Source organism: Homalodisca vitripennis, chromosome X (assembly GCF_021130785.1).
Source record: "Homalodisca vitripennis isolate AUS2020 chromosome X, UT_GWSS_2.1, whole genome shotgun sequence".
NCBI classification, from domain to species: Eukaryota; Metazoa; Arthropoda; class Insecta; order Hemiptera; family Cicadellidae; genus Homalodisca; species Homalodisca vitripennis.
Window position 1 is genome coordinate 83154320 of NC_060215.1, and position 437900 is coordinate 83592219.

Below are 437900 nucleotides of genomic sequence, written 5' to 3' on the forward strand. Positions count from 1 at the left end.
CAATGAAAAGTTTTGATCAGGCAAGAGGCACAATAGAAAATATTTCTGACTATCTGATTCAAAACAATCCATGTTGTTTTACTGATTTTTTAAATTCTTAAATGTAGGATCTTAAATTTTGTATGTTGATATAGTCATATATGACAGTGTTTTATTCAATCATATAAAACACAAGGAAGTCTAAGTTATTGCCAAACCCACACGCCACTTAGTGAACTTGTGACATACTGTGGGCAGTGTTGTTTCAAAGTGATTGTTTATATTTTTTGACATTATACAATTATATGTGTGACCAGTTGAATAATACTTAATATGTATAGTTATAGGATAGTGATCAAGTTTATCTTCTTTCCCACACCACACAATAATTTTTGAACAAATTAACATTTTCAAATGCCGTTCTTGGATTGGTAATTTATTTATTTTTCCTTTCATATTTTTAGAATGGTAGAGGAGTTACAGCAACTATAAAACTTAATATCCCTAACAAAGCTATTGCATAAATGGAACTGAGAAAGTGATTTTAACCACCTTATTTATTTAAGTTAAAAAACTCATAATTAAAATATCTATCTGGAAAAGGGAACAAATAAAAATAAGTCATTCGTTAATTTAATGATACGACAATGAAAAGTTTTGATCAGGCAAGAGGCACAATAGAAAATATTTCTGACTATCTGATTCAAAACAATCCTAATTTCAGTTCAAATTGAATAATAAGGTAGTTCATTTAAAAAATATAGATCACACTCTACCTTTTAATTTGGTTTACGGGGGGGAGGGGGGGGTAACAAAGTTGTCTGGAAATCAGTTTTACTGCTGTCATTGTCTATGTCTCATTCTGAATTGTAGGTGTCAATTGTAGATTTGATTTTGTGAGCAGAAGTTATCATTCATAAAGAGCATTTAAACCAGTTAATTTGTTCAAAAGTTAACTTCAGTGTGAGAATTTACAAACATCAGGTGTGAGGTGTGACAGACAGATTACAAATAGATCTGACACTACAGGGTATATGTCGCTCATTGACCTTCACATTTGAGGTGTTATTAGTGAAAAAACACAACGCTTTAGCTACAGCGCAATTCTTTATCTTCTTATCCTGAAGATACTAATTATCTTCAGGAATGGGTGTTTTTATTTTATTATTTCACTATATAACTCTAATACTTACAATGTTTTGTCACTTAATGTTTTCAATATTAATTTAGATTTTGTATGTATATTTGCTTTTTAGTAATACCTGTTTTTCATGTTCTTTCAACATATACATTGTAGACAATTTCCTAGATCTTAGGAGTGAGTGTTTGACAATATACAAGTTTTGTTCCTTGAGTAGCTTTATAAATAATTGTAATTGTATTTCTTGTGATAGCTTTTATTATATTTGTTTTCTTTTAATGTTTTTGTTTATGTATATCATTTTTTAATTTAAAGTTTAATGTAATAAAGTATTGCTTTCTATTCATTTTAGTGCACATTAGTGTTGTACTGATAAATATGCAACATAACAATGAAGTAAAATGTTTAAATTGAAGTGTTGTAACAAAAAGATAAAATAATGCAGTATTACCAGCTTTGTACAAAAGTGTCTCCAGGTCTCTCCAGTTCCAATTTAAATTATGTTTTCCAGCTTTAAATGGTCTTGCTCTTTCTTTAATCATGGTAATCACAGTTTCACTTTATACGGTGTCCTGTTATAATGATTTTTTTATACCTTAAAAGTAAAAACATGTGAGCAAATTATGTGTTTTTATTTTAATATCTAGAAGATGCCTTCGATCTAGCTTTTAGGATATATATAAAAAATATTGTCATGTGTTGAGTGAAATACAGATTTTAATAGTTATCCTGTGTATTACTAATGGTATTTCTTTTTTATATATCAATCCATGTGTTCATTATGAGAAGTCTGAACAAGTATTTTACTTGTATGTAATAAAAAGTATCAAGTAACTTGTAATATAATTCCCTTGTATATTATTCAATTTCTTTAAAGGGTGATTATTTAAAGTCAATTAAAGTAACTTTGTGCTGTGACCAACGGGTTTATTTTTAGGCTGCTAAGGAATTGCACTTTTAGTGGAACTGATTTTTAGCCTTAGACTCTTAATTATAAGAATATAAAGTATTTCATGTATTACTATACTGATAAAAAAATTTTGTTTAAATTTATCTATTTGTATTGTTTTCTATCATTAGAATTAGTTAAACATTTCAGCCATAGACAAAGTGTTTTGTTTTATCACGTCATATCCATGAACAATAGTTAATTAATCTCATAAATTGTAATTAGTGTTAAATACAATTGTAAAAAAGTATGTGTTTAAAAGAAACGCATACCAAAATCCAGTTTAAATAGAAATTCCAAAGTAGCTTGGATTTTAATAGAACCATTTTTGCATTAGTCTTTTTATTATATATTCTGTTATTAAGTTTGTATTTGTTACTTTACTCATGCAATCAGATTGTATGTGTAAAAAATAGATTATATATTACCCTAATATTAGTTAACGGTGGCCATTTATCCAGCAAAAGGAAATAAACTTGTTTTGCAAAGCTGAAATGTTTAAATTATGTTTTAATCTGCTGTTAGCCATTCTTTTCTTTTTGTATGACATACATTTGATAATGGATTATTACTGAATTATTTTAGTACATGTTTTTATCACTCGTGTTAGCCTTATATGGGACTGACATCTAGTGGTTGTCAAATCACATGAACTGTTTCTAGTTTTAGAACAAAAATAATGTACGCTCTAATTTGCCTAGTAATAACTCCATGAATGATTTTTCCGATTTAATTGGGTAAAATGTTAAATTAAACATAAGGTAAAATTTTATTCAGAAACTTTCCAGAATTCTTTTGATATAAATGCAATATTAGTAATAACAGATATTGTATAAAAGGACCAGTATTTACAATTTATTGCAAAGAGATAGTTTAAGAGTTTATTGCTAATAAAGTACGTCAATATCAAATTCATAACCTCTATGTAGGTTATTTTTTAAATGTTGTCATTTTTTACCTTTACTGGAACAATAATTGATTTTTCAAACTGTTTTTGGAATTTTTTAAAAATTTGTTCATGTTTTCAATTATTTCCACCTCTGAAATTATTGATAGCCCAGTACTTATGATCAGAGTGAATTACTTTTTTGTATAATGTGTAAACCGAAGGTCGTAGCTTATTCTTGTGTCAGTTGTGTTTACGACAACTGTACATGACGAACATCGAACTGTGTGGGATTAAAATTCATTGATTAATATACTAATAATTTGGCTTTAAATTATCATAACCACATATTATATTTTTATCTCTAATCAAAAACGTGGTTGAAATTAAAAATTTGTGTTCTTTTATAAGCTTTTCTTCATATAATAATTAAAGAAAAAGTTTTTTTAACCCTTTTAACCCCAGCCATTTTTCCATGGACTTGCCAGAAAGCCCATGGTGATAAGGGACCGCAGTGCAGAATTCAGGGATAGTTTTCTTATTTTTGAAGATGATTTTGAGATTTTTGTTTTAAATTGTTCACAAATAAGTATACTTTTAGATGTAATAGTTAAAAAGTACTTTTACAGAATGATTTTTTTTAGCGTATATATACATAAACTTTTTTTTAATTTTTATAGTTTGTACATACATAAAGGGCAGAAAATTTTTCTTACTACACACACAAAATTTGAAGAACTTTCCTTGATAAATGCAGGAGATATATCCAATTCATTGTATTGCCACATAAGCACTTCTTCATATATTTCCACATACATGTCAGTAAAAGTATACAGATATGTATACTTGTTTTTGCACTTTTGAAATAATAACAATATTGTAAAATAACACAAACTAATTGTAATTGTTTGTAACACTAAAACTTGTTTAATTTTTCAAAAAGAAAAAGAAATAATATAATATTTACAATATATACATTTTATATAAACAACTATTTTGCATGACCTAACATTTGTGTTGCCCAATACAGACAGCATGGATACCTTTCTTACATCTTACACAAACAGACATCTCTACGACGTATACTCATGTTTTTACTAATAATACAATAAATCACACAAAAAAAAACCGCTTTCAATCACGCAAACTAATTGAGGTTATAACTCAGCATACAACAACAATGCAACTGAAGTCGCCTGACGGCTGACATCGACAAATAAACTACGCTCGTCGACGACGAAATACAATGCCAATTGGAAGGTTTATTGTTTTTGCATGTAGCCCGTTTCTTCACCGACCACTATACCAAAACTGATGGCATTTGGACATATTATTAGCCAGCTACATTAAATTCTCGAGACGTCCGGTATATCGGACATTGCCTGGGCATTTTAGCTAGACCACCTCTGTCTGATATATCGGATGCCGGGGCTAAAAGGGTTAATCAACTACATGTAATAAAATAATCCCAGTGCAATTGTGAAATTTAATTTTTCAGCTGTTGCCTTTTTCCGGTTGAGATTAAATTTGTTTACACTATTGAACCAAGTATAGTAAACCAATATTTCCCTGCCAAGCAGTATTATAGTATTAGTCTACCTTAATATAATGTAAGAAAGTATACCCTAAAATAATTATAAGTATATTAAACTTAAAAATTTTACTCGTTAATGCATATATTGGGTATTTGAGTAGTGTAGTTGCTGATGTTTCCTTCAAAACAACTAATCAGGAGTTGATGAATGGCCACCATGTTTATTCTGTTTGTATTTTGTTTTTCAGTTATATTGTTATGAATACTTTTATCTTTACCAATGTATTTTGTTACTTTTACATATAAATAAAGTTTCTACCTTTTTAATGAAGTGTTTTTATTCTATAAAATATCTTTATTAATATTAATTTACAGGCACTGTAGCACATACCTTAGATTGATAAATTTCTGAATGTATCTTTCGCCATTACCACTAAAAAGTGTAAACTTTTATCACTTTAGCCTTGTAGTGTCACTAAGTGTGACCCTTACTGATCTCTCGTTCATCTCAGGTGAAATAACGGGAAGATGTCCCCTCAGCTCAGTGGGCTAGAGATCGACTAAGTTAGGAATCTCCATTTGGTGCTTGTGCAACCACGTATGTCACTCTAGCTTGCATTTAAATGGAAGTACAGTATATGAGTTTCAACTCTTTAAATGACTGGGATTTTAATCTAATTTTCAAATATTTGCAATGTTTTTACTAGCTTTGTGATTAAATTTGATTGGTTATTTATTTGTTTCTTCTGAACATACCAAGTAGTATGTATTTTTAACTATGGTTTACCTAATTTAAATTATTTTATTTGCAATATAAAAATCAGTCTCAATTAGATCTCTAATATGAAATGAAATTTAAAGTGCCTTTATTAAAGAGGTGGAGTTGGGGCTGTTATGCCTTCTCTATCACTCAACCTTATTTAAATAAATACAGAAAATTAAAAATGATTGAACATAGACAATGTAAAATTTTAAAATATCATACTTTATAATAAAATGTAAAGAAAATTACTTAATTTATATAAAATTAACTGATGAAGTCAATAATATAATTCCTAATGATGTACAAAGAAATAAACATAATATTGGAAGAGAAAAAAGAACAAAAACACATTCAGTTGCTCTAATACACTGACCTCACACACGTAGCAAGCAGCACCACCCGTTACCCTCACACTCCCACTAGTAGTAAGTCCATGGCTCCTTGCCCCGAAGCAAGCACAACCCTCAATCCTTCTAATATCAACAGATTATAAACTAATTTCCAAATTTTGATGTCAGGCGTCATCAAATGCATTAGTAATTCAATAAATTTGTAGGATACACTAAAGCAGCAACAATGGTACTGACATTCAGATAAAAAACAAACCATGTTAGATATGTTTATTTAGTTCCTTACTTGGCCAAGAAAAGGCTTGAACTTTATAACTGCGTAATAATGTGGGTAACATGTGGTAATCGGAAAAGCTGGTTGGGAAAATAGTGAGAGTCATTAAGAGGGGCCTACAAGCTGAGGGCCCAGACGTGGTCACAAATCAACAATCTGACACAGAGAACAGCCATGGCCACCTATGCTATAACAGTCCAACAAGCTGAGAAGCAAGCACTTACAAGAGTTAAAATCCTTACTGATGCTTCCCCTATCACTAGTACTACTTTATTTTATTTGTTTCATGTATCAACAGAAAACATCCAATTTGTAATTAACTGAATATTTTTTTACATGAATGGCAAGAATTCTAACAAATAAACATGTATGTCAAGTTATTGTATCATATCCTTTTCTAATGGTACAGTGAACACCCATCCTAGAAAATATTCCAATCTTGTGATCCATTTCAGAATAATTAGAATTTGTTATAGTACTATTTTAAAGTACCCAAGACGGCGAACTTCACTCCACCGTTTTAGGCTGAGCGTTAGCTACGAATTGAGCTACGAACATGAAATTTCACATTTTAGCTTAGTTGCACGTTAACAAGAAATAGGCTAACTCGATGGTGATCATCAACGTCCTTCTTGGAAATAGCTGAGCGTAAGCGAATATTCACTGATAGATCGTGACAGAGTACATTTGACTGTTTTTCGGGAATAGGTGAGTAAGCGAATTATATCTAGTAGATAGGAACAGGGTAAACTCTATGTTCCACTGGAATAGCTCAGCGTAAACGAATCTTCACCAGTTAATAGAAAGAGAGTAAATTTTATTTGTTCCCTGGGAATAGCGGAGCGTAAGCGAATCATAACTAGTAGATAAGGAGAGTAAATTTTATTCATGTTCCACGGAAATAGCTGAGCATAATCGAATTTTCACTAGTCGATAGGGCAGACCATATTAATCCGAAAAAGCTTCCTTCTTAATTCGCTTACTTCCAATGCTGTCAACTCTTCTTCAGTAATTCCCTCTCGTCTTCCCAAAGTTCACTCCTACCACCTGTCTCCTGGCAAACTGCTGTTCCGTTGTGCCTTCCTCCTCCAAATCATATGGCATTAGTTGTTCTATTATCACTCTCAATTATCTCCGTCAGGGCCCCACCCTCTGTCCAAATTCTGTAACAATATTTCATTTTTCTGCTACAATCATGTGCACTGAACTTAACCCTATGAATCTCCTTCTTCTGCTTCCTTATCTCCTAGATGTATTCCGTCCTTGCTTGTAGAACCTTCTATGTTTCTCTAACCCCGTTCTTCTCCAGATTCTACTTGGTCTGCTTTTAACTATTTTCATTTCTTTGAACTCCACACAACCAGTGACTTTCTTCTTGGTCTTGGGAAAGTAGTTTCTTACCAATGGCGCTTCTACATCCACGGTCTATAAACCTCTTTTAAAAATATGTCCAAACACTCTCGAGCTCATTTTATTTAAATCATGATCACCTTCTCTTGATTGAGCGTTTCCTCTCCTTTCTAGTGAATCTTCATACAGATTCTATGTGATCAGTCACTCAATGTCTTCTTATGACCTTTCCATTCCTTTATTTTCGTTACTACATCCCATGTTCCTAATGTCACTTCTAAGTTTGACCCTCCTCTTTGTGTGTTCTCAAACGTTTCAATCTACTGTACCTATTCACTACCTGCAAATCCCATGCTATGATAACAGCTTCCACCGTAGATCATATCTCCTACCACAGGCCCGAGCTGGCAATTCAAATCTTCCTAATAGAGCAGTCTCATTTCCTTTCTAATAATATCTACTAGCCACATTAAAAATACACCGGAATTGACATACCTTTATACTCTAGGGCCTAGGCTAATGCTAAAACCTGTTCCACTTATTTCTTCACAATCTATAACCCCTCCTATTTCATAGTTCAATATTAGAATGGTACTCCAAATATTTACCTTTCCATTTCTGTCATACGAAATTTGCTTCCAGGACACTTTTTTATTAATCATATATGGCTCTTGAATCAGCAGAACGTCTATCTTTTCTTCTAAGTATACTACAAATGCATCATATGTTGTGATTTTTCTTCTTCCCAAGATCCATTGTTCAATCTTAGAGCATCACACTTTCTCCATCCTGCATCATCCACTCAACCTTCTCTCTTCCAATTTGAACACGAAATAGCCTCCTTTTTGTTAGGAAGTCCTCCAAATCGAGCTCTCTCGCACAGTAAAGACAATTTATATTTACGCTGCTACAATGTTTAGCGATATGTCTATATCTCTTAACATATGTTGCACCTTACTACATCTACATAATCATTCATCTGATTTCTCTAGTCATAAAGATTATATTGTAATAATCAATCACTCAATGTCCCTTCAGAAAGGGAAGCTAGGTCTGAACCAGCCTTTCCAGTCAAAGCAAGCAGGGTTAGCACGCACTTATGTCTAGCCTAGCTAGAACCTTTGACTCTTAGAACTCCCGCAATAGACTAGACCTAGAATTGCTCACTCTCAACTACTGATCAAAATATACATTAACAACGTACAGAAAATAACAGTGAACCGAATATCGATACAATACTGCAGTAGTGTTAGAAGTTTGGAACTTACTATTAACTCCACGATCGACTGGTTTGAGCATGTAGCAGGTACTTTAAATATTTTTCACAATGCACTCATTGAAAAAATGCAATTTTTACCGTTCCATATTAAACTGTTACTTGTGAAGACACTTTATTTCCTTACTTTAACTACTGCAACTACATAATTAATGATATGACTATGGTTTTGAGCAACAAACTCCAGAGTAAAAAAATAAAATGAATAAATAAAAATAATAGAATTATTGCTTTAGATTTTTGTTTGACTTGCGAAAATATGACATATTACCTCTTACTATATTCAAATTAAATGATTTGATATGCATTTGAATGTTGAATGTATTATATTCCACTCCTAAAATTGAGTTTCCATAATATTTTGTCAACCATTTCAAACACATTTTTAACAATTGCAGCGCAAAAAATAACCACAATGGACCATCTATGTGGATCCATGTTTTAGAACAGCAACATTTAATAAATCCTTCAATGTTACCGCATGCAGAGCTTGAAATTCCCTTCCAGATAGCATTATAGAACTAGAAAGCTGGGCACGGTTCAATTCAACTTTGAAAAAACTCTTCTTGAGTTGGATAACCAAGGCTGCCGATGGTGTGGAGATGGGTGTAAGGAGGTGGAATGAATGACTGAGTGAATAGATTTGAAAATATACTTTCTTTGCAATGTACTACATGTTATTATGCAAAATAATATTAGTTTTAGTTTTTAATTGAATTTTAAATTATTATAAACATATGTAAGTTGACAAAATTTTCTACTAGAGATATATATGTTTAATTGTAGGATTTTGTTTTGGTCAAATATAAGAAAGGGCTATGTGGCCCTAATTTCGCCTCTGTACTCATAAAGAAATTATGACTATGACTATAACCTATTGAACTACCCTTGCTCCCCAGAATCAAGACATTTGTGGTTAGTGATGTGCCGTTCCTGGACATCCATAAGATTTTCCAAATTTAAGTGACACATCGGGTTTTGCTGTGCTCAGTGTGGGTTCAACTGGCAGGTATAAACCAACCAGAAGTGAACCCTCCTGAGTAAGCTAGTTAGTGTTGAACAAAGTGTTACATTTCTCTTTAATTAAATGTAGCACAAAGCATTTGTACTAATATTCACATTATAGACTGCATCCCAAGTTCTTTTTGAGGGAAATTAAACTTGAGAAATGAGATATTTTGCAATGAAACTTAACTTGATGTTCTTGGTTTGAGACAAATCAATGAAAATTACTCTGCAACATAGTGTACTTTCACTAACTAATAGCTTCCACATTTCTTAATATATTTACAATCAAACCAAATGATTAAACTATAAAGTATAGTTTTATGTGGCAAATAAAAATTATATCTGAATTAAGTTGAACATGAAGGGAATCCAACCGTTCTGTAGTATAACATGCCTAATATCGTCCTCACAACTCTTCGTTCTCGAGAACCATGCGGGTCGTGAAGTTTCGCTAACGCTCAGCCAAATGAATAATCGGACGAACTGTAATATTATAACAACATAAATGCATATTTTCAGCTATGTAATATTATAACAAGTTGTGGCTTTGAGAGCTATTTTCGGGACGACACAGAGAAATACGAGGAAATATCAAAGGACCCTTTTAAAGATAACTTAATGTCTAATAAAAATGTTACGTTAGATATGTGTTATGACCTCTAGATCTGTCACAATTGGCCTCTGAAAGCAAATAGACACAGAAAATTGCCTAGATTTATCGACTTTGAACGAGTATTTTGGATTGACTGAGCGAGAGAGTAAAGAGTCACTAGAACGTTTTTGTAGATCACTTCACTCCACACTTGCGTTTTTCGTCATATCCGAGCAAAGACCTACGGTTTAGACGTTACAGTGCTTCAAATAAAAATCAGCAGGGGAAATTTGACATCTTTGAATTTGAGCGTTTTCGGGTGAACTGGTAGAGATTCGGATAAATCCAATATCCATATTTTGTATATCAAACAAAGGGCGTACCCAGGATTAGAACTAGGAAGGGGGGCAAGGTTGTAGCATTTTAGCACGGAAAATGTGAATTAAACAAAAATGTTAAGAAAATTATTTACGATACCAGTGTTTTATCACATATGTATTACAATTATACGAAAAAGTATTTTTATTCTAGTTACATGTCTCATACTAGTATCATTTTGTTATGGATTTGTATAAAACTTGATCAAAACTCTCGTTTCAATCCAAGTCTGATTTTCCTCAAAGAATTTCCGATGGACACTCACCAAACAACCCAGTCAACTTGTTCTCTCCCATTGTACTTCTCAGCTAGCTCTTTACTCTTCGAAGGGTACGGAAAGATCGCTCAACAGAAGCCGTAGTGGTTGGGAAGGCACTTAAAATGAGGAGTGCATGCCTTGTTGCAGGGAGAAAATATTTGCCTACTCTAAAAGTGCAGTCACTTCAATATCCTCTAATTTGTCTCCGCGATACCATGTTTTTAAGTAATTTATTATACACATGTGTAATTTCTTTTCAATCCATCTTGATAACATCAATAATTTCACTAATATGTTTCCTCAACGTAGGACAATATTTTTACTGTGTAGAATGTTCACAATGGGTTCCAAAATCGTAGAGTACTTTGCAGTCATGACTAAACCTAAGGAGAAAATTAGTTTAGTAACTTCACAGTGCAATTGATATGCACAGTTTTTTGTGGCGTAGTTTTTTCTATCGCATTGACTATTGTGTAAGGAAGCTGTCTGAACAATTTCTAATGCTCTTGTATTTCTCAGAGTGTCTGCTCTCACGGTCTTGATAGATTAGGAGCCGAATTCCTGTGGCCTGGCAACTCACGAAAGAAGGATGATGTATCCTTAATTGTTGCAATTTAAGTTTCTTATTTCCTGTAGTTTATTGACATCATTGACCACAAGATTTAGTTTGTGGCTTGAGCAATAAAAAATTAAGATATTGTACTGTTTCTTCAAAATATCCTATACACACCTTTTCCAGCCAACGAAGAAAATCCAGTACAATATAGCCTACAAATTCCTCTCTGATTTTTTTCTTGATTCTCATCATAAAAATGCAATCCGATAGAAAGCTGTACTCTTCCAGCAATATCTGCTGTCTCATCGGCAATTACAGCGTAAGCTTTTACTTGTATACAATTTCCAACAATTCTTTGTCAACTTCACTTTATAATCTCACTTTGAATTTTTTGTGAACTGTAGAAAGCATATTTTGGCATCTATCCAAATGAACCTTTAGCTTCTCATCACCAGAGTCATACCTATCTCACATTTTTGAAAGGCAAAACCCCTCATCTCATTCCTTTTCTCTAAGTAGCAAATCATGAGTTCCGCAAAATATGATACAAGAAATACAATTAATTACAATATTTGTTTCTGTTCTTCAATAATATCTGGTGACCACTTTGTAACCATACATCAACTAGAACATTTTCAGCAGCTGATAAGGTTTTGTGCTATTGACTGCAGATGTGTTTTCTACAAAATTCATTTATATCTAAGGAGTATATTGATCTAACTAGCAGAATGTTTTCAAATGGCTTTTCATCAGAACCAAAATCGTAATTTGATGGTGGGACTCAAGGATTAGTAAGCAATTCCTTTTGTTTCTTGATGGAAACTTAAGGGCATGAGCAACATAAAGACAGTGTCATTTCCATGGTATCGATCGCACTCTTCAATTGTTTTAGAGGTCCCAGGGACAGTCACGTGTAGAAGTGAAGAATTACTAGACTCTTGTTTCATAGCACCCTTGTTCATGATGAGTCAGATATCAAACAGAGCGGGCGTATCGCTGTGCGGTTCTCTTATCTATGTTCCCGTGTATTAGCTCACTCGCTCAAAATTATTTATTTTAGTATGGATCTAAACTATACTACTCTGTACCAATTCAACTTGAATCAATCAATAGTATTAACGGCTTTAAAACTCGTTTAAGACTGTACATGGTCAGAAGTGCATTTTACAGCCTACAAGAGACCTTTGAGTAGCGATGTGTGAGGCCGGTAGGCCTAGTTATAGTTTTAATTGTAGAATGTAATTATCGTGTTGTAATAACGCAATGTCTAAATGTATTGTTACTAAAATAATGTCTTATAATTTCATCAAATGTCTTAAGTTTGTATGCCGTGCACAGCAAACTGTACGATTCTATTGTGTCAAATACATGACTTGACTTTATCTAATTTCATAATGATCAATATTGTAAGTATTTTTTAGTTATCTAAAAACGTGTAATAAATTCCAGCAACAAAAATGTAACCATTCTCTATAATTTTATTTCGAGAGGGGGTATCTGCTCCTCGCTGGAGTTTATCAATTTCTTTATTTACAATATTACAATACAGAAAAGACGAAGTTAGGGCCTCATAGCTCTTTCTTAGACTTAACCATATCAATTAAATGCATATAAACGAAGAAATCAATTAAATGAAGGATAATAATATATTTTCAAAGGCAATAAATCTAAATTCCTTCATAGTTCTATAAATGACTTATTCTAATTAAACATAAACTTTTTCAAGAATAAACCATTCACTCACACAATCACACTGCTTGCTCCCTAGTCCACCCCAGCAAGTACCTAGACAGGGTGCACCAGCCGCGATCATTCGCTTCATGAAACATCGCTTTAATGACGCCACAAACCGGGGGTTACTGGATATTGAGGTTATTTGCACAGGCAGGGAATTCCACATTCGGCAAGCCGATGCTGTAAATGAGTTATACGCAACAGTTTTTTGGTGGCAAATAAGCAGAACTGAGGACAGTAATTTTTGAGTCATTTGTAGTCTTTCACCAAGTGATACAGTCATGTCATTTAAGACAAAGTTGCAGTAAGTAAAGAAAGGAATATGTGGTTTCACCAGAATTAATTTGACCTCGGCTGGTCTTTTCATCGAGTGCATATCCTCAAACACTTTGTTGCAGATCTCAACTACGGCATTGTTCCATGTGAGTGTTGTGTTGATAGTTATCCCAAGACTCTTTACTTTGGCATAGTACGGCATAAACAGTCCATTTACATTATATTGTGAATGTTTTGAACAGTTATTGAGTTTGGTAGTCGGAAATGAGTAATAATGATTGGTTTAGTCATACTACTATTTTAATTTGGACTGTTATTTTTGTCCATTTCATTATATTTGAAATGTCTCATTAACGATTTGAATGCATTGGTTTATTGTTCTTGGCTTTAAGTGGGTGTATATTTGAAGATCGTCGGCATACATGTGATATTTACAATGAACAATACTTGACAACACGTAACGTACGAGAAAAGAGGTCCTAAGGATACACCACAAATAACTGATTCCCAGTCTGACATTCGCTCCCCAACTTGCTCACACTGCTGCCGCCCAGACAGGTATGACCTCAGCCAAGAAATAACCTGATCAGAAACCCCTTAGTTTCAAAAAGAGGAGTTTATGATTTACACAATCAAATACCTTTGAAAAATCAAAGAGTGTACACAGTGCCGGTTTTAGCACTATTAGCGCCCTGGGCGAGATTTCTTCGGCGCCCCCTAACTGCAATTCAGTTACATACGAAAAAGGCCTGCGGCGCCCCTGGGCGGTCGCCCAACCACGCCCTATCCTAACGCCGCTCCTGAGTGTAAGAATCATACTCTGTCTAGAGTCCATTGCTTTTTATATGTCGTCAGTGATATAACAAAGTGTTATTTCGTTGCTGTGATTTAAGTGAAAACCTGATTGGCTTTCACTTACGATGATCTGTTTGGTCAGGTACTCAGTAAGTTGACAGTGAACGCCTTTTTGAAGGCCTTTAGATAGAGCGGGCAAGATACTGATCGGGCTAAAATCCTTTCAAGTGGAAAGGCCTGAGGTCTTTTGTAAGGAACGGGCAAGAACAGACTTTTGCTGAGAGGGAAAACACAACTCTTAAGGGACTTTTGAAAAATTGCTGTAATGGTAGGTAACATAACAAATAAATTGTCTTTTATTGATTTTGATCAAATCCTACACCATTACTTGCTAAATGGCGAATAGCATTCAAAACATCATATTGGATTATTTATTTGAAAGAAAATTCATAGAACTTGTTTCCTCTGACGGTTGGAGCAGCATAATGCATTTCCCTACTGAATTTGGCCACTTTTTGACAGCATGATGCAAAAAACTTATTCAGCTCATTTAATGAAATAGTTGGGCCTCGTTTGAATATTGATCTGTGAACATCTGCTGTGATCCAAAGGATAAAATGTTTTTTGAAACTCACTGAGAGGTAAGTGGTGCGTATTTGTTGTATAATGATAAGATTATTTGGTTGAAAGCTTCTACCATATCATCAACATTTTTCAAAGCTTCAATGTCTGGCCATGGGCTATTTAGAACATCGGTTATAAAAGCAACATCACCCAACATGTTGAAATCTCTATATTTGATGAATATCGTCGTGATCTTAGGAATTCTGGCAGAAGACAGTATAGGAGATCATGTTTTGAGACGGATGGAATTGTAATTCTATATTTGGATACGGTATGTCCTTGGATCAGACAGTTAGATTTGAGCTACAGCTAACCGTTTTGTCTCCAGTCTTTTAACAAGTTTTTAATGTTTTCAGGGGTTGTATAGCGATTATTTCTGGTTATCAGACTTCCTGATGGTTATATGGCAAAGGCCAGGTGCGTACCAAATTTCAGGTTTCTAGCACCTCTAGAAGTGTGTTAGGATTTGTATATATTTATATATCTTAGTCAGTCAGTGAGTCAGTTTTACATGCGGCTTTATAGGTGTTTAAATAACCAGTAACTGAAAATAAGGAGGTTATGATTACCTCTAAGCATTATAACAATAATTTTTAAGTGTATGCTTTCGCGATTTTTCAAACCTTTTGTAGTAAATTATACATATATCATTAAGTTGAAATCAGTTTGCTTTACTCTTTGCTTTCATCATAAAAATTTCAGTAAAGCAGACGACGACATCGAGATATATGTTTAGAGATTATACAGACTAGACAGCAAGTCACTAGTCAGTAACCATTCAGCAGTCTCTAAGCTGAGGGTAATCTTCAAGACAGATGAAGGATATTTTAGGCCTGGTGAAGTCTAAAAAGTTATAATTTTATTTGTCAATAATCCAGAAATTATGAGTATTTGTCCTAGTTTATCAGTTAGTAGTTTTCAATCCACCATCGAAAATCTTGACCAAATGCCCTGTCTAGTGTCCAGTTGGTGAGTATTTCAACACTTTTCCTTCCAACCTATTGGAGCATGTTTGTGTTTGTTGTGTAGTGTATAGGTCTGTATAATTTAAAATGATTTATTACATTCTCCCGCAGTATTCACCGCATTTTAATGTAATTTTGTTACTAGACAGGTGTCAAACTGGTTAGCCTATGAAATTTGTAAGCCCAATTCTTGGATAAAAATTCCATTGGATTAATATTTCTCCTCTTATATTAGTATGATTATTTTTTACAGCTATGCATATAAATAAAACACATTCTAAGTAACAAACATGTAGCCTATAGTGGGAAATCATGTTATTGATTAGCTGAACTTTTTTTCATATTAACTCGAGTATGGAAATTGTAATTATTAATATTGATAATATCCAAAGCAATAAGATATAATAGAATTTATGGTAGTAGTTTTCAAGATGCACTTCACATATTTTGTTGTTTTTTGGAATGGAAAGTGCTTAATAAATAACTAGGATGCAATATTATTTAAATAAATGTGAGGCCTAAAAAGAATTTCCCCTGAAGTAACAAAATCTCTTTTAGGTAGAGTGATAACTTAGGTCCTCAGTTTTGGTGGTAGGACTTTGGGTAGGTGAGGTAGTCATGTTGATGGTTAAGTAAGTTTTTGTTGTAAGCTGTTCTTCATGAACAAAATATTTTGTTTTTAACTGTTGCATGCCAAGGCTCCATAGAACTGAAAATGAAATAAATCAAACAATTTCATTCTCGCCAGTTTAAAGTACCCCCAAGCTTTTATTTTCAAAGTAAAAATTTGTTGATGTTAATTATTTTGTTAAGTTTTTTTTATCATTGCTTGATTTATCACATTCTGTGTTGCACATTATTATCTGTTGTATAATGTTGTTTTCTGTGAATAAATAAATAAGGTTTTGTTTAAAATCTTACTAATTTTAGGTGTAAGGAAGGAAGGTTAAGGGCTTCTTGACATTGAAGGATTTACTCCCCTCTTTGATATTGCTATCCTAAACACTTTTCAAGTACTTCCCACTAAAAATATCAACAAATCATGTGAAATGGGACTTGTTAACATTTATCAGTCAATAGGTAATTTGTATCATGAATAGTAAATCATGATAAATGGGATGATCATGCCTGTTAAGACTTAACCTTTACAAAAGGTTAGGTGTATCTAACTACTGTTATCCTCATATATTATCCTAGGAAATTAAAATTGGTGATTTTATTAACTGAAATAATATATTTAAGAAACTTGAATCCAAAGTGTGCATTTTTTGCAGAGCAGTGCTTGATTACTGTAACACTACAAAATGACTGAATGTGAAGAGTTGTACCACATTCATTATGTAGGTAAAATGTTTTTTTGCTATATCTAATTGATTGGCAGACTCTAGTGAGGAATCGCTTTGTGAAATGTGTAGTCTTCAAATATATAATAATACTCTTAGAGATGAAATTAAAACCTGAAATAGGACAACTACTTATCTACATAATGATGTTGTTAAGATCCAGAGAATCTATTTTCAAGCCCAGACACAAACAACATGCCTTAGTTATTTATTTTTAAATATAGAACATGAAGTAAGCCCAAGGTTAGAATTTGGGAGCCTAATCGTTGAAAAATGGAGACTGTTCAGTCTTCAGCCACAGTCCTTGTTTGGGTAGACCGTCTTCTCCTTGTATTGTTGATTTTCCACCATTGAAACTCGATATTAAGTATTCTTGCTTGATCAATCCTAATGTGATGGGAGTGCCTGAACTCTTAGAGGACTTGAAAGAAAAAACACAACGAATGAGGAGTGATATCAATGTATGCTAGACAAGGCTTGATTTGGATTGTATATAAGTTACAAGGATAACTGAGAAAAAATATTATCATCAGTAAAAAAATAAAAACATTTAAATCACGGAGTAGTGACTAGTACACCTAGATTAGGCTTAGGGTCTAAGGCTATGGATGTTCATAATGCCATTGTTGTCTAAATTTGTAATATTGTACAGTCCTAGTGCTAATTGATAGACTGTTTGAAATATGTTGAGGATTTTACCAAAGAACTTCCTAATACTGATAATATTTGTAATATTAATTGGAAGTACTAATTTAAAACCTGGGATTAAATATATCTTAAGTTCTGAAGTTAAGGAATAAGTGGGATCCTTTTGTAAACAATCTTAATGTTATTTTGCAACATTGCCAATTAGATATGACAAGTCTGATGGCTTGACTAATGAAGTAAAAAGTTATAAGTAATATGAATGCTCTCTCTCTCTCTTTCTCTCTGTGAACTATATTCTAATCATCTGATTGTAAAAGTACAATTTTATCATTTAACTCTCTTAATTGTTACTAGGTAAGGACAATATCTCTATAGGACAGGAAAAAGAGTACTTTGTAGTAAGTTTAAAAATTATTTAAATAATGGTCGGGAGAAATCTTTTCATAAACAAAAATATGCATGGCAACCAACTCTCACTAGGACAGTATTAACATTTTTTAAATGATCTATGATACAAAAGTGAAGACCATTTTGCTCAATGCACCAATTGTTTTTAATTATCTTCATAATGAACAACAATATAGTACAAGTCAGTACAATTAAATTTAATTAAGAAAACCCAGCTGGAAGATCAGTGAGCTTGCTGAATGTTAGAAAGTAGAAAAATTGTAGGTGATAAGGTAGAATTAACCTAAGTGAATTTGATAGGTTATTCATGTAATTTGTAGCATTCTTGTTCTCGATTTGAAAAGCATGTTCCTTTCAAAAAAGTTTACAGGAAAATAAATTATTTTACAACATAAGGCTCTGAACTAAAATGTGAACAGTTGGCTACTATGACAGTGATAAATGTTTAGTTCATTCTGTATCTCCTCATAGTATTTCGGCACACAAGCTGTTTCCTCATTATAGAAAAAATAATAGAAATAAACCTCAAAATGTAAAAAGAGAAGCATGTGAAAAGTTTATTCAAAATTTATTGAACACGTCTAAAGCTGTATGGGATATCATTAAGCATGAACATGCACTGTTCTAAACAAATCACATTGGCCTTGATTCAAACCAACTCAACACACATTTTTTTCAACTGTGCATAATAATTGAAATAACAAATTAGACACCTACATCAAATCCACATACCTTTATTATTTTTCCTCATGGAGACACTGAATTAAATGAGTTTTTGAATCACATTAATAGTATTTCTCCTTCCATCCGCCTCACAATCGAAGTGGAAGTCCAAAACAAGCTTCCCTTTTTGGATATGTGTGTATCAAGAGATAGGGATGTCCTTAAGACAACTGTTTTTTTAAAGAAAACACACACAGGAAAATATTTAAATTATAAATCAAAACATCAAAAATCTGTCAAAGAAGGAATGGCCTACTCGTTTTTGATAGAGCAAAGAGCTTATGCTCAAATAAAGATGGATTAAAAGGGGAATTTAAGAAAGTTGTATCGGATTTTAGAATCAGTGAATACCCTCAATTAGTTATAAATAAGTGCAAACGAACCAGAAGAATAATTCCTGAGTCAAAAAAAACAGAATAGTGATAAATTTTCATTTATGTCAATCCCTTATGTGCCGGGATTATCAGAGAAAATCAGAAGAGTAGGTAGAAAGTACAACATTAGAACCACGTTTAAAACACACAATACTCTTAGACAAAGTCTCATAAAAACAAAACCAAAAAATGGCACACAGGATTCCAAACAGTGTGTTTACAGTATAAAATGTAGTTGCAATAGGGAATACATAGGCGAGACAAAAAGACCATTAAACGTAATTATAAAAGAACACACACAAAAAAAACACAAAAAAGGGTCTCAAAGAAAAGTAAAAAATTACACACCATTGTTGGTCCGAAGACCATCATATGAATACATCGGGAACCACATTTCTGTAAAAGGATATTAATAGAGGCAACATATATTAAATTGACAGATCAACCAATCAGTCAACCATCAGTCAAGATTAGGCCGCTTTGGTTGCCGAGTCTAAAAAATGAACTAAAAAGAAAACCAAAAGTATCAAACGGATCAGATATTTGTAATAAACCACAATATAACAATAAAACGCCCAAAAGTAGGTCTAAAATTGTAAAAAATGCTGAACATAGGAAGAATTACTTAAGTCACAAAAGATGCTAAAAGCAGGGAAGTTATTAAAGATTTTATAATAAATATGTTTGTTTTATAGCAGAGCACCAGAATCCCCATTTCTAAACCTCTGTATAGTACACATTACATGTGCAAGACTTTGCTGATGTGTACAATCTCTGTTAATGTTATTTATGTAAATAAACTGTGACAATGGAGTATGGAAGGACTCGAGAGAACGTAATGAAAGAAGTAGGACAGATTACTCTTTTACTTTTTACAGCTAAAATTGATAGAACTACATAATTAAGGCAATATAAACCTCTGTACCAAGTTTCAAGTCTCTAGTACCTTTTTATCAAGAGTTATCTTACAGAAGGACAGACAGAATCTTACAGAAGGACATATAGACAGAAATAAGGATGTACTTCCTTTGGCCTTTTAATCCCAAAATCAACAGTGTGAAATAGTCTTAAAACACCACACACACTTCACACTTGGCGGGATTTTCTATTACGGCACTTATACAGAGTGAATGAGTCTATCTGGGCCACGGATAGTAGCATTATAATAAGTGAAGATAGAAACTGTGTTTCACCTGAACTCCCCTCCCTATTTTGTAGCCAAAGAATTCAATAACATTATTATGAACCCCCCAAAAAATCTATAAGGAGTATTTTTGGGGTGTAGGCTAAAGGTGGGGCATGTGATATCTCATTTTAAAGGTCTCTCTTGACACACATAAAAAAAAAAATTTAAAGGCATTTAAAACATTTTATTGATGCAATAACTTGTAATAGGACAGTTGAACACTGTTAATACTTTGAGAAGTCCTTCATCAAGCCCACTAATACCTTACAGGTGCTCAAACTGTTTCCCATTGTTGCCAATGGAAAGCTCCACCTGCCCACTGAAGCTGTCTACTGAACGCTGGATCACTTTTGGAAGCTACTGAATTTTTTGTTCTTTCCATTATATCCTCTATAGTAGTTGGTCTTATAGCATAAATCATACACTTCAAACTCCCCCAATGGTTGTAGTCCAAACAGGTCAGATCTGGAGAATGGGCAGGATAACTGACTGTTGCACCCCGTCCTTTCTATTTATCAGGAAACTGTTCATTAAGTGCAATAGCAATAGCATAATGTGGAGGGGTGTCATTTTGCTGCAACCACATTATTTGTTTAACATCGGAACAACTATCAGTAGGGTATGCAAGACATTGTGAAGGAAATAATTGTACACATCTTCATTTAAATTTCCTTCAAAGAAGTGGGGGCTAATTATTCTATTTCCAACTATGCCACACCACATTTTCAGCATCCAATACCTTTGAATGTCTGATGCACACATCCACTGTGGATTCTTGAAGAACCAATAACGCATGTTAATATGATTTACCTCGCCATTATTTCTAAATATCACCTCATCACACCAGAAGACATCATTAAAGAAGTCAGGGTCTTCATTCATTCTCTCTTGCACCCATAAACAAAAGTTAATAATGTTGAAGATAGTCATCTTTGCTAAGCTCTTGATGTAATGATATCATGTTGGAGTGCATCTTCTTTTCATGAAGGATTCTCAAAACTGTCGTTTGACTCAACCTAGAGTCAGCCGCTGATTACTCACAATCTTCTTAGCTTTGTTGTGATTGCAGTGCACACTTCCAGTTTCTCAAACACGATCAGCTAAGCTTCGAAATACCTTTCGTGAGTAGTGATGTCTTTCAGGAAAGCGTTCAGCATATAATGCAGCTGTTCCAGCGAAGTTGTGATAACACTCACCCAAAACCTCCACGCTGGTGTAAGCCATTTTAAAATTTAAGTAAATAAAATTACAAACAACAAAATTATTGTAATTTATGGTGAGTAAGTTTCACAACTTGAGTATTAAAACATTAGAAAGGGTAAGAGTAACAAACATCAAAGGCAATGTTTCCTACCTGTCATTTGTTTGTTCAGTACTGAATTGGCTGTTTGAAAATTAGTACATTAGATTGGGTTTTATAACAATGACTAAACCTGCATTTTTGTTATTGTTTACCATAAGAACAATGCATACCTTATCTGCTGACAAAGGTTGATGGTCAAATTCCAGAGAAACTAAAAACCTAACAACATGAAGATAAGGCAAATTGCCTTGCATCCTAATAGACAAACATTGAAATTGTGCTAGTGGACTTGGTATTGGTATTAGAGGATGATAAGAGTTTGAGGACCTGCAACAATTTTATGAATTTTATAAGGAAATTGTTTAGAGAGTGTTGATTATTTGGATAAGATTGATTGAGAAGAAATTTAAATAAATCAATTGAAATTATTATTTTTGCCTAAAGAACCAAAACCGCTTGAGATAAAGTCAAAGTTTAAATACAAAACATATAGTTTTTTTACTATTTTTAATTTAGTGTAATGAAAACCACATATTTGTATTTAATACTTTTTAGTTATAAACATTTTTTTTTTCATTTTCAAAATTAAAATTATTTTGAAATGTAGAAAACTTTTTGGGAACTGAACTTTCTTAGTTAGGTTTTTGAATGGTAAGTTATGTACTCAACTATGTTGGGTAAAATTTGGAGTTTCATAAGGTGTTCAATAAAGTACCAATAAAAAACCTTAAAGCCTGTTTTTTTTTTAGACATTTTAATACACTGTACATTTACAGCAAGATAAATTGAAAACATAAACAAAATTAGCTGTGTCAAGAGAGAGACCTTTAAAATGAGGTACCACACTCTCCACCTATACATTTCATTATGTTCTGTCGAGACTTTCGATATTCTGGTTTATCCTGTATTTTGAGGTTATAACTGGACATTGTACAAACATATGTTGCTCCACCTCACACCTCACATATTATTTGGTCAAGTCAGATCACAATAGTCCCAAGTAAGTAGAACTTAGTGGGCAAAAGGCTCTTGAGGCTTAAGTGCATGGCAATAGGCTGCTTGTTAGAAGAAGAAGTTGAACTGGCGATAAAACTGGATGTCTTGTGCTTTATAGCCATAATAGATGATTACTTTATTTGGTTGTTAATCTGGAAAGTTTACACTGTGATAAGATTTGATGAGTTTATTATAAAATCTGAGTATTAGTTGAGGCTGAATTCACTAGAGCACTATTTAGGTATGTAGGTTTCACTGTTTGATGTACAGTCTTTGGGAATGAGCAGAGTTAAGTCTCTCGAGATCAGCTTCATCTTTTAGTAATATTTGCTGAGCTAGAAGGGGGTCAGAGAAAATTTCTCCTTCTCCAAAAGATTTTGAAAATAAGAGATACAAAACACTGTTTTTATGCTCTTTCTGGGTGCTATGGAAAATTTCTTACTTTTATCAGAGGTACTGGAACGCTGTCCAAGTGCATTCTGGCTAAAAATGGAACACATTATATATATGTATATATGAGGGCTTTCCAGAAGTAACAGATATTTTGAAATAAAAAAACTACTAAAGTAAAAGAAAAAAACTTTTTATCATCATTAACATTTGAGGCCATTTTTCAAAGTAATCCCCATTTAAATCCAGGAACTTTCATAGCGTGACACAAATTTAGGTGTATGTAGTAGTAGTCTAAAGTTTTGTTGAAACAAGTGAGATATTTGCATATCTACATATTTAACAAACTACAATGGCACCCTTAAGACCTGCTGTCTCATATTTCACTTGTCTCTAGAGTGCTGTGACTTCATGTGGAGGGATTAGCACAATGCTTATGTTATTTGGTTTTAGGTATATTGGCTTCAAGATTTTAAAAATTTAAAAAACTCAAATTAGTTCGATTTTTAACCCCAAAATCATGAAATTTTGTTATCTCATTATTCGGAAATGAAATAATAATAATATAACTTTACTGTCACAAAAATTACGTCTTTTACAGAATGAGCTTAGATTCTAGGCTATACAAAGACAGGTGAAATTGTCAAATATAGAGTATACATAAATAATTTTATAATTAACATAAGTATCATATATAAAATACCTATGAGTCAAAATACTAAAATTTTTCATCTAAATATTCATTTACTGAGTAGTAATTTTTAGTCAACAAAAATGTTTTAACCTAGATTTGAATTTTACATTACCCTAATAAACTTTAACTCTTGTGGAAGCTTATTAACAAACTTAATTCCCATGTATTGGGGACTATGCTCTCTCATTGTTAACCAATGTCTTGGAATTTGAAGATTACGTTTATTTCTAGTTCCATAATTGTGCTGATGTTGTTCATTACAAAAATTGTTATAATTAAATTTTGTATAAAGTAGACATTTGTAAATGTAAATAGATAGTACTGAAAAGCTAAAGTTATTTAAATAACTCTTTACATTTAGAGATTTCTTGGGAAATGTCAAAAGTCTAATAAACTTTTTCTGTATTACAAAAATATTTAGAGCATCAGTTGACCTACCCCAAAACTCTATGTCATAATTAATTAAAGATTAAACGCATAATCTTCGAGGTTTGTAAATCAACACTGTCTCTTAAAATAAATATTTCCATGTGTCAGGAAACTGGTATGAGATTATACCATTTTTACATCTACATATTACGTCAGCATAGGCTATTTGTACCAAAGAATGCGGTAAAACGACTATGTTTTATGAAGCTCTAGGCCTATTTGCTTTGGGTTGTCATGTGAAAACGTCTGAGAATTTCTCAGTTGAAGAAGAAGAGGAGATAGATGTTCTTTACCTATTGAGGAAACATAACAGAAGAAAACCCCGTTTAACCATACGTCTGTTTCCTTATGTTTTAACTGACAAGCCGAATTGGTAATTGACCTGACATCGTAATTGATCATGTCCCTCCTATTGATCACTCCACTTGAACTATAGCCTGTCTGTATTTATAAATTTTCTGACAATTCTCTCTACTTACATGACAATACAATCGTTAATTCAGTTCTTTTAATGTATATATTTTATAATTCTCAAATAATTGGTAGTTTGCTACCAACTGAACAGTTTATTGGTTAATTTTTAATAATATAACCTATTACTAATACCAATAAGAACCAAATTACAGAAATGGAATAGAGCAAAGGGATATAGATTTTGATACTGATAATGAAAATGGTTATACATTGTTAAAACTTAATTTAATTCAAAATATCTTTATACAGAAAATATTGCGTAGGAATAGAGTCAAACAAATAGATACAATCCCAACAACTAGCTACATAAAATCTAGTCTCTTAAATTAATTACAATTATACCACCCCTCTTGGGTTAGCATTCTGATTGAAGAACTCTTCAACTGAGTAACAAGACTTCATTAAATGTGTTTTAAAACGTTTATAAAATGGAATGGACATTTTCTGATTTTATTGAATTGGGTCATAATTGAAGGAACTTCTGTCCAGGATAAGAAATATTTTTAATATAAAATTCCAAATTGTGTTTATCAACTTTAAATTTAAAGTGAGTATTGTATCTAGAAACTAGTTTCCTTTTCTGGAAAATATTTTTGACTGAATCTGCCTGTTTAAATTTTATATAATTCTCATTGCTCTTTTTTGTTAAAGAAGTATTTTGTTCAACTTCTTTTTTTGTAATACCATCATATATTGATATTCAGTAAGTCATATGTGAATGAATGAGGAAAAAGTAAATGGTTTTAAAAGTTTCGATAGTACAAAATTTTTGACATTCATCTTAGAGCATTAAAATCAGTAGACATTTTATTAATAACAAGGCCCACATGATGGTCCCAGAAATTCTCATCTATTACTAGCCCAAAATATTTTGTAAACTGTGGTTAACTCTTTATTTAAATGTGTTTGGCTGTAACTTTGTTCTTGATTGTTTTGTACTAAAATTTAACAACCTGTCTGAATTTAAATGAAGGTTTTTACTAATTAAAAATTCATTAATTTTGGAAAGATAACAGTATGGAGGTACTTCAATTTGATCTTGTGATTTTCTTGAGATTACTGATTCAAAGCAAATTTCACAACACCTATTAGATTTTACATTTATTTGAAACAGATTTGACTTTTCCATTAGATTTTACACTGATTCAAAGCAAATCTGCTTTGACAACATTCCCACTAGATGTTTTGAAACAGATTTGACATTCCAATTAGACATCACATTGTTTCCAAGCAGTTTTACATTTATTATAAACATATCACATAGTATAGAAAGTATAATTCCTTTATTAAAAAAAAATGTTGTAGTACAAATAATTGTTGTACTAAATGGACTTAAAAGAGGTAATTAAAGATTTAAAGAATTTAAGAAGTTAAATGAATTGGAAAAAAAGTATACATTGTAAATTTAGAGAAAATTAAAGATTTATTTGGGTTTATAATCATTGCAGAGTTAGAATCTTTTATTTTTCATTCAGTTTATCACTCCATAATTTTATTTCATCAAGGTCTTAAAATGATTTTCAAATTAACATAAAGATTTTCTTATTTATATTTAAAATGTTACTGTTCTGATGAAACATACTAAGGAGGGAATCCTTAAGTATGGTTTTAAGGATGGTAATTGCACAATTAAATTGGTTTTTAGGTCTCAAATTTATGTTCACAATGTAATTTTATAAATTGAATGTATTTTAAAGAATGAATCTTATTTACAATTAAAATGTATTACTGAATTATATTTTTGTGTATTGTATAGTTATGTGGTAATTGTTTTCAACCAACTATGTTTTAGGATTATTATTTGATGAGTTGACCTCTTATCAGTTGTTGTCGCTTCAATATTGTTTTGATCTTTTCCTAATTAATGTAATCAGTTGATATGAGTTTGTGAAATCATAACATTTAACCAGCTTTTAAATTTAACAGTTAATTCTAATAATTTATATTTTAGTAATTAAAAATAAGTAAATTTAACTTCTAATTGATCCATAACTATTGGAATGGAGATTAAGGATTATTGGCCCAAACAGTATTAGAATATAATGTTCAAATTAAGATCGTTGATGCTGATTATTAAAATTAGTAATGAACCCCTGTAATTTATATCACACCTTTACTTTTAAATTTGGCAGTCAAATAATTTTTGTATCAAACTACATATGTTCAATAAACCTATACCATCAGTCAAGACCTTTATTCAACAGTGTGATAGTGATTCCATAAGTTATGGGTGACTTAACACTTGGATCAGTTTATTACTAATTTTGTCAGTAAAAGCATTAATATTGATGTTTCAAAAGTTAAATATTTACCTTGTCTCACAATCATCTAACCCATTGTTTAGAGGAGACATAAGCTCCTATTGACATTAGACAGTCTTGTAGGCTTCATTTTATTCCAGTAAAATTTCATACTCTCCCATCTATTTAAATTGTTGAAATTCTTTGTTACTACAAGGCTAACACAGAAAAAATTAATTTAAACCAATAACAATACTGGTACTGGATGAGACATGAAATACTTACTATTCAGTCTACCGACTTAGTCTTAAGAACGAGAGGCTCATTATGCGACATTAAGACTTTATAATAGGCTTCCCAGTGAATTAAAAACTGTTCAAACATTGAAAACATTAAGATTAAGATAAAAAAATATTTTAATGGCAAAATGTGTAATCAAAATGGTATCAATGTTATTCACTGAATGATTAGTTGAATTACTGATGAATCAGGTGTCTGTTACTTGAGGTAGTTGGCAGTTCCTGCAGCCTATGGTGGTTGGCCACCACAGTTATTAGGAAACTGGTTAATTTTAAATACTGAGTGTTTCAATTATGCTGATAAGGGAGTCAGCCTAACTATTAAATTCTGAGCAATTCATGGACTGATAGACGAACACAAGACAGTAAGGTAGACCGAGCAGGAAGGGAAGTGAGTGAGTGAGTGGTTTCAGGGGAGACCTAGATTAGAATAGAGTGGGCTAAATATTTAAATAGGAAATAAATATTGCATTGTGTGGAACGTAGGTGCAAGAAACTCAGAGGAATAATTAATTATTAAATCAAACTGATGATTGCGAACACGGCATAAGCTTGGTTGGAAAACATTGTGATGTCAGTTTTACAAAAACGTTTACTTCTTGGAACATCATGTAGTTCTGGTCTAAGATATTTCCAGTACCATAGTAGATATTGCCTTGTTGTCCCGACGAAGTAAAAATACGTACCTACGTAGGTCTGAGAAACCTACTTTGGTTTAAAGGTGTCTATTTAACAGTATACACAACAGTATAATATAACTTACAGTGCCACAGATGAGTTTGCCTACTCGGTACATATGTTTTTTTATCGAGAGCTATTTTTGCTCTGAAATCTACTTTGGTCAAAAAGCGACTACTTCCAACTCTTGTAATCTACTTTCCATCTAAGGTATTTCCAGTGACATAGTTGGGTTTGTCTGGTTGGCCCGATGAAGAAAATGTACATACATATGTACCGTAAGCCTATTTCGGTTTAGGGGGAAATCCTATATATTTCCGCTATAAGGGAGAAATTCTTATTAAGTTTCTACAACTTGCTAAAATAGTCCTTCATAAGGGTTTGCACTGTGAAGTCTTGTTGTTTATTGGACTATAGTCTGAGAAAGAATGGATCGTTGAGGTGTTCATTTCTCTAATTTTTCTTGAGCCAATATTAAAATGCCATATTACACTGTCAAAGAAGCCCACCAGTTTTGAGCACCATACTTAAAAACGTCCACAGCTTTGATCATTAAAGTTGGTTTTATAACAGGGCTCAAGTAATATTACAATACATTAGATGTTTTTAATTCATCATTGGCGCAATCTGAAGTAAAGAATATCAAGTTTGTATATTTAGTATAGTATTAGTATAGTATAGTATTTGTATATCAAGTCAGTAAATATTTATTATAATTTAAATTCAGATCTATAATACCTGTAATAAGTAACTCTTGATAATAATTATTTTGCCATCAGTATTTATTCATTAAACCTGTCAGGATAATTAATTGTGTTTGTTTAAAACTATGGTCTTGTGAAGGAAACAGGATTTTTCCGGACATTTGCCATCGTTCAGTGAAACAAGAAATCAGAAAACAGAAAACTGATTTCTTGTTTCACTGAACGATGGCAAATGTCAGGAAAAATCCTGTTTCCTTCACAATCCTTCCATCGTCAAAAATAACCTTCAAACAAAAGACTATGGTCTTTGTATGATGGGCTCTTTCAGATATTCATGTGTTTGCATTGCGAGCACGATCTTGCACTTGATCTTTTCTTTCTTGCCAAATGTCTAAAGGCAAAACTCATGACGTGTCAATAACTGTATTTACCTTAAAATCTCAGAATATGAATAGCTATACTATTTGGTTATCTAAAATTCTGTTACTAGTCCAGTCTCTTTTTATTGCAGTAGTTTTATCTATTATTTAAAGTTAGATAATGAGTTATATAATTGGAAAATAACTGGAAAACATTTAATCTTCTTTTATCAGGTTCCCTAAAAGTAACTTACACAATAATATAAAATTAATAAATTCTTCTATTGATACAATGAATAATAACCATATGATAACCAAGTAACTTGATGTATAAAAAAGTCATTACAGTTATAATTTATTATAATTAGTCATAGTAATGTTATTATAATTTCTAATAGTCTACTGGTAAAGTATTATAACAATTAATATGAGCATAGATAACAGTTTCTGAGAAACATAATAGCAGGCATTAATTATTTTGAAGTTAAATCTAGCTTATTAAAGTGTAACTGAGGAGGGAGTGGTGAGCCCAGGTATGATAAGATAGTATTTTATCTTGAGAGTTGAGATAATTGGCTGAAGAGGCATATATACCAAAGAAGAGCACAGAGGCAAGTGCAGTGAAAATTAGTGAGAGAGGTGAACTGATGCTAGAACCCTGATAGTGCCACCCTCCCCTCGTCATCATGCAGATTCAGTCATTACAACTGGACCTTGACGAGTGGTATGTGCATAGATTAGTGTTCAACAGGTGGTAAAAATGTTTTCTATTAGTCAAAAGCCATTTATTCAAAAACACATTAGAAGTTTCCAAATTTTCAACCCACGTCCATATTCTTGATCTGAATAGTACAATTATTTTTACTAAGTTTTCCAATTGAAAATGTTTTTCCAATTCTGGCTTATTAACAAAAGCATAGTACATATTGAAAAAGTATCGTATATGTGTACAAATATATATGTTTGTCTGTATTTGGGTTACACATCCATACTTTGTTTACACTGGTAAAGTGTCATAATTATAAAATTTTTTTACTTTTGTTTATATGTCACCAAGGCTTTTGACTAAGAATATCTAAAACCTCTTGTTTAGTTTATGTTGTTGGATCAGCCCCTATATTGACTAATTCTAGATCTGATATAAAAATAAACTCATAGGACTCCTTATATCTGTTGTTTCAGTTGAAACTTCTTCAGAAAGTATAATGGGTGATGCTGTCATACCCACTTCCACTTCCAATGGTAGAAATGATGTTGATAGATTAGAGAAAAGGCTGAGGCAAATACCCTCTCTTTCTCTTAAACAGTGATAGTGGCAACTACTGCTATCACTGCCGTCAAATCACTTATTAACTCTGTAACAGGAAAATTTGTTATGAAAACATAAAGCACACTTTTCAGTTTTTAATTGTTAGATCATAAAATTATTATCCACCTGAGATGTTACAGCTTCTATCATTTTATTATTGACCAGATGGTTCCTGGAAAAGGGTGATTGATGTGATTAATCTTCTTCATAAAATTGATTTCTCCCATATTTATTATTATTACAGAGTATACCTGTAAGCAGACACATTAAAAGACCACCTGACAGAATCTTTGGATTATATACACTTAAGTTTCACTCAGCTACAGATTTGAGAAAAAAATGGTAGCCGTAGTCTTTATTCTGATTACAGGAAGTTATTATATACAGACATATCCTTTGAAAATGCTAATATAAATCTCACAGACAATATATTATTCATGTTGGGTTTTTATTTGTCTCTTTACTGATCACTATTGTATAAGAGCTTATTCAGTTGTTGCCTTTGTTGTTGTATAAAACATGCAGAATATATTTCTGTTTTTATTATTAAAAGTTTAATATTAGGTGAAATTTTAATTTTAAAAACCCTTGTTGGAAAGTGGATGGTTTTTGTAGTTAGGAGGCCAGGGTCTGTAGACAAATTAATAACTTTTTAATGCTTTCAACTGATTGTCTATCAACAATCTCTTATTTACAATGTATATACTATGTAAAGCTATATTTTGGTATGGTTAAATGTTTTGTATGTCAATTAATTTAGTAATAATATTTAATACTAGTGTTTTATTGATTCAAAAGGTAATCAAATTATTAATGTATTGAAACACAATGTATATTCATATGAATATGAATTCTGTTGTTATAGATGTGTATCCAATGTAAGAAATAAATAAAGTAGCCTCTATAGAATGTAACCGATTAACTGATGACTCGTGATCTTGATAAGAAGACTCAAGGCTAATGAATTACTCTAAGTGACTCCACCTTCAATCCTCTTTTGTGAATTGTCAATCAGATCAATACTTTCATTCACTTTCATTTCAGATTAAAAACCTTCATTGTATTGACTTCAAGTCATTCCAAATCATAGGAAATATCAGTTTAAACTAAATTAGGTTTAAATATAATGAGTAAAAATATGTAAATTTATTAAAAAATTACTTTAGTTATTTTGTATTTCTAAAATCTTGGTATATGTGTATATGTACATGAATATACACAGCTTTAAAAAAATATAGTACTGAAGAACAATTAATTAATGCCAATGGCATTTTAATTGATTATACTAAATATTTTATAGAAAAACACTAACATGTTTGTAAATTTGTACATTCTTCCCTGGAAATTAATCTGAGGCTACTCGGTTAGGGGGGAGGTTGTGGGGCTTACTCCTAAGCTACGTGAACTTCAAACTTCAAGCACATTTTGAATTAGGAGATTATGAGATTAATGTATAACATTAGGTCAATTTGATAATATTTTGTAACTTGTTTAAAAGTAGTTTTAATTCCGATAGTGTAAATAATGATGTAACCTATATATAATTGAGAACAATTTTAAAGGGGAAAGGAGGAATATTTCAAGGATTCCTTCACCATATAGATCTTTATTCTCATAACTAGTTAAAATTGCTTTAATGTAATTTGTATTCACTATTCCAGATTATTCGATTAACCTATATTATATGCCCAGCACATTCACTTATGTTTTTCTTATGTTGTTTAACTAAAACTGTTAAATCAAGTTATACGGGGAAAACGACACCACTAGTATTTCTTATCCATTAAAATGTATAGTAGTAAAATATAAATAACCTTTGCTCACTGTTACTATTTGTAATAATGTAAAACGTATAAAATAACAATAATATATAAGCTACTCGCACTGTCACTGGTAGTCAGAAAATATACTTGTTTTAATTTAAAAAGTACCAGTTTATAAATGAGTTATAACACTTAATGTAATATTTTTACGGCATAGGTACTTATTTACTTAACCCTTTTGCTGCAAAGACTTTATATAAGAGTGTTTGCATTATCTGCATAAAATTCTGTCATCTAACTTAATGGACAATAACAAATCAATTATTTTAAATATAAAAATATTACAAAACTTTCACTTGCGCTTTACCAAAGTGATCACAAAGAATTAATCTCTTAGCTATATGAATTACCCTCCTATGTAGTGAAGGCACCTAATGATTGTCCACGCCTGCTTTCAGCACTCCTAAATAAGGTCCTAAATCTCTTGCTCTGTTAGTTAAGTTCAGAATTTACCTGGCTACCTTGCGTCTTTTCCTGTTGACAACAGTACAGTCCTCGTAAAAGTTCACAACTTCTGATGTTAACTGAAATGTATTATTAATCCTTCCTAGTTATTGCTGGATTCAATTCTTGTATTCAGCTTTACCTTGTACAATACTCAATATGTGTTTGTAGTATTTTTTTGAGTTATACTTTTAACTTCAATTCTCTAATACTGAAGCAAATGTGGGCATGATCAGATAATGATGGCTCATCAGACATACTTCATTCAACTTGACCATACCTCTGCCGTTGAGTTGTTCTAAAGATAGTCCACAATTAATAGCTAAATCTTATTTTATTATTATCTATTAAGATTACTGTCCAGCCTATTGTTAACAACTATGCATAGCTGATATTTTGAAGAGGATCACATACTAACTTGATCTCTGTCATAAATGGTTATGATATATGCTTGCTGATCCAGTGTTCCTGGGTCTATGTCAAATTCTTCTACTAGGAATCATGTACAAAACACAGCTGACATCATTTACTGCGGTTGAAACATGTTGGTTGTGAAGAACGTTTATCCCCATAATCACCACATACCAGATGAATCAGATTGATAGCAATGAACACACTCCAGTTCCTCGGCCTTAGAGTTGGTAGAGGTAGTTTATCTATTAAAATTATTATGATTCTTAAACTCTCCGTCTGTACACATCCAACAGCCTCCCAGTCATCTACAGAGATCCCACCATTCTGTGTTAAAATGTGCTTCAGAAAATTATGCTAAAAAAGACCCTGGTGGATGAAATGAGAACTTTATAATCCAAAACGATCTCACCTTACCCCTCAGAGTTACCGACTTTCAGCCTCTGAGCAATATACCACAACTAATACCAGGCCTCACCATTTCCATGCATTAGGAAGACAGCATTTTCTCAGAGAAGTTTCCCAAAGTGCAGGTAAACACCCTTGACTGAGAACTCTTTCTTGAATATGATATGCTCCTACAGCTCCAAAACTTCCTCCTCTAAGAAAAGCCTTTGAAATAGTTTTCAAGGGCAATAAACCTCTTTTGCTCCTTAATACTTCCCTAATACTGTTTGATGGAAATTGTGTCTGCTCTTTAATAATTTCAAATGTAATTCTTCTGTAGTAAAATAACAGAAAACAGACATATTTTCTAATGAGATCTCAATGAAGTAAGAAGACCAAGGTTGTTATAATTCCTACATACTTATTCCCAGATGTCTGGCTTTGAAGAATACTATTACTGTGGACTTCAAGGTTGAGTCAAAGCCAAAGATGTTTAGAGACATTCACTTATATATGAAGAACCCTTTAAAAGTCTCAACAGGGTTTGAAAATTTTGTTCTCCTCTTTGTTTTAATTAGAATTTTAAGAATGTTAAAATAGTGTTAGAAAATTTAAGATCCTTGGATCACTCAGTATGTGCTTCAATTCAGTGCTGGCTTTAAATATTCAAAAATGTGGTAACTAGCTTTTTGCACCCATTGCATGATGGTGGACTAGGGGTTCCTTCTCTAGCTTTTAAAATTCCCAGTTTGATGCTTGTCATGTTGCAAGCTTCTAACTGCAGATCAGAGTACTTCATAGTTTGGCGGACGCTTTTGAACTTAGAGAGAGTCCAAATCATTTGATCAGTTCATTCAGGTTCGAGTCAACTGACTCCTATTAAGATTACACATAACAAGAGGAAACAAAAAGCCCAAGATAGTGTTTAAAAGAGGCAATAACCTGTTTTTCATTGGTATTAGGTGTTAATAGAGTTCCTTTGTTGAGTGGTCTACGTGCTGTGAAAGAGGCCAAGAACCAGACATTGAGGCATTAACACGCATCTTATCCTGCATGATCTTTTGGTATGGGATTTCAATGTCTCATAGCACAGAGTTTTTAATAAGTTTAGGTACCATATCTCGGCAGCATAGAGTAATAATCACTACAAAGGATTACCAATGCTTTATATGAATTTAGTTGGAACAAGATAACCTCCTGAGCTGCTGGAACTTTTCCAGGGTCAGCTAGTCCACCTCCCATCCCACATAGGGAGTTCGGTAAACTATAAAGGGTTAGTGTTGGGGATACAAGAGCCCTTCCTATAGTTCATTTACCCTTCAATTATCACTTTCCACTTATGTTACCGTTCATGTTGCTTATAATGTAAAAAAAAAACATTACTTTGACACCACATCTTTTCAGATTTGTATATATGGAAAATTGAACCAAAAGCTTTTGTTGAATCAATTAATATTGCATATAATTTGGTTTCAGAATTATGTAAAACATTTATAATTATTGATCCCTCAAGTTTGATTGTCTTGTTTGAAAGAAAACAAAATTGTTATTTATATAGAAAACCATGTACATAAAACATTAAACCTCTTTGTTATATTTACAGATCTCTAAAGTGCTCATTAAAATATTTACTAGATACATCCACTATTTCACCTTTGTTGTAAAGTGGAACAATATTTATTAATTTCAGTGCTTGTGGGAAAATTTCCTGTTCCAACATTGTAATAAAATATATTAGACTTGCATACTTAGTTGAAAATGATTCTTTTATTTTATATTTCTGTTTATTGAAACATTTTTTTAATTTCCCCCATTTTTTCTTAATTATTTTTATTCATAAATGAACAATTTTGATCTTGAGGTTGAAGAGTATAGAAAATTAAATTGTTGTTCTGTTGAAAAGTTTCAAAATATTGATCTGGTGTTTTCCTCAGAGGAACAAAGTTTTAAGGTTTTTTTATCTTAATATTAGAAGCTACAATAAAAATTTTGATTCACTATTAATACACTTAAACCAAATTAAAACACAGTTTGATTTTATAATTTTAGGGGAGACATGGCTTGGTGGAACAGGGTTGGGGATTCAGTTAGAGGGATATTACGTTTATTCAAGTACTAAAGTAAAAAACAAAAATGATGGTGTATTGGTGTATGTGAGTGAGAGAGTGAGTGTGTCTGTGAGAGAGTTAGAGCTTGGTGATGTGTACGGTATGAGTCTGGACTTTACTTATCAAAACAAACAATGCAACCTACTTGCAGTGTACAGGACACACGATAGTGACCTTGACAATTTTACTACAGCACTAAACAACTACTATGGGGACATGATTAATAAAAAGACGTATATACTAGTGGGGGATGTTAATGCTAACTTGATACTTACTGACAACAAGACTGAACGCTACCTGGATGTGTTGTATGACGCTGGGTTTATGTGTGGGATTGACAAACCAACAAGAGTAGTGGGAGAGAGTAAAACCTGCATCGACCACGACTTCATACATCACGATAATTTCACAAATGTACAGACTGGAGTGATCGAAACAGACATAACAGACCATTATGCAGTGTTTTTAGAAGTAAAATTTAATAGAAGCAATGCTAGTAGGACACTTAACAGTAGTACTTATACAGGGTGATTCATGAAGTTCTCCCCCCACTTCTACAGCACATTGTACTAGTAAAAATAATGAAAAAATGTTATATAAACATAGGTCCGAAAACGCTTCGTTAGCGAGTTACAGCTAGCGAAAGATTTCGCCTAAATTCCTGGGTAAAGAGTAAAATAAAGCCATACTGAACTTTTGGAAAGGTTAATTAAGTAAGAAATATCGTGGATTCTTATGTATTTTTACCTGATAAAGCTAACAAAATAGGTTTCAGAACTGTACCTGTAGTAGTTTTTGAGGAATTCAGGGTTAAATGCAAAAAATTGGGGCACGAAACAATATTTTTTTAAGTTTGATGTACAATAACTTTGTTAAAATGGTAATAAATACATAAAATCAACAAACATTAATTGTAAAGAATTTAATTCTGAGAAAATTGATATAATCAAAGTCTAAAATGAAACAGAAATAAGTACCAAAAAATCGATTTTATTCAGTATAATACATTACTAGCTGTAAAGAAATACCGTACGGTATTTAGTTAAAATAAAACAAAACCAAAATATTTGTTCCTTAATGATGAGATAAATTGAGAAAACAAGATTAACTGTTAAATAAATTTGTTTGTAAATAAAAATATCATGTTTGATTACGTTGTATTTTTTTTTTAAATAAAAATTTACATCAAATGTTCGAAAATAAATGAAGCAAACATTTTCCCATTATTGTTTACTAGCCATCGAAATGCAGTTTTTTGTTTTAATAATTTCTAAGTTGGTAACGCACGAATAACAGCTGATCAACAATGGTATTCTGTACTGTTACGTTAGAACTGTGTATTAGTGGTGTTTTGCAAGCTACAGCAGGAGATCGGGTTCTGTGAATCGTGTTATTAAATGCAATTTTTCTGTGAGTTATAATTCGATTGTTTATTCAGTGAAAAAATGCCTTACTTATTTACATCAGAGGAATACGCTGATATGGTTTTTATTTTGGGTTACTGTAATGGTAATGCTAGAGCTGCTGTAGAAGAATATGAACTACGTTACCCTAATAGGAGGATTCCAGATACCAAAACAATTTCAGGAACTTTTCGTACTCTTCGGGAAACAGGATCACTACCAAATACTAGAACCAATTATGAACGAGCTGTCCAACTTGATGATGATATTGTTATTAATGCTGTTTTCATCGCAGTCCAGGTGTAAGTACACGACGTATTTCTAGGCGGATAGGAGTTTCGCGGTCAACGGTGTGGAGGTCACTTAATCGAAACAAATTTTATCCGTTTCATAAACAAAAGGTTCAACATCTATAGCTAGGGGATGATCCGCTTCGCTTGGAGTTTTGCAACTTTTTGAATATTAATAATCAACTCTACAAGCGTATTTTGTTTACGGATGAGGCACAATTCACTCGGGATGGTGTCAATAACTTGCACAATGAACACTCATGGGCAGAAGAAAATCCACATGAGGTAGTGGAACAGAACTTTCAACACCGATTTAGCGTCAATGTCTGGTGTGGCCTTTTGCACAATCGGCTGATTGAACCTTTCATATTACCTGGACGCCTAAATGCTGAGTTCTATTTGCATTTCCTTCAAGAAGAGTTGCCGCAGCTGTTAGAGAATGTTCCTTTACATCTCAGACAAAATTATTTTGTACTTCCAGCATGACGGAGCACCTCCCAACTTTTCACGTGCCGTTTCTGCTTACTTAAATCATCAATTTCCTGGACACTGGATTGGTCGTGGAGGGCCTCACCCTTGGCCACCAAGATCACCAGATCTATCTCCATTGGATTATTGCATCTGGGGATGGATGAAAGACATTGTATACAAGACAAAAGTGAATTCTCGTGATGAATTAATTGCCCGTATTATGGATTCGGCTGTGCAGATACAGGGAAGTCCTGAAAAATTAAGAAACGCAACAAAAGCAATACACGTGCTGCAAAATGTATTGATAATGATGGCCTCATTTTCGAACATCTATTATAAAAAGGTGCGTACGGTTGGCCCAACCTGATTAATTTTGCTTAAAACTAGTAATGTATTATACTGAATAAAATCGAATTTTTGGTACTTATTTCTGTTTTATTTTAGACTTTGATTATATCAATTTTCTCAGAATTAAATTCTCTACAATTAATGTTTGTTGATTTTATGTATTTATTACCAATTTAACAAAGTTATTGTACATCAAACTTAAAAAAACATTGTTTCGTGCCCCAATTTTTTGCATTTAACCCTGAATCCCTCAAAAACTACTACAGGTACAGTTCTGAAACCTATTTTATTAGCTTTATCAGGTAAAAATACATAAGAATCCATGATATTTCTTACATAATTAACCTTTCCAAAAGTTCAGTATGGCTTTATTTTACTCTTTACCCAGGAATTCAGGCGAAATCTTTCGCTAGCTGTAACTCGCTAACGAAGCGTTTTCGGACCTATGTTTATATAACATTTTTTCATTATTTTTACTAGTACAATGTGCTGTAGAAGTGGGGGGAGAACTTCATGAATCACCCTGTATAGATAAAAAACAATTAACCGCAGAGATAAATAACAGCAATTGGGCAGGTGTTATGGAAGCTACCGATTTGAATACCGCTACCAACAGATTTTTTGGAATTATAAGTGTTTGTTTAGAAAAATCAAAAAAATCCATGAAAGTAAAACCTGCATTTTTAAGACCTATAAAACCCTGGATTACTGAAGGAATAGTACGATCTATAAGAAGACGAGAAAAGCTTAGTAAGGTAGTTACATCGCAACCCTTTAACAATAATATAAAAGTTGTTTACTTACGATATAGAAATAGGTTGAATAGTATTATTAAAAAATTATGGTTGCCTGTAAAGTCGGTTTTACGGGCGAAGATTTTACGTGACAACGTCTTTTTCTCGGTAGAATATTTATTGATATGAATATTATTAAATTGCACAATAGGAACAAGGAATTGAATGAAAATAAGAATTGCACAAATTTTAACTATAGAAATATATTTTGTTTACTAAAACATTGTACATAATTTGAAATTAATTAAAATTTGTTATTGTAAATGGTAAAGTTGAATAAAACATTTACTAAAATTGGAATTTGAAATTCTTGCTAAACACAGTTAAATTCTAACTCCGCGCGTGGTGATTGGTCGGTTTAGTTCGTTTGTTTGGTCGCACTGTTATGACAGGTTAGAGGTTATAATTTGTTATTTTAAATGTTTGACTAGCAATACGCGCTGTTTCTTCTCAATCGACTGAATTACGATTGATTGCAGAGTGATTTAAACTAATAATTTACTTAACACTATCAACATTTGTCAATAGTATGACATAACCTATAAACTCAGTTTCTCAACTTTTGTGTCAATCTAACAATTAATCAATCAATCATAGTTTACGATAATGAAATATCAGTGTACAATTATTTACCTTTATTGTTGTAGTTGTTGTAAATGACGAATCTAAGCACTCCACATTTTCACGAATAAACATAGTTATCTGCTTTATCCCGTGCGGCGGACCCACAGTTATCTGCTTTATCCCGTGCGGATCCCGTGCGGCGGACCCACTGGACGGGCATCGTAACGTTACCGGGCGTTACACTTTTTCATGAGTGACTCCGAGCCGCAACCTAATTTAAGACGTTGTCACGTCAAAAATGTTAAAATACAATACTATAGAGAAAAACTAAACGAAGCAAAGTATGATCCAAAAAGCTTTTGGAAAACTGTCAACGAACTTGCTGGTAGAAAAAACAAAAAAGATATATTTCCATTGGAACATTTTACAACTAATCAAACAGTAGGATCTGGAGAAATTAAGTTAAGGGAACCGTGTAACCAAAAAATCGAAAAAAATTGTCAATTTTCAGGTTATAATTTAAAATAATTCTACTCTTTTTCCTGTTTAAAATGATGTATAAATTATAAAAATATGATAAGTATAAATACTTGAAATAATTTTTTGAAGTTTGCTATACACTGAGAAATTTTCCATTGAGGAGAATCATCATGGTGTAAATATCAGCAAAATAAAGAAAAATATGACCATACTTCACATTTTCATCTGCCTGAAGCTATCATGGAGGTAGTAAAGCCTATATACAAGGATCTAGCTGCACCTGATTTACTAAAAAAAAATGCTTGCATGGAAAAAGCCAGAACCCCAATGAATCCTTCAACAATGTAGTATGGAACCGAATTCCGAAGAATACATTTGTTCAACTAAAAACACTTCAACTGGGAGCTTATGATGCAGTTAGTGCCTTCAACAAAGGAAACATCAGCAAGTGCTAGGTTCTGAATAATTTGGGCCTTCAAGTTGGAAAACACTCTGCGATAGTATTCAAAACCTTTGATGACCAGCGCATATGGAGAGCGGATCGACTAAATGCAGAAATTCAAAAAAAGCCAGACAGTCAAAACAACTATCTAAAAAGAAACTGAAGGAGTTGTATGCTGAGGAAGAGGGGCCAGACCATCCATCATATGCATCTGGATCGTATTAAGTAAATAGCTAATGTCAAAAATTCTCTTTGTTTTCTTTCTTTTGCGTTTTCCGAAAGTTTACTTTTTTATTATGTATGTACCTTTTTCTCAGCAACCATACAAGATATCAAGATACAGTTTTTTTGTTGTATTTGTCTTATAGCCTTCTACATTTTTATAACTTTTGGTTGTTGTAAATTATACCTAAGCATTTTTTACAAAATTAAAACATATTTTTTTTTAAATCATTTTGTTTACACTTACAAAAAAAATTAACAAAACTCCTACTATGAATCAATTATTACAAAAAGTTATAAATGTGTACAAAAAGGTGTATAGTACATAGGGTAAAAATTTAAAGCACACATTTTTTATAGTTTTTGAGAAAAAGGTACATAAAGTTGGCAAAATTAACATGGGAAGGATAGAGGTTACGTGGTCCCCTTAAAGGGAGCAGAAGAATTTAATCAATATTTCTCTCAAGTCGGTTCTAATCTGGCGAATGCGATTGATTCAAGCGGCCCACCTGTAGTAGACGACACTGACTATGCGACTTACTCGACCTTTACGCTTCACACTGTCACGGAGGATGACTTACAACGGCACGTCAACCAACTACGTGGTGGCTCAGCTCCGGGCTATGACGGAATATCTGCTTCCTTTTTAAAAGACAATTTAAGTGTATTGGGGAAACCGCTGCTACATATAATAAACGAAAGCATCCGCTCTGGAAAATTCCCCAACGCGTTCAAAATTGCTAAAGTGGTACCAATTTATAAATCAAATGAATATACAATCAAATCTAACTACAAAATATCATTATTGAGCGTTTTCACTAAGGTAATTGAGAAGATAGTAAACGAACAGTTAACTGAGTATTTAAATACCAATAATATTTTAACAGACTCGCAGTATGGTTTCAGAAAATCTAGAAACACTGCAGATGCACTTTTTTGTTTGAATAAAGATATCAACGAGGCTGTTAGTAGCAACAGGCGTTGTCTGTTGGTGTTTCTGGATCTCGCAAAAGCGTTTGATTCGGTAGATAGGGTCAAACTGTTAAGTAAGTTAGAGTTAATTGGCGTTAAAGGAAATTCATTAAATTGGTTTAAATCTTATCTAGAAAATAGGAAGCAGTTTGTTACAATTAATGGCGTCAATAGTAGGGAAACCACCATAGATTACGGCGTCATTCAAGGGAGTATGCTCGGCCCCACATTATTCCTCATATACGCGAATAACCTTGCTAAAATAAATATAACGGGTAAGCTTTATCTCTTTGCCGATGATACAGCGATATTCTTTGATGGTAAGAGTTGGGAGGAAGTCAGAGACAAGGCCACCAAAGATATTGAGTCTGTTAAAAAATGGCTGGACCACAACCTACTCACACTTAATGTTCCAAAAACAAAATTCCTGCCGATATCATTAAGAGACAGAGGAGACATACCTATCCAAAACATTAAACTGCATAGTTGTGGAAATCTCGACAACACAACGTGTAATTGTGAGGAAATTGAAAGTGTGACGAGTTATAAATATCTGGGTGTTTTTTTTTATCGCAAGCTAAGCTGGACAGAACATATAGATTATTTAAATAAAAAACTTAGAAAATTTATTTATGCATTTAAACAAATTAGTCACTTTTTAAATTTACAGGAAATTAGAATGACCTATTGCGCGTATGTACAGTCTATTTTAGAAAATGGACTGATAGCATATGGTGGAGTGTACAAAACAATTCTACAACCGTTATTAGTTACACAAAAGGCAATAGTTAAAGCAGCTCTAAGAGTAAATAGGCGATACTCTACAGATGCCGTTTTTGACAGCTTAAAAGTTTTTGACATACGACAGTTATTTGTTAGGAAATTGTTGATGCATATACACAAGCGATTTGACGAAATCTTCGACAAAATAACCCACGACTACAACACAAGAAATGCGGATAATATTAGAATACGTGTACCAAGACTTTTAAGGACTTACTCGACCACTAATCCGTTCATTATAGCACACTATTTATACAGAAATATACCTGAAGACCTACAGTACAACAACTTTTATACAAGCACGACATATAAAAATAAAGTTAATACATGGTTACTGGAGGTTGGAAGGGACAGAACTGAACAAATTATAACATCAATCTATAGATAAAAAAACAATTATAAACTTAACTTTCGACCTAACGTAGTACAAATGTGTTGTCCTTGTGCGCTAGCGTGTATCAGTGTGTGTGGTGTGCGTGTGTGTGTGTGTGTGTGTGTGTGTGTGTGTGTGTGTGTGTGCGTGCGCGGTGTTCGAGTAGTGTGTATTGGGTGTATGTGAGTGTGAAGTGATTGGGGCCGTAAGTCATTAGGTGGTGGGTGGGGGGTGGGGGGTGGAAGGGTTGCAACTGCCATAGTCTTCTCCCATGTAACCAAACAAATCTGTAGTATATTCTTTTTAAATTATTAAAAACTTAATCAATTAATAATTTTAATTTTTAAATATTTTTATATTTATTTCTACACAAATTTTAATTATTTTGATAGATATTCTTTTTAGTTTGTTGTAATTAAGCTAAAATAAAGTATAAGTAACAATGCGGTACAGTACAAGACTCATTCTCAAAACACAAGTTCTTACTTAGTTTGGGAATTAATTTCTAAGTTTTATATTATAGAGTTTTACAGCAACGTAACTAGTTATTGTAGTATATTTTATTTACCTAAGAAAATACATGTAAACTAAATGTAAATAATTTTTGATGAAGAAATAAATACTTTTTGACTTTGATTTTGACTAGATACAAGTAAGTAAGCATTTGTGTTGTGATTGTTACCTGATCAGTTTGATGTCAGTGGTGTTTCATAGACTTCTGCAGTAGCTTATCTCGTATCCCCACTCATCCACCTGCATGGCTGACTTCTGCAGCCAGTAGGATCTGTTCCAGTGTGTGTTCAGTACAGGTTGCTGTTAGGTGTCAGTTACTCCTATCTGGAATGGCGGTTAACAACAAAGTTGCCTTTGTTATTTGTGTCACCAAGAACCAGTATTTATCTTTTATTTTATTCTTTAATTCTTTTTACAATTTTTAGTTTAATAGACTATATTCCTAAGTTTAGAAATGAAACCGGTTTCGTACAGCACTATAACTATCCAATTATCATCATTATAAAAGTAAAATGTACCTAATAACCTAGCAATTTAATGGGAAAACATAATTCAGTTTTGAATTTATTTTTGTTTGAAATGTTGGTTAATACTATTGTTTAATTAAGTTATATCAAATCATTACAATTCAAAAAATATGTTTAAGTTAAATAACAATTTATATTTATTTACATACTACATATTATATTAATATATGTTATATATTTTTTATATAACACATAAAATTAAATAACTTTTTTTACTGAATTGTTTATTTGCATTGCATTTAATTTTATACTAATTTATTTTTGATTTCCTTAGTATTGAATTATAATATTTTATACATTCCTAAGAAGAATGCCCTGAGAAGAGTTATAGTTTATTTAATTAAATGCTACGAATAGACAGTCAGATATGAGCTCTTGCAGACCACTGGTCTTTGCATGGGATTTTTCATAATTTCATTTGTATTCTAGACTATTTGTAACTGAATTAAAAATAAATCTGATTTGACTTGAGTACTTTAAATTGCCAATATTATATAAAAAGAGTTTTGTAAACACCAGTTTACAGTTGACATATAGAGAGTGATTTCTGTAATATATTTAATAGTCAATTTTTATGAACTTTAGCATTCAGATTTTGCTTGCTTGCACCTTCAGAACATTAAACAAAATTTAATTATTTTCTATTTCCCAACTAATTGAAGAAATCAAACAATTCTGCTGTTAGTAGTCAAAGCATATATCTCTATTGGTCCATGTTTTTATAGTATACTTTGTTTGTAAACATTTGAATATTAAACGCCTGAAATAGTTCTTGTTATTGATTGTAATATAATAAAAGTAACTGAAGTACACTTTTTTAACTGTCTGTGTAATAGTACCTGAAAATGAGAAATTAAGCAAGTTACAAACAAGAATTTAAATAATTATCAGTTTTTAAGCAAGAAATGTCATTTATGATTTGCATTCACGAAGCTTTTTGCCCTGGTTGATAACATTTAGTATATAAAAAAAGTAATACAATAGGAAATTTAACGGCAAATATTTCATTTTTGTGTTTTAAAATATGCCAATAATACTTTAGATACTTTAGTCAAAGCTTTTTTACCTGTTTAAATAAATATGTCAGAAGTTTTATTGTTTTTTAACACAAATATGTTATTGGCAAAGTCATACTTACATAAATGTATAAAATATGGTAGGTATATTCTAATAATATAAAATTATAACCATGTCAAAATATTATAGATTGACTTGAACAATATAATCACAAGATACTTAATACTTGTTATTAAATTAATTATGCACACACACACACACGCGCACACGCGCGCGCGCACACACACACACACGTGCGCGCGCACACACACACAATTATGGAACACAAAAAAAAACTACAAAGCTAGTTAGCAAATACAAGTTTTACATAATCATCCTAGTAACTTAAAGTACTAGTATCACAGACCAAAAATTCTTCCACAAAATATAAAACATTATTTTTAAGCCATTTGTCTGTTACTCTTTTGAATCTAGCTAGATAGCCATACCAAGTTCCTTTTAGCAACTTATTAATGAATTTTATTTTTGTAAAAATTGACTATTATTTTCTTGAGACTTTATATCAGCGGGCAGACAGTTGAACAGCTTTACTCCCATATAAGATGGCTTTTCTTCAAACTGAGCAGAATGGTGTTGAGGAAGAGTGAAGTCTGCCGTATAGTGAGTGTTATGTTGGTGTACGTCACTGCCTCGGGTCAGGTTTTTCTCATGTGCGTAGGTTATTACATTGAGGATATGGACACTACAGGATTGACACTACAGTTGGAATTAAGTGTTCAACAAAAGCAGCTCTACAACTGTCTCTAGGCTGTAACCCAGCTAATATTCTTATGCACTTCTTTTGTAAGATTAGGGTTCTTTGTATATTTGATGAATTATATATTCCCCAAAATAGACTATTATACCAGAAGATGTGCCTCAAAAAAGGCGTAGTAGGCAGTTTTAGCAGTTTGAACATCAGTTACTGTCTTCATTCTTCAGACGACATATAGCCCGGAGCTTAGCTTCTTATAGAGACTGTCAACATGAGAAGTCCAATTAAGATCTTTGTCAATTATAACACCTAGATACTTTGCTACATCTACTCTTTCTATGCTAGGTAGAATTCCAACTTAAAGCGTTCGTCTCCCCATAAGTAAATGTTTTGTTTTAGTTTCATGTAGTACCAGGCTGTTCTGGTGGCAGTATTCAGTAGCTAAATTAAGTGTAATGTATGTTTTAAAGTTCATATAATTAATTAGTTTTAGAGTTTATACATGTGTACTGTTTATATATATACAAGAGGATGGTTTACCAGGAGATTGCCAAACAATTTTAACGTATACATAGTCCAAGATGTATTTTATTGTAAACAAACAACATTTGACGTGAAGAGTGATGAACTACCTTAAAAACTATTTCTTAAGTCCAGTATTCATTTACTAAGTTTTACTTTCACAACTTGAGGCAAGACAAGAATATTAAACCATCTGGAACAGGACCTACATTGTAAATGTTTCAAACTTGAAACTAGCGTTATTTTTTTTTAGAGATCTTTTGATGTACTACTCTACCTATGCTATATTTCTAATTTAAGATTTCCTTCTGACTCCTAGCGGGCTATACCCCTGACTGACATGACAAAAAAATGGTAGTTACTTCAAAAAGTAGATTTATAGGTGCAGTAATGATGTACCAAGTTTTATTGCTTTACCTGTTATCGTTTGGGAATTATCAAGTCCGTGCAGGATTTGTTTTTACACCCTGTATATTGAAGATGTAAGGTGCATATTTTCAAAAGTTTAATTTTTATTCCCCCAAGGATACATATAAGTAAAATAGGGCTTATTGATCCCAGAATATGGCAAAATTTCAAAAAGTCTGAATTTAAATCTTGTGAGACAGCTTAGATGTCTTATCTGGCTGTGTTTACTGTGTAGGCGTGGCTTGTTTGATAAATAATTCAAGGTTAAATTCCATTGGACATGACCAACTAACAAAGATTACTACATGTATGTAACATCTGTACAATTCAGTTTTATTAACATTCTGTATAAAACATGTAGTTTTATAGGACCAAATTAAGAGCCAGGAGAATGTGGAGATAATTATGTTATAAAACATTATGCTTAAACAATAAAAAATGGCTGCACTAAAAAAATTATTTAAAAACTTTTTAAGTGGTGGGATTGCACCTAGTAAAATGTCATAATATAATAAATATTGGAATCTGAGGTGGCCAATGTATTCTTCATTGTATCTAGTTTTGGAAAATATATAATGGTATCCAGGTTTCCTTGAAGATTTTTTTTAGATGTAGAGGGATGTACCTAAATTTGTTACTATGGGCATGATTATTTTCAAAAATTGAAGTTAAAAAAGTAAAATTTTATATTGGAGTATTAACTGGTTATATTAAATTTACAATACAAAATACTTATTTTGAACTTTTGCTGAAATATTGGCTTATTTTGAGATTCCAGAAAGCATAAAGGGAAACCCAGGTATCACTGTCAAGGCCTACGTGTCTGAATCTGACAGGTCAACAAGTTCTCCAATGTCAAAAATCATCAAACTTTTGTGACATTATTGGAATAAAGAGTCTAAAACAAAGCTACAACAAGCTATAAACCAACATAATAAACCATACCCATGCTATATCACTAGTATCGTAGTTCAAAAACACTTTCACTGCACTACACAATAGCCTAGATTGACCTAGGCTTACTAATTACAACACATCAAACATCACACATAAAATCATGAAATTACTAACATAAACACTACATATCAATTAAAAAGATCCATTATAAACTCATCTGTTAGGAGTTAACACTATCTCTCGAAATAAATACCTTTCGTGTAAATCTAAAGACCAAAACAGACAGGCACCTGCTTCAAAATGGCTAGATAAAGACAATCGTTTTGTCAAGTTTATGACTTCACTAATTTATGACACAAAACAAATTTCACCACTGAAATCAGCAATTCTTTCTGTTTGAAATGGTAGTAGTGGTAGTGTTGACTTGTGTACTATATAAACTGTCAAAATGGATGTGTGTTAAATCAACATTATAGTGTTGATTATCTCTCCAGAATCGATTCAGGTCAACATTATAATGTCGATTGCCAGTTCCAGGGTTAAACATAATTATAACTGAATCACTTTTTAACTCAACAGTCTCCTATATGTGTGGCACAGAGTGTAAATGGTGCTAAGCACCCAGCAACGGCTGCAGACCAAGCAGCGTATATGACTCAGTGCACTTTTAACTGTTATAACTGACAAAATATGTTTGTGTAATATATGAATTTTGGGCATGTATAATAAGTCAATAGTTTTTATCAACTTATCATTGGACATTTTTATTTGTCTGTTCCACAAAATTATACCAACCTGGCTAAAATTGTGTCATATTTATAATTGGCACTTTGGATTATGTTCAGATATACTCTTTGAAACTAATTAAATGTTAGTAAAGGACAACAGTATACACAATGAAATTAAAATGTAACTGTAGGAAAGAGATATTGTATGTGGAATCCATTAAACTTAAAACTTCGTGCTGATAATAGTCAGTATTGTAATATAAAAAAAACAAGACTTGACTTTATTGAGCTCATTCCCATATTTTGATTTATGCTTGTTTGACCCTACCAAGTAAGTTATTTTACACCTGGAGGAATAGAAGACAGATTCCATTCCTGTGAACTTGAATATTCTCTGCGTGTAACATAACAATGGAAAATGTTTGACATTTTTTCTTTTCAGATCAACCATTGTCAATAATAAATTTTAAATAAAATATGTAACTTGTGTTCAAATGAGTTGTTCTTATGAAATTTCTGTAGAAATAGGGATATAGAGAGACACAGTGCCAAGACAAAAAAGTATTTGTAATAACTGCATTTATAAAACACCATCTATGGTTACATAGATGACCAAGTCTAATTACTGCATTGAAAATAATCCTAGGTTAGTGTAAGCCTGCAGAAGTATTGGCAAAGATCGTGTTGTAGCTGAAACTATCTGTTTATTTATTGACCTGACCCAACCTATTACCAGATTTAGGTATTACTGTTGTATAAATGTGTAAGTGAAGCTACATAAAATGAATGGGTACTTCAGTAAGGGAGATCGTAGCAGAAAATGATGGTAGACATAAAGTATTAAAAAAATACTAATTAAATGCTGGTTTGAATAAGGATTCTCTTCAATGAGCGGCATGAACAGTCCTACGATGTTAGTTTGGTAGTTGCTGGTACTAGCAAGAGTGACTACCGGGGAATTGATAGTTTTACACAGAGCTTTTTACACAAAATAAATGCCAATCCTCTGAAGCTACTAGTGAGCTGAATTGTTAAAAGCTGAAGTTGAAAACGTTGAAGTTGTAATCCCACTTGTAATGTTTAAGAACCTAATACATACAGCAGCCAGTTCTAGCATTCTGTGAATGGGCTTGAAAAGTATTGAATATCAATTGCCTGTCAAAATATTGCTACAGTTTTAGGGTAGAAATTATTTCAAACTAAGTAAGTTGCTAAGCTAATTATAAGGGAATTATTACTGGCATGGGATTCAAAACACTGAGGCGATATGTATGTCTCAAACAAAACGTATACATATATATATATATATATATATATATATATTTTTAATCGTTGGGGGAAATAATAATGCACCATCAGTGAAATTTGCTGGCGTGTGGGACTTTCACCTACTAAAATCCCACTGGCCCAGACATCACTACCTCTTGTGATTGCTTTCTGCATTACTTCAAGAGGGTGTCTACTAAAGCCAACAGAGAACTCCTACAGTATCCGGGCATCGGTTTGGCAACACTGGGGCTGTATTACCTTTCATCTAATTTCTTGGTTTTCGGCACCCCCTCTACATAAGCAGAGACAGTATTCCAAGTCTGTCTGTCCGAGACCATTTTCTGAACCATGGTGTCCGGTAAGAGTGACATATGGCAATCTCAAGTCTCCTTTTCATTTCTCCACCGTCTGCAGGACAAGAATGTGTGGTTAGCGTCGTCGTCTTGCTCCGCATAGTCATAGGGACACTCTGAGCGTACAAACTTACCCATCTTAAAAGCTCGCAAGTTGCCATGATTAGTGAAGAACTGGGTCAGGTAGAAATGTTGGCCCTTCACTCATTCTCTCAGGTATTTAACCAGTCTGGTCGCCCAACCTCCTCTGCTCTCTAGCAGCCATCGTTCATGCCAGGTTCTCATGGTTTTTTCTTTAGCTTCTGTACGAGTTACCACACCGTTCCCTCCGTATACCCGCTTCCTATCGAAAGCGAGTAGGTTGATTAGTTGAGTGGGTCTCAGCCACCACGGAGACGACCGGTTTGGAGACAGTTCAGTAAGGACGTGCGATCCGGAGATCCCCTTTTCTCTATACTGCCACCCTCTTGTACCTGCAGCACCCTTGACAAGAGTGTCCACCCATATTTTGCACCCTTACAGGAGCACTGAGTGAATTACCTACATGAACAGTGAACAGCCGCCAATTACCTGCCACTTTGTTGCTGCTCCAGAGATTTGGTCCTGAAATGTGAGCTTTGTTTCAAGCATTAAGCTGAGATACTTCACAGTGCTCTTTGTCTCTATAATCTCCTGGTCCACCTGGACCTAAACGACAGTATCAGTCCTCCATGTGGTTTGAAGTACAATCTCGGTCTTCTTCATCACTAGAGTCAGGCCGTGCTCACCTGTCCGTTAGTACACACAGCATGACTCAGTTAAGCAGCAATTGTTTTTCGTGAAGGTCCTCACATGATGACTGCGGCAGTATCGTCCTTGTAACCCATGAGATAGCTCCCAGGCATTTCCATTTGGAGGATTTCGTTGTAAGTGATTCCACAGGTCCCGTCACAGGATTGACCCCTGCACAGCTCCTGCCATGATCTCCCTCCAGTGTTGCCCATCGGCAGTTGTATAAGTCTACTGCCTATCCCTAAGATAGCTGTTAAGCGTTCTCAGGAGGTAGGAGGAACGCGGATATCATCTTGTAGGGCGGTCAGCACATCAGCTTACCTGGCTGAATTAAACGCATTTTGCATGACCAGCCAGTATGTTTGGTGGTTCCCATGCTGAGCCACCACGAGTGCATCCCAAACATACACCACTGCTCTAATTGTGGTGTGACCTGCCTGAAATCCGTGTTGACGGTTAGAAAGGCTACCACCCACCTCGATCACTTTCGATGAACCTCGGCTTCAGCTCGAGAAGCTACCCTGCTGTGTCAAACATATTGAGAGGTATTAATTTATGCAGACGGGGTTTTAGGATTTCCCTTGTCTTTACTTATGAGGGGTATCTAAGGTGCCTTATTTCAAGCAGCAGTTGTATATATTCAACAGTAGCTGTTGACAGGTCTGAGGTACCACCTTCAGTGTTTCTGCCTTACAGCACTGTATCTGTCCGACGGCGTGGGACAGCTCCACATCAGTAAGGAAGGTAATCTGTCCAGGGTCGACTGGGATGTACTGGTATTCCCTGACCGGGTGTATTGGAAACAAGGCATCCGCTATATTGTCCATATGAGAGGAGCGCATAATCCTCTGCTTTAATGGGCATGGAGTCTGCACATTGCAACTCGGTAACCCAGTCCTCAAGGTTCGTTGTTTATGTCCTACCTTACCTCCACTTTTTGCACTTGCTCCTGATGATTGCTCTCTTGAAAGCCCGTCTCACTGTATGAAATTCCTCTTGCGGCAGCCTCTGGAACTATTGGCCCCCTCCGCCGACCATGAGTTATTCTCATCTCTGACCTTCTGCGGAGCAGTGCGATATCCTTGTTCCATCAGTACACTGGAGCTTACTGTGTCTCGGGCCTCTCTTTTTTGGCAACAAGGGTTCACAGTCCCTTACGATAAGCTCCATTGTAGAGTTTACGGTGTCATCAGTGTCTCTCGTCACTTCCCAGACAGCGTTCTTTCCCCTGATGACAATCTCCATCAGGGTGTCTTTGCATAAATAGGGTGACATTTCAACCTTGAGCTCATTGGGGTTGTCCAGATCAGAACTCTTGATTCCCTGGCATGACACTGAAAGTTATATACTAATCTAATTCTGGTGATCAGACCCAGTAAAGTCATTCTTCACCCTCCAGTCCGTTATTCTTCGATAGACGTTTTCCGTCGCAAACATTATACCCAGGATGGTAAAGGCATATTCCGGCCATCAGAATGTGGGATTGCTCCCCCAATTCATAACAACCAGACCAACCCGTGCAACCTCTCCAGAATTCCCCATTCGCTGCCCTTGCATTCAAATCACTGGTGACAATCAAATTTCCACAGAGAGGGCGAATTACATCCTTCAGATTGTCAAGCTTGTGCAGAAAATCGATCACAGTTTCTCATTGGGTGTGAAATAGCAGCTGACAAGTCAGCTGCTTACTCAAACGAAGCCTTGGTAGATACCGTGACTCTTAACTAGTTTGTGTTCGGCACCCAGATTGCGGTGGTGCCTAGGGTATCATGGAACTACAGCCCATCCCTGACACGGTACTGTTTGCTTATTACGGCAATGTCAATTTTGTGTTATTGCTCAAGCTGCAAGAGAGGATAGTCCGCAACTCTACTTCGGTGGAGATTTCCTTTGAGGATTTATATCCTTTTACATTTTTACTGGCTTTGTACAGAGCCTGAAGAATTTATTGTTAAACAGTGTAAAACTGTGATGTTTTCAGTGTAATGTGTGTTTTGTCAACAAAGGTGACATTTTCGTAAATCTCTCTCTGATTAATTGTATGCCACTTCTAGCCCAATACATAACAAAATTAGATCACCAACCAAATTTCCAAGGAAATATCAGACATTATAAGACGCTAAATTTACATTTTTTACTAAGGGATAAGAAGGTTTCTTACCATAATTTTACTACACCTTACAAAAATATTTGACCTCCTTAACTTGTACGGGTACAGACTTGTACCAAATATCAAATATCTGCTCTTAAAAAATCGTTAAAATCGGTTTAACAGAAAGACAGATTTTAGAATATATTTTCTGTTAGGGACAGAATAATATAACTTATCTGTTATTTTTTCTGTTTACCTGAATTAAGGACAATTTTTATTTTTTAAATATACCAAGTAGTTTTGGAAAATTATGTGTTTATGAAATTATGAAGCTTTGGTTTATGCATCCAAATTTTGCACTGGTCAGTAACTACCTCACAGTTAAAATTTGTTTTATAGATTTAAGTTGATTGGCAATAAATACAGGAACCGAATTTATTTATGTATTGATAAAGTTGTGAAAAAAAATAACAAGGTTGTTGCAGACATGTAACATCAAACATAGTCAATCCAATGTTATTTGTGTAACACCTCACAATGGGAAAGGCCTCTACCATTTCTATTTATTATCTTATCTTTTTTAACCATTTATTGTCAAAAATTAAATTAGGAAATTAAAATTCAATAGATTAAAATTATTAATACATTTTTGTCTCTTTAATTTATTGAAACAGGTTTAAATGAGAAAAGAATGTAGCATACATGACTGACTGTTAAGTTTAGAAAATGTTAAAAAATTGGAATATTCAATTTCCATCACCTAGTGCCAGTATAGCACGTCATAATTTTTGTTTTGAGTGTTAGAAAACAGCAAGACACCACATGTGATGTATGCTGCGGTATAAATAGTTTTCAGCTAAAAATAGTGTTCTATCTGCTGGCACCAAGAAAACAACAACAAGAATGTGTCTCGTACACAACAACTGACTACTGCTCTACAATTTATTTACAAGCTCTCTATATTGATTTTTAATAAACTTTTTAATTTTATAACCTTTTACTAGTAAATAATTTGACTTTCCAGGATCAATTGTTTCGTTCTCAGATCAGTATAAAATATATTTTGCATATCAGTTAATCACTAAATCAGGACTTATATTTAGAGTTGGGAAATATTTTATACAATATATTGGTCAAGTCAGTATCTGTGATGAAGTCAATATCCAATATCCGTAGTGTTTGTATAGGAATCTTAATTTTGAATATTTTATTCTGTATTCAATGTAGTTTTCATATAGATTTTAAGCCTATGAATGTTTGAGTGATAAACTCTTTCAAAATCAAACAAATTTTGTGTTAAATTCCTTTAGACAAAGCTTTATGTATAAAAAATATTATTATTAAATAAATATTATTAACAAAAAAATACGTTTATTAATTGGAACAAAGCCATAAAAATCATTATTAGTGGTTTTATCCATCTTTCTTTATTATCTTGCTGCTATGTATTTTTGTAAATATTAAATATAAGAAACAATTTTAGTTTCCTAAAAAATGTATACTTTGTTGAATATTGTTTTTATATGAAATATATAAAAATGATACAAAATAATACTTATACAATTGTAGGATTCTAGCAAGTATACATTTTTATTGTTTATTATAGGCATAGAGATAGATAGTGAATTGACTTCTCCAGGTCTTTAACCTTGACCCTTGCTGATCGAAATAACACCATGACTTTAGTTCTGGACTCTTTCTTTTGTTTCTTTTAAAAATCAATATTGTACTGGATTAATTAAATTTTTTGGTGATATTTTGTACACTTAGTTACAAACTAATTTAAAATTTCAGTTATATTCTCTGTTTTGGTGACCAAAACCAAAAATATTAGGAATAACAAGTCATTAATAGTCTTAACAGTCTTAATAATAAGTCGTGTTATAACTATATATTAAACTAAAATTGAAAAATCTTTTTTACAATGAGTTAAACAAGACTTGGTATAAAAATATATAAGTCGAAAAATGATTAAGTACATGCTGGGATTGATATATGTGTAAGAAATAAGCTGGTGACAAGTGTTGCATAATACTCCTCCTGTTGGTCATAGTCCAACCAGTCTGTTTGTCTCAGATACATAGCTGGCATTGTCTCATTGTTTGCTTCATGTATACACTGTTGTCTCATTGATTTTATGTAGACACCTTTAGTTTTTGTGTGTCCTTCAACTTGTGTATTTTGAATGGTGCATTTTGTTTAATTTTTTGATCATTTAATACAGTATAAAGCTTTTTGGTTTGATGAGCAAGCTAACCACTCTTAATACCTTTTAAAATTTACTAATTATAGTTTAAAAATTGCAATTCTTATTTATGATTGTAGATGATTTTCATTAGGGATTTTTTGGCTATAATTTTTAAATAAATCTGATCTATCTCTAAAATTTCATTTCTTTTCTGTGTTTACCAGAACATCATACTATTTAATGAGTGATACATTTTGTAGTAAAACTTGTTTACACGTTACCAAACAAAATTTATCATTTAAAAATTTTGTGTAAAATTGTTTTCACTTTAATGATTTACTTAATTTTTTATGGATTAAGGCAGTAAGACCTTGTTATTTCATAACCCAAACAAGTTTAGAGTCTATAGCTTCATTGTTAATTTATAATCTGAAAGTGTTTAATGTTCAGTTTAAGTCACGAACAAAGTGAATGATATTCAAGTTTCAATTGACAGTCAGACTCTAATTGAGGCTTCTCAACCATCAGCCGCTGACAAACCGACTAACAGTTAGGCACTGGTACTCACTGATGTGAGTGCTTGCGTCCATTTCAGGGGGCTCAGCCCCACAATTAATTATAATTCTTTTGTATGAGATCCTTTTAGTATTATCAAGTGCTTAGTATTTTCTCTCCAGACCCTTTACCTAAAAAGGAGTTGTTATTATGATTTTTCTTCATGCATTCAGGTCTGTTTTCTTTTCTATTAAGTTATAATACTAATTAAATTTTAATCTGGTATTTAAAGTCTTAATTGTTCAATTAAACTCCATGGTGCTTTTTCTTAGTGACGTATCTCCCATGTATATGAAAATGAGAAAAGTACCTGAATAAATCCATATAAAGTAGTACACACTTCGAGTACTATTGAAGATAACTAGATAATTAGTATTGTCAGAGTTTACTCTTTTGGGCACATTTAATTTTTATTAATGGTAAATACTTCCTACCATAATTGGTAGAATATTAATTCATTATTGTAATCGAAGACACGTATTCAGGTTAGCTTCTGTGGGGACAATGAGGGAATACATTTTATTGCTGATGTGGAAAGTGCATGATCAGAAGAATAGGTTTCAAGAGGATGCTAGGAAATGTTAGTGGGATCTTACATGTGTATCTCTGGTTTGAAATAAAGTAAAAGGGAGCTTTGAGAAAAGATGCGAGATTAGGATGAAGGGTATAAGTAAACTTATTTAAACCACAGTAATGTTAAACTTAAAGTACACTAACATGGAATCACATTTTTAAAGTATCCACTAATTTAAAACTATTATTGAAGTATACTTTAAAAATATTTGGGGCTCTCTTACTGCCACCCACTTAAAACATGAATAACTGATGTCTAAGTCTGAAGGATGTTGTACATATTTTATATTTTAGTAAAGTTTCTGTTTTCTACTGTGTAATTTTGACTAATGTTCCAAGCCTAACACAGCAACTCGTCTGCTGTATTCAAAGTATTAAGGCGTACTGTACAGTATGTTAGGACTGGAAACTGCTTAGTAACATATGAATGGTTCAGTTTACAAGAACAAAATGTTTCTTATTGATGTAGAATATAAGAAACAACTTATTAATGACATTAGCTTAAGCCACTCAAGGAAAGACCTCATGTACATGGCATATTTAGCATCCAATATTATATAGCAAAAGACAAGTGCCAGATTGGACAATACGTAAGTTTTGACACTCTATAATGTAATGATTATAATGTAACATTTTGAAGGTTATCATATATGTTATTGGATGCAGGTATACATCAATGGACAGAGTATAAGATAGGGCATTAAGAGAGTTTTTGCTTTATTACAGAATTTGGTTTAAAGATTACTATGATCCACCACACTGTGTGTACAGTAGGTTAGGATGGCCAAATAGTGCAGTGCGCTATTTAAAGAATGGCAGGGGTAGTAGTCTTGCAGTGTGGGTTTTATCTCACTGGCCTGTAGTAAAGCCAATGGGAAAACTTGTTTTAAGTTAAAAGGGGAATTCAATAATTAATTTAACTTTCACTTTGGTTTATCCCTATTTTAGCCAACTTTTGCAAGAGGTCAGGGGACGCAACATAAAAAATAACTAGGAAATGTATAGTGATTATATTTTTTATCTAAGTTCTTCAATTACATCTAACTGGAAAACAATCTATTAACTATAATGAAGTAGTATACATAGGAATTAGCAATTTAACCAATATATTAGGTACTAATTTAGAATTTAATGAATTAAATATTTACAAAAGGAGAAAAGAGAATAAGAAGAATATGCCTAACTTACTTAAATTAGGTTACAGATAATTGGCAGTTTTTTCATGCTTAATTTCAATGGAGTCGATTCACTCTAGCCAACCAAAGACCAAGGCCAATTCAACATGCCTCTGGTTAATGTTAACACGTGTCTTCTCCGGACTGAAACTGACTGAACGTGACGTGACATTTTGTCTTCTTAAGTTTCTTGCACTCTACATTTACATGTGCCATTTCTAGTCATAGAGGGCTTTGAATGTATTCTAAATATGTTATTTGAATATAAATAAAACTACTGTTATTGACTGCAGAAAAGCAGTTTCATGTTACATAGGCATTTCCTTAAACTTGATACAACATTTTATTCATCAGTTATTATTTTGATAGTACAATTTTCAGTAATTATACTTAGTATTGGCGAGTGCTTTAAATTATAATTTCAATACTTATTTACTAATAAAAACTCCTCTAACCCTTCAGTTTATCATTTGAGATGTCACATCATTTTACAATGGAAAATCAAGTTATGAAGCACTATTCCTTCTACTTTAAAATAAACAAAATTTTAAATAATTTTTCCATTGGACTAATAACATTTCAATAGCTGAAACTCCATTATAACAGAATCACTCGCAAGATGTGATATTCAGATTCAAATCAGTTAATAATTTTTCCTATATTATGATGGCACAGTCTTCTATACAGTACAAACTACTTTCTTACGCTGAAGTAGTTTACATTAGTAGTATTGATATAAACTCAACCTGATAACACCACTGTTACTTCCTATCTCATACTGGTGTAATACTTTCTTTTACTGATACAAAGTCACACATCTATATAGGAGGGCTTAAATTTGTTCTGGCAAAGAGTACATGTTAGGATTGTAGTTTGATTGATCTACTGTGGAATAAATGAAAATCAGGTTTTTAGAGTACCATAAGTGTATATTTGTGGGCATGTAGACATTGTATAAAAGTATGTACCTTGTTAAAGCAGTTACCAATATTTTGATCTTTTAAATACCTATTTTACCTAAAATACCATCATGTTATTTTGGATGGACTAGAAAATTTGTCCATGTAGGTTCTAATAGGAATACCATTTGGAAATAATACAATTTCTGGTACTGTAAGTGATAATGTTTGTATTTATGTCATTCTTTTATATCTGCAATTTTATGAGATAATATATATATATATATATATATATTTATACAATATATGTACAACAATTTTATGTTCTTTGTGTTATCAGGAATTTGAATTATTCTGATGTTAGACGTAAAGTTTTGACATTTTTGGGCATTCTGTATACACATGAGAGGTATGATGAGGTGATAATACAAACATTTAGTGCCTTATATTATTAAATAATACTATAAGAAGTTATTTGATCATTCAAATTTGTTGTTGACTTAATTTACAGAAGTAAAACTGTCTCAGATTGAATTACTGATGTTCTAGTGCTAACTTGGAGGAGGAGGAGATGGCCCCCCAATACTGCGTCAGCCTGGGCGTGGGGCCTCAGTGGTGCTCCTGATGCTCCCCATGCCGCATTGTTTAAATTAGTCTCGCCGCACTCTCACAGCACAGAGAGCCGCGGTGTGGGGAAACAAGAAAAGCTCTCTGTGGTCCAAGAATCTAATATCGTTGATGTAAGTAGATCTCCATGTGTCATGATATTTTTGTTGTCACCCTTAACCCTTTGAGTGCCGTGGTCATTTCCCAGCCATATTAATAAACTGTCATGTTATATTCTGTAAATTGTAGTGTTTGGTAACAAAAACTATTGTACAGCAACAAATTTCCATAATTATTTTTTTTTTGTTTTTTTAGCAATATAGTGAAGAATGTGATAAATAATTCAAACATGTGTTGTAGTGAGAAACTGTTTTTTACTGTTTATAAAAAATCAGGTTTGAATCAACTTTTAGCGTAAGACATTTTTTATGATTTATTTTGGTTATTCCACACGAAAGCCCAAAAAACTACCCAAATAACCTATATTATACATTTTTTACTAGAGTGAAATAAATTTATAGTAACGTAACTGATAGTAATATAAAATCAACTAAAAATAAAACAACTAAAAAGTACACTCAGATGAAGGTTGAGAGCTTGCTCTCTCTTCGAGTACCATATCAGCCAGTGTAGGAGACTAAACTCAACTACTAAAACTTTACTGGCTAAGAAAATCTTGATACAACATGTCTATCTCCTCACAAACCACGTGGATTTTCCGTCTGTGATCCTAGTGCCTTGCGCTTCTTCGCATGACTGACGAGAGACAGACATCTCGAAACGCATTACAGGTATTGTGAGCTGTCGTCCCGTCTGGGACTTTCACCCTCATCGCTGAAGGATCGCACCTCTCTGAGAGATGCTGCACCCAACATGAAGTTGAGTGAATATCATTGTAGTGCTTTAACTCTACTGACTGAGTTAAATGACATTTCGGACTCACATTTACACTATGAGTTCGGCTGCTACCAACTCGAGCACAGTAGTCCTCCTGTCAGGTTGTGCTCACTCATTTCTGCTCACTAGATGGGTTTCAGACTGTAATCCAAACATTAGAATTCCTTCCTTGTTTTGGAGTTAAAACCAGTCCTAGTTCCTGCTTAAAAAAAAAAAAAAAACTAAGCAGCCCCCTAAGCTTAGAGGAGACCACTCTCTTAGTATGCACCTGACTCTGTTGCAAAAGTCTGATGAGTAAAGGAGTAGATACTCTGACTAGTGTTTCTGCAGATACATATATACGGCAGATTTCAGCTGTCACTGTGTTACAGCATACTCATATGAAGATTAAGGAGTTTGCTCTCTCTCTTTGAGTACCATCTTAGCCAGTGCAGGAGAATAAACTCAACTACTAAAACTTTCCTGGCTAAGAAGATCTTGATAGACTACAACTTGTCTATCTCCTCACACAATTTTTGTACTTTTCTCATTATTTATTGTATATATAATTTTGTATATATATTAAACTTCGTATGTTTTCTTAAATAATCTTGAGAACTCGTGAAAAGCCATGATATCACTAAATGTGAACCGATCACACTTTGTAAATATACCTTTGTGGATACCAATGTTTGAAATATGGATTGAAAACTTTTGCTTAAAATAATGAATGTAACGGTGCTTAATAATATTCATATTTAAACCCATGAGATAACGATCCAGTGGAGCGAATTAGGTTATGATAACAGTAACCTATTCTAATGACTATTAAAGATTTTAGCAGTGTTTGGGAACAAGCGTACATTAATGTGAAGGTTCTGGCAATCCTACAGGTGGAATCACAACAAGTGAAGCTGCAATGGGCCTCTAGATATTTGTATAATTTTTTCAAGAAAAATATTAATTTTGATTGATGTTAGACATGCTGAAAAGAATGTAATAATGCTCCTTCAAAACTATATCACTTAGCAACAACCAGTAAAAACTTATCTGTTTTACTTCAAAATAAGTTATTTACACTGTTTATGTTTTACGCATATTATTACAGAAACATTAACATACATATCTAATGTGTGTTTCAATCAAAACATACAATTATCAGCATGTATAAACCACAAGATGTTCAATCACTATGTCAACTGTTAGAAGAAAATATCATCATAATTCATAGACTAAAGAAAAAGAAATACAATACAAAACTCCTATATATTGATTCATTTATGCTGCGGCACTCAAAGTGTTAATGGTTGAAGGTTTTAGATATAAGTCGACAGTGTGCAAGGAGTATAGGGAAATTAAACTTCAATTTTACAGTACTAGTCATTAAAAATACTACTACTGCTGCAAAAAATTTTACTAGTGCTGTTGTATGTACTGATATTTGTTTTCTGCAGTCAAATAATTTTAATTTGACGTATTTTCTATAACATATGGTATTTATGGTGAAAAATAAAGTGATCCACAATTACTTGTTATAGATGACCTAGTTGAATGGATGAATCATTAAATCAAAATGCACTGTAAGACAAAATTTATCTTATCACTTATTGCTGATCTTAACTTTAGATTTGGCAAGCAACTAGTTTTAAAATGTTTCTCCTATAGATAACAATGTTTAAAAAGCATAGTGAACAAATTAGTAAAAATAAAATAGTGAATAATTATAGTAGTAATTTATATATATATATATATATATATATTATATATATATATATATATATATATATATATATATATATATATATATATATGGTATATATATATATATATATATATATATATATATATATAAATTTGTTTATTATAATTCGTCAATTGTTTAATTTTGAACTGAGTGTTTAACACTGGTGTTTTACAATAAAACATAAATACGAGATGTTTTGAAAAATCAGTACAGTTTTGAAATTCTATCACTTCAGCGCTTTTATGGGCATAATAACACTATGATAGATGGAATGGTATGCAAATGGATAAGAGCTTTCAAAAATGGCCGAAAGAATATTTATGACGTAGATCGGAGTGGGCAACCCTTAATGTCCACTGAGATTTAGTACAGAAAGTGATTGAAAAAGTGAAAATTAACGGACAATTTCTTCGTCATCGGGAAAGTTACCTCAGGTTACAAGCAATATTCTCTATGACATGGTTACTGAATATTATCAAACTGTTAAAAAAAAGAATCATTTCGCTACTTAACAACGCCTGTCCACATGGAGCATAACCAACTCAAGATGTCATCACATCATTTGGCTGGCAATAATCCCAGTGGTTACCATGTATTTTTGCGCCTGAACAATGAGGATGATCAAACCTTGGAGGTCAGTGTTGCAATGATGATGATAGCATCAAAACAATCGTGTTGCAGTGGCTGTTAAATCAGGCAGCAAACTTTTATGACAACAGTATACAAAAGCTTGTTTGAGAATATGATAAACTACCTTATATTGGTAGCAATTATATAGAAAAGTAGATAAAAAGTGTGGGTTGTCATATAGAATGTATGTAAACTTTACCTGTTTAAAAATCATGCCTTGTTTATACATATAGAAGATATAAAAAATTATTTGTATTAAAAAAAAAAATGTAATCCTCTGCTTTATAGTTTTATGCTAAAAATTAATTTACTTATTGAAAATACCTGTAAATGTCTGAATGTAAAGCTGAGTTTTTGTGAAAATGCCACATGTTACTAGTTTTTAAAATCAAATTAAAAATACTTTTGAAAGTAAAAATATTTGTTGGCGTGGACAGTGAAATGTCTCTTGACACAGGTAGAATATTTTTTCCCAATCAATAATATTTTTTCAAGGCTTCTAAGCTATAACTATATTGGACTTTTAGTAAAATGTATATTGTATGTCGTTTGGGGTGTTTCTCTAAGTGGTAATTACATTCAGGATCAATTTCGTATTTAGGCCTACCTCCAAAGAATTTATGTTAGGTCTTGGGGATTTTATTAAAATATATCTCTGTGTGTACGAATAAGATTCAGCTGCATTGATACCTCAAGAGAAAAACCTTGTATAGATTTTAAAATCTTTTAAACTCAAAATTAATAATTTATAATGAAGCAGTACTAATTTTTGGTGATAATGTTTGTAAGTGCCACCAAAACAGTGCTGAAAGATATATATATATATATATATATATATATATATATATATATATATATATATTCAAAACAAATATTAATCTAACTGCTGTTTTTATGTAATTTGGTCTTTACATAATATTATCTAATACTCCGTTTCTGTGAGTCTCAACCACCTGTTGTATCTATCTTTAAACGAAACTCGAAACCAAGGGACTATTTCCTAGTTGTAAGAAAATCTAATCGTTGTGTACTTGGTATGTTAAAAATGGAACATTAAAACCCAATGCACATTATGAGAATGTAGAACTGCTGACATATTGTTCATTATCGAGGCATTTTACATTTATTCTTTTACGTAAAAGGAATAGCTACTAGTTTGTATTTAAACCAGTCTACTGGGCTAGAGTTTATCTCAAACATAACAGCTTGATATTGTGCTCTAATTATATACAGTCTGCATGTTGATATGATTAGTGTGATATCTTGTCACTGCTTGATACAAAAGAAGGTGTTTGTAGAAGATTGTATAATCTCTCTCTGATGAAACAACATAACTGAAAACATGTTTACAAAGCAAACAACAGCATTTAGGGACACATAAATATTTAGTTATTCTACTCATGTTCATTATATCTATGTATAAACATTGATATACAATGACATATCCCGACTATATCTCATTAGTATTACTAACATAATAGAGAAAATATTAACAAAATAATGTAATTTAATAAAAATAATATTAAAAGTATTCCTTCAATGTTGTTTATTTTTAATGCTTTAAACTCTAATATAAAATTGTTTATAAAATTTTCCATGAGTATTCATATTAACTCTTGTAGTAATTTGCTACAAAGTTATGTTAAAATATGTTCAATTCTTTTATTTTACTTTTTATTAGAGTAAACACTCTTAACAATACTTATCACTCCTGATTGTCTAAGCATTTAGCATCACATATTAAGCCAAATATATACAATGGCTTTATAACAATTCAATTATAAAAAAGTTTCCAATTTGAATCAAAATTGTTAAAACTAAGAAGTCAGATCATAAGATATGGAAAGCTTGGAACATTAGACAGAACAAATTGTTGGCAATGTAGTTTCCAGTATAGCCTGCTATCAACTTTCATGTGATTAACATTCAAATAATCAAGTTCTTTATGTAAACTAAATGGAAACTAAGAGCTTGCCAGAGAAAAATATTAATCTACAATGTTTCTCTCCTTGTACTTTAGTCATTTAACACAAAGATTACTGATAAGTCAGAATGCAGTTAAATTCTTTCTCTTTAAAATTTTCTTGGATAGTTACTTTCAATTAGCATATTATCACATTTTCCTATGTAAAATAAATAGTTGATTTTGTTTGAACTCTGGGATTATGTCTTTTTTCTATTAATAATTTTATCATCCTGCTTCTTATTTTTTTGCAGTTTATTGAAATTATATGTAAATATATACCTATATGTCTTTAATACAAGATAGGATTGTGCCAATATAGCTGTATAGTTTTTATAAAGTTCATGGTTCATTTCATTCTTGAGATATTCTGCGGACAGACAGACAATCATACAGAAAAAAAACTTACATTATCTGGCAGACAAAAAATAAATTGTGTAAGCTTTCAATAACGCTTAGTTAAATTCCATATATGGATAGGCACCATCATAGAACTCATTTCTTGTTTTTGTAGAAATGAAGTTTCATTTAAAATTCAAAGTTTACAAATGAAATCTTGAGATATTTTGTGGATAGTTAGGCTACATGTGTTACTATGTTGTGTTAAAGTGCCATATGATTATAACAAGTTTGTTCATGAATATTTTTATTTTGGAATTTTCTCATGTCCATTATGGTTACCTATAAGTACCAATGTGAAAAGTTCACTTATGCTCAGCCAAATCCCATGTTGTAACACGCAACACCATTGAACTCGTTGCTACCTTTATAGAAATGAAGCTTCATACAAAATGTGATGCCTGTAAGTCAGTTCGTCTCAAGATATCAATCAGACTCTTTACATAATTTTTCCAGCTCTTCAAGTGATGGGATTTGCTAATGCTCAGTCAGATAATGTATATAAAGTTGAAATTTTAGGTTTAATTTTAAGTTGATTTGTTACAAGTTACTATCTACAATTATTTGTTTTCTATTGGGTTGTCTATAAAACAAAAATATTGTCAATAATCTGGAGTTAAATATATCAGTCTGGTAATTAAAAAACAATGGTATGATTAAAGTTGGATTAAATTAACACATTAGGTGTTACATGTATATATATATGTGCGTGTGTGTGCGTGCGTGCGTGCGTGCGTGTGTGTGTGTGTGTGTGTGTGTGTGTGTGTGTGTGTGTGTGTGTGTGTGTGTGTGTGTGTGTGAGGTTTTGTGCCTGCCATACCTGACCAGCAAGTGTAATATGTAAGGTTATTAGGTTATGTTTTTTGTAAATTTGCTATTACCTGTGGCCGTTCTGTTGAACAATTTGTCATCTGTGATGATGTTTAGTTATACAGAATGGTTCTTGTTGCATGGTGGGAAAGTGCGCTTTGATAGGCAAAATGGTTGAGCAGGCTTAACAGCAGAAGACAGCTGTTTCATAGTGAGGTTTATCATCCAGTATCAAAATCTACAGTTTAAATACTCAGAGCAGAAGTTAAAATAAATTGTGTTGAGATTTGGTTGACATTTGTATTTTCAGTACAAAATGATTGAATAGGATATATTGTCAGATATGAATTACGTTATAATTACTTTATAATAATCGTATATGTTAAACAGTTAAGCAAAAAATGTTTTCTATTCAGTGTACAGTAAATGTTACGCAAATAAGTTATTTTTCCTACTTTGGTAGTCAGAGCGATGAGGAGTCATATGAAAGTAAGTAGATCTACAGGGATGGTTGTAAAATATACTATACATGAGAGACATATTTTTAATCAACGCAATTCTATAACTAGCTGAGCATTAAAGAAGCCTATCACTCGAGGGGTTGTAAAAATTTAATTTCTGTATATCTGTTCACATGATATACATAGAAAACTAATATACCTGTAGATGTGAACTTTTGCATGAAGCTTCTTTCCTATACAAAGAACATCGAGTGTGATGATGGTACATGTCACTTCATGGGATTTGACTGAGAATTAGCAAATGTTTTTATATTGGTCTTGATGTAACCACGACGGCAACAAGAAAATCATAGAATTAAAAAAATTGTAAATAGAATAAGATCAATCAATTGTCATTTTAACATGTGATATTTGGTAGATTGGTTAGTCAGAGTTTGATGATGGTGCATGTCCCTCCTTGAATATTGGGCTGAGAATTACAAAGCCTATGCCTGAAGAGTAGTTTATTTATTACTAGATAGAGTTTAATGATGGTGCTTGTCTCTTCATGGGTATTGGGCTGAGAATTACAAAGCCTATGTATGAAGGTTAGTTTATTTGTTCGGACAAGATAGAGTTCGATGATAGTACATGTCCCTCCATGGGTATTGGGCTGAGAATTACAAAGCCTATGTGTGAAGGGTAGTTTATTTATTCAGACAAGATAGAATTAGACGATGGCGCATGTCCCTCCATGGGTATTGGGCTGAGAATTACAAAGCCTATGCCTGAAGAGTAGTTTATTTATTCGGACTAGATAGAATTAGACAATGGCGCATGTCCCTCCATGGGTATTGGGCTGAGAATTACAAAGCCTATGCCTGAAGGGTAGTTTATTTATTCAGACAAGATAGAATTAGACAATGGCGCATGTCCCTCCATGGGTATTGGGCTGAGAATTACAAAGCCTATGCTTGAAGGGTAGTTTATTTGTTCAAACAAGATAGAGTTTGATGATGGTGCATGTATCTCCATGAATATTGGGCTGAGAATTACAAAGCCTATGCCTCAAGGTGATATCCCAAGAATAAATTGAGCTATAAACTTGAAATATTGTTTATTGTGCTTAGCAATAACTAAGAGTTCTGGCAAAATTTCTATTCTGTCTGTTTGTCTATCTACCTGTTTGTGTGTCTGTTATAAAACAGGCAAAAGTGAAATTTGTGTAATTATTTTGTTCCAGTTTTCTCTACACCTTAGTAGTTTAAAATTTGAAACATATATTATTCAAAGGTAGATAGAGAAATGCATGTTTTAAATATGGAACTGCGGTCTTACGTCTTATTACAAAATAACCTGACTAATAAATAGTTACTCTTTATACAGACATAAAAAAAAAACACTTTGTATGTTATATATTTTTTAAAATCATCCTTTTCCCACTGCTTACTACTTTAATTCCCTCTCTATTCCAGTAAAATTTAAAATAAAAGAAATTTACCAAATTACTAGAATACTGAGTTTTCACTAAAAAGACATTGTTATTGAAAAATAATAGAATTAGTCTCCAATAAAGATTATGGTGCTACAGTAGCAAAGTTTAGGTTGGTACTTGATATATAATACAGTTAATCTATTGATAGGAGGTTATCTATTGATAAAGATTAGCAAAACTCTCTCTTAGTAAATACTTAGAAGACCGAAATTACTGTGGTAACTTTATAAAACATGACAAATTTCATAACATGTGGGCTCGTGGAGATTTGAGAACTGCATGTTTCTGAGATATGTACGTTATTTACGCCTGGAACTCACAATTAAATTTCTCTCAGTGGCAGAGTCTTTTTTACATGGTGTTACTTTTATTTTGTTTACATGTACTGTTTGTATCATAAAACCAATGTTCAATTTTATTTATAAAAATGGAAATAATCTTTTCATATCACATCTGTATTTAACAATTTGCCTCCAAATTTGACTTTAGAAGAGAATTCCAGAATTTTTAGAAAGTGATTTGAAACATTGCGTACTAAAGCCTGTCCTAATAAAATTTAAGATTTTTGTCCTGATTTTATAGTATAAAATTATATTATGTTATTTTAACGATCGCTGTTCTTGAAATTTGTCAACATTTTGTAATAGTAATAATTTTGTATTAGATACTGACAATGACGTGTTATTTGTTTACAGTTGCATTGTAACGTACTATTGTAAACCTATGTAACACATACAGGGTGTTTGAAAAGTATGGGTACGGCTTAATATTTTAAAAACCATAAGAGATAACATCTATAAACTTTGCACAGTGTCATATGGCTATGTAAACTATTTTTCCTTGCTATTACCATGACATGCCAATCATGGGGGGACGGCCCACAGAGGAAAACATGGAAATCTTAAATTGAAGCATGGGTCGAGTGATACCTCATTTGAAAGAGCTCACTTAGTAGAGTTGAATGCCGCAAACCGCATCTCAAAAGGTTTATCCTATCAGAAATGGCGGCTTGTTTTAGGTACACATTGTGAAGTACATTATGCGCTGCCATTTCTGACTGGATCGTCGTATTCTGATGCGGTAGGCGGCGTTTCACTCTACTAACCAATGTGTTTTCACTGACTTTTTTTAATTAGCAAATTATGTCATAAATTTATAACACAATAAATAAAACACAATAAATACCTATGTTTTTTAGTTTTATTTATTGTGTTATAAATTTATGACATAATTTGCTAATTAAAAAAAGTCAGTGAAAACACATTGGTTAGTAGAGTGAAACGCCGCCTACCGCATCAGAATACGACGATCCAGTCAGAAATGGCAGCGCATAATGTACTTCACAATGTGTACCTAAAACAAGCCGCCATTTCTGATAGGATAAACCTTTTGAGATGCGGTTTGCGGAATTCAATTGTACTAAGTGAGCTCTTTCAAATGAGGTATCACTCGACCCATGCTTCAATTTAAGATTTCCATGTTTTCCTCTGTGGGCCGTCCCCCCATGGTTGGCATGTCATGGTAATAGCAAGGAAAAATAGTTTACATAGCCATATGACACTGTGCAAAGTTTATAGATGTTATCTCCTATGGTTTTTAAAATATTAAGCCGTACCCATACTTTTCAAACACCCTGTATAAATAAATAATAAGGGGTGAATCGATATACTACAAGGTTGATGGTACTGATGAAAAGTACTACTATTACAGACAGAGTTTGGACCTGCGCTATCTGTAACTCAGACCCAAAGTCCAACGTCTTATACCGCGGCACTTCCAATTCTTAATTTGTTTCTGAGATTATAAGATAAATTTGTCTGTTTAACTTTCGTTAGCCATGGCTGATGTAGGAAAAAAGTAGGATACCTAATTATAGTATTAATTATTTAGGTAGTTTTTAATAATCCAAGTTTTTTTCTGTAAATTTGTGTGTCATATTAATTGTTTTGCATCAGGTGTACAAACTAACTGAAAAGACACAGGAAAACTAAATATATGTTAAGCTAATGAAACTAAACTTAACAATATATACAACTTTAAATAATGTGTCTGTTTACCTTTTTTGAAAGGTATATTTGAAAACCTGTCTTTGGATTTTCTGATTGTGAGTTTGAAAAATAATAAACTCATCTGAAAAATACTGAAAATATATCTATGTGGTGGTTTCAGGAAGACGAACTGTTGAATGCTGTAGAACACTATGACAGCGTCAAGATATCATTTGAGCTCCATTTGACTGAGCTTACTGAAGCTCGCTGGGAGACACTTCTTCTCAAGAAACGTCTGTACATCCAGGTGCCCTCTTGCCTTCTGCCTGAAGGATCAAAGGAAGGGTTGGTTTTTTATTTGTTACTCATTTAAACTGCTATATATGAAGAAACCATAACCTATCAAATATTGGGATATAAGAAAGAGTACTATAACAAAATATGTTATAGTAACTGTTTGGAGTGCTCTTTGACAATATTTGTATGCATATGCTTATATGAAATATTTTTTAAGCCTTAAATCCAAAAGAAAAGTATAAATTATTTTACACACACACACACACACACACACACACACGCACACACACACGCACACGCACACGCACACACACACACGCACACACACACGCATATTAACAGTATTAATCAATTTATCCAAATATGCAAAAATCTCAAGATCAATGTTTCTGTTGGTGACTCCTCAAGAACCATCTGTATTGCAAAATGTCCAAAAAATAAAAGTGGCAGAAGAGTCTGCAGCAGTGGCAGCTACTCTGCCAACATCAAAGATCAAATATAGACATCATTTGCCAAATGTGGTCTGGGCCAATGACTGATTCCATCTGTGTGCTCCTTTTGAACTGTTTCGGCTGAAGTGTTTCCTAACTAAACTCGGCCTCGGCAGCTTGTTTATAAATTAAAGTCACCTGCTTATCTAAAGCTCTTATCAGCTCACAAAGCACTGTAATATAAATTTATTGTAATGGTTATTGTTATTTCTTTTACCACAATTATTGAATTGCGCTTTATTACCACATCATGAATTAGTAAATAGTTTTTATATAACACATTCCTAGAAGATTCAGGATGCCTAGCACTTTCGAATACATCCATCATGTTATATTGGCCTGATCAACTGGATCTATCCTTAATCCTTATGTAAATATGTGTAAAACATTATTTCTACAAAAAATTTTCAGTTTACTTTGTTAACATAGTACTATTGTTTCTTACCTCTATGTTCAATTTATTTTAATTTTATTTTTTTAAATTGTGATTTGGAGGCAATAAATACATGTAAATCGGTTTGTGTTAACTTTCCACTATACTATACCACATACAGTACCATACCATATACTGGCTTATTCTTTAGTATTACATTTTTTTTTAAGTACTCAATTGCTTAAATGTAATAAATTATACATTTATAATGAAACACCATTTGGCAATGTACTCTAAATAAATGTACATTTGGATAATTTTTGTGGTGTTTTGTATCTTCATTGTAATATATCTTGCAACAATAAAATGTTTCTATCCATTTAATTAATAGTTGGCTTTAATGTTTGTTATTTTGGGCTTGACAAAATATAAATTATATCAATGGCCTTTGAATGTAGTTAATCAAGCACTGTTACAATCACAACTTAATTCTAACTCCTCATCCCCCTCTTCCTCCTCCCTTCTTGTTTGGAATCAACTCCAATTGACCACTAGGCTAAAGACTGCAAGATTGTCGAAAGAGGAGGCCCCTCTTCGATAAGCAGTTACCGTTCTATTTAATTCTGTCCAAACGAGTAATATTGAAAACAAATATTTGAAATAAGTAGTTAGAATCATTTCAGACATAATTGTTAAGTCGAGTAGATATGTCTTCAGAACCCTGGAACCACTTATTGTTGCTTGATATATGTTCTATTTGAATAATATTTTGTGTGTGAATGAAAAGTACAGTCTATAGGAAACTCATAGTTCATTGTCAATAAGTGTTAACATTGCATAGACAATAGACAATAGCATAGTTTTCACATAAGTGGTAGAGCAGTTTACTTCTGCTATATAATTTAAACATTATCCTGTGAAATAATGTTTTGTACATATTAAATCTTTAATATTGGGAATGCCATTGTTTAAAATATAAATCAATTATATGATTTCATTTGAATTGCAGTAGAAATCTGCCTACTAGTCTACTAGTAAAATTAGGGTGGTGTGATCAGTTATTTTGTTGGGGTTTGGTTTTATTTCACAGCCCTTTAAGATAACTATCTTGAAGACAGGAGAAATGGAAATATAATTTATCATCCTGTAAGGTATTCTAGGCATTTAAAATCAAAATTTTGGAAAATGCTGTTAACCCTCCAAGTGCTGGTTAGAACTGCCTTAAGTGCTGGGCATTTTTCAGTATGTTTGCAAGCGTTTAGAAAGTTTTTTTTTATATACTGTTACCTTAATGTAAATACTACATATTATATATCATTATTTTCAGGAAAGATCACAGAATATGATAATAATACTTATATGACTTACCTTTACATGGTAAAATATTGCTGAATGTAAATCTTGACAAAAAAAAAAAAAAAGTTTTTATTTTTTCACTTTGAGCTTAGATATCATTTCACCAAAGTTATGAAAATAAAAATCCAAGATATACAAGTTGTAGGTAATTTAATAATGAACCCAAAAGTATATACATCTTATGGGTTTACATATTGACAGAATTCACTCAGAGCAAAAAACGATAAATTGTAACACGTAAAAAATCAGTGATATTTGAAACATTGTGTACTACATTGTAACACCTTTCACATTCCTTATTGCACTAGACCTACTTAATTCACTCATTTTTACAATAAAACACAATATAAAACAGTAATAGTCAACTACAACACCAAAGGTATGATGCAAACAACGACGGAACAGCAATAAACAGAACGACCGAACCGTATGACTTGGAAATAAACATACGCTTAGAAACAGCTGTCGTATAGCGCCGGTCTTTGAGCAAAGACGTGCTCCATAGAGTATAACGAGTTCCGCATTTCTTCTAGTTTAATACTATATAAAATAGTTCGTGATATTCCGTAATATATAGCCACTAGCGTGGTTTAAAGAGATCGCGTTTCTGACATCGCGCTCCGCGAGGTCAGCACTGGAAACAGGTACGCTAACATCGCGCTACGCGATGTCAGCACCTGGAGGGTTAATATATGAGTAATATGAATTAAGGGAATGACATGTATTTCTTGAATTTTGAATGAACGAAATTACAATTTTTAAATGTGTTACATTACCAGTCTCCAGATTGATTGAACACAAATAGTTTAGCTCTATCTTTTGAAGTTCTGGAAATGTCTGCTGAGTTGTGTCTGTAACTTGTTTTGTTTTACATCAATTGCAGCATAATCATACAGACAGTAGTCACTTTCACTGTTGTTGTTTAACACTGTGTATTTAGCGCAACATGGTACATAATAAAAATTACGTAAGTCATACTACATGAAAATTTAAAGCGAAGAGATTCAGTTAAGTGTATTTTTAGAGAACTCCAAAAATATAGTTTGTGTGTGTGTGTGTGTTTTATATATATATATATATATATATATATATATATATATATATATATATATATATATATTATAACAACTATTTATTATCATAATAAAGAATATTTTATAAGTTGATATGGGATAATTTTGGATTAACTATAATGTTCTTTATGTGGCTATTCATTGTACATTCTGTGCATTTGTTTGTGAATAAAGAATATCTGAATCTGAAACCTCTATCAGCTACACTAGAAAATCTGTACACCTAAAATTTTGATAATAATCACGTAATGACGGACTAAACTCCACACAAACACAAAGCACAACTAAACACTCAATGTGTAGTTGATGTCTTTATAATTACTAAATCAAATTCCAATCCAATATATTATTCAAGCACCTAAACAGAATTTATCGAAATATAAAATGCAAATTGAAAACTGAGAAAACAAATCGATTAACTTGTTATATGTTATTAAAAAAGTACAAACCAATCAAATAGACGTAAGAGTTTTCTGAAAACCAATTCAAACAGACCTAATCATATCAGCAAACACTAACCACCCTCATAACTAAAGGAAATGCATCCTTCAGAACATTAGTAACATAAAAAAAATTAAATTAGGTTACCTGAAAAGTGATTGCATCATCATAAACATTAGCTTGTTACATTTGGGTGTATAATTGGAGTTCACTAATCTCCAGCAATGGCTGTTGTTGACAGTTTTCTACTGTGCTGGTGTATAATTTATGTTTTTCTTTTTGACGTACATGGCATAAACATTAGCTTGTTACATTTGGGTGTATAATTGGAGTTCACTAATCTCCAGCAATGGCTGTTGTTGACAGTTTTCTCACTGTGCTGGTGTATAATTTATGTTTTTCTTTTTGACGTACATGGCATAAACATTAGCTTGTTACATTTGGGTGTATAATTGGAGTTCACTAATCTCCAGCAATGGCTGTTGTTGACAGTTTTCTCACTGTGCTGGTGTATAATTTATGTTTTTCTTTTTGACGTACATGGCATAAACATTAGCTTGTTACATTTGGGTGTATAATTGGAGTTCACTGATCTCCAGCAATGGCTGTTGTTGACAGTTTTCTCACTGTGCTGGTGTATAATTTATGTTTTTCTTTTTGACGTACATGGCATAAACATTAGCTTGTTACATTTGGGTGTATAATTGGAGTTCACTAATCTCCAGCAATGGCTGTTGTTGACAGTTTTCTCACTGTGCTGGTGTATAATTTATGTTTTTCTTTTTGACGTACATGGCATAAACATTAGCTTGTTACATTTGGGTGTATAATTGGAGTTCACTGATCTCCAGCAATGGTTGTTGTTGACAGTTTTCTCACTGTGCTGGTGTATAATTTATGTTTTTCTTTTTGACGTACATGGCATAAACATTAGCTTGTTACATTTGGGTGTATAATTGGAGTTCACTAATCTCCAGCAATGGCTGTTGTTGACAGTTTTCTCACTGTGCTGGTGTATAATTTATGTTTTTCTTTTTGACGTACATGGCATAAACATTAGCTTGTTACATTTGGGTGTATAATTGGAGTTCACTGATCTCCAGCAATGGTTGTTGTTGACAGTTTTCTCACTGTACTGATGTATAATTTATGTTTTTCTCTTTGACATACAGTAACTGAGGTAACTTGTTTCAGGTTTATTTCTCTCCTGGAATATGCTGAAGAAGTGCTTCACTGCACTGACATCATTGTCTGCATGAAGAAAGATCGAGCTGATAGAGGTGATTATGATGTTGTGGTTTTTTTATATGCAGTTAACAATTTATAAGCAACTTAAACCTAAATTTGGAAGCCAAAATTACTCTCTATTGAAGCGGTACTTTATTATACATAATTTTCCTGTAAACTCCCTCTCCCAATTAATTTTGTTATAAATAGAGGTAAACATTATTTATAAACAGATTTATTCCGGAAATTGTTATATGACTAACTGAAAAATTTTATGCATGAACAATTCCAACTCCTCCCCCAGAAATGGGATAGTTTGGGAATAAGTCAAAATCTTCTAATAGGAACCCCTATCAGGTGACATCTTATTTTTAAGATATAAAAAAAAATAGGAATAATGGGGCAAAGTAAAGGTAGGTATCTAATGTTATCCTATCCAATGTGGCATCTAATTAAAGTTGTAACTTTTCCCTAAAAACATTATTGAATCATGATATGGTACAAGGATTTTTTAACTCACCAGAAATACAACCTGGGCTCAAACTTCTGTCTCATATGCTAACATTTCTGGAGTGAATGGCAGGTGTCTTCAATCCTCATCCGTAATTCATTGAGGTTTGTAGGTATAGTGAATAGATTTTATTTTTGAGTGTTCAAATGCAGTGATCGATATGAGTTTGCAGTATCATGTGCTAAAGCTTCAATTTAAACCTTGTCTGTCACAATAGAAGGGCACCATGATCATAGAGCATCTTCAACACCCCCCAAGTCAAGGATAACAAACCCTGATAAATGCTATGTTATTCATGTTTGTTCATGTGATTCATGTTTGTAATGGTTGTAGGTCCTTGTGTAACATGGTTTATCTGTTTTTAAATAACTTTAATACAACTTAAATCAACTTAAAGTTAGAGTAAAATCTAAAACCTCCTCTCAAATCACAGTGTTAGGTAGCTGCATTACCCCTATTTGCTAGCATGATGTTATCGCTAGTTATGTATTTGTAAAGACACTTTTCCCTACAGTTGGTGTGCGTGCTGTCCTACACTATGTGATGGGCATTGGCATCAAAACCAATGATGAAAGGCTTCCCAATTGCCATGCAGTATTGAATGAGGTTGCTAATCTCAACAGAGGTGTGTGATAACCATCACCTGGGAAGTAGGCAGAGGCTAACTCAGTTTTTCCCTCAGGGTCTGCAGGTGTAAAAGGGCTACAGACAGTTCTCAAGTCATGAGAGCTAGAATAGACAGAAAATTCATGTTGAACAGAGCCCTACGGTTTAGGCAATTATTGTCTTTATGATAGATCCATTTCCCTATACTGGAAGGTAATCCCTTCATACATCATCTCCAGGTCCATGGCTCCTGGAGCAGAGCCACAGTCAAAGAGCTTATGGCAAATCTAGGTGGCCTTGTGAGCCGACAGATTGGTGTTAACAAAGAAAAACAACCCTTTGGTTTGATAAACACCATGAGAATCCCACGAGCAGCTAGGGGACTATACGTCACCTACATCAGAACCTCTGTTGATGCAGGAAGGATATGTTTGAACCCAGAGCTCACCTGGTATCCAGAATCTGCATATTTGAGATCAAGTATAACCCTTAGCCAGTCATCCTTTGATATATGCTATCCCACATTTGCTTGGGAAAGCAGGAAAATAAAAACAAATTTTAATAAAGAATGGTGAAAGTAAAGCATATTTCGTGACATTTGATCTGTTAAGCAAGAGTAGCTTAAAACAAAATTGGAACAGTATTAAATGGTAGAACAAAAAGCCGGTTAGTCTAGCTCAGCCTTGGTTGGATATAATAAGGCAAGACACTGGATCTGGTAGATCCCAGGTGGGTGTGCACAAAGGTACAGCTCCTTGATAGAAGAGTAGGTGCTGTATGTGCTTCTAGGACACACTGGCTAGGCACTTGTGTAATGTGTGAAGACCCCTACACTTCACACCCAGCTTGTATAGAAGTATGCCCAATGATGTCTATTTGAGGTTACTTGTTTCTGAACCTTCTGTTTAAAGGTAGGATAGGGTGAGTAACTTGGGATTTTAAAACAGGTAAGAATCAAAATCCATGGAAGGATGCTGATGATCCCTGTTGCATCTGAGCATATAACTAACTTTGCTTATAAAATAATTTCATCTATTATGTTTTATTCCTTACATTTTCTTTCTAGTGAGTGTCTAGGCCCCAGCCTGTCTTGCCATTGCAGTAAAAGTGTATAATACAAGTATTGCTTGCTGTTTCAGCTCAACTGATTCGAACGTTCATGTTCTTGGGCTTCACAGTTCTCACTCCAGGCCACGAGTTGATCCCTCACAACAGTGATAACATCAACCTCTACATGCGCTACACCACTGAGTAAATCCCATCATTCACTTGTGTTCTCTATTGTTAATATTAGCATTTCAAAGTTTAATTTTCATCTTAATTTAATACCCGTATGATGTTTATATTCTTCAGTTAATCTGTAAAATACTATTAGTTCTGGACCTGTATGTATATTTTGGTTACGTAGAAGCTATAATTTTGGAATAATTCATGTTGTTAATTAAGTTTATTTTATGTAGAATGATTAAGTGGTGATTTCATGTTTAGAGATTTAACGTCAAGATGGTTTCTCTTTAAACAGTTGAGTGGCCATTGGAATGAGGGACCAACTTTCCTGACAATCTGATTGGCATTTTGTTTATAATAATTCTTGGTTTAATGGCCTGTGAGCCGGAATTTTATTTTATATTTTCATTTTCATTTCATAACATTGACCTTTGTTACTTAAAAATATTTTATACTTCCTCCTTATTTTCAATGACTGTTATAAAGATGGACCATCTTGTACGCTCTGTGCTGAGAGTTTGGTATGAGACTACAAAAATTAAAAAAAAAATGAAAAAATGTAAAAAGTAAAAAAAATTAGTATTTTAATACAATTGATTTATTGATGTAGAATATAGAGTTTGGTTCGCTTTGTTTATCTTTAAGAGTGGTTTTTATTATATTATGTAGCATATACCATTCCAGAGTTATCGGTTGCCCTATGTTAGTGATGCCTGAAGCTGTTGGGGATTGGCTGAATGTTTATTTACCATCTTGTTTCTTTCAGATCACTTTTCTCGCTTTTCCCATTTACCATTTCATGTTTTTGGACTGTTTTAATACATACTATCTGATATTTTCTTTGATTTTAAGACTAAGTTATTGTAGATCATTAATGACTATATTACCAAACCTGATCTTACCATAAACAGATTAAAATTTTGTCACGTGTATAAGGAACTGTTATATACCAGAAAAACAATACACAGAAAGTCAGTTTAAATAAAGTTAATATTAAATAAAAAGGAATTGGAAGTTAAGCTGAAGGCAGGCTCCCATCAGGGTTCTATGTATGCTTTGTTTAATTCCACATTTATATTATATATATATATGTAATAAGCTATTTAACACACTATTAATATTGAATCGTTTATTGTAGTCAGGTGCATATGTGTAATAAATTAATATAAACACCGAACTGTTTACTTTTTATTGAATTAATATTCATTACTCCTCTTTAGGTTTTGGTGCTGCCATGATTAAAAAATATCATCTTCTCAACTCGCTAAGTAGCATTCTTGTCAGTTAAAATCTTATTCTCTTCACCTAGTTCTTTGTTAAAATAGCTCATTTACTGTGATACAGAACAGCCATCTGAGAACCATCTAAGAAAAGGTGAACCATATCAGATGTAGTGTTGTCACCCCCTTAACTCTCCTTCCCTTGGCTATGCCACTAAATATAGTAGACTTTGACTATTCTGGCGCATTTGAGATTTTGAAGGTACTGGACTAATGAAAATAACAGATTACTAAGCACTGTTTACAAATAACAGTGGAACCCACGGAATAAGATGGGATGTTGGTCCATGGCACAATAAGTGCTGTGTTTTTCAGATATGCATAACAGCCTTACTTTAATTGAAATTGTATATCAGTTAATTGAGGTAACAAATATGCAGATGTAAGAGTTTGGCTAAACATCTGTTTACTGAGAAGCCACCCGAGTGGGAAACCGAAAATATGCTAGGAATCTCCTTGTAGGATTGGTAAAACCTAAAACATTGTTCTGTCTCTTAAGAACTTATGAAATCAAGAAATAATTTCAATTTGAAATAATTTTAACCTATCAAGAAATAATTTGATGCTTAGTCCAGCACCTGAAATCTGATGCTATCACTAATGACTCCTGAATCTGGAGTTCCAAGTTTTCTTGGATGGAGTTGCAATTTTGAAGTTCATCTCAAGAGATCCAAAAAAAAAAGTCGGGAAGGAAGAAGCTAAAAAAAACTGCATCGTTTCTACATCGGAGACACCTAGATTACAAAAACAAATGTAATCTCATTGTCTCATCAGGTGCACAATTGGAGCTAGAGCTGAAATAAACGATTGGAGGAAATGGAGCTAAATTTAACATTCAAATTGAATCAACCCTTCTTTCCATAGCTACATTATGTGTAGTTTTGATTAATCCCAAAAATTTTATTTTATGCTATATAATCCATGGAACGTCTATGAATAGTTATAGTCAACAATGTTTGAGTAATGAAGTCAGCAAAATATTTTACGAAGTGTGTGAACAGCACATTTAATGTCTATTAAATTCATCCGACTGATCGACTCTGGTTAGTTTGTGAACGATTCCTTCTTACACATGTTCTGATTGGTCATCAGATTATAAAGGCTAAATCAAATAAAGTAAGGTTATGGTTAGATATCACTGTCACATTCAAACTTTGACTGAACTAATATTTTTGTCAGTCTGAAGACGGTCGGTCGACTGAATTCCCCACACAAGTCAGTTTTTGTCATCAGATCTGCATTGGTTGTACAAAGGCTGATGGAAATCCCATCAGTTCTCCGATCAACTATTCATAAATCATCCTACCAATTGTTATGCGTATGAAGAGCTTCAGGTTTTGTTGGCTGCAAAATGAAAAACTGTCACTGTGGCACTTTATGTAATTGTTAAATATACTATTACAGTTGTGTTTATATTTGGTTTAAAAATGTATTAGAAAACTAGAAATTTTAACCCTGAAAAAAGTTGGGAATTTGGAAAGAGGTTTTGAGCGGCTACCTTGTGTTACAGATACTTTGTGTATCCTGGCAACAAACTGCTGATTTAAAAAAAAACCCTATCGTTCTAGATAGAGAAACAAAGGTATAACTATACATTAGAAAGCTGTTTGCTTATTATTATTTTAAAGAGGGGTCGCTAGGCACTGCTACCCACCTATCACTGCGACCAATGTTGATCTATTGTGACATAACCCTGCTATATTTGCTAAAAGAATTTTAGACTCAAAAAATAGGAAGATGCTTTTAGGGTTCACACTTGCTATTTCTTTAGACAGCATGTTAACCTTACCAAAGTGGCTGAACTTTTTTTTGACAGGACGCTTTGCATAAGTAAAGAATGTTTGCTGCTCTCAGGCATGTGTTACTCTCAGCCCCTCATATCTTATGTTGATGATAGTTGAGGTCAAAATGTCCAGTAAGGAGGCCTGTCAAGCACCTTAGGTCCTCCTTGCTGAGAGAGAGAATTTGCTTGGTTTTTTTTGTGCGAGTACCTGATGAACAGTATTGCTTGTCTGTTGCCTGGTGTATTTTCCAGACCTTATTCTTGTTACTATCTTCCCATTGTCTGATTTCCATTATTAGCTGGCTTTTAGATATGCCAAGAAACAGCTTTAAGCCTATAAATGGGAGAGAAGCACCAGCTTGTCAGCCTTCTTGTTCCCTTCTATACCTACATGACCTGGGATCCATGCAATGTTTATATGATTGTCCCTTGCCAGCATTTTCAATTTATTAATACATTCCATCATAGTCTTCAAGTCACAGATAAAAGAGCTTAGATCTTTTAACAGTGCTTGGCAGTCTGACATTATATTGATTGCAGTTCCCTTCATCTCCTCCTCTAAGATTATTGAGGTACGTTCTTGTATTGTGTACACTTTCCCTTAGAAGACCGTGGGATGCGTCCCTAGGGTTAGAAGATTTATTTTAACCCTTTTTTATATCATTTTGTATCATGTTTCATAGATAAAATACTCCTTTGTTTATAATTGACTAAGGTTATTTATTTAATCGTCATATTGCCATAAACATATTTTTGTTCCCAGTTACGATGGTGGTGTAAATTGACAATCTTCCTGTGGTATTTGTAAAAATCATGTAAATAACGAGGACGCAGCTTTTCACTGTCTGTGTGAAAGTTAGTGACAACATTTTCAAGATCATTCAATCATTAGGTAATTTAGTGATGTGTATTTGTGCAAACTGTAATTCTAGGTTAGAATCCAATAAAAATTAGATTATCGGAAAAGTAATCAGAATGTACATGACTATATTAGTAAATGAATGGAATTATTAGGGAATTTCCAAGAACAACGTTGAAATAAATAAAAATCTAGAAGTTATTTTTAACATAAATTATCATAGTGGGAATGAAATCATAATTTGGAAACTGAAACTGAATCTGCTGAGGGCATTAGCACTACATAGCCAAGTGGCTCATTTTTGTCTGTCATTCATTATTAACAGAGAAAAAATAGAAAGTCATGAACTAACAAATACTATCAACAAAGAGATTATTCTGAAATCGAGTATGTACTGACAGTAATCAATCGTGCAATGATGTGACTAAATTGGCAAACAATAGAGAAGAAAAATACAAGGAGAAAGAAGAAGAAGCAAAAAGAGGAATTAACGAAGGAAGCTGATCAAGATGATGTCTACAGTGAAAATAAAGCAAAACTCGTTATTCTGACGTTGTAAGAGCTGGGTCTATTATGCTTAATGGGATTAAAGATTATAAAGAATTGAGTCAGAAATAAGTAATAAAAAAAAAATATTTTTGTTGGAACGTCTGGAAATTCTTAAACTGAGTTTTGTGGTAACATGAAAGCTTTGTTCCATTTAGGAAAAGTGGTAAATGACACTAAAGTGAAAGGGATACAAAAGTTTGTAAATAGAATTTTTCCTGGTGTAGAGTTTAAAATCGATCAGCTAGAAACAAAAGAGAACAGTGTCAGTTTTAAATTAGGGGTAAGTTTTATACATAAGGATAGTGTTTTAAATTGCTTTTTGTAGCTCAAGAACACTACCATAAGCATTTTTTCCAGAGGACATTCAAAACACTATTGACTTGTTGGATCAAATAGAGTTAACCTATCTTGCTCTCAGTACTATTTTGTCAGTGATTTTTTCTTTATTAGTGATAACATACAGTGTCTTAGGACTAAAATTGATTTACTTTCACTTTTTACTAATTAAATTAAACCCATTATTTGATTAACATTACATTGTGCACATTAATTAGTTGAACAGGAAAGTGTTTATGAGTATCAAAGGTCTCCAGCTTACAGCGGCCTTTTGAACATCAATAAATATAAGTGTATTTCCTAGATTGAATTTTATCAGTGTTGTGGCTTTTTGTTTGGAGCACGATTTTGAATTAGCAGCAGTTAAAGTGACAAAACAGCAACTGTGTGTTATCAGAGTATCATTCCCCAGATGGCGATTTTATGGATATTTGTCTCTTTTTGATTATGCCTTAAATTATTTGACTCACTTGGGTATGAGTGTAATGGTGAGTGGTGATTTTATTGTTCACGTGTAGTCAACATCAAGAGAGGAACGGGATTTTACAAACCTTAGGAGCTATGGCATCTATATTGACAGTTATCTTCCCACCAGAGGAGACGCTTGCCTGGATACTGTGGCGACCGATGTAAATTACTGGCAGTATAAGGTAACTGTCGAAAGCCATTGATTTTGGACCACAAGGCGGAAGTAAATGATGATTTATTGCCTTTACTATGGCATAACTCTCTAGGATAGTCTGGAATGATTTGATAGTGGGTTGTGACCCAGAAGTTGCTTTAAACTCACTGTTGAATAATTTTATATGTATTTTTTACAGTGTTTTCCTAAAACAACTTGGATATAAATCTCACCTCAACAAAGAGAGGTGTCCCAGTGGATCATTGCTTTGGTATAGTGATGACTTAAGTCAGTTGAGAGCTTTTGTAATGTACTCTGAATGATCTCTACTTCAGGTAGTTAACAACTAAATGGTTTTATAGAAAAAACTAAAACCATGTGAAGAAAGGTTAAATTCAAGAAACATTAAAAAGACTTTAAATCCCTGCAAAGGTCTCTGGAACTTTGTAAATAGCTATCGGAACGCTAGACTTAACACTGAATTCACTGCAAAGCCTGTTGAAATAAATAACTTTTTCTTTGACAATTTGCAGGGTATCATCGCCGAGGTTCTAATCGTGGAGAGGAATCCGTCGGTGGATATTCCTTGTGATGGAATACAGTCTGGAGTGCCGGACTGTTTTGTCTGCTGTGAACGTTATAGGGGTATTCGTAGTTGAACAGTAAGAGCCCTGGATGCTTATGGTATATCCTATCATCTATTGAAGCAGGTAATTCATAACAGTGTTCCTTCCCTGGCTGTCACTATCAACAGATGCCTTAGTGCTGGGGTCTTTCCCAATGTTATACAGTTAGCTAGAACGCTACCAATTAACGAGAAGGGCAAAAATGGTTCTTGCCTTTGCTAAGGTTATGGAAACCATTATAAAGTTTCAACTGAACAATTACTGTGTGGGTAACCAGCTTTTAGTTGTTGGTCAGATAGGGTTGACCAACAACGAGTGTAGTCATGAAGTTGTCAAATAGAATTACAGATACTTTTGAAAACCGCGACCCCGTTGCCATTATACTACACGATCCACACAAAATTCTTCTTAGTAAGCAGGTACAATATGATGTTGTGGGTACCATCCTTGATTCTCTGAAGTCATATTTGAAAGATTGATACTAATTCGTGTCAGAAGGAGCCTCAACTCGTGCTCGCCACCTCACTCATGGTTTTCCCAGGGATCCATATTGGGCCCTTTGTTTTTCTTGGTCCTTGTTAACCATTTCCATCTGAAAGGCCAGCGCATGTTATTCATAGATGACACCACATTGATAACAAGAGGATACAACCCGGAGGCTGCACTTGTGCAAGCATTCTCGGTCTTGGACGAGGTTGGGAGATGGTTTGAGGAAAACCATCTAAAGCTGAATGAGGACAGGACCCCACATCTGCTTTGCTCACTGAATAGGCTGGCTAACAACGTAGAGGGTCGGAATGTGAAACTCTTGGGATTTTGTCTGGACAACAGTTTTTTGGATGATCTTGAATTACCACATTGATAATGGTGTTTGTGATGTGGCAAAAATCCTGTACCTGATTATAATGTTGAAGAGCCTGGTGGACAATAGTTATCTGGTGACTATGTATTATGCTCTCTTTCACAGTTTCCTCACATATGGCCTTATACTTTGGGGACATTCTGCTGGGACTGGCAGGTTTCTTAGGCTTCAAATAAAGGCAGTTAGGATATCACATCAGCCAGTCAATTAGAACACGGCAAACCAATTTTTGCAAGACTGGAGATAGTCTGCAGCCAGTTCTCTGGTTTACATCAGGGATGAGCTCGTAAACCTTTATAGGATTCCATCTAAATATTTCGCATGCGGGTGACAATTACATTCCCAGGTATCATCTTTCCTCTACAATGAAGAAACTTCTGGTTTCACCCATGAAAATGTTAAATAATTTTTCCCCAGAAATTCCAGATTGGACTTGTATAGGTTCAGAGGAACAAATTAAGGAGAAAGTTGTAGTTAGGCCACTTTAATCCTTAACCAAGTTAGAGGATGGTTTGTTCTAATTACCACCATCATTTTTATAATTACTGATTTTTATGTTACCTGATTTTATTGTTTTAAATCACTTGACACTGTCTATCTGGCAAACAGCCGACCACCGACATAGGAGGATGGTAGTGGCAATGGTAATATATTTACAAATAAATACCTGGCCTCACTTGATTTACTGAAACAGTGCTTTATTCCACCGCTCACCACTGAGTTTATCCATACCCCAGATATCATGATATCACAAAATGGCACTGTAACAAATATTTAAAAACAATAACGTGTAATAAATGGAATAAGATAAACTACTTCAATAATTTGGAAATGAGGATTTTGAGTGTCTTTCTGTCTATGCAGCAGTCACACTATCTGATTTACACTTGACTGGTTGTGCATCTCACTGTGACATGAGTGGTTGTGTAGGGTAATTTTTACTGCACTTAGAGTTCCAAGTTTGTATTGTTTAGTTTGTTTTTTTAATGTATAATTAAGTAAAATAATAATCATAAAGATGATCAATACCTATATTAGCCTGTATTTAATCATCTATGGTTTCCATTGGCTTGAATAAATCAAATTTAACACCTGTTGTAAATAAATAACATGGTATTTACATTAAATATTTTGTATGCACGATTTATCAAACATGGGGTTAGTACAATTTAAAGTATAAAATGAAGTTAGTTTAAAATAAGGACAATACTTGGCTTAAAAATTAAACTGAAACATTATCTTGTGTTATACTGTCTTTATTTATAAAATTGCTTGCAAACAACCTTCAAGTGATCCTGGCACACATGGGTTTGGCATTTATCACAAGTTTTTGTTTTATTATCTAATGTGCATGGAAGAATTGCATGTCAATTACCAGTTGCATTTCCTCTCTATGGTTTTACTTGTGGCTCCTCTTGTTCTTCAATGCCTAAGAAGAATTTGCATCAGTTTTGAAGTTGCAGAGGTATTGTGTCAAGACTCATCCTATGGAAAGCATGTCTCACCAACTCTATGTCAAATATTCTCTTCTGAGAACATTCTGGTAGTTGTTATTGACTCGAATAATATCTTAAGACATTTATACTATCATCTTACTATATTCTTTAGATGGAAAAAAAGGTTAAAAACCCTCTTATTCAGTATATATTCTCCAAACTTTGTTTAATCTTATACAGTTATTATCATGTTATAATTATCTCTTAAGATAGCCAAATATTTTCACTTTACAAAGGTAATGGCATCACCAATAAAAATAGTTTTAGACCAATCTCTCAGCTTAAGTGTTTTTTAAAGATAATAGAGAGAATAGGAAAGGAGCAGTTAATTTAATTCTTTGAAGGAAATCAGATTTTATGTAATTGTCAATAAGGATTTAGACCAGATAAAAACATAACTGATGTCCTCTTTGATGTTTGCAAGACTGTGCATGGATCAGTATCAGAACACGATCGTAAATTTGAATTTTTTTAAGATATAAAACAGGCTTTTGATTCCAATGATAGATCCAATCTATTACATAAACTAGAGGCCATTGATGTTCGCGGATCCACACTGTAGAGATATCTACAAATTATCTTAACATAATTTTTTGATTAGTTTATCTCACTTACGTTTCCAGTTATACAACGTTTTATTAGTTATTGGTGTATATAGACAGGAGAATACTTTCTTGAATTACTTTAAAACATTGTTTATTAACAACAGGTAATTAAAACTTTATTATTCAAATTGGCATTCAATAAAATAATCTTTATAAAATGTTAAATATTTAGATTTAATAACCAATTTGCTTGTAGGTCCACTTGTCTTGTAAAAGTTTTCTTAAGGAAAAGTTTTTTGTTTTAAATAAAATAAATTAAATTAAAGCTATGAGATGGCACCTTAGGCCCAGTTTTATTTTTGATTATGTTTGAATGGTAAGTTATTTCTATTTGCTGATGAAATGTTGATACTCTTGAAAGATAGAATAGGGCATGAAGTCCGCTTGAAAGCCCTAAGCAACTTAATGTGTTTGACAAAATGGCTAAACAAAATATCCCTTCATTAAGGTAAGTTAAACGCTCCTATCTTGTCCATGTTAAAAATGTCTATGCTTGTAACCCATTATCTCAGAAACTGTTAAAGCTAAAGTTCTGAAATTTTTTCCCATCTGTTACAAATGTTTTTGTGATACTACTTAGCCTCAATTATCTTAATACTATAATAAATAAAGTAACAAAATATTTATTTTTACAATATTTTAAACTTGTATTTATTTATTTATTTTTTGTTATAGATTGAGGCATAAATGAGGATCCACAGTATCATCTAAGTGTAGGTAACATGTGGTAAAAATTTTGTAAAGATATCTTGTACAGTTTCTGAAATAATTGGTCATTTGTGTTTTTAAAACCCAACTTTGAAAAACATGATGAAAGTAGGCCTACACTTCTTCATTGAAACAACAGGCAATTTTCGTTGGATATAAGTTACAATCACCTTTAAAACCCTCCTGGCATATGTAATCTTCTTCTTCTAATTCATCTTGCACAAGATTTCTCTTTCTTTTGTTCAGCCTGGCTTCCTTTGTAACTTTTAGCTCAGCGATCTCCGCTCAGTTGATTCGCTCACTGTCCAGTTGTTGTAGCAGCCAAATGGTGTTAGATCCTATGTCCCTTATTCCAAGGTAATCTAAAACTTTAATCCTACTTAGGTTTCCATCGATGAAAGCAGCTAATGCGTCATATGTTCCTATATTCATATGTGTATGCCTGCCAACAAAAACATTTTTTGGAAGCCTTGTCCACAACATATTGAACGCCTTATTGACGTTTTACGTATTCCCATGAAGGCATTTTCTGAGAAGGTTGGGGTTTGTAAGGTCTTTAAAATCGGGCTTGATAACCTCCATAATAGTTAATGGAATTGTAATTAGCTATATTATCTGCACCATGTGTCTGGTGGGAGGTGGTACAGGCCGTGCTGAGGATTGTCATCATTTGAGGCTTTATGGTAGCAGATTGGCCAAATAGTCCTTCCCATTCCACCAAGATTAGATTCATTAGATCTTATAGCCCCTCCATAGTATCCTTGAGGTAGATCTATGACCTTATTAGTATGTCTAGCGGCACCTTTGAGTCCTTTCCCATCTGATAAAAGAAAACTTTTGTTTCCTAGTTTATAATTTTTCAGGCATGTCCCCATTCTTTTCCGGATACTCAACTATATCTGCAACTATGATGAAAACCTAAAACAAAATATCAAACTAATTAATTAAAGTAATATTTAGTCCAGTCATTTAAGGTTTTATCTACGGAAAAATTCCTAGTGAGCTGAATTTTGGTATACACCTTCATTATGGCGTTTTAATGAAGATGTGAAAAATCGACATTGATATCGTGCCGGCTAAAAAAGTTATAAGGGTCAAAAGGTCACGAAAATCAGTTTTTCGTGAATCTCTCGTGATCTATGGCTTAGAGGTCAATAAAGGTTATTATAAAAATTATTCCTCATATGATTATCTACAAAAAATGTCTCTTGCATTTTTCTGTAAAGACAACCGTTTTCGGACCAGAGCGCTGAGAAAGCGACTACATTATGATGAAGCACTCGTTTCTTCAACACCTTTGAGATAGAATGCAAGGCGCGTTTTTTTACATGGTTTTTACATCCCCCGTGGACATAATCCATGATCTGTAATATAAGTTTTTTTTAATTTTATGCTCAATAATAATTTAATTGTACATTGAAAAAAAGGGGAAAAATTGCTGAAGAAGTGGGTGGTAGTAATTGAAATTTCACAGCTGTGCTTTGTCTTGTTAGTTTAGCAAAGCTGCAGTATCTGTAATTGTCAATTGAATTTTCTCATTTAGTTGTACCGTACATTGTTAGTAGAAAGTGTATTCCAGCATTGACATGGGCATCTCGAGCGCAATTTTCTTGTTGGAATATTTCTGCAGAATTGTGAAAAATCAGGTCTTTTTTCAAACATCTTCATGACTTTAATTTTTCCTTTCCCAAAAAGTGTTGAAGATGTGTCATATACGGTCATGGCATGTAGAAACAGAATATTTTTCTTGCAGTGTGGATACCTTTTGAGGCTCTCAGTCGAGTATATTTTTGTATCAACATTGTTTTTCCCTGGTTTCTTAAAAAAGCTGGATGTAGGTTGATCAAGTATTTGTGTGCATGCTATGAGAAGTACCAATAGATCTATGTATTTGCCAACGATAATTGTAGTATTATTTATTGATTTTTCAATTGCTGTTTCAACTATTAAGACGTCAGCTTCATCACGTGATTGTCTTGTAGAAATACCAACTCTTTCGAAATTATAAATAAGCATTTCAATTCATTTTCTTTTGTTAAATTTGATTAGATAAAAATGTTTTCCTTTTTTATTTGTATCACGAATTAGTTAAAATATTAGCTGCAGTATCTCGAAAGCAAATTATATTCAAATATTTGCTTTTCGTTTTAATTACAATATTATCGAGCAATCAAATTTTTTATAATTGTCTTTTCATTTGGAACGTAACCTTGAATTACATCTTTCAACTCAGCCAATGTAAATTAACAATCGTCATTGTTTCCAATGTAATGGAAAACATTGTCCATAGCAATTCTGATATCCTCATCCAATGGACGGCCTACATTACCCTTTTCAATAAGTAACAAAAAATTGGAGAAACACTTATCATGGTACTTAGCTTCGACAGAGACAAGGTCATACTCAAAATATATATGCTCCTTTAAGTTTCTTCCATATTTATCACCACGTGTCTTTAAATGTGAGAGTACTCACTTCTCTTATAGCGTGTCTGTATTTTTTTCATTTTTTTCTTTTGATTTCTTCACTTGCTTCTTCTCCTCAAAACAAACCATTTTTTTCAAATCAAAAAATTAATTCTTTTTTTCCATGATGTTGATGTACTCAGCTCTTCTTGGCATCATTTGAAGGCCGCCATACTCAAATTGTTTATATAATTTTTACGACAATGACTGTGTACATTTACAAATGTCATACAGTATTCAAATATTTAATGTTACCATCACTTCTAGCGACACTAGATTTTTTAATGTTTGTAGACCACATCTGACTTCTACTATGTCACCACTAGATCATTACATATGAAACATTTATCAGAAATATGTTTACAACTGAGTTAAACACAGTCCGACAGGCAGTAGCAGGTATAAAGGGACGGATCTCAAAACAATAAAGAACGGAACATCGAACATCTGCCAGTGGAGGTCATTTGTATTATATATAGTAGATTTTACTTAGTTCCAAAATCTCTATAATATAAGTATATTTGTCACAAAACGCCCGCGAGTATAAGATACAAGTTATAAGAAAACTGAAATACATTGATAAAAAGCAATAGAGTTGACGCCTTATATGTATACGGTATACAAACTATGTGAGTGCATTCTACTCGCTTTCTCAGCGCTCTAGTCCGAAAACGGTTGAATTTACAGAAAAATGCAAGAGACATTTTTTTGTAAATAATCGTATGAGGAATAATTTTTATAATGACCTTTATTGACCTCCGAGTCAAAGGTTGCTAGATATTCCCGAAAAACTGATTTTCGTGACTTTTTAACACTTATAACTTTTTTAGCCGGAACGATATCAATGTCCATTTTTCACATCTTCATTAAAACGCCATAATGAAGGTGTATACCAAAATTCAGCTCACTAGGAATTTTCCTGCATATTGAGGTTTAAGAAACCTAAAATGAATGGACTATTTGTAGAAATACTTCTATAACAAGTATTGCAGCTAACGCACGGTAGACTGCTAAAATCGATATGAACTCTCTGAACACATAATCTATAAAAATTAAAAGGTATACTTTTAGATTTTCAACCACTCTGCTCTTTTTAAAACATTCAGAAAGAACTAAATAAAGATATAAAACAAAAAATATTTTGAAAAAAATGGTTTTTGCATTTAACTTACCTGAAATGTCTTGAAACAAAATTTATACCAATATTGTTAAGATGTTCTTCATAACATTTATTATGTTAATCATTTATGTAGATGTGAAAACATTGAAAAAGTATTAATATATTAATGGGAGATATTTTTTATTATCGTATGGAATGAGTTGATCATATTAATTTCATAAAATATAAAGTTCGAAAATATATCTTTGCTTTTAGACAATTTAAAGACATTCTTAATGAAGAAGAAATCAAATTAGCATACTATGCCTACATTCAATTGCTGTTATCCTTTGTTGTGATAGTCTTGGGCAGTGTGTTTCCTTCTCTACTCCAGCCTGTAAATGTTGTACAAAAGTTAATTTTGAAGATAGAGTTTCGGGAAAGTTTCTCAAAAGTAGCTCTTTTCAATGATACAAAATATTTACTGTCCAACTATTTATAAAAGCTCTTTTAATATATATTTATAAAAATGTTGAGCTATTCTTTGAAACAATTACTCATGAACACAATACCAGAAATGCTCGCAACTTATATATTCAAACACATTTAACAAAATCAATCACATTGACAAATCCATCTTATATTGCTAACACGTTGTACCGAAATCTCCGCCAACATTTTAATAACTAATCTCTTTCAGTTGCCATCAGTGTCAATTTTCAAAAGCCATGTAAATGAAATTTTACATGTCATCGGTGTAGAGGAAGCCGAGACAGCAAACTTTAGACGAACCTAACAGTAACCTGACATAGTGACGGACTTCCATTCGCTTTTCCCTTCCTCCTCAAGGCCAATTGTTTTTCTGTTTTTAATAATCTATATCTAGACTAGTCACTAATTATTATAATAGTCCAAATTAATATTGTTGCCAATGAGCTGATTTTTCTTTCTTCTTTTAATTTTTTTTACTTTTGTTTCCAAAAAAATTCTCTCTTAAATATTCATTGTTTAGAATAATTTTATCTCTCGTTAATTAGTTGTTGCATCACAGTTACCTCATAATTTGAATTTCCAAATTTAAACTGCATTCATATAGGATTTCAGATTAGAACTGACTAAAAATTATTCTCGGTTATAACTTAGGCAGATCTTGATATAGCTCAGGCTTTGCACAGGCACCCGCCCATGTAGACCTTCCTGAGGCTAAGAAATGCATCTTACGGGGGGGTACCCAAAAAAAACCGGAATTATTTTATAAAAATTATATATTATCAAATTTTTACAATACGACCTTATCTCCTTCAAAGTAATCTCCATTACAACTAATACACTTGTCCCAACGGTATTTCCATTGATCAAAACATTTTTTGTAGTCATCTTTAAAAATGGCTGCAAGCTCGAGCTTCGTTTTTTTCTTAACCTCTTCAACGCTGTCAAATCGTTGACCTTTCAAGCCTCTTTTCATGTGTGGAAATAAAAAAAAGTCGCATGGAGCGAGGTCAGGCGAGTAAGGTGCGTGGGGCAGCGGAACCATGCCGTTTTTGGCTAAAAACTGCCTAACAGATGGCTGTGTGTGCCGGTGCGTTGTCGTGGTGGAAGAACCAGTCTCCAGTCTGCCACAAATCGGGTCTTTTCTGGCGAACATTGTTGCGTAATCTTCTTAAAATCTCCAAATAAAATGTTTGGTTGACAGTCTGACCTGGAGGAACAAACTCAGAATGAACAATGCCTTTAGCATCAAAAAAGCAAATCAACATGGTTTTGATGTTTGATTTGACTTGCCGACATTTTTTTGGACGAGGTGAAGATGGCGACTTCCATTGGCTTGACTGTTGCTTCGTTTCTGGGTCATAACCATAGCACCATGACTCATCACCAGTAATTACCTTTTCCAGAAAATCGGGATCATTTTCGAGATGTTCTTTCAGAAGGCGGCAAGTTTCAACTCGATGTGCCTTTTGATGGTCAGTCAGAAGTCGAGGAACAAATTTGGCAGCAAACCTTTTCAGTCCTAAATCTTCTGTTAAAATTCGCTGAACCGAGCTCCAAGTTAACCCACTACTCTCTGATAGTTCCTCAATTGTCTGTCGACGGTCGGTGAGCACAAGTTCACGAATTTTCTCAACATTTTCGTCCGTTCGAGAGGTTGATGGACGTCCAGAACGAGGTTTGTCTTCAATCGACATGTCGCCATTTTTAAATCGAGCGAACCACTCGTAGACCTGAGTTTTCCCCATAGCATCATCTTTGTAAGCTGTATTCAACATTAAAATAGTTTCTGCAGCCTTTTTACCAAGTAAAAAACAAAATTTCACAGCTGCACGTTGTTCACTTAAACTTGCCATGACAAAAAACGAAACAAGAACAAAACAGGGTTAGCGAAAACAGTCACTACGAACGAACAGAATGCACTAGGACAACGGAACTGGGGTCACTGAGCTCGCAATGGGTTGCGCGACACACGCCTAGCGGCAGGAATGTGTACTACACGCTGCCGGCTGCCAGCAATACAATTCCGGTTACTTTTGGGTACCCCCTCTTAATAACAAGTTTGCAAAATATGTTTAATTTTAAGTTATTTTTTTATATTACGATGATGCTTAAAGTATTTATTTGTTTATTGGCACAAAACATTCTTTTAATTATGTATTATCTATATTTTATTGAAACATATTTATTAATTCATTCATCTCTTGAAAGATTTTCTTCAAAAGTCAACTATTTGCTCATTGAGATCTTCAAGATCCAAAATACTTTCACTATCACTTTCTGTTTCTTCAAACCATGTAAACGTTCATGATCAAGTTTTATTGTATACAAAATCTAATTTGAATCTTTTTCATACAAGACAGGAGATCCATCAATACAACACTAGGGGAAGGAATAAGATTGATATATTGCCTCACAGACTAGCTAAAACTAAAAGCTCGTTTAAATTAAATTTTATAAATTTTTTTAATAAGCTGCCTGATGATGCGAGACTTGTTTCCTTTAAAATATTTAAAAAAAAGTTATATGATTGGCTAGTGAAAAATCCTTTTTACAGCATTGAGGAATTCATGAATTGCCATATTAATGTTAGGTTTTAGTTTATAACTAACTATAATTACTTTTATTTATTGCTACTTTACTTAAATTTCATGTGAACTTTTTACAACACTTTTGTGTTAATGTAATTTTTAGCTCTAACAATGTATGTAATTTTAAAATGACTTGTCCTATTTCTGTAAACAGATCAATGGAATAAATGATTCTTATTCTTATCAACATTGAAAATTCTATTTTGAGAATTACAACACACAAAACAATAGCTATATCATAAACTTATTGGTAACGACAATAGTGAAATGGTTGGTTGCATGGGGTAATAAATAACCTTAAATTTAGCAGATGTATGAATTATTGGAATGAAACTGCACTGGCGCTTCTAAGACACAGGGAAGGAAGTTACAGAAAAAATCAAGATCAACATTGGTACCAGCTGGCCATGTCAACAAATTTAAAATGTCTGAGGTATAAAACTGTCATATGCAACCATTGCATTGTTAAAACAGGTAGAATTCAACAATTTGTTTATGACATTTATTTGACAAAGGTTGGGATAATTTTGCCTTCTTGGGTACTTCATTAAACACAAATTCTGTAGACAGTCTAAACTAGCAAGACAAGGAAGCTGAAGTTAACAGTTGAATCATAATATCATGTGGTCAAGTACCTCTCCCCCTCCCACTTAGGTGTCTTATGACATTAATTGTTGTATACATGTGTAGTAAGAAAAGAACGAATATGTCTGAACAGATTATATATATATATATATATATATATATATATATATATATATATGAGTATTTTACAGTGATCATAGGTTGTGTGTAACCTTTTTATATGAGGTCAGTGGCATAACTAAGGGTGGAGGGGTGAGTGGGATAGGACACATCCCGAAAATCTTAAAAAAAAATTAAAATGTATACATACATATATCAGCAGTCCAGCTTGTTTAAAATATAGAAGTTGTGTTTTACTTTGAATTATTCATATATAATTGATTTAAATTTATATTTATGCAGATTCATTATATTCTACCTGGCATGGTGTGCTCTTCAATCTGATTCATTTCCCCCAAGTCAGCCAAGTCCTAGTTACTCCATTGTATAAGGTTGTTTGTTCTCCTCATATTGTTTTTCATTATTGATAGTTCTTGTTTAACATTGATCAGGATACTGGTCTTGGGCACCATGGACAAGTTTGCAAGAAATTCACAAGAAGTAGTCAGTCTGAGAAGTCCAGTAGAAAGTAATTTACAGTAAGCTGATGCTGGTTGTAACATAACCAAGAAAACAAGACATCAATCTCTACCTTTTATTTGTTTAAATGTAACAGAGACTCAATGTCTACTTTTAATTATATTCTTGCAATGACGCTGCTGTGACAAAGTTGGTGAGCTCTCCATCTCTTACAGCAGAGATTTCCAGTTTGACTCTCACTTGGTGGTCTTACTTTTCAACTGGTGATTACTGCAGTACATATATAGTTAACAAGTAGGTCGATTTGTAGTAGGTTTGTATTTTATGTATTCTGCTGTTTTATTCCTTGTAGTGTAAGATATTCCCATATCACCCTCTTTTTCCGAATAAAACCTTTCATTCTCACCAACTATTTAGAAATGTGCGCTTTCTCATCTTACTCATCCTAGAACTCTCCGGAGCAGCCTAATCTTTGACATGCACTTCCCATATTTATTAAATAATATCTTTGATCATGAAATATAAAGTTTTGCACTCTTTATTCCTACATAAATTAATGTCCACATGCATGATCTTTACAAAGCACAATAGAATTATTGAATATTTCCAAACTTCTATAGCCACCTCCAGGATGTTCAATATTTTTACTCCCCAATCATATTGGAGTTGCATCAATCATCAACTAGAGACTAGAGTATGTTGGTTCTGGTGATGTAGGCGTGGCTAAGGAGTCTAACAAAGGATGCTGGATTATGGAGAACAATCAATCATCTAGGAATTATTCTAAGAGCGTAGGTCGCGTGCAAAGGTTCTCCTCCACCATGTTGGTCCAAGCAGTATATTGCAATTTAGGTGTGCAGAATTTGGTTATCAATCATCTTAAAATTATGTGAGTTGAAATGATAATATTTTAAAAATAATTAATTAACAAGTAATTAATTAATAATTATACTATCTCTCATTTAAAATCATGTGATTAGCAATTAACTTACACATTCAATTCGTTTCTCTTGTAATTTAGTACATTATATATTTGTAAATTATTAAAATATACAATAGCATAAAATTAATTATTTAATCTGGTTAAATTCATTATAGTATGATATTGCTAGTTCTTTACTTCTTTCTAATGTAGTACAAATAATTACTCCAAGCTTTTCCTTCTTTAAGTCCTTAATTTAAACATTAACTTTTACTATTGTCAAATTAAATTATGGCTTTGTATGGTCTAAATGTTAAGATAAGTTTCTTGTTAGTATTAACACTTGGCATTTGGATTTAAATTTATTTTACTCTCCTCTAAGCTCGTGGGGCTACTCTTAATGGCATTCACTGTTATTCCGTTCGGCTCACCAGGCCACTACTTGTGGCACACTGTATTGCGCAGTTATAAAAATCAGTCCTTATTAGTTATGGCTTGAAAGTGCTGCAATCTCTTAGCCAAATAAGGAACTAAATTAATATTTCTCTATGATTACTTGAGGAGCAAACATTCAAAAGGTGATTTCTCACAAAAAATTGAAAAGTGAGTTTTTGGCTGATTGCTATTCTCTAAGTTGAATCTCATGAGATTCAATAATTAGTTTCAGTGAAAAAATGCTTTCTCCTATTAAAAATAAATGTAGAAAACTGACATCTCAATCAAAAAGTGTTTCCTCCAAAGCCTATGTTCATTCAATTAGTGGTTTCTCCAGTGGACCAATCACAGCTGCTCACTTGTGTCACATGACCAGTTGTCATCTGTTATTATTTCCAGCAGATATTTGAGGTTATAGTGAATTTTTAAAGTCATGTTAGACTGTTTTTTTATAAGTTTTTGGATTAAGTTAATGTTGTTTCATTATAATTTTGAAAATAATGGAAGATGTAGTGGAAGGTGTGTTAGTGAGCATTGGAAATAGTGGGACACGCAAGAGACAGGCAAGTGGTGGGAAAATGAAAGAAGCCAAACGTAAGCGGTACTCTGCACCATCAGGTAGTAATGTTTACATCCCATGCAAACACTCCACTAAGACTTTATCATGCTCTGATATTAGACCAAATGATGTAAAGAAACTGCGGGACAAACTTTATAAAGTACCAGAAAAACTTCGCCAAGATTCTATACTTTCTTCATTAGTCGTTACAAAGAACGTTAAACGACGTAGGCCTAACATGCCGAACCAAAACAAGTCTCTTTCAGCAGGCTCACAGCATGCCTTTTCAGCTAATTACTATATTCAAAGCAACAAAAAAAGAATTCCTGTTTGCAAGAAAAATTTTCTTGCTATCACCAAAGTAGGGAGAGAAAGGCTAGCCAATTTAGTCGCAAAAGTTTATTCTGGAGAGCCTATTGAGGATAAGCGAGGTGGTGATAGGAAAAGTAACAGGAGTATCGAAAAGAAAAAGAAAAGTAAGAGATTTTATTTCTAACTTGAGGGCATGTGAAAGTCACTATGGAAGAAAAAAGTCTAAACGTATGTACTTAAATTGTAGATTAAGTATAAAGAAGTTGCACCAAATGTATAGTGACCAAGTAGTTAACAATGACCAGTACAAAGTCAGTTTTGCTATGTTTAGGAGATTATTCGTCAATGAATTCAACATTGGCTTTAAATCTCCATCAAGTGATGTGTGTAGCACTTGTGCACTACTTGATCAGAAAATAAAAAGTTTACCAATGGGATCTGCCGAACGTGTAAACCGTATGACTGAAAAAAGTATCCATAAGCTAAGGGCAAACTCATTTTATTCGTTCATGAAAGAAAACACTGATGAATCAGTTATGAATTTATGTTTTGATTTGCAACAAATCCAACAACTTCCAAAAACAAACATCCAAGATGCATATTATCTAAGGCAGTTGAACTTTTATAGCTTATGTGTAACAAGCTTAGATGGTAAAAATTCAACTTTTTACACTTGGTCTGAAGAACAGGCAGGGAAAGGTAGTACTGAAATTTCATCAGCTCTCTATAGCCACCTCAAAACAATGAACTTAGAAGGTATAAAAACTTTGAGATTATTTTGTGATGGCTGCATCTGCCAGAATAAAAATAACATCAACCTTCACATGCTTTTGCATTTTTTGTATACGTCCAATTCAAGTGTTAATGAGATATTAAGTTTTACTTCCCAGTGAGAGGACACAGTTTTCTACCAGGAGACCGTGTTTTCTGTAGGGTTGAAAAAGTCCTGAGAAAAAATGTTACATTAATATCCAAGGAGCAATATTATGAAATATACAAGATTATTGGGGATGTGAAAGTTTTGGGTGTTGATTGGGAACTTTTAAACACAAAATCACTTAGCGTGCTCTTCAAAAATCTCCCATACATTTCAGAATTTAAGCGGATTGCTTTTGAGAAATCCCAAGGAAGTGTCAAGGTCAATGGCTTCAAAAACTATAGGTTTGAGGATGAAAGTGAACAACTTGGGGTTAAACTTCTGAAAAAAGGTGTCAAACTTTCTAATATCAAGAAAACGGTCTTGGAACCTTTACCACTCAGTCATCATATTTCAGCAGAAAAGAAAAAAGATGTGGTGACACTACTGAAACTTTTGTATGGGGAAGATTGGCAAAATGAACCTGAAAACGTTTTTAAATGGTACAAGACAATCCTGTACGATTTACCAGACGGCAATGACGAAGAGGAAGAAGTGTGTGACTGTCTGGACAATGATATTGGGCTAAGGATCTGATGATGCAGGTTCCAGAACAAACTGTAGACAACAATGTAGGCTACTATTTTACTTTTCAATCGACCTAAACCTGTTCATGCATCAATTTAAAATAAACCATTGATTTTGTATCATTTGTCTGAGTTTCAATAAATACCATTCAAAAAGTGTTTTATCCCATTGATATTCAATCAAAACGTGTTTTCTCCTTGAGTTTCGGTCAAAAGGGGGTTTATCCAAAATTAAAATGCTTTTAACTAGTTTGTTTTGAGGCTAAGATCTGCCACATGTCTATTGATTATCTACGGACCATCTATACTAATAAATAAAAAAAAATCAAGGTTAAATCATGTGTTTCTGAGTTTCTATAGGTTTTTTTTGTTTCCTGTAAAATTGCATCAGAGTGAGAAATCACCTTTTGAATGTTTGCTCCTCACTTATTGATCGGGAGATTAATGATCGGAAGGTATGTTTACTATTTGTAGCACATACCATAGTAAACATTATTTAGAGATATTTAGAACTGTCAGTACCACAGTAGCTACTATAATGTATCCTATTAATTTATTAAAATACTAGTGCATTTGCTAGAGCCAAACCTTAAAACATTGAAATGAATTTATATTAATTTAAAATTAAGACCTACTTGAGATTAGTATACATTAGTAGTGTATTTTTATTTTGCAAATAAACATTTTTTTGAATTAGGTACACTATAATTCAAATTACACACTACTTGGTGCATTTAAGATAAAATTAAAAAAAACAAAAGTTTCTGAAAACAAAGATTTTTAGCTTAAAACATGTAAATTGTATTTAAATCCCAGTCAAGCTCTAAAGGTCAAATACTGTCCTTTAAATACGAACCAAAGTGACATACACAATCGCTGAGTGGTAACATAGAATCCAGCTGGCCACTAACCATGGCCCACCGAGCTGAGAGGACAACTCAACCTGGGTGAATATTGAGTTTAGCTCCAGTTTACCTTCTTCTTAGTGTAGCATCTGAAATCTGACGCTTTCACAGAGTAGTAGAATCTAGAGTTATGTTCGTTTGAAGAGATCCAAAAAAAGTTGGCGACAAAGAAGCTCAAAATGAACTCTTTGCATCATTTCGACATCAGATACACTTAGATTATAACATATACTGTAATATAGGTGAAGAGGTATTCTGAGAGCTTACCTCAACATTCACATTGAATCAACCTTTCCCATTATAGCTACGTTATGTGTAAGTACCCATAATTTGACACTTAATGACCTGCTGCATGTATAGGGTTATTGCAGCATGCAAATTATTGACATTAAAAAAAATTTTGTTTTCACCTTAGATTATGAATTTTCTTATTGCTTTATGAAAATATCTATACCTTGGTTATGTAATTGAAGGAACAGCAATAAATTAATAATTAAATTAAGATGCATTCTGTAATAATATTGTAATGAAATATTAGTAAAACAATACTATTTAGTAAAGGATAATGTTTACAATACATTTCACCATATTGCACAATTTATTATAATGAATTCAATCTTTTTTTGTATCCAAGATATTTGAACTGTCAGTATGGCTGTTAGTTAAGAAATTAATTAAATCATTTACTTTTTCTTATACAGGCTTTTTATTTCACTTCCCAGGTTTCATTGTGTTCAAGGAGTAACCATCCCTAACTTTATGGTGATTAGCTTATATTTATTTTATCTTCTAAACTTAATAAATACACTTAAAATGACTCTTAAGCAAATTGATTACAGTAGTGTAGTTTATTTCTTTTAGACTTTCAAGTAGAGAAGTAAACACATTTCCCTGTTGTTACTGTACTCATAAATAGAAAGCAGTAGCTAGACTCAATACCCAGTGAAGTGGGCAAGTCAAGAAAGTCGAAAGCTACATGAGCTGTTGTTTAAAAAGAATTAGGAATGAAAAAATAATAATACAATACTCTTTGAAATCACTGCACTCGATAAAGAAAATTGGAACTAGAACCAGACTATTAAAAAACTTACTAGTTAATAATTTGAATATTTTATCACATGTTTCAGACATCTAATAAAACATCTAACAAAACAGTTGTAATGAAATGTACCCTAAACAATCTTTAATCATTCAAATTTTTAGTATTTTTTTTATAAATGCAGTGAAATAAATATAATTATGTTCGGTGTCAAACTCTAAAAGGCTGAGAGTTTTGATGATGTGCTAATTTTTATTATCAAAAACATCCTAGAAGAAACTAACTCTTCACATGCCATAGACTAATATATGCTAATGGTAACTTTTCACCTAAATGCTAAAAAAATTACATCCTAAACTATACATGGTGTCTCTTGGAGAGTTTTTAAATTCATAACAATCCTTTTGTTATACTGTGTATCACATTGTTCTTTGTGTGGTAGTGTTTTGTTAGCGTTAAATATTGTATGCTATGTTATAGTAAATTATAGTTGCGTTACATTCAAACTATATTATTACACTGCTTGATTTCAAATTGTAAGACAAAATAATAGATGAGACAATAAAAAGTAGTAATAGTTGGTAGTTTATGTAAATTTTCAGTTTTATTATATTTGGTCATGGATTTGAATAATGGTCAAATGGCGAGTTTTGTAAATAATTATTTTAAGAATTTTGTCAAAAAGGCAAGTTTCAATTTAAATTTCTTATTTTATTTGCTTATTAGGTTTACCTGTATAAGCATAGTTATACAAATTAGCTTTGAACTTAAACAAGATTATAAAAATCATTAGTGGTGAGCAAAGGGTTAAACATATGTTATTTTAATTAATTAATTAGTCTCTTTCTGAATGAATCTATACTAATAAACTCAATTTTCATATGAAACCAATTTTTAAACAAGGTAACATTAATGATCTATTCAGCTACCATCCATTAAAACCATTTGTTGTTTTTTTATAGTATGAAACAGTTTAAAAGCTCAACTAACATTGTATAGAACAAAATGACAATAAATTATAGTTAATTTGGGATCTTAAAATCAATGAGCACAGGAAAAGCTATAATGATATTATCAACCTTATATCAGTGGTCTTGGATCGGTCTCAGCGAGCTGTTAGATTTCACTGTGACCTGTTCAAGGCTTTGGACTGTGTAAACCATAGTTAAACTTAAAGAATTTGGAATAAAGAACAAAGAAATAAGTTGGTTTTCCTCTTATTTAAGTAATACAAAACAACAAGTAACTTTAGATACGAATGGCAATTATTGCAGGTCTCCATGGAAGAGCCTTGGTTGTAGCGTTCTACAGGTTTTAATATTGAGGTCTTGTTTATTTATGATGTATATTAATGACCTATGGGCTACTATTGGAGTAAAGTTATTTCAGTATGTGGATAACACAACTCTTCTGATGGCAGCAGGCCAAATGAGTCTCCCTTGTGGACAAATGTGGAGGAAGAACTTGAGGACCTAAAGGTCTGGTTTGCATTGAATAGTCTTGGAATGAATACACGAAAAACACCCAAATCTGTCCATTGTCAATTATCACATTTGACATTGAACTAAAAAATATGGAAATAGAGAACTATCTACTATTAAATATACATAACTCTTGAGATTGACAAGTTACATTGGAAATGTAATATGAAATGCTATATAAAAAAACTGCCTTCAACAAATGTTCTTTAACAATCTACCTGACTACCTAAGAAAGCTTCCAGAGAAGAACTTCAAGGCCTCCTTAAGAAGCTGGCTGCTGGAGCATCCATACTACAGTGTCCAGGAGTACCTTCAGTGGAGGACAAGCGCTTTGTAATTTACATACACTGACTCATACACTGATTGTGACATAAACACTGACCTTTGTTCTATTCTCTAAGAATATGTTCAATAAAGATATATTCTATTCTATTCTATTTTATTCTTTATTTTAATATTTTCTCTTAACCACTCTAATTTTACAGCTCACAGCTTATCATGCTCATTTTTCTTCTGCCTTAAATTATGGAATTGTTGCATGGAAAACTCAAATCATTCAAAACAATTTTTAAACTAATCAAGTGTAAAGTAATGTAAACTACCTATAACACTTTTATTATATTTTATTTGTACTATGCAAATTTCAAATTCAGAGAATCTTTCATCAGGCACTTCAGTTAAGATAAGCATAAATAAAAATAAAATCTAATTATCAAACTAAATTAACACATGTCATATAACCTTTGTGACTATATTGTGTACTTAATTTATGTGTGATTAATCTATATTGTTTAAAAGTCCATCAAATAGTAATTTATTCGTTAAAACATCTTTGTTATGTAATAGTAACTGAGGATTAATTTTGGCACTTTTGTAAATTTCAAAATATAATACCATGATCTACAAGTCACTAATCATATACATGATGTTGTGGAATGCTTTGAAATAAATATTGAAAGAGCCAGCTAAGCAATATAACAGCACATGACTTCAACAGATATATCTATGAGTGCCAGGGAACTATTGCTATGATTACAACGGAGTGCCAATCTCTTATGACTAGTATGAAGGTGCTGGAGGATGACATGAAATGTATGATGGTGAAGCTAAGGCAAGCTGAGACTGAGGTGGAGGGTTTGCTTCGGTGAATGACAGCTTGCTGACCAAGTTGTCTATGGTTGCAGTGACCTGTAACCTTTAGCATGTATCTGCTCAACAACCGTAATCCTGTTTTAGTCTACTAGTATTTCAACCTCACACTCCCTCCTCATTATCTCACAGTAGTAGTAATAACAATGACTTTAGTAATGTATTATTAATAGGTGATTCACACATTGGGTACACCAGTAAGAAATGTTTTGTTGGAGTATGTGTTTTGAATGTTGTTTTGATGGAAAGATTCTTGATAGAGGGTAAATAAAATATTAACCAGATTTGATTTAGAACACTTATTGGTGAAGATATGTACATTTTTTAATAAATATTTTTGTAAACAATATACTTTTTATTGACACATTTTTTCCCACCAGATTGGAAGGTTTTTAATACTGTCATCAAAAAATGCAGTTGGTTACATTAATAACCACAATTGCACACAAATGTTTCAGCCCCTTTGTCGTCGTCAAAGTCCTGACCTCTTCTTCGAGTGACCGAAACATTTGGAGGACACAAGACGACAGATTAAGATTGTGGGGCCCAAGTTCCAGTGTTTTTTAATGCACTGTGCCTAGTTTTTCTTGAGTCAATGCAGCTGTATGTAGCCGAGGATTCTCATGGAGTAGTATGGCATTTCTTGTCTTTTCTTCCAATAGGCCAGCTTCATAGCATCAAGAAGTTGACTAAAATATGTAGAATTAATTGTAAATCATTCATGGAGAAAATTAATAAGCAGTATGCCTCTGCCAAAATACCGTAGCAAGACCTTTCTCTACAGAAAGATGGGTCTTGGTTTTCTATGATCGCTGTGCATGGCTCTCATTTTCCTCTAATTCTCAGCCATTGCAAAATCGTTTGTGCTAGTTTTAGACTTGGATCCTTAAAAGCATTTTTCAGAAAACTGTGCAGTTGATCAACACAAAATTTCAACAGGTTTCATACCTTCCAGAGACAAATTTGATAATACTGTATTGCACAACAGACTTGTGGACCTCTTACTTTGACATGATGCTACTAAAACCCCATCTGGTTTGATGAGTCGCACCACCCCATCTGCTTCTCTTATGTTCCATCTAATGTAGATGAAGACTACTAACTCCACCTATAGAGTCTTGAAAAAAAAGTCTGGTTAATAATTGACTCACCCTCATATAAAGAATTGTTTGTTACGTTGTACAAGTTTAGATTTAAAGATTGTTTACAATCATGTAGAAGCTAATAATCTTAAGAGAGGGTATCATAGGTGCTCTGAGTACAATGGTGGGCATGGAAAGTAAGAAGCCCTCCATAGCAAGCGGGCCTGCTAAGCTCTGTAAAGACAAACAGGAAGGCCGCCCAACTGATACGGATAGCTTTTTTCTGTAATATAAATACCTCTTCGGCATGGGAGGCTCCACCCCATACAACAAGACCATAGGTAATATGTGATTGAAAAATACCAAAATAGGCAATGCGGATCCCGTTCTGGTCCAATTCACCACATAAGCGTTTTAAGGCATAAATGCTTCTGCTAAGTTTAATTTTGAGACCAATTATGTGTTGATGCCAACATAGTGTTGGATCAAGGGTTAGGCCCAAAAAAGTTGGATTTTCTGTGTGTTGTTCTGGTTTTTCTTTAAGGCCAAAAAAGGTTGTCACTGTTTTATTTGTATTTAATACCAATTCATTAGCAGTCAACCAATTTTGAATGAGATTTTGATTTGATTTAGCTTGTCCCAATGCTAGACTGCTACTAGGTTGTTTATTTATGATTGTAGTGTCATCAGCATAGAGGACGACATCCGCAGGTACACATTCACTTAAATCATTGATCATAATAATAAAAAGTATGGGGCCAAGCACTGACCCTTGCGGGACACCACAATTCACATCTAGGCTGCTTGATTCCTTGTTGTTGCTTACTACATATTGTTTGCGATTCTTCAGGTAACTTTGGAAAATTTTTAAGGCAGAGCCTTCAATTTTATAGTGCTGAAGTTTATTTACTAAAAGCTCGTGAGATACGCAGTCAAAGGACTTGCTGAGGTCACAAAAAGGTCAAAATTTGGTTTTAGACCTTTTCTAAAACCAAATTGTGAACTACAGATTAACTTGTTAAACTCCATGTAATGCATAAGCTGTTTACTGATTATAATTTCTATTACCTTAGATAAGACAGGAACAATTGCAATAGGTCTAAAGTTGTTAAGTTGATATTTTTTACCCTTTTTAAAAACAGGAATCACCTTAGTAACCTTTAAAATGTTAGGAAATTCACCAAGCAGGTTTCTTATAATAAATTCTTATCTTATCTGCCTGAGGGAAGGTTGCTCTAATGAAATGGGTCTACTGATCAATATTATGCATTGTATTTTACAACTCATTAACAATGAAACTGTGAATGAAGAGCTAAGGCATGCAGATGATGATGTCATCAAATTGTTTATAGAATGCATCTATAGCACCTTATCGCAACTAAGTGTGGTTTTTATAATTGACAATGTATTCACAAGCTGCATCAAAATTCCGTTTAATGTTACATTGTGTCACCTCATGATATTTCACAGTGTTTGACTACAATTATTAGTAGCAGTTTATTACACTGTTTTAAAGGATTTTCAGAGGTTAAAAGAAATGGCAATATCATACTCCTCTCAGTAGATATATAATACTAAAGTGTCAATGGAGCAAGATAATGAAGTCACCATGACCATGAGGATCTATTGTGATAACCTTGAAATCTAGGCAGCCCAGGGCATCTTGATTCAGCTTTAGGAATGTCCTGTACAGGTGTCTCCATATTCTCAGGGTAATCGCTTTGCAGTCACAAATGATATATCTTCTTGTACACCTTGCAGAAGGGACATATCTGGCTCAGAGATACCCATCTTAAACAGGGGGTAGTTAAGGGGACGATGTCTAGTCAGAAGACTAGAAAACAATCTGATGTCTAGTCTATTAATTCCATAAAATGGCTACGGTATTTTAAAAAGAATCAGCATATTTTGTAACTTTGGAAAAGTCTTTGACCGTGAATCATAGTCTTGTGCATTCTAAACTTGTGGCCTGCGGTGTCGGAGGTATACACCTTCATTCACTCAAAAGGGGTGGCTCTAAAAACCTAAGATTGTCAGCCAAAAACAAGAACTTTTTGTGATCCTCATTGAGTAAAAACAAAGGTTTACTACATTCAAGAAGCTTAACAAGGTGTTATAACTTATCCATTGTAACTTACAGCTCATTAACTATAGCATATGTGACATATCATCTGTCTTTTGATCAGTCTTCCAAAGGCCTGTGCCCTATCACCCACCAGCTCATCACAGTCAAAACCTATATGCTCAACCGTCTCCTCCTGCTCCCTGGACATACTACACACAGGTACTTCGTCAAAACACTAATTCTCTGAAGGTGTTTTCTTAAATGACAGTGCCCTTGTAACAAATCCTGTTATTCATTGCAAAACATGTCGCTCTAGCTGTAATACCTCACGAGCAACCTCTCTAGAACGAGAGTTTTTGATAACGAGAACGATGGGGATTAGGCTAATGCAATGTCAGTGAATTTCGCTGGTGAGTGGAACTCGCATCCACTAAAAACCCCACTGGCCCAGCATAAATCTCTTTTGGGACTGCTTTTTGCATTACTTCAAGAGGGTGCCTACTTCAGCCACCAGAGGGCTACTACAGAACAGGCTATTAATTGGGCAACACCAGACCCATTACCTGTCATACAATTTGTTGGTTTTCAACATCACTTCTGCATAGGCAAAGACATCATTCCAAGTCTGTCTGTTAAAGACCATTTTCCGAACAATGCCCGGTGACAGTTGGTCTATGGCAGTTAGAGTCCCCTTCTCTGTTTTCCCATCGTCTGTAGAGGAAGAACATGATTAGCGTGACTTTGTTCCGCATCCCCGTAGGGACACTCCGAGGTTTTAACCGAAGCAACCTTAAACAGAAACGCTTGAAAATTGCTATGACCACTAAGAAGGAAGGCCAGATAGAAATTTAATCCCCGTGTTGCTGCTCCACCCATTTTCTCAGGTCTCCAAACACCCTGACCGTAGAACGTGCTTTGCTCTCTAGCAGCCATCGTTCTCTCATAGTGTGCTCTCGAGTGAGAGTTACCATACCGTTCTTCTCGTAAACTATTTCTATCTGAAAGCGAACAGGGCAATTACTCACACAATGAGCCGCCACTAAGGCGTCCAAAACCTGCGCCACTGCCCAGATTGCGACTAGATCACTCAGTCCCCCAAGGGCCGTTGTTCATGCTTTCCCTTAACTCGTTCCACTTTCCGCACTTGCTCCTGATGAATGCTCCCTTCAAAGTCCGTCTCGCTGTATGGAACTCGTCTGCGGTGGCCTCGGGAACCAATTTCTCCATCCAGTGGGTAATCCTCCGCCTCAGTTTGAAGCACCTTTTGCGGACCAGTGCGATATCCTCGTTCCACCAGTAAACCGGAGCTCTACCGTGTCTCAGGCCTATCTTTTTGGCATCGAGGCGTCATATAGTCCCTCACGATATGCTCCATTGTAGAATTTACGAAGTCGCCGGTATTTCTCGCTACTTCCAAGACAGCGTCCTTTACCCTGGCGACAATCTTAGGGCGTCTTCGTTTAACCTGGCGAAGTTCCAACCTTGAGGTCATTGATGGGGATGTCCAGATCCGAACTCCTAATTCCTTGGCACGATACTGAAGGTTATATGCTAGTGATCAGGCCCAGTAAAATTATTCATCATCCTCCAGTCCGTGATTCTTCGATATAGGTTTATACCGCAAAAGGTACATCCGGGATGGCAAGGGCTTATCCGTCAGAATATGATAATTTTTCCCAAATGTATGACAATCAGACAACCCGTGCTGCCATGTCCAGCAACGACCTCTAGAGTCAGTCCTTTTTATTTCCATTCGACTGCTTTTGCGTTAAAATTTTCAGCTATAATCAAATTTCCACCGATTACGTCTCCCATATTGGCCAGCTTGTCCTGGAAATCGACCACACATTCATTGGATGTAACGTAGTAGCTGACGATAGCGACCTCATCGCTTCTCACCCAAACAAAGCCCCGGTAGGTACCGTAGCTCTCAATGACACGTTTGTGTTCAGAACCCAGATTGCAGTGGTACCAAGAGTGTCAAAGAACCAGTACGGCCCATACCTGTCACGGTACTGCTCACTTATGGCAATGTCGAGTCTTTGTTGCTGACCAAGGTATGAGAAGAAATCGTCCGTACTCTACTTCGGTGGATATTTCTTTGGATAATATTTCCTATTACGTTGTTACTGCCTTATCAGGAGCCTATCCGAAGAAAGAACAGACCCTAGTGCCAGGAAGGTGTTTCAGTTTCTCGGGGGTTACGTTAAGCCCCAGGAGAGACAACACCAGGCTTCCACCTTACAGACACTTCACCTGTGAACTGCTATCCACAATTAAAACAGAGGCCTTGACCTCAACACGGAGGAGGTTCTGATCAACTACCATCTTTCCTGTTCAGTCGCTTTCTGTCTAGTAGACTGACAACGCTTTGATCCATCTGACTGAGTCAACGATGTAGTCCACTCCTGCTTGAGCGCCGATTCCACTATATGATTGGTGTTACAGACCTTCCAATCCTCCTCAATCTTTTTGACGACCAAATCGAGGTGTTCTACCTCGTCTAAACCTTTACAATTGTTAAGCCATCTTTAACGAACCTATTGAAGAAGGATCGGTAGTAGTATTGAAACTATAGGCTAACGAACGTGGAATTATCTGGTCTGATCTACCAATCGTGAAGCCTTAGTCACACGCAACCCTGATCCTCTCGTATCGGAAGATAGCCACAACTCCCTATTAATCTTGGACATAATATATCTTCCCGTCCAGGAGAGCAGATGTTCCGTTGTTGATGTTTTGTTGTTGTTGATGGCCTAATGTCAGAAATTAAATCTGGATAATGGGACCAAAGAGCTTGTAAATATTGATCTTGTGGAGTTGGTCGGTGACGGTGGCGTGAACTCTGGTTTTGAGGCTCTCTCAAACACTCTGAGGAGCTGTGTTGTACGAAACTGTACTACTAAAAGATATGGACAATCTTCCTTCCCACTTGTTTTACTATAGAGCTAAAACAATTGACAATATTAAAGAATATATTATACAAACAGCACAAGCTTTCCCATGAGCTTTCAAATGGCTGAAAACCAATTTGCTGTCTTTTCAAACAAAAAAATGTTCTGGAGCTTTGTGAAGTCCGTTAGCAAATCAAACATGCCACTGTTCAGCCTTTTTCCTTGATAAAACGTAATCTTACGATAACACAACTGTATCTAACCAGATGAGGTATATAAAAATATTCTTGCTCTTGATATCAGCAAGTAGCCAAGACGGGATTGCATCAAACTAGCTGTTGTCAAACATTGTACCGACCTAAATGTTATACCGCCTACGTATCTGTTAAACAGATTTTTATCTGAAGACGCTTTCCTAATGTCTTGTAAATCAGCCATATCGTTCTCATTCACAAAAAGGGTTCCCCGGGAGACATACCGAACTATAGGCCTATCTCCAATTCAACTGTCTTGACCAAAATATTTGAAAGCTGGTCTTTAACCAGATCAATTTTAGGTCAGCAATCTCGTTTGCAACAATCAACACGGCTTTAGGAATGGCGAATCTTCCTCAATAAATCTAGCAATTTTCCAGACTCAAATTATAGACGCATTTGTGGAAGGACTGTAGTTGGACATTCTACAACTCGTTTTATCAAAGGCACTTGATCAAGTGCGCCATAATCTTCTAGTGCGTTAGCTTGAGACATGGTTTTGCTGATCCCGTGCTTCAGTGGTTCTCCAGTTACCTCCAGAGTAGAAGATACGTTATCTACCTCTACCTAATATGTTATCAACTCCACCCTACTGAGGATTCAGCACAATGGAAACACCATCCTCTAACCTCGACTTTTTCTACTCTACTTATTCTTCTTCCAAGTGTAACCTCACAAATCTAAGCATGCAACTGTAATAGTGAACCGTGTAGCCTATCCCCTCTCTTGGTGGAGCTTTTAAAGAGCCATATGCAGTGTACTAGTGCAATGAAGTGTAAGGCTGTAAGTGTAAGTGCAATCAAGCAAAATCAGTGAAGTCGCTAGAAGTGATGTAAAACACACGCGCGCGCGCACACGCCCTAAACGAATACACTATTCTTACATTTGTTGCAATGCATTTATTATTTTTGGATTTGTTGGTATTGTTAATGCCTTTCTTATCTATGGTTATCGTTATCGTTACATCGATGTAACATGTTTTATGTTTTATATTTATTGTTAACTGTTTTATTATTATTGTTAGTGGCCATATTGTTATTGTTTTTCTTATAATTACATTTGTATTATTTGCTGCTTATATTTTCACCAGTTAAGTCATCTGGTTTTAAAGTTTGACCACTCTCGTATATTCACCTGATTTTATCAAACTAATTATCTCTTGAACTGTATGTTTTGAAATATATGTATCGTAGTTATCTCTATTACATAAGTTTTGTATTATATGTGTATTTATTCTAAATTTGACGTACTCTATACAATTTGGTCTTTCCGTGGAAAATCAATGAAATGAAAAGAAAATGTAAGAGACGTTATTTTAAAAGGCAGGCTAAATTTTGCTGAAATATGCGTCATGATCAACGAACTATAACAATGGAACGCGCTCTGGGGCGGAGAAACCGAGCCGAAATCCTGGGCTGCGTTCCGAAACTGCAGGCGCTGGAAATGGGCAAGAACTCACTCCGCCCATATGGCAGGCATTATAGTAATGATCTAACATCACTTCTAGACTTAATAATATTGTTAGATACCACCATTTATTTATTATTACAAATGTTGATAACTGCTTTTTACCGTGAATTTTTATTTTTAGTTTAAAGGACAGATTTTTGTACAATATCAAAATAACTGAGATTTTGACTTGGTATTTTACTTATAAAGTTGGAAACGAAGATGTCTGTAAAAGATGTAAAACGAAGATTAAAATATTTCCCAAGTGAAAAAAACAACATTTTTATTGATAGTATTTTATTTCAAAGTAAACTACATAAAATTTACAAACATGACATACTTAATCTACGTGTTAGAAAATAAAAATTATTTTTACAACTTTTGCCTTATTCCTAAGTTGGGTGATTTTGTAATGTCAAAAGTTTTTTGTTTTGCGATGTGATGAGATATTATTAAAAAAATAGCTTAATTACAGTTTTAATTAAAAATAACCCGTGGCTTCCAGTGAATTCGTCATAGGTTAAATGCCCCTTGAAAACGCCCTTGAAAACACCTTCTTTCTGACAAAATCCTCCTTCGTTTCTCCAGTGGCTGTTGTATATGAGATGGAAAATAAAAAACTGTTGGAACTGCTTCATTTTTGAGAAATTTTCGTAGTGTGTTGGGCAAAATTAAGTGGTAATCATGTTCTGTAAAATGTTTACTGCATAAAACAGTATGTTTTGTTGGCTTAAAAATTTGTTCTCTTTGTCGCAGTAATCCACTTTTTTAGTAAATTGTCATCATTCAATGGAAAGCCAAAACAAACAAACAAATAATAAAATACAGGTAGCTGAAAATCACAAATTTCCCATAATTATAAAGTAGAGTAGGTCAGTATATACTGTTTTAGCAATGACATAAGTTTATGCATTCATAAGTGATATAACGACCAACATTGATATCTTGGATCAATGCGGATAAAATAATTGAGTGATAAGCATGTTTTATTTAACTATATAATTATTGGTAATGAATAAAAACGATAGCTTATTAATGTACTCATTAACAGTCCTTTTTAACTTATAATTATTTGGATAACCCAGTTAATAATTTGGCATTACAGAACATAATATTGGTGAAAATTACTATTTTGGAAGTTAAAGGTAAATAATGACATGGTTGATATAGTAAGAACTTATTCGTGACAAGAAATGTGGCTGCCTTTAGTCCATCTGGACGTGCAGTTGTACGCAGAGCAACTCTTCACCATGTCACGAAATAACAAACATTACTAACATTGACAAATAAAAGGAAAACAAACTAGTTGAGTTGCTCAGATCAGACGTCTTGAAGGAATAAACAGGAAGAGTTGCCAACAATGCAAATAAAAACAATGATTTGTGTTTCGGCATGAAAAGGCGTGATGCGTGATGCCGTATCGTCCCGTCGATCGCCGCTCAACTCGGTGAGTTCTTGCCCACTTTCAGCGCCTGCAAGTCCATGGATACACCAGTAACGCACAGCTGTGTGCGACCGGAAAACACAACATGTGGCTTATGGGCAGTGCGCGTTCCAGTAGTATAGTTCGTTGGTCATGATACCTTCCATAATGCGTCCCAAATCCTTGATCCGAAGCCCTTTTGAGAATGCTACCGTCATCTAGAATAATATCAGAGTTTTATACATGTAGCAATCAAGGATGTGGAAAAAATTCGTTTTGGAGATGGTCTGGAAGTTTCCTGAACTAGATTGGATAGATATATGAAGGAGCTACGACTTTCTGCTTTTCAGCCTGTCATACTGTGGGAGATTTGATTTTAAATTGAGTTCATTGTCACGGCATATTATTAGAAGAAAAATAGATATACAAATTCCAGAATATAACTTTCTATGAGATATTCTCTTTTTAGTCCATTTTTGGATTATGTGATGCAATAGGTATATGCATTTAGTTCGCATAAATACTTTCAACAATTTAGATTTGTTCAATATTATAACTTTGGCTCAGTTCGTAAAAAGTATGGAGGTTAGATGAGAACTGTTCTTGTGTTACACGTTTGTAAGGTCTCATTTCTCAAGTGTTACATGTTTAGTCCTCAGGGCAACAGTAAAACATTGGACACATTTGAATTTTTTGAGAAATCTACTCTTGTTGGGTGGCATTGGCTAAAGAGAGGATTGTTTATGTGTAGGGGCGAGTGGAAGCCTCCCTTAAAAATGTGTACGTCCATCGAGCTTAGAAGTCCTTCATTATTATAAATTGAATACTAACTAGAACATGTAATATTCTATTTTGTAAGCTAAAAGAAAAATATATGTGATACTTGATGAATTCCAAAATTATTATTTTAATTCCATATGTGTGACACTACATATAGCACTTAAAAACGAAAACTTATGTCAAAGTGAAGTAAACATGTTGTAACGGTTGTAAAGGGATTTTATTATGTATTGTACAAGTATTTTTCTGGCAATTTGCATCTGGAATCTACATTGTTGGTATACCTGCGCCACACCTAACCAACCACGTTAACTGTCATTTTATTTTAACTCTAGCAGAAATAGCTGAAAATGGTAAATATGTTTGTATAGTAAAATATTTTAAACTAATAAATAATTCATCTATTGTTTCCCAAAATCTTGTGTTTTTGATAAACTAACTGGTTTAAATGTTTCAGGCTTCTTATTCTGAGGACCAGATGGCTGGTGAGTAATAAACGATTTGTTTTAAATGAGGTCAAAAGTACTTTTATGGAATGTCTTACTCAAGATTTCCTTATTAGGACATGAAAGTTTACTTTAGCTGGCCGGTTGTACCATACTTGTACCTTCACTCTTGACAGTATTATTGTGGTGTTTGCCCGTAAAGTTCCTCTGTTCTGATATACTAGATTTTTTCAAGTGTTAGGTTAGCTTAACTTCAAAATGTATGGGTTTGAGAATGTCAATAAAGTTATGACTTCTATGGAGGGTATGTGAGACATTTATTATGAAATTAACTATGACTTTATTTCAATTTCAAGACACAATAACTGTATTAATTAGTAACTCAATAAGGGCTGGGAAAATAAAGGTTAATGGATCCACCCTTAATAGATTGTCGTATTTTTACTGTGGCTATGTGTAGTCCTAAGCGTAATTAGGTTTATTCTGCATTGTTAGTCACGCATATTGCTTTAGTAACACTTCACAGAATCATATCTTAAGTTATAGATGAAATGTTTATTTATTATTAGAACACTAAATAGGTTAGTAAGGCTAAGAATGTGTTATTCTAAGATTTATGGTATCACAGTGTTGTAATACAAAATAAAATAAATCATAGGGTAGTTGTTGGTTATAATTTGTGGCAATGGTCAAAGAAAAACGAAATGAAAAAATAAAGAATGAATAGGTAGAACAAGAATATGATTTACTTTATTTTGCATTGAAAACTATTTTGACATTCACTTGATAATTAAAAAAATTCTGCAGTACTTAGTATACTTTTAGAACTTGGTGTATACATATGTAAAGAAGTTGAAAGCCTAGTACAGTTAAATTAACTTTCTTAGAATGATTTAGCGCTTTATTACATAGTTTGAAACAGGTGTTTATTGTATGCTATTAAAATGAGGCCATGTGTGGGCCACATAGACTGCAATTTGCAAAACATTTAAAATAGTTTTTATAGGCCATCTAAATTTAAATTATACATTTTTTATTCAATAATTAGATTAGTCATATTGTATCGGTCAATTTGTATTTGTGTGGTGTAAATCAGTTCAGATATTTAATAATTTTAAGTATGTTATTTCAGAATTCCTTGAAGCCTTTCAGCTGTTTGACAGTAGAGGGGATAACAAGATACATATTTCCCAAATCGGAGATGCCCTACGAGCTCTTGGTCAGAATCCTACAGAGTCTGATGTAAAAAAGTTTACACATCAACATAAGCCAGGTAGGATTATCATTTATATAGCGTAAAGTTTGATCGATTTTTTTGTTTGACCTCGTTATTACAGAAAAATAAATTTTTCACTAAATCAAAATTAAAAAAGCTTATTTGAAAAAGTAGTCATGGTTAACACAATAATATGTTCTCTTAATAGTTTTTAAAATTTGATTGAAAGTTGTAAACAGTTTTTGTTTATTAAAATAAAATTGTTAAGCATGCATTGAGGGGGATTTTTAATGCCTTATACTATAAATTTTTGTGTTAAGAGAGTTCAAAATACAACACTTCTTTTAAATTAAAAATGTATGTTACCTGATTAGGTATTTATTTACAATACCGTGACCATGAAAAATGGACTTTTTTTCATGGGTTGGGCATTTATAGCCAAGTGTTATTATCACAGGTGCATATAAACTGGGGGGAAAGTATATCATTGTATTATATTGATGCCTTTCGGGCATTATTGCATTAAAGATGGAAAATAACCGACAAAATTTTGTCGAACAACACTTGAAGGGTTAAGGATCAGGGGCATCACGTGATCTGGGATTCGACTTTTGCAAGCTCGAGTTAATTTTTTTTTCTAAAAGAGCAAGCAGTGCGCAGCACTGCGCAGCGGGCAGGCATCGTTGACAGGATTAACGTCATCATATCAGTAAAATTGCCAGAGGTTCTGTCAAAAACAGAGTTTTCAGAGGATTTCAAAAAATCGTAACTCCTTTGATTTTCGTTGCCGACGAATTTTTTCTTCACTATTGTTTTCAGAAAAAATTGTAGTTTTCAGGAAAAAAAAATGAACATACCTTTCCATGGTCACGATTTTGTAAATTGATACCCCTGATTATGATATAACTTATATAATGTTCAATGTTTTGAACAAATTTGAATGACAAATATTGATGGATATACATAGTGATTACAGTTTGTAAGGATGGGCTAGAAAAGACAGAAACTAAGCTTATGTAACACTTAATGTGAGCTTTGATCAAGCGCTTTTGCTTAATAGAATTATTATTCAAGACATTTTTCAAACAAGTTTACAACTTGTAAATTGAAATATATTCCACAGCTTTTGAAGTGATTTCAGTAATATTCATTCAAAATCATGGAAAACATTTACAAAGTTTTTGATATTTACCTTTTAACACCACTGTCTGATATGTTATAAAGCGTGTGTAGTAGCTCCAATAGCTGCAGTCTAATGATCTATTTATTTGTCCCACATTCAACCAGTCAAATACTTTACTGTTTATAAAATAAAATCTTATATATTAAAGCTAATATTGATTTTTCAGAACATTTAGAGATAAGATCTAAATGAAAAAATCCTTGATGAACTCATAGCTGGGATAATCATGCATGAGAGAAGGCAATTTCTATAAAAATTACTGAATAAATCAGTTACTTAATTTTAACGATTGTGAGCATTTTAACTTTTCAATAATTTGGATAGATAACCCTATTGTTTGTTTGAATTGAACATTTTGGAAAGAATTAATTACATTCTTAATTCCAAATTCAATCAATCAGATGCTGGAATAAAATAATGAAGTTCTGTAGTATAAGCTTGGAATAGTATGGGTATTATAAAAATATATCTGATAAAATATGTCATTGGTGAAGTTGATGAATATAGAGGTCCATGGGTTACTAAAACATTTCTTTTACCAATAAATAAATTAGCAACCAGGAGGAGGAATGAAATTAATTAGTGCGCAACGATATATTCTGTGCCATTCTTTATTGGTTTGAAATTATTAATTATTTCCTACATTTTTCAAGCACTTCACCTTTGTTAAGCAAACCTTTTTCAGTCACTGCTGCATATTTTAAAACCAAATTTCCTTTGATAGTAACCAAAGTAAAAGATTTAGCTTGCACATTATCAATAAGTACAGCCTACATTTTGCCTGAAAAGTTAACATATTGAATTAAAAAGTTTGTCAATGTTCCTTTTTTATACTGCCATATTAATGAAGTATATTTTATGTTTTACAAAGGAAATTTTCTTTGTTCTTTAATAAATACCTGGGTAATTTATGATTTAGAGTGATGCTAATGTTTGTAAAATAAATGTAGCAAAAATTGAACTACGCTTACATATAAAAGATAATGTTTACTAACCAAATTTGTCTGATTGGTATAGAATGATATAGCCTTTCTTCAGGCCTATACAAATAAAATAATTAAAGGATTAAAGAAGCTTGCAGTATTATTGGGGAAGGGTGGGGTCAAATTAGTTTTTTAAAATAAATGCATGAGCCCTTAGTGTAAAAAGAACTTACAGTGACATGTTGATTCCAAATAAATCAGTAAGTAGTTTGTGAATACATAATTGTTTGGCTCCATACTAAAGTCTTTGCAGTTTAAGCAGGTTGTTTTCATAAAATGTAATGTAATTCCAATTCATTCCAAACGTGCCTCACTACTAAAATCATCTGTATAATTCTTTTTTTTCATTTTCTTATATATAGAATAGATAGAAACATGTATCATTAGATTGAGTTATTTTCCACACTTTAATTTGTATGTAAAATAGAGTATCTTTTTTCACTTAGAAGTGGTTGATGAAACAGTTCTGTGGTGTAATACTTTAATTTAATTTTATGTTTATTATTTTTTTAAAGTACCGTATATATTATTTTTGTATAAAAAGTTATTTTTTTCAAGCATAGATTGCGAGTGCTGTGGTGTCAACCAGGTACACAAGAAGATAGTTATGTAGACTGACTGTCATTGTAAAACACATAGTTAAGTTTTCTTTGCACTAGCCATCGCTACTTGTTCAGATGGCTAGTATTTCCACCATTTCATTTATTGTAAAATTGTACAAAGTTTGGAATAAAATATTTCTTATTCTTATTTCTTATTCTTATTATATCTGGAATAAATATTTCCACTTTATTATCTTGTACTGGAATGATTTCAAAGATTAGACTACACTATTTATGCATTAGATAATCTTTTAAATCGTCCACTTTTAGAATTTCATTGTCAAACAACAGACTAGTTTGCATATCTATTCACTTGACCTCCAATACCATCAGCCATTATTTTCTCACCACCTGGTTCTGTGACATTCCAGGTTAGTTGCTTGAAAACACGTTGCTTACTATATCTTGTTAGATCTTGTTAAAAGAAAACAAATATATCAGAATCAAGAGTGGGATAAATGCTAGCTATAATAGTATCACTTTTATTATTGTTGCTGTGACTTCAAAGATTTTTGCAATCGAAAAACTACTTACATTAAATTACAAAATTTGATCCCATCCTTCCTAAAAAATACAAGTGCATCCCCTGGTAGGTAAAAAAATAAATGAAAAAAATAACTGGTAAGTGGTAGCTTTCTACAGTATATGTCTGTTATACTGTAGCCCGAGGGAATATAAAATTAACTTTCATGTTGGTGCAACCGATGTTAATTTAAGGCTATAGCATCACATGTTAACTTATCTAAAGATAATTATAAAAGAAAAAGTTTATATCTGATAGAATGAAGAATAGCCCATTCCAACAATTTACAAAGAAAAGTTTTGCAAAAACAAACTGAAACCATTACTATTTACACAAGTATTTAAGTAAAATAAAGTCAGTCTGCCTATGCGTAGGCTGATTTATTCTATCCACCATGCATAAATGAAAAGAGATTTAAAAAAAGAGTTTTGAAAGAGAGTTTAAAACAAATCTTAAATGGAATAAAAAACTAATATTTTGAATCTACTGCATCTTTGAATTTTTATATAGTTAATATTTGGTTTGCAAATATTTTTGACAGCAATATGAAAAATGTTCTCAACTATGAAAAAATTGGCCATTACAAGCAGAAGAAGGTAGGTGAGAAACAGTAAAAGGTCAAAGTCAAGTATTGCAACCTCTGTACCTGGCACTGATAACGGCTTCAGCCTCACAAATGTCTAAATGTAATAGCCACTGAATGTAGCGAATAAATTGGAAGCGCTATACAGAGATATGTTCCTAGACAATATATTTGATATGTAAAAGGAGTTGGTTGTAGAGAATGATCTAAGTAATTATAATATATATTAGAGTAAATTGAGAAAACATTTATGAAAATTTAGGTTGAGGGATTTAATGTAGAGCTGACAAACTGTAGGGATTGAAATCTTTTGGAAAACTAATTTTTAACAAACGTTTTTGAGATAAAATCAAGGGATGAAAATTGTTTTGCTGGCTCCACCACAAGCAGTGTTTCTAAAGGAAAGAAGGGACATATGGCAGTTTTTCCTCTCTTGCATTCAAAACCTCGCTTTTTGTTTTTAAAAACAAAAATAAATCGTTATAATCTTTTAATTAAATATTTGATATGATATCAAAAATTACTCCCAGATATTTGTAAGTAGTAATATGCTATATACTCTTGCACAAACACTTTTTATTAAGGTAGTCACCATAGCTATGAATTGTTAGATTTCCTAAATTATAATCAGTGATGATGCAGGGGTATTAGTAAACATTTGTTTTGGTTATATTAAGTATCTAACGTTTTGGTGAAATAATTTTTTTGTATCATAAGGTCTAATGGCTTTCCTTTGCTCACGTAACCAACTTTCTCTTTTTAAATATATTAATGAGTCATCTGCAAATAAGAATAATTTTTCACTTAGATCTACTTTTAAAATATTATTTATGTAAATTTAAAAACAGAATTGGTTCAATCAAGAGTACTTCCTTGATTGGCACTGTAAATCACCGGTAATGGATCACTCATTATCAGAAATGCATTGCAATCTGTCACTAAGGTAACAAGACCATTGAAGGGTATCTCCACAGACTCCAATAGCTTGAAGTTTGTCAGTAATGTCTGATCTTACACAATCCATGTCAAAGTGCCATAGAAATATATGGTCCAAGCATGAAACCTGATTGTCAGTTACTCTGGTAGATTTCTTTCTAAATTATATTCTAAATTCTAAGTCCCACTCCTTTCAATCAATTTTATTACCTATTATTGTGATCAGTGTCTCTTAGTAAATCCAAATTTATTTTACCTAAAAAAATGTAAGTTCTAAAAAACTTTATATTCTCATGTTAGTATTCCAAAGCATAACAAAAACAAGTACAAGTCACTGTCAAAGGTATAACAGGTAAATTATTTTGTTGTTAAGTATAGTAAAGCCCCAGTCTAATTCAGTACAAATTACCAAATGTTTCCTAAATAAAAACATTATTTATTGTTGAATAGAAGTTACTGTGTTTTTATCCATTATTACATAACAATAATGCACCAAAAGAGGATTGGCCAAAAATACGAACAGACTACACCATATTCTAAACTAAATCCAACCATTTGAATCCTGACTGAACATGGACTGGAAAAAACATAATTAGAAGCTACAAAAATTTCTGACTACTCTCTAATCACCCACTTTAGACTTTAGTAGAGAAGAACATAAACTAGGAGGTGTGGGAATATATTCCAGGGAAATCCTTGCTGATGTAATTACAGCTACTGACATATCAAGCTTATGCCAGGAATTGACTTTCGAAACAGCAATGGTTTGCATGCAGACAACAAAGAAAAAATATATCTACATCCCAGGAATCTACAGACCACCAACTGGAAGTACAAGATTCACCCTCGATCACTATCAGACACGCTGGAACTTCAAAACGTGCACATGAACACTTTTTTTAATCATTGGTGATATAAATATCGACAGGCTTGTCCAGGATACTAAAACACCATGCTGGAAGAAGAGCTAACTACACAAAATATCTGGAGATATCCTCTAGGGGTCACCGGAATAACACATGACACAGCTACTTCGATAGATTGCATTTGCTCAGATATACCATACGCAGATAGTACTGGACACGTTATGTATACTGGTCTATCCGATCACACTGCACAGCTGTGCCTGCTAAAAACGCATGAAGAAGACGTTCCACAAAAATTTATAATAAAAAGAAGCCTATACAACACTAACCTTAACAAACTGAAGGATTACCCCCATCTACAAAACTGGGAGCACATCCATTCCTCACCCAATCTTGAAAATTCTTATAACACATTTCATAATATCCTTCAATTGCATTGGATTCTACATGCCCTCTAAAGGAAACTAAAATCAGCACTAATAAAGAATAGACTAAGTACTATGATCCTGAAGCAAAAACTCTCAAAGAAAATTTTTCAAAAGCTTTGCACAAATTTGAATTAACAAATAAAAATGAAGACAAAGAAGAAATGATTAACAGAAAGAAGATATATGTTATAAAACTAAGAAACCTACAATTGTCCTCCATACCAAATTTCCTAGAATAAGCTGACAATAAATCTAAGGCACTTTGGCAAGTCAAAACCAAAGAAATGAAGGGAAAATGTGAAGAAAAACTCCTCACAGAACAAGAAATAAATGGTAAACTCAGTAACAGCACAAAAGAAGTGGCTGAGCATTTCAACACATTCTTCTCAAAGATAGCCGAAAATACCCTTGATCAAAACAGAGAAATCGCAATAGACCCAGGTCCGACGCTGAGTGGAGAGGAACTCCTCTGTCTAACATCTCTCACCTTAACTTCAACATCGTACAAAAAAGTTAAAACAACAATAAACTCCCTCAAAACTAAAACATCAAGTGGAGTAGACAAGTTTGCTTCAAAGATGATAAAGCATTGCTCTAAAGAACTTATCTCACCTCTTGTTAGTCTTATAAATAAATCATTTAAAGTAGGAGCATTCCCGTTTGCCATAAAAATTAGTAACCTATACCTCAAACACAATAAAAGACCAATTAAAAATGTTAAAAACTATAGACCCATCTCTCTCATTTCCACTTTCTCCAAAATCCTGGAAAAAATAGTTCTAGCTAGATTAATGGCACACCTTACTCATTACAACCTCTTAACTGACTACCAACATGGCGTTTGGAAGAATAAGTCGACGTTTACTTCTTTAATAGCACTTATTGAGTTTGTATTAAACCAGATAGAAAATGAGCAATACCATTCTGCTGTTTTCCTAGACTATAGCAAGGCTTTCAACTGCTTGGGCCATGACTTGATATTCAAGAAACTCAATAGAATAGGAATAAGAAACTCAGCTATCCTAGAATGGTTCAAAAGGTACCTAACAGAACGTTTCCCAGTTGTGGATCTGAAAAGCTTATCAAATGAAGCAACAACAAACTGCAGATCTAAAAATAATGAGCTGACAAGAGGAGTCCCACAAGGCTCCGTATTAGGCCTGATTCTTTTCATCTTGTTCACTAACGACTTCCCCAAGCAAATTGCGAGCGAAAATGCCACTGCAATCATGTATGCAGACGACAACACAGCTCAAGGCCTCTACCTTAACTCAAAATCAGTCTTAAGCAAAGCAATCCTTTACTCAAAGAACAATAACCTATCAATTAACCCTTCTAAAACCACATCTCCAAATTTCAGCTAGAAAAAAGACATTGTTCCTCAAATATATTTGTGACATAGAAACCCATACAAAATTTTTCGGTTTTATACTTGTTAACAAATTAACATGGACAGAGTACATAGACCACCTGTGCAAAAAAATCAGTGCTAGAATATATGTCGTCCGAAGAACTAACTACATTGGTGGACTCTCTGCAGCCAAGACAGCTTACTTAACCTTGATGGAATCACATCTTTAGATATGGCTTGACAGCGTGGGAAGGAACTTCAGCACACAACATGAACCGAATCCTTGTTCTTCAGAAGAAATCCATAAGGATTCTTGCTAATCTTGACCCTCAACAGACTAACAGACCAGCTTTCACCAACCTAGGAATCCTCACAGTGGTAACTCTGTAAATACTTGAAACCATAGACATGTAGATGAATAAACTCTATAAGAAACCATGATCTACACCACTATAACACTTGTCATGGCTCCAAGCTGGTCCTTCTGGTACATCGAATTACTCTCTGGGAGAAAAAAACCTTCTTATGCGGGTTGTACTGTTATGCGATTATTAACTAGAATAGCAAGTCTGTTGTTTTGATTTCGTTATACTTCGATAGCCACATGTTCAATCTTGGAATTCTTACACCTTCTTCACCTCCTCTCAACCAAACTACAAATATTATTAAATCTAATTGTTCAAATAAATTATTTAAGTATAATATTAATTAGTCTACAGTTTTTTGAAAATTTTTTTTATTGCAGTGAAATCTGTTTAAATTATTGCCATTACTATTATAGAAATTAAAACATTGCTGAAATTAATCTAACTCTAAATAAAGAAAATTGAAATTGACATCGAGGTTATCATTGCCTTCCTTGAAGCCAGAAAACTCAAGCACACACAGTGCCTATCAACTCTGTCGGATACAGTGTGTTTATATAATATTATAATACAAGTACAATATAGCTTTAAAATTTCCAATTTTTTGACAGTATCCACACTGGTATTTATTTTTAACCATTTGTATTAATATTTTTCAAAATGTATGTATAATAAATCACATAAATAAATAAATTAAAAACAATTTTTCTCCTAATATCAATTAAAAATAATCTGAGATACTATATTGTATGGTAAAGATTTTGTGTATACGAACTGGTTTAGAACCTGCAAATTTTCAACAAAACACAAAAGTAGACCACTGGCCTATCACTAACTGATAAGACTGAGTGCTGATAGCAGAGAGTTATTCCCACATCAGTTAAGCTAGTTTCTACAAGTTCCTTTATCAAAATACTGCTTTATAAGAAACATACTACCTGACAATGAAAGTTTACCTTTCTTAAGACAGAAAAGAGAGGGAAATCAAAATCGAATAACTTTTTATCAATAACATAAATATTTGTTTAACATTAACCCTAGAATTGAACAACGTTGAACGTTTATACTGGCAAGTCATTTTTTGCATTTATGATTTATGAAAGTTATATTTTAAAAATTGATAAAATTATAGTTTTTATACTTACTCCTTCATATTGTATAGTACTACTTTATTCATGATTAATGTTCTCTCATATTATATCGTAATGTTAATATTTTGCAATTGTTTAGGCATACTTCTTATGAATGAAAAAAGGTTTGTCTTTGAACTAACTTTTAGAACTATTCCAAGTTTAATTATTTAAAACTTATTATATAGAAATAGTAAAAAAAACCAATATATATATATATATATATATATATATATATATAATGGTTTAATATATGTATATAAAAAAATCACAAATAATATGGACATATTGGTAATTTTTATTTTATTTTCATTACAGAAACAGAATTTTAAAGTTTTGTTAAAGAAAGAAGTACAGTTAAAACAATATACTGAACTAAAACAAATTCCTAAACCATTTTTGGGAAAACAAAACAAAGCAATATCAAACTTCTGAAATAATATTCAATTTCAATAATGAAGCCAAAAAATTGTGTACTATATGAAATGTTTATCATTGGTGTTAATAATTAACTGTGAATTTTTACAAATTTTTATAATTTTTTATAAAATTATTTGTTTATGTAAACCTTTAAGTATATTATACCAAAATACTCAGTGTATGTTTCTGAGTGTAATGATATGTTGAGTACATCATAAACCTTATTTAGATGTGAATAAATTTGATTGCAAAAATACCTTTTTCAAAAGACTTGACATGAGTCTTTTGTCAACAGGGGAACACATGCAAAGGACTTGCTACGAGTCTAACCAGTTCTAGAGTTAAGAAAGTTGATGTACAATAAGTATGTCTTTTAGAGTTAAAACGGATTGTTCCCTTCAAAAACTATGCCCTGTCACCACTTAGTTGGCAGCCACTGTGCTATGTGCTTTAGCTTCCTTGGGAAACCTTACATTGAACAAAGGAGTAGATACTCCGCCTAGTGAAGCTGTTTTTTCGATGTTGTTTCATCTCTTCAGGTACAGATAGACAGCAGATTTCAGCTGTCACTGTGTTACAGCGTACTCAGTTGAAGATTTAGAGCTTTGCTCTTTCTTCAAGTACCATCCAAGCCAATATAAGAGACTAAACTGTACTACTAGTTTTAGAGTTTATAATAAACAATACAAGATATTTTACTGAAATTGAAAACTACAGATCCAGAGTATACAAAAATTATTGTTCTCAAGTTAATTGTAATTGAAATCTTTTTTGTAATTTTTCATTACTCTCAATAACTTATTTCCTTTTACGTCACTATAGTGGATCATGTAATATCTGGTTATAAGATGTACTTGTGTTGTTTACAACACTTGTCAGTGTAGACTTTTTCACCAACAACTTTAGTAGGTTTTATGTAGCATAAAAATTATATTTGATTTGTGACTGCATTAGTTATTGTTGCATTCAACTGGTATGAAGTAAAACCTCATTTTCTTAGGCATATGCTGATGCCTCAGCGCTACTGTCCATTTGTTGTTAGGCAGTAGCAGAGTTGGTTGTGATAGTGGAATCTTGAGTATAAAAATTATTATTTCACATAGGTTGTGCCTTTATATTTGTATATTATTTTATATTCTATAGTGTAATGTTAAAAGTATTATTTAAAATTTTATATAATAAAAATAAATACTGTATCCTAAATGTAAGTTTTACAGTTTTCAGAAAAAATGTTGAATTAGTTTAATATTAATAAATGATACTGGTTTTTAACAGATGAAAGAATCAGTTTTGAGGTGTTTTTGCCGATCTACCAGGCTATCTCAAAAGCTCGCTCAAGTGACACTGCTGATGATTTTATAGAAGGTCTTCGCCATTTTGACAAGGATGGCAATGGTTTCATCTCCTCTGCCGAGCTCAGACATCTGCTTACAACCTTAGGTAGGGCACCTGAAGTTTTAAATAAATATATCTAAATTTTTTACTTAGTTTTCATTGTAGATAGTTGGTTTTGGCAATTTAGTTTTGTTTGATTAATATACGATTTATTAAATTATTGTAGGTATTTAAAGTTTTGGAATTTAAAATTTGAATCATATTAACAGCAATTAAAAAAATAGATTACTATATAAATAATAACAGCTTTGCTTTGAAATACAATCTTTTGATACCATATAAGTAGCTAATATAGTAAAATCTTTGAATAATTGCAGCCTATTTTACTAGATGGGTAAGTTTATTGTAATATATTATACATATTGGTATAAGTAATTTTTATTTATTTTTTTAGTTGTGTGTATGATTAAGTTTCATACCGCACAATTATAAGTTAGACATTCGTTTATTTGATGTTACCATCTGTTGAGGCTTTTCACCAGGCCAAAGAGCATTGTAGTCTATGTGAGATCTGTGGGAAATTAGAATTTCGGGGAAGCTTTCATTTAGTGCAGATGATACTGCTTTATTTTTTTAGGGGTCCAATTGGGACAAAGTTTTCTAAAAAGCGCATAGTGATCTATTTCTAATTAAAAATGGTTTGATCAAAATTTGCTTTCCTTAAATATATTTTAAGTCTAAATGTATGCCCATTGCCCTGAGAGTCAGCAGTGACACCCTTATTAATTTAATTTAACTACATATGTATAATGATTCTACTAGTCTGGTTTGTCATTGTGGATCTTTAGAAAGGGTTAACAAGTATAAATATTTAGTGGTTTTATTTGACAATAGAATGAATTCATCTGCACATGTTCTCTATCTTAATGGTAGACTTACAAACTCATTTATGCTTTTAGTCAACTGCAAGAATTTTCAACTATAGAAAAAATAAGAATAGCTTACTTCGCACATGTTCATTTGCCTAAGGAAGGGGGATCATAATGTGGGGTACTAGTTACAGAAATATCTTAAATCCTCTGTTTGTAACTCAGAAAGCAATACTTAAAGCAGCACTAGAAAAAAACAGGCATTATGCATCGGAGGCGCTGTTCACCGAAAATGAACGTTTTGGATGTAAGACATCTGTTTGTTAGAGTAGTTCTATAATTTATTTTTAAACATTACAGAAGTATATTTCAATTTCTGACATAACATTATGCAACAAGAAATTATACATCCTCCATATTCACACCCAGGCTAAATGGAACTTTTTTAAACAACAAATACATTTTACATTTTCCACATTATTTATAGAAATTTACCAGAATTTCTGAAGGATATGTTTTCATACACATTATCAACTTATGAAATAAATTAAAAAATTGTTTAAAAAGTGTGGGTCATGATTATACTTAAAGTATTATAACACCTGATTACAGAGTTTAATGTTCAAAATTGGATTACATGATGGAAGCGTGTTTTTATGTTTGTGTGATGCATGCACGTGTCTACATGTCTGTGAGCACATGGTGTGTGTGAGCATGTCTGAGCACGTGGTGTGTGTGAGCGCATGCTGTATAGCTGTAGTGTGTGGGTGTGTGAATGTGTGAGTGAGTGAGAGTATGTGTATGTGTGTGAGCGTGTGCTGTTGGTTGGCCAGCGGGGCAGGTGAAGGTTGCGGGGTAATGGTAGTTAGGGGAGGATGACTGGTGGGAGGGGGCAGATGCCTCAGGCATTATTCTGACTGAGATGTCTGTCGGTTTTACTTCTGGCTGTCTGTTTACTTCTCTTTTGATTACCTACATCCATCTATAAGAATGATTACTTATTGAGTCACTTTTAAAACCTTATAATGTATTTTCTTTTAGACCACTAGGAACGTTATCTATATTTATAAATTTTTTCCTAATTCTGGTAGTTTTTTTGTGCGTTTTACTTGAACAACAAACATTTTTAAACATCTTATTTCCCTAAGAAACTTATTTGAATTAATGGGACTCATTCATTCAAGCATAGGTGCTATGCACCTTATATTGTAAATGGAAAATTGTGCTTCTACGATATATATATATTTTTTTCTCTAAAATAATGGAAAGAATGATGTTTTTTTATTTGATTTGATGATTGCCATATACACCCGTTGGCTTCAAGGAGGTTAATAACTTTGCAGAGAGTTATGTATTAACCCTTTGAGTGCCAAGCAATTTATGACAGGTTGCCTCTCTTAAGTGCCAAAAACTTTTTGTTTTTGTGTAGTTTTCAGCTAAATAGTTTATAACTTAAAAAATAGACATTATGATATGATTACTTTTATTATGTAAGGGGAAAGTAGGCTATAACTTCTAATATTTATTTGAATGATTAGAATGAAATTATGAAATGCAATAATTGTAATTTGATGGTCTTAATTTTTATTTGTATGAATATTTTTATTGTTTTTTATGTACATAGGAACAAACATAATGTATGTTTATTTGATGTGTTACATATAAAATGAGACTTCGTACCATGCCATATGCCAATATTTAGTAACAGAATAATAAATATTCTAAAAGCTAATCTAGTCGACTCTTTTCACTTTTCAGAAATACCCACGGTCTGATCTCATCAGCTCTTGCCACTAAAAGGATTAAGTGATGCCATGTATATTACGCATGCTCTAATTGGTGTATTTGCAAATTTTTTGTTTCCTTTTGCTAAGCTTTGGATTGTTATAACTGTTTTAAGATTTATTGTGTGAACAATAAATTTAATCTTCAAAATAAGTAGATTCATTCCATTACGTAATATATTACGTTATTTTCAGGAGAGAAGTTGACAGATGAGGAAGTAGAACAACTACTGTCTGGCCAGGAGGACTCACAAGGGAATGTTAACTATGAGGAGTTTGTCCGCATGGTCATGTGTGGTTAAACAACTGGTTTATACATACCTTATACACATTGATTTATTTATTTATTCAGTAATTTAACACATGTATTAGCCTATTATAATTATTTATATAAATCATTTCTGGGATCACTTTGTTTTGGGATTAATGCTATTGATTTATATTATTTTTTTATATTATAAATTTTTTACACAGTTTTGAAATTACAAATGTTGTGTTATAAGTACAAATAAATTCAGAAACACCTATATTTAGTTATTTTTTACCCATCAATCCTACGTGTATAATTTACAATTGAGCATGTATTAACCCAGGTACTGGTGATGATCACTGCAGCAACGGTCAAACATCGCTGCAAAATCCACTTTATAAAGTAACTATAATGCTTTTCGACGAAAGTAGTGGTAGCATTCGATGAAGAAGAAGAATATCATATTTAGTTTCATGTGAGTGGTGTAGTGAAACGAACAATTAGTGTTTTGTTTCACAATACAGAATGTGTTTAGTGGATAAATAAAATTTAATTTTTTCAAATGAGAAGAAAATTTGAACATTCCTTCTAACTTTGAAGATATAAAGTTTGACATGTAAGAAAATTTATGCTTTCAGGATTCATAAATACGATAAGTTATACTACATAATTTTGTACTTTAATTGTACTTGTTATTGATTTTAATTTTTTTTTTAATTGGTTTTTTTTTTTAATTAATTTTTTTTTTAATTTTTCAAAGTTGGTGTACCAATAAGCCTAAGAAACGTGACATTTTTCTGTTCTCTACTGTGTATGTCATAAGTTATTATCGGTCCCTGTAATTTAGTGTTTTCTCCAGTTTTAAAATGCATAAAACTAGTTTTATAAACATTTAGAATGAGATTGTGACCTTTCAGAAATTGCCCTATACTTTCAAGTTATACAAAAGAACAACTTCGAATCATTTGCATAGAGACAAAGTTTGCTATTTAAATTGTGTATTAGTGTGCTGTTTATCCCTCTTATATAGCATAGGAATAGCAGACGCTCCAGAATAGAGCCTAGGGGTACTCCGAACACAAGTGGCTTGTTATCTGATGATGCTTTGATAATTTTGCTGTAATTAGTAAAGTGTGTAATTTATTTATTTTATTTTTAGTTACCCCACAGGAATGTAGTTTTTCTATTAATGGTGAGTGTTTGAGACTGTCAAAAGCTTTAGAAAGATCCATAAATATGCCAGTTGTATATTTTCCTTTATCTATTGATTCTATTACTGACTCAATACAATTAACAGCCGCACTTACTACCAACATACCCGATTTGATGCAAAGCTGATTTTGGCCCAGAATATTTTTTTTTTTTTTTTTTAATCGTTAAATTGCCTGTAAAATACCTTTTTGTATATGTTAGATAACGATGGTAATAAAGATACAGGTTGATAATTTAGCACATTTATAGTGTCATCTTTCCTATGTAAGGGGATAGCTTTTGCTGTTTTTAAGTGGTTTTGAAATATAACCAAGACAAATGAAGAGTTTATTAAATTAAGTAAAATTTAACTATGATCTGTGTTTGCCTTTACTATTATTATTGGTATCTCATCATAGCCAAAAAAGTAATTATTTTCCAATGACCCTATCATTTTTCCACCTTTACTTCTAATGGTTTCAAAATAAATTTTGGTTGCAAAACAAGTTCATTTTGAATGTTGTTATCTATATCTATATTTACAGTCTGAGCTTGAGTACTGTTATTTTGGTCCTATACCATATTAAAAAAAATAATCATTAAATAAATTAGAAGTTAAATTACGACCTGACACAATCCCTGTAGACTCAATGAAACATTCTTAAAGTTTTTTTATATTACTTTCCCCAACCTCAGAACTTATTATTTTTTCATATTTTTTACCAACAATTCTCTATGGCCGTTTAGGGATATTCTGTTATTGTTGTTGGGAAATTGACTAAATACCTCATATTATGACTTTTTAATTCTTTGGCTGGTGGATTTTTTGCCATAAAAAGTGAGTTTTTTTAATTTTAGATTTTTGTTTGAATTGATTTGGATTTGCTGTAGGAGAGGTATTATGAAAAACACTCAATTTAACATGTTTGAAGTTTTTTGTGTATTAATACAGAAATTATTCTAATTATGAACAAAAAATATTATATTTACAAAATATGAATATAAAATGAAATATTGTCACATAATAAATATATAACCGGTAATTGTGAGATTACAACATGTATCCATCCAGAATTGTACAGAAACAGAAATAGAATCAGCTGATTACTTGGAACAACTGATTGAATACAGTCATATGGCAGTAAATTGGGTCTAAAAATAAACAAAAGAGTAACTGATCTAGTGGGAACAAGGAAAACTACTAGAAAGCGTTTTTTATCTATTCCGCTAGATTGCATACATATTCAGGTGAGGGATTATTCATCAAAAAGCGTTATTGTGAAAACTGTTTAGCGCTTCCTTCACTATTATCAGGATTACTGTTTATTGCTTCAAAGGGTTAATAGTTCTTTGAAGCACTTTTACTTGGTATCCTTCTTTAGAACATCAATGTTCAGGTCTCCAGCTATCAAAGTCAAAGTCAAAATATCTTTATTACATCATCATCAAGATGAGAATGGTGTCACAGAGAATTTACAATACAGGTAAAATACGGGTTAATGATTGAAAAATTCATTTAAAGAGTAAAATGGGCGTTCTTGCAGCCACATCTTGAGATATTGGCCAAACAGCTGCTTATTTGATTTCTTCAGGTTTTCAGGCAGAGCATTCCACATCTTGGCCCCGATATATCTGGCCTTCTTCTCAGTTGAGCTGAGCCTGTGTATTGGTAGACAGTAGTTGGAGGTGTGCCTGGTGTTATATTGGTGTTGTTGTGTTCCCTTGTTTGCCAGGTCTGACGTCTTGATGTAAACATGAGTTGTTGCTTCTAAGATGTACAAGCCAATAACTGTGAGGACTTTAAGTTCTTGAAAGGCTTCCCTGCAGGTGTCTCTTGATCGTAAGTTTTTTAGGATTCTAATAGCTCGCTTTTGGAGTACAAGGACACGTTGTAGGTTTCCTGCGGTAGTACCACCCTATACAGCAATTCCGTATCTAAGATGTGACTCAAAGAGGGCATGGTAGGCTACTTTTGCTGTCGCCAAGTCACATGTGTTCTTAATTCGCCTTAAGACAAAAAGTCCTGTACTTAATTTACTGCAGAGGGAGTCTATATGTGCTGTCCATGAGAGTCTTATTGTCCAGTGTGACACCCAAATATTTAGGGTTTGTGATTTCTTCTAGTCCGGGAAGCCTTCCAGTATGTTCTCTTTGTCCTCCCAGTATTAGCTGTTTTGTTTTATTTTCGTTTACAGCAAGGTCATTGTTCTGGCAGTACTGAACTGCCATATTCAGTGCAATGAAGCTGTCAACCTCCAATTGTTCTACATTAGGTCTCCCAAGAAGAAGTATTGTGTCGTCAGCATACATAAGGGAATTGCAGTACAACTGCATATGCTTTGGAAAGTCATTTGTGAACAGTATAAACAAAACAGGCCCCAAGACTGAACCTTGAGGGACCCCTCGCGTGGTTGGTTGTAGTTGGGATTTCATTGTTTCTGTTTTGTTGTTTGAGGTGTGTACTATTTCCACAAACTGACTTCTACCTGATAGGTAGCTAGAGAACCATTCCTTTGCTTTCCCTTGTATTCACAAATTAGTTATCTTACTCAAGAGCTGGTCATGGCTCAGGCAGTCAAATGCTTTACTATAGTCCAGGAGGATTGCTGTTGATGTATTACCCTCTTCTCGTTGGTCAAAAAGGAATTCCACTAATCAGTGCTGTAGTAGTAGATTTCCCTGCCAGAAAGCCGTGTTGATGGGGTGTTAGCAATTGGGTTTTGAGAAAATGTTCAAACAGTCTTGTTAGTACTATTTTTTCAATCACTTTTGAAAAGGTGGGTATAAGTGAAATGGGTCGTTAGGAGAGTCTTTTTTAAACTTTGGATATACTTTAGCGATTTTGAGTACAGAAGGAAATGTTCCTGTGCTGAAGGACTTGTTGGTAATGTCTACCAACGGATCTATTAATTTGTTCTCGCTGTTCATTTCTTCAACAGTTTGGAAGAAATGTCATATCCTGTTGATGATTTAGGTTGGAGTGATTTAACTATTTTAGAAATTTCTTTCCTGCATGTCGGTGTTAATACTAAGTTTGTGATTTCTGTCGAGGGTGCTGTCAATGGGAATTGTCTTCCTGTGTCTTGATGGTTGGTTTTAATTGTTTCTTCTGCTATAGTAGTGAAAAAATTGTTTAGGTAGTCTGCTTTTTCTTTTGGGTCTGTTGATTCCTATCCTTGAATTTCTAGTTTGGTTAGTTTGTTTGAGCCTTCTTTTGATTTCTTCTCAGAGTTGATTACATCCCAGATGGCTTTTGACTTGTTGCTGGACTCTGCTATTTTTGTTATGTTTATTTGCTGTCTAGCTCTTCTGAGGTGCAAGTCATAGTCTTTTTTTAAGGATGATGCCCTTTTTTTATGTTCTTCACTACCACTAGCTAGGTACACGTTTTGTGCTCTCAAGTATTGTTGTTTTAAGTCAGTCGCTGTTTGGTCATTTATAGTGGGAGTTTTCTTCTTTTTGTGCCTTGTGATGCTTAAAGGACATGCATGGTTTAGTGCCCGTTGGATGGTAGTGTTGAACTTAGCATATGCATTATTTGGGTCTATTGTGTTGTAGATATCTGTCCAGTTTTCCTGTTGTAAGGTTTTCTTGAATGCAAGTATATTTTTGTTACTGAAGTTCCTTTTTTTAGTTATTGGGGCACTTGGTAGTTCTGTGCTTGCGCTCACTATTTCACATATCTGGCCTGTGTGGTCAGATATGCAGGTGTTGAGTACTTGCACCTTTATATCTGCTGTTGGTAGGTTAGTACAAACACAGTCTATGGAGGTTTGTGATGTTGGTGTAATTCTGGTGGGAGGAAACTCAACCCTGTACATGCCAAAGCCATCAAGTGTGTCCGTTAGCTCTAGGTGGTCGTTCCTTTTGGCAAGGCAGTCTATGTTGATGTCTCCAATCAGTATTGTAGAGTGTTTTTCTGGTGCAACATTTTCCAGGACGTCATTTATAACATTAAGACCTGTCTCTACATTACCCTGGGTCCTGTAAATTCCTATCACAAAGAGGACTTTTTCCTTCAATGATATTTTCAGGGCAGCCATTTCACAGATCATCTCAATGCAAAAATCCTTTAAGTCAACTGCTTCTGTTTTTGTTGCTATGGAGTTCCATGTAAAGATGGCTACTCCACCTTTTTGGTGGTTTTCTCGACAGTAAAGTATGCTATAACATTATATAATATTTTTTGCTAAAGGTGATTATTAATTTGAGTTCAATCTATACAAAAAGATACTCAGATCTGAGGTTGAAGACCTATAATGTTACACTATTAACTATTACTTATTAACTTATTAACTATTAACTTATTTATAGTAAAGCCTACACACACAATACTCATATTGAAATTTCCTCAATTAAATGTTTAATAAAATTGGTAGTTACCTGCTTCAACTCAAAACCCTCCTCTGACAATATCATTATCCCTCCATTTGATATATTTTTCCTTGAAAAATGAGATGTTATTAAATATATATATATATATATATATATATATATATATATATATATATATATATATATATATATTAATGTTACACAGGTCTATTTCCTCATTGTACATATCATGTTCTGTTATTTGATGTTTTATTTCATCTAAGGTTGCTTCTAATGGATTTATTCTGGAAATAAGATGTTGTAAATTTTGATGAAAAATGTGTACTTGACTGTAATGATTAGCTACTTTATTGTTGTTTGTTGAGTTCATGAGTTTAAAGGTAAAGCGGACAATTGAACACGATTTAAATTATCATAATAATCCTTAGGATTACTTTGTCAGATTTTTTACTCACCACTGCTGTGTGTTAGCACCTCATTAAATATGAGATCGCCAGGCACCACGAAAACATCTAGCTATTAGGGGCTACTGCCAAGCATAGGAGGGGCTGTATTATGGTGATGGTGACTGGTGGAGCTGCTGCTCATCCCCTGATTCTCCTCTGCAAAAGATGCTGCCACCATCAGACACTTGTATATAGATGTTCTCAATCATCTTGTGTTGAAACTCTATAAATAAAAGTCCATTTGGAGTAATTCTTGGTTAGATTCCTCGTTGTAAGAAACTTTCTCAACAAAAGCTCCTGTTGTACACTAGAACTTAGAAATCCTGGAAGTAAAGTGACAGGTATTGATTCTGTCTCTTACACATCCCATTGGAGAGCATGACAGCGTTTTAAACCTCCTTTTCCTAAAGTCCTCAATGAATTGGTCAAAGGCTGTCACAATCACCAACTCTGGGCTTCATGAAAAACTTGGATTTCATTATCAAGCTGTACACTGAAGCTCCGTTACAGCTCTTTTGCAGGCTACTGTTATAGTCTGAAGTTTATGGTCGAACAAAAGTTTTTTTAAAGCCACTGCCACTTGTTCCTCGGGTTGCTGTCAAAATCTCCTGAAATACAGTGAGCAAAGGCAGAATTTTCATCCAAACAGTTTTCCTCTACAACATTCCTCATATTCCGATTAATGACTGTTTTGAAAGGTTTTATTATCTTCAAATGGTATGTGCCTATATATTTTTTTAAGAGTATCAGTTACCATGTTGCCAAATTCTTTTTCCTCTCCAGTTTAAATAAAGTTTTGTTTTGTGTAGTGGAATATCTTCAGCGTATCTAAGTCAATTAATATACTCTAGCTATACAAACTGTTCTTGAGAACATAGATCTTACTGCGAATTAGGGATGGCCAAAAAAATATGACATCTGATATTTTGCATTAGTTGTCAGTCTGTAACTAATGCGCTGCACATCTGATGTGGAGAATCCACTAATGTCTAACTTCCTCCGGCAACTGAACCGCCAAACCGATGTATGACGTCTGGGTGATGTAGTGTGGTGAGGGAAACTAAACATTAGTCACCATAGACTTGTTGATACTTGAATCGAATGAATAATAGAGTTTCATGTTATTAACCTGAGTTGTGAAATGTTGAGGGAAGGTGTCCAGTAAATGATTGTAATATTTGTAGTCTACATTTTTGTTCACTTTTTAGTTTCAGAAGTGGTAAGTTATGATATTTACTGTAATAGATCGAAGGAAAGGCATTCCTATTTGGAAATATTTTACTATAATTGACTAATAATAAAATTGCCATTTACAACCATGGACATGTCATGCTGCACTACAATTTAGAACGTAAAAGCTCACAATTTTAAAAAACATCCCACAACTGATTTAAATTCAATTTCCAGCAAAACAGCAGTGCCCAAAAGTCAGCCTATTCAGTCTGCAGATATTGGAAAAAGGCTCAGCCTAAAAGTCAATCATCAATCAAATCATTTGCACAAAAAAAGATAAGTGTCTCTCAAAAGAAAAGCATTAAAGGTTTTTATCCAAGACCTTTTTCGATTGTTGATGATATTCGTTTTAAAGCTTATAGTACAGCGCTCTACCCATCTTATGAATTGCCTTATAGAAAAGTTATTGTAAACAGCTACATACCTACAGCTTATAAAGCGTGCAAAACTAAAGTGCTGGGCAAGATGGCAACATCAGAACGGGTTTGTTTAACAACAGACTATTTGAGCTTGTCAAATATGGAGAGCTATTTGGCACTGACAGCTAATTTGATTAATGATAGTTATGAACTTGAGTCAGTTCTTTTGGATTGTTTAACTATTGAGGGGTCCCACACAAGTCAGAATTTGTCCAAAACCATCAGCAGCATCACTGATACTTACAACATATTGGAAAAAGTGTTGATTGTAGTAAGCGACAATGCTTCAAATATTGTTGGGGCAGTAAGTAATCTCAACTGGATCCATTTTGGGTATTATACCCATACAATAAATCTTAATGAACAAGATGCTCTCAAGATCATTAGTTTTGTACGAGGTTGTACATATAACCTTTTTTAGATGTAGCAATCGTACGATTGAAAAACTGATGAAATATCAAAAGGATTGTGGCAACAACAGTACAAAGAAACTCATACAAGACGTTGCAACTCACTGGAACTCAACTTTCCTAATGTTGCAACGCTTAGTTGAATTGTAAGATGCAGTAAAAACTGCTTTAGCTTTAAGCAATAGATCTGATTTAAACTTAACACTCAAAGAATGGAAAATATGCTCTGAATTAGTCGTTGTTTTGGAACCTTTTGAGATTATCACTCGTAAATTAAGTGATGAACACTTTGTAACAGGAAGACAAATAATTGTCTTAACATCAGGCATCAGCAACGTCTGCTCAATATTGTCAAAGGAATCCTACAATTCGGATACTGGATGTGGTAACAGTCTCCAAAATGGAATTGTTACTAGGCTGAAAAACTTAGAACACAACAAAACAGCTGGAATATGTGCCTTTTTAGACCCTTGCTTCAAACAATATGCATTTATGTCACAAACAGCTATTGAACAGGTCAAAGACATTGTTACTAAGCAAACTCAGGAGTGTAATTGTGAAAAAAAACACAAGCTGATCAAAAAGAAAGTGATGAACCACATAATCCTCCAAAAAAGAAGACTGTCAGTATGGGGTCTTTTTGATTCAAAAGTGGAAAAAACTTCCCCAGGCAAATGTAACATCTTCTGCCATCATGGAAATACAAAGGTTGTACAATACAGTAATGTTATAATTAAAATTTACATTAATTTAATTATTAATATGTTTAGTTATAATGTGTCAGTCTTGTTTTAACAATGTAAATAATTATTACAACGTATCATATTATAAAACAAATTATAAAGTTACTATTGTAGTGTGCACAATTTTACTAACCACGTTACAAAATATTTCGCATATACTCAAGAACATGTAATACGAAGGACAGAAGACCCATTAAAATGATGGAAAGAGAACAACAGCATTTTCCTATAGTAGCTAGATCTGTTCCATGTGAGGATTTTCCAACTGGTCTTTTAATAAATTTTAGGAGAACCAGACAGCCAAAAAAGTTCAGGAACTTGTATTTTTAAAAGAGAATGAGTGAATTTGTATGGAAATGTGAATTGTATTTTTGAGTTTTTTAAAAATTATTGTTATACTCATACTGATAAAAACAAGTGTGAATATTATTTTGAAACATTTATTATAATTTTTAAAATGTCACATTAGCTAAGCAACTACATGTAAATGGGATAGGTCTGTCTTTCTTTTTATGTAGAGTACAACTTAAAAAAAAATGTGTAAATATTATTTGTAACTTTTACCTAGGTTTCAAGCAATATTGAAGTAATGAACTAATGAAATGACTACATTACGTTTTACTAGTACATATTAATCTAATGTGTGCCGTTGTGTATAGATTTAAAAAATTCTCACTAAGCACTTTATTAATGTATAGATTTCTACACATTAGGCTAGCAATAAATATCAGTTGTAACAAGCAAACAGTTAAACAGCTCTCATATGCAGTTGTAAGTCAGACCACAACCTAATGCGCCACATCTGATTAATTCAGCTGATGCACGGGAGCAACTAATGCGGCCGCATCAGAAGCAGCCAAATATCAGCTTGGGCCAACAATACTGTGCATTGGGTGTTCTAAGTCTTGGTCATATCATATTGTGATTGTCAAGATCATGAATGGTTTACTTTAACTTAAAATGTTGAGTTAATTTTCAAGTTCTTTTTATGGTGTAATATTACACCATATAATATTACTTGGTGTAATATTACCTAGTATGATTTTTTTAACCTAATAAATCAAAGTAGCATTAATTGAATAAAAATCATGAAAGAAAATTTCGCTGCAAATCAAGAACATCATTGGCTTTTTCTGCCGAAGTGAACGTGTTAAAAGCTAGTTACATTTTAATCTTTTTGTTTTATTAGCTTTGTGATGCCAATTCTGTTCTTGATGAATACAAAAATAAAGATTTTTTTGTTGATTGCCATCCTATACATACTATAGCTTAAGGTGGGTGAAATATCATTCTCTGATGTTCTACACCGATCGTGCTTGAGACTAATTTGCAACACATTATTGCTGACTATATAAAGGTTAAATAGGCTAAATCTTATCACTGGTGGAGTTTTATTTATTTATGTTAATAATAAATGGCTTACATTGAGGTCTGATAATTAATTCAGAAAGACATGTATGTATGTATCTACTATCTAGTAGTGACTATGTTAACTGGGAACATCATATGAAGACATAAGCAATATATGAATTCTGAGGTCAAATCTTCCTAGTACCAGTCTTCCAGGAAGGGGGAATAATGGCAGCATTACATCACAAGTGTCGGCCTTTCTTAATAAAGTCAAACTTTATTCAGTAGGCTCTCGCTAATACAGCTCTCAATAGCATGACTTTCTAGATAAATTGTGTATTTTTGTAAACTCCTTGAAATTGCTATAACATTTAATGTTAAAAGTACTTTAATACAACAATTATAGGCTAAAAGTACCTTGTCATACAATCCAGCATTTAAAACTGCTTATGTGTTTCGGTATAAAGATACTAGAGATTAAAAGCACAATACATACATCAGTGTTAGCTTTGTCAAAAATATTACTGTGACTGCCATTCTTCTATGTGTGCCTAAAATGTGGGAACCGGATAGGCCCCATGGGTTTTGTTTGTTTCTGTTGTGCGTTTTCATTCTTTATCAAAAACTTGTTTTGGATCTCTTCAGACAAACATAACTACAGATTCTAGGAGTCATGACTGTGTCTGCGTCAGATTTCAGGAGTGAAAGTGAAATGGAGCTAAATTCAACTTTCACATTAAATAAAACCTTCATATTATGTTTTCTCTTAAAATATGAGTTTTAATTACTAAGCTTGTTACAATAATAATATTAAGTTTAATATTGTGTTGTGAATGTACTTTTAAAATAAAGCTCGTTAACAAGGGTTGATGCAAAATGTACTTGCTGTAAAGGGAGTTTTAGATAAACTAGTGTGACCTCAATAGCACAACTTTTAAGTCTACCCAACCTTGAGAGTATGAACCTCAACTAGAAGATTCCCTTGATAACAGGAATGTTTCCCAAACCCACTTAGAATTGTACAATTGAGGTTCTACTGTATACACATATGGTGTATAAAAAATACATTCATCACAGTATGGCCTTCATGAATTACCTGTATACAGAATTGTATACAAATCAAGGTGAATTGCATTTCTGGACCTTTAGGAGATCACATGACACAACCAGTAAGTTATTATTGCTACTGTAGTTTTAAAAAAGTGTCTTGCCAACCAGTACATCTTGTCGGACAGTACAACCAAAAACTAATACTAAATTTTTCAATCCATACTTTTGTTGATTGTGTGAAAAGTTTTATTATCCTTTACCGTATCAAATTTGTCCAGTATGGTAAAGTTTGAATTACATGCAAGATTTGTCACTCCATTGCACATAGATCTACTTTATGAGCACTCTATATTTTTAGGAATACAGAAACAATATAAGGAAGTGTGTGCCTGTATAACATAATTGGCTTTCAGAAAAGTGGAAGTGGTTATCATACATTGTCATTCTTACCCAAAAAAATTTTTTTATGGAGATTCACATCCTGTCTGATACGCAGGACAGTTTTGTTTTGTTTCTGTTTTTCTAGCTGATACCCTCTATAATAAGATCACAATATCATTGTTGGCATTAAATGATCATTTATAGTTATTGTTAGTAAGTGTAAAACATTATAATGTTGTAAACTCAATTTTTATATAAGTTAAAATCTAATCCAAAACATCACCATTACTAATCTTACACAAAATTTTAGCATAAATAGGACATAGGAGTATCAAATGAAATATTCAATGTTTATGTATATAGATATATATTTCTCATACAATTTCTTCATATTAAGTTAAAATTTAAGTAACAAGAATATCTGGGAAGTCATATACTCTAGGCAATGCATTGATTGGTAACATTCTTAAATGACTAATAAAAATTTAAATATCTCCTATTGCTTCAATTGAAGTACTGAAAAATAACTCTAAAAGTTGTCTGTAAAATGGCTTATGAAATCCTTAAAAGCAATCATATCTTAGAATAATTATAATAATATCAGTCTAGTTTCCACAAAATTCAGTGTAAGTGAAGTAAATATTGTGGACAATAAATAGTCACACGAGACATAGAAAACAACAGTAACATTGAACTATTCAACACACTTGTATAAAATATGGTAGAATTTGGCTAGAAAAAACATGTTTCAATCATCTAAATGGTGTTAGTTTCTGTTGTATTCAATTGACATTAATCAGTTTCTAAACGTCGTTACGTTGGAGAAACAATAAGAGTATTCACAATGTTTTCCAACATCTCTTTATACATTATGCATATCTCATGTATAGCAATAACTTAATTATTGTAAATGTATAAAACATTATTTAAATATAAATTATTGTTAGACATAAATATTTAAAGATCTACAAAAATCCTATTTATAATTCACTTAAGCAAGTGAAAAGTGATATATGTATGTTGCATACTATGATTCATTATGAAATAACTATAGAAAACAGTTTCAAAAAAGATGTATAAAGTTTAGGATGGAGGTTTGCATGGTAAAAATAATAAATTTGACATTTCTAATGCAGTTAAATATTTTTAATGTCGCTGTTTTTGGAGGACTGCAAACATTTTATTAACAAAACTGTTAGCTAGTAAAATTTTCAACTGCACTAAAAGAACTTCTGGATTATTTACTTCTGTAAATAAAATAAAGATTTAATAATCAACTATAGATGATCCATTTTCAAAAGTATTCTATTGTAATCTAGACTCCGAAATGGTGAACTTGTTAGTTATGCAATCATGATTATTAAAAACATCCTAACATTCAAAAATAGCCAGAGCTAAAATTAAAAATAAACCTATATATCTAATAAACCTGATTTAGCTCCAGTGGTAATCTCTGGTAACTGTATTTACCAAAACAGAAAATGTTGTGTATATATGATAGGTAAATGGAGTGTGATTATGGCTTAGACATTACATATTGTGCAGTTCCATCACTACAGCATAATTAACACAATTCATGTGCATGTATTTCTGAATCTTGAAGTGATTAGTTGATAAAATGATAATTTTAAACAAGTTATGTTACAATTTGTTCAAGATGTATAGAGACAACTGAACGTAGTGATACTGATCAGGAAACTTGACTGGAGTTGTGGATAGTTCAATTATTTACTGTTGATACTGTTACTTTAAAACTGTAATTTGTAATTAAAAATTTATACAAGAATCAAGTAAAAAGATGCCAAATCACAGTAGAATCCTTGTGCATAAAATTAACCTTGGGCATAAGGGATTGATTTCAGATACAAGTGCAAACTGCCAAAGAGTCCACAATACCTCAATACCAGATTAGGGAAGAATAAATTTGAAAATGAGAATGAGCCTGTCCCTGATTGTTCTTCCTGTGAATCATTTAAAATTCATATACAAGAAATCTATTTATAGAAATACAAAACAATTGACTGAGTCAAATCTCATCTTATACAGTTGTTATCAAAACTGATAAATTGAAACACTTGTTTGATTACAGAAGAGAATATACTTTGAGATAGATATTGAGAAAAACTTTATATTTGTTTAGAGATTACGCATGAAATGATCTTGCAAGTCCTGATAATATATGCTAATACTCCTATGCATATACAATATACACTTAGCTTGTACAGGTTATTTATATTGTAAGCTAAGATATGAATAAACAAGTAAATTGTTGCAGAAACGAAAACAATTACAACTATTGCACAATATAAAATAATTATACAGGTGGAAAGTTTATATCCAAGAACTTACTTATAGTAAGTTTTTAATTGCAATTTCCTCAAAGTATAAATTAGAGTGTTGCTAATAACTATTTAAAATTCAATTATGTTAAGATTAGTTTACTAATTTTGGGATTAGCTGAAGTAATCACAATTGGGTTGTAAATAAACAACAGAGTTGAATATAGATGTCTGTTGTATGAGGAACAATTTAGGTTGGTGACTGTATGAAACAAAGCAATTTATGTCAGAGTTACTCTCAAATCCATCCTTAATAATTTTGTGAGGAGGAGCAGTAAGCCTTGAGGTGGTATAAGAGTATCAGCTTTTGTTCTCGTACTATGATGAACTACAATTGATTTGTACAGAGTTTAATAATGACCTTAAGCTTTAAAATTTAAAAGTTTTGTATATTATTACACATCCAATCTTTTTTTCTATAGGATAAATTGATATCCATAATTCAGTAAGTTTGTACATGCCAAATTTGTTACAATAGCTACACTAAATGTTAAAAAAGCAATTTCCTTTCATATCAAAAATTGACCAATAATATACTTATTATTACTTTTATTAGCTAATTTTGTGATTTATTTTCTCTCTGAATTTGTTTATATTATTCAAGATTTTCACATTGGTAAGTTTCAGACAAACAGAACTGTGCTGTATTCAGATTCTTCTTGATATGTTTTGATTTGATGCAAAATTAAATTTTACCTCAGTGAACACTCCACAGGTTTGTCTTATTTTGTTTAGAATTTTAATGTAGTTTTTGTTAAAGTTACGCATTATAAGAAAACTTCTTTTATTCAAAACTTTCATAAATGTTATATTCATATAAATAAAAGTTATATTCACATATTGTGTATAACATATTTAGTTAATATGAGGTTGGGAGTAAAACATTGAACCATGTGATTACTTATCTTTTTCTTTGTAAATAACAACTTTCTTCGTTTAAAGTGTATTAACACTAGACATTTTGAAAGGATTCAAGGATTATGATTATAACAATCAAATAAGTAATTGTGACCATATAAAATATTTTACACTCCAAATCCAGTTTATAAAAAAATGACAATAAGTTAATTTTATTATTATTTTGTTTACTTATTTATCCTTTTAAGTTTTTCCATCTGTCTTTATCTACATGTTTGCCGCTCTGTGGACTGTACTCTCAGTCGCACAAGTCAGGTTCATATAAAGCCACATGTCTACATACAGGCTACAAAGGCAGCTTCATATTGAATCATTCTTTAACTAAAACTATCAAAAAAGATGGGAAAGAAATGGGGTACACATTACATATGTGTTATATCTTACTACGGAGGGTACCACTAGTTTGATATTCCAGCTAACTGAGCACCCCAAAGTTGAATGTTAATAATTTTAATTAAAAAAATTCAACTAAAGAAATTAAAAAAATAAAAGTACCTGGATAGGTACATACTGCCATAACCAATGAATACCAATGCTGAAGTGGAGGATGGAGAGTTGTGTTGAATTAAGTGAAAACGTATTTAGTATGCTTGATTAAAATTAAAAACATTTATCACATTTATATATTTTATAATGTTTGTTATAAGAAGTAATGAAAAACTGTTTTCATCACTCTGTATGGTAATGGGCAACATTCCAATACAGCTGAGATCTGCGAAAGACATTGTTTCCCTCGTCTAAATCAGCTGATTTTCCCTCTCTCAAACATTACTATTCCTATCTAAACATCTCTTTCCCTGTATAAACAAATATCAGCGTGATTCCATTTTTTTTTGACAGTCCTATGTTTAAGCAGTAATTTTAACACCAAAATTAATTATAAAATGGTATTATGTTTCCTATGGAAGAATACTAGAATAAGAAATGTCATATAATCTTTTAAAAGATTTCATTTAACTTACTCTTTTGCATCGTGATGAAAATTTTCATTCAATACTCGTCTTGAAAGTTCTATTGTGGAGCTCAGTAGCATTTTCAATGCTCGGTGTAAATGCAATCTCGCCCCACAATAAGTCACTTTACTGTTTCTATACCAAAGCATAGCAATGAAAAGTATAATTTGACCTATTTTTAATTGTTACATTATTTATGTATATATATATATATATATATATATTTAAAATCAAATTAATTTTGCATTATTTATGTGTATGTCTATATTTAAAATCAAATTAATCTTGCTCAGATACTGGATTTAATATTTTACAGCAATATTAGTACACCATAATACTTTAGATTCAAAATACATAACGAAGTTTCTAATTTCACAAGAATCCATAATAGTTATTAGGAGCTTTCACATCTCTGCAATTTCCAATACGCCCTTCTTATCTCAAAATTTATATTAAATTAAATTTCTGCTAAAGAAATAGTTTCTGAATATATTTTTGTTTTTTTTTTTTTTTGACCTGGTTGTAAGTAATAAAATACAACTAAGACTGTTTTGGATGATACAAGAAATTTCTGGAAATATGCTGACCATGTTATATGGAAAAGATTCTATGTTCAGTTATCCAGATTGCTAATTTGATTTAACTAATAACGTCTATACAAAAATATTTTTGTCAGAGTCATTAAAAAATAGTAAATTTATTTTGATAAAGTAAATAGAAGCATATAATGTTGTTTTATGTAACATTATAATTTGTAACGGAAATTAAACTACATACTTAGATATACAGATATTAGAAGAGTGCTTTTTCGAAAAGCTGTATACAATGTAATAGGCTCTCTCACAAAAAAATTAGATAATTATCAGCTTATACTGAAAGAACTAGGTTGATTGTCCGATGGGCTGATTGTAAAAAAGCTTGCAGTGAACCAGTCAGATTTCATATACTACAATAGAAACATACAATTTATCCTTTTTGATCAATCTACTCTTTTATGCACTATCTAAGAATTCACCTATGAACCTAAGACTAGCATATCTGAATATGATAATTAAGGTCTACACAACATTTTAAATCCAAATAACAAAGTTTTCTCAAAATATTCACTATATTAAAATGTCATTTTCATGGAAGTAAGAACTGTCAACTTTCAATAATTAATCTTCCTTCTTTGATAGATCCTCACACACTTCCCTTGACCAGCCAAACATAACTGGAAGCAGTTCATTAAAACAAATATGGCCAGCTCCTATATTGTTGAAGTATTGGGTTTTTATAAATGTAAAATGAATGGAAAAACTTAGATTTTCCATTTCATAATTGCTGATAATTTTTAATTTGAAATATAGTCATGGATCCATGTCCCTTCAAAAGTCATTATTCTAAGAAAATTTGTTTCTTTCTTGTTAGAACCAATTTGTTTGGAATATGTACTTATGACCTATCTCTATGTCTATTTTAAGAACACACACTCTTTGGTAGTGAAACTAAAGTGCTCTGAGATGATAAACCTACGGTGCCTGTACATTACCATGATGTTGCTACTCTCTTCAATATGTCATGAATCTCCACTTGGAAAAAATTAACATTTGACACATGATATCAAACTTGTTTCCGTGCTGTTAACCCAGTTTAAAAATTCCCTAATGGGTTTGAATATGTGATGTTTCCAAACTGTGTGAAATAAGTTCAGAGAGAATTTCATTGTAGTTAAAACCTTCATTCATTAAAAGGTTGTCTACACACACACTGTGCCACACTGGTGAGATCTTAGTGACAGACATAGCAGCAGAAATGAAAGTATGATTTATATCTAAAACATCTTTCTTCATCTTTTTTCTATAAAATTGAACAAAATAAATTGATGCTACCACTTAGGTTTATTCTTTATGTATTTTAATACCATTACCATATATTCACTTGGAAGAGTACAATACAATATTCTAGTTTTCAATCTGTTTATTTTATATATTTCTAATGGCATTCAATGGGATTTAACTTCAACAAGATGTTCTTAGATAAAATACAGAAAAATGCACATTTCCCCATAGAAATATTTCATTGCATGAGTGAAAAAGAGGGCAAAAAGCATGTTCTTTAATTCTGTTTAACAAATATGCTAATAACGGTTCTGGTTATATTTCTTACATAGCACCCTAAATATTTGACCATTTATACTGTAACTAATCAATTTTCAAAGGTAAAATATCACATTATTAAAACACAGTCTGGTTATCAAAAGTTGACATTTTACAAATAGTTTCTAATAACTATTCCACTTTATTTCATTGTGAAATTTCAGACATCCAGCAAATGTCAGCTTATCGCTTACATAAAGTACTAATTAAATTAAAAGAATAACAATCTCCTAAAATAACTTAAAAATTACACTAAATGTTTATGAAAAAATTTTATATCCTGGATTCTGTTTTTTTTTTTCAAATAAATGAAAATAAACGTAGGTTTTTTTACTCAATGATGGTTTAAAATCAGGCAAAATTCCCAAAAATATTCAAGGATATTTGCTAAACAATAAGATAAAAACTGAACTAATTACTGGTACAAAATTAAAATTTATAATAGATACGGTAATTATTTTGGATTCAGTTATTGAGAATGCTTTAATTAGTTTATTCAAATTGTGATTTGTAATATTATACAATGCTGAAATTTTATATACTTAAATTATTTGTATGTTAAATAAAATACCATCAATAGTTTAAAGTTTAAACTAGGGACTATTTATTTCTTTAAACTAACTTTCCAGTTATCTGAAAACACCATCATTAAAGAAACACACAAATGTATAGCACATTCTTTTTGTACCTTAATATTTTCATACATGCACCAGTAGATTTATTATAGATAATAAATGCATAAGATTATAACAAACTGAAACACAATATTATGTTCTAATACCAGAAAAAAGAATCTAGTACAGCACTTCAAAGTAATTAAGAACAATATTTTTCCCTTGATTAGTATGTTTTCTATAGTTTGGCAACACTAGATTGTTATTTTATTATGACAACACAATACTGTGTGAGTTTAAAAACCATTGAAGTACAATTATTAGTGAAATATAGACCCTGTAGTATAGTACTTTATTTAGTATAATAAATGTTTACAGTAAACTCTTTTTCCTTATTCTAAATTTCAATGAGGAGGAAGTTGAATTTTTTATTATTGTTTTAATATTTTAGATTGGATTAGATAACTACAGTTAGCACTTAAACATAATTTTTCAAGTACAGTTTAGAATTTTTTCAAAATAAACCTTCTGAATGTTTTAACAATCCTATAATTACCTTATTGCAAACTATTATTTGATAATTTGAAATGAATTAAAATATAAATAATTTTAAATCTTTTTTAAGATCTTGTGTTATCTCAGTAAATAAACAATGGCTTGATTTTGATTATGATACCAAAATCACTTGATTTTCAGTAGTACAGGTAGCATGTAAATACTCCATAAAATGACTTGATTCTCAATGTTGCCAGTATTATGTTACTGTCATAGCCTCAGCACTTTGTACTTCATATCAGAGACAACGTACAATAAACCAATTCATATATGGAGGCATTCAAATAAATAATAAAATATGTTTGGCCTTTGAGGCCCTTATGTTACACTGTAATGAGTGGACAATACAGATGAGTACAGTGGAAACAGATAAGACCATTTCTGATAGACCATACAGGAAAAAAATTACTTATATTATAGTACGTATATTGAATCTTATTTTTGCACATTTTAGATAATTCACAAAACGTTTCAAAACAACTGCACTAAAGGATGCTTTGTTAGTCGTTTCTCTAAACTCCAATTCGGAATAGTAATTAAAGTGAGTATAGAAATCAAGTAGGCAGTGCTAAATTGCAGCAGAATTAACATAATGTAAATTAGAATCATTCTGTTGAGAAACGAGCAATCAGTCATAATAACTTTTCAATTATCTACCTGGAGCTGTAAATAAATCCCTTACATTGCCAAGCTGACTTTATGAAACAAATAAACATCAGGCAGTTCATTAATTGTTGCTGCTGTTTCCACAATGTAAAATTAAGAGAATAAGTAAAATTTGGACAAAGAAGACTAGTACATAATTTGAAATCAGAATCAAAATTTATTTGATCATCTAAAACAAATTTTTACCTAATTCCTATACCTACTTACTTGTAAAATAATCAAAGTTCATTTAAAACTTGAGACAAATGTATTGAAATGAATGTGAAATTTTGGAATCGATACATCCTTTAAATAAAGTAAATTTATTTCAACACAAAAATTTACCTTTGTACTTTCACAACCACACAAACATGGATTGCTTACACCTTAATTTAAACTGTTACCTTAAATGACAAATAATGAACCGACAGAAACATTATCATATAATAAAGACATTAGTTCGTATTTTAAAACAGCCTCCCCACTTCCTTGACATTGCTAATTAGAAAAGCACAAATAAAATAAAGAACCTATTTAATTTCAGTAAACACTAAGCCTGTTTCTCTTTCCATATATTTTTTTCTAATAGTATAAAGTTTAATTTGTTGATGATTAATTACCAAATGACCTATCCAAAATAAACGATGCTTGAAGCTACTGTGGCGTAGATCACATATGATGATCACATGAAAATATCCTCATAATCATATGGGCACTATCAAGATCTCATTTGATTGTGATAATAGCAATTTCAAAAATGTGTAGAGTATTTGTATTGTAATTTTTACACTACATACAAATAAACTTATGATCATAATTGTACAATAATATGCACATAGAAGGTGTTACAATTATTGGCAGCAATATTCTCTGAAACACAATCATTGATATATCATGGAATTTTCAAATAAATGTTCTCACAAGATTTTATGTTATGTAATATTTTAAGCAAATGTTATGTTTAGATTAATGATATTTTCGTTGTTTACATGCAGATTGCAAACAACACATTTAAAATGAATGTATTCTAGGTAGTAAACATATGTATTACAAACAAGTTATGTATAAAGTAAACTATTCTTTATCCACTGTATATATTTTATATGACAGTTCAACTTTGCTCTGAACATGTTTTGCCGACTTACTACAGAAAGTGATTCTTTTATCCTCAATTATATTTAAATAGTCTGCTTTAAAACTTGTAATCTTTGTACATTTTGCATGATATGAAACTTATTCTTTTAGTTTTTATAATGAGATTAAAATTTAACTTAAATTTCCCATGATCAATCACTTGTGTAGAAGTAAATCACACAGTGGTGTACCTAGGACTTGGCTTTGGAGGAGGGATGAATCTGGTGAAGAGCTCACCACACCAGGTAGTATAGATTTGACTAGTTTCTAAAAATTTTTTCTCCAATTTTGAACGACTAGTCACTAGTTGATTTTGCAGTCATCTATTTAATCAAACTTTTGCTATAAAAAATAAAACAAATATTATACCAAATCAGGATGTTTCACAGATTAATTTGAGATATAATTTACTGAATAATAATGTGTATTAAGTAAGCACCAAAATTATAAAGTTGCAATACAAATGTTGGTTTGCTTTGTCTGGACATGTGCTTCGAGAGAACACGAAAAAATGGGACTTTTTGGAAACATGTGAATATGTCTTTTTTTGTAAAAACACACACTTTACTATTTACCAAAAACAATTTACAAATTTGAGGAAAAATGAATTTGGTTTAATGTTTTGCATAAAAGACCTTTTTAAGATATTTTGAAAAGTAATAAAAAAAATTTCTATTTTTTTAAGGCTTTACTATTGGATATTTTTGTTTACATTTTTGTTTTTTTCAATTTTAATGAATAATAAAAACCTAAACTTTAATAAAAAATGTAACTAAATATAAATGTTCCCTGTTTCGCACTGAGAAATAAAATATATAATAATGTATACTCTACTTCAATAATAAACATTCTACTTAGGTTTGAATGAAGGTGTGCATAACTAGCAAAATAGTGCCTGGCACTATAGGAGTTTCAACTGCCAGATTCAGGGTCAACTACCATATTTCGAACAAGATGGATTGCTGTAATACATATAATTTTAATATTTTGTAGGACTTTAGAAAGAGATTCTATTCCCTTCATCCTCCTCCATTAATTACTGAAATCACAACTGTTTAGAAATAACTTCATTAAAACAAAATTGAATCATATAATTTATTTCTGGATATGATTCACTGCAGAAAGTAAACTGTTTAGCATGTCTCATTTCATGAGTTTTAAATTTTTGATTAAATGTCATAATGAGTATTATGAACAAAAGCACTGTTTTAAAATATACTGCTGAGTTAAAGATTAAAGGACCATAAAGAATTATTGTTGAACATTCTTTTATTTGAAAAGTAAACTTTATTTTAAGAATACATTTTAAGTATAGATTAATACTCAAGAAATAACTGAATAGTATTTCAAGATATTGTAATAAAGATTAGTTTAATATGATATCAATAACTGCATAAGTAGTCATTACAAATTAAAATTCTTTTTTTCATTAATCCTTTCAATCCCAGAGTCTATATTTTCAGCAGAAAGATTAGTCATGAAAGTTCTAATACTTTTAAGCATTTTGTTATTACAACATTTAAGTACAATTTGAAATAGCTATCCCTTTGGGTTTTTGTTGTTGTTATTATCCATATCTTATTTATGAAACTATTCCAATTAAATTTTATGTATGGTAATCATTCATTGTAAAAACGTATTTATAAAAACTATTAAGCTTTGTTAAGATTTCTTTTAACATGTGTGAATGTGTGCTATTAAATTAATAGGACTACAAGTAAGGTGTAAATATCTTAACAATTAATTACAGCTCAAGAAGGTCTACACAAATATTAAAAATACCCAAGTTTTAGAATTATATAGATCATATTAGTTTTTAAGATTTGTATAACTGTTGCAATTGTTCAAAGGAAATTTGGTTTTTTGTCATAAGTTTATATTTTAATTAGTGAAAATGTGAAAGTTAAAGTTTAGAATCAGTATCCTACTGTTAAGAACAAGTAAGGTATTTGATTCAGTCTTAACATATGCACTTTTCATACATTTCTTTTTCACACCATTTAAAATCTATCTTTCTATAAGATGCATTATTCTGTATTATAATTAAATGTAACAACATTTTGCATAAATATGAAATTATAGGTTGCTCCTACATGCAAATTGAGTTTTAAAGCAACAACATAAATTGGTTTATTTGGATACCAACTGTTATGTTATTTAGTAAATGTAAAATTTTTACCCTGCGGATCACTAACTAATTTTGTTTTGAACGTCTTAACTTTATATTTTATGACGTAAAATGTAAGCATCTCAGAAAGTAATTGTAATGTATGTCTTGTATAACGTAACTATGGTGGGAGGTGTCGATTCAATGCGAAATCTGACACTGCACTAAGAGGATGGTGAAAGGAGCAATGTTACGTGTATAAAACTCGGTTGCTCCACCATGCTTTGGAACCTTGTCTAAAACATCATAGTGCATTCAATTGAGCACCTGATGAAACCATGAGAATACCTCTTCACCTACACTAAATTAGATAGCGGCTGGGCAACCAGACTAAGCTCCTTTTTAGCCTAGGTGTCTCTGATGTTGAAACTACAGTACGTAAGAAGTTCGTTTTGAACATCGTCACAGACTTTTTATGGATCTTTCCAAGCAGATATAGACTCCAGATTCTAGGAGAATCTTTTCAAGATTCACAACTACTTGACGCGATATTTAATTCGTTGGATTATTACAGGGATGTACATGATGTAACCTTTGATCGTATAAGTAACATATTGTGTAACTTATACAATAAAATATGTTAACTAATTTTACAAGAATGATATATAGAACATCTATTACTTTTATTTATTAAAATTTACATTTGTAACATGCTTATGAATAGTACCTGTAAAATATAATAATAATACAAATAAGGACTAGAACATTAGAGAATTGATACTAATTGTATCCTTCACTATTTACAGATAACTACACAAAAAATTTAGAGCTGAAAAAATATTAGGATTCTGGGACTACTAGTTTATTGGTTATTACTGTTTTGTTCTAATTTATTTTAAAATTTTAGAGTAGAGTGAAATATAATTTTGCAATGAAATGATCTAATCCTCTTTAGCAACGTAAATATCTTCATAAAATAAAAAGTCCTTCTTGTAAAAATAAAAAATGTTGGTGATTACAGTACATAATATTAATTAAATTAGTAAGAACTTGTAAGAAATAATAAGTGAGTGGCCTATAGTTTTATAAAACAACACAGTTTTATTATTCTTGTTATTTTTATTACTCTCCCTACATTCTTTGGCACGTAATAATAATCATATGGTCCAATCAAATTTAACCCTGTTGCACATAGTATATTGATAAGCTAAAAAGTTTATGTCACTTTTAACTGTGTGGTCCTGTTGTTGAGCAACACTTAGGAGTTTGTCATATTCCTTGTCATATATTTCCACAAACAACCTTGAAATCTGTTAGTCTTTTGCTCCCTTATTTTTAAAATAATTGACAATTTTTGTTACGTGTATCCACTTTGGCAATATCACCTGAGATAAGAATTTAAAATATGAACACAATCACTAAATAAATTTGAGTTCTATGGTTTGTTGTTCATTTATTGGATGGTATAGTTTTTTTAAGTATAAAAAACATTTGTATTTATATGCTTGAAAAATTACTTGCTGGAGTTTGCTCACATGCAATCCTTGTGTGTAGTGTAAATTTTACCTCAGATTGTACATTATTTACAATGTTTTGTTTTTTAGACAGATTATTGAAAGCAGATTATTAAATTCTTATATTAAAAAAGACAGTCATTGAAACTAATCATAAGGTATTTTTGGGAATATTTCTCACTGAAGGAAAATCATAAATAAAAAAATAAACGTGAGCCTTTGTACAATCTATTGTATCTAGAAAGTGAGTGCAATCTCTCACATGTTAATCCACACCAACCAATGCAAGTAGGAAGATGAGTTTTTTTAGGAGGTATGAAACATTACTGGATTTTTTGCTAGCTAACAATGATAAAACAAAAATTATATAACTTATAATCAAAATGATCACTGTTTTATTTGTTTGTGAACAAATATCTATACATACATTTAATATTGATACATATATTCATTAAATTACTATCCTATAAATTTCTTTCTGGTACTACATATCCTAGTAGGCCTATTATCCAGTGATTTGAAATCATACCTGAAAGTACAATTTGTTATTATGTGTTGAATTTGTGTCTTTAATAGTAATTTTTTAAATGTAAAATGTAATACTTATTTGTATTATTTTTGTGTTTTAGTTACTAAAACCTAAGAAAGTATATTATTTGTTACTTTTAATGTTTCCTGTCATCATATGTTTTTTATATGCTAATGAAATGAAATGTCTACCTTGCTGCTAATTAAAATCTAGATATTTGACAATTCTCAAGATCTAACCTATCCAAGTACTATAAATTAAGTAATTACCATGTGAGTAAACTACAGTTTTAATTTAATTTCTTTAAATAAAAGGTAACAAAATAATATTTTCAACTTTTGACTTATAAAATAAAAACAAAAATCCATTTCTAAACTTCAAAAATTCATTGATAAATATTTATCATGCCCTGAGACTATAAGGGTATATGAAACAACATCAATTAGGTGTATTTGATGTATTTTATAAGGGATTAAGTAAACCTCTTTGGGAAAATAGCTGTTGCTTCTTGGATTAAGGTGGTGGAATACGTTTTTATTAGATTTTTTAAATGTCATAGTCACAGACAGCTTTGTAAGATAACTTCCCTACAGACAGAAAAAATGGAAAAACTTTTTTATCACTCCACAACGAATTGCAGGAACTTAAGTAATTTTTGGCAGTTTTGTAACCAGGCCTAAGTAAAAATTACTAAATATAATTCGTAAATATTTTACAATACATATATGACTTGTAAATTAATAATATTTTGTTCATAAAATCACCTAAGGAAATCTAAAATAACTTTAAAATATTACATGTTTTCTTCAGTATCAGTAATATACATACATAAAAATAATCTTCAGCTGATTCTCTTTAAATGTTCAATTTTTTCCTATTTCCCTATCTTTAGAGAAGGCATCGGGAGGAGCTGCAACTATTAGATGTTTAAAAATTAATGGAACCAAAAACTGATTACACTTCCTTAAGGAATCTACTATAAAACAGTTAGTTTTACCATAGGTCTAATATTCAATAATTAATTCTATAAGTAATAACAGAGATTTTCTTTAGAGTTGTCAGTGAGATAGATTCAGGTTGTAATGATAATAATTATAATTTCCTCCAAAAAACTGATTTTTAAAATTCAAAACTGGTTGTGTCCAAAGTATATTCTTAAATTCTCCACAATAACACTTAACTAGTACACCAAAAACACCCAATACCAGCTACTTTTTACTCTAAAGAATGCACTTATACTTCATAACATGCACCCACTCTCACATTATTAACAAACATTCTGCTGTATAAAAATTAAACAGTTTTTATTCTTTAATATGTTTATGTTCATATATAGTCTCTAAAATTAAATTAAGTACATATTCAACAACACTCAAGTACATTTATGTACTTAAACTTAAGATAAAAAAAGTTTGCAATAAAACTTAAATATAAAAAATAAAAAAAATATATAAAATTTAAAGAAGAATAGTTTCACTATTTACATAGGAACATAATGAGATCAGATTTTTAATTAATAATAATATCAGTTGGAAACCATTTTGAACACTGTAGTACATGGTATCAATTTGAACTAAACACTGCTCTCTCCCCTCCCAACTGATAAAATTGGATATATGTATTTGTTTTTGCCACCCCCACTGGCAGTCAGATTTCCACTGTTTTCAGCTAGATTTTCTATTTGAACTGAGGTTTCACTCGGACTATTATTTTCTAAGTCATAGGAGGAATTATATGCCTGCAAGTTCAAACTTCTCTCAATGTCCTCTAACAAGTTGGTGTTTTCCGCCCACGAGGTCTTTTCTTCTGTCCTGTGAACTTCTGCATTCACTGTAACAGAATCCATAGATGTACTCAGATCTCTCACATCACTTGAAACAGATTTAAAACTTCCTGATGAAATGCTGTCATCTGTATCTTTAGTTAAATGTCCCTTGAATAAATTTTTAAACTTTTCGTCAGTCAGTAGATGTAAACTGCTCAATAACGGACTCGATTCTGATGTATTTTCTTCATCTAAGTGTTCAGACTCTTTGTTAGCACAATCACCTGGATGATCGTTACTGACACTTTCAGCACTATAAAACTTATCATTACTTTCGTTGATCAATGAGCCATTTTCAGGAGAACTATCGCTTAACGTTTTTGATTTTACACAGACAAAGTTCTCAGCACTAAAAAAGTTTTGTTTGAGATTACTCTTCCAGCTTTTGGTTGGAGCACTGTCATTTCGTTTACAGTCCTCTCTGATAAAGTCGTGTTTGATAGGAACATCTACAAAGGTAACCGAGGCATGTTTCTTCTTGTCGGGGGGATGGCGGTGGCTGCTGGCACGAGAGCTGATGCTGCTGACCTCAGAGAGAGACTCAGGAGTGGCGAGGGGGGCCAGACCAAACCAATCATCATGAATGAGATCCGGCTGAGGTGCTAGCCCCATGCCCGCCCACTCCCACGGTAGCCGCCCACTCTCTACACCACTGTCAGCCCCTGCCCGTGGCGGCACAGACGTGAAGCTGGTCTCCAGACACAGCCGGTGGGGTGGTGACCCAGATCCTGCTAGAAGCTGACAATGGTCTGTATCCACTGGCTGTGTACTGTTGATATTGTTGTTGTTGTTGAGAGAGCGTTGTGGCTTAGCAGGACCCAGACTAGTTATAACCTGCAACATCCCCACACTGTCAGTACACCATTCAAAACCATTAAAAATACAATACAATGTGGTCACTGTGATGCTTTCAGAAAGTTTGAAAAGGGTATGGCTTAATCCACTGAAAAGCTTTAGTTATAAATTCAATTTTTCTTTTGGTAGCTTGAGTTGCTTAACTCAAACTGAAAATTTTAATATTAATATATAATGACTAAACTTTTTTCAAAAGAATGCTACGAGGGTCGTCCAGAAAGTAAAGAACGTTTTGTTATAAGTCAATAAAAACAAAAGATAAGAGCATGAAAATTTATTTATAAATACTTATAAACTTACTCTATTTTTCTACAAAATCGCCTTAACTGTCAAGGCACTTGTTGTAGCGTGGCACCAGTTTTTCTATACCGACGTTATACTGTTCTGCCGCCAAGGAATGAAGCCACGTTTTTACTCCTTCTTTGAGGTCTTCGTCACCCAAAAAGTTTTTTCCGCCTAAAAACACTTTCAACTTTGGAAACAAGTGATAGTCACTCGGAGCCAGATCTGGACTATACGGAGGGTGTCCGAAGATTTGCCATTTGAAAGAATTGAGTTCTGCTTTGGTTCGTGCACTGCAATGAGGCCGAGCATTGTCGTGGATCAGCACCACTTTCGACGACAGCATTCCGCGTCGTTTGTTCTGAATAGCGCGGCGAAGCCGATGCAAGGTCTCGATGTAGGCCTCTGAGTTGATTGTTTCGCCTCTCGGCATGAACTCCACATGGATTAGGCCTTTTCGGTCCCAAAAAACTGTTGCCAATTTCCTGGTGTTCAAATTTGGTTTTTCCTTCCTGTTTTTTGTTGGTGAATTCGAGTGATGCCATTCCATTGACTGGAACTTTGTCACCGTAAACTGCCTTAATTTGCCTATAAATTTCAATAGGTCGAACATTCTGTGCATTCAGAAACCGTATCACACTACACAGTTCACACTTGGCGGGACTTTCAATTAACGCCGCCATTTTAAACTTTCACAGGAGACGCAAACGTGACCTCACGGTACCGCTACTCAGCTCACACTGAGGCAGAAGGTGTGGCTAACGAACAAGCTATCTACGCGGTGGTGGGTGAACTGCGCCGCCCGTGATGCGCAATCGTTCTTTACTTTCTGGACGACCCTCGTATCTTTATAGTGATGCCTCTTGACTATCTTGTTTTAAGAACTTTGTGTTACATAAAATGTTGTTTTACTATTCTGCTATGGAAACTATATCAGTAAATGATTTATATATATATATATATATATATATATATATATATATCATATATATCATATATATATATATACAAAATTAATATAAATTAATCAATTTTACAAACTATTTTAGATGTTTCTGTCTTAAAAATATTACATTAATTAATGACAACCTTACCAAATCTTATGTGTATTTGATAACAATTATGATTTAATGATGCAAACAGGTAACACAAATTATTGTAATTGAAAATTAATAATGTTGTCTTCTGTTACACACAGAAAATACAAATTATAACTATTGAGTAACACATTAGATATATGAAAATAAGCATCAAACAATGAGTCAGTTTGTTGATAATAAATTAGATTTATAATAGTTTTAGAATTATAATCACTGAAGATGAGATGTTAATAAATCACAAAGAATTCTGTATAAGTATAGGAGGTAGGTGTCAATTCTTTGCTTTTTTATAAACTAGTATATTTTACGTTTACATTTTGGGCCTGAAAGTCACCAAACTAATTAAATCTTTTGTGCAAACATATACAAAAAACAAGATTTTTATACGCTACTCTACCAATTTTCCATGGTATATTGTAGGTAATTGTCTGTCAACGGTTTCAGTGAAAGGTTGTGATCATTGCTTTTAAAATATAATATATTTAACCTTCAGCTTATGATTAGAATATTTACGTGATAAACTTAGTTTAATAAGAGAATGCCATAATGTTGCTGTTAGTAAAATAAAAGAATCAAATTTGCTGTGCGATCTTGGAAAAAATCAAACAAAAAAAGAAAAACAATATGCTTGATCATTGAATTTGCATTAATTTGTTTATTATAATCATAAAGGATTGTGCCATAGTTCATTTTGTGGCTACATTTCATAATTTTGCTTTAATGAACTGTCATAGAGATGCAAAATTTTGTCTCAGTACCGTAGGAAACAAGCAATGAAACGCTTTTTGTGCAAGGGATATATTCAGAAGTATTCCTATCTGCACCAAATGTATCAGTTAGAAATAGCCTTATTTGATTTTTATTGATACAGTAAATAGAGAAAATATATAACTTTCTATAATTGTTTCTAACATGAAATCTTTTATTATTGTTTCTTCTGATGAATAAACACTTCACAGCAGATTTTATTCAGATCTATGATTTATGATAGGTGCAGAGAGCTTGGACCTCACAGTGTTATGATATTTATTGTTATCAGATTATTCTAACATTCAAATTGAGTTTATGCTTAGGTTAAAGAGCTAATTATAATTCAGTATGAATGTTTATATATTACGGAATATCTGCATCACACATATGACTAATACTTGCTCACTCTAGGTTATTATAACCAAAATTTTTGTTTAAATATAAATATATTTTACTAAAATATCAAATATGTATATTAAGATTTTGTTTTGTTGTAGAAACAGTTCAGAATAAAAGTCTGATTCCGACAGAGTTTACAATAATCTCTATTTAATTACTTTTATTTTAATAACAGATTTCAGTTTAATAATTTTATTTTCTGAGGAAAATTTAACTTTGGAGATATTTTGTGAATGACTGAATAATGTAGGACAAAAACAAATTGATTTGTGATATTATACATTCAATGAATTATTCAAAACCAATCCTATCGGTTACTATATTAACTGAGAATAATACAACAATATTGCTTGAAATTAAATTTGTAAATTAAAACATTTTTCTTTGATCTCCATATATTTCAATACCTCTGTAATAATCATACACAACACAACTCTGAATTTGGTTTTTATTTGAATAATAATACAAAAACAACATTTAACACTTTTACAGAACACAGATGCAGTACAGCTGGTTCCACAGGACACCACACAATAACAACATTTAGTACATTTACGTGCACACATTTCCGAGTCATAGATTTTCTTAGCTTTTCTCGTTTAGGAGAAAGCTACAACTATATGATTTAGTATCTTCTGTTGAAAATTGTTATGAAGTAACTGCAAGACTTGAAATCCATATCACATCAAAGTACAATTTAGTTAGAAATCTCATCCACCAGGCAAAATGCCAAAAAATAACAGAGTTTGATAGAGAAATTCTGGAAGTGGGATATTGAGGCCAAAATCCAATAAACCAACATCTTCTGTTCCACTCCAGAGAAACAATATTCTTACAGGAACCTAATTTGTTAAGGTTGTCAATGACGAGAGGTACAAATTTCAACAAATTTATTTCGCTACAAACTAATAAACTTGTAGTTTGTCTAGATAAAATCTTGATAGTGAGTTTAAGCTCTATTAAACACCTAGCACACAGTGGAATGAAACACAAAATAAGACACTCTAAGAAGAAGCAGGTATTACAAAGAAGCTAAGAGGTACACAGTGATGTCAGTTGGAAACTGAGAGCAACAGCACAAAAAGCTATTGGTGTGTAACAAGTGTATAAGACCTAAACTATAAGCCAGTTGGTTACTATTCGAGTTAAAATTAAAATTCTGTCTCCATTTTTTCTTAAACGTTTTATGTATTTCTGTTTAGTCTCATTTTACAATATACTAATGTAATATCTGATAAATGATATAGTATGGATCAAAGCAAATGTACTAATATCGTTATCAAATAAAATAAATCCAAAACTACTGTATTAAAATAAATATTTATAAGTTAGTTTAAGCTGCACTCATAACACTCACAGCGGTAAAGTATAGTGAACCATGTGATTGAACTGAACAGTGCATGAATGCAAGTGTCCTGTCTGGTTGTGCTTATCTGAATGTATATGTAATCAAATGGAGAACGGTAGAAACACTTTCACATAGCCTAATACAGTGCAGTGGCTAGTTTTCTCTGTTTTGTTTAAATTATAATTCCTTGATGATTCACTGTGGTTTCTCAACTGTCAGAACGTAAAATAGGAAAAGAAATCAGCAGATTCTATATTATAATTTATTTACATTTGTTGTTACATTCGTCTTATTTACTAAAGAAATTTTTACGTAGTTGGTGGATGTGATATTTATGGTGTGTAAGTGTTTTGAGAAAAACATTTTTGTAATTAGTTATTGTATAGAATGGTGTGAGAAAAACCTTTGGATGATTTTTTAGTTGAAATTTTTATTAACATAGAATATTGTGATGATGATACCGATAGCGATGAAAACGGTTGGACAGATAAAGGCTGTGTCGGTTAGCTGTGGCGTGTGACATGGCATAGATGTACCATGAGTGTGATGTTGCTCTGTGTATATCAGAATGCTTTTGAGCCTTTCTTATTGCAGAGGGTTTCATATGTGTACACTTTATTGAACTATCAATTGGCTTCCTGTCTTATATACAATGTCATATAATGTATACAATAGGTTATTCAATTTTATTTATACATTTTAAAAAGTCAATGCAACAATTTTGTTAATTTGTTAAAAGTGTGATACAATAGTACATATCATTGATCATGATATGTACTATTATCATTGATATCATTGATTATAGAGGTTGATTTTTTCTTGCTGTTGACAAGTTTATTTTTATGTGAAATTTAATTTTAACAATAGGAATGTTTATTAGTACTGTATATCACTCACAAAAATCTATAAATTTATGAAAGATAAACTTGCAAGTCAGTAGATGGTTTAGTGTTTATTCTATTTTGGCAAACAATTCTAGAAGAATTGACAAAAACAGTTCAATTCATAAGAACTTACAAAGTTGAAAATATTTTGTATTTAATCTTGTTTTAAGGGTGATCCAAAAAGGTTAATGGGAGGGGGGAGGTGTCAGCATCTAAAACAATTGTAATAATAAAAACCGGAATCAATTCATTGTGATTTCTCCAGCAAAAAACATGAAAATAATAAAAAAATTAATTGAACTATTATTGGTCTATTGAACAGTTCTTGTGTTAACAGAAAATTTACAAAAAAATCAATCAGTGTTGACTGATTCTAATACATTGCTGCCATAAAATACACATGGAAGCTAAAAACTTCAATACTGCAATTTAGAAAATTTTCAAAAAAAATCTATTAGTATTGACTGATTGTAATAAATTGCTGCCATAAAATACACATAGAAGCTAAAAGTTCAATATTGCATTCTTCAAATAAGCACTTGTTAAACTTTTTGTAGGAAAACGTAACTTTGTACTTTGAAATGAAAAAAAAAAATATTTTTTTTTGTGAAACTGTGAACACCAATTTATTTTATTATTGTACTAAGTCAAATACACCATTAAAACATTTAAAAAATAACCTTTCAAAAATTAAGTCAGATATACATTTATTTTACAGTTCTTTGTATTGAACTCAGTCTTGCAGAGGGGTGGGCTCGAATGTTTGGAGCAAATGGATGTATGCTGCTCACCAGTGTTTTGAGTAAAACAGAGCAATTCCTCTGTCTCACCCATCAGTGTATGGAAAAACTCTGAGCTAATTTTGATGATCCTATCAAACTTGATCTTATTATCATCAATACATTTTATATTGATTCAAAACTAGCGTATTTAGAAATTTATAACTATTTCCATTAAATTTAGGAGGAGGGAGACATGATGACTTAAGGCGAGTAAACACGTGTACGTGTCAGCTCCAAAGCGTTTTGCAGTTTATACTTAATTTAAGAGTGATCAGTTGGTTATTGTGATATCACTGACTTATTTTATTTTATAGTGACTGGTTTGCGTTGTGAGAACGAGATTATTCGTTTATATTAGAATACAACTTAGAAGCAAAGTTTCATGTTCTGGTCCCTGCTATTCCTCGGATCCGGTTCTAGAAGCAATCCTTACGCGCTGTCCATTGATAAGAAGGACAAGTCCAGTGATCTATACCGTCCAGTTCCAACTCAACAGCGACAATGCCAATTGATAGGAGTTTCATTGAGAGCTATGTTAACAAAAACTTGCCTAGTGAAAAGGTGTTTGATCATGTATGTAGTTGTGAAGCTGAGTGAAATAATAAATACAGTGGTTGGTGCATGTCACTCTCACTGCCATAAATCATGAAATTAAGCAGCTGTGCGAAGAGGTGACTGATCTGAGGGAGGAGGTAGCGAACAGAACGGACGAACTGAAGCAATATCAGCAGAGAAATAATACTAGAGTCTTTGGCATCAAGGAAGCACAGGGTAAGAGCACTGACAGCGAGGTGGTGAAGCTCTGCCCAAAAAACCTGGGCATCAACCTGCAGCAGATGTCTTTCCCATCGTGTCAGCAAGCAGCTGGGAGCAGCAATGGATGGATGACTATGACATCGGCCCATCATTATCCATTTCAAAATCTAATGCAAAAAAGAAATTGAAGAACCAAGGGATCACCATCCTCGAGGACTTAACGTGTTGTCATTTGGAGGTTTACCAGAGGGTTGAGTTAGAAACAATTAGAACAGAGCTGGGTGTTGTGGGTTGATGGAGCGGGGCTTCTTTAGTCCTTTAGTTTGGCGACTATGCTGTCGGATTTGCCGGCAACAACAAATCAGTGTACCTCCAATAGCTTGTAGGTTGTAATGTTCGTGTAATATATAGGCTATATACAAGGTATTTCAGAACTCTTGTTGGATATTTTAGGAGATCATTCCCATGGTTTAGTAATTCATTTTTAACTATAGTTTGGTTTCAAGATTTTTGATATTCTGTCTGTATGTAACCAAATTGTTATGGAACATTAATAGTCTATAAAAAAATGTTTAATCAAAATTTTACATAATTCTATTTTCAGATAGCGGTAATTTGAAACTTTGGAATTAAAATAACTCAAATCACAAGAGTTATACAAATATTTTGAAAGAATAACTTTATTTAGCAAATTTTATTAAAAATCCAATGAAGTATTATGTGTATTGAGTGAAAAATAACCGATATATCACAACTTTATTAAAGATAGTGTGTATGATCCGTAGTTACTCGAACTGGTTGTTGGCACAGCAATTAAAATTATTCAGGTAATAAGACATTTATTAACCATCGAATTTAGGCTAGAGATAGTATTCACATTGTGAAAGTAATGAAAGTTTGTATATAACTTACTTGAGCGTATTTATTAACAGATAAAATATTTTTAATTCATCATTGTCTATTATTAGATACTGTGCCCTTTCTTGGTGTTGCCTTATGATTAAATTACCTTAACAGCTAATAGTATATACATTCACCAGCATTATTACATTAGTAGTACAGAGCGAATAAACTAACCCAAAACTGCGAAAACAACATAACAATACAGTATTGTTAGTAAAACAGTGTTAGAGAAGGTTACAAATAGTTCCAATAATTCTGTAAGATAGCAGCATAAGTCAGAAATACTTGTGATCAAAAACGACTAAATCATTGTCAATGAAGAAATCGATAAATTGTTTCTTATAGTATTCCTAGACAGCATCCCTAGGCATAATATTATTCAATAAACAAGAGCAACAGTAGTTTTAATAGATATTTTCATTAGCAGTTCCAAAAGTAGACATTTAATGGCAGCACGAAGCATAGAGCACTGAAAAAGCAAATGATAAGAAGTGATTGACCTTTAGCACCAGACTCCCAGTCAAGGCAACTGCTCAGGAAAGGGTTAAATTTTTATGTGTTGTTTAGTCAACAGTTTTTGTTATTATCTCTTTGTGTGCCAATCATCTTCGAGAAAGACAGACAAACAATTCTACTGATAAGTAACATTGGAAACTACTAGAGTTACAGTTACTGTATTTTGGTTTACTATATTTAGTGAGGTATTATCATACAACCTTCTGAGTGTCAGGGTCCTCCTGGGGAATTAAAAGTAATTCATGGTTGTCTATTCAACATTTTAACATTGTACATTGACTAGAAAAATACTCAAACTCGGGTTGAACTGTACTCACTTTAAGAAACTAACTACTAGATAAGAACAAAGGGAAAATTGTGCACACTTTAAAGAAAACTATCTAAAAGACAATTTTAACTATGTAACTTAGATGATGTAAGTCAAATATGAATAAGAGGTAATCTAGTTATGTTAAAAAATGGCATTGAAATTACTTTATCACATGTATTATTTATATATAACCCTTTAATAAAGCTTAAAAATAACAAATGGAATATGTCAACAATATATTGTATACAATGTGATTAAAACAAGGTTCAACCTCAATATGAATTGCGTGTGAAGTGTTGTTTGCACATGCACGTCTCTGAAGCATAGCAATCCTTTTCTTTTAAAAACATTTTTAATTATTAAAACTGCTTTTGAGAATCAAAATGTTATAATACGGATATTTTTAACTGATTAATATAAATTAACAGAAGAGTTTCCTTAATACAATACAAATACAAACTTAACCCTTTTAGTACTATATGAAACAAATCACAACTTATGGAATCGTATGGCCTGGAATATAGCACTGAAAAACTGCATGTGTTTTATAGGAGTTTCAATATATACTATTATCGTTATCATTTTATATACTGTATTTTAAAATTGTATATAATATTAGGTTTAAAAAAAGACTTGTACATCACTGCAGGCAGCATAAAACTGATAACCGATCTTATCAGCAGTTCTGATGATGGCAGTAAACTGAAAACTGGTTCTATATTACTTAGTGTTATGGCTTGATGAAACCCCATCAGTAATTTCCTGATATGTATTTCTAAACAATATAGTTTACCAAGTGATCTGAATTAAAAATACTGTCTATGAACAAAATGAAGGTTTGTAACAATTGATATATTGTTTTGAGTATCATTGTCCATTTAGAATTATTTGATAAATAAAAAATGTATGTATTAAGGCTCTTCTTCCCTTTCAACACTTTAAAATTTAACTACATTAGGAAAAATCTCCATATATTTTAATAGAATTAAAACTTATTTTACGTTGTACTACAATTATACAGGGTATAATCAACCAGTCATAAAAACTTTGAAAACTCTACAAAGCATTCTAGAACACCAAATGGGGAGGATTCAGTGATTGAATGTTTGAGTACTGAACAGGACGTAGCGAGTTGCAGACTGATATGTTACCAAGCAGTAGAAGAGTGCAAGTAGAGTAGATACAAAGTTACCTTGTGTCTTCCATATCTACGCTTGGAAGATTTATACAACTGACTGGATTTACTGATGGAGGATCAAACCGACCAGGTTTATGATCATTCTCTTGAAAGTGCTCTAATACCTGCCCAGAAAACGAGAAAAAAATAAAAGTAAAGAAATTTTAGCCAATTCAAATGAAAATAAAATAATAATGTAGTAAAACTGCAATAAAGTAAAATTAAAATTAATTTTGCCACAATATCAGTTACAAACTAAGAATATGCTACTTACAATAAAACCAATACAAAATGAAAATATTTAAGTTGTTTGTGCACTATTTTATACAGTTTAGTCTTGACAAAAGGAAATTTAAAATTCAAATTAAAGGATTAAAAGTATATTATTAGGTTTCTTTTTAGAGGCACATGTTCATATACTATTTATGTCAATATTAAATGCGATAATAGTAGTTTTTATGAATGTCCCTCAAACAATGTGTAATTATTCTAGTTTTCTGTTATCATAACAGTTACAGTGTATTTTGATATCATTGTTTGTTATCATACAAAATTACATGCTAATAACTGGGTACAGAACATCCTAAGTTAAAATATCCTTGTACAAAATTGTTGCTTGAAATATAAAACACTCAGGTAAGTAATATCTTACTATATTTTCAAGATCAAAAAATCTAACTTATGAATATCCTTTTTTGGGTTTTTGGGTTCTATTCTTTAGTCAAAATGCAAAACTTAGAATAGTGGGGAAATAAAATGCTTTCATTCAGAATTTCGTCAAAATTAAATTACTAATACTACTTTTAGTATTTTTTAATCAAAATAACCTATAACCCCACAAATACGACTATTTGTGAGTTAACATTTTTGGATTTTGAAAATTGGCTCACATAACAAATTTTAAATTTTTAGTAATGATTGACAAGTTTTTAGAAAGGTTGGATATTTTAACTTGGGATTTAGGGCCAGTTGGTGACTATCATCCTTTATATTGGTAAAAATTAAATTTATAAGTGGTCTTTTAGTAAAAAAAAAAAAACATATGGAAACATTGTGAACTAATATTAATTTATAAAGCTTTTGTTGTAAATATATATATGTAATAAATATTGGTGAATTTTAAATGCAACTATAGAGTCAAATTAAAAGTACTTACAGCTAATATTAATATTCAGTTTGCCATATCTGCTGTTACAGGGGAGATGTAACACGGTACTTACGAGTTCCTAAATTCGCCCAATACCAACACAGTTTGCTTACAAATTAACTTGCCATTTATTTTGGTTTATAAGTGGTACATACAAAACTGTATGGCCTAGCAACAACTGAAAAGTAATTATAAATTACTGAATTCGTTTCCTTACAGTGTATAATATTATAACTTAAATCTAGAAATGTGTGATAGTTTTCTATCAATGTATCTTTGATAGGTGATACAATTCTGCAACTAATATATATATATATATATATATATATATATATATATATATATATATATATATATATATTTATTTATTTATTTATTTATGGGGGTGTTTGTATATAATTTTCTTTTGAATTACTTGTTTAAGGAATAAAATATATCCAGGACAACTGTGTTATTTCCTGGATTAACTTTTATTCCTCAAGACAGAAAAGGAAGGTACTAACTCTTTATATGTACACTCTTAGAAAATATTGTTTAAAACCAAAAAAGCACATGCAGTATTAGCTTTTTATATAAGCTCATATAAGTAAATGTACTCCACAAATTCTGTATGCATTATTGTTAGAGGACTCTTAATGTTTCTAAATCTTTTTAATTCTGTAAATACGTTACAAGTATTGTAACCACTGTTATCACATGTTCTTTAATTTTTTATGATTGGCTGTATTAAAATTAACTGTTGCAACTTAATAATTAATATAAACACAATGTTTATTAGGTTATTGGGTGGAAGCTTGATTTCTTGGCAGTAGGCTGTCCCATAGAAAATGTTGAGAGATAAAAATGTTATCTACATTTTTCAAAAATATTATGAACAAATTTTACTTTTATTAAAATAATAAATACTTTTGAGAAATTAAAAATAATTTTTTTAAATAAATGGTTAGTTTAACAGTATTTTTGTACTTAGATAAAGCGAAAATCATTCATAAAAAGAAATTTCAAAATGCTGTTTATAGTTATATTTTGAATGAGTTAACAAAAATGTTCACACAGTAATTTTACTACTCATTAACCTGAAAATAGAAATTGGAGCCATTGTGTTTACTCAGTAATTAACTAATTTGTTTCATGAGAAATATTTGTATTTAAAATCACGTATGATAAATGAATTTTTAAAACATGGTTTCTATTAACTTCTAAGAGTATTAAATAAAACAAGACATTTTATTTAATAAATTCATAATTAAAAACATAATAATAGACAGATAGTACTCTGATTAGGGGCGAGATCTTTGATTAGCTAACCATTGACAAACTGCAACTATCAAGTTTGTAAAAATGTTGTGATAATTTTTTTAGTCAAGCTGTCAATAGAATTATACAACTGAAAACTATATAGAAATATTTAACAGGATCTACTTTCAATAAATTTAACCTCATTAGTCAATGTCTTCTTCTCTGAAAAATAAAACACGATAAGTGGATAATAAATATTTATTTAATAAAACAGAATCAATAAGAAACTGTTATTTACATTTCTGAAACACCAGATTTCATTTGTTTATTTTGTATACAAATTTATAAAGTTTTGTTTATATGTTTGTATAATAGTGGCATGACTATACAATATTAATGCTTCATATTATCTCCAGATAAAACACAGCAAAAACATGCTTAAGAAACTTACACCCCAAAATTTAAATTTTAAAGGAATAACAAGCCACTTTGAGTTTAAAAAAGCTCCCCTGAAAATTCAGGTTTCTTAGGGTTAACTGAGGATTTTTGAATCTTCAAATGGAATTTCCCATTTATTATGCATTTATTTGTGATTGTATGTTAAATACACTGTAATTGATATTTGCCATCCATTAATAAATATGAGCAGGTTTTTAGGACAATTTTGCTGGGGCTCCGCCACACTTGTACGGAGGCAGGTAGCGGGTCATGATGTGGCCCGGCCAAATATCTTTTCCGGGATCTGCCAAAGCTGCGAATGGTCTGTATATAAGGGCATATGACTCATCATCATTGGGATTGTCTAAACATAGGAATTATTTTTCTCTGTATAGATGAGTTTTTCTGTGATATCAGCTTTAACTTTTTTGAAGTTAACAGTAGTGTTCTGTAAGTTCAAAAAAATCAAGACCTACACATTATGATTAATGAAAGATTGCAGTTATTGGGTAGGTAATGTTAAATCAATAGAGTCATATCTAATAGAATGAAATAAGCACCTAAACAATTTGCTGTGGCATAATACAAAGAATAACCGATTTAATACAATGCTTGTTGCTGTATAAAATGTGATACACAATATTTGTGATGTTAAATGTCTTTTATAATTATTTAATAATGGAGAATTGTAAGTAGTAAGCAGCAAGAAACGGTAGTTTTGTTTCTTTACTATAAACTATGATATCAGTTTTTAAATAACTATGTCTATTTCAGGACCTTCAATCATTAATTATATTTCTGTTATTGAAAAGAACAAAAGCCTCTCAAACACCACCACAGTTGAGCTTACGCTGAACCGATATGTTGTAGCACACTGTGTGGGAATGAGAGATGTGAAGAACTTAGGAAATAATCTATAATATTGTTTGTTGTGTGCTATTTGGAGGCTATTGTTTGAGGCCATTTACTATGTACCAAATTTGCTATGATAAAAAAATGGTTTTAGTATAAAACATTGTCTTATTCTTCGTTCATTGAATATTAACTAACCAATTTCACCAAATTAACTAAGAAAAAATGTTTTTGGATTCTGGCTAACTTTGTAATTTATTTTCTCACTGAAGTTATTTGTTTTTGGTAGATTTTAAGATTTATTTAATTCAGATTAGCAAAATTGCACTGTATTTGTAAGGTAATGATATCACTAATAAATATTGTGTTGTTTGTAACAGGTTTATTTACACTTAAAGGACATTCTCTCCTGTTATACTGAGGAAGAACATTGTGTGACCTGTTTTAATTGCTCTACTATATCACCAGAGTTGCACACTTATTTCGTAAATAATGATCAATAAAATATAACTGAATTAACCTTTTTATTTTAATGCAGAGTGTTCATAAAAATGCTTCAAGAATTGTTTGGATTAATGCAGTTATAGAGAAAGTGTTTATGTCAAGGAATAACTTAAAACATTTCATTTTCCATCTGTCTGCTTGTATGTGTTTTAAAATATGAACTATATATATCAGTTATGTCATGTTTGGTATAAATCTTATTTATAGCAGTGATGCTTTAATATTTCACTTTTAAAACACGTATTTTGTGCCTAAATAATAACAGCCGATTTTTCTATAAAATAACACTGTTGTAACTGATAAACTATAACCTGTGATAATAACCAAGCAAACTCATCAAAATGTGCTTAAACTACTATTTACTTTCACTTGAAACAAGATTATTATTTACATTTTGTATTTTTAAAACATGGCAAGTAATCACACTAATAAAATTATTTACAAACTCAGAATTGGCTGATTTGCATTGAATGTTTGGACTTTAAAATACAATAAATATGAGGCTAAGCTACTGTACCAGGAATAGTTTTCAAATTGAGTATTGCTTGTTTGTTCATTAGCTCAGAGAGACAGGAAATTTACCTCAGAAGTTTAATAAATCAGGTTGATTATGATCGGTAAGAAACCATGAGTTTGAGGAGCTTGTGTTAGGAGAAATAAATATATATTCTGAAAAGGTACTAGAGAGCTACTTTAATGCAACAATCAAAAATGTACTGCATGAACATTATACCTTATCAGGTTCAGTGAGTTCAAGCTCTTTTAGCGCATGATCATCCCTGAAATGTTCATTATGTCAATGAACAGTAAATAATTTGTGCTGCAACATTACTGCACATTTATACTCGAAAATATGCAGCTCCAAGTTTTATGACCAATGTTTTGTTTGCCGATGAGACCACATTCTCAAGAATGGCCATCAACAATATCATCTATGTGTTTATTCGGCCCATTGAAAACTGTCGTAAAGTGGCTAAAAATCTATACAAATGTCAGTTGTGTTTATATGTAAGGGCTGATATTCTGGCTAACTACTTGAATTTTTCTTATCTGCAACTCTTATGTGGCAGTTCAACTCACAACAAGAGAGTTGGTTTTGTGTGTCAACTCTCAGTTGATGGTGCACCTGATCATTTTGATTTATGAGTTCAAGGCCTGATTGTAACAATATCACAAGAAAATAAATGTTCCAGGAGTTCTAGTATTATGGTCCCCAAAGTTACCCAACCTCAATTCTTTGGTTTATTTAAAGGGCCATCTAAAGATCACTGTGTACAGCATTACTGTACGTAAAGTGGAAGAGATATACGTAAGCATGTGTGGGTATCAATGAGAATATCCTGAATGCATGCACTCATAATGAGAGCCACAACTTTGAACAGTTTCTCTATTTTAGTTTGCAATGTTTTTCAAATTATATTATTAGTTTTTAATAAAACTGATTACATTTTTATAAGATTTGATATTGTAACTACATAAAAACAGTAAATAACTAATCTCTTACTTATAATATGCATTAGATTTATTTACAAAACGTTTTAAGATTAGAATATTGTTATTATTTTGTTGGGACAGTACAATTACCTTGTATAGAGCATCCAGAACCTTGTCAGGCATGTGATCTTGGATCATAACAGGTGAGATCAGGACTTCATCGAAATCTGTGTTATTTGCCCACAGTGCCTGGTAAACTGGATCATGCTTGTTGAGAACTTGCCTAGAACAACACACAGTATGCGACATAAGTTCACTGGGCCAATTATGTGATCCAATTTGTCCATCCACAATGTACAACACTCATCTTTGTAAACATATAGTGTGTGCTAAACAATTACGAATTTAGAGAAAAAACAATTATTGAAATTTTTTGCCTGTAAAATATTTAAAATATTGAAATGTTCCAATATTTAATTGCAACTGCTTATAATAGTTTTCATTTAACTTAAGCTGAGATAATAATATTTTTTGATTATATAGAGATTCCTGAACACTTTATGGAAACTCCCATGGTGAAATATTATATGAAATACACATGGCATTTATGACGATGACACATGATTTATGTGCAGTACAGACCTGTAAACTAAATACATTTTTGTAACTTTACAAACAAGTATAATTGACACAGTGTATATTAATTGTAGCATAATATTTTATTCATATCACTCACTATTTCTCAAACATAAAGAACACATAAAAAGTACAAGGTATAAAGAGTTCACTTTGTAAAACTTATATTGTTTACAATACAAGGAGATACCTGAAATGTCCCAGAGAGGTGCAGAACTGGGCAGAGTTAGCCTAGTATACATTTCTCCTCTTAAACTAAGTCACAAAAATTGCTCTGAGCTCAGTCAGTGTTGACTGGGTAGGTTGTATCTGGTCACAGCATAGATGCCAATTTCATAAGAAGTGATGATGTCCGAGCCCCACCAAAATCGTGATTGGTGGAGCTCAGTCCTCCAATATTTTCCTAGTGAACATTTGCATAAATGTGGTCAAAATTCAAGTTGATACTTCTTTACAGCCTCATTATCAACACCATAGTTAAAGTTTAAATATCTGAGCAAGTGGATTCAAGCTTACTCTCTTTTAAACTGGTTTTAACTGTCAAAAGTATTTTACTGTTTTATTTTCCTCTGTTATAGTAGTTCTAAACATATTCAAACATACATCTAATTAATCGTTATAGTTATGCATCAGTATTTTGTGTTCAAGTTATTCTATAAAAAAGTATCATGGCACAAAATTTGTCCGAGGCACTTAGTAATTGATTGCCAATGTTGATGCAATGTTTTTGTCGATAAAAAACTGGCAGACATAATAAATTGCTCTGAGGTTAGTCAGTACTGCCAATGGCCATGTCTGGGTAAATTGTGTCTATTTGTGCAGTAATTGTCGATTTCATGAGTAGTGGTAGGGCCTGAGCACTACCAAAGTGATGGTGTTCAGAGTCTACTGATTCAGCTTTACATTGATTATAAGGCTCTCTTCGGTTTCAAAACTCAGCTTGAGCTGATGATAACACAACTTCAGTATTAATTTTATTGAGACATTCGATTTCGAGGCATTTTACCTATGTATGCTGACGAAATCTGGGATGAGACAATCATTACTTTAAACACAAAGCCTTATCTCATCTTGGCTCACTTTTTGTGAATGTCATGTTGGAAGCTTTAAGGGATGGTATTGCCTATCAACAATATCTTATCAGTGATGAAGTTGACCCACGTATTGAAACTCTCTGTGTTGTTTTTAAGGTGAAGAAACAGATACTGGGACTGTGTGTTGTATACAGGTTTCCAGCCTTTAGGCACATCTCTCTTTCAGCATTGTTCCATTCCCTCTTTGTAAACCTGGTGGCTTAGGTGAAATCTGTCATCTATTTAGTTGACATCAACATTTCAAGAATTTCCTACTGAACAAAGTATCTACACTGACTCTTAAAAGAATAAAATGCAATTCAGCTGATAAATGAGACAACAAGAGTCACTGCAACCTCAGCCACCTTGTTAAGCTACATCACAGTGGACAGGTCAACCGAGGTCAAGAGGTGGTGTCATTGACACTACAAGTATTGTATACAATAGAGTGGTGAATATTAGGGACCTAGCTTGTATTCTGCAATATTTTATGCACAGAAGAGAGGAATAAATATAAAATATCCATCTCACATTTTGATGTTGATGCTGCTGTTGTCAGGTTTGCTGTTGATGATTGGGCATAAGTGGAACAGATGTAGGAAAAGATCAAATGGATAATTTTGTCATGGCAGAAATAAAAAAAAAAGTTTTTGATGAGTTTATTCCATTGGTTTGCAAGAGTTACAGGAAATAGAGCTCCATAGGAAAACAAATTAATAAATGAAAAAAATAAAATAAAAATCATACTAGGCAAAAAGTATTTGGAATCAAGGGACTGTAAATACTGGGATGGTTAAACGAAAATCAGACTAGACAGAACTTTAATATGGAAAACAGAAAAATTATTTTATTGTTAAGCTTGTTTAAAATAATAATTCAAAAAGCTATGGGATTGTTTAAAACATGTTTAAATGGACACGAAAGAGAACCAAAGCATTCCTTTACATCTAAATATTGATGATCTAAACAAGTACTTTGTCGAAATGGGGATTTATTGAAAAGAAAGAATAAACGTAATAGATCATTTAAAAGAAAGTAGAATAAATGCAAGGGAGAGTTAATTCATTTTTTCCCTTCTCTTTCAGAAGAAAATGAGCAATGAATAAAATTAAAAGCAGCCCAGTTGGCAGTGATGTCCTTTCTATCGTGATGCTCAAAGCTATGAGTCTGTATTTTAATCCATACACATGCATATGTGCACATGTATCTTTGAAAGGATTTAATACAGCTTTAACACATCTGATAAATAAGTAATTATAAATTGAAGAAATTCCAAAAAAAACATGGAAAATTGTTCACCTTCTACCAAAAGTAAATGCTCTTAAAAGTGTCCATTAGTTAAGACCTTGATTTTACCTACAATTTCTAAAGATTTATAATAGTATAAGCTAGTATTGCAACAAATTATTTCTTTTATGAATGATGAAGAACTTATTTCAAACCACCAGTCTGGATTCGAAAAGAATTACAGCACCTGAACAGCCCTAATAAATTTATTTAGTGATATCTTGGATGGAAAAGGCAAAGGAACAGCTTATGTTGGATTATTCACAAACCTCTGACTCAACTCTAACTCTCATAACCAACCAGTCATGAGCTTTTTTTATTGTCCGAGATGAAATTTTACAGTTTTCACATGAAATCAGTCAAGTGAGTAACATTATACTTGGATGACAAAACGCAGGTAATGAAGGTGAGAAGTGACACTTCTACTTCCTCTCATCAGGCGAAGAGGTGTGCCTCAGGGAAGTTGCCTGGGACCTGTGCTATATAATCTGTTCACATCTGACTTCCCCAATTGTGTGCACAGTCCACTAGTATACAGATGATTGCCAACTGCATCTGTCCTTTTCATGAACCTTCCTTGACCATGAAGGCTGTTTCCTAATTAATGCTGACCTTGAATCCATTTTAAAAGATGGTCAGCTGGAAACGGTCAGTGTAGTACGTGCTTCTTATAGCAACTTTGAACAAACCCTACGAGAGCAAGGAGTGAGTGTCATACTTGATGTCGAGAGACTGATGGTCTGTAATGCAATCAAGACTCTTAGTATCATATTGAATGGTGAGCTCTTGTTCACCAACCATGTCATGCCACCAGTGAGCCATTGACAGGCTGAGGGGTTTGTACAGATTCTGAAGCTAGTTACCGGATCCTGTCAAGCTCAATCTCATACTGTATTTGGTTCTGTCTGTATTTCCCCACTGTTATCCCGCTTATGGAACGGACCTGCATTGTGTTTTTGTGGACTTCAGGCAAGCTTTTGACAAGGTGAATAGACAGAGGATGGAAGTTTGTCTTAAACACTTAGGAGTACCACAGAAAATCATAAAGCTCGTAATGCTAACACTGGAAGGATCCATAGCCATGGTTAGAGTCAATAATGAGTTAACGGAACCATTTGACGTAAAAACAGGTGTCAGGCAGGGCGATTCCTTATCAGCATTAATCTTCATTCTGGTTCTGGAAGCGGCATTGAGAAAGGTGGATTGTGTAGGTGATATCACATATAGAATGAGTCAGTTATCAGCATATGCTGATGATATTGTTGTAGCTGCAAGAAGTCAGAGAGCTATGTTGGAGAAGCTGGAAGATATTGAAAGAGCGGTGAGCAAAGTTGGATTGACTATTAACTGGGAAAAAACTAAGTACCTGAAAATAACAAGAATGGGACAAAGAGGAGTGGATCTGGAGGTAAATGGCAATGAGGTAGAAAACGTAGTAAATTTTAAATACCTTGGATCAACTCTAACTGCAAACAACAGCGTGACTGAAGAAATTAACACAAGGATAGCTGCGGGAGGCCGATGTTACTTTGCATTTAAGAAACTTTTCAGCTCCAACATTCTTCATAAAGAGGCCAAACTGAGAATTTATAAAACTGTAATCAGGCCTGTTGTAGTTTATGGTTGCGAAGCGTGGACACTCACCAAACAGGACATAAATAGATTGAGAATATTTGAAAGAAAGATTTTAAGAAGAATTTACGGTCCTGAATTAAGACAAGGAACATGGAGGAGGCGAAAAAATCAGGACCTGCTTGATTTTTTGAGCGGTGAGGATATTGTACGCTTCATTAAGGCCCAAAGAATTAGGTGGCTCGGACATCTGACGAGAATGAACGACAACAGAGTCATGAAGAAGGTTGCTGAGTGGACTCCTGCTAATACAAGGCCCAAGGGAAGACCTCGGATGAGATGGAGAGACGATGTGGTTGCTGACCTAAGAAAGATTGGAGCAAGAAATTGGAGAGAGGTCGTCGAGGACAGACCCCAATGGAGACTACTGATTCACCAGGCCAAGACCCATGGAGGGTTGTAGCGCCGAGGGAGTAAGTAAGTAAGAGAGTAAGAGTATCCCGCTTATGGCTATGAAGCTGCTAAAAATGTTAATGACCTTCTGAGGATCACATCAGCTTATCTAATCGTAGTTTCACAAATAATTTGTTAAACGTTTTTTGGACAAGTAATTCGATTTAGTTGCATGTTTGTTTCCACAATTTAGTTTGATGTAGTTTTAAATTATTTATTGACATTGAGTTATTTTGTAAATCAGTGGATACTGAAATCTTGATATAAAAGGCATATTTATTAAAATTATAACACTTATGTAAGAATCCATTTTTTTCTGGGAATGAAATGAAAGTCTCTTTTTTGGCTTAAATAACCTAAAGTTGACAAAAAGAATACAGACAATCGTGTCAGCCACTACATAAGCATATGTTGAGTAGCCAACAGATCAATGAAAAGTTTAAAATAGCTGAGAATTGTGTGTCAGTTTATGAGAGAACACACCTAGCATGTGGGTCAATTTGATTGAAATGATTATCATGAGATATTTGAGTGAAAACGTGTTTTACCATAAATAAATGATTGGTTACATAATGTTATGCATTTGGTAATTGATGTGTGCATTACATTGCTCTTTAGTTGCTTAGTGTATTCAAAAATAAAGGGTATTTGTCAGTTTAGATATTCCATAGTTTCTTAAATGTGATTGTCAGATGACATGCATCATTTATGTGTTTATTGATTAGATAAACTTGGTAAAATATAGAAGTGAGTGACACACAGTTATCTTTAAGCTTATCTTACCACACCTATTCTGAGATATTGTTACTGTAGATATTATGCAAGCACTAAAAATATAATTAGTTTCCAATAGCTTAGAAAACTTAAACCTTATAATTGCAGCATCTGATAGGAAAAACGCTGTGCATATTTCAGTACTACAAAATTGTAAAATAGTAGTAGTAGTAATAGTAGTAGTAATAGTAGTACTAAAATACTAGTTTTTTTATAGTACCAATTGTATGAATTCTTATATATTTTCAAAGGAACTAAAATCTAATACGGTCAGTGAAATGATGAGGACAGAACACTAAACCTGCATACTTACAATTACATCTATGGTACCGTTATAGCTCCATCACCTTTATGTTACCTATGATAGAGCTCAGTTTTCAAGAAGAATGTATTTAAAAGTTACTTTCAAAAGCATAAGTTTATTAGACCCATCCAATCAGAGTCCAAATAAAAAAAAAAAAAAAAAAAAAAAAAACATAAAAACAAAATTGCTTCCAAAAGAATTTTGATGTTGCCTCTATGCATAATGAAGGCTTATAGAATATTAGTGATTGATACTATTTGTGAGTGAAATAAGTATATTGTGCCTTCTTTATCTCAACTTTTATATCAAAGAAAAAACAAAAAGAGTGGGGGAAGTGACACCCACTCAGAAGGTCATTTTTGATATGTCTCTTTATGACAGCACTTTTGCCACTTTTTCTGTGGATTTATTTTTTACACATAGTCTTTGAGTACTTTGTTTAAGATCAAATTTCAAAATTCAATGATTATAAACACACACCTTTGTCAGAAAAAACTCACAGAAATAAAAGCAATGTGAGATGACACAATGATTTCTCCAGCCATGCTTATTATACAAGAAAAGAAATTTCTGTTTAGTGAACCTCAGTTTCATTACAGTTAACGATTACAGACACTTTTGACTCCACATTGTATTAGAATTCACCTAACCATTAGGTTTTCTAAATAGTTGCTATATATAAATGTTTGGACCAATATATGAAAATACTGATTGATTATTATACTCATGTTATAGTATATGTAGTACAGAAGCTGATCCTAGAGGGATTTGTTTTGTCAAACCTATACAAAAAATTAAAAGATTCACCCAATTTAAATTAAGATAAATTATTTAAACATTTATTTTCATAGCCTGAAGCACAGCGTAAGCTATATAAAGTTTATTCATCCAACTAGAAATGCAGCAGAATGAAAATGAAATCCACACAAAGCCACTCTATAACCAATGCAAAATAAATTCTTTGCTATTACTGCAAGATTTTGCAGAGCATAAACACATTGATTAGAAAGTAAAATTTCAGTACCATTTTTGAGAACTCTATACATGTGTAATTTGAATAGAGAAATTTAAAGAATAATTAAAACCCTAGAAACGATAAGGAAGTATAGCACACACAAAATAGTTCATAGGCACAACTCCATGATGTTTCACTCATTATTGTACATTACAGATAAATAGCATCCTAAGTTCCCAAAAATTTCAATAAGAGTAGTCAACATTAGAATAAACAATTTAAAATAAACAGATTTATAAATAATATATTTCTGCTCTAAGGTTTAGAGTACAATAGTGAAATTAAACTTCATACTCTTAATTTTGTATTTTGTATCAACAGTTTATTGCTTTGAAGTTTATCTCACAAAAAATTAAACTTCTTTGTAAAAATGCAATTTACTACGTAATTTTATTCTAGAAAATCTTCTGGAGATTAAAGTTCTAATAACCTTATCTCCATTGCTTTCGGACCTTATGAAGAGGCATAAAGTAAGAGCCATCAGTTTATATTTAAATACAAAGCATGTACAGAAAACAAGTGCTGTTTTAAAACAAAAGTATTTGTTTCACCATTGTTCAGCGGATGACCAGTTTATCTAATTCTTCCACTAGAAACAATCTGCCAGTGAAGACAAAACCCAGCTTGTGATAACCAAATACGCAGTCACAATATTTTGCTAAAAAATTCTGTAAACTTGTAAAAGTCCATCTGAAAAATTTACATTGTGAACCATCTGTTCTCTTAAATTTCTCATCCAATCCCCAAACCAAGTCTTCATTCACAACAGGAGGCTTCCCGCTGTTTATTTTGTAATGGACATTTGTCTGTCACATATTGAACTGTCTAACCCAGTAGAAAAGTCCTGCTAGTGACAAAACTCAGTGGGAACACAGTTTGTGATAACCAAAATGGTCAGTCAATATCATGCAAAACACTTCTGAAAACAGTTGCTATTGATAAGAGGGAGATAATGTGTTTTGCTTCATTTTCATGGGTGACAAAACATGGTTACAGTACACCAACAAAGAACCGAATTAACAGTCAATGCAGAGGCACCATACAAAAAGTATGAGCAAGTTCCGTACTCAAGTTGAAGAATAATGGCTACTGTTTTTTGGGATGAAAGACATTATTTTATTTCATGGAATGTGGATTTACAGTTGAAATGTATTATGAAATGCTTACCTAATTGAGACTTGCGATGTTTCTAGGTGTCAAACGAGATAACTGACTCATTACAGTTACATTACTTTATTCTCACCCCAAACTGTTCTTCATTAAAGACAAAACCGATGACACAGGAAACTACTGTTTGTAGTAGTTCTCCTTCATGAATACATGTGTTCTTAAACTGCGTTGACACTAGCAACAAACTGCGCAATGTTTTATGTTTGATGATAAAAAGTGCTAGTTTAACCCTTTCCGGGCCAGGCGGCAATATATTGCCGCCATAGATCCCGCCTGAAAAGTGCCAGGCGGCAAAATCTTGCTGTCAGTGACATATGCGAAAAGCGCCAGGCGGCAATATATAGTCTCCTTGATATTCGTCGTTTTCTTAAATAAATAGGACGTCAAATGATTAAAGTTTTATGTTTTTTTATTCCCTGGTATATTTGTAGATAATTAATATGAATATAATTTTTATTTTGGAGGTCTATGTATTTTTATTTTGTAATTGTCACGTGACATTATCAGCTGACTCGATCTTTTATTGTTAATTCTTTATGCTTTAGTGTAATCGTATTATTGTATGCTGTATTCTTCTTAATTATTTTATTTTGTGGTTGTAAATATTAGTAGTGTTAAATGTTACGTGCTTAGCTATTGTGTGTAGTAGTTACAATGACTGACAATTTGCGATCTCACGGGAGTGAAATTGTAAATAGCACATTTGTAAATAGAAAAAGTGTAAATAAATATCAAATAAAATTGTGTAAATAATTCTTGGTAAATAGTGTTTTTTAACTATATTGAAACTGTTTATGGATCCTACAATCATCTGTTTACCGGTACATCCATAATGTGAATATTTATTTTAAGTTTCTTGCAATGTAAGAGTCACTAGCACTTGAGAGTTGCTTCAACACTTATAAAATGTTGCGAAGTACAGTTATGCGTATTTATACAAAATGTGTCATAAAAAATTTATTTATGAGAGAAATAACACAAATTTTGTATGGTTGTTCCTTTCTAATGTACAATATAATAAAATAGCTTCCCACGGTAAAATTATTTTTCCTTTTTTAGTTATTTGCAAATTTATGTAATCTATTAAAACATTATTTTTTTAAATTTTAAATTACTTAAAACTACATCTAAATACTTTTTTGTTGATAGTATATATCTATACAAGTAATTTGGTGCAACTTTTAGGTCATTCTCTAATTTTTATGAAAAATTATAAATTTTAATCCAAGAGACTGCAAAATCGCCAATTTTAGCCTGGCACTTTTGACTAGTCACAAGGGGATATGAGATGTGAAAAAAATTTTGAAACATCTCATGTTTGGTCCTGGCCCTGAAAGGGTTAAACGGGAGCAAGAACTCTCCCAAATGGTGTCACAACCAGTACCAGACTGGTTATACTGAGAATTGGAGAGCAGTGTTGGACAGTAAAACTGTCTAGTGTAAACAGATCCGTACCAAGAGCGGTGCTGCGACTAGTGTCAGACAGTCTTTTGTAAGAACTGGAGAGCAGTGTGAGATTAAAATCTCAATTACAACTACTGCCAAAGAGGAAAATTGCTTATTCTTGTTCACATTACATGACAGTAGTTACGCAAGTTCTCTCGCAACTTTACATCGCTACCTTAGCTACGAAGATTCAAGATGCTCATTTATGAAATTTTTAACCACCTTCCATACAGTTCTGGCTTGGTATCTGGTTACTACTTCTTCTCCTTAAATTATAAATTGGGAGAAACTCAAGACTGTCGTGTTTAGTTCACAGTTGGTACACTTTTATGCAAAGAGTTTAAAGAACTGATGCAGCAGTTGGTGAAGTATACATGGAAAAGTAAAATAGGAATGTAGCAAAATAGTCATGTCAATAAAAACTTTACTTACAAGCTTATTTCAAAAGTACCATTTGGTAATTTTTAATGTGTTGTTACTCTCTGTGCTAAGCCAAGCGCACACTGCAAGGCTCTGTTGTTATTTCATTAAACCACTGTTACTGTTTAATTTTTATTACACCATTAACTTGTAAATAAATCTTTACATAGTCCTGTATGATTCTAGGAGCAAGATTTATAATTGTCTGACCCATTGCTAGTTTCTCTTCCACTATGTTAACTCAGAGTTAAGTTGTCAACATCACCAATCACGTCACTAAGAACTGGGATATCACTACTCTAGTTAAAATAATCATCATCACCATTAATTTCAATGAAAATCTAAAAGATGTAAATCATACCTAGTAATGTTTTAAACTCCACAACATAACCTAAATATAACAGGTTAAATATGACATACAAAGTACAATAGAATTCTCTTAATACCATAAGGTGTAGTTGAAAATATTACAACTACAGATCAACACTTACCAGCTCATGTAGGTAAAGAAGCGTAAGTAGGTCTAAGTCATTTGTCCTGCAGTGGCATTGAGCCTAATGATTCAATTTAAATCTTATGAGAGTTAAGTTTAGATTGTACACACTTCAATACAATCAAAATACACAAACTTACTTAACTCATGTTTTATATCCGTCCATGCTTTTATACTGGCTTAAACCAAGGTCTACTTACTGTGTTTGGTTTTTATATAAGATGGATGTAGCTACTTAATTCCTACAATGAGTGCTGTACACATCCTTTCCTTCTTGTGATTGAATAATTAGAAGATAATTACAAGTAAAGTATTTTCATAGTAAGCCATTAAGGTTTTAGTAAAAATATTATAGTCCTGTAGAGTATTAGGCAACCTAATAAAGCCTAATAGTAAGTAAAAACTGTTATAAGTATATTTAAAGAAGTTTTGACTTCATAAATTTCAGGATTTAAACTATGCGGAAAATTAAATTTTTAGTCTAACAATTCATAAGATCTGTTGAGTAGGGTGTAGTAAAACAACGTAGGTGAGGAGCAGTGGGGGTTGGATAAAATTTAATTTAAATATAACAATAAATATTCTGGACTGCCTTTCAAAATTCAGGCCCAAAAAAGCCTTTGAATAGCCAAATTTGCTTAGAAGTTTCTAGATATTAAATTTTCTACTATAAATTGATGAAAAATTAAAAAGATTCCTCTGTACACATTTTAAGCCAAAAAACTAATGCAATTGCTGCTGTTGGTAATAAGTGTACATTCGTTTTTGACTTTTGATTATTATAGGTAAACATTTTCAGAAGAAATAGTTTATGACATTTGATGTTTTTCGGTACTTACTGTACATATATTAACACATTCAAGCATTTTAGCAGCGGCTGATGAGAGATTAAAACTACCTACCTACAGATTTTCAAAGGTGTTTGACAAGCTCCCACATCATCTCGTTTAGAGGAAACTTTCAGAGCTTATATTTTCTCCTGATCTTATTCGCTGGATAAAATCCTACCTTTTGGAGAGAACATTTTGTGGCATTCATTTGGAAGTTTCTGCCAGTTCAGAAGAGCCTCAAGGCTTCAATTTGGCTCTCATTTTTTGGTTATTAATGACACAACATCTATCTAGAACTGTGTGACATAGAGCTTTATACTGCTGATATTAAGATCATGAGATGTTATTAAGAGTAAAGGTATTATAATGATCACTCGAGTGACAGATCATTTAGCTCTGCAATCAGCCACTGATTATGGTGAGCTCAAACTAACATACATATGCCCTTGAACCTCAGCAAAAAAATGGCTGGAAGAGCCAGTTGCTGAGCGCTCTGAGGTGTTGGACTTTGGGTTTGAGTTAGAGATAGCACAGATTGAAATCCAGTCTTTGACTGTTATACTTTTATCACTACAGTCGACCTTGTACTGTACAGACTCTCCTACTTATTCTGAGTGGTATGTTCCTCGCACAGGCCAGTGGTCCATGAGGACGGACAAAATAAGGCTAAAATAGGGATCGGCCTCTCCTTTGAAAAAAAATCAACCACATGCCCCTCAACCTCAGCAAATAAGTGGTAGATAATATTATTTGTAAAACTAATCATTTGTTATTTTTTTATAGGATTCAGGGCATCAGGATCAAGAGAAGAGATATCATAGAGAGTGTTCTCATAGATTCCAACCTAATGTGTGACATGTATGCAGTTTTTTCTCAGTCTTGTATTTTAGTTAAGGACATTGCCTTTTATATTTCATATTGACAATAATAATTACTTATCTTTGTGTTTACTTTTATGATGAGCCTACAATTTGAAATTATGTTTGTAACAATTTTACACATGATTGAAACATTGAGCAAGTGCTATCGCTGGGCTTGAACATGTAAAATTTGATTTAATTGACCTAAGAGAATGTTATTAGTTTATAATCAAAACAAAAGGAAATAGTGAGTTAGGATTTAAATTTATACTGCTAAGAATTGGAAAATCGTATCATCTATACCATTGTTTTTAAATCACTGATCAAATGCAGATTATTTAAATAACAAAATGACTGTAATATTTACCCATCCAATACTTTGTCAGTTATGAATGTTTACCAGTACATAGACATCTTGAGAGTATATTGACGTATCCTCTGGCCATTTGAAAAATACCAAACCTTCTCAGGAATCTTTCAGTTAAAAAACAATATCATAACTAACTCCAGGTCACACAAAAATGTCTTAGGTTCTTCCCACCCTTTCTCCTTAATATGAAATGAACATTCAGGGTTGACATGCAACATGCAATCCAGCTAATGTCACTCAAACACTGATTTTTGCATGCTTAACAACCTACCTCCATTTTTTCTCATATCGCTGTCTGTATTATGGACAAATAAAAAGTTACTGATGTTTACAATTATTATTGAAAACTTTAACATTTTAACTACAAGATAACAAGAATATTAAGTTATCTTTTGTAACTAAATCATTAGTGGGGCCGATCAAGAAATATGAAAACAATGATTATAAAACAATTTTTAATTTATAGTGTTATATACTATTTTAATATAAACACTGTTCTGTATTTGTATCATATGCACATATTATGAATAGATATGCATTGAATTGAATTAAAACTTTAAATTATGGTGGTGATGAAAAGCAGGGAAATCATTTATCCTATTAGGTATGTTTAGCTCCATTGACAGAGTGTTCAAATTACATATCACTCTATAGAAGTATTTTTCTATTCATTTTATTTTTTTAATGTACTTCATGAAATAGTTTTAATAAAAAATTAATGCTTTTCATACGTTATCTCTCAGCCAACATAAAGTGAACTTTTTTAGCGTTTTAATATCCTACCTGATAAGTCAACAGGACATTAAATACAAAGTACACTATTTAAAATGTGTGAATACGGATATCACACATAAGATAAGTTGTGTAGGTCATGTTGAAGGCCACACTGACCGTTTCCTTAAAGATGATAATTTGAGAGTTTCCATAGTTTAATCTTTCATTTACCTTTCTAAATATCAAATATGTACTGTACTGAGGGGAAAATCACAAATATTTAAAGCCATTTTCCACATGACAATAAGTCATTAGTTTTTTTAAACTTCTTTATCAAGCTTCAAAAACAAAACCAATTTAAAATTAATAAATCTTCTTACATTTTTATATTTTAGAAACCTCTGCAAAGTCAAAGTCTCTTTATCAGTCCTTGATGGAAAACATTTCAGATCATAGAGAATTATCCCATACTAAAAACAATGAAAATTTACTTTATGAAAAAAATTAAAAATACATAAAATACCATACAATAAAATCACATCATTAATTTTGGCCCTAGAATCTATAAACTGTTGTTGCCTACAATTCAATAATACAGAATAAACTTAAAATTGTGTGCATTGTAAAATGTAAAGTTTAAACTTAAACACAATTTTTAATATACTGAAAATAGAAACAGTACAATGCAAAATGACAAATAAGGTAGAGCTATGACGCAGAGTGTAATACAAGCGACTCGTTTATCTGATTGTGATTATTATTATAACTGAAATCGTGTTGGGATAGTAAGGTAAAAGTGATGAAGTTGGTATGATCATTTTTGCAAAGAAAAGGAGCAAAGTATTTTGTATCTTATTTATTTTATTCTGTTTAGATTTACCTACATTTAAAAGGGGAACAACACTGTGTAAGATACAGAGTATTTTTTTTTAAATACAATAGGAGCAAATTTTGCTCTAAATGACTGATTTTCCAGTCTTTATAATCAATTACAGAAACACAGTATTTACCATGTCAGACTAACTAGAATATTGGATACACCAAGGTCAGATAAGTGAGACTGAGATAAGTGAGATTAGTAACATGGGTACTTATTCCATTGGACTACCCTACTTTAAGGGGCTATTTAATAAGATCCAAGTAACAGTGATATTTTCTGAATTTGTTGAAAATATGATAATTGTTTTAAATATTATATTACTAAGATTATTTTTTATTTATATTTTTTATTTCTCTTAAGTAAATTTATAAACGATCTACTGAATTGCAAATTAATTCTTTTACAAGATACTTTTTTAACCCTTTAAGGAGTATGGACATCATATGACGTCTTATTTTGATAGGCTAAAATTAATGGATGGAATCCAAAAAAATTCCAAAATGAGTAAAAAATACAAAACTTTAAAATCTCTTTAAAAATGTGTATTTACATTTGAAAGCTTAATAAAAAGGACTAAATGTTCCAAAAGTCAATATTTCAGTACTTTTTCAAAATCAAATGTCTTATTTCCTCACTAGGACAGACTCGATCAATATTGTCTGCCATTTGGACAACAGTAACAAACAACATGGTTGATCAACAAATATAAGTTACTCTCATAAGATAAACATCGTCACAGTATGCAGTATACAAGGAATGGCTAGTATAATGTGGCGACATATTCTGACAGCAACATGACCTTGAGTCAGTGGCTTCTACAAGGTGGCTACTGCGATCTGGTGGTAAAATCAGATTACAAGTGAATGTGAGCAAAAACATTGAAGTTAAGTATGTTGCCGATAGATGAAACCACTTTACAGACTAATCTATCTAAAGGCAATCAGTAGTAGCATTGCATTTACGATCATACAAAAATACAGAGGATAAACATCATATGACGTCCGTACTCTTTTGGGCCACTTTAAGAATATACGTCAAATGATGTCCTTACTCATTATGTAGAATTTACACGCACTCCTTAAAGGATTAAATAAAAAAAAATAAAAAATAGGAAGCTGTCAACTAGTAGTTTAATCATATTTTCAGAATTATTAATTCTACAACATTACTTCTCTGTTTACACAAAATATTGTCAGAATATTAACACTGTTTTGAGGTTGAATAAAATAGCATAGCATGATGGTTTCCACATTAAAAAATCTAAATGTTAAGGTATTAAATCATATTTTAAGATTACTGCTGCTATACTCATAACATAAAAACTGCATTATACCACTGTATTTGTATTAAATTAAGGATATGCAATTGAAATTTTACATTCACATCTAATATATAACGTGAAATGAAACTTGTATACTTTCTCAACATAATTAAAAAGTTTAAGTTTATAAACGGTTTCAAAGTTTTTGATAAAATATTAAAGCTAACTGTAATAGTTATTACTATTCATACAAGCTTACTAGAATGTTTAGTTAAATCATGACCAACAGTAGAAATGTGCATTCCTTATTTTGATTAGTACAGTAGCTGCAATAAGATGATTATCAGTGAAAAATATATAAATGCGTTTAGTGTTTGCAATGAAGGGAAATCAGTAAAGAAAGAACTACCCATAGACTGCTATGAGAGTTAACCTTTATACACAACAGAAGATGTCTGTGGCCTCTTCACACACACACGCACACGCACGCGTGCGCGCGCACACACACACACACACACACACACACACACACACACACACACACACACACATATATATATATATCAGTTATGCCAGGTGCCTTAAAAGTCCCATGTAACTGGACTGAATGGAATGTGTTTCACATACTAACTGATAACCAATAAGTTCAAACCAGTTATTGGTATTCTCTGGACTTCCTAATGGGTCAGACAAAAAAAAACTAATAAATGCTATGTTAATCATGGTTGTTAATATTTATTGATTTTCGTAATAACTTGTTTTATGATTTTGTGTTGTAAGTTTTCAAAATAACTAGTGAGAAAATGTTTTATCTGCCTTATAATAACTTTAAATGTAACTTAAACCATGGAGGTTTTAAAAAACCATTAAAACTTTAATTAGCCACCAAATTTGGTAGAGTAACATTAGAGACAAGTTTGTGGCATTCTTTTTCTTTTTATATCTTTAAAAAAGGTGTCACTTGCTAGGGGTTCTTATTGGAAAATTTGGACTTACCCCAAAATACTCTATCTTAGGGGAAGTCAACAATTTTCATACATAAAAACTCCTCAGTTGGTCATATACACATCCCACAACGTAAATCACTCCATCTCTATTCATAAGAAATTTAATGAGGGGGGAGGGGGGGACTTTTAAGACACCCGGTATAATCCAAAGTTTTTTACTGCAAGAACTTAAGATGTCATTGCCATTCTGTATGTATACAGAATATTAGATTGATTGATAGTGTTGAAACTAATCCCAGTAAATATAAAAAAACTTGTTAAAAACTTATTTTTGTTCAAATTTGACTACTTCATATTCCTTAAAAAGTGTTGTTTCTTAAGTCAATATTAATACAATAATAATTCCTACACCATATATAAATTAGGTAGTATAAATGTGTGGGATTAGTGTTTATTTCTTGGATGGTTAATTTTACAAACTGGGTGTAATGGGTCTATATAAAATAATGTATCTTTGTATCATTAATGTAAGATATCAATCACACCAGACTTTATTATTCTAAGAGTTTTTGTAGTTGATATTTATTATCTTGTTGTATGTAAGAGTAAAATTTCCAAAATACATCATAACTTATGTAATAACGTAAATAAAAATGAAAGTGCTTACAGAAGCTGGTGATTAAACTATGTTAAACTTATAATTAAAAATCTTTCACTATCAAAATAAATTGTGCTATTACAGACTAGGGGTGAGGCGAATTATTCTAAGCTCAAGCTTGAATCAACATACAAATGCATTAACATAGTCCTGGTTTCAAGATGCTCTCAGGTGCACCTGGAGCCAAAACCTTGCAATTGGAGAGAGAGAAAAGATGTCACCTCAGGTACAGGTCATACATCATGTATGTTACCTGCTATAAGTTTGGTACCAATGTTTGGAAGCTGTGTTAGGCCTAGGAAGGTATACTGAGTGAGGCACACCGCGTAGGGGATAGGGTATTATAGCTGACACACCAACCAACTTATACAACATTTCTTTCTCATTTCCCTTTTAATTTGATCTCACATTATTTGCAACTCTAAAATGCCCAATTTGAAAGTTAGGGGTGCTATTTTGGGAATTTTCACACTTAAACATGGGTTGTGTGTGATGCATAAATTTAAAGATCCATTTATGCTAAACATTTTGGTGTAAAAAAAATTAATTATCTTTAATCATATGTACCTTAAAATAGGCCTTTAAATTTAAGTAATGTGTTAGCTTAACTATACAAGGAGCAGAACCAAATGTTTTATATAAGCATATTATTGAGCTATTCTTTAAGTGGAAGTGTGATAGGGGGCACTTTTAAAGCATTTTCCAAATTTAGAAAATGCTCAAACTTAGGTAATATAAAAAATCATAAAACTTGGAAATCTGACATAGAAATTACAATAAATTGTATATAAAATCAAAGACCTTTTTAAAATAAACATTTTATGTATTTGAACTTGTCCATCTCTTACTGTTTAAAAATGTCAACTGAAAAACATAATAACATATGTTAGTTCACAAAATTTAACAAATTATGTTTTATATAATTGGATAATAATTTCTAATTTCAATTACTGTATATTATTTTTATGTGAGTCATAAAATTCTGTACGTTAGCACTTATTTAATTTAAATTTTGAAATAAAATGTTAAATGATTTCAAAACCACATTCATCGTCTTGTTGTGATTTAAAACCAGGGTAAAAGTAATTTTCCATGAACTTTCTAAAAATCCTGCTGTATATTCATATCCCACAAATTGCGTCAGTTTTGATTATGGCAGGCCTTTGCATATAGATCTATAAATAATGATGGCCTGTATTTATTAAAATTTAAATAAAGTACAGAGCAATTTTTAAACTAGAAAACTGTTGTTTTAAATTAACTATTTTATATATATATATATATATATATATATATATATATATAAAATCTATTAAAAACATAAACATTCAATTTAGAAAAGTTAATTTCTACATTAGTTGTGTGAAATAAAAAAATATAATTAATCAGTCAAAAGGTGACCAATCATTTTTTAAATGATATAAAGTAAGTATATCTTTAATGAGCATTTCGGGCTAAATTGTATGTAATTGGTGGATGTAACGTGACAAAGTCAATTCCCAATTACCTGAGGGCAATAAAGAATATGATGACCCAAAATTATGGTTGATCCAGGCCCTAGGCAATAACAGGGCCCAACGGAGAGACAGGGCATTTGCTCAGGGCGCAAAATTTTAGTGGCCATGGAAATATAGAGAATGCTGAATGCAGGAAAATGAATTACCTAATATCAAAAATAGGCCTAAGTATCACTCAAAAATTTTTAAAAATATAGTGTAACATACATATAATTTGAGTGAGATATACGAGTAAAATAAAAGTAATATTACAGGTTACATATATTTAAGATGTTACATAAAACTCTAATTTATTGTTCATACCTTAAGTAATACTAGTGTTGCCAACCCTGTAGGCTGTAAGTACTGATGCTTGGTTACGCTGTTGGCAATACTTGTAGATTACAATTGATGTATGCACCATGTGATCATGTCAACTTACTAACCTCAAAGGTTATTGGTTTATATATATGGTTTATATATATATATATATATATATATATATATATATATATATATATATATATATATATATATATATATATATAAATTTCCTTCTTAGCACCATGTTTCCTAAATTCTGATCCACTTAAATTTTTATTCATTTTTAAATAACTAATGTTATTTATAATGTACATTAGTTATTTTAAAATTAATAAAAATTTAAGTGGATCAGAATTTAGGAAACATGGTGCTAAGAAGAAAATTTAGAAAGAAGAACTTTTAAAGAAAGTGCCAAAAATCAAATAATTTCCAATTTGATAATTTTAAGTTACTTCCTCCTACCCCATTTGAAAGGGGGGAAAGTTTTTTTATCCTTCTAAAGATCTAAAGAAGTATTTAAATAAATATGGTGAAGACTGTACATCAATATCTAAATCCGATTGGAATATATCCAGGCATATCAGGACTGAATTTACACCCTGTGTAAATATGAAATATATATTGTTTTTTTTTTTTTTACCAGAAAGGTGAAATTTGACACACTTGTTTTAAGCCCTCAAAAGACTACAAGACCGGAAATACCTTGGTCCAGAAGTTGATTACCCTGTATGGAAATAGACTCTTTTTGAATTAAGAAGTAAACTTTTCAGACCATCATATGTATATATTTTCTTGATTGGGGTAAAAGTTCTAATGCTATTATGTCACCAGAAATACATTAAGCCAGAAGTAGATAACAATGGCCAGAACTATACATGTTTTGACTGAAGTAGACTTCTCAGACAATGTTTTGATCGTCTTAACAAGGCAAACTGTACTTGTTAAAAATAATTGGTTCTAACCAGAAATGTTTCTTCACATGCTAAACCTGATATAAGAGTAAGTGGCAGTTTTGTTTAGCTTTTGAATCTTTTAAAACATAAAACTGAAAAATACATACCATAAACATTTGTGCTTAGCAAAATTATTGTAGAGCTCCATCATATTACATCATACGTGCTTTCACTAATACTACTAAGATGGACTTTATATTCTTCCACTCTGGCCTAAAATATTTCAAATGTTCCAGAATACAAGCTCCAACAAGGAGCTATTCATTAAAATATTATGGAATGTTTTAGAGAAATTTGTATATTTCATTGGTATCTCCGACTTTCACTCTACAACTTGAGGAACCCAAAACATTGCTTTCAATGTTCAATTATTCAGAAGTGGATCAGAAGGTTGCAATATTTTTCAGTGATCATCACTTATTTTCAGAAGTGGTCATTAAGCCATTTAAATAGAACACACCTCTAATATTAACCCTTCTCTCACGGCAAACGGATATATCCATTATGCGTGATTTTGAGCGAAATGCGGTAAACGGATATATCCTTCAAAGTCTATTTTGTGTTATTTAATAAATTGTAGTTGCCGTGGAATCCGCTAGAGTTCAAGAAAGTGTTGAATACTTGTTCCGAAAAGCAGATGTTACAGTTTGAACCTCATTGGCGCGTCGCAGTGGTGGGAGGGCGTGGCAAAGTCCCTCGTGGCGTGATTTAGCCTGAGTCTGCGGCGAACCATTACGCGGTAAATGGATATATCCCGGCACGGCATATTTTAGTGCTTAACGCTGTTTTGTAATATTTCCTTATTTACTGTTCGTGTTACTGCTGTATTTAGCATTATTTATTTAGCATTAGTTTTTTGTAAAAAATATTAATTTTACCTTATTGAAAATATTGTTAGAAATTCAAGTAAAGAGGTAGTTATTCAATTTTTTTTTTTTAATTTGTAAAAAAATATAGGGGTCTGATTATTTTGTGATACTGTATTATTTTTTATTCCTAATAGCCACCACTAACTAAAAAAAATTAGAGTTGGTAAAATGTAAAAAAATATTTTAAAGTTAATTACGCGTTATGAGTCAAAATTGAAAGATAAATTCCGCGTGGGAAGGGTTAAATAGAAAATCGCCGCAGAGAACTGCTAGTGTATCAATAAATATTTAAATTATTTTGTATAAGTAACCTGCTTCTCTTATTATTTCCTGTTATAAAATATGAGTAAACGTAGTTGTTTGTAAAAACACCTATCATGCTATTTTAAAGCAAATACATAAGTGAAAAAAAGGGTGCCAGTAGACATTTACTCAGGACATCTGTCATCTTAGCCCGGGCCTGGATTGATCCAAGATCACATGACAATGCATACCAATAAGGCATATCAACTCAATGCTGTTGATAATAACCAATAATAGTTTATGTTAAGTAATAAATAAGAAACGGTTTTGTACTAATTATTAAACTGAACTTTCCAGTTTAATTAGGAAAATTTGAATATTTAACATAATTGTTGCAGAACACCAAAGAGCTTTTGTATCAAACATAAACTTTACTAATTAAATATCATAAAACATGCCAGGAATATAGCTTTTAAAAAGTACTTAAAATTCACGTTGATTAAAGGAAGGAACTGGTAATGGTGTATTTTATTACTATAATGGCTTGATGTTTTTCTTTGTCAACTCACTATATCACTTCTCATTTTGGTTGTAAAATTAATTTTTTCTATAATTTTTATTGATTATCAATCTGCTACACAGTTGTTTCACCACTGGATAATTGGGAATTGACAGTAAGAACTATGATAAAACTAAGAGATAATTCAAAACAAACATGTAGGAAAGTAAAAATGTGGCTTACTTAAAATGTTTATAACATTATGTTTTTATAATATATTTCTTTTGAAAAAAGAGGGGGTAGTTCAGGGGGGGTCTAAATATTATGGATTATTTCTTAGATTAAAAACATTGATAATATGTTGTAAAATGGATTGAAATCCACAAGACTAATGTATGAGCACAGTAAAAATTGTCATTTAAACAAGTTTAAATAAAAAAAATCATTGGCTTATTGCAGCTACAACATAAGTTTTTAATACAAAAACAAAAATAAATTAAATTTTTAGTAAAAGTTTAGATAGTAGACCAATAGCTATTTAATTATTACACAAGACAAAGTACTAGAATAAGAAGCGAGCTTTTTAGCATATACTATCCAGCCCATCATCACAAACCAATCATCTACTTAGAGAAAATTGAGACAGAAAATGCAACTTTCGGGTACATACTCTGTCTTGGTAGGGTGATGCCGAACAACATGGATGATGCTGCCAGGAGGGTAGAGAGGTTGGTGGATAGTTAGGGCTATGGAGGAATCGGACGGGTGGATTGGCATTGCACGAGCAGAGTTCTTCTCTGCTCGATATTCCTCCATGGTGATGCTGTCAGCCTTGAGCTCGACTGCGGATGTAGGCATAACAGGGGCTCCACAGCACATCACACTGCAGCTGATGGTTTTCCACTACAACATGGCTCTAGTTAGTTTGTTGCTTAAATGAAATACCACTACCATAACAAACCTGTTGGAGGAAAAATAATATGGTGATAATATTTTGTCTACATGAATTTTTGTTTTTATTGTTATGGGTAGTGAAAGAAAACAAAGAAGTAAATATGTTTTATAAATTTTTATAGAGTACTTAATAACCAACTTTTATGAGTTTTTACCATAATATAATTTTATCAAAATATACTTGAAAATATTTGATATCTTTAACTTTATTTATTATCTGGCACTTACTGAGGTTTTGATTATTACAATTATTTGTATTAGGGATAACAAAACTGAACGCCTTACATTAAAAATGTATGAACTTTGTCTTGGATACATGAATGATTATTTTATGATAACAACAATTTTGGGAATAGAATAGTCTTGGTTGATTTCATAGAATAATTTTCTTGTAATAAAACAAATATTTCAAAGATATAATACAATTAAATATTGATAAAGTTTTAGCATATATATAAAGAGTACTATATAGGAAAAATAACAGGAAAATACACCTGAACGTTTAACAAGCTTACATAGAACAGTTTTCTTCTGCTACTTAAATTATAATAAATCTATAAAATGATCACTGCTTTAATTTGGCTTCTTGGATATACAATGTATATGTAAATGCATTACTGTTGCTGAAAATACAGGGTGCGGCAAAACAAACAGTGCAGTTTTGAAGTGGTATTAAAGAAAATCGGTACGAGTTATGAAAATGTGGTTTATTTTGCTTGAATAAGTACATTACCCCCATTTTTTCTGTTAAGATTTGAAGATCACATCAGAAAGATGGCGTTCTCCAGAAGCAATGCACTGATGTAGGCGATTTCTGAAGTTTTCCACTGCATTTTGGCACATATTGATTGGAATGGCGGTGATTTCCTCTCTAATACGGATCTTGAGTTCTTCCAAGTTGTGAGGACGATGCCAAAAAACCTTGTCCTTGAGATAACCCCACAGGAAAAAATCGCAAATGCTCAAATCAGGTGATCTTGCAGGCCACCGCAGGTCACCCCTCAGAGACACGAGACGCGCAGGAAACATCTGCCGCAATTTCGTCCTTGAAACATGTGCTGTGTGGGCCGTAGCCCCATCTTGTTGGAGCCCCCCCAAATATCCTCAAGATGTTGTTCTTCAACCAACTGATTCAATTCTGGCTCAAAAAAATCTTGCAGCATCGAAACGTAACGCTGAGCGGTCACGGTTGTTGTAAGCCCATCCTCCTCAAAGAAGTAGGGTCCAATAACACCAAATTTGGAAATCGCACACCATACAGTCACTTTCGGGGAATGGAGAGGTCGCTCATTAACTTGTTGTGGGTTTCTGTCCGACCAATAACGGAAATTCTGTTTATTAACTGAACCTGACAGGTGGAAATGGGCTTCATCACTACTGAAGAAGGTTGACCTTGGTGGGATACGTTCTAAAATTTCTTGAGCGCAATTCACACGGTGTTGAAAGTCTGGAGGCATTAACTTCTGAACCAACATAATTTTATAGGGGTGGAAGAATAAATCTTTGTGTAAAATCCTCCTAACAGAGCGATCAGACATGTTTAATGCAGTTGCGTGTTTCCGGGCAGAGCGTGTTGGTGATTGTTCAACAGCTGCCCTCACTACTGCGATGTTTTCAGGAGTTCTCGCTGTTTTCGGTCTTCCCATACCTTTAGGCCTTTGTGTTGAACCAGTTTCTTCCAACGCACGAACCCAACTTGCAATAACATTGCGATGTGGAACGGGATCATTACGCGGAATGTTAAAGTGCACTCGGAACGCTCGTTGAGTCGTGATGTAAGAACGGCCACTTTCAAAAAACGTGCGAACGGCAAAGCCACGATGCTCTCCGCTCCAAACTATTGCTACGACTGAAAACGGGGTGAGTGACCGAATGCAGTGAGCCCCCTCCCCAGCTCCTACCCCCACCACAGCGGATGTAGAAGCCCATCACAACTGCACTGTTTGTTTTGCCGCACCCTGTAGTACATTCTTAAAATATCAATCACTCTCTAACACACTATACACTCATAATCTGCATTAAAAATCGGGTTTTCTAAAAAGAAAATATATATAAAGTAGTGTAGTCTGGTATTTTGTTTTGTATATATATTACAGTAGTAAACATTGCACAATAAATATATTGTTTTATTCAATGAATATTAAAGTAATGAACTGTCTTGATTTTTTAAAGTGAGAAGTATCTTAATACAGAATACAAAAATCTTTGTTCCGTAAACAATCATAATAGTGAAAGCTATTTTATTTCTTACATATTTACCATTAATTCATATTTACTTTATATTACTTTTAAAAACTGAACATCAGATGGAACAGCCTCTACAACATGTTAGAATTAAAACTTAATGTGGCGGGAAATAATGTAGGGTGACCATACTACCAATAGAAATAGTTCAAATATATTAGCAGAGTAGTAGGGGACTTGTCCGAGATTGTGAACTGGTGTTATTTCATACCCAGAAAACAATGCGCAATTATTTCTTACTAAAAAACTTTGTATTTTTAAAGTCAGATGTACAATTACTTGTCAATTTTTACCTTTGGATCTTTGCTGCGTTTAATGGCATTTATGAGGTCAGCTCGAAGGGACTCCATTTGATGGAGTCCAATACGAGGCACCACATCCTTGCCCAACACCACTGAAGTGATGAAACTCTTAGTGTACTGCACCGCTGGCATGCTGCAATGTCAGACCATTTTACTACATCTAAATTACAGAAAATGAATAAAAATAATCAATTAAGAACAGAACATTGAAGCTGTCACAAAAATTAAATAAAAATTAGAGCTGAGTAGGCTTCATTCCATTTTTCTCTGGTACTAGTATTTAACAAGAACAATTCTTTGAACTGTTTAAATTATTTGGGATGGTTGCAAGTATAAACACTGAGTAAGAATCAATTCTAAATTAATTGGACTAAAACAAACTGGATATTACATTTAACGTGATAACTCACTCTTAGATTTTATTTCACCTAGTGATATAAGACATTCTTTAAATTTAGTAGTAACCTTTCTTTACTTTAGTAGGTAGTCTTTTAAATTAGACACCTTCTGTAGCAAATAAACTGTGATAGCTAACGTTCTTGGGTATAACCCTAATATATTAGCAATGTGATTACATTTCTGATGAAATATTGAATGCAGGTAGTCTAGTTGCCAGTGTACCTAAAAGGATATTTTACTAAAAGAATTTAATAATTATATCGGTAATGTGTGGTGCCTAACCGAGATGTCAAGTACATTACATCATGATTTATATACTTTTCATATGGTTCACAGGGAGTAGCAATGTGAAATTCTACCATTAATGGTTACACTCTTTGAACCCTGAAACTAAGAATTTATGTTTTCTTGTGTTGTAGAAAGAAAAGTTTTGCTTGGGTTCATCAGAAATTTCAGGTCTTATGAGGTACTTTTGTTTAAAATTTCACAGCTCTTGTGTTATTGAAAAAATTATTACCAGGTTACAACATTTTCAAGTATTCATATGCAAGTATAGTACTCTTAGTCAATGACCTCTTTGTTTATCTACACACATCAAAGGAATACAATTAATTTTAAAGCAAGTAATGCTTTAATAAAATATTAACAATATTTAATTATTAATTGAAGAATCAAATACCATAATGACAGATGGGGAATTGATCAGTCAGCAGGATATCGCCTATACTGAGGTAATGAGAAGAAAATAACAACATGTCCAAATCTTTCTTTGGTAAATTCCTTTCATCATATAGTTCACTAAATACTGTCTGTAATACAAAATGATCTTATAAATGCTTACTACATCAAGGTAATGTTGAGTACCTGAGAAGACCTCCAGGGGGTGAGTACGCGAAGCACTGCAGGTCGGGATGTGACTGACGTAGTAGGATGGCGAGTATAGCTGCAGTACCAGCGCCCAGTGAGTGGCCCACCAACACCAGACTGAAGCCTTCCCCCGCCTTCTTGAGGCTTGTTGCCAGAGCTTGGCTCAGGATGGATTCTGTTATCAGCTTATCTCGAATATAAACAGCTGCATGAACCATTCCCTTTAAAAATAGAGTACATTAGTAATACATCATAAATTTATTCAGGTCTGTACTGGTTTTAAGAAAGTGAAAGGAGATAAATTAGCCCCTTAACCATTGAAATGGCACTCACCACAAATGCGGTGAATTTGCTTCTCATAGAAGTGGCAACTGGCTAGCATAACGTTCATATCTACATGCTTTTTTCTTTTGTAATGCTTGTTACGAATAGAATGGGGTTTGGGAATGCAATTACATTTTTTTAAATTTTAATTTAATTTTAAAGTTTTTGAAGCATCATAAATTAATAATATAATAAAGTAAACCAAAGATTAAAAATACTTGTTGAAATGCACGACTACTTTCACGAGTTAGACTATATATATACAGAGTGTCCCACGAAGAGGTTTAAACATTTGATTTTATATTACTGCCCATTTATGCACCGAATATTTTCAAACTCTACACAATTAAAAAAGTAGGTTTTAAAAATATTCTGTGAAAATTAAAGTTTCCTAACAATTGTTGAAACAAAATGGTGACATACTGACATTTTTTACCATTTTGCTTCCTATAAAAATTCATTGCTTGAATTATCTGATATGATTGCTGCGTTGCAGTTTTAAAGAACAGCTGTTTAATAACACTCATAGTTGAAAACAGCTGTTTAATTGAAGAATATTGCTTGTGCTATAAAAACATAACCTAACCTCCTTCATTACAGTTTTACTGATATTAAAGTTCGAGAAATGGCTTTTAATGTTGAACAAAAAGTGAAGTGTTTTACTTGGGCTATTGCTTTTGGCAACATTACATCTTTTGTTAGAAACTGGAATTATCATAAAAAAGTACTCTAGAGGATCAAATGAGGTAAGAGAAGTACTAGTATGCGCATCAATGCTCCGCTCTCCAGGTAAACCGAAATCACTGAGGAAGGTTGAACTTATATTGGTGTTCCAAAGTCTTCAGTACAGAGAATAATTAAGAAACACAAAATTAAATTTTACAAAAGTCACGTAGTCCATAATCTTGAAGATGATCCGTAGAGTGGATTTTTGTACTCATATTATTGAGTTTCATGAGCTAGATCCTAACTGGCATACTCAAATTGTTTTTTCAGATGAGTCCACTTTTTACCGCAATGGTGCTGTAAATGGGCATAATTGTAATTATTACAACACCGGTAATCCACACATTCTTGAACAGACTCTATTCAAATCAAAAGGAATTACCTGTTTGTCTTCAGTACAGAGAATAATTAAGAAACACAAAATTAAATTTTACAAAAGTCACGTAGTCCATAATCTTGAAGATGATCCGGAGAGTGGAGTTTTTTACTCATATCATTGAGTTTCATGAGCTAGATCCTAATTGGCATACTCAAATTGTTTTTTCAGACGAGTTCACTTTTCTACTGCAATGGTGCTGTAAATGGGCATAATTGTAATTATTACAACACCGGTAATCCACACATTCTTGAACAGACTCTATTCAAATGAAAAGGAATAACTGTTTGGGCAGCTGTCAGTTGAAATGTCAAAAATCTTACGACATTTCAGACAGTACAATGACTGGGAATAGGTATGAACAGGTTTTAAATGAACAAATCTGGCCTCATTTAACGGTTCCAGAAATAAATCAAGCAATCTTCCAACAAGATTGCTCTTTCTCATTTCGCAAATCCTGTCAAGTGATTACTAAATGACAACCTTCATGGCTGTTGGATTGGTCGTGGAAGTGATTTTTTAAATTGGCCACCCCTGATCCCCAGATTTAACTGTGTGTGCTTTCTTTCTATGGGGTTACTTAAAGGAACAAGTTTATACTCATAGCTTCAATAATCATGAAGAATTAAAACAATCAATTGAAGAGGAACTTCTCCGGATACCGCAGAATTTCTTTGTAAGAGCTTACGATTCATTTGTTAAGCGCTGTTATCAGTGTGTCGCTGTTGTATGGATTACAGTTCGAATGATTGTGAACTGTAATTGTAGGTTTTTTAATAGGCTATGTTCTAATTTTCTGATTGAAATGCTTTATTTCTCTAGAATATGATAAGAAATAATTTTACTAAAAACCAAAAATACAGTTTTTTTACTATTTTTAAAGCATAATTTTTCAAAATGCCACCCTTTTGTTTCAACAATTGCTAGAGAGCTGAAATTTTCACAGAATGTTTTATAAACATATTTAATTAATTGTTTAGAGTTTGAAAGTGTTTGGTATATAAATAGGCAAGTAATATAAACAAAATTAAACCTCTTCGTGGTACACCCGGTATATACCATGATGCATTTGGAGCACTAGTTTGATTGAGAAAAGTTTTAGAAAAATACATGAATGCCACCATTATATTGCCATCCACCTTTGACTTCCTGTAATTGTTCTCTATATTCAGACAGAGATTCCTCTTCCATAGGTTGGTAGCTGTGCTGTGATTTAATTCCGAGCACTAACATTTTATTTGTGGGTCGAAATGAAAATACAATGTTTCATCACATGTCACAATTTCCTCCAAAACACAACATACACAATTCAACTCTACACACAATTCAATGGAATTCAATACAAAAATCAATGTGTGTGGCTTTTCCACATGTCATTTTCATGGAAGAAGCTTTCATCCTCATAAAGTAGGACAATCATGTACCTAGACATGTTTAATTTTACATTTTTGTATTCAAATTATTAGATTTTCTTGGAACTAAAGGTAAACAAATACAATGTTGTATTGTAAAATCTTTATACTGTACGTTCAAATTATCATGAAAGAATATAGTAGACACTCCCCAATTAAATTCCAAGCTCTGAACAAATAGCATTTATATCTTTAGTTATCACATGTTCCACATTGCCGTCTGCTGAAGTGGGGAGGTGTTTATTTCAAAAGTAATCTTCGGTGTCTGTGTGACATCGTATGTGCTATTAGTGCATTGCCTTGTTTTCATCACATCTTTGTTATCATAGGTACAGTTATATAACATTTTAAAAAATATTATAAAGGAAACATATTACTGAGAATCAATTAATACTTTAGGTCTAAGCTTCAGTTATTTATATATAATGGTATCAAACATATTGTACAATAAAGATCATTGTAAAAATATGTCTCACCTTGCATTTTGTAACATATGCAAACAGCTATATTGTTTCTAAAAATTTATCATATCAGATAATAATTCCTTTTTATGCTTAAAGACACTTTAATTAAATGAAATGTCTCTCAAGTTTAAGTTTAATTCCTGATTGAAAACAATGGATGATGGTGAGACTCACTTTATGTCCAAGCCAATCTTCCCGTGGTGGAGTTAGAGGTAGGGTCTCACTCTCTGCGTTGAGATCTGTGATCACATCCTGAGAAGCAGAACAGAAATATATCACCACAATATATTCATCACCATATCTATAAATAAATTAATCAATTACTGTTCTGTTGGAATGTTGGTACAGGCAAATATAACTAATCTCACAAATTTCTTATACTAGCACTAGCACAGCATTATACAAGCATTTACAGACTTTTACTCTCAGTAACAAAATAACAATAAAAAAATAAAATCTCCACAGTGATACTAGGTTTAAATATGGTTATTAACTGCTTTTTCATTGATATTAAGTCTTTATCTGTTCCACAATTATCACCATTTGTGTATATTTCTTTCAAGTTGTTGCTCTTTGGGATGGGATTTTCCTGAATGTTTTGACATGCTTCCTGATAACAGTGGACCGTGAGACAGTTTCAAACCTCAATTCCTGCTGTAATTACTAAAATTGGCAAAAATACCAGTATACCAGTCTCAAGCAAACCTGTATTGAGTGGACTGTTAATTCCATTGGGAAGGTTAAAAATACTGCAACAGTGCTTTTGTGATTGATAGTGTGATTTGATAGTGAATTAAAAGGATTGTATGGACAATTCAAAGTATTGTTTATATTTAAAATGTAAAGACAATTTTAGTGTATAGATAGAAGAGGGTTGCAATTTCGTTTCCATTGCAAGTTACATATCTCTTAAACTACTTTTATAAAACGTTACTAGCATTTTTTAGGCATTTATGAAACAAAGTTTATAGCTAATATATGAAAACTTTCTTTAAGAAATTTGCCACAAATGAGGTTTATAATACTATTGGAGATACCCAAAGTCTTTCCAGAAAGATTGTCAGTAAAGGGTAGCTGTTGACGATAATAAGCATAGTAATTAAGGAAAAGTCACATCTATGGTACCTCAAGAGTCCATTCTGGAACAACTTCACTTCTTGGTCTAGATCAGTGATCTCCCATAATTTACATAAAAATTCATAACCCTCTTGTATGCAGATGACGCTATAGTGGCCTTTGAAAAAAGTATCCTTTCACTATTAGCTTGAAAATAAACCCTAGTTAAATTAAGCCAATTAACTTTCAATAAAAAATTACAAGACTCCTTAAGTTGTTATACAATTTCTCCCATCTGATTTTAACTCTCTCACTTCTACTAATTTCTTAGGCTTGGTAATACCTTTCTTTGACTTTTAATGATGCTTTAATCCTTTTAGTGCCAAGGATCACTGAGAGAGAGGGTCTGTAATAGTGGAAAAGTACTGGAGTCGCTGACATTGATGTTAAAAATCTTTTCCCCTAAAACTATATTTTGCAATAAAATGGTGTGACACAATGTCACATATTGACTCCTAACTTTAAAAACTGAGCAAAAAATTTTATTCAATGTCAACCTTACTCCAAGTAGATCACTTTGGATCATAAGTGGACATCACAAGTGGATGTTCTTTGATTAGATTAATTTTCATATTTTAATTCCTTAATTCCTATAAATTGAGGTATTAAGGCAGTTCCTTAAATTCTCATAGAATGTCCCTGTTGCAGAAAAGAATAGTAAGAATCATCTCTGGTACTAGATTTATAAAGGATTTATATATATATTGTTTATCTCTCAGTGTGTGCATTCTGGAGAGTAACTAGGTGATATTTTCAGTAGGAATCATAAACATTTTCATTTCACTTGGAATTCTTTTTACTTCAATATCTGTACCTTCTTTGAGAAATTTCCTTTATTTTTCTTTTCTTGAGGATCTTTAATATAAATTCTCAGCACTCATATGGTAAAGGCCTCTTTTTGAATACCTTATTTTATCTTATAGCAAAAAAGATTTAAAATTAGAATAAGATTAGTTAAGGTTTTCATTTATTAATTTGTAAAAACATTCTTAAGGCCCTAGCTGCTTGATTCATACATTGAAAGATTGGGACTGTATGGTGGATATTTCAGAGGTACTATCTGATTTGACTCTGGGTAGAATTTGGAAAATGTGGGTAAGCATTGTTTTGAAATAAAACTAATCCTTGAATCAGCTAACTTATTCTTTTTTCAATTACTTGACTCTAGTTTTAAAGAGTGGCTATTGAGGAAAATGATCAAAAAGAGAATAAAGTGTAGTGATTTTTCTAAATATTTCTTTAACTTATCGTATTCATTGACAACAGAATAGCGTCCATTCCTTTCCTCGTTTGTTTGCTTTTTATTACTTTTTCACCATCTACTTTCACAATATTCCATTGCTCATCATTTTCTTACTATACACCTTACAGACTTTTTGATTAATATCAACTCGTGTCATAATGTTTTCTGCATGCAGAAACTGTTAACTAAATGTTACAGGCAGCAAAAGGTTCAATGAACTTTACACATATTTAACCCTTTTACTGCTACGTTTGAGATGTAACGCTACGTAGCAGTACGACCAGAATGTAGCAGTACGTAGCAGAACCCTTGTAACGCTAGTTTTTCAAACAACCACCTCACCAGAGATATGCTGTGAAACTAGTTTGTGAACAACTGCCACGCCTGAGTATACTCGTTTTCGTATTATTAACTGTTTTATTTTTGTTGCATCAGCTGTTATTTGTGTTACTTGGTGTTCTATTATATTAGAAATATCTAGAAGATAGTTGTCCAGTTGGTGGTGCAATCTTGTGGACACTACTCAAAGTACTTGGATGCCACATGCTTTGTATTGTACACGAGTTTGGGAATGGTTACGTCAATAGTTTACAAGGTGTTTTCCAACATTTATTCATAGGTATTTGTGTGATAGTGGTAATATATTGTAATAGCAGGAATACCAATGGACAAAGAGGATCTACTACAATTACTAGAACTTCCCAGTTCACAATTGGGCCCTGTGAATGAAGATTTCTCAGATGATGACAGATGGACCAGTGAGGAAACTCCTAAAAATGGGAAAAAAGTACTCTGTGTGGGGAGGGGGTCTTAGTATGTAACTAATGCCACAAATCCAGGAACATTTAATAATCTAAACAAATAATACTATTATCATCATAACAGTCTGAGTGAAACCAAAAATGTAAGGAGAATAGTCCACATGTGCAGAGTGGTCAATGTTCCGTTGGTGCAACAACACAGCGAAACTATGCTTACATTTCAAACATGCCTTGTAGATGTGTCAGTTATAAATACCTTCATTGAGAGAGTTCCTCTTATACTGACAACAACTTTCCTGCGAGTGTAGTCAATAGCAACAAAGAATGGGGTTTCATTCACATCAACATGATATGTTGCGTATACGATTGCAACATCTCCGGTAGATACCATGCTGCGTAGGGCTGCGTAATTGCAGCTACAGCAATTGTCTTCTATAAGAGTAGTTTCTGGGTCTATACGAGACTTCTGACAGCAACAGGGGAAGCACGCACAACTGTAAACAGTAACAGTATTTTCTAAAATTTACAGTACGGTGTATATTTTATATATTATTAATACGAACATTAATTTTTCGGAATAAATTTAATCTTTATAATTTACAATATTTTATTTCTCAAATATCATGATTTACCTCCACTATTTAAAGCAATTGCATATGATAAAAATATCTGCTTCTATTACAAAATTGTGTGTGTGTCTTTCTTTAACAAGTCTAAACATTAATTGAGATAAAATTTTCAATTTAATTTCTCTACTTTTTATAGTATCCAAGATATCGTGGATTTTTTTAACTATTACTCTTTAATTATACTCACTTTTGTGGGGTGCTATAAGTTTGTGCATAGCTTCTAAAGACGAGGACTTCATTTAAATCTTTACAGGACTACACAACTGGAAGTTCGGAATTGAAAAAGCACATTGATCAGCTGTTTCCCATGAAGTATTTATTTTATAGTTTAAAATTTATATTGCACTTCTTTAAATTCAATCTCCCTTATTATATATATATATATATATATATATATATATATATATATATATATATATATATATAATATATAATAAACTGCTTATATATATAAGCAGTTTATTTTCCACGTGTTCATTGTAATTCATTTTTGCGTTATGCTTTAAATGACATTGTAAAACAAAAGATTTTTTAACCAATGAAATTGTATGGTACACTATTCTAACTTCATGTATCCAATTAATTGATGATAGGCTTCAATGGAAAAAATATCTGCTTCTTATTGGGCTAAATATGTCCCATTTCAATTGAGTCTTTTTAAAATTAAGCTACTCTTATTATCACTAATACTTTGAGGACTCATTTTAGTATGTGTTCACTGTCCCTAAATCATATTTATATTTAGCTATTTTGTAGTTTTAGTATTGTATTCATAATATAAAACTACTAACAACACAACGGTGGTGTGGTTACAGTGTTTGTGTATAACTACTTAATTAAATCAACACAATGCAGCAACAATATTTGGTTGAATTATTGCCAACATGCAAGCATTCCTGAATTATACCATAGTTTAACTATAGTGAGTGTGATGTCAAAATTGGTGGCAACATCTAATCCATCTATTGTTGAACACCTCTAAAATACCAAGGTTGACCTGGTACTGTGGCCCCAAAGACCAACAAGGGGGTCTAAAAATGAACATTTAGTGCTTATTCATGTGTTACTTAACATCTTTTTCCTGGTTTGGTAACAAGATTGCACAAGTTTTGCCGAATAAAACTCTTTTCAGGTTGCTGAAAAGAAAGTTGATATATTACTGAAAAATGTTTTTTCAATCTGGTGTGAAATAGTATTCATCTTAAATTGAGAACTACTTAAATAGTTAACAAATTAAATAGATATTTATTCTTGTTTTCCATGGCTTGGAAAACCACTACTATATTATTTTGTAGTATGTCACAATAAAGAGGACCTGCAATAAGTTTTATGTAATGAGTTCAAGTTTACCTGAGCTTTGTACACAGCTGGCACAGGCCGGTTGTGGAGTGTGTCATGAGGAACATTGGCCAGCCGTACGCTGCCAGAGCGTAGTGCATGTAGTGAATTACAGACTGGAAATGTTGGTAGTACTGGGCATCTCTCAGGGGCAGGAACTTGGTGTTGGATGTCACTGGCACTCCTGATAAGTACTCATAGGTGTCATTTTTATGCTGTAATAAAAACATGCTTGTTTACTGGAGAAAACATTGACAAGTTTTAGAGCAACTTCAGTATTTGTCACCTCCTCTGTAGTAATGCAAGACCACATAACTGTGTCACTAAGCTTATTGGTATATTTTTACCAGTATACAGGTTACTATTTCTGCTTAAATTTCCTTTTATGCTCTTCATTTTGGCCATTGCAATATTCTAAATTATATATATTAATTATATATAATATATTGAAAATAAGCTATGCATACAGGGAATTAATAAGAAATACAAAGTACAGTGGAGTCCCGCTAATCCGAACATCAGGTTAATCTAAACAGATCCAGGAGAAAATGTTTATATTTATTTATCACTATAATACACAGCTATAGCAACTAATTACCAGAAAAATTAAATGGGTACATCATTTCTTAATAAAACTCATTTAATATGCATACAGTAATTTATTATATATATAAATTGCATATGGTACAGTACATAAATAATGAAATTTCAATACGGTACCAAATTGAAACTTATAGGTTAAGTATGAGTTAAATTAAGAAGTGAAACCAAACAAAAACTGGACGTACAGTACTGATATTATTGTTGTGTCCAATATTAATTGAAAAAACATGTATTAAGTAATTGTTTTTTGTCACAGTGAAGGGAGTCTATTGGATGACGTATAGTTTTGCCATTGTGTCATAGACATGACATCGGCAGGTGTAGCAGTAGTCTGTTGCTCTAGGTGTTGTAGTGCAAGGTCAAGCGCTGCTGCATCTTCTGCTGTGTGTCTGAGGACACCAACTGCCATTTATCACACAGGTTCTCGAGAGTATTGGTGGTATGCTTTCGCTTACTCTCTATAAAAATCAGCTCTCACACTTTTATTACGCACATAATCACAACAATGGAATCAATGTTTGCACTGAGACAACTGATGACACACTGCCGACCATTACAGACTACAGCATAATGTGCAGCTGTTCTATGAGTCAGTGTGTGTATTTTTGGTGCACCGAGGGAGAGGGGGTACAGTCTGGTCCGTAGCGCGTGGACATGTCCAATGTGCACTACTAAATTGTGGTGTACTGTAACTTACTACCTGTGTTTAGTATTCGCAATCCAACACATTTGTCACATGAAATACAGTACAACAGTCAGGAAACATGTTTTAATAAACAATGTTGATAATTTTATAAAAAAATAGACACATTTTCATGCTTAAAACTGTGTTTCTCTGTCATTCTGGCTAATCCGAACAATCATGTAATCTGAACCGAGTTCGGTCTCAATTAGTTCAGATTAGCGTGACTTCACTCTACATGGAAAGTGACCGGGGCCTCCTCTATTACAGAATGAAGCAAAAGAAACTTGATTTCTAATATTATTGATTTTGTGTTTAAAGTGAATAGATTCACCCTATCTCTTTGACCCTATTTACAATATAATAACATCAAACAAGAGATATATTCTGTATCCATAATCCTACATTTTTTAAAGGAGAGATTGGTCTTCTTTTTAGCCTTATTCTACTCATCTCTAAGGGTTATAGGCCTATGCGAAGATCTAATCATACGGTATAAGTAGAAGAGTCAGTACATTACAATAACTTACTGATTATTCACTGACAGGATTTGAACATGTGCTGTCTCTAACTCAGACTCAAAGTCAGACATCTTAGATCATGCAGAAATCGAACCTCCCAATTCAATAACAAATAATGTGGAAATTATTTGTACAATACCTACAATATTACCACCATAAATAAACAACAAAAGTCTGACCCACATCAGGCTTTACAATACAGTCACTCCTTGGTTGGAACTAAATGAAGATAGTCAATATGTGTTTACTTGATTCACAATTATGGATGAGTAATATTAGTGCCATGTTAATCACCAGTGCATTATCACCAGCAAGATATGGACACTAACATCACTCATAACACAATTTTAACCACTTGTGATTGATGTGTCCGATTCTAGAGAGCTTAGATAAATTCAAGAAAGGTAATTTAAACCAGAGGTCAATCAAACAATTGTATTACTCAAAACTTAACACTGAATATAATTCACTGATCAAATCAAATTCAGTTGTATTATATACGGTAAATGTCAGGCTTTTTGGTTCCAAATATTATACAAAGGCTATACCTGATTGACGACAGCTTCTTGTTCAATTTTCTGGAACTTGCGGAGTAACACTAAGCCAGCAACAACATCTGATGGCACAACATCTAGGTCTCGAAAGAAATCAGACAATAATCTTGCAATATCAGCAAAAGAGTTCTGAAAATAAAACAATGTGATGTAAAATTAAAAAGAAAAATTCTAATCAAAAATACCTTAAGTGATCCTCTAAAGAAAAGTAGTGAGATACGTTCTGGATCCTGTCACTATAACACTAAATTGATGAATATATCAAAATTAATAATGAACAAGAAAAAAGGTATGAGTTAAATTTTAGTTTCAGGGGCCTGTCAGTAATATTATAAATTTTAGTAATAGGGCTGACTCAAGCACAGGTAACAAATGCGGCCACACAGGGTTTGGGCTACCAAGTCAGGTTGAATGGGGAAGGCTTTACTTATATTATTTTCCTTGGTGATTAATCAAATTTAAAAATAATTTACACAAAATATAGTACTATATTTTGGGGATTGAAATTTGTGTCAATCAGGTGTCAAAAAACCATAAGGTATATACAAAAAATTAAAAACTAATCAATATATTCTTTTAAATGCATGGTTTGTCCTAAGTTTAAACTCGTTTGTTTATACATTATACATCGTTTAGCATTGACCCTCCAGGCCAGATGTCATTGATCCTCATGCCATTCTAATACAGTTTATTGCAAAAAGTAATGTCTTGCAAGCAAACACTGCAACAATATTTTCACAGCAAATATCACATTAACGCAACAAATTTAGGATATTCTCGTTTCACACTATTATGAACTTCCTTGTCCAGATATCAAAGGTGGCAGCACTCTTCAACTAATCCTCATTAACAAATTGTGGGGAATCCAAAGAATCCAGCTGGTTCTCAGCTTACATTGAATTATTTATACTTAATACATTGTTTACACAACTCAAAATCTTTGTTATTCTTTTCAACTTGTCCTTTCTTATCCTTTAATATAGGTATTTTCTCATGCTCGCCAACCATCTGGACACTGCCAAACCATATCCTCCAGGTAGTTTTACTTTGGCCATGACTGGTAAGTAAAATGAAGAAGAGTAATTGTAAGTAGCTTCATTACCTTGTTGCGATCAGTGTTGCGAATGCAGCAGAATAGAAGACGGCAACGATGATCCCAGCTGTCTTGATATGCCCTTAACACCTTCCTGAAATTAAAAATATATATTGTACTTTTTGTTTTTTTGAATACAAGTAATCTTCAAGGTTTTATTGGTAAAAGTAAAAGGACCCCAAAGGATTTGTTAGGTTAGTCATTAAATATCTATAGTTTCATTCTAGACTGACTTAGTTAAGTAATTAAACACAGGATATAGTGTCAAACTAAGATTTGTAAATAGCACATTCAGAATAATCCTCTTTTGTAAATCTAGGAAAGCAATAATGAAAAGTACATTAAGTACATTTAATTTGTAGTTGCATCTTTTAAGTTTTGGTAAATAAAGTTTTTATAACCTTTGCTACTAAAAAAAGAGAAATTGTAGTTGTCACATGAATTTTCCATACAAGTTCTGTTGTACGAAGCGTGTTTTTAAGTAAGTAACGTTTTAAAATTCCACTGTTGCATGCTGTGGTTGGTGTCTCATGTTTGTGCATTGTCTGCCTACAGTTGTTAGCAAGCCACAGATACAAATACTGCAAAATTCGAACGTTTTTATGTCTGCTAATACATATATTAAATATCCTGTCAATTGAAAAACCCGCCAACTGTCAAATACATTCTTCTTATTTGTTTTCTTGGCACTAAAGGAGTAAAAGCAGTTCAAATTCACATTCAGAATTGTGAAGTGTATGGACAAAACCTTATGAGTCATGAAACAGCATTCAAATCGGTAAGAGCTTTTTAAGATGGTCGAAAGAATGTTCATGATGAAATGGAGTAGATAACTCTCAATGATCACCAACGATTTAGTGCAGAAATTGGATAATAAAGAGAAAATGAACAGACATTTCACAATTTCTTCATTACTGGAAGAATTTCCTGAAGGTTAAAACTGTTCTCTACAACATTTGTATTAAATGTTTTAACTATTGAGAAACATGTTTTACTGTATGCTAAAGTCCGTCTACAGACAGCAAACAAACTCAAGATCTTACTGCAACATTTTGTTACGAAGAATTTGATAATCCCCCAAATAACCCGAATTTGGCATCCAGCGACTCCCATTTTTTTTTCGAATAGTAGAAACTCTTGAAGGTCAGCACCGCAACAAGGGTAATAGTGCCAAAATCATTGTATTGTAGTGATATTATATGAGGTGGCAATCTTCTATGATGACAGTATTCAAAAAGTTGTTTTTATAAATTATAAGTACCTGAAAATTAATTTCAACTATGTAGAAAAGTAGATTCAAGTGTAGGCTTTCATATAAAAATAAAACAGTTACCAAAGGTTTACTTTTTTAATTTAATTTTTTATATATAAAAACGGTACTTACTTAAAAACATGCTTCATACTATGTTCTTAAGTTTGTTTTAACACCTTAATGTGGGAAGTTGTTGATACCTTCTAGCAATATAAATACTCGACATAACAAAAGTCTTTAATACTCACTTTATTAATAAAGCTGGGTAAATAAAAGCAAAGGAAATAATGGTTAAAAAGGGCTGTTAGATTTCAGCAGTTTTCAGCTACACAACTGTTTTTGCAATCAAAGAGCAGGATAACAAGTTCAGACCAGTGGTGCAGAGGTGATGGCTCAGTGGGTGGTGTTTACAGCAGTCAAGAGTAACTAATAGTCAGTAGTGTAGCGAGTAGATGATGAGGCTGACTCCCACCAGGGGTGCTGTCAAAGATGGGTGCCAAAATGGCAAAAGAGATCAAATGTTCCTTATAAGAAAAGTAGTAGTGGATTGTATGTAACAAACTACTTTGAATTTAGTCAGAAGTGTAATGTTTAATAAAGCAATGTAATTAAAAAATATATTTTAACAACAGAATTATAAATTATATAGTTATATTCTTCTTGATAGATTGTATAAGACCAAACATAGGAGTATCGTTTTGTTGTAACCAGGATCATGGTTGTGGAATCAGATCATGAGTTATTTTAGAGTTGTCCTAGTCTTATACAATATGATTAGGAGGCCATCATAACAAACACAATAAAAAAGAAATGTGAGGAGCTCAACTTTGTGTAACTACCATATAGGATATTCAATCTTCAAATGATAAACAATGGGCAGTGTCACATGAAGCAGAAAAAAATATAATTACATTAGAGTGATACTGGTGTAATAGCAAATCAATACGTTAACAATGGACAGTATTTATACCACGTGTGATATTTGTAAAAAGACTGCCTTAGGCCAACCAGTAATTTTTTCAATGGTATTGTAGCCTTCCACATATATTTTTACTTGTCAAAGGACTGCTTTGCCAGATTAAAGTCTCTCAATATCCTCCAACAGAACAGGACACGGCTATAACCTGCAGCTGTAAAATTCCTCTTGGAAGGTGTAGTGATCACTCTACTTGTTGAACCACTGACCCCGTTAGGTATTTCCACTCAAACAAAAGACCATGATAAGATTCATGGAGTACATCAGATTATCCCAAAAGATTTGTGAAGAAGAGATGAGAATCAACTCTGGTTGAAAATGAAGTATCCCAGTACTGTATAATATTTATATTGTATTTAATATTTATTAATTAGTCAGGTACAAATCAGCTAATGTATATAATAGCTAATAACAGCTAATAAATTATTATGATAACAAAATAGTATATTAAAAAAAATCTTATTTCAAGAAATTGAATATAGACTATTATATGAATGAATGATTGATTTTACCTCTGTCTCCAGTTCCTTGCACGATTTCCTGATCTCTTATACTGAAATCTGGATTCAGATTCTCTCATAGACCTCTGATACTTCTTCATCTTGACCCAGGAGCGGCCCGCAGCATCAAATACACACCACACGGTCAGCATCACACTTAGCACAACCAGCCAGTTGAAGATCACCATTCCTGAGTACAACCACCACCCCATGAACCGGTTCACATGTGTACATTGATTTCACATTCCTTTTTATTCAGTCAGAATTTTTAAGAGATTCTGTATAAAACTCATTCTATATGTGAGATTCCAAATAAAATAGCCTTTTGCATAATGCTTTTTCACATCGCCATTAAAACAAAGAGATAAAAAAGGAAATTACCAAGAATGGCATCTTTGCCTCCATCGACAGGACAGTTCTGATAGTGGAATGACAACCATACCACAGCCAGTGTTAGCCAGATCATCTCAAATAGCATTATAGCTGGAACAAAGTTAGAGTTAATGCAAGTGTTACAATACATGTATAAATACATTTTGAATTGTTTATATTACTGTATATTGTTGTTGGAAAATATAATTAAGACCCTACAGTTTAATTATTAATATCTATTATTATCTGCTGAAAAAAACATGTATTTTGTTGTATAAATCTATCAATGGAGATAGTTCACTAGTAAGCTAAATAAGCCACGCTTATTTGGCTTACAGGTACTGTGATAATGGTGAACTCCTGTCTGCAAACAGTCTGACTTACAATACACAATCACCTCGAGCAGAACAGTACAACCATTATCTTGGAATACAGATAACTTCAATTCTCGGTTTTAGTAACTTTGTCATTATGTTTTTACAAAGTAAATGTTTTCACGTTTGGCATTTTTAGAAAAGGAGAAAAGATACCTTCGTTTTATATAAATCATGATTAAAATAAAAAACAAAAAAAACACAAAAGAACAAAATTATTTAATTTCATCTGCCAGATGTTTAAAAAAAGTGGTCACGATGTGAAGGGTATTTATTATTTAGATTAAAGGTACAGGTTTTAATGCTTTTGTCACAATTGGCCTAGTTTAATTGAGTAATTTTCTGTAAATAACATAACTCACAAGTGCTATCTTTAATACAGATTCAAAGACATAAAACATGTAACTCCTCGAAGCTATAACTTATGTACCCGTATTCACCCTTTTATTTTCAACCATTTAAACCGCCTTGACTTAAAACTTCCCTATAAATTTCCTCTGTATATCTGTAATTTCAAGTGGAGTGAATACAAAAATTGTCTCTACTTTTTCTGTATTCAGGGAAGTTATGTTGAAGAGCTCTGAATTTAAGATTTGAAATATTGTTCAGGCCTAAAATCTACTGTACAAATTAAAAATATGAGCTTATCAGCGGTAGCGGCCAGACTGGTATTGCCATACTCGTATAATAAACAATTAATACATTGAACAATCTGGTTTTAAGACTGTACTGGTTAAAATATTAAACCGAATATGCATTACAGGTGAAATGAAAAATGTCTTTAGTTAAAGACGCGAAATTACGAATACAACGTCCTCTCTTCCACTTAACCTCTGAACACAAATAAATAGCATAAAATATTACATTCCTACTCGTATTACAATATTGTAACTGGTATGTAAAGCTAAATTACGTTTAATAGTTAATTAGGATCCAACATAAAAATTTACACTTTAAAATTTAAAATGTAGTATGTTGATTAAAATCTAATAAAAATATCCTAAAATACAACAGGCAACTAATAAAATTATCCTATCCTTATTAGCCATTACTCTCCATTCACTCAGCTCAGATGCAATGATTGGCGTTTAAAAAGTAAAATAAATTTTAAGGTTTGAAATTAATAAAATGTTACCTATTCCGATAGTAAAATATTTCATTGAGACACTGAGTGTACTAAAGTACCAAAACAAGAGCCTTTTTAGTTGTAATATACATGAGGCTGTCCCTACACCAGCGTGCTACGCTCGTCGCGTCCTCGGCAAACGCCGCAGCACTACACTCGCAGTGCAAACGCGCTATACAAACATTCGATTACAAACTGTTACGAAAGAAGAAAACCGACCCCAAAGAAAGTTCAATTCATATTCACCATATTGAATAGCTCAGCAGTCGGGTTGAACTTGGAAAGTGCCAAACCGTGTATACTTGCATAATTTCCACAGTAAAATAAACTCGATTGATACGTTCCTCGATATTTTATTATTGGATCCGCGCCTTCGTATCCACTCAAATAATACAAACATTCTGTTATACTAAACTAAGAACTACAATGAATGTTACATTCTGTTAAACTATTACGAAGAAGAAAAGTTCTGCTCTTCTGAATTAAGTATAATTTATATTGAAACCGTTCACCAGCTGGATTAAACAAAAGAAGTGGCAAATGCGTGCTTGCATAATTTCTACAGTTAAATAAATTCGATTTATAAATTTAATTTAATTATTTCTCAGCGCCTTGCGCTAAGAATACAGACAAATAATGCTCAATATAAAAAAAATAAATATAACAATAATATAAAATTACAATTCGAACTAATATAATAACCTTACTACTGACATAAATAAAGTACAAATATAAGCCAAGGACTGTTTCAAAAGATAAAAAAATATAAATAAATAATACAGAGCATTGATAGTGTTAAAACCTAATCCAGATACAGTATCAACATTTCAATGTAGCAATGTTTCCCACAGCCATAAAGAATTCTGGAAGACTATCCTCTCCAGCTACTAAATCCATTAAAATAACACCTATGAAAGTCAGAGGTACTATCGTTGAAGGAATTAACTTTGCAGATACCACATTACCAATTCTTTGGACATGAACGGGGCTGTGAGCTGTTATAACTTCGAGAGTGTTGCTTTCTTACAAAGAATTCCCGAAACTTTGTTGATGAAAGTAGATGACACACGTTGTATTACCACCACTAACTGCTCAGGAATTGTTTCCAGACTGAAATAGCATGTCTCCGCTATACCATACTCAGCACATATTGTTGAGTTCACACTAGGTGGTATATAGACAGTAGACAGAATCATATTGAGATGAGGTTTGATTGAAAATTAAAAAAAGACATGCAACTGATTTGTCTCAATCACTCATTTACCCACAATGGAATCTATACGATATGTCTAGCCTATTATACAGCCCCCGCTGTATTTGTTGCTGGAACGTGATGACCTATATAGCAACCAGCCGGTCCAAATAATTCTGTATTACAGTAATCAAGATTAACATTAATCTCTCTCAATACTATTAAAATGTAAGACCAAGATAGCCCATTCAATAATTTATGGAATTTAGTGCGCAAACCTTTAAATTTGTGTAATTGAAGTTTAAATGCGATAAGCCTTTGGGATGGATATAAGATTCATAATTAGCTTATGAATGGATGCTTAAAGGATATCTTAAAGGATGGTTTCCTTTAGTTTACATAGGTAGTCCCTCTCTCTAAGAGTCTTATTGTTCAAATGAGAGGTATTGCCTAATTCAGCAACACAGTCAGCACTCCTAGCAACGCTGTTGAAATTGTTCATACTATATATTATATACTAGTATATTCTTATCTTGTCGCTGTACTCAGCGTTTATCTGATGCTCACTCTCCTTTAGACCACGAATATTGACAGTCTGTGCTCTGATACGTTCCGCAAGATTAGAAAAGAAGTACAACCGATCCTGTTGATAGGGTCCTCGATATTTTCCTTACGGGATCCGCGTCTGCTCATTGTCAGAATGTTCTGTCGGTGACCATGTCTAGTACTTGGGCAGGAGCTAATAAACTTTTCGGACAGGTTTGAAAGTTTGGTTCTCGATCCATTTTTGGAACTAAAAAAAAACCATATCAAATCCCGGACCAGCACCAATTGAGCTTCACCATCACAGATATTGTCCATAAAATATTTGTCTGTCTGCTTGCTATACCCTATCTAATCCTATCTAATTCAGATTTATATCTGAATTATTTAAACAGGAAAATTTAGTTTATACAGTTAAAGTATTATAGGATTTTGTTTGAATTTGTTTGGGAAGAGAATGAGTCAAGATAACAATATTTCTATACTGTACAATTTACAGTACTCAAATACTGTACTGTTTTTGGTACTGTACTGTGTTTTGTACTGTACTGTGTTTTTATGTTTGTCCAGGACATACTAAATTCTTCAAGTGATGGAGTTCTTAAAATTTGAATCCTTCATCATGTCAACTTTGTATTTTCAACATATATATAACTGTACAATTTACAGTACTCAAATACTGTACTGTTTTTGGTACTGTACTGTGTTTTGTACTGTTCTGTGTTTTTATGTCTGTCCAGGACATACTAAATTCTTCAAGTGATGGAGTTCTTAAAATTTGAATCCTTCATCATGTCAACTTTGTATTTTCAACATATATATATATATATATATATATATATATATATATATATATATATATATATATATATACAGGGTGTCAATTAAGTCTGGAACCTCTTTTTTAATTTTTAAACCACAATATCAAAAAATACCAAAGTTCACACGTGCTTACTGGTGATAGTAACGCACATATCTGCCCAATTACCGACCAGATAATCCCTTTGGGGGATGGTCCACAAGGAGTCGGACAAAATTCTTAAATAGCAGCATAGGTCAAGTTTGGTATCAAATTAAAGGTCTTACTTAGCAGAGTACAATGCCGCAAACCGGACTTCAAAATGTGGATTCATTCAGTAGTTATAGCTATTTGAATTTTAAAACAATTGAACAATGTAAATTATTAAGTATTACAAGTAAACACCAATTTTTAAGTACCTGTGATCAAAGTAAGTGTTCAAAATGTTCCCCTCCCATCATCTGACAATGTAGTAATCGAAGCCAGGAATCAATAGTTATTACCAATAACACAACTACTGTTAGAATGTGAAAGTGGCAGATTGAGTCATACACAGCATCCACAGAAACTTAACGTTTGGGCAGGTATTATAGGAAATCAAATTATGGGCCCATTATTTATCAATGGTAATTTAAATGGTGACTCGTATCTAACAATGATCCAAAATGAGATAATTCCAGCACTACAAGTCCACAAGGAGTCGGACAAAATTCTTAAATAGCAGCATAGGTCAAGTTTGGTATCAAATTAAAGGTCTTACTTAGCAGAGTACAATGCCGCAAACCGGACTTCAAAAGGTGGATTCATTCAGTAGTTATAGCTATTTGAATTTTAAAACAATTGAACAATGTAAATTATTAAGTATTACAAGTAAACACCAATTTTTAAGTACCTGTGATCAAAGTAAGTGTTCAAAATGTTCCCCTACCATCGTCTGGCAATGTCCTAGGCGGTTGTAAAAGCCATCCACTGCATTTTGAAGGTAGTCAAGAGGAATATCTTGAGCTTCTTGGACTATGAGATTTCTTAGGTGCGCCAAATCTCGAGGCTTAGTACGATAAACTTTATCTTTGAGTTATCCCAAAAGAAAAAAATCCAGCGGAGATAAATCAGGGGAACGAGCAGGTCACTCTACTGCACCACGTCTTCCAATCCATCTGTGAAGGAATATTGTATCCAAGTATTCTCTAACAAGGAGAGCAAAGTGTGGTGGCGCGCCATCTTGTTGGAAATAAATTCTTTGAAATTGTCGACCAAGAGCAGCTTGTAGTGCTGGAATTATCTCATTTTGGATCATTGTTAGATACGAGTCACCATTTAAATTACCATTGATAAATAATGGGCCCATAATTTGATTTCCTATAATACCTGCCCAAACGTTAAGTTTCTGTGGATGCTGTGTATGACTCAATCTGCCACTTTCACATTCTAACAGTAGTTGTGTTATTGGTAATAACTATTGATTCCTGGCTTCGATTACTACATTGTCAGATGATGGGAGGGGAACATTTTGAACACTTACTTTGATCACAGGTACTTAAAAATTGGTGTTTACTTGTAATACTTAATAATTTACATTGTTCAATTGTTTTAAAATTCAAATAGCTATAACTACTGAATGAATCCACATTTTGAAGTCCGGTTTGCGGCATTGTACTCTGCTAAGTAAGACCTTTAATTTGATACCAAACTTGACCTATGCTGCTATTTAAGAATTTTGTCCGACTCCTTGTGGACCATCCCCCAAAGGGATTATCCGGTCGGTAATTAGGCAGATGTGTGCGTTACTATCACCAGTAAGCACGTGTGAACTTTGGTATTTCTTTCTATTATGGTTCAAAAATTAAAAAAGAGGTTCCAGACTTAATTGACACCCTGTATATATATATATATATATACATATATATATATATATATATATATATATATATATATATATTGTAACAGGTCAAATTACGACATTTGAATATTCGCGGGGAATTGGCAGACTGTGACGTCAATGAATCGGCAGACTGTGACGTCAGTGAATCACATGTTGTCGGAATTGAGATTTATTTAATAACGAAGAAATTTATTGAACTTTATTCGGGAAAAGATTTGATTAATTAAAATGAAGTAAACATAACCAAAATTCGTGTTTTACAAAAACATTAAATAGAATTACGCAGAAAAGCCAATTGTGGTATGAATGACTTGTATATTGATGACGTCATAAAGCACATGTTGCTAAAAATTTAAATAAAAAGCTTTGAAAAAATAATAAAAAGAAAATAGAAATACTTAAATTGATTAATTATAGTAAACGTAATAAATTTTGACAATTATAAAAAAAGAATTAAATTAAATTTATTCGTGAAGACGCTGATTTGAACGAGAGAGGGGATGAGTATTGTTTTGAGTCGGTATCCGTCGTTTTATACGGAGATTCGCTCTTCTTTCACCAGACTCGAAGCAAGGAGGTTGTGTTAGTTCTCCTGGGATAGTAATGATCTGTTGTATAGTATATTGAAATTTAATCAAGGATGGGATATTGTTTAGACTTTTAAAATTATCAAAGCACTGCAAAGTGAGTGAAATTATAATATGTGTTGAGAGTGTGACATTTAATAAATTAATCTCGTGGTCACTTGGTTTGACTTTCTTTAAATATCCCTTTTATAAAAAGTGTGGAGTGATGTTAAATTTTGTAATCATTACTTAACATATTTTGGAACCCTGACATACACACAGACTTGTCTCTGGTGATAACACCAGAGACGTTCAAATCTAATAATTTTTGAGTAATACCGAGGGAATACAGCTAGCATTGGGCAAGATGGCGACCGATACCATGATGAGCAACATGGTACAACAACGTGCCACTGGTGACAAGGGGCGTACAACTACATGGTGAGTCAATAACTCTAAAGAACTGACTTTCAGCAAATTATCGCAACCAACGTGGGGGTGACACATAGCAAATTGGCGTTATAATCTGCCACTCTCATCAAATTGACATCACTTCAAATCTGAAATACATCAATATATATTATTCGAGAAGCATGTGAAATGGTTTCCAGTGAAACAATGCATTTCCAATGCAGTCATGAAGTTGGTTCGGCAGTTGCCAGTGAAATCATGTACATATTTCCAACAATGTAATGAAACTGGTGCAACAGTTGTAATGAAGCAATGTCTTTCCAATGCAGGCGAGAAACTGGTTCGGCAGTTGCAGGTGAAATAATGTACATATTTCCAACATTATAAAGAAACTGGTGCAACAGCTGCAATAAAGCAATGTCTTTCCAGTGCAGGCGAAATGGTTGCCAATTCTGTCTGACAAATATGAGGCAGAGATTTGCAGGCTCACACAAGTCAGGACCACTGGCATTTATTTCATTTAGTACACTACTTACTATATTATGTGCAACATTTGTATGAAAACGGAACTTTAAAAACCTCTGAATTTCCATTACTAAGGTAATTACAATTTTATTACAATTAATCAATCGACTATTTCTAATAAGTAATTAAAAAAGAGAAATATTTGAACTGTCCTACCAACATCATCATACATTCGTATACTACTGCATTTTCAAATACATGCTTCCACGTACGGAGCGTAATAGTTCCACTTTGCATACCTAGCCTTTGTTCCACTATGCAAACTGAATTACCAGAAAAAAATTAGGCCAAATTGGAGAACGTTTAGAGGTCCCTATGATTTGAACGTTCTATTTTTTAGTTCAAATTTCTATAAACTAACCGTTTAAAGGTTACTTTTAGGCAATTCAACTAACAATTACAACAAACTCTCTTTTAATAGTTTTAACTAGTTGCACCAATTTGTACAAGGTAGCAGCACTTCCCTTTTGTTTACTTACCCTTGGTGTGAGTTTAGATGAGTTATCAGCATCTCGAAGCACAATCAGGCGTAATCGTATGAAAACAAGAGAAGCGGTAGAAAAAACTGACAAGTCAACTTTAACTTGTGAAGATCCATTATTCTTACATTGGGATGGTAAATTACTCACAAAAATTGCGGGGGGGGGGAACTGAAAAAGTTAGCGATTCTTGTTACTGGATATGGGGTCGAAAAACTGATAGGAGTCCCAAAGATCGATCGTGGGACTGGACAGGCACAAGGTACAGCTTGTCTAAATGCTCTGGATGACTGGAAACTGAGAAAAAATGTGTGTGCTTTAGTATTTGACACAACAGCTGCCAATACTGGGTTGAAAAGTGGCGAATGTGCCATTCTTGAAGACAGTTTAAATTCTAGCCTTGAGTGGATTCCATGTAAACAACATGTACTTGATATCCAAAAGTACAGATTTTGGAGTTAGTGAGGGCCCTGAAGTTGCCATATTTAAGGGTGGTTTGTTTGAAGCCAATGACCAAACAAAAACTCAGAAAAGATATGATGGACTATTATGTAGCTATTTTAGAGGACCCAAATCAATAAACGCAGACTCGAGATGACTACTTAGAGATTCTACAGTTGTGTAATGTTTTCTTAGTGATACAAGCTTAGAATCGAGGGTAAAGTTCCGAGCCCCAGGTGGTTTGCATAATACACGTTGGATGGCTGAGGCTATTTATTGCCGACATTGGAACAAAGTGCTCAAAGCTGAGAAGGCAGTTATGATGTCCTTCTTTTAAAGCAAGTTGAAGCATATCCTAACTATATCGTTAGGAATGTTACTATAGTAGCATTTAAACGCCACCTATGGCTTTTTTCGGAATACTTAATTGGATTAGTACTTTATGATTCCCTTGTCAGTATTAACACCAACATTGCGATTGTTAAAAGCCTACAGCGCCCATCAAAGCTTAAAGGCTCTTAAGAGGCTAGAGAGTAAATCATTTCACCATGAGAGTCCTCTCGAAACATACGTTATACAGCGGACAACGGAACCGTTCGACATCCTACATAAAAATGGTAAAAAAAATATATTCGTTGTTTTCATTATTCATTTATCTGTATAACTACGGATAAAGTATATAATTGCAATAACAATTAAACCCACAATATTTTAAGACTAATAAATTAGTTAAATTAACTTGGTTCTTTCGTAAAGGTATTTTTATTGCACAATAAACTAATTTATTGAGTTAATACGGTATCAGTGAGCCAATGCGCCAACTACAGTTCCGGCAGAAACGTTCACTCATCACTTCATACGCTACTACAGGCTAAACTAAACTTCCAATAAAAAAATGATAAATTACAAAAAAAATATTCATCTATTTTCACACAACTTTCTCGCTGACAAATTTTGTCTGACCAAAAAATAAAAAAAATCCTCGCTTACTACTTTTTTCTTGTCATTGTAAACGCTATGTAAAATGTAAACAATAATCAAAATTATTTCGAAATTTTTTTAATATTTAAAAATGTAACCAATAGATTGCCAATATTAAGAGCTTTAATTTGACGCATCTTACAGAATTGTACGACATTGGCTTCACTTTTAAATCGCGAGAGGAAGCCGTAAAGATCACTGATTTTCGCAGTCTGTTTTCATACTCCGCCGGGACAGTTTTAACACAGCGAGACTGACTTTTTCATTCAGGTTAGTAGTCCGCGGCCAAGTCTACTATTATCATTAGCATGTCGGTGATGCGAACCGAGGATTTTACCCTCTACCAAAACGCTCAACGCGCCTAAAGAAGTTTTCACTTCAATAAAAAAATCTTCTTTCCTTTGCAAGGACAATGTGTTGTGGCCTACTGATCCGAACTTTATTGATTTTTAAGAGAAAGCACAGAACATTAAAGTAGTAAACAACTGTACCAAAAGAGGGATTAATCTGATTCAAACATGTAATACTTTATAACAAAAAATGAAGAACAGTTTCAATACCTCCTTTAGTTAGTTCAACTACACAGAAAACATTTTCCAACAGCTAAAAAGGCATCGCTGAAGGCTGATAATGTTAATAAGTTGTATTATGTTCGAACTTAATAGAAACTTTACATGTATGGAGATAGATTTATTATTTTAATTAATGAAGTCGTTTTTGAACCAAAGTATCGATGTTTTACTAAAAATTCACTTTTTTTCTTTAAAGTGTCAAATCATAGGGACCCCTAAATATTGACCTGTTCACCTAAAATTTTGTTCTGTATTATATAATACCAAATGGAAGAAGGGCATGAATGTGGAGAATACATTTTCTAACATTTTAGTTTTTGGACCACCCTAATACACAGGGTGAATGGATGAAGTGAAATATTGTCCAACTGCTGCAGCATTTTGACGCACAGATACTTTATTTAAATATTTAAAACTTTATAACTCAAGGGCTTTTTAAACATTAATCGCTCAGTTATGAAATATAGCGATGTACAAATAAAATATGTATCTTCCCATTAAACGTGTGATCAATTTTGTAAATGTAAAAATAACAATATACTAACATAGCAATAGTAAATCAACTCTTAAAAACGGATACATTCTTAACTTTTAAAAGAAAAGGATCAATATTTATTTATATTATTTATTATAGGTTTTATTAATAACAATATTAATGACATCAATGAATATTACAACACAAAACGTTAAATCCCGTAACATTAAAATGTGTTACTGTAAACGTCTTAAAAATATAATCGTAAAAAATAATAAAAACTGCTTGATTCATTAATATTTATAAATTAAATCATGATCACTTTTATTACACAATGGAAAACTCTTAAAATTTCAATAGTATCTATGTAAAAGAAAAGCCAAAAAAATATGGTTTGTGTCATTATATTAAACTGTCAGGAGTTTTGAATTATTTTATGAATGTATCAGCTTCGATATATATCTGAAATAAAAGAGAGAAGTCATCTTTTTGGTTTAATAATTTATACGTAAATACGTAGATAGCAATTATTTCTCTATGGTTGTTTAAATTCAAATAATAAAAAATATATATAGGTTGAACTTTTATTTCACTATGTGTATATATAACTATCCCTCCTGTTGTTTTAATTTTTTACTTCAACTAAAAATAGAAATAAATATTTTAAGTAGAATAATTACATCTTTCATTTATACAAACATTTGTTATATCCCAACATTTCGTTCAAATCTATGCATATTTGCTGATAACGTATAAAGGAAAATGAACAAATGCATACGTTTCGTATAGATTTATTTAGAATTAGCAATATATTCACATGTAACAAGACAAAATGGTTTCAATCTGAATACGTAAACGTTCACCCTTGAGAAAGTCTGCGTCTTTCTCTCAAGTAACATTTGTTACTAGTCTTCTGATGAATATTTGCAATTAATTCTCTTCAGTATTTGCGCACCTAAAGCTGAAATACGCTGTAAATAAGCTCGAGGATGTAACGAATCTATGAGTATAAATAAGCGTGTAATCATTTAAATAATACCTCGTTATTAATTTGTGTTTGCTCTATTATGCATAAGTTTTTTGACAACGGAAAAGTAGATAGATTCAATTCTTGAAATGTAGTGCTTTTTATTGTAACAGTTTACGATGGTAAACATGTCCAAAAATCCGGTTACCCTGTATGAAAGCGGCTTTGCTATACAGTTTTCATTTCCGGTACAATGTTTTATATTCTGATGTTTTAAACATTCATATAGATTCAGTTCATCTAAGTTGACATTAACATTAAGTGATATAATTATTTGACTATTATTAATCACTAAATTATGGAAATACACCAAGATGTTCCAAATAGTTTATAAACCCCTGTACATAAATAGTTGGAAGTAATGTCCATGTGAACTGTATAAAAATGTTAGAGCCAAGGATTTGTTTAAGAAGTAAATTAAACGTAAATATTCTATTCGCGCTTTTAGAAGTAATAATTTAGTGGAAATCAATACAAATTACTGGAAATTTAAGAAGAGAATTTTTTAAAGTAATTTCTATTAGCTTTATATTGCGACCTAATACTGGTGCTCAATCACATTGGTCAATCATTTCGAAAACAACATGGAAGTGAGATATAAAATCGAAAGTAAATCTCTACACTTCTGAACTTTGTGTAGACTGTCAAAAACCACCAAGTGGACGTTCGAGAACCTTTTGATCGTATTTTCAGCGTTTCGTTAATTATTCAAGACATAGAATCTTTAATGACTCGGATAAAAGAAATAGTTAGTGAAAGATGAATAAGTGTACGCTGCTTTTAAATTAAAATTTATACACAGTCAAGCCAGCGTGATGGCCACAGACGGAATTATTTCCACGAAGGTTGGAAGCAGAAGCATTCGGTTTGTCCCGTGAGTTCAATTTCTGAGTATTTATATATTAGTAAATATAGCCCCAAATAACTTTAAATTCTGAAAATGTTTAAGTGAGATATAAATAAAACATTCAGAAAGGTAAAACTATCTGGAGGCGTTAAAACTACATTAATGGCAAATGAAAGTCTGCCATAATTTAAAAGGTTACTGTCCCCAGATTGATTATTTTCAATTTATATGGGAACGGAATGAAAACTAATATTCTTTAAATAACATGTAAAACTATGACAGCAAACAGGTTTATAAAAAACAATTTAGAGAGTTTCAAATGTATGACATATTTTTCAAAACGAGAGCTAAGCAAGGTTGAAACGACATGCCTCTGCAGGACACCCTAATATAGTTAACGATAACAGACTTGGACTGGAGTTAATTTTCATCAAGGAAACTCTCCAACGGGAAGGAACAAAGAAAATTGTTTGAGGGATTTTCTTCCATTTATTACGCAGGCAAGCTTCTCTTTCATAGCATTAATTTTATCGTTACCTCGGAAATGGGTGTTAAACTTTCTTACAGATTTTGATGTAATTTCCTCTTGAAAAAAAATCATACAGACTAAATGAAAAAGCCATTTTCTGTCACTGCATTTTTGACTAAATTAAAAGTTTTGATTCTATACGTATTAATTGAAATTCTTGACACAGTTTGAATTAGGCGTTATTCCCTTTCTCTTGAGATAATCCTAAATGTAACATGATATAATATTTACACGAGGTTACTGCTTATGTTCTTGCACGAAGTAGAAACCCGCTCTAACTCAATTTTATTTTATGTGAATTTATACTTTTCCTACTTCTTATAAAAAAATTTCTAGTTCGGATCCTTTCTGTGTTAAATAAAGCACCCCTCTGTGGGTATTACAGCAGACCTACACTGAGTACTGGTACTGTTTCTAGTGCTGTTTATAATATTGTTGTAGGGCTATATTATACCTTGAGAAACCACCTCTTAACACTCTACCCACCACACAGTTGTAGCTACCACTCATGCAAATACCCAACACTTGTTCTAACCAATCCTCTTATTAATTCAACTATATTCACATTTTACATCTTCATAAATCCAACTAGATTTGGAACCTTTAGCTACGCCGTGGTTCTGCCTGGTAAAGGCATGTCTTCATCGACATCATCATCATCATCATCCTCACTATTCATATAAATCAGTACATAGTGCAACACAGGAGGGTATGTACAAGACCTGCTATGTTACTTATAAATCTGTTGCCTTAATACATTTGTAATATAAGTTCGTTATGTTTTCAACCGAAACGTTTGCATCTATACACACGCAGTCGGTCAGATCTAACTATAATCTCCATTATCACCCAAGGTCGATACACATCAATGTGTACATAAATCCTTCTAGTGCGACATTAGTGTTCTAAGTTTTAGTATAATAAGCAACACTATAACGTGTGGAGTTTGCCCCTTCAACTATGCTTACATTAACTTTGTAAGAATTTCATGCTTATTCTAAGTTGATTATTGAATATTAAATTCTTTAAAATTAGCCACCAGTTTTATTGCATTTTAAGACTGTTCACTGTTGAAATTAATTTGCTTTACTTGTGTATTACCAGATTTGAAGTGTTTGTGATTGGCTAAATATAAGAGAAAACTTTTAAACAACGCGATGGGAGTGTCCAAGTTTCTTCGTAGAAGTGTGATTATTACAAGAATATTGTCATTCTAATATTCGAAATAATCCTACTCTTTATGGAAATAACTCTTAAGAATTATAAATAAACAAAGTTCTGAGAGTTAATGTGTTTAAGCATGAAAAATACAAAAGCAAGGTTTGGTTCTACTATTAATAGGCCAGACATCGTAGTAAACTGATTACATCAGTTTTATTTTATTGTATTGCAGATTGAACATTTCATCGTACATATGATTGAACCGATGCAGTGTCATAAAATGATGCGAGGGAAACTGTGAGTACTAGATATCTAGGAAGATAAACATGTTTATCAGGCGCAAAACTACTCTGATTTATTTAGACTGATGTAAAACATTTATTATTTTGTTTGTAAATACGTAATCCCTAAATATTTGGTAAAAAAACATTGAATTGAACATTCTGATTGCTGATTTAGTTTGAATTTCTCGTATTCTGTGTCTAACTATAAGACATACCTTAACGAAAATAACTTGTACGATTTTATAAATAAGCAAATTCGGAGAGTAAATGAGTTGAAGCCCAAAAATACGAAAGAAAGGTCTGGAAAAGCTAGGAAGAACATTACGTTGGTTGCTATCGCAATAAAAATAATTCGTCGCTGTTCCCAACAATTGGGCTTAAGCTGTTCTTCGCTAAGGAGAATTCTCTCGTAACCACTCTTATAAAATTCAGTTCATCAGCAGCTAAAAGCGACCAATCGCCAAAAGAGATGACTGCTTGTTGATTGGGTAATGAGGAGGCGACATGGGGACAACTGCGTCGAAAACAAAATCATCCTCAGTTATGAAGCGCATTTCCACTTAAACTGATTGTGAATAAGCAGAACTACCGTATCTGTGGGTCAGAGTTCTAAGTATTATTGTAATAAGCAACAGTACCACGTGCGGAGTTTACCCCTTTTCACAATCCATTTCCCCTTAAATTTGTGAATAAGCAGACTACCGTATCTGTGGGTCAGAGTTCTAACTATTATTGTAATAAGCAACACTACCACGAGCGGAGTTTACCCCTTTTCACAATCCATTTCCCCTTAAATTTGTGAATAAGCAGACTACCGTATCTGGGGGTCGGAAAATCCAATAAAAGGAATTGCACGCACAACCACCGTTTGGTGCGTCTTTTGTCGAGTGGCGTCATCGGCCCTTACTTTTTAGAAGATGAGACAGGAAACGCTGTGACAGTTAATGGAGACCTTCAGGGAGATTTTGTGGCCTAATTTGAATGGAATGGACATAGAAGGATTGTGGTATATGCAACATGGTGGCACCCACCATACTTCCAGTCCATCCATAAACACTTCAGAGATTTCCTAAAATCATGCTATTTTAGGAAATGCTATACCAAGGCCATGTGAATTAAACCCTTGTGACGTTTTTTAGAGGGAGGATCATCTTAAATAAAAGGTGTATGTCAGGCAAAGAACCTCGAAAGATCCATGGCTTAAGTAGGACATTTAACGAGCCGACAAATAGAAGTGTAAACTACTACAGTCAATAATTTTCATGGACATAGTTCTTGCGTGCCAGCGCAGTACAGAAAGCCACTATGTCCGATATAATTGTTATATAAGGAATGGGAAAGTTAGATGAACATGATTATGTATTTTTGTTTTTGTTGTATATAAAAAATTAACTTCTTACTTTGGCATATGAAAACCGGTGCTATTTTGTTCCCCCTTTATTTCTTGACTTGAAAACGGCTTTTTATAGCATTCCTACATTAGGTTGCTTCTACAATTGGAAGATACTGGTATTCGTAATAAAGACAATTAACTTACATATTTATCCGAATGTATTGGATGAATCATAACGTTCCTTAAATCTATTGTTAATGTCTGTTAGCAATAGGTTAGACTTGCTGATACGTAATGCAGGGATTCAATACTACTTTCAAATACAGATTAGTATAAAAATCACAATCTTAAAATACGAAAAAGATAAAGAGCACAAGAAAAGCTGACTTTATTGTCTATATAGAATTATATTGACAGTGTTGTAACAATTAAGTAAGCAGATAATCTGTACTGTAAGCTCATTTGTTATCCGTCCTGGTTTATAGAACAAAATCTCCAAATAGAATAAGTTATATTCTGACGGAAATAAAAGTTGTTTTAATACTTAATGTCTAAGTACAAGTTAAAATAAGGTAAGCTTCAGTAGAATCCTTACAAAGATGTTGTTTACAGTAATGATTACTAAAATATCATGCCATATCTGGTCTTACGAGAAACCCGGGTTCGAATCTCTGTTTGGGCACGTTCCGTGCTTGAGCGTCAGATCTATCACAAAAAGCTATAAATACAATAAACAGCATTCAAGACAAGTGCACACTCAAATACTTACGAATAAATTCAATTTGCTTTAGCTCAGCTAAAAACTTACGCGAATTGGTCAAATCTCATGATGCGCATTAATATTAATGAATGAATGAAAGTTGAGTAGATACAGATATAGGGCCAGTATGCAAAAGTCATCAAATACATGTTACCCATATTGCAACTTACCTACCACAATCACATGATCTTAATTGTGTCAGTTAAATATTGTATTATTAATTTATATTGCATATTTATAATGTATTTATTATTATTCATTTATACAATACCATTAATGGTTGTATTATTTTTTTCAATTTTACACTCAAACTAAACGATTAGTATTTTGGGTACGAGACGGGCATGGGGATTCGTTGAAACTTTGAATGGATTATTTTGCACAGTATTTATTGAACTATAGCAAGGCAGTTCAATAATACCGAAATATAACTTGCAAAAAAAGAACATATTAAATTTAATTTAATACGTGAAAGGGGATAGCCCACTATATAATTTACAATTTGATAATAAACCAGAGGCCCACTGCAGCTTTACGTTGATGTCGACCTGTTCTCAAACATTGCTAAAATCTTCGATAGTCATGAGATTAACTACGACTGCACCAGGACTGTAGCCTCTGGTTGAATATGGATACTAATGAGCACCATTACACTCATAGTTGTAAGCAAATGTAAGAAACTTTCAATCTATTATAAAGCCTCGGTATCCAATATTTTATAAACAGGGTAGAGTTCACGTGAGTTAATTCGCGAGTTTTCACGAGTTCTCTCTCGGATTCGGATGCGAAAGAATAAATAATCTCGCCTTGAGGTTTTTATAGGACTCGTGTGAAACTTTAATAATAATTTTAATGTTTTTAAAATTCCGAATGTGATAAAATTTACATTAAAATGATCACATGGTTTCCTAGGATTTTCACTGTTAGGCTGCGAAATTTACAAAACCGTTTCCTAGGGAGCACCTAAGACGTAAGACGAACATACGTACAAAGATCCACGTAAATCCATTTTGTAGTTTCGCAGATTTCGTGATGGGTGTGTGCGCGCGTGCGTGCGTGCGTGTGTGTGTGTGTGTGTGTGAATTGCTTATACACACTATAAACGAGTAAATCTTGAAATTGACATAATTAACATCAGTTATAAAGTGAAATTTGGTTTATTATTAATAATATTAAGTATTCCAATTTTATAATCGACAATCCTTTATATATATATATATATATATATATATATATATATATATATATATATATATATATATATAAGAAGATAGGTACCCTTTCATATTTAATTGTCTCAAATTCCCATCCTAACAGGCCATCACAACAAAGCTGGATTCCCTCTTAACTAGCGGTGACCAAAGTGATATCATATCAATATTAATTAATTAAGTACGTTTATATGTACAACTTTACTCACCAATGATGAATACAGACTTTGCACCGAATGTACATGTTACTTTAAAATTAATCTTTTGAAACAACTGTTATATTTATACCTCGATAATATGATGGTATCTTATCCTTTCTGCCTTATATGGATTAGAAGGCCGTGTTATTCTAACCAAAATTACCAATTGATTGACCTCCGGAATCATTACCAACTACACAATGTCTTATCATGTACAAATTTCCTTTCCTTATATCTTACTCGCTACAACTGATGATTTATTCTGTATATTTGTGTTTTTAATTTCAATGACAATTATTGCATAACAATATGTGAATTCGTTATCACATCAGCAAAACAAAAAAGCTTATTTACTTACTTATTATCAATATCAGATAAACCTTACTATGAATAAAACATTGGAATCGTGTAACATGTGTATCAAAGAGCAGAACTCTTCAGGCGAAGTTTAAACCCTCAAATCTCACTATTTACAGGAATGGAGGATAGGGAAACGTAGGAATAATATGTCCACCAGAGTTGCGGGGGTGTGTAGGGAATCAAGTAATGCGTCCAATTAGCCCACGTGTTTTAGTTAGGTGACTTGAAAGGTGTCAAGGGACACTAACCCTTTTCTATCAGCTCTTTGTTCTCACTCTTACATCCTATTTTAACTAATTCCATGTATGCTGTTGCCCATTATCATATGTTTTTGTGAAAACTCTTATGCACATAAACTCTTGCAATATTCTTCACGCAATTCACACGTCACTGGTTCATAAAGACAGAGCGCTCAGATTCCTGTGCGGTAATATTCCTTCCACTCCTAGAGCGCCATAAAATAGAACTTACATCCTTCGCATATTGCTTTTTGTATAATATAATTTCATTAGGAATGTTAATTCAACTGAAAATAATCCTTCGCCAGAATGTTATATATTTTTAATATAACCCATTCCTGCGTTGTGACCTTTTATTATTGAACAATTATGTGTATGCATATACTTTAAAAGCCATAAACTTTTGAAGTGTACGATTTGTGTATTTTTATGTGAATTACTTATAAACACTATAAACAAGTAAATTTTGAAGTTGACATTATTAACTTCAGTCATTAAGTGAAATTTGGTTTATTATTAATAGTATTAATCATACCCAATTTCGTAACCGACAATCCTTTCAACTTCACGTTAGATGAACAGTAACAGTTGAACTAATTATTACTTTTACAATTCAAAGAAATTTGTACTTTTTGTAGATTATTAAAAATGTCTGATACATTTTTGTACTTCATCGTTTTATTATTCAAAAAGTACACACTTGACAAAAAACAACTAAAAAGTGTTTGGGTGCGTATTAATTATATTTTTATGAGATATATCCCATAGCGAAATGATCATAAATAAGGTTTTAAGAGTGCATGAAAGTCCTTTATTATTAAAAAGATTTGACGTACTGTAGTTCTTGTAGGGGAAATCAAAGCCCACTCACTATACCGGTCCAAGTCCGGGGCCCCCATCACACCCATAACCGATGCGTAAGGAAGAGGTAATCTATCCCATCCTGTTGAGTCCACCACAGACCAAGAGTTTTTCACATCCCCATTTCCCGTCAGTACAAATTCCTACTTCCCTAAAGCCTAGGCGGAACAGTATACGACAAGGACTGCGTTGTCAAGGGGAGCTTAATCTTTAGTATGCTTATTCTAACTATCGGGGGTTCTTCAGTTTCCCCTTGCTGCGTTAAATACGGGGCTTTGTCGCAGACCGTACTGTCCCCAGGTTTTTCGAATCAGATGGAAAACAATCCAAACCCTTTAACGAGGAAATTGCCCTTCTCAGCGCAACACTGGAAGCTGAACAGCTTCAAACCACTAAAACTGAAGATAAGATGGAAAATAGCTCAACCAGTAAATGAATTTGAATGTTAATCACCAGCCACCTCAACAAGATCCTATGGAATCCTATGGAAATAAAAAATAAAATTGAACGGAGCAGGAAGAAAATGCTTAACGTGGATTCTAAAGAAGAAAATCCCACATGAAGAAGCCAAGAAAAAAGCATTGAAGCCTCTGCCTCCAGATAAAAGGACCAAGCGACTACATGAGAAGAAACCACCGCAGAATCCTACCAGGCTGCAAAGAAGGCTAAGGTTACTGAGGGGACTGACTCCTAGTGGACTTCCTGACCCGGAAACAGCCCTGGGGGAACCCTCAGGCAATCAGCAATAGGCCAACCAGGAAAGTAAAAAAAGACAGCTTTAGACAGGCCCTTCAAAGTACTAAGGTGGGAATTATGCTGACGACTGTCCCAGAAGAAATCCAAACAATGATTAGATGAATAAAATTCATACAGGTGATTCTCCAGAACAGTAAATGTGCTTCCAATGTGCTAAACAGAATATTCACCAATGAAACACATCTGTGGTGCTGATACAAGAAGCCCTACGTATATGGAGGAGAAGTAAAGAGACTTCCAACCAGTTGAGGTGTTTTTCTACTCTGAAATACCTAAAACAGCTATGCTGATTAAAAACACAATACATTGCATACCACTTTCCCAATTTATTAATAGCGATCTTTTTACGGTAGAAGTGAGTTACTCTTACCCAGGGGAATGGAAGCTGTCATCATAGCTCCAGCACACTTCCCTAGCAAAACATTGCCCTCTCAGGCAGTCAGAGACTGATTCACTACTACAAAAGAAGGAAGAGTAGCCTTGCCATTGGCTGCGACGCCAACAAAAGATATGGGGGGCAACAGTGACACCAATAAACGAGGTGATAATCTTTATGAATACCTAGGCAGCAATGACCTACACGTCTTCAAAAAGTACTCTCAAGACAACTCAAATGGTTTAGGTACACTGTTAGAACAGGATGGAACCTACAATGAGAGCAGCCGGAAGACTCTAGAGCTACTTCTAAGTACTTACTTTCCCAGCTAAATTTCCAAAAGTAACACATCTACCAACGATTTAGACTAGGCATACAAATGGCCCACTTGTAGAATGTTAGGACATGGTAGAAAAGTTTTGTGTGAAACCCAGATAAAATGGGCAATTCTATATTTTAAAACCTACAAATCTCCTGGAGGGGATGGTATTTTCCTAGCTTTAAAGCTAACCTGCATTGACGGCATCGTACCAAATGTACGGAACCAGTCTAGCTTTTCGTCACATTCCCAGCGGGTGGAGGAAAGTAAATGTCTTTATATTCAAGGCAGGAAAGCGTTCTAGTATGTACTACCAAACTCTTGAGGCCAATGAGCCTCAATTCTTCATGTTGAAAGGGGCATGGAGAAGGAGCTAGACCAAATTATTAGAAGTGAACTCGAATCAAGATCACCGCTTCACAAGTATCAATTTGCCTATAAAAAAGGCAAGTCTACAATCATAGCCTTTACATAACCTAGCCTGAAGTATACTGTAGAAGGAACGATTGAGGCTAAATAAGTTTCTGTCATTGAAGTGTGTATTTGATAACACCTCCTACGAGTGTATAAAGAGAGCTGAAAAGGATAGGGGTATAGATCCCACCACAACGAGATGGATTACTGCCACGTTAAATAACAGGGTGGTCACAGCATAGTTAGAACAGTCAACCATGATCAAAGCGACAGGGAGTAACCCTCAAAGAGAAGTACGGTCACCCCTCCTCTGGTCACTAGTGGTTGACAATATACTCAATCTTAATAACCAGGAAGGGTTTTCACCCAGGGGTATGCAATTGACCTGGTTATCATAGTAAAAGGAAGGAACGAGGAGGTATATTCCAGCCTCATTCAAAATTATGGTTCAAATATGCCTTGATCCAAGACTGACGTTGCGGTAACAGTACGAGACTGAACATAAATACAGGCTAAACTAATCGTGCGATACACTATAAGAAGGAAACTGAGCTACTAATATTACTATTACAAGTAACTCATGATGGTCATTTCTACTATCGATAAGTTTAAACTTTTACGAACAAAGAATTATGTATATGCTTTTATCGTAAAATGTAATAATTAAAATTGCATACATTTTTTGAGGAATGTTTGAATGTACTGTGTGAAATTATTCTTTTTAAGTTTAGAAATTGTTATTCTCAATTATGTAATTTAGTAAACTGCAGTATTAAGAATTCCGTTGGCGTAAAGTACTATAAAGTTTGAATTAAAGTTCTTTTTCAGTTACTTTAAGTTTGGATTTGTAGCGTGAAATGATGTAAAAGAGTCATTGATATATATATCCAATTATATATATATATATATATATATATATATATATATATATACATTAAATTGTATAAATGGCAATTGCCTCATTTAATTTCAATAAACATTGAATCACAAAAAGTACTTGCTCCGCCGGGAGTCGAACCCGGATCTCTCACTTGCCGGGTGAATGTGCTACCATTACACCACAGAGCGCTCACTTTTTCCGATTCAATTATTTTGTATTTGGCCGTATCTGTCACATATGCGTTTAAATAAGCAAACTAAAACACACACACACACACACACACACACACACACACACACACACACACACACACACACACAGATATATATATATATATATATATATATAACATTGTCAGAAAAAGAAGAGAGAATTAGTAAAAAGGGCGAAAGTAATGCATTTACATTTCTTTTATTGATTGAATCAATGTACCACATAACATAAATAAAACCAAATTCCACAAAGGTTTTATAATGCTACCATAGCATTGTTTTTAGTAAACACATGCTTCTACAGTTGCATATATTAATAGTTATTGTCTCCAGATGGAAATAAATAGAAGAAATCGCATTGTCGTTTTTAACGAGATCGTTAATTGAACATTGAAAAACTTTCGTTATAAAGAATAATACTGTATAAAAGGACCCTTTAAAAAATAGATATGCCTATGTTTCAATGTTTAGTATATATAATTTATTGTTCTTAAATATTTCCAAAAGACATATAAAAAACCTTTTTCTTAGGTTTATTCTTGGAAAGTGATTTATTTTAGCAAGGAGAAAATTCCATTTGCTAGTAGTTGTTTCAGCTTATAAGGCTTTCACCTTGATATTTTAACACAAAAAATGTATGTATAAATTTTAATTACTTTCTTAAAAATGGTGATGATTGTTTTCTTGACCGGCCAAACAGTAGTTGACTGCTGATTGACTCAACTTATTGTAATAGTAAAAGATAAGGCAATGACGAACACAGACAGACCTTGTTCGTTACTAGAACAACGTTTGAGTTTTTTTTTCTAATTACTAAATGTTTACCTACAATAATGCTTACACACCTTAAAATTGAAGGAATGCAATATTAAAGCTGGAAACTGGTGGCTTGCGCTATATTACAGGTGTTTTAGCTCTATTATATGGGTCTCCAAACATTCACCCTTATTTTATTGGAAGTCAAGATGATTATATATGTATAGTAATTACCAATAATTGAAAGTTTTACAGTACTTCAGCTAAAGCAGCAGGTATGTAGAAATCTATAAAACATTTTCATATACAAGATTCTTTATAGTTTTTAAGAAAAAATTAGTTGTAGGATTTTTGTTGAGCCATCATTTGCCTTTATTTTATATGTGTGGGATTTGTACAGTTGTATTTGTCATATAATGTGTTTAAACCTTGGACAGGACATTAGGGGTTTGGCTTTTGACATTTGGCATTCATCAGAAAGGTTTGTTTGCCCTGTACTTTGATTTCACACAAGTCATTTAGAGTGTTTGTTAATATTTTCTGATTTAAATACTGAAATCATTCCACTTTCTAAGTGTTTAGTTTTATTGAAATCATCATTCAAACCTCCAGCGAAACAATTTAGAAATCATAAATGCATAACATTTTTATGACTATTGATAGATTATCAAATAATACAAATAATAATAAATCCTAGAATTTTAGAAACCTTTAAAAATGTACTTTAATGATGGAATAGGATCAACATTATTGTAGGACTCCTTGTAGTATTCTTTTAAGTTTTCGTTAGCAGCAAGTTCAATCCGTCAAAGTTCTGGAGGTACATTTCAATTTCAAGTTTAAATGGATTTTGAAATAGCTTAATCTTTTATAATGCCAAAGCATTAATTGAAGTCTGCAAACTGGAGATAGAAACTTCTACTTTAATTTATTAAAAGCATCAACTGCATAATGCAACGGGAAAAGCAGTTTTACTATCAGACTTCTTGCAAGTTTCAGGTGGACCAAAATTCTTTCCCAACTGATTTTAAAATATGTTAAGATTTTTTATAACAAATTTTAAATGTTGAAACAAACTGTTGTTTACAAATGATTTTCCACCTTAAAGTTTTAATTTTTTTTAAATTGAGAGGAGTGGTAGGATCCACTGCAAATTAAAGCTTCCAAAGCAAGTGATCAACAACAAGTGGTCAACAGTTTAACGTACTTTAAAAAATCTGCGGCACTTTTCCTTACCATAAGAAACATTTCACAATCATGTGACATATACGAGACCTATTATAACTCACTCATTTAAGAACCTTCATTATTTGATAAGGTTTTTACCGCACGAATAATAACAATCGTATAACAATTGTTTCTCACCAAGAGTATTTTGAGCTGTATTGCAAACTAATACTAAGCCTGTTTTAGAGCAACACGTTTACCTTCATATGCAGTTCTCCCTTGAATTAACAAAAATCAATTGTAATTCGATTTGCCATAAAAAAATATTTCTGCACCAGTAATGGCATAAAAATTTATATCCTGATTATTTTTTGTTTTCTTATAATTTATTTTATGATATCCCATCGACTTTTTTCCTAATACATCTTTCTAGGATTTTTTTTTATCAATGCAGTGCACTCATTTGTAATAGGCAGTCTATAGTGAGTGCGTAATGTCTTTACAAAGTCTAGACACAGTCAGGATGATGTATCTACAAGGTTACATGCTATGTAAAAGGTTAACTAGATATTTTACTAGCAATTTAAAAAAGTTGTACTAGTTAATTTAATATAATGTTTTAGAAACATTTATTTTTAAATTCATTGATTGATCAGCAGATATAAATTCATGGACTTCTGAACACTTTTATGCGACTAATATTCACTTTATAGTTTATCAATTTATATATTTACTAATGTTATGCCTTTTGTTATTACAATATAAACAACTACTGTAATTGAAGGTAAGCTTAATATGCAGTTGTATATGAGGAAATCAAGCTGAATGGCGAGTTACAGTATAGTGGTAAGGATTTTAATTCAATTATAACAGACATGAGTACAATTAAACCTGGCTATCCGTTTTATCCTCAGAGATATAACTGTGATGTAATCATATTCTATTACGAATATGATTTACGTTCATTTAAATACGTTCATTTTACACTATATATATATATATATATATATATATATAATATATATATATATATACACACTAATGTGTTTTATTTCAAAATTTCGCTTTATTTTTGTCCATTTATACCTAAAATTATGTGGTTGGGTATTCATGAACTTCTTATTTATTTGAAAATGATTGAATTATATTTATTGTAAAATGTCCTGCTTTTATTTTTTTACATATTATTATGTTATTTAACCAGTTATTCATGTGTGTTTTTTGAAACATTTAATGCAACTCGTAATATGTAGTCGTTCATACATATTTTAAGTAGGATTTTTCGAATTAAATTACTTTACAGTCACTTTTAAAAACGAGACACTATGTACTTACAATATACATGGAAAATTTACGTGTGTTTGTTAATCATAATTAGCCATAAAAGAATTGTTCAACATTTTTAACATTGAAGACTGAAATTTTATATAAATACTTTATTTTGGATTCTATAGAGGCCTGCTATAAATGACACCTGGACGGGTTACGTGGCTGAACAACCTGATTATTTATACTATATTTTAGTGTTTGTAAAGAATACATTTTAAAAATTGAAACACATACAAACATATTGCTTTTGGAAGATTAGTAAAGCATTTAAAACAAACGAACACTTACGTAAATTTTGTAACAAGTGGAATGAGAGAGTTTCATCTATAGGCCTACACGTTTACTAATACAAGTGGAGTTGAAACCACTGAGAGCGAATGAACCTTGAGTGAACCATGAATGAACCATGAACACGTACTATCATTGATACTCCTACTTTTACAAATTCTAACGCTTGAGTTAGGTTACAATGCCAAATTAATCAATGTAAAGTTATCGTAAATGCGACCGCGCTCAATTAAGATGACACGTATGGTTGGAATTCGCATCACATCCATCGTCAAAGCAAAATTGACTCCCATCGATTAAGTCCAGAAAACGCGTCTTTCAGAAGACTCTCGAGTGAAAAAGGTATGGAGGTATGTTTGATGAAAGGTCGAAAATCAGCAGACTGATGCCTGGACAGCAGGAACAACTTCAGTAATGCCCCACCCACCAAACGATTATTCAAGAAATAAGTCATAACTCTGTGTGCGACAGACGGAATCACTATTGTTCTTGTGATACAACCGGTAGCAGAGAAATGTTTCTAATTTCATTACATTCAGACACGTCGGTGATGACATGTTTCAGAGGAATGTTTTAGCTAAGAGAGGACACCTAAATCCATCAGACGGCTAGAGAGCAGATATCTCAAGCTGGGTCCAGACTCATGCCTCGACGAGTGCTCTGTACCGAGCTGAATGCCAGACATTCCTGATTGCATCGGCTACTGATTGCATTTCCGATAGAGGGATGACAATGCATTAGCATTTTTCATCGACAAAAATCACTGTGGTTATAGTTACTGTATATTACATAACTTACTTAAGATTGTCGTGTAAATAAACTATGAAAATAAAATTAATGTAATACTCGTATATTGTAATGTAATGATATACCGTGTGTTGCAAATTTTATGCGCATTGAAGAGATCTTGGAAACTACAAGAGATACAGAAAAGATGAAATATACGTGCGTAATAAAAAGGCCAACACATTAATGTGGTCAAGTTGGTTGCGTCGTTCACTCGCTGCGCTCAAAAAATTGTTTTTAGTCAACATTTTCAAACTGTCACAGCTCTCTTATTATTAGCTATATTAAAACAATTTCCACATGAAATTTCATCTAGTTTTTAAATATTATAATGACAAACTTTTCAAGACAAGCAAGCAGGAGCTGTAGGGTTCGAGTGAATATTTTTAGTACAACGACACATTTTTTACTTAATCAAAACAAAATAGATTTTTTACTGATACACAATATCAAAAATACCATATGTTATACTTTCCTTTTCATCAAAAAATTCAACTCGGGTTTTTATGATTGTATAAAGGGAGTTCTTATTCTACTATTCGGATAGTTAGTAAACCTTACTAATATTTCACTGCACATTGTTGGAACCAGCTGTTTAGTAAAACTTAGAAATGATAACATAAGGACAGTCTAAAAATGACTATAATGACTGACAGTTTTGTAATCGATCAGCCAAATAGCATGTCAGTTTCAAATCGTATCACAATTTATAGTTTCATACAAAATAAAAATAATCATAATAAATAATTAAACAACCTAATTAAATTTGAACACAACTTATTTTACTATAACTATAAGATTCTGTTCGCCCGCATGTTCACAAGGCTTGGAACGATTGGTTATTTTTTATTTGGAAATAAATCAATCGTAATTTGGTTGTTTGGTTATTTTTATATGATTATTTTTACTATTTATAAAATTGTAAATTTCGATACAATTTGAATCTAAAATGCTATTTGACTAATTAAAAATTTAAAAAAGTCAGTAAAAGTCATTTTCAAACAGACCATGTCTCATAATTTTTATGTTTTAGCAAACAGCTGATTCCAACAATGTGTGCAGTAGGTTTACCAACTATCCGAATAGTGGAATAAGAATTCCCTTCACACAACCATACAAAACCCGAGTTTTATGAATTATTTGATGAAAATCACGAGGAAAGTAAAACATATATGGTATTTTTGATATTTGGTATCAGTAAAAAAAATCTATTTTCTTTTTATTAGGTAAAAAATGAGTCGTTGCATTAAAATAATACTCAAACTCTACAGCTCCTGCTTGCTTGCCTTGAATAATGTTTCAGTCTAATATTTAAAAACTAGGAAAAATTGTATGTAGATTTCATGTTAACAACGTTTTAATATAGCTATTGATAAAAAAATTTGTGACAGTTTTAAAATTTTGACCAAAAACTTTTTTTTTTCAGCGCAGCGAGTAAACGACGCAACCAATAATCAACGTGACCAAATTAATTTGTTGGTTTTGTTATTACGCACAATTTTGTCTATTTAATCTTTGCTGTATCTTTTACAGTTTCCAAGATCCCTTCAGCGTGCATACAATTTGGAACACACTGTATATGTATTATTTACGTAAAGAGTGAACACAAAATGAATATAAAATGAACATCCTTGTTATGAATATTTTGTAAAGACATTATATAATTAATGTTTTAGTTTTAAAATATTAAATTACAGTATAACTCTAAATTCAACCTTATTTTTATTTGCAGGTGTATTTACTATAAAATCTAACATACTTATTCTCAACTTCTACATTGGCATCGTCATAATTTATGACTCACGAAGGATCACATCATGGTGAAATTCCCTTCGCCGTTTTCTGGAATTTGATTAATGGTATAAGTATTATTGACAAGGCTGGCATAATATAATTTAAAATTCATTCTTAGCTGTCATCTGCCACACCCGCGGCTCGCCTCCTTGTCGTTAACGGTTACTTCTGAAATAACCGTTCTGAAGCTGTCGTTCACCATTCATTACGTATTGATGGTGTTGTATACGATCGCATAGTATGTAATAATGTTTATTTTAAATATGCATTTAATTAGTAGCTTGTTAATATTTAAAATTCCACATTTGCCATTAATTTCTTGATCACAACAGTAACTAGGTTGGTGAGGCAGTTATCACTGTAATTTTGGGAAACGCATGGTGAAAGGGGGCAGAATTTCTGGGACTTCCGGAATAACCCAAGGAGGAGGGACGTCTCTAAATATTTTGAATTTAGTGTTTTAAAAATCCCTCACTAAAATATTTGATTTGGTGAAGAAGTGCATCCTGAATTATAGGTTACTTTAAAAGATAATTATACAAACAAAAAATAATAAAAATGGATTGTAAAATTGTAATAAACAAGAAGATTTATTCCTGTATCAGACCCCAAACTTTGAATGTCAGCATTTTTGTACAAACAGGGTTGTAATTTTTTGTGTACTAATACTCCAATTCACTGTCCGCTTGTTCAGCGTTTAATAACTAACACTGTCCTGAAATCTGGAGTCGGCGTCTGTCTGAAGAGATCCAGTGAAATCGAACATTGGTACAACGGCAGAACTTTCCTCATTGCCTAAATATTCCAATACTTCTAAATGCATTACACTTAAAGTACATGTATTAGGGGTGAAACCTAACCACACACTCAGCGAGTTGGTAGCCAGTTGGTGAACCAAATCGTTCAGAAACCGTAACATTCGCAACACAACGACCACTTCCGGTGTCTGTTCTGTGCAATGTTCACACTATTGGTACACTGCACTAAAGTGTGCGAACAATGATTTTCAGAAGGAATTTTCTGTTTTTGGATCGTTCTTCTTCTGAAGCAATTTGTTATGTGACCTTGCTAAGCAATGTGGCCATTGACTAGCTAAAAGTTCATTAGCAAACTATATGAACCGACGTGTTGCATTGTTTTGATGTCAGAGACACCCAGGTAGCTCTTCTGGTGTATCCCGAAGCCATCCAGTGAAAGCTAGATGATAGGTTGTTTTCGCTTTGTCTCATGAGGTTCACAGTTGAGTGCACTATGACCTCACTTTGTAACAGAACGGTTGAATTTTTGCTTTACCCCCTTCTTTATAAAATTTAAGTTGTTGCAAAGTAACAACACTTCAGAATTCTGGATAAAATTGTTGTACTTTAGTTTAATTTCATAGATATCTTATTTCTTCTTTTTACGTAAAAACGATGTTTTATAAATTATAATTATAATTAATCATACTGCTGTAAACAGCAAAAGTAGTTTATTAAAACATTTTATCTTACACTCGTTGGATTTTATCTGCTCTTAGAAATGATAAAAATAAGACAAGATGCCATGTGAAGTTATCAGATCCTGGATTTTTAGAAACATTTAAGGTCAAACATGTAACTGGATATTTGAATTAAAGAAATTTCTCCATTTATATCTGAAATGTGATTGCAAACGCAGAACATTATAAACATATAGTTGACTTTTCCTAAATTATATTGAAATAGTACGTGCATTGTTATAATGTAACCCCGACTGTCTTAAAACTAATTTAAATTTTGGTCGGTCTTATTAGCTATTCATCCCCTCGTCGAATAGGTGAGAAGAATCTCAGTGCCGACGTGCTACGTGGGCGAACCCTAAAAATACTGTTTACGAAAGACAGATTCGATTTTAGTTTAAAATCACCCGAGAAATTTTAATTTTTCTACAAAAGACTGAGTTTATTTAAAATCATCCCAAAACTTTCATCTTTCTATATGAAACTGGTACACCACTAGCCGGAGTTCACCTTGTGTAGCAATGCCGTATTGCAGGAATATGGTAAGGTAACAGCAAGTGATTGTTGGCGTCTTTAAAACACAATGCACCCTTTTCAACAATGTATTACAAGGGGAAAGGGGATGCACTTTACGTCTGATGCCCTTTCCAATAATACATCACAAGGAGGGAGATGGAGTTTCCCTTTATAAACTTTGAGTAGGACGCACTCGTCCACCTTATAGGAGTAACTCACATGTTTAACTACCCACAAAATAGGTCTCATTGTTCCATATGGCATTTATGTTTTGAGATCCTAAGCAAAATACTGCCCAAGTCAAGTACTGATAACGGTGTATTATGGCTTAATTTACCCCCATTTGTCCTACGGAGTGGTGCGCTCCCCCTGTGGGGAGCGTGCGCAAGCCCTCAGTTTCAGAGAGCATTCAAACAAAAAAAATCTATTCGAATAATCGCAAAAATGAAATTCAGAGAGTCGTGTAGGCAAGCTTTCAAGGAATTGCAGCTCTCCCGTGTCTGTACATTTTGGAAACCACTTTGTTTTGTATGTATAAGTGTGCCTTAACCAGAGGCCGTGACATACATACGCATGAGACACGAGGTAGAGAACTACTACGAACTGCGAGACACAGAACAGTGGTTTTTGAACACCTGCTCTCGCAGGCAGGTGTTAATTTATTAACAGACTGCCAAATTCAATTAAAAATCCCCTAACGCCCAAGGCGTTCAAAATGCGCCTTAAACGCCTTTTGGTGTCACAAGCATTTTATAATACAGGGGAGTTTTCAGCATTTAACTGGGAGACCACCCAATTACACGACTGATTCTGCGGTTTAAAGTGAGTTATATTGGCGAAGAATGAAAGGTGCATAATTGTAAAATTGTACGTGTAATTGAGAATTTTGTGATATGAATGTAAGACATTTTAGATTAAAATCCATGAAGTTTGCTATACAATGTACTATTTTCGCTGCAATAAAACTGATTTGATTGGATTTGAAAGTATGCTACAAGTGTTATGGTATTTTGTGTTGTCTTTCGAAGTTGAGCATGTCGAGCAGACTTGTAAGTCAATTGGCACGTATTTTTGTAACTGTAGTGTCATTCAACTATATACTATAAACAATAGTGGCTGACATATCCGGGATGCTTAATCGTTGTAGTTGTATCGGTATTACCATGTATGTATTTGTTTAGTTTTATAAACGTAATCTTCCATATTTCAAAAGTGATTGCTAGTCTTACGTCCTTCCTCTGAATCCGCATTTGAATTCTATTTTCTTATCAGCATTGAACAACCTCAAATAGTTATTCAACACCTTTAATAGTTATAACAAATACTGACTCAACAATAGCAGAATCTTAATTTAGTTTTATATTGTACATTTGATAACAACCTTATATCATATTTCTATAATGAGTAACGTAATAGGGATATATGTTTATTTATTTAAAATATATTTAATTTGTTACTTAAATCACGGCAGTAGGAGATTTCTCTTTCAGCATCGTTACTTAATTTATAGTTAATTGCTGTAACTACTTGAAAACTATTTTTGATTGAATGAACTCAACATTAATAATACGTATATTTTATTAACATAGTTGGAGTTCTACCCCTAATCAGAAAACATAGATGTGTGCTTTAGACTTTACAAGTATACCTAACCATCTACGGATGAATGTATTAGTAATTTTGTTAATTTTAATTATTCAATGTTAAATTTGTTATTAGTATCTCCAGCAAGTTTTGAGGATTGAAATCTAACCTTTTCGTCAGGTGTCAAAAGCCCTACGACATAATATTAAATTCTTTATTTTTGATGTACATACTATTCTTGTCAAATTTAGTTTAGTGTGTGAAAATGTATCACCAAACTTGCATATGTTCTTCATGTAGTTTTGTTTATACCTATGTTCTATTTATGTATCATGGAAAACGACAACTGTCCGAAATCCTATTATTCCTTCTAATTATTCATCCATTGTCAGTAATACAGACAATCCATCATCCATCCAAACAAAGAACTTCTACAAGTATTTTTGTAAAAATTGACTATAATGTATTTACTTACCAAGTCTTATATAGATGAGATACTTCATTGGAGCTCGAGCCTCCACGTCCAGAATGCCACCTCTCATGGCAACCATTGAGATCATGAGGTCGAGAAAAGCTGAGGCAACAAGGATAGCAGCGTAGCCGAGACAGTGCTGCCATAGCAGTGAGACACATCGTATGCTGCGGTCAAAGTCCACCAAAAGCAGCACCAACACCAGCACCACAAACCTGTTAAAAACAACGTATGATTGTGTCAGCTGAAATGGTCAGGAAAGCAGCGTAGTCGAGACAGTGTTGCCAAAGAAGTGAGACACACCTTATTCTGCGATTAAAGTCCACCACAAACAGCAACCCAGTATAGGATTCCTGAGCTACAGGTAGATGATTTGAGAATACAACATGTCTAGAAGTATATCTCAATTTGGTGCACATCTAACTTTAATGGGATTTGAATTAAGAGACTAAAACATAACGTGAAGCGGCTTCGGAAAAAAACACGTCTGGTGCCAGAAACATCCTTTGCGGCTTCAGAAAAAGTCTTCACTGACTGGTGAAAACAAGTATTCGTACTTGCATTATAAATCCGGCTCGTTGAAATTTGAAGAACAGATTTACTATTCAAAATTCTTTTCTCAACAATTTATACCAGAAATACTTCATATCTGCTAAACCATTTAAAAGTTGAAAAAGGTTCAATGTCGTTGTCATGAAAGCAAGAACTTAATTTGCAAGAGTTAGGCCTACTACTACTAGGCTACTAATATATATTATTATTATTATTATTAGTAGTAGTAGTAGTAGTAGCAGTATATATATATATATATATGGCCTACTACTACTACTACTATATATATATATATATATATATATATAGCCTATATATATATATATATATATATATATATATATATATGTATGTATGTGTTGACATCAACACCACAGACAAGAATTTGTAAATATTTTGTGTAACTCCACACACTATTGAAAATTACGCTTTTAATATTATTATTATATATAGTGGAGATATATTAGGCAAAATGAGTAATATAACAGTTGTTGGGTGAGTGTGGTACAAACTGTGTCGTGGACCTCAAAACTTCAAATATCGTAGAAGATATTGAAGCTGGAAAAGAAATGGAAGACAGTGAAAAAGGGCTGCACACTCAAGACAAATAATTTCAACATCTTCGTGTTACATGATGAGTAACAATGAATTTTCTTCAATACTGGAAAATAAGGATTTAGATAACCTAGACTATGATTATGGTGCTCGGCGATAGACTACAAAAAATATCATTCTAAAAAAGATAAACATTTCCTGACTATTGATGTGAAGACCTTTTCTCACTAAACCTTAATAAAAAGGTTTGGGTTTTTTCGTAATCAAACAATAATAAAAATATTTGTAAAATATAAATAAAATCTTGTTATTTTAGCTAATATATCAAGTATGTATTTAAAAACTATATTTAATTACTTTCCGTAATATTTTTGAGAGATTTACCAAAAACTGATACTTCAACATTGGCGAGACGACGTGTTTCATTAAGCATGTCGGTTCACCTTCTCATTTAATTTAGCTTACAAAAATTAGCCTTTAACAAATCAAACAATTCTTATAAAGCTTTTTTAAACCAATATTATAAGACATGTCAGACAAGAAGTTGTTAGGAGAACGTCTGAAAGGATAAACGCGATGTCTGAAAGGGTTTTATGTCTATCCCTCAGTGTCAAGAAACGCAACAAGTTTGCATCCTGCAATCGGTCTCCATAGGGGGTTCTGCTGGGTCGCGATATGGTGACTAAACATAGTATTTTCTCTGAAGGTTAGAGACAAGTCCCAAATCAAATTCTTCCTATGCCATCCAAGAAATGTTATCGTATGTATGCAGAGCAGAAATGATAATAAACTGACAGAAGTTGATATCGAAAGAAGAGATTTCAGTTTTGGGTTATATAGCAAACTAACCAAAATCTACACACGCTTTTTATCCCTCCCAGAACCTGTTGAACACACGCTTTTTATCCCTCCCAGAACCTGTTGAACACACGCTTTTTATCCCTCCCAGAACCTGTTGAACACACGCTTTTTATCCCTCCCAGAACCTGTTGAACACACGCTTTTTATCCCTCCCAGAACCTGTTGAACACACGCTTTTTATCCCTCCCAGAACCTGTTGAACACACGCTTTTTATCCCTCCCAGAACCTGTTGAGTTACATGTGCCGCATAATTGAAAAAAGACAGGTTAATACGTACATTTCCCATGTCTTTCAAGCATTCTCCTCTAAACGTGTATCTAAGTTCTTGGGGACTGAACTTGAAAACAGCGGCTAAATAACCGCTGGCATTGTTTATTGGAATAAAAAGTCTTATTTTCTTTAGAAAATTACACGTTATATTCGGTGGGACTTACAGAAATCGTCCTACTTGCACATTATCGTCATGAGCATTCCCGGAAAACAACTGTTCATAAAATAGTATTATTAATTTTTGTTTCAATATTCTGTCAAATTTGTAATTATGTTTGAAACAAATTTTATATGAACTCACTATCGAAACTTGTGTCTTTATCAATTCTTCAAGATATATGCTTACATTAAATATATTTTGTTCTAGCGATAGCGAAAAGGAATTTTTTATTTAAATTCAAACGATGCCAAGATTAAACATTAGTAACATACATAAATCTATCCTTTCGGAGAGGTCAACTCTAAAGGAAGGATCCATTCCATCCCATAATGGTCATTTTCCAAAAAAAAAAAAAAAATGTTATAAGTGAACTTTCAAATCTTTTTTGTAAAACTTTGACCGTGTTTAAAAGTTAATACTACGATTGGAAGTTCTTGTACGGGACAACGAGATAGTAATGTAGTCATAATAGTCAGACACGTTGTATAGTGCGGACAAAGCAAGCACCAAAGCCAGCACCACCAACCTGGTCAATATCTACGCTTACCAAATACAGCTCATTGACTGACTTGGCTACCACAGTAAGTCTTACACGATGATACATGTATGGTGGTGGCATTTTCACCGTAGACGTTGGAAGTAATCGATGAGACGATAATCACGTTTAAACACTGGTTTAAATAAATTACATATCTTAGTAGTTAAGAACTACTTATAATACCTGACAGTTACACATTTTTAATTGTTTGACACCTTTTTACAAGTTTTCCGCTGTTATATGGATGGTTGAGCTTTGGACAAGATGGCAGCTTGCAATCTGCCAAACAACCATGTGAGATAATTTTGCCCCTTATTCATTTATTACATCCCACATCTTCTAACATTAATTCAAGTCATCCGTTGTGACATTTTCCACAAATAATTTAAGTGTTGTGAAGGTAAGGAAAACAATCTAGTTTTAAGAGTCACCGATAAAATGAAAAATAATATAGAGTTTATTGGAATATAAAAATTCTTAAGTTCATAAAAACCTTGTGTAAAAATAAAATTGAATGAATTCTGAAGTTTATAAAGATAATGATTCAAAATACAATGAAAAGAATTCTGAAGAATTCAGTTTGAAGACACAAAAATGCTCGTACATGAATAAGTAAGCTGTTATACGATACAATGGCAAGATTATCAAGATTCTATAGAGAGCTATGAAGATTAAGCTTCTATAAATTTTAAAATATTTCGTTGGTGCAGGTTACAAGTTATTTCTCTTGGTCAGCTAATTAACCAGTAAGTTGCGATGCGTACTAAATTGGAAAGAAGAAAGGTGCAGCAGGGTTTTTACTTTTGAGATAATTTAAATTTTGACAAAAGGAGATACACGATGGAAATGTTATGTTGACGTTCAATTTCGAAAGACAGATCCACACAGCCCAGAACATCAATTTGTGACCATCCCCTAGCAAAAGCCCTCATCTCCGCAAAAGTATTTTTTGGCAAAGGAAATAACATCCAATCTCTTTACTGTGATACAAACTTGCTTAGTGCGTAAACTTAAAAACTATCTGCATAGTAACGATCCACACATATGAGGTTTTACGACACAATCGGCAATGGAAAAAAGCCAGAGAAGGACAGGAGTTTAAAGTGTTATTAGTTCTGATAATGAGCCAGCAGTTGAACATATAAGTCGTTATAAACCACTAATATGTACGTTGGATTTGGTTATCGTGACCCAGTAATTTTGAAAACGCGACATATAATATTCTTCATAGCGGAGATATATTTTTGTACGGACAGCATAACGTTTCGTGCGTATGAGGTTCGCCAGTATCCTCTTGTTTTGCCTCATGGAGGCTACTCCATCTACGAGTACATTGGAGACCGAAGAAAGCAGTTTCCGCTTTAGACTTGTAGAAGAATAGATAAATCACATCAAATCTTTACATTTACAACGCAAAACTGCGGGTATGTTAGTTTTAAAAAACGTCATAGTAAAGTTTTGGGTTTTGGAAAAGTAGCTATGTTACTGAGCAAGTGGCCCGCCTGCCCGGTCATGGGTGGTGGTTCGGAAGTCACCTTTAAGCCGTTGGTCCCCAGGTTAAGCCCTGATTTCACCTGATGAAATAAGACATTCTTTACCTTTTACCTTTGAGCCGCCAATCAATTTTGCTGATGGACACGCTACGTGCATGGTGAACTCAGGATAATTAATTTATTATCATGGTCATCACATTTACGTGAACCCAAAATAGTCTTGGAGATACCTCAAATGAATAACAATCCCCGATTGAATACAAATCTTGTAAAAGATATGACAGTTATAACAGCTTGTGTTTCATTTTAAAGTAAAAACGTAATCCATGTTTTGATTAATGGTTCGATATTTTGTCCGAGCAGTGGCACAAGCGGACTTGCTTCACATTCACATCTTGCTATGGCTGCATAGCAAAGTTATAGCTGACCAGACTGAGTGTCAGAAGCGAAGAGATAACTGACCCTGAAATGGGCGTTTTTAAACACTGTTATTATATTACACGCATAATATCTTCACGTACGCTATGTTTGTTTATTTTTAATCTATGTCCTGAACCGAAGCATAAAATAGCAGAAAATAGTTATGAATAATTATGTTCATCTTTATATACTTAAATTGCTGACACACCAAGCACTTAAAAATACTGAAAATAATTTTCCTTCGAATAAAAAAGTTTTATAGGAAATCTGTAGAATGAAAATAAAAATTATAATAAAATGAAATTATGTAATAAATTACAAATAAGATCTCTAACATTAATTAGTTGAAATGAATGGCTTTTTACAAATTTTGTCTTCTGAATACAAAAAAACCTTCCTTTAAGAAACAAAGTTCCCCAGCATTCATGCAGATATTTCCCTTGGGTGCAAGGTTTCTTTGTTCACTAAATGTCAAAACTTGACCTTACATTATGAAACAGTTTCTGAGGAATAAACACCTCTTTTTATTTTTTACATGTTTACATTTAATATATTCTGAATTGTCGTATTTGAAATCAAATGGATTTTTAAATAATGGAAAATATTTTAAGATATATTAAAACCATTTCTTGATTTATCATGTACGTTTTATTAACTTGTATTTCATAAAATAAAAATGGATTGAACGAATTTTAATGACTTACACAAGACAAGAATTAGTTCTAAGCATTAAAATAAATCATTATGGCAAAAACTCTTACGTAGAAATCGCTTTCATCTTCAGTAATACAAATAGTAATGTCCTATTAAGATCAGTTACGACAGTTTCGGCAAGCGTTAATTGCTTTACATGCTGCTTCCTGGTGATTGTGAGAGACTGAGCTGCCTAGTAAGCTAATACTGACTTACTGATCATCTTCCCAGCTAGCTTGGTATATAGAAATCTTAAAGAGTATGGCTGTATGGCTGATCATTGTATTTTGCTGTTATACAACTGTGAGGAATTGCAAGATCAAATAGAGAGGTAAATCTTTCAAAATTGTATACTTGAAAAATAAAATATATGCAAACTATTGGGGCAGATATGTAAAGATTTAGCTACATAATTCAGAATTTATAAAAGATTACAGGAAAGATATGTACAAGATAGATGTTCTGTGAAATTAGAACAAAAGCTTTTGATATTTCATGCGCTGCGTTTCTACCGGTATCACTATACAGGGTGGGTTTTAAAGTACTATCTAATTACCCCTGTTCTTATATTGAAGAAATTCATGACAGCTGACCAATGTCGGGTAGTACATACTCGTATTAACATTTGACGTGTTAGTAAAGCTATTTCGAAACGCATTCAATTTCCTTGACTGTAAACGTGTTTTAAGAAATATTTTTTAACGTTCGATCAAAAATGAAAAATGTTTAACTTTATAATTTTTTCCCCTAAAACAAAAAAAGCTACAGGAGTGAAAAATCACATAGTTTCTTATGTGATTAAAATGATTCCATAATGAACCGTTAAATTAAATAATAATCTCATTCATCCTATATGCATAGGTCTCACGGGTACGATTATTTTATCAAACGTTGTACTGCGCGAGATAGTCCGCGCAGTACAAAGTCGACAACACTGATAAACAGTGTTTCGGTCTCACGCAGGATTTGAAGCGGGCACGGACTTCATTCATCTGTTTATTTCCTTTGTTACTTCTTCGAGGATTGGTATGGCCTCTTAACTTGGTTTGATTCACTTAAGTGTATAAATATATCAAAATAAATTGAAAAATAAATAAACCAAAACTATTCTTTTATTACCGGTTTACACAATGTCAACCAAAGACCTGATATAGCACATGACAAAGTAACGATTTTATAACCATAGGTCAAACACAGCCTGCTATCAATTTTGTACTAATTCAGCTCGATCTAAATTTAAGCTTTGATTATTTTTTTTTAAATTGGTAACAATAAACTGCAGGCAGAATGTTATGTGTATATTTGAATAATATACGTATATTCATATTTGTATGATGACATCGATCCGTGTGTTTTATGACATATACAATATGCGTGCTATACAAAGAGTACAAGAGGATGCACGATAGACAAGGCCGTAGTTTCGAGGCCAAGCGCTGAAGTAGAGCACATCGGATAGGGTCACACAATCGCGTTGATTTTCCAAGCCATGCGTTCAACGTGAGTTGGCTATGAAATCATATTGCAAGATTCATTCCACGAAGAAAATTCCATTTGGTTAAAAAACTCCGAATAAAGTTTTAACTATTATTTGATGAAATAAGTAATGCAATGGTGGTGGATATTTACTATTAACAGTGTAAAATTACTAAGAATAAACTAAGTACTACTAAAATTAAATCTTATGTGATTACCTGACTGCGTGCAGCCTTTCAGCTCTGATATGCACGTTATTCGTCGTACTGAAGTACATATGGTAAAAAAACATGTATCATAAACCACCACTACCATCACTCCGCATATAATTTTTTTTGACTTCGTTGATAATACCGTCTGAGACAACCAAATCGTTAGGTTGTGTCAAAACTTGAACAATTCCGCAGCATGCGTAGCACTCTACACAGTAACACTTATCACTTTAGTGTTAATTACAAGAGAGTTATGGCATCTTTTATGCACTAAATGCTTACGACATCTCGTGTTCAGCGTTCGACAACTGCTTCTGTGCTACAGTTCAAAAATCAGCTCATAAAGCCGCAGCCACCGTTTCGCATGACGTCACAATAATGTTTGATGTGACCTATATTCGGCAGAAACTCTGTATCAGGAACGATAGTGGCAGTCTTTGAGGGTAAGAACCTCAAAATTGGGTCTGATTTCGGCCTTCCTCCTGTCGTTTTTATTCTTGTTGGGAAGGAGTTGATTCGAACCTGAACGTACCCCAACTATACCCGATGCGATTCTAAGAAAAGCATTTCACCCTTGCAGTAGACACACGGACTCTTGTCAAGTACAACACCTTATATCAAACTGTAAAGTATCGAGTCCACCAGCTCACCCCTAAGTGCACAGGCATATTGAGTACAAGCATTCTCGTGGGTGGGCATGGCGGTAGGGGGGGGGGGCGTTATGTTGTGCTAATTTCTAAGTCAAAGAACTGAAGTTGTCAAAATCTCTAATCATGTTTCCAATTTTACAAAAAAAATTATGGAGTCCTTCTAGGATCTATTCTCAGTCCAATTATCTTCTTGCTTTAAGTCTATAAGCACGGGATTCTACCACACGGAAAAATTGTGTAGTATGTTGATAATATGACTTTGTTTCAACGAAACGTCGAAATCAGTTTTGGAACAAAATACGCTTTTGTTGGAATTAACAATTGTGCCCAACAATTTCACAGCCTTAATCTAAAGACACATTCTTTTAAATCTAGCGTTTTATAATTTGCTTTAAACACAGTAGACTTCGAGTAAGGTCCGTAATATTCAGAGTTTCCAATAAAAAATCAAAGTAACCTCCGATTCTCGATATTATTAGCGTTGCGTTTAATCACATGTTTAATTAGATTCTTAGAGTGTCGCAATAAACTAAGAGCGACAGTGTGAAAATGTCACCTCCGTTAGACTTTCACTCATCTCCACATCCATGTGACACGGCGCGGCGTGGCGCTGCGATTCTCTGTCAACAAAAGGTTTATTTTGAACTACGTTATAATATGTCCCTTGGATTCACAAAATACAACCACCCCGACGCCAAACCGACAAAAAGAAGGAAGCTTTTAGAATGGCGCTCGTCAGATCCACAGAACAGTGTCGGCGTTGAAAAGCCTTTGAGCGGAACAGCAGCGGCCGCTTTGCTTTGCTTCGTTTCGCTTTGACGCAACCTACATCGACTCCCATTCATTTCGCTATGGAATGGAGGGCTAAATTTTGCCACATCGTTCTTGCTGGCATAAAACCTACAAGACAAACCTCCCTGTCAACCGAAATACAAAAAAAAGTATATATATATATATATATATATATATATATATATATATATATATATATATATACTTTTATATATATACTGTCATAAGTCAGTTGATTACGTACGTAATTTATGCGAATTCTGCAATACTCAACATTTATTTATATGATTCGTATTTATATTTATTTTATTTGCAATTATTACGCTGCCATGTTTGAGACATAATTCGTTTAAAATTGTATGTACAACACCCAAATTATAATAAAATGCTTTACATTGAATCAAATGGGGGTGGCTACTCACAACGTCACGTCACGGAGTGGGATGCTGTAGAGACTAGGCAAACTAGACGGGTAATTACATAACGTTGCTGTGTGACGTGCTCTACTTGGTTTTATGTAAAACATGCGGTCAGAATATGACGGACAGGACGTGAAGTGACGTGACTACGCCGCCGCAATGTGCAGCCCCCCATCCGTAGTGGAACGGAACGGCCGACTGCAATCGGGTGTTCTCGGGCAGATTCGGCTGACCTCGGATCATATATGCTAATAATATTTAGTTCAAAAAGTGTTTTTCATGTGTATTTCAATACTAAAATAATAATATAATACATTTGTAATAATGAATGCCCTCGTTGACTTACACAGACGAAAACAATATTAATAACTATTTTTATTTCTATGTACAACAATAAGTTGATATTTTAATAAATACAAAACAATTTCAATTTATATATATTTTTCATAATTATTTCATAACTTTCCAGTATTACAAATAAAAACATTACGTATACTTTTGCAGATATCCTAACGCTGTAAACAGATATGCAGCGTTCGTATATTTTCCATAAGAGATAAAGATATATGATATTAATAACTAGTTCTTAATTTATTAGTACGAGATATTGTATAAACGAGATAGTCACTAACGAATTAGTGAATTAATTATAATAATTTAAAAATTCCAGGCAGGAAACTATTATTATCATAGCAATGGGCTAAAGTTAGTATAATTGTATTAGGTAAAATATTAGATGTATTATTGCAGTTATTTTATTAATGAGAATGGCTTTCACTAACCAGTAATTTGTAGTCAGATAGGGCGGAAAGGCAAAAAGGGGAGAGAATGATGAATGCCGAGTAGGGTCGCAGAGTAGGGAGTGAGTGGACTACACCAACAATCCTCACGCCGCTGTACTTGTGAGTGCAAGTATACACAGTACTACAGTACTACACAGTATTGTCCAACTTATGCGGAAATAACAGTACTGTTCTATATACTCTATGCGATTGTGAAATGTAAGCACGATTCGTTAATAAAACAACTGGAGATCGGAGTAGTTATGGTATTCACAAAACACGATATTTGTTACAAAGTTTCGTGGGTGACTCCAAATTCTTTCAAAATTACAAATGAAACAGACGAACTAAGTGAAAAATTAAGTGCTCATTTTATCATCTGAATTCTTCTTCAATAAAATGAAAAACATCATTATTACTTAGTGCTGGGTATTTCTACAAGCTTGCTTTATTTCTCTATTTTACCAGGACTTGTGTATTTTAGATTATAGCCACATACTATTTTTTTAATTAGGACAATAAACTGTATAATTAGATATAGCCACAATTTAAGGGTACTAACTTCCGACTAATTAATTAAAAGTTTGCCTGGTAATGAGTAGCTGCCTAATCACACGTAAAACAAAAACTTCCTCCCAACATTCGTAACTTAGTTATTCATTAAATTATTCGTATTACCCATGGATAGTTCATATTATTAGCGCGATGCTATACCATTAATTTCCTTACGGATAAATCGTACAGTGGTTCAGTCAGTTAAATTAAATATAAAGTGTATGTCTGAAATTCACACATACACTACACTTTTTTCTTTTAAATCGGTGTAGTTAAAATTAAAGTTGCTCTATTAAATATAAAGATGGTGGAAGAAAATATAAAACTTTTTACTAATTTGCACTACGTCATTAGAACCACCTGAATCAGAACTGGAATATGATTTATATTTCTAACAAAGTCGATCAAAACAACGTTTAGAGATATGTGTACATTCAATATGTTTGTCAGAAATACCTTTAGCGCGATATTACTTTCTGTATAACTTATAGTTACAAAAATAAATAAATACGGACTTTCTAAAAACATATTGTTACTGATTTTATAAAAGGAGTTTTTAGTGCACCAATGTAATTTTAATTGATGACACAAAACATGTTTAAATGAAAACAGTCCACACCAGCTAGTAATTTTTTACCATCTTTTCCAAGAATCGAACCCGTGACCTCTCGGTTCGATGATAGCCAAATATTGTTTGGTTCTAATTTTAATAATCAAAAGCAATTTGTCTGGTTTAACGGTTAGATCTTGACTTCTGTGTTTCACCTGATCTTTTCCCACGGCGTTAATTTGAAAAGCTCGATAATTTTTAGTCTTGTAGCTCGTATAGACGAAGTATAAAAAACCACGCAGTTTTTTAACACCTCCTCTATGGGAACGATCTAACATTTTTTCAAAGCAGTAAAGGCCTGTATACAATACAAAATTATCTAGAAAACATATAGTAACATTTTCCAGAAAATGTAATCCATTTGTGAAATTTTATTTTAATAGGAGGAAATCGATTAATTAGACCTTTTCACGTCGGATAATTAAGGTTGTTACATTATTTCGGTTAATACATTATTTCTAAGAAAACATGTTGATATAATTGTAGAGGTTGTATTGCGCAACTTTGGGCACGCAATTAAAGAAATGGGCGATTTCTCTCAAACGAAGTTGAAGTTCTACAAAAATGTATAATATTTATTCAATAAAAGTTATGGTTTTTATTCTTCTCTACTCTCATAATCAAAGGTACTGTTTATTTTTGAACTTTAAAACACACTTTGTACAAATTGATGTATTTTCACTTCAATTGAGATGATTCGTTTGTAAAATTCCCTAATCTCAACTGCCCTATCTCATCATAAACTGATCCTATTTATTCTTTAGCAATATTTAGATCGTTTGAATATCGCTGGTTGGCATCACTGCAATAAACTGATTAGTCCCTCTGGATATCTTGTGTGTACATTTGATTTACTTTTCTATACATCTATAGAATCTATACATCTATCATCAGAATCCTTTTATCTATTTTTTAAAGATTTTTAATTGCGTTTGTTGTTACAGGGAATACCTTTCTACGCATATGAGTTGTATGATGGTTACATTGTACATGACTGAAGTGAACAGGGATAGATAGTATAACGATTTCTTATTATTCTTAATGATTTAACGGTAATAATAATAGTATTAAAGTTTGTTGTAGCACAAATTCATCTTATTGGATTGTTATTTTTAGAACGTACGAGGGGGTACCCAAAAAAAACCGGAATTATTTTATAAAAATTATATATTATCAAGTTTTTTACAATACGACCTTATCTCCTTCAAAATAATCTCCATTACAACAAATACACTTGTCCCAACGGTATTTCCATTGATCAAAACATTTTTTGTAGTCATCTTTAGAAATGGCTGCAAGCTCGAGCTTCGTTTTTTTCTTAACCTCTTCAACGCTGTCAAATCGTTGACCTTTCAAGCCTCTTTTCATGTGTGGAAATAAAAAAAGTCGCATGGAGCGAGGTCAGGCGAGTAAGGTGCGTGGGGCAGCGGAACCATGCCGTTTTTTGCTAAAAACTGCCTAACTGAGATGGCTGTGTATGCCGGTGCGTTGTCGTGGTGGAAGAACAAATTTGGCAGCAACCCTTTTCAGTCCTAAATCTCCTGTTAAAATTCGCTGAACCGAGCTCCAAGTTAACCCACTACTCTCTGATAGTTCCTCAATTGTCTGTCGACGGTCGGTGAGCACAAGTTCACGAATTTTCTCAACATTTTCGTCCGTTCGAGAGGTTGATGGACGTCCAGAACGAGGTTTGTCTTCAATCGACATGTCACCATTTTTAAATCGAGCGAACCACTCGTAGACCTGAGTTTTCCCCATAGCATCATCTTTGTAAGCTGTATTCAACATTAAAATAGTTTCTGCAGCATTTTTACCAAGTAAAAAAAAAAATTTCACAGCTGCACGTTGTTCACTTAAACTTGCCATGACAAAAAACGAAACAAGAACAAAAACAGGGTTAGCGAAAACAGTCACTACGAACGAACAGAATGCACTAGGACAACGGAACTGGGGTCACTGAGCTCGCAATGGGTTGCGCGACACACGCCTAGCGGCAGAAATGTGTACTACACGCTGCCGGCTGTCAGCAATACAATTCCGGTTACTTTTGGGTACCCCCTCGTATTCGTTGTAATTTGAATTACTTGAAATAAAGCATGTAAATATATATATATATATATATATATATATATATATATATATATATATATATATATAGATATATAGATAAATATACAATGATTCTGTGAAGTAATGTATGCAGATTAAATCGTACGCTAACATTGCAGATCGTGCAGTATATACCGTTAACGGTAGAGCGTGCATTATACATACACGAGGGTACCGGAGCGCTTTTAAAGCACTGAGGTAACCTGCTTTATACTTAATGATGTGGTTGTTTTCGTGGAGAGTGAGAAAACAAATTTATAATCGTGCTAGCTGGTTGGTTTAGTGAATATTTAATATTTCTTAATTTAACATAATGAAAGTCGGTTTTCATTCCAATGAATGGAACAGTTCTTTTTTGCTGGTTAGTGACTGTAGTTGTAACTTTAATTTTGGCACGATAACTTTTATATGAATAATTACTTGGTGTTTGTATACATATTTGACGTATATTAATTTTTCTCTGTTAGGAACCCTCAATCGGTTACCATACTTGCATGGTGCTTTCATCTCTGCTACGGAAAGAAGTTGTCGAATTCAATTTATAAAATATATATTTAGGCGCAAAAGAGTACTTGTGTACGCAAATGTATAAAGAACTTTACCATGCAGGCTACAACTCGGCTTTTAAAAACGTGTATTGTTTATGAGAACAATCAGATTCGGATGTATGAACAGTATAATTAAAATAAGTTGGACTATGTTATAAAAAAGTGTAAGCACAATGGAATATTTAAATTCATATTTCCTAGAATATAAACATTAAATGACAATTTTGATAAAAATTCACAAACTATACAGCTTTATCTTTCCATAGACAATTTAAGAACAACACTTGGTTTAGTAAAAGGTGAAATCTGAGCTTCCAAATTATTCTGTTTGCCAATTGTGTATTTCTAATTATTGTATATATAATGTATATACAGTGTGCTTGAAAAGTCCCGGAAAGGTTTAATAATTATTTAAAAATTTCTTGTAGACGTATGCGATACATATGAAGGACGGCCAGGAAGGAAAATCTTAAAAAACATACATCAAATCGAGATATACATCAAAATAGACCTTTTTTAGTACAATCAATGCTCGACCTATGCTCTAATTTAAGATTTTTGCTTACTACTTGCGGGCCGTCCCCAGGAAGGTGAAGTGGAGCTGAACCTTAAATTCGTATTGAATCAAACCTTCCCAGCATTGCTCTCTTTACTTAGATGCCCAAATGGAGTACTTACTATACGTAAACGGGGTTTTGTAATATTTGCTACACACTTAATGTTTTCACCTATACCACTTCATATTTCAGCACTGAATCTATATAGAAACATAGTTTTTATTGTATATTTCATAGTTCGGTTTGGTTGTAGTGTATCTAGAGTGACTAGCGTCTCCAATATCAAACGCATGACATATTTATTTATTTACCCGGAACCACTTTGAAACGAGGTTGTTAGCGATAGTTTTTATAGCCATAAGCTAAGATATATTTTTAGCAAAACTTATGCTAAAAATTGGTTGTTCAGCTCTGTATTTCATTAAATAAATTAATACCATGTCCTAAATCTAGTTACTTATGATATAGAAAAACTAAATAGGTAAACATTATCCATGGAATAATACAGATTCAAATTTGACCAGATCATATTTTTTATAACGTTACCCAACTCACGTTGTGAGCTGTTCTCTAGAAAACTAGGAGGTCTCTCTGGAGTATTATATACATGCGACTGAGGAAATCTTCAGAAACCTCGCTGGATCTCTGTATTTTATATCCCTGAACAGTACGAAGGCACCCCCGCATTCGCTCTTGTCTTGCTTGTTGCCATCTCCGACGCGTTGAAACATGTATGTATGTGGGTGTTTCGTGAGAGGATAGCAAACTTCAGAAAATGATAGTAGACATAAAAACAATCAAGAGGATCATATGAACATATGTCCTTTCTCACTTCATTTAGTGTTTGTCTGTCCACATATACTTTTATTATTTATTTTTTAATCTTAAAAATACTTTTAATTCGAATTACTCGAAACATGCAAGTTATGTTGTGATAATTAAAGGAATATTAACAATAACAATATCAAGGGACTAAGAAAAAGCTAATGCCTCTCAACTGTGGCAGGTTTGTTGCTACCTGCTTGTGCAAACGTACCTTTAAAGTGGTCGTGCTCGCTTATGCATTGACGGATTTCGTTGAAAGAGGTACCGTTGGAATTGTGATAAAAATTTCAAAATAGTTGTTATCTTGCATGTTTTATAAATGATGCAAAACAGCTGACGTCTTTCAACTGACAAAATATTTGTTGTTTCTTTCTTGTGTAAGCATAACTCTAAAAGTGATCGTTCCTGCTTATGCGTTGACGGACATTGTTGAAAAATACCGTTGGAATTGATATAATAATCACAGTAGTTTGCTAAATCCTTTTGTGTACCCCTTTCATTTTCAAAGTGGTAGATATTTTGATAGTACACGTCTAGAAAACCTTTAGCCTTACAAAAATTTTGATATAATAATGTTCTCTTGTTCATATAATGTTATGTATACGAACATATACTTTTGTAGTTGACTGTTGATTCTTTTATAGAGGTAATACGGTACTCTTAGATCCAAATGTTTATTTATATTATTATTATTTATTTTAGCATCAGTAACACCTATTTTAAAAAATAAATAGAACATATCTATATACGGAAAATTTTATTTTTACATGGAACCAATGACTAAAATAGCCATACTTGTTTTATTTTTCATCCAACTTAAACGTATAGGCGACCTTTGGATTTGTCAATAAATTAACAATAATCTACTATTCTTGCAAAACCGTTATAAGACAAACAGTTTTCGAAATAGTTCCATTCATGACCCTCACTTAAAATTTGTAAAGATCCTCACCCAAAGATCGTCACTTTGGTAAATAATAGCGATTATTTACCATAGAGGCTGTCCCCATATTCTAGGGAGGGGTAGGCTAATTCACAAAACATGTGTATAGAGGCACATTTAGCATGCCAGATGCAAAAGTATCCCTCAAATAGGCTTCCAGTTTCTTCCCGTAATTCTATAGTGCGTTCCAGACATTTCTCCAACATTAGGGGGAGAGACAACGTATGCATCTTGTATTTTTGGCCCTACTGCTTGCAAGTAATCGTTTATTGCAAATAAATCGTATTATGACTTTTATGAAAATAGCTCTTAAAATACTTGTTAATGCTAATACCGTAACACTGCAGCTGGAATTAAATACCATTGAATTTGGCGAATGCCTTCAATATTCGTGAAAAGGGTACACTAGACAGATATCGGTAATAGCATTGTTTATATAGATAAATATGACATCATATTTTATGACAACTATTGTTAGGTACGTAAATATTTTGTTTACTGTTAACAATTTATTGCATTACGCTGTATTTAGTTTTAAAGGTAATGAAACCCAAATGATTTTCCCCGTAATATTTTCTTTATTACATACATTAATGCACATGACCAAATCAAAAAACTGTACTTTGGAGGAAAATAGTGCTTAACATACATTTTTTCCTCTGCATCAAACACGATTAAATTACTTTTAAGCTGGGGTTAAGTATACAATTCAACTGTGAAACACTTCCTTAAATAAGGTTAAATTAGGATTTAAAGAAAGCCAATAAGCATGTTCTCGTAGTTATTTTTCCGAAGAAAGTGTTCTCTGAAAATAATGAAGCTATGTCGGATGGAAGTCCGAGAGAAACGGCCGAGCGACAGCGAAGAGCCGCGAGCGATGGGTCGGGGTGATGGTGGAGGGGTGTAGGGGCGGGAGCGTGGGCCGGATCAGGAAACGTTCGGATCGGGAGGAAACACGATGGAAATGGTTGATCGACGTGACGCAATTCGCGTTCTCAGTCACATGGAAATTTTATCGCGTAGATGGAAAACTACGGAACAATATGGTCCGGTTAGCTGTACATTTAGTGGCCTTTCGTTTGTCATTTCCATAAACCTTTTACATTACTGAACACTGTTCTAACAAACATAATTGGGCAGTTGGGTAAAGACGATTGGTATAACTAAAATTAGGAACTAATAGGCATTTCCTTTTTATTTAATTCTGGTTCAATTTGACTTTTACAGATACAAAACATCTAAAAATACGTTAAATGAGATGTTTTCTCCATTCTGTCATCCAACAAACCAGGTGCGAAGTTGCGTGGTGGCATAGCGGTGGTAACACGCCTGAGGTCTCAGTTAAGTGACTTCAAACCCTATGGCTCACGCAACCCTAGACCACCTGTTGGATTTCTCTTTAAATTCCGAGAACAAATACAGAAGTAAACAAGAACGGATTTGCTCGCCCCAGATTAACACTTGGGTCCAAACGAAATGATTTGCAAAACTTTGCTTCATGTTTGCGGTTAGCATAGAATATTATACAACAATTCACATGACAAATTATAGGTCGGCCGTACAAGTGCAAGTATGCAACTCAGGGAACATACTGACGTTTAATTAAACATAAAACACCGTTCCTGTCTCATCTATCATGCAGGGGGTACGAAATTAAGTACCCTCCAGGTAAATGCACCAATTAATAACGCGTTCATAGACCCCGCTAACACACCATTACTCGGCTTGGCTTCATCAACTAGAATCTACACGTTCCCAATATAAATTAATAAATATTGCTTTCAAATTTTATTGTAGACTTAAAAAACAATTGAGTATGAAATAGTGAATCCTCATTATTTATTTACGATACTAACATTAAAGGAGAAACTTAGTAAAGAAATTACTGTATAACTATTTGAACAAACTATTAGAACTAACTATTTGAGATAAAAGCCTCTAATTTGTATTGGAGTTGATATTATCATTTTTATACAACAGGAAACTTGAAATTTACAATGACAAATCTTTAAAGTATCCCTTTTGTTTACTTTAAGATCATTTAGTTTTGTATAGGAAAAGAAATTTTGTTATTTTATATTTAAATTATAATTTAATAATTTGCCGAAATTGTATCAAACTATTGTAAATTTACTGTGTACAATATGAGGTTGAGTGGTAGAGAGGGCTTGATAGCCCTAACTCCGCCTCTATAATAAAGACATTTTTAATTTAATTTAATTTTTGTTTCATCGACATAGTATGAAAAATAAAATAAACGATTTTAAGAAACAGTTTTTTATTACGTTGGTAATTTGATACCAATAACCGCTTCAATTACAGGAATACAAATTGTAATGAAACGCTTTTAACTGCCTAACCAAAAAGTCTCTTATTATTTTGATACAATAAAAAATCCTTGTTTTACGTTTTAGTAAATATATAATTATAAGTCAATGAATTAAACTGAATAAGATACATGATGGTCTCAAAGCAGAAGTTAAGTAGTTTCGGCCACGTTTCGAAGTGTTACACTACTCTATGCTGCGCTCAGAGCACCACATACCCACGTAATACTATAAGAGGAACTTTCCTAATTGTATTACGAAATTCCAACCACACAGCAAAGAACCAGACAGAAATCTTAGTCTTTCTCGGAAAGACTGAGTATACTACTAATATTATTGCAGTTACTTATCTGTGAAAAATTTCTTTTATAGCATTAGTAACAGTAAAACCAATAATAAAATACCAATATTTTAAATATACTAAAAGTTATAGTATGTTTATTGCATCTATTTGATTTATTAATATATTAAAAGAATACTCACTAAATAAACGATGATTTGACTGTTTCGTAAATATAATATTTGTTTAACAGACATTACATAAGTAATATATACATCCCCTTCATTACTGTAAAAACGTCATTATGGAGGAAGACTAAGAGAATGGTGAACTGGAGCTAAACTCAACATTCAAATGAGAAATAGAGCAGATTTAATTAGTTAAAATACAGATACATCAAACAGATATATTTCTTACAGAAAGATCGTTTACATAACATATTTCCTATTTAATGTTTCATCTTTATCATTTAAAATGTACAAACGATAGAAAAAACGGAACAAAACTCTCATGGATCTTTATTTACATCTAAAATATTATTACAATTTTGGAAACTTGTCTAGTGTCTAGCAATATCCATTACAGGACATATGCACATCGATGTACCTACAAACACCTTTTTTGAAAGTTGAATACCAACCAAAATATATTTTCATTAAAATATAATTAAATGCGTCTATGACATTTCAAGGCAACCTGACAAACGTTACATCTTATATATATATATATACCTGTATATATATATATATATATATATATATATATATATATATATATATATATATAAGTAGATAGTAATATGGCGGTCCTAGCGCACTTTTGGGACAGTCAGAAAATCAATAGAAAATACTGTTTAAAGGACAATAAACGAATCTGTAACTCACGAATGAAAAATTACCGAATCTATAGCTGTTTGCTTTTACTTTCTTGAGCTGTCAAATCAATCTATTGATCTCATATCTGCTTAAAATCAACGAAAATTCTGTTGTAAATATATTAAAATCTTAATGACAAATATTGGAAAAGTTAAAGAAAAAAATATTGAAAAAATAGTATTATAGAATTTAAATTACCTCCTACAAACCAATATAGTAATAAAAGTACTATTTTGTCCTATAACTATACTATTTTTTCAATAATTTTAAGTCTTAGTTTACAGATTTTTCTATAATAAATAGAAGAATCTATCACTGTTTCACCAGAAATTGTGCTGATTTCTGTCAAATTCTAGTAAAAATCAATACTTTTTTAAATTATTAGTTAAGAAATTTTCCCTATTTAAATGGAGAGGAAAAAGGTATCATGTCCATACTGCAAAAAAGACATTTTTGAACACCATTATACCCGACATTATAATTCGAAAAATCATCTAAAAAACAAACAACTTTACGAAAGTGAACTGAATTATTTGAGGAATTGGGCTAAAGAAAATCAAATTGTCGATCATGAAAAGATGTACAATATAGAAAAATTGCGTGAATTAAAGAAAAACTTTAAAGAAGATAAAAAAGATCTCAATCTATTTAATGATGAAAAAAATTCAATCAATCGCTGAAAAGTTGTCCATTAAAACAAACGATAAAACTAAGTCTGAAATGATCGAAGAAATTGATAAAACTCTTAACGAAAAACCTGAAAATATCATTGATGTAGAAGTTTTATCCTCAATACACGGTCTTTTCAAGCAATACATTTTAACAAACTTGAACGACAATTCCATGTCAATTTACAAATATCTATCAATTATGAGGCTAGAAATTAAAAGTTTAATAGATAAATTTCAAGAGAATGTTAAAAATATGAAAGGTTATCTCTCTTTGGAATGTGAATACGAACGAACTTTAGTAATCGGTGAAACACAAATATGTCCAATGTATTTTACTATAAAAGCAGACGAAATCTTCGATGTAAACGATTTTATCACCAAACAATTTAATAAATTAACACATCGTGAACAAACAAATCATCCAAATAAGGGTCCTGGATGGACATTTAAAAGCTGCAAACAACTAGTTTTGAGCCTTAACAAACACGAAATGATGACTGCCGGATCATATATCGATTTGCCAAAGAAAATCAAAGATAAGAAAGCTTGTATAAATATCAAAAATAAAGATGATTATTGCTTTATTTATTCTATCCGATGTGCTATTGAAAAACCCGAAAGAGACTGCGAAAGATCAAAACAATATGAAAAATTTGTAAATGACGAGATATTTTCAGGTTTCGAGTATCCAATGTCCTTAAAAGATATACAATTATTTGAAAAACGAAGTCACAATTCCAAGTACAAATATCCAAAAATGTCTATAAATATCTACAGTTATGATGAGAAACTCAATATTGTTCCATTACAAATTTCTGAAAAATACGACGCTGAGTTAAACATTGACTTATTGTATGTTAAACAAGAAGACAAATCTCATTATGTTTTGATAACCGATTTAAATAAGCTCGTGAGTTCTCAGTTATCTAAACACGAACATAAAAAATTGCTATGTAGAAGATGTTTAAGCCATTTCTACAAATCTGGAGATTTAGCAGAGCATTTGGAAATTTGTAAAAATCACGAAGTATGCAAACCTATTATGCCATTTCCAGGTCAAACAACAACATTTACTAATTATCAAAAGAAATTTTCTCATCCTTACGTTATTTATATGGATTTTGAAAGCATATTAGAGAAGATTCCAACATGCAAAAACAATCTGCAAAAATCGACTACAACCAAGATTCAGAAGTATATTCCTTATGGTTTTACTATGGTTTTTCCTATATTTAGTGTCGAATGTGACCAATCGCATGTATAAACCGATATGTTATCGAGCCAAAAATTAAGACGATTTGCCTAATGTTCCTGCAAAATTGTTTGAAGAGCTCAATAAAATATCAAAATACATAGCTAAAAAGTATAATTCTAAGAACAAAAAACCTATGAAATTGACCGAAGAAGAAGAATTAGCGTACCAAAATTCTAGTCTTTGTCATATTTGTGAATGTGAGGGTTTTGATAATCAAACAAGAAAAAAAGTACGAGATCATTGTCATTTAACAGGTAAATTTAGAGGTTCAGCTCATTTATCTTGTAACTTGAATATCAAATTTCCCCAGAACATCCCAGTTTTCTGTCACAATATGAGTAACTACGATACCCATTTGTACATAAAAGAATTGGCAAAACAGTATGGTAATGTTGATTTGATTGCAAACAACGATGAACGATATATAAATTATTCAGTAAATTCTGGATATGGGTATGAGTTTGAAGATGATAAACCAAGAAAGTTCATCAAGTTTTCTTTCGTAGATACGTTCAGATTTATGGCATCGTCTATTGAAAATTTAGCTAAAAACCTCAAAAAAGATGATTTCAAGCATACAAATCATTTTATACAAGATGGACGAATATTGAACGCAATTCTAGATAGACAACCAAATGACGAAGAAGAAATCTTTAAAATTCTATCTGGAAAAGGCATATTTCCTTACGAATTTATCGATAGTATTGAAAAACTTGATTACACAGAAGACCTGAAAATTCAAGATTTCTATTCACTTTTGACAGACGAGAGCATATCTGAGAAAGATTATCAACACTACTTGAGCGTTTGGAACAAATTAAAAGAGAAAGATCTTGGAAATTACTCTGATTTGTACAACATCCAAGATGTTTTATTGCTTGCTGATATATTCGAAAATTTCAGAAACATTTGTCTAAATTGTTACAAACTTGATCCAGCTCATTATCTAACTGCTCCAAGTCTCGCATGGGACGCTATGTTAAAATTAACGAAAATAGAATTACAATTGATTAGTGATTATAATATGTATTTAATGATTGAAAAAGGTATTCGTGGAGGTATTTCTCAATGTATTAAACGATATGTTAAAGCAAATAACAAATATTTGAAAGATTTCGATAAGACAAAACCTGAAAATTATCTGTTGTACGTCGATGCAAACAACCTTTATGGTTATGGTCTTATGCAAAATTTACCATATGGTGATATTAAGTGGATGAATCCTAAAACATATACAAAAGAAGAGTAGCAAGAAACAATTTTAGAACTCACTGGCGACGAAGATTATGGCTATATTCTCGAAGTTGATCTAGGATATCCAACAAATTTACATGAACATCACAAGGATTTACCTCTTGCTCCCGAACATTATAAAAACAAACTTTGCACAACTTTACTGGATAAAACTGAATACGTTGTTCATTCAAGAAATTTGAAATTTCTATCTGGAACAAGGTATGATTTTGAAACATGTGAATAGAGTTATTGCATTCGATCAGAAGCCTTTTATGAAAAAGTACATTGATTTTAATACCAATATGAGAACCAAAGCTACAAGTGACTTTGAGAAAGATTTTTACAAGCTGATGAACAACTCAGTTTTTGGAAAATCTATGGAAAATGTTAGAAATAGATGTGATATCAAACTAGGAAATGAAGAATTTTCAATTAAACAGGCCAAGAAAACAAACTTCAAATGCTTTAATATCTTTGACGATAACTGTATAGCGAGTCACATGTACAAACAAAAGGTTAAATTTAACAAACCGATCTACATAGGATTTTCAGTTCTTGACCTATCAAAATTGTTAATGTATGAGTTTTATTACGATAAATTAAAGAAGTTTGACCCAGATTTGAATCTGTGTTACATGGATACAGACAGTTATTTCCTAGAATTGAAACGAGATCCTTTTAAAATTATTAAAGAAAATATAGATGACTTTGATACAAGTGATTATCCAAAAGATCACGAATGTTTCACTACTAAAAATAAGAAGGTAATAGGAAAATTCAAAGATGAATTGAATAGTGAAGTTTTAGAAGAATTTTGTGGATTGAGATCGAAGATGTACTCGTACAAATATCTTGACAAAAATCCAGTAAGATGCAAAGGAATTAAGAGAAGTGTTGTAAATAAAACAATAAATATTGAAAACTTGAAGAGATGTTTGTTCGAAGATAAAGAAGAATTTAGAGAGATGACAGTAATCAAAAGCTATAAACATGAGTTGTACACCGTCACTATAAACAAGTTAGCACTGAACGCTGAAGATGATAAGAGAATTGTCCTAGAAAATAAGATCGATACAGTACCGTATGGCTATAAGAATGAAGCAAAATCTGATATATTAGACGAATTAAATTAACTTGGAAACTTTGATATATAAATGGAAGATGATTTAATTCACTGCCACAAATGTAAGAAAAAAACGAAAAATATAGATTCTAAAATTGTTCAAACTCAAAACGGATTGCATAGAATTGCAGCAAAATGTTCAAAATGTAAGACAAATAAGAGTAAATTTATAAAGAATCCTTATGAAAAACAAGTAAAGAAAGAATCTAAGAATAAGGAAGAAATAGAGATTGAAGCTAGAGAAATTCATGCACCAGTACGAAAAAAGTTTAAAAAGAGAAAAATTATAACATTAGGAATTGACGATTTATGGACAGCAGATTTAGTTATAATGTCTAACTATTCAGATCAAAATGATGGATTTAAGTATATGTTAAATGTTATTGATACTTTCTCAAAATATGCTTGGTCAAGAGCTATCAAAAGAAAAAACGGCAAGGATGTTTCAAAAGCTTTCGAAGATATAGTAAAAGATGCCATAAGGATAAATCACAAACCTCCAAACCTACTTCATACAGATAAGGGTTTAGAGTTTAAAAATAAAGAATTTAATGATGTTTTGAGAAAATACAATATTAAGATTTATCATACTGAAAACGAAGAGAAATCAAGTATTGTAGAGAGATATAACAGAACTCAAAATTAGAGAATGAAAGTCATTTTTGAGATTAATAAAAACTTTAAATGGATCGATATTCTTCAAACAATCGTAAACAATTATAACGATACAGTTCACAGCACGATCAAAATGAAGCCCAAAGACGTAGATAAGGATGCAGAAAAGGAGTTATTAGAGACCGTTTTCAAGTATATTCCACCAGAAATTCACACGAAAACTAAATTTAAAATCAATGATCATGTAAGAATTGTTAGTAAAAAAACAACATTTTCGAACAAATATAAGAACAATTGGTCAAGAGAAATCTTTGTGATTTATCAAATTAATAACACAGATCCTGTAACTTATAGTATAAAAGATTTAAATAATGAAGAAATAACCGGAAAGTTTTATGAATATGAATTGAGAAAGTCAAAGCTGTAATTTTTTCTATATAAATGGAGGCTCAAAAGAAGTGTACAATTTGTCAAGAATATAAATATTTTGAAGAATTTCATAAAAATAAGACTAAAAAAGGAGGAATAGAGTCTATGTGTAAAGTTTGTCGTAGTAAATATGAGAGAGAATTATACGATAAAATAGAAAAATTAACGTTAGAAGAGAAAAAATGTTGCGTTTCTAAAGAAATTAAGGATATTTCCAAAATTTTACGATTGGCATTATAGTAGAGATAAAAAACATACACATTGTAAAGATTGTGCTATAAGAATTCAACGAAAAAGTCAAAAGAAACCGACTCTGCGAGTGTGGACGAATCATTCAATGGTTACCTTATCTTCAAAAACATTTACAAACAAAATATCATAATTGAAGAGTTTAACATTTTCATCGTGTAATTTCGATATTCTATAAATCAGTCGAGATTCTGCCATATTTGTAGTAAAATGATTTCCGTTGTATAAAATATTCAAAGATTCTTTCATTTGGTTGTAGAGATTTATACTATTTGGATCTCCATATCTTAATAAAATTTCCATTTCTGGGTAATCAATTTCAAGTTCTTTCAATCTTTTCGGTATTTCTCTCTTTTGAGCTCTGATAACGTAATAAGGATATTCCCACATGTGATTCTTCTTAATTAATACAAAAACATGGTGTTTTTTCTTATCCAAATCCTTACAAACAAGGTCTGGTTTCATTAAGTCAATTTTTACACTTTGTTTTGCGATTATTTCCGTTTTTATTTCATCTTTAATTTGCAAGTGTTTAACTTCGTCCTCTAAATATTTAATCTTGTTTTCAAGTTTGTACTCACCAAATTTTCTAATGGAGGGTAATACTTCTTCTAAAACCCAGTCTTGAAATAATTCTGCTTTCTTCATTTTAGATTTTAATATTAAAGAATATATTCCCGGTTCATTAATGAAAATAGTGTTTTCTTGAAAATTTGAAGGTAGTAACGATTCGTTACCCCCTTTGTTTGTAAATGTTTTTCTGTACTTTTCTTTAACATGGTCAATAATAGCTTTGTTCGTATTTTTAAATTCTAATATTTCTGCTACATCTTTTGCTTTGAACCAAAATTCATTATTATCATCCACAATTGTAAAGATATGTTTGTTTTCAAATCTAAGTTGATTATTGAGTAGGTCTACAACTGACTCCATTTAGATAGAAAAGAAATTTAACTAGTAATTTTTATTTCGAGAATAAAGGCCAGATTCATTGATAAAAAACAGTGTCAGGATGAAGATTGTTAACGGGTCATTCGAATAGCCCCTTGTTTTTTAAGTAAAAATATTGAATTTTGTCATCATCATCAACTCATTTTTATTCCTTTTTCAATCTTAAATATATTGTTGTTTTACTCTCATTATTTAATAAATTTCCCTCAGAGTCTTGTATAGTTAGAACGACTTTTTGAATTCTTTTAATATTTTTTCTAATTGGAATATAATCGATTTCATTCGGTTTTTCGCTGATTTTTGATCCATAAGCAACATTTTGAAAAAAAGTGTACAAAATTTCAGATTCTTTGTGTAAATGTTCGGTATGATTTTCAAAACTAGGTTCAACGAGATTACAATGTACTTCAATTACATCGAACGGTCTAAATTTTGGCGTTTTATTTCCTAAATATACCTGATTTGGCTCAATAGTTTCTTGAACAAACCCTAACAAATCTACAAAAATTGCTGAAAACATTATTCTTACTGGTGATTTTATTTGAATTTTATTAGAGAGATAATTTTTTTGCATTTCAAACTTGTTTTCGTCAAAGTTTAAAGATTTATCTGATTGTTTGAATGTTTTCAGATAATTTTTAAGGGAATTTTTTTACTTGATCGAAGGTATAATATCCTTTGTTTAAACCATAATATTTTGTTATGTTCTTCTCACTAAATCCTATACAGTAAGGAGAACTTTCACTAATATTTATTACAAAATTGTCAGAATAAAAACCGCTTAAACCGATAAAATAATTTGATTCTTCCTCTAAATGAATAGGATGTTCGAAGTTTAAAACTAATTTAGAGCTTTCTGAAGTCAACTTGAACAGCTTCATTTTCGCTATTTAAATGGAGAAATTTTTAACGCAAAAAGATCAGATAAAACTTCAAACGTTTGAAGAAAATAAGAAAGATTAACCAATCAGATTGTTAATTGTTGGTTCAAGTGGATGTGGAAAAACAACTTTATTATTGAATTTTATCTACAATAGGTTGATTCCTTATTCCAATTTGTATGTTTTTAGTAAATCTTTAGAACAAGACGCATACAAAAAATTACAACAAAGATTCAAAAATATTGAGAAGAACTTAAGCAAAGAAATATCACATTTTTATAATGCTTCTGAGGACATAGTTCCGTTAAGCGAATGTAAACCCAATTCGTTAATCGTTTTTGATGATTGTATTTTGGAAAATCAGGACGTTATTAAGGAATATTTCGTAATGTCTCGTCACAAAAACATATCTTGTATCTATCTTTCCCAATGCTTTTCAAAGGTTGATAAACAAGTTATTAGAAATAATTTGAATATGTTGTGTGTTTTTAAGCAAGACGATCACTATTCGAGAAATATTTACAACAATTATGTGGGATCTGATATGAGTTTTAATCACTTTAATGAATTATGTGATAAAATTTGGAAAGAAGACTATGGATTTTTAACTATTAATCTAACTTTGAAGCCTAAAAATGGTAAATATATGAATAAATTTTCTAATATAAATGCTGCTCAGTGGTCTGACAAATCTACTTGATAAAATATTTGTTACAATTATTTTTACATTATCTTTACTTTTTATTTACATTATGAAAAAAACTGAAAAACGGTAAATCTGTTCACGTTTTACGTTCCACGTTTCACGTTCACATTCCACGTACACGTTTTACGTTCACGTTCCACGTTCACGTTTTACGTTCCACGTTCACGTTTTTACGTTCCACGTTCACGTTTTACGTTCCACGTTCACGTTTTTACGTTCCACGTTCACGTTTCAAAATTTTTCTAATTAAATGGTGAACGTAACTTCTGAAGAAGCGAAAAAACTTGATCAAATCGAAAAGAAATTAATCAAAGAATTTAAGGAACAGATTCGAATTGATGAAAAAGAACAAGAATTTATTCAAAAAATTAATCAACCTGTAACTTCTGCAATTAAAAATGTTGAAGGTAAAATTGAAAACGTTTTAAGCGATAATCAAAATTTGATGAATTTAGTTCCAGTTGTACGACAATTTGCTGATATTTCGATTCCAGAATCTGAAGTAGAAGAGTTTGAATTGCCAAAATTACCATCTTCAACACCTCGAATCATTGAAGAATCTACAATAGTTGAACCAATAAGTCCTAGAACAATGGATATAATAGTTGGTCCAATTGGTAGGAAATTCTTTCCTAGAGTAAAAGATGATAAATTTGGTTTGTATTGGGATAAAAAAGAACAGTTTTATGATTGGAAATTTGCCCGTGAATTTTGAACATAATGATATCATTATTAATGAAAAAACATATGAAGGAACTCAAGGTTTATGGAGATTATTAACAGACAATAACGCTCCAAAAGATAATTTATATTCTGAAGAAGATTTACAAAATTATACTGAAATGTTATGGAAGTCTGATTCAATTTACAAAAATAATGATCCATCCACTAAAAAACCTAAGTCAAGTAGAGGTAAAAAATATATGAAAGTAATTAAACCAATTTGGGAAAAACGAATCGAAGGATCAGGTGTGAGAAAATACAGTGATAATAAGATTGAATACAGATATATCGACGATTTGACAAAACTCGATGGAATTATTAATTATATTTATGCTCAAGAAAAGGCTGGAAACAACAATTTTTTGAACGAAAAGAAAGCAATTAAAGATTTTATTTCGAACAAACTTGATGAGGTGATTGAAAAACCTGATGGAATTATATATTTAAAACGAATTTTGCCCGCAATAAGTTCATCTATGATTGAGGGTAGCGGACTTTTGAATGATTTTATCAACAATTTACCTTTTGAATTACACGTACCAACTTATCAGTATCTGGGGCCTGGCACAAAACTCGAAAAAAGACTAAAAAGAGGAGATCCTGGTGTGAATAAATTAGATCAAGCTGCAATAGAACACGATATTTTTTATGCAAAACATAGAGACACAAATTCTAGGCATATTGCAGATAAAATTTTGCAAGATAAAGCAATGGATAGATTTTTATCAAAAGATGCTAGTTTAGGTGAAAGATTTGTTGCGCTTCCAACAGCTGGAGCAATGTTTTTGAAGAGAAAACTAGGAATGGGAATCGAAGAGAACTTGAAATTTTAACTATATAAATGGAGGTGAACGTAAATTTCAGCAAAAATCAGAAAGAAACAATAAAATCCGCTTTTAAGAAAAAAATACCCGTTAGTATTCAATTTAAAATAGATCAACCAAAAAATGGCGAAGATAAGATATTTTTAACAAATAGACAATACAATAAACTCGAAAAACATAAGAAAAACAATAAAGGAACCAGAATAGAATTTTCTTATAATCCGTTGAAAGAACTTAAAAATGGTGGACTTTTGAAAGATTTATTAGATTTTGGAGAAAATATTCCAGTTGTTAAAAATGTTGTTCCTTATGTTCGTAAAGCTGCTCCAATCGTTAAAAAAGACGTGATTCCTATTGTTCGAAACATTTTAAATTGGCTAGATAAAGAGTTAGAAGATGTTACAGGATCTGGATTAGATGAAAAAACTTTGAATTACGTGAAATCAAACATTAAAAAAAAAAGATTTAAACCATTAACATTCGGGGAATTGGAAGAAATCTGCAAAAATATTAAACATTTTAGAGGAATCTTCATGAGAGATACATTACCTGAAAAAGTTAAGAAATTTGAGTGTGGAATTGTGAATTTAGACTCGATTATGGGAAGTGGAACGCATTGGATTTGTTATTATAAAAATGATAAGAATGCATGTTATTTTGATTCGTATGGAAGAATTGAGGACAAACCACCTATAGAATTGATCCAATATTTGAAAAAATCAAGCGTCTACTACAATGATTTTCAGATTCAAGATTATAAAGATCCCCCAATTTGTGGTCATTTATGTGTTTTTGTTTTGAATGAACTGAGTAATGGTAAAGATTTTAAAGAAGTTGTTAACAAATTATTACTTAATAAATATGGATTCACAAAATATTTTTGACGTATTTGGAACACAAATTATTCAAAATGTAGATAATAGTTTCAATTTTGATAGTTTGAGAAATGAGTTTGATAACAAGTTAGAAAATTTATTACAAAACCTTCCAGATTCAGATATGTTTGCTGTTGAGATTGAAGATTTTAAAGCAGAATATGATAACAAACTTGCAAATTTCATGAGTTCAAATGAAGTTGCTGATAAAATAAAAACATTGGAAAAAGAAGTTGATGATGGTGTAAAAAAATTATTTACCAATTTAATGTCTCATATCGATAAAGCTGATAAAATTACTGAAGCGATCAAAGTTGAAAAGAATTATGTTAGTTTGGCTAATAAAAAAAGAATTGTCGGTGTTCGACCTGGTATTGACAAACATGATGTTGTTGTTAAAGAACAAATTTTGAAACCTCTAAAATTATCAGAAAACATCGATATTGTTGATGTACATGATCCGAATGTTAAAAATGCCTTAGTTTTTAAAGGAAAAAGACTTAGCAGTGTTAGTAAAGGAACTAATCCATTTGATGTTGTTGTAATGATTCAATTAGAAGATCATATTAAAATGTTTAATGAACTAAAACAAAATTATGAGAATCATAAACAGCATGTTAAAGATTTACAACAGAAGTATATGACAAGTTAGAAGTCTATGAAAAACTTGAAGAAAGAAGTAAAAGATCAGTAGACGATGTTGGCGAAATTAATGAAAAACTTACTAAATTTAAAGAGTCTTTTGATAAGTTTAGTTTAGATGCTACGAAAACTTTTGAGAATATTGGTCATAAATTTGTTGAATACAATGATTCTTATGCTGACAAATTTCAAAAAATAGAAGAAAAACTTAATAAGTGGGAGGAAGATCTTAATATAATTTTTAAAAATATTGATAAAAGATTTAAAAGTTTTAGGCGGCTAAGATGACTAATTTTCCTTATATAAATGACGCTCATATACTGTGTGAGATGTAAAGAAAAAACTGAAACAAATGATATAAAATACTATGCAAACATCAATGGAGTTAAGAGAATATCTGGAAAATGTGCTGAATGTAACGCTAAAAAGAGCCAATTTATAAAAATTTGAAATTTTTTCTTAATAAATAGAGATGGCGGGACATTACAGTGCTTTCGATCTTTTTATAATGCAACACGAAAGAGATTTGAAAAAAGAACATTGGGATGATATTTCTCAAAAATATGAATTATCCGAAGATATGATGAGATTATACGTAAACAAATTGAATTGGTATAACATTGCTAAATATCAAACTTTATCATCAGAGTTCATTCAAGAAAATATACATTATCAATTAAAAGATCATATGTCTGTTCTTTGTCTCTATCAACACTTGAGTATAAAGTTTTTGGATGAAAATAAAGATATAGTTGATTGGAATAATATTATAGATAGTGGTTACTATCCTGTGCAGATTTTATTGAAATATGTGGCCGAAATTGCAAAATTTAAGGAAGAGAATCCCGAATATGACGAAGTAGATAATTAAAAATGACTAAAATCTTTTCTTATCGACATATACATGATTAAAATTTTCGTAAAAAAATCTTGAAATTTTCTCTTATTAAATGGCGGACTACAAAAAGTATTCAGGCGATATTGAAAGGGCGGAGTTTAAAAATTTCTATCCAATTAGTAAACAACATTTGAATGTACCGAATAAAAGAACTGAGTTTAATATTGATTTTGGAGATAATTTTTGCTCGTCTAACTTCCAGTTTTACATTTCTGGAACTTTAACAAAACAAGATGGTCAAGCGTATCTTGGAACAAATGATGTCAGATTGATTGATAATTTCGTGCCGTTTTTATTTTCTAAAATTGAAGTAAGAAAACACAATAAATTGATAGAAGAAATTGAAAATTGTGGTCAATTAAGTACTATTAAAGGAACCATATCCTATTCCAAAAGTGATGTATTTTCAAACAGTTTTGAATCAACTTTTAAATTTGGACAGTTTGAAGCGGTCGGTGATTTAGCACATTTTGGCTTAGGATTCTTTCAAAATGTAAATTTTCCAATCTATAAAGGTGGATTTTACATTAGTTTTATAAGAGCTGAAGACGATGATGCGATATTAAAAACCAAAACTGGAAATGATATGCCAGTTGATGGAAAAATAACAATTACAGATTTTTTCATTAGAGTTCCGATGATTGATTACAAAACTACGAGTAAAATTCGGTTGATTGATGAAATTACAAAAAGTCAAAACATTATGTTTAATTTTCTAGATTGGCAATGTATTGAGCAAAAAGGTATTTCCGGAACAACTTATTCGTTCGATATCACAAATATTTATAGAAATATCTTCAATCCCAAGTTCGTCATCATTGGTTTTCAAACAGATAGACAGAATAATCAAGAAAAAAATCCTTCAAAGTTTGATAGTTTGAATGTAAAAAATATCAGAGTAAAATTGAATGGTTCTTATTATCCAGATGAATTACAAAATTTAAACATTTCCGGTGGTCTTTTCAGAATCATGTATCAGATGTATCAAGATTTTAAAGAAAGTTTACTACAAAAATATGGAAATGTATTACAACCCCAAAGAATTTATAGCAAATAGACCCATTTATGTCATTGATACAACAAAGAGTTTGACAAATATTTCTAGTTCAAAGAACGATATAATTATCAATATGGATTTTCAAAATGCTGTTACAAACGCGATTTGTTATGTTATTGTTGTGGTTTCTGAGAAATTTTTATCATATGACGTGATTAAGAACGATATTAGAGAAATTCAGTAAAATTTTAGATTTATGGATTTTTCATTCCATTTCCAAGATTTTTCATTAAGATTTTAATATATTTTCAACAGAATTTTCGTTGATTAGAAGCAGATATGAGATCAATAGATTGATTTGACAGCTCAAGAAAGTAAAAGCAAACAGCTATAGATTCGGTAATTTTTCATTCGTGAGTTACAGATTCGTTTATTGTCCTTTAAACAGTATTTTCTATTGATTTTCTGACTGTCCCAAAAGTGCGCTAGGACCGCCATATTACTATCTACTTATATATATATATATATATATATATATATATATATATATATATATATATATATATCTGGTTAATTTTTCAATAATTAAATCTCTAAAAAATTATAGTTTTCCTGTTTCAAAATATTAAAGAAAATATATCTGGAATTTTATAATACTTAGGAAATTTTATTTAATTAGTAGTCGAAATTGTTATAACTGGAACCTATTACTAGAAAAAAGCTGGTTTGATCTTTAACTGGTCAAATGAATTAATGAATTGTTTGGATCTTGATGCTAAATGTGAGCCAAATGACATATAATATATTAATTGTAAAGTTTAAACAATTCTTCTTATGTTATTGTGATATCGAACACGTGAATACACAAATAGTCTTGCTATGCAACAGACATTCTAGGTAGTTTAAAAGCTCATTTTCTCTGCTCGTAACTTTTGCCTTAATTGCCATAATAATCTCCACCCAAGGACCATGATCAAAATCAATTAGAGAGACAGGAATACATTCTGTAATGTGTAAAGCTACCATGACCATAAAATGAAATTATTTAATTAAAAGGAACAATATAATCAAAATCATAGTTATAAGGAGTTTGTTAAATACTTGATAGATAAAATGTAAACAGTCAACAAAAAATTATTATTGCAGCACAAAATAATATCCACATTGTAAGGTTTCCATATGTATTGTAGTCGAGGTAAATAATGTAGCATGCACTCTCTGTGTAACTGTATCCCTATACAGAAATTATAGAACCACTACAGATAAATATTTGGTACGTTTATGGCTACTACAAACAAATTTTAGACATGTCTAAGACTAACTAAGAACAAAGTCTCAGGTCGCCCATGACTACTATGAGCAAAGTTTCTTCGACTTGTCTAATGGCCACTTGGATGAAAGTTTCGAATCGTCCATGAAGAATCTTAGAATCTTACTAAGAGTAAAGTTCTTGCTCTTGTTATCCAGTAATTGTAGATATATTTTTTCAATAGTTGGATGTAGATTCGGAGGGCGGGGGTTCTGAAAATCACATACAGGGTGTAACTAAATTAGCTATGCAAACTTTAGGATATTATTCCTTGAGAGAAATGTAGCAAAAATCAAATGCAACTAATGGTCTATTTCCGTTTTTTGTCTGGCTGTCTGTTTATTTTTTTATTTAAAAATCCTATTTTCAAAACTAATCAACCAAGTTTAACCTAACTTTGGTAAACTCTTTTTAAAGTGTGTTAAAAGTTAAACTTTTGTTACACCCTGTATAAACACATTATTTATTGATGAAGATGGTGAATATTGCCTCAAATGTTTCATTCCTTAAAGCAAAAAAAAAAAGAAAAAAGCATTCTGAAGATTTCGAATACTGGTTCTGAATTGGCACATTAAATCAAAATACATAAAATGGCGTTATATATGCTAACTCTATTGTTTGCTAACTCTGATACTTTGTTAGATTAAATATTTTGTTTAAAACTACATATTTATTAAAATGTTCTAGCAGTTTTTAATTTTTTATGCTGCTTAAGGAGTTTGTCATGTTTAAGGGTTTTTTCTTGGACACAAAACTGAACATACTGTACTCAAAGTTAAGCTGATTTTTCTTAACATAAAATCGCTGAAATGTAAACTCTGGTGAAACAATAATTTGTTTCAGTGAATTTTACAATTAAGCGTACTGTCCGTACTAAAATAAAATAAAATTTCGAAACTCAATATAAAAATGTCATATTCTTCTAAACTCGTACGAACAAAACAGATTAACAAATTCACTGATAATATGTACTGAGACCAAGCGAACAGTCTCTCTCCACCTGCGCCTCAAGGTATCTGCCGCAGACAACGTGTTGAACTATTGTACAATAACTGTCTACCTGTAATAATACATGTAGTTAACATCTGACACCGATGCTCTATAAAGTTTTAAAAGTAAATTAGTAATATAGAAGTAACTGCTTAGACATCGCTATGACATGAATTGCGATTGAAAACTCACTGTAGATAAGTATACACCAGATTTTGCAGTAAATTGAATTCAGAATTACAATACTTACGTGTGATTAGAGTTTTGATGCAAAAATAATTGCAAGAGTATGGTAAAAACAGAATTTTATAGCTAACAAATAATACGTTCAGGTCTAGATTGTATTTTATAATTAGCACTGCGCCAGGTTTAAATATACGTCCATTTTGTGAAAGACGGATCGAACTGTTGCCGTTGACATATGGAAGCCAATAGAAGATCAAAGGTTCAAATCCATTAATGATTACATCCTATATACAGAGCAAGCAGTTTACATATTCTATGGTAGTAGTGGCATATGGCGTATGACATATGGCACAAACAAATGTGCCCTTTTTCTCTTATTAGTTACACAAGTGTCTGTGTGACATTGGAAAAGGCGAAGTAAAACAATCTGTATTATCATATAAAAAGCCTATCTATATCGAATCTCGTTGTGCGTTGGGGTAAAAAACGGTCATGTATTAAGTCAGGAATAAGCACTTGTAAAACGTTCTTATTATACTTTGTGTCAACATGAAGTCTTGAAGTGCGAATAGATATGGCTTTAAGACATTACAAACTGAAAAAATATAATGTGATATAAACCTAGACCAGAATTACGTTGAGACTTGGTAGACATTAATTATGATAATCTAGACTGTTCACCACTGACAATAATACATTTACTATTTTACTTTCTGTTGTAACTTTATGTACGCTGTGTAGCCAGGCTCGAGCGCATGACTAAAATGATATTTATTATCGTAGTAAATACAATTTTTATAAATAAAATATTTTATTTTTTGCCTGTTGACTGCCTAACTATTTGAAATGAGAAAATGTAAACATCCACTTGGCACCCTTAAAATACAGTTTATTTGCGACAGTTTTGTAATGGTTAGAGATCGAACAGAACTTTAAATATGAAAGTTATTCAGATGTGGTAAAATTCCCACATTACCAATTAAAACTTTTAGGTTGAGGACATTTTTACGTTAGTTAAAGCCATGCATGTTATCAGTTGAAATCTTGTGTCATAAAGTATCGAACACATTTATTTTGACGTGGGTTCATATCACATGAGTGACGATAAAAAAAAATAAAACATTCCTCTTTTACTATAAAGTTTATATGACCATTTTGAAAAGAATAAAGATAATTAAATTTGTTTTTCTTCACATAAATGATTAGGACCTTTACAATTATGAACAACATAGCATATGTTTGCATTTGAAGTTTTAATATTAGACCACGGGACTCTGTTTTTGGAACACCCTGAATTTTATTCGTAGTTGAAATTATTTTAAGTAAATCCTTTAGAGTTAATTTTTTAAGGGAATTTGTTTAAACAGAAACTCTGCAATTTGAAACAACTGCAAAGTCTGAAACAACCTGTATATACAAGCTTTAATGATATAACGATGTGTATATATACCGACCATCACATTTAACGCGTTAATGTTCTATCAACGATACTCTGATTAGCCCCGCTAATTGTTTCTGTACAATTATTCAGGAAAGTGCTTCATTTGCCACTCATACAATTAGTACGTGGCATAACTAATGAGGTGGAACTAAATTAAGGTGACACTCTAAAGGTGTTACGAAACTCTAATGGTATATTTTTTTAGATTGTCTTACTGTGACAAACTTTATTTTTGAACTGATGTAAGTTTAATGGAATCAACGTATTAAAATGTTAATATTTTTGATTTACTTTTATGCCTATTCCCGCCGCGTCTCGGTTCTCTTTCGCAAACAGTCTGAAGACATTGCGTACTGTTGCAGAAGAAGGTTTCTTAGCACCCCTTGGAATAAGCACCACGGCTTCAATATAATGTATAATGAATCCAATGGTCAGGGCAGTGGGTCAAATAAATTTGTTGACATACCCTTACTTCCGCAAAAGTTTGGCACAGATTTGAATAAAAATAAGCAATGTATTGGTTTGTATTAGCGAATATCCTTCTGTCGTAACAACAATAATGTCTCTGTGTCCATGAATATAACTAAGTAGTTTGTTCAAACACATAATATACTTAATCGAATAAACTTGTATTTTGTAAGCACGTATCGCTAAGTGCCCTGTTTAAATAAACGCATAATTTTTGTTTGTGTATACATGGTGATGCTAAAAGGCTACTCATTATTTAAAATTACTCTACTTAATAGTACAACATTGAATAAATTGACAGTAACATGGAATGACGGATTGCTAAGAATCCAGAATTTTTAACTTGTGTCAAACATTCGTTTGAATTATTCCGTCAACATTTAAAGGGAATGGATTTCTTGGATTACGAGTAAATATATTACTTAAGGACCGGGCGTAGATGATGTGGCAATACATGTAGTAGTGAATAAAATTAAAAAAGGTTGTTCAAACTATGAATTAATACAATATAATACTTTAATACAGTATTTTTATTATATTAATTTATTATTGTACAGTGTAGAAAAACTAAAAATTAAAGTATGGAGTTAACACAGTTAATTATTGCCTTCTTATTAAGAGTACATTAGTGCATTGCATGACAACTGCAAAAGCTATTCTCATGATGAAAAGAAAAAATCAGATAGCACAGTCCTTAAGTAATTTACATTTTCACCATGTAACAACTCCATGCTGTAATTATTTAAATGGTTTAAACACTGTACATTTAATTTGAGGTAATGGATTATGTTTCTGCGTCGTACTAAATGGCTACGACAACGGAAAATTAGAAACAATAAGCCTGCTATGTTATAATATGTTTAATTCAATATTTTTGTAATGCCACTATTAAACATCGTTGTATAACACTAATAAAATATTTAAATCTGCGCCTAAGCGTCACCACTTGCTTATGCTTTTTCCAAGGCTAATTAATCCTTAATATATAAACTTATTAATATAGGAATTATTAATAAGTATATTCTGTATTATATAGACATATAAAACTTGTCGTAATTACTTGAACAAGCTTGCCATATACATTATAATAATATTAATTTAACTGCCTCCAATAATACTAATTGGGTTTTGAAGTGACTGCATGTAAATATTGCACAATTTAACCATATACTACAATATATATTCGAATATTTGTGTAATAATATAGTACCCACTTTGATTACTAACATTTCACGTTGCTTAATACTATCTAGATGTTTCTAACCATGTTTATGAAAACTCGGCACTATAAGTGGTAATCTAGGTTTAGTCTTAATTAAATACATGGCAAACGTTGGTACAGACTGAAGTTGACTTATAATGTAATGTATTAAACCGTAATTTTGCCGTTCAAGGTTCTCAGCACGATTTATTTAAAAACTTAACATACTTTTGTGACCTCTTAATATATTTTGTGTCACATTCGTATGTGTTAACTCACAAAGTCCACTGAAGGTTGTATCGGCTGATACTTTATTTTCCATGATCCGCTATTCCGTTTTAATTATTTAAAAAATTAATAATGCGCACTAAAAGAGTCTACTGAAACATGGCTCCCAAATATAATAGTGAACTGTACAGCGATACAGTAAGGATTGCTAAAAGGTGTTTTGTGGAGCTTAACCTCGTTAGACTCGTTGTCGTTCCTGGGAGACATTGTAACTGACTAGAGACTCAACCTGATCTCGTGGAAGTTATACTTACTCAAATTCTTACTGTAATGTCTTATCGTCTTTGAATTATTTTTTTCTTGCTCGGCTAGTACAAAGCTACAGATTGCATAAATGTAGCTTGGGTTTTTAAATGGAGAACCTCTACTTTTCAAGTTCATATCAAAGCTACTGTCATTATTGTTTCAAATACACAACTCGCATTATGGTGCTCAAAAAGTACTTTTTAAATCTTACACTGGCTAATCTTATATATCGTTATAGAAGTTAAAGAATTATTCCAAACGGCGAGGCACGCAAAAATGCTTTGGAGGCTGGTTGTTACAACTGACTTTACGAATATGTCTGGTTTTTTAATATGAGCCAATATTAGTGTGAGGCAATGACACTAGTATTCTCAAAACAACCAAATTTACATCTTCATAAAGTGGAATCGCCAAGATTCCAGCTATATGAAAGCGAAAATTCGAACAGTTTTTGTAAGGAATAAACTATGTTACCATTTTAAATGACAATCTTACTATAACAGAAGTAAACTTCCATGCTTAGATTTTCTCGAACGCCCTTTAATTCTCAAAAATACCAAATAATAATTAATAAACCGCATTAATCGCAAGCTTTATTTACAGTTGCTTTTGAACTGAAGGAGACTGTTTCCAAATGTTGTGATAGTTTATATATTTTAAATGAGGTTCCCTCTGGCATCTAAATCTTAACGAACATTCCTCTGGTCAGTGACACACAGACTGTATAACTCTCGAGGAATACAATATGAAAAGAATAGATAGAAAAATTATAAATATTTAGTACAAAAATAAGCACATACATGTACCAGATCCCTAGTCCTGAACAGGAACAAACTGTGCCAAGAGTGTGAGGTTTTAAAACACAAACGGGGTTTTTCGTACGAACGTTATTCTTTGGAACACAAAGGTTATGTGTTCTGCTCATAACCACCAACTGTGACCATTAAAAATTTAAAAAGGTGTATTTTAGTTCGATGAGCTAAAAGATAAGAAAGTTTAATCTTCTTTCACACATCTAAACTTCCAGGCTATCCACGAAAGTAAAACCTCGATTTCTACGTTTGTATAAACCCCGTTTCTAGTTCCAGGCAACGGTGGCATACTCAACATGGCTCTGGATCAAGAATCAAGAAACATCATACATCGACAAATCAAATGATCCTCCACATAACAAGAAGGAGTATTTTGAAACAACACAGACTACTCGAGTATGCTCAGAGAACAATTGGCGTTCGTGAGTACGATGTAGTTTGCATTGTAGAAGTTGTCTCCAAAAACAAGAACGAAGGATTATTTTTATCAGTAAAAATAACTACACCGGCTCCTAAACAACACCGACGTCAGCCCATCTTCCATAAGGATCAATGGGAATAGAAGGTTGGTTAGAGCTAATGACCAACTAAACCAGCGATTATCAGAGAAATCCTAATACCTGCAGCGCTTATGTGAATTTGACAGTTGAGCGTAGATAAACTACAAGAAAAAACCTGATACGAACTTCAAAAGTAGTGGAAGAAAAATTAGAACTTCAAAGGCACTCCAAAATTGTAGTCTTATATGACACATAATAAACAATTATCATATTGATATGTTATACATAACAATCAATGAATTAACGCCTAACTAAGCAGCAGTGTTGATAGTACAGGATAGATCCATGAAATAGTATAAGGTGGAATATTACGGTAGAAAATAAAACCAAGACAGAAATTGGAAGTTTTCAATGTCAGAAGAGTTTTTCAGCAAACTGACACCATCAATTTAGTTTTCGGCCCAGTACTCTATTTAAAATGGAAGACCACTAGGGCAAACTTCGATTCGATGGTAGTAGGATAAAGATAAACTAAATTTCACTACGTCTGTTTTGCCGACTAACTTAGTTTGAAACTCTGATATAGATTGCTAAAAAGAAAATACATATTTCGTCGAAGCAAAGGAGATGGCAGTGCAACCTTTTCTGTCTTTGCCTCCACATTGTATGGACAACAAATTGTGAATTAACTCGCAGTTCGACCAAAAATACTGTTCAAAATAACTGCTCTAGAATTAAGTAATAAGACTGAAGCGTGAATGAATACTGTGAAAATGGTGTCTCACAATATGCGAAGATACACCATCTAATCTACACAACACCATCAAACAATTTCTCCAAAATTACAACAAAGCTCTCGATCAAACAACTGGCGAAACTCCATTTCTATCTTGTCTTGGATGACTAATCTGTACAAGGCTAGACTGCGTCAAAGCCCCACTACAAGAGAACACTAAAGCATTTAAACACGACCTCTTTGACAATGAGCAATAAACGAACCTGTTATATTCCAGATGAAGGATATCTGTTAGTATAATTATTGTCAATATACGATACAGACATTAGGTGGTGGCAAGATATATGATCTAATCTGATGCAATACAGATGAGATTGCATGAGGCCACTTAATTAACTGATGTATTGCATTCCAACCAACGTACAATGATGAAACTCCACAGCCTGCCGATTCTCTTCCACCACAACCAAGCTTATCCTTCTGTATCTGATAAACTTCACGATCAGAGAATAGTATGAGACAGGACTGGACTATCCACTTGATTTATGCATACGTTAAAGATTAATAATTACAGATTTTCTAACTCAGAACATTTGGTGTATACTAAATTAGGTATTCGGCTAATTATTTATTTTAATTGTTTCTCGCGCCCTACTTTCACATTGTGCCATGCTGTTTTAACTAATATGCTAAGCAAGTATACAACGTCTATATGTTACACGTGTTATATTTTATTACTTCATATTTTGACAAAAATATACACCTGGTGAGCAATAAATCAACCTTGTTACTGTTTGTCTACATGGGAGAATTTTATTGACATAATTAAATATGGCTCTTAATTTATTTTTCTCAAAACATTAAAACAATTCCCACCCATCAATAATACTTTAGATTTATTTAGGTGGAAGGAGTTTGAAATACATATTGGTTATTTTTCAGTAATAATAACCAAGAAAGCGGTAACGAAACTGTCCAAAGTAGAAGGCGATATTCATAAAGTGCATACTGAAGTAGAGCTTATATATATATATATATATATATATATATATATATATATATATATATATATACACTCCCAAAAATTACTCATGAGAAAAAACCTTTCATAAAAAAATTCACTTTATCTGAATAAACATACCTATAAGTATTCTACCTGTGTACACATGTATTTCTAAACTAGTTGATAATATACCCTCGGTACGGCAGCGTCGCACGTTTTCTCCACGGAGGCTCTAGAAAATCCTTTTAAACGAAGCTGCAAAGATTCCAAAAATAAGTTGTTATCATTGAAAATTATTTCCGTCTTCGAAACTATTTCCTAATTTCAATTATTACATTTAAAGGTCAGTATAGAGTGTATTTAAAACCTACTAATTTTGTGAAATTGAAAGAAACATGATTTATTTATCTGTAACTATCAAAATAAACAATTTATTAATGCTGCAAACTGTTGAATTAGCTCAGATCTTCCTAAAAAACATTGGAATAGGACATATTTTTATTGTACAATTTATTTTTTATTTCAAGAACAAATACTATGTATCATTCTTATCCTTACAATTATATAAAACGAATTCGTCCAATTTTGGGTTATATAGTTATTTGTATAGCAGTTCAACCTACATTGTCCAGCAAAAACCGTGTGTCACTTTCATCTGGACAACTCATGGATATCTAGGAGCGACACGTCCCTCAAATGTCGAGATGTTAGGGTAAAAGGTTAGATCGATAGGTCTAGTCTACTGCGGAGTTGACTGTTGGGGTGGGTGGAGTTCCCTTAATGTTAAAGGTTGTTGCTAGCCCAAACACGAGGGAGTACCTTCCACGCTTGCTGACAGAAGAAGGCTGGAACAGAGATAGCCTCCCCTTCTTCCTAAGGTGACGCGACTGAGGTCTAGAGCCCGCTATCCTTCCTCGTGTGAACCTGACAGGAGGTGGTCCCTACAGCCCCATCCTAATACCCTATCAATCTGGAAGCAAGCGTAAAGATCCTTTTAGGACTAAATGTAATGAAGAGTTTCCTTGATTTCTTGACCTAAGTGAAAAAATTAAAAGTGCCAACAGGAAATTTTAATGCATTAAAAGTGGAAGTAATTAAAAATTTATTGTATTCAATTTTTGTTTCAAATATAGTTTTTATTGTTTTCAATTAATTAAGCCTAAGTGATTTTAAACAAGACTCGGTTGTGTTTTGACTAAACAACCCATGGTTTTTATTGACAAGGTTATCCCCACAATCCCTAATAAAGGGGAGGCTTATCTCCTATTATAATTGAACTCTTGCTTAAAATGTTACAACATAATATCTCATCTTTATAATATTTTTTGCACTATTGTTGTCTCATAAGATTATTTTTTAGTATATGAAGAGTACAGAGAATAAGGGGCTAAGTCACATTTAGTAACATTTTCAGGAAAGACGATTGTTTATTACAAACGCTTTTGCACGGCTATTTAAAATTTATTTGAAAATGTCTACTCGTATGTGTTTAAATGTATTTTCACTAATTGGCAATCTATTGTTACTGCTATGTTTACTAAGTTATTTTTAATCATCCTTTTTAAAAATATTACCCATTACAACGTGGTTTCCAGGAAAAAGAAAGAGATAAATACCAATGGACTTAGCCCCTTTATTTCCTGTATTTTTCTACAGAATACATTTTACTACACAATCTGTAATCCACTAGTTTTTTAGTAAAACTATTTAGCACAAGAAGTAAGAACTAATTATGAAATCAGTTGGAAAGAGTTTTGAAAATCAATCTGTCGTCAGTTTTAAATGGAAGTACATCATGCATTTTTTGGCACTTTCACTGCAAAATTTCTTAAAAAAACTGTAAGTCCTTGTACTTGGTATATGGCACTGATTGGTATAGGATCTGTGAATAACTGAAAACTACTAGATAACATCCGGGTGAATGATCGATTAGTTTTAGTTAGTGTTAAAATACCAAACATAAATTTATATAAATAGTTCAAAATAATATAATGAAGCATTTTATATTTAATAGAATAGAAAACGACACAGTACTCACTGTTGTAGGATAATGGTGGCAGCTGGAATTCTTCGGGCGTCTCTTCGACATTAGCTCGCGCAGTTACGATGGAAGTTTTCTTAAATCTGCCATTGCAGAAACAGCTACACTGCACTTCATAAATGTTATTATTCACCAGTTCTCTGATCGACTTAGTTAGTACGGTTTTCTTCAAATCCAATAGGTCAAGAAGCGTTTTCTATGACATGAATAAATACATTTTCTTCAAAACCAGAGGTGGCTTGCGTTTTGTTTAAGAATATTTTACCTTTTTTTAAGTGACTAGCAATATCAGCTTCAATTTCTTTAATTTGCTTTTCTATTTCACTCCTTCGGTTCGAGCCAGTTTTACTGTGTTTTTCCAAGTTATGTGATTTTAATTTTACTTGACGTTCACCACAATAAGAGCAGGTATCAGTTACAGGGCACACAAACCCAATGTTAAATTTGTTGTTAAATACTGATCTATAAAGTTCAAGACACTTTTACATTGGGATGTATTTCCTTAAGCAAATCATAAATTTTACTTATATTGAAGTTCTCATCCAAGTTCACTTTTTTCATATCTTGATGACTGCTCCCAAAAGAGAATGATGAAATATCCTTTCAAATTTCATTTAAGGTCTCATCAGGCACTTGGATGGTTTCCATGTTTCCCTTTTTTATTTTTTGGACACGTACCAGTTTCCTTTCAAACTTTTGACTAATCTCTCATCCGTTTCTTACCTTTACCATGTATTGACAGAAATGCTTTTTTACATACTTCTAAATCAGACATATGTCCTCGTAGATTCCTCTAACTCTGTATTCATAGGATACTTGGCTATTATTTGAACCACCACCGTCTCGAGACCTGCGTCTTTCGACAGGAATAAAAGAGATTAGCCCACAAAGATAATAATCCTGTTCTTTTGACCATTACATGAAATTATAATGTTACAATACGAGGCACGTCCAGAAAGTAAGTGTACTGGTACTCTCACAGCTGTAGGGAATACATTTTTGACATGTTGGCAACACTGCCGCGTAGCCTGAATCCTCCCCTTCAAAACGAGACCACTCCGAGGTTAGTGTGTTGAAAACTCTTGATACAGTAGCATCTCTCGCGAAAAATGTCGATCGTATCTCCCGCCAAGTGCGAAATTCGCGCCGTCATTCGCTACCTCATTGTGAAGGGAAAAGATTACGTTGAAATTTGAGGTGAAAACGTTGAGATGGAAAATGTTGAGTACTATCATACGGTCACTATAATTGTGGAATAAAAGAACCATATGGGTGAAAAAAAATCAAGAAGAACACCAGAAATTGGACTTGGCCCCTTTATTCCCTGTACCCTCATATGAGTTAGCGCTCCCTCAATTGTATCATTTTAAAATAAGTACATAGTCTTAGTATGAGTTTATCATTAACTAATACAAATAGCCTTATAAGTCGAATATATTTACCCAATTACAATTGTAGGGTTCAACTTTAAAAGTTTAAATCAAAATAATACCTCATATAAATAAATAAGGCTTTTATTCGTATAGGGATTTAAGTTTACAATCAACTGTTTTATATACCAAATCATGTCAATAGCTATACTTGCATATGAATTTATGCAACTATATATAATTAATTGAATATATGAATGTAACTGCAGAACACGTTTTTGCGAGTGTTTTACAACACAGAAGTCTGTACCAAACCAAATAGCTTTTGGTATATAAGGGTTTGGATATTTGTAATTAGAAAATTGAATTATTAGATTATAGTAAATGTGTAGTTATTCCAAAGAAAGCAAATAAAACGGACCAAGTAACAAAGGAACGTTTGATGTTTCCAGTAGCATGTTACTTCATTCCTGACGATCAGTACTTATTTAAATTTAAGAGATCCGCCTCCCCTTCCTCCGAACCCCTCACACGATCAATACTCTGCATATTCCTAGGAGTTATCAACTTATCGAAGTCCAGAATTCCTAAACTTTTACCAAGCATTTTAACAGATCGAAATAATTAAGACTTCACATGTGTGTGTTTATATATATATATATATATATATATATATATATATATATATATATATATATAAACACACACATAAATAAAAATTTATTTATGTGTGCTAATAAAAATTTTTAGTTACTAGAAATTTTAAACAGCAAATTATACATATACTTAATATTTTACTAACATTGCATTACTCATATACTATATAATGATATTAAAAATGAAAAACATATCCCGAAAAAAATGTATTGCAAAACGTCTTATTTAAACTAAAATACGATTTTAAAATATAAACTTACCATATAATGTGAACAATGAAGAGAAACACGCCAGGAACGACGAGATCATCGCTGCCGACGCTCCATCTTCGACGGAACACGACAAGTCCGGGCATGATGGCGTCTACCGCTACTTGACAGGGAGCAACCAGGGCCACACGCTCACGTACCACTCCAATCGCCACATCCTGCAAATCCAACATACTTGTGACGTGGCAAGTTACAACCAGGGCCACACGCTCACGTACCACTCCAATCGCCACATCTTGCAAATCCAACATACTTGTGACGTGGCAAGTTACAAACAGGGCCACACGCTCACGTACCACTTCAATCGCCACATCCTGCAAATCCAACATACTTGTGACGTGGCAAGTTACAACCAGGGCCACACGCTCACGTACCACTCCAATCGCCACATCCTGCAAATCCAACATATTTGTGACGTGGCAAGTTACAACCAGGGCCACACGCTCACGTACCACTCTAATCGCCACATCCTGCAAATCCAACATACTTGTGACGTGGCAAGTTACAACCAGGGCCACACGCTCACGTACCACTTCAATCGCCACATCCTGCAAATCCAACATACTTGTGACGTGGCAAGTTACAACCAGGGCCACACGCTCACGTACCACTCCAATCGCCACATCCTGCAAATCCAACATACTTGTGACGTGGCAAGTTACAACCAGGGCCACACGCTCACGTACCACTCCAATCGCCACATCCTGCAAATCCAACATACTTGTGACGTGGCAAGTTACAACCAGGGCCACACGCTCACGTACCACTCCAATCGCCACATCCTGCAAATCCAACATACTTGTGACGTGGCAAGTTACAATCAGGGCCACACGCTCACGTACCACTCCAATCGCCACATCTTGCAAATCCAACATAACTGTAAACGAACATCAGAAATCCACATCCCAACTAAAAAACATTTCTAACGGTCAAATACATAAAAATAACATCCTTTTTGTTGTAGTATGTTGATGTTAATCTGCCATACCAACAGGACATGCTGCATTTTACAACTTCCTAGAGGAAGTAATACTTAAATCCAACATTCACTAATCGTTCAAGCTGTGACGATCGGAGAACGTTAAAATTTAAATCATGTTATGAAAAATGCTGGCAGAGGGTAAGCAAGGGTTAGTCCCCCAACTGTATTGAGTTCGGAGATTCCAAAAGGTTAGCCTGAACATTAATATCTTGCAGAAGTAATATTGGTTTTACAGATTTCCATCTCCTAAATCTTAGCTCTATTTCCTTCTGCGCCACTTGGCTGGAAGATTATTACACGAAGGAAATCCAAACCCATAATTACTTTATATCAAAATAGTACAATCCAATATCCTTTACTTGTTTAATAGGAACACAAGTGAAAACACTCTTTTTTTAAGAACAACGCTGTAAATGCATTCAGCCATATTAAGATAAATGAGTAAACATGGTACGCTGGAGTTGATTTAAGTATTCATGCGTAACATACTCGTGACAGGTAGGAATATGGAAATGTTATTTACATTTATGACGCCAATATGAAGCATTTCGACAAAGAATAATTTAAACAACACATGCATGTTGATGATGAATGAATCACATCGAGATCCACAAATAAAATTCTCACCCTTTTACTAAGAGGTTTCGATATGTTCCTGGTAGATAATCAAAATTTCCAATTTTTATTTACACGACAAGAAAGATATATCCAAAATCTTATATTTCGATTAATAAATGTCTAGTGACGATGAAACCTTTCTCATACAGATTCTCGCTTTCAATTCGTGTACTTGAATTCCGCATTTAATCGTAGTTGATAACGATTTGCGTATTAAAACATCGAAAAAGTACACAGTGAAGCTATACATCTAGTTTTTGCTATACAAGCATACATGATCTTGCTTGGGTGTAAAAAGGATTTTTATAATCTGTGTTTGGATTCTCAGTACTTATTTGTGATAAATCTAAGTGAGTCTTTGGGATTGAAGTAGTTACTTCTAAGAGAATGATAACACACTGGTGGGCAGAGTTATAATTAGTATTTTTACTTGGATGGATTTGGGGTTTCAGACTTTGATGTAAACGTGATCTTTATATTGACTTAAAATAAGAATGTGTGCTGTGAAAAACAAAACTTGTGGTAGAAACTTAGCATCTGTTAAAGTTTTTACTTCAAATGGTAGGTAAATAAATGGTTGTTGGACAGTGACAATTGAAATTGGCAGTTAAGACTGTTAGAGACATGACTGCTGAAGAATCATGATGCATAACTTGTAGTAATGTTGGTAATAGTCTCCTCCGATAGAGGCAATCGAAATACTCTCTATAAATACTTTAGTAATTGTTTCAAACGGAGTGGTCTTCACACTGTCTCGTGAGGAATGTTTGTGTGAAATTATACGCTTATACTGGGAATACTTCTAATAAAAGATACCTGGATATTTTAAAATACTGTCAATGACGATTAACAAATTATTTTTGTATGGTGTAAATCTAATGTTGTATATTTGCATAAATAACGTCTTATATAACTTAGACGTTATAAGTAAAAATTGCAGCAGTCCTCGGTAAAATTAGTTTAAGGTAATTTATCGAACTTGCAGTAGTTAGACTACTTGGCTTTTGATATTGATTCCTTGGTTTGGAAAGCTTAAGTGAGGTGTCTGTCACGATAGTGCGGTGTTATTGATAAGATTGACTTGAGTCGGGTCATCTAAATTGTCTAATATAGACTTGGTATTTGGCTTCAGAAATTCAGCTGAGCCAATCACAGTCTGATGACTTTAGTAGGATGCCAAAACAATCTTCTTGACTTAAGGAAATATCAAATATTCAGTGTTATTGACATAACGTCTGCAATCTGCGATTGAAGCAAACAAATCAATTAATACATATTTTTAATAGTTGTTGGTATAATGTATTCTGGACTTATATAAAAAATAAAGGTACAGTGTACTTCTTATACCAAAGGTTATGTTTGGTATATCTGTCCTAGCAATATTGCTGAATTAATATCAATCTAACGAAAGATTGTGAAGATACAGTTTGAACAACCCCAAGATTCCTAGCAGAAATCACCATCTTGTATGTTATCAAACGCCACCAAATTGTGTTAAAATACTCTAAAATCAAAGTAAATTAAAAATGTAAAGTAAAATGTAAATTTAAAAAGCGAAGTTAGGGCTAAGAAGCCCTCTCTAACACCTGGGGGGGACCAACGGCTTAAAGGTGACTTCCGAACCACCACCAACGCCAAAATACTTTAATCACGTTCCTATACGAAATAGTAGTCGTTCAAAGTTTTGATCTTATTTTGGTAAATAATTCAAAACAAATTTAGAGTTTTAGACCTAAATGAAGACATTTGATGACTTCTCAGTCTAACAATTAAGACAAAGAAGAAATAGGTTCATATGTTTTACAAAACGTACAACATTCTAATTTAAAATCGTACGCCCTTTGTTCAGAGCCAAAACAAACTTCATTTAAAGAGGGCGTTGAATTTCTTGGCTGACACATATATCAGGTGTCTAGGCTGTACCTAGTAACTAATTAAACATGAAAATGTAAGAACTTTGATAATTAAAGCAATTACTCGTCAGCTTCCATTGAGATTTGGTTTTATATTCGATACAATCCTAAATCTAAATTTTACTTAAAACATAACTTGTCATGTTGAGCAGAGTCTTCTTTTTAAAGTGTATTACTGTGTCATAGCGTAGCTATCGTGGGAAGGGTTGATTCAATGTGAATGTTGAGTTTTGCACCGGTTCACTTTCCTCTTGGTGCAACGTCTAAAACCTGATGCTTTCAGACCTGGAATCTGGAGTCTTGTTTGTGTGAAGAGATAAAAACAGGTCGGTAAAAAAGAGGCTCAAAACGAACTCTCTACTTCGTTTCGACATTTGAGACACATAGACTACAGAATACAGAGTAATCTAGGTTAAGAGGCATTCTCATTGCCTCATTAGGTGGAGCAACCGAATTTTCTACACGTAACGTAGCTATGGTAGGAAATAAAGGCTTTGTTTGGTTTTTTTATAGTTTCCGTCTGGGAAACTATTTCAAATGGCAGACGTGCCCCAATTAAAAACACAGTTTCCAAATGCCCGATAACCTTTTGCTATATACATACAATGACTTAAATTCCAAACAACTTTTAAAACTAAAAATCATTAAAAAATACTATTAAACGGAACATTTTAAAACAGCAAACTCAAAAATATGGTATACATTTACAAAATGTATACAATGTATACTGCAAAGATTTTGTAATATTTATTGAGGAAAATTCGCTGATTAGTTACATTATTCTAAACATATTTAATCAAATCCATAAGGAATTTATAAAATAAAAAATACAATGCATACTTAATTGCATACTTAATTGTTGCTTGAAATAGGAAATAATTTCTAATACACATGGGAAATTATAGGTTTAAGAAAACAGAATATATTGTGGATAAGATGTCATTACATTTTATGGCGTTTAATCTTATACATTGGTTATTGTGAGTATCTTTATGCAGCATAAAATTCTATAAAAAATTGGAATAATGTCAAATGGTGGGATGGGTTGTTTCAATTTGAATGTTGAGTTTGCTCCACTTTGGTATTAGTGGAGAGTCTGAAATCTGGCGCTGTCCAAACTTAGTTCCTGGAATCTAGATACATGTCCGTCTGAAGAGATTTTAAAAAGTCGGCAACAAAGAAGCTCAAAGCGAACTCTTTTCGTAGTCGACATGCTTGAATCCTCCTCAGTCATGCTTCATATACATATTGTACACAATTCGATATCCTTATATTCAATAGTTTTTCTTTGGGCCTGATTTTAAGATGTCCCAACATTTTGCTTAAAATTCATAGACCTCTTCATGGAATAATACAAAAATATTATTATACTTATTCTGTTATCAGAAATTGTATCTTAAAAGGCTGTGACTAGAATGTTTTTATTTAGATAAAAAAGTGCTTCTAACCGAAATCCGACGCACCATATTAACCTCAATTGTTTCAGAAGATTCAAATATATGAGGTTAGTGTAAAGAGTCAGTTGCGTGAGTTTATAATATAGAAGTGTAGGATATTGAAATTTCTAAAAAAATTAAAAACAAAAAGCAAATTGAAACAATTCCTAAAAGCGATTGTTGAGTTGAACATATTTTTGTTATAGACAAATAAAACATGAATTTATTTATTACTATACATGCTATCTATCAACTTAAGGTCTTAACTAAATAGAATCACATAACACAGTGTAGTAGAATGGCAATAAAATATTAAGTCGAAAAGGGGGTCTTGCTCAAATTAATGCGACATGCCGATGAACGCCTCGCCTGACACCCCTCCACCCACACATCGATCCGCACAACCCCCGCCCCTCCAACAGCCACCGCTTATCTATCCCTGATAACACGGTCGTCTAGCATCCTGATTGGCCGGTCGTTGACCTCCAGTCTCTTAGGAATTTCTTTACTGTTATCATTAAAATCTAAAAGTATATGCATAAATATCAAAACTTTTACAAAATTTGGGGGTATTTTTTGGTAGATATGTTTTTATACCAGGTAAGAACACGTTAAACATTTACATGATATGGAATATAAATACTTGAATAACAAGTTTATTATTACACACATATAATATTTAAATTATACCAACGTAATTATAGTTTGCTTCGAAATTTGACTTGTTTTATTTCTCAACAGTAATTAAAACAGCACCACAGAAATGCAAAAAATAAAGACACCAGAACCGTTAATATTTTATCCCACTTACTATCTAATTTCCAGCAAAATTCGAAATGAAACTTCGAATCTCACCTACAGAACTTTAAATAGACCTCTTTCCCGTTGCGGTACTACAACACGCTGGAAAATAAATAAAAGTACGAACAAATGTGTGGGCAAAATAATATTTTTAGTTTGTCTTTCACTATGTTCCTGAGTACTCCTTCGTCTTATTCTTTACAAAAGGTTACATTGGTTGCACTCAGTATTTTGAATAAAATGAATAGAAATAAACAGTTCTAAAACTTATTAAAATTATTAAAAGTCCCATTTTAAAAAGTAGGACATTTAAAAAATATATGTAATACAAATTTAGGAAATATGGTTTTATAGCACACGTTCTCAGAGCCATATAGCGTTCAGCGGTAATGAAATTAGGGCTAAATTAAATGTTGCAAATACGAGGGGGTACCAAAAAAAAAAAACCGGAATTATTTTATAAAAATTATATATTATCAAATTTTTTACAATACGACCTTATCTCCTTCAAAATAATCTCCATTACAACTAATACACTTGTCCCAACGGTATTTCCATTGATCAAAACATTTTTTGTAGTCATCTTTAGAAATGACTGCAAGCTCGTACATAGTTGAATTTATCAGTTTTTAACAACCCCATCTGCCTCACATTATAAAGACTCTCATCTTCACACTTTCAGTCCTCCTTGCCTAAATACTGTCTAATGAGGAGACAGTATTGCGAAAGTTTAAAAAATATAATTTTGGATTTTAGTGGAAATATTTGTTTTGCACTAACGTGCGTGCGAGGTGTGCAAGAGAGCGTGTTAAACATTAGCCGTGTCAACACGAACGATTCGTGTTTAGCGTGGAAGCATAGTTTTAAAATATCCGGATACATTGTTCTAATTTCTATAAAAATTCTTAATGTTACTCAAAAACCAAACAAAAAAATACTTTGAAATCCGCTTATAAGATATTTATTTAATTTTCTTTACTTGATTTTTAATAAAATGCCACGAAATGAATATCTCTAAAAACTTATGTTTAAAAGTCATATAATATTAAACTTTAATTTTGGAGAGAAGGCAACAGGAATCGTGACTTAGACCGTACTCACGGTTCGATTTTAATAACACTTACCCATTGAGAACTAATTTTATATCTCTCCGAATGACATTCTGAACCTTAATTAATGAATTATTCATGTCAGTTCTCAGAAGTGTATACTTTTTACCCCTGATTACAGGTTAGCTTGAAGAATAAAAAAAATTCCGAGTGTTTCATTATCGTATATTACAAAAATACAACACTACGATTCAAGGAATTATTCATGTCAGTTCTCAGAAGTCTGTACTTTTACCCCTGATCACAGGTTAGCTCGAAGAGTAACAAAATTTCCGAGTGTTTCATTATCGTATATTACAAAAATACAACACTACGATTCAAGGATTGGGATATATCCTAAAACTGTAGAATTTTGTAAACAAACAACAATTGAAAATGATATAGTTTTATCCTTACAAATGATCCTTGGTAAAAAAATGTGAGTTCTTGTAATGTAATTTTCATTTATGACACTACCGTTGACCACCTTTGCATTTCACTATTAGTGTATTAGTCAGGGATAACTATCGTAAAACCACTTAAAGGAATATTAAAGACCTCTCGGTATCCTAGAAATGACAACACACCACCTCGCGGAACGAAATCCATCTCAATTCCGGTTGATAAAGAGGGTTCTAATTCCAGTAACAAAATTCGAATTTACTTCGGCCATTTATGAGGTGTCGATGAAACAATGACAAAGTCCTTTGAAGAGGATCTTTTAATAAGAACGACTCCCCATTGGAAAAACCTGTGCGAAGACCTTTGTTAATGAGGTGAAGCAAACCTTCGAGGACGTTTGATAACGTTGAAGGCATAGCTGAGATCCAGGTGTACGTGCATATGCTACGCTTCATGTGGAACTTTATACCCTAGAATCGGGGCTTAAAATTACTTCGTGGTATTATTAAGGGCAGTCTGAACCTCTACGTCAAATAGCAGCCTAGAGATCATCAACCGAAATGAAGAAGGGCTTCCACAAATACGGAACATTTAAGACTCAATATCAGTGAAAAATTACAAGGTCTGCTCGTAACTAGATTAAACGTTGCGTCACTAAGGGGATTGGCTGTGATATAAAAGGATTTGGAGTGTCACGAGTTGCTGATATCAGACCGGAGTCTCCAGTTTTTGTAACTACAACCCCTTTCACATATATGTAACTGAAAGAGATTTTCACACAATCCAACATTATTGATCTGCACTGGACACGGCTGTCATCTGACCACGCATCTGTCTTCTTCACGCCAGATAATACCATTGTTTACAGATCTGACTCGTTAATACGATATACGAATATATTTCTCTCTCTCCTTGAACTAATACTATTGCTAAGGCTATTAACTCAGCGCTTAATGTGAGGAATAATAATTTTAAAAAACAAACAAAGAGATGTTTCGGTTATTGAAAGTATTTTCCATATATCTTAATAAGGATGCAAAAGTGTCCTGCTTACGCCTATTTTAAATATGTTCCCAAATTTCGAAATATCTCATTTTTGACCAATTTCTGTTGTAGAAGCTTGTACCAAAAATACTCAAAATATCTCTGAGTACCACGATACCAAATAAATGCAGCTTTCGTTGTAGGATAAATTTTATATTTCACCTAGCCACACAACCCTCTAATAGAAGATGTTTGATATCCACGACCTGTCGAAGTTTTAGCAATGGCCAATAGTGGCCAATTATATATATATATATATATATATATATATATATATATATATATATATTATATATATATATATTTAATAAGTTCAGATTAAGGTTAGGTTAATATACGTACCTTGACTTCCAAATGGTCTGTATAAAGCTGTCATCACGTTAGTTTGAGAAATCTTCTGGTTTAAAAATTCCTTCCTGGGCTTATTCGCTGGCTGAAATAGCTTTCCAAAAGGATACTTAGCATACACTTTAGTGCAATGTAATCTTCACTTTCTTTTCCAATTCAGTAGTACCACGAGTTCTAATTTGGGAACTTCAACGACATAACACCTATGAACTGTCCAGCTCTATTCTTTTGTTACAAGGGAGTTTCTACCAATCACTGGTTCATTTAACTCTGCAGCAAGCCATCCATAGTTTCTGCTGTAGAAAGGGTTGCAGACAATAGAACACGACTATTTTGACGAAATCTTTTGGGACTTGTAAATGGTACGTAACGCAACAGCGTCATCATCGACCGCAGGTGCGGGTGTTACTTCGATGGTTGTAGAATATGGCTAGTGTAAAAGTTGTAACCAACTGTACACTCATACATCAAGGATAGAGACTTGAGGGGATCTGTTTAATCATTGCTAGAATTGTTCCAAATTCGTATTTACCACTTCGAGTATTAATTTAAAGAATGTCACACCTAACGAATTCTGACTACAATCCCAAATAGTCCTAAAATGTCTGTACTCAATAATAATTTCCATGATTTCAGATTACTTTGATATATATCTAAAAGTAATAAATTATTTTAATCTGCTTTGTTTAACCTTGTATCGCAATTAATTATATTTGTAAAGAATAACACTACTATCATACGCATGAAAATTTTGTGGCTTAAAAGTCATTAAAATGTATATTTAAGTAAAGTTAAAACCGTAATAGAGATAGAACGGTTGCCGAGATTTTTATTATATTTTATAAGTTGATGGAACTTGCAGATATTTACCGGCTAACTCATATATCTACGTTTCACGCTACAAGCTGAACATAAAAGAGTAATATTTTGTTAAAATTAAAAGCTTTGAAGCATCGTTCTTGGCGAAAATGTTGAGAAATGTTGTGTTCAAATTTTAAATCAGAATGTTAAAAAGTTTAGAGATTATGTTCTACAATTACAAAAACTTCTAGGCAACTAATTAAAGTTCTCAAAACATTTTTGAAGTATTAGAAATATTTTGATATTTCAGCTATATTTATATATCTTGCCGTAATAAGATATTTGTTTTCCGTTTTTCAGGAAATAATACGTTCTTAGGAAAACAAATATCTTATTACGGCAAAATATATAAATATAGCTGAAATACCAAAATACTTACGTTATAAAGCGAAGCATCACTATTTCAGTTTTTAAATTTCATCGTTAGTTATTCATAAAAAAATGGAGAATTGTAAAGTGAAAAGAAGTTATGAGGAACGCAGTGATAAGGTGGTTTCGAGATATGTCAAATCAATTTTTATCCAAAATCGCAGAAATGAAAAACTGAGAAGTAGGCGACACAACAACAGTGGCATTAAATAACTTTAGTGTAAATATTGAGGGCAACAACCAACTAGAGGCTACGGAGATGAAGGTGATATGTATCTCGAAAATACGAGCCTGAAGCTGTGATATTGAGTGTGACTGCTCGCCCTCAAACACCGCCACCTGGGAGCTGCTGATTGCTAATCGTAGAGACAAATGACATTGCGGTCGGTGAGCACCAGATCATTTACCAGCGCCTGCTTCATTACATAACCTCACATACAAACAGCCATGGCAGTAATATCAGAAGCAACAAACCGACACGGTTTGCTCGCGGACGACTCAATTAACCAAGAGACTGTTGTTAGCTGTTAGAACTAACGTCCACCTGTTCGATGGAACAGCTGTGCGCTAAACTTGCGGAAACGGTAATGTTTGATCTCAACGCCAAGCGAAGTTGTCAATTTACATTATTACATGAAATGCATCTGGCACTGAGAGAATAGGACTTCAGACTGATGCAAAGATATATGATGAAAGGAGCTGAACATAATGAAGTCAATTGCACCTATACCGTACATGCCATTGTCGCAGGCACTGCTGCCGCCCCCTCTTCCTACAATACTGGTGCTACACAGCCCACCGTCACCTGTGAGCAGTATAGGGCTATCGTTAAGCTTCTTTGTGTCATTTTAAAACTACATTCTCCATTCTCACAGTTGCTATTTTACAGACCAACTGTTGTCAAGACTAGGATTGTCAAAACTCAGACCCAAAATTAAAAATCCGAATTTGAAAAACTAAACGTATTTATAAACATACTTATTAACTTTTTACATATTCCTCACATCTCAAATAACTAAAATGCACATTTTAACTCCCAAATAGCAACCAGTAAGTTTGAATATTTTTAGCGCTTATGTGGCCTACGTCATACCGGACGTACGTTGTCTCCAAGCATGGTTCAAAGAAGAAAATATTAGCATATTCCAAATATCATTTATGAATAATCAGTATATGACTCACCAAAACAGTTTAAATTGGTAGATAAGACTTTTTTCACGCCCCTCTCAGAACTGTCAAAAAAATGTTTCCTATGGATGCCTTGGGGCCATCGAGAAACACGTACTACCACACCATAAGTTATATTTATCACACACCACCGATAAAACGCAAAATAAAACCTTAAACACATTTTATTTTACGAACAAGGATTATAGAAAAATCATCAAAACAGCAGGTATTTACGGTATGAATAACATGAAATGAAAATTTTCCAAAAGTGTTATGGCCGTTTTAATGTATAATTCAAATAACTAAAAAATGCTAGTTTGATCAAAAATTAAATGTCGGCAAGGAAATAAAAGAACGCCCAGGAAAAATGTAATGCTTGTATTAGCTCGATGCCGTTCGGTTATAATCAATGAGGCTCCATTGGGCCTTATTCCAAAGGAGAAGAACAAGTTGGCTAATACTAACATTCCAATACCATTCAAGGAATGCACCTTGTTCGACCTTTAACCTGACATGATCACTTACAAAGTATCTCTACTCAAGAATCCCAGGAGGCTTCACGTCTGGCTGGTTTATACCTTCCAGTGGAACTCTCACAGTGTACAGCAACACCCCATATGTCAGCTCTTATCTGGGCAACCATATGGATATCCCGGAGTAGCACATCACTAACCTCAAATATCGAGATATTGGGGTAAAAGGGTAGATCAATAGGTCTAGTCTACTGCGGAGTGGCTGGAGCCCTCTTTAGTATTATAGGCTGTTGCTAGTAAACACATGATGGAGCACTGTTCCCTGCCCGCTTTGACTGGAACAGAACTCAAAGTGCTCTCAAGGTGACATGATTGAGGTATAGCTCGCTCCTCATAAGATATAAAGAGGAGGGGGCTTCTATTCCCAACCTTACCCATCCTGAATATCCCGCCTGTCCGAAAGCAAGCGCAAAGGTCCTCTTAGAACCAAGTGCAATAAGAGATTTCTCAGGTCTTGTCCTAAGTTAGTAAAAACAATTCTACATTACAGCTGTTTCAGGTAGTTACGTCGTATGTAATATACTAAGGAATTGTTATAAGAATAGTGTTTTTTTATAAATTATACCTAATTTATTTTTAGTTAGTATATTGTTTGTGGTAGAGTTATGAGGTGGATGTGGCAATAAACTTAAAATATTTCATAGGTTTAAAAATTTCGTGATTATAAAAAACCTTGGATAAAAAGTCAAGCATGTAAACGCGTCTTAAATTAGCTTGAACTGATGACCCTTCAGCTATTGACCAAGCATATGTATATGAAATTAAATGTATTTGTTGTGTTTCTACCTTCTAATAATGGTAAGACATTCAAGACACAAAAATGTGTTAACATGTAAACTTGCCTTTGGTAATTCCTTTCCTTCGAAATAGTTTTGTTTTTACTCATGTAAAAATTGTTATTTGGTTATAAATTTAAACTTTAACGTATATTGTCGATGACACAATTAAAAATATGTCGTAATTTAAACAACTTTTAACTAATGCTTTAATCTTAATACTAAATAATAATCTGTGTTTAAAGTGACAAATAATGACAATTACATTTTTTGAATAGACTAAAACTACTTGTCCAACGTTACTCAAATGCAACGTGTTAATAACAATTCCAACCGACATACTTTTGATTATGTTAGTTTTATAAGTGAATAAAGTATTTTAACGTATGAAGTTATTTTGTAATCGGCAAGATTAAAATGCATTTCAGTCCAAGACAGAAATTATATTATAGAAAACCAAAGAACCAATTATTATAGAATCCAATACTACAGGATTTCAACTTTTGATTGAATATCACAGTCTGGAGTCGAGTTAATAAAAAGGCTTCTTGAGAATGTCCAAACGTCGATCAACCAATAAACGCATTTACGTTTTCAGATAGTTTGAAACATCGCTTGTTTTCAGATATATTTCTCTCTGAGCAGGAATATATAAATGGCTGTTGAGGTTCATCCTTCCATTAAAACCTTCTTGGACTGAAACTCACATAGTGTGTGATCGTGAATGTGTTTGCAAGGTTTAGGACATTACAACATAACATGATCCTGTATATTTTCAAATGCAAGAAAATTATTTTTATTATTATTGTTATGTAGACACAAGACGTGCAAGATGTAAAAAATTATTTTAAAATGTTAGGAAATTGTGCCACTAAACCTTGTTTACCACCAATATTTGTTTCAAACTAATGAGATATAGTTAATTTATTTAGCATATTAAAATTATTTTGTTATATTTTTTATTCTCTCATTGAATTTAAAAATTACAGGTAGTCTCTCTTTTGTATTAAACAAATTAAGTTCTTTTTTAATGCGTTAGTAAAATGTAACATCACAGAGCAATGGCGTTCAACGTTAATTAGTTTAATATAATTACATACTTTACAGCGACTTGTACATAGAAAACGTCAGTATGAGTTTATTGACATTATGACATTACCTCTATTCTACATTTTGTAAGTATGTAAGGAATATGTAAGTTGAACAGTAAATATTTGGTTATCTATGATATCCTTAGTTGCTGTAAACCTACTAAAGTAGAATTTATTTTACTATATCGACGCACTGAATGAGTAAATTCTCTCACTTAAAATATGTACCATCCATGTAAATTGATCATAATTGTCTAACATATTACTTTCTTAATACCTACTCATTTGCTAAATTTTATATAACTTATATTTATTTGAAATGTTTGTGTCGTTACGCTAAATTACTTGGTTGTAGGAAAGATAATTTTTAATAATATACAACTAATGTTTAAATGTGTACTGCGTTTTCATAAGGTAGGTGGTCACTCAGCCATTTACAAAGAAAGATAATAACCTGATAGATTTGTATTTTGAACTGTAATATGTAAGGAATGTGATGAAGTTTTATCAAATCTTTGACCAATATAAAAAAATTGGAAAGCAGTTCTAAAGATTACAATTTTTAGTTTTTCATCAGAAAAGCGTAAAAACATAGTCATTGTTTCAGTTGGATTAAAAAACTAACTGTATAGACCTAACTGAGGCATAGTAGAATGACAGTAGAGATATGACGATTATTGATTGTTTACATCATACAATAGCGACGGTATTGTTTTCTATCGCTTGTTGTTAGTGATCTGCAGCCACTGCAGCTGGGCGGTGTGAGCACTGATATAGTATTAAGTGTTACGGGATCCTTGTCTTGTATGGATGTTTTTATCCGCCCAGCCAGTAATGTGTGTATTGATCACTATTTTATCAAACTGCCAGTTCGTTACTAGATTTGTTTCACTGTATTAAACACGTTTATAACAGACCGTTTGCAATTTGCTTGTTCATAAAGTCAGGAAAATCATGTTTTGTTACTCAGTGACGAGTAGTTTAATTCAAACAGTTAAAAGGTATTATGCTATTCAAAACCATGTTAAGTGTTCAGCTACAAATACCAAGTTAAAGCCTTTGATAACTAATAGTTCAAGGTCTTCTATAAGACGCAGAGATAAAAAAAAGAAATAAAGGCAACTTCAATGGAATATTGAGAGACGAGTGTGTACGTAAAAGGAATAATTTTCATTCAGATAGATCTTAAGGTAGCCAAATTTAATTATGATAAAACATTGAAGAAGTATACAAAGACACAACCCATTTTAGGTTAGTGGTGATAAGGTGACATGTAACCATGACGTAACTGCTTTCATTGGAACAGTTGACGCTGCCACTCCTGTTACAATTATGAAAATATGCAATTCATTTAATAGTGATTTTACCTCAGTAGAACAACTACCTCACAGCATACATCCTTATTGAGCAGTGGAGATTGTCAATATCGACTCCCGGGAGGCCTGTACGGGCTTTGGAGCTAAGGCATAGACTTGGCAAATATTCGTTAATGTAGTTAGTTGATAGTATCAAAGGGCGTTCAACCTCGAGCCATGACATTATCTTGAGTTTGATTAAGTATAATGTCAACTACTTAGCCGGTCTCCTTATGCGCATAATAAATTCCAGCTTTGAATGCAAACAATTTCCAGAAGTGCTAAAAATAGCAAAAGAAATTTAATATGTACAAATTCGGGACCAACATAACTTGAAACGAATTTCATACCGATCCATGTGTTAGTAAAATATTTAAAATTAAAAAGTGGCTAAAAACTTAACCAACCAATTATTTAAATAATAATAAATCTACAGTAACCAGTATGGTTTTATAATAAATAAAATATGTCTAACCCTTTGTTTGATATAACAATTTATCAAATTACTTTAATGTTGTCACTTTTAATAACTAGCTGCACAAGCAACGTTTTTTTTAAACATTGGCAATATATTTTGATAAAAATCATATATATATATATATATATATATATATATATATATCCGTAGTTTTTTCATTTTTATAATACCTGATGTTAAGTATTAGCCAACTACTTATCAATTATCATTCATCGTAGGGATGAGATTTTAAATTTATTTCATTTAAAAACTAATCAAACTGTAAAAGTATTGAGGGAAATACCGCAAATAATATGCTCAGCAATAACTAAATCAATAGTACAACAATATTAAAAATCAATTCTGAGTTAAATACAGTATTAGCCAAAATAAACAGTACTGAAATGGTAATAGTGTATCATGGTAAACACAGTAACATTACATATAGATTTTAACAATAAATACAAGTTAAAGGAAGCAAAATCGGTTAAACTCGGGTATTAGCATGTTCAATATGACCCCCGTTCAGTTTGAGGCAACACTCGTACCGTTCTTGTAGGTTTTGCATCCTTTTTTATAAATAGGGGTTGTTCCATTCTCCTAATACACGTGGTTATTTTTTCTTTGAGTTAAACGATGGTAGATGTGGGTCCTCGCGGAAAATGTTTTCTTTTAACATTCCCCAGACGTAGGCGTCCGGTGTTGTAAAATTGGGGGAGTGGGCTGGGTAACGAAAGTTTGTGCTAAGGGAGATGATGCGGTTGCCAAAGGTTTGTTGGAGGAAAGCAATGCTGTTAACGGCAGTGTGACTGGTTGCGCCATCTTGCTGCAACCACTGTGAATTTATTAGCGGCCGGTTTCGTGCACGACATAATATTTTGAGGTCTCTCACAAACGATTAAGAATGGCCCTTCATCGACACTGATTTACAGTAAGAGTCTCTCCATTGTTGCCTTCAAAAACGTATGATCCCTGTATACCCCTTCCAGACACAGCGCACCAAATGGTTATAGCTGACTATGCTGTGGTCTCTCTACAACAATGTCAGGACGTTCAATTCCAAGGAAACGTGTTGTCTGCTTGTTTATGAAACCATTAAGGTGCACATGACATTCATCTGTAAACCATATATCACTCAGAAACTCAGGTTCTTCATGGTATATTGCTAACAATGAAGCACTGTACTGAACTCTGGCTAGTTTGTTTCTACAGTTCAAAGGTTGTCCAGTTTGTATCCTGTAGGGAAAACCACCAATGTTTTTGAACATTCTTCGCATTGACGTATTGCTAATATTCATTTTAAGAGAAGCTCGCATTAGACTTCTTTTCGGTGACTGTAACACTTGTTGCTGCAACACTCTTCCGTGGTTTTCATTTGTACAGGCAGTAGTTATAGGCGACCTGAAAAGCCCTTTCGCTGTGTCAAAACACTACAGAAATTTTTCAGCAACACTAAGAATCACAGCATTACTAGGCGGGTTTTTGTGGAAATGTTTCTGAAAACGTAATGCAGTGTATGACAAGCTTGGCCCACCCGCACGTCCAATTCCGTATGAGCGAAAATAATGCTCTACGATAAAAACTTTCTCTATCGCTGTTAGCACCATGTTAGCACAGTCTAATCGCAAATAAGAAAGTAGTAAAAGATATGGTAGGGGTCAGCGACGTCATTTACAAAAGAAAGGTGGGTAGGGTAGCTAGCTGTTCCGCATTGGCTGGGAGGCTGTTTTTGTGATCACCGAATATATTCCTAGACAGTAGTTGTTTTTAATTAGTTTTACATTGTAAATACCTTAATTAGGTTTTATTTAATTAGAATTTCAGTTAGTTTTATATTTTTCATCATAATGTCTTATCTGTCTTAATGCAATATCTAGATATATTACACATAAGACATAAATAATTGCTCAAGTTATCAACTTCTATTGGTTTATTTGATTGTACGAATGGACTTCTCAACCTTCAGTAAGTATATAACTGATGTTTACTTTTTGTTCACTGAGAAAGATAAACTAGTTTTCATATAAAGATGATGATAAATAAAAAGGTAAAAAGTAATGTTAAAAAATAATGTCTTTATACAAAAATGCACACCACCGACTAATCCGTCGGACTCCTCTCCGCGCACAGACTTTTTCATCTGTGCGAGGGAATATTCATATTATTTGTTGAATGTTCGATGTGTATATTTTTTAAATGAATAGAAAAATTAAAAATGTATGTATCAAGTATACAACAAACACAATGGAAACATGCATTAACTATAACTAACAAAACGTAACACACGTGGCTGCATGACTATTTCAAAGGGTCAGCGGCTATTTGGATTCATGTAGACTCCGCTGTGTTAGTGTTCCAATACTGGAAAGACCCCATTTCGAGACAATCCCTTTTCACTTAGATAATTCTTTGTTTGAAGTTTGTTTTTGACGATGGAAGGATTGTGAAGTAAACAGGATTTTCCGGACATTTGCCATCGTTCAGTGATACAAATATTCAGTAACACTACTTTTCGAGATCTGCAATCTGATCCCTTCTTCAGGTAAATAACTAACCTAACACACCTGAGATCAGATAAGAGAAACATAACGTAAACCGTGGTGAAAATTATTACCTTTGTGGTAAAATTTATTTTTCTGTTATTTATTATTTGCTATTTATTTAATAATTTAGAATTTATCCTTTAATAGTGTTGTTATTACAAATCAAATAATTATTATGCTTCTAGATATAATATTCAATGATTACCTATTTTCAAACCACTTTTCAAAATTAAAATTGGTTAAACATTAAAAAAGTAAAACATAATAAATATGTTCCATTTGGTGCCGCTCCACGGTGACTTACTTTAGACACTAATTTCGGCACGTTTAGTCTTGATAGTAAATATATGAATCATGATAAATCATTGACAATAGCATCAGATATACGAAGAGCTTTACTTAAAAAAATGAAGAGATGGGACAGAAGATATACCTAATAAGAAATGAATAAAATATAAAAAGCATTAAAAGACCAAGTATAGTCCATTGAGATTGATTGGAGTTATAAAACATAAAACAGCATAAAATGCTAAATCGAAGAAAAGATTAAAAAATAAACGTTTAAAATAGAAAATAATAACGAATTTAAGGACAAGACCTAGAACAGGATTGAAAGAAAAGAATTAACTGAATATTGTCTTAATAAAGAAATAAAATTTGTTTAACACAGTACATATTTAAATATCTCGTGTTTACAAATGCGGATTAAGGCGGTATAGAAAATACAATCTTTGTCGATTGAAATAAAAAATATAAAACTTGTTACACCGAGGTGTTAACAGAAAACAGAACCTTTTGTTTTTTAAAATGTGCCATAAAGCAGTCATAATAGTAAAATGCTTTAGGCTGATCAAATTAAATTGACAACTTGAATGTTGCGATTGAAGTTCTAAAATCAGAAAGACAACAAATAGAGCAGTAGCTGATGTCTCAATCAAAGAAAACGAGCAGCTATTGTGCACAATGTAACAACCTGAACGAGAAAATTCAATAAATGAGTTGGCCTTCCAAAGTTAGCCTGTCTAAACTAAATTCTTGCCTTCACTCACTTAGTCTGTACAATTACAAATGAAGCGAAAAACTCATATGTCACACAGCGGACAGAAGAGAAAACTTCGATGAAAAATAAAGAGAATTATACTTCTCTATAAAACAATAGACCTAATAGGCTTTCCGTTGAAACTGCGAATAGACAGGAGGGGATATATAATTGTAATGATTATTAGGTGCCAATTATTGATTATCACCTGGTAAAGACCAGCTAATACCAAAAACCGTACAAAAAAAAATCAAAAATACAAACCAGGAAAAGTATTGATTTTAGTTGAAATTTATGGCAGATAACTTTATAATGGAATTCAGCAGCTCAGATATGCCACATCATCATTAATATCAAAATCAAGTTCTAAAAATTATAAATTGGTAATTGATGTACATAAAGCAACACATCATTTTGGTAAGAATGACTTTGTTCGTGTGCTAAAGGGAACCAATGACAAACCAAAACTTGTCAAAATATTCCCAAAGAAATCTGTACAATATCAAAAACTCACTAACGTACCAATCAAGTAGTCGCTTTAGTATGAAAGCGCCACAGTTAACCCCGGTTGGATGATAAATTACAGTAACAAGAAAGCAATGTTGCTGTTGAATATTTAGAAGGTAACAGCTGCATTGCTACATTATGATCTTTCAAGTCACTTATACGAGTATACTAACAACGGCGTACACTAGAATACAAAAAAAGGAAATTCTACGTAGATACATTAATATCGAATATAATAAAATGTATGCGACGAAGGTTTAACATAAATTACTTCTCTGAAAGTTATAATTACCCATCCAGTACAGGTTTTCCTAACACAAATGAGAGAGGGAGGGCAATAACTGGTGACAGTAGCAGTGAGCACAGAGAGATCAGCGATAGACATGACGCTCAGCAATCAGTAATCACTGTCTGACACCATGCTTAGACACCAGACTGCACGCACTCAGTCTTCACGTCAAGATTGTAACAGTATCAACTATTAGAACTGATCGTTTTTTTACCTAATGTCGGAAGATATTTATAGATGAAATTAGCAATAGTATTATGTTTAAAATTTATACTTACCTGTATATTTCACTACATCAGAATCAATGGGTGTAGGAGTAATGATTTAACAAATAGCAATACCAGGTCCTGCTGAAGTCATTATTGATGGACAGATATTTTAGTGCTATCTTGCTGAGATTTTCGCAGGAATTTTACATTTGTAAAGGTTGTAAATGTACGTATAGTTTAATACTTTCTTTCTAAATTTGACATATTGCATAGTAGTTTTGAAATTATTTAGGAAATGTTGTTTTAACAGGAGATTTTAATAATAATATTTTGGACTAAAATGGGACATTTAATCATATTCTTGATACATTTCAATCATATAATTTGTCATATAAGGTTGAAATGAAAAAGTGCAAAATATTAGGTCTTAATGTATTTAATATATCAGGGAACTGTAGCTAACTTAATAAGTAAATAATATTACAGATCACAATACACAACTTGGAACGAAATACTTTTCAGGGAATTAAACATTACGAATCGATATAAGTGTCGAAAATAACAAGAACAATATACAAATATTTCCAACCCAATTAATGATAATCCTAGATGGATGTTTATCAGGCTTATGTTGGATTAAAATACAACGTATGTATCAATATGTTTTGTTATAAATAAAATATTTGTTTTCCTAAACATGTTTTGTGACAGTAAGAGAAAATGTAAAATAAAACGATTTAAAAAACAATGAATTGACACAGAAAATCATTTTAGAATATGTTTGTATTCTGATAATATTAATATAGTAAAGACAAGTCAAAGCAGGACAGTCTGATCACATATTGAACACTACAACACAGTTTCTACACACCAAAAATACATTACTCAATTTAAGTAAATGAAATTTAAAATATTTTCTACGCAGCAAGTTAAATGGAACCCAGGTGCATTTTTATGAACTCAAATTGGAACAAAAGAAATTTACAAACGCTTGGGCAATGTACCTGTATGTGTGTGTGTGTTTGATGAATATCAAATACATATTACAACACATTATCCTAACAATAATAAGTTGGGATAAATATAGACGTATAGATATAGTTCTATGCCAAATTTCTTTTAAATTATCCATATAAGCCTCGTTTTTAAGAAACACTCGTAAAAATGTATTTCAATTTTAATACTAAAAACCAGAAATTCATTCATAAAGTCTTGCATAACACCCCAATAACGATTTACCAGAAAAAAATATATAAATTAATTGTACAAATATCTGATTAAACCTGCTTTTTATTCTCTTTTTGTAAAAGTAAAATTTGTGTCATAAAAGTAAACTGTGTATAATATAGCATGTATCTGTATTTTGCACAAGATTGCACAGCCATTTAATAATAATCTATTGTGAATATAATTTTACTTATTTTTGGAAGGTGATGACATACGATGTACAATTTGTACATTTTGAAGGATAAAGAAAGAAGTATATTAGATAAGAGAGTTACACACCATGTAAAAGTCTTCTGTCTTGTGTCTTAGATGTGTTTCATCCTTTTGCTGGGTTGCAAAAGTTCCAAATTATGTTGTTAATCATCAAATCCTAAAAGCTATTCTATCACTTAGACGGTGTCACTATTTAAAAGGTAAGAGTACATAAACGACACAAAACACAAACGTTTTATAATAGTAACACACATTTATCGACGACATACACACACCAGATCCTCAAACACAAAATCAAAATAATTGATTGTGAAACGGATATTAAAAATTGCTTAGATCCATTCTAATGGGGGAAGTATTTTTCTCGCCATGTAACATTCGTGAAAGTTTAAATAAGCAGTTTTTTAAGACTTATCAGGATTTCAGTTACGTGGCCTTTTAGTAACAAATACTTCGGTTTCTTATTATTACGACTAATCGAGGAAACCTTCGCCCAAACATTGTTTCACGGCCCATAACAATGTCACTGTAACCATTACTATTGATTTCCACGTTATTTGCTACCTCACCTACTATCTTCAAAAACGTATACATAAATTTACAAGTATCAATAATCTACTTATATATCAATCTACATCTTTGCTTTCTAAACTAAAGATGGTTTATCGTCAGATCTTGAGACTTGTTACTTGTATTATCGGATTTCGTCACGATTTAAAAAAGTTAAATGCACATACAAACAACCTCCTAAGTGTACTCGTCGACAAATTTTGTGTTTATTTATAATGTTTCTGTATTAAAAGTTTTACGTATATTTTTTTTTTATTTGACGAAATCCAATGACTAGATACTCATATATTTGATGATGGACCGCCTATGTGTTCAAACTGCGGCAATCCAACAAATAATAGTATAAGAAGAACAGAAGACTTACTTATACTTGGGACATAATACAATGTATTAATAAAATTAATATTATGTTTCGGAGGCTTACCACAGAATGAGTAAAAATTATCAACAGGATTTAAAAATATATACCTAAAACTAAAACCATTATAACTTGCAAATGTTGATTAATGTCTTAATTTTACCAACTGTCTTGTATGTATTCATAATAATTAAAAATAATAAATCTACATTTAAAATTATTTACAAAAACATTACTGAATACCATGAGTTTCAAATCTTTCACCGTAATATATACAAATGAGTGACATTTTGTTATAACAATTATAAAAATTATTTTATATTTCAAGGAATGCAAATATTTGTTATGTGTAAGAAGGAATGTATTTCAGCTCCAATTTCGCTTTTTTATCCAAGGAGATTAAATGGATAGAAACCATAAACGTGTGCACTGTGCAAGTATATACATGGAAGGCGTGCATTTTTAAATAACTGGTAAGATACAAGAACACGATTTGTCAAGATAACGTTTGATAAAGTTTTATTTCACTTTCATAAAAGAACACTTCTCCTCCTTCGACCTCTGACCTTTTAAAAGAATAGAATGAGATTGGAGGCATGATAGGGCACTTTTCTTATCATTAAGGACGGCAAAGCCAAGCGTAAAGTCAACGAGTTTGCAGCAAAGTGTTTGAAATGTAAGAATAGTTTATAAGTTTGCGTATAAATATATTTTATTTTTACATTTTCGCTGCTATTACAATGAAAACAGTCAAATTTCTCATCCAGCTTCTACAACTCTGACTATAAAACTGCAAACAAACGAAGTTGGCTCCATCTACCCGTTTATTTCTCTCTCTCCCCCTCTCTCTATCTCTCAACTTGAGCTGTCATACTTGTGAAAAAAGCTGCTTCGTTCCTTCCTCTTCTTTCATTTATTTTTCGACTTTATAAGTCTGACGTTGATGTAACGTTTTCTGTTGTAAGGATTGGTTTGAAAAGACACAAAAATAATAAAAGTTTAGTCATTACAAGGTGTTAATTTAGTTTTAAATTTTTGATTCATGAAAACAATGTATCCAAACAAATATAGTCATTAAAAATAGAATAAGTATTTTTAGTATATCTGAAATACGTACAATGGTTTAAAAGCAAAATTTTAATGTATCGGAAAGAAATCCAAACAAACTAAAAAAGTGAAAGTTATTTGTATGGGTACTGTGGGAAAGGGAAGTCTGCAGAGTGCAGAACTATCAGTAGTGAAACAGTGCACGGTTTAGTGAAAGTGTCTACTGTAGACCAAACGATCCTAGGTTGCGATTGTTGTCTTGTCGTGTATAATTCCAGAGACCGAAACGGCTCAATTAGCTTCAAATTACCAATAATTAAGAAAGTATAAAAACAAAATTGAAGTACTTAACAGGTTCGCTCTACTTTCAAGCTAAATTTGAACAGTGTTGCTTTCTATCCCCGGTTTTTTACCATTTGTGTACTCTGTCTTTTCTTTGAAAGGAAAGAACAGCAATGAATAGTTATTTTAAGAAAAATGAAAACTACAAATAGTTTACTTACGTTACGTAGTAAAACGCATCGCATGTTTTCGACTATAAATAACGATATATTTACAAATTTCTAATACCATTCCTAATGTACATTGTTTAATTCGTCCTCATCTCACTGAGAAATAATGCACAGATGTTCGTGAAACATTTAATATTCTTATTATTTTATACTCATTATTCTATATGTTTCGTAAAAAATGGTGGTAACGGTACTACTTCAAAACCCGTATTTTATTATATTTGTTAGTGATTTAATATGTTGTTCAGGGAAACTATAAAACTATTTCAAAATGTCCAAATGTCAAAAATCTTGAAGTCTCCATGTTGACTTCTCTTTTGTTTAACATAAGTAATCGTATGATTAAAGTTTCTTAACTTAAGTTTTAAATTATTTAAAAGGTTTTACAATCAATTATGTTTTATCCCAAAATTTGTATCATTTTTACAGGAAACATAATCAGATGCACAATTTATAACAATGAGAATAGCTCTTCATCTAGATTACACTATATTTTGTAGTCTGAGTGTCTTCAGACGAACATGACTCCAGGAGTGAAGTCTGTGACAGCGTCAGATTTCAGACGCTGCACTAAGAAGAGTGAACTTGAGCTAAACTCAGACATTCACATTGATTCAACCCTTCCTACCATAGGTATGTTATTTGTGTTTTACTGAACTATTTTTCATCCATAAAAGTTAAAAACAAAAAAATCGACTAAAAACTTGTAAGTACTTACTTTTTAGTCTGTTTTGTGGGATAACGTTATCCTTGGATAAGGATCTTTTTGTCCTTAATTTTATTTATTAGTATACAAAGAATAAAATAGAAAAAGTATTATTTATAACTTTTCAAATTAAACCAAATCTAGCTAAGTCTTAGAAAATTACTATAAATAGTCTGGCACTGTCAGATACCCTTAGAAATTACAATTTCGAGTATTTTAAGTAATGTAAAAAAACAATGGTTAACGGATTTTTACCACGCGTTTTTGTTTATCAATGAGGGATGTGACAGGAACTTGAGTTCAGCTGTCCATATAAAATAGTTCTATAAACATAAACATATATTTTTGAGCTTATCAGGTTAATCAGAAACCTATCTCAAAGTCTAACTTTATGAGGTAATCAACAATGATTTGTTGTTTGTACTGTAAAATACAGCAAGGCATATGTCCATGTAATTAGTAGTTTTGCCTATATTAATTACTTATAGTAATATGTTGAGGTTATCCATATTGGATAGTCATTTACAACGTAATGGCAACATATGTTGCTAAATACACACGTGAGTCATAGCTGTGCAGAAATGCGTATAGTCATTACCCATGTGAGTGAACGATCAACCGACCACGTCCCACGCACTACCGGATTATTCTATATGCTGTAATAGGAAAAAACGGTTCCAACTGATCGACTGCGACTTGCCATCGTTACCGACACTGTCACGGTCACTCGGTTCACGCCAGTGATCACATGCTGTTTAAATTTAGCTGCTTCTTCGAAAACTCATCGCTCCGTTAATTGCAATCTGGTTTTATTCAAACAGTTTTCCTGGAAAACGTTTTGGTGAAATAATAATACGCCCACACAATTCAATGGCGTGGGTACCGGGAAGAGGATTATGTTCCTCTGGTTTTTAGCTATTTTAAACATTTATCGCCACAGAATTCAATCATAATATTTAATTAGGCTCTTTCATAAACACACAAAATCACTTACGTTTAACATTTAAACGTACAACAACACTATCGTAAAAGTTATATAAGACAATATAATATTTTTATCATAAAAATATTCAGGTTGTAAGAATTGTTTGCTTAATTTGAATAACTTTTGAATGTGCCTCAATTAAACGTAAAATTTTTGGGAAAAAGAGTATCGTTCTAAAGTTCATTAAATGTTAAAGAAGCGATAATTCGTATTAATATACGTAAGAAAAGTTTTGATGGTAAATAAATTTACTGTTAAACCGCATCAATTATAAAGTTTTATCTCACGGGTCCTCAAGCTATAGCTGACATAATGGACCGTATCCACAGCTCCAGTTGTCAACAACATTGCACACTGAGGAGCAACGATATCGTGTTCACTAGTGTGTTCAACAATTCTAAAGAATAAACTGCATGATATTTCAGTGCAAGCTGCGTAAAAGAGCGCCGTCCAGAATATAAGTATTTGAAGTTTCAGTTGCACTTTTGCATCTTTTGTTGAAAGACTGTAGAGGAAGATTACATTTGCTTGGAAGGATGGACATCGCATGGTTATCAGTGAGGGTAAGATTGCATATGAAGACAGAAAGAGACACTCCGAGAGTTATTGCTTCCACCGGCTATTTATATGTATGACACCACTCGTTGGGATTAACACGAAATTGTTTCAATTTCAACAAATAGCAGTGTGTCATAGGACTAGGAGGTCTGGTGATCTAGACCTAGTGAATCAACATAGTAGGCTTCTAAACCAAATTAAGCACAATGCCGTAACCCCCTAACTACTAACCACATTAACCATTTATTTTCTCACAGAAACGAGGAATTCAACTACTGTTCTTTGGCGTAATGTCAAAAAAAGGGTTTCAGAAAACAACCCCCAGTTACTTAATATTTTAGTTCACACTTTAAAATATCACTTCTTATCTCAATATTTGAAAAGCACACAGTACAGTCATAATTATTCAATGAAAGCAAATTTACTCTTTTTCGACCACACTTTTAGTTTAAATCTGTGATACAAGTGCATGTAACAATCACTGAAGCAATCAGCTAGGCCTACTTACACTCTCATGCAAACGACCAAATTTCCACTACCCGATAAAAAAATTCCATTTCGCTATCTTCCCTGCATTAGTAACACATATCATACATTTGGTTCTCTCCCCCATAAAGTACAATTTTACTCTGCCTCTTCCGTTAAATAAAATTTCATCTCCGCAAGAATACAATCCATCAGCATCCTGCCTCTTCAAAGGCATTAATTAATAGTAACGGAATTGTTAATAAATACATTACGTTGTAATAAAATTCCATCCAACCACAATATAGAAACTGGTCTTTTAAAAATAACTGATGACTATAGATTGTAGTGCACCCTTCTTACCTTACTGAGCTTCAACGAGGCTCTTGGATGAGATTTTATCAGAGATGCAGAAGACAGTCTGTATAATCAAGCAACGTTTTGTCAGATTAAAAGATTATTAGTTGTGAGGTTCATCAGGATCAGTCCTAGACTCGTTATTTTGTCCTAGAATACGTCAACAGAATAAGTACTGTAATGCAACATGCATGAGCCTACTTATATATCTACGCTTACTGACGTTCTTAAGTTAAGGTTTGGGTGAGTCTTTGAACAGAATCAATGAAGCATAGACTGAAACTGAATCCTCACAAGACGATGTCAATTATTGTCATTGACCAATCATAACTTTTCTTGTATTGTATTGACCAGCGAACAAAATATATAAAAGATAATTTCTCAGATATTATGACAAAGTTACAAACCTAGGACACATCGTCGTGATGGCCAGACTTACCAGTAACAGGGTGTTTGCTACTGCACACATCCCGAAACGAACGTAACAATTTCTGACGTTCAATGTCAACTTTTTTGGTAAAACACTTGTGTTCAATAATATAACTACTGCGATGCCGTATAATTAATGACATGACTGAGGCCATAACTACTGAACTATAACAAAATAAAATTTACTGCATCCGCGTTTTTCTTGTTTGATCTCAGATGACTTCACACATAACATCTTATTCAATATGCAATCGTTAAGCTAGCTGATAGCACAATAATTACTAGTTCAGTATGGGTTCAATATATTATTAAAATTGGGGTTCTAAAATATTTGGTGGGTAACTTTTAATGATTAGCGGAGAGGTGTAAGAATAATAACGCACTCTGGTTTATTTCCGTTACACATTCTCATTACTAGACTACAGCATACGAGTTAACCGGTCCTTTACCGTCACTGCCTGTAGAACTTGGTTGAAAATCAGTCTCGTTTTGTACCAGAGGTGAAGAAATATTTTAACCGTACGATTTGGCGGGATTTCGCTGCTCACTAGAATTGTCTGAACGCATTTAAATCAAAGTGAATTAGGTGTGTAGAAAATAAATATTGAATATTAAAACTGAAATGAAATGTTTGATTTTCATTATAAATGGTTTTGAATATTGTTTACTTCAACCATTTAAAAATACATTTCTGCAAATACATAGAATAAGTTATTCTATTCTAGTTTAGCTTCAAAGTACAGTGAGAATGGTTTTTGCAACACAATCTACATTGCATCATGTATAGTTAACGAATACTGTAATGTCAACAAATCAAAAACTTTTGTAAAATACAAAAGTACGAAATTTTGATTTCGTACTGAACTCAAGATGTGTATGTATATTTATTAAGTTACGCGCCATAAAGAACAGTGGCGTAGTCCAGGGGATAGGTGTAGGAGATTACACGTACACTCCACAAGGCCTCTTGTGGGAACGTCAAATACAATCGAAGAGTAGGCTAATAGGCTACGCTGTAGAAATTCTGTGGGTACCAACCGGTTAATGTACACTTGATACAAATGGTCTTCATTGGGTTTTCCGGGTTGTTTCATTGAAAGTCATCAACTCCCAATTCCCATTAACTCCCGGTAAAACCCTTCAGTTTTGAACTTCCTGGGTACGTCCATGGAAGAAGAGAGTTTATAACGTTAAAATTCACAAGAAAACAATATAAAGGCCCTTTCTCTCCATTTATCTTAACACTGGAAATTCAATTAATCTAATTTATTAAATTTTTTGTAATCTCCTAATAAATAATAAAGTACTTTGAAAGTATACATGCGAGTTCATGTACACATGTGTGTATGTATACATTTGTTAAGGAATTGTGAAATAAATTAAACATCACATATACATACACCAAGTATATGTTAGTTTCATTTTTTATGGGGTTAAGTGGTAGAGAGGACTTTATAGTCTAACTTCGCCTGTAATAAAGAAACTTTTTATTTAGTTTGATTTTTTACGTATATACACCATATGGATAAAATGAATAAATATGATTCTGATTCTTAATAAATAACGCATATTTCTCTGATATCTTTTAATGTATAAGATCAAAGGGAATCTTATTTATGGTAAAACAAGGAAGGTTTTTACTAAATCATTAAATTTATGAATCTAAGTATGCATACTTAATTAGAATAATCTGCTTCCAAATATATGACGATTCAGATCCACCCGCTGCTGAATCATGATGCTATCAGAAGAATCTATCTCGATATTAAGTTTGTTTGGGAGTAACGAATGGAAATGTAGTATTACTAAATCAGTATATGTGTTTTCAGCTTTAAAAATGATAATGCATGAAATATACCATCTGAAATGATCCTTAGAAGTAATACTCAAATAATAGACAAAGTTAATAATAGGTTTTTAGTTATCTAGATTTCACCAAGTATTAAAATGACATCTGGTAAAATGTTCGAATAGAGTATTACTTCTCAACAATTAAGGTTTCATAGAAGCATAAAGTTTACCGTGAGTTACCCTTTAAAATCATCAACACTATCACATTACCATTTGAAATGACTATGTAGATAGCAGCAACATGTAAAATCTAGTTTACTTTCTACTGTGTAAGATAGGATATTTACTTTATAAAAATTTATTTCTTATTAGACTAATAACTAGGGACAATCACGTAAAAAAACACCAATTTTAACATTAGTAACTGAAAAAGATACTTTAACACAGAGAAACGATAACACCATTGATAACGATTTACTGCATATATAGTGCTAAATATGCCATAAGTGGACAATTTGCATTTTTACAACGTTTCCTAAACTCGTTAAATAAAATTCCCCAAAGAAAGAGATTGTCACTCGCGTTAATTTTGGTGGAGGTTGAAGTGGAATAATATTAAAATGCAAACACACAAAATGATAAGATTTCTCATATTATATTCACTCGGTTTTAGTCGAATGAAGTGAACGAAACGCCAAACACTTGTAAAACATAGTTAGTTATTTAAGAATCAGACATCAAGATAAAGAGTCGCCATCATCAGAAAAATAGTTAATATTCACTTCACTGATTTATGATTACTTTTATTGTTGGTTAGTTTTTAGGTGTGTGTAGCTATGAATATATATAGGCATGTAAAAGAAATTTAATATTTAGTATTTTTGTCTAGTTTGATACCTTTCCATTAGGACCTCTACAAAAACTAGCGCGGCTGACGATCGAATGCTTTCTTAAGGAGAAATCCTCTATAGATTTCACGACAAACTATGTTGTGTGTGTGTGTGTGTGTGTGTGTGTGTGTGTGTGTGTGTGTGTGTGTGTGTGTGTGTGTTGTGTTTGTGTACAGCGCAAATTTGCTCTCGGCTCTCTCACTAAAAGCACAACCGGCGACGTCGGGATAAAAGACGCAAAATGAACACTTGCGACAGTTCAGCAATCCCAAACACAAAAGAGACTTACTCGCCAGTACCAAAATATTTTAAGTTAAGCTCGAGCTTTGGGCGAGTAAACTTAGTAGTTAGAATGTTGAATTTGTAATCTAGAACTAGAATTGTGTAAGACATCAGTGATTATTAAGTGTCTGTTAAAAACTTGACCATCTTAAACCGACATTATCGGATGTGCAGAGAGTTAGACCAAAGGTGTATATTGATTATTTTTATTTTAGGAAGGATCTGAGGTCCTCAATCACATGTCCTGAATATTTCCTTGATAAAATATATGTATCATTGGAAGTAAACACTGTATTTGCAACTGAGACCTACATAAACATCGTTATAAGCTGAGACAATTAAGATCCGACTGTAACAGCGGCGGTATTGATTTCAGCCTCTTAAGAACAATGCGTATTGTTCGTTGTTGAATCGTTGAAAATATCTCATTTTGAAGATTGACACAGCTAAACTTTTTTATTACTATAAATGTTGATATTATTTATTGACAAGCTTTTAGCGCGTAAATGGTTTACGTTACTCACAAACGTGTATATGCAAACATTAAGGCGTTGGGATTTTTTTAGGTTTAACATTGATCTTATTTTGCAAAACCCAATGTCGTTTCACTCCTATTAAAATAGAATATAAAAGATTAATCCTGATTTTCTATATCACTGTGAAAGATATTTCTTATTTGCCAGATACGGGCCTACACATTATCATAATTTAAAATACAAGAAACCAGCTAATTATAATAACTTTGCTAATTCAGATTTAAAAAAAATATTACTTGAAATTTCCCTGCAAAAACCTTTATTTGAAATAGAGCTGGGTATCACGTGAATCCAGTAATATCTAGGCCCAATATTAGTGACGGTGTTATCAATTAAAGATCCTTCGCGAAGGTAGGAGTCACTAGCTACGTTGATAATTATAGGTGGCAAAAAATACTGACGTTCATGAGAAAGTGACGCAATCGTGTGACTCGCGTTCCGGACCGTCTGCGCAAAACCTACAGCAATAGGTCCATGAGCTCAGCAACCTGCTCACTCTGCCGCAGCACTGTGGTTCTGCAGTTATACACTGCGTGGCACAGGTGTGTCTTTTGAAGAAGTGAGATAGAAAATCTTATTCGTATACGAAACCTATATAGTGACAATTGGCTGGATGATTCGAATAACATAATCAATAAATATCCACAGTCCATGTAGATCTTCTTTTCAGCTGGCATTGTCTTAGTTTAGACCATTAAGAGTCTATTCAATATAAATAAATAACCAGGTCACTCTACAGACATCTACTGTTAGATCAAAATCTTTAGATGCCTGAATGTGAAAGTTAACCACAAACTAACCGGAAGAGCTAAAATAACGGGAGTTGTATTAATAGTTAGATTTTTTATATCTGCGTTTATACATAAAAAGCAAATTGTTACTAAACAATTACTGCCAGTTTTTATGTCGGCAAAAACGGCAAAGATACCTGTTTTGTTGACGCTTTTCAACCAAACTGCAACATTAAAACGTACGTAACTCGGAAACATTCCAAAGGCCAAATTTGTATACAAGATAGTTACAAGTGTAGCCTGTGTTTCAGTATATAAAGAAGTTGCTATTAAATTACCATCTTAACTTGTTATTTCCGAGCTATGATTGGCCAGTGTTGCAGTTTAGTTGTAAAGCGCCAAAACAGGTACCTTATTTATGTTGTTTCATCTGAAAACCCGGAAGTAATTGCTTTAAATAGTTCTTTTATATGTCTAAACACTGAATTAAACAAACTACGTTTTAATGTAATTACCGTTACCGAAGCTCCACTGATGAGTTTGTGGTTACCTTTTGTGGCCACCATTACTCCCCATATTTGGTGTAGGATCTATGGTTATGACTAACAATACTCTCGTTATTTGGTGTAAGTTCTCTGGTTGTGACTACCCTTATTCCAGGTATTAGGTGTGCGTTCCGTGGTTGCGGCTACCCTAATTCTCGATATTTTGTGTGTTTTCTGTGGTTGTGGCCACCCTCATTCTCCAACACTTCAGTTTTCCCGCCATCAGTGTGTGACTCCCACCAAATTAACACAATCACAAGAACACGGAAAAAACATCTCCAGGATATTCCATTAGTGTATGAAAACTTTTGCAACAGTTAACTATCCAATATATCCAAGCTGACATACTAATATTAATTCAAGGACCACTTTCCAAAATAAGTGTGTTACACTAAACAAAACCGTGCTATCACAAAGGAAACTACTCGAGTAAGAAATATTTCATGTATAACGCCTTCAGAAACGCTTTTAGAGTCCCCAAAGACGAGTTTGGCTGTGTAAAGTTTCTATAAATATTGAAGGAGCTAAATACAATGACATTTGAAGGACGCTATTCTAAATAATAAAGAAATTCTCTCAGGTTCATTAGTTAGAGAAATGTTCTTGCAAACATATTTTGATATTATTGGTATCTGCACGACACTTATGAAAGTAGGTTTATATCATTTTGTTGTTTTTATCATTTTTATCCACACAACACTTCGGGTGTGAGCGTGTCGTACCACAGTAAAATAAATTTACACTTACTCTACAAAGTGAGGATAAAGTATTTCTAACACGAAAAACGAATAAGTACAGAATATTGTGCGCTGAGATATGTGCCAGTATAGTATAGTCTGGAACTGCAGCCATGAAGGTTACATTGCACCACGAGTCACTGGTAACATTCAAGTTCACGTCAATGATTCGAAATTTGAAGGAAAATAAAGAATCTGAAACCTTACATAGAATTTACGAAAGTATACCACGATTATATCGTTCCACGCAAAATTAAATGGCCATTAAATACAACATGTCAAATTAATTGAGATTGCTTTGTTAGAATGCAACAAAGCCATTAGGAATCAAACCATTAAATAATAATTGAAATGTTAAATATTTACATAAGTGATTACTCCACATGTTATACCGTATACACCAATCTTCTTGTTCCATTTCGTAAGGGTTTGGCAAGACTATGAGGAAAAATTATTAAACTCTGCAATCTCGTTTATAAAGGACTGGATACGAGTTTGTTTTATTACTAAAGTGCCATTATCTATTATTCACCACAGGTTAAAATTGAAAAAGTCCAGTTTTCGTAAGTGAAAACTTCAAAATTAAACAAGCATACCATTATACTCGACCTGTATTATGTGGTGTTATTTGTCGATGAAGTGGTGAAAATGTTTGTTCAGTGTCCCACAGAAGTGAACGCTGGAAATTTGATTTCGTTTCTCAGAAATACGCTTCGCGAAAGGATGTAGATTAGATTTCCAAGTATTTAAAAGCAGATTATATCAGCACTGTTAGAGAAGCGCATAGCCAGTGCAGAGTAGCGAGTTATTTCCATCAGAACTGGGTATGTAACAACGAACGTAAGCTGTTAGAAGGAGTTTACAAATGAGGAAGTTTGTTGAAGCGAGATGAGGGCACAAACAACCACAAGAAAACAGTCGCTGCAGTTCGGTAACCACAATAAACTGCAGTCAGTCTCGATCGAGTATAAAAATAACACCAGCTAGCTTAGATACCGATTTTATTTCATTCTATAATAACAATGCCCACGTAAATACCTGAGTATCATGATTTTAGAAAAATTTAAAGATATTATGCGTATAAAGAAACATTACAAAGTATTTTATAGTGACAATTGGATACTAGTTAATAGTAACTAAATGCAAGCCCAATTTCCAATCTCACAGAAAGTGTGTACGCACCTGCTTGCATCTAATTGGTTTGAAAATAGTAGAAATGTTTCCAAGAACTTGAAATTAGACTCGTTTAGGAGTTAACTAAGTTAAGTTATTTATTCCCATTTAATAATCTAATTTGATATAGCATTTCCAGATTAAATGTACTCATTATTTTATATATTTACCCTTGGAGAGAAAAGTACTGATATTATACGCACAATCAAAGATTTGATGTAATTCTACGAAATATAATATAACCCGATATTATTCTACGAGAATAATCATTCAGTAACTAAGCTAATGACCAATAACGTGCTGTTTTCCTAATACAATTAAAAATATAAAATCTTGAATTATTGTAGTTAAAGTACTTAGTAAATGCTACTTTATTGTAAATATTGCATAATAGAAACAAAACTTATGAAAATATGTTTATGATTGTTTTAATTATTTTTATACACAAAACAATTCAGGCGTGAGCATGTCGTATAAAAGTATAAAAGAAATTTGCACGTTTTTTGGCAGCAAGTAATATATATAGTAACGTATATATGGTGTGAAAAATATATGGATTTACTAGCCTGCAAAGTTGGCAATAGTGTCTATTAAATTTTAATACTATGTTATACGATTTATTGATTCAATTTATAAACAAGAACTTTTCCATATTAACAGAATAATAGTTTCGTTATATGCGAATACTGATTTATACACGGCGATGACTATAAGAAAAAATTGAATATGTTAGCACTGGATAAGTATTGCGTCTGTTAGAGCTCTTCATTAAACATTAGTTAGGTTAAAAAAAACGCATTTTAGAATGATAAAAATGAAATGTTTTATTCTACCATTACTTGTGAAAGGTATGATTTTATTGCGTAAAGTAATAATCAAATCTCTATTTTGCATACCATAGAAACACAAACTACATCGTATTTTTAGACTTTCGGTATCTAGTGTTGGATTGTATATCTTTACGGTTAGTATTGAGTATGAAATCCATTTTAGCCTACTATACGAACTACCTACTAAAAGTTAACATACTTGCCTAAAGAATCTAATCTAATCCAAGGTATTGTTTGCGTTTTAGAACACAGTCGTTTTTGGGTCGGGTTGTTAACTGGTGCAATGCCCTATTACCAGTAAGTATTTCAGCTACAGTCCACAGCTTTTCAGAACGACGATCTAGACGATCAGGAGGAAATTATATTTATAATATAATGCTGTAGCTTCATTAGAATACCGCGAAAGGAATTGAAGAAGTTAAAGTGTTCTTGGATATTCAAGTGCCGAATAACGACCAATGTCTGAAACGGACTTATTGGCTGCTTCTTTATTTTCCTTATTTCTGTATTTTCCCAATAGGCGATGTCTTTATTATAATCAGTAAATGGTTGTAAGACACAATGTATCTTTTAATAAATGAAAGATAATAAGCAGTCCAATATGGATAATTAACTTAAAAGTAAAATTACAAAACCGATTACAATGTAAACTACGTATATCTCTCACTAAACGAAAACTGTTATTAAAATTCTTTAGACACAAAAAATTCGGTTGTAAGGTTTATATCTACAGAGATAGTTTAAACAGAACTTATGGACAAGAGATAATATTAGCGAAAGAAATAGCTACATTAACTATCAAACCTAACATATATAGAAATAGCAGGTTTTGAATTGTTGTTTCCCGCATCGTCTTGAATATTAACATATTTAGGCTATTTCACATGCATCCTTCCAGGTAATCGAAATTGTGAGGGGAGAGCCAATATGGACTTTATAAGAACACAGCGTAATTTACTGTGAAATTGAAACAGTAATCGATGGTCGGCTGCGATTATTTTGTTGGTGAGTCGAAATGGGATGGTAGCAAAAGGGTTTATTAAATGCTAAATGATATTTTTGTTATATGATGGTGTTTTAGCTTGACACAGTCAAAACGAACCGTTGTTACACACGTGTATAATCAGCGTCAGGAAACGATATTAAGAGACTGATAAATTCCTCTATCGATTGGAGGAAGGAACCAAGAAAAACTAGGTTGTGCTAGTATACAGTAAGTAGTGTAAATTGGCTGTTGGCTCCCTTACTATAACCAACAGATAACTTACTGAATACTACACTGATCATACACTCATTCTGTATCTATCATCAAGAGGTCTTTAGAAGTGTCTTAAAACACGGTAGCATCGTGTAAACGTTGTCATAAAACATGGCTAACACACAATATGGATTAAAGAGGTCTGCCAAATGTATGATCTGAACAAGTCACAATCACAAAAAGAAGAAACACAATAACGTATACGACAAACATGATATTTGTTAGAATATAATTAAATGTTATTTTACTGAGGAGTAGGGGTTAAATATTATTAGTTAGTATTAGAGTACACTTTACAAAGCAAAAGGTACAACAGTTTCAAAACAATCCATAAAATCCACCATAACCGTAAAGGGAAACCATACAACCAACCACTCGGTGGTAGTTTAATACTTGTTATATGTTTTCCCACGGAAGTACCACAGGGGCAATACTTCTTATTCTTCTCTTGTATCGTCGCATTAACTTTCTTTCTTGAGTCGTTGTATATCCAAACACGGATAACGAACGATTGAGTAGTTATATATATATATATATATATATATATATATATATATATATATAACATATATATATATATATATAACATATATATATATATATATATAACATATATATATATATATATATATATATATATATATATATATACATACACACACACATTATTTAGTGATGTTGTTATATAAGAAGGAAATAGCTGAAGTATACTTTCAGTTATGATGCGTTTTATTTCTTCATGTTAGTATGGTGGATGGAATACGAAATTCAAACTAAATCAACTAAACATAAATTCCTAAACGTTTTTAGAAAACTGTGAAATATTATCTACTTTATAACTTAGGACCTATAATCTACCAACCACGATTAAAAACTAATATATCCATTGCAATTCAAGATTGATAACATGGCCATAAATATAAGTATATAGTAAAGGCTAATAGCAAAAATGAGTGTTTAGTTGTAAACTGCGCCTGCAATACGGTAAATATAGACCGCAGCTTCCCGCAGTGCGTGGTGCAGCACCTCGCAGCTTGAAGGCACTAGAGATCAATAACTTACCAAGTATGCACATTTTTCAATATAAAAACAATTATTACAGTTTCAAAGTTTTGCAAAACGCTCTTCCTTTCCATTGTAGATATAAACTTTTTCCTAAATCAATTAAGATCCGATTCTGTTATTTCCTACACAGATCAATGTGCTACATCTAATCAAGCAAACTTCTACAACGCTACACGTTTGATTCTCTCTCTATTATAGTCGTTTATACTATATTGTCTATTGCAGGCACTTGAAATCTATACACATTACAAAGTTATGATGGGAAGGATAGAGTTAAGTATCGAAGCATTAAACTATTTTAACAGTTTTTGCCTAAGCATTTCTTTCCTACACCTCCTCCTTCCTCCTCCTCATAAGTAAAACGCTGAATTAATATAATAAATTTGCCTCTTAAAGCCTAAATGAAACAAAATTTGGTATTGACTCAGTTTGTGTTGCTGATACAATATAATATTATTCTGACGTAAACTGGTAGGTTTAGCCCTAAACTATCACACTTAAAGGTTTATAGATTCTTTTTACCCATTATAAATGTAAACACACACATTTAAACTCAATAGAACCCAAATCACTACTTAATAATAAGTTGAAGGTACCTAATTTCATTTTTGAATTACCTATTTTTATTAGTCTGGAATGTATAATTTTGACTTGAATACATTATAGAAAACATAGTGGGTTATATGAACTGACCCGATACTATGCAGGCGTAGGAAGCGCATTAACTCAATTACTGAATATCCATTTAGGCGGTGGTGGGTATTGGCTTATCCTGCCTTCCACTTACAGTTACTACTAGATGGATCAATAAAATTGTATAAAATTTATTATTTATAACTAAACTCCGTTCTTTTATTGATTTTTCTAGCAACTTCTTAGCAACCAATATAACAATAAGGGTGTGACAAAACCAGACATGAATGCATCACCAGACTCGTAGCTGTCTGAAGATTAATAGTTTTAATAGTAGCAGTAGATAAAGGTTCGTTCAAAAATAAATTTACCACTTTTGAATAAAAATATTTCTATTTAACACTGTCAAATTTGTCTTCCCACCAGAAATCATTTAAAGTAACGGATTAATATTATGAGGCTATTTTATTCCTTCAGTTTAAACCTTTTTAAATAGAAAAACGTATTGCAATCCAGATCTACTCGTATTAACCATTTATCAAACAAGATCCTAGACAGAACAAAATTATATTTACGATCGTTCGATTACTATAATTGCCACTTTATACTTTCAGTAGAAATTTTAATTTGGGAATTAATTGGCTTGTTACAATACAAGAGGATTATTGTAGTTAAAAATACATTTAATTGGCAGCAAAACAATTGAACAGGATAACACGTGTCTTTAAAAATAAAGGCCACTTTCAAATACAAGCAATTACTGTAAGTGCAAATATAATGTTTGCCGTTTATCTTTACTAGCCTACTATAGTATGAAGTAGAAAGAATGCATTGCATTACTTACAGAAAACGTGTTCTTGTATAGGTACTCTTTTTTAAGCAAAATATGTGTTTGTTACATATTTTTCAAACTCTGCGTCATATGGCAAGCAGCTTCGAATAAACATATTTAACTTATAACTACATTCCATTAAGGTTAGGATATGTTTTTTAAAAAACAGTCACGAAATCCCAACAGTTAAAAAGATAATTTTATACAATAATGATGGATTATTGTTTTTTTTATGTGTCGGGTTTAAATGCTTTTCCATTTTTATAAAATAAACAGTTCATGGCGAAATTAAAGCAGTAATAAAAATCAAAGTTTTAACCCAAAAGACAAATGTTTTTCTTTTTTACGCCCTTATTCTAAGACCTTGCAAACATGGGATCTAATTTGGAAGATACGTTTAAATAACACTAAAGGTTTGGTGTTTTTCTTGAAAGTTGCATACTTTTTTAATATTGAAGCTATGAAGTAAAAAATGTCCGAGACTTTCCTGACAACTAACAAGATTATAAAAAAGACGTTTGGATAAATATTAATCTTTAAAACATAACATACCTCATGGTTTGACGATTAAACAGGGATTATTAATCAAAAAGTCTCAGTCTATCACTGCGTTCAGTGCTGTCAAAATAGTTTTCAATTTTAATTTTTCCACTCGGATAAAAAAGAATGTTTTATATCATTTCTGTGTTATATCTTTTTATGTTGCATCTTCATATTAATTATTTTCATAAAAGGTAAGCCAAAGTTTTGTAGGAGGCATTTAAGTGAAATATGTTAAGACAATATTATGTGGCATTACATAATAACTCTATACTTCGAAAGATGGTCGGTCTTCCTTGATGCTAGGCATCGGTAGTCGACTATAAAACATTTTTAATAATCAATGCAGTAGAAGCTTAGAATTCTAGTTTCTGTAAGTTGCCCCATGACACCCGAGAAGCGGTACTTGACCGACCACACACCTTGTGGGGTCTGAATTATTTACGTAAAACGAGGCGCCGCGCCGCCGCGCCGTGCTCTGTTTCAATGTTCAGCCCTTCCCTCTTGAGTCGACAAGGGCTGGATCCCTTCAAAACAGATACAGGCCGCTGTGCTGGCTCGATCATATCATCTTAAAACTCGGCTACTCCACATTTTAAATGTTTAAGCGTTCAACATGTGAAAGACTATTTCTTTAGTCTATTGGTTCTGTGGCTGACCATCTCGAAGGCAATGAGACACTTTATTATTATTATGTGACATGTGACATGTTTTAACGAAACTAATATAAACGTGTAATATACAAGCACGGACTCGCACAAAAGGAAGAATGACGTCGGACTGCGATTCAAACACACCTCTATGGCGCACCGTTACAGAATTGTGTCGTAGTAGACAATGCCACGCTTACAAAACCCGACCTAGAACCTTACCTTGTCTTTATCTGTACATCATATTGTTGTGGAGTACCAAAAACATCCAAACAGTGTTTTACGTCTTTAGGTTTACGGTCTCATAAATCTATTTTAATTTTCTATAATGTGTTTTTTGTATTATATTAATTGTATATAAATGGCTGAGCTTTAGCGAAGCCGACCTCTGGTGGGGCTATAAAAATTTAATTCTTATATGTCTGTCTCTCCGCACGATATCTCGAAAACTAACTGGCCTACAGATTTGTATGTGTGTGAACTTCATTTCTATATGAGGGACACTGAGTTCAATAGAGGTACATGTCACTCCATGGGACGATAACTCGTAAACGAACTGAGCTACAGATTTGAATGTGTGTGAACTTCATTTCTATATAAGGAACACTGAGTTCAATAGTGGTGCATGTCACTCCATGGGACGATAACTCGAAAACGAACTGAGCTACAGATTTATATGTGTGTGAACTTAATTTCTATATGAGGGACACTGAGTTCAATAGTGGTGCATGTCACTTCATGGGACGATAACTCGTAAACGAACTGAGCTACAGATTTGTATGTGTGTGAACTTCATTTCTATATGAGGGACACTGAGTTCAATGGTGGTGCATGTCACTCCATGGGACGATAACTCGAAAACGAACTGAGCTACAGATTTGTATGTGTGTGAACTTCATTTCCATATGAGGGACACTGAGTTCAATAGAGGTACATGTCACTCCATGGGACGATAACTCGTAAACGAACTGAGCTACAGATTTGAATGTGTGTGAACTTCATTTCTATATAAGGAACACTGAGTTCAATAGTGGTGCATGTCACTCCATGGGACGATAACTCGAAAACGAACTGAGCTACAGATTTGTATGTGTGTGAACTTCATTTCTATATGAGGGACACTGAGTTCAATAGAGGTACATGTCACTCCATGGGACGATAACTCGTAAACGAACTGAGCTACAGATTTGAATGTGTGTGAACTTCATTTCTATATAAGGAACACTGAGTTCAATAGTGGTGCATGTCACTCCATGGGACGATAACTCGAAAACGAACTGAGCTACAGATTTATATGTGTGTGAACTTAATTTCTATATGAGGGACACTGAGTTCAATAGTGGTGCATGTCACTTCATGGGACGATAACTCGTAAACGAACTGAGCTACAGATTTGTATGTGTGTGAACTTCATTTCTATATGAGGGACACTGAGTTCAATGGTGGTGCATGTCACTCCATGGGACGATAACTCGAAAACGAACTGAGCTACAGATTTGTATGTGTGTGAACTTCATTTCTATATGAGGGACACTGAGTTCAATAGTGGTGCATGTCACTCCATGGGACGATAACTCGTAAACGAACTGAGCTACAGATTTATATGTGTGTGAACTTCATTTCTATATAAGGAACACTGAGTTCAATAGTGGTGCATGTCACTCCATGGGACGATAACTCGAAAACGAACTGAGCTACAGATTTATATGTGTGTGAACTTAATTTCTATATGAGGGACACTGAGTTCAATGGTGGTGCATGTCACTCCATGGGACGATAACTCGAAAACGAACTGAGCTACAGATTTGTATGTGTGTGAACTTCATTTCCATATGAGGGACACTGAGTTCAATGGTGGTGCATGTCACTCCATGGGACGATAACTCGAAAACGAACTGAGCTACAGATTTGTATGTGTGTGAACTTCATTTCTATATGAGGAACACTGAGTTCAATGGTGGTGCATGTCACTCCATGGGACGATAACTCGAAAACGAACTGAGCTACAGATTTGTATGTGTGTGAACTTCATTTCCATATGAGGGACACTGAGTTCAATGGTGGTGCATGTCACTCCATGGGACGATAACTCGAAAACGAACTGAGCTACAGATTTGTATGTGTGTGAACTTCATTTCTATATGAGGAACACTGAGTTCAATGGTAGTGCATGTCACTTCATGGGACGATAACTCGAAAACGAAACTGGCCTACCGACTTGCATGTGCGTGAAGATTCATTGATGGTGCATGACACTGTATGGGATATGACTAAGCGTTAGTCAATATTTTTACATTATTCTTATTGGTAACCATGATGGCAACGAGAAAATACCCGAATACAAAAAAGGTAAAAAAGCTCAATACACTCATACGATATTTAAATATGTGAAATCACATATGACCTATCGCAACACATACATAATTTTATAGTGACTGGGTTGTGTAGACTTTATCATTTAAACACTAATATATATGAAACCAAATTTAATGAAGAAAAATGAGAATGTATCATGTGAAAATATATATATGGAGAGAGATTTCATCTATAGAAGTGAGTTTTCGCCTTCATTTATACAAGAATGGGTTATATGATGCGTCAATTTCGTGTTCTCGAGAATGAAATGATATATAGATATGAAATTTTGCATGCAACCTCAGCCAAGCCTGTTACAACACATGGAGTGGCGTGCTTCTACCTTGGCATAACAATAAGAAGAACATTTAGAACATATACTTTGAAAGACAAATTTTAGATAAAACATTTTCCGAGATCTATATTAATCTATAATCTATTAATCTATAACATCACACTATATTAAACTAATTAGTTTTAACCCAAGAGAAGCAGACAACAATCAAAACAACTAAGTTGGAATAAGAAACTAAGAGTAGAAAGAATAATGGCATATTATAAATGTTTACCAAGATTGGAAGTATTCCAACTATTTTTCATAGTATCATTCTTTTTTATTTGTGGAAATAAAATAATTGAACCGATCAGTACCATCAGTAGCACCTTTCTTAGTTTAACGATAATTATTGACTACATGTAACTAAAAACAAGGCATTTCGAGAACTGACGTCTCTACTTTCTTCTTCGAGTCCCAAATTATATAATTTAAAGTTTTATTAAATAATAAGAAAGACTTCAAAAACATGGAGATGAAAACATCTCACATTTGACTATAAAAAAAGTTTTACGTCTATAAATTAGGTTATGTTTATACTTATGTGTGAAAGCATAGTTATGTTTATACATACAAAACTGAAACCCAGCGTTAAAGTTGGGAAAAGTATATGCAAAAAATCATGATAGAACACAAATGTTTTGCTGAAACACATAATGTACACAGCACAACAGGGTAGTTTTGACATCTGAAGAAGATAATGGATACTAGTTCATGAAAAGTTGTGTTATTTGTAGATGTAATAGTTAATCATACCGTATATCCGTAATACATGTATAACCGTATATCCTTTCAGTAGTACATGGTTGTGAAACACTTCCTTGAATATAACAGTAGTTGATGTTTACTAATTCCTTAAAACAACACGAACTGAACTATGCCAATTGTATGATGAGATATATGTTGTAAACGTTGTATATTAATTTTAACAAGTTTTCCAATGATTCTCGGAATGTATATATATATATATATATATATATATATATATATATATATATATATATATATTGCATGAATATATATTCATGAATTTGCACTGTACCAACGGCTAACGGAGACAAACTAAATTCCTATATTGGAATGTGGGCGACCCCTTGCCAAAAATAAAACAAGTAGAAACAGTCTTGAATTTACATAAGAATTGTTTGTGAAAATATTTACATGAATATAAAATAATATCACATGAATGTCAAGTCTCACAATCTGTGTACTTAGATAGTAAATAAAGAATTTAGCACTTAAATGTGACTCAGGCTCAAAGGTTCTCAAGTATCACGATATTATCAAGTTAAACTATCGAATGTTCAAAACTATACTGAACATATAATTTATTAACTCTATGACACTTTATTCTAGAATCGGTTATACGTGGAGGTTTTATTTATTTTCTAAGTCTAACCTGATTATGTTATTACGAAAAGAAAATGATAATAAAATCAGTTATTGCTCAATTAAAATGTATTTGCGGTGGTAAAATTAATTGCTATATAGTAGTTTACTTAACATTAATATTTAAAGCGAGCCATATTAGGCATGCTAATAACATCAGAATATTTCGCGTACTGTTATTTGTAACCATGACATTTTGATGTAAACACATCCTATTAAAGGGGTGGGAGTTACTCGCCTGGCTGCCTCGCTGGCTAGTAAGGAGTATTTATAGTCATGTAAACATCGATGATTCCAATATGTCCAGCTGGAGTCAAGCTCTTACTGGTAACAGGCTTGTGCAAAACTATCAGATCACAAGGCACTCCTTGAACAATTAATTATTGAAGAGGGCTCAATACTGCACTACAAAATGTCGTGTTAAAATATCAGTTCAATGAAAGGCTGCCGTTGCCAATCGCGACTGACAAACGATACAATGTATCTGTGTGTAATGGGGAGATCAAGCTGTACGAATGTGTACCTATTTACAGCTTCACAGCTCCGCAATGGACTGAATGGCTCGAATAGAGACTTTAACTGAATTAGTTCCATCACTTCCTCTCAACTTCGCACTCAGAGGTTACGATTTTACATGTGAGGCCACTTACAATAATGTTACCATATTTGGTATGCCTGGTGTTTCTTGTTTTGTAATAAAGAAAAAATTCAGGATTGTTTTATTCTTTACATCAACCTCTCCCCCATCAGTGTCTTTAACATTTTCAATAGATATATTTAATCAACCATTTTCGGATAGAATACAGGGTGGCTTTTTTAACGGGCCTCCATTGTGATGTTGGAAATTATAAATCTGAGAGCAAACATTAAATGGAGAATCTTTCCTTGAATTTAGAGATATTTAAAATATCGACTCCAACACTTATTGGATATAGTAAAATAAAGTATTATAAAATACTTTTCTTCTGACGAATTCATACTTGTTTATAAAACGCACGTTTATAAAAAACAATTAAGCGGTCAGGGCCAGCACGTATAATACACCGTGTATTCATTTACTGGCAATACACCTTATAGAGAGTGCTTCAAAAGAAAGACTCTTTGCTGTCGTAACAAGCTAAATCTTACACTCTACTCAGTAGATCGCAATAAATCCAGACTGGATCTCTTAAAAAAAGATAGCCAATATGAATCTAATGCACCCTACAATAATAATGTAACAAATATAAATTGACTATATGCATTTTTTCAGTAACTCATTTCAGAGCGCACAGTTATGGAGATCCCATTGCATACAATAGCCTTGCAGCAATTTGTACAGCAATAGATAAATTGAATTGGTGTGTTGTGCAATTAATTCAAGTATAGAAACAACATTTAGATTATATAATCAGTTTGATGAAACTAGTTAGCGGTAGAGTTGGTCGGCTGCAATTGGATACTATAACTTCATATTACAGTAATTAATCCGTATTTAGAGCAATGACAACCTAGCCATACAATACTCATCGCTGAATCATGGTGACTGAATCTTTCATTAATTCTGAAAGATTAAAGTTTCCAGAGCAGTCTGCTAAGCCGAGGAATGGTTATTTGTAATCAGAGTAAAAGGAAAGGATCACTGTGGTGCAGCCCAACTTAGCAAATTGAACTTCACCATCATTCCCAAAAGGTCTTGCAAATGTTTACAGTTACAGTGTTGAAGCTTTTAGTGGGTGGATAGGTTGGGCTTAAAAGTAAAGCGTATGAGATTACTAGGTATTTGAAACCTTAATGGAACCGTAAGTACCTGGGCACACACAATTTAACCGCGTTTCGATACATTTAATTTTCCTTGTAGCGATATACCCAAAAGATTAAATAATTTATTAAGCCCTGCTATGTGATCATAATGTGCAACGCCAAAGTACGATTGAACACATTTTGGGGAAGACACCTGATTCATTAATTCTTTGAAGAGCATCACGTTTATCGCTATCGCATCACTAGAGATGATTGACAAAACAATATTGTCCAATTTACATTGAACAGAATACATAGATCTTTTAAATAGATATCACCCAACGTTACGCCAACTGTCTTGAAATTAAATTATATTTCACTAAAGGGCTAAGTCAACTCTTCGTTAAAAATTGTGTACAAAACGTTATCCAACATTACTTATGAAATAGTACATCAGTTTAGTTTTAGGAAGAGCAAAGTCACAAGTCCCGTGGACGTGTATCACTGACTAAGATACAAAATGAGATATCCGTACTTTTATACATTTTAGAACATATCCTTTACCAAAATGTGCAAACCGATCTGATTATATACATTTTACTGTGTATTTAAAAAATACAGAGCGGTGTCCCACAATGGTCTAACTTGTACTTTTAATTTTATTTATTTTGTTTTTTTATTTATATCAATTTATGCTCGACGTTATCCGGACCGTGAACATTATTCACGATAGGTTTTTCAAAGACTTACTACTCATGTGCGTGAAACTGGAAAAACAAAAAAAAAGGAAACAGCTCACTAGGCCTGCAAGGATGATAAGGCACCAGAAGTTTTATCTGCGGTTCAGCTCAATCCAAGTGACACGTACAGAAGAGTGGCTACCGTTGCAGGAATAAGCCAACGATCAGTACTCAGGACAATAAAATGCACAATCCTTAAGGACAATAAAATGCACCTATACCAGATTTCACTACGCTAAGAATTGAGTGGAGAATGAACTTTTGTGGGCCCGTGAAAAAACGGACGAAGGTGAATTCTTTCGCAAGGTTTTATGGCGCGACGAAGCAACCTTCCGGAGCAATGGAGAAGTGAACCGACACGACATGAGGTTCTGGGCTTTTGAGAGTTTTCACTAGATACGAGAGGTAGACAGCCAAATGTACTGGACCCTCAATACTTGGTGTCCATTGGTATCCAAATTGTTGGTCCGTTTTTTTCGAAGGACACTTGGGCGGAAATAAGTCAAACAAATTCCTCATCGATTACTTGCCTAATTTATTGTTGCATATTCCTGAACAAACTATCCCATAAATGTGGATTACGTACAAAAGGGCGCCAGCCCACACCTCTGAAGCAGTGCCGCAAACTTTAGATGAGGAATGTCCTCAAAAAAGGATTGGGAGAGGTAGGCCAGTCAACTACAAACCTAGATCCCTGGATTTAACGTGCATGGACTACTATTTGAGGGGACGGTAATAGACGTGTTATATGCATCAAGGACCACGACTCTATAGGACATGATACATCGAATCAGGACTTACGTTCAATGAATAAACGGAGAAGAGGTCTTAAAGGTTATACGAAACTTCAGTTCCAGGATAGAACTCTGTTTGGAAAACAACGGATTACAGTTTAAACACATGTAAACAAGGTTAGTGATTAAATTGTTTGACTGAAATATTCAGAACGTAGATAATTGCATAAATCATAATTACTTAAATTACGCTATCTAACGGAGAAAAAGTTTTTAAAAAAGGTAAAAAAATTAATGAAACGGATTTACTAAGAACCTACGGCAAATACAGGAGTTCAAAACGCTGTAATGCAACAAAACCTCATGAAACTTGGTATTTTTGGCACAATTTTTTAACTATTAAATATAAAGCCAAAATTTAAATACCAAAAACATATAGTTTCTAAGAGAGCTATTGATAGGTGTAATGATACTCATACTTTGATGTTTGAATTTTTATGTTTGACAAGTTTGTAATGTCCTAAATTTTAGTTTGATAACTTGTAACTACAATGACATAAATTGTTCTAACACTTCTAACACACAGTATCGGATCTGTGTATAATCGACAAAAATATTAAATAGCGTAAAGGTACTAACATAAGGTTAGGCAGTTGACACAGAGATAATTGTTATACTCCACTGTATTTGAACAGTCCCCAGGACTACTATTGTTCTGCTAGCTTAAAGAGATTGGATTGTAATGTCCCTTGTCCCAAAGGGCTGTGCAGCTCATAATAATGTCTGAATTATTATGAGGTGTCCAGTTCATCGGGCAGCTAGTTAATGTTATATTATTTCATATTCAATAACAATGTATCTAATTTCGTAAAAATAAATGTAATAGATTTCCATTTTTACATGGATTGATATTTCAAAGGCAAATTCATTGTTACATTTTTATCTCAAGATTTTTGTATACTTTAAAAGTGTGAATTTCGACTAAAACGTTTTATTTGTTTATTCCCTATTGAAAAAGTAAAAAAACGTGCAAAAACAGTTTGCAGGATTCAACAAACAACACGACTCAGTGCTCGTACCCATCACGAAATTTACAACTAACTAAAACATCAAAATTATTGCGCTCTGCCAACCATCTAAAAATATATTTACTCTCGATTTCGCAGAACTATAAATTTTTGGATAGTTGTTAGGATTAAATTTTACAATACGTGACTACCTTCAGATGTCATATAAGTTGACGTATATAGTTTTTTATTATAATGAAAGCGGTTGACGGAAATAATTGGAATAAACTGATATTCGCTAGAGTAATGTGTGACGAATGCTGAAAACATGGTTTAATCTCTTAAAATACACAGTCTAACATTTATGTTCAGCATTTTGAAAAGGTTTAGCGTTTCCATTTGCTTTAAAATTATGTGCAGAGCCAGGCCCAATATTTGAACATACTTTATTTAAATCTTTGATTACACCGTGCATATTAGAGGCACCTTACACTACACTCACTTTATTCCTGATGCATGGTTCGGAGAGACGTAATTTTATTTAAAATATTTCCAGACATCTTGCGTGGAACACATGCGAAATACAAATATGTTTTATAACAAAACATTTATGTTCATTCTATAAATTATATTATTTAAAATTCCGATGTAATTTTTTTATTGGTTGTACATATTGTGATAGCTCGTGACTTAATCTGATTTGTGTAACGTAGAAAGCAAAATATATTGATGAGGGCAATTACAAGATTTTTTTTCTTGAGTAAAAAAGAGAGAACCAATCAATTTATTTTCTGATTCCTAGAAAATTAAAAAAAAATCAAACCCATGATTTAATTTTTAGTCCCTGAGTGGATATAATGGCAAACAGTGTAGAGAGGAAGTGAATTATGGACTTGTGTGCAATAAGATTTAGTATTGGTTGCTACTTCCAAGCACCGATAGCTAGTAAGATTGCCGCGCCCCATACTTTGAGGAAGAGATAGCAGCGACAAAGAAACCGAGCCCTAAAATTTAAGACAGTAAGTAGTCAGAGAACCGTCATATCAGAGCTAAGTGTCCTCATTATTTCCACTGCATAACACCCCTTCCACTACGTACTTAGTTAACACATGTTTACCAACAGTTGAAGGAAGAGAGATGTCAGCAGCAAAGAGGACAAGTCAAAAATTAAGGACAGCGGTTTGTTGGAGAGCTATCATCTCGGGTCTGAGAGTCCTCATTACTCTCCTCCCCCCCACCCGTACCTAGTTAACCCGTCATCGCTTTGGTTTACTTCGTCTGTTTTGAAGTATTCTTATTACACTATTCAAACGAACCGTGAAATAACACTTGTAATGCGAATAATTCATGCCGGACTAATCTACCGTTGTTAACAATCTATCTCTTTTATTTGTATGGTTTTCAGGTATTGGTTATATTTCGTTTATTTATGGGCGGAAAGGTATACATTTTGCTTTAAAATCAATTACTTTAATTGTTGTCCCTTAGAAAGCTATAACTAACTGTACTATATATGTTATATGGTAAAATGTACAATAAGAACTTAAGGACTATCATCCCTCAATTCCCTTTTACTTGATCCCCGGTTTCTTTGTTGCATTCTATTGAAAACATTGTTTCAAATCATTAATAATTTACTTTTATTTCTTTATTATTTTTAGCTTTTGAAGACAAAACGAGTCAGTTCATTACAACATCGTGTGATTTTAAACATAAAACAGCTTATATAAATATGTTAATTGAATTAGTATTTTTTTTAACTTATGTAAGGGACTAACCTCCACTGACAAAAGATCGTTACACTGACTATAAAATCCCGCCAGAGTAAAAAATTCAAGTGTTCAAATAATCGGCGAGGCTTTTTAGTAAGGCTGATCACCACTGTAAAGAAGAATGGTGAGAATGTGAAAGTAAATGCAGTGAAACTTTAAGGTAGTTCGGTCTTGGACAATATATTTTATGACAAATTCATAGCGTATTATGTCTATGTAACTTCCCTGAATACAAAAATAGTGAAACACTTTTTCTTATTAATCTAAGTGGAATAACAGAAAATGAAACGTGAAATTTAAAGCAGAACATTTAAACCACTTTGTAATCAGACAAAACAAAAAAAAAACAAAAAAAAAAAAAAAAAAATAAAAAAAAATGGCTGAAGATATAAATTTGAAATATTTACTGAATTTACATGACACTATATACATGTAGTAAAAGAGGTTTTATTAATTTATGACTTAAGTATGTTTTTAATACAATATAATTAAAGAAACGACATGTTTTAAACACAATACAATATATTTTCCAAACGGAAACACATTTGTATGAGTGGAAAATATGATATACTCTTAAAATTTCACATTGTTATCTTCAGTCGTTTTTAACGTGGGGCTTATTACAAAATTTAAAAAAAATCCTATTCTAATTCCACTTTCTCTGTATTTCAAAGGGAAGTTATATTACAAACTATGAATTAACATTACAAATATTTTTCAAACCCAAAGTCAATTGCACCAGCTTAATATACGTTATTTCATTTCTACAATGAATATTTTATATTGGCAAACTAGAAAATGACGACAGTTCTAGATCACAAGGCAGCTGTATAAGTATGTCACATACTACAATGTAGTAGTAAATGGGTTTCTCAAACGAAAGCAATTTCCTGATATAGTTTTTCTGGACTAGGATACTAAACTCATGCTGTACTGTATTGAATTATTAAGTTCTCCGCAATCTAACGAGCTAAACGAAGAGAAACATAAACTGCCGAGAAGAATTACTAAGACAGGAAACGTCCAAATCATCCAACAGGAACATTTCCTTTGCAGAGATTTGATTCCCAGATCTGTGTGAAATCGTATGCCCACGTCCTTTATTAGATCACTTTCAGACGGCTCAATTCAGTTACTTGAGGTTCAATTCCGAGACAGACCGAAAGATTTACAAATGAAGTCGTCCTAAAGGCGCATGAGTTGTTAAATACAGGATGGCAATGTTTACTTGTGTGACAACTCTAAAAACAAAAAAGTTGTAACGGTAGTTTCTCAAAATGTCTGTTTTAAACTTTGATTGTTTATATAGAAAGTCATCAACTCACCATTTATTTACATTGTATTTGTAGTTTATGTAGACAACAGTATAATATTCATATCAAGTAGAGACTTAATATAGCTTCAAAATAGATTAGAATAGCTTACAATAATTTAGTACTAAAAAGATGATCAATAAACAAACTAAACTGCAATAAAGTTTGTACACAAAATCTATTAAAATAACTAATAAATAATCTATTAAAACTTAAACGTCTAATCTAATTTTGATTAAATCCGCTTACTTAGCCTTTTCTTTATTTTATCACTTGAAAATTCATGAAACCTATACATGCATAATATATAAGGTTTAATAAATAAAAATAATGTGTGTGTGTTTTTGTGTTTGTGTACGTTTGCAGGCAAAAACTGTCAAATTTATATTGATAAATATTCCCAGGCTTTTTACTGTTCCAATTTTAACTATTCCTTGGCTGTTCAGTATCAATTTAGGATCAGTATTGATGTTAGTAATAAATCTACTATATATTTAGAAGTTTGGTGGGTTTAAAACATCGAATAATAATAAGTAACAATGAGAAAAGCATTAAAGGTTAAAATCGTGTTCAAGGAGAAAAAGGTTAAACCGGATAGCTAAAACTAACGAAATACAATAAAAAATACCACTTTACCAGTAATGCTCAACGAAGATAACCGTGTTCAAGATTAAACGTAATGGATAAATCAGTTAGGGGAAGAATCAACTCAAATATGTCTGACTGAGTAGCTGGATTAGAGCAGATTAATGAAATCGTGTACGAGTATTTAATCTCTCACGCAATCGGAAACCTTTGTTGCACTGCTCAGACACTAATTGATGAACGATACGAAAGTAATTCGTTTTTGTTACTAATATTTTTATCCTGCATGGGAAAGATAGTTCCTAACATGTCACACTAATGAGGGAAAATCACATTTGATAATATTCAAAGTCAATATCCTCTTGAAGATAAGTTCTCAGGTTGGTAAGTAGGTATTTTATTATTCCAAGCAAAGTTTAAACCAAGCTAATCTTATCTATAGACTCAGAGGGGTTTGTTTTTTTTAATCCTACAATCAAAAGCAATAGCAATTATGTATAACTTGAATACAACATGATGTTAATATGAATTCATAAATGGGTAGCTGTAAAATAGCCTGGTGAGGTTGTATGTAAGAAAATACGGGTAATTTGGTGGTTTAAAAACTGTTACCTTTCAAATATGGAATGCTTCAAACAAAGTTGTTGTTACTTAATATTCTACCTAAATTTTGGACAATCACACTTCAATAACAACTATTGCATTTCTAAACCTGAATATGAAATAATTAAAACAGGTTAGTTGTGATTGAAATTACAATAACAAATATTTGTGTTACTTTATCTGGAGAGTTAAAATTGATGAATCAGATTAACATCTAGCAGTAAAACACACCCATCTATCCAGTTTTGGTTAGAGTTAATTTATCCTTATTTATCAAACACATGTGTCGTGAGGTCTAACGTAGCGTAGACAATTTACCTATAAAGCCATGTTTTCACTGCTTTATAAATGACTACCATAGTAAAGTCGTCATTTCTCTACCTGCGAAATCAGTAAAACATTTCACCCTGGGTTGAGAAAACAAACCATGTTTAACAACAGTAGCAATAGTACCACAAATAGTGTAACAGCTATACAACAAGATTGATTGTAATATTATTTTATTGAACTCTGTAACCAATTTTAAATGTGCTTCCCTGAAATTAATATAAGCTTTTATTATGCTATCCAAATACGGAAGTGGTGTTTATTTTAGAGCCCTATCATGGTGTTTAAATATTTTCTCTGTATTATTTGCTGTAAAAAATCAACGGAAAATACTGACAACGTTTACGTTTGCCGCTGCTTAGAATTTAGTGAACATATTTAAAGTAATCTCTTTACAGTAGGTTCATATAACACACATACCTTTACATTGACACTTTCCTTGACAGTACATAGCGAGTGTGTGAAAATACTGAGAGTAGTAACCGCCAGAGAGTGTGTCCAAATGGATACACGCTAAGTAAATGGTTAAGGTAAAAGGACACTGATATACAATAAACGAAATTATCTAGTATGTGTGTACAGCTACAGATTTGATTGTTTTTACTCCCTTGGCAGTTGTTTTCACACTGGTTGAAACTCAGACAATGTAAGATTGGTTAATACAGCCAACACTACAGTTATTTTGTTTTGCATTGTTTCTATAATATATAACAATGCAAAAATAAAGTCTTTATGTTTTTAAATAAAACTTTATTTTAGGATTAATGTGAGTCTCAGTAAAAATTATAAATTTTGACCAATTAATTTAAAAAAAAGCACTATGTCACCATGATGCATAAATCATCGCGCGCATGCGTGTGTTCATATGTACCTGTGTATGTATGATAAAATGATAATTCGCATCAATAATGTTATAGGAAACTAAAGTTTGGTATATATATATATATATATATATATATATATATATTTATTTATTTATTTATTTGACAAACTATAGGTTAGGTCTTGAAAATCAGAACTACTGATGAACTCATTCCAAGATAGCGGAATAAAGAAATTTGTGCCAGTTTTGGGTAGCGATAATAATAATAATCTCTTTATTGTATTGTTTTAACAATTTTTACATCTTATCGTAATAGTCAATAATTTTATTCAGTTTACAGGGTTTCATCTACAATTCACACTCCTTCATACTCACAATTCATACATCATTCAAGACACGATCACATTGACCTCAGATCCGGCACTCTCAAATATCCCAGCGGCTTATCATGAATTCATCTACAGAGCAGAAAGCCTTGGACAGCAAAAGGGGTTTGAGACGCGTTTTAAATTGATTTTGGTTATTGGAAATGTTGATTTCTTCTGGGAGCCTGTTGATTAATCTGACACCAACTTCTTGCGGGAGATGTTGCGCTAATGTCAGTCTGCGTTGATGAGTTCGAAAGTTGTCCCTTCCTCTAGTTTCATATTGATGAACGTTCCTGCCATGAATCAAGGCGCACCTTGATCTGCAGTACATAATCACCTCAAAAATATAGAGGCAGGGCAAAGTCAGCAATCTCAACTCCCGGAAAGATTTCCTACACGACTGTTTAAAAGTTGTGGGAAACACAATTTTGCTAGGTGGCGCAGAGCATAGATGCACAGCCCCTGTCAACGTGATCGCTCTAAGTCAGTCCTTCGTCCAGAAGCATTCCCAAAAACTTTGTGGAATTATTTTCTACAAGAAGGTCCATCCACAAATACCACCCGATCATGCTGTCGAAGGGCGAAATTTACTACAATTGTTTCACTGATTTGTTTTCAGATTAATTTCAGTGAAATATTGGATGTATGTGTTCAATTCCATGAAAGAAGCGATTTCCAGTTCTTGTATTGATTTGCTTTTAAAATAAAGAGTTGTGTCTTCAGCATATTGAACCATTTGTACATGCCGGATAGCTGAATTCAATCCGCCGTCATAAATCAAACAGCAGGTGATGCAAGAGGAACAACCCTGAGGAACACCGTGGGCTATTTTAATTATGTTTGACATGACAATTAATTATAAATGACATTAGAAATCTCCACGCACTGACGTCGATCCTTAAGTGCGGGTGACCTCGTATGCCACATTTCTCCAACTGGTGCAACAGTGTCTCGTGGTGCACGCAGTCAAAGGCTTTGTGCAGATCGAGAAATATGCTAAACACATGTTCTCGCATATCCAAACCATCGACAAGATTGTCCAAAAGTTTGTTCACAGCGTACATAGTGGACCTATTTTTCTAAATCCAAATTTCTCTGGATTCAGAATTACGTATTTTTCAGAAAAATTTCAAGCAGAAAAGGTTTTCAAAATTCTGCTGAAAACTGAAACAATTGTAATTGTACGATAATTGCTTGTGAGACAAGGATCGTCCTTTTTGAAAATTAGGGTAATCTTGGCAGTTTATAAAAAAGATGGAAAACTTCCAGTCATTAAATTATTAATTAATTTTGTTAGAGAAGTCAAAATATGCTTGAAACAGCGTTTGAGCAGCCCCACTGACACCCCATTGGCGTCACTGGTCTTTTTATTCCAGTCTCTGTATGACACGTGCTACCTCCTCCTCACACTCACGAGCCAAAGACATGGACGCAGCAACAGGTTACCCAGTCTCTCCTCCATGAGACAGGATTCAATGACGAATTCTTAAAAACAACGGTTCAAAAGTATTTATTGAACTAATTTGTCACTTTTAATTAATCTTCAACAATTCAACGTTTACAATATGGATTGCAATAGGTTTGGAATACTAGTTGGAACCCCCATCTCGAGAAAAGTTATTAATTATTTTCCAAGCAGTTTTGGAAAAATTCTCACAGCTACTCAAAGCCTCTATTGATTTCATAGGCTTTAGCAGGTCTAACATTTTAAAATTATTATTTTGAGTATTAATGAAAATGTTCTAGAAGAATTGGAGCCTTTCTGGAGATACAGGAAATTCTTTAGTTTTCCATGAACCCAGCAAATTTTTATTGTTTTCATGAACGGGCATGCAACATCCAGATAGTGACTGAAAGTGTCACTAAATGACTGATACATGTCATCGACATTTCCAAGCCCGCTGAAAAATGCTCAGGACTCTAGTTAATACAGTTCTATAAATTCTCACATAACAATTTCTGTATATGCTAAACTATAAAGATGGCAATTATTTTTAAGGGGGTGTGATTATAGCCTAGGCCAAATCATGTATTAACAGGGATTTGTTAAAAAATACAAACCTTTATATGTCTTTTACGTAAATCATACTTTCAAAAATGTTCTCTCACTATGTTCTTAAATAATAATGATCTAATTTGAAGAAACCCTCGCAGTCATTCATTCTTTAATTCTGTTTGCCAATTAAAGCAAATTCATGAAATAATACATAATTAATCTTTAAAAATGAACAGTACTGAAAAAACTAGAAAGCCTGAACGAAAATATTTACGCATTCATGTAACAACGAAAGAAGGTTTCTTATAAACAGTTATTTTTTAACGCAATTATGTTACTTTTTTCCTCTTTATATGCCTAAACGCATAAATAAACAAGCTGAATTTTAATTTAACTCCCGTTATTCTAGAGTTTGTACTATTTAGTTAGTAATAACCGTTCAGACTCGGGTATTTATTCTTTTTAAACCGATAGTAAACCGACAACGTCTAGACACAGCACCGCGACGCGGTGGTTACAACGGCTGCTATTCTGTTGGGAATAGCCAATTATCTCGAACATTAGGGGGACAATTTGAATTGGAAATGAATTTAAATTAGCCAAACTTATCCTGTCGGGTCAATGTCCAAGTGACTAGGATCACGCTTTGTCGTCGAGGACACATCTGCACGCTAATTTAATTGTAATTGTATTTCATAATTTTCTACTACCGATTCATTGTCCATTTCAAAAGTAAATTAGTTTTAATATGTATGTGTAATATTTACACCTTGATCATATACAAATGTTTTCTTAGCTACATATTCTCATGTATGTGACACAAAAGTGAGAATATCACGCCACAGTAAAATATCAACTTTTTAACTTTATTGTTCTACTGGCACATAATTGTGTATGCCAAAGTCAATGATACAAATATCTACAAACTAATCTATTTTAGATACAACAATATTGTACTAAAACTAATCTTAAACTTAACAAATGTTAAAATTCTTAAAATATCTAAAACATTTAAAACAGATTAACAAATCTTAAGTCAAATATGAAATCGAAGTTACAGGCCAGTAAACACATGATTGAATAAAGCAAAAAAGAATTCAGACAACAACAAAAAAACGCTAAATCTCTAAACTAGTGTCAAAGAACTCCCCAACCGAGGAAAATTCCCCACTGATCAGGAACTCTTTTAGTTGACTTTTAAATCTTGTTTATATGGGTTCGTTTTTTATATTTCGGGGTAAACAAGAGAAGAACCTCGCTCCAGCATTGTGTGGTAAATTGCCAGCTAAAGCTGAACGATGAGGAGTCTGACGTAAATGAATGCCAGCTCTAGTGTTGTGCTCTTGAATTTCATTACCTGTTAATGTATTTTTGCTTTTGAATTTGGAAAAAGACAATGGTTTCATAATTGTAAAAAGCAGAAAATGTCATCATATTTAAATCCGAAAATATGTTTCGACATGAAATTCTTCTCCTGAGTCCAGCTATCAACCGAACCGCACGTTTCTGAACCACAAACACACTTTTCAACAGCGCCTGAGATGCTGAGCCCTAGACTATCAGACCGTATCTCATCCGAGGCTCGATCAGTGCATGGTAGATAAGTTTCATCAGATATTGATTCCTATATTTTGCATACTACGAGATAAAAAATATTGAAGAAGCCAACGAGTTACAGACAACATTCACATGAGCCTCCCACCTTAAGTTTGAATTCCAAGATACTTTACAACATGAGATTGAGCTACCAATTCCTCATGAATATATATGCATGGATAATCAGATTTTTGAATTTAAGAGAACTTAATAAAACAAGTTTTTTGTAAGTTAAAATGTAAATTTCTGTTACCTAAGCATTTAAATAGGTCTGACAAAACTAAATTACAGTTAACTTCGATATTTTTAATGTTTTTTCTTAAAAGACTATAGCAATGTCATCTGCGTGCATTGTGATTTTTTGGTAATAAACTAATTTCGGCAGACTGTTAATGTAGATTGTACAGAATAGGCCCAATCGCAGAGCTTTGTGGTACCAACTATGTGAGATTGGCTAGTCCGATCGTTGGTTCATTGTCTCAACACACTGTTCTCGCTGAGAAAGATATGAGTCCAGCCATCTCACAGCTCCGTCACCTAGCCCCAACCCCCACAAAACTTCCAGCAATTTCAAATGACTGACATAGTCAAAGGCCTTGGAGATATCCATCATCACACCTAAAACTCTCTCTCTCACGTTTGTCCAGACTGCTCACTGCCTCACTGCTTCAGTTGCAGATTTTCCTTTTAAAAACCCAAACTGTTTATTAGACACAATATAGTTTTATTTTTAAATGGTATAAAACTATTTAAAAACCCAATTTCAAATAATTTAATAATAGATGATATCTTTGAATTCGGACGATAATTATCCAAAGAGTTCTTCAGTCCTCCTTTGATGTGTAGGATGGCTAAAACTTTTTTAATACTGAGGGGTAAATGCCTTGTTAAAAAGAAGACGTTAAAATCTGCGATACAGGACGAGAAATGTGTTGTGAACAAGCCTTCAACAACTTATTCGAAATTTTATCCAGTCCGGAAGAGTTTTTATTTTCAAGCAGTTGGATATCTTCAATTATTTCAGCAGGCCGTACTGCAGTCAGTGTAAGAAGTGGGTAAGGCAACCGTGCCGGCATATCTACAGGCAATTTGGGCTCTACCTGGTTTTCGCTCAAGTGCATCACTGTGGTTGCAAACTGTTTATTTAGTATGTTGCCCACTTCAAGCTCGTTGTTAACAAAAACACTTCCCAACTTAAGCGATATGTTGCTTGTTGTTGCCACAGGGTCCGAGGTATTAGGCTTAATTATTGTCCAAGCTTCTTTACAAATATTATCTGAACCTCGTTACTTTTCGGAGGTCCATTAACGTGTCTTATAACTTTCTTATATATTCTTTTGTAGTTTTTATAATAACCTATTTTGTTTTTAGTTGAGTTGTATTTTAAATTTGCATGTAGACGCTTCAATATTGAACTATATTTAATAATTCCAGGCGTACGCCAATTCTTAAAAGTGTTCTTGCTTTTATTTAAGTTTACAGTTATATATGGACATACCACATTTAGATGGCAATTAAAAACCTCCATAAAACCATTAAATTGATTATCTGCTGATGTATTTTTAGAATTATTACCCCATCTCTCGTTTTTCAGAAGATAAACGCGTACTTGTGCAATAAGTTTGCAAAGTGATAAAAAACAGATTTTTATTGCCATTTAGAGAACGATAAATTCCAAATATAGAAATTGAAAATGAAGTTTCTAATTTAACTTTCATACCAACTACCTCGAAATTTAATTCCTCTGAAAACTAAGTAACATTTATTATTGCAACTTCACATTTTACCTTGCAGAATATTGCTACACCTCCAGATTTGTGGTTGAATCGGCTAAATTTACTTGTTAAACGATAGCCCTGAAAATGTACAAGACTCATATTATTTTCGTCAATACCGTACTCCGATATAATTAAAACACCCAAATTCTCTACATCCAAAGTAGCCCGATCCATATCAATTTTCCCCTCAAGTTATGAATATTTAAGCGCATCGCCTTAAATGGGATGACTTTTGAACCCTCTCCCTGACCCAAGACAGTGCGACCATCTGTTTCCTCTGGGTTACCGAGTACATAAGTCAAACATTGCCTTCCATCTTTTAAACTTAAATTTAAAAAACGTTGTGTCTTATGTACAGGAATGCACTGGCCACCCACAACACTATCATTTACGCTATTCACCAGTGATATATTTGTCTGAGAGCCACTTCTTAGTCCAAGCACTGATGCGGTAGATTGTACTTCCAGTTCTGTTGTAACTTTCACAAGGACGGTTGACTGCTCCTCCAGGCCCATCGACGCATCCTCTATAAAGGTTGCCTGCTGTCCAGAGACGGTTGACAGCTCCACAATATCGGTTGACTTCTTCTTCAGGTTCCGGTCCATTGGCATTTCCCCAGAGACGGTTGACCGATCTTCAATTCTATAATATTATCATATTGTTTTTTTGGACAAGTATGCTGTGTTTCACTTTGGGTATGTCTTCTAGAACCTACATCGTCATCACCCGTAGAGTTTGGTAGTGAAGGAAAGATTTACATAAGTTAAACTCCGCAATCCTTGGCGTTTGACCAGGGATTGCAGATCCGGGACTGCGAGAACAGGTACCGGACTTCCAGGCATTGGTGTTGCTTGCAACGGTTTACTGAAGGAGAGTTCGGGGTGTCCCTTTCTTTTAAGAATGACTGCATATCCCAGTTGTTAATATATTTCTCAAGTTACACATCATCTCATTACCTTTCATATTGAGGTGAACCCCATGCTTTGTAAACCACAATCAAGATGAGTTATTTATAACATTGAGTTATTACACTATATATTTCTAATATCTATGTCTTCAACTGCCTCCTAAATCTAGAAAAAATATTCCAGTAATATTAGATGAAATATAATTTAAAGTTTTTGAAATATATAATCATTAAGTTTTTAAAATCTGTATTGACTTAAAATAACATTAATACATTGTAGAACTGGCCGGCCAGAAAGAAATACTACTTGTCACCCACCTATGAAGTAAGCATCGATTGATTCATCACAGTATTTTAAACAAAGCAGGCATCATGCATGCAGATCATATCACACTGCTGCATGATTCGCCTATGACATCATACAGGAAGCCCCAGAATATAATGCTTCCATTCAACAAAACAACTTTATTACCCTATTTGCTATTTTATTGCGGCTATAGCCAGTGGAACTGTTACTTTAGTGTGTTCTCTCTAAATAGGACTTAATAGGTCAATAAAATCCATGCCAGTAAAACAACAATCGACTTGACAAACATTTTTCTTTAACCACATATTGATAGCAAGTTATTAGAATTACTAAATAATTAGAATTTAAATTCATTAGAAAAAAATCAGACAGAGCATTATGTATGTGTTTACTGCATAAATGTACATAAATCTTCCAGTGCAAAATTTACAGTGCAGAATCAAGTTCTCTTTAAAAACTTTGCAGAAATAGATTTGGACAAGGCAAAACTTTCACACTACAATTATAACATCTAGATTATTTCAACACTATTTATAGATTTGATTAATATTTACTTTATGAAATAGTTTTAAGTTTAATATAAAAATAAACATTTTTGTCTAATTATTCTTACAATTAAAGTATCCACGATGATATGTAAAATTGTAAAGATGTGTTTTCGAAGGTTTCCAATCCACGTTTAAGGAAATGGAGGAGAGGGCCATAATTAGTTTCAGAGGGCCATACTAATTACAGGGCCATAAAATCGCTGGGACATAATTACGTCTGACTTTTAGAATTGTTAGGTATTACATGAAGTTTATTTATTTATTGTCATTTATATCTAAATATTATTTAATGCTTGGTATTTTTCACTTGTTATGTACATGTGTCCTCTTATTTATTTCATTAAGTTGATATATTTTAGTTATATATTTAGTAACAATATTATTAACTGTTACAGCCTGATCTCACATTGCTCTTAAAAATGAACTTATGAAACTGTAACTTCGCCGTCAGTATGTTTTAATTTCATTATTGTGATTATCTCTCAAGTACATAATGATTATACCGTTGGAAATAAATGAAACTAAATGAAGTGGTAGCAATGAGTGGATGCATTTGTTAGATGCAGTACTATTTTATATAAAGGGGGCCTTATGGGCTGAGGTGACATTTTTCTCCACTACTATAAATATAAAGTGTTATTTAATTTGAAAATTAAACATCATGAAGATAAATTTTACTATCAGTTGTCTTATAGTTACATAATTTTACACGAATATTCAACCAATACTTCAATGCAGTACTACTCTTCATCGATTGTCTAAGCATAATATAGTTTTCCCTCCAGTTGAGGTGGAGCAATCCTTACCATTTTTGGTTGGAGTTTTTTATTCCAGAGTCATAGCTTTTTAACACAACTGTCAATATGGGAGAACATTTAAAAATGGTAGGCCGCTCCATGGGGACTACAGTTATTTGAAGTAGGAACTTCAGAGCCACTTTAAGCAGTCTTAATGAAAACGGCTGGAGATAAAGTTATGATGTGTGTTTTTACAGTTTGTGTGTAAATTATTATTACCTCAGAGTATGGTCTGTTTGTAATCAATTAGGCCTTTAATTTATTTAGCCAGTATGTCTACCGACATTTTAATAGAAGCTCGTTTTAGAAAATAACATTTTTAATAAAATGTATTACTTTTTAAATTACATTTTTAAGGAACAGGAAATATGCTCTTCCCTTCAGTCGTAAAATTACAAGAAAATTTTCATATCTTTACTTTAACAGAGTTTCTGGTTGACTAACTACAAGACCATATATTGCTGTAAATACCCACAATTCCACGTAAAATTATATTTTTCTGTCTATACGAAATTCATCATCAATAATTTTTAATGTGAATAAAAGTCTTTTAGGTAACAAATTTGAACATAATTAACGAAGAACGTATTACACCACCTTTCGGGTAAACAGTTTCCAATGGAAAATAAAAATTGGACAAGAAAACCTTAATAGTTTAAGATCGACTGATTTAAAATATAAATGCAGCAGATTTCAGTTTTTTAATTATGTTTACTGACTTAATACACATTGATGAAACAACGTGTACAAAAAGCACAAAAGACAATGTCGACCGCATCTATTAATTTATTAAAACGCAACATTTACTACTGTAACATGAATTTCCAAAAGGGGCCCGCACGTATTTTATACATCATAGTAATGTATTAGACATTAAGTATTATTCAGCGGCAATAAACAGCATTATCTTATCAACCTCCGTTATCAGCATAAGATTTAGACTTTATTGCGAGTGCATGTTAGACCGTGATGATGATATGTTTAACAGTTACAACCTTGACTTGGTTATCCGGATCTTCCCGCATAACGTAGATAACAATGAACGTGCCTCGCCTGCCAATGCCAAGGTCACATAGGACTCCGGCATGGCAACACGAGTCTGCTTATCCTTGGCTTACTATGCCACTCACAATCTTCAAAAAAGTGAATATATTAATGATTGAAAAAATCACTATTTTATATATTCATGAGTTTAAAGAACTCTTCTGCATTACGACATTGAAAATACAACACAAATATTAAGAACCATAGAATAAGAAAATTTAATTTCTCGAGGATATTAAAGAAAAGAAAGACAAATCAGTGTCCCGTCCAAAAGATAATAAGAAATCTATCTATAAATCACAAAGTCTTTCAGAACAGTACAAAAACGTACTAATTTGTCTCAAACGATAAATTTTACACTAAAGTGATGTTTTGGAAATAACTTCAATTACTTGTCAATTTATTGTACACTATGTTAGTTATTTTTGTAGAAATATTGTGCACTTACAAAAAAAAAACACTAATACAAATTGCGAAATTGAATAGTGAGTAAAAGAGTTCACAAAAGTTTTGTGGTTCTGAGTATAAAATAACACAGTGCCCGGGAAAGATTGGATCGAGGTTTTTAAAAATATAAATAGTTTAAAAGTATTGTAACGGTTACATCCAAAATAAACAAGCGATGAAGGAAATCCAGTGATACCAGTATCTATGATATTGCGGTTGAAACTAGGGCCACAGCAGCGACAACCGGTAACTCTATCAACAATCTTGATTATTCCGTTAGTTAGACAAGATCTATGTCAATGATAGATCATGTCTCTCCATATAATTTATTGAGATCATCAGTGAAGCCTATCGCTCAAATGTCTCCTCTCTGTTTGTCTGTCCGCAGGGTATCTCAAGAACGAACGAAGCTAATATACTTGTATATTTGCAGTTCATTTGGCAACTTATGTGCATTATTGAGACTGTAAAATACTACACTGCATAATATTGTAGTATTGAATGTTTTAATAATTAATTAATTATAAAAGAACTTTCCCGACGCCAAAATGATAGTCTTTGGAATGATTGAATGTAATAATCTTTTATGGCCGTAAAACTTGGTTGGCCTAATAGTAACGAAATCAACTGGACCGTGTTGAAATTCTTTAGCGGATTAAATTTCAGACTAAATTTTTTGAATTCATTAGAAATGGAATTAGAATTAGAAGGGCCGTAAACAAACATTTTATTTGATAGTGTTTGCTAGAAACATTATTGTTCTTCTATATAATTTGTACAGCATAAAAGGGTTTAATTGTTTGAGAAAATATACAATGTTTTAGAGTAAATAATAAGACATTAAAAAATTGAAAACGTAGTAAATAAACACGGAGAAATGATTTAGGTGGGTCCCCACATCTGCAGTGAGACCTACCCGTCAGTCGGCAAGCTAACTAGGGCGCGTTAAGGGAGCCGAGACGGACACTAAGTAAATTACACAGAGAAGTAAGGAAGGTAGAAATCAAAGGGTGTCCAAGTCCAATCAGCCCTCGTCCATGACCGAGAGAAGGGCAGCGAGCCGAGGAGGGCTGAAGGCTGCTAATCGATACCGTAACTCCGCTTCCAGTTCGAATTGCCCTTTCACTCATTCACTATCTCTCGCTCTCTCTCTCTCTCACTCACTCGCTCATTCACTCTCTCTCTCTCTCGCTCTCGCTTTGCATCTCTCTGTGTCTCTTTGTTTCTCTATCTCTCACTTCTCTTACCTGAGTGCTTTCAGAGAAGTCGGGGAACCTCACGAAGACAATGTAAGCGTCTACGTTAAAATATGTAACTAATCGGATACAGTAACGTTTTAGACTCTGTTCACTTACAAACAATTTAATTTTGTTCTATTAAGAACTACTATTATAAAACCGGTTTTTCTTTAAAATTAAACCACTTAAAAATAATTTTACTAGTATTCAAATGTATAAATGTACATAGAACATATGCAATGCCTTAAATATTAATATATATCAGATGAGATTAACCAGAACGTCCTGTTAAAGCTGCCATAGCGAACAATAACTGTTTATTGACATCCAATAAATACGACGTACATACAGGATAAATAGTTTGAAAGGCAGACCTAATAGCACAATAATACAGAATAGGCCTTCAGCAACTCGCAATTTCAATTCAACAGTCTTGAATAATTCACTTTAAAATAATAATATTTTAAATATATTAATCCTACTGGGGGCGGGGTGAAACTTCAATGACCTAATTGTATGAAAGCGATAATCTCCAGTAGCATCATTGTATGAAATAAGGGTTTATGGATTATAACTAATAACATGTTAAATGTATTCGTTTCTTATCCTATTTTCACAACACAAGTTAAAGAAACCAACTTGCTCGTTCTAATTCAAATTTCATTTTATACATTTTGTAACGTTAAACATGTTTTTGCGTCATATACAATATAAAAATAGTAGAAATCACGGAAGTATTAATGTGTGAGAAGTATAAAATGATAGAAACTTGAAGGTACAAAATACGCTAAATTAAATAGCAAGAACCAGTGTAGGAGACACCTGAGACAAAATAATACATTAAATATACTTTAAAGCTGTGGCTTTGGTATACGTTTGTATTCGTACAATAAAATATTTTTTCCTGAAAGTGATGTCTAGATATGTGAAATATTAAGAAGTAAGTGTTGTGTGAACTCTGATAGTGACCTTTGTTAAAATGATTTTGTTCTCAAGTAAACCTTCCTGTAGGATATAATGAAAAATTAGAATTAAGACATATATATTGATAAAAATTGAGTTCGTATCACTACCAAAATTACATAGAACAAAGAAATTTAAAATCACTTATTGCGATGAAATTCTACAAATCGTTTAAAACAATCAATCAATCAAATCAAAATGGCCTTCGGTCTCTCCGATACATCAGGTTTACAGAACAAATCTCGCTCCACTTATCTTTAAATTTACTGCATGCTTTGAGGTCATCGGGTAGCCTGTTGTATAGTTAGGGGCCAAAATATGAAAAACTCTTCGTCCCCAATTATAATTTCACTTTAGGAAAGTGAAGTCTCCTACCATGGGGAGTCTGGTGGTCACGGAGTGTCAAATCCCTAAATGTCACGCTGCCTTCAATGGCCTGCATACATCTTCCCAGTATGGGGACACATGGTTGAATCTTTTCAAACCAAAAATAAAGCGGATTGTTAACTTTTGAAACCTCTAGATAGGACCTATGTCCTCTCTAGAAATACTATAGCCATATGCAAGGAAGTAACAATAAAATAAGGAAAGTATTAGTGACTCCACTAATTGAATTGTAGTGGTCTCGGAAAGTGGACTCCTAACCAACAGACCTCTCAGTATTCCCAAAGCACGCTGGGAGGTGTGCGTGACATGTTCAGTGAAGGTGAGTCCACGATCAATCACGACGCCGAGAGTCTTAGCCTTGTCACATTCAGCCAGACTCCTGCCGTCAACTAAGACGCTCACTTCACGACACTGCACTTGTCTGAGTTTTAGTTTTAAGCCATTAATTACTGAAAGGACATTCAGCTATACTATCCGGATCATCCTTAATTTGCCCGATGGCTTCTGATATAAAATCTAGCTCATACGACAAGTACAACTAGAGTCATCTGCATACAACGGGCAGACAGTTTTCAACAGAGCTAAGATAGTCATGAGTATATAACATGTATAGAACCGGCCTCAGGTAACTGCCCTAAAGGAACGCCACGCGGCTTACATGTACTGGCTTGATAAATATATTTAGTGACATGTATGATGCCAAACACAAGGGAAAATATAGCTCTCTTATGATGCTCGAGTATTCTAAAGCTTTTGACTTTATGGACCACAAAATGTTCATTGCAAAGATGCGTTATAATGGATTCAGTAATGATGTCAAGGTGTTAACCATGCAGTAACATCATTACTGAATCCATAATAATGCATTTTCGCAATCAACATATCGTTGTCCATAAAGTCAAAAGCTTTAGAATACTCGAGCATCATAAGAGAGCTGTATTTTCCCTTGTGTTTAGCATCATACGTGTCACTAAATATATTTATCAAGCCAGTACATGCACTATGATTCTTTATAAAGCCCGACTGTAGTTTTTGAAGTAGTTTATTTTCATTATCATGCACTATTATTTGTTCAATAATTGTAATTACTATTTTCTCTTGAAACATACAAATTGCTGTAATTATGGGTTATACGTCTAAACTAAATGGGGTGGCAGCTTTTGGAAAAAAAGGACGAACAAGATTTTTCCTCCGAGCTTGTGAAAATACCCCTTTAGTTTGTGATTAATTTATCAGAAAATAAGTGATAGTTTTAATTGCAAATTGACTCAAAATTTTAATCTTTTCTATTGATATTTGGTACTACCTGTAGCTTTTGACTTAACGCCATTCATTACTTTCCTTTCTTTACAGTGACGGCATTAACCACATTTTCATTCTTATTTCCATTTTCCATATTTTATTATACAATAACTCAAGTAGTCTTTATTTCATTCACTTCCAAATCCCATTTCTGCAAAGTATCTATTAATGCCATCGATATTAAAATAATATATGTCACGAAGTTCACTATTTTCAGTATATCACATTGCTTTAGACAAGTTTCCTTTGTAGAATAATTTCTTCAGGATTGCCGGGCAGTTGTATTTTAATTATTTCTTCTTATCTGATACATGTTAGCTTATAGATCACTCAATCTTTACCACTTTTTGACTTACAGTATTTATTTTTTTCTGTGCTAATTCTTTAATTTTTCTTATTTTTTTCGTCATTTCGATACGTGAGTATCATACACTGTTATTATATTAGTCGTTTTAATTTCTTATGTGAGTAATACTTTACCAATCAATGTTAGATAGCCTAGTTCTTGTTCCACCTGATTGAGGTCGAATCTGGAAAAGACTCTATAACAGATCGTTTTTGTTTCACCTTATCCACCTTCAACATCAACTCACAATAGACAAACTTGTGGCCCGTGATTGCCTTCTTTCTGTGATCCGTTACACTAGAGGTATCAATAACGCCAATCCCCTTGACCTCAGCCAACTTGTCCACTATGGTGTGATCTAACCAAGTGGCCGAGGTTACTGTCACTCTTGTTGGCTCTTTAATCAATTGTATTATACGAGTTTCTCGCAAGAGCTAAGTATTTCTATTCAACTAAATGTTTCTGAAGTACGATCAAATTTTTGTCACCTATATAGATTAGTGAGTGACACAGAGAAGCAGGGCGAGTGTATTTGATATTGAGCGGCCTGAAAGCCACACACAGACCGAGTCTTCGCCTCTTCACCGACAGTACAGTACAAAGAGCTTCGATACCAGAAGCCAGTTCTTCGGATAAGGTTTGTTGTTGATACATTAACCTCTGCTTTATGTGGAGGGCGATACCTCCACCTGTATCTTCATAATCTTCAGACAAACTAGAACTGCCATGGCGGTCGCAGCAGAGCTTACTGTAACCTTGTAGTATGCTGTAGTTGTCGGATTGGGTGTCAGGTTGAAGCCTTGTTTCAGTTACACCGAAGACATCAACAACAACTTCATGCACCAATACACACATTTCTGTGAACCCGGTTTTACGTAAGCGGTAGTTTAGGTCACTAACTCTAAGATTGCGCCCGTCTCCCCCTTCCCACGACTAGTTTCCCCAAGACCTTGCAAAGCCTCCACAACAACGCGTGAGACATAGACCTCATCCCTGCGATATGATGGAGATAACTGTGGTGCTTCCAGAGTTCGTTAGAAGTTAGGTCCGAAAATAATTGTCAGAGACGAGAGCTATCTCGGTCGGAGGATGAATGCTAGAAGTTTGAGGACCAATTAACACTGTGGAAAATTTAGAAGTTATTACGACTAGAAAAGAAACTAAGACAAAATCCTTATACTTTGTGATTATCGGTAAGGATGTAGGGATGATGTGAAATACATGTGAAAAGATTTCAATCGTAAAAATAATCTCGCAGTGAGCTACTCGAATTGAGTTTCCTTATTCAGGATGAATCTAAGCTGTACGGTTTTAAGTTATAAATTAGTTTATAATTTAATGACAGCTAGTAAATTATTTTCAGGAACATTTTGTAAAATATTAAATATTTTGATTGTTCTAAGTTTTTACAAATGTTACAAACTTGTTATATTGCGATATTATGTATAGTCTATTGTTTTCTTAGTTTTGAATAACCGAAGCCCAAAACTTTAAACTTGTCAAAAAGAATGTTAAGATTCAGAAAAAGAATCACTTTAATTTGAAAACGCACTAGTAAACTATATCATTTCAAATATCAATCTTTTTAAATGTTGCCTTTAAGCACCCTTTTGGAGAAAGGGCTATTAAGACCTTTTCCTAATAAATACATAAGGATGTATCACTATAAGGAAAAGAAAACAAAACATAATACAAAGTATTTGGGCACTTTACCCCTCCTCAATAACAAGTGCCCAGAAAATAAAAATTTAACAATTATTTATTTTTCTTCTGATTTGAATCAAAGACGCGTACACAATAAATGACAAGTTCCTAGCTTAGCAGAAATTAAATCAGAGTTTGTGTCAGTGAATAATTTAATGACTACGCACAGCTTTATAACATAACAATAGTGTTTACACCTGTACGATTAACCAACCCCTGTTTGTGCCTCTCTCGACTGGTGCCTTATCTGTTGGTGTGTGGGATAAGCACAACCAATTTTCAGCTGTAAAAATTAAAGAAATATTCAGGATCCGGATATGAAACCCGTCTGAGTTCCATTCAGGTGTTTATTTGTTTTTAAATTCATTTAGGATATTTTAATATTGTTGGGGCTTGAGGCTCACTATACTCGCAGATATCGTCCGCATTTGACCTCGAAAACCGATATTCTCTTCGCTTGCTTATAATAGTGAGCTAATAATATTTAACATTTTTAGTGAACATGTCGGAAGGAGGGTGGTTTCCGTATATTTAAATTTCCAAAAACAAAAGAAAGGGTCGGTATTAACAATATATTATTTATAATCGCACTATTTTGATATCCCACTTAAGTACGTTTTAAAAATATAATATTTTTAAATATTTTAGGTAGTCTCGTTAGTTTGGCCCACCTGAGAAACACCTAAACTTTCCATTCAAAGGCACATTAAGTACCCGCAATAAAATATCTTAAATTTTACAACAACTCTTAAAAATTTTACCGACAAAAATTGAACAATTATTTATTTTCCAATTTTAGGCTTATAGAAAACTTTAACAAATTCATTCTTCCAAACATTTGAAATTGCACTTACTATTTTAAGTTGGGGGATGTACCAAAATAATTCAACTATCGAACCCAAATTCGATTATTTGGCGCCTAACCATAATCTGCAAACATGTGACGACTATCATAAAATTTACCTCTTATTTTATAACTGTGATAAAATAAAACACCTATTTGGAACTTTTTCCGGAAGAAAATGAAACAACTCTTATTCAAAACGTATCTTCAACATAGTAAAAAGCGGTAAATACCTGGATGTTCCAGTTGTCTCAACCAAGGAACCATCTACAAGCCGTATGAAATTTGTAATCACTGTAACCTCAGATAGTGAGTAAAGAAAGATGTAGTAATTGTTATAGTCACAGTTGTATCATTATGTAACTCAAATAATAATATAGTCAATGTAAAGTTCGTCGACCTTCACAGTTGTGGTTTTCAACTTACCACTTCCACTACCATATCCACTTTGTAGTCTGGAAACGTAAAAATAGTTACCCAGATCCATACAGGGAACACTACACTGACATATGTGCCGCCTGGAAGGAGTTTTAATATAACGCACTGGGACACGTTTCGTGAAAAAATGTTTTCTCTTGAAATAAAAATTCTTTCATAGCCTTCAAACTAATTCAACTCAAATCCTAAGAACAACTTGTTTTCTAAGTGGCAGCCGTTTGATAACTTCTTACTTTGTTTGTTAACTAAGTTCAGCTCAAGGGCGTTGATATTGTTTTTCTTTAGCGAAATAAGCGCTCTTACATTACTTAATAACTAGCGCTCGTGGCAAACAAGTGCCCTTAAGACTTCATGTTTTCAAACGTTTAGATTTAAAACCAATAAATAATCCCAAATTAAGGGAAAACTTTGTAAAATATCACTTAAAAACCAATCCAAAAATGATATACAGGGTGAATATAAAGTCAGGACCCCCCCCCTCTATTTTCTTCTATAGGTAATATAAGGAGATATCCTTTGGGTAGTGGTGCAATGTGGAAAGGAAGTTTCATTTTATGACATTGAAAATTTTTTTGGTCCCCCAAAAATGCGAAATTTTGGGGGCAACCCAAAAATTTCAAATGTAAACCCCTATCAAGTGACCCCTCATTTTAAAGAGCATGAAAAAACTTAATAGTGGTGAAAACCAGAGATCGCTATCTCTTTTCCAACAACATAGCCAATAAAAATTGTAATTAAGTATTTACACCTAAATTTATTTTGTTTGGGTACAGTTTCCATCTGCGTGGAAACAGCTTTATTGGTTGTTTGTGTTCTCAATGAGTGAGGCATGCAATGGATGAAGAATCCAATATTAGAAAGTAAACTGATAAGGAGTTTATTGTCAATGAGTGACTGGGCTTTCCCGGTTCGAAGTACAGTTAGTAAAAACTAGTCCATTTTTGCTTATTTTGAGAAAATCTCGTTTAAAGTTTTGATATTGTACAAAACGTACATTAATTGTAATTATTGCGTAATTTTCAGTAGGTTTGTTCTTGAGGTCAATAGCTACACCTGTCCACTAGTAAAATAAAATTATTTAAGTAATTTCATGGTTTCTGGATATGCAATTTTGCAGTTAAAAACTTATCAAACTATAATTTCTCAACTTTTTGGGATAGGAATTTCCAGAAGGATGTAAAGTAAACAGAAACCATTTAAGACTATTTTTATTTATTTTAATATTGTGCACAAAAACTTTTCCCAGAAGAATATTTTTGCGCTTGCAATGTTTTTCCCACTTCTTCCAGCCATTGTCTCATTCCATATAGCACAATATACTTGCTTGGTTACACTGTAAGCTGTCATATTGTACACATTCAACTTTCTTGTACAGAAAAATGAACTTATAGATGCTCTGGGACATGTAATGACATTCTCTAAGTCAGAAAGTAATACTTTCTTTATGATATTTTTTTTATTTCTCCAAATAAATCACTGGATGAATTACTTTCTAAATCACTCTGTGCCATTTTTTAATTTCAAAAATTAAGAAATATTCACATCAAAATCAACTGGACTATCATCAGTATACATAACCTCAATGTAAATAAATCGTCAGAACACAATAAGCAGTATGAGTCAGCTGATGCATTATTATTTATAATAGACAGTAGAGCTGACACCAACAGCTGATCAAGCAGCTGGAACATTGTCACTTTCGTATCTTTATTATTATGAAACATACGACAATGAGAGTTAGTGCATTAGATAGAGAGTGTTTTAAATAGAATAATTGCAAAATAAACTCAATTTTCATAAAAATATTAGTTGGAACCTTGTCAAGCCAAGGTAGCGAGTAGTTATTATCTTAGTAGAACATTATTATCCAGTGGTATTGTGTGGTTACTGTTCCGTGAAGTATTTTGAGAAGGTTATATGTGTTTTAGTGTTATTACAATAATTTATTTAGATGCACTTTCGCATTGTGAGTTTTAAATAATATTATCTAACTAATACTGATTACGAGTAAAAATGGCACGTAGTCACGAAGATAAAGTAGAAATGATATTTACTTTCGGGGCTTCGAATGAAAATTATCATGAGGCAGAAAGGCGGTTTAATTTGGCACATCCTGATAGACCTGTGACAAGGAAATACTTAAGAACTTTAGTAAATAAGTTCCGAGAATTTGGTTCCATCAAAGATGCCCCACGCTCAGGTCGGCCTCCTTTAGGTGGTGACAAACAGTTCGAAATTGTTGCACAATTTGTTGAAGATCCGCAGCAGTCCACCAGATTAGCAGCAAATCTTTGTGATGTTTCCCAAATGTCTGTGGTAAAGTTACTGAAAAAAAAAAAAAATAAATTTCACGCCTATAAAACTAAGCTTATCCATGAGTTAAACGAAGACGATCCAGACCGTCGTCTACAATTTTGTGAAGAAATGGAAGCACTAATTTCTGCTCATCCATTGTTTGTTCGAAACGTTGTGTTTAGTGATGAATGTAGTTTTTTAGTCAATGGAGATGTGAACAAACACAACTGCAGGTACTGGGACACAGAAAATCCCCATGTTTTCCGTGAATCTCGCACGCAGTACCCAGAAAAAGTTAATGTTTGGGCCGGGATTTTTGGGAATCACATTATAGGACCATTTTTTATTAATGGAAATCTCAATGGTCAACTGTATTTGGAAATGTTACAAGAATCAATTTTTCCTGCAATAAATACTGTTATTAGGGAGAATCAACATGAATTTGAAGAAGAACTCGTTCATTTCCAGCAAGATGGTGCCCCATCACATTATCATCGTGCTGTACGACATTTCCTGGGAACTCAGCTACGTGGTCAGTGGATTGGTAGGCGTGGTGTAATAGAATGGCCTGCACGGTCTCCGGACCTTACACCCATGGACTTTTTTCTATGGGGTCACATAAAATCCGCAATTTACAAAACACCAGTAGCAAACATTGAAGATTTAAGAAACAGGATTATTAATTCTTGCAACCAAATACCACCTCAGACTTTCATAAACGTCAGAGAGGCGTTCACCCTACGCTTGTCTCACTGCCAAATAGTAGGAGGGCTTCAGTTTGAACATTTGATTTGACTTCGTGACGTGGTGAGTTATTAAAATTGTTTTGGTAATACTGGTTATTATTTCGGTTGCCCCCAAAATTTCGCATTTTTGGGGGACAAAAAAAAATTTTCAATATCATAAAATGAAACTTCCTTTCCATATTGCACCACTACCCAAATGATATCTCCTTATATTACCTAGAGAAAAAAGTAGAGGGGGGGGGGTCCTGACTTTATATTCACCCTGTATATTTGACCCAATATAACAAACAGTATTATATGGAAAACGTAAAGTTTAAGAATCTGTGTAGCAAGTTGGGACCAGACTGAAAGTTAAATAGGAGTTGTGGAATGGTAAATGACAGCTGCAATAAAAGTTGAATTGGTATCAGAAGTATGTCTAACGCGTTATACTAACAAGAAAATAACGGATTACTACTCTTCACTTCACAAAATTCTGAATATTTTGAAAAAGAAATTTAACTGTAACAAATTATAATTATACATGTCCAAAAATACAAATTCAAATGGAAATCTGAATTAATAATAAGAGTAAATAAAACAATTATATAGTTATTTCTATCTAAATTAAAATTGTATTTCGTGTGAAAATGTAAGGAGTTGTTTATAAGGTTCAGTAAAACCTCCCATGTTCTTAGTTCAAACAAATGCCTTATCATACCATACAATCAGCGATAATTTAACAAAAAATAAAAAGAACTGACAAATTTCCAAATATAAAATGATGATTAAAATAACAAGAAGGTATGCATAACCTTATTGGATATAATGGAAGGCGATCGATTTAGGAATGCAGAGGATGGACTTAACAATTTGAATAAACCTCCAAGGATATGTTCATATAGCTCGAACTATTCTGGATACCAGTTTTGTAGAGCAGGAAAGTCTATTTGAAAGAATTGTAAAATAGATGGAGATTGAAATGCTGACGGGTTTTATTGTGAGGGCCTACAATGCTTTGATGCCAAAGAGAAAGTGCCGGAGACGCAATAGAACTGCATAGAACATTGAATAGCGCACCGCTCCGGAGATGGTCTCAGCATCAAGCTGGTAACAGGCAGGCCCGTGCTGGCCCGGGGGGACAGGGGGACGTGTCCCCCTGCGCCCTCGCCTTAAAGGTAAACCGGCGCCCTCTTGAAACTAGACGAAAAAGCCAAAAATCATTCGAGAAAAGAGCTAAAAAGGAAAAGGAAACAGGAGAGAAGAAAAAGGTAGTCGGAAGAGGTAGCCACGTGACATTTCTCAGCAATACAACATCGATTAAAATTGTTAAAATTATTTGTGATGAAATTGTAAGTAATATATCAGCTCAAGTGAAAGGCAGCGGTAAACTTCTCCATTTTAATGGACACTACAATATCATATCAGGAAATGATCAATGTTTCATACGTTGTTCGGTTCGTAAACGGAGGCCAAGTGCAGGAAAGACTGATAGCTTTACAATGTGTATCATCAACTAAAGCCGATGCTCTGATGGATTCTTTAGAAAATACATTGAAAAATGTCGGAATCCCAGTGGAAAATTGTATAGCTAAAGCTTTTGATGGGGCGTCAAATATGAGTGGAGCCTATGCAGGCTTAACTGCGAAATTGTTAGAGAGAATTGCGAAACATGTACACACTTGGTGCTACGCTCATGTTTTAAACCTAGTTCTTACTGATACAGCACAAATACTTCCTTCAACGATCACATTTTTTGGTTTGCTCCAAGAGGCACAAGTATTTTTAAAGGAATCATTAAAGAGACAACAGTTTTATTCAGCAGAAAATCCTGTTTTTAAACTCGGCGCTATTGGTGCTACACGTTGGTGGAGTAAGAGTGATGCTACCACTAAGATATTTGGCAGGATTGATAATTGGACAACAAGCACCCCACTTGACCCTTCACATCAAGCCAAACATGTATTCCATGAACTGACCGTAGCGTTACAAAAGATTTCCTTGTCCCCTGAATTTAACACTATAGTCAGGAGCAGTGCAACAGGACTTCTTAGTAAGTTTCTAGAGTTTGAAACAACAGTTATTGCAATGACCTTCCTGCAAATATTTAAAGTTACTACACCGTTATCAGACTACCTCCAAACGAAGAATCTTGACTATGCTCAAGCCTGGAGGCTAATAGAGTCAGCAACTGAAAGACTGAAAGACCTGCGAAATAGGTTTTATGAAACTCTAGAAGCAGCACACACATTCGTTAGGAAATTCAATGAGAAGATCGAGGCGTCCTCAGAATTTGAGGATCTGAAAGATTTGATGATGGAAACAACATTCAAAAAGTCAAGGTCAAGGAAAGTAAAAAAAAAATGGCCGGTGAAAAATGTAGTGAAGAAAGTGTTGCCTCTTCTCCTGAAGATACTTCTTTCAGGATAACTGTCTATAACTGTGTTGTAGACACTATAATACAAACGATGGAAACTCGTTTGAGTAAAAATGAGTTAAAATGTTGTTTAAAATGTAACATGTAAGCCTTGCCGAATTGCTGACTGAGCGGGTCTACACATTTGCGCAGTGGCAGTGGGCGATTCTATAACGCAGTCGTGTTAGGGGAGGGTAGGAAAGAGGAGATGCTTGAAAACATAAACAACTTAATTAGTTCAAAGTGTTTGCAACTAACTACCATTTATTTCTTTTCCTTTTTCGAGGTATATACGTTCAAATTTATTGATTTCATTCTTATTTTTTAAATTGATAATGCACAAAAATAAGCAATGTTCGTCCATTACAATTTGTAAGTGTCAAATAAGGTAAAAAACGCAGATTTAAGTGGTTTATTAAATTTTTTTTATATCTTTGATTTGTGTGCATTATTTGTAATATTTTTACAATGAACAGGTCTTTGCTAAGGTGTAAATTTTCTTCGTTACTGCTTGAAGAAAAATGTGCTTGATGTAGCTTAAAAACACGTTTTTAGGTTTTTATTTTTTCAAAAATTCTCGGGGGGGACCCCCGGACCTCCCGCCAACCTGGGGGGTTTTCCATACCCCCCAGACCACCCGGTGTCCCAGTTGGTTGGCGCCCTCACCACCCCTGTCCCCCGCCCTTTCGACGTACCTAGCACGGGCCTGGTAACAGGTACCGATGATAAATATCGGCAAGGGTGCGCATGAACCTCTAGTCTACCACATAAACGTTAAGTACTATGAGACAGAGCCTTGAGGTGTGCTGCCATCACATGAAAGTGCGACAAGCGGGAGAAATTAATAGAGGGCATCGATAATGAACCATGGTTGCAGAGTTTCCTTCCGTACAATCGTCCTCAACGGTCCCAGATATAATCGCCTCTTTTTTTTGCCATATTGGATGCATTATCCTCAACCTATGCGAGCACAGAGAAATAGGATATACCAGTATACCCCGAGCAGAGTCATTTTTAGATGGGGGCTGTCATAAACGTATTTTGATGCTGTGCTCCCTTGTTATGATGTGGTTTCTCAAAGGAAATACTCAAAGCGGCACGGGTTACTCGCAGCTACTATTAAAAATGTATACCCACTGATTGACCGAAGTAGTTTTCGCACCTACAGGAAAGTGTGACGCTTCGTTCTCATCAGGAAAGCCAAGGGAGATATCCGAATCTCTGTTCACAATAAACATCTTTTTAACGGTGTAGCAGGAAGACCTCTACGCATATAATTTGCAGAAGCTGACGAGGCTTTCAGACCGCCAGTGGAGTTTTTAGGTTGTCTGTACTATGATTGGGGGTCTGGCTCTAGTCCTAGTGGTTAGTGCCATCACGGGATACAGCAAGTGAACCATAGTTCGCAACGGATGTAAGCCACATAACGGGCCAACTACTATACCCCAGTCTGGAAGATATTCCCAAATTCTCTACCCTGAGGATGTTTCACATCTACCTTTGACATTGGCACATGACATATACAACAGCCGGCAAGCCGCTCTTGAATTAGATAACGGTAGGTGCAGTTAAGGACTCAGTTGTGTGACCGGACATGAAGAATGTCACATACAGTATGGCAATATTCGAGAGCAGATTCCTTGTGAGATTACCTAGTTTACCACAGTTATTACCGTGAAGACTATCGAGAATAGCAGCAGACCGAGGTATGTTGAAAGTGCTGGCCTGGATGGGATTGCACGGTCCGAATCTAGCGATCTATACCAAATCTAGGTCCGCGTAGACGTCGAGAGCAATGAAATCTTTGTAAAAGTTAAACTCACGTTCTGTGAGAAAATTTCTGATGTGTCATACAAGTAGGTAGGGTTCGCCGTCTTTTTAAGCCATGTAATGAATTATATCAATGGATCTATGGCGACAAGCACTGTATGTTGTGCGGGGGGGGGGGGGTGAGATAAGGACGAACGCACTACCGCGAGATCGCTACAGGTCACTGGTGTAGATACAAATAATGTTTGGAGTGATGAACCGCTATTATCTCCCAGCTAAAAGGGGGTCCGGCGGGTCCGCAAGAAAATTTCTAACAATAGTACAATAAAAATAAATAACCGGTTTAGCTTTTTATAAATCAAAACATATTCTACAGAAACAGCTACAATTTCAGTTAAATTTGTACAATATTTCAATTTATATGTGTTAGTTAATAAACATTTATTTCCCTGTGGTAAATTTGTGGTTCAGTAAACCAATACTCATTTTAATTTAGTATCTTTTTTACACATCAATTATGCCTTTATCAGTAAACCTGTTAAATCTGATAAGATGAAGATTATTAATATATACTGTTATTAAGAGAAGCACAACATTATGAACTACCGATTATAAATTATCTTTATCCAAACCAATAGACCAATAGAAAGCCTAACTTTTACAGTTCTCCTCATCTATTTTCATGTTAAAGCTAAATACCATTGACCGACTGATCGTGAAATCTCCAAAACTACAGAACGGAGGAACTTTGTACACACACACATATATATATATATATATATATATATATATATATATATATATATATATATATACAAAGGTCCCTTGCCTCTTAGGAACTTGAAACTTAAGTTCGTCCTGCATCTTACACGTTCACTGAAATACGGATTTGGCAGTTTCGTAGTCTAATAACGGAGATCCACGATAAACGGCGATATCGTTAATGAGAAGTTTAAACACATTCAGAGTCGTTAAAATTTATTGCATGTTTTCATAACCAATCGTGACTACTCGTGAAAACTTTAATAGCCACATAACAACTTATCACACGAAATCTTCGTAAGTATTGGATGCTAAAGCTTGATACTTGAAGAGTAGGGTAGGACTTCCTCACTAAGAAACTATTTCAAACATTTCACAAAATGAAGCGGAAATTTATGAAAAACCGCGATGTCTCATAACGAACGTTTCTATCACATTGAGAAGTGTCAAAATATAAAATGGCATGAGTATTCCTATTGCATCCTACATTTAAGTTTATAACGAGTTTTTGGTATCCCTTCATAATTGCGAGAACCCGCGTAAAACCGAGATACCCATTATATCGGACACTACTTGGAGCTGACACTTATACGTGCTAACAAATTATGACTTAAGTAATCTCTAACAAATAATGTTTAAAATGTCACGCTTAAAATTAATAATAGGCGTAAAACCGACAAACGTTTAGTAATAATACATTTATTGTCGTTTCGTTGAATGTTGATACATTGATAAATAACGTTATGATAATAAATAAGTTAAATATATAATCAGGAATAGTTTATTTAAATTCATTATTTTATTTTATTTTATTTTTATGGCTTTTTAAATATAAACGCCTAATTATTAAGACGTAAGTAAGATAAAATACAATATTTGTAAACTTTGGGGAAACAAAAATATATAAGCTCCAAACATAAAACACAAATACCTGGTGTAAAATAGTTTTCACTAATAAAAGTGTCACCAATCTATCAACTTCGTTTAAAATTTTGTTTTTGTGTAAAGAAAATTAAAAAATTAAATATAAACAAGTTCGCGTACTACATTACCATGCAAAAACCTAATACAACTCAAGCGAACTATAATAGCCTATGAACACTGACTGAATAAAACATAGTATATCGACAACACATCTTTTTAACGGTGTAGCTGGAAGACCTACACCGTTAAAATTTATAATGTAAGGATTATAAATACGAACGTTATAAAATAAACGCGATAAACATTATAAACAACAACTAACCACAAAAAAACACCAAAATACGTCATAAACCGTAATACATACATAACCGGAAATTTTACACACATTTTAACATAAAAATGCTACGTAATGTCTTTACTACCTAAAAGCCTGATAACTATATTGGCGTTTAGTTATTGATAATTAATTATTATCAATTGTAGGATATAATATAATATAGGGAGTTCGCGAGTATATATGTCGCGCCCATTGTGATATATATGTGTGTGTGCGTGTGCGTGTGCGTGTGCGTGTGCGTGTGCGTGTGCGTGTGCGTGTGCGTGTGCGTGTGCGTGTGCGTGTGCGTGTGCGTGTGCGTGTGCGTGTGCGTGTGCGTGTGCGTGTGCGTGTGCGTGTGCGTGTGCGTGTGCGTGTGCGTGTGCGTGTGCGTGTGTGTGTGTGTGTGTGTGTGTGTGTGTGTGTGTGTGTGTGTGTGTGTGTGTGTGTGTGTGTGTGTGTGGTTATGTTGCTTTAAGTATTGCAAAATGAGCTAAAAAAATATTTAAATAGGGTTTTATTTGAAATGGAAACACATCAGCCTGGTCACCTTCAGTCGGAGAGAAAACTCAGGGATATTGTTTACAAGGAGGTAGGTAATAAGCACTTCATAAAAGGCAGGAATCAAAAATCGACAAAAACATACAAACATAGAAAGAAAGGAGAGTGCGTGAGGTAGCCATAGTATCCATCGGTCAACTCTCTCTGGACCCTCAAGCCTCGAGGCTGAAACCCAAGAAATCAGAAGAAAGATAATGTTGTACCGGTATTGCACGGCTGAATGAAACAAGTAGCAGACAGCGTCCCCTGAGAACCTATCAGACATCCTCTCTAATTTGTGGATTCTTGATGGGTATAAGTTTCAGTCACTAGAACTTTACTACAAATTCTGATGGTACATTAGCACATCCCGCATTGATAAAACAGTAAAATAGTGACTTTCAAAGTGTGAAGCGCCTTCCCTCTTTAAATATTGTCCATTTTCTGTTTAGTGATTAGTAATATTCTGTGATATTGATGTGATAAGCTACTATGTCCTACATAATATCCAGGCAGTGGTGTATCAAATTTTATTATCATCTAGAACCCTATCTGTCATCTTATCCAAAAAAAGGCATTGTCTGTATTCTTTCAATTCATGAATTGATATTCTATACGAAGTTTAACTTAACTTAGCTTAGATGATATGATCGTAGATTTGTTTTAGCTAATAGTAAGGGGGAGGTACTATGAACTATTGTACAGAAAATACATTTTTGTTTTTAGCAGCATAATAACAAGATCAATTGTTGGTTTTCTTTTCTTGTTCTCAAGTTAGATCTGAATTCTAAACTATACACTTCATACAGTTATAATATGCTGTAATAAACCCCATGTTAGGGCCGTGAATAGCGAATACGCTTTATGAATTTTTAATTCTAGTTTATTGTCCTTACAAGAACAACTGTAACAATCGCTTTCGAATTGAAATTTACAGTCGAGAAGATCCCTTCCTTACCAAGATTTGTAGTATCAATTATTATCTAATCTAAATATAAACCATAAAAGACATCTCCATTCTCTAGATTCTTGGTAACAGGTAATCTCTGGTTTAAATTTAAAAATGAAAAGCCTCCTTCCTTATATCCGGTTATATCGAAGCTTACGTGGACTACAGATACAGTAACAATGCATACCGGTGCGGCCGCGACGACCCGCAAGGCGGAGGCTAACGGAAGTGATAGTAGGGGTCGAGTCGGGCCGGTACTCGGTGATAACTAATAATGTCGACCCATTGTTTTCCTACGGCATTTTAAATACTCTATAGTGATAAAGAGTACAAGTAATCAGTATACGTTCTCAGAGACTTTGCGGGGGGGCGCGGAGTAAAAGATAAATTCTCTTCATAATGCATGCTATTTTGTACCATTGTCCAAGTTTACCTGTCATTCTCTTGTTATTCGTGTTTCTACAAGTTATTTATATTGGTTGTTTACTTAAATGCCCGAACATATTTTTGTATAAAACCAATTACAAGACAAAACTGTATTAACTCATAAAATATTCTCTGTCTCAACTACTGTCGCGGTAAGAAACAACATTATTATTCATATTTCAGCATATCAAAATGTTTTCTTAGGGCACGATCACACGTGGAAATAGAACGCAAAAAAGAAAGATGTGAAACAAATAAAGATATAGTGTGTAAAAGATAAATGTGTAACTGAAATGTGGGTGACTGCAATTGACGATCAGCGACACAAACGTACCAGTCAATGTTGTCCTTGCGCAGCGACAGAAATACTTCTTGTGTAAGCACATTCAGCCGACTATGGGAGTGTTTGCAGGATCGTTCGCCCCACCCCGCACTTTCACTGGTTCTAATATTTATTATACTTAACAGTGCAAATCTGATTCATGAACAAGTTACAATCTTTGCCCATGATCCTGGAATCACAGCATGAATATTATAGCAATATAAATAGTTCATCTAGATTTTGGATTTTTTAATACGTCAGATAACTCAAAAGTATTAGTTATGCATAATTTATTATTCTTAATATACCATATTGCTATTTATCTCGAAAATTAAATTTTTTATTAACAGCTTTTTTTTAAATTATCTGTTGATATTTAAAGAACAACCATAAACACTCAAGAGTCTATGTTTTATGTGCATCAAAATATGAGTTTAATTTAAATAAAATATTATTTTTGCGCATTCGATCTCTATTCTTACCTTTTTATAACCGATCTGATTTATTTTTAAATCCGTTCCCTTGCTGGTAGGGATTTTTGTACCCTGTCTGGCTACAGTATGCGATGTTTTGTTTAAAATTGATCAAAGGTCGTCAAACGACTATAACTAACATGTTATAAAGACGTACCTCCTCCAAGATAGGTCTAAAATGTAAAAATGTTTTTTTCCTTTAACCGAAGGATTACACATTTTACAAGGCATTACTTGATATATATGAGCTGATTGTTACAGACATGTCCTTAAAAGAGTTAGTTAATAGCAATAGTAGTACAAAATGACCACAAGGTGATTATTATGGTATAAGGTGATTATTATTACACCCTGTATGTACAAGGTCTAATAAAAAAATAGAGTTTATTTAAAAAAAACTTACATAGAATTCGATATAATCTCCTTCAAAGTACTGTCCTTCGCTGGCTATGCTCTTATTACAACGTTTAATCCATGACTGGAAACATTCCTGGAAGGCTTCTTTCGGAAGGGCTTTTAGCTGTTTGGTCGTGGCGCTCTCATTGTCAAGAATGGTGTCAACACTTTTTTTCTTTAAGCACAGTTTTAATTTTTGGGAAGAGCCAGAAGTCACTGGTGCCTAATCGGGTGGGTATGGCGGGTGTGGACAGACAGGACACTTTTTTCGGCCAAAAATTCACGAATGAGAAGCATGGTGTGACACGACGCATTGTTGTGATGAAGAAGAAAGCCATTCGCCCATTTTCTGGTCCCTTCCTTCGTATGTCGTTTCGTAATCGTTGCAGTACACCCTTATAAAATTCAGAGTTCACAGTTGTTTCCTTTGGAACGAACTCTGATCCCACTATGCCCTCACTATAGAAAAACAACGAGTATGACCTTAAAGTTCGATTTTGATTGACGTGCCTTTTTAGGGCGAGGAGATGCACTGGTATACCATTGGGAACTCTGCATTTGGGTCTTAAGAGTCATATCCATAGACCCAACAATTACAGTTACAATTTTGGCCAAGAAGACGGATCTGCTTGAAGACGATCCTTCAACTCTATACAGACTGACACACGATTTCATCACTCAAATATAGGGAACAAATAATGCTCTCACTCGTCTCATTTGCAAATTATCCGTTAAAATGTTTTGAAAGGCACCGTACAAGATGTTAAGATCTTCTGATAGCTCTCGAATAGTCATTCGCCTTTTTAACGAACCATTGTTTCTAATTTTGCACATTGACGTCTGTTTTTGAGGTTAATGGATGTCCCGAACGCTGCTCGTCTTCAACCGACTTATTCCCGCTTTAAAATCGGTCATGCCACTTGTATACAGTCTTCAGAGTTACCACATTATCACCATACACAGATTTCAAACATTTCGTGAGCTTTTTGGAATTCTTTTGCAATTTAAAACATAACTTAATGTTAATGCATTGTTCAAAATCCATGATGCGCGACAGAAACGATAAACACGACCTGTCTAGCGGCTCTAGCAGTCGAATGACAAGCTCTAGCGTGTTGAATCTTGTCGCTGTCCGTATCAACAGATCATGCTACTACATAAAGTACATTATATAGATGTAGCGTCAGCAGTTGCTGCTATAAAGATTGATTAACCGTATTTTTATCACACCTCGTATAGTTGGAACGAGTTTATGTAGCCAATAGAGGAAATTGAGTGTTTTTGGTAGGTTTAAAGACAAACTGACTTTAATATGGAAATCTCACGCCCATACAAGTCATCTAGGATCTTCCTTTAACTAGTTGAGTTAACTGTACGTGGTCCAAATCCCAGATTCGAACATCTAGCTGCAGCTATTTTTTGTATGGAGATTTTAGGCGGGGTGTATGGAGAGATTATGCTGGTATGGGGATTTTTTCTTCATATAGTGCTGAATTATTTAAAATTTTCATAAGTATTGTCGAGTTTCCAGATCTGAACCCAAAGACCACAGTATCTAGATCCTTACTCTTATATGATTCGTAATACATAACATTAATTTTCATTCTTCTTAAAATTTTATATGACTCTAAATTCATGTAAACATTTATATCAGTGAATGACGTTACTGTCTTCCGCTACCCGTCACCCAGTTTATCCGCCTCATCGCCGCCTCGGGTCAAAGACTTGCGCTGCCATGCTTTTGATATACGTACAAATAGTATATTTCACGTATGGTGACAAATTTAAACTATAAGTCGCACCAAATTCATTATAAATCTTATATAGTTCGGAATTCTAGAAATTGTCTATTTCACTGTTAAAAGTAAAAGTGAAATATAAAATGTAAAGATGAAGATCGTCTTGAATTTAGTTTTGATTCTATTTAATTGTCAGATCTTGTGTTATCAACTGCGTATCAATAACTTGAAGCTTCACTCATTACTGAGTGAATTCACAGAAAAATTTCACCAACAATCAAAAAAACCGTTACATAACATCCGGGTGAGTCCAGCAAGGTAAGTTTAATAAAAATTGTAAACTTATGTTGTAAATTATAATTTTTTCCTACTTATTTTAGTAAGTAAATGACATATTATTCACACACTAATGATAAATTTTATACATAAGCATGTGACAATTGTATATACAATATTATAGTTTCAGTAAACTGCACGGGGTTGTTCTAAGACAAAACTAAACTTATTTTGTAACCTTTATGTTATTGTTGTAAATTCTACTATACGGTAATATGATAAAACGATTTTATTTCTTTGATACTGATGGAATTAAAATGTATAAAACATTCGACTCTCAACAGAAAACATCGGACTCCACGAAAAACGCTTTCAAAACACCATACAGTGCCTAATGTAAACTTTAAAAATTTTAACTACATCCTTTTCACTTTTAGGTTATAATTTAGACTTTTAATCTGTTATTTAATTACCAAAATGCACCGTTAATTTCGTGCGTTTTGCTAATCAAATAGTTGTTTGTTAATAATATATCAGTTATATTACTGTAAGAATTTTGTAACTGCTGTTGATACGTTCAAGTTATATTTAATTATTGTGTTGGTAACATTGTCAAATTATGCTAAATTTATCTACTTTCATGATACTGAATATCGTTGTTAGATATAAAATGTAAATATACATTTTAAGTACATTTAAATTGCATTATTTATGTTGTTTGTAGGAATGTATTAGAACTTTAATGAACACTATCGGCATGGGAACAAAAGCTATAAAACTACTACTCCTTTCAACAATAATGTTATATACTTTTAGGTTTTACACGGAAAACGTTTCGGCTATGATGTAACTAATTTATATTAATAACAAAAACTGTTGTTCGTTTGTTTGTACCATTTAAGTAATGTCCGTACTAAAAATTAGTTTTCAACGTAAAATACGGGTTATTCATTTGTCCAGTGATAACTAGTGACATATTTGCATAAATTGTTACAATACATAATTACAAATTAAATAGAGTTATCGCGTATTTTGGTGTATTAATAAACACATTTAAAAACTTGAAATTCCAACGTTCACAACGTTTACAAGTAACCTCAGCAAGTAAATCCTATGACGCATATGGGTTTTTCATTACTTGAAAACAGTGAAAAATGTATATACCTACGATATTTTAGAATTCTATCATTTACAAGAACATGTAAGTGTGGGTGTACGTAAACATAAAATAATGAATAAGACAGTTTTAGTGATAGCATTATACATAATTTAAATATTCAACAAAGACATTACCTAGTTTATTCGTGTTATTGCTGTTATTAAAAGACAACACCCTCCGTTCCGTGAGCTGCTGTATCACCATCGTTTCAACCGGTTACAAATAAATGTTACTCTTCTACACTAAGCAACATAATCAAAACAAGTAAGAATTCACGTTCTAGGTTAAAAATCAGAAGAAAATAATCAAAAATCGCGATCTGTTAAAATATTCATTAAAATTGCACGAACTAAGGTATAGCCAGATCAGAACCATACAATTTGAAATTTTGAATGCATTTTTTTTTTAATACGATATTTATTACAAAGATGGCAAGGATATTTTGATTGGGCATTATGATTAATGTACTCCTTATATCGAGAAACAGAACATAAAAGGCACATTGCTTGGTATTTATTGAAAGCATCCCCTAACACAAACGTCTAACAAACATTGCTTAGAAATCCCTAGAAAGTAACATCCAATATTCTCAGTTACGCAAATTAATACAGTGCTGTTATTATAAATTAATGAAATATTTGAAAAATAAAATGATAATGAATTCATACCATACAAAAACAAAATGAGCACATGATTACATTTCTTGGAACAATCACTGACCACAAATGTCTGAATCAGTGGTCAAAGTTACATGGTCCACTTATTAATACAAACTAACAGTTCATCGCCATGATCCTTTTCGCGGAAAATGGTGCTCCGTTGAATCTACTGCTACTGTGGTAACTTTATATAAGCCAATTAAATATCAATAATAATAACAATGTACGTAAAGAATACAGTTAAACACGAGGCATTGTTCCAATGCCAAACAATAATATTTGGAAACAACCAAGCTTTTTGTTTTTACTGAATAGTCTTAAATTACTGCATATTTTAATGCCACTAAGTAACTGGTGAAATATTTGCGATTGAGAAGAATTTATTGATAGGAACGACGAAAAGAAACATTTACTCTTGGCAGTTTTCTTAGGCTGCTTTTTGTACTATAATATAAAACTGATATTTCGATTGTTTCCTCTTCAACAGAAAATATTAATTATTTAAATACAAAGAGATGTTGGACCAGTAAACATTTTAACTGACAATATAAAAGATACGAGCTATGTAACTGACGTCTTCTTAAAACTATTCCATTGTAGCGATTTTGAAAGACCTACTGTTAAAGAATGATTTGATATAAATGCTGGTTCTAAATAATGTTCTCTTGACTTGTTTTATCAGTAAGTAACAAATTTTAGTTGTTAGCGCTGACAAAGAAAATAAACATTGATAATTAATGAATAATAGACAGTTGTCCTTTATAGGAAGCGCTCGTCTAAGCAACTTAAACTTATTTGAAGACTGGAATAACTAAATTGTTTTATGGGGAAATAAAGTAATTTTGGTTGTTTTAGCGCTGACGGAAAAAACAAAATGAATGAATAAATAGTTAGTTTTCTTTCGTAGAAAACGTTTGTCTAAACTGTCTTGATTTGTATTTTGGATATGATATTTTGAACAACTGTTCTGAGAATGGACTAATTTATTTTAAAACTCCTTCGTTTTAGATACAACTGTTAGGCGCTCTTCTACGCTTGAAACAACCATGCTCAGTTACTCGTTGAAGCGTTAAGAGAAAGCGATAAGAGAAGTTTCACAGTTTCTTCCTCTTTAGTAATTGGCATTGCCATTGGGCGAACTGTTCCGAGATATTGTTGATCGGAAGAAAGACAAACTTGTCATTTTATTTCCCAGTACTTAACCTTTATGTGCTTTTCTCGCTAATTTAATTTAATGTCAGCTGCCCTATAATTCTTTAATCGTCATTTAACGTTTATCAAGTTAATGTATTTCCTGACTTGACTAACATGAAAATTAATTTTCTGTGTCTTACATGCCTATCTTTCAATGTTCTAAGATTCTATTTTATATATATATAAATATTATGATTATAGAATTTATATATATATATATATACATATATATCTATATCTATATATCTATATCTATATATATATATATATATATATATATATATATCAAGAAATACGTAACCAAAGCAAGAGATGCGTACCAAGCAAACGTAAACACTTACTCAAACGATTATACTCATTATATTATACAATTACATTCCAAATCTGCAACATTTTGAAATGTAGATCAGTCGTACGTGCTTGTTCAATAATCTTGTACTTCAACTACTCCCAAGTACTGTGCTGCTGTCTCACTTCAACTACTCCCAAGTCCTGTGCTGCTGTCTCACTTCAACTACTCCCAAGTCCTATGCTGCTGTCTCACTTCAACAACTCCCAAGTACTGTGCTTCTGCCTTACTTCAACTACTCCCAAGTCCTGTGCTTCTGTCTTACTTCAACTACTCCCAAGTACTGTTCTTCTGCCTTACTTCAACTACTCCCAAGTACTGTGCTTCTGCCTTACTTCAACTACTCCCAAGTACTGTGCTTCTGCCTTACTTCAACTACTCCCAAGTCCTGTGCTGCTATCTTACTTCAACTACTCCCAAGTACTGTGCTTCTGCCTTACTTCAATTACTCCCAAGTACTGTGCTTCTGTCTTACTTCAACTACTCCCAAGTCCTGTGCTGCTGTCTCACTTCAACAACTCCCAAGTACTGTGCTTCTGCCTTACTTCAACTACTCCCAAGTACTGTGCTGCTGCCTTACTTCAACTACTCCCAAGTACTGTGCTGCTGTCTTACTTCAACTACTCCCAAGTACTGTGCTGCTGTCTTACTTCAACTACTCCCAAGTACTGTGCTGCTGTCTTACTTCAACTACTCCCAAGTACTGTGCTTCTGTCTTACTTTAACTACTCCCAAGTACTGTGCTTCTATCTTACTTCAACTACTCCCAAGTACTGTGCTTCTGCCTTACTTCAACTACTCCCAAGTACTGTGCTTCTGTCTCACTTCAACAACTCCCAAGTACTGTGCTTCTGCCTTACATCAACTACTCCCAAGTACTGTGCTGCTGTCTTACTTCAACTACTCCCAAGTACTGTTCTTCTGCCTTACTTCAACTACTCCCAAGTCCTGTGCTGCTGCCTCGACATAATATCGAGGCATGTTAACAGCACAATGGATATTTCTGATTGCATCAAGAGAACGAACAGGTCCGCTCTCAATAAGACGCTGATGTATCAAACATAAGACACACCTTCCTGTATCTACTCTTCCCTTGCCATCATACGAAACTATTCCCGAAATCCGCTCAGTTTGGGATTTCATGTGGACGAATCTCTTCGTTCATCCCAACACTTAGAGCAATCTTTGTTATGGACGTTATTTGACAGTTCGGATATTGAACACGTTAAAAGCTGCGCATAAATAAAAGGGATCGGTTATATGTGACTTTGTTGGAGATTCCGAGTTTGGCTAAGGACTTTTCGTCTAAAGCATGGCCGAATAATAACTTAGATCCTTCAGGGAAGTCCTAACTAGCCACCACGCCTGCTGTGCCCTCGACGTCAGCGTAGTATCCTCCAATCAAGACTAAAACACAAACAGAGTCTATATAGTAACCAGCTTAGGTCAATTTAAAAGTACAGTGTTTATGTAGGAAGAGCTAGCACCCAAATCGGGAGGAAAAAGAACCTACCTCACGTTGAGTCTCACAAAAACTGAATAAAGTATTGTATTAAATAAACTGGGAGTGTAGCAACATTCCTTGAAGGATTGGTTAACAATCTAGGTTCGGCTACATATATGTCCTCGTTCTCTATATTAACTCTAGCTTCTGAATAGTTGGCTTCATAATAATCTTATTTTAATATCTAGTCTGCATTATCTTTACTTAATTTATCTAAGCATCTTCGGATCTAAGATTGGAGACTTCACACATTCTCACCTTACACTCAAAGAAATAAAATCGCCAACTAGAGTCAGACATTGTTATTTAATCATTATTTACAAGATGATTAATGGATGGTTCAATTTTGTAATCGTCATGATTTAGACATACACAGGGCACCTCCTCGTGTCTGCCTGTTATCTGCTCAACGTGTCGTTATAGTGATGTTTTGGCGTGTGAGATATCAATGTGATTTCGCTAACACGAATGTTCACTGTTCATGGGGCATGTTCATTACCTTGAGGTTCTGTTATTCGCTGAATTTATTGTTGGAAGGCGATGTGGAGTAAATTGGGATGTCAATAATAAAATAGAAGGGACAATGAAGGATATGAAATGAACACGTAGTTATTGAAATCAAATTATAAATGTTGAGTCCTTTCGTTTACCTTGTTTCAGTAGTCTGTGAACTCAAGACATTCAATACAGGCTTATTACTCGTACATTTCATTCGTAATGAACCGTTATATCGGAGTATTGAAGGTCCCGGCAGAGCTAAATGAAAGTATCCACGGCATTTCTTTGCGGAGGTCCTTGAAACTTAGCTCTCCTTTGACCTTTTGACACCAAAGTAGTTTATCCTTGGACCAAGATTAAACTAGGTACCACGTTTCAAATCTTTAGACCTTTCTATGAAGAGTTTTCGCACAGACGGACCTACCGACGGACAACGACACGATTTTAAGGATGACCTGATGAGTTCTTAATAACCGTTTTGTATATAAATCAATAGTTAAACAAACTTTAAAATATAAACTAAAACTTTGGAGTAAGGAGAGCTCTTTATCTTAACCCCAATAAGTTCGGACTATCAGTGCATACTAATTAGTTCGGACTGGCAGTTCTTACTGTTCAGATAGGATTGTCAGTTCGATGTGAGCGTAAGCCCTGGGTGCATTCGGTCAGTTTGGGCTGTCAGTTCAGCGGATGTACCAAATGGTATACACATGGTCACTTTGGTGTACAAACTGTAAAACCGAAATGATTTATTCCACCAGTCATCAGTTTACATCAGTTTACTTATTTAGGGTAACTTAAGGCCAAACTGAACTTATTTTGCATTCGCGAAGTCAGACTGTCAATTTGGTTTGAACTGATGGAACTACATGACAGTCCGAACTGACCGCGTATACGAGGGCTATACTCGACTAGATCTGAATTGTTTTCAAATGCACGGGATACTTTCACATACTGAGAGGTTCTTATTGTAAACATCTGTAAAATATAAATGATATATGATGGTGATATATGATAACAATGGATAAAGTTTGAAATACAATAGGCAAAGTGAACTTGTAGAAGGCACAGTACTGTTATTTCAATTACTGTATACTGTACAAGATGCAATTCTAACCAGCACAAATCAAAATAATTTAAACTTAAATTATGTTTGTAAATTACACATTGTTTGAAAAACAGTGACAGATCCATTCCAAACGACGGTCATGGCTAAAGGTAGGAATATAACGAAATAAACCTATCCTTGTATCTACAATCGCTGCTATATGTGAAACAAATGTGCTAAAGGGGTCAAATATTTCTGAAGTGTCCTCCTGGTGATGCTTACCAGGTATCCATGATCTCACACCCGGATGTCCCTGACCTTACTCACAGACATGCACAGAGTTGCACTTCAAGACTTTACAACCGGGTACATATGATCATAAAACCAGATATTCCTTATCTTATACTCAAGTATCTCTGATCTTATAGGACATACCCTCGATATCCAGATCTTATATCAGATAGCAATAATCTTACATCCGTATATCATTGATCTTATATATCAGATATCACTGATCCTCATCAGATAGATATCTTAAACCTACGCCTAGGTCTACCTAATCTTTTATCTAGTCTAAACACCTGTTCTAAACACGACTTGACTAATAAAAGTTCACTATGACGTGGAAGATCCATTCCACAGTCCTATCAGAACGATGCTGGGTGTATTAATAAATTATAAAACAACAACAAATCATGTAAAATTGTATACAACTCGATCAATTACCAAAACTATAAATACAAATCGAGAGATAAATGAAAAGTAACTAGATTAACGATTTATAATTTATAGCACTTCTGATACAAAATATTTTCACACGAATTCTTACGTATTTATTCTGTTAAAACACTGATACTGTGTTATGAAAACTCTAAGTAGGAGAACGTGAGCTACAGTTCGGCACACATCAAGATTACACTGGCGTAATAGATTACGTTATACAGTCACAACACATAATGCTTATGAGTTTGTTTTACACATCATTTCTCATTTAAATACAAGAGTCTACGAGATTGCCAGTTACTCTTTCAAGCAAGGTTATACAAATAATAGGGCATGAATATGGTTACATTAAAGCTAAATCCTGTCTCAGGACACCACGCTTTCATTTTTGAGCAAAACTTTCAATAAATTTGAATGGAACCTTTTAATTTTACTTTAAATTACAATGATTTAGGAGAATCTGGCGATAAGATTTGTTTATGAAAAAGATTTGAAATAGTATAAACTTGTATGCTACACTTAAGCTTAAATTGAAGTTCAAAATTTTGGTGCTAATGTGTAGCTCGTTATTTGTAGTTTGTTCTAAAAAGTTTGCAAGTTATTTTTCGGTTCTGTTTACTCATAATCGAGGTCAAGACTGTTTAGGGTGCAACCTTTTGACCAGAGCTAATTCAGGTTTTTCCAAAAACATAACTGATTATGCTAATACATACTTATATAGGATAAAACCATTATTAGATTACTGAACTCAACAAAATACTCCAAAAGTAATGCCTTTCTAAAAAAAGTAGCATGGAAACAATCGTTACAATTATCTTTGTAAACTTAAGATTTTAAACATAACTTTATATTTTCAATCTCCTCTGACTCATTTAGTGAAATGTGTGACGTCATCCCCAAAGGCCATTATATCGACAAGCCCTGCTGTCCCCTTCAAGGGGAGGGCACTTCGAAAACGAACTAGAGGGGTGGATTATACCATTCCTTGGTAGTAGACCTTCTTAATGATAACAGAAACATTATAACATTTCAATTTACAAAACATCACATTACATTCAGGCTAAGTTCAAAAGTATGCTTGGTTTAAAATTCACAGATCAGAATTTATAGAAATAACTTCTGATTTCAAAAAGTAATGTTAATTTATTTTGTGTTTTTAACAGGACAATTAACAGAAAATACCATTAAATCACAGTATTAGAATGTTTTTGCTATCGAGAAATAAATTAGTGAGCATTTGATCTAATATCAACACTAGGCATAGGCTAACACCACTATTAGTATCTCAGACTGCGGCAATACAAGCTATAAACACTAGCAGTGAAGCTAAAATTAGGTTAGACCACAAGCGATCAGCAGACACTGGTTCTAGGTTCAGTTACTTCGTAAACAATATAATTTTTTTCTCTGTTCCAGTGTGATTGGATTCTATTTTACTGTTTCAGGAAAACAAAGAATACTTGATTACTAGGTTATTCAATGTACGAGTGAAAACAAAAAAGTAATTTTATAGGATTAATGAGATGTTACCAAGATCTATGTTATCAAGTGATGGAAATATATAAAATTAAATACAAACAATTCAAATATATAGTACAATGAAGAAATAATATACTACATACTGAATTGCTTACTACTCACTTTAGTTTTCATTACTAAATTAATAATAATTAACAAAACAGGTTCAAAAATATATTTTGATATTATTATAATCGGAATAGTAAATATGTATCTAGTTATATTGATTAAGTCCAAATGATTTTATGACTCCTAGATACCTGTTCTATAAGCTACTTAGTAATGAAGTGAATAGATATGACACTCGTTCGTCTGAACGATTTTTATGATGTTTTAAAAGGCATCGTTAAGTAAATCAATTTGTGTAAAAGACATTCTTAACCTTTAAACTGTCCATCTCACTAAGTACATTCAGTAACCACTGCTCTAAAGCCACCATCACTCTAATTGTGACTTATTCTTGTATTATGAATAATTAACAATTATACCTACATAGTTATTAATAATGCTCTTTTTCACCTAACTAGGTCTTTATTTTGGTGAGAGCCTTTAAAATTAAAATATAACGGACAAAGCTGAAATTCTGGCTTAATTACAGTACTTTTATTTTAATTTATCGTACTATGTCTTCATATGATAACTTAATTTAATCGTGTTTAAATTCGTGTATTTAATTTAAATTCATAAAATGAAGATTAGGGGTTCTTGGCTAAAAATTGTATTTCCATTAAAATCCATGTTACAATTTCCACGAAGTAAACAACATTAAAGACCGAGATAGGATTGTACAAGGGGTCACCAAACTCTAAAATCGTACACAACACTTTTTTACTGTGTCTGATAGTGGTAATGACATGACCAACACAGGATGGAATGCGGTATAAGATAAGAAACACTGGCGAACAATGAAGCGGCCTGAAACATCTGACTGAAGACGCGACCATTTTGAAACCTAACCTAACTGATCGATCTCTGCTCATAGCGTAACCGAGTTAGAGGTTACGTCACTGACAGTGTGTTGAGAGGATGGGGCACAAGGTCTGTGGTGTAACAGTTGCGGCTTACTTGTGAGAGAAGGCAGGTCGACTGTGTGAGGTGAACACTGGCAGAGTGTGCACTGTGCAGGCAGAGAGCAGAGGCACACGTCAATACAGTCAACGTTCCGTGCTGCTCTACTGGTCCGGTCCCGCGTCCCGTCCGTCCGGTGTCCGTCACCAGACCCGACTGTACACTACACTGTGCTGTGACTCTGTACAGGGACAGGACAGGCCCAGCAACTCTACGCACCACCACCACAACCACCCCCACCCACTACACCCCCTTCTACCCTCTGTATCACCACCCCCGAGGTGAACTCGTAGCATTTTGTGAATGGCAATAGCATCCTTGGAATCAGCGCTCTCAACTGCCCAGGAGCGGATAAGAAAGCAGCGAGGGAAACTCCTCCTTTAACTTTCCAGCATTTATTTTAAAATGGTCTCATCGTTTTCTATAACAAAAAATTGATTTAAGTTAACAAGTTAAATTTTAAATTAATGGTCAATAAACATTACATTTCTACGTAGATTGTAGTTACAAATTTCATGTCCGGAGTAACTGCAGAATTTCAGCTAACAAGTTAAATTATAAATTCACGGACATTAAACATTAACTTTCACAATTCTGAAGACTGTGGAGTTGAGAAGTAAAAAGGTCTGACAAAACATTTATTCAATAAATAAAACACAGGGGGATAGCAAATCCACAATACACATTATTTCATTGCTTTTTTACTAGGAATATGCATTTCCATCTACAACCATTTGTATCATTAATACTATAATTATTTATTCACACAAGATATTTATAGTTTTGAATTCCAAGACGTTTAGATATTCCATTTTACTTCAATTTAAGGTAAAATAAAATTCAAAATATGGTACTGTATAAGAGTATTATTCACTGAATTCTAGGTGATAATTTGATTTAAGAATCATATACATTTAGTGTATTACTGGATTACTTTTCATATTTCTGATGTAAAATTCTGAACATATTACCCGTGCTCAAATTCCAGTTATAACCAGTTCATTACGCAAACTATGCGGGCGCCACAGTAGCATGTTTGGGGAGGGGGGAGGGGGCAAAAGGAGAGATGAAAAAAAAAACTTATTACTGTGCTATGACTGAGCTAAAAAGTTAGATAACATGGACATGTATCACTTTGAAACTCGACTTTTATCATGATCGGTGAATGAATAAAAATAGTTATTTTCAGTAAAAAGCATAGTTACAATATTATTGAATTTCTATATATCTAAAATAAAACATAAACATATTTTATAGACTACAAAATATTGCTTCTAGATTTTAATAAACAAAAGAAATATTAAAACCTAAAACAGGAATATGCCTTCATTGGCTGGAGTGCATAGTACTGAGATACATAACACATATTATGTGGCCCGTAAAAGTGTCTGGAGTGTGTTTAAAAGTAAGGAAAATATAGATAGTGATGAGGTTATTAACTCAAAGAATCAATACGTTAATAATAGAGCATGGATTTACTATTTATCTTATTTTTAAAAGTAATATTTACAAAATATCGATTCGGTGACAATAAAAAAAGGATAGTTGTTGTATTATGAATACTTTGTGATGCTAGAGTGGATAGGTGAAGAATGGTTAGTTTTGCATACGTGGATATGATGGTCTCACCAGCTAATAAGATAGTTAAATCGTCAATTGTTCTTTTTACTATTCAAATAAAAGTGTAATTAAACATGTTAAATTGTGGAATAAAATTGGTTTCAAATGTCTATATGGCATATTTAAGAGTTGTGATGCCAGTTTTATGGGAATTCCTACTACAGTATTTATGCCAAACTTTCCAAACAATTTTCAAACCAGATCGTTGTTGGAAAATTTTTATTAGGCTGTAGAGCCCTTTCACAAATGATGGTGGTAAATACATTGAAGGAAATGAACTGTGTAACGGAATTCAAGCAATATCAAGAAGAGTGCCTAAAGACTCAAATCCACAAGATTATTTCCTGAACTATACCTCCAAAAATGATCTTACTGACTGTACCCCGAATTGGTCCCTCGTTTCAAAACTTTTATTGACTTTACCTGTGCCTATTAGTAGGTGAGCGTAGTTCGACAATGGCCCAGGGAATAATTCAAGAACTATCCATCTTATCAAGAAAACAAGACTTATTTAAGGCCTATTTAAAGTGAGCTTGGGTCAACCTCTCACAAAAATGAAACTGTGCAAAATGAAATAATAAATAAATCCTATGTAAACTTTTGGGATTAAAGCTCTTTCTAATTAATTACAAAACAGTTATTTTTTATGTATTAAGTTCCTATTTGGAATAAAATACAAAAATGTGAAATGTCTTATTGCATTAGTGAATACAGTCTTGTTACTGTCTTAAAACATGCCATGAAACTGTGTGTGTCTGTGTGGAGTGTGAGGGGTGAACAATCGAGTTGGTGGTGGGGGTGGCAGAGGGTATTTGGCTTAGGGCGCCAGAATAGCTTACGCCGGCCCTGGTTGTAACCTTTATCTGAACCTTCTAAATACAACTTAGATTATATCTAAATGCTTTAACGCTAACGTAATGAATATATTATATCTTATTTTTCTAAAAATGTCTTTTGTTGCATGCTTGTTCACGCCAGGCTGGTAGTTGCAAGACCGTGTGTTTGTCCAAAAATATGACTTGTGGATATCAGGCCGTCCGCTTCTGTCTCCACGTGGATTGTACCTAGTATATAACAATAACAGTATAACAGTACAAATTAGTAATCGCACCATCATGTAAAATGGAAATTATACTTTTATAATATTATAGCTTTTGGGATATTACCGATCGAGTAAACCATTTTGGGAACCATTTAGGGACCGATAGTATATATTCTGTGAAATAGTTTAGGGTTCCGGCACCTTTCTAGACAAGCTTTGTTGAATTATTCCATGGGTCGAGACAGCTATATTTTTAAATGCGAACATAATTCTCTGGAGTATATTCCTTCCATATGTCTGTACTATATTTGATTTTTTTTCTTAAAAGATTTATTGCAATTTGGCATGAATAGCTTATTTTACTTAGACCTAACTTATTGCCAAAAATGTTAAATAATGTGATTATAGTGACTTTTTAAAACCTAATGTAATGTTAAATGTTAAGTAACTCGCTGCAAAAGCAAAAAGACAGATCATAAGAATTAGGATCTAGTTTATTCAATAACTAACTACCTCATTTCTTAGATTCAGTTGCGAAATAAATTTTTTTTAAATCAAAGACACCGTTATATGTAAATTTCCCATGAATAGACGTACACCACCAGTGTAGTATATTTTAGTCCGTTTTCCATCCGATCCTAACTAATGAGGTAGCATTCGAAGATTTTTTTTCATTTTGTTGCTTGTCCCGAACAATTTTTTTACATCGGTTTTCGTTGAATTACCGATATGAACTGGCTTCGTTTCTATACTATAGCATTTTTGATAGTAAGTTAGATTATAGTACGTAACATATTCAGGGCGAAGTTTAACACTACAATTTACACTTAAAATATTTAGTGGAAAACCCTAACGGACAGACGTACAGCCAGAAAATAGTCGCAAAAAAATAATAAACCAAGTTTATACTGTAAAATATGACTCTCTCCATTCAAAGAACAATGAACAAAGCGTATCCAGAGAGTTATACAATTTGAATTAAGTACAGTAAGTTACTATTACACCTAGTACAAGCTATGAGGTCGAATACTCCGAGCGCAGACTTTCACGTAAGTAGAGTGTTTCCTAATTAATATCAAGAACACATCACACCAGTCTCAACGCATATGGTGTGATGCATACACCGTGTTCAGCATCGAGCAGTGAGTGTGCCATTTGTTTTCCTTTCTTGGCGTTAGACGTCAGTCAGGCACATGCCATGTAACATTTCTACTGGCATAGTTCACTTGGCGAGTAAACCTCCAATGTCTTTAGACTTACGACTTCTTCGTATGCATAATGTTTTAAGGCTTGAAGTTTGCAGATAAAAGACAAATAATCAGTTCTTTAAACGCCACGTTCCTGTTTGTGTATAAACGCGTTAAATGAAAAATGCCCGCCATAATATCATCCTTCGAATCATCCAACTTTAATAAACTTTATAGAGGAAAGTAAAAGATAAAAATAAACACAAACGTTCGCATGGCATTACGTCCTACCTAATTTTGTTTAGCGTTTGACTAATGTTATGTTACTTTAAAAAAATAACCCCGTTTTACGCTCAAGTTCTTACAGTTGTGTTAAAATATTTCTCTAATTGTAAGATAAGTTATTAAAGTAAAATAAAAACTTTACATTATTATTTAATTTGAAGACATTTATGTATAAAGTTAGAGAGAGGTCAGCGGTCTTATCTACGTTATCCGCTTCACACATCTTGAAACGGCCGCGTTAATTTCAAAATGGCGAGGAGAGCAGAAAATTAAATCCGAACTATGCTTTCCTATTACCGATAATCGAATCTGCAAAATTAAAATGGTTGTATGGTTTCTAGACATCTCTAGAGAAATAATAATAACAGCCATCACCATCATATCATCTCTTTATTGCACCTTATTCACAATAATAAACATCTACATATTTAGACATCAATTACATTCATTCACTGAGACGAAATCACATTGATTTCAAATCCAACACTTTCAGATACCCCAGGCATCAATTACATTCATTCACTGAGACGAAATCACATTGATTTCAAATCCAACACTTTCAGATACCCCAGCGGTTCATTATGAATGCATAAACCAAGTAAAACGCACTTGACATCGAAAGGAGTTTGACACGAGTTTTAAATTACTTTTAACTCAATTTTTTATTCTTCCAAGGGGCTTATTGATTAGTCTGACACCAACTTGTTGAGGACGGTGTTCAGATAATGCCAATCTACGGTGCTGAGTTCTTAAGTGCCTCTGTTTTCATATTGATTAAAGTCACTGCCCAGACTCAAGGAATACCCTTATTTGCAGTACATAGTACCTCAAAGAATATAGACTTAGTGAAAAGTCAGTAATTCCAACTGCCTGACATATTCCTTATTCGACTCTTCGTAATTCACCCATACTCAAAATTTGAATGGGTTAGGCCATAATAGGTCATTTGTAAAACTCTCAGGAAACAGAACATAGATAGGTCACGCAGAGCGTAGCTGCCTGAAATGAGTCTAGCACAAACCTTACCAAAATGGTCGCTTTAGGTTAGTCCTTAGTCTTATCGAGAAACATTTCTAGAAACTTAGATCCTTCCAAAGGGATATCATCCACAATGCCACAAATGGCACAAGCAAACTAGTGAAAATTTCAGATGACATTTTGTAATTACGTCGGAATTAACTTCAATCACACAAGATGAGTATTTTTTAACCCTTTAATGGCGGACGAACCCGCTTGATGGCGGAATAGAGAAACAGGTTTGGTACACCTTAATGTTCAGTTATATTCTCCATCTCAGATTCTTCGTGCAACTGCTCATAAAAAATGTATATACAGAAGGAAATTACTCTCCAAACTTTGGGCATACTACAGGTGCTGGAAACCAATGACTAACGCGTCAGTATTGACAGCTGCACCGAGGAAGAAGTTTCCTTAAACTGGATAACAAAGCTCCTGTAGTGAATTGGCAGAACCCTCAAGGCACTTTTGACATTTTAGTATGCTATATTATACAGAAATTCAGTTCCACTTTTATCTTTCTTTACAAGTCAGAATACATTTCACAGCTATACTCAACTCCAGATCACTTATGACAGACAGAACGCCCCGCTTAGTGATGCGTTGGCCAAAAATCACTTGGAGGACCTACATTTTCATTGTTATATTATCTCTTTTTGACAATTGTTGAGGTTATAAAACCTCAGCAGCAGCAGTGACATTAGTAAAAGGGCTAAAAAGCTGCTACCGAATCAATTGTAACATGGCGGTATACATCCAAATAGCATGTATATATTCGAAATAAGGAGTAATTTCATCCAACTAACACCACAGAAGCAGATTCCAAGACCAGTTAGTTCTTGTCTTCCCTGACCTATCCACAGGAATTCTCTGAGGACTCAAGATTCTCTTCAAAATTAAAGTTTTTGTCAATAAAAACCAATGCCCACTGCCAAAAACGTAAACCTATTCAATATAACAGTACATATAAATGTCAAATATTTTATATACATTCTTACTATTCACAAAAGTAACTACTAAATCATAATAAAGCAACTCTCTCTTCGAGTTGCTAATAACCAAAATAAACTTAGATATATTTAGATCAAGTAATAATTTAACCTCTTATCAAACGTAAATTTAAAACTAAAAAAGTACAATATGAGTATGTTCTTCTCCGTCCACTAAAAAAACTTCTCTTCCAACGAAAAGGTACCGCATGCTTGCAATGCGCACTGGCGACCTGTACTAGCCATTACATCATCCACTTAAAATGATGACTCAAACGAGGTAAGCTAAAAGTCAAAGTCAAATGATGCAATGTATAAAAATAAAGAAGAACAATTTATAGATTACAAGCCAAACTTAATTGAATAATCCACTAATATACGCAACACGCAAAAGCATGAAATGTCAATCCGTCAATAGCTTTCAGTCATGCCACACTAATGTTTCAATGTGTAAAAACATAACAAGCTTTAAAATTAGCTAAGAGAATAACATGGTACCAGAGTGCTAACCATACTCGTCGAACATCAATTCAAAACTTATAACGTATAAATTTCCCGCCGAACTACCTGCACTGTCAAACAACAATCGCGTCCAGCATTAGCTGAATAGTATAAGGGTGTACAAATTTTGGAGCTATTTTTACCACAAAGCTGTAAGTGCTGCTTCTTCTGAACAAGGTCACCTGGCTGTTACTTAACATCCCACGATGTTTTTGTACAAAGACACGCCTCAAATATGCATGATAGTTTCGGACTCCTACCTCCTTCTGCCTACCATTCGATCATTACAGATGTGGTCAGTACTCCAATTATGCTCCATGTTTTTGGTCTATTCATTTGTCCTACCGTTGCACGCTTTTGGGAGTTTTAATTTCCACCCAAAGTTCAGCATGGCCGGAGCAAACCATGTGGAATCATGGAATCATACATTTCCACATTCATTTTCTTTGTTTGAAGTTTATTTTTGACGATGGAAGGATTGTGAAGGAAACAGGATTTTCCGGACATTGGCATTCACAAAGTTCAGCGAAACAAAAAATCAGTAACACTACGTTTCGAGATCTGCAATCTGATCTCTTCTTCAGGTAAACTTACTGAAGAAGAGATCGTTCTTTTCACTGAACGATGGCAAATGTCCGGAAAAATCCTGTTTCCATATTCATAATGTATCAAACCTATGTCAATCACACTCCCAAATATCTCACGTATATGTTGGCTCATTATAGCCGTGATTGGTCCTCACTACACGATTTCCTCCGAACTGTAAAATGGGGTTAATTGCTTTCTCACAATCTTCAAGCAGTTGTTTCACTAACACTAACATCCTCCATTGCATTCATTGGTTTTGAACCATTTTTTGTAGTCGACTTAGCTTGTTTGTATACCTGCCGTGTCTAAGCGGCCATTTGTAGGGTTTCAATCAAACGGGCGAGCACATTTGTTAATACCATTGTAATATTTGGCCATCTAGAAAATATTTTCTCGTATTATTCATTGTCAATACACTTTACCCCTCAACTCTGGGATTGTGTACCTCTTCTGAATCTTGCACTATGGTAACACTAATCGTACTCACCACTGGAGGCAAGAGTCAGCATCTTTGTTCAATATACACTTCCAGCACGTTGATTTGATTTTAAAATTGGACTTATGTAATTCAAAGACCTACTTGCCACATCAACATCGTCTGTAGGACTTTTCCATTTACATCAAAAAATTTAACTGTCTGATGTTTGTTTATCGCTATAAATCTACAACCTAATAGCTAGAGTGGGGCAAATTTCTTGATGCCCCACACAAAAACTAAAAACCTTTTCTTCGTAGCAAAATTTCTCTTAATAGCAGGCAACAATCTGCTAGCGTTTGATATCACTATATCCTTCCCTCTAGCGACTGCGTGGACAAGGTTGCTTGCTAGTTCTTTACTGGAAGCATTCACTTGAAGCGAAAAGGGTAAATTGAATCCTATATGACACAACTGTACATTATTAAAGTTGCACACTCTTATACTATAAAATAGTTCAGGAATTCTTTTTTGTCAAAATATCTTAACTAGGGTGGCTGAAGTGGACTAATGACCAATCTTGGTAATAATAACTAATTAAAGATTAATACAAGTCAGAGGATCCCAAAGTTTGCGCTACAGCGCCCGCGTAGTCACGAAGAGCACCGTTGATGTATCGCTAAAAAAGAAAAATATCATTTTATACACTACACTTTATTTCACTCATGTGCTAATATTTACAGTGATATATTTCAAATAAATTGTAATTTTGATTGAAAGTCTCTGTTTATTTGTTATCGCTAAAGGGATTAATAACTACTTAAGAGCGAGCGGACAATGTGTGACGATGACGTCAACAACACGGCATACAAACACAATGGGGCTGTCAACTTCTACTGTGGGAGAACGATTTGATAAGATATTTCCTTTTGTGAAATAAGTACTGCATGCGAATGGAATGACACAAAATGGGCAATTAAAAAAATATTAATCTACTATTATCTATTATCCTCTGGACTATCTTCTAACTGCTCTGTAGAGCATTGCTACTTGGCACTCTTCTCCCCAATACCAAGATATACGCTTTTTTCAGAAACTTAACAGAAGTAGTTGTCTTGGAAAAAATTTACATAAAACTCCTGACTATAACGCAAGGCCTACGACGGCCCAACGACACGTTTGTATAGATTATGACACAGGGAATTCTCTGATAGCTCGCGCTTTTGTGGTTAGTGTGCATGCTCTCTTTATTGACCAAGTGTCCCAAAACTCCACATTTGCAAAAATAGCACTTATCAATTTGAGCTTGAGGTTTGCATTCCGTAGCTTGTAACTTTTAACTTTTAAAATCTCCAGATGCTGCTCAAACGTCTTGCTTACCACGAGTAATGAGCGAACGGATTGGTTTCAAGCTCAGGGTATATGATTTTATCTACTAGTCTCTGGAAAGTCCCTGTAGCATTAGCCGAATTGCGGTGATGAGTGCAGTAAGGCATGTCGCGGAAGTGGTAATCACCATTCCCTGGTACAGTGAAAGCCATTATGGACGTATATCCTCCCTGAGTGAGACCTCTCACAATATCCTTCCCTTAAATATATCTTTGATATGAACTGAACTTCTCTCAACTTGTCTAAAATTGCTTTTATTCGATGTAAGAGATATATTTTCTCTGAGACTACCTGACATTTCTAAAACTCATACAGAATATGGGGCCACCCATATCCTTCTACATTAGGACATTAGGATATCTCAATTCTGCTTCTATACATTTTATAGTATTCTAACAGCATATTTCTTACAATCCTGATGGTCTCAGTTTCTCCATTCCGAGCGGTTCCCACATCAATAAGCTCAACAAAATCTCTTACGCCTACTCTTAGTCACATAGGGTCTAGGAACATTGATTGGCAGCGAAGCTATTGACGAGGACCAAGGTTCTTGATGCAAAGCTTAATACTGTTATGTAGGAGCTCGATGGTGGTTTCTTTGTTCCATAGTCCCTATTCCGTTTCCCAATCCAAGCCACAATCGTACACAGGTTGTATTCAGCGTGGAACTTGGTTAAAAGTACTGTGACTCGACTTACGTATAAAATAAAATTATTTTCTTGAAAAGGCAGAATCAAAACTAATAATCCAATTCTAATCTAAATTGCTCTGGTCATGTATCGCATCTTGGATCTGCAAGACTTAATGCAGTAGGCATGTATATGGAATATTCTAAAGATACAATAGAATTTGTAAACTTATTGTTGTAGTTTAATTTTTTCAATACTTATTTTAACGATTAATAATTATACATTAAATAACAGTGTTATTATAAACGAGCGAATATTTGTTCGACTACAGCAATCACTTCATTCAACTAATCCACCAATCTCATTGTATTTATATTTTAACAGCAACTGCAGATAATCACTAGATGGAAACTAGATGTTAATAGCTCTGTAGAAATAACAATGAATACTCTTATTTCTCGTTCATGAATGTCTCAAATGTTTCTGCGTTCGTATGATTCTTGCCTATTGTAAAGATAAAATATTACCTTTTAGAAAGAATTCTTCAAAGCAGAGTTGTAAATTGAATTAGTAGTTAATGTACATTTTTTAATTACTCATTTTGTCTCAATCCATTCTCATGCAGTACTTATTTCCCAAAAGGAAATATCGCATCTTATTAAATTGTTATTCCACAGCAGATCCTTCGGGCCCCATTGAGTTTGGACCTAGCGTTGTTGAAGTAGTCGTCACACGTTGTCCGTTTTTTAGCAAATGAAAAAAAAATATGAATACAACAAAAATAATCAGCACTTAATTACAGCTTGTGCAAGTAGTGCCTGGTTTCAACCACCTCTATCATTAACAACTTAAAGGAGGAAGATATAGATCTCACAAAAGAAGCAACATCTAACTTTCGTGCTGGAGGACACAGGAACAACCACGGATGAATATTAATGCGAATGACTTCTGCAGGACAACACACTCGATTATAATAAACCTGACTCATCAAGTGAAAAAGAGTAAAAAATATAAAAGGCTGGTACTAGATGAAGCATTGTTGCTACATGGTGGGGAAATCTTGTTAGCCTGTGCATTGACTGGCCTGGTCGGAAGCACTGCTAATCGGCGATAAAAATCATATAACTTTTATAAATACAACAACTTTTGATTTGTTTCACTTTGATATTCTCAAAATTGCAGAAATAACTGAAATTAAGAAACGGTCCAATCGTTGTACAAGTAGGTTGAAAAACTTCTATCACCTTTCTATGGACAGAGAATAGAGACTAGTAATCCGGTAAAAAATTAAATGAGCCTAACTAATTTTGACAAAATAGGAAACCTTCACATTGAAAAAGAAAATGTTAAGGGCCTTGGCTTCAAGCAGCACGAAAAAATTAAACTAATTTCACAGGGCTTTGACACCTCAACTATTTGAATTTCAACCACGAATTTCAAGGGAAACAAGTCAAACATGTAGTAGTTATCAGATTCTTAAAAGAACCTGACGAAATCAACGAATCTCTACCCCACTGCATATCGGCAGTCTCCAGACACACCCAATCATTCGTCAATTATACTCCAGTCGGAGAAGATAGGCTCTGTACACGGGTAAGGAAGACTAATACCTATACGGAGCAAGATCTGACCTTATGCAGAAGTCCATCACAGAGTGAGCAAATTGCCCCCAGTAACCAAAATGAATCATCCATTAGTACACAATAATATCCTGAACGTCGACAATACTAACAAACCGCAAAAAGCTAATGCTTCTCCAGCTCACCTAACAGTGAATACCATTACCATATTTCCCTACATCTACAAATCTGCAGATGGGTTTGACATGGAACTGCCAAACTATCTTAGAAAGAAAAGTAAGAAAGTGACAATGACATTACTCCAACACGAAAACCTTAAAGATGGTCAGATATTAACAGAAACATTGGACTCTCAGTCAGAAAAATCTCAACTACACTGACCACTGATGCGACGAGAGACAATTAAATTCTACCATACCATCAGACAGAAGAATTTAGACAAGTCTCATCCAAGAAACAGCAACAAAACACTGAAATCACCACCAGAACTGGACCTGGGACATCAACAGACCAATCAGCATTTTTAGACCAAACACAGCGGAAGAAGACAAACTTCAAAACCAAACTCTTATTTAACTCACCTCTGATACTCGCATTGAAAACAGCCTAACAATATCACAAAACAGCCATGAAGTATATAAAATAAACTAGAGCCACTCAAATATTTATTCAAGATTCAATTTTTTTCCTGGGCTCCTAATCAAATGAAAAATAGCTGAGCATAACAAAAAGCCCTTGCTTTTACCAGCCAACTTCACAATCTCTCATCAAAATATTAATGGCATTGGGAAGAAAAGTGACAGACTAAATCACCAAGTCTTCAATCCAGCCATAGTTGTACTTACAGAACATGGTCTTCCTAAAGATAAACCAATCAACACACAACTTGAAAATTATGTATATATTGGGAGTTTCTTGATACTATAGCGCAGAAAAGGTGGAGTGGCATTTTTTGCAAACCTAGACCTAGGTAATGAAGTCTTCTGCAATGATATAGACAAAAACCAGCTCATAAAAATAAAAACTAAAATTTCTGAACTTTATATCATGGGGATTTACAGACCTCCAGTCTATCATAATCTTGGAGCAGTCTTTGACTTACCTGTCCAATATTCTTGATGACCTCCTTACATAGAAAAATCCAATTATTATAAATGGGGATATAAATGTGGGTGCTGCCTAGCTGATGGGGATGACAATAAGCTACTGAATTATATTCTTACAAGCCACGATGTTAGCGGAATGCCTTTACCACCAACAAGGATCACTACTCATTCAGAAACATCAGTTATTGATATAATTGCAACAAACTTGATACCAAAAGAGATCAACACTGCTGTACTCCACACAGACTTGTCAGACTACACGAGCCAGCTGTACAAAATAAACCTGGAGACCGACCAAGCTATAATACCAATTATATCCAGAAGGTACTATATTGCCCAGAACCTAAAAAAGCTCAAAAATATTCTGGCGTATGAATCTTGGGTAATTGTTACAAACACTCAAAACGCAGACCAGGCTTATACTGAACTCTATAAGATCTCACAAGATGCATTAGATTCAGCATGGCCCATTTACAGTCAAAAAAAAAAAAAAAAAATAATCCATACAAATCAAGAGCAAGAACGGGAGCCTATGAGATTGAAAAGGGCCATACATTACACCTCTTAATAAATCAAACTACCTTGGGATAACCCTAGACAGCGACCTGAATTGGAAACTTCATGTAGAACAACTGTGCAAAAGTTTAGCACTGCATTATATGTAATTAAGCGACTCAAACAAATCAGTAACATAAAAACGTCACGAACAGCTTAATTCGCACTGTTTGCGCTATGTGCTGCCTGTGTGGGGGTACTCATCTAAAGAAAACCTCCACAGGGTACTGCATCTTCAGAAGAGAGCAATCAGAATAATAGACGAAATGGGTTTCCAAGATTCCTGCAGGGGGTTTTAAAAAGACTGAAGCTACAGACAATAGCCAACCTTTACATTAATGAAGTAATGACCTGTGCAATTAAGAAAGGACCCCTCAATTCTCAGAGACACAATCGTATACTATCAGACACAGAGGAAACTACATACTTCCTGCACATCACTTGACTAGTTTTGAGAAACAAACCTTCCTACATCGGGGCTAAGCTCTGCAACATCCTGCCAACAAAGCTGAAAGAACAGAGTGGCAAGAGAAATTTGAAAGAAACTATTCTTTACTGGCTGCTGGAAGGAGAGTTCTATTTCATTGAAGACATTTTTGGACAGATCAAGATAACCGCAATAACGAATATGAAAGTCAAGAAAAAACTCTGACGCCTTGACTGTACTCTATGTCCATGTCATTAAAGAGAATTTTGTCTTTGTCAGTTAATGCTCTTTTTATCTAGAAATAATAAACGGGAAGATTGGATAAAAAATACAATTTATTTGGAGTATATAATATTAAAAATCAGCACAAGAGAGTAATAAAATGTGAGTTACTAAAATGATATTTTTTACTTTTCTTTTTTTTGAGACAGCTGACAGCCACAGTGCTTTTCTTGGCTCTTTACGTGGACGCTGTAGCGCAAACTTTGGGATCTTTTGACTTGCATTAAACTTTAATTAGTCATAATTACCAAGATTGGTCATTACTCCACTCCATCCCTCCTAGTAGGAACAATTTGCCAAGAATGAGTTATTAAGATTTGTTATAGTATAAGAGTGTTTTATTTTTGTTTACTACAGGTTTGTCCGAAATGTCAAAAAACACGGAGCTATACTCAAACGAATCTAATTGAAGCGCCGAGAAAACGTGTGGACAGAGCCATTGGCTCATGAACGTGCCATTATATGCGTCTTAAATTAAATATTCAGTGTTTAAACTCTTTACTAAAAAGAAAAATGTGTACCGAATATTATGTATTTATTTTCCAACGGATTACACAATTTACAATAAGTTATATCGTTAAGATACCAAAATGCCGTGATAAATACAATGACATTATGTAGATTTTAAGTCAAATCAACGAGACAGTCTAACGTGGTAGGTGTAACCAAATCGAAGGCCCAGCATCATAAAGCGGCTCTGAGTATGCTGTAGAAGGTCGATGCGTTTGAGCTGGTAAGGTGACCAGATAACTAACCCATATTCTAAAGTGGGACATACCAGGGACTTGTACAAAGAGAAACAATGAGAATTTGTAAGAAGAGAGTTGGAGTTCCTGGTGCATCTGAATATAATTCCAATTAGGTTATTTGCTCTCGGAATTACATGTAAGATATGTTCTAAAGGGCTGAGTAGGCGATCTTATAGTACTATGCGTTCGGAAAGTCGCTGGGCACCAAGTGACATGACAGTAAATAATTTCACCGTTAGTTTGGTAGCTCTGTGCTGTTGCCGAACACCGAGACCTGTCGTTGAGTTGAGGTTGTACATGTTTCACCTATTGAAGGTTGCACGTTTTTTGTTGTTGAACGCCATGGTTCTTACAGTACAGGAACGCTTTTCTTCGTTGAATCTGTATTTCGTGAAGCTGACAAGTAAACTGATTTAGTGAAGCGTAAGTTTTCTGAAAAGTTTTCAGATTCAATTAATTATTCCTCGCCGTAATGTAGTACGAACTTTGATTGAAAAATGTCGGGCAACTGGCTCTGTTGAAGACGCTGAACGTAGTGGTAGGCCCCGTAAGCTAGACGACCCTTCTTCTGTTGGGTGAGGTGTTTGCAAACAAAATGAAACGAGTGCAATTTTGTACAAGATGCCAACGGAGGCCATTTCGAACACCCTTTTTTAAACAATGTAATCATGTATTGAGGTATGGTTTAACAATGTAATTAAGGTATTAAATTAAGTTTTTCTTCCAAATGCTTAGTAATTTCTTTATACATATTTTCATAAATGCATAGTCATAATTCCAGTGCATAGCAACTTTCCGAACGCACTGTAAAACAGTAATAACGGAACCAATAGTCTCTGAGAATCAGATTGCCGACAAGAAGTTAATAGAATTTTTTTAATATGGAAGAATCTTTATTTGACAACTGTTCAAATCTTGCGCTTGGCCGACGGACAGATGGTCGGTGGTGCCCGCGCATCGTGCGGGCCCGACAGAGGTGTAAATCAGCTGTTCTGTCTGCCTGCAAACATGAACGTTTGACCACCTATTTTCATGCCATTATTTACTTTTTTTAATGAAATGTATGAATATTTGCAATTTTAAAGTATTTTCCTTAAAACTAAATCCGGTTATTAATATATGTTTTAATCTATTACAGATCCGGAGTTATTTAAAAATGTTATAGATTGAATTACATCAGTAATTCAAGATATCAAAGAAATTTAAAAAAGAATAGTTTTTTAGATTTAAAGATGTTTGTATAAAGTTAAAATGAAGTATTTTAAAGTTGTGATAGTTTTGAATTGTTAACGTATTATCGTTTTCCTAGTGAAATTAAATAAGAATCCTTTGATTTTTATTAAATTTTAACTTTTCATTTTAAGTTTTATAAAATTTTGGAATTACAATTTTTTTAAAGTTCTGTTTTTAACTTTCAAGTTTTGAGTTTTGGACAAGATATTATTTAGTATAGAAAGTGAAAGATTTTAAATTTCAAACGAATGTAAATTTACCAAAAACTGTTTTATTAATTTTTTTAATTATATTTAATACAGTGTTTGTTGAAAGTTACACTGAGTATTCATTTTTGTATTCAGTCGAAGACTCGGTTGTTTATGGGTGTACTAAGCTTTAGTATAAATGTATTGTGTAATATTAAATATTAATTTTATATTGCTTGTTTTTAATGTTTATTTTGTTCATCTTATATTTAAAATTGAGGGTTCATTTGTACCGAGTAAGTTACAATGAAAATTTGGCAACTGCTAAAGGTTTTCAAGACATGAATAAGGCAGGATATATGAGAAACCACTATCAAAATAAAAATATTTAGTTTATTTTTTAATTTTACAAAACTGTTTTAATTAATATTAACACAAATTCTTGGGCTTTAAATGTTTGTGCAAATAGACTTCATTTAGTGTTGTACATTAATTTGTTTGTGCTGTAAATTTTTTTTAATGTTTATACCAACTTTCCCTTTTAACCCAAAAGTAAAATTTAATTGTAATAATAATAAATCATAAAAATTGTCCCACATATTTGGTCATAATCATTGTTCTATTGAAAATCTAAATTCAATCCTTTATAGTTTTTGAATGAGATGTTTTATGGAAATGCGGTTAAGGCCAACTCAATCATTTGATAGTCTATTTATGGTAAAAAATGTAATGAAATTTGTTCATGAATTTGTGAATTGAACTAATGACATAGTTGGTAGTTGAAAATTTGAAAAAAGGCCCATAAATATTTACAAATTAAATATACATAGTAGATTTTTCTAGGTTTGACCATTAGCGGACAGACTTTTAGATAATGTACATACAGAATTTTATGACGAAAGCCAATTTATCAATCTAACATATATATTTCCTCAAGAATCTCAAAATTCATTTTCTTTGGCATTGAAATATTTTTCTATAATCCATAAAGAGCTTTATAGATAGAACTTTTACGGTCGTTAGAAACTCATTTAATTATATACAGTACAGTGTAGGTATACTGAAAAGAAATTAAAAAAAATAATTCTTGTACATTAATTTGAAAATGGAATTTAAGGATATATATTTCCTTAATTGCATTCAGCAAACAAGAGCTTGCAAGAAACTCTTTAAAGGTGTTTTGTTACAAAATAGCTCTTTAATGTTTGCCAAAATCTGCTACTTTGTCTTTCTGATGCTCAAAATTGAGGTTAAAGATGGAGATTATATATTTCCTAGATATTGGGGGAAAGTCATTTGTGAAAAAGATGAAAAGAGCCGGGCCCAACACTGATCCCTGTGGAACACCCTATTCATTAGAAGGAAATTTGATTTGATTGTCTGTGTCACTCTCTAGTTGTACATATCTTTACTAATTGTTTCCTTTTTGTTTTTTGTAGTCTGATGCCTTAATAAGGTATAGTATTGTAGAAGTTGTAAGTTGTCCAGCCTCTAGGAGGTCTGCTTATGGTCTTTGCAAGCTTAATCTTAGCTGTTGTCATAAATGTCCTTTTTAATAAAGACATGTTGAAGTTAGTCAGAAGGTTTTGTTAGCAGATACAATCTGATCAGTATTACATTCTCCTCCCTAAAAATGTTGAAAGTTGTGAAATTGGTCTATAGTAGAAGAACAATACTACTTTCATCCTCAAACTGTTATGTATCTTTATCTGCAAAATGTTTTGGTATCCTTTTATCTTATATAACATTGGTATGTTTCTTGAACAGACAGCAAATAGATTTAAGGTCAAGGTTGTAATGAAACTATTGTATTTTTTTCCAGCAACGGGTAGAAATTGTAACATTAGAACCCTGTTTGAAACACACTGCACTCTTAGACAGAGTCTTGTATAAACAAAACCAAAAAATGGCACACAGGATTCCAAAAACTGTGTTTACAGTATAAAATGTAAGTGTATTAAGGAATATAAAAATACCATTAAACTTTAGGATAAAAGAACATAAATGAAACACAAGAAAGGAGCTAACAGAAAAGTGAAAAGTTGCATCATTGTTGGTCTGAATACCATCGTATAAATTGGGATAAAGCCAAAATAAAACACAGGTAACCTCCATTCATTGAGTGGAAATTAATCAAGGCTTTATAAATCAAATTAGCGGACTAACTGATCAGCCAAATTTAGGCCACTTTGGTTGTAATTCTGAAAAATGAATTAACAAGGAATCCTTTAGTATCAAACAAATTAGAGATTCGTAATAAGAAAATGCAACTCACAATATGGTTTTGGGAAGTTCATCTAGAATTAACCAATAATAAAAAAGGCCCACTCCAGTTTTCTTTTTTCGCCATCTTGATTCTACGATGACGATTGCCATTTATTATTGCCAATATTGGTCAGTTCTCTAATGATAGTGTGCATAGAGTTGACACACAACATGGTTGATGTGATTTCAGACTTATGTGTCACAACACTCTGGTATGATTTGTTTAGTTTAACCTAGATTTTAGTTATTCATCTGAGGAAGAGATCATATCGTAGATCTCGAAAAACATAGTGTTACTGACATTTTCAATCAGAATTATGGCAAATGTTTAGTAAAATCCTGTTTCCTTCACAATCCTTCCAGTGTCAAAAACAAACTTTAAACAAAGAATTGTATTTTAGCTTTGCTTGTCATGTTCTTCAAAATTTAAAGCAATATCAGACAAAAAATATTTTCTTTTGTTAACTTATACTCAACTTCATTTATAATTTCAGTTCATTCAAAATGCAAAATTCATTTTTATTTTCTAGTTCTTAGATTTTTGCTATGTACTACATATTAAAGGACTTATCAGTAAAATGATATGCGAATTGGATGTTTCTATAGTATCATTTCATATAGATTATGTTTACTGCTACCAGAACATTTCCAACCTTAGCAGCTAAAAGTTTTCCAGAGTTTCAGTAACTTTTAATGTTTGTATTTTTGCAGATATTTCTTCCATAAACAGTATGTCTGTTGCAGAGTTTTACATGACCCACTCAGATTGAAATTTTAGGTGGGACTATTGCTTTTCATTGTTTCAGACTGTTCAAACTCATCTTGTTGTTGATAGTGTTTTGAAGGCTATTTCAGCATCCATTAAAACCTTGTTGAATGTTTTATGTTTGATATTATCAGTTATTGGTATATTACAGATATGGATATTATTCTTCAAACCACCTGACTTCTAGAATGCTGCTGTTTTATCTCCAAAGAATGTCACATGGAATTTTATTGATTTGTTTTCCAAATAAAATGATCTGTTATTAATAATATGCTAATTACAATAATTATAATATTGAATATATTATAATAATTAGCTTCAGCATACAAGCTATAAGATATATACAAGGTAGAGTAAAAAGTTCCCAGAGTCAATTAAAATAATACAGCCAACGCATTCACTTGTGGAAAATTTGTTTTATCGCACTTGGTACTACTCTTGGGGAGAGAATATCTGTAGTGTGGTACTGCCCAGTTGCCATTGCTTGCATGTGGATAGTGTTTCTGTGTGTCTGGAAGTTAACATTCTTGATTAAAATAATGACAATTAGTGAACAGCGATAAAACATTAAATTATGTGTTTTGCTTCAAAAGTCACCTAGTGAGACTCTTGAGTTGTCAATTCATGCTTACAGACACAAGGCGATGAAAAAAGTCAAGTTTATGAATGGCACAAATGTTTTTATGAAGGTCACGTAAGCATTGAAGATGACCCTCATAGTGGACGATCTTCAACTGCAAGCAGTGATGAAAATATTGAGCGAGTATGTAAACAGGAGACTAACATTTCACAAAATTGCATTTGAGGTAAATTTATCACATGATAGTATCCACAGCATCCTTCATTATCGTTTTAACAAACATTGAATTTGTTTGCGAATAGTTCCAAAAATGCTAACTGACGATTACAAATAAACTTAAATATCAATGGCTGGTAGGTTAATTGATATGGCCCATGCAGATCCAGAATTTTTGAAAAAATATTGGACTGGTGACAAAACATGTTATTTTTTCGAGACCCTCAACAAAATATCAGTCTTTTGAATGAAAAATTAAAACATCTCCAAAGAAAGAAAAATGTTTCTTGGATAAAGGTAAGGGAAAAATTATGCTGAAAGTATTTGACTACAGCAGTTTAATTCACAATTAAGTTTAATTCACTACGAGTCCATTCCAGAGAGATAAACAGTGACCAAAGAACATTATGAGGAAATTCTTAGGTGTTTAAGAGATATCATCAGGCAGAAACACCCAGAAAAAGAGGTGAGAAACAATTGGTTTTTGCCTCATTACAACGCTCCTGCAAATATCGTTCTTTGTTAGTGCATATTTATCTAATCAAGAACAGTGTTACCACACTAGAACATCCACCCTACTTGTCTGACTTGCCGCCAGCTGATATCTTCTTGTTCCCACAGTTAAAAACATCATTTAAGGGAAAACAATTTGCAGATGCTGAGGCTGTCAAATAATTGGTGACGAAAACAATTTAAGAATTTTCACATAATGATTCCCAAAAGTCCCTCTAAGTCCAACCCCTCGTCCTCGTCGTGAGGGACGGGCAACGGCTCAAAGAGACGGCTAACGGGGCTCTGGTGAAGCTACGTCAGGTCTAGCAAGCCGGTAGTGGATAAAACTTGCTTTCAAAAATAAGAACAGCCTCGGAAAGGATGGAAATTTACGGCAACGACCCGGCAATTGTTTAAGGTTAAGATTTGGTACAATAAATGTTGTGACGCTTAGGAACAAGTTAGAAAAGGTAGTAGAGATGATGAAGAGAAGAAGAATAAACATAATGGGAATCAGTGAAACAAAGTGGAAAGGTAGTGGAAGTAGAGAAGTGGGACAGGGATACAGGATTTGGTGGTCTGGAGGAGAAATTGGAAGAAGAAATGGAGTAGCTATAGTCATGGACAAAAAGATGACAAGCAGAGTGATGAAAGTGGATGTGGTAAGTGAAAGAATTATTAAGGTTACGGTCAGAATGGAGGGGGAGATAATGGACATAATACAGGTATACGCACCACAAACAGCATGCACGGACGATGAGAAGAGAGAGTTTGAAGAGGATCTGGAAAGACAAGTAAAAGAAGAGAGAACAATAATAATTGGGGATTTTAACGCACAAGTGGGTAAGTTTAGACAAGGATATGAAGAGGTAATGGGATGTTATGGAGTAGGAACAAGGAATTTAGAAGGAGAAAATTTACTGGATTTTTGTTTAAGGAATGATATAGTGATAGGGAACACCTGGAACAAGAAAAGGGATAGCCACAAATACACAAGATACAATTGGAATGGTGAACAGCCAAGTTTAATAGATTATATATTAGTGAGGAAATGCCTGCAGCCATACATGGCAGATGTAAAAGTTATACCCAGTGAAAGTATGGGAGGAGATCACAGGCTGGTGGTAGCTGATTTTCAAAGAATGAGGTTTGGAAAGGATACATGCAAAAGACTAACAAGAATCAAGACATGGAAGTTAAAAGATACGAAAGTTAGAGAGGAGTTTGTAAATAACATTAGAGGAACGATACCCAAGGGGGAGGTCAAAACAGGAGAGGAGGAATGGACAAATTTCAAGAATGCTATAGTCAAAGCTGCAGAAGAAACATGTGGACGAACTTCAGGTAAAAGAAGGGATAAAGAGACCCCTTGGTGGAATGAAAGAATTGCTGAAGCAGTTAAAAACAAAAATAGAGCTTGGCGAGAATGGTTTAAGGATAGGTCAAACGAAAAGAGGGATAAATGGAAGAGACTTGCAAGGGCATCAGCAAAGATGATGAAGGAGGCAAAGGAGAGGACATGGAAGGATTTTGAAGAAAAGCTGAAATCAAACTTCAAAGGAAATAAGAAGATTTTTTATGGGGTGATAAGGAACAAGACGAAACCTAAAGAAATGTTGACTAAGGTGGTGGATGTTTCAGGGGAAATCAAATGGGAGGAGAAAGAGGTTTTGAAGACGTGGAAAGAGTATTTTAAGGAACTACTGGAAGGAACAGAAAATGAAGAGGAAAGAAGAGATATGACAGAGGAAACAGAAGATGAAGAGGATTTTAGTATGTGCGAATTGGAAAAAGCGGTTAAAGAGATGAAAGAGGGGAAATCTGCGGGAATAGACGAGCTGACGGCTGAGATGATAAAGGCGGCGGGCCCATTGGGAATTCAATGGTTGTACAGAGTGATGAGAGTGATTTGGAAGGAAAAGAAGATACCAGAAGACTGGAAAATGGGAATAATAGTGCCGATTTTTAAGAAAGGCAATAAGCAAAAATGCGAGAATTACAGGGGAATAACTTTGTTGTGCCATACACAAAAAATTTATGAAAAAATACTGTTGCAGAAAATTAGACCAGTACTGGAAGAAACAGGAAGAGAGGAGCAATGTGGTTTTAGGAAAGGTAGGTCAACGGTGGATGCTATTTTTGTGATGAGACAAGTGTTAGAAAAGAGGTGGGAATACGGAAAAGATACAATGGTAGCGTTTATAGAACTACAGAAGGCATATGATAAGGTACTGAGAGAAAGGATATGGGAGAGTATGAGAAAGAGAGGATTGCGTGAGGGAATAGTAGAAAGAATAAAGAACCTGTACGGCATATGTAAAAACAGGGTAAGAATTGAAGAAAAATATACAGATACTTTTAAAACAGAGAGAGGAGTAAGGCAGGGAAGCATATTGTCACCTTTCCTTTTCAATATTATAATGGATGAAATTATTCTAGAAGTACAAGGAAACAGAGGAGCAGAAGAACTTAAGACAATAGCATATGCGGATGACATAATGATATGGGAAAATAGGGAAGAAGAGTTAGAACGAGAGTTAAACAAATGGGCAAAAGTGGCGAAGAAATATGGTTTAGAGATGAACATACAAAAATGTAAAGTAATGAAAGTAGAGAGAAGGGATGGAAATAACAAAGACGTGTTAGTTGAAGGAAAAAGACTTGAAAAGGTGAAGGAATTCTGTTATTTAGGAAGTATCATAACAGATAGGGGCACAATAAGAGAAGAGATAGGAAACAGAATATGGAAGAGTGGAAAGTTTTTCAATATGGTAAAGAAGATTGTGTGGAGTTGGAACATTGGGAAAGAATCAAAAGTATTGATGTATAAATCTTATTTCCAACCAATTTTATTATATGGAGCAGAGACGTGGACGTGGACTAAAAATGATTTAAGCAGATTGCAAGCTGCAGAAATGAGATTTTTAAGAGGGATAGAGAAGACTACAAGAAGAGATAGAATAAGGAACGAAATAACCAGAGAAAGATTGAAGGTAGTTTCACTGCAAGAGACAATGGAAGGAAGAAGAATACAGTGGATGGGGCATGTGAAGAGGATGGGAGATAATAGAATGCCTAGAATAGCACTGGAGAAGGAGGAAGGAGGAAGAAGACCAAGAGGAAGACCGAGAGGAAGACCGAGAGGAAGATGGGAGGACCAAGTGTGGAAAAACATAGAGAGAAGGGGACTACAGAAAATACAGGTGGATGAAGAGGAGACATGGAACGATAGACTAAAGTGGAGGAGGCTGTGTACGACGACCCGTGAGAACGGAAACGTCTAACGATGATGATGATGATGATGATGATGATGATTCCCAAAAGTGTTGTGAAAAACACTGATTCCCTCCCTTTAGGGGGCTATATTTGATATGGTTCAAGTAATCTATTGATAATTAATTGATAACTAATTAGTAAAATATTTATTGGATTTTGTGACATGTCAAGATAGGGGATGCAATTTGAAACTTTAAACTTACTCCTTTTTGACACAGAGGATAAAGAACAAAAAGGAAGGCCAGACATTTTTGTACGCGAAGAATTGGAGAACATATTGGAAGAAGATCCTTGCCAAATACAAGAAAAACTTGTGGCAAAATTGGTAGTAACTCAAAAAACAATTTTGGTATGTCTAAAAGTCATGGCCATGGTCCAGAAATAAGGAAATTGGGTACCACACATGTTGAAGTCAAAAAATGTCAAAAGGCAAGTTTTCATCTGCGAAAAGCTGCTCCAAAGGCAAAGGAGAAGAGGTTTTTGCATCACATACTGACTGGAGATGAAAAGTGGATTTATTACGACAATCCAAAGCAAAAAATTATGGTGAAGACTGGGCCACGCATCAACATCGATTACAAAGAAAAACATTCATAAGTGGAAGGTGATGCTCAGCATTTGGTGGGATCAAGTAGGAAAAGTGTTTTGGGATCTAATGCTTGTTTACTAAATTATAATGTTCATCTGACCACTTCAAATATTTGAAATTTATTAGGGCAAAATAAAAAATAGAGTAGTAGGCTAGTTGATACATAATTAGTGTAATTTTGGTAAACAAACAAACACAGGAAATTAAGACAAAACAATTTTACATTACATACATTTAAAAAAAGTTACCATCATTTACTACTTAATTTCTTCAGGAAAGTAACAAACAAATATGTTCACAAATGTAATGTTCTTTGAGTGAATTTATAACTAAACCTGAAGAAGTCTTTTTAATTCGGAGCTGAAGTGGCAAAATACAACCAATAACGGTGTCTGGATCTATGGAGTTCAAAATACTGTATCAGCTTCTGAGTGCATTAACAGTAAATATTATACATTTTTGTTTGTCAAAGACGGCCTAAATCTGGTTTTGATAAGTTTAAATTTACAAAATGGAGAGTTCACAAAAGACTGGAGTGCGATTCGATGCTTAGAAGCAACTTATTACTTTTGAAAGTTCTGGATATTATAAACAGTACTTGTTATATTCTAATTCAATTTTATATGCACACTTAATGCAACCACTCTTTGATACGTACACTTTGCACTGGCTCTTTTAGTCTTCATCATCATCATCATCTTCTTGATCATTGTCATCATCACTGTCGTCATCGATTTTCTCATCTGATACATCTTCATACTCATAGTCAGTGTCCATTCAGTAGTAGGCTAGTTGCACCACTCAACCCGGCTGCTCAACAATATTGACAATAGGGCTCGTCTTTGAATGATCCAGATTGAATTATAATATTAATTATTGAAATCAAGTTAAGTCAATTTTGGTATTCTGACAGTAAAATTAGCCCGTTTCGAAACAGGAAGGTGCCAAAAATTTCCAGGCTGGAGGGCGCACCTGCAATATGTCTCAGTGGCCCAGCAAGGGCCTGAATGTAACCCAAATCTCTATCCATATTACATCCTCGTTATTTGTAGCGGATATAATGATGGTTTTTTAAAGTTTTTTAATATTCCTTAAAATTTGGGAATTTTGGGGCCCCTCAAAATTTTCACATTTGAACCTCTCTTAAATCAGCCCTCATGTTAAAGAGCTATAAAAGTAGACAAATGGTGAAAATTAAAGGTTGCATTTTCTTCTGTAACTAAAATGGTGACAAGCCAAAATTTAAGTAAAGCCTTCTATTGTTGCTGGCATTTTATTGGATTTCAGCAAAGGTTTTGATTTCTTGGACAAAAAACCGATCCTCGATAAACTTGAACAACGTGGAATAAGAGGAAAGGCAAAAGTATGGTTTAGGAGCTATCCATACACACAAAAAGGCACATCACAAAAAACAAGGTCAAAGTTTCTCTCTATTGATCAACAGCGGAATAACACAGGGCTCTGTACTGGGACCAGTTCTTGTCATCCTTCTGACAAATAACACGCCACAATATCTAGGCACTCACTGATGTACGCTAATAATATAACACTGTTAGTGTCCGAATCATCCTCTAACAACCTAGCCATCAACTCTTACATCGCATTGCACATGGCTTACCAATAATGTGATGAAAATCAAATGACTTAGTAGTAAACATTAGGAAAATAAGCAATTTGTGTTTTGAAGAAGAAAGGATAAATTGCAAACACTACTAGATGAACAAGTGGAAAGTCATACAAAATTTCTTGGGATAACAATAGGCAATCTACAATGTAATGATCACACTGATACTCTCTATAAGAAACTGAATTTATGCGTGTATGTTTTAAAAAGAATCAATTGAAGCTGCAACAAAAATAGCCTAACATACACTATTTGAGTCAAACCTAAAATATGACCTCATAGTTTGCTGCTTCAAAAAAGAACCACCAGAATAATGTCAGAGCTAAACTCTTTAGAGAGCTGTAAAGTTTTTTTCCAAGTCTGAAAGTTCTAACAATAGTTGGCTTATATATAAAAGAAGTAATCATGTATGCTGACGAGGAACTCCTACGACGAGGCTATGATATACACGGGCTCGTACTCAGACCAGATTTTTGACAATTTTATCAGGCCTCCACACACAGAGATGGCTGACTCGCACACCATTCTACTAACTAGAGGAATTTTTGGACTGGAGAAGAGAAACCAACACAACATAACTTTATATCTAGATTTAATAATCTATAATATTTGTATGGAATTTTGTGTGAAAAATGAAATAAAATGTAAGAAAGTTTTGGAAATGCTGTGAGTAAGGCAAGGGTTTACGAATGGTTTCAAAGATAGCTGTGAAGACAAAGATAACTACCTCTCCGGATGCCCCAGCACATCAACAACCGATGAAAACATGAAGAAGTGGAAGAAATGGCTATGGATGATCGCCGTATTAGGAACAGAGAAGTCGCTGATGATGCTGGCATATCAATTGACTCTTGCCATAACATTTTTCAAATGTTTTGGGTATGGAACGTGTAGCAGCAAAATTGGTTCCAATTTTGAACAAAAACAGTGATGAATGGAAGTTGATCAGAAGTCACTATAAATAAAGTCAACAAAGATGCAGAATTACTGACATGTTGTAACAGGTGATGAAACATGGGTTTATGGATATGACTTCGAAACTAAGGATTCATCAACCCAGTGGAGACATTCTGGATCATCAAAACCACAAAAGGGTTCAACATGTGTAGTTAAAGTGAAGTTTTTGTTCAAAGTGTTCTTTGATTTTAATGACATAGTGGATCATGAATTCTATTGTCTGGCCGGTTTGAAGATTACCATACAGAGAGGATCCTTGGAGGATGTACCCATGGTGATGGTATTGAACAATATCCAAAGCAGGCAGAGTGTCCAGTATCTTGTTGAAGCTGCTGAATAGCTTCATTGATTCTCCTGCCCTTATTGCAATGATCAACCTCAGAGTTCCCTGTGGTAGGTCATAAGATCTGTTTGCTATGTGCCATCATTGACCAACGTATGACTACAGTGCCATCATCAACATCTGGGGAACTTGACATCAACCTATGTGGAATTTTACAACTCTAAGTTGAGTAGCTTTAAGATGGCTGTATGCATTCATCTGAACCAGTAAAGGCGTATTTATTATCCAATAAATGTTAGTTTTATTTATTTATTAATTGTTTGTTGTCTTTATTTACTGTTATCTTGTTTATCTATTGCCAATTAATTTATAAATCTAAAGTACACACACACACGTGCGCACACACACACACACACACGCACGCACACACACACACACACACACACACACACACACACACACACACACACACACACACACACACACACCTCGTTGATTAGGACCAATTATTTGCATATTTAAATTCTAGATCAATCATTTCAAATAAACAGTTTGGATTTGTACCGAATAAAGGAGCAGATTTAGATTTAGCATTAGAAAACCATATTAAACGCATCTCTGACTCTATAAACGCAAATAAAAACACAGTTTCCATCTATCTTGATTTTCAAAAAGCCTTTGACCTTGTTGATATTGACATTCTCTTAAAAAAAGTACAGTACTATGGAATTGGCGGGAGGGCATTGGATTGGCTGACTACCTTTTGTAAAAATAGAAAACAAACTGTGAAAATAAACTCTTTTACCAATAACATATTAGAACTGAGGTATGGTGTTGCACAAGGGGGAGTTCTTGGTCCTCTAATGTTTATAATTTATATAAATGAATTGCTAACACTAAATCTATATTCTTCTATTTTTGCCTACGCTGATGATACTTCTTTATTATGCTCTGCCTACAATAAAGAAAGGTTGAAAATGTTAATTAGTCACGATTTAAATATGATATCACAATGGTTAATAAAAAGCAAACTTCTTGTCAATACTTCAAAATCTAAATGTTTATTATTTTTTAATAGAGATAAAGATTGTAAAGAAATTGAATTTGATATTTTCTGCCATAAACACATATGTAACTATAACTTACTGTACCTGTGAAAAAATAGAAATAGTTGATAAAGTTAAATATCTAGGATTAATAATTGTCCGAAATTTAAAATGGAATCATTACATTGATGCATTAAGTGTTAAGTTAAGAAAAATTAACTATGCATTCTACCATATGAAACATTTTATTAGAGCAGAACATCTAAAACAACTGTACACCTCGTGGTTCAAGGGTACTTTAAGATATGGAATTATTCATTTTGGTAGTACGTATGAAACTATCCTTCAGCCTGTAGTATTAAATCAGAGATTTGCAGTGAGAAATATCTATAATTTAAGAAAGTTTGATCCTGTTACACACTTATTTCAACAAGAAGATATTTTTAATTTTAAACAGTTGTATGCTTTATGTACTCTTTGCCACATTTTTAAAAACATTGAAAATTATTGTTATAGTTTTAAAGAAAATAGAGTGAACACACGCTCTTCCAATAATTTAAACTTATTATTACCTAATTTTTCAAAGGAAATTTCTAGAAGGCAATTTTGTTATTGTGGTGTTAGGTTGTTTAATAGGTTTCTTTTAGAGTATGGTAGTATATTGCTGTTTGAGGGTAAACCAAAGTTTAAAATAAAAGCAAAACATTTTTGTAGTCGATTATTTTTAGGATAGGTAGAAATCGAAAGTAAATTGTTGTTATTATTATTGTTACTTTTATATATTAATTTTATTTAAGCATTGTATTAATCTTGTCGTTGTTGCATTTATCTTGTTGCTGTTGTATTTATCCTGTTATTGTTGAACTTTTCTTGTTATTCAATCATTTTGTTATTGTTTTCTTTGTTATTGTCAATAAGTTATTCTTTATCTGTTATTGTTGTTCCAGTTTTGTTAAATTATTTATAATTGTTTGTTTTGTTTGATTTGTAAATGTTATTCAAATATAGTATAGCATAGCCTCCACACAAGACCAGAGACAATTTTAAGCTTTTAAGAATTGTGCCAACAATATTTTTTGCCACACGTGCTTTACAGCACTTGGCAACATTTGTAATGTACTGTGCTTTGTAATTTTTGAAATAAAGATGATTTGAACTGTGAACTGTGAACACACACACACACACACACACACACACACACACACACACGCACACGCACACACACACACACACACACGCACACCCACGCACACACACACATACACACACATGGCTAGTATATTTTGTATTTCATTTTTCATGCACATTGTTATATTTTATTGTAATTATTGCTAATTTATAAATATTTACCATCATTGTTATTGTATTTCTAATATTATTAGTTCAGTGCATGTTTATTATTATTTTATTTTATTATTTATTTATTTTTGACCAATGCTAGTATAATAATCTTTTTTTTTCTTTTTTTTTTGATTGATTGATTTATTTATTTATTTCCAAAATTTATGTACAGAGTTAAATATAATACATAACAAAAAACTTATAGGAAATTATCCCCACATGGGCATCAGCCTGTGTGTGGGGAAACGAGTTCCTCAGTCTGCACTACCAATAACACACAAAAAACTTAAATTAAAATAAGGAAATGAATTGTCATTAATAAAAACATTTTCATTAACAAATGAGAAATGAAGATTTAACGTCTAAAATAAACCATACAAGGCCAGAGCATGGAATACATGAGCAAATTCAATTAATAAATAATCTAAAATTTGAAAGGAATATACTTATTTAGAAAATATAATTTGAAGACTTAAAAATGTAATTTATAAAAACTTGTAACTTACATAAAAAAAGAGCAATCAGAAAGACTTAATTAAAAATTAGCCGATATAAGTAGAGAGAGACTTGGACCACACACTGCACACACACGCACACACACTAAACACACACACACACACACACACACACACCAATCACGCACACACGCACACATGCACGCACTACACGTACTCGTTGGCCTGCAGTCAAAACGATTGTACAAACTCACGAAACACTCAGACTAACATTGATTGTAATACAAAAATATAACAGAAATTTAATACATAAAAAAGCATATCTAGGTGTAGATAGAGGAAAAAATACTGACGAAATCCATCTCGCCCAGCATCTACTAACCATTTATTGACTAATTTTTTGTACGTACTAATAGTGCAAGGTCTTGGGTTTTTTATAGAGTATGGTAATTTTGAGAAAATTATATGAGCAATATAGTGAGATGATGTTGAATTAAAGGCTTTAACGAGTCTAGGAACAAAAATTCTGTTATGAAGTGAAGAACGCGTAAAATGGCTGTGGTTACTGTGAATGAAAATTGAATCTCGATGTTGAAAAATGTACAAAATTAATGTTCGGATATATAATTGCGAGACGTTAAAAACTTTAAATTCTTCAAATAATAAATTGGTTGGATAAGTACGATTTCGCTTCAGAGCTACTTTTATAATAGTTTTTTGAACGACTTCTAAGGGAGCAAGGTTATTTTGGAAACATCCACCCCATGCTAAATTACCATACTGAAGAATTGATTGCACATAAGCATAGTATACAGTTTTTAAAAGATCTATTGTAAGTATATTACGCAGATTACAGAATATAAAGATAAATTTACGAAGTTTATTCCGCATGTAAGCTACGTGATTACACCACTTCAAACGATTGTCAAAAAACTACACCCAAGTATTTATACTCACTCACCCTATCAATACATTCACACAAAACGCATCCATCCTGGCCACCACAAGTATGCAACCGTAGCTTAAAAACAAAAGGATCGCCGTCAGCTCGTATAGAGATTGGCATACATTTAGTTTTGGCTATATTAACTGTGAGCCGACATTGATCAAACCAGCGCTTGACAGTGAGTAGACCGCGCTCAGCCACATCCCTCACTTCCTCCCAGCTTTCACCCTCAAACAACAAAGCGGTGTCGTCCGCATAAAGAAATATCTGTCCTTTAAACAAAGTCAATCTTCCTAGATTGTTAATAAAAATTAAGAAAAGCAAGGGTCCAAGAGTACTGCCTTGCAAAACCCCATACTCAATTTTTTGAGGAACGCTTGTATGGCCCAAAACGGAAACAACTTGATACCGATCGGACAAATAACTTTTGAACCATCTCCAAGAGTTCCCTTGTATTCCAATATATTTTAATTTTTGTAGTAATAGTTGTCTATCAACTGTATCAAAAGCTTTAGCTAAATCTATAAAAATCAATAATGGTTTTTTATTACGGCTAATCGTGTCATGAACACTTTTAGTTAGCAAATATAAATCGTCATTCAAATTCTTATCTTTTCTGAAACCGAATTGATTTTGTACAAGAATATTATTGATGTTTAAATATTTTTCGAGTTGAATTCTGACACATTTTTCCAATAATTTAGATAAAACACTAGTTAAAGTTATTGGTCTGAAGCTAACACATCGATTTTTTGGGCCTCCCTTATAGATTGGGATTACTTTACCCATTTTAAAAGATGCTGGGAAAATTCCCTGTGACATACTATTGTTTATAATATGTAGAAGTGGAAGCTTTAAGAAATTAAAAAAACATTTGATAAGAGTAGCCGGGATTCCATCTTCTCCCGGAGCAGACCCGCCTCTAAGGTTTTGTACAACACGAGCAAGGACATCCTCGGATATCGGCTCCAGCTGGAAGTAAGAATTCGCCCCGTAATCCTCGTCATTCATAACGACTTCAGTCACGGGAGGCACAGCACTGGCTAAGTTGGCACCCACCCTAACATAGTACTCATTTAATGTGTTAGCTACATTATTTATATCATTTGTCTCAATATTAAGTTTGCCGTCCAGAAACTGTTCAATAGGAAAGGAATCTTTTTTTTTTATTCATGTCCATAATTTCAGCAATATTTTTCCACAAGAGCTTATTATTATTTTTTGATTCATTAATTTTATTTCTAAAATACATTTCTTTAGCCAATTTAATAGTTTTATTTAAGAGATTTCTATATTGCTTGAAACGAGTTTTTAACATTGTATTAAAAGGCTGGCCTTTGAGCTGCTTACTCATTTTATCTCTAACTCGAATTGATTTAATTAGTCCAACGGTAACCCACGGCTTTAGCTTGACGTGCTTAGAAGAAATTGGGTTCTTATTAATTGAGGATTGTAATAGAATATCTTGCAAATATTCAACAAACTTAGATGCAGACAGATTAACATCCTCGATCTCTAAAATCGGTGTCCAATTTCTTTCAGAGACAAGACGGCCAACAATATCAAAGTCAATATATGTGTTTTTAACTAAAGATGATTGTTTTCTTTTACTTTTAATTAAACTCTGTTGACTTTGCGAGACAGTAAAATAGTGATCCGTAATTTCCGCTTTGATGACCGCCGACTTAACACTGTCCGTAGTTTTAATATCCGTAAATATATGATCAATACAACTTTTGGAAAATCCAGTAACTCTGGTTGGCACATTAATGCAACTAATGAAACCAGCTCCATACATTACATCAAGATATCGTTGTGACAGTGGATCGTTGGTTTCAGGTAAAATACAACAATTTATATCACCAATCAGCCAGTGAACCCGATCCCTGTGTCTGGTTTCAAGATATACCTCGAGATCACTAATGAAAGAGTCAAGGTCACCGGACGGACTCCGGTAAATGGCGAGCAACGACATCCGCTCCCTGCCAAACGTTATATCTAGTTTCAAACATGTGGCACCGCTCAGATTCACTTCCGCATGACATACTGAAAAACATTTATTAACGAAAACAATCACGCCATCATTCTGATTCATACTTTCCTTATTTACGAATCTATCATACCCATCCATACTCACATTTACACTGCACTCATCCATCCAAGTCTCTGTTAAAATAATTATGTCAAATTTAAACTTATAGTTGTTCAAAATGATAATTAGCTCATCAAAATTCTTTTTACAGCTACGAATATTCAAGCTAAGGATTGTCACTCGATTTTTATTTACGTCTTTATTTTCTGAGAAAAAATCAAAACTATCAACATAATCATAAACACATGCATTCACAGCTCTAGAATTGACAATTTCATCCATAAACTCGCCCATTGCGCAACCTGCTCATTGTACACCATGCTCAGCCCACCCGCGCTCTATATATCTATACAGATATCACTACACTTGATAAAAACTACAACATCATCAAAATAAACTAAAACCAAATGTATAGCTACCTGTAAAAAAACAATTATTAATGTAGTTGAAACCAAATACCAATATCATATGATATAGTAATAAAATAAATATTTTTGTTTAATTTAATACATATGAAATAAAATAAAATATATACATGGAATAACGTTTAAGAAGCATTATCGGTATAGGTACATCTATGCTATGCTGCAACTTATGTTTAAAATAAACAAGAAGCACCTTTACAAATTTATGCAATTAAAACTTTTCAAATATAGATATGCTAAAAATAAATCACGTATCTTATATTACATGCCACAATGAAATGTTACTAGCACAAACAAAAATATAAATTGTTATTAACATATGAATAACTAATTAAATTAAAAATATACTTCAGTATAAATTCTGACATATGCATGCTTATAATTGTGTGTGTCATATATTCAAAAGACTGACTATAAGAATTATTATTCCATATACAAAAAAGACATAGACGGAAATTAGACCTAATATACAATTAACATCGCACTGACCATGCAAAAAACATTATCTGTTAACCTTTGGACAGTAAAGATGGCTGTAAAAATGGTAAAAAGTTAAAAGAATTAAAAAATTTACATTCTGAAACTTATAATCTCAATGGCATGAAAATATTTATTAATTAATATTATTTATAAATTAATTATTGTTTTCTACAGTAACTTGTTATTCTTATAATAATAAATAACTAATAGTAAGATGAGATAAACTGTTTTATAAAACATTATTTTGATATTTTTCGTTAGCCCGTGTACACATACACATACATACTCAAGTGCATACACACACACACACACACACACACACACACACACACACACACACACACACACACACACACACACACACACACACACACACACACGCACACACGTACACACACACACACACACACACACACACACACACACACACACTCACACTCACACACACACACACACACATACTCACACACACATACTCACACACACACACACATACACACACACACACACACAGTATAATGACTATAAAAAAAAATTTAAATATTTTTGTTCCTGTATTGTTTCATATATTTTCGCAATCGTTAATGCAGGGTGTGTCCCATATCTTTGATTAACACAATAGCTAAAATCTTTGAGTCCGTCATCAAGTGTCAGTTATTAGAATATTTTTTAAGAAATTCTATAATAGCTGATAATCAGTTTGGATTTTTACCTAAAAGGGGTACTGATATCGCCTTAGAAAGTCATATTCAACATATTGCTGAGTCGTTGGATAAAAACAAGTTTACTGCTGCAATTTACCTTGATTTTCAGAGAGCGTTTGATTTGGTGGATATTGACATTTTGCTGAAGCAGATGATTAGTTATGGAATTAGAAATAATGCATTATCCTGGATATGGTCATTTTGTAAACACCGAAAACAAGCAGTTAAAATTGAGGATCACATAAGCGGAACTTTACAGTTGCAATATGGAGTGGCACAGGGAGGTGTTCTTGGACCCCTCCTGTTTATTATATATATCAATGAATTATTGAAATTAAGACTAAACTCTCAGATATTTGCATATGCTGATGATACAGCTCTGGTGTATTCATCGTATAATAAAAATAGGTTAAGGATATCAATATCAGATGATTTGAGTGCAATATCAAAATGGCTTGTAGACCACAGGCTGTTAATTAATGTTAGTAAAACAAAATGCATATTTTACTCAGAAAGAGATAGGACATGCAAAGATTTGCAGGTAGATTTTAAATTCTATTGCCATAAGCATCTCTGTTTATATGAATGTGTGTGTGAACCTATTGAAATTGTGAGTGACATAAAGTATTTGGGATTGATCATAGATAGGATGTTAAAATGGGATGTTTACAGTAATCACTTAGTAAAAAAATTAAGAAAGATTAATTATGCACTATTCTACATGAGAGAATTCCTTGATATAAATTACCTATTAAAGCTGTATTTTTCGTGGTTTGAGGGTGTCTTAAGATATGGCATAATTCATTATGGGGGCAGCAGTGCTACTGTTTTAAATCCAATTGTTATGGCCCAGCGATATGCTATTAGGAATGTTTTTAGTTTGAAGAAATTTGAAAGAGTATCACACGTATTTAAAGATAACAATATTTTAACTTTAAGTAAGCTCTATATAATGTGTTCGGCGATTCATATGCACAAGAATATCGATAGATACGAAATAAAAAGATATAACATCAATACAAGACTATCGCATATAATTTCTATAAAAGTTCCTTGTTATTCCAAAGAAATTGCACGAAAACAGTTCAGCTATATGGGTCCTAAGATAATAAACAAATGCATATTAAATATGGGTAATGATCTAATTTTTGAAACCAAACCGAAATTTAAAATGAAAGTAGGGGGGTATGTTGTAAACAGTGAAGAAAATTATAGTTTTTATTGAGAGTCTTTATTTATTTATATATTATAATTTATTTTATTGTTACACATCTACTGTTGTATATTTATTGTTAGATATTTATTGTTATATGTTTACTGTTATATATTTACTGTTTATTATATATTGTTTGTTATTTGTTATCTTTTATATATTTATGCTTGTTGATATTTTGAAATTATAATACCCTATTGCTGTTTTTGATAATTATTTGTTTGTTAAATCTATCTATAAATTTATGCTTGTTGATATTTTGAATATTGTTTGTTGATCTTACTGTTTTTGGGCTGTTCATGGAGATGGAAGGTGTTCTGGCCAAAAAATTGAAAAATTGAAAATTGATATTTAGCATTTTGATTATTTATATGTTTATTTATTTGTTAAAACTGAATATATTTATGTTTGTCAATTTTTTACCTCGTTTTTGTGAGAAGGTTCTTGTTGAAATCTGGATTGTAAATTAAGTATATGTTATGGACTGAGTATAGTATTTGTGCACCATGGTGGAAGAAAACATAAAAAATAAGAAAAAAAACATTGAGTTGCCAACTGCATGTATATTTTGTCTTAATGTATTGCATAATATTGTAAAAATAAGTCACACGTGCTTCCAAGCACCTGACTCTGTAAATTTATGTAAGTTTTGGAAATAAAGGTTTTTGTAAACTCTGTAAACTATGTAAACTCTGTAAACACACACACACACACACACACACACACACACACACACACACACACACACACACACGCACGCACGCACGCACGCACGCACGCACGCACGCACGCACGCACGCACGCACACACACACACACACACACACATGCATACACACACACATACTTCTACCCATACGTATTTATAATTTAATTATAGGTTGGTATAGTACAATCAATATTTAATTTTGAATGCTGAGTGTCCTAGTAGTAATTATATTAATATTAAACGTCGCTGCAAAAATATTTTCATTTTCACTTTGTTAAGTCTTATTTAAAAATACACATGTACATGCCAATAAATTCTACAAACTATAATGTCAAACGAAAATTGTAATATAAATGCTGCAAACAAAAATTAACATACAGTAATAAAAAAAGTCTTACTTGCCATGTCCTTATCTGTATTTATGGAGTATCTATAACCTACGCTAAAACTCTGGCAAATTACTGCGTTGTCGTGGGACTGCCGCTAACCACCGGACGTACGAAGGCTTCCACTTCGTCGATGCTCCTCACCCTCCTGGCCGGTGACTCCACCGTCTGTCTCACCAACACCTTCCCGTCCCTCGACCAAGCGAACGCCAGCTGTCCATCTTTTACCAAGGACTTAGCTCTCCCCAGTATATGTTTATTCTGTGGTGTGAGATGATCCAGAACTAATACCGGCGCAGGCGGTAGAGACGCTGCCAAGTCCGTAGTTTTAATTCTTTTTTTCTTGGCCGCAGAAATCCATTCAGCCTTTGTTGAGCGGAACACGAACTGGACGACGATAGAGGGGTGGAAGGACTTCCTCCGAGGTGCCGGCAAACGATGGGCAATGGATATAGACTGTCTGTCGTAAGTTAGATCAAGCGCGGTGGCCACCGATTTGACGATTTCGTAAACATTCTCACTTTTTGTGACGGGGACACCCATAACTTCAACGTTATGGTTTCGCGAGTACTGCTGTATATCTGCCATTTGTAACTCCACGTCAAACACCCGCCGAGACAGGGATTCATTTTTAGTTCGGAGTTCAACACATTCCGCTTTAAGTTCAACATTTTCCGCCTCTAAAGAAGAAAGTCTCTTATGGAATTCGTCAACAGATGCCTGTAAACCAGTTAGACGCTGTTCAATCGCGCTAAAAACCGTCTCTATTTGCAGCTTGGCTTACAGCAATTTCTTTTTGTATTGCCAAAAGAATGTCAGAAATATTTGGATCGACCGAGTCCGACTTATGACTTGCCACTGAGGATGAATCCTGCGAACAATCGTCACACTTCCACGAGGCCAGATTTCGGGCCGACATAGATGTCAACTTTGCCAAAGTCCGAATGCGACAACACGTTACATGAAAAATGAGACCGCACTCCACACACTTTGCTGCATCTTTAGCAATGGATATGTCTCGGCTACATTTACCGCAATTCATGATAAAAATGTAAGTAATTGTAAGTTACTTAACTGTACAGTAAAAAAAAACTAAAAAATAACGGAAAGCCTGATTTAAAATGATAATTAGTAATCCAAAAATAACTTTAGTCCAAACTAAAAATAAACTTCATCAATACTAACGAAAATTCACACACGAAAAAAATAAAGTTTATGGCACAGTTTTAAGGATAATTACTTTAAGAAAAGGTACCGCACAGGATAAGTACCGCACAGGACAAGACGGGCAGGCCGACCAGATTGCACAATCACGAGCGGCTTCTGTACGACCGTCCTCATGGACTGACTGATAAGAACTGACAAGTAACATTGCTTTGTTACTTGCTCCCCTTGCTATTTCTTTTTTAATTTGAACTGTTGCTTACCCCTAAATATTTACTGTTATTTTTATAGTCATTTTTATACTATTAGTTCAGTGCATGTTGTATTTATTCTAGTTTATTATAGTGTTGTTTCTTTTTCTTGACTAATAATATCATGATTTTCTTAATTTCACTGTTTTTCTAAAATTCTATGCATCACATAAAACATTTTATTTTGTAAAGTGTTTCAATCAATATCAATTGAATAATGGTAATACATTGAAAACTTGTTTCTAGTAGGTAACTTAAATTATAGATGACGTATTTTAACGATAACATGAGAATAAACCATTAAGCTTTGAAATTGAAGTTTATAAAGCGATAAATAAACCTCTAAACATAAGGCTCTCCAGTCTATTTCAGTAAAATAATTGAAACTTCAATTACTTAGTCAGTTAAATATTCATGTATTCAAAGCACTCAGCGTTTTAAACTATGTGTTCAGTTTGTGAAGTGGAATATGTAATAACCCCTTTTGATTGACCTTTCATACAGATTGTATAATGTAACTTCAGGAATATATTAAATAGTCAGCATCAATAAATTTACTCACTCTGTTCAATATAGACTCACCGATTTGCTTTTTATTAGGCGCTTCAAAAGGCACACTATCTTCATGTATGTCCAATAAAAATTATATTATGATTTTGATCTTTGATGTGAAATCAATCCAGAACACAAATCATGTTGCAATTTCTGTTTTTGATTCAATAGAATAACTCATATACAGGGTGTCCCACGAAGAGGTTTAAACGTTTGTTTTATATTACTTGTCCATTTATGCACTGAACATTTTCAAACTCTACACAATTCATTAAATAGGTTTTAAAAATGTTCTGAGAAAATTTCAGCTCTCTAGCAATTATTGAAACAAAATGGTAGCATTTTGAAAAACCATACTTTAAAAACTATATTTTTGATTTTATAAAATTGTTTATTGTCATATTCTAGAGAAATAAAGCATTTCAATCAGAAAATTAAAACATAGCCTATTAAAAAACTTACAATTACAGTCCACAATTATTCAAACTGTAATACATCCACAGCGACACACTGATAACAGCACTTAACAAATGAATCGTAAGCTCTTGCAAAGAAATTATGCGGTATGCGGATAAGTTCCTCTTCAATTTATTGTTTTAATTCCTCATCCATTATTGAAGCTACAAGTATAAACTTGTTCCTTTAAGTAACCCCATAGAAAGAAATCACACACAGTTAAATCTGGGGATCGGGGTGGTCAATCTAAAAAAATCACTTCTACGACCAATCCAACGGCCATGAAGGTTGTCATTTAGTAATCGCTTCACAGGATTTGCGAAATGAGGAGGAGCACCATCTAGTTGGAAGATTGCTTGAGCTATTTCTGGAACCATAAAATGAGGCAAGACTTCATAGCTTTTCCCAGTCATTGTACTGTCTGAAATGTCGTAAGATAGCACCCCATTACAACAGACAGCTGCCCAAACTGTAAATATTCCTTTTTATTTGAGTAGAGTCTGTTCAAGAATGTTTGGATTACCGGTGTTGTAATAATTAAAATTATGCCTATTTACAGCACCATTGTGGTAGAAAGTGGACTCGTCTGATTTGAGTATGCCAATTAGGATCTAGCTCATGAAACTCAATGATATGAGAACAAAATTCCACTCTCCTGTCCGGATCATCTTCAAGAAGATTATGGACTAGGTGACTTTTGTAAAATTTAGTTTTGTTTTTCTTAATTATTCTCTGTACTGAAGACTTTGGAACACCACTTTCAAGTTCAACCTCCCTTAGTGATTTCGGTTTACCTGGAGAGTGGAGTATTGATGCACATACTAGTACTTCTCTTTCCTCATTTGATCACCAAGAGCACTTTTTACAACACATCAAGTCTCTAACAAAAGATTTTTCCACTTTTATTGTTGGATTGCTAGGTGGTTTAACTCCTGGGTAGGCAACCTGAAATTGTCTAATTGCTTCTGTAATGTTGCCAAAACCACTAGCACACACACAACACTTCGTTCAGCATTACAAGCCATTTCTTGAACTTGGAGGAGATTAGGTTGTTTTTATAGCACAAGCAATATTCTTCAATAAAACAGCTGTTTTCAACAATGAGCGTTATTAAACAGCTGTTCTTTAAAAGTGCAATGCAGTAATCAAATCAGGTAATTCAAGAAATGAATTTTGATAGGAAGCAAAATGGTAAAATTTCAATATGTCACCATTTTGTTTCAACTGTTGGTAGAGAGCTAAAATGTTCACAGAATATTTTTAAAACCTATTCAATGAATTGTATAGAATTTTAAAATGTTCGGTCCATAAATGGGCAAGTAATATAAAATCAAACATTTAAACCCCACCACAGTTTCATAATATTTAACTTACACTAAATACTCATTCACTTGATTGTTTATTCCAAACAGGCACAAATAACCCCTATAGACACATTATATATATATATATATATATATATATTTATATACATTTGTATGTATTTGTGACTGTTACACTCCCAAGTGTATCGTACTCTAGTCAAATGAGTAAAAACCGAAGAATACAACTATTTTACAAGGGATTCAAAATCTTTTTGAGCAGGTTTTGGTTAATAATAATTAACTTGTTTTCACAGTGTGTTTATGAGACTTTAAAAAGCAGGTGATAAAAAAATTCTGTTCTACTATGCTGTGGACGTGTGTGCACAGTTCCTTGAGACCTTATAAGACTCTAGCTCTTGTCTTGTACATGTATATCACTATTCTGTATCAGTGTATGGTATCACATACAAACTGGAGAGGGTCAAAAAGCTCACATCTCTGAAAACACTGCAATACAACTTTATATTATTAAATTTTGTAATTATTTTAAAGTACTTTGATATATACTGAATGATTTGTCCAAGTTGGATATGGCACAACTGCTATACAGGTTAATTTCATAGAACAGGTGTAGAAATGACACATAACATCATTATAACATCAGAGATGTAGAGCTTTAATAATTTTTGGATGCCTTTGGGTATAATAATTTTGATAAAAACTTTATAAATAAACCTTCAATCCTCCAGGATTACGTCAACCACTGCTACCAACTGTTGGGGTTTCACCAGAACACAGTCCATGCCAGAGGCTGTTGACTATGGAACTGTGAATGCAAGATTGCAGAACTTGAGATTGTATTGTTAAAGGTTGGAAAATTCAGAAATTATGCAAGTTCAGATGAATTCATCAAACTAAACTAAGTAGAACTTATATGAACTTTGGAATTTAATTACATAGATCACAGATATACATTTAAAAAAGTATTAGTCCTTGTTCAGTGTAATAAAGTTGTGCATCTTATTCTTCTGAACTTTCTTTAGAGTCCTCAAAGCTTATTTTATCCTGAACCAATTTAAAAAAATAATTTTTTAAATGCGTGGAAAATATTGCTGATAATTTTACCCATCTAAACATTGATTATATAACAAAACTCTTTTCACTTATGCTCTGACAGATCAATAATGATTGATGCAGCTTTGGAAATTAGAACCTGAAGTAACATAATTGTTTAGGACAAGACTCTTCCATTGAGTGCATTAAACACTTCTCTTGGACATTTTAGTTCTTAGCTAGTATAATGGGTTGATTGTGTAGGGCTTCTGTGAAACAATTTCAATTGACAATATACATTCAGGAGTGATGTTCTTTAAATATTTTGTGCAATTTTGGATGTTATAAATTATTTTCCTGAACTATTTGGGGTCGAAATGTGGTGGTTTTTGTTAAAACGAAGAGGATAGGTTTCTTGATTCAGCCGCTATACATCATGGACGGATGGATGGTCTGCCTCACCAAGTACCAACTTGACCAACTAAATCGTAGTTCTTATTTTGTACTGAACAGTTGTCTGAAAATATATACGTACAAAGTTTTCAAATTGTTATTTACTTAATATCTCACAAAATAGTTTAGTATACTTATAACCTTGTTTTAACCTTTCTTGCCACTATTTCCTCTTGCTTACATGTAACAAAATGACAGGCTAACGTTTAGTGAAGCCTTTCCTGATGACGAAATCCAACTTCTGACTGTCTGTATAGATTATAACTGTTGAACAAGGTCACCTAGAGAGTTGGAATTTGGTGTGAAACTTTACCTTTATTACATCTACATTAGCATTGAATGGTAAATGTCTAGTTTGAAGGTTCTATTAGTTATTTATATTAATTGGCAGTGCTGTGGCTGAGCGGTCTAAGATGTTGGACTTTGAGTCTGAGTTAGAGATAGCGCAGATTCGAATCCTGTCTGTGACCATTGCACATTTTATCAGTACAATCGACTTTGTACTGTATCGACTCTCCCACTTATTCTATTAGCTAAGACCCTCGCACAGGTTACTGGCTCATGTGGATGGGCAGAATAAGACTTAAAAGGGGATCGGCAAAAAAATGTTCTATATGCAAAAACAATAAGAAGAACAATTTTCATTCAAATCCGCCGAAAAATGACTGAAGATGAAGTATAACCTATTTACTTTTCCTCTTGGAAATGAGTGGTCACTTTTATAGTGATATCAGGTATGTATTTCTTAACCCAAAAAACATCCACAAAATTTAATGCAAATCCATTTTTAAATAGCTGAAAACCCCATTTTGCACCATGTAGCGGATACAATCTTGAAATGGTGATAGATTGCACCAAAATGTTTATTTTTACTATCCCCTCTCAAATGATGCCTCACATATAAGGATTGCCATTTGAACATTTTGAATTAGGGTGAGCCCTGGGGAAGTCGCCCCCCAACAACTCTTGATATGCCAAAAAGTGGGTCTCATTAATAAAAAAGATCCCCAAATTTTTATCCCAATTGGTTAAACCATCTAGAAATGCCAGTAGTGGACACTGACTTTTGGACGAATGAACTAACAAAAATATAACTTTTTATGAATATATTATTAAAAGTTATACTGTTTGCTGTGATTAAATTATAGAAAATGTAGGAGAATTTCCTGATATTCATCATCTTCTTTATCAATAATGAAGGTATTATTTATTTACTGTTTAATAAATAACTTTGTAACAGAATTCCTTTGCCACTCACTTAGGGATGTTAAAACAATAAAAAATATTAATTATTGTAATATAATATAAATTAAATCAACATTAATATTATATTAATGTATTGTCTTTTACTTTACTTATATCATATTTGTGTGTGCAAGATGGTGGATTAAGCCTGAAATATCTTTCATCCTTAAATTCTAAAGTTTTTTATGGTATAGTAGTGTTATGTGACACCGAGAGACTCAACAATATTTGGATAAGTGTTATCTATCAAATATAAAATTTCAAATTTTTATTTTTATTATTGCTCTAGTTCAGAGTTTTTAAAAGTACTTACATTTTGTAGGCCAAAACCACATGGTTAATGAGTGCAGTAACACTATTGTAATCTGGACACTATTAACAAGGTATATAATATTATTTGTATGTTTTTTGAAATATTATCATAATACAAGTGAACACATACAAACTGAACACAAGTTTTATTTAATTTAATTTTGCTTAGATATTATTGTGACAGGAAGTGACAAAGTACAGCACATAGTAGATCATTTGACCACAGAAGAAACTAAAGGCCTAATCTGACAGGTTAATCAGTACACTTTCCTGCTCTGTGTACTGAGTGGTCTGAACCTGAACTTTAAACAGCTGATACTGATCAATCGCCTGTCAACAGACTGAACTACTGATTGTCAACAACTTACTATACTGCAGACAGCCTTCAATCTGTCAATTCACTAAGCTGTTTTAATATAAATATTGTTTAAAGAATTGTTTTCTTTCTATTTAAGAAAAAAAAAAAAAAAAAAAATTGAGGCAGCACAAAAGTATTAATAATAATAATGAACCTACCTGTACATGTGCATTTGTTTAATTATTGAATACCATCATTACTGATACACAGCATTATATAAATTATTAGTATTGTTTTTATTCTCTGTTGGCTTAGTTTGAACTTAATTTGATTTATAAATATAAGAATGACTAATTCCCCTGATAAAATGCCAAAAGGCTGGGTAAGAAAGGAAATAATAAGGAAGGGTGGAATGAGTAAAGGTAGGGTGGATGTGTACATTATATCACCTAAAGGAACAATATTCCGCTCAAAAAGAGAGCTATCTCAATTTATAAAAGATAATAACTTAAATTTAAAAATTGATCACTTTAATTTTTCAAAAAATAAAGTTAACGAACCTGGGAAAGTTCAATTAAATGAATCTGTTGACACTAGCCTAATGGACAGCTCCATAGCAAGTTCTAGTCCTAGTATTAATATAAGTATTAGCAGTCAACCTGAAAATACTCAGAATGAGACTATGTGCAACTCGGCTATCACCCAAACAGAAATTGACTCACCATCATTGCATGCTGTTAATGAGATCCTGGGGAAAAAATGGCTCTCAGACAACATCTTGTATAAATATTTAAATTTATTCAACACTTTGTTTTTTTCACTGGGTGATTCTTGTCTTATAATTGATCCTGTTATTGGGCAGGCTGTTAAAGTTCTTGAAGATTATAATCATTTTTTTAGAACATCTTAATGTAAAGGATAAGACTGTCCTTATTGTGCCAATAAATGACTCAGAAATTTTGGATGGTATTGGCGGCTCCCACTGGAGTATTCTGCTGTATCATAAGACTACCAATGAGTACCATTACTATGACTCAATGTCCAATCATAACCTAGTTCATGCACAAACTGTTATGGTGAAACTGACAAGACATATGAATATGGAGTCAACAGATCCTAAGCTGTTATTAATAAATGGGCCACAGCAGATAAATAATTATGACTATTCCATTTATTCCATATTTTTTGTTGAAAAGGTGGTATTAGACATCTTGAATGGAAAACCATTTGAAGTTACGTATATGGAAACAGATCAGCTAAAGGAATTTGATTTAGTAACGAAACGCTCACTAATGGCATATATTGTAACTAATATTAATAATGCTGTGTTCTCAAGGAGTGATTTTACATCTTTGGTAATGGAAAGCTTGATGCAGCTGAGGCCCATTAATACAATGGAAAAAGAAAAAGAACTATCCTCAAAAGTCGACTCAATGACTGGGAAAATCCATTCCTTAGAAAACAATGTCCAGCTTTTGAATGACACAATCCTTAATTTAAATAACGAACTTGAAAAAAAAAGACAATAATTGGCGAATTTGAAACAAGTGAACAAGTAGGAAGTGGTGATGGCTTTATCCTCAACCCCTCAAATAAGAACCACATAAAAAAAGGTCAACTCAAGAGTTTCAATGCACCTGAAAGTCAACTACCCTCAATCTTATCTATAAATTATTACGAAGTTCTAGGGACTCTGCAAAATGAAGAAAGCAATTTTACGGAAAAGAGAGGAGCAAACCAAGATAGTAATGTAACAATTGATAAAAATAGATGGACTTCAATTTACAAAGAAAAATATTGGTAAAAATGAATTTCTGTCCAGGTGTCAAATAAGAAGTGGCAAAGATCTAAATTTCAATAAATTAGCTATTGTGGATGTGAAACTGAAAGAGAAGCTAGATAAAATAAAGCCAGTTAAATTAGAGTTCTATGCTGATAGCCAAGGTAGAGGTATTCCAGAAATTATTGATAAATGTAGCAACAAAAAAATCAGCATTAACGGTTTAGTGACTCCTGGTGCTGATATAACAAAAGTTTATGGCCAAATAAAAGAATCTCTTGATCGCCCCCTCATGTTATTAGCTGGGACAAATGATATGCTCAAGAAAACACCTCAGGTAATCTATGAAAAAATGGAAAGCAAACTAAAAAATTTCAGCAAGACAAGATCAGTTTGTATTACCACAATTCCTCCTCGTTTTGACCTACAGCATGACAGCCCAATACATGACGAGATAGCAATGGCGAACAACTACATACGAGAAATTGTTTCCCGACTAGATAATGTCTATATTATTGATTTTGATTCTTTCAATAGACTGCATTTCACACGCCATGGCTTGCACCTGAACTATAGGGGAAAAAAGAAACTGAGTTTTATGATTATAGATTTTCTAAATAAAATTGATACTGCTAATATCAGGTTAACACCAATCACTAGTTTCCCTCTCTCTCCAATATCAGCAAGGTCCTCAATTATACCAACAATGGAAAATAAAGAACCAATTACAGTAATTGAGGCGAACATCATGGATGTCTTTGGAAAACATCAAGGAGACGAACATGTCGCTTTCTCACATTGCATATCGGCAGACCTAAATAATGAAAGAAGTATGAGTGCTGGAATTGCAACGATTTTTAAAGAAAAGTTTGGCAAACCCTCTATGAAAGATTGCATTACAAGTCATTTGGCGTACCAGAAAACTGCAGAAGGTGCTGAAATATTTAGTTTAATTACAAAAGATAAATACTACCAAAAACCCAAAATTAGCAATTATAACCTAGCTTTTGAAGATTTAACTCGAGAATTTAAAAAAGGGGTCTAAAACAACTTATTTGTTCACCAATGGGTTGTACAAGAGATGGTATTGAACCTGAACACTTTGTTGCTGACAGTCGCGTAGTGAGGATTTTGGCGCCATGGAGCGACTCAGTCGCTGGCGCCCCTTCCCCAACTTTTACCTACATGATCAATCAGTGCCGACAGTTCACCTCACTACCGTAACAAACCTTTCTTGGCCATCATTTCATCAGCAATGTAAGGCGTCTTTGACCAAACATCATTTTTTATAATAACTTACAGTCTACTATTCTTTATAAAGTTTTGTTCCTTGTAAGAGACCTAGTTTACGTGTATAGCAATATGTATTTAAATCTCAATTCAATTCCATAGGGTTTGGAATGAAAGTACAAATTTCAATATATTTAATAAATATGTATTGAAAACCCTAGTTTAAATTTGAGCACATTATCTAAAACGTGAACATAGTAGTTAAGTAGTTACAAAACCAACTCGCATATTACTATCTTAACTAATCTTCTTTCGTGACTTCATGCTAGCAAACTGTGTTATTGTGTCGTCCAAGTTGATGTGCCTGGCTCTGCTGCGCTCTATAGATATGGTTGCCAAGGCACTCAGACGTTCTTGGGACATGGTGCTGCGAAAATAGTTCTTTATCAGTTTAAGTTTTGAAAATGATCTCTCTGCACTTGCATTTGTAACAGGTAGTGTCAAAAAAATCAAACAAGCATTCACAACATCTGGAAAGCTGGAACCAACTTGAGCACGCACTATTAAAGTATCTGCAAGATCCCTTATACTTTTGAGTTTTTCCACGCGACTTAAAAAACAAGTTTTTAGCCTTACAAGCTGTGGACCTAAGTTAAGGAAGACGACATCTTGGTAGTTTAATATCAAAATTTTGCTTGATTCTAAGATTTCTTCATCACTTGCTCCAACTAAAACAGAAGGCTTCAGACATTGGAAACTACTAGTAATGTGAGTAACAGCCTCAAAACGCTTTGTCAGCTGTGTTGTGATTATGTCAAGGCTACGGTTGAACACCTCAACCCGGAAACGTTTCTCATTGTCTTTAATAGGGTCATCAACTTGCACTTCATCAAACATTCTTGTCTTCTTTTTTGTTCTTGAGTCAATGAAATGTGGTACAACTTTCCATTGCAAACAAAGCTTAGTTGCATCTGCTTTAACTGTTTGCCACTCATTCCTAAGTTTGTTAATTTTTGTTTTGAGATTTACGAGCATTTTTGTTGCGTGTTCCAAGTCTTCTTCGGTACTTTGAAGTTTTTTAGAAATTATGTCCATAGTTTCAAGCAACACACTTTCAATAACTATCAATATTACTATGATATTGAAAACAACATTTGATAAGTATTCTGATTTCTGGCTTTCCACTTCCAAAAAGCCCCCGAACGCTTCTTCTATGACTAGTTGTACTGGCCTGTCGCCTTCGTCAGTTTTTATCTTTATATAACGAAACACTGTACTCAGCTGGTCGGTTTTCGCTATATCTTGAGTTGTATCAAAGATAATAGACACATAGGGACTTTTTTCATTTCTTCCTTGATTTTTTTTTTATCTCTTTGGAAATCAGGTTGATCAGCTAATTTTGAATCTGAGGACTAAGGTAGTTAACACTACGTTTTGGTAACTTAATTAAATCTGCAAGGACCTGGTCATATCTTGCTAGCATATGTATTATCTCAAGGAAATTTCCTTTCGATTTAGTTGCTTCTTCATCGTCATTACACAATCTGTGCTCTCTCAGTGGTAAGTCGTTTGTAGCTAACGTAATAATGACGTCCACCACTCGTCTTAAAACTTGTCTCCAGTAATCAGTGGCTTTTTTAATCTCCTCCAGATTCTCACTATCAACTGTTAGGCCTAACTGCCAGCGATAGTATATTTCACACGCAATTGCATGACTTTGCGAATCTTCTTCATGGTCTTTTATGTTTCGACCTAAATGTGCCCAATCAGATGTACCTTTCGAAAATCCCACATCAGTATAGGCCATATTGAAAAGCCAGCATGGCTGACAATAGCAAACATTGAGGATGTTTGAACAGCATAACCAATTACGTTTTATTCTCAATTGGTTTTCTTTATTCTTTTGAAAATACCATTTCTCGTCAAATCCCCTATTTTTATTTCTCCCTTCTGATTCTTTTGAAAATGGCCCTTTAGGCTGATGAGGGCCTAATTTTATTATTTGCCGTTTTTGTTTGGCTGTAAGAGTGTTTTCAAAATTACCCTTATCAGAAGAACTTATAACAGCTGTTACATTTTCTTTAAGGTTCAACTCGCAATCGGTACCTTCAGCTTTAACTAGGCCTACCTTAGAAAAAGGTTCCTGAAGAAGGACGTGGTCTTCTGCATCTTCAGGTAAGCCTACAGGTGTTTGCTCATCGCTCATCGCTTGTAGGTACTTGTGAGCTACAAGTGGGTTCTTGAGAAACTGCAACTACTGAAGTGTCCCTCGAAAAGTAGATAACTTCTTTACTTTCTTAAGTTCAAGATTTTCTGCGTGACCTTTCTCTAACCTTCGTTTCCGATACTCAGCACCACTTAGTTTTTTTGACATTATATACCAAAGGTAATAAATCAACACCACACAAATCACATCACAACAAAATAAATAATATAATCAATACTTTGCACTAACGCTAAATCTGCAATCACTACGCAAAGGTAAATTGAAGTAAGTCAATCACTCGGTGGGTCTGTACGGACGCCTTTTGTCTCAGCCAAGGTCAATGACAGACTGACTGACACAAAGACACTGCGCGGCCGTGATGCGCGTGGAAGGGGCTGCTTCCCGCAATTTTATCGTCCGCCCGCCCGCCGCCCCCTGTCGCCCCGCCCTGGAGCGGTCGCTCCACTCGCTCCTCTGTCGCTACGCCACTGGTTGCTGAACTGATTAAGTTTATTAAAGTCAGTAAAGCTTCTGTTTACATCGTCACATGTAATGAGTACGCAAAAAGGAAGCTTCGAAACGGACTATCCTATTCCGCCTTTGTGGAGAAGCTAAGATACACCATCTCTTCTCACCGTGAACTGTGGGAGAAAGCTGATATGTCCCCAGCTGCAATACCGATATCTTCTGATGGTCTCGCTTCAACCATACTAACACATCCAGCAACTCCCAGTGAGATGACAGCACTTTTGAGTTCTGCTGATGAGATGTCATCATCTGTGACCTCAGACGGGGAGACAATGGAGCCTGCTACCTTAGATGATAATACAGATGCTCACTTCACTCCGACAGTATCTAGTGGTAACATTTGTAATAAATGTGCTGGTGATGATATGGTCAGTTGTGTGTCATGTGCTACAGGTTCACTAAATAGTACGCCTATAAATATAGATTTTTTAGGAGTAAGACCCATAGAAATAAATTATGCTTAGGTTTAAGACGTAACCAAAACACAAGTAAAAAAAAAAAAAAAAATACTAATCTGAATACTGTCTCTAACTGTAACGGGTCAAATTCCAGTGTTTTGTTTTTAAATATTCAAGGTCTAAAAAATAAAATTTCAATTTTGGATAGCTTTTTAACTGATAAAAATATTTTTGTGGTAGGTTTGTGTGAACACTGGCTCAAAGAGGAGGAAATTAAACTAGCTGCACCTGATGGTTATACCTGTGTCAGCACTTTCTGTCGGTCAAACCACATTCGCGGGGGTTCGTTGATTTTTACCCGCAATGATGTCCAAAGCAGGACATGTGATGTAAATCAATTTGTTTCAGAAGTAAACTTTGAGGCAGCTGCAATTTTTATTGATAGTTTAAAACTTATAATAGTGTCACTTTATCACTCACCATCCGGAAACCCACATATCTTCCTTGAAAATCTTGACAAGTTGCTCTCTTTCTTAGCTAGCTGCCCAAATTACACCTCTATCATAGGGGGAGACTTTAATTTTAATTTTGATGTCACCAAAACTAATAACATGTCAAAACAGTTTTGTAATGTCATGCGCCAGCATGATTTTTATTACATAAACAATAAAGCAACCAGAGGTGCTAATTGTCTGGACAATCTTCTAGTAAATTACCAAAGAGAATTTAAAATAGATTGTGACATTTTTAACTTTCCTTTCTCTGACCACAATGGTCTCATAATACATGCACCTTTTGGTTCAGTAAAGAGGAAAAAACAATTAGCGGAAAATAGTCCAGATTTTGTCAGTTATTACAAATTATTTGTTTCTAATAATGCCTGGGCACACTTGACAGACAAACTAAACACGTATCAGTGGGATGGCATATTGAGTATGAATAAACCAACTGCTCTCAGTGCTTTTCAAATTTTTTTAAAATTGCTAATAGACAATATCAACTATTTTGCCAAACTAAAAAAAGTAAACCAGAATAATTTATCAGTATTAAAACATAATTGGTATACTAATGATCTAGCTGACATAAAAAAAAGATTATTATTTTTGAATGGTATAGTAAAACATTCTAAATCGGCCTCAAAACCTGAAATAAAAGCTTTTTTAGACCTGAAGAAACATTATAAACAATCAGTAAAAAATGCAAAATTAACTCATAATACAAAATTAATAAATAATAGCAGCAACAAATGTAAAACTGCCTGGAAAATAATAAAAGATAATGGAAAAATGAGTTTTGTAAATAATTCTAACATTGGAATTTCACCTGATTCATTCAATAATTCCTACATCAATTCTGTAAATGAAATAAAAAATAAAATGGGCTGCCCTAGATATGGTTCAGAGGAGCTTATTAAAAATTTGCCAGTGAATTCTCAAAATTTTGCATGGCAACCAATTACTCCTAATGAAGTAATTACATTAGCCAGCAGTCTTAAAAACTCAAATAGTTGTGACATTTATCTAATGTCCAATAACCTTTTAAAAAATATAATAAAATCCATTGCAAGTCCTTTGTCTTACTGTTTTAACTTATGTCTTGTGGAGGGAATTTTTCCTGACGAGTTGAAGTTAAGTCGTATATGTCCGGTTTTTAAGAAGGGGCCCAAGGACAAGCCGCAGAGTTATCGCCCAATTTCGATTATTCCCGTTTTATCCAAAATATTTGAAATGTTGGTTTATGACCAGATAAATGCGTATTTTGAAGAAAACAATTTTTTAAGTAATTCTCAATTTGGATTTAGAAAGGGAAAATCTACTATTGACGCTGTAGATATGTTGGTGCAAGATGTGCTATCAGCCTTTGAGAACAAGGCTTTTGCTCAGGCCACCCTTTGTGACCTGAGCAAGGCTTTTGAATGTGTAAATCATTCAGAACTGTTAATGAAATTGAACTGCTATGGTGTTTCAGGGTCACAATTAAGTTTTTTTAAATCATACCTTAGCAATCGAAAACAAAAGGTTTGTATAGATGGAGAATGGTCCAAGGAGTTAGTGGTCTCATACGGTGTACCTCAGGGCTCTGTACTGGGGCCGCTCCTTTTTTTAATTAGTATTAACGATCTTCCAAATTCGGTTAAAGGTAAAACCTATATGTATGCTGACGACACTACATTTTTTAATTCTAATAAAAACCTTGAAGAACTTAGATCTCTTTGTCTAAATACTTTAAAAGAGGCTTCTGAATGGTTCATGTCGAATGGATTCCATTTAAACGAAGAAAAAACACAAAAAATCTCATTTTCTTTGAGAAAATTTAATGAAAACTTTCTAAAAGATAACCCTTCTACTAACGTAAAGTTTCTAGGAATTTATTTTGACAAGACTCTTACTTGGGGACCACATATTGATTATTTAAGTATTAAATTATCTCGAGTAATATTTTTATTAAAGCGGTTAACTTATTGCATTCATCAAAATTACGTTAGATCAGCGTACTTTGCAAATTTTCAATCGGTATTCAGATACGGAATAATTCTGTTTGGAAACTGCAGTAGGATAGAGGAAATTCTCGTGCTACAGAAAAAAGCTGTCAGAACCATTTCTGATGCAGGGCCCTTAGAACATTGTAAACCCATATTTGTAAGCTTAAATATTCCTACAGTGATCAATGTGTATATCTTTGACTTGATCCTGTATGTTTTTAAAAACTCTGATATGCTTAAACCAAGCAGTCATAAGTATGACACAAGATCTAAAAACCAGTCAAACATTAATTCTTGTAGATTGACTAAAACATTGAATAGCCACATTGTCATCTCACTAAAAATATATAATAAATTACAAAACTTAATCATTAAATATCCTGAGAAAACCTTCTGTAAAAAGTTGTATAAATGGCTGATAAATAATCCCTTTTATTCCATTGACGAATTTTTTGATTTGAATATCATAGACCTTTGAATTAATATTATTCAAGTTTTGAATTGTTATGTATAGTGATAATTTTAATTAGACTTAGTTGTACTTGACATGCTTGTATGTATACATGTGAATTATGACTTTGACAATGCTTCACTGCTTAACGGCAAATAAATGATTATTATTATCATAATAACTTACTTTCAAAACAAATAAAAAACCTATATACACAGATGTAAGGCAGGACCTAGAATGATTAGAATCTTTGAGTGAAAACAATCTAAACCTTTTTATTCAATAAAACAAATGGTAATAAAATATGACAAATCCTTGAAAACGTAAACGTTTGTATAATCTTATGGCAAAGTAGAATCTGGGGATCTTCCTGCTGAAAAGTTTACAAACATAACCTCTAAAAATGTAAGTTTTGAAGTGACTTCTTCTTTTGGCAGGCTATGGATGTATGTTTTGCATGGGGGAAAAACCTTTGTTCCACATCACGGAAAGAAGTGTCACACTTGTTTGCTCTATAGCTACTAGGAGCGGGGACTATGGCGGCCATTCTGATGTCAGACAGGGTGTTTCTCCGTTCAATGGCTATCCAGGTGTGCTAGTGAGCGGTTATTGTTGCTCCTTATTGAAATGACTACTTCTTTTGGCGGGCTATGGATTGGTTTGAATAAATCTGCGAACTACTAATTTATTTATTAATAAATCCAATGTAAAATTTATCAACTTACTGCATCATTTACTGGCAGTATTTAAAGCTCAACAGATTTAAATTGAATTTCAGCACAGTTAATATTAATTCTTATTCCAGTTCTCTACTACTTTCGTCCTAACAAGATTTTAAAAAGGACTAAAAGTAAAATAATTAGATCTTTTCTAGCTAACAAAGCCGTAGCGTAATTTAATCCTGAAAGAAAATTAGTCTTTCTGTTGATTATAATTACACCCTTTAATCAATTACATTGGGCCTTACCTTACAGTCAATAAAAAAATAAATTATTTCTTTTTATTGATTTATTTTGAGAGAAAGCATTATTCTCCATTTGTTTTGAATTACCCACCTTAGTTTTCTTAAGATTTTTTAATACCTTGC

General features: G+C 33.0%; 3 protein-coding genes and 1 long non-coding RNA gene across 7 annotated transcripts; 3 read left to right on the top strand and 1 right to left on the bottom strand.

Moving 5' to 3' along the window:
- The first annotated feature begins 55197 nt into the window (after positions 1-55197).
- LOC124369275 (ornithine decarboxylase antizyme 1) lies at positions 55198-77532 on the top strand. Its single transcript, XM_046827188.1, has 5 exons — positions 55198-55328; positions 58352-58542; positions 68935-69098; positions 73979-74064; positions 76268-77532. Exons 1-5 carry the CDS (start codon positions 55319-55321, stop codon positions 76381-76383), a joined length of 567 nt encoding a protein of 188 aa, XP_046683144.1. The 5' UTR covers positions 55198-55318; the 3' UTR covers positions 76384-77532.
- A 34790-nt stretch (positions 77533-112322) lies between these two features.
- LOC124369276 (myosin-2 essential light chain) lies at positions 112323-127628 on the top strand. Of its 3 annotated transcripts, XM_046827192.1 has the most exons (5): positions 112323-112434; positions 112539-112566; positions 113660-113800; positions 124389-124553; positions 127297-127628. In XM_046827192.1, exons 1-5 carry the CDS (start codon positions 112432-112434, stop codon positions 127401-127403), a joined length of 444 nt encoding a protein of 147 aa, XP_046683148.1. In that variant the 5' UTR covers positions 112323-112431; the 3' UTR covers positions 127404-127628. The 3 variants fall into 3 exon arrangements, with proteins under 3 accessions (XP_046683148.1, XP_046683146.1, XP_046683145.1); XM_046827190.1 differs by lacking the exon at positions 112323-112434 and having other exon boundaries at positions 112530-112566; XM_046827189.1 differs by lacking the exons at positions 112323-112434; positions 112539-112566 and adding an exon at positions 112670-112831.
- Positions 127629-152868: 25240 nt separating this feature from the next.
- Positions 152869-384193, bottom strand: LOC124369277 (diacylglycerol lipase-alpha). 2 transcript variants are annotated; one of them, XM_046827194.1, is made up of 16 exons: positions 384022-384193; positions 289502-289668; positions 243419-243630; positions 211121-211222; positions 210752-210929; positions 208021-208105; positions 206913-207047; positions 204571-204773; positions 202848-203085; positions 199646-199723; positions 196167-196390; positions 194895-195036; positions 192074-192306; positions 170007-170139; positions 164258-164367; positions 154878-155014 (listed from the first exon to the last, which is right to left on the bottom strand). In XM_046827194.1, exons 2-16 carry the CDS (start codon positions 289594-289596, stop codon positions 155008-155010), a joined length of 2175 nt encoding a protein of 724 aa, XP_046683150.1. In that variant the 5' UTR covers positions 289597-289668; positions 384022-384193; the 3' UTR covers positions 154878-155007. The 2 variants fall into 2 exon arrangements, with proteins under 2 accessions (XP_046683149.1, XP_046683150.1); XM_046827193.1 differs by lacking the exon at positions 164258-164367 and having other exon boundaries at positions 152869-155014; positions 384022-384192.
- On the top strand, positions 163764-183531 carry LOC124369278. Its single transcript, XR_006923063.1, has 3 exons — positions 163764-163901; positions 167278-167388; positions 182113-183531. It is a non-coding gene; the product is annotated as an uncharacterized LOC124369278 (long non-coding RNA).
- Positions 384194-437900: the final 53707 nt, after the last annotated feature.

Bases quoted from the DNA above. Each gene is read 5' to 3' on its own strand.
- LOC124369275 (XM_046827188.1), top strand. The intron at 58,543-68,934 runs GTAAGTAGATCT...TGGTGGTTTCAG, and splicing joins AAGAATCTAATATCGTTGAT to GAAGACGAACTGTTGAATGC. The intron at 74,065-76,267 runs GTGATTATGATG...TTGCTGTTTCAG, and splicing joins GAAAGATCGAGCTGATAGAG to CTCAACTGATTCGAACGTTC.
- LOC124369277 (XM_046827193.1), bottom strand. From the start codon at position 289,596: ATGCCCGGACTTGTCGTGTTCCGTCGAAGATGGAGCGTCGGCAGCGAT. The intron at 203,086-204,570 runs GTAAACTTGAAC...TACTGTTTACAG, and splicing joins CAGCTGTGTACAAAGCTCAG to TTGTGCGTGCTTCCCCTGTT. The intron at 199,724-202,847 runs GTATTTATAACT...TCTGCTTCTCAG, and splicing joins GAGGAACTCTCTCAATGAAG to GATGTGATCACAGATCTCAA.
- LOC124369276 (XM_046827189.1), top strand. From the start codon at position 112,786: ATGTATGGGTTTGAGAATGTCAATAAAGTTATGACTTCTATGGAGG. The intron at 112,832-113,659 runs GTATGTGAGACA...ATGTTATTTCAG, and splicing joins AGTTATGACTTCTATGGAGG to AATTCCTTGAAGCCTTTCAG. The intron at 124,554-127,296 runs GTAGGGCACCTG...CGTTATTTTCAG, and splicing joins ACATCTGCTTACAACCTTAG to GAGAGAAGTTGACAGATGAG.